A 576,716-nucleotide genomic window follows, 5' to 3' on the forward strand; every position below is an offset into this window, starting at 1 on the left:
GAGGCCAAATACAAGGATGTAGAGGCTTATCTCACTAGGGGTAAGATAGATACTGCCTACAGGAAAATTAAAGAGACCTTTGGAGATAAGAGAACCACTTGTATGAATATCAAGAGCTCAGATGGAAACAAAGTTCTAAGCAAAGAAGGGAAAGCAGAAAGGTGGAAGGAGTATATAGAGGGTCTATACAAGGGCGATGTACTTGAGGACAATATTATGGAAATGGAAGAGGATGTAGATGAAGATGAAATGGGAGGTACAATACTGCATGAAGAGTTTGACAGAGCACTGAAAGACATGAGTCTAAACAAGGCCTCCGGAGTAGACAATATTCCATTGGAACTACTGACGGCCTTGGGAGAGCCAGTCCTGACAAAACTCTACCATCTGGTGAGCAAGATATATGAGACAGGTGAAATACCCTCAGACTTCAAGAAGAATATAATAATTAGAATCCCAAACAAAGCAGGTGTTGACGGATGTGAAAATTACCGAACTATCAGTTTAATAAGTCACAGCTGCAAAATACTAACGCGAATTCTTTACAGATAATGGAAAAACTAATAGAATCCGACCTCAGGGAAGATCGGTTTGGATTCCGTAGAAATGTTGGAACACGTGAGGCAATACTGACCCTACGACTTATCTTAGAAGCTAGATTAAGGAAGGGCAAACCTACGTTTCTAGCATTTGTAGACTTAGAGAAAGCTTTTGACAATGTTGACTGGAATACTCTCTTTCAAATTCTGAAGGTGGCAGGGGTAAAATACAGGGAGCGAAAGGCTATTTACAATTTGTACAGAAACCAGATGGCAGTTATAAGAGTCGAGGAACATGAAAGGGAAGCAGTGGTTGGGAAGGGAGTGAGACAGGGTTGTAGCCTCTCCCCGATGTTATTCAATCTGTATATTGAGCAAGCAGTGAAGGAAACAAAAGAAAAGTTCAGAGTAGGTATTAAAATCCATGGAGAAGTAACAAAAACTTTGTGGTGCTGCGATGGCATTATAATTCTGTCAGAGACAGTAAAGGACTTGGAAGAGCAGTTGAACGGAATGGATAGTGTCTTGGAAGGAGGATATAAGATGAACATCAACAACAGAAAAACGAGGATAATGGAATGTAGTCAAATTAACTCGGGTGATGCTGACGGTATTAGATTAGGAAATGAAACACTTAAAGTAGTAAAGGAGTTTTGCTATTTGGGGAGCAAAATAACTGATGATGGTCGAGGTAGAGAGGATATTAAATGTAGACTGGCAATGAGAAGGAAAGCGTTTCTGAAGAAGAGACATTTGTTAACATCGAGTATAGATTTAAGTGTCAGGAAGTCGTTTCTGAAAGTACTTGTATGGAGTGTAGCCATGTATGGAAGTGAAACATGGACGATAAATAGTTTAGAAAAGGAGAGAAAAGAAGCTCTCGAAATGTGGTGCTACAGAAAATGCTGAAGATTAGATGGGTAGATCACATAACTAATGAGGAAGTATTGAAAAGGATTGGGGAGAAGAGAAGTTTGTGGCACAACTTGACTAGAAGAAGGGATCGGTTTTTAGGACATGTTCTGAGGCATCAAGGGATCACCAATTTAGTACTGGAGGACAGCGTGGAGGTAAAAATCGTAGAGGGAGACCAAGAGATGACTACACTAAGCAGATTCAGAAGGATGTAGGCTGCAGTGGGTACTGGGAGATGAAGAGGGTTGCACAGGATAGAGTAGCATGGAGAGCTGCATCAAACCAGTCTCAGTACTGAAGACGACAACAACAACAAACATCAGATATTTTTGCCGTTTTTTAATTGACAACTCTATTACTTGGAAAGACTGACGTTACTCCTAATTGTCTTTGTCAGATTACTAATATTCAAAATAACGCTAAGGGCTATAACACACATATCTGTGTAATGCCTGAAGTTACTTCAACACCCGTTAATGGCTCTCAATACAAGACAACATGCTGTGTCCTTCCTACCAAGAAATTCTAAGTTCACTCACAATATTTGTAAATAAACGTTGGTATGGTACTAACACTTTTCATATTTATGAGATACTACATCCACCTGATTGCTTTCAATTGTAGCCTTTACAAAACCACATAGGCAAAATGCACTGCTGAATCTAATTGGCATGCAAGAGCTAATTCTGTTAGAGGTACCTGTTATGTCTGAGGTCAGAATATACTTATTTTTGAATGCTGTTTCTCACAGTTACTAATACTAATATCTACATCACCCACCTTTGAAGTTGCACTAGTGAGAGGGTGAATTCAGGAAGTGCTCCTGTATTTTCTTCCGTAAACCAACATCAGGTATCATAGTTCAACATTTGCACTTCGAATTTGGCTTCACTGACAGCCTTTACATGTAATCTGAGTGTCGTTGGGATATGTGAGATGTGCTTCAGTAACAGTCTTCTATGGTAATGGCTGAAGCCTCCACTCTTGCCCTTTTGAAAAAAAGTCTAATTTAGCAAATTTCTATCTAAAGACCAATTCTACTATTTATACAGACATACTGTGTAATAGATGCATTAACAATTTGTTTAAAATACTGTGTAGCATGAAAAGTCCCCCTCATGATGAATTCCACATCGTACTTATCTAGTCTGATCAATTATTATTCTAAACTGAAGCCACAGTTCCACTACAATCTCTTTCTTAGGATTGAATACTTTGAAATCTCCTTGATATGCAACAAAACTGCCTATGTATCTTGTTTATTATATACTTGAATTTTTTTGCTGTTTCCACTTTGGTCATTGTTGCTGTGACAACTTCCTCACAGACAATTATATCATTTTCCTATTACTCACGTCTAAATGTTGTCAAAAGATGTAATATAACTAGCTGAGGTTTGCTGTCCTTGCCCGTATTTTTAGATTTTAACCGATTAAAAAATTGAGGGCAAGCACAAGTGAATGGCTTATTTCAATAGTAGTAAGGGTCCATTTTTGTTCATTCTGAGATATAGAGTCCTAAAGTTAAATGAGCGCTGAATAATCTGCAGTTGAGCTACAAAAATATTCAACCATATGGCTTCTTGTTAGAGATGAACCTTTCTTTCTCTTTGTTTGGATCATTCCTCTCAGAAGCATTATAGACAGAAAAGCGGAGGTAATGGACTTGTACCATTATTGAAATAAGACTTTCAAATGTCACATACTAGAAAAAAGATTTCCCATGTAAAAATCTGACTGAAGAAACCAGTTAAATTATCAATTTTATCAGATACGAAAATGACTGAAAATCAGATAAATTATAAATATTCAACTGAACATTACGAAACTGGATGAAAATAATTTTCATGGATGAAAAAATTTTACAAAATTTAAACTCTTAAAATATGAACCTGAATAAAAAATAAAATCGTTTCTTTCATTTTTAAAGTCTAATAATTTTTTATCTTCTAAATTAACTCCCCAAATCAAGTATTACAATATTAGCAACCTATGTAAAAATAACTTCGTTTTCAAAACTCATAAATTTTGTATCTCACGAATTAGTTCTCCAAAACTAGTATTCAAATTTTCATATGCTATACAAAAAATATAAATCCGTATTTTGATTATGTTATCAATGTCAGCAAATAAAATATGACTAATTTGTTGGACAGGTTTAAATTTGGCAAAAATGTTTTGGTTGAGAGCAATAATAAATCAAAGGATGAACAAGTTAAACGTAATATTTTTAAATATTATTTTAAACCATATTCAAGTACAGAATGTTTGAGAAGTTTAAAACATGAAGTCCATTTGATTATTTAAATAAATTAAACTTCACCATTCAACTTATTCAAATGAGTTTTTCCTATTTATGAGAAAAAGATATAGATATTTAAGGAGTAAGTGAAAAATCTATGAATATATAAGGAGAGAATTATCAACATATTGCCTATTGTTATACATTATGCACAATTTTAATTTACCATTAAATCATTTACAAAAATGTTCAAAAATTGCAGTTTATCGTTCATTATTTAAAAAATATAAATATCGTAATTAAAAAATGTGTAACGATAGAAGTTTTCATACATACTTAAAAATTCTCAGGTCATTTCTAATTTTAATTCTGTTACTTGTTTGAATCAAAAATAAATTTATTTGGTGGTGTAATTTCTTTGTTCCTTGTGAGAAAACTGTATTACTTCCATTTTTATATTAAAAATGGAAGTAATTATTTCATAGATTTTTTTGAAAAACAACAACAATATACTAAGACATATCAAACTTTGATAATTTATAATTACTTTCTATATCTACAATTCAGCCCAGGCATTTTTGAAGTAATAATTTATAGAAAAATATTCGCATATTAGGATTTTGTTTCATTTCTTCCTCTAATTCAGACTCATATTTTTGTCATATTTAAAAACACGAACTCGAATTTCCATATTTTCAATTATGTCATATTTAAAAGCACGAATTCCAATTTCCATATTTTCAATTATAATTTTAGCTTCTTCTGATAAAATATCATTTTGATTTAAATACATCCTCTCGGTATAGAATCTTCAGCACTTGAAGATAATGTAGAAACAATAGTTAATCCCCTTTCCACATTACTTGCTTTTAATCTTTCAATAAACCTCCTAACATTTCTAAACAATGAATTTTTTTACCGTTATTAAGCGCTTGTCCATCCACATAAATTATATCAATAAGAGACAAGGTAAACTTTAAGAAAACTGATGAGGAAACAGGAGTATGTTCTATTCTTTATCAAATATTATTTTCTTTTTTTTATAGTTACAAAAGCAAATAATTTTGGGACATATTTACCATTTAATATTTGATTACATTTACCATCATCTGTAGAATAATATGACGCATGAGCTTGAATAATTTTAAAACTCATATTAAACTGAGCATGATTATAATTTATTTCTAAATATTAAACACTTCTTAAATTTATTTCTTAAAGTTAAAAACTTCTTAACTGACTTCTAAATTGACTGTTACACTAGTACAATAAAAATCTATCGAACTCTCATTTTCATTAATAATATTTATTTCAAAACACTGAGTTTCTATATCATGAACTGGAAAAATTTAAGGATATTTTGGTTTAATACTGAAAGAGCACCACACTATAAATTACGTATAAAAGATTGAATAATACTAGTTTCTTGATGGAAGTGATTATTTTCCTCTACAAACTACACATCAATTAAATTACAGTTTGAATTTATTAATTCAAAAGGAATAATCTTTGGTAAATTATTAGCAATATTTTTTCTTGGCTTCAGTAAATTGATTATTGAAGCATAAAACTTCTCCAATACTATCTTTTACACCAATGTATATTTGACCATCACACTCACTAACAACTTTATTTAAAGCTTCATCTTGTGTGTGTGTGTGTGTGTGTGTAAGATTTTATAGAATGAAAAAGTTTTTCTAAGCTTTTTAAGATATATTGCCCACTAGGATTTAATACAGTTACATCAACATGATACTTTTTGAGTAATATTTGGTTTTAAAAAGTTCATTAAACACATTTTTATAGGTATTTCTCATATGAAGAGATATTTCTTCTTTGAAATCTGTTGAATTACTTTTTCATTGAAATAAGCAGCTCATTTAATGTTAATAAAAATTATTTAATTAAATGAAAACTGATTGAGACCTGGAAGTAAAAATTATCATACTGGTAAAGGTAGTGTAGCAACAAATAAATTTAATGATTTTTTGATAATTTCCCTCATACTTTTTGGAAATCAGAAAACTATGGTGAAGGTATACTAATTTTTAATTAGTATATTACAAATCCAAAATCACCTTGCTGGTGATAACTATTGTGTTCCAGGAACAAATTTAGAGGGAAGATTAACTAGATATGATCAATGAATAAGGAAATTAGGCAAACTTGTAATAGAATGTGATATTTTTCATGGAAATAATAAAAAATTAGGGAACAGACATGAAGCAGAAACACAACTTCACTTAGCTGCAAAAGAAAGAATGCATGCTGATGATGCTTCATTAGGAGTAAAATTCACACCAGCTTTCTTAAGAACAATCTTTGGTAAAGGATAATTATCTGTGGATTTCAATTAAATAAGAAAATTTTATAAATTGTTTAAATAAGATATTTTATAAAATGTATTAATAAAGTAATTACATAATTTCTTCATTATTTTTTTTAAATCACTTTATGAAGTCTTCATAAAATTTTGTTCCATATGAACCAATAATTTTAATATAGAATATTCTATACTACCAAGTAATAAAGTAATCTTAATTCAATGAAAATTAGATATAATAATAAACAATTAAATAGTACTGATAATTTAAAGAGATGTTTAGAAATAACGAGAGATACCAAATTGGCAAAAATTTACTTATAATCCTTGAAATTCCTGTTGTGAAAAAAGTTATAGAATGCTTAACAAAAAACAAACATGAGGGAGAATTTCTTTCTTTATTGTTAGTTGCATTAGAGTATTCAGCTGTTGCCAGTTCACTAGAGTGGAGCTGCTGCTGTAATAATTAAGCAAAAAGGTGACACAGAATTGGGTAAACAAAATCACATAATTTAGCAATGGGGAAGAAACAAACTAGATCAAGTGTTGAAGTAAAAAAATAGGGAACAAAAGAATTTCAAAAAATGTAATAAAACTATAGTAATTTTTGATATATAAAAACCAGATAAGCATTAGAAAAGTCTCATACTTTAGAGGTGGTTTTGTGTCTGATGAATTATTTAATAAACCCCAAATTTGAATGTGGCATTTTTAATTTCAATATTTGTGACAATGCCGATTTAATTGCATTTCTTATTACTAAACAAAGAACATCTAAATTGTTTTAATTCATTTTTTGCCCAGATTCCAAAAGAATTAATTATATATTTGGAAAAAAATGGTTTATACTATACATAGCAAAAGAAAAAACTAATAAGAAATTTGTAGATATTTATGTTTGTATTAAAACAAATATCTGATACTTATAAATTTAGTGCTATTTTTAAATGTAATCAATGTATATTTTTGGCAATAAAATATGAAGAATTAGAAAACACTTAGAATCAAAAATAAATGAAAAATAAGTTAATATTGTATTAGAAAAAAAATTAATAAGGAATTAGGTAGATGTTGTTGATCCATTGAGTGGCTATGATGCTGTCGCAAAGAAATGTTTTTAAAATAATTGAGAGTTAGCTAATGCAGGTTATGTTACACAGCTGAATATATATAGACATATATAAATGTTTTAACACAATTTTATAATTACATTACTAACAATTATATAGAAAATGGACTAAATATATTGTTACGATACGTGAGTATACATTTAGTATAACACAATTCAATGAAAGAAATATAATTTATAATATGGCTACAGAAGATTATCAGAAAAAGGAAGATTAACATAAAAGAAAAGTAACACCAATTCAGCACTTAATAATGCCTTAGATGAACTCAAAGATTATAAAATAAGATATATTATAGATGAAGTACTGAATTTCATTTATAACTGTAAATGAACAAGAAACATACAATTGTGAATATGTATTTATCTTTACAATGTTTTTGTTATTGGTCAAAATATGGATAAAGATTTATCATTTAATTATATCAGTAATTAGTTAAGTGTGTTTGATAATCTTTATGAAACAGCTAGTGCTAATCAATAAATAAAAATATAGAAGAAACCAAATTTTCTAACTGTAAATTTAAAAAAACAAAGGCACAACTGTTTTATTAGAACTAAAAGTAATTTCATTTGGTGAAATTGAATCTTATATCAATGGATAACCAAACTCATATCTGGTGTTGAAACATAAAAAATTTACTGATGCACATCGTCCAAATAGAACACAGCAAAAAATGGAAGACAAAAAACTGATGGTACTTATACAGTTAGTAAAAATAAAAAAAGTAAATGTATTAAAAATTTGTGGGTGCTAGGACACAGCATAATAATTTTCAGGAACAAATAATGACTATATTGGACAAAATGGCGAGGAAAAATTTTAAAGTTATTATTTCTAGTTGTAAAGACGATTTGTGGCAAGGAGATTTAGTAAAAAACGGATTCTGAAAACTTGAAAGATATCTCAAAAGTAAATAACAGATATAAATACTAATTAATTGAATTGAAGTTTTTTCAAAGTTTGTTTAGAGTATTCCAGTTAAAGACAAAACTAGCAAAAATGATTTAGAAGGTTTTGAAAAAATTTTAAAACTAAGATATTTAAGACATTTACAGACCAATAATGATAAAATTGTTTTTAACAGATCCTCAATTATTTATTAAAAATATGAAATTAATCACTACTAAACTTTTACAGAAATAAACGCTTTACATCTACATCTACATAGATAGAAGTCACCATGAAGTGCATGGCTTAGGGCACCCTGTACCACTACTTGCTACTTGTCATTTCGCCTTCTGTTCCACTCACAAACACAACAAGGGAATAACCACTCTCTGTGCACCTCCGTATGAGCCTTAATTGTTTGTATCTTCGTGGTCCTTATGTGGAGTGTACATTGGTGGGAGAAGAATAGTTCAGCAGTCAACTTCAAATGCCGGTTCTCTAAATTTTCTTAATAGAGTTGCCCAAGAAGAATAACACCTTCCCTCCAGGGATTCCTATTTGAATTCCCATAACACTTTCATATTGTTTGAACCTATTGGTAACAAATCTAGCAGCCATCCTCTGAGTTGTTTCGATGTCTTCCTCAATATGACCTGGTACAGATAAAAAACACCTGAGCAACAAACACTTGAGCAGTACTCAAGAACAGGCTCTACCAGCATCCTGTATGTGGTCTCCTTTACACCTATCTGACGACATTCGTCACACCAACTGGAAATTTTATCTAAGTCATCTTGTATCTTCCTGCAGTTACCCAGCTTCATCACATTACTGTACACCATGGCATTATCAGCAGACAATTGGAGATTGCTGCCCAACCTGTGTGCCAAACCATTTATGTGTACAGAGAACAACAGCAGTTCTATCACACTTCCCTGGAGCACTGACAATAGCCTTGTCTCTGAGAAGACTCGCCATCAAGGAAACATACTGTCTTATATTATTATCTGTCTTCTATTATTTCAGAGGAATCTGTGAACTTATTAAATATGGTCAAAACCTTATTAACAAGATGCAGTGGCTCACCTTGTCAAATGCTTTCCAGAAATCTAGATATATAGGATCTGCCTATTGTCCTTCACTTGTAATTCTCAGTATATCATGTGAGAAAAGGGCAAGCTGAGTTTAGCATGAACAATACTTTCTAATAATCATGCTGATCGTGGATGTAAGATGCTTAGCGTCAAAAAGTTTATTGTATTCGAACTGAGAATGCAGCAAACATAAGTTTGGGTTATTGATCTGTGATTTCTCGGATTTTTATCTTCCTTGTATACTGGAGTCACATGCGCATTTTCCAGTCGCTTGGGACTTTGTGCTGGGTCAGAGACGTATGATAAATTCAAGCTAGGAAAGAGGCCACTGGCATAGAATATTCTTAGTAAATCGAACTGGAATTCCTTCTGGACCTGGTGTTTTATTTGTTATTGAATTTTGAAGTTGTTTCTCTATACCAGGTAAGGTTATTTCTATGTTGTCCACACATGAGTCTGTCTGTCAAATGACAGTATGTTTCACTTGTGTGAACAATTTGTTTAATATAAAATTTAAAAATTCAGCTTTCGTTTTGCTGCCGTCAACTGCCGCATCAAACTGTTCAACAAAGAACTGAATGGAAGCAATAGACCTGCTTACTCATTTTACATATGACCAGAATTTTCTTGGGTTCTTTGACAGATCTTTTGATAACGTGTGATGATCATAGTTGTTCTACATTCCACATATACATCCTTTCACAAATGCATGAATGTCTACCAGCTTTTGCTTGTTGACATCTGTGCATCCACTCCCTAACCTAGAGTGCAACATCCTCTGCTTCCTGAGCATCTTACGAATTTCGTTATTAACACATGGTGGGCATTTTCCATCCTTTATCCACTTACTAGGCATGTAACTTTCCAGACCCCCAATTTACAGTCTACTTTAACTTTGTCATGATTCCTGACATCCATCTTATTGGTACTCAGTGATGCTAATTCACAGTCTAAGTAAGATGTTAGTAATTACTTACCAGCTCTATCTATCAGAAACACACCCCTATAGTTTCTTGACTGACTTATTAACTTTCTTATTCCTAGTTGCTCTAATATAATTGTGATGTCTAATCCCCATTGCTATACTATGATTGTTGTTGAAATCTGGCCTATTTGTATCTACAAGGTCTAAGTTATTTCCATTATGTGTGGACCCTGCACTAGTTGCTCAAGGTAATTTTCAGAAAACATGTTCAAAATTATTTCACACGACTGTTGGTCTATACTCCCACAATGAATCAATAGACGTCCCAGTCTATACAGACAGGTTGAAGTCACCTCTAACTAGTATTGCTATGTTCTATTTACTGTACACTTTCTCTGAATGACTGTAGAGTTGTTGAAAAATTCAACAGAATACCAAAGTAAAGGAGAAAATTTGGTCTTCAAGGTAATTATAAATAGGTTGATATAGTTAGCAAACAATTTGACAAATACAATAATACAAAACAATCAACAATAAAAATGAAGCCAATAGAGGTTAATAAAAGACTAAAGATTACATTGTAAATAATAATAGACCAAAATATAGAAAAACATGATAAAGCTCAAATCAGTAAATTAATAGAAATTACTGATAAAGGCTATACAACTAATTTGTAACCAGAAATGTTTAAAATAGAAGATGACATATATTTTGATCAAATTACACATAAATTAAAAAATATAATAGGAATTTATACGAACAAAAACTACAAAAACCAAAGTTATCAGATATATATGTTGTAGAAATAGTCATACATAAGCAAGATGATCATTTGTTTGTTAATGGTTTGGTTTTAATAACTGCTTTAATAGATTCGTATCAAACACTAATGATATAAAATAATTAAAATTGTTTCACAAAAGCCAAAAATATCAAAATTAATTTTTGAAATTGAAAAGTATAAAAGCAAATTTTTTGCAAATGAATGGCATTAAAATTAATTAATGAAAGTGTACAATATTAAAACTAAAAAGGAATATCATAAGTTATTGCATTTACAATACCATGAATGAATTGATTTGGTGTATCTAATATATTAAAATAATTGTGATTATATACAGTCCTTGTATTTTCTTTTATCAATTTGTGGAATTATTCTCGTGAACAAGACTTAACATTTCTTCACAATTGAAGTGTGTATTTCTATTTTCATTTGTTTATTTTTGTGGCTTTTGTGCATTCCAACAAGACAATACTTATACCTACATTATTCATTACATAATCTTAAAACAACAAATTTAGGTCTGAAATCTACCTTATCTGTGTAACAAACTGTGCACAGCAATTTTATTCTTATTTTATCAGTATTTGAGTTTATTATTTCTGAATCTATATTGACTCTATCTACTAAATTTTTAATTGTATATCCCCAAAATTAATTATTTTTTCATTATTTTCATTTATTTCTTTGTTTCCATATTTATTTTCTGTAGTTGTTCTATACAACAATTTTCTTACTATATTAATTTATTACTGCTTTTATAATTTTACATTTGCCATATATTCTCATAAATGTTAAAAGAGTTTTTGTAACTATTTTTTTAGTTTTTTGATTCTACTTTTTATAATATAAAACAAAGTAATATAGAGTCTTCAATAAATATAATATTTATTTCATTGCTTTACCCTCATCTTGCACATGCATTTTAAATTTTCTTAAATAATCTTAGTAACTTTATCAATACCTTTTCGTATCATTTGGTTTTTATCTTTATATTCTAATATTTCAGCAGCAAGTTTTGCTTCAAAACACATATTATAATTTACATAATTGAAATAAATATTTCTTCAATATTAGATACAAGGTTTTAGTTTTAAGTTGTTTGTTAATTTAGTTAAAATATTTTTATTAGAATTTATTTACATTTAAAATCTTTATCTTAACATTCTTAATTCTTTAAATATGTTCCTTTTTATTTTTCTATTATGTTTCTATTAATTTTTGTATATATGAATGGCAGCTAAGATTTGTAGAAATTGTGGGGCTTGTGAAAGCAACCGATAACTGTACTTCACAGAAATATGCAAAAGATGATTATCAAACAATGCATAGACCCTCTTTAAATGATTATCACAAAGCTCTGTAAAATAATAGTTCTGTGTGTGTGTGTGTGTGTGTGTGTGTGTGTGTGTGTGTGTGTGTGTGTGTGTGTGTGTGTGTGTGTGTGTGTGTAGAAAATAAGTTTCTAAATACTATTACAGAGAAATATGACCGAAGAGCACTGAAAAATATTAATATCTATTAAAGTGGTGAAAGCATAAATTTAAAAAGTGATGAACACTTGTGAAAAGCAATGTATAAATTGTCAGAAAATTAAGGATTTCCATTGTTTTTACAATACTTCAGCATCTAAGTACAAATATTCATGTGAATATAAAAAATTATATTGTAAAACATAATGTCGCAAAGAAAATTCATAAAAATATTTATTTTTAATTAGTTTATACTATTTATAATATATCATAGAATAAAACAAAAGTAAGAAAATCTATAGGAATTCATCATTCTAAATACTTATTTCATTATAAAAAATGAAACTGAAGAATCTCTCAGAAACTAATTTTTTGTTTCATAATGGGCATATGATAACATGTTCATTAAATTTTCTTTAAAGATATCCTTCATTATCTTGGGGAGTTACAACTATTTTATAAATTTCAAGACAATAAATTGCATGTTAAAAGCTTCACATTAAATTCATACTTCTGTACTGTTCTTTATTGTTAAATAAACAATCGTGTAATCTAATTTTACTTTCAACAAATCATTTCTTTACAGTTTTGACGTTTTTATCTCATTTCATATTACCATAATCTGCATACATTTTTGCTCTTATATCACGTTTACTAATACATCTTTATTTTCTTTAGTTGTATTATAAAGATGATCTTCTGAATAATAATCATTCATTCACTTCACATCTTCAAAAAAGTCTTCAGTCTTTGGGTTATAGATATAACTACCTGTATCTTGATAACAAAGTTCAATTTTTCTCCAGATGTAAGTTTCAAACATTATAGTGAAAATGAGACACAATATTTTTCCAAAAATCAAGTATACACATTCTAATATAATCAGCTTATTACAGAAAATTTTAGATTTATTGAAGAGAAGTTTAGTTTTGCTGTTTAGTTGTCTGAATTTGTAAGTCATTTTATATCTACTGTGTTTCTTATATTTTTTATTGTTTTCCCAAATAATAAATTATTCAACCATTTGTAGAAATCATTTTCAAAACCAGTTTTGCTTAACCTCTCATTCTGTATTTAAATCTGTGTAATTTTTTAACCTATCAGACTGTTTAAATTTAATGATTTATGTATTTATGTTAATTTCATCCCTAGAGTAAATACTGTTCAAGATTTTTGTAGTGAACAACACAATTATATTTATTATCTAAACTAGTTACTAATCTTTTTCCCTAGTCTCCGGCACAATTCATTTTTAGGAGGAAGAGGTAGATCCTGCCATATTTTTTGGGTATTCTAAAACTACTTCAATTTTCAAAGTTTATGAAATTTTACTTGCTTTGAACCAATCTTGGTTTAATCCACTCAAAAAGTGCATAATAGAAATTTTGGCTCATAGCATAACTATGTAAATGATCTGCATCTGAGTACATTAAAAAAATCATAGGGTTATTACAATGTTTCACGTATTTATTATTTGCTTTAACATATCTTTCAGAACATTGGGATGTATCACCCCTTACACATCTTTCAACAATTAAAATCATATTATAGTCATCAAATAAATCTAGTTTTTGTTCTCTTATTTTTAACATGAGATCGAAATATAAGGATCGAAATTACAAGGTTTTATACAAATTTTTCTAAAATTTCCAAAAACATCAACTAATAATAAAAGTTCAGCTTTGTTAAATACAAATCATTATATTCTAATACATTTATGATATTAAATTTTTCTCAAAATAGCTTAGAATGTTTGTAATCTTTCCTCACTAAAACCATTCATTTAATTATTAAATTTTGTTGGAAGTTCTTGGTCTACAAATTTTTTCCAACTGTTTGTATTCCTCCCCCCGCCCCCCCCCCCCAAAGAACCATGGACCTAGCCATTGGTGGGTAGGCTTGCGTGCCTCAGCGATACAGATAGCCGTATCATAGGTGCAACCACAATGGAGGGGTAACTGTTGAGAGGCCAGACAAACGTGTGGTTCCTGACGAGGGGCAGCAGCCTTTTCAGTAGTTGCAGGTGCTACAGTCTGAATGATTGACTGTTCTGGCCTTGTAACACTAACCAAAACAGCCTTGCTGTGCTGGTGCTGTGTACAGCTGAAAACAAGGGGAAACTACAGCTGTAATTTTTCCCGAGGACATGCAGCTTTCCAGTATCGTTAAATAACGATGTCGTCCTCTTGGGTAAAATATTCCAGAGGTAAAATATTCTCCCATTCGGATCTCCGTGCGGGGACTACTCAAGAGGACGTCGTTATCAGGAGAAAGAAAACTGGCATATTACAAATCGGACCGTTGAATGTCAGATCCCTTAATCGAGCAGGTAGGTTACAAAATTTAAAAAGGGAAATGGATAGGTTAAAGTTAGATACAGTAGAAATTACTGGATGTCGCTGGAAGGAGCAACAAGACTTTTGGTCAGGTGAATACAGGGTTATAAATACAAAATCAAATAGGGTAATGCAGCAGTCGGTTTAGTAATGAATAAAAAAATGGGAGTGCGGGTAAGCTACTACAAACAGCTTAGTGAACACATTATTGTGGCCAAGATAGACACAAAGCCCATGCCTACTACAGTCGTACAAGTTTATATGCCAAGCAGCTCTGCAGATGACGAAGAAATTGAAAATATATTTTGAAATGAAAGAAATTATTCAGATAGTGAAGGGAAACGAAAATTTAAGTCATGGGTGACTGGAATTCGATAGTAGGAAAAGGGGGAGAAGGAAACGTAGTAGGTGAATATGGATTGGGGCTAAGAAATGAAGGAGGAAGCTGCCAAATAGAATTTTGCACAGAGCATTACTTAATCATAGCTAACACTTGGTTCAAGAATCAGAAAAGAAGGTTGTATACATGGAAGAAGACTGGAGATACTGACAGGTTTCAGATAGATTATATAATGGTAAGACAGATATTTATGAACCAGGTTTTAAATTTTACGACACTTCCAGGGGTAGATGCGGACTCTGACCACAATCTATTGGTTATGAACTGTAGATTATAACTGAAGAATCTGCAAAAAGGTGGGAATTTAAGGAGATGGGACCTGGATAAACTGAAAGAACCAGAGGTTGTACAGAGTTTCAGGGAGAGCATAAGGGTACAATTGATAGGGTTGGGGGAAAGAAATACAGTAGAAGAAGAATGGGTAGCTTTTAGAGATGAAGTAGTGAAGGCAGCAGACGATCTAGTACGTAAAAATATTATGCCTAGTAGAAATCCTTGGTTAGCAGAAGAAATATTGAAATTAATTGATGAAAGGAGAAAATATGAAAATGCAATAAATGAAGCAGGGAAAAAGGAATACAAATGTCTCAAAAACGAGACTGGCAGTGAAGCAAAGCAAGCGCTGTATCATGTATAAGATACAGAGGCGAGCGAGTGCACGGGACTTACCCTAGTTCACTGCTAGTAGCGTCACGTCATCGTAACGCGCCTGCATATAGTATTGCACCACATTTAACATAAAAGTTTTGTGTGTAAAACTTTGTCAAAGTATAGTTCTATGTAATAATGTTTCAGGTAACAAATCTTAATGTTATAAAATTAGTAGTTTACGTAAAATTCACGTTTTGAAAGAAAAATAGGAGGCGCTAAATAATGACGCTAGGAAGCCAAAATTTGGTGAGAAGGTGCAGTAAGAAGTCATTAATGAGTGGTGCTGGTTTCCAAAACCATAAAACTAAAATTGACTCCAGAATCCGCGTTTTTCGGAAAAATCAGAGGCGCGAAATAATAGAGCTACAATATTGAAAATTGGTAGGATGCTTCAGTTCACCCTAATAATAATAATGGAAATACCACAATCAGTTACCTCTTCTAGTTTTTTAGTAATTTAGTAAAAACTACTTTTGTGAGTAAAATGTACATAAGCATTATAGATTAAGTACTTTAAATTTTAATGATAAAACAAATTCTTTAAGACCAATGATCAGATAGGACAATTAACAAAGCTACACCAAGTTTTAGTCTTGTAGCATAATTAACAGCTGATACAAGTCTTGATAAAGCTATGGTTCAGAGGTAACAATCTACCGTTAGTTCCATTGTAAAAATTCTAGAGAGTAAAGTTTTAATTTTAGCGGGCTGAGATTTTCTACGTGCTTCTGTACTGCTCAGATGTATGTATACAAAAATTGAGAAGTTTGTAAAGCTATTATTAAATGTGATATTTAAGATTATGTGCCTGAGATAGCGATCATTTGGAGGCTCAAGGCATCTGCATAGGAACGGAAAGAACAGATGCTCTCTTGGCGGTACGCGCCGGAGCTATATAAAAAGAGCGGCAGAGGCAGTAGTAAGCTCACTCCGCATTAGACCAACGCCTAGTCCACGCGAGCTTAACGTCCGATCGCGCCTCGCCTCGGGTGACGTCATAGCGGGCTGTGACATGCGCGTACTTAGCAATGTAAACGGACATTGAAAATCGCGAGGACTGTACACCGTCATGGATCGTTTAGACTTCGGTAACAAACTGTTATTGTGCCGTCCGTGTGAAGTATAATTCCGCGTGGCAAGTGGTGACTAACTCCACTTTTAAGGCGAGCATTAATCTTTTTTTTTAACATTATTGCGAACTATTAATAGAGCACCGTTAGTTAGAGTAATGAACTATTCGGGAGGAACTTGCTGTAGAAGTCGCCTCTGAACTATTAAACGATTGGCTGAATTAACAATATTTAATGTCTTTAGCATTTTCAGAAGTTTCGAGTAATTTGTGTGAGCCTTTAAGATAATAAAATCTTGTTTGGAACTTTAAATTTTATTGAAGCAGCCCTAATCCCGTGAAGAACTATGGATATTTTTCGTTTAGCTGGGCTGTACAGGAATGTGGCCGTGCAGACTGGGAGCTAAGGTCAGTAAGTTTCCCTTCGCTTTCTGACTGGCCACCAAATTAGTTGCCAGGCTCGCGTGATTTAAGGTGGCAATGTTCAACTTTCATTCAACATTAAACAACGACTTCTTCGCCGTCCCACATATGTTGCATCGGCAATAGTCTGTTACGTGAAATGAACATTCAAACAACTCATTCGACGACTTCTTCGCCGCCCCACATATGGTGCTTATCGGCCGGGAAAACTGAATTAAAAGCAAATAAAAGTGCTCGATGTGTGAAAGCGATTGGTATAAATTAACGAACTCGGTAGGCAATAACAGGACACTGAATTGAACTAGTGTGGGAACAGTGTTACTAGTAAAGGCGGGTGTAGTGTATAAACAATAAGTGTCTACCGCTGTACGTTGGTTAGTGACGATGGTGAGGAAGGCGACGATGCTGGATCGCGGCTGCCGACGGCGCTGAGACTAAAGGAAGACGGTGCGTCATCGCGGAGCTGCGCTGATCTGCGAGACAGCTGCCGGCTGCGCCCAGCGGTCAACGGTGCCTTGCTGCCCCCCCCCCCCCCCCCCTGGAGCTATTGCAATAGGCGATTCCTGTGGCGGTACTCGACGCTACAGCTGCTGCTGCTGCCTTCAATACGTCGCGACGCGTCGCATCACGATTGCTGGTACACCGCGACGACATCATTCGTCGAAATCAAGCATTTAAGTTAAGTCAAAGACTTTTAAAATATTTATTAACTGCTGCTAACAAACTAAAAGATATGGAAAGTAGTGTACATTTCAGAAGGGAACCGGTCTCTGACCAAGAATCCTCAGGATCAGGAATTGAGTTTAATGAGGATGGTTCCATTAATCCCTCAAATATTGAACTAGAACGTAATTTGTCACCAGTAAATTATGACTTTAATTTAAATGAGAGTGCAGGGATGCAATCAATAAGTGAAATAGAAGTCAAAAGGGAGCCAGTAGAGTTGCTAACTTTGTCAGGTAGTGAAACTGAGCTCAATATATCTCCAGCTCAGTCAAGTCAAGAGATACAAAGTATCAAGGTAGAAGCTCCGGATTGGATGCAAATACTGTTTGCCAAACTCGAATCAAACCAAAATAAAATTGAGGCTAAAATTGAAAATAGTAATAAAAAGTTGGAGAATAAAATTGAGGTTAGTAATAAAGAACTAAAAGAAGAACTGCAATCAAAATGGAATAGTTTGAATTATAAGATAGATGCTATTCATCATGACATTCAAGTAAAAGTAGGGCAACAGTTAACTAAAATGCATAGTACTTTCAAATGTGAAATAGATCAAATTCAAAAAAATTATCAAGAGGCAGATGAACTTTTGGAAGTGAGGTTGTCCGAAAGATTGAGCAACGAGTCCAAACTTTGCTCTGACAAAGTTAAAGAGGTACAAATTAAAGTAGATACTTGTCAGAAAAACATTGAGAAAGTAAAAGAAACCTGTACCGAAATTCGTGGTGCAGTGGAACAAAGATGTTCTGCCAGGATAGAAGCAGTAGAGTCACAAGTAGAGGAATTAAATACTAACATTGCTAACCTAGAAAATAGAGTAACCTCTGTTAATTCTAGTCATTCTACTGTACAGCATGTGACTTCAGTTGACGCCGCTTTTATAGGGTGTCGACAGTTTTTGCGCTTTGATCCTGATAAGTACATTCACCCTCTTGAATTTTGGAATGACTTTGAGGATGTTCTCCCCAACACTTGGTCAGAAAGAGAAAAAATTTCATTTATAAGAAGTCATTTGTCAGGTGATGCTTTGCGATGGTCAGCGGATGTAATGATCAAATGTAAAACTTTATCTGAATTTAAGTCTGCATTTCTCAACGAATACTGGCCACATAACAAACAAAATGATGTGTTAAGGGAATTCTGGAGTGGTAAGAAGTTTTGCCCAGGGCGTGAATCAGTAAAGGATTTCGCTAGGAAGTGGGTTTCAAGACTGTCACATTTGACAGAAAAGATGAAGCCAGATATGATCATTATGGGTTTAGAAGGTAAGCTGCCGTGGTACTGGCAGAAGAGGATCATTTCCGCCCCTAGAGATAATATAGACAAATTTATTGAATATCTGGAAAGAGTGGAAAGAGTAGCTGCTGCTGAGGAGCAGGTGCAGCAGAATAACAAATCTTCTAACAATCACGTACAAAATAATGGAAACGTGAACGTTAGAAATATGGAAGTTAGGCACACCAGAACAAACTATCGAAACCAAAGCCGTGGCAGAGGAAGAGGGGGTAGATACTCACCACGCTTTCGTAACAACTACTATGACGAAAGTGGAGAAGTAAATACTATGCCATTAAGACAAGAAGGGAGTAGAAGGGAGTCATGATGCTACTATATCTAGTGGTGTCACAGATGAACACAACAGGCCGCGTGTGGGAAACTAAATCCCGTCTATGAGGAAACTGGCGCTCACCAGGCGGTAACAGTAACACAGCCAGTAACGGAAACACAGACAATCAGCCAACATACACAGACAGACAACATGGATGACGAAATAAATACAGATAATACCAGTGATGTGTTAAGCCACTCTCACAAAATAGTGGATAGTATTTTGGATACACTAGAAAAATGGGTCAAGGAAGAACAGGAACTCAAGGTAGATAATGGGGAAGAAATAGATAATGGGTTTGAGTCTGATGGGAATAATGATGAAGTAAAAGCTTACATCTTCGATGAAAATGGCAATCTAAAAGCTGAAGTAGAAGTAGCAGAAGTAGAATCAGTACTGCAAAACTTTAGAGAGGAGGAAATGATGAATGAAGGGGGTAGAAATAGTAACGAGGTGAAAGAATCTAGTAACTGTGTAAATGTGCCACAAATGGTTGAAGGTGACGACATTCTTATGAACAGCAATATTGCGCAGGGACGCAGTTGCTCAGAGGTAGAGGATAGTTTGGCTGATGTGCAGCAAACAAAAGTAGAAAAAGTCGTCAGATGCTTCGATTTAAAGTTAGTGGACAGATTAGAGAAAGCAGCTAAGATTATAGAGCATGATGAGCCCCAGGATGTAAATGTAAATGTAATTGCAACTGATCAGAATTACTTTAGCTGGAAGAACAAAGAACGAGATTTATTAGACGAGGTGTGTGAGCAACCTGTTCAATGTAAAATAACTCACCCTGTTATCAAAGTAAACATATCAGGAGTCACTGTGCGTTGTCTGCTTGACAGTGGCAGTGAAGCAAGTGCTTTATCACAAACATTTTTTGACACCATACCCAATAAAGAGAAGTTAACAGTTATGAAAGTAAGTGGCTTAAAGATTATAGGTGCTACTGGAAAAGTCTCTAGACCAGTTCAACACGAAGCTTTGATACCCATTGGTATAAATGACGTAGTAATAGATCATCCTTGTTTGATTGTGCTAGGCTTAAGTGTTGCTATGTTGATTGGTACTGATTTCTTATCAAAGTACCAGGGAAAGATCAATTTTGATCAGAACAACTTAATTTTAACTTTACCTGACTCTAAAGTGATAAGAGAGTCTTTTATAGGAAGTCATATAGGCGGTAGTAATGAAACTTGGGAACTGCCTATTAGAGTAATAAAGAATAAAGGATACTTGCAGGAAAATTTGGTTTTCAGTGAGAATGAGGAAAGTGCATTGGATGAGAAGAAAGCACAGGCCAGGGCAAATATACGCAAAAGAGCTTTAGATAGGAAAAAGAGGCATGATGCAAGGGCTTCCCCCACTAGTTTTAAAATTGGTGAGCTAGTGCTGGTCAAAACAAAAGAAAAATCAAAGAAAATTTCTGCAGAAACTAAAAAGTTTATGCATGTATATCATGGACCATTTAGAATAGTAAGTAAACCTCATGCAAATGCCTATCGTTTGGAATATTCAAAGAGTAAGAGAGAACTAGGTCTAAGAAATATTGTGGATCTAAAGGAATTTAAAATTAACAGTAATTAATTACTGTAGGGAGTCTGCCACTCTTTGGCGGATACACGGTTTGGCGTACCGTGCAGTCCCAGCTGGGTGAAACTTTATTTCCTTTTCAAGTTTCATTCCCTTCTTCTGGTCTATCATAACAGGTAAGAATCACATATGTCTTCATGTTGTATATATGCTATTAGGTTTTAAGTATTCTTAGTAAGGATCTACCTAGTGAATGGCAAAACAAAAGTCTGAGTACCAATAAGAGGCAAACATGGCTAAAATAAATAAATTAAAATATTTCATGTAATTGTAAAGGGTTAGAAACTACAACTAAGAGAGACACTTTGCAGTATACGAAGTACGGTATGAATATGAATAATCCATGAGATTATGCAGAAGGTAGTATGTTGCTAGAAATAAGGTTGTCTGAAGGAAAACAGCGTAAGAAGGTAATGCTCATAGAGGCAAGCAATGGCGTTTTAGAATTAAATAAATGGAGATGTGTGGAAGTGGTGTGAGGATCGCACCAAATATATAGAAACAGGACGTCAATAGGCTGACCAAAAGGAAAAGGGAGAAAGAAGTGGAGAAATGAAGTATTTTTGAATCTGGAAGAAAAGGGAGAAAATGAATAAGGTGAAGAAGTGAAGTAAGTAAATTGAAGTAAATGATGTAGGATTAAAGAATAATTCCCTCGCGTCTCGTGAAATGGTGAAAAACGCTAAATCTTGCTTGAGGCAAATAAATAGTTAAACAGACAACAGAAACACACAAATATTGGAAAATGCAGAAATTTGGAATCGGTATACTGAAAATAACTAATTTCTTTAGTAATTCATACAATAAAGCAAAGTGCTGGTCAGCAAATGACTTCTTTGATGAACTAATCCATACGATAATTAAGCCAGAGTACATTAAAACTAAAAGGTTACTCAATTTTCTAAGTTGAAGCAAGATCTTAATATATTAATTTGCTAAAAGAATTTTCACTATTTAGGAACCTAAAAGATTATTTATGAAAGAAGAAAGTAGGAGCTATTGTATCAGATACGACTTAGTGCTAAATGTCTTTCTGACAACTTCACAATTAGTAAAATAGTGCCAGAATATAAATTATAAAATGTACTTTGTCCTACCTTAGATATAAGTTGAAAACAGAAACTTAGACTGTATTGTCTGTTTCTCAGGGACATGCAGGATGCATGAATGACTGACAACAAGCAGTAGGGAGATTGGAAGTAGAGACGCAAACCACAGTGAATACAATTTCCTCCCACAATTTTGTCAATCAGTGAAATTAAATGAGTGTTACAATAGGACACCCACCACAGTGCCGAGTATTATAGTAAAAGAAAAATGTGAGTGCATTGCAGTGATAAAAGTCGTGTGTATTTTCTTTTTCAGGAAGAGACTGATTTTAAAGAAAAAAAAATAACTATTTTGTAACCATTGAAAAATTTATATTTCCATGTAAATGTATGTAAATAATTTGTGAATGTCTTCTGTACTAGGTTTTCTATGTGTATATGAGTATGGTTATTTTGTGTATGTAGTAATAAGGAATTTCCTAAGAAGAAGCAACTTAAGTTGAAAGAGGTATACTAAAGTAATCCATCGCTTGTTTGTTCTTTTAGAAATTTAATTTTGTTCAAAAATAGATTTTCACGAAAATTAAAAAGGGGGTGATGAAGCAAAGCAAGCGCTGTATCATGTATAAGATACAGAGGCGAGCGAGTGCACGGGACTTACCCTAGTTCACTGCTAGTAGCGTCACGTCATCGTAACGCGCCTGCATATAGTATTGCACCACATTTAACATAAAAGTTTTGTGTGTAAAACTTTGTCAAAGTATAGTTCTATGTAATAATGTTTCAGGTAACAAATCTTAATGTTATAAAATTAGTAGTTTACGTAAAATTCACGTTTTGAAAGAAAAATAGGAGGCGCTAAATAATGACGCTAGGAAGCCAAAATTTGGTGAGAAGGTGCAGTAAGAAGTCATTAATGAGTGGTGCTGGTTTCCAAAACCATAAAACTAAAATTGACTCCAGAATCCGCGTTTTTCGGAAAAATCAGAGGCGCGAAATAATAGAGCTACAATATTGAAAATTGGTAGGATGCTTCAGTTCACCCTAATAATAATAATGGAAATACCACAATCAGTTACCTCTTCTAGTTTTTTAGTAATTTAGTAAAAACTACTTTTGTGAGTAAAATGTACATAAGCATTATAGATTAAGTACTTTAAATTTTAATGATAAAACAAATTCTTTAAGACCAATGATCAGATAGGACAATTAACAAAGCTACACCAAGTTTTAGTCTTGTAGCATAATTAACAGCTGATACAAGTCTTGATAAAGCTATGGTTCAGAGGTAACAATCTACCGTTAGTTCCATTGTAAAAATTCTAGAGAGTAAAGTTTTAATTTTAGCGGGCTGAGATTTTCTACGTGCTTCTGTACTGCTCAGATGTATGTATACAAAAATTGAGAAGTTTGTAAAGCTATTATTAAATGTGATATTTAAGATTATGTGCCTGAGATAGCGATCATTTGGAGGCTCAAGGCATCTGCATAGGAACGGAAAGAACAGATGCTCTCTTGGCGGTACGCGCCGGAGCTATATAAAAAGAGCGGCAGAGGCAGTAGTAAGCTCACTCCGCATTAGACCAACGCCTAGTCCACGCGAGCTTAACGTCCGATCGCGCCTCGCCTCGGGTGACGTCATAGCGGGCTGTGACATGCGCGTACTTAGCAATGTAAACGGACATTGAAAATCGCGAGGACTGTACACCGTCATGGATCGTTTAGACTTCGGTAACAAACTGTTATTGTGCCGTCCGTGTGAAGTATAATTCCGCGTGGCAAGTGGTGACTAACTCCACTTTTAAGGCGAGCATTAATCTTTTTTTTTAACATTATTGCGAACTATTAATAGAGCACCGTTAGTTAGAGTAATGAACTATTCGGGAGGAACTTGCTGTAGAAGTCGCCTCTGAACTATTAAACGATTGGCTGAATTAACAATATTTAATGTCTTTAGCATTTTCAGAAGTTTCGAGTAATTTGTGTGAGCCTTTAAGATAATAAAATCTTGTTTGGAACTTTAAATTTTATTGAAGCAGCCCTAATCCCGTGAAGAACTATGGATATTTTTCGTTTAGCTGGGCTGTACAGGAATGTGGCCGTGCAGACTGGGAGCTAAGGTCAGTAAGTTTCCCTTCGCTTTCTGACTGGCCACCAAATTAGTTGCCAGGCTCGCGTGATTTAAGGTGGCAATGTTCAACTTTCATTCAACATTAAACAACGACTTCTTCGCCGTCCCACATATGTTGCATCGGCAATAGTCTGTTACGTGAAATGAACATTCAAACAACTCATTCGACGACTTCTTCGCCGCCCCACATATGGTGCTTATCGGCCGGGAAAACTGAATTAAAAGCAAATAAAAGTGCTCGATGTGTGAAAGCGATTGGTATAAATTAACGAACTCGGTAGGCAATAACAGGACACTGAATTGAACTAGTGTGGGAACAGTGTTACTAGTAAAGGCGGGTGTAGTGTATAAACAATAAGTGTCTACCGCTGTACGTTGGTTAGTGACGATGGTGAGGAAGGCGACGATGCTGGATCGCGGCTGCCGACGGCGCTGAGACTAAAGGAAGACGGTGCGTCATCGCGGAGCTGCGCTGATCTGCGAGACAGCTGCCGGCTGCGCCGAGCGGTCAACGGTGCCTTGCTGCCCCCCCCCCCCCCCCTGGAGCTATTTCAATAGGCGATTCCTGTGGCGGTACTCGACGCTACAGCTGCTGCTGCTGCCTTCAATACGTCGCGACGCGTCGCATCACGATTGCTGGTACACCGCGACGACATCATTCGTCGAAATCAAGCATTTAAGTTAAGTCAAAGACTTTTAAAATATTTATTAACTGCTGCTAACAAACTAAAAGATATGGAAAGTAGTGTACATTTCAGAAGGGAACCGGTCTCTGACCAAGAATCCTCAGGATCAGGAATTGAGTTTAATGAGGATGGTTCCATTAATCCCTCAAATATTGAACTAGAACGTAATTTGTCACCAGTAAATTATGACTTTAATTTAAATGAGAGTGCAGGGATGCAATCAATAAGTGAAATAGAAGTCAAAAGGGAGCCAGTAGAGTTGCTAACTTTGTCAGGTAGTGAAACTGAGCTCAATATATCTCCAGCTCAGTCAAGTCAAGAGATACAAAGTATCAAGGTAGAAGCTCCGGATTGGATGCAAATACTGTTTGCCAAACTCGAATCAAACCAAAATAAAATTGAGGCTAAAATTGAAAATAGTAATAAAAAGTTGGAGAATAAAATTGAGGTTAGTAATAAAGAACTAAAAGAAGAACTGCAATCAAAATGGAATAGTTTGAATTATAAGATAGATGCTATTCATCATGACATTCAAGTAAAAGTAGGGCAACAGTTAACTAAAATGCATAGTACTTTCAAATGTGAAATAGATCAAATTCAAAAAAATTATCAAGAGGCAGATGAACTTTTGGAAGTGAGGTTGTCCGAAAGATTGAGCAACGAGTCCAAACTTTGCTCTGACAAAGTTAAAGAGGTACAAATTAAAGTAGATACTTGTCAGAAAAACATTGAGAAAGTAAAAGAAACCTGTACCGAAATTCGTGGTGCAGTGGAACAAAGATGTTCTGCCAGGATAGAAGCAGTAGAGTCACAAGTAGAGGAATTAAATACTAACATTGCTAACCTAGAAAATAGAGTAACCTCTGTTAATTCTAGTCATTCTACTGTACAGCATGTGACTTCAGTTGACGCCGCTTTTATAGGGTGTCGACAGTTTTTGCGCTTTGATCCTGATAAGTACATTCACCCTCTTGAATTTTGGAATGACTTTGAGGATGTTCTCCCCAACACTTGGTCAGAAAGAGAAAAAATTTCATTTATAAGAAGTCATTTGTCAGGTGATGCTTTGCGATGGTCAGCGGATGTAATGATCAAATGTAAAACTTTATCTGAATTTAAGTCTGCATTTCTCAACGAATACTGGCCACATAACAAACAAAATGATGTGTTAAGGGAATTCTGGAGTGGTAAGAAGTTTTGCCCAGGGCGTGAATCAGTAAAGGATTTCGCTAGGAAGTGGGTTTCAAGACTGTCACATTTGACAGAAAAGATGAAGCCAGATATGATCATTATGGGTTTAGAAGGTAAGCTGCCGTGGTACTGGCAGAAGAGGATCATTTCCGCCCCTAGAGATAATATAGACAAATTTATTGAATATCTGGAAAGAGTGGAAAGAGTAGCTGCTGCTGAGGAGCAGGTGCAGCAGAATAACAAATCTTCTAACAATCACGTACAAAATAATGGAAACGTGAACGTTAGAAATATGGAAGTTAGGCACACCAGAACAAACTATCGAAACCAAAGCCGTGGCAGAGGAAGAGGGGGTAGATACTCACCACGCTTTCGTAACAACTACTATGACGAAAGTGGAGAAGTAAATACTATGCCATTAAGACAAGAAGGGAGTAGAAGGGAGTCATGATGCTACTATATCTAGTGGTGTCACAGATGAACACAACAGGCCGCGTGTGGGAAACTAAATCCCGTCTATGAGGAAACTGGCGCTCACCAGGCGGTAACAGTAACACAGCCAGTAACGGAAACACAGACAATCAGCCAACATACACAGACAGACAACATGGATGACGAAATAAATACAGATAATACCAGTGATGTGTTAAGCCACTCTCACAAAATAGTGGATAGTATTTTGGATACACTAGAAAAATGGGTCAAGGAAGAACAGGAACTCAAGGTAGATAATGGGGAAGAAATAGATAATGGGTTTGAGTCTGATGGGAATAATGATGAAGTAAAAGCTTACATCTTCGATGAAAATGGCAATCTAAAAGCTGAAGTAGAAGTAGCAGAAGTAGAATCAGTACTGCAAAACTTTAGAGAGGAGGAAATGATGAATGAAGGGGGTAGAAATAGTAACGAGGTGAAAGAATCTAGTAACTGTGTAAATGTGCCACAAATGGTTGAAGGTGACGACATTCTTATGAACAGCAATATTGCGCAGGGACGCAGTTGCTCAGAGGTAGAGGATAGTTTGGCTGATGTGCAGCAAACAAAAGTAGAAAAAGTCGTCAGATGCTTCGATTTAAAGTTAGTGGACAGATTAGAGAAAGCAGCTAAGATTATAGAGCATGATGAGCCCCAGGATGTAAATGTAAATGTAATTGCAACTGATCAGAATTACTTTAGCTGGAAGAACAAAGAACGAGATTTATTAGACGAGGTGTGTGAGCAACCTGTTCAATGTAAAATAACTCACCCTGTTATCAAAGTAAACATATCAGGAGTCACTGTGCGTTGTCTGCTTGACAGTGGCAGTGAAGCAAGTGCTTTATCACAAACATTTTTTGACACCATACCCAATAAAGAGAAGTTAACAGTTATGAAAGTAAGTGGCTTAAAGATTATAGGTGCTACTGGAAAAGTCTCTAGACCAGTTCAACACGAAGCTTTGATACCCATTGGTATAAATGACGTAGTAATAGATCATCCTTGTTTGATTGTGCTAGGCTTAAGTGTTGCTATGTTGATTGGTACTGATTTCTTATCAAAGTACCAGGGAAAGATCAATTTTGATCAGAACAACTTAATTTTAACTTTACCTGACTCTAAAGTGATAAGAGAGTCTTTTATAGGAAGTCATATAGGCGGTAGTAATGAAACTTGGGAACTGCCTATTAGAGTAATAAAGAATAAAGGATACTTGCAGGAAAATTTGGTTTTCAGTGAGAATGAGGAAAGTGCATTGGATGAGAAGAAAGCACAGGCCAGGGCAAATATACGCAAAAGAGCTTTAGATAGGAAAAAGAGGCATGATGCAAGGGCTTCCCCCACTAGTTTTAAAATTGGTGAGCTAGTGCTGGTCAAAACAAAAGAAAAATCAAAGAAAATTTCTGCAGAAACTAAAAAGTTTATGCATGTATATCATGGACCATTTAGAATAGTAAGTAAACCTCATGCAAATGCCTATCGTTTGGAATATTCAAAGAGTAAGAGAGAACTAGGTCTAAGAAATATTGTGGATCTAAAGGAATTTAAAATTAACAGTAATTAATTACTGTAGGGAGTCTGCCACTCTTTGGCGGATACACGGTTTGGCGTACCGTGCAGTCCCAGCTGGGTGAAACTTTATTTCCTTTTCAAGTTTCATTCCCTTCTTCTGGTCTATCATAACAGGTAAGAATCACATATGTCTTCATGTTGTATATATGCTATTAGGTTTTAAGTATTCTTAGTAAGGATCTACCTAGTGAATGGCAAAACAAAAGTCTGAGTACCAATAAGAGGCAAACATGGCTAAAATAAATAAATTAAAATATTTCATGTAATTGTAAAGGGTTAGAAACTACAACTAAGAGAGACACTTTGCAGTATACGAAGTACGGTATGAATATGAATAATCCATGAGATTATGCAGAAGGTAGTATGTTGCTAGAAATAAGGTTGTCTGAAGGAAAACAGCGTAAGAAGGTAATGCTCATAGAGGCAAGCAATGGCGTTTTAGAATTAAATAAATGGAGATGTGTGGAAGTGGTGTGAGGATCGCACCAAATATATAGAAACAGGACGTCAATAGGCTGACCAAAAGGAAAAGGGAGAAAGAAGTGGAGAAATGAAGTATTTTTGAATCTGGAAGAAAAGGGAGAAAATGAATAAGGTGAAGAAGTGAAGTAAGTAAATTGAAGTAAATGATGTAGGATTAAAGAATAATTCCCTCGCGTCTCGTGAAATGGTGAAAAACGCTAAATCTTGCTTGAGGCAAATAAATAGTTAAACAGACAACAGAAACACACAAATATTGGAAAATGCAGAAATTTGGAATCGGTATACTGAAAATAACTAATTTCTTTAGTAATTCATACAATAAAGCAAAGTGCTGGTCAGCAAATGACTTCTTTGATGAACTAATCCATACGATAATTAAGCCAGAGTACATTAAAACTAAAAGGTTACTCAATTTTCTAAGTTGAAGCAAGATCTTAATATATTAATTTGCTAAAAGAATTTTCACTATTTAGGAACCTAAAAGATTATTTATGAAAGAAGAAAGTAGGAGCTATTGTATCAGATACGACTTAGTGCTAAATGTCTTTCTGACAACTTCACAATTAGTAAAATAGTGCCAGAATATAAATTATAAAATGTACTTTGTCCTACCTTAGATATAAGTTGAAAACAGAAACTTAGACTGTATTGTCTGTTTCTCAGGGACATGCAGGATGCATGAATGACTGACAACAAGCGGTAGGGAGATTGGAAGTAGAGACGCAAACCACAGTGAATACAATTTCCTCCCACAATTTTGTCAATCAGTGAAATTAAATGAGTGTTACAATAGGACACCCACCACAGTGCCGAGTATTATAGTAAAAGAAAAATGTGAGTGCATTGCAGTGATAAAAGTCGTGTGTATTTTCTTTTTCAGGAAGAGACTGATTTTAAAGAAAAAAAAAATAACTATTTTGTAACCATTGAAAAATTTATATTTCCATGTAAATGTATGTAAATAATTTGTGAATGTCTTCTGTACTAGGTTTTCTATGTGTATATGAGTATGGTTATTTTGTGTATGTAGTAATAAGGAATTTCCTAAGAAGAAGCAACTTAAGTTGAAAGAGGTATACTAAAGTAATCCATCGCTTGTTTGTTCTTTTAGAAATTTAATTTTGTTCAAAAATAGATTTTCACGAAAATTAAAAAGGGGGTGATGAAGCAAAGCAAGCGCTGTATCATGTATAAGATACAGAGGCGAGCGAGTGCACGGGACTTACCCTAGTTCACTGCTAGTAGCGTCACGTCATCGTAACGCGCCTGCATATAGTATTGCACCACATTTAACATAAAAGTTTTGTGTGTAAAACTTTGTCAAAGTATAGTTCTATGTAATAATGTTTCAGGTAACAAATCTTAATGTTATAAAATTAGTAGTTTACGTAAAATTCACGTTTTGAAAGAAAAATAGGAGGCGCTAAATAATGACGCTAGGAAGCCAAAATTTGGTGAGAAGGTGCAGTAAGAAGTCATTAATGAGTGGTGCTGGTTTCCAAAACCATAAAACTAAAATTGACTCCAGAATCCGCGTTTTTCGGAAAAATCAGAGGCGCGAAATAATAGAGCTACAATATTGAAAATTGGTAGGATGCTTCAGTTCACCCTAATAATAATAATGGAAATACCACAATCAGTTACCTCTTCTAGTTTTTTAGTAATTTAGTAAAAACTACTTTTGTGAGTAAAATGTACATAAGCATTATAGATTAAGTACTTTAAATTTTAATGATAAAACAAATTCTTTAAGACCAATGATCAGATAGGACAATTAACAAAGCTACACCAAGTTTTAGTCTTGTAGCATAATTAACAGCTGATACAAGTCTTGATAAAGCTATGGTTCAGAGGTAACAATCTACCGTTAGTTCCATTGTAAAAATTCTAGAGAGTAAAGTTTTAATTTTAGCGGGCTGAGATTTTCTACGTGCTTCTGTACTGCTCAGATGTATGTATACAAAAATTGAGAAGTTTGTAAAGCTATTATTAAATGTGATATTTAAGATTATGTGCCTGAGATAGCGATCATTTGGAGGCTCAAGGCATCTGCATAGGAACGGAAAGAACAGATGCTCTCTTGGCGGTACGCGCCGGAGCTATATAAAAAGAGCGGCAGAGGCAGTAGTAAACTCACTCCGCATTAGACCAACGCCTAGTCCACGCGAGCTTAACGTCCGATCGCGCCTCGCCTCGGGTGACGTCATAGCGGGCTGTGACATGCGCGTACTTAGCAATGTAAACGGACATTGAAAATCGCGAGGACTGTACACCGTCATGGATCGTTTAGACTTCGGTAACAAACTGTTATTGTGCCGTCCGTGTGAAGTATAATTCCGCGTGGCAAGTGGTGACTAACTCCACTTTTAAGGCGAGCATTAATCTTTTTTTTTAACATTATTGCGAACTATTAATAGAGCACCGTTAGTTAGAGTAATGAACTATTCGGGAGGAACTTGCTGTAGAAGTCGCCTCTGAACTATTAAACGATTGGCTGAATTAACAATATTTAATGTCTTTAGCATTTTCAGAAGTTTCGAGTAATTTGTGTGAGCCTTTAAGATAATAAAATCTTGTTTGGAACTTTAAATTTTATTGAAGCAGCCCTAATCCCGTGAAGAACTATGGATATTTTTCGTTTAGCTGGGCTGTACAGGAATGTGGCCGTGCAGACTGGGAGCTAAGGTCAGTAAGTTTCCCTTCGCTTTCTGACTGGCCACCAAATTAGTTGCCAGGCTCGCGTGATTTAAGGTGGCAATGTTCAACTTTCATTCAACATTAAACAACGACTTCTTCGCCGTCCCACATATGTTGCATCGGCAATAGTCTGTTACGTGAAATGAACATTCAAACAACTCATTCGACGACTTCTTCGCCGCCCCACATATGGTGCTTATCGGCCGGGAAAACTGAATTAAAAGCAAATAAAAGTGCTCGATGTGTGAAAGCGATTGGTATAAATTAACGAACTCGGTAGGCAATAACAGGACACTGAATTGAACTAGTGTGGGAACAGTGTTACTAGTAAAGGCGGGTGTAGTGTATAAACAATAAGTGTCTACCGCTGTACGTTGGTTAGTGACGATGGTGAGGAAGGCGACGATGCTGGATCGCGGCTGCCGACGGCGCTGAGACTAAAGGAAGACGGTGCGTCATCGCGGAGCTGCGCTGATCTGCGAGACAGCTGCCGGCTGCGCCGAGCGGTCAACGGTGCCTTGCTGCCCCCCCCCCCCCCCCCCCCTGGAGCTATTTCAATAGGCGATTCCTGTGGCGGTACTCGACGCTACAGCTGCTGCTGCTGCCTTCAATACGTCGCGACGCGTCGCATCACGATTGCTGGTACACCGCGACGACATCATTCGTCGAAATCAAGCATTTAAGTTAAGTCAAAGACTTTTAAAATATTTATTAACTGCTGCTAACAAACTAAAAGATATGGAAAGTAGTGTACATTTCAGAAGGGAACCGGTCTCTGACCAAGAATCCTCAGGATCAGGAATTGAGTTTAATGAGGATGGTTCCATTAATCCCTCAAATATTGAACTAGAACGTAATTTGTCACCAGAAAATTATGACTTTAATTTAAATGAGAGTGCAGGGATGCAATCAATAAGTGAAATAGAAGTCAAAAGGGAGCCAGTAGAGTTGCTAACTTTGTCAGGTAGTGAAACTGAGCTCAATATATCTCCAGCTCAGTCAAGTCAAGAGATACAAAGTATCAAGGTAGAAGCTCCGGATTGGATGCAAATACTGTTTGCCAAACTCGAATCAAACCAAAATAAAATTGAGGCTAAAATTGAAAATAGTAATAAAAAGTTGGAGAATAAAATTGAGGTTAGTAATAAAGAACTAAAAGAAGAACTGCAATCAAAATGGAATAGTTTGAATTATAAGATAGATGCTATTCATCATGACATTCAAGTAAAAGTAGGGCAACAGTTAACTAAAATGCATAGTACTTTCAAATGTGAAATAGATCAAATTCAAAAAAATTATCAAGAGGCAGATGAACTTTTGGAAGTGAGGTTGTCCGAAAGATTGAGCAACGAGTCCAAACTTTGCTCTGACAAAGTTAAAGAGGTACAAATTAAAGTAGATACTTGTCAGAAAAACATTGAGAAAGTAAAAGAAACCTGTACCGAAATTCGTGGTGCAGTGGAACAAAGATGTTCTGCCAGGATAGAAGCAGTAGAGTCACAAGTAGAGGAATTAAATACTAACATTGCTAACCTAGAAAATAGAGTAACCTCTGTTAATTCTAGTCATTCTACTGTACAGCATGTGACTTCAGTTGACGCCGCTTTTATAGGGTGTCGACAGTTTTTGCGCTTTGATCCTGATAAGTACATTCACCCTCTTGAATTTTGGAATGACTTTGAGGATGTTCTCCCCAACACTTGGTCAGAAAGAGAAAAAATTTCATTTATAAGAAGTCATTTGTCAGGTGATGCTTTGCGATGGTCAGCGGATGTAATGATCAAATGTAAAACTTTATCTGAATTTAAGTCTGCATTTCTCAACGAATACTGGTCACATAACAAACAAAATGATGTGTTAAGGGAATTCTGGAGTGGTAAGAAGTTTTTCCCAGGGCGTGAATCAGTAAAGGATTTCGCTAGGAAGTGGGTTTCAAGACTGTCACATTTGACAGAAAAGATGAAGCCAGATATGATCATTATGGGTTTAGAAGGTAAGCTGCCGTGGTACTGGCAGAAGAGGATCATTTCCGCCCCTAGAGATAATATAGACAAATTTATTGAATATCTGGAAAGAGTGGAAAGAGTAGCTGCTGCTGAGGAGCAGGTGCAGCAGAATAACAAATCTTCTAACAATCACGTACAAAATAATGGAAACGTGAACGTTAGAAATATGGAAGTTAGGCACACCAGAACAAACTATCGAAACCAAAGCCGTGGCAGAGGAAGAGGGGGTAGATACTCACCACGCTTTCGTAACAACTACTATGACGAAAGTGGAGAAGTAAATACTATGCCATTAAGACAAGAAGGGAGTAGAAGGGAGTCATGATGCTACTATATCTAGTGGTGTCACAGATGAACACAACAGGCCGCGTGTGGGAAACTAAATCCCGTCTATGAGGAAACTGGCGCTCACCAGGCGGTAACAGTAACACAGCCAGTAACGGAAACACAGACAATCAGCCAACATACACAGACAGACAACATGGATGACGAAATAAATACAGATAATACCAGTGATGTGTTAAGCCACTCTCACAAAATAGTGGATAGTATTTTGGATACACTAGAAAAATGGGTCAAGGAAGAACAGGAACTCAAGGTAGATAATGGGGAAGAAATAGATAATGGGTTTGAGTCTGATGGGAATAATGATGAAGTAAAAGCTTACATCTTCGATGAAAATGGCAATCTAAAAGCTGAAGTAGAAGTAGCAGAAGTAGAATCAGTACTGCAAAACTTTAGAGAGGAGGAAATGATGAATGAAGGGGGTAGAAATAGTAACGAGGTGAAAGAATCTAGTAACTGTGTAAACGTGCCACAAATGGTTGAAGGTGACGACATTCTTATGAACAGCAATATTGCGCAGGGACGCAGTTGCTCAGAGGTAGAGGATAGTTTGGCTGATGTGCAGCAAACAAAAGTAGAAAAAGTCGTCAGATGCTTCGATTTAAAGTTAGTGGACAGATTAGAGAAAGCAGCTAAGATTATAGAGCATGATGAGCCCCAGGATGTAAATGTAAATGTAATTGCAACTGATCAGAATTACTTTAGCTGGAAGAACATAGAACGAGATTTATTAGACGAGGTGTGTGAGCAACCTGTTCAATGTAAAATAACTCACCCTGTTATCAAAGTAAACATATCAGGAGTCACTATGCGTTGTCTGCTTGACAGTGGCAGTGAAGCAAGTGCTTTATCACAAACATTTTTTGACACCATACCCAATAAAGAGAAGTTAACAGTTATGAAAGTAAGTGGCTTAAAGATTATAGGTGCTACTGGAAAAGTCTCTAGACCAGTTCAACACGAAGCTTTGATACCCATTGGTATAAATGACGTAGTAATAGATCATCCTTGTTTGATTGTGCTAGGCTTAAGTGTTGCTATGTTGATTGGTACTGATTTCTTATCAAAGTACCAGGGAAAGATCAATTTTGATCAGAACAACTTAATTTTAACTTTACCTGACTCTAAAGTGATAAGAGAGTCTTTTATAGGAAGTCATATAGGCGGTAGTAATGAAACTTGGGAACTGCCTATTAGAGTAATAAAGAATAAAGGATACTTGCAGGAAAATTTGGTTTTCAGTGAGAATGAGGAAAGTGCATTGGATGAGAAGAAAGCACAGGCCAGGGCAAATATACGCAAAAGAGCTTTAGATAGGAAAAAGAGGCATGATGCAAGGGCTTCCCCCACTAGTTTTAAAATTGGTGAGCTAGTGCTGGTCAAAACAAAAGAAAAATCAAAGAAAATTTCTGCAGAAACTAAAAAGTTTATGCATGTATATCATGGACCATTTAGAATAGTAAGTAAACCTCATGCAAATGCCTATCGTTTGGAATATTCAAAGAGTAAGAGAGAACTAGGTCTAAGAAATATTGTGGATCTAAAGGAATTTAAAATTAACAGTAATTAATTACTGTAGGGAGTCTGCCACTCTTTGGCGGATACACGGTTTGGCGTACCGTGCAGTCCCAGCTGGGTGAAACTTTATTTCCTTTTCAAGTTTCATTCCCTTCTTCTGGTCTATCATAACAGGTAAGAATCACATATGTCTTCATGTTGTATATATGCTATTAGGTTTTAAGTATTCTTAGTAAGGATCTACCTAGTGAATGGCAAAACAAAAGTCTGAGTACCAATAAGAGGCAAACATGGCTAAAATAAATAAATTAAAATATTTCATGTAATTGTAAAGGGTTAGAAACTACAACTAAGAGAGACACTTTGCAGTATACGAAGTACGGTATGAATATGAATAATCCATGAGATTATGCAGAAGGTAGTATGTTGCTAGAAATAAGGTTGTCTGAAGGAAAACAGCGTAAGAAGGTAATGCTCATAGAGGCAAGCAATGGCGTTTTAGAATTAAATAAATGGAGATGTGTGGAAGTGGTGTGAGGATCGCACCAAATATATAGAAACAGGACGTCAATAGGCTGACCAAAAGGAAAAGGGAGAAAGAAGTGGAGAAATGAAGTATTTTTGAATCTGGAAGAAAAGGGAGAAAATGAATAAGGTGAAGAAGTGAAGTAAGTAAATTGAAGTAAATGATGTAGGATTAAAGAATAATTCCCTCGCGTCTCGTGAAATGGTGAAAAACGCTAAATCTTGCTTGAGGCAAATAAATAGTTAAACAGACAACAGAAACACACAAATATTGGAAAATGCAGAAATTTGGAATCGGTATACTGAAAATAACTAATTTCTTTAGTAATTCATACAATAAAGCAAAGTGCTGGTCAGCAAATGACTTCTTTGATGAACTAATCCATACGATAATTAAGCCAGAGTACATTAAAACTAAAAGGTTACTCAATTTTCTAAGTTGAAGCAAGATCTTAATATATTAATTTGCTAAAAGAATTTTCACTATTTAGGAACCTAAAAGATTATTTATGAAAGAAGAAAGTAGGAGCTATTGTATCAGATACGACTTAGTGCTAAATGTCTTTCTGACAACTTCACAATTAGTAAAATAGTGCCAGAATATAAATTATAAAATGTACTTTGTCCTACCTTAGATATAAGTTGAAAACAGAAACTTAGACTGTATTGTCTGTTTCTCAGGGACATGCAGGATGCATGAATGACTGACAACAAGCGGTAGGGAGATTGGAAGTAGAGACGCAAACCACAGTGAATACAATTTCCTCCCACAATTTTGTCAATCAGTGAAATTAAATGAGTGTTACAATAGGACACCCACCACAGTGCCGAGTATTATAGTAAAAGAAAAATGTGAGTGCATTGCAGTGATAAAAGTCGTGTGTATTTTCTTTTTCAGGAAGAGACTGATTTTAAAGAAAAAAAAAATAACTATTTTGTAACCATTGAAAAATTTATATTTCCATGTAAATGTATGTAAATAATTTGTGAATGTCTTCTGTACTAGGTTTTCTATGTGTATATGAGTATGGTTATTTTGTGTATGTAGTAATAAGGAATTTCCTAAGAAGAAGCAACTTAAGTTGAAAGAGGTATACTAAAGTAATCCATCGCTTGTTTGTTCTTTTAGAAATTTAATTTTGTTCAAAAATAGATTTTCACGAAAATTAAAAAGGGGGTGATGAAGCAAAGCAAGCGCTGTATCATGTATAAGATACAGAGGCGAGCGAGTGCACGGGACTTACCCTAGTTCACTGCTAGTAGCGTCACGTCATCGTAACGCGCCTGCATATAGTATTGCACCACATTTAACATAAAAGTTTTGTGTGTAAAACTTTGTCAAAGTATAGTTCTATGTAATAATGTTTCAGGTAACAAATCTTAATGTTATAAAATTAGTAGTTTACGTAAAATTCACGTTTTGAAAGAAAAATAGGAGGCGCTAAATAATGACGCTAGGAAGCCAAAATTTGGTGAGAAGGTGCAGTAAGAAGTCATTAATGAGTGGTGCTGGTTTCCAAAACCATAAAACTAAAATTGACTCCAGAATCCGCGTTTTTCGGAAAAATCAGAGGCGCGAAATAATAGAGCTACAATATTGAAAATTGGTAGGATGCTTCAGTTCACCCTAATAATAATAATGGAAATACCACAATCAGTTACCTCTTCTAGTTTTTTAGTAATTTAGTAAAAACTACTTTTGTGAGTAAAATGTACATAAGCATTATAGATTAAGTACTTTAAATTTTAATGATAAAACAAATTCTTTAAGACCAATGATCAGATAGGACAATTAACAAAGCTACACCAAGTTTTAGTCTTGTAGCATAATTAACAGCTGATACAAGTCTTGATAAAGCTATGGTTCAGAGGTAACAATCTACCGTTAGTTCCATTGTAAAAATTCTAGAGAGTAAAGTTTTAATTTTAGCGGGCTGAGATTTTCTACGTGCTTCTGTACTGCTCAGATGTATGTATACAAAAATTGAGAAGTTTGTAAAGCTATTATTAAATGTGATATTTAAGATTATGTGCCTGAGATAGCGATCATTTGGAGGCTCAAGGCATCTGCATAGGAACGGAAAGAACAGATGCTCTCTTGGCGGTACGCGCCGGAGCTATATAAAAAGAGCGGCAGAGGCAGTAGTAAGCTCACTCCGCATTAGACCAACGCCTAGTCCACGCGAGCTTAACGTCCGATCGCGCCTCGCCTCGGGTGACGTCATAGCGGGCTGTGACATGCGCGTACTTAGCAATGTAAACGGACATTGAAAATCGCGAGGACTGTACACCGTCATGGATCGTTTAGACTTCGGTAACAAACTGTTATTGTGCCGTCCGTGTGAAGTATAATTCCGCGTGGCAAGTGGTGACTAACTCCACTTTTAAGGCGAGCATTAATCTTTTTTTTTAACATTATTGCGAACTATTAATAGAGCACCGTTAATTAGAGTAATGAACTATTCGGGAGGAACTTGCTGTAGAAGTCGCCTCTGAACTATTAAACGATTGGCTGAATTAACAATATTTAATGTCTTTAGCATTTTCAGAAGTTTCGAGTAATTTGTGTGAGCCTTTAAGATAATAAAATCTTGTTTGGAACTTTAAATTTTATTGAAGCAGCCCTAATCCCGTGAAGAACTATGGATATTTTTCGTTTAGCTGGGCTGTACAGGAATGTGGCCGTGCAGACTGGGAGCTAAGGTCAGTAAGTTTCCCTTCGCTTTCTGACTGGCCACCAAATTAGTTGCCAGGCTCGCGTGATTTAAGGTGGCAATGTTCAACTTTCATTCAACATTAAACAACGACTTCTTCGCCGTCCCACATATGTTGCATCGGCAATAGTCTGTTACGTGAAATGAACATTCAAACAACTCATTCGACGACTTCTTCGCCGCCCCACATATGGTGCTTATCGGCCGGGAAAACTGAATTAAAAGCAAATAAAAGTGCTCGATGTGTGAAAGCGATTGGTATAAATTAACGAACTCGGTAGGCAATAACAGGACACTGAATTGAACTAGTGTGGGAACAGTGTTACTAGTAAAGGCGGGTGTAGTGTATAAACAATAAGTGTCTACCGCTGTACGTTGGTTAGTGACGATGGTGAGGAAGGCGACGATGCTGGATCGCGGCTGCCGACGGCGCTGAGACTAAAGGAAGACGGTGCGTCATCGCGGAGCTGCGCTGATCTGCGAGACAGCTGCCGGCTGCGCCGAGCGGTCAACGGTGCCTTGCTGCCCCCCCCCCCCCCTGGAGCTATTTCAATAGGCGATTCCTGTGGCGGTACTCGACGCTACAGCTGCTGCTGCTGCCTTCAATACGTCGCGACGCGTCGCATCACGATTGCTGGTACACCGCGACGACATCATTCGTCGAAATCAAGCATTTAAGTTAAGTCAAAGACTTTTAAAATATTTATTAACTGCTGCTAACAAACTAAAAGATATGGAAAGTAGTGTACATTTCAGAAGGGAACCGGTCTCTGACCAAGAATCCTCAGGATCAGGAATTGAGTTTAATGAGGATGGTTCCATTAATCCCTCAAATATTGAACTAGAACGTAATTTGTCACCAGTAAATTATGACTTTAATTTAAATGAGAGTGCAGGGATGCAATCAATAAGTGAAATAGAAGTCAAAAGGGAGCCAGTAGAGTTGCTAACTTTGTCAGGTAGTGAAACTGAGCTCAATATATCTCCAGCTCAGTCAAGTCAAGAGATACAAAGTATCAAGGTAGAAGCTCCGGATTGGATGCAAATACTGTTTGCCAAACTCGAATCAAACCAAAATAAAATTGAGGCTAAAATTGAAAATAGTAATAAAAAGTTGGAGAATAAAATTGAGGTTAGTAATAAAGAACTAAAAGAAGAACTGCAATCAAAATGGAATAGTTTGAATTATAAGATAGATGCTATTCATCATGACATTCAAGTAAAAGTAGGGCAACAGTTAACTAAAATGCATAGTACTTTCAAATGTGAAATAGATCAAATTCAAAAAAATTATCAAGAGGCAGATGAACTTTTGGAAGTGAGGTTGTCCGAAAGATTGAGCAACGAGTCCAAACTTTGCTCTGACAAAGTTAAAGAGGTACAAATTAAAGTAGATACTTGTCAGAAAAACATTGAGAAAGTAAAAGAAACCTGTACCGAAATTCGTGGTGCAGTGGAACAAAGATGTTCTGCCAGGATAGAAGCAGTAGAGTCACAAGTAGAGGAATTAAATACTAACATTGCTAACCTAGAAAATAGAGTAACCTCTGTTAATTCTAGTCATTCTACTGTACAGCATGTGACTTCAGTTGACGCCGCTTTTATAGGGTGTCGACAGTTTTTGCGCTTTGATCCTGATAAGTACATTCACCCTCTTGAATTTTGGAATGACTTTGAGGATGTTCTCCCCAACACTTGGTCAGAAAGAGAAAAAATTTCATTTATAAGAAGTCATTTGTCAGGTGATGCTTTGCGATGGTCAGCGGATGTAATGATCAAATGTAAAACTTTATCTGAATTTAAGTCTGCATTTCTCAACGAATACTGGTCACATAACAAACAAAATGATGTGTTAAGGGAATTCTGGAGTGGTAAGAAGTTTTTCCCAGGGCGTGAATCAGTAAAGGATTTCGCTAGGAAGTGGGTTTCAAGACTGTCACATTTGACAGAAAAGATGAAGCCAGATATGATCATTATGGGTTTAGAAGGTAAGCTGCCGTGGTACTGGCAGAAGAGGATCATTTCCGCCCCTAGAGATAATATAGACAAATTTATTGAATATCTGGAAAGAGTGGAAAGAGTAGCTGCTGCTGAGGAGCAGGTGCAGCAGAATAACAAATCTTCTAACAATCACGTACAAAATAATGGAAACGTGAACGTTAGAAATATGGAAGTTAGGCACACCAGAACAAACTATCGAAACCAAAGCCGTGGCAGAGGAAGAGGGGGTAGATACTCACCACGCTTTCGTAACAACTACTATGACGAAAGTGGAGAAGTAAATACTATGCCATTAAGACAAGAAGGGAGTAGAAGGGAGTCATGATGCTACTATATCTAGTGGTGTCACAGATGAACACAACAGGCCGCGTGTGGGAAACTAAATCCCGTCTATGAGGAAACTGGCGCTCACCAGGCGGTAACAGTAACACAGCCAGTAACGGAAACACAGACAATCAGCCAACATACACAGACAGACAACATGGATGACGAAATAAATACAGATAATACCAGTGATGTGTTAAGCCACTCTCACAAAATAGTGGATAGTATTTTGGATACACTAGAAAAATGGGTCAAGGAAGAACAGGAACTCAAGGTAGATAATGGGGAAGAAATAGATAATGGGTTTGAGTCTGATGGGAATAATGATGAAGTAAAAGCTTACATCTTCGATGAAAATGGCAATCTAAAAGCTGAAGTAGAAGTAGCAGAAGTAGAATCAGTACTGCAAAACTTTAGAGAGGAGGAAATGATGAATGAAGGGGGTAGAAATAGTAACGAGGTGAAAGAATCTAGTAACTGTGTAAACGTGCCACAAATGGTTGAAGGTGACGACATTCTTATGAACAGCAATATTGCGCAGGGACGCAGTTGCTCAGAGGTAGAGGATAGTTTGGCTGATGTGCAGCAAACAAAAGTAGAAAAAGTCGTCAGATGCTTCGATTTAAAGTTAGTGGACAGATTAGAGAAAGCAGCTAAGATTATAGAGCATGATGAGCCCCAGGATGTAAATGTAAATGTAATTGCAACTGATCAGAATTACTTTAGCTGGAAGAACATAGAACGAGATTTATTAGACGAGGTGTGTGAGCAACCTGTTCAATGTAAAACAACTCACCCTGTTATCAAAGTAAACATATCAGGAGTCACTATGCGTTGTCTGCTTGACAGTGGCAGTGAAGCAAGTGCTTTATCACAAACATTTTTTGACACCATACCCAATAAAGAGAAGTTAACAGTTATGAAAGTAAGTGGCTTAAAGATTATAGGTGCTACTGGAAAAGTCTCTAGACCAGTTCAACACGAAGCTTTGATACCCATTGGTATAAATGACGTAGTAATAGATCATCCTTGTTTGATTGTGCTAGGCTTAAGTGTTGCTATGTTGATTGGTACTGATTTCTTATCAAAGTACCAGGGAAAGATCAATTTTGATCAGAACAACTTAATTTTAACTTTACCTGACTCTAAAGTGATAAGAGAGTCTTTTATAGGAAGTCATATAGGCGGTAGTAATGAAACTTGGGAACTGCCTATTAGAGTAATAAAGAATAAAGGATACTTGCAGGAAAATTTGGTTTTCAGTGAGAATGAGGAAAGTGCATTGGATGAGAAGAAAGCACAGGCCAGGGCAAATATACGCAAAAGAGCTTTAGATAGGAAAAAGAGGCATGATGCAAGGGCTTCCCCCACTAGTTTTAAAATTGGTGAGCTAGTGCTGGTCAAAACAAAAGAAAAATCAAAGAAAATTTCTGCAGAAACTAAAAAGTTTATGCATGTATATCATGGACCATTTAGAATAGTAAGTAAACCTCATGCAAATGCCTATCGTTTGGAATATTCAAAGAGTAAGAGAGAACTAGGTCTAAGAAATATTGTGGATCTAAAGGAATTTAAAATTAACAGTAATTAATTACTGTAGGGAGTCTGCCACTCTTTGGCGGATACACGGTTTGGCGTACCGTGCAGTCCCAGCTGGGTGAAACTTTATTTCCTTTTCAAGTTTCATTCCCTTCTTCTGGTCTATCATAACAGGTAAGAATCACATATGTCTTCATGTTGTATATATGCTATTAGGTTTTAAGTATTCTTAGTAAGGATCTACCTAGTGAATGGCAAAACAAAAGTCTGAGTACCAATAAGAGGCAAACATGGCTAAAATAAATAAATTAAAATATTTCATGTAATTGTAAAGGGTTAGAAACTACAACTAAGAGAGACACTTTGCAGTATACGAAGTACGGTATGAATATGAATAATCCATGAGATTATGCAGAAGGTAGTATGTTGCTAGAAATAAGGTTGTCTGAAGGAAAACAGCGTAAGAAGGTAATGCTCATAGAGGCAAGCAATGGCGTTTTAGAATTAAATAAATGGAGATGTGTGGAAGTGGTGTGAGGATCGCACCAAATATATAGAAACAGGACGTCAATAGGCTGACCAAAAGGAAAAGGGAGAAAGAAGTGGAGAAATGAAGTATTTTTGAATCTGGAAGAAAAGGGAGAAAATGAATAAGGTGAAGCAGTGAAGTAAGTAAATTGAAGTAAATGATGTAGGATTAAAGAATAATTCCCTCACGTCTCGTGAAATGGTGAAAAACGCTAAATCTTGCTTGAGGCAAATAAATAGTTAAACAGACAACAGAAACACACAAATATTGGAAAATGCAGAAATTTGGAATCGGTATACTGAAAATAACTAATTTCTTTAGTAATTCATACAATAAAGCAAAGTGCTGGTCAGCAAATGACTTCTTTGATGAACTAATCCATACGATAATTAAGCCAGAGTACATTAAAACTAAAAGGTTACTCAATTTTCTAAGTTGAAGCAAGATCTTAATATATTAATTTGCTAAAAGAATTTTCACTATTTAGGAACCTAAAAGATTATTTATGAAAGAAGAAAGTAGGAGCTATTGTATCAGATACGACTTAGTGCTAAATGTCTTTCTGACAACTTCACAATTAGTAAAATAGTGCCAGAATATAAATTATAAAATGTACTTTGTCCTACCTTAGATATAAGTTGAAAACAGAAACTTAGACTGTATTGTCTGTTTCTCAGGGACATGCAGGATGCATGAATGACTGACAACAAGCGGTAGGGAGATTGGAAGTAGAGACGCAAACCACAGTGAATACAATTTCCTCCCACAATTTTGTCAATCAGTGAAATTAAATGAGTGTTACAATAGGACACCCACCACAGTGCCGAGTATTATAGTAAAAGAAAAATGTGAGTGCATTGCAGTGATAAAAGTCGTGTGTATTTTCTTTTTCAGGAAGAGACTGATTTTAAAGAAAAAAAAAATAACTATTTTGTAACCATTGAAAAATTTATATTTCCATGTAAATGTATGTAAATAATTTGTGAATGTCTTCTGTACTAGGTTTTCTATGTGTATATGAGTATGGTTATTTTGTGTATGTAGTAATAAGGAATTTCCTAAGAAGAAGCAACTTAAGTTGAAAGAGGTATACTAAAGTAATCCATCGCTTGTTTGTTCTTTTAGAAATTTAATTTTGTTCAAAAATAGATTTTCACGAAAATTAAAAAGGGGGTGATGAAGCAAAGCAAGCGCTGTATCATGTATAAGATACAGAGGCGAGCGAGTGCACGGGACTTACCCTAGTTCACTGCTAGTAGCGTCACGTCATCGTAACGCGCCTGCATATAGTATTGCACCACATTTAACATAAAAGTTTTGTGTGTAAAACTTTGTCAAAGTATAGTTCTATGTAATAATGTTTCAGGTAACAAATCTTAATGTTATAAAATTAGTAGTTTACGTAAAATTCACGTTTTGAAAGAAAAATAGGAGGCGCTAAATAATGACGCTAGGAAGCCAAAATTTGGTGAGAAGGTGCAGTAAGAAGTCATTAATGAGTGGTGCTGGTTTCCAAAACCATAAAACTAAAATTGACTCCAGAATCCGCGTTTTTCGGAAAAATCAGAGGCGCGAAATAATAGAGCTACAATATTGAAAATTGGTAGGATGCTTCAGTTCACCCTAATAATAATAATGGAAATACCACAATCAGTTACCTCTTCTAGTTTTTTAGTAATTTAGTAAAAACTACTTTTGTGAGTAAAATGTACATAAGCATTATAGATTAAGTACTTTAAATTTTAATGATAAAACAAATTCTTTAAGACCAATGATCAGATAGGACAATTAACAAAGCTACACCAAGTTTTAGTCTTGTAGCATAATTAACAGCTGATACAAGTCTTGATAAAGCTATGGTTCAGAGGTAACAATCTACCGTTAGTTCCATTGTAAAAATTCTAGAGAGTAAAGTTTTAATTTTAGCGGGCTGAGATTTTCTACGTGCTTCTGTACTGCTCAGATGTATGTATACAAAAATTGAGAAGTTTGTAAAGCTATTATTAAATGTGATATTTAAGATTATGTGCCTGAGATAGCGATCATTTGGAGGCTCAAGGCATCTGCATAGGAACGGAAAGAACAGATGCTCTCTTGGCGGTACGCGCCGGAGCTATATAAAAAGAGCGGCAGAGGCAGTAGTAAGCTCACTCCGCATTAGACCAACGCCTAGTCCACGCGAGCTTAACGTCCGATCGCGCCTCGCCTCGGGTGACGTCATAGCGGGCTGTGACATGCGCGTACTTAGCAATGTAAACGGACATTGAAAATCGCGAGGACTGTACACCGTCATGGATCGTTTAGACTTCGGTAACAAACTGTTATTGTGCCGTCCGTGTGAAGTATAATTCCGCGTGGCAAGTGGTGACTAACTCCACTTTTAAGGCGAGCATTAATCTTTTTTTTTAACATTATTGCGAACTATTAATAGAGCACCGTTAGTTAGAGTAATGAACTATTCGGGAGGAACTTGCTGTAGAAGTCGCCTCTGAACTATTAAACGATTGGCTGAATTAACAATATTTAATGTCTTTAGCATTTTCAGAAGTTTCGAGTAATTTGTGTGAGCCTTTAAGATAATAAAATCTTGTTTGGAACTTTAAATTTTATTGAAGCAGCCCTAATCCCGTGAAGAACTATGGATATTTTTCGTTTAGCTGGGCTGTACAGGAATGTGGCCGTGCAGACTGGGAGCTAAGGTCAGTAAGTTTCCCTTCGCTTTCTGACTGGCCACCAAATTAGTTGCCAGGCTCGCGTGATTTAAGGTGGCAATGTTCAACTTTCATTCAACATTAAACAACGACTTCTTCGCCGTCCCACATATGTTGCATCGGCAATAGTCTGTTACGTGAAATGAACATTCAAACAACTCATTCGACGACTTCTTCGCCGCCCCACATATGGTGCTTATCGGCCGGGAAAACTGAATTAAAAGCAAATAAAAGTGCTCGATGTGTGAAAGCGATTGGTATAAATTAACGAACTCGGTAGGCAATAACAGGACACTGAATTGAACTAGTGTGGGAACAGTGTTACTAGTAAAGGCGGGTGTAGTGTATAAACAATAAGTGTCTACCGCTGTACGTTGGTTAGTGATGATGGTGAGGAAGGCGACGATGCTGGATCGCGGCTGCCGACGGCGCTGAGACTAAAGGAAGACGGTGCGTCATCGCGGAGCTGCGCTGATCTGCGAGACAGCTGCCGGCTGCGCCGAGCGGTCAACGGTGCCTTGCTGCCCCCCCCCCCCCCCCCCCTGGAGCTATTGCAATAGGCGATTCCTGTGGCGGTACTCGACGCTACAGCTGCTGCTGCTGCCTTCAATACGTCGCGACGCGTCGCATCACGATTGCTGGTACACCGCGACGACATCATTCGTCGAAATCAAGCATTTAAGTTAAGTCAAAGACTTTTAAAATATTTATTAACTGCTGCTAACAAACTAAAAGATATGGAAAGTAGTGTACATTTCAGAAGGGAACCGGTCTCTGACCAAGAATCCTCAGGATCAGGAATTGAGTTTAATGAGGATGGTTCCATTAATCCCTCAAATATTGAACTAGAACGTAATTTGTCACCAGTAAATTATGACTTTAATTTAAATGAGAGTGCAGGGATGCAATCAATAAGTGAAATAGAAGTCAAAAGGGAGCCAGTAGAGTTGCTAACTTTGTCAGGTAGTGAAACTGAGCTCAATATATCTCCAGCTCAGTCAAGTCAAGAGATACAAAGTATCAAGGTAGAAGCTCCGGATTGGATGCAAATACTGTTTGCCAAACTCGAATCAAACCAAAATAAAATTGAGGCTAAAATTGAAAATAGTAATAAAAAGTTGGAGAATAAAATTGAGGTTAGTAATAAAGAACTAAAAGAAGAACTGCAATCAAAATGGAATAGTTTGAATTATAAGATAGATGCTATTCATCATGACATTCAAGTAAAAGTAGGGCAACAGTTAACTAAAATGCATAGTACTTTCAAATGTGAAATAGATCAAATTCAAAAAAATTATCAAGAGGCAGATGAACTTTTGGAAGTGAGGTTGTCCGAAAGATTGAGCAACGAGTCCAAACTTTGCTCTGACAAAGTTAAAGAGGTACAAATTAAAGTAGATACTTGTTAGAAAAACATTGAGAAAGTAAAAGAAACCTGTACCGAAATTCGTGGTGCAGTGGAACAAAGATGTTCTGCCAGGATAGAAGCAGTAGAGTCACAAGTAGAGGAATTAAATACTAACATTGCTAACCTAGAAAATAGAGTAACCTCTGTTAATTCTAGTCATTCTACTGTACAGCATGTGACTTCAGTTGACGCCGCTTTTATAGGGTGTCGACAGTTTTTGCGCTTTGATCCTGATAAGTACATTCACCCTCTTGAATTTTGGAATGACTTTGAGGATGTTCTCCCCAACACTTGGTCAGAAAGAGAAAAAATTTCATTTATAAGAAGTCATTTGTCAGGTGATGCTTTGCGATGGTCAGCGGATGTAATGATCAAATGTAAAACTTTATCTGAATTTAAGTCTGCATTTCTCAACGAATACTGGTCACATAACAAACAAAATGATGTGTTAAGGGAATTCTGGAGTGGTAAGAAGTTTTTCGCAGGGCGTGAATCAGTAAAGGATTTCGCTAGGAAGTGGGTTTCAAGACTGTCACATTTGACAGAAAAGATGAAGCCAGATATGATCATTATGGGTTTAGAAGGTAAGCTGCCGTGGTACTGGCAGAAGAGGATCATTTCCGCCCCTAGAGATAATATAGACAAATTTATTGAATATCTGGAAAGAGTGGAAAGAGTAGCTGCTGCTGAGGAGCAGGTGCAGCAGAATAACAAATCTTCTAACAATCACGTACAAAATAATGGAAACGTGAACGTTAGAAATATGGAAGTTAGGCACACCAGAACAAACTATCGAAACCAAAGCCGTGGCAGAGGAAGAGGGGGTAGATACTCACCACGCTTTCGTAACAACTACTATGACGAAAGTGGAGAAGTAAATACTATGCCATTAAGACAAGAAGGGAGTAGAAGGGAGTCATGATGCTACTATATCTAGTGGTGTCACAGATGAACACAACAGGCCGCGTGTGGGAAACTAAATCCCGTCTATGAGGAAACTGGCGCTCACCAGGCGGTAACAGTAACACAGCCAGTAACGGAAACACAGACAATCAGCCAACATACACAGACAGACAACATGGATGACGAAATAAATACAGATAATACCAGTGATGTGTTAAGCCACTCTCACAAAATAGTGGATAGTATTTTGGATACACTAGAAAAATGGGTCAAGGAAGAACAGGAACTCAAGGTAGATAATGGGGAAGAAATAGATAATGGGTTTGAGTCTGATGGGAATAATGATGAAGTAAAAGCTTACATCTTCGATGAAAATGGCAATCTAAAAGCTGAAGTAGAAGTAGCAGAAGTAGAATCAGTACTGCAAAACTTTAGAGAGGAGGAAATGATGAATGAAGGGGGTAGAAATAGTAACGAGGTGAAAGAATCTAGTAACTGTGTAAACGTGCCACAAATGGTTGAAGGTGACGACATTCTTATGAACAGCAATATTGCGCAGGGACGCAGTTGCTCAGAGGTAGAGGATAGTTTGGCTGATGTGCAGCAAACAAAAGTAGAAAAAGTCGTCAGATGCTTCGATTTAAAGTTAGTGGACAGATTAGAGAAAGCAGCTAAGATTATAGAGCATGATGAGCCCCAGGATGTAAATGTAAATGTAATTGCAACTGATCAGAATTACTTTAGCTGGAAGAACATAGAACGAGATTTATTAGACGAGGTGTGTGAGCAACCTGTTCAATGTAAAACAACTCACCCTGTTATCAAAGTAAACATATCAGGAGTCACTATGCGTTGTCTGCTTGACAGTGGCAGTGAAGCAAGTGCTTTATCACAAACATTTTTTGACACCATACCCAATAAAGAGAAGTTAACAGTTATGAAAGTAAGTGGCTTAAAGATTATAGGTGCTACTGGAAAAGTCTCTAGACCAGTTCAACACGAAGCTTTGATACCCATTGGTATAAATGACGTAGTAATAGATCATCCTTGTTTGATTGTGCTAGGCTTAAGTGTTGCTATGTTGATTGGTACTGATTTCTTATCAAAGTACCAGGGAAAGATCAATTTTGATCAGAACAACTTAATTTTAACTTTACCTGACTCTAAAGTGATAAGAGAGTCTTTTATAGGAAGTCATATAGGCGGTAGTAATGAAACTTGGGAACTGCCTATTAGAGTAATAAAGAATAAAGGATACTTGCAGGAAAATTTGGTTTTCAGTGAGAATGAGGAAAGTGCATTGGATGAGAAGAAAGCACAGGCCAGGGCAAATATACGCAAAAGAGCTTTAGATAGGAAAAAGAGGCATGATGCAAGGGCTTCCCCCACTAGTTTTAAAATTGGTGAGCTAGTGCTGGTCAAAACAAAAGAAAAATCAAAGAAAATTTCTGCAGAAACTAAAAAGTTTATGCATGTATATCATGGACCATTTAGAATAGTAAGTAAACCTCATGCAAATGCCTATCGTTTGGAATATTCAAAGAGTAAGAGAGAACTAGGTCTAAGAAATATTGTGGATCTAAAGGAATTTAAAATTAACAGTAATTAATTACTGTAGGGAGTCTGCCACTCTTTGGCGGATACACGGTTTGGCGTACCGTGCAGTCCCAGCTGGGTGAAACTTTATTTCCTTTTCAAGTTTCATTCCCTTCTTCTGGTCTATCATAACAGGTAAGAATCACATATGTCTTCATGTTGTATATATGCTATTAGGTTTTAAGTATTCTTAGTAAGGATCTACCTAGTGAATGGCAAAACAAAAGTCTGAGTACCAATAAGAGGCAAACATGGCTAAAATAAATAAATTAAAATATTTCATGTAATTGTAAAGGGTTAGAAACTACAACTAAGAGAGACACTTTGCAGTATACGAAGTACGGTATGAATATGAATAATCCATGAGATTATGCAGAAGGTAGTATGTTGCTAGAAATAAGGTTGTCTGAAGGAAAACAGCGTAAGAAGGTAATGCTCATAGAGGCAAGCAATGGCGTTTTAGAATTAAATAAATGGAGATGTGTGGAAGTGGTGTGAGGATCGCACCAAATAAATAGAAACAGGACGTCAATAGGCTGACCAAAAGGAAAAGGGAGAAAGAAGTGGAGAAATGAAGTATTTTTGAATCTGGAAGAAAAGGGAGAAAATGAATAAGGTGAAGCAGTGAAGTAAGTAAATTGAAGTAAATGATGTAGGATTAAAGAATAATTCCCTCACGTCTCGTGAAATGGTGAAAAACGCTAAATCTTGCTTGAGGCAAATAAATAGTTAAACAGACAACAGAAACACACAAATATTGGAAAATGCAGAAATTTGGAATCGGTATACTGAAAATAACTAATTTCTTTAGTAATTCATACAATAAAGCAAAGTGCTGGTCAGCAAATGACTTCTTTGATGAACTAATCCATACGATAATTAAGCCAGAGTACATTAAAACTAAAAGGTTACTCAATTTTCTAAGTTGAAGCAAGATCTTAATATATTAATTTGCTAAAAGAATTTTCACTATTTAGGAACCTAAAAGATTATTTATGAAAGAAGAAAGTAGGAGCTATTGTATCAGATACGACTTAGTGCTAAATGTCTTTCTGACAACTTCACAATTAGTAAAATAGTGCCAGAATATAAATTATAAAATGTACTTTGTCCTACCTTAGATATAAGTTGAAAACAGAAACTTAGACTGTATTGTCTGTTTCTCAGGGACATGCAGGATGCATGAATGACTGACAACAAGCGGTAGGGAGATTGGAAGTAGAGACGCAAACCACAGTGAATACAATTTCCTCCCACAATTTTGTCAATCAGTGAAATTAAATGAGTGTTACAATAGGACACCCACCACAGTGCCGAGTATTATAGTAAAAGAAAAATGTGAGTGCATTGCAGTGATAAAAGTCGTGTGTATTTTCTTTTTCAGGAAGAGACTGATTTTAAAGAAAAAAAAAATAACTATTTTGTAACCATTGAAAAATTTATATTTCCATGTAAATGTATGTAAATAATTTGTGAATGTCTTCTGTACTAGGTTTTCTATGTGTATATGAGTATGGTTATTTTGTGTATGTAGTAATAAGGAATTTCCTAAGAAGAAGCAACTTAAGTTGAAAGAGGTATACTAAAGTAATCCATCGCTTGTTTGTTCTTTTAGAAATTTAATTTTGTTCAAAAATAGATTTTCACGAAAATTAAAAAGGGGGTGATGAAGCAAAGCAAGCGCTGTATCATGTATAAGATACAGAGGCGAGCGAGTGCACGGGACTTACCCTAGTTCACTGCTAGTAGCGTCACGTCATCGTAACGCGCCTGCATATAGTATTGCACCACATTTAACATAAAAGTTTTGTGTGTAAAACTTTGTCAAAGTATAGTTCTATGTAATAATGTTTCAGGTAACAAATCTTAATGTTATAAAATTAGTAGTTTACGTAAAATTCACGTTTTGAAAGAAAAATAGGAGGCGCTAAATAATGACGCTAGGAAGCCAAAATTTGGTGAGAAGGTGCAGTAAGAAGTCATTAATGAGTGGTGCTGGTTTCCAAAACCATAAAACTAAAATTGACTCCAGAATCCGCGTTTTTCGGAAAAATCAGAGGCGCGAAATAATAGAGCTACAATATTGAAAATTGGTAGGATGCTTCAGTTCACCCTAATAATAATAATGGAAATACCACAATCAGTTACCTCTTCTAGTTTTTTAGTAATTTAGTAAAAACTACTTTTGTGAGTAAAATGTACATAAGCATTATAGATTAAGTACTTTAAATTTTAATGATAAAACAAATTCTTTAAGACCAATGATCAGATAGGACAATTAACAAAGCTACACCAAGTTTTAGTCTTGTAGCATAATTAACAGCTGATACAAGTCTTGATAAAGCTATGGTTCAGAGGTAACAATCTACCGTTAGTTCCATTGTAAAAATTCTAGAGAGTAAAGTTTTAATTTTAGCGGGCTGAGATTTTCTACGTGCTTCTGTACTGCTCAGATGTATGTATACAAAAATTGAGAAGTTTGTAAAGCTATTATTAAATGTGATATTTAAGATTATGTGCCTGAGATAGCGATCATTTGGAGGCTCAAGGCATCTGCATAGGAACGGAAAGAACAGATGCTCTCTTGGCGGTACGCGCCGGAGCTATATAAAAAGAGCGGCAGAGGCAGTAGTAAGCTCACTCCGCATTAGACCAACGCCTAGTCCACGCGAGCTTAACGTCCGATCGCGCCTCGCCTCGGGTGACGTCATAGCGGGCTGTGACATGCGCGTACTTAGCAATGTAAACGGACATTGAAAATCGCGAGGACTGTACACCGTCATGGATCGTTTAGACTTCGGTAACAAACTGTTATTGTGCCGTCCGTGTGAAGTATAATTCCGCGTGGCAAGTGGTGACTAACTCCACTTTTAAGGCGAGCATTAATCTTTTTTTTTAACATTATTGCGAACTATTAATAGAGCACCGTTAGTTAGAGTAATGAACTATTCGGGAGGAACTTGCTGTAGAAGTCGCCTCTGAACTATTAAACGATTGGCTGAATTAACAATATTTAATGTCTTTAGCATTTTCAGAAGTTTCGAGTAATTTGTGTGAGCCTTTAAGATAATAAAATCTTGTTTGGAACTTTAAATTTTATTGAAGCAGCCCTAATCCCGTGAAGAACTATGGATATTTTTCGTTTAGCTGGGCTGTACAGGAATGTGGCCGTGCAGACTGGGAGCTAAGGTCAGTAAGTTTCCCTTCGCTTTCTGACTGGCCACCAAATTAGTTGCCAGGCTCGCGTGATTTAAGGTGGCAATGTTCAACTTTCATTCAACATTAAACAACGACTTCTTCGCCGTCCCACATATGTTGCATCGGCAATAGTCTGTTACGTGAAATGAACATTCAAACAACTCATTCGACGACTTCTTCGCCGCCCCACAGCAGGAAGTGCAAAATGGCTAAGCAGGAACGGCTAGAAGACAAATGTAAGGATGTAGAGGCTTATCTCACTAGGGGTAAGATACATACTGCCCACAGGAAAATTAAAGAGACCTTTGGAGAGAAAAGAATCACTTGTATGAATATCAAGAGCTCAGATGGAAACCCAGTGGAAGGAGTATATAGAGAATCTATACAAGGGCGAAGCACTTGAGGACAACATTATAGAAATGGAAAAGGATGTCTATGAAGGTGAAATGGGAGATACAATACTGCGTGAAGAGTATGACAAAGCACTGAAAGACCTGAGTCGAAACAAGGCCCTGGGAGTAGACAACATTCCATTAGAACTACTGACAGCCTTGGGAGAGCCAGTCCTGACAAAACTCTACCATATGGTGAGCAAGATGTATGAGACAGGCGAAATACCCTCGGATTTCAAGAAAAATATAATAATTCCAGTCCCAAAGAAAGCAGGTTTTGACAGATGTGAAAATTACGGAACGATCAGTTTAATGAGTCATGGATGCAAAATATTAACGCGAATTTTTTACAGACGAATTGAAAAACTGGTAGATGTCAATCCTGGGGAAGATCAGTTTTGATCTCATAGAAATATTGGTACACGTGAGACAATAGTGACCCTACGACTAATCTTAGAAGCTAGATTAAGGAAAGTCAAACCTACGTTTCTAGCATTTGTAGACTTAGAGAAAGCTTTTGACAATGTTGAATGGAATACTCTCTTTCAAATTCTGAAGGTGGCAGGGGTAAAATACCGGGAGCGAAAGGTTATTTACAAAGGGAAGCAGTGGTTGGGAAGGGAGTGAGACAGGGTTGTAGCCTCTCCCCAATGTTATTCAAGTCTATATATTGAGCAAGCAGTGAAGGAAACAGAAGAAAAATTTGGAGTAGGTATTAAAATCCATGGAGAAGAAATAATAACTTTCAGGCTCGCCGATGACATTGTGATTCTGTCAGAGACAGCATTAGACTTGGAAGAGCAGTTGAACGGAGTGGACAGTGCCATAAAAGGAGGTTATAAGATGAACATCAACAAAAGCAAAACAAGGATAATAGAATGTAGTTGAATTAAGCCGGGTGATGCTGATGGAGTTAGATTAGGAAATGAGACACTTAAAGTAGTAAATGAGTTTTGCTATTTGGGGAGCAAAATTACTGATGATGGTCGAAGTAGAGAGGATATAAAATGTAGACTGGCAATGGCAAGGAAAGCTTTTCTGAAGAAGAAAAATTTGTTAAACATCCAGTATAGATTTAAATGTCAGAAGTTATTTCTGAAAGTAATTGAATGGAGTGTAGCAGATGTATGGAAGTGAAATGTGAACGTTAAATAGTTTGGACAAGAAGAGAATAGAAGCTTTCGAAATGTGGTGCTACGGAAGAATGCTGAAGATTAGATGGGTAGATCACATAACTAATGAGGAGGTATTGAATAGAATTGGGGAGAAGAAATGTTTGTGGCACAACGTGACTAGAGGAAGGGATCAGTTGGTAGTACATATTCAGAGGCATTAAGGGATCACCCATTTAGTATTGGAGGGCAACGTGGAGGGTAAAAATCGTAGAGAGAGACCAAGAGACGAATACACTAAACAGATTCAGAAGGATGTAGGTTGCAGTAGGTACTGGGAGATGAAGAAGCTTGCACAGGATAGAGTAGCATGGAGAGCTGCATCAAACCAGTCTCAGGACTGAAGACCACAACAACAAAACAACATATAAATTTCTATGCAATTTCATCCTCTAAAAATAAGAGGAGTTTCATAGTGTCAATTTATAAATTTATTATTATAACAAAAAATAGATTCAGTAATGTTTTCAATATTTTGTAAACTAAGGTTTATTATCTCATTCTAATTTTAACTGAGTTTGGTTTATTTGCTTATTCTTTAATTTTTAAGTTCATATAGGTATCTTTTAATATTTCGCTATTGGAACCACTAGTAATATCATCTGCCATTAATTCAGGATATTGTTATTTTAATTAACATTAAACCAGAAAAAATTAAATTTTTTTTAGTGTACTCATAATTTTTAAAACTTATATATATATATGAGCGTTTGCCTGGTACTTCTAATTTTAATGGTTTATTATTTAAACAATTATAGGTTGATCATATGACATTTCCTTATTATGAAAATGTAATAAACACAAATCAAATTTCAAATCTTGTTGCTCACATTTATTAATCAGACTTTCAAAAAGTGTAGATTAATTTTTTATCCATCAGTAATGCATGTTATTTTCGTCTTTAAAATATAATCAAATAATATGTTCTTCATTTTCTGATTTTGCCATTTGTAATAGATATACATGATCGTTTACTTAAAAAGATTAAATATTACTAGATGTATTAATTATAGGTTCAGGATTGAGCGAATAGGCAATGTTTCTTTAAGGATTGCAAAATATTTTTTATAATTTCTTGTTCTATCTAGATTTTTACATTTTTCTATTCACTGGATTGATTGCTGTACCTGAAGACCATACAAAACATTATTGATCATTATTTTTAACATTAATACAAGCCTGTTTTTGCTTAACTTTATCTGTTAATTTAATATTTTTTGAACATATTAAATGGATCACATCTGTTGTGTGTGTGTGTATGTGTGTGTGTGTGAGCTGTGGTACGAAGCCTGTGAACGATATCACATAAAACTGTGCGTAAGAGTGAAATCTATAAATAAATATGAAAAATGTAAATTTAAATGTAAAATGTTAAGCAAATTAGCTATATATGGGTATTTGGCTGCAATTTACTAAATAAATAAATAATTTTGAGTTTGATGATCAAATTTCTTAACTTCAATACTTGTCTGCATTCTGTAACCAGAACAAAAAATAAAATTTATTTTCAAGCCATTGTGTCATTTGAATCTTTTTAAACTATTTTCATAATATGATTCTTGAGTTTCTCCCGGCGTATTTGATAATCAAAATATCCACGGGTGTACTGCCGTTCTATAGTGTTCAACGGGCACAATATTTCGGCGATCAAACATGTCGCCATCATCAGGTGAACTGACGGACAGAGCTCCTGTGAACGCGCCGGCACGGAGATCCGTACACTATGGCTGCTCAGGGGAACTGGGTTCGGTCGCGGCAGCGGCCGATTTAAATACCCTCCACCCGCGGCGCGCTCCCTCCGCCGTCCGCACCCCGCGCCACGGCGTCTGAGATGACGTCGATGTGATGGCTCTGTCCGCTGTGGTCGTCACAACTATGCGTTTGCTCGATTTACTCTTGATTAACCCAATCGCTGGTTCCCAAGCCTTGCTAAGATTATAGCCACAGTCACGGTTTATGAGGTCGTCATTGGTGCGAATTTCGATCGCCGAAATATTGTGCCCGTCGGACACTATAGATCGGCAGTACACCCGTGGATATTTTGATTATTTTCATAATGTTTGGTTTTGATGCATTCAAGGCATTAGGCTAAACTGAGTTTCAATTATTTTCGAAATTTATAGTTTGTAATCTTTTTTAAAATGCTTTATTAGCTAACTAATGATTGTTTTTCTGTATGAAATATTTCCTTTAATTCTTTAGTTTCATTATTTTAAACAACTTCATTACTATTTTCATTACTATTTTCCAATATGTTCCTTTGATTCATCTTTTTTATCTATAGTTGCTTTACATTACTTCTTTTACAACAGTCAATATGGTGAGCTACAGTGAAGTTTTTTTAATTCTTCTCTCATTTTTAAGGAAAAAATTAATAGATTTTCAGAAAAATTAAAAATAAATATTTAATAATTAAAAAGACAAATGTAAATAAACAATTAATAGTTCAAAATAAAATAGAAAAATAATACATTGAAATGTAAATTGCAAAACAAGATATCCAATGGAATACAAAAAATTGAAAATATACAATTAAATAGGTTAAAATAAAAGTAAATATTTCAATTGATTACAATAAAAATGGAGAAAAAGAGATTAAATTTTTATATAGGTTTCCAATATTTTAATAAAAGATTTCACGAGATAATTTCTAACAAATATATTTTACATCACTGTAAAACTCAAAAAAAATTTTCTAAATATAGTAAAAAGAGTTTATATTTTCTACATACATTGTGAATATTTCAACACTAGATGTAGGTAGCTAATTTATACAATGAAAAAATACATTATGTTTTTAAAAATGAAGAACTAACAAGTTAATTTTGTTTAAGTTTACATATTTAGAAAAACTTTTTATTAGCTATTTATTTTTAGAATTTATATTTTTCGTGTTTATATTTAACACATTTTAATTAGATTTATATATATTTTTTATTCTGTCTCCTGTACGAGATTCTTTATTGACTTAAAAATTATGGCTACCTGTATTTGAAACATTTTCTTATTTAGCGAAAGATTTATAATTTTTTGTATTTTCAGCCATTGTCATTTTTATTTAAATTTATTTTTTAAATGATTTTTCAATCGATTTGGTTCATGGGACTTAGTTGTAGGTGTTAATTGCAACCACCTCATCATATAATTTAACTGATTATGATGAAATGTGGGGCTGGGCTAGGAAATATCATTTACTAATGTATTTCTGAACCATATGTGATAAGTAGATTCTGATAACCGTAATTGTAAGCAAACTAAGCATTACGTTAATAAAGTCCCTTTGTGTATTAACTATATGCAAATTTTTATTTGCTTGGTTGGGTCTATAAAGTTTAAGGATAACCTTTACAACTTTAAGCACATATGGTCCTCATGCAAAGTATCCCCACCGAACATGCCTAACAGCGAGCACCTTACTTGTCTCACTTATTTGAAACCTTAATCATCATCTATAATATAATTATGGTGTAACTGGGCATACAACGCCCCTATCATCACACTTAACTTGTATTGACTGCTATAGGTCAAGTGTAATAATTAAAGTGTGGCAGAGGGAACAACATCTCTTTCATTAGATTTATGTGTGATTGACCAACATATGCCAAGTGTACTAACATATAATCTACAATATAACTTTGATGGGAATATTCTTCCATGGGTAACATTGTAAGTAATACGATAGGTGCGTAACATCATTGTGTCATAAAAAAGGGAAGTATTTAAAGCACCTGAGTCTTACTTACTGTGCTGCATAATTGTTAAATTCAACTATAATAGCACCCAAACTGTCGTGAAAGAGTAGTGGGCCAAACTTAAGTTTAAAGGGAAAGGTGAGGCTTGATGTCTGAACATGGTATGTGGCAACCAGGAGAGAAGTATAGTGGTTGTAACAGGGATAAATTAAACCAAACGTAACAAAGATTGGAAACTTTCGAAAAATATTTTATTTCTCAGCAGCAGCTGATTGTTCAGAAGTTTTTCTTCATCGGATAGCAAGTGTTTAAAACACTGCAACTCCTCTAGAATATCTAGCCATGTTCCTTTTACCTCACAGTGCAACAGCTCAGTATTGGTTGGAGGATTAGCTGCATGGGCCACTTGCACCAGGTGCTTGGCGAAAGTCGAATCCCGTCTGCCATCACCACTTCTCGTTGGCATATGCTCTTTACATCTTGCTGACAACGCCCTCCCCGTTTGACTGATGTAAAAGCTAGGGCACTCACCCCATGTGATTTTATATACCCCAGAGAGAGTCAGTTTGTCCTTAGCTATTTTTAAGAATAAATTAAATTTTTCTTAAGGCTGTTATTGGTAGAATATGTTGCCTTATAACAATGCTTCTTTGGAATTCGTCCTATGCTGTATGAAGCTTTACCTATAAAAGGAATGGAGATTACGTTCACATGGTTATCATCTGCAGTGACACCTTGTGTAGATGAAGCCATGCTTCTCTTGTTATTTACTCGCTTGTTACAGAGTTATCTTACAATGTCTGGTTTATGCCCATTACTTCCGGCAATCACTTCGAGTGTTAATAATTCGTTTTCCAATGCCTTAGCAGAAAGGGGAATAGCGAGCGCTCTATGTAAACTGGAATGAAAGAACACCATTTTATGAGATTAATAAAAATTCTTACATCTTGCCACGCCTGTCATTATAGATTATCAAAGTCTCCTATATTGATAACATTATGAGTGGGGTAGCGAGTCAGCGTCTACTCTAAATTTTTCAGTTACATACTGCTGTGATTCTTCAAAGTGATAGAGAGACCGTCCCATAGCTTTATATCCACTTTCGATACTGAATCTTATCCACACCATCTCAGTTACACTTTCCAGTGCTAACTGGTGGATTTCAGTTTCTTGTCTACTGAAACAAATACAGTATCACCAATTCACTCTAGCCTGTCTTCAGATGTGCACAGATTTTTCCCTGCTGTCAGTTTTGGGTTAATGATATTTAGGATTTCTTTGTGTGCTTAGCATTTGTATCACTAGCATTTAAACAGCTTCATTTGTTGCAGTAGTATTCTACATGAATGCTTCTGGGCCTAAAACTATCATTATCTGGATTGGATAGAGTGTCACCAATTCTAAAATGAAATGTGGTGTGGACTGCGCACATCTGGGTAGTGATTCCATGAGACAGTTAGAAGTACGTCACAATTCCCAATTTTATGGCGAAAATCGTGAAAGTTACAGCCTAGCTTGTCACACAACCTTCAAAGTCGCTGTTTCAGACCTTCCATTCCACTAAGAATCACAGGTGACGATCAGTTCTGGGAATAATGCTGGAGATTCTGTGCTTTTATTTAGTTCTGTGTGCAAGGCTAGTCTCCTCAACCTTGCCTTTAAGTCACTGGAGTGGTTGAAGTATGATTTTGGATGACACAGCGTAACGTTTCTGCCTGCAATGCAAACTGGACCATTACTTCAGGGACCCACATAAAAGGAAATGCTTTTTTTCTAGTATTATTAAAGTTCAGAATGAAAACATAAAGTAAAATGTATACAAATACAAATGTAGAAATATGTATAAAATAAGCAGCCAAATCAGATGCTGGTCTCCAGCGAAACTGTTTAATGGAATTGGTCAATGCTGAGTTGAATATAATGCAGCTCTTGTAAAACTCAGTTCACAGCATGTTGCTCGATCATCCTAAAAGAGCAGAACATATTAGCTACTGCAAAACAATGATATCAACCGAAATGTGTACCAGAGTATCACATTTAGGCATAAAATTACTCGTTCTTAATGTGTAGGGTACCTTAGGTTCTATTATGCACTTTCTTCTAAGAAATTAACTTATGGCACACCTTTATTCAATAACGATGTCAATCATCCAACAGAGGCTGTGGAGTAGTAACAAACAATCAACAGCCAACTCAGTTTCAGGTGAGCTGTCTTCACAGGAGGTTCACAGAAGTTGTAACCTGAAACTTTTCGTACTTTATTTGAACAGAATGGAATTTCCACTCTGCAGTGGAGTGCACATTGATATGAAACTTCCTGATGTGTGCTGGGCACTGAATCGAGCTCAGGATCTTTGCACTTTACAGCCAAGAGCACCTGCCCACAAAAGACGTAAGCCCTGAGTTCGGAAATTTTTCTGCCTTACAGTCTTAATTTGCCATGAACTTTAAGATTTTTTCGTTTTTATGAAACTATTTGTAATGAAGTACAAACATCTAAGTGGTGCACAAAAAATAACAAGTGAGAACTGTTTCGAAAACAAATTAGAGAAATTTGAATTCATTTGTTAGATAGTCCTGCTATCAAAGATTCTAGAATGTACTAATTTAGAAACTCAAATTATGCACTCAGCAAATGTAGAGATTGAAACAGAGGGTTCTTGTGTTCAGAATGCAGCTAATAATTTATGTTGCTACCAAAAAGAGTTCGAAGAAGCAATGTCATCAGCTACATCTTTGGAAAAGAAATGGAACATTTCACGGTACCTCAAAAAGATAAAAAACTTTGTTTTATTGTGTCAGGACAAGTAGGTAGTGGATAGAAGTATTTCAAAACCATTGGTTTTAGAAGGCAGTCTGGACGTTAGTTTAGCCCAGTTAAAACCAGATTTGAGGGTATGCACAATATTAACAATTTCTTCAAAATTATTTTCCAATATATGTAAATTCTGCAACCGACAAAGAGATTCACGTTCCAGCAATAATTCTTTTAAACGAGTATGAGAGCGATTTATCCAGGATGTTTCCAGACCACGTGCTAGGTTTTAAAAAAACGCTCTGAAGAAAGAAATAGCCTAATTAAACCCTGTGGTTGACTTCACACAAGTATTACTTAAAGAGAATTCAGTTGTAGCTGCTAACTTTCCAAATTTATGCACATCACTGTTATCTGTTTTTAATTATTGCTATCACTGTTTTTATGACTGAATGATCAAACATATAATGAATGTATTATGCAAATTGAAGGTGGGGGAGGGTAAAAGAATGTAAAGGGAATGAACTATTTATGTCATCTGTGCCATGACTTTATGTGGAATCAGTGGCGGCAGTGAAAATGTGTGCCAGACTGGGATTTGAACCCAGGTTCTCCTGCTTATTAGACAGTTGCGTTAACCACTGCGCCATCTGGACACGGCGCCACTTATCCACAGTCCCTGTCCATCTCCTCCATGCTTGCTACTTTGAGATTCCCGAAGGAAGTTGAACATAATTGTACAAGATAGACTTATTGAACTCTGTCTCCTAAATACCGGAAGTAACAGAAGCTACACTGCATGGTTCAGTTTCACTATAGATCAAGGTGGGTGCAGTGAGGTTTTATAAGTACAAGTACATCAAACATCAGATGGAAGTGTAGATCTAAGTTTACACACATTGAATTGTCAATCACTATAATGTAAATTTCTACTTCTACCTTCTGTAACTGAATCTCTGGGTTGGAAAATGGGTCATGTACCAGAAAATAGATTTGTCATGAGACGCATGTAACTGTTTTACTATAAACTGGGTTTAAACATTGTGTTGTCGAGTTGTCAAGTAACAATAGGCTCCAGGATGAAACAATTTACACTATTACAACGTATTTTAACCATAGACTGTGGTCAGTAATCGAGTCTGAATGAACTGGAGATTACCCCTTTTCGAACCTCATGATGTGACTGAGGCGACTAGCGTTATGTTTGCAGCGGAATGATTGTATTATGCAAGTTTATATTATTCATATCATTACAGCGCACATATTTATTAATAATGTATCCAAACTACAACCACAAACAAGATATAGCAAAGCACACGATGGTGGGTATGTTTCATCTTTATCTTGTCCATTCTTTGATGACTGGTGGTGGATTTGTTATAAAATGGTTTCTGTTCATCAAGTATGTATTGCAGAATTTTCTTCACATTGTCTAGTTTCTTCTTTATTATTGGAACAGATCCACACTATACACTTGTTTATGGGAACATGGTTCATTCTCTAACTCAATGCCCTTCTGAGTAGCAAATCTGTTGATGGGACTTGATCCCCTGTCATATCAAATGTTGCATATAGATATAAAGATCATTTACCTTCTGTAAACTTTATTTGAAAACTAAATTAACATTACCCCAACTCATCAATTCAATTAAACTTATATTGGTTACTGATAGCTTATACATTTTATTTTAGAGCGCCCAAATTTTTGTTTCCTCAGGCCAGCCCATATCAAGTATGTTACACCACATTAACTGTGTGTGTTGATCCACCCTGTCTCTTGCTCCCAATGTCATTACAAACTGCTTGTTCGATTTGCCAACGATTAACAGACACCTAACATTTTGTTCCTATGTCGCCTTGGTGTGGAAGCCCAAGAGGAGGAATGTGGCATATGGGATTAGTTTCAGTTTCAGTGGGAGACAGCACTTCAAACACATTAGTAAGGGGACTGGATACATCGAAAACAGATTCCAAGTGAACGGACTTTACTAACAGGCCTTCGATACCACACTAGTTCAGCCCACAAACACAGTTGCAGTACATTCCAATAGTTTGACAGAAATAAGATCGATTTCCATATTCTTAAAAACAGCAACTAACCTGCAATGTTTTTTTTTTTTTTTTTTTGAGGACCTAATTTTAAATTAACCTCACTGATTACATCTACAGTTTCTATTGTGTTATTAAAGCTACAGCACTCAAAAGGTTGTTTATGGTATAACGTTGCATGAAATTTCATGAAAATACTCAGTACCCTGGGTGTTGAACCCTTGACTTTTGGGGTTATGTGCACAGTCTGATTTCAGCAATCTTCTTTGACCCACATCAGCTGTGTGACATCATGAGTTCATAGTGGAAAGTATGTACTTGTGTGTCAAAACTAAGTTTACACTCTACACAGTAGCTGTTGGGAGCGACTGTAAAAGGGAAGGTATTAACATTTGCTCCCAGTAGCCACACTGACAAATGTAAAATTAGTTTGTGCATATAATACTTCACTTGGTATTAAATGTTACCTGTGGTTGTCTTAGAAAGCAGTGTAATCCATGATGTTCGTAAACTACGCTGTTTGTTCAAAATATGCTATGATGTATGAGGATGTTGTTATAGTCGAAACGGCATAAGAAGATCCATGATAGCTTGCAGCACTGTTGCGAGTTCTCACATTCGAAGTGCTAACAGCTATAGGCGAAAACAGTAGCCCTTTAAACAGCTCGGACTACACTGAGGCTTCGCCATACAGACATTTACAAAGTAACGTTTGTTATTGGCTGAGGTAGGCCCACAAACCTTCTGCAGGTAGCCCACTGCATCTGTCATGGATCGACTATGCCAACTCGACTATATGGAACCTGAGAGCACATCCTGAATTGTTGAAAGAGAAACTACTAGCAATTATATATATATATATATATATATATATATATATATATATATATATATATATTGGAAATATTTGACAGCTTCTCCTGTGTTTCGTTCTATTTCCAAGGGTAAAGTTGGGCAGGAATTTAAGAGCATAACATAAATTTTTGCAAGTTAAACGATTCGCAAGTATATTATAATGTTGTTCCTAATAATTATTTGGTAGTTTTCGTAATGTGGCACATCGTTGAAGGTGAGGGGAGGCAGAAGCCTACAGTCAGTGCATAGCTCAAATTATTGTGAGTGAAGCTAGTACTGGTAGTGATGTTATTTATAATTTTGATTTTTTCAAGTTTCTGAAACTTTGTGGCAAATTAAAACTGTGTGCTGGACCGAAACTCGAACTCGAGCCCTTTGCCTTTCGTAGGCAAGTGCTCTACCAACTGAGTTTTTGTCTGTTCTTTTGTCGAATATGCCGTAGTGGAGGCAGTGCGTGTATGAAATGGATTGTTCCTGTAGGGGTCGTGTTGTTCTTACCACTGTCTTACTCTTGTGGTTGGCGTTTGTGTTTGTGATGTGGTTTTAATAATAGTTCAGTTTAACAGGATGTACACTTCGTTATTTATTGCATAGTTATTTGCTTAGGTTTTTGATCTGTTACATTTCGTTTGTAGTGTGGCCCCAACTTTTAAAATATAATTTCTTTTGGTTGACTCTGGAGGAATTATATTTCGATTGTGTGGTTTTTGTGGTGGCTGTGTGTGTGTGTGTGTGTGTGTGTGTGTGTGTGTGTGTGTGTGTTTGGGGCGGAGGGGGGGGGGGAGAGGCGGTAGCTGGTATTGCCGTCTTCGTTTGGCTATTTACGTCCTGCATCAACTGAGATTCCACTGGCGTTGTGTTTTACATTTTTCTTAGGCTTATTATGCATAAATTTGTGTGTATTATTTTTTTAATATTTCGTTGTTTAGTGGGTGTATCTGGTATAGCTGTCTTCGTTTGAGCACACTCGACACTTCTGAATAATGGAAAATTCGAATTTTATTTATTACTTTATTAAATTCTATAGTGTTTCCTGATACATTGATACATCCTTTATTGTGTTCAGAATGAAAAATGACTGCCACATAGCAAATTTCAGCGGCATATATTAACAGGCCCCCGTTATTTAAATAATAGGAAACCATTAGTATTTCGCAAAACAACTTGAAAATTACCGCTTTCAGTGATTCTGATTAGGATGTATTATACATGTAAGTATCACTGCTGGTTTCCAGTGTATATAGATGATCATTTTTGCTTCTGTTTATTTTCGCTTCCTTGAAGTGTTTTGTCTATGGCCTACTAAAAGTTTCTTGCTTAAGTGTTACGGATATTTGTGATCTGGTAATTTTTTAGAAACAGTGCACGTCGAAGTCACAGCCTCACTGCGAGCGATATATATCGAACGCATGACTCTAGAAGCGAGAAATATGGATATTGTTTTCTGCTTTTACAATCGAAAATCGCACGAGAGTAGTTCCTAAGAGATGTATCAAAAGTGTATTCTAGGTACGGCGAAAAAGAAGTGGTGCCTATTTCCTACTCCAAATGTGGTACTGTGCACGACGACGACATACCGTGAGTAATGTAAGTGATATGATTCATTTCAATACATTCCCTCAAGTGAAAAAATTACTGTTACTCTCTCTTTTTTAATGAATTTCTGGTTTCAGTACGTTCGTCTTATGTCATCTCCGTTGTCAACCTCTCGAGAATTAAGTGTTTGATATACATTACTTGTAGTGAGGACACAGTGTGTACCGTTACATAAAAAATTTCATGATTCGAGATGTTCATTGTTGTGCAATAAGTACTAACACTATTACACATCTAGAAATTCTACAAACAAATTTCATAGGTAAGTAATTTACAAACAAAGCAGTCCATAATACTGAGAAAAACTATCTACCTGTTCTTCTGGGAGTATTAAATCTGTGAGTTAATATTGAAGCTGTTTATTGTAGATGCTATGTCCTTGGTACTGATCACACTGTTTAACTTAACCCCTTTGCCGTCAATGGAAGTCAGTTGACTTCATACTGCTCCAGAATGTTTACAATCACTACCAACATTAGTTACATAACAGCATTATGTGCCGCAACAAAAGTCACTTTTGTGAATATAGTGGTGATCCATGTGCAGTGTGACTGTTGATATTATTTGCAGATGTGAGTGACGATGCAGTATCTTGTCCTGGTAGCAAGCAGCCATCAACTTCCATGTTACTTCTATGAAGCAAGAACCTATAACACGTTCATTCCTTTCATAAGTTCCAAGCTCACTGCTTTGGAGGAAGGAGGTGTTGTTTGACTCACCAGCCAATCTGCTACAAATCAATTACAAGCTTCCACTCCCAACATCCTGTGCTCAGGCAATCTGCACCATCACATTGTTTACATTTCGTTAGTTGCTTTATCAAAGAAGATGCTTCAATAATTAATAACTGATTTTGAAATTATATCACAATGGCCGCAGAATTTTGCCTCTATTGATGAATTAATCGTAGAATTCTATTGGTAGGCGGATATAATTTATTATGAGCAATTACATATTAATTTATTTAAAATATTTTTATCTCCCTAGCAACTTTATCTTACAAAAAGATTTTAATAGCTATATTTGCTGAAGTATGTGGACATAAATATAATGAATTGAAGTATGTGGACATAAATATAATGAACTGAATATGTGGACATAAATACAAGTATAACTATACACTTTCAGAATGAATTAATAAGTATTAAAAGAATGCTAAGAGGAAGTTTGAAACAGGATGAAGACTATGCTTCAGGCACTGACCTCATTTTAGTCTACCACAGATCTTAATTCACAATTCCCTGCAAGTTGTACTTTTCAGATTATAGGTAGACATATGTCCTAAAGTTTACAAAGCATTTCACAATTTTTTTGTGAAGTACAACTGTTCATACTTATCTAGCAGACCTAAACTTTATAACAGATTCAACTATAGAATAGAGAAATGAAATTCTGAATTACGAAAAATGTTCTAAATAGATACCATAACTTGTACTCTAGTAAATATACTTAATATGTAGAAATAAAGAGGTCTAATATGTCAGCCATATGACATGCATACGTGGTAAAAATCTGGTCTTTGTCAAATGACCAGTGATGAATTAAATAGTACCTGAATTTGAAGAAGCATCAGTACTTAACTGTTGTTATTGTATAAGCATTAGTGGATCCAAAAACTGTTCAAATACTTGAAAATTATTTTGAAAGTAATCCTCACTAACTGTGATAAAGAACAAACTTGTAATATACATACAGGACGAAGAGTTGGTGAAAGACATAAATGCTAATTTTCACATAATATAGAGTTGAAAAAGTACCCCGAGTGCTTCACCTCTACAGGTAACAGAATTTTTCGATTCCACTTAAGTATTTTCTGTCCATTTTTAGTTTAGTTTATTCCATACGAATTCATGTGCGTGATTTTCCAATTTGTTTGATTGCTTTGAATGATCTTATCTTGATTACCTTATTTTAGTTTGTACCCATCAAAAACTCGCTAATTCCCAACGTTGTCCCGTTAACTTAATTTCATTAGCTGACTGAAATATTTTGCATGTTTTTTACGTTTCTTTTCGCCCATAATGGTCCATCTTATGGTCGCCATCTTGAAGGATGTAATAGGCCTGTTATTAAATATTATCCATGTTTGTCTCATTAACTCAGGTAAACTATGTTCTTTACTCAAATTATGATGCCATGGGTCAAAGCAGATGGGTGAACTCGGACGTTACTCTATACCCGACTTTGGCTAATGATGTAAAAAGTACATAAATTTTACACAAAAGTGTTTTAAAACGGCGACCATTGACGTTACTCATTCCCATGGCACCGAAATATAAGCTTCAACAGCTGCAGACTGCTAATAATAAATATTGAAGCTCATTGGACAAACACAGGAAATCGGGGATCTGTCCATGAGCAAACTATAACAAGAACTGCAGAATCACAACTGCAAAATATACGAAACGAAACAAGCAAGGATGTGTGACGCAATGTATGGTTTCAAAGACGCTTAAAAGACAAAATTAACAGATACCGAAAACAACACTTGGCCAAAATAAATCAGTTTAAAAAAACTGATACTAATACAAAGAGGCACAATGCAAGAGCAGAATGAAGAGACAAAAAAGTTACCAATATAGATATCCAAAAATCAGTGCCACTGACGAAATATGATGTAGAAATTATTATCTGATCTATACAGTTCAGCAATGGAGAAGCTAAAAATGCAAATCACTACAGAAAGTCAAAGGGCTATAGAAATACCGAAAAATAGCGATAAATAATGATATGCGGTATCAAAAACATCGCTTGAGCAGCGTAGCCCTAGTTAGATCGCCGATACTTCTACAATATGTTAAAAACGGAGACCTAAACATAACACAACAGGCGATACTAAAACACAAAAATTGGGAAAAACCAATACAAAAGTCCAAAAATCGATAGCAGCACAAGACGTCAAAAAGTGATATCAGCACAAAACTAAAAATCGCGACAATCAACAAAACATGGTATCGAAATAAAATAAGTGATTGATATGTTAACATCATTATTACACGGAAACTGTGCCTCAATCATTCAAAGCAAGTAGCATGTCAGGCAAAAATTGTATATTTGGAAAGAATATGTATCTTAAATATTTCCTAGTTTATGTACATTGTAATAAGTACTCAGGCTAACTGCTACGACAAGCAGAGATACTGCATTATCTCTAACTGACGAATGACATCAGTCACCACTACGTCACGGTTCAAAGCATGCGGGCATATGAAAGGCTCAAGTTCAATACCTCGCTTATTGGCAAAGAAAGTGGTGAATATCTGACTAGATTATCAATAAATGTGCGAAATACACTGATTTTGCACTTGACTAAGTTGCACCGTCTGCATAGACATGCCAAACGTAGGTTCTGAGGCGCGACATCAGCCTCACCAAGCAGCGAACCTCATGGATCACTATCACAGGAAGTCTTTCACTTGAGATGATTAACAATCCAGTTACCACTTTAGCATTGGTTTATTAATTGTTATTTTCTCCTTATGGCGACAAAAGAAAGCCTGTGAGGTGGATCGTCGCTCAGCTTTTTACATATTAATGTTATTCCTTTTCTCGCTTGCTCAATATCTGACATAAATTTTGATTCGCTTTTCTGTTTTCGATCCCTGATTCTGTTCCTAAATGCGCAGTTTCATTTGTAGATCATGTCTTTAGGTCATTTGTTTAGGTTACATGTTGAAAAAATATAAAAACCCATGCCAAATCTTATAGAAGGTGCGAGTGGAGTTAATGTTATTCCTTTTCTCGCTTGCTCAATATCTGACATAAATTTTGATTCGCTTTTCTGTTTTCGATCCCTGATTCTGTTCCTAAATGCGCAGTTTCATTTGTAGATCATGTCTTTAGGTCATTTGTTTAGGTTACATGTTGAAAAAATATAAAAACCCATGCCAAATCTTATAGAAGGTGCGAGTGGAGTGGTAATGTTAAAGTAATTTCTTTCATATTTTATAACCCCTGTTTATCGCTTTATGTATTCAATAAAAGTCTTACAACTATTACACAAGAAAAGAAATTATATTAAGTGTTTTACCATCAGACATGAAACATTGAAAGTATTTGTACATTTTCTTTTATAGCCTGGTAATTCAACATTGACTTTATAGTAACAATGAGAAATTGGCGTTTATCATTAACAATACACAATGTTTACCAGTGGGCAATGTGCCGATGGACAAATCGTGTATGATTTCATTGGTAAATTTGACAAACATAAACTCTTTGTCAAGAATTTTGAGAATTTCCAACTCTTATTAGTGTCAAATACAGGTGAAGTGCAATATAACAGAGTAATGAGTTGGATGCCTGAAATAAAAGCTGAACGAACCTTTCTGATATATGATAAAGTACACTGGCAAAGACTTTTCATGTTCACCTCATTTATGATCTAAGCGGAGAAAAAGGCAGATTTCTACAAAATTACAGTGCTCCTCGTCCTGCGAAACAAAAAAGACGATTTAAAAGTAAGTTACACTAATAATAGCGTACCACAACCAACATCCACTGCTGGGACTTCTTGATAGAAAAGATGGCTAATTTAAATTGAATTGAAAGTGTTATTACAAGCAACCTTCTAACTCCAATCGTCACTGAAGGATTTCTTCTGTGTATTCCATCTTCACTTCAGGATTGCACTATGCTATTTTGCAGGATATGTAGCCTAACTGCTAATTCACTGATATATGATACTAGTGTACAGCATACCAGGTTTGTGCAGTTTTTTAACTTGTGTTGTTAACCTTCAAGCATTTCCATTTCCTTTGTGTGTACTTACACCAAATAAATGTTTATATGAAACAGAGAATGAGGAAGAAAGGAAAGGGATGGGTGGGACTTCGTGACCTCCAACTGCACAGGTCATTATGGTAATGTGATAGCAGACACTGAAAATTTCTGGTGGGCCAGGGTTCTAACCCAGATTTACCACTTCTGACGAACAGCTGCCCAGCCACTAAAATATGTAAATAAATATTTGGTATATAATTATTGTTTGCCACTGAGACAATTTCTTTTTACATTGAGTACTCAAGTAGTGTGGGAGAGCATTGTAACTTCAAGAAAAGAACACATTATATTTAGTGGTCTCTGATTCACTCTAATGTCAACTTTCAGATTCACATGAATTAAGGCACGCTATTGATTGCCAGGGCCATAAATAAAAATAAAGGAATGTTTAATAGCAAAAACGTTGTAAAGGACGTATCAGAATCGGGAAAAATATATCATTTCAAATATTTGGTATCAGCTACACAAAATAATTCACATTTTATTGGAAATTTGACCTGGACATAACGACACCTCTGTTTGTGTGAAGAACAACGAAAAGACTGTTGATACGATTTGGCTACCACTGTGATTGAAGCTCTCCATAAATAGTTTTTTCGGCGATGGAAAACACTTTTCAGGAAACTGCTGGGCAATTTAATATGCGATAGATGTTTGTCATTTCAGATTTATCTTCGGAACAGTATTCTTAAACTTTAGTCATTTGTGCATTAGCATTTTCTGGCATCATGTTTTACGAATTTGATAAACTACGCCTGGACAATGGCATCCACCCTCAACCTGTCTAAAAGAACTGGTCATTACTGTGAAATACGTGAAAGCATTAATTTTTTTAGAATCAGATGTGCCTGGTATTAGGAAAAATTAACAGACAATTTGATTTTTTTGAATTAACAAGTTGTTAGTAAAATACCCATAATAAAATTATCATAAGAACTATGCTACAGGAATTGTTGTAAATTGATGTATGTGTAAGAAATATTTAGTTGTCATACATTAAAGTCTCGATTGCCAGCATTAATGTAAAATGGCCTTAATTTTTGTCCTCTGCTACTCACCTTTGTAACCATTATACCGGAAACTTTTTAGCTGTCAATATGACATGCAAGTTATTCAGAACAGTTAGAGAAGATTTGGACGAACAACTGAGAAGAAGTCCATAAGGTTAAGGTCTAGGAGATAAAAGTAGATTTACGTTTTGTGTTTGTTGGGTATAAGTATAGCATAATGTATAGCGTAGGCGAGATGAACTGTCGAGGGGCAGCAGGGCACTTTAAAGGATATAAAGGGGTAATGGGTATCCCTGTCTTGACGTTAGGTAAGTCAGGAGGCAAGATAGTGCACACGACAGCCATGCTCCTGATTGTCACCACAAAAGAAGAAAGGATCGATGGAGAAAAGGTCTACATTTCAGTTTCCTTTTCAGTAGCAGGGAAGCAGTGATGGCTCCAATGTTATATAGTCCACATACATCTTGCTAAGCGACAGTACTGAAGACGTATTTCGGTGTAAAAGTGCAGCGCTCTTTGTCAACTGCAGAGGACAAAAGGAGGCACATGGATAGGAAGATGTGGCATTGCAGAAGTGCTACAGAGGTGAGGTTACAGTCTGTCTTAAGAGGTTAGTGAGGGAAGGCCACATCTCATGTGCAGTGAAGTTACTGCAGGGTCAGAAAACAGAAAAATATTGCACAAAGGAAGTGGTTATGCCTGAATTACAGTTTGAGCAGGCAGCACATTGGTTGAAGCATACCTTCTATAAATTACTTGTAGTAATCACTTGTTTCTAACAGGGGAAGTGCATGGCAGCAAAAAGGTTTTAGATACACAGGAGTGGATTATTAATAAATGGGGCATTGTGTGACACGGTGGAGTCACCTTTCCGTCCACCTGCCACAGTTTCAGGAATAACCCTGCTGAGTATTTCACAGCCTCGACTGTATCTATGGAGGGATAACAGAGATCAACTGGATTATGTTGTACCACATTTAATACCCAAGTAACCTCAGTCGTTAGACAGGCTCATTAAAGGACAGGAGGGTGAGTCTCTGTGGAGGCGCTGATGCAGCATGTTGACCAGGACAAGGAGAACTAGTACCAAAGAGGATGAAATTATACCATATATAACACCAATACTTACTCGACTCAACTTAGTCGTTGTTTATATGCATCACTCTAGTTTTTCATAAGGATAATCTAGGCTAAGGCGACCCAAGGGACCAGATCTTGTTAAAGAGGAGGACAACTTAGCCCACTGGCCATACTTGGTACGAAACACATTCTAATGGAAGTAGACTGCAGCTGCGCCAGCTGGAGGCAAGCACCAGAGACACTGTGGAAGTGTTAAGCATGTATGTTACAAGGCAGAGCAAAATCCAAACAAGCTCAGCCCAAAAGCATATAAATACCTAGTTATGTTGTACTACAGTGACATGTGTTACTATCACAGCTCTAGAAGGGCAGAGCTGTGACGCATGGGGCACTGTCTGGAATGCTACTTGTGGTTCACAATTCGACTCCGTGACAGGGCAGTCCACCCTGAAACTACAGAAGCCAGAGCCACCCCGACATCAGGCCAGCTCTGAGAAGCAACTTGCTGGCCATCATCACAGGGCAGTGGGGTCATGGCCATTACGCTTGCAGGATAGCACGGCCATTACGCTTGCGGGAAAGCACTGAATGCGTGAGTTGCTCCAACACACTCGTCGCAATAAGGGCTGCACGGGCCAAAATCATCGCTGACAAGGGCAGATGTAGCACACACTGCTGCTCAGCTGATACCCTGCTCTGTCAGGATTTCTGGATGACACACATTGACACAGGAACCCACTGGACGCCTCAGACATGCTGCTGTTGTGTGTGTTGAACGATGATGGATAGCCATCATAAAGATATTTCGGTACTTTAAGCTGTTTGTCTGGCACTGTACCGTGTCCTCTGACAGCCCTGTGGCTCCAGACCACTTTACAATCGACGAACGATCATGGCAAGATTTTTGTTCCCATCTTCAATACAAAACTGTCAGTATATTTTTTGCTATAGATATGGCCACTCCGTTGTCCACCAATTTAAGTGCCCAATATAGCCAATTTTAGCAGTTTTTAAATATATGCTGCTTATACTACTAGTACTGTCTATTTTATTAATTTTCGAAGCATACCAAACAAATATCCGATGTACAATGATTGTTTCCCAACTAAGATAAATTATATTTACTCAAAGATCTCAAATACCTCATGACCTGGAGATCCTTCTTGGTTCCCACACACACTGCCAAAAATCAACCATTTCGTTATCTGCCAAAGGTATGGTTCAAGACCAATGTGATAGTACCACTCCCACACTGTTAGTGTTTTCCCAATATTTCCATAACATTAGCTAACGGATAAAATATTCTATGGAAAACATCGACCATTAGACGAAGATCTTGCCACTAATCTAAACTCACAATCCTTATTCAAATATTTTGTGACATTTGCTGACTTAGTACAAAAACAGTTATTTAAAACCACAAAATCAAGTGACATATTTGTAACCTTACTTCTTATTTGTGAGGTCTTTAGGGTCCATATCCATCGCATAAAATTTACATCAAAAGCAGTTGATCAGAAATTGACGATTTGTCAGATTGGTGCTTTCACACAACCCTAGCTGCATTAGCAGGCTTCACAAAGTTGAGTCTATGAGACAACACATACAGATAATACGACTACGGAAACAAGGAAGTGCATTATTCTTTTATCACTGATAAAAATGAACATGTCTGTTTGTTAGAAATTAATATTGCTCTTCAACTATCTTACCAATATGAGCTGTGAAATTCTACCTCAATCAATATAATTCAGTTACTGAAAATTCAATATGGTCGAAAGCGATATTATCAGATCAAGTATGTCACATATGAGCTGCCTCCATTCTGGATACATTCACACACAGAACCTAATGTGCAGTATTGGGTTACAGCAGGATGGTACCAGCCTAATAATTTTACTGTGCACTTTTTCAACGTATATAGGATATTCTGTAACATGAAATTAACATATTTCACACAGAAACAATGCAGAAGACGAAAGTAAAGCATGATTCTTATGTTACCAATCAGAAGCATACTCTTCAATTGACATATGAAGTAGAGATATACGAAAGTGGTGGATATACTAAGATGTGAGGTCAACTACAGCCATTCTCTGACAGGTTGTTGCCATGGTAATGCATATGTCTCTATTACTTTCTTAATCTGATCCAGAAGAACATTGTGTTGTAATTTATGCACAGGTATACCTATTCCTAAAGTATATAACTAATGAGATAGCCCTTCAGTGAGCTGTGATACATAAATTATACTCATGATTACTGGCTTTTGGTTCATCTTTGCCACTTAAGGAAGAAATTATTTCTCTTACTTAAAACAAAATTTCTTCATAAAATGGATGTTACCTATTATAAAATGAATTATTAGTTTGACATATAATGAATCGACCATATTAATAACAAAATTTGTATTTTTATTTCATTGATAACTGATACTTGTGATGCTTCATCATTGCATTAGTCCATAATTTTACATCATTGAATAACATTTATGCTACTTTATGTTGAATGGCCTGCTCTATGCGAATGCTTAATGTGGACCTTGTCGAAAAACATAGCACATTTTTTGGGAAATTGCTGATTTTGAATGACAGAATTTGCTTAGACATTTCTTCCATGTAACGCAAAAAATTGCTAACGGTACCAAATTTTTAACTGTAAGGTTCATGAAAGATAAAATGTTCCCAAAGACATGCAGGTGGGACTAATGTGTACTCTGCAAATTCAGAGTATGAGTTATTCATACAATAATCCATTATAGTGTGAATGATACATTTATTTACTATGTTAGATTCTTCAAAGTATCATATGTTCATAGCTGCAAGATGAAATAGAAGTTGATTTTTTCAGTTATGAACAATTACGTGAAACATCATACTAATTTGTAGCCCACAAATGATGTTTTCTCCTTGTGAATGTATTGTGCAATAGGGGAATTTTGTGCATGAAGTGTCATGATGGAATGTTACTTGTGGTCACACAATTTGTTGATCGTCATTTTGAATTTGGAGTTTCCTGATACCAGTGAGGAAATATAAGCATGTAACGAGTCACTGTGAGCCAGTGGAACCGATTTCTCTTACTGTTAGTGGTTGCACACATAATCAGCGACTGACATCTACAAACATGATACCACTCTGACAGATACCTGCTTTTAATGGTGGAATAGTCTAAGCTCAACATGTTCATAGATTATCCAACTGTGCAATAAGGGTTTTCTTAAGGAGAAATAAAACTATAGTGAAGTGTTTATGTACATTAGATGAAGGAGGCATACAGTCAGTGACATGCAGGAGAGCAAACTTGACGGACATGCATAAACAATTATATATATCTAGTGATTGTTAAATAATGAAAAATCCAGAATGGAATTTAACAATATTATGAGAAGAAAATTTACTACTCACCATATAGCTGAAATGTTGAGTCGCAATAGGCACAACAAAAAGTTTTGTTATACCTATCTTCAACTCAGTGTCTCCGCTATATGGTGAGTTGCAAGTTTCCTTTTCATAATACTGTAAAAGGAATGATTAATCTTCTTTGATAATAAATTCTGTAATGCCTGGTATGCAACACCCTTTTTGTTGATGTCTATGTAATCAAATTCCACATGTTATCAGTATTGTGGTGAAATGATCCTCAAACAGCATTTGTGACTGAAAGGAAACCACCCTGGCAGTTATCACTGACATTTCTTGTAAATTTCGCTGTTACTATCAATTCAATATGATGTACCTCCTATGTAGAAGTTTTAAGTACTACAGTCTTTCACTAATCTAAGTGGCACAACAGACTGGGAAACTGCCTGAAAAGTTGTCATTTATGTCTAACAATAATTATTTGATAACAATGTGAAGATCATTGTGTTGGGTCACATTACTACAACAATATGCTAGTGGTCAGATCAACAATTGTTCAAAATTAGATGAGTGAAAGTGGCTCGTTGTCATCAGATTCTGGAAGGACTCTGTGGCTACTTGTAGGAATGCTGACAGATATATGCCCTTGCATATACTCAGTACCATAATGCCAGATAGTATTTGAAAATATCTCATGTTATTTTACTTAAAGATTGATTATTGCCAATATCACCAAGCACTAGAGAATATCTGACCAGAGAGATTTAAGCTTGATCTGGATGTTGGGAAACTCAGAGTAAATTGTAAACTGACACACACTGAATAAATCTGAAATTTCAGAATTCACATAACAGTACAGAGTTGAGTACATATTGCTTCCTCCAACTTAACATATCATAATAGCCTTAATTATCCAGTTACTGAAATAGCAATATATAAAACTGTCTCTTTCCACACAGAAAAGAATGAGATTATTTCACCAAGCCTGAATACACATTTGACAAGCATATGTAAATGACTGCAATAAGCAAATTTGACGAAAATGCAGAGCTATTTTTATTATTTCAGCAATCTACTGAAACACCTCAAACATCCCTGTCATACATTCAAGTGACACATAAAACATGATTACGGTAGGACAGTGTTGAAATATTATCCCCTAAGACCTCTTTCTTGTCAGACTTACGTCTTACAGCAAAAGAGTCATGTGGGTGATTTTATGTAGATTTTAAAGCGACTGCTGCTCTCAAACGTCTTGTGAAACAAGTTGCTGCAATGTTAAGATTTTACAATGTAAGCTCTAACGACTAGATAGCTTAGTTCCTGATGACTCTTCCTGATTGTGTGGCAGCAGTCCTTGAAACTTTCTCACTCCCAATGTTTCGTCCACAGCAGTACTTGACATCTTCAGATGTGCTGCTGATTAAACTGAGTCTTACTTTTGGTTGGCAAGATTCACTACAACTGGACGAAATGTAAGGATTTGAAAAGTTTCATGGACCTCTGCCATACAACATGGAACACTCACCAATAACTAATAAGCTGATTTTCCTGTATGAACACCCCAGATACATGGTTATTTGAAGGTGTACCATTTTGTTTCAATAACTTGTCATGAATGCCACAGTTCTACTGGTGTTAATCAGCGAGTCATGCCAGGTGTTGTGCCTCATCCCTCTCACACCTGTATAACTTGCCACACAATCCAGATCTGAAGGATTAGTTGCCAGTGTGTATATGTAAATGCTCCTTCAGGACACTGATGCCCTTGAATCTCTTATGGCAAACACTACAGCTATATGGGCATTAATGACTGTGCTTCTCTGAATGCCTCTTCAGGCAGCTTCTGTGTGTGAATGTCTTGCTGCAAATGCCACAGCTGTATGGGTGCTCGCCAGTGTGCAGCCGAAAATGTTGCTTCAGAGTGCTACGGAGCGTGAAAGTCTTTTTGCAAACGTTACAGCTGTAAGGGCGCTCACCAGTGTGCAACCCCAAATGCTGATTCAATGTACTACTTTGAGTGAACGTCTTGTTACAAACGTCACAGCTGTATGGGCGCTCACCTGTGTGCAATAAAGAGTGATGCTTGAGTGTGCTACTTTGTGCAAATGTCTTATTGCAAACGCTGCAGACGTATGGGCGCTCACCAGTATGCACACTCATGTGTCTTCTCAGGTCACCATCTTTCCTGAATGATTTGCTGCACACGTTACAAGTGAAGGGACGCTCGCCTGTGTGCACCCGTAAGTGGTCCTTCAGGATGCTGCTCGTTGTGAATCGCTTGTGGCACAAATCGCAGCTGTGGGGACTATCGTTAGCATGCAGCAGTGAATGCTGCTTCAGGTGAGTACTTTGTGTGAATGTCTTTTTGCAAATGTCACAGCTGAACGGGCGCTCGCCAGTGTGCAGCAAGGAATGGTGCTTGAGTGTGCTACTTTGTGAAAACGTTTTCTTGCAAATGCTACATCTGTATGGTCGTTCACCAGTGTGCACAGTCATATGTCTCCTCAGGTCACTATCCTTACTGAAAGATTTGCCACACACACCACAAGTGCAGGGACGGTCACCTGTGTGAACACGTACATGATCCTTCAGAATGCTGCTTCTCTTGAATCTCTTGTGACACAAGTCACAGCTGTATGGGCGCTCACCAGTGTGCAGGCGGAAGTGTGTCTTTAAAGAGTTACTCCTTGTGAATGTCTTGTGACACACATTACAGGAATGCGGAAATTCATGACTGTCCACGTGGTTTTGATCTTTCGGTTGCTGCTGCTGTGGGAACGTCTTTTTGCAGATAGCACCCTTGCCTGATGCTCTAGGCAGGGTAACTTTGGTAACCAAACTGCCACTGGCACCAGTGCCATTGTTGCCCTCCACGCCAACGGGGACAGTACTGCACAAAAAGTGGAAAAACAATGTAAGAAAATTTTGTCTAACAGTACAATTACGGAAATGAACAAGAATTTTAACATATGATAGATCCGAAATACCCCGCAACATCTCAATGAATGCAATGCATCTGGCAAAGTCTACAAACTAGGGTGTAAATGAGGAGCACACCGCCTCGATATCACAGAACATTTGTACGTTGAAGAAGTCACATGAAGCATGATTCTTTGGTCACAAGAGATTGCAAATTGGTCGGTTTAGCTCTGATTTTGATGTTCTAAAATTCACTGATATTGTTTTGTTAATCCATTTATTCTTCAGTTGTCATTAGAACAACTTCATGATTAAAAACATTGAATAACATATTACACTTCACTTTTCATATGCACATATATTGGAGTGACGTGTTCACTTTGACAACAGTAGTTATGATCTCAAAATGCTCTTGTTAAGCTTGAAACCAATTCACGACCTAAATTAATGTGGTAGAAAACCCCAAGGTGATTTTAATATATAACTGACACTGTCGTTGCAAAATGTAAGAGCATGGAAAACTACGTGAATAAATGTCACTGCCACATATACAAAATTCTCTGAGTCGGGTTAGAAAAGACAAATGGATACTTTATGCATTTATCTTCAAACATCCCCATTGTTGAAACATACTAATGTCTTTGTACATGTTAAGGTACTGTTGTCATGGCCAGCCTACCATAGAAAAATCACCAATGAGTGCCTTTTCTTAGACTACTACAGGAGATACTGACTCAGTCGGACAGCAGTTAATAAAACTTTTACAGACTAAGAAAGGCCGGTGTAGTTATTGCAGGAAAACAGTATTTAAATCAAGAAGGATGGACAGAGAAAGATTTATCAGAGATTTGTTTGAAATTTTGCACATGCATTCGTGTTACTGTGAGGAACACTGACAGCTACATCAGTCTCACCTGAAGTTTCATAAGCTTCAAGAAAATTAATTTAGACATTTCTTGCCTCATTTACAATCTAATTACAATTTTAATTATTGACTGACTGATACATTTACTCATACAGAATGGCTCAATACCTAAATTATAAAATTAGTACTTATACAGCTAAAAGTTCTGATTATACTACTACAGACAGTTCTGAATAAATATTAAGATAGCATGTTTATTATTTTTCGGTTCCTACAGGAAAATAGCGCAGTATAACGTGGGTCATTCACTAGTGCATTTTCTTCTGACACTGCTTCCTTCTATCAAACCTAAATTCACCTAAATTCCATACCCCAATCAATTATTTTAGCTAAGTACCGACTAATCCACTACTATCGAAGAATCAACAGAATTGAAACTAAATCAAACAGTCATTACAGGCAGTCTTCCAGCTCAGTCCACACATTGCGATTGTTACTATGCCCTTTTGTAGTGTACATGGCTTCAATATGTTCGCTTAAGTGTGATCCAAGTGCAGAACATAGTATGCTTTTCTTTAACTGTTTTTCTTTCTCGAAACTGAGTTGAAAATTGGTCCATTATCTTTCAGTTGTCCCTATTTCCAACTATGCCAAATAAATTAATAACTTGTAATTACTGTTTCCAATTATGTATGTTGTCTGTGCATAGAGCATTTAAATAGTGTGTGATCAGTTTCTTCTGGTATCCCACAGTTATAATTATAAATCAAACTCTCACCAGTATGAAAAGGTTATGAGGGATTTCATCTGCAAGCAGTGAAAAAGTTTTTTATTCCTCTCGTCCACGAAAAGTCTCTATTTTGTTATAGCTTAGATGTAGAGGAACACATGGTATGTGCTTTACACTCTTGACGATATTCATACGGTTGGAGTCAGACCTTTCCAGATACACTTCAGAGTCCTACTTTACCGAGTATTTGCAGACGTAACAGAAACCTTATCTACTGAAATACTTCTTCTTTTACCAATTATTTCATGGTTACTGCTCATTTTCTAGGTCGTCTGAATACAGACACATTATTACAATAAGTGTACATGTAAATTTGAGAGAACCTTTTAATAGTCGTGACAAAATTCCACAACGTTGAGCCTATGATCCATGGACCTCTATTAACACACTGCTCTGCATCTACTCCCATTTTATGCAACCTATGGTGAAGTGCATATAGTGTCAGAAAAGGGTGTTTTTTTTTTTTTGCACTCCATTCCAGTATCGAGCACCAAACGAATATCAGTTTAAATGTCTCCATGTGTGTTAAAATTTGGTGTAAACATGTTTTCCTTGTCCCTACAGGACTTACATATGATAGATATTGTAAATTTCTGGATTTATCATTCACCGTTGGTACTTGAAATACCTGAAAGTTGGTAAGAACTAGTTACTGCCCGCAATCGACATACTTGTATAGCTTAATAGACACTGTACCACTGGCCAGCCTGAGTGTAGCCTGTATGTGGTTTTCCTCTCTCATCTGGGAAGATACTTGACTGGTCCCCAAACTTCGCACACAAAAACACAATAACAAGTTTTTCTGTATTTCCGTCGCAGTCTACTAAGGTTTGAACAAAACCTGTCTCCATTCGTACTTACCTTCCTTCTGCAAGTGCAATATTCCCTCTTGGTCTCATTTGGTATAGGTACCATGCTCTTCAACAATGTTCTAGTTGGGATCGATTGAGTGTTTTGTTCGAAATTTTCTTTGTAATATAAATGCATTTTCCCAGACTTCAAGCAATGAACCAAATTCTGTCCACAATTTAACATATGAATGACATTGTGTGACCTTTCCCTTTCATATTCCCACAAATTATTACACCCACACATTTACATGACTGACTGATTTCAATTGTGATGCATTAATATTGGCTATCGGTATGCATTATTATATAATATTTGGGAATGCTTAGAATTCTGGCACTTTATTCCGAATGTTTCAGGAGTTGATCATTAGGATTTCAATAGTTTAATTTGTGAGGGACATTTACACATATACTTCAGGGTCTAAAGCCACCATGTGGACTGAATAGAGCCTCTAAATCTAAAATAAAACTTTGTATGGACCACAAACTCCTGGGTAGTGTCCCTGTGAGACATTTAGGAGTACCCTATAGTTCTCGACCCTATGGCGAAAGTCTAGGAAGTAACAGCCTAGCTTGTATTAAAACCTTCAAGGTATCTCTTTCAAGACTTTCACTCTACTCAGAGTGAGAGATGATGATGTGTTCTGGATACAATCCTGAGGATTGCGTGATTCAATGAATTTCTATGAGCAAGGCTGGTCTCCTCAACCTTGTTTCAAGTCACCAGAATAATGCAGGTATGATCTAGGATTCCAGACAGCACACAACATTCTTTCCATAATATGAAAATGATTCCACCCTTATTCAACACTGCATGCCGGAATGACTTCTTGGATGATACCTCCAGGTAGACATTGTGACTGCATATGTTGATCCATTCTGTAACTTGCTGCCATTTCCCTAAGGAGTGACTGCCAGTTTTCGTTGTGTGTTCAAGATTCCAACGATTAACAGAACCCTAAAAGTTTGCTCTTCTGTCATCCTGGTGTGGGATACTGTGATCTTCCTAAAGGTAGAATGTATCACATCGAATCAGTTTCAGTTTTAGCGGGAGACAGCACCTCATACATGTTGGTAATGTGACTATGCATAGGATTGTACTTGTATCTTTGGTATCTCTGGAATGTTCAACTGCAATCGTTCACCCAACAAACCCACTCGCAGTAACTTCAATTGTTCAACAGCACCAGATCGATTTCCATACGCTTGAGAACAACAACTAGTCTGCAACTACAATGTCTTTTGGGAGTATTTAAGTTTAAAATAACATCACTGGTTGTGTCTCATTTATGAGGTTCTACTATGCAACATGGACGACAGCATCCCTCTATGTACAGTATTAAAGCTGCAGCGCCCATTGTGTAGTTTATGGTATAATATGAGATGAAAGTTACACGGAACTGGAAGAAGGCCCAGGTCATAGCAATCTACAAAAAGGGTAAAAAGTCAGATGCACATAATAACCAGCAAATTTCACTGACATTGATTTATTGTAGAATTATGGAACATGTTTTGTGTTCAGACATAATGACCTTTCTAGACCCAGAAGACCATCTGCAGAAACCAGCACGGCTTTAGGAAAATGCGGTCATGCGAGACACTGCTGGCCCTCTTTGTGCATGATATACAACAGGCTCTAGATACCGGCTCCCAGGCTGATGTCATATTCCTCGACTTTCGAAAAGCATTCGACTCAGTTCCACACTGTCACTTGCTCAAAAACGTGCGCGCTTACGGTCTGTCCACTGACACATGCGGTTGGATAGAAATGTTTCGAACAGACAGAGACCAGCATGCCGTCCTGAATGGGGGACACTTCAACAGAAGCAAGCATAACATCACATGAGCCCATGGGCTTTTTGTGAATTGCATAAACGATCTGGTTGATGGTACTGAAAGAGGTATTAGACTGTTTGCCGATGATGCTGTAGTCTACAGGAAAGTAGTATCACGCGAAAGTTGTGAACAAATCAAAGACGATTTGCAGAAAGTAATTGTGTGAAGTAATGATTGGTAATTATCTCTCAATATTAGTAAGTGTAACCTACTGTCTACAACAAAGCCAAAATCCCCATTAACGTACAAGTACAAAATAAATGACCATTCTTTGGAAGCAGTAACATCCGTCAAGTATCTGGGTGTGACTATTCGAAATGATCTCAAATGGAACGATGCGACTACACAAGTAACAGGTAAGGCGAACTCTAAATTACGGTTTATTTTTAGAATCCTGAAGCGATGCAGTCCTTCAACAAAGGAAATTGCTTACAATAAGATTAGTTCGTCCAGTCTTGGAGTATTGTTCGTCTGTATGGGACTCTTACCAGCTGGATCTGATTTGAGAGATTGAGAAGGTCCAAAGACGAGCGGCAAGATTCATGACTTGTACATTTAGCCATTGCGATAGCGTTAAAAATCTCATAGAAAGTTTGAAGTGGCACACACTTGCAGATAGACGGAGTGCTAAACAGTAGGGCTGCTCACTAAATTCCGAAATCCGATCTTCACCGAAGATGTAGAGCATATACACTCCTGGAAATTGAAATAAGAACACCGTGAATTCATTGTCCCAGGAAGGGGAAACTTTATTGACACATTCCTGGGGTCAGATACATCACATGATCACACTGACAGAACCACAGGCACATAGACACAGGCAACAGAGCATGCACAATGTCGGCACTAGTACAGTGTATATCCACCTTTCGCAGCAATGCAGGCTGCTATTCTCCCATGGAGACGATCGTAGAGATGCTGGATGTAGTCCTGTGGAACGGCTTGCCATGCCATTTCCACCTGGCGCCTCAGTTGGACCAGCGTTCGTGCTGGACGTGCAGACCGCGTGAGACGACGCTTCATCCAGTCCCAAACATGCTCAATGGGGGACAGGTCCGGAGATCTTGCTGGCCAGGGTAGTTGACTTACACCTTCTAGAGCATGTTGGGTGGCACGGGATACATGCGGACGTGCATTGTCCTGTTGAAACAGCAAGTTCCCTTGCCGGTCTAGGAATGGTAGAACGATGGGTTCGATGATGGTTTGGATGTACCATGCACTATTCAGTGTCCCCTCGACGATCACCAGAGGTGTACGGCCAGTGTAGGAGATCGCTCCCCACACCATGATGCCGGGTGTTGGCCCTGTGTGCCTCGTTTGTATGCAGTCCTGATTGTGGCGCTCACCTGCACGGCACCAAACACGCATACGACCGTCATTGGCACCAAGGCAGAAGCGACTCTCATCGCTGAAGACGACACGTCTCCATTCGTCCCTCCATTCACGCCTGTCGCGACTCCACTGGAGGCAGGCTGCACGATGTTGGGGCGTGAGAAGAAGACGGCCTAACGGTGTGCGGGACCGTAGCCCAGCTTCATGGAGACGGTTGCGAATGGTCCTCGCCGATACCCCAGGAGCAACAGTGTCCCTAATTTGCTGGGAAGTGGCGGTGCGGTCCCCTACGGCACTGCGTAGGATCCTACGGTCTTGGCGTGCATCCGTGCGTCGCAGCGGTCCGGTCCCAGGTCGACGGGCACGTGCACCTTCTGCCGACCACTGGCGACAACATCGATGTACTGTGGAGACCTCACGCCCCACGTGTTGAGCAATTCGGCGGTACGTCCACCCGGCCTCCCGCATGCCCACTATACGCCCTCGCTCAAAGTCCGTCAACTGCACATACGGTTCACGTCCACGCTGTCGCGGCATGCTACCAGTGTTAAAGACTGCGATGGAGCTCCGTATGCCACGGCAAACTGGCTGACACTGACGGCGGCGGTGCACAAATGCTGCGCAGCTAGCGCCATTCGACGGCCAACACCGCGGTTGCTGGTGTGTCCGCTGTGCCGTGCGTGTGATCATTGCTTGTACAGCCCTCTCCCAGTATCCGGAGAAAGTATGGTGGGTCTGACACACTGGTGTCAATGTGTTTTTTTTCCCATTTCCAGGAGCGCATTATTACGACAAACTTTCGAATCGCGCAATAACCACAATTCAAAGATAAGGGAAATTAGAGCTCGTACTGAGGCGTTCAGAGAGTCGTTTTTCCCTTGCGCGATCCGCGAGTGGAACAGAGGGGGGTAAAATGACTTTGGCGCGAATACTGCCCTCCGCCACACACCGCTTGGTGTCTAGCGGAGTATATATATAAATGTAGAAGATACTTGGAACTTTGGATGTCGAAATTTTTTTTGTCGAGTTTACGTTATCCGACAGCCTTGCGTAACAAACTCGGCAGTAAAGGAAATTGAAAAGAAATACACACATTATATACTGCAATTGTAATGGCAAACTAACTGGAACTTGATATCACAATTTGCATTGTGCACAAAACACAATATTATGCCACAGGAGTTTCCTTCATAGGAGCTTTGTTTTCGAATACTTTCTTAGAGCAAGCTAGTCAAAAAGGAGATAACGGTGCGAAATATTGCAGTAACAATGTGTTTATTTACAGCGTAATTATGAGAAACAATTTTACTAAGGTATTGCTGCCAAAATTTGCAACCTGCAACTCGCATCCGTCGACTTATTGCAAAATAAGTTATACGGGACACTCATAAACATCCGAAAATTATCAAAAACATACCTTGAATGGCGTGAAACACGCTATATTAAGGGGAATGATAGTCTAAATGAGGATGGTAATTGCCAAAATCTGTATAAAGCGAAAAGGTAAATTACAAGTGACGACATAGTTCTACTTACTTTCTGCACAGCACTCGTAAATGTTATGAAACTCCTAATATATGACGACAGAGATAGTTTTACACGGTCTCACTAGATAAAGCAGAGTCTTCGATAGCTCTATTGTCCTTGGCCACTGACGTCATTATAAGCTCCAGAATGCTACACAAACACGATTTCAAAACGCTGACCAGTGAAGTTACCCCTTCCCATGATACCTAAATATAAACAGAAAACAGAAAATCCTGCAAATTCTTAATAATAAATATTGACGCTAACGAGAAAAATATTGGAAATCAGCAGTTCTGCATGAGGAGAAACTAAAATAACAACTGGAGAAATACAACTGTAAAATATATAAAACGCCTCAACCTGAGAAACACAACACAATGGTTGGTTTCAAAGATACAAAAACCTCAACATTAGCATGAACCTACAATAACGGGCATCGAAGATATCACTTGACCAATACAACTCAGCTTAAAAGACCGATACTAATACTAAATGGCATACACCCAACAGCAATATGGAAAGCCAACAAAAGGTATCAATACAGATAGCTAAAAATCACGGCAATTAACGAAACGCGATATCGATACAGCTCAACTGAAAAGACAGATAGCAATACAGACAGCAAAAATCGTATATCAGTTAAGGAAGTCAAAAGATGATACCAATACACATAGCGAAAATTGCGAGAACTATCGAAACATGGTGTCGAAAGCAACAGATGGTCTATATATCCCAAGTTAACTGGCTGATACCAATAATATAAGTCAAAAACGGATGGAAATACAAAAACTAAATGGCGATACCAAAACACACAGTAAAAAACAGCAAAAACTAACGAAAGGGGATGTCGAAAACATCACTGACCTATATAGCGCAATGTAAGCACCAATGTCAATATAAACAGATAATAACCGAAAACAGTTTTAAAAAAGCCAAAAAACGATATCAGTAAACATACCAATAGCTAAAAATCGCAGCTGTCTACAAAATGCGGTGTGGAAATAAAACAAATTTTAACAGGTTAACATCACCGTAACACACAAACTGAGACTCAACATCTTAAAGCAAGTTGCACGTCAGGCAACAATTCTGTATTTGGAAGATGATTCCAAGTACATGTAAACTGTAGCCTGTGTTTTCGCTAGCTGCAAAGACAACCAAAGATATTGTATAATCCCTGACCGATGAATGACGTCACCCACACCAGTGGTACTATAGCATGGCTCAAGGCGAATGGGTTGTATCGAAGGCTCAAGTTGACCTATCTCACTTGTGCACAACAAACTGGATATCTGCTTACAAATATACATGGATACTGCACATAACTGATTAAGTCACACCTTTTGCGGCGGAATGCCAAATCAACCCAACTCAGAGTAGCGAAATCCACAGAACTCTATCAGAGGAAGTTTTTCACTTGATGGCTTTAACTACGTTGTAACCATTTTAGTTATGAATTACTAACTGAGAAAGCCTTGCAGCCCAATAGTCGTAAGGTTTTTTCTAGCGTTAATATTATTGTTTTACTCGGTTTCTCAATATTTGACGAAGAATGAAGGTTATTTTCTGTTTTCGATAATTGGTTCTGTACACAACAACCGCACAGTTTCGTTTTTATGGATGTTTAGGTCATGTGTTTAGGTCACATGTTGAAAAAGTAAGAAAACACCTGCAAAATCTTATAGAAGGTGTGTCCAGTATGATGAATTTTAAAGCAATTTTTTAAATTTTTTATACCCCTGTTTATAGCATTTTGTGTGTAATACAAAATTACAAATACTATACACAAAAACAAAATGCAGTAAGTGTTTTGCCCTAATATATGAAACCTTTTTTTTTTCCTTTTTTAGCCTGGTCATTCACAATTGAGTTTGCAGTAACGGTGAGTTATATTAAAAAGTAATTGGCGTTAATCATTAACGCTTCAACAATGTGTACCAGTGAATAGTGTGCTAACAGTCATAATAAATACGATTTTATTTGTAAATTTGACAAACATATACACGAATGCCTCCCCCCATGAACCATGGACCTTGCCGTTGGTGGGGAGGCTTGCGTGCCTCAGCGATACAGATGGCCGTACCGTAGGTGCAACCACAACGGAGGGGTATCTGTTGAGAGGCCAGACAAACGTGTGGTTCATGAAGAGGGGCAGCAGCCTTTTCAGTAATTGCAGGGGCAACAGTCTGGATGATTGACTGATCTGGCCTTGCAACATTAACCAAAACGGCCTTGCTGTGCTGGTACTGCGAACGGCTGAAAGCAAGGGGAAACTACAGCCGTAATTTTTCCCGAGGACATGCAGCTTTACTGTATGATTAAATGATGATGGCATCCTCTTGGGTAAAATATTCCGGAGGTAAAATAGTCCCCCATTCGGATCTCCGGGCAGGGACTACTCAGGAGGATGTCGTTATCAGTAGAAAGAAAAATGGCATTCTACGGATCGGAGCGTGGAATATCAGATCCCTTAATCGGGCAGGTAGGTTAGAAAATTTAAAAAGGGAAATGGATAGGTTAAAGTTAGATATAGTGGGAATTAGTGAAGTTCGGTGGCAGGAGGAACAAGACTTCTGGTCAGGTGACTACAGGGTTATAAACACAAAATCAAATAGGGGTAATGCAGGAGTAGGTTTAATAATGAATAGGAAAATAGGAATGCGGGTAAGCTACTACAAACAGCATAGTGAACGCATTATTGTGGCCAAGATAGATACGAAGCCCACACCTACTACAGTAGTACAAGTTTATATGCCAACTAGCTCTGCAGATGATGAAGAAATTGAAGAAATGTACGATGAAATAAAAGAAATTATTCAGATAGTGAAGGGAGACGAAAATATAATAGTAATGGGTGACTGGAATTCGAGTGTAGGAAAAGGGAGAGAAGGAAACATAGTAGGTGAATATGGATTGGGGCTAAGAAATGAAAGAGGAAGCCGCCTAGTAGAATTTTGCACAGAGCACAACTTAATCATAGCTAACACTTGGTTTAAGAATCATGAAAGGAGGTTGTATACGTGGAAGAACCCTGGAGATACTAAAAGGTATCAGATAGATTATATAATGGTAAGACAGAGATTTAGGAACCAGGTTTTAAGTTGTAAGACATTTCCAGGGGCAGATGTGGACTCTGACCACAATCTATTGGTTATGACCTGTAGATTAAAACTGAAGAAACTGCAAAAATGTGGGAAATTAAGGAGATGGGACCTGGATAAACTGAAAGAACCAGAGGTTGTACAGAGTTTCAGGGAGAGCATAAGGGAACAATTGACAGGAATAGGGGAAAGAAATACAGTAGAAGAAGAATGGGTAGCTCTGAGGGATGTAGTAGTGAAGGCAGCAGAGGATAAAGTAGGTACAAAGACGAGGGCTGCTAGAAATCCTTGGGTAACAGAAGAAATATTGAAATTAATTGATGAAAGGAGAAAATATAAAAATGCAGTAAATGAAGCAGGCAAAAAGGAATACAAACGTCTCAAAAATGAGATCGACAAGAAGTGCAAAATGGCTAAACAGGGATGGCTAGAGGACAAATGTAAGGATGTAGAAGCTTATCTCACTAGGGGTAAGATAGATACTGCCTACAGGAAAATTAAAGAGACCTTTGGAGAGAAGAGAACCACGTGTATGAATATCAAGAGCTCAGATGGCAGCCCAGTTCTAAGCAAAGAAGGGAAGGCAGAAAGGTGGAAGGAGTATATAGAAGGTTTATACAAGGGCGATGTACTTGAGGACAATATTATGGAAATGGAAGAGGACGTAGATGAAGACGAAATGGGAGATACGATACTGCGTGAAGAGTTTGACAGAGCACTGAAAGACCTGAGTCGAAACAAGTCCCCCGGAGTAGACAACATACCATTAGAACTACTGACGGCCTTGGGACAACCAGTCCTGACAAAACTCTACCAGCTGGTGAGCAAGATGTATGAGACAGGCGAAATACCCTCAGACTTCAAGAAGAATATAATAATTCCAATCCCAAAGAAAGCAGGTGCTGACAGATGTGAAAATTACCGAACTATCAGTTTAATAAGCCACGGCTGCAAAATACTAACGCGAATTCTTTACAGACGAATGGAAAAACTGGTAGATGCAGACCTTGGGGAGGATCAGTTTGGATTCCGTCGAAATGTTGGAACACGTGAGGCAATACTGACCTTACGACTTATCTTAGAAGAAAGATTAAGAAAAGGCAAACCTACGTTTCTAGCATTTGTAGACTTAGAGAAAGCTTTTGACAATGTTGACTGGAATACTCTTTTTAAAATTCTAAAGGTGGCAGGGGTAAAATACAGGGAGCGAAAGGCTATTTATAATTTGTACAGAAACCAGATGGCAGTCATAAGAGTCGAGGGGCATGAAAGGGAAGCAGTGGTTGGGAAAGGAGTGAGACAGGGTTGTAGCCTCTCCCCGATGTTATTCAATCTGTATATTGAGCAAGCAGTAAAGGAAACAAAAGAAAAATTTGGAGTAGGTATTAAAATTCATGGAGACGACGTAAAAACTTTGAGGTTCGCCGATGACATTGTAATTCTGTCAGAGACGGCAAAGGACTTGGAAGAGCAGTTGAACGGAATGGACAGTGTCTTGAAAGGAGGATATAAGATGAACATTAACAAAAGCAAAACGAGGATAATGGAATGTAGTCAAATTAAATCGGGTGATGCTGAGGGAATTAGATTAGGAAATGAGACACTTCAAGTAGTAAAGGAGTTTTGCTATTTAGGAAGTAAAATAACTGATGATGGTCGAAGTAGAGAGGATATAAAATGTAGACTGGCAATGGCAAGGAAAGCGTTTCTGAAGAAGAGAAATTTGTTAACATCGAATATAGATTTATGTATTAGGAAGTCGTTTCTGAAAGTATTTGTTTGGAGTGTAGCCATGTATGGAAGTGAAACATGGACGATAACTAGTTTGGACAAGAAGAGAATAGAAGCTTTCGAAATGTGGTGCTACAGAAGAATAATGAAGATAAGGTGGATAGATCACGTAACTAATGAGGAGGTACTGAATAGGATTGGGGAGAAGAGAAGTTTGTGGCACAACTTGACTAGAAGAAGGGATCGGTTGGTAGGACATGTTTCGAGGCATCAAGGGCTCACAAATTTAGCATTGGAGGGCAGCGTGGAGGGTAAAAATCGTAGAGGGAGACCGAGAGATGAGTACACTAAGCAGATTCAGAAGGATGTAGGTTGCAGTAGGTACTGGGAGATGAAGCAGCTTGCACAGGATAGAGTAGCATGGAGAGCTGCATCAAACCAGTCTCAGGACTGAAGACAACAACAACAACATACACGAATGTTGAGCCCTTTTCTTACGACTTTTGAGAGATAGCAACTTTTCTTAGCATAAAACACATGAAATAATACATAGTAATCAAAACCTGAGTTAGATACCAACAGCAGATCATTGTGGAAATAATAGGTGAACCAAACATTCTGATATTCATTAAAATGTACTTCACCAACAATATGTAGAGTAGTATATATTTGGAAAATCTGTTTATAAAATCTATAAAGGGAAAAAGACAGACTTCTACAAAGTTATAGCACTCTTCATTTTGGAAAACATGTACCACTATTTGAACGTGAATAACGCTTATTATGATATAAGAACATCATAACCAACACACACTACTGGTTCTTGTCGATGGGGAACATGGCTAAGTGAATTTAAAACCAAAGAATGATTACAGGCAATTGTCTAAATTCAGTCTTCACACAGCAACTGTTTCTATGTTTGCTGTTTTCTCTTCAGAATTGTAACTATGCTATTTTGCAACACAAATTGCCTAGTTTGTTATTCGATAATGTATGATTAAATTGTGTAGCATGCCACGCTTGAGTAGTTCTCTTTAATATGTGTTTCTAATTTTTATAACTTCCCACTACCTACACGAAATAAACGCTACCATATAAGTATTGTTTCACACTGAGACAATTTCTTTCTACACAGACATTCAAATAGGAGAGAGCTAGTACATATGTACTGCCTACTTAGAAAAATGTGATGTGGAACTTGAGGGTTGGGGAAAAGGACTTAAAATGACTAACAGTCAAAAATAAGCTAATAGCACGAACAATAAATATATTGCAACCTGTTTGGACCATGTTTTTCTCTTAAAACATACTGAAACTGTGAAGTCACCCCCCCCCCTCCACAACAACAACAAAATTCTAAAATAAAATCACACAATGTTTTCTGCTTGGTGTTTCAGGCTACTGACTAATTTAAGAAATCAGTTGAAGGACTGCCCACTACACACCCATAATCAGTTTCTGGTATTTTCTATGGCCTTTATTGTTGTGGTACATATTGTTCTAGGGAGATAATGTTAATTCTTGAGCTATAGAATCTTATGATGAGTAAAAGTTTACATATTTTTAAAACTAGTTGTAGTGTGATCAGTTAAACTATATTTCATCAGTCATGTAGCATCTTTTATCTGAAAATAGAAGGTTGTTTACTATGAGAGATGTGGTATTATAAGTTTTTTAATGTTGTAAGAGCGTTATCTGCCATGAAAATGGAAATTACTGGATTACTGGTTCCCCATAACATTTCTATTTCATCTGATTTCTTTTGCTGATTGTTTGTGTGTAGTACAGTAATGTTGTAACAGATAGACCATTAAATACAGTAATGAAAAATTTTTCCTCAAGTGCAACAGTTTTAAGTTTTCATGCAACTGCACAACATTTCTTCACTTTCGGAAAAGTCTTATTTTTATGTAGTAATTTTTGTAATTTCAAGAAGATAATGCAGACACAAAAACTGAATGCAGTCATTTAAAAATAGAATAGGAAAATATATAAAACTTCCTCTACATGGCTTCCTAGATGCGAAATACTCAAAAGCGACCAAGCTACAACACTCTCCCTTACAGCATCTGTAATTATGTCTGGTAGTCACATACTTTGTCACACACCTCATCAATCTGAAAGAGGTAGAACCATAACCAGTGGGACAGTATCATTCCATTTAGTGACTGACAGTGCCTAGGTTTTGACATGATTTGGACGAATGCTAACAAATGAAATGTTTGTTTGGAAATACAGTATTATCCATTTGGTGAAGGATGTGCAATAATTACATTTTTCCTCCAGTTTACGTTAAATATTTACCGCCCTAGTACAAATATTATATACTCAAATTCCCTCTGCTTTTATCAACAGTTCAATGCTTTTTTTTAGGTATCTCTGCTGTGGAATGTTTCAAAGAACTCGGTCTGTCAGCCTGTACAGTACAGATGTGTTCGAGTACTGTTGAAAGAAGAGTTATTACTTCGTATCACCTAGTGACACAAGCTTATGTATCCTTAAATACAAATGTTGCTCTTCATCTACAGTGTGGTCTAACAGAAGCCCAGAAATATCTTCTCCTAATGTCTCTAACTAGTAGGCTAGCTTTTCTAGAGTGTAATGGTGAAAGAATCATACTCAGCAGTTGCTGTTTACGTTGTAGTCTGTTCCCTATAATGATGAAATTTCTTCTCTCATGCAAAAGGAAGGTTCTCATAAAATAATGATATCAACATATTTTAAACAGATTTATAGATTATTTGCACAAGACATTGAGGACATTAATGAATTTCACAATTTCGAGCTTTCCATATACACTACTGACCATTAAAATGGCTACACCAAGAAGAAATGCAGAAGATAAACGGATATTCAACGGACAAATATATTACACTAGAATTGATATGTGATTACATTTTCATGCAATTTGGGTGCATAGATCCTGAGAAATCAGTACCCAGAACAACCACCTCTGGCCGTAATAACGGCCTTGATACGCCTCGGCATTGAGGCAAACAGGGCTTGGAATGCGTGCACAAGTACAGCTGGCCATGCAGCTTCAACACAATACCACAGTTAATCAAGAGTAGTGACTGGCGTATTGTGACGAGCCAGTTGCTCGGCCACCATTGACCAGACGTTTTCAATTGGTGAGAAATCTTGAGAATGTGCTGGCCAGGGCACCAGTCGAACATTTTCTGTATCCAGAAAGGCCCATACAGGACCTGCAACATGTGGTTGTGCATTATCCTGCTGAAATGTAGGGTTTCGCAGGGATTGAATGAAGGGTAGAACCCCGGGTAGTAACACATCTGATATGTAATGTCCACTGTTCAAAGTGCCGTCAATGCGAACAAGAGGTGCCCGAGACGTGTAACCAAAGGCACCCCATACCATCACATTGGGTGATACGCCAGTATGGCGATGACGAATACACGCTTCCAATGTGTGTTCACTGCGATGTCGCCAAACACGGATGCGACCATCATGATGCTGTAAACAGAACCTGGATTCATCCAAGAACATGACGTTTTGCCATTCGTGCACCCAGGTTCGTCGTTGAGTACACTATCACAGGCGCTCCTGTCTGTGAAGCAGCGTCAAGGGTAACCGCAGCCGTGGTCTCCAAGCTGATAGTCCGTGCTGCTGCAAACGTCGTCCAACTGTTCGTGCAGATGATTGTTTTGCAAACATACCCATCTGTTGACTCAGGGATCGAGACGTTGCTGCACGATCCGTTACAGCCATGCAGATAAGATCCTGTCATCTCGACTGTTAGTGATATGAGGCCATTGGGATCCAGCGCGGCATTCCGTATTACCCTCCTGAACCAACCAATTTCATATTCCGCTAACAGTCATTGGATCTGGACCAACGCGAGCAGCAATGTCGCGATACGATAAACCGCAGTTAGGCTATAATCCGACCTTTATCAAAGTGGGAAACGTGATGGTACGCACGTCTCCTATTTACACGAGGCATCACAACAACGTTTCGCCAGGCAACGCCGGTCAACTGCTGTTTGTGTATGAGAAATCGGTTGAAACTTTCCTCATGTCAGCACGCTGTAGGTTTCGCCACCGGAGCCAACCTTGTGTGAATGCTCTGAAAAGCTAATTATTTGCATATAACAGCATCATCTTCCCGGTGGTTAAATTTCGCGTCTGTAGCATATCATCTTCGTGGTGTAGCAATTTTAATGGCCAGTAGTGTAACTTGGGAAGCAATGCATTATAGTGTACACCCTTCAATGCATGCATGCTAGTTTTGGAAATGTGTGTGGACGTGTAAAGTGGAACAGAAAAAGGCATTGTCTGGATGGATCTTTATCTGCCTGGGCAAAACCAATGTTCAGTATCACAAATTCCTCTTGACCCACAAGGACGTAATACATTTGCAAATGTGCAGCATCTTCATTCTTTCAGAACGTTCCGCTACAACGATTCTGCATTGCAGGTGTTACTCCTCAATACGTACATCTGCGCTGTTTCATTTGAATGGAAGAGGAGTTTTTTCGAAGCCGCTTATCAACACTGAAAAGGTGCATTAACAGAAAAAAATCTCAAATACCAAGGAGTTGTGTGACATAAACGAGAGCTGGTAGTTGTGTCCCTAGATCTGAAACATGATGTCTATTCAAATTTCGCACCAGTCGTATTAGGGTTGTGCTAGTATGCGAATGCACCTACATATACATATAAATACATATATACTCCTCAAGCCACTGCATGGTGCGGTATGCTGTACCACTATTAGTCGTTTCCCTTGCTGTTAAACTCGCATATAGAGTCAGGTAAAAATGACTTCCTATATGCCTCCATATGAGCCCTAATTTATCATATCTTACCTTTGTGGTCCCTACACACAGTATGTGGTGGCGGCAGTAGTATAATTCTACAGTCAGGAACGTCTTCTTCCCTCCAGGGATTCCCACTTGAGTTCCCAAAGCAAATCCGTAACACATGCAAGCTGATAGAGCCTAATGGTAACAAATATAGCAGCTCGCCTCTGAACTGCTTCAATGTCTTCTTTCAATCAGTCCTGGTGCAGATCCCAAACACTTAAGCAGTACTCACAAATAGATCGCACTAGCGCCCTATATGTGGTCTCTTTAACAAATGTACCACACTTTCCTCAAATTCCCCCAGTAAATCAATAAATCGATCATTTGCCTTCCCTACCATAGTCTTCAATTGCTCGTTCCATTTCATATTGCTTTGCAGCGTTACATCCAGATGTTTAAATGACGTGAATGTGTCAAGTAGGACCGTACTAAAGGTATAGCTGAACAATTTGGGTTTGATTTAAATACATGTTGTAAAAGTCGTTAGCGTTAGTCACATTTGAGATCAGAGGTGGTGAGTTGATATTAATCACGAATGCGTTTCCCGCGACAAATACACTGCTATCAATACCTCACCGAGTGAATGTCTTTCCCCAGTAGCTGAGTGCTCAGTGCGACAGAATGTCAATCCTAAGGGCCTGGGTTCGATTCTCGACTGGGTCGGAGATTTTCTCCACACAGGGACTGGATGTTGTGTTGTCCTCATAATCATCATTTAATCCCCATCGGCGCGGAAGTCGCTGAAGTGGCGGCAAATCGAAAGACTGGTATCCGGTGAATGGTCTACTCGATCGGAGGCCCTGGTCACACGACATTTATTTTTACCTAGTTTGAATAAGATCATCTAATAGGGCTAATAGAAGCTGAATGTTCACTTTACGACACTGAAAAAAAACTTAGCAGGAATGTAACCAGTGTACATGACTTTCGATAGAGATGGTCGCGAGAATGTACGGTTACCAGAAGTCTGGGTTCCAACTGACCACATGACATTGTCAAGAGTGAAGACCATAGTGTTTGACATATGGCTCTGACACATTCCATTGCATCTACAGCTGCAATTTGAGCAGCAGTTGGCACCACAGTGTCACAACGAAATGTTACAAATTGGTTATTTTGAGGAGAGTTCCAAGCCATACGCTCTATAGCGTGCATTCCACTGACGTCAATCCACTACCATTTGCAACTTGGATGGCTGGTTGGTTTGTAGATTAAAGGGACTAGACTGTAAGGTCATTAGTCTCTTTTTCCTTAGTCACACAGATCTCGGATTAAAACCATACTCCAAAGGAATTCTATCGCCTGAAATCCGGGAAAAGAATAAAATGCGTAAAACAGTGTGTGTAACCACATCTAAAGGAGAAAAGGAAAGTGTCAAACCAAGACTGAAAACATTAACTAAAAGGAAAAAAGCGGTAGCAGGTGTTAAAACAATATAGCAGACGGCCTTGGCTGGCTGATCGCAAGAATAAAAAAAGGATGAGCCAGTCACTCTGCAACACACTAAAATCTCCACCCAAAAAAAAAAAAAAAAAACGTAAGGCAAGTGAAACACAGATGCTTAAAAGACGAACACCAAGTCGAACAGACACCACCAGTGGGAGGGAGAAAGAGTTAAATTCAGGTGGACTGTGGGCCTGAAAGATGACGCTAAGACGACCACCCTTAAATAGAATGACAAAAAACCCCTTTACGGTAAAAAACTTAAAACTAGATCAGCTGTTGAGGCATTGTCACCTAACACCATAGGTAGTGGGTCGGGAAGGTTAAAAGTCCGTCTCAGGGTGGCTAGATTGGGACAGTCCATCAAATTGTGGACTACTGTCAATCGAGAACCACAGCAACAGTGGACTGGGTCGTCGTGACAGAGGAGATGACTGTGAGTCACCCAAATATGGCTGATGCAGCACCCACAAAGGACAATGGATTCCCTGCAAGTGGCTCACACGAATATCGTCCACACATTTGTCGTTTGCTTTATAGCATGTAATTTATTGGGTTCAGTTAGGATGTACTATTCAGTATTCCAGATCCCGAAAACTTTGTGACATAATCCTGATGAAAGTTCAGATTCCGGTTTGCCAATCTCCAGCCTCGGTTTACGAGTAGCCTCTTTGGCTAGCCTGTTAGTAAGTTCATTTCCCGAGATTCCGACGTATCCCAGGATCCATATGAAGACCACTGACCGTCCACACCGTTCAAGGATGTAAACAGACTCTGGGATGGCCTTACCAAAGTATGGCGAGGATAACACTAATTGAGAGGTTGTAAGGTGCTGCAGGAGTCGCTACAAATTAGGAAGGACTCCGTGGGGTAGGAATGGGTATGCTCTAGAGCCTGAGAGATGGTTACCAGCTCTGCAGTGAAAACACTGCAGCAATGTCACTATTTCCTGAATGAGCATAACTGAACCCAATGTGACCATCAACCATGGAGCCATCTGTGTAAACTATCTCTGAATCCTGAGACATGTCATGAATAGAGACAAATAGGTGACAGAGTGCCGATGATGAACTAATCTTTTGGGATGTGACAGGTCCAGACGAAGCTGTGGCCGAGATAGACCCCATGCAGGTGTACATGAGTGGACACAGAGGAGAAGTGATAGAGGGAAAGACTCGAGTTCAGTGAGAGGGGGTACAGAGACTGCAATTCGAATCCCCAATCTGGGCTGCCACTGTGTGAAATGGATCGCCATGTTAGAGAAAAGGAGATGGCGATTTAAATGTCTAGGCAAGCGTAAACGTGTGTGGTATACCTGGCAAGCAGTTTTTGTCGTCTGATCTGCAATGTAGGAGCTACAGCTTCCACGAGTTATGCTGTTCACAGGGCTCAAATGGAGAGCTCCCATCGCAAGTCGAAATCCACAGTGGTGTAGAAGGCCCAGCATCCGCAATGCTGAGGTTGACGCTGAACCATACACCAGGCTCCCATAGTGAAGACAGGACTGTACAATGGCTTTGTACAACTGCATCAGTGTAGGGCAATCTGCATACCAATTGGTGTGGCTCAGGCAACGATGAATGTTAAGATATGGCCAGCACTTTTGCTTAAGCTGACGAAGATGGGGAAGCTAAGTTAAACAGGCATCGAAAACCAGACCTAAAAAGTTACAAGAGTCCAGTACATTAAAGATAAGGTCAACAAAATAAAGTAGTGAGTGTGAGTGAACTCTATGACGGCGACAGAAGTGAGAGACGCAAATCTTGGCGGCTGAAAAATGAAAGGCATGGGTGAGAGCTCGTGAATGCGCTTTTTGTATGGTTCCCTGTAGTCGATTTTCAGCAACACTAATAGTGGATCAGTGAAAGGAAATCCAAACGTCGTCGGCTTGTAAGACGGCTGATACTGCACAACCCACAGCAGCTGCAAGACTTTTAATGGCCGCTAAAAAGAGAGGGACACTCAATACAAATCCCCAGAGAATTCCATTCTCCTCGATATGGCGGGAGCTGTAGGAAGCACTGATTCGAACTCTGAAGGTGCACAGCGATAAAAAACAATGTTTAAAAATCGGGAGCAGGCCCTGGAGACCCCATTCACATAACGTTGCAAGGATGTGGTGTCACCAAGTGGTGCCATAGGCATCAATCATGTCAAAAAAGGCAGCAATAAGGTGATGACGGCGGGAAAGGCCATTCGAATGACAGACTCTAGATATACCAAGTTGACAGTAGTGGAGCGAAAACCACCCTGGGACAGAGCCAGAAGGCACTGAGACTCAAGGAGTCAACATAACTGTTCGCTCACCATACGTTTGAGCAGCTTACACAGAACGTTGGTAAGGCCGAGAAGACGATATCTATCCAAATCTAGAGGGGTTTACCAGGTTTTAGCTCTGGAACGATGATACTTTCTCGCCATAGTGACAGGAATTTGCTATCGCTCCAGATCTGGTTGAAGACGACAAGAAGATAGCCCTGGTAACGCACTGATGGTTAATCATTTGGTGATGAATGTGACTTGATCCAGGGGCATGTTGGGACAACGTGTAAGGGCACTGAGAAATTCCCACTCACTGAATGGAGCATTGTACAGCTAAGGATGTTGTGTGGTAAAAGAAAGGTACAATTCCCCCCAGTGTTTTATGGTATGAAAGGCGGGATGGTAATTCACAGACACAGAGTTTCGAGCATAATGCTCAGCAGACCGCTCTGTGATTGCATCTGGGATGTTACATACAGTACCATGAGTGGAAATGCCAGGTATACCTGCAGGGGTCTGACATCTATAAAGCCATGTGATCTTCATGGAGAAGCCTGTCCATAAAACTAAGAGATAGGTATACATATTTTACATAAAGTTTCATAATAAGAAAAACATCTTGTGTTTATTTTCCGACGTAGATTGACAGTTTTGTTAAGATTTCTTTCCACTGGAGTAACATTCCAGACGTTGAGCTTTGCAACAAGAATTGCAGAAAATGAATTATTCATAGTAAATAATATCGACTACTGTTAGTAATAACCTAGTAAATTAAGAAGAAAGACCGACAATCTTTTAGAACACTAGAGTTAAAAAAAGTTTGAATGAGGTGTACGCCAACTTCCTACTTCTCCCTTCACAGCTCATGGCGCTATCAACTTTTTTTCTACAAAAATAGTAACAAAAGTGACTAGCTTACAATGAAATGACATAAATAAGGTGACAGCTATTTACTGTCATCAATTACAGCATTCACTGAATGAGGAATGATATTTAATCTTTAACAGTAGGACATCGAAACGAACTTAACAACATCCTCCTTTCGGCAGGCATTTACACTGCCACTTCAAACTGTTGGCTGTTCAACATCCGCATAGACTACAGCTTCAACAGTGTAGCGAGGGCGCGCCATTTTAATATGGCACGTGTTTATTTTAATCTCGATCTATTCAAGATAAACGAGACTTCAACCTCGATCACCTTTAACCACGATTAACTCCCCCATTTAACTTTAAACGAGGTTGCTCCAGCCGCAATTTGCACCGACCAGGATTAAATGCCGACGTAACTGCTGCTAACTTTTAGTAGACGTTGGTACAGTCGCCCATCAATGAGTAATGCATTCATGACTGCAGTCCTGTACTCACATATTATGGAACTGTGATATACTATAGGAAATTGAAGTGTAGAGATCTTGCACTAAATTATGTGTGTGTTCGTCAGCAATCAATAAAAGATAGAAATGTAGTTATTTGTGTGGACCTTTTTCTCCGTGAGCTGCAAGAAACATGGCAATATTTGTGTTCAACGTTATGCTTCAAAGTGACTGACTATAACCTGAGACAACATCTGGACCAAATGCATTCAACAATACTTTTATGAATCTAAAGGCACTGTGCCACAGTACTGCGAATTGTTTCGGTGGTTTCAGTGTGTCTCACAACCTGTGTGGGGCTATTAAATAATCAATACGTTTCTGGAACACTGCCTGGTTGTAACTAGACTATTGTAATCTCTTACATGTAATTAGAATTTTTGTACCTACCTTATTACTTCTGACACTATTGTGTTGTTATAACGAAAATTCCGCGATCATTTTACATTTAAAACTGGGAAGTCACAATTATACAAGTAGTAACAACTTATTACTAATTACAGTTACAGCAAAACCACCACTGTGGACAAGGTACTGAACATCAATTAAAGACAGAGAGAAACACATATATCAAAGCGAAGCGAAATTTATTTACAACACAATCAATTAATTCTCCATCCTTCCAACACCATCAATTTTTCCTTCAAATAATTACGGTTCAAAAACGACACATACTTAGGGATAGATAACAAACATAAACACTTAAGCATCAAGTATATCCTGATTTCACTATTAACAGCTTGAGAGACAGTTTACTGCAGTGTTCACTCATAGTTCCATTCAACATTTGTCTATCCTAAATATAAGCCAAACTAGGAAACAATTGTTTCCAATGATGGTTATCTCTGTGAAGTTTCATGCAGATCTATGGCATACAAATCTTGATTCCCCTTGCGACTGCGTTATGGCAATGGGAGAATCCTGCCAAGGAAGTATAATGGTGGAATGTTACTTGATATCTATGAAAAAATGAACACAGATATTGTGTATAACATTTTATGTTGCACCCATTGTAATATCACCACAGAGCAGGAGCCAAATCTGACATCAGTATTAGTAGGGGCGACCACATCTGCCCCCCCAGAGTAGTGCATGTTGGATCTATGGGTGGGAATCATTCAATATTGCACGTGAATGTTGAATTAAGTACGCTCATTCAATAACAGTTGTCTTCACTTCAATACCTGAGCTCGACATTGATGCAAAGGAACTGAGCAGTGGGTGTGGACACAGGGGTAGCAGCATAGTGCCTCAGCATAACATGGCCTGTATGCATGTGACATCATCAACAGGAAGCCGATGTCAACTCAGCATCCTGTAAGCTTGTGGCTGACTGCAAGTATACTTTAGATGGCTCCAGGCATCTGGCAAGCCCGAGCAGATGCCTGCATGGTACCCAGGACACTTCAAGTCAGTCGGAGTGTAGAGCGATTCTCGGTGGTAACAGTTCGAGACCCAGAACCATCAGGTCTAGCTGGTGGTTTGTAGTCCAGGAAGTTCACATAGCTGATGATGGTGCTCAGTTATGTTGTGACTCCTCAGCCATATACTGGACCAACAATTGGTGTGGAGACCATTATGGTACCAACTGAACTAAGAAGTCCAAAAACGAGTGCTGGATCTTGTGTGTTGTGAGAGGAGCCCGCTTCTCGTCACACAGATGGCTGTGGAAGTATAGCGTTGTGCCACAGCATGAAGCAACGCAACCCAGACCCGTTTTATTCCAGAATGCTCTAATTCTGTCAGAGACAGCAAAGGACTTGGAAGAGCAGTTGAACGGAATGGAAAGTGTCTTGAAAGAAGGATATAAGATGAAAATCAACAAAAGCAAAACGAGGATAATGGAATGTAGTCGAATTAAGTCAGACGATACTGAGGGAATTAGATTAGAAAATGAGACACTTAAAGTAGTAAAGGAGTTTTGCTATTTGGGGAGCAAAATAACTGATGATGGTCGAAGTAGAGAGGATATAAAATGTAGACTGGCAATGGCAAGTAAAGCGTTTCTGAAGAAGAGAAATTTGTTAACATCGAGCGTCAGGAAGTCGTTTCTGAAAGTATTTGTATGGAGTGTAGCCGTGAATGGAAGTGGAATATGGACAATAAATAGTCTGGACAAGAAGAGAATAGGAGCTTTCGAAATGTGGTGCTACAGAAGAATGTTGAATATTAGGTGGGTAGATCATGTAGCTAATGAGGAGGTATTGCATAGGATTGGGGAGAAGAGAAGTTTGTGGCACAACTTGACTAGAAGAAGGGATCAGTTGGTAGGACATGTCCTGAGGCATCAAGGGATCACAAATTTAGTATTGGAGGGCAGCGTGTAGGGTAAAAATCGTAGAGGGAGACCAAGAGATGAATACACTAAGCAGATTCAGAAGGATGAAGGTTGCAATATGTACTGGGAGATGAAGGAGCTTGCACAGGATAGAGTAGAATGGATAGCTGCATCAAACCAGTCTCTGGACTGAAAACCACAACAATAACATGTGACCAATATTTTAGCATAGTGACATGATTTCGCTGTTGGCAGTTCTGTATGCTCATCTGTTGCTGGTGATGAAATCTTTCCCACAGCTGATGCCACTTCCATACCTGAGGCCGATATTGATGCACAGGAACTCAGCAGTGGGTGTGGATACAGGGGTGGCAGCATAGTGCTTCAGCATAACATGGTCTGTACGTGTGTGACATCATCAACATGAGGCCAATGTCAGCTCAACACCCTGCAAGCTTGTGGCTGACTTCGAGTATACTTTAGATGGCTCCAGGCATCTGGCAAGCCTGAGCAGATGCCTGCATGGCACCCAGGACACATAAAGTCAGTGTCAACTCCCCCCCCCCCCCCACACACACACACACACAGTCAGGAGAATCTGACACTCCAAATTCCACGTTGCTGCTGAACCTGTGAACTATTAAAATATCATATCTTATTACTGATGTGTCTATATCCCCCCCACCCATCCACACACACATACACACTCACGCACACACATACACACAATTGTGGTGCTTTCTCTTTTACACTCTTATTTAAATTTTTCACATTGTCTGTTCCTCTACCTTGTACTCTCCATCAGATGGTGTCTTTCAGTTGATATGCTGACAGTGTTCAATAGTTTTGGCCAATTCATTGGATTGGTAGACAATGGACTGGGAGATTGGATGCACAGGTGGTTTACACTTCGTTTTTGTGATCTCACACACCTTAAACTAGTGAGTACAAACATATTCATATATAGATTTCTGAGAGGAGCCAGAAGGCAGTTCAGAGGGAAGTAACATTGAAAAACGGCGTGTAAATCTATAACACTTGTATTTTTGTGAATTCCTTCTAAATGTGGGATGGCAGCTGCAGAGAAACATGGTTAATGGCTGTTGCTATTCTGGACTCATATTGTAACTCTCTTTCCTAAATAAATATTGTGCACTGCGTTTACGAAATAAATATCACAATGTGAATAAATTGTTCAAATTTATTAATATTTACCTGGCAGAGGTGAAATCTGAGACAAAACGCCTGGAACTTAGAAGCACCAATTCAAATAATGTATGAATTCCAAAACTAGGATTTGTGACATCAACCGAACGAGGTGCAGAATATAATTTTTCACTGACCAAGTTTACAGGCCGCCACAACCATCTCCATAGTGCTGTATTTACACAAACAGTTAGAGTCTCTGGATTGCTGAGCACGTTTTCTTTGGTTTCTTGACTCCCTCTGACATGAGTTTTGGCAAACCACCTCTATTCTATATTAGCATATAGCAGCTCATGACAACTGAGTATGGTCCTGTGGACAACTAGGTATAAGCAATGCACCCTATACTTCGTAATTTGTAAATGAAAAATTATTCAGGTGGGGCAACAACTTCATGTATGTCTCATTTGGCAGCAGCAACAGTACACAGTACACCACATCTCAGCAAGATTGATTAAGCTAGATTACCTCAAAATACACTGCAAGTCACATTTATATGAACACCTGTCAAAAGCCTGAATAACCACCTTCTACAACACAGACTGCCACGATATGAACAGGAAAAGAGTCATTGAGGTTCTAGAATGTATCGACTGGAACATGGAGATATGCCAACTCCAGTACAACGGTCAGCTATCCTAGGCTTCTCAGTTGAGGATCCATGGCACATACAATCCGATCGAGGTGCTCCCATGCAGTCTCGATTGGCTTTAAATCCACGGAGTTTGATGGTCAGGAGAATATGGTAAACTCATCCTGCTGCTGTTCGAGCCACACACATACACTGTGAGCTTTGTGACATATTGCAGTGCCCTGGTGGTAGACACAACATGAAGAGGAAAAACATACTGCATGTAGAGGTAGACATGTTCCTCAAGGAAAGATGCATACATGTGTTGTCCCAGTGTGTCTACCAGAATGGTGAGATCACGGAGGGATCACTACAAAAACAATTCCCAGATGATAACGTATCCTTCTCAAGACTGAATCTGTCCAATGTTTGTTGCAGGGTGTTTGCTTTCAGGCCTTTCATACTGTAGGTGTCAATGACCATCTGTCCAATTCACCATGAAATGTGATTCATCTTAAAACGCCACCAGTTGTCACGCAATAGACGTCCAGTTTCGCTACTGGCGTTCAAATTTCAGACAATGAATAGCAGTCAGCATGGGAGCATGAACCAGGTACCTGGTGTGGGGGCCGATAGGCAGTAATGTTCGCTGAAAGGTCGTTGAGCACTCAGTGTTGGTAGCCAACAGTCTCATCTGGATGGTCAGTTGCTCAACAGTTGTACATGTATTCATATGTATACATTCCACAGTTGTCATTTACCCATGTCATCTATGGCCTGTGGTCCACAACAGCTGCTTCAGCGGTGGTTTTGGATAGCGCCATTTTGGCATGCACAGAATGCTTTACCCAAGGCAGCATGTGCACAGTTCACAAACTTGGCCATTTCAGAAATGTTTTCGCCTGAGCTCCAAAACCAATGATCACATTCTTTTGGACATCAGATAAATTGCTCCGTTTCCACATTACAACAACAGCTGCACTGTGTTCTGCATCTCCACCCCAACACTCTTTATATACCGTCCAGTATTAATGCTACCATCTGACATCTGTGAGTGTTTATTGTATGTTGACACTGACATATGCGGTGGTCACATTAATGAGATTGGACCGTGTAAGCCCTACATGTTTCATGACTACTATGAAGTGTAGGAGTATATCAGAAGTGGAATACCACTCTGGTATTGTTGATGATTACAATGGATGTATCGCTACGGTGATAGGAATGAAGTACAAGATGAATTGCGAATGCTTAATAATAGTAAAAGTAACGTAAATAAGTTCAGGCAAATAGTGTCACAGTAATTCTAATAATTCTTGGAGTAAATAACGACGACCACTCTCTTTTCCATGCAGCTGTTATGAAGGTTCTATATTAAAAGGTAACGCAACTCAAAGTGTCCCTGCACTGACAATAAAAACAAATTGGAGAAATGGTGAAATAGGGCGACACTTGCATAATCATCTTGGCTCTACAGATCATATCAAGTGCTACCATAGATATTGTAATAGGATGACCGGAGTGGGTGATGTGGTCGGGGTTGTAGGGCGTGGCTGGGTAGAAGAAGGTGGTTGTTTTGGCAATCTTCCTCTTCATTGTTGGCTCTCCCCATACAGTTTCTGGTAATTCAGTCCCACCACTCGTGTCGTGGTGGAGTCGTGCTGATGCACGCAGACCGAGAAACGCGATGCTGGCCTCGGTCAGCAGGAGGCGCGCTGGGCTGGGCCTCATGCCGCTAACCTCCTACCGCCTGCGCAGCCACTGACCGAGCCCAGCGTCGCGTTCCCCGGACTGCCTGTATCAGCACGTCTCCACCACGACACGAGCGGTGGGGCTGAGCTACCGGAAAATGTATGCCGAAGTTAGCATGCTGGTAAGTTCGTTGTGTGTCGTTGAACCTTTGTCTGAGAATGAGCCACTGGATAAAATGAAGTGTTTTATGCACCGTAGCATGTCCTACGTGCTGGAGATAGACGGAAAAAAGGTTGTGCCTGTCAGTATTGGTAATTTTGACCTTGAAGAGGTACAGTTAGCACGGGGTACCGTAATAGCGTATTTGGAGATAATAGGGGAAGATGAACTGGATAAGGATTTCGCAGCAGATTACACAATGCCAGGAGAATCCGTCAGCTGGTCCGCACCGAGAGGTAAAGTAGCACATTTAGAAGGACAAGACAGAGAAATCATGGAGAACCATTTGACGGCATATAAAGAGTTATTTAATTCTCATGGTCCACTGCCTGCCACACAGTTAGTTCAGCATTACATTCCCACTGGGAATGAAGCACCGGTGTATAAACGTCCATATCGTGTTCCAAAAAGTTTACAGCCTGTCACGAAAGAATTTATTAATCAACAGCTTAGGGATGGGATAATAAAAACCAGTAGTAGTCCCTGGTCCGCTCCTGTCGTAATAGTGGGTAAAAAATCCCCTGATTGGGGCAAGGCATATCGTTTTTGTTGTGAGTAACGTTTATGATCAAAAAATTGTATCTAATGCATACCCAATGCCCAATATCACTGAAACTCTAGATAATTTAGCTCAGTGTTGGTAGGCACTTCACGACCGAGAGAGTTCATAGTACAATAGCTAAGATGTTAAGTTTATACGTAAATTCGCAACACACCAATTGGGATAACCTATTGGCGTTTGTAACCGCGGCGTATAACTCAAAAGTGCATGAAAGTACAGTATTGTCTCCGTAGGAAGTACCGTTCGGTCGGAAGATGCCATCTCCGTTTGAACTGCTCAAGACCCCACCAGGAACCGATATTTTGGCTGTTAAGGATTTATCCACAAAGTTGAAAACAATCTGGCGGCAGGTGAAAAAAATGAACACTAAAGCGTTAGAGAGACACGACAAAATTCACAATAGAAAGGCGGCTTTACCGAAATATCATGTAGGACAATGGGTGATGATGACTAATCCGTATGTGCCAAAAGGAAAAACGAAGAACCTTGTATCCCGCTATCAAGGTCCTTTCCAGGTGATCGAGATGACATCGCCGGTGAATGTAAAATTACAGCTTCCAGCTCGCCCAACTATTGTGCATGTGAGCCGAATTAGGCCTTTCAAGGGGAATTTTGAGGAACTTCCTTGATTGTCTGCAGTAACTTCTAGTGGAGAGAAAGATGAATCTAAGAAAAAGAATAAGAAAGGAGTAGAAAAACAAGAGAACCAAGCTAATTGTGGTAGCGATCACATATGCTACTATGATCTTAGGCCACGTGCAAAAAGGAAGAGCTAATGTGAGTTGTTTTTCTTTTGTTTCTCAGAAGGCGTGACGTTTTGGTGAGCCCAGCAGTTCCAACATCGTGGGTTGCGCTGAAGAGGGAAGAGGGAAGGTGTGCTCTACCTCTCAGCATAGTTATTCTGTTTTTCTGTTGCAACTTAGCTGAAGCCTTGAAGGTACGTCCTATATCAAGTGGTGTTTTGTTCTCGCGACAAGCGGACGTAATTATGTCCGGATATCAATGGACCTTAAGGGTGGTTTCTAATATTTGGGCGGTTGAAGACGAAATCAATAAATTAGAGGATACGTTTAATAAACTTCATTCCTTGGTGGCTAATCAGGGGGAATATCAGCTACTACGATAAGCTTTTCCACGCTTACAAGTTCAGTTGCGGCCAACTGCGGGGTTAATCCCGCACTTCCGTGGGAAAAGAGGGTAGTTCGACGCAGGTAGTCGTATCCTAAAAACTGTTTTTGGGACCGCTGACGCGGAAGATATTAAAAGCATTAACGAAACGCTACGGCAGGTACAGGATAATGTGAATATCATCCAGGGAATGCTGATCTTCACACAACCCAATTAGAGAGTTTGGAGAAAGATGTACTTAACAATCCGCGCCAATTGAGAGCTTTGGCTGCGACCTTGATGTCCCACATTAAGGCCATAGCCGACACAACCAGTCACGACTTGGGTATAATCAAGTACCGGCTGGATAACATCGATTCAAAGCTGATACTCGCTAAGCTGCTCCGTTTTCTTGCTGATAGTTTGACAGAAGCACGCATAAAAGCCACGGAACTACAGGAGGCTTTGTTGCACGCAATGCGCGGGCACCTAACCCCTGCACTGTTACCTTTGGAACAACTTCGGCAAGGATTACGGAAAGTTCAATCGGAACTGCCCGCATCCCTGGAGCTACTGACGACATTAACAGGCGAACATTTATCTCTGTACTACAAAATGGCCACTGTTACCAGTACGCGGACGGGTACATTGCTGAGAATTCATATCATAATACAATTAACATGTAAGAATTGTAAATTTGAATGTTACGCCTTGCATAAGCATCCAGTGAAGTGAGAAATTTTGCAGAAATTCGTACAATTAATCGTACAGGAAATACTATTAGCGGCACGTAATAGACAAGCTCATGCGTTCCTCACTGCCAAGACTTGCTGTGTTGTCGAACAGGTCCAGTTACCATCTGCCCCGGGAAATTGTTACACACTGACCCCAATTTTGTGAGTATTCTCCATTCTGCTCTCAAGAACCAGTCGCGGAGTGCCCTAAGGAAATTATAGAAGGCACGGTGCAGTTCTTGTAGCAAGTGGGCCCACATTGGGTATTTTCAGTAATGGAAAACACAGTCTTTATTTGCGTTTGTTACGAGCGGGGTAAGCAAGGGAGTACGCAAAGAATAGAAATGCAGAGGCAGGGACTGTTAATTAACGGCACACAGTGTGACATTTCAGGGCCAACTTTACCGACCAATCAGTGCAATTCGTCACGAAAGAAAAACTCACTCTTTTGAACAGCATATTCGACCCGACTTTTTTCGCCTCTTTGGACCAGATTCTAGCAGCTCAGGATGGACATATAACTATGGAACATCTTTTCAATGAGTGCATGAGTACTGTAATGAGCATAAGCAACGCTTACTAGTTATTGGGTCAACAACCACTGCCACCTGTATTTTTATCTTTGTCGTAGATTAGTGCACGATAGGCTCAAGAGGAAGGTAACCCACATCCCGCCCCTTCCAAGCTTTAACCGAAGGGTCCAGACAAAATCACTGAACAGTTGTGAGGCACTGCAGCAGAACACTGAGTAATGTTTATCGACAAATATTAGACTGAGGATGGAAGTGAATGAATCCAGTGTAAATAGTGATTCAATCGCATTTTGCTGTGTTTTTGAAGTGAACTGTAGTTGTTTTGACTTTTTGGTTGAATTTGGGGACGAATTATTTTCGTACGAGGGATGAATTGTAGAGGACAAGGGGTTATTTTTAGGAAATATAGTGCGAAATTGTGATTTAGTGTGTTTCAGTGCGCGAAGCGCCAGCCTCACGGCAAACGGCGGACGAAGGCCGGCCAGCGCATTATGCAGGTGACACAGTTTTGCAACGAGCTTCGGTATGTGTGTACGTGCGTGGCAGCCATCAGAAGGCAGCATTAGCTGAATTACGCGGGCGCGGGCCGCGTGTGGCGCGGTTGCGTTAGCCAATTCAGCGAGAACCTTCTAATAAACACGCCGCCGCGTAACCGGCGGATTCAGCAGTGGTCTGCACTATTTAAGGGCATCAGAGTTGGGCGTCGGCATTCGGTTTGACTGCTTGGGCGTTCGGTCGCTGTCACGTCGTCGTCATCAGTGATGCTGTCCATAGTCCCCGAGAATTGGCCAGCGGAGGGCATTGCCCGCTGCTGCACCAGCGACTCCTATGTCATTCCTGTGCTTTCCTTCCCCCCCCCCCCCCCCCCCTAACTATGACACCATCAGGGTTGAATGATGTTCCTTCGTGAAATGGTGCACATTACATTCTTCGGTAACATTCAAAAATGGCTCTGAGCACTATGGGACTTAACATCTATTGTCATCAGTCCCCTAGAACTTAGAACTACTTAAACCTAACTTACCTAAGGACATCACACAACACCCAGCCAACACGAGGCAGAGAAAATCCCTGACCCCACCGGGAATCGAACCCGGGAACCCGGGCGTGGGAAGCGAGGACGCTACCGCACGACCACGAGATGCGGGCTTCGGTAACATTAATGTTATTTATTTTACTTGTCCTGTTCTTTCTGTAAGTGTACATATAGACCTCATAGTAAAAACACAAGGATCATAAGGCACTGATACGTGAAGTACAGGAATTTAATGCCATGATTTTCCTTGGGAGTTATTTCACAAACACAAACAAAATACCCAGAATGTGATTTTCACTCTTCAGCAGAGCGTGCACTGATATGAAACTTCCTGTAAAAATAAATCCATGTGCCAGGCCGAGACTCGAACTCGGGACCCATGGAAGACAAAGGTATCGAGTTGGAGTCTCAGTCAAGCACGCAGTTTTAATCTGCCAGGAACTCACAAATGAAATTGTTTATCATTTATATCGTTTGCTGTTTTTAGTTTAATTTTACAAAAGGTAAAAATTTTTTACGCTGAGAGCATAATATCATCACTCAAGCATGGGAACTTGTTAGTAAGCTGATTCATTACGAGTTTGGCGAAACAGCAATTTTCTATGTCCATTTATTCTACAGATGAGTGATATTTAAAGCCTGTCTTAATTCTCTTGTCATCAATGAGAAATTAAGTCATAATATATATGTAGTGTTTGCAAATTTGTGGTAAGTTCCTATGGGACCAAACTGCTATGGTCATCAGTCTCTAGGCTTACACACTACTTAATCTAACTTAAACTATTAGGCCGCGCAGCCATATATGTGGTGTCTGTTCTTTTAGACATATCAAAAAGACCAGACACAATACACATATAATTAAGGTGAAGATAGCCACTGATCTCTTCAATGAAGATGCACACCAGAACCGAAATATTATGGTTAGTATTGTGTGGATAAGTTGAGAATTTAGGTCTGACAAGAGATGTGTTATGTAGTCCACGCAGTTGTAATGACCACTGTGTCTCAATGGCTTACTGGTCAGTCCATCTGCCTAGTAAGCAGGAAACTTGGATTCAAATATCCATGTGGCACAGTTTTCAATATTCCCCACTGATTTAAATCAATGACCAGTTGCAGACAATGTCTGCAGTTCCTTTATGTCTTAAATCATATCTTCCTTCCTCTAATATATAAAGTGAGCATTAAAATAACAACTGATGAGTCATACCTTTTAAGCAGATAACGTATTCCACACTAGACACTAACAAATGTTTTGTAGTTTAGGATTCCCCTGTAATAAATCGATTTTTCATCATTCACTTGGTTCTTGGATATGATGAGATAATTACTGAATTTATTATGATGCCTACCTTTTGGCTGTTACAGAAATCAATAACATTAAATGAACCAATTCTATCTGTGCCCTATCGCTATAACAAGCAGTGAGAAGATAGTTCCATAATTTGATGTACATTAATTTTTCTTAATTTTCCTTTTCTATTAACAAGCAATATAGAATTGCAATGGTGCACATCAAACTGTAGGTTTATATCTATATACTTCCTGCAAATGCTGTGTATGGAACTAATTTTTCATTTTTTAATGGTGTGTGCTTGCCCATTTAATAACTTTCTACTTTTGAGTAAAATATTTTTGTATGCATAAAACTGTACATCCACTTGAAAAGTTTAAGGGTTTGTAATTTATGTAACAATTTGCGAGAGAGACGAGTTTTGTAATATATTGATAGGTCACACTATGTGTAGCAGTAACAAAGCAGTCTGCTAAGAGAAATGGAAACACATTGTTGTCATGAGTGTGGCATTCCACATATGCAAACTTGCATATATATAGATGAAGTATTGAACAGGACGTGGAGAAGTAAAATGTGTCTACAAGCTCACTATTGTAAGCAAATATGTGAAGTACTAGGAGCAGATGGTAATATCAAAGTACTTTTTTTAAGTGGGCCGTTTTCAGAGTTGCAAGAAACTGTGGTTTAAACGTTTACAAGTGATTGATATTGTGATTATTATTTTAGAAATTTCCACTGAAATGACATACACAGTGCAGCAAACAGTATAATAGGCGTTTTAAATAAAATGTTATATATGATGTACCGAATTATCATTAAGAGATTTGCATGCTTTTAGTTCAGTGGTTGCCAAAACGTGTGTTTTGTGCACTAACTGTTATTATAGGTCATAATTAAATTAATATACCTTACTGACTGAATTATAGGATTTTTATAAAATAAATCATTTTCTACAGAGCAACGAACTTTAAATTGGATACTGATGGGTTGTGTTGTTGCTACTGGAAGTTGCAGTTAGATAAGTTTTACAGCTATAGTGAAGCCACAATACATAGTATGAATTAAAAAAAAAAGATATTCTAAAGAATGAAACATTGATTAACCAACTACGTACTGTAACTCACTCCGAAACGGAACAACAGGCCAAATTTTTTCATACACGTGGCAAAGATTAAAAATAACCAACGAAAAATTACAACAAATAACGCTGTAAATAAGAGCAATTCAAAATGTGTTCCAAGAACTGTGTTCCCAATTAAAACTGCATCACTAGTCAAATCCGACAGTTAGCTACATTTTGGCGCCTTAAACATATTCATTCCTTCAGAAAGCTGTCATAACCATTCTATGCAGCAGCGACAATTCCTCAATACTTCCACCCAGACTGAGTGGTCCTCGCAGCTGTAAAATACTCGTTCCTTTGGTTACAGTTAACAGGAATGGACTGCCAACATCGATCTGCTAAGTCCCACAGTTCAAACGTCAAAGCCATGACATGTTTACAGATGGAAGTTTGCATGCTGTTCTGGATAGCAGTTCTTCAATATTCAGTTCTGTAAACACCAAGGGTGCACATGGTTTTTTAGTAATTCCACATTATGCCACATCTTACCCATGTTGCCAAAACTATGCTAAGTTATTGCTAATGCTACATGTGTGTGTGATGCAGCATAAAACTGAATTCCTTGTATTTTTATGTTTTCTTTGCTGTAACAATCCATACAAAAAAACGTCACAGGTAATGTATTGGTGTTAGTCCTACATTCATTCAAGTTCAGGGAGGCAACATACTGAAAAGCTGCTTGAAAGGGAGTGTGTCCTGCAGTCCACTTGCTGCTGTCTACAATGAGATTGTGATAAGAAGGTGAGAAACATTTGCAAATGTTAACATGAAAGCTTCATGGGCATGGTGTCATGTCTTAGCGGAAAATAACTATTGCTCAATAAAACTAAGTTTTTAGGCAAGGTGGCACTGGTGGTTCTGTGAGTCAATAGACACAGAGGGTGACCACTGAAAATATGTTAGAAACTTCAGCATCATTTAGTGACAGTTATTTGACAATATCACATCGTATTATAACCTGAAAACGTTCATATTAACTCACTCTGGTCGTGGCAGCCTATGCATATATATATCTGCGATGCTGAGTTATATTATTATCAGCAGTGTTAATAGCCATACCAACTACTGTTTGCAAACAGAGTGGTCAGAAGTGCTGCAATGACAATAAAGTTTGAATATGCCTCCATGGCTACCTGAAGCAAAGCTGATTGCCTCTCAACACAAAAGTAATGTAATGTAATGTTAGGTAATGCATGAGAAGAAAAATACCGTTTCACTAAAAGATTGGGTTTCATTCATTCACAATTATCAAGTACTGATGAGTGAGATTTAAGGCTGAGCTAGCCATGGGTACAAGATAGAACAGTGTACAGCACAGTGTAGTGACTTACTCTCAAAATTCAAAGATCTGATATTTCAGTGGTGCTATAGATCCATAGAGTTTACAGTAACTTCTATCATGATCATGTTTTAATTACATATAGGGTTTTGACAAGCCCTATCCCTTCCATCTAATTTCCCATCTGCATATAAGTTGGTAAAGACTCCACATAATTCAGCCACCTAGTTATGTTTGGAGATGTCACAGCTACATAGGCGTTCAGTTTTGTGCACTGAATGTGCTCCTTCTGATTGCCACACTTTGCAATTTTCTTTTGGCACTTACCACAAGAAATCATAAATGCTCGACTGTCCGTGTGTGTGTGTGTGTGTGTGTGTGTGTGTGTGTGTGTGTGTGTGTGTGTGTGTGTGTGCAATTGTGCAGTCCTTTCTGTTTTTGCAGATGATGGACTTATGTATTAGAAGCATGTTTCTTGTTCCTCAGTCACATGAACTTTGGTAACCAAATCACCAGTGGCATAACTACAACTATAACGAGGACAGTACATTAGAAAAGTGAAAAAATGGTGTGACAACATACTGCTACACAGTTCAGTTATGGGAACGAATACTTATATGTTCTTACACATGGATCACAAAATACCTCAGAAGCTCTTCAAATATACACTGCATGAGGCATTGTCTGCATTCCATGCTATAAATGAGTAGCACAGTGTTACAACACTAAAGAATTATACGAGTACATCCATAGTGATGTTATTTTAAAGTGAAATTCCAGGAAAACACTATTACAGACAACAGTAATCTATTGCATGACATACGAATTACATGAATTTACAGTTAGTTAATTCCACAAACAGCTAGATATATTCCTAAAATGTTTTATTTTAGAGACAGAACCATTTTCAGGGTATCACACCCATCTTCAGATGGCTTCAGATATTTCCAGGGTGTGACATTCAACACTGACATTAAGAATATTACGTAATATGCTACAGTGATTTAATTACAATATATGTGTTGTTTGCAATTCAACACATATATACATCGACATGAAAAACCAAATGGACCACAACAATAAAAAACGCCATATACTGAAACTTATCTAAGTGATTATAAATATTTCACATTATAACTAAATAAACGCAAGCACTTTCGAGTATTTTTACTAATGAAACAATTCATAAAGTGGCACTAAATATTAAATATTCTTGTGCAGTGAAGGAGCAGATGACAGGCTGTTAATCAGTACATACTGAAAATATTACCATGAAACCAGTTGTGGCACTAAAATAAAACCTATTTAGAAGTACACTCCTGGAAAAGGAAAAAAGAACACATTGACACCGGTGTGTCAGACCCACCATACTTGCTCCGGACACTGCGAGAGGGCTGTACAAGCAATGATCACACGCACGGCACAGCGGACACACCAGGAACCGCGGTGTTGGCCGTCGAATGGCGCTAGCTGCGCAGCATTTGTGCACCGCCGCCGTCAGTGTCAACCAGTTTGCCATGGCATACAGAGCTCCATCGCAGTCTTTAACAAATGTAGCATGCCGCGACAGCGTGGACGTGAACCGTATGTGCAGTTGACGGACTTTGAGTGAGGGCGTATAGTGGGCATGCGGGAGGCCGGGTGGACGTACCGCCGAATTGCTCAACACGTGGGGCGTGAGTTCTCCACAGTACATCGATGTTGTCGCCAGTGGTCGGCGGAAGGTGCACGTGCCCGTCGACCTGGGACCGGACTGCAGCGACACACGGATGCACGCCAAGACCGTAGGATCCTACGCAGTGCCGTAGGCGACCACACCGCCACTTCCCAGCAAATTAGGGACACTGTTGCTCCTGGGGTATCGGCGAGGACCATTCGCAACCGTCTCCATGAAGCTGGGCTACAGTCCCACACACCCTTAGGCCGTCTTCCGCTCACGCCCCTTCATCGTGCAGACCGCCTCCAGTGGTGTCGCGACAGGCATGAATGTAGGGACGAATGGAGTCGTGTCGTCTTCAGCGATGAGAGTCGCTTCTGCCTTGGTGCCAATGATGGTCATATGCGTGTTTGGCGCCGTGCAGGTGAGCACCACAATCAGGACTGCATACGACCGAGGCACACATGGCTAACACCCAGCATCATGGTGTGGGGAGCGATCTCCTACACTGGCCGTACACCTCTGGTGATCGTCGAGGGGACACTGAATAGTACACGGTACATCCAAACCGTCATCGAACCCATCGTTCTACCATTCCTAGACCGGCAAGGGAACTTGCTGTTCCAACAGGACAATGCACGTCCGCATGTATCCCGTGCCACCCAACATGCTCTAGAAGGTGTAAGTCAACTACCCTGGCCAGCAAGATCTCCGGACCTGTCCCCCACTGAGCATGTTTGGGACTGGATGAAGCGTCGTCTCACGCGGTCTGCATGTCCAGCACGAACGCTGGTCCAACTGAGGCGCCAGGTGGAAATGGCATGGCAAGCCATTCCACAGGACTACACCCAGCATCTCTATGATCGTCTCCATGGGAGAATAGCAGCCTGCATTGCTGCGAAAGGTGGATATACACTGTACTAGTGCCGACATTGTGCATGCTCTGTTGCCTGTGTCTATGTGCCTGTGGTTCTGTCAGTGTGATCATGTGATGTATCTGACCCCAGGAATGTGTCAATAAAGTTTCCCCTTCCTGGGACAATGAATTCACGGTGTTCTTATTTCAATTTCCAGGAGTGTATATGTGGCTGGTTGAGTTATTCAGTAACTATCATTAATAGTCATGGAGTTCACAAGCTCCAACATGAATAAAATAAAATATGAATTTATATTCAGATTTGTTATTGTTGAAGCTCATTGATGTGCAGGGACATGTTAAAACACTTGTTTTCATGAATGCCCTAGTTATTAGAAGTCACGGATCCAAATAAGAAAACTTTCTTAAACTACCATAAATGACGCCATCTCTGTCATGGAGTAGTGGATAAAAATTTTAACAGATCGATGCACCATGGAACAGATATTGCACTAAGATTTCGTAAGTAGGTCTTGTGAATGCCTAGCAAAAGCACTTGACTGGCAAACGATGGTCAGAAAAATACCATCATAAATTTAGTTGATATTTCGCACAAGATTGAATGATAAAGACAGATATAATGCCTCAAGCTCTACAGTCCAAAGTAAGTAACAATCTGATTTTTTTATGTTGTGTACTTCGCAATTACTAGTTTCCCTTTTTGTAGCGTGATACATTTAATCATAGGTGACCACTTCAGACTAAATTATAGAATGGTAATAACTATGGAAACCAATATTTTATCTAATAACTGTTAGGCATTTAATTAAAAATGTGTAAGGCAGACACACCATGATTCTATTGCACCTGGTGCATACTTACAAGATACACTAATAAAATAGATAAACCCACAACAGTGACGGAGTATGCTTAAACAACTATTGATAATATCATAACGATAATACTTAAATACTAACATGGCACTCGAACAGTAAACTCCACAGTAGCAGAGTGTTTTGAATTCATTATGTACATTAATAGCAAGGCTGATGGAACTCAGCACACTCAAACTTCAAGAATCTCACATTTCACTACATATCACTTTGCTATATTTTTGTGTCTCGTAATAACCACAATAATGCAATTGTAGAATTTCTGTAACATACAAAGGCACGTTGGCATTCTTTTCTTGGTAGACAGTATCCATGCCATAACGTTGGACAGCTGGATAGAAATGGTAGAACTCTACATAATCATGCCACCTGACATCATTCTGCTCGAAGGAAATTACTTACATTTGAGTTATATGTTGATTACAGTTGAAGTTGGCATTATTATAAGCTTTTTATCGTTCCAGCAAATTATTGTAGCACTGTAACAATACTCACGACACATTTAATAGATGTGAGTCCTATAATTATTATGATTACACTGGTGTTGCTGTTCTGATACTAAGCACGTCTAAGGCTGACTCCTAAGGCAGCTCTGCAGTCAGACGTAACTTTTACAACATAGTCATAACAATCGAGACATGCATGAGAGTTGCTGCTCTTGAACCTCATATGAGACTAGTTATAGTAACACTAGTATTCACTAGTATGCACCTGCAGGTATAGTTTGAGACCTTTCCTGTGTGAAGAGGTGAGTGCTTCTCAAGTCTGCAACTGCTTGTAATTCCCTTTATTCACACACCATAACTATATAGTGATTGCCTATCATGAAGAAGTAGATGTTTCGTCAAGCTGCTGTTAAGTTTGTATTTCTTTTCACAAAATGCTGCATTTCTATAGTCTGTTCCAGAATGCAGCCACAAGTTCTCCCTGACGTTCCTCCTCTGCATAAATGTTTTTACACTCATAGACATTAAATATTTACAGCTGTTCACCGATGTAGAGTCGTGAATGTTGTATTTGTTCAGCCTGGTGCCTAAATGACTTTCCACCCAAATCACAAGTTTAGGGCTGTTCACCACTGTCTAGCCTTCAGTACTGCTTTGGACTACCATTTTGTGTGAATGTCTTGTTGCATACTACACAGCTTTAGAGGCGTTTACCAGGGTGGACCTTCGAATGTTGCTTCAGATGATAATTTAGCCTAAATGTCTTGTTGCACACACCACAGCGGTAGGGGCGTGCACCAGTGTGCAGCTGTGAGTGTCGCTTCAGATGACCATTTAGCTTGAAACTCTTGTTGCAAAAGCCACAGGTGTATGGGCGTTCACCAGAGTGCAGCTGATAATGCTGCATTAAGTTACTCTTAAATGCAAATGACTTGTTGCATACGCTACAGTGGTAAGGGCGTTCACCTGTGTGGAGGTTTGAATGTATCTTCAGACTACTATTCTGGGTGAATGTCTTATTGCACACGCCACAGCGGTAAGGGCGTTCACCAGTGTGCACCTGTGAGTGTCGCTTCAGATGACAACTTAGCTTGAAGCTCTTGTGGCACACGCCACAGGTGTAGGGGCGTTCACCAGTGTGTAGCATAGAGCGGTGGATCAAGTAACTGTGAAATGAGAATGACTTGTCACAAACGCCACAGCGGTAGGGGCGTTCATCAGAGTGGATCTTTGAATGTAACTTCAGGCTACTATCCCGTGTAAATGACTTGTTGCAAACGCCACAGCTGTAGGGGCGTTCTCCACAGTGCACACGCAAGGACATCTTCACATGAGAACTGGAAGTGAGTGTTTTGTGACACACATTGCTGAAATGCAAAAAATCACGTCTCATGTGAGTGTGATCCTTCAGATCCTGCAGACGTGCAAATACCTTTTTGCAGACATAACAACTGTACCTGTACAGCAGAAGCATTGCACTAGTTTTATTCACACAGGGTGCTTCCTGCATGGTGGTGCTTTGTATCCTGTTGCCTGTTCCAGAAGCCAAGCAAACTTTAGTACGCAAACCATGTCTATCACCAGAACCATTGTCGTCCCTGATGTCAGTGAAGTTATTACTGGAGAAAAAATAAAAAATGTCTCAGAATATTTTGTCATAACAGTACAAGCATGCAAATGACCATTATACTAACATATGCTAGGACACTGAAAGTGTCAAGAGATCACCATGAATGCACAGCGTATGATATACCATGCAAATCACGCTATAAATTAAGAGCACACTAGAATTAATAGTTTTAGTTTTTTTTCAAGAGGCAACAGAAAGATTTGAGCTCATATGAGACATTATTTTAAGCCCCAGAAAGTTTGAATGTTTCTAAGGGAAGCCACAGAAGATGATACATGTACGTACATCCACTAAAGCAATGTTACTACAAAAAGAAACACCAAAAACAAAGCCACAATCAATGCTACAGCAGACATAAAAATCTACCTGATAGGGGATCACATAACGCTGCAAACTTTTACATTCATACCTATACAGCATAAGACATGCTACCATGTGTCTAGGAGTCATTTAACTTCAGATATTCCTCTTTTTGTAGTTCCCTGATATTTTCGGACATATAAGAATCTCTTCTTACCCAGTACAATATTGCAATGGCTGTCCTATTCCGAATTACAATGTAGAGTTCCTTTGGACATGCATAAATGTCCAAAGGAACAAGCACTGCAGCGACTACAGCCATTATGAAATACGTGAAATGCATCCACATTTGGAACTATGGACAACCATCAGCTGTATAATGGCACGATGACAATGAAAATTTGTGCTGGAGGGAGGCGAAAGTGTACAAATGGTTGACGATATATAGAAGTTTGGTCTGGCCTTGAGTTGTGCTTCGGTAGCCAAACGGTAACGCGACCGCTCGTGATAAGCGGGAAATCCGTATCTGTGTCCTAGCCTGGCACGAATTTTCACTGTCGTAATTCTGCTATACACATGATGGTTGTCCATATTCACAACTGTGAATTACGAGTATTTCATTTATTTTATTAGCCATCCTGAGAATTACTACTCAAAGGTTACAAAAACGAATGATCCATTTTCTTTACATTACTATAAGGGATGCTACCTTTGTCATGAAGCAATGTACAAAATATTTTAGAAAGTGGTGGAGTACGGAATTGATGTTGCACTAACAAAAGCCTGTGCAGACCTTGCAGATGCCTGAAAAAAAACTACTTACATGACACTATGTGATAAGAAAGATCCAACTAGGACGTGGTTTAAACTTAGCACAGGTAACATTTTTATAAGAAAATCGACAACTGCAGTATTCTTATATCACCTGGATGAAGTGATGTGTTGTACGACACATACAAAACAAACGAATAATGATCAGCACCTCAAAAGTTTTATTTATATAATGAGTTTAGTATAGTATGCTGTTCTGAGGTTCGCTTTCTTTCTTTTTATGTACTCTGGGGTAGAAGGGATGCAGCATATCTGCAAGCCAGGATGACGATAGCACTCTTCACACTTCACATTATCTGCTTTATGAGGCAGTTTATTCCATGTTGCTGGGTCCTGCATAGAGATGTGGTGTGAACTATGGAAGAACTGCCATGTAAATCACTATGATACCATGTCACTATTTTAGCTGTTGTTCAAAAGAGAATTAAAGTCAGTTATTAAAAGATGAAATTGCATTGAAGACATGTAATAAAATGGCTCATTTGTTACAAAGTATTGCATGAGGTGTTCGACTATTGTAACGAATCGATCAGTACATTGACATTATCGAAGAATTCCTCCACATCATTTATTCGAGACCTTGTCGGTTTCGAGCAAAGAAGAAGTTGCCAAAAGAGACGAAGTCTACATTAAAAAAGACACACATAGTTATTCTGTCTTTGCAGTTCAAGCACAGTGGGTCATAATTAGTAATTAATGCTGACCAAAGATTTATTCACAAGCATATCACATGAAATAACGTGCAGAACACTTCGAGTTGGCGACCAAGTCCAGAACCAGAACATTTCTGTGCTGGAAAGCCGATAAAAATTTGATGAGAAGAAGAATATAACAGTTTTCACCATACGAAATCTTATCAAATAGTGTGGTTGTCCTTAGCACTGAAGGTCAACATCCACAACTAAGCAGCAGTGAAAAATTTAATTGGCAGCACAACAAACTCCGGGTAGCTGTCAAGAATCCCATTTAGGACTTTTCACTCTAGAACATCGGCAGATTCAGCCGCCAAACCGATGTACAGCAACCCAATATGTCCATCGCATAGAATCTGTCTTTCTGTCGTTATCCCAACATGGAGAGCTAAGAAAGAAAAACTGGGTGAACTGTGTAAATTACAATTAGCTTTCCTTTTGTTATAGCGGTCTTATAGTATTCAGAGAACTCTTTGGTGCGAGCTTTGGTCATTGACGTAGGAAATACGCGACAAACGTCGTATACAATGTGCCAATTGTGAGGTCATATCAGTATCTATTTCGTGAACCCAATAAAGAGAAGCGTTATGTACAAGAACGCTTGCAAGCGATATATGCATCGAATGCACTACTGTCATGGAGCAAGATACCGATTTTGTTTACACTGATCGGAACTACTACGACGAAAGATGAACGACGTGGATTTCGGTTATAGCGTTCACAACTCCAAAAAGAATACATGAAAATTGACCAATGACGACATCAAATGTAACTTCACTTATTTACTCTTCATCGATATCTCATCTTGGACAACTGCATGTGATGTGTGTGCTGCCAGTAGAATTCCTTTTTTTCCATAGGTAAACTTTAGCAATATCTCTTAAGAAAATTGGCAAAGTCTTCTTACCATGTAAGCACCAATCGTGGTAGATGCACTGAAAAATGTACAGTTCATCTCGGTCTCCCAGTCGTAATTCTCTTTTTATGGATAATTTCACGGATCTCCATAACTGCTCAGTGTTCTGTGTGTGCACAGAGATCATCAGAAGACACGAATTCGACAGAATGGTTTACAAGCTTGTGGTGAAATCCCTCTTCCTTGAAAGTGTTTAACGATTTCCATCCATCTGTAATGACTTTGGTGCGAAGCAAGATGAAATTCTTGATAAGAGACACTAAAGTCTGTTTAGTCATGGAATACACTTTCACACAGAAACATTTTCTTGATTGTCTTTCTATGCCTCCAAATACCCAAACCTGTTCAGATTCGTTCTTGAGAAATCAACCTTTCCCGTACTTTCCAGTTGTTAACTGCGACACATGTATTTCCACAACCTTGTTGACACCACCTATTGGACCACAGTCATTAGTCACAATTACATAACACACTTCACGACAGAAGCCGTAATAGTCATGAACAGTATTAATCGCCAGTCCAATTTCCGACACTGTGTTTTCCAGCATGTAATCTATAATCCAGCAGGAAACCAAGATGATGCTATGCTGTATTGTCAGTTTAGAATAGTCAAACCATGTGTTTTTCTTTATACTTACTCTTTTCTGACATTTGCTACAATACTGTTGTAAAATGAAGTCAGAATCGCTACTTTCTGAACACAGTCTGATGCAGTTCTCTCCATAATAACCCGCGGAATTTCTAGTGTCGTGATTTGGCAGCAGATGACATTCCCAACAGAAGTCTAAGCAATATTCAATGGTACTCAACATAAGAATCAATATACGCCACATGGGACAGACACTGCTGAAAACTGTACCTCCATCAGTCTGCTCTACGAGACTACTGAAAACAAATATTCTTCACCACCTGTTATGGGTCAATGCTGTCGCTCGAAGTGAGATTCTTTTCTGCAGATTATGTGTCATTGCTCTAAATAAATTCAATATCTGCCGACCGTTGTGGCTGAGTGGTTCTAGGCGCTTCGTGTTCGTGTTCTAAATGTGCAATACGTGAAAAATTAGTAACTGTCTGGTTTCCGCGGATGAGGCAAGGCATCCCCTCCAACTTTCACAGTCTCTTCAATGGTTTAACGACTAATGTGTGGTCACTCATTTACACGCAAAAGAAGAACATATGCCATAGCTTTTGTCGAGCGATCTTGCTGAAGAAGTGCTTTAAACTGTTTGAGGGTTGTGACGAATGGGACAGAATTTATTGTGCATCCCTGCCTGAAAAAAATCAACCGCAGTCACGCACTTTGCATCCCAGAATAGCGAAGCCACACCTTTCCCTGACGATTCTACAGTTTTGAGCTTTCTCTTCTTTGGCCAGTTTGTTGTGCCATTTCACTGACTGCCTTTTTAATTCTGCTTTTAAAAAATGAACTCATGTTTCATATGCCGTCACAATTTTCGCCAGAATTTCTCTCCCAGCAAACGGAAGAGCTGCAATGGTTGAGAGCAAATTGTTTTTCTTGCCTCTTTATTCTGGTCGATTAACATTATTGTATATCCAAGTTCCACAAACCTTGAGTATCCCAGCTGTTAAGTGGACTACACCCTGCTTATCTAACCCATGTTAATTTAGGCAAGCATTTGACCCATTTCTGGAAAAAACTATTTGATGCAGGACCTTAATATTTTTACTATATGTTACATGATGCTAATAGAGTCTGTACTAAAATCTACGTTACCCATTTTATAGTTTTCAATAAATACTTTTTTTAAGTTATTGACAAAATATATTAAGTTTTTTCCGCAGAAAATGTTTTTTGTGAACTTTCTAATGGGGGAATAATAATTAATGTAGTACCAGAGGTGGCATTTTATGTTATGCAGACTCTTTGAAAATTTTATTTATTTATCTATGATAGTTTATGATATAATGCGGCATATGTACTGAAAATTTTAGTTTGTGAGAAATTGACTTTAAAGAAAAATATTTTGTTACTTAGAGTTCATTAAAAATGTCCTGCTGCATATGATGGCCCTTCTTTGGCCTCTAGCAGGTCTTCTAGCTTCTTTTTAACCTTTTAACCTTCCTGGATATTTGTCTTGCTTTCTTGGCCACATTAGAAGCAGACCTGTCTGCATCAGTTATCCTCATTTTATCACAACATTGCAGCCCAGTGATCATATTTTCATCAGGATTAATTTCCAGCATTTTCAGTACCGAACACTTTCCGATATTACCACAATTGAATGTAATAACAGCATCATGAACTCCTAGTTTCATTGTATGCATACCCACAATTATAGTTTTAGGAAGGCGGTTCCAAATTATGCTGTTGAAACATTCATCTACATCTACATCCATACTCCGCAAGCCACCTGACAGTTTGTAACGAATGGTACCTTGAGTACCTCTATCAGTTCTCCCTTCTATTCCAGTCTCGTATTGTTCGTGGAGGGAAGGATTGTCGGTATGCCTCTGTGTGGGCTCTAATCTCTCTGATTTTATCCTCATGGTCTCTTCTGAGATACACGTAGGAGGGAGCAATATACTGCTTGACTCTTCAACAAAAGTCCATACCGAGCTACTGAGCGTCTCTCCTGCAGAGTCTTAAACTGGAGTTTATCTATCAACTCCGTAACACTTTCGCGATTACTAAATGATCCTGTAACGAAGCGCGCTGCTCTCCGTTGGATCTTATCTATTTCTTCTATCAACCCTATCTGGTAAGGATCCCACACTGCTGAGCAGTATTTAAGGAGCGGGCGAACACGCGTACTGTAACCTACTTCTTTGTTTTCAGATTGCATTTCCTTAGGATTCTTCCAATGAATCTTAGTCAGGTATCTGCTTTACCGATGATCAACTTTATATGATCATTACATTTGAAATCACTCCTAATGTGTACTCCGAGATAATTTATGGCATTAACTGCTTCCAGTTTCTGACCTGCTATATTGTAACTAAATGATAAGGGATCTTTCTTTCTATGTATTCGCAGCACATTACACTTGTCTGCATTGAGATTCAATTGCCATTCCCTGCACCATCCGTCAATTCGCTGCAGTTCCTCCTGCATTTCAGTACAATTTTCCATTGTTACAACCTCTCTACATACCACAGCATCATCTGCAAAAAGCCTCAGTGAACTTCCGGTGTCATCCACAAGGTCATTTATGTATATTATGAATAGCAACGGTCCCACGACACTCCCCTGCAGCACACCTAACATCACTCTTACTTCGGAAGACTTCTCTGCATTGGGAATGATATGCTGCGTTCTGTTATCTAGGAACTCTTCAATCCAATCACAGAATTGGTCTGATAGTCCATATGCTCTTACTTTCTTCATTAAACGACTGTGGGGAACTGTATCGAACGCATTGCGGAAGACAAGAAACTCGGCATCCACCTGGGAACCCGTGTCTATGGCTCTCTGAGTCTCGTGGATGAATAGCGCGACCTGGGTTTCACATGATCGTCTTTTTCGAAACCCATGCTGATTCCTACAGAGTAGATTTCCTTTGGAACGCTACGCTCTTCTAGGGACCTACGGTACACAGCTGCAAGAAGGGGGCAAGTTCCTTTGCATACTCTGTGTAAAATCGAACTGGTATCCCATCAGGTCCAGCATACTTTCCTCTTTTGAGCGATTTTAATTGTTTCTCTATCCCTCTGTCATCTATTTCGATATCGACCATTTTGTCATCTCTGCAACACTCTAGAGAAGGAACTACAGTGCAGTCTTGCTCTGTGAAACAGTTTTGGAAAAAGACATTTAGTATTTCGGCCTTTAGTCTGTCATCCTCTGTTTCAGTACCATTTTTGTCACAGAGTGTTTGGACATTTTGTTCTGATCCACCTACCACTTTGACATAAGACCAAAATTTCTTAGGATCTTCTGCCAAGTCAGTATATAGAACTTTACTTTCGAATTCATACAATGCCTCTCGCATAGCCCTCCTCACACTAAATTTTACTTTGTGTAAATTTTGTTTTTCTGCGAGGCTTTGGCTACATTTATGTTTGTGAAGTTTCCTTTGCTTCCGCGGCAGTTTTCTAACTAGGTTATTGTACCACAGTGGCTCTTTTCCATCTCTTACGATCTTGCTTGGCACATACTCATCTAACACATATTGTACGATATCTTTGAACTTTGTCCACTGATCCTCAACACTATCTGTACTTGAGACAAAACTTTTGTGTTGAGCCATCAGGTACTCTGTAATCTGCTTTTTGTCAGTTTTGCTAAACAGAAAAGTCTTCCTACCTTTTTTAATATTTCTATTTATGGCTGAAATCATCGATGCAGTAACCGCTTTATGATCGCTGACTCCCTGTTCTGTGGTAACTGTTTCAAATAGTTCAGGTCTATTTGTCACCAGATGGTCTAACATGTTATCGCCATGAGTCAGTTTTCTGTTTAACTGCTCAGGATAGTTTTCAGATAAAGCACTTAAGAAAATTCACTGGATTCTTTGTCCCTGCCACCCGATATGAATGTTTGAGTCTCCCAGTCTATATCCGGCAAATTAAAATCTCCACCCAGAACTGTAACATGGTGGGGAAATCTGCAGTAGGAAGAGAATGCTGGTGAGAATAAGATTCTCCAGTTGCCTGTGCCCTATTGTATTTGTGCCACAAATTTTCTCCTGATGGACATAATCCATGACATGGCTTATCAGCTGAGGTCTTATGGAAAATATGGCCCAAACATCTCTGTTCATTGCCTCCAGGTTTTCTTTATTTCTCCTAATTGCCTGCCCATAGTATACCTGCAAGTTTTCTATTTCAGTTTTAGTTAATCGACGATGTCCAGTCAACGATTTTCCATCTTCTTATTTTTTTCCTTTCATATCAACAGTTTTCACAGCCTTGCTTCCAAACGTTTCTGTACGTAGCCAACACATTCTATTTTGCTAATAATGGCACCTCCATATGGCTTAGAGTTCACCACTTACTGTCACCACCAACCAAATATTTGGAGTACCATACTCTTCTTGTTTCTGTGGAGCGATGAAATATTTGTTGTACTCCATGAACTTCCATACCACCATTTGTTCCTCTAAAATTAGCCACTCAGTTGTGTTCTTTATGTTCATTGACTTTACAGCATTTGCAATTTCTAGACACTATCTCCGCATCTAACACTTAACTGGTGTCTACACTCATAGCAGTCACTACTCCACTCAGAGAAGTACGTCCTCTTTTCTGCCAACTTCCATCAACTGCAACTGCAATATCCGAACATCGATCGTTTTCTTCCACTGCTTCCCTAGCAGCCAGTCTGATGCTTTCCTCACTGACCTCACATACAGCTATCTCTAATATTTCAGTCAGCTTTTCAAATTTATTTCATGGTTGATGTAATTTCATCACTGAGCAAAATGTTCTCCCTGCAGCCAGGCCCTTGCCAATGGATTGTAAGGCATAAACTAATCTAGTATTGATTTCATAAGGGCCACTTGCATCTGGTTTTGAAGAACTCATAAATGGAATCACAGCTGAGCATTTAGTGCAAATTAAATCCAAAGCAATTGCTAGGCTTTTCTCCTATTGGCACTCTTACCAATGTTCACACTCTGTGACTCACTACGCTGTCTATATTTTGTATAAATTTAGAAATTACATTTGATAATACTCTCAAATTTATAATAATGATACTGCACCCCTTGTCACAATAAATTCGTTGTAACTCTCTTGAAATGGTGAGAGCCTCTTTGATGATGCAATTGTTGAAGAATTACAGTTACAAACACCATTGCCAGGCGACACAACCTCTTGTACAGAAAGCTGTCTAAACTTGTTTCCTCTAAATAGTCGTTTCTTGGAAATGCCTTTACGTTTCGTCATCTTCAATAAACACAACATAACACATGTGAACAGGCACTGCAAATATAAGTATAACAATTACTCGAAATCTCACTTGAACAAAACTAACCTCATGTTTGAAAGCATGTTGTATACAAACAGGAGAAACAAAAGAATACCGACCGTTGCATTCCAAGAATAGCCAACGCACTCTGGAGTAAAAAAAATCCCTAATGTGCAATGTAGGGCATATAAAGATCTAATATATATACAGAAAAGAGGATCACAGAAAAGTGGGCGTGGCACATAAACACACGTGGTCGAAAAATGCTCTTTAAATGCTAAAAAAAAATTTCAGCAAAATACTTTGCAGAGTACTTAAAACCTTAATCTATCGAAATATGATGAAAACCGAAAATCGATTTTTTCGACCTTAAATAATCGTCATTGTGCTACCTTTACTGAGGGAGATAATGTGAGAAAAATCACCTGCAGTTGCCTGGCGGTCACCACGAATTATGTCGTTGACTCGCTGAATGTTGTGGAGTGTCACTGCAGTCACACCAGCCCACTGCTCTGTGTTTTGTCAGACGATGGTGTTTCTCGTTAAAGTTTGATACAGTAATGATCTCTGATACAATAATGATCTCATCACCTAAGTGGTCTGACATCCACTGTTGCATCGCCACACACATTTTTCAGTCATTCATGAATACTAATGGTTGTTTCACTTTCTGCATTCAAGAATTCTATCACAGAATGCTGCCTGATAAAAAAAACGATAACAGCCATTTTGAAAGCGCTTGCAGTAATGGCATCTGTTGATGCAGAAAATTACTATTGCAATGGATTGGAGAAGCTTCGCGGAATAGTGCCAAATTCAAATTTTTTCACTAACAAGTCTTATTTAAGGAAATAAAAAATGGGAGGCATTACATTTTGGCTGCCCCTTGTAGTTTGTGTGAAAATCTGGTTGCAAATGTCACAGCTGTGTGTTCATTCAGTAGTGCCCATCGAATGAACACTTTCCAACTACTGAGATTTGTGGATTTTTGTGATAGGCACCACAAGGAGGCATAAATGTCTAACTGTTCATCTGTGTGTGTGTGTGTGTGTTTTTGGGGGGGGGGGGGGGAGAGCACGCATGCATGCATGTGAAGTCTCCCTCAGGTCCCTCACATATGCAGACTTCTTTTTGCAAATGAAATACTTACAGATGACATACACTCTTTCTGCTTGGTGGTGAAGTGTAACCAAACCACCAGTGCCATTACTACGAGAATCGTACACCATACCAAAGGGGACTGAGCAGCAGAAAAGTGAGATAATGCTGGGCAATGTACTAGCCAACCACAACTTCATTGCACTTGGCTTCCCTCAGCAGTTATCAGAAACATGCAATGATGTTAGAGTAAAAAACGTGCAGTGGTGACTAATGAATACACATAGGACTGTGAATGCTTTCAGGACATTTGCGCATATACTTTCAGGTAGTAGAGCATCTCCTTGTCGAATATCACAATAAAAACTCACGAAAAGCCGACCAAAGCGCCCTTACTCCCAGCTGCGATAATGTTGTGGTTGACTAGTAATGTGATACAATGTGATCATGAAAATGGAAAATTATGTGGTCTTACACATGGGTCACAAAAGTGCCTTGGCAGCTCTCCACAAATGCACTGCATAAGACATTCTCTGAAATAAACATTATAAATGAGGAACACATCCACCAATAGTTACGTTTTATGAACTGAAACTTAAGGAAACCACCAGGTGTACAGCTTAACTGTTAGGAGCAACTGTAATCTATTGCATAAAATATGAAGTTACAGTCAGACAATCTTATTGTTGAAGCTCATTGACATGTTGGGATGTGGTATGACACTCTTTCCATTACTGCCCTACTTGTCAGCAGTCGCCAGTCACAGATACAAATGGGAGACATTGCTTTGACTACCATAAAGGGCGCTAACTCTATCCTGGTGTAATGGATAAAAACTTTTATAACCATGGAACAGATACTGCATGAAAATCTTTCAAATGTCTAGCAAACAGTGTGGAACAAATGATAGTCAGAAAAATTCCATAATAAATTTGGTTGATATTTTTCTCAGGTTTTCGTTCTTGAATGGTAGTGAGAGGCAATACCCCCTTACAGTCTACACTCCATATAAAGTAATAAAATCACATGAGATCTTTATGTTATATACATTGCACTTACTACTATGCTACTTTATTTCTGGATACATTCATATGTAAATAACCGCTCAACTTCAAACCATGGAATGGTCATTAACACTGCAAACATGTATTTTTATAATAATTATTTGCATTTTAATATAAACACAATGAGCAATGCAAACACACTGTCATGTTACAGAAATTGTTGCATGCTTACAACCTAATAATATGAATCCATAAACCCACAATAGTGACAGAGTATAGTTAAACAACTATCAGGGACATGGTAACAAAAATAGTTTAATACTACTGTGACATATAAGCAGTAAATTTCACACAAATAAAGAGTTTTGCAGCCATTGGATACATTAACTTTAGGACAGATGGAATTCAGCACCTACTCAAAATTCAAAGATCTTACATTCCAATACGCATTACTTTCCCAGCTTTAATGTCTCATAATGGTTACAATAGTGCAGTTGCAGGAACTGGGTAATATACAAATGCATGTTGAGAGTCATTCTTTCTATGCACTATCCCTGCTGTATCATTGTACTGGCCGCCTGACATCAACCCACTTAAAGACTGTTATTTATATATGATATATATTTTATTATAATTACATTTGAGGTTTCTGCGACGCTTTTTCATAATTCCAACAATTTACTGCAACACCTTAACAATCCCCGTAACACATTTAATTCATCTAATACTTATAATTAGCCGGCCGCAGTAGCCGAGTGGCTCTAGGCACTTCAGCCTGTATCCATGCGACTGCTATGGTCTCAGGTTCGAATCCTACTTCAGGTATGGATGTTTGTGATGTCCTTAGGTTAGTTAGGTTAAAGTAGTTCTAAGTTCTAGGGGACTGATGACCTCAGATGTTATGTTCCATAGTGCTCCGAGCCATTTGAATCAATACTTATAATTATTTTGACGACACTGGTGTTGCATTTCAATTATTATGCAAGCATAAATGTGCCTATGTAGGCAGCTCCCCAGCCACACTTGACAGTTACAGCACAAACAGCCACAATTGTCAACACAGACATAAGATTTCATGATCTCAGGAAAGCCGCTTCTGCTCTTAAAGTTCTAAAGACGTAAGTCACAGCAACAGTAATATTCGGTAATTTGCACTGACAACTATAGTTTGAGACCTTTCCTGAGTGAAGAAGTGTATGCTTCTCCAGTCCGCAGCTGATTGCAAATCTCTTCTTACACGCATTGCAACTGTAGATGGGCTTTCACTTTCATGAAGAAGTAGGTGTTTCCTCAATCTGCAGTTAAGTTTGTATTAGTTTCGACAAATGCTGCAACTGTATGATCTCTCACAGCATGAAGCCGCAAGTGTTCCTTGAGACTCCAGCGTCGCGAAAATGTCTTTGGACACATACTACAGTTGTACAAACGTTCACCAGTGTGTAGCCTCGAATGTTGTTTTCGGTCGGACTGCTTCCTGAATGACTTGCCACATACATCACAAGTGTAGGGGCGTTCACCGGTGTGGAGCATCGAATGCTGTTTCAGACTTCCACTTTGTGTGAATGTCTTGTTGCAAACACTACAACTGTAGGGACGTTCGCCACTGTGCTGCTGTGAATGTCGCTTCAGATGATCACTGTGCTTAAATGTCTTGTTGCACACGCCACAGCCATAGGGGCGTTCACCAGTGTGCCGATTAGCATGCTTTACCAAGTAGCTATTAGATGCGAACGTCTTGTTACAAACACTACAGCTGTATGGACGTTCGCCGGTATGCAGTTCTGTATGCTTTTTCAGGTCGGAATTTGTTACAAATGACTTATTACAAACGGCACAGCTGTAGGGGCGTTCACCAGTATGCAGCTGTAAATGTCGTTTCAAATGACCACTTAACTTGAAAGTCTTGTTGCACACGCCACAGATGTAGGGGCGTTCACCAGTGTGCACAGGAAGATGTACTTTCAAACCAAAACTTGTAGTGAATGTTTTATGACACACATTGCAAGAATGCAAAATTTTACTTCTGATGTCACTACTGTACTCTAGATGCTTTGTACTCGTTTTATTCCCACAGAACGCTTCCAGCCTGGTGGTGTTTTGTATCCTGTTGCCTGTTCCAGAGGCCATGGAAACTTTGGTAATAGAACTGCCACTGTCTCCAGTACTGTTGTCGAACTCCACGCCAACGAAGTTATTACTGGAGAAAAATGGAAAAAAGTCTCAGAAATATTACAACAACATAGCTAAGGAAGAGAAAATTACACTAACATATGCTAGGGCGCCAAATGAGCCAAAAAATCCCCAGAATGCAAATATTTTAGGTCCCAAAAGCTTGTAAATTTGGGAGAGATTATTATGAAGAAGTAAAATATATGTAGATCCACTAATAGCTATGTTACCACAAAAAGAACATCAAGAAAACACGAACCGCCATCATTGCTACATATGTAAGAAGTTACATGATAGGGACCATGTAACTCAAAGTGCATACATTCCGAACTTCGACATCTACAGCTGTACTCCTCAAGCCATGCTGGTGTGTGTGTGTGTGTGTGTGTGTGTGTGTGTGTGTGTGTGTGTGTGTGTAGGACACTTAATTTAAGTTCCTCTTTTCGTTATTCACAGATATTTTGGGATATGTAATAATATCTTCTTAGCCATCCTACCACCCAGAAAACAAATGTCACTGAAACTTATGAACAACTTTTCTTCGATTACTATAAACGATGCCACCTTTGTCACAGGCAATTCATAAAAAACTTTACAGAGTAATGGAACATGGAATTCATGTTGCACTACAAAAGCTTGTGCAGATCTTGCAGCTGCTTGAAAAAGAAAAAAAGTGCTACTTATATGACAATGTGTAGTTAGAAGAAGGTCCAAGTAGGATTTGGGTTAAATTTAACACAGGTAGCGTCTTTAACAGGAAATCGACAGCTACAATACCCCCCCTCACATTAACACTTCATAGCTTAAAAAATATAATTAGCCATTACTTGTGTCACATACAGCCTAATTGCGACATTTAATTGCTGGTTGACTGATATAATTGTTCACACATTATTTCCCAATACTTAAATTAACTAGGTTTCATTGTTGGCATACAATTCTGTCAATACAATTAGAGCCAGCCGCTGTGGCCGTGCTGTTCTGGCGCTGCAGTCCGGAACTGCGGGGCTGCTATGGTCGCAGGTTCGAATCCTGCCTCGGGCATGGGTGTGTGTGATGTCCTTAGGTTAGTTAGGTTTAAGTAGTTCTAAGTTCTAGGGGACTTATGACCTAAGATGTTGAGTCCCATAGTGCTCAGAGCCATTTCAACCATTTTTGAATACAATTAGAAGTAGTACACACGTAATTTTAATAAAACATTTAGCTGTACCAATTCCAACAGCCGCTTTGATTCATATAACATTGGACATTATTCTGGTCACAGGAAGGTGTGTTCCTTTCTGAGACTATTTTATGAAAGGCAAACTATTCTAAAATACTCTTATTATTTAGCAACTGAAATAAATTATCTACGAAATTTTTCAGAATTAAGTTATTATTACAGTTTAAATTGCAATTGGAGAATCATCACAGGTAACATAACGTTTTTGTTTCCTTTCTGTGCATGTATCTGGGTTTCAATGAATGCAGCACATCTAGAAGTCAGAATGACTCTTATTATTCTTCACGCTATCAGGTGACTCGAAGATTTATTCCATGTCGTCGGGGCCTTCCTTGCAGATATAGCGCACGTCATGGAGGGAGGACTGCTGTGACAATCGTAATGAAGTCGTGAGGACAGTTGCACCATTTTTGCTGTCATTCTGTTAGCAGTCATTCAGGCGAGAATTAACGTCAATTACTCTCAGATGAAACTGTATTGAGGACATGTAATGAAACAGCTAATTTGTTACAAGACACTGCATGAGATGTTCGACTACTGTACTGACTTGATCAACATACTAATATGAGTGAAGAATTCGTCTACATCATTTCTTGGAAACCTGAGATTTGAGAGAGACATTTTCAGGTTACAGCACAGAAGAAGTTGTCGAAGGAGATGAACTCTACAGTAACGATGACATATACTGTTATTCTGCCTCTGCATTTCAATTAACAGCGACCAGCCATTCATTTACAAGTACAAGAATACCACATAATGTAACATATGGAATACACCACTGTGTTAAATAAATATCATGTATATAATGAATGTCTCTCTACTGACAACAGGACGATCAGATTCTTAACTACGCGTTTTGATGAGTTTAAGGTACGTTATAGAGCGATCTCTCTTGAACACATGCCTAGCACCTTTTCATACGACTGCCCCTAGTTTCCAAGGTATGGGATATTGAAGTTACTTTGCGTAACTCCTACACATGTGAGAGTATCATTTCGATCAAGCAAGCGTGACACAATGTCTAGGTTTAGTGGCATCCAGAATGATGTGATGGATTCAGACGCTGTCCATGTACTTTTTCCCCCCTTAACTGTAACTGTACAGAGCATCACTAAACAGTATATGGCATGAAAAATATTTCAAAAATAGTCAATTTCGTCGTAGTTAGCACATTAATAAATCAATGATTACAGCATAGTATGTTCAAATATGTATTCCATTTGTGGTTGAAATTCCTAATATTTAGATAGCTCCAAAGAATTCGCAACAAGGGACAGAGTATTGGTAGCTGTGGAAGGATTCCAAATACAGATGAAAGTACTGATCTCCAATTTTGACCTCGATTATGTAATTAATACCGATCAAAACGGCTGCCATGATTTTTTGACATACAACAGAACCCTTGCATAACAAGGAGCGAAACCCCCCTGAAAAAAGATTAGCACAGTGTACTGTAACTTCATCACGAAAGATATTTCCGTACATTTTCTTGTGTATGCTAGAACAATTTGAGATATTTGGTCAAATTTTTCAAAAAGCTCATGGTTCATAAATTTAAAAAATACAATTGTGTCCCGCGCGAAATCATGGAGTTCACGAAAGCGTGGACGAAAAGCTTTAAAAGAAACGTTATTGCATCGTGGGGAAAGTAGACTGATCAGATGCTTTACTATCAAATCTTTGTAGACGAAAGAAAAAGAAAGCTTCTCTACTTTAAAATCATTCCACGCAAATGTACAACACTTTTCTAATCTCATGATGTTTATTTTCTAAGCAGGTTAAAAGTTTTACGAAAAAAATTCAAAATGCTCCAGACTAATAGAAAAATCACTTTGAGAGAAAACTCCATAAAAATACATCCGATTATTCTGCGTCAATTTAGTGCTTCAGCTACCACAGGAATGATCAAATATGTGTGGTTGTCATCGAAGTTGATAGAAGAAAGTACAATCATTTTTAATTCAAGTGAACTCTGTTTTCCAGTATTGCTTCAAAGAAATCTGAGTGCTTTCACAGCACCAGCTTTCATTACAGGTATGTGCTGTTCTACAAATTTATGTTTAGATTGCTTCTATGACAGGCGCCATCCCAAATCCTGTTGTAGCACAGCAAGTAATGTAAGAGGTAGCGAATAAAACGATTCTGCAAACTATGCTGTAATAAACGAAATAAACATTTCAAGAAAGTCAGCTGTCATGATCAATTTATTAATAAAATTTCTACGGCGAAAATTGAGTAATATGGACGAGACACACGTTCTGTACAACGAAACTGAAAAAACACAAAATTAGAACCCATACCGCCAGCCTGACAGCCAGAAACTTTATCTGCTGCACTATGACCACTTAATAAAAAGATGAGTAACGTTAATGGTATAGAAAATACACACAAAACTTCAACATCTATTTCACCATGAACTAGGGACTGCTGCATAACAGGCCGCTAACCAGGTATTCACGACAGAGCCCTCTGCAAAACATCTAAGACCCATCAAAATCTGTGATCAACATATCTGAAGGTTCGCATGTGTACCAAATTGCGTGGCAATTGGTTTTTATGGAACCTACCACTCACACTGAAGATGGCAGTCAAAATATTTGAAAAAAAAAAAAACCACTGCTGTACCAGGTCCTTGCCCAAAATAAGATGGATATGGTGTCATATTTACAAGGAAAGAATTTTCCAAAGAAATAAAATGTATACTACTAATAGGTAAGTATACAGTCAGCAATTTCTATATATTGTAGAGGGTAAGGGGTTATTTTTAGGAACTATGGTGCGAAACTGTGATTTAGTGTGTTTCAGTGCGCGATGCGCCAGCCTCACGTCAGACGGTAGACGAAGGCTGGCCCGCGCATTATGTAGGTGACACAGTTTTGCATCAAGTGTCGATATGTGTGTGCATGAATGGCAGCCATCAACAGCCAGAACGCAGCATTAGCAGAATGATGCAGGTGTGGGCCACATGTGGCACGGTTGTGTTAGCCAACTCATTGAGAAGGTTCTAAAAAAAACACGGCGCAGTGTAACCGGCGGGTTCAGCACCGGTCTGCACTATTTAAGGGCATTAGATATGGGCGTCGGCATCGGTTCGACCGATTGGGCGTACGGTAACTGTTACATCGTCGTCATGAGTGATGCTGTCCTTAAGGACCAGCCGGCGGAGGGCGTTGCCCGCTGCTGCACTCCCGGCGTCGTCACGAGATGCAGCGTCTGCAGGAGGCCAGCTGGGCTGGGCCTCGTGTTGCTAACTTCCTACTGCCTGTACAGCCGCTGACCGAGCATGGCATCACGTTCCCCGGGCTGCGTGCATCTGCACGTCTCCACCACGACATGAGCGGTGGGGCTGAGCTACGGGAAAATGTAGTGGGAGAACCAACAATAAAGACGAATATTTCTAAAAACAGCCACCTTCTTCCACCCAGCCGCACCCTACAACCCCGACCATGTCACCCGCTCCGGTCATCCTATTACAAGTAGTGTCAGTCTGGCAACCTGCGCATCACACACTCATGTTACAATTGCTGACAGTAGTGGTCTCCTCCCTGGATTTGGAGGAAATTGTGGCTGGTAATCGACGAGGATATGTGACACATGAGAAGGGCAACAATGGATCAGCAACTCCTGCAACATGACTAGTAAGTGCCAATTTTTCGTTTGGTGGTTGGTCTGAACCTGTAGCACAGTAAGTCTTCCTCTCCTGTTCTTCTCTCTGGGCTTACTGTAGTCTTGATTTGATAGCTGGTAGTGATGGACCAGTCCATGTCAGCTGAGGTGGCTATTCAGCAGCTACTTGAGCGAGTGTCAGAATTAGAGATAGAGCTTGCTCGGTATAAAGAAGTGAGCAAGGATCGGTTTCCTGTTAATTCAGTAATTCTTGACACTAACGCTGCGTCTTTGCTCATCCGTCTCTCAGAAAAAGCTGGGGAGCATGTTATGATTTTGTTTGAGAACCTTAGGATGGCCACTAAATTGGGAAATTGGGGTGTAGAAACACTTTGGCATGGGCTAAGTTGAAAGTAGCTGGGGATGCCAGAGCATACATTACATGCCATGAAGAATTAAGGGATGTTTGGACATTTGAAGTAATCAAAAAAGGGTTGCTGAAAAGGCATCGAAGCAAAAATACGTCTAGATACTATCGGCAACAATTGAATAGAATGTATCAAAGAAATGAGGAATCAATAGAAGCTTTTGTAGATCAAATTTGAAAAATTAATGTTGATACCTATGAGCTAACGGATTCTGATAAGATTAATGAAGCCATTCTGCAGGAAGCTGAGCAGAGGGCACTAGACGCATTTTTGCGGGGAATACAACACAAAACCTCCCGCAAGATTAGGATGGAATTCCCTAAGACTCTCAATGAGGCAGTCGAAATCGCTGTGGCGTTAGAGGAAGTTGAAGCAGTAACAAAGACGCGAGACACGAAAGCAGTGTTTAATGCAGAAATAAAATGTTTCAGATGTGGTTGGATAGGACACATTAGATTCAATTGCAAGGAAGTGCAGTGCAGGAAATGCAGACGTTGGAGTCATCAGGAGCGTAACTGCAATGGGTCCTGGCAGAGAGATGATAGGTAAACCGCAAGATGGGCCCCACCCCTCTCAGTTAAATGGGCCAGGGGGTGATGTGTCCACTATGCAACAACCCCAGTAAGGATTAATGCTAGAGCAGAATCAGTAGCAGACTTTCTTCTGACCAGCTTGGTGAGGGGCAGACCGTACAAATTTTTATTGGATACTGGGTCTTAGGTATTCGTGGCGAGTACAAATGTACTCGGTAAAGTAGAATTAATACCACCACGCTGGGCGTTAAGTGGCGTGGGTGGGGGACAGGTGAAGTCACTCGGATCAGCGGTGTTAAATTTCAGAGTGGAAATGAGTAACTTCCAGGTCAAGGTAGAAGTTCTCCCAGTTGTTGGCAGCAGCTATGATGTCATACTCGGATTGGATTCCCTGGTTGCGCATCACCCAAAAGTTAACCTGGAACGGCGTACAGTAGAACTGGACGGAATACAATTTCGCCTAGGTTCTGTGGTCGAAAAACCATTACTGTTGCAAGGAACCGCCCAGACGGTGGGTGGGCCACCTAAATTGCATACAAGGTCCCTTAGCGTTAACTCGCGGGATACTATACCGAAGAGTACAGGTAAAATAATCTGAGCAGATGTTGGAGCTAGCGTGCTAGTAAATTCATTGTGTGTCGTTGAACCTTTGTCTGAGAATGAGCCGCTGGATAAAATGAAGTGTTTTATGCACCGTAGCTCGTCCTACGCGCGGAAGATAGAAGGAAAAAAGGTTGTGCCTGTCAGTATCGAATATTTTGACCTTGAAGGGGTGCAGTTAGCATGGGGTACTGTAATAGCGAATCTGGAGATAATAGGGGAAGATGAACTGGATAAGGATTTGGCAGCAGATTACAAAATGCCAGGGGAATCTGTCAGCTGGTCCGCACTGAGGGGTAACGTAGCACATTTACAAGGGCAAGACAGAGAAATCATGGAGAACCTTTTGTCAGAATAGAAAGAGTTATTTAATTCTCATGGTCCACTGTCTGCCACACCGTTAGTTCAGCATTACATTCCCACTGGGAATGAAGCACCAGTGCATAAACGTCCACATCGTGTTCCTAAAAGTTTACAGCTTGTCATGGAAGAATTTATTAATCAACAGCTTAGGGATGGGATAATAGAAACCAGTAGTAGTCGCTGGTCCGCTCCTGTCGTAATAGTGGTTAAAAATCCCCTGATGGGGGCAAGGCATATAGTTTTTGTTGTGATTATCGTTTCCTGTATCAAAAAACTTTATCGGATGCATACCCAATGCCCAATATCACTGAAACTCTGGATAATTTGGGTCAGTGTCGGTACTTCACGACCTTGGATCTTCGAAGCGGGTACCAGTGGTTACTAGATAGCGTGTTACTAGAGCTGAAACCTAATCAGTGTATGGTATATTTGGACAACATAATTGTTTTCTCAAAGGACGTGGAAGAACATGTGCGCCGTTTGAGCGAAGTTTTCGATCGTCTGAAAGCAGCGCGGATAATTCTTCATATGGAAAAATGTCATTTTTTGTTGCAAGAAATCCGTTATTTCGGTCATATTATAGGACAAGAGGGTGTCCGCATGGATACAAAACTTGAAGAGGCGGTAACGAATTTTCCGACACCTACAAAAGTAAAAGAGTTGCAGTTTTATTTAGGTCTCTCCAATTTTTACAAGAGGTATTCCAAAATTTGCGAAAATTACAAGGCCCCTCACACAGTTGTTGAAGAAGGGAGCAAAATTCCACTCAACAGGAGAATGCAAAGAGGCTTTTCAAATGTTAAAAAATTTGTTAACATCTAGATTTTAGTAAACAGTTTATATTACCTTGTGACTGTAGCAATTTTGCTTTGGGTATTGTATTATCTCAGGAAATAGATGGGCAGGAACACCCATATGCTTCCAGACAGCTAAACAATGCAGAAAAAAATTACTCAACAACTGAGTGAGGAGTTATTAGCATTAATTTTCGGAATAACCTATTTCCGGCGTTATTTGTATGGACGAAGTTTCAAGGTGATTACTGACCATGCAGCACTTAACTGCTTGTTGGGGCTTAAAGACCCAATGAGTAGATTAACTAAGTGGGCTTTGCGTCTTAGTGAGTACGATTTTGAAGTGATTCATCGACCAGGTAAATCACGAGGAAACGCGGATGGTCTGAGTCGTAAAGTATGCACCATGGAATGCACAGGAATAAATGAGAACGAATGGGAGGAGGTACAAACCGCCGACACAGATTGTCAACGATTTACCTCGCAGCGACAGCTGGTAGTGGAAGACGAAATATTGTACCGTAAAACTAAGAACGGTCCACGCATAGTTGTACCAGAAAAATGGCGTAGCGAAATTTTAAGGCAAACAAATTATTCAATGTTTTCTGGTCATTCAGGTCGAAGAGCAACGGAAAGGAGGGTAACACAGAGTTATTGGTGGTCAATGCGTAGGCAAGATGTCAATCAGTACGTATAGAATTGCACTCCGAGTGCTCAATGGGCAGAATCGAGTCATCAGAAAATTGTGTTGCAACGACTACTGGAAGCGGATAGAACTTTTCAATTACTTGGCTTTGACGTCTTGAAAACGTTTGTGGAAACACCAGCGGGTAATCGCTATGTTTTAACAATAATAGATCATTTTTCGCGCTATGTGTCTATGACAGCTATTCTGGACCAGCGAGCTGAAACAGTGGCTCACGCCATGGTACATAAATGGATATTGAAATTCGGAACACCTGAAACTATAATTACAGATCAAGGGTCAAACTTTACGTCCAATTTGATGAAACAGATATGCAAGTTGTTGCATGTAAAGGTTCAAATAAAATGGGTCTGAGCACTATGGGACTTAACATCTATGGTCATCAGTCCCCTAGAACTTAGAACTACTTGAACCTAACTAACCTAAGGACATCACACAACACCCAGTCATCACGAGGCAGAGAAAATCGCTGCCCCGGCCGGGAATCGAACCCGGGAACCCGGGCGCGGGAACGAGAACGCTTCCGCACGACCACGAGCTGCGGACGCATGTAAAGGAATTGAGAATGAATGCGTTACACCCGCAGGCTAATGGTTGGACCGATAGAGTTCATTGTACAATAGCTAAGATGTTAAGTTATTATGTAAATTCGCAACACAACAATTGGGATACCCTATTGGCGTTTGTAACCGCGGCATATAACTCAAAAGTGCATGAAAGTACAGTATTGTCTCCGTATGAAGTACCGTTCGGTCGGAAGATGCCATCTCCGTTTGAATTTCTCAAGACCCCACCAGGAACCAATATTTCGGCTGTTAAGGATTTATATACAAAGTTGAAAAGAATCTGGCGGCAGGTGAAGAAAATGAACACTAAAGCGTTAGAGAGACACGACAAAATTCACAATAGAAAGGTGGCTTTACCCAAATATCATGTAGGACAATGAGTGATGATGACTAATCAGTATGTGCCAAAAGGAAAAACGAAGAACCTTGTATCCCGCTATCAAGGTCCTTTCCAGGTGATCGAGATGACATCGCCAGTGAATGTAAAATTACAGCTTCCAGCTCGTCCAACTGTTGTGCATGTGAGCCAAAATAGGCCTTTCAAGGGGAATTTTGAGGAACTTCCTTCATTGTTTGCAGTAGCTTCTAGTGGAGAGAAAGATGAATCTAAGAAAAAGAATAAGAAAGGAGTAGCAAAACAAGAGAACCAAGTTAATTGTAGAAGTGATCACACATGCTACTATACTCTTAGGCCACGCGCAATAAGGAAGAGCTAATGTGAGTTGTTTTTCTTTTGTTTCTCAGAAGGCGTGACGTTTTAGTGAGCCCAGCAGTTCCAGCGTCATGGGTTGCGCTGAAGCATAGTTATTCTGTTTTTCTGTTGCAACTTAGCTGAAGCCTTGAAGGTACGTCCTATATCAAGTGGTGTTTTGTTCTCGCGACAAGCGGACGTAATTATGTCTGGACATCAATGGACCTTAAGGGTAGACTGTAATATTTGGGCGGTTGAAGACGAAATCAGTAAATTAGACGATATATTTAATGAACTTCATTCCATGGTGGCTAATCAGTTAGGGTTTAATGACACACAGGGAGAATATCAGCTACTACGATAAGCTTTTCCACGCTTACAAGCTCAGTTGCGGCAAACTGCAGGGTTAATCCCGCACGTCTGTAGGAAAAGAGGATGGTTAGATATGGGTGGCCGTATCCTAAAAACTGGTTTTGGCACCGCTGACGCGGAAGATATTAAATGTATTAATGAAACGCTGTAACAGGTACAGGATAATGTCAATAGCATTCAGGGAATGCTAGATCTTCACACAACCCAATTAGAGAGTTTGGAATAAGATGTAGTTAATAATACGCGCCAATTGCGAGCTTGGGTCGCGACATTGATGTCCTACATTAAGACCACAGCCAACAAAACCAATCACGACTTGGGTATAACCAAGTATCGCTATGCTGCTGCGTTGTCTTGCTGATAGTATTACGGAAGCACGCATAGAAGCCACGGAACTACAGGAGGCTTTGTTGCATGCAATGCGCGGTCACCTAAACCCGTTGCTGTTACCTTCGGAACAGCTACGGGAAGGATTACGGAAAGTTCAATCGGAATCGCCCGCATTCCTGGAGCTACTGACAAACGAACACTTATCTCTGTACTACGAAATGGGCGATGTTACCTGTGCGCGGACCGGTATCCTGCTGAGAATTCATATCATAATAGAATTAACATGCAAGGATTGTAAATTTGAATGTTGCACCTTGCATAGGTATTCAGTGATGTGGGAAATTTTGCAGAAATTCATACTATACCCGTACAGGAAATACTATTAGTGGCACGTAACAGACAAGTTCATGCGTTCCTCACTGCACAAGACTTGCTGTGTTGTCGAACAGGTCCAGTTACCATATGCCCCGCGAAATTGTTACACACTGTTCTCAAATCTTGTGAGTATTCTCTATTCCGCTCTCAAGAACCAGTCGCGGAGTGTCCTAATGAATAATAGCAGACACGGTGCAGTTCTTTCAGCAAGTGCGTCCACATAGGATATTTTCAGCAATGAAAAACACAGTCGTTATTTGCGTTTGTTACGAGCAGCGTAAGCAAGGAAGTACGCAAAGAATAGAATTGCAGGGACAGGGACTGTTAATTAACAGTACACAATGTGATATTTCAGGGCCAACTTTCCGTTTACCAGCCGTGATTACTGGAGGTACAATCATGAACCTAACACGCACATTGATCTATGTACCCGATCAACCGGTGCAATTCGTCACGAAAGAAAAACTCAATCTTTTGAATAGCACATTAGACCCTACTTTGCTCGCCTCTTTGGACCGGATGTTAGCAGCTCAGGATGGACATATAACTACAGAACATCTTTTTCAATGAGTGCATGAGTACCGCAATGAGCATTCTTTTCGTACAAGGGAGGAGTTGTAGAGGACAATGGGTTATTTTTAGTAACTATGGTGCGAAATTGTGATTTAGTGTGTTTCAGTGCGCGATGCGCCAGCCTCACGGCACACAGCAGATGTAAGCTGGCCGGCGCGTTATACAGGTGACACAGTTTTGCAATGAGCGTCGGTATGTGTGTAGGTGCGCGGCAGCCATCAACAGACAGAACGCAGCATTAGCAGAATGATGCAGGCGCTGGCCGCGTGTGGCACGGTTGCATTAGCCAAGTCATCGAGTACGTTCTAACAAACACGGCGCCGTGTAACCAGCGGATTCAGCAGCGGTCTGCACTATTTAATGGCATCATAGGTGGGCATCGGTATCAGTTCGACCGACTGGGCGTTCGGTCGCTGTTACGTCATTGTCATCAGTGTCGCTGTCCCCGAGGACCAGCCGGCAGAGGGCTTTGCCCGCCGCTGCACCGGCGACTCCCGGCCTCATCACGAGCCGCAGCGTCTGCAGGAGGTGAGCTGCGCCGGGCCTTGTGGTGCTAACCTCCTACCGCCTGCGCAGCTGCTGACCGAGCACAGTGTCGCTTTCCCGAGGCAGCGCGCATCAGCACATCTCCACCATGACACAAGCGGCGGGGCTGAGCTACTGGAAAATGTATTGGAAGAACCAACAATAAAGAGGAAGATTGCTAAAAACAGCCACCTTCTTCTACCCAGCCACGCCCTACAAGCCCGACCATGTCAGCCGCTCCGGTCATCCTACTACAGTGGTGTCAATCGAGCAACCTGCGCATCACATACTCATGTTACAGTTGGTGACAGTTGTGGTCTTCTCGCTGGATTTGGACGAAATTGTGGCTAGTAATCGACGAGGATATGTGACATCTGAGAAAGGCAACAATGGATCAGCACCTCCTGCAACATGACAAGTAAGTGCCAATTTTTCGTTTAGTGGTTTGTCTGAACCTGTAGCATAGTCCGTCTTCCCTTCCTGTTCTTCTTTCTGGGCGTACTACTACTCACACTGAAGATGGCAGTCAAAATATTGGAAAATAAACTACTGCTCTGCCAGGTGCATTCCCAAAAGAAGATGAAAGAAAATGTATACTACTAATAGGTAAGTATACAATTTCTACATATAATGTCACGTCCAAACAATGGAGTACCTTGGAAAACAGTGACATTCACAAAAAATTTGTTGTTACAGAAATTTTCTATGTCCGATTTGTACAAAACTATAGTGTTTCCTGTTATCTGTAAGCAACGGCTTATTGAATTTAGTTATGATATCAGATTTAAGAGTGTCACCATACTTGACGATGCTATAAATTTTTTAATCCATTTTATCTTTACATGGAGCACAGACATGACACAATGTTTCTTCAGATGTTGCACATGTCGAATGGTTTGAGTGGACATGGAAGCATCTCATAAGTGGTTCACCAACACTCTTACAGACAGGTACTTGTGCTCTCAAATGTAACGAACACTCCTATTGGATGAATGGTCTCGACCAGATAAAGCAGTCATTAAGTACAAAAGAAAATAGTGGAGACTTTTATTAAAATGATTTTTAAAGCATATTTCCATAATAAATATACCTTCAAGTATTTTACAGCCTTTACCACTATCACAGAGACATGAAGAATAAAGATGTAGCCAAATAAGAAATAAGTAAGAAAAATTACAAGCTACACAAATTTTAGTGCGAGGCTGTAAATTGGAGTGCCACCGCAGCCCCCTGAGAGAATGGTGGGGCAGTGCCCAATTAGTATAGTACAGCATGTCCCACCAACAACCTGCTGCTTCGCTGTATCTCTAGTCACTACACGTACATGGGCATTCAGAGTTTCTTTGGGTGTTCTTAATTCCCATGCTGCCACTGCCATGGATTTACGTAAGACAAACGTATACTATATGGGCACCTAGGAGCTCATGTCAACTGAGTAAGATTCTGAGATGTACGATCAGCGCACTCTGCACTTCTTAATTCATAACTGAGAAAGTGTTCAAGTAGCGTGATAACTTCACTGATTCTACACGAGTCTCATACAGCAGCAGCAGAATATGGGATATATTTCAGCAAGAATAATTGAGCTATATGACGTCAGAATAACTCTGATATGTTCCATGGCTACAACGAAGAGTATGAGTGCAGCAGGAATGGAAAATACAGCTCTGATGCCATTGTCGATTGTAATGATAGCCTTTCTATAGTGCCAGGCATAATGTACAGAAAGCACTGAAGGGGTTAACACTGAGGAAACGTAAAATAAATATGTTCACGCAAACAGTGTAATAGGAATTCTTGGAGCAAACGACGACCATACTCTTTTCCCTTAGGCAACTCTTCTGAAGATGTTTTTATAAAAGTCAGCGCACCTCAATGGTATCTCTGCATGGACAGTAAGAGGCAAATGGAGTGAGACGACGCTCAGCACATCTTCACGTTTGCATTGTAGCTCATGGTGAGTGCTCCCACATATGGAGTGTGCCAAGCGGATGGTAAATATTCAGGGATACGACAGGAATGGTCACTCGAAGTAAAAATGTCTATTAAACATGGGCTCTAAAATGCATAACTTAAGAGCTACAAGCACGTATTTATCTGCTTTACTGTGAAACACATCTCCTCTACTGACCAAGTCCTCATAGCTCTTAATCTTCACATTTTAGAGCCCATGTTTACTGGCCTTTTTACTTTGAATGATCATTGCTGTTGCATCTTCGAATATTGATCATTCATCCTGGGACAACCTATAGATGTAATACCTGTCCCCCTCCACACTATATTAGAACCAGCAGGGTTGTGTGACCTTTCTTTGAAAGGGTGTACCTTATAATGTCCGATAACACTTGCATAACTTTACCATATACGTGTTCTTGCCACCATAAGTGTTCATGTGTATCTTGCAGGATATGTAAGAGTACTAGGACATGGAGAAAACGATATAATCTTCAAATGACCTTTAAGTGTCCGCACTCTCAGTTAACACAAAATGACGCAATTGCCCATGTCATATTCTGCAGACGTCAGCATCAGCACTTCATTATCTCCAAGACCATACTGAGACTCATGACTTACTGCTACACACCAAATCAAGAATGGGAGGGGCAGGAGGGCAGTGGAGAAGAAGACGACTGAGTGTCATGTCACATCACACATTAGCACCGTCTTATTTCCAAGGCATTCCAGGAATTATGACATCAGTATCATGGTATCTGGCCACATGCCACGGGTGTGTAGTGGAAAGGGAAGGGGAGGAGGATGCTCCAACACCACAAGCACTCCTGCTTGGCGTTCAGACACGATAAACTATCAGAATTGCAGAAAATTTTGGCAAATATTTTTGCATTAATGACTTCCAAAATTCAATTACAGAGTGGCTTACCAGTCACACTGGTGCAATTTCATTTGAACCTGTATATCATTTGTAATGGCCTATTGGAGCGAGTAGACAGCATATTGCTCTACAAATACGAGGGCTGACTGAAAAGTAATGCCTCCACCTTCGTAACTCTTCAACAGTTGGCAGCATTGCTATGCGGCAGGTACTGGCTTGTTCCGTAGCCTCTTCTCTACAGCTCCAGTTGGTGGGAAGCCTTAGCACTGAATGGTTGTGTTGTTACAGTGTAAAGTATGGAACAATGCGCAGACGGTCGGTCAATGCGATTTAAGCCCTGTGCTTGTTTTGTAGCCTCTCTTGTAACTTTCGAATAGTTCGAAAGTTACAAGAGAGAATCGTGCTGGTACATCTGACATTGAAATAGATGTACGGGTACTGTTAGTGCTAAGAATGTCGGGTATGTAACTTTCAGACGTGGTAGTAGGGACCAAATTATGAAAAAATACCTACTAAACAATGGCTGTAAAATGCATACGTGAGGAACTAGTGTGAAACACATTTTCTCTATTGAACAAATGCTCGTAACTTCTCACGTATGCATTTTAGAGCTCATGTTTAGTAGACATTTTTTTCTTGTTTTGGTCCATAATTCCACGTCTGAAAGTTGCCCAACCTACAATCTTAGTAACAACAGTAACGGTTTATGTATTTCACTGTTGATAGGTTTCAGAATAGTTTTCTCTTACAACTTTCAACTCGTTTGTGTCTGGTACAGCGACCCTTATCTCAAATTGATACCTTTTTCCTTTTCCATCATCCTTGAAACTTTCTAACGTGATCACAGGATCACCCTTCATATACTTACATCTACAGCTGCAGGCATCTATTACTTTGACGTTCAGTAGCGTCGATGGAGGAAGTTTTCAGACAAGGGCTCCTATGTAAAACACGATCTATTAATTCCCCTCTATAGCCTCTAGAACTATGTAACATGAATTGTGAAACACACTATATAATATATTATATAAGTTTTACTCTATCATTGGAGATCATCCACGTTAATCAGCCAGCCCTAACTGTCTTATCATATAGTATATGGTGTCCATAAACGTCTACTATGATTTTAAGATTAAATATTAATTGTATTTATGATGGTACGTTTGTTTTTTCTTATAGATCAACTAGGTAACCCATGAAGTTTCTGTACACCTTTGTCTCATCCAACACTTTCACTACAAGGAGCGCTTTGTGAGCTATATAGTAGAAATGGCTTTCCCAGGGAGAAAGCTCATTGTTTTGTATGGGAAGCAGAAACCAAATTAATGATTACTGTGCAGCAAAAGTTTGTGCCCCATTACGGAAAGAAAGCACCTGATGTCACGTAAATCAGAATATGTGTGGAAACTTTTTTTGCAATGGCGTAATTTCAGAAATGGACAAAGAGTGGCAGACCATCTAACTATCTAACGTGATCACAGGATCACCCTTCATATACTTACATCTACAGCTGCAGGCATCTATTACTTTGACGTTCAGTAGCGTCGATGGAGGAAGTTTTCAGACAAGGGCTCCTATGTAAAACACGATCTATTAATTCCCCTCTATAGCCTCTAGAACTATGTAACATGAATTGTGAAACACACTATATAATATATTATATAAGTTTTACTCTATCATTGGAGATCATCCACGTTAATCAGCCAGCCCTAACTGTCTTATCATATAGTATATGGTGTCCATAAACGTCTACTATGATTTTAAGATTAAATATTAATTGTATTTATGATGGTACGTTTGTTTTTTTCTTACAGATCAACTAGGTAACCCATGAAGTTTCTGTACACCTTTGTCTCATCCAACACTTTCACTACAAGGAACGCTTTGTGAGCTATATAGTAGAAATGGCTTTCCCAGGGAGAAAGCTCATTGTTTTGTATGGGAAGCAGAAACCAAATTAATGATTACTGTGCAGCAAAAGTTTGTGCCCCATTACGGAAAGAAAGCACCTGATGTCACGTAAATCAGAATACGTGTGGAAACTTTTTTTGCAATGGCGTAATTTCAGAAATGGACAAAGAGTGGCAGACCATCTGTTTTGGAAAAAGACTGTGCAGGAAGTTCAAACCGCATTGAAGAGGTCGCCACGGAAATGGTTTAGACAAGCTTCACAGAAACTTCAAGTGTCAAAGAGTAATGTTCATAAAGTAGTCAGCAAATGTCTTAAATTGTATGCATACATGATCCAGATTGTTAAGGCGTTACAACTAGATGATCGCACAAGGCACAAACAATTTCCAATGGACATGATGAACCATCTGGCTGAGGACAAAGACTTCTTGAATTGCGTGTGTTTTTCTGATAAGCCTACATTTTATGTTTGTGCTTCAGTTAAAGGCCATAATGTCTGGATCTGGGGATCAGAAAATCGATGTTGTACAAGAAAACATCTGGGACAGTACAAAGAGTAATGTGTGGTGTGGGTTAATGTGTGATCGAGTGACTGGCATTTTCCTTCCTAGAAAGTAATGTAAGTGGATATGCTTACCTAGATATGTCGGTTAATTACGCCGTTCCCTAGCTACATAATATGCAGGAGACTATCATCTTTCAGAAAGCTGGGTGTTGGGGATCAGGCATCATACAAAGTCTTGTGTTAAGAGTATTGTAAGGTTGAGCCAGACAGAAGGGGATTCTATCGTTAATTTAATTCAAAGGGTTTATTTTATTCTCTCGTTACAGCCCAACATTAGCCGGCAGCTTCAGCTGCCTGTAATTTTCTCGTCCCACGGTCTGGCAACAGCAAGTCAGCAAGTATCTCGAACACGCACTTCCCCCGTGTGTTGACGAGGTAACGCCGCCAAGGCGATGAAGCTGACCAGGCCACGCTCTGGAAATTTCCATGCCACCCCTGTGGATTCCTCGGCTTCTGACCAATTAGGGCAGAGGAAGCCGTGTGGCCGTGTTGGATGTCACCGGCCACCCGCCACTGGGCCGCTCTCTCTCAATCACTCGCCCTGTAGCAAACAACATCTTCTGCCCTTCCCGGTGCTGCGGCACCATAGACTTTGTTTTTTCACTTGCTTGTAATGGTACTTGAATTACGTAACCATTGCGGCACCTCACCTGAACCTCTCTATACCAGCAATATTCTACTGTGTTTCTGTAGAGTAGTTAACATTTCTGTGACAACATTCAGATTTGATTTCATTAATGTAGAGGTACTTTGATACATCGATATGTTTGTATTGCAATGATATTATTCTTACGTGTATTCTTTATTTTGTCACTATGATCTTTGACGTACTGGTAACTCTTGATTTTTGGGTGCGTAAGCAGTTAGTTAGTTGTTAGAGAGCCGGACCTTGAGAAAGTCAAGTCTTGGACGTCATGCTGGAAGGACGCATATTGTAGTCAGCTTATAAAATGTGAACTTTAACAGTGAGGAAGATGTTTTCAAGTATGTTTTGTATTGTGAAGTGATGTTTTGTGTGTTTCGTGATATTGCAATAAAAAGGAAGTGTAACTTAAATTCGGAGTGCTGATTTTTTTTCCCGTCACTATTACGCTAATTTTTAAAGGTTTAATCTTCAAGAATGGTTTGTGAAGCGCATCTACAAAACTTTTGAATATAGCTGAATAAAACCTAGGCCTCTTTGCATCCGAGGTTGGAATCATCAGCACCTAGATTTTCGACGATTGAGCCATGATTTTACAACGAGACCAGCGTGGGAAACACGAAAAGATGAGTGCCTAGTTTATTCATTATTACATGGAGTGACTTTATTAACTGTGCTCTAATGAAACTTGCCACATTATAACTTTGTTGTTGCCCGAAAATGCAGTATTTAGCAGCGTGAGCAACACCACAATCATTATTAAATTTTGACCTTTGTTGTGGTATGGTTGTTAGAAGCTGCGACGCCAGTCAGACTTCTCCGAATGGCAGACACTCCATTTCCCTAGCTATGCGAACTACGTTTCAACCCCAACTATGCTCTGGCTCACCCTCGCCTCCCGGGGCCTGAGTATGTGCCCAATTTCAATGCATTTACTGCCAATAAATGGCCTTTTAACTAAAGTCTCCCTAATGGTTCATTGCTACCCACCACCTTCCAATTCAGATGTCCTGTACAAAAATTGGTGTCAGAAATAGGGATGCATTCCCATAGCGACTTGGTCGCTATTCTAAATTCTTCCGGCGAAGCGCCGGGCATTTTGTGCATAGAGTGTGCCAACCAGCTGGCATGTTCGCCCCACATGGGCCGCGGCCATGGAAATGCTCAGGACGCACGCTGCAGTGTCGGAGGCACCTCAGTCTCAGGGAACCAGCCACGTGAGTCGGACGCTGCTGCTGCCCGCCGCTGTCGCTGCCGAGTGCTGCCAAGCCAGCGTCGACTCCCGCCAACACATCAGCCGCCACCCGAGGGTTCGGCAGCCGCCCACTCACACCTACGTCCGCTGTTGGCACGCCGCCACGTCGCCAGCCGCAGCCCTACTCCACCACGCCGTCGCCGCCGCCAACTTGTCGCATTGACTCCACCTTCGTGTAAGTCGCTTCCAACTTTAACATCGAGCTCTCTGCCACTGGAGTAGGTTATTTGTTACTTCTTTTTTGTAAGGAATCGCTCAAAAGAGGAAAGGCCGCTGGACCTGATGGGATACCAGTTCGATTTTACACAGAGTACGCGAAGGAACTTGCCCCCTTCTTGCAGCGGAGTACTGTAGGTCTCTAGAAAAGCGTAGCGTTCCAAAGGATTGGAAAAGGGCACAAGTCATCCCCGTTTTCAAGAAGGAACGTCGAACAGATGTGCACAACTATAGACCTATATCTCTAACGCCGATCAGTTTTAGAATTTTGGAACACGTATTATGTTCGAGTGTAATGACTTTTCTGGGGACTAGAAATCTACTCTGTAGGAATCAGCATGGGTTTCGAAAAAGACGATCATGTGAAACCCAGTTCGCGCTATTCGTCCACGAGACTCAGAGGGCCATTGACACGGGTTCACAGGTAGATGCCGTGTTTCTTGACTTCCGCAAGGCGTTCGATACAGTTCCCCACAGTCGTTTAATGAAGAAAGTAAGAGCATATGGACTATCAGACCACTTGTGTGATTGGATTGAAGAGTTCCTAGATAACAGAACGCAACGTGTCATTCTCAATGGAGAGAAGTCTTCCGAAGTAAGAGTGATTTCAGATGTGCCACTGGGGAGTGTCGTAGGACCGTTGCTATTCACAATATACATAAATGACCTTGTGGATGACATCGGAAGTTCACTGAGTGTTTTTGCGGATGATGCTGTGGTATATCGAGAGGTTGTAACAATGGAAAATTGTACTCAAATGCAGGATCTGCAGCGAATTGACGCATGGTACAGGGAATGGCAATTGAATCTCAATGTAGACAAGTGTAACGTGCTCCGAATACATAGAAAGAAAGATCCCTTATCATTTAGCTACAATATAGTAGGTCAGCAACTGGAAGCAGTTAATTCCATAAATTATCTCGGAGTACGCATTAGGAGTGATTTAAAATGGAATGGTCATATACAGTTGATCGTCGCTAAAGCAGATGCCAGACTGAGATTCATTGGAAGAATCCTTAGGAAATGCAATCCGAAAACACAGGAAGTAGGTTACAGTGAGCTTATTTGCCCACTGCTTGAATACTGCTCAGCAGTGTGGGATCCGTACCAGATAGGGTTGATATAAGAGATAGAGAAGATCCAACGGACAGCAGCGCGCTTCGTTACAGGATCATTTAGTAATCGCGAAAGCGTTACGGAGATGATAGATAAACTCCAGTGGAATACTCTGCAGGAGAGACGCTCAGTAGCTCAGTATGGGCTTTTGTTGAAGTTTCGAGAACATACCTTCACCGAGGACTCAAGCAGTATATTGCTCCCTCCTAAGTATATCTCGCGAAGAGACCACGAGGATAAAATCAGAGAGATAAGAGCCCACACAGAGGCATACCGACAATCCTTCTTTCCACGAACAATACGAGACTGAAATAGATGGGAGAACCGATAGAGGTACTTAAGGTACCCTCCGCCACACACCGTCAGGTGGCTTGCGGAGTATGGATGTAGATGTAGATTTTATGGGTCACTAACGCCCCCCTAATTTTGTAAACATGCCGATGGAAATGAGGGCGATGGAACGGATACTCTCTCAGAGGCACCAGTCTCGCAAGTCCTGCTCAAGACTATTAATATTCAAATGCACCAACTGTTCATAAAAAATCAAGAATTTCTTGAGCAAAACCGTGTCTTGGAACAGACACTGGAAGCCAGTGTGCGACCTTCAGTACCTGTGGCCAGCTAATTCTGTCACTACTGCAACTAACACAATTTCAGCTAACATGGCAACTGTAAATAATTTTCCTGCAGCTGATTTCATCCACACATTTTCTGGAAAGTCCCATGAAAATGTGGTGAAGTGGACAGGGGAAGCCGGAATGTTTATAGAGACAGTGGACGAGCTGCGAGATACGCGTGACTTTGACGTTTTGGTCCGCGGACTAACTACGCGTAATTCCGATACGAGGTATCGGATATTACAGGGAATAATTAGCTACTCCTAGGCACAAACTTAACAAGGATTTTGATGCTTCTGCAGATCGCCTATGAGCTGTATCTTGTCGTACCTACAAGCTACGTGAAAATGCCAATGAAAATAGGATTTTGCGCTCAGAAGCAGAAGCACGTGCAATTGATGTGCTTGTTCACAGTATTGATCCCCGCATCAGAGGAGAAGTTAAAGCAGCCTCCCCCACCTCTTTCCTTGGCGCTGTTCATTTGCAGAATTGCACGAATATGAATTGTGCTTCTGCGCTGTTGTGCCGTGTCCGTCGGATCCAGTACCGGAATTAGCAAAGGAAGTATTTTGTCAGCATTGTAGGAGACCCAACCACACGGCAATGCACTGTTACGCACCTTTCTACACTATTTGCCAGACGGTAGGTCATCTTAATAATGTCTGTCCAACAAAGTCCCAATTTTCTAAACAGATGCGCGGCCAACGCCGCAACGAGGGGTCAAACTCAGGAAATGATGGGGGACGGGCTCTGCCACCCACCCACGCCCCCGACCAGAATGATACACTCGGCGATGGCCGGAGAAAGTAAGGAGATGGACCATGTTAGTTTAAGTGGCATATTCGGGAACAAAGTAGTTAAGATTTTAGTTGACATTGGTGCACAAATTTGTAGATAAAAATGATTGAAGGGTGCTACAGCTACCCCGATTTCATATCACTGACGTTGGCGAAGAAATAATTGTCCCTGCAGGTTCGTGCGTAGCGAATCTGCAAACAGACGAGAATAAATACTGTCAAGAGATGGAAGTAGTGAGGTTAAAGAAAGGTGATTTTGACCTCATATAAGGGAATGACTTCTTGCACCATTATCAGGGAATAGTTAATTATCGAACGCAAACTGTGCAGTGTGGGGAAGCAATTCACTGTTTCGGTAGTGTACCAACCCATCGGATCCGAGGAAGCTGTGAAAGGTGCCATTCACAGTTTCCTACAAAACTGCAGATGTGGGCGATAAAAACCACTGACCCTGTAAGGATAAAAGGCGGAAGTGGAAAAATTCTTTGGATAGATGTCAAAAATCGGAAGCAGCCGAAGATAGATGTTCTGGTGGATGCACTCACCCAGAATGATGTATTAGATCGTCCACCAGTTCATGTTAAGAGAAGTATTAGCCGACCGGAAGGAAAACAGAAAGGTTTCGCAATACCGGTGAGCATAGATAACTTTGGTATGAAAGATGTAACACCGAAAGGTACTATTGTTGCTACTGCACAAGAAATCTTGGAAGAAGTACGAGGAGCTGAAATTCCACAAAGTAGAGATGAAAAGGGATGGAGGAGAAAGAAGTGTCCAGTCAGATAAGTGGGTTATGTCGTGTCGTCATTAAAGAATCAGTTGACAGAGAAGCTGAGTCATTTAAACGTTCAGCCAGTGGTTGAGGAATTTTCTTGGTTGTTTGAAGAGTGGCAGTTTCCATCGGTCACGGATTTGGTTCAGCACGAAATTCCGACCGGTGAAGCACGGCCGATTGAGCAAAACCCATACTGTATACCATATCATTTGCAATCTGTAGTCGAGGATTAGCTGCAGGGATCATTCAGCCCTCCTCAATTTCGTGGACGTCCTCCGTGGTCGTCGTGCCAAAAAGTCAGTAAACGGAGAGAAAGCCGGTTGTTGCACGTATTGAAACCCACAGCATGCTTGGTATATTTAGATGACATTATTATTTTTTCTAAAATCATCAAAGATCATGCAGAAAGACTGAGGGGTGTTTTGGAAAGGTTGAAAATAGTTCACTTGAGTGTGAAACTGGAAAAGTGTGCCTTTTCCTAATTGCAGATACAATATTTGGGACATATAATAAGTGAAGAATGTGCCAAACCAGATCCCTATTTGAACACAGCAGTAAAGGAATTTCCAACACCAACAAATATGAAAGAATTACTGTCACTTTTAGGCTTTACTAATTATTACAGATGTTAAGTGAACAATTATGCTACCATTGCTAAGCCCCTGACTAAAGTATTGAAAGACGATCGAGTTTTATCTGGACCAAGGAATGTGATGAAGCAACGCAACAAATCCAACATGTTTTAACTAGAGCCCCTGTACTAGCATACATCGATTTTGAAAAACCATTCATTCTGTTGGTAGACGCCTCTGATTATGCTGTAGGAGCCATCCTGTCACAAGAAATTGGTAGAGAAGAACGACCACTTGGTTATGCGTGTCGACTGCTTAACAAAGCAGAATTAAATTACAGTATAACTAAGAAGGAAGTCTTAGCGCTCATGTTTGGTGTAACCTATTTTCGATGTTATGTGTACGAGAGAAAATTTACTGTCATCACTGATCATGCTGCATTACAGTGGTTGTTAAGTTTTAAGGATCCTACTAGCAGGTTGACTCATTAGGCTTTAAAATTGAGCGAGTTTGAGTATGAAGTAAAACATAAACTGGGCAAGTTGCATCAAAATGCCGATGCGTTAAATCAGAAAGTTAATGATTCTTACAAATGATATTTCTATTGAAGAATTGAGGGAAGCACAGCAAAGAGATGTTGAATGTCAGAAGTACGAAACTTTGCCCGAATTTTCTGTTGAAGATGGAATTTTGTATCGAAAAACCCCATTGGGTAAACGGGTGGTAATTCCGAAAGAGCTATGTTTCAAGATAGTAGCACAATGTCATGATAGCCTGCAAGCATGTGATAATGGTCTTCATGCTACTAATTGTCGAATAGTCACCCGCTATTTCTGGGAAGGCAGGCGGAGAACCATACAAAAGTATATACAAAATTGCTTGCCCTGCATTAAGAGGTCATTGGACATTGAACAAAGGTGCCCTTACAGCAAGAGTCAGAAGCCACTTGTCTTTGGGCTCTGGTAGCAGCAGATATCGTGGTCCTTTCCCTTTGACTCCACTAAATAAGAGATATATATTGTCCATCATATATCATTTTTCCAGGTTCTTAATTCTCGTTCCCATACCAGATACTGGTATGTCCGCAGAAACTGTAGCTCGTGCATTTTTCACCCACTTGGTGTTACCCTACGGAAGCCCGAAAACTGTACTTACAGATCAAGGTACGAATTTTATGTCCACATTGTTTACAGAAGTATGTCGATTGTTGCAAATCAAAAAGTGGAGAATGACACCGTTTCACCCCAAAGTGGACAGACGCTTGGAGCGAGTCCATCACACTGTGACGCGCATGCTCTGTTACTATGTCAATAAAAATCACTCTGACTGGGACAGGTATGTCCAACACATCACGTCGACATATAATAGCCATGTTCATGAAGGTACAGGATATTCCCCCTGTAAAGCAGTATATGGCCGACCTATGAATTCACCTTTTGATATTGACAGACTGGAATTAAATTCATAGACGTGAATGGTTTGGCACTACGTCTAAAAGCCATTTGGAAAAAAGTGAGAGGGAACAACGCAAAAGCCACTGCTCAACAGTTAAAGAGGGATAATCAAAAACCAAAAATGCCCGAGTACAAGGTAGGAGATCTAGTTATGTTACGCAATTCAGTAATAAAAAAAGGGAAGAAGAAAGAAGTTTATACCTATGTATGAAGGACTGCACCGTATCACGAGGCTTACTTCGCCGGTAAATGCGGAAATTAAGTTAGCAGAACACACAGTGATCGTTCATTTCGACAGGTTAAAATTGTATAAGGGTTCCGAGCTACCCCCGCTTGATAGTGAAACAGAGCCTGTTACAACAGTAGTTCCACGCAAGAAAGAAGGTAATATAACCGCCTAGACCATAACATAAATATGCTCCAAGATCAAAACACCCCTATGGGTTACATTCCAGGGATTAGGTCGAGTATGACATGTAATCTGGTGGAAAAGTCCTGAGGGAGGCAAGAGAATTAATTGATGTAAACTACCGTCATAGCTATATATTTATTTAATTTACTGGCCAGATACAAACATGACCGAGTGCATAAACGCAGCGACAGGAACATATATTTCACAGAAAGTTTCATAATAGCAAAGACATCCAGTATGTAAATTGTGTTTACTTTCACACGTAGGCTGCCAGTCACGGTAAAATATTTGGGAACTGGACAACATTCCAGTCGTTAACGTTTGGGACAAGAATTGCACAAAATACCTTATTTAAAATAAACTGCACTGGCTTTTAACATAATACTTCTATTAAATGCATTAGAAAGACCCAGAATCTCTAAGACAACAAAAGGTGAGAAAAATAATATATGAATGGAAGAGGCTCCTGTATATGGAACAGACTACACTGAAGCGCCAAAGAAATTGGTGTAGGCATGCGTATTTAAATACCGAGATATCTAAAACAGAATTCGGCGCTGCTGTCGGCAACGCAAATATAAGACAACAAGTGTCTGGCAGAGTTGAATCGGTTACTGCTGCTACAATGGCGGGTTATCAAGATTTAAGTGAGTTTGAACGTGGCGTTTTAGTCGGCGCACGAGTGATGGGACACTGCATCTCCGAAAAATTTCGAAATTTGTCGTAAGTTCCTATGGGACCAAACTGCTGAGGTTATCGGTCAGTAGGCTTACACACTACTTAATCTAACTTAAACTAACTTACGCAAAAGACAACACACACATCCATGCTCGAGGGAGGACTCCAACCTCAGACGGGGGCAGTCACGCGAACCGTGGGAAGGCGACTCATACCTCGTGGCTACCGAACGCGGCCAGTATCTCTGAGGTAGCGATACGACCATTTCACGAGTCTACCGTGAGTATCAGGAGTCCGATAAAACATGAAAAAACGGCCGGAAAAAGTTCCTGCAAGAAAGGCAGCAGCGACGACAGAAGAAAACCGTCCAACGTGACAGAAGTGCAACCCTTCCCCAAACTTCTACAGATTTCAATGTTGGGCCGTCAACAAACGTCAGCGTGCGCCCCATTCAACGAAACATCATCGAAATGGGCTTCCGGAGTTGAAGGCCCACTAGTGTACTCTTGATGACTTCACGACATATCTTTACGCCTCGCCAGAGCCCGTCAGCACCGACATTGGACTGTTGATGGCGGGAAACGTGTTGCCTGGTCGAACGTCTCGTTTAACATTGTATCGAGCGGATGGACGTGTACGGGTATGGACACAACCTCATGAACCCACAGACCCTGAATGTCAGCAGGAGACTGTTCAAGGTGGTGGAGGCTCTGTAATGGTGTGGGGTGTGTGCAGTTCTGATCACCTGCATCCATTTATGTCCATTCTGCATTCCGATGGACCTAGGCAATTCCAGCAGGACAATGCGACACCCTACACTTTCAGCATTTCTCCAGAGTGGCTCCAGGGACACCTCCGCTGGCCACCATCCCCAGACATGAACATTATGGAGCATATCTGGGATGCCTTGCAACGTGCTGGTCAGAAGAGATCTCCGTCCCCCCCCCCCCCCTCCCCCCTCTTGTACTCTTACGGATATATTGACAGCCGTGCAGGATTCATTGTGTCAGTTCCCTCCAGCACTACATCAGCCATTAGTTGAGTCCATGTCACGTCGTGTTGAGGCACTTCTGCGTGCTCACAGAGGCCCTGCACAATATTAGGCAGGTCTACCAATTTCTTTGGCTCTTCAGTGTATGTAAAAACTGTAACTACAAACGTCATTATTTGATACATAACATGTTAATTTTACCAAACAGACGTGCTTTTGATCATCATTGTGCCGTACCTTTGAAACGGTATACTTTCGTAGCACACAAGTTATAAAAATAATAACTTCAACTACAGGACGCCGTTACCTATCTACATGTCGTTTCCTGTCATTTTATTATAACAAGTCGTACCTAAAACGACGCGTTTTCGAGAGGTTCCCAATTTGCTGATGCTTTGAAACAGATTATGTTCGTATCACGTACTCTACAAGAAATAAAATCCACAAGATTCAATGCTTAACGCCATACAATATGTCGCCTAGATACTAGGGATCACTAGGTGTATGCGCAGTAGCAAGCCGCGCCGTCGACGTCAGAGTGAACCTAGCCAGCGCTCAGCAGCTCGCAGTTGCCATATAGAATTGTGTTGCAATGCGTTTACCAGTTAATATAATGTTGCCTGCGCCAGTGTTAATTTTTATTAGTGACTGTCCACTGAGTTCCGAGCTGCATCATCATTATTAGTCTATTGAGGGACTCTTTAGAGTACGTTTTTAAGTGAAAATAATGATTTGCTGCCCGGTCGCCAGCTGTACTGACCACAGCAGAAAACGACTTTAGTTAGGAATAAAGTTTCATATATTTCAAAGAGAGAAAACAAAAATGGATAAATGCCAAGTAAATGTGCATATTCGATTTCAGTTGAAAATGCTCATGCTTGCTCAATACATTTAAATGATTTATGAAAGGGATTTGAAAAGTGAACCGTCGACTATTCCATCGAAATGCAAGTTGAAAACTGATGCTGTTCCATCTGTAAATCTGGTGCTGATTTAGGATGTAGTAGTAAGCCTAATAATGAGAGAAACATCTGTGCTCAAAAACGAAGCTATGATGAAGAAACAGACGATATTTTACAAGTAAATATATCAGGAGCTCATGAAGAAATAATGGCTATTTAAAAGGTTAGCCACGAAAACAAACACTGCTGTCAATGTGACGATCTATGATTACGACAACAATTAAAATAATGGAAACAGAAATAAAAGCCCTTTGGCAAAAGAATACTCATTTATTGGACTTTCTCTCTCTATGTGGCGCTACTGAAATTAAAAAAAGTTCAAAAGGGGTTTCAGGGGCCGCTTTCTGATGGTCGACAACAAATGGTTATTAAAGGGCTAACTGGTCATCTGAAGATATTGCAAAGGTTGCGACTGTACATTGCCTACCTTATAGAGTGTTGTATTTTGTCAGGGACGCATTGAAATCTGCTCTTCCAAGCAAGTCACTTTAAAAAGAAGACAGGCAAATTCATCCTTCCATCAGGTTTCATTGTCTTAAACCTTAGTGTTTTGAACAGTAAAAAAAATGGCTCTGAGCACTATGGGACTTAACTTCTGAAGTCATCAGTCCCCCAGAACTTAGAACTACTTAAACCTAACTAACCTAAGGACATCACACACATCCAGGGCCGAGGCACTATTCGAACCTGCGCCCGTAGCGGTCACGGGGTTTCAGACTGTAGCGCCTAGAACCGCTCAGCCACCCCGGATGGCTTGAAAAGTTAGTTAAAGTTATTAACAAGATTTGAAAAAAGGTCCTAGTGCAGAGGCTTTACACAATAGAAAAAACAATTCAGTCAATGTAAAGCTTAATAACCATAGTAATCACGCGCTAAAACCTTGAGGATCTCGATTACTTTCACGTCAGCATGTTTGCGTCGTCAGCTTATAAACTACAATGCAGTGCGATATAGCGAGAGGGTTCACGGTGACGTCATTGCTGACAGCTACCTGTGTCTGAGCCATAACGTCTACTCTAGTATCCTTGATATTGGGGGGCATCTTTTATGCTTGTGCCAGAAAACGACGACGCATCTCACTGGCAACGTTCCACTCCTCGAGGCAAAAATTTACGTGCCAGGTTCTTGATTTCACGCTCCGCAGTGTATTGGAACATGGCATTCTACGCTGTGACGTCATCAGCTCCTCGTCCTGGTGAGTTTTCACGTCACGTGAGAGGACGGCTTCAAGCTCAGACAAATTCTCCCGTGTGGCAACCGTGTGTAAGGAAGAATTCTGCAGCAAAGCCACGATCATTGGTGTAGGAACCAGAATGAGATTTTCACTCTGCAGTGGAGTGGGCGCTGATATGAAATTTCCTTGCAGATTAAAACTGTGTGCCGGACTGAGACTCGAACTCAGGACATACATGTTTGTTACACTTGGTTGGTCAATGCAGGGATAGTTAATGATGGTTGCAGATAACGCTGGAGTTGTCATCAGACGCTATCCCACATATGCTTGATTGCAGATGTTGTGATCGAGTAGTCTAAGGAAACATGTCGACGGCCTGCAGTGCACGCTGGGTTACAACTGCAGTATGTGGACGAGCGTTATCGTGCTTTAAAACATCCTTTTGAATGCTGTTCATGAATGGTACCAAACAGGTCGAATGGCCAGACTGATGTACAAATTTTCAATCAGAGTGCTTGGAATAATCACAAGAGAGTTCCTAATGCCATACGAAATCGCACCCAAGGCCATTACTCAAGGTGTAGGTTTAGTGTGTCTAGCAACCAGGTTGGTTGGTTGGTTGGTTGTAGGTCTTCAATTGGCCTCCACATAATCAACACGCGGCCATTGCTGAAGCAGAACTGTCTTTCATTAGAAAACACAACAAACCTCCACCCTGCCCTTCAATGAGCTCTCACTTGACACCACCGAAGTCGCAAATTGAGTGGTTTCGTGTCAGTTGAATGTAGGCTACAGGGCATTTGGCTTGGAGCTATCATTGAAATAACCGATTTGTGACAGTTCGTTGAGTCACTAGGGTGCCAATGCTGCTGCAGATGCAGTATGATAGACCCGAGCCTCGACACTGAACATGATGGTCGTTCCTCTCAGTAGTCAGATGCGGTCGTCCGTAGCTCGGTCTTCTTAGGACTGTACATTCCCATGACCACCAGCTGCATGCAATCACGTACAGCGGCTACATTCCTGATAAATCTTTCTGCAATATCGCAGAAGGAACCTACAGCTTCTTATAGCCTAACACACGACCTCAAACAAACTCAGTGAGGTGTTGGTAATGGCATCTTTGTCACCTTAAACGCATTCCTGACTGACATCAAGTCACCACGTTCAATCTCAAAGGTAACAAACTTTCACGACGGGTACAGTGTTTATTTAAAACAAGTTTGATTTGCATCGTCATAGTGGCACTGCTAGCGCTACACTCATGTCACTGAAATGAAATTTTAATACACATCATTTTTCAGATATAGAAACACACCTACTAACTGTTTTATGTCGCACAAATATTTCATGTTGTTGAGACTTTTTTTTCTCGTCAGTGAACATTATTGTAATGTTAAGTGTCTTAATGAGAAAAACTGGGAAATTGGAACCACAAAACAAAACGTTGGTAAATGAGACCTATTATTATGACTTATTATAACCTCATTAAAAGGTCTGAGGCGTATAATATCATCTACAAAGAAGAGAATGCCATAGATCCCAAATTCCGGTTATCATTGAGAAAGTTACAGAAAAAGCAGAAAACTATTCAAAAGATTTATGACCCTAAATAGGGAGACAGAAATGACAAAATGAAAAGAGCACATTGAAAGATGGAAGAAATGATGCACACCTTCCAGAAACAGCAAACAACTTCAGCTATGAACAGAAACAGAGTTACTGATTAGAAACCATTTTACAAAACAAAGAAAACATAATCATATAACAGATAGGCAGACTGCAAATTCCACATATAATATCACCACTCACACAATAGGTTATCTTGGAATTTTTTATGAAGAAATTTTCTGTACTGCTTTTGTACCAAATTATGGTGTTTCCTGCTGTAACATGCAGTGAGATGACAAAAGTCATGGGATACCTTTTAATATTATGTCCGATCTCCCTTTGTCCAATGTTGTCCAGCAACTTGACATGGCATGGACTCGACAAGTCGTTTGAAGTCCCTGCACAAATACTGAGCCAGGCTGCCTCTACAGCCACTGATAATTTGAAAGTCTTCGAGATGCAAGATTTTGTACATGACCTGACCTCTCAATTACGTCGCATAAACGCTCGATGGGATTCATTCATGAAGGGCGATTGGGTGATCAGTCCATTCCATTTAAAATTGGGTTCAAATGGTTCAAATGGCTCTGAGCACTATGGGACTCAACTGCTGTGGTCATCAGTCCCCTAGAACTTAGAACTACTTAAACCTAACTAACCTAAGGACATCACACACATCCATGCCCGAGGCAGGATTCGAACCTGCGACCGTAGCAGTCGCACGGTTCCTTTAAAATTGGGCCACGTCATTATGTAGCCACCACCAACTTACACACGGCCTTGCTGACAACTTGGGTCTATGGTTTCGTGGGGTCTGCACCACACTCGAACCCTACCATGATGTCTTAACAACTGAAACAAGGATTCATTTGATGAGGCCACTGTTTTCCAGTCGTCTAGGGTCTAACTGTTATGGTCACGAGCCCTGAAAAGCCGCTGCATGTGAAGTCGTGCTGTTAGCAAAGCCACTCGCATCGGTTGTCTTCCTATATAGCCCATTAACACCAAATTTCACCCCATTGGTAAGTTGACTTCTGCAGTGCTATTGGACAAGCAACACTATGGTTATTTAATGCAGTGTAGCTTGTTCGATAGCACTAACAACTATACACAAACGCTGCTACCCTCGATCGTTAAGTGAAGGCCGTCAGCTACTACATTGTGCACAGTGAGAAGTAATGCCTGAAATTTGGCATTCTTCTCCCACTCTTGATGCTGTAGATCTGGGCATACTGAATTCCCTAATGATTTTCGAAATGGGATGTTCCATGCATCTAGCACCAACTACCATTCCACATTCAAAGTCTGTTAATTCCCATCATGCAGCCATAATCATGTCAGAAAGTTTTTCACATGAATCACCTGAGTACAGACGACAGCTCTGCCAATGGACTGGGATTTTATACTTTGTGTATTCAATACTTACGCCATCTACATATGTGTGTATCCCTATCCCATGACCTTTGTCAACCCATTGTAAAGCCATAGTCACATTCTCAAAGCGATACAATGTAAGACACAATTTGCTGAATTTAGTTATTACGTCAGAGGAAAGTGTGTAACCACACTTGCCACTTTTTGCGCTCGTTTATTGATTTATTCATTAAGGTGTCGCCGTTATGTGACACTTCGATCCTTAATGCATAGCACAATGCTGAGTAGTCTGAGAAGCCTTGGGATTATGACATAAGAGAGAGATACTTCTGCCGTTATACTGGAACTGTGCAGAAAATTATACCAAACACCCCTCTTGGAAGTATGGATCTGACCAATAATCCAGTCATCAGGTACTGAGGAAGATAGTGATCATCTTATTAAAATTTATTTTAATGTATGTTTCAATAAAAAAATTAGCTTCAATAGTCTTTGCATCACCATAGCAAATATAGAACAAAGAGGCAGCCAAATAAGAAGAAATTTAGAAAAATTACGTCACTAGGCAAAAGATACGGTGAACCCATTAAGTAGTATGCCCCCCCCCCCCCTCCAGACACCAGATCATGTGGAGAGGCAGTGCCTGAGTAGCACATCTCACCGACAGCTTGCTGCCCCACCATCCCTTTACAGTACTCCACGTATGCCTGCAGTCAGATTCTCTGTATTGCTATGAGGATGAACCTGCTATCATCACATTGACGGTATAACAGGTGGGAGAAACATGGTGAGGTTCAGGACGGTACTACACATCATGGTACTTGCTCCAATCTGTTTGTGCCTAAGAAGGAATGGTCAATATGTCAGGAATGATCACCGAGAGCAAAACGTCTAGTGAACATTGGCTCTACAGTCTATACGTTAAGAGCTCTGAGCACTCGTTCATTTTCACTACTGCGAAACACATCTCTTCCACTGAACAAGTGCTCATAGCCTTTAGGCGTGCATTTTGAACCCATATTTAATGGGCAATTTTTTCTTCTCCTCACAACATGTGGAAAGCAAAGAGCTTGAAGTACAAGAAATTTGATTCAGAGTCTTTAAGATCAAGAAACGCTCATAGATCTTAAGACACGCATATTAGAGACTATGTTTACTACGGCTTCTTCCTTAGGATGATCCTACTGGGACATCCTGTGTATGATTCATGTGCTCCTTCCCACTGTTATTCCACCAGCAGCTTTGACTATGTTATTTTTAGCTGCTGTACATTAGTCGTTCGATAACAATAACATAATATTATCTTAACATGTTTCTGCCCTTTATGAGTGTTCCGTGGACGTTGAAGTTAAACAGATGGAACATATGGCAGTTCCACAAAAAGTACAGGAAATGAATGACTGGATTTACTTGGCAGTTCTTCCATAAAATACAAGTAATGCTCTTTATCAATTAGATATGCACGTATTTTCTCAAAACATGTACGTATTGTATAGCACAAAACATTTACTTGATTTACACTAGAGTCTGCAAATTTGGGGCACAATGTCATTACTCGTTCACTGTAACACATTGTTGAACATTATGATTCATAAAAGATACAGATACATTCTCTGTTTATTCTAGAGGTAGACGATATTCATCACAACTATTAAAATCGCAGTTACTTAGTCATATCTGTTTAGTAATTTAATATGATGCACGCTAGACTCTATTAAATTTTTAATAGTTTGGGATTCACCAACAGTACATCGATTTTTCTCCATTTAGCTCTGTCCTGGCAAAGTTTAATCGTTTTCGAAGGTAACCACTTACGTGAAGTTGCATACAAGCTACAGCACACAAATGTCAGCTTCCTGTTGTGGTTATGTTGTCCGACCAGGGGGATCCTGTGGAAATAGTGTGGTGAAAGAACGATACTTGGGGTCAGTTGCAAACGAAACAGAGAGGTTTTGAAGGATGTTTAATATTATATCCTGCACTGATCAAACACTTTTGGTACAAACTTTTTATTGCGCCACTATGATTATTCTGGATTCACTATGACGCACCAAGACAAATTTCTCCCACTTTTAGTGACCTCATAGGGAGTCAACATGTCACACCTATCTATATGAGACCTGTACTGACAGCTGTCGGCATTTAATTATGGAAGAATCAAAGTCAACACAGTCACAACTTATACTGTAATGACATTAGCATTTATTATGGAGGAAACTTAATTCAGAGAAATTAATATGATGTCTGTGGATGAAGCAAAATTAGACCAAATGATATTCAGAAGAACAAGTGTGAAGGACATATATCAGACCTATACATAGAACATAAAAAAGAATTTTCAGTTCTCTTTAATTTTGATTTCTATTGACACCTAGGTTGGAGATGAATTTTTAGTAGCCACATTATACTACATTATCAGTATTGTGCTATGTACGAGTACAAATATGAAACAACTACAGCTATCATGGTGTCATTTATTGTTTAGCTGTAGGCGTTCCATTTTCTTACATAAGTGAACAGCTGAAGTCCCCCAGGCCTTCAATCACAAGAATGAACACAAAAAAGTGTTGTATCAAGGATTAGTAATAGCACATTTGCGCTTAGTGGAGATGCACACCTAAATTTATTGAGTATTTTCGTGTTGTTTTTCTGTAGCTATGAATATGAAATAATGTCACACATAATGTGATTTTTAGTAGCCATTTTAAGCCACGTTCCCACTATTCTGAGGAGGTATTACTAATAGCATATTTGTGTATGACTAGCATCCACACCTGAATTTGTCATGTGTATTTCTGTAGCTACGAATACGAAATAATGTTGCAAATGATGCAGAAGTATCAGTGCTTTATTTCTTCAAGATTCTCAGTATTCCAGTAGGTTATAATATTGTTTGAAAAGACACATTGTCTCACAGTTCCCTTCTGTTCGCAATCAGATGAGTGGGAAATAATTCACTGCTGCTAATAGGACTCCTTGGCTCCCAAGGAGAAGTTGAATGTCCATTCTTTACTCAAATGTAATGCAAGGTAATACATGAAAAGATACAATACCACTTCACTAAACGACTGGATTTCGATCAGTCACAACTCTCAAGTATTTAAGACTACTTGACTACAGAGATTTAAGGGTCAAATGACCACAGGAAGGACAGAGAAGGATGAACTTCATTATGAAAGACACTCCTAACAAAATTCAAAGACTATATTATGTCTTATTGCTTCCTTCAACTTATGTCTCTTACTGACCATGATGGTACTGTTATAGAAACTGTATCACAGACACAGGAGTGTTGACAAACTTGAAACATGGTAAGAATAAACAAAAAAGTTTGTTAATTGCATCTGTGAAACAAAGCTATTACAACAACTTAATCCAACGTAACTGTAAGAGTGTCACTCCAGCATTTTACAGGAACATGTCAACCATCCCCACAATACATTTAATACATTTAAGTCAGTCAAACTTCTTGCTCAAGAGCCAACAATGACATTAATGCATGGCATCATGGACTTCATATGTATGGATCTTATTGTTACTTGATAACATACATAAATTGGTACTTAATAAGTCTCCAATAGACAATTTATAGTAAAGAAGCGACACGTTCGTCTCCAATCCCCCTCTCCCCATCCCAAACACTGATCGTTAAATGTCAGAACAAACTGTTACACTTTGTGTCTATCATTCTCTGTTTCACATTGCTGCCTCCCTCAGCGACCACAGAGTTGTGCCTATGATTACCTGGTGAGGTGTTCTTGCGCTGTCCATCTAAGCATGTGATGAAATGATTAACTAACAGTAATTGAACTTATATTTAATGGCATTATTGAATATGAGACACAATCAGAAACGTTTACTATATGTTCTAATAACATATTTGTTTTACTCATTGTTTTGTATTACAAAGGTCTTAATTTAATTTCGTACCCCTTGCTATAAATACATACTGTGTCTATAATGTTCATTTAGGAATCCATGTTACATCAATGTCAAAATTTATACTATAGCTGCTAATCGGCATTGGTTGCACATGCCTGTTAGTTGTCAGTACTGGAAGATGGACAAGGCAACACTCTGCCTGTTACAGCCTCTAACCATTCTACTTAACCTTTTGCCCCTGAGGTAAGCGACCAGCTTTACTTAAGTCATGGCTAGTTTCCGAGCTTCAATTAAAACTAGGCACATCTTAAAAATATTTCTGCCTCTATAAGAATTATCGTTTGTTACCGAGCATGAAAACTACATTCTTAAGAATCTTGATGTTAGTTGGTGTTTTGGTTCAAAATGGTTTTCAAATGGCTCTGAGCACTATGGGCCAACTTCTAAGGTCATCAGTTCCCTAGAACTTAGAACTACTTAAACCTAACTAACCTAAGGACATCACACACATCCATGTCTGAGGCAGGATTCGAACCTGCAACCATAGTGGTCGCATGGTTCCAGACTGTAGCGCCTAGAACCGCTTGGCCACTCCAGCCAGCTGGCGTTTTGGGATTCATTTGCTATTGTTAGATGCATCCATACTTACTATACCAATGGATCTAAGTAAGTATGTTCCAAAGGTAATCCGAAACCATCAGACCGTTTTCAAACAACTTTTGTAACCATATCACTTCCTGTCTAGAAGAAATCGCTGTTGTAAGTACCACCAATCCATAAAAGGCGTGATGGTAGGGATGGAAAGAAAAAATGTAGCTCATGACCTGTAAACACACAGACTTTATTCTTCCACTATTCGAGAGCACTTAATGACTTGCAACAAACTTTATACAAAATTTCAAACGTTTATGGCACTTTTTCTCGCTGTCAACCCCGACAAAATGATAAAAGAATAAAAGGTTTATCGCTTAGTACATTTTCGCTGTTTATACAGTAAAACTAGCGCATCAATCATGACCTTTTATTTTACTACTTCTTTACTACTAACAGTATTTGCGACACATTTTGCGGACTGTATTCACATATACCACTGAATGTACCTGCATAATTACAACATTGTACGACACACAGTTCAAGGAATATGAGCTCAAACATTGAATGCACGAAAAACTGCCGCATCACGCATGACTATAACTTCTTTGCTACTAACTATTTGTAACACATTTCACACACAGAATCAATATGTGCTGCTGAATGTACCTACAAATTTGTAACATTGTACAACACATCATTCAAGAGAGAGGACAGAGTAAACATCTGCAGGGCGAAATTCGCTAGAGATATAGATGAGCTATGTGTACAGATATCTGTGAAATCTATTGGATGTTCACATACATGGGCGAAGATACGGGCTAAAATCTTCCCCTGAATCCCTAGGTCGATTTCGACCAAACTTTCTACACACACTACTTACTATGTTGAAAGAAATACTGTGGGAGTGAGGCCCAGTAACCTCGTATTTGGTAAGGAGTAATAATGTGGAGAGAGAAGGGGGTAGGAAGAGATGGGCACACAGAGATGGGGTAGGAAGAGATAGACAGAGGGTGGAGGTGGAGATAGATAAAGGGGGAGGAGGATAGAGAGGGGAGGAGATGGATAAAGGGAGAGGGGGATACAGGATACAGATAGAGAGGGAAGAGGAGGAGCTGGAGGACATGGATAGAGGGAGGAGAAGGAGGAGGAGGAGATGGATAGAGGGAGGAGGAGGAGATGGATGGAGAGGGAGGAGGAGATGAGGAGATGGAGACAAGGAGGAGGAGATGGAAAGAGGGAGGAGGAGGAGGAGGAGAAGATGGAAAGAGGGAGGAGGAGAAGGAAAGAGGGAGGAGGAGAAGGAGGAGGAGGATAGAGGGAGGAGGAGGAGGAGGAGGAGATGGGAGGAGGATGGAGGAGAAGGAGATGGGGGGAGGAGGAGGAGGAGATGGGAGGAGGAGGAGGAGGATAGGGGGAGGAGGAGGAGCATAGAGGGAGGAGGGGGAGGAGACAGGAGGAGGAGGAAGAGATGGGAGGAGGAGGAGATAGAAAGAGGGAGGAGGAGGAGGAGATGGAAGGAGGAGGAGGAGATGAAAAGAGGGAGGAGGAGATGGAGGGAGGAGGAGATGGAAAGAGGGAGGAGGAGGAGGAGATGGGAGGAGGAGATGGAAAGAGGGAGGAGGAGGAGGAGATGGGAGGAGGAGATGGAAAGAGAGAGGAGGAGGAGATGGGTGGAGGAGGATAGAGGGAGGAGGAGGAGATGGGGGAGGAGGAGGAGGAGGAGATGGGAGGAGGAGGAGGATAGGGGGAGGAGGAGGAGGATAGAGGGAGAAGGGGGAGGAGACGGGAGCAGGAGGAGATAGAAAGAGGGAGGAGGAGGAGGAGATGGAAAGAGGGAGGAGGAGGAGATGGGAGGAGGAGGAAACGGATAGAGGGAGGAGGAGGAGGAGGAGGAGACTGATAGAGGGAGGAGGAGGAGACTGATAGAGGGGGAGGGGGAGGATAGAGGGGAGAGGAGGAGGAGGAGACGCATAGAAGAAGGAGGAGGAGGAGGAGGAGGAGGAGGAGGAGATGGATAAAGGGGGAGGAGGAGGAGCAGGAGGAGGAGCCGGTGGAGGAGCAGGAGGAGGATAGAGAGGGATAACAGATGGATAGAGGAAAAGGAGGTGATGAATAGAGAGGGGAAAGGAGGAGATTAATAAGCAGAGTGGAAGGAGATGGACTAATAGAAGATTGGAATAAATGCATACCCAGGCCACGCTAGGTAATCAGGTAGCGTCATTATAAAAGACGGCTGAGAGCCACAGGCCACATGAATACTTTGAGTTGGGATGAATGTGGCTTGTGGGATGAAGTTTGATGTCCATTAAGCTACATGATCTGTGCCATATAAAATTTAATAGTACATTGATATTGCAGTTACGTTTATATCCCAGAATAAGTATGCCTTCAAAATACCTCTAAGTGAGCTTTCAATCATGACTTAACTTTTATAGCAAAAACATTAATAAAAATCATCCTAGATGAGAAATTTCACAACCCCTCTTAAACTTCGTATGATGTAAGTTACAGTGACTGGAGTATGTGTCAGGATGTAATCACAGATGTATTTTCAATCCTTTAAGAACACTCATTGTCTTGACACACATGCCGGAAATGTCGCTTGTGTGGTAGATTAAGTGCCTCTCCAGGCTGTGGCTGGTTTTAAATCCCTTCACAAACATATAACAAGTATATGGACATCAATTTTTATGAAGAAGGGAATGTTGTCCAATATGGATCAATGTATGATTAAGAGCTCGTTTTGACATACAATGCAGCTGTGTTGTCTTTCTGTAATGAGCAGCTGCGAGACAACCTTCTGGTAACCAGCTCCAAAAATCTGTTACGAAACACAAAAGAAATATAAGGACATTCAGCACTGTACCGCTGCAAATGTTCTTTAAGAGTATTACTTTTTGTGACTGCATTTTGCAAACAGCAATAGATTTAAGTACGTTCGCCAGTATGAATCTGTGAATGCTGCTTCAATAGATCACTTCGCGTGAATGACTTGTTGCAAGTACTGCAACTGTAGGGACGTTCACCAGTATGTAGCCTTGCATGCAACTTTAGATGGTTATTTGATTTGAATGTCTTGCTGCAAACGCCACAGCTGTACGGGCGTTCGCCAGTATGCAGCCGCGAATGCATCTTCAGGTTAGTATTTGTTACAAATGTCTTGTTGCAAACAACACAACTGTAAGGGCGTTCGCCCGTATGCAGCTTTACATGTTTACGTAGATGGCTATTTGATTTGAATGTCTTTTTGCAAATGCCACAGTTATACGGGCGTTCGCCTGTATGTAGTCTTAAATGTTTATGTAGATGGCTATTCGATTTGAATGCCTTGCTGCAAACGCTGCAGCTGTATGGGCGTTCACCTGTGTGCAGCCGTGAATGCTCCTTCAAAGTACTGCTTTGAGTGAATGTCTTATTGCAAACGCTACAACAGTATGGGCGTTCACCAGTATGCAGACGGAAATGCTTCTCCAAAGTGTCTCTCCTTTTGAATATTTTGCCACACACGTTACACGAATGCAACAATTCACGTCTGTCCACGTGTGTGTGCTCCTTCAGATCCTGCAACTGGCTGAACGTCTCTTTGCAGATGTCACACCTGTGTGCCAGATGCCTTATATCAGTTTTATTCCCACAGGATGCTTGCTGCATGGTGATGCTCTGTATCCTGTGCTCTGATACTGCAGCCAGGGACACTTTGGTAACTGAACTGCCGCTGTCACCGGCAGCATTGCTGTTCAGCATACCAGCACGATTAGTACTGCAGAAAAGTGGAAAAAATTGTGTCAGAAAATATTTTCACAACAGTTCAACTATGGAAATAACAATTACATTAACATACGCTAGGTCTCAAAAGATCTCTAAACACCCCCTTGAAGGCATTGTGTATGGCATAGACTGCAATGCAAGTTGCAAATTATGAGCAAATGTACTTGTATTAATAGAACTTTTGGGCTTCTTTAAAGAAGCAACAGAGAGACTTGGGTTCATATGAGGCGTTATTTTAGGTACCAAAACATTGTACTTTCGTCAGAGAATATTCACAGGAGGTAAATATAAGCAAATCCCATAATTGTTAACATTTTTATGCAGCGACAGCAACTGATATTGTTTATATAAGAATATACAGACTACAGTTGCAGGTTAGCTTTATCGTTTACCTAGGTTTCAATGTTAGTAATAACATCTTCTTCAGAACATATCATATTATTTAAATGTTTGCCTAAAACAAGTCACGTCCTAAGTCAACTTTATAAGACTTGATGCATAACCTTAAGGTTTTGTCACTTCTATTAAACAAGCTGTAGCAGGTTCACGTTAATCCTGTTGTATGGGCCTCATCGTGTGACTAGAGATTGGGGACTGTGAGGGCTTCGCAGTCTGCCTGAGATGCAGACCGTGAAGCCCTTGTGATCCGCAGCCTCTAGTCACACAACGAGGCCCATACAATGAACTTAAAGTGAACCTGCTACAGCTTATTCAAAAAGATTTCGGGCTTGCAGCCGGTCGCTGTTAGCTTCCATCCACGATATTTCGTCTGGACAACTGCCAGCCATCCTCAGGTGAGCCATCGAAATCTTTTTGAATATTCAGTTCGCTCGAAAAATTTTAAATTTCACTGCTACAGCTTGTTTAATAGAAGTGAGAAAACCTTATGGTTATGCATCAAGTTTTATAAAGGTGACTTAGGACATGGCTTATTTTAGGCAAACATTTATATAATATTTTATGTTCTGAAGAAGATGATATTACTAACGTTGAAACCTAGGTTAACGATAAAGTTAACCTGCAACTGTAGGCTGTATATTCTTATATAGGCAAATCCACAGTGTAACACGATGAAAACACACCCAGAGATCCAGTAGATGTAAGGAGGTACCTGATTGGGGCAATAAAATTTTTATGCGTACATTATGACCATCTATGTCTGTCTACATACCAAAGCCATAATAGGGTCTGATGCAGATAGTCACCTTCAGACACTCCAACTTTTGCAGTTCACTGGTATGTTGTGACATGTGAGGCTCTTTTCATATCCACGTAGAATCTAAAAGTCCTTGTCCACAAAAATGAATGAGGAACTTTCCTTAGAATGAAGCCACATTGGTCGTGGAACAATGGATATAATCTTTTACAGAGTAATGAACAATGGAAAATACCTTAAACTAATTGAAGTCCGTTTAGACCTTGCTGACACTAGGAAAAAATATGTACTTGGCAATGGTTGGTTGCATATGTTCTACTTGGATTTGGTTCAATTTTAGCACACATAACGTCTTCAAAAGAAAAATGACAATGTAATTGGATGGTGTATGTGTCGTGTTTATCAAAATTACTACTTTTAAATGCTGGTGCATTTGCTCACACATTATAGCCGAATAGTCCAGAATTAGATGATGCAGTTCCATATCAGTTCAAAGAATACTTGAGTCTCATTTCCAATTCATACCTCACATGTAACTTGGTGGTGACTTCAATACACCATTAATATGTCGACAAAATTACGTGTTTAAAGTAGATGGTAGGCATGAAACATCGTCCAAAATTTATCCGACAATTACTTTATATCTACACTCCTGGAAATGGAAAAAAGAACACATTGACACCGGTGTGTCAGACCCACCATACTTGCTCCGGACACTGCGAGAGGGCTGTACAGGCAATGATCACATGCACGGCACAACGGACACACCAGGAACCGCGGTGTTGGCCGTCGAATGGCGCTAGGTGCGCAGCATTTGTGCACCGCCGCCGTCAGTGTCAGCCAGTTTGCCGTGGCATACGGAGCTCCATCGCAGTCTTTAACACTGGTAGCATGCCGCGACAGCGTGGACGTGAACCGTATGTGCAGTTGACGGACTTTGAGCGAGGGCGTATAGTGGGCATGCGGGAGGCCTGGTGGACGTACTGCCGAATTGCTCAACACGTGGGGCGTGAGGTGTCCACAGTACATCGATGTTGTCGCCAGTGGTCGGTGGAAGGTGCACGTGCCCGTCGACCTGGGACCGGACCGCAGCGACGCACGGATGCACGCCAAGACCGTAGGATCCTACGCAGTGCCGTAGGGGACCGCACCGCCACTTCCCAGCAAATTAGGGACACTGTTGCTCCTGGGGTATCGGCGAGGACCATTCGCAACCGTCTCCATGAAGCTGGGCTACGGTCCCACACACCCTTAGGCCGTCTTCCGCTCACGCCCCAACATCGTGCAGCCCGCCTCCAGTGGTGTCGCGACAGGCGTGAATGGAGGGACGAATGGACACGTGTCATCTTCAGCGATGAGAGTCGCTTCTGCCTTGGTGCCAATGATGGTCATATGCGTGTTTGGCGCCGTGCAGGTGAGCGCCACAATCAGGACTGCATACGACCGAGGCACACAGGGCCAACACCCGGCATCATGGTGTGGGGAGCGATCTCCTACACTGGCCGTACACCTCTGGTGATCGTCGAGGGGACACTGAATAGTGCACGGTACATCCAAACCGTCATCGAACCCATCGTTCTACCATTCCTAGACCGGCAAGGAAACTTGCTGTTCCAACAGGACAATGCACGTCCGCATGTATCCCGTGCCACCCAACATGCTCTAGAAGGTGTAAGTCAACTACCCTGGCCAGCAAGATCTCCGGATCTGTCCTCCATTGAGCATGTTTGGGACTGGATGAAGCATCGTCTCACGCGGTCTGCATGTCCAGCACGAACGCTGGTCCAACTGAGGCGCCAGGTGGAAATGGCATGGCAAGCCGTTCCACAGGACTACATCCAGCATCTCTACGATCGAGAGAATAGCAGCCTGCATTGCTGCGAAAGGTGGATATACACTGTACTAGTGCCGACATTGTGCATGCTCTGTTGCCTGTGTCTATGTGCCTGTGGTTCTGTCAGTGTGATCATGTGATGTATCTGATCCCAGGAATGTGTCAATAAAGTTTCCCCTTCCTGGGACAATGAATTCACGGTGTTCTTATTTCAATTTCCAGGAGTGTATTTTAAAAAGCATATAAAAATATGCATGACGCCTTTCTAAGAGACAGCGTCCATTTCTTCCGAACTACGCAAGTGTTGACCACGTGAAGCTGAAATTCAAAGAAATAGTATTGATAGCAATGGAGACATTTATAACAAATAAATTAATAAGAGACAGAAGTGAAACCCCATCCTACACAAAAAAGTCAAGAAAGTTGCACAAGCAACAAAAAGGTACGCCCAATTAAAAAAAACTCAAAATATCCAAGATTGGCGAAGTTTGATAGAAACTCTGAATTTAGCGCCAACTTCAATGCGAGATCTTTTAAGAGTTTCCACAATGAAATTCTGTTTAGAAATCAGCAGAAAATTTAATAATATTCTAGTCGCATGCAATGTACACCACTGGCAAAACACAGGCAATATCATAATTGCACAATGGTGATACCAGTGCCACTTAAGAGGAGTTACCAAATAATGTTTACTGAAATTCCTCCAACAAAGACGATGAAACCGATATTCCACAATACAAATCAAGAGCCGCTGCCTAGATTACAGCTTAGAAGTAGATATCCTGTGAATAGTGGTGCAACTTATATCTCTTAATAAAAGAAAGACTTCCTGTTCACATTTCTCAACAATCAGGTTTCTTTCGTCATATGCTATAGCCCCATGCTTAGCAATTATACACAACCAATCGCTTGTAGAAAGATCCGTACCCAAAAACTGTAAAGTTGTACACGACACACCAACATGAGAAATCCGATGAATTACAAAACAATTTGCATTAGAATTTTCAAACACATACTGTGTTCAAACGTTATGACTTACTTCGACATAAATGGTCTATTGACAGGTAGTAGGGATTCAGAAGTTATCAGTCTTGTGAAACACAGCTACTGCTTACTCTCAGCCATGCAGAGTGGTTGCATGGTTTGAGGTGCCATGTACGGATTGTGTGGCCACTCCCTTGGGAGGTTCGAGCCCTCCATCAGACATGATTGTTCTTATCATAAGCTAGTTTAAGTAATGTGTAAGTCAAGGGACCGATGACCTCAGCAGTTTGGTGTATTAGGAATTCATACACATTTGGACATTTTCTTATTCTCATTAAGTAATGAGTGCTTTCGACAAGGAACATCTACTTGATTCCATATTTTGAGATTTCCAGAAGGCTTTTGACACTGTTCATTGCCAGAAACTTCCAGTAATGCTACATACAGTAAATATGGTGTATGGTCTCAGCTGTGGGACTGAATTCATAATTTCCTGTCAGAAAGGTGACAATTCATAGCAATCAATACAACATTGTGGAGTAAAACGGAAGTGATATCTGGCATTCTGCAAGAAGCTTTTACAGTCCCTGTGCTGTTACTAATCTAGGAGACAATTTGTGCGGCCCACTTAAATTATTTGCAGATGATGCTGTCATTTACCATGTAGGAAAATCATAAGAAGATGAAAACCAACTGTAAAATTCTGAAAGTGGCAGTTGACTCTAAATAAGGGAAAGTGAGAGATCATCCACTAAAAGGAATTCATTAAATTTCAGTTACACAACAAATCGCGTGAATCTAATGGGTGTCAGTTCAACTAAGTATTAGGAATTACAATTATGAACAACTTAAACTGGTATGACCACTTAGGTAACATTGTCAGAATTTGAATCAAAGACTGTGTTTTATTGCTAGAACAATCAAAATATGCTGCAAGTCTACTAGAGAGACTGTCTGCACTACGCTTGTCCATCCTCTGCTAGGCTACTGTTGTGCACTATGGGATCCTTACCAGAGAAGACATGCCCAGGACGCTGGAAAAGTTCAAAGGAGGTCCGCTCATTCGTTATAATTACGAAATATGGGAGAAAGTGTCACGGATATGATAAGCAGGTTAGCGTGACAATTATTAAGAGAAAGGCGTTGTAGCGAGATCTTTTTGAGAAATTCTATTGGTAACATTCTCCTCCCTATGCGAAAATATTTTGTCGACACCCACCTACATAGGTAGAAGTGATCAGTGTAATAAAGAAAAACAACAACAAGAGCTTGCACAGAAAGATTTTCTTCTTCATTTTTTCTGCACGCTTTTCGAGAGTGGAACGTTAGAGGAATAGAATGAAAGTGGTTCGATGAGCAATTGCCAGTCACTTACGTTTGAGGTGCAGAGCTAGTAATGAAGATTCACATATAGATAAACATATTGGGTGATACTAATAATACATGATTCTGGTGATAGTACTATAAGAAGTACCCTATGAAGTTTAATGAAATGTAATTATTATTTCTACCAATTCCAAGAGCCACTTGGCCCCACGTAACACTGATCACCATTCTCGTCATAGGAAATTGGGTTTCCTAGTGTGGATATTACATTCAACGAAATCTAAATGAATGTAAAATACATCTTAATCAGCAAATGAGACAAATTATCTACAAAAGATTCCACTGTGAAACACAAAGTATTATTTAAATTACAATCTAAAATTGAACACAAGTAATGTTTTATGTTAAATCTACACTCCAGAAGTGTTGATGTGCTATTTTGTAATACACAGGGGCTCGCCTTTTGTCCTAGATTATTGATTCATATGGACGAAATATCCTCTAAGACTTTATTTCAAATCCGTGCTGCTAATTGGTTCAATACTTTCCAGTCATCTATATTTGTAGATGTGTGCAGAAAAACGGGCAAACCTTCAAATGTGAAAACTTAACAATAAGTGCTGCCATCGCTCGCTGGGTATGGGATCCAACAAAATTGACATTGATCTCACCCCTAAATGTCACTTTAGGATGTAGTACAACCTAGAGGATTTCTTGTGTTTCACTAGATATGATTTCTGTGATGTCAAAATGGGCTAACCTTTACCGCAACTCTAGTTTCTCTTTATTGGAAAGAAGCTGCCTAGCTCAGTAGCCAATACTGAGCTAAATGATAAACAGACAACAAAGATTTATATCTAAGTTGGGAAGATTTGGAGGCAGACTTAGATTATATTGGAATTAGTAAAAGTGTACACACAAAGTATAATCCTTGTGTAATTTGCAATATTATTCACTTTATGTACCAAGTTTAGAGTGTTTCAAATGTTCAGTTCGCACATTCTGTACACAATACAAATACTGAACATGGGCGATGTAGAAATGGCGTATGCTGATGAAAGTGTGGAAAATCAGCGAAATTTATTGATAGAAGAAGCGTAATCAAGAGAATTGGAGCAAAGAAGTAGTAAAGAGTACAATGATTATACGTATGTAGTGAAAAACGAAAATTCACAAGGTTGAGATTGAGCCTACGGTAGAAAATGTTTCGATATTGTATCAAAGTAACAATGATCTCCAGAATTCTTATGTACATTGAAGAGCCAAAGAATGTGATACACCTGCCTATAATCGTGTACGGCCCCTGTGAGCACGTAGAAGTGCAGCAACATGACATGGCATGTGCTCGACTAATGTCTGAAGTAATTCTGGAGGCAACTGACACCTTGAATCCTGCAGGACTGTCCATCAATCCGTAAGAGTACGATGGGGTTGAGATCTGTTCCGAACATCACTATGTAAGGTCCCACGTATGCTCAACAATGTTCATGTCTGGGGAGTTTGGTGGCCAGCGGAGTGTTTAAACACAGAAGAAACCACTCTAGCAATTCTGGGCGTGTGAGGTGTCGCATTGTCCTGCTGCAATTGCCCAAGTCCGTCGGAATACACAATGGACATGAATGGATGCAGATGATCAAACAGGATGCTTACATATGTGTCGCTTGTCAAAGTCGTATCTAGACATATCAGGGGTCCCACATCACTGCAACTGCACACGCCCCACACCATTACAGAGCCTCCACCAGATTGAAGAGTGCCCTGCTGATGTGCAGGCTCATGGATTCACGAGATTGTTTCCATACCTGTACACTCCATCTGCTCGATACAATTTTAACTGAGACTTGTCCAACAAGACAACACATTGCCAGTCATCAACGGTCCATCCAATGTCAGGCCCACACGAGTCGCAAAACTATGTGTCTGCAGTCATCAAGGGTACATGAGTGGGCCTTCAGCTTCGAAAGCCCATATAAATGTCGTTTAGTTTAATGGTTAGCACGCTGACGCTTGTTGATGGCCCACCATTGAAATCTGCAGCAAATTTTGAAAGGGGTGCAGTTCTGTCACGTTGAACGATTCACTTCAGTCGTATTTGGTCCTGTTCTTGCAGGATCTGACAACACTTACTCCACTCTTTTAACAGAGACAGCGCCACATTTTTGAAAAAAACAGTCAATGGCCAAGAAATAACGGTCCACTACTATGGGGCAGAATCAAAACGCCAGAGAATAAAGTGGAAACATCTGAGAACAACAAAGACAAAAAATTCCAGACTGCCACCGGCGGAAATCATTAATCTAATAATTTTTCAGATGCAAAAGGGCCAGTGTAGGAGGAGAACATAGCAATGGGAACAACTGCTGACAAGGAGTCTTTCAGTGGGGTGCTGGAAACATGCTAAAGACAGAAATTCACTACAAACGACGAGGTCTGCTGCAACAGAAAGGGTCCCCATTACATGACAACGTCTGCCCACACACATTTCACCACACCACTGAAACCATCACAACAATGGACGTTTAGCTAATAAAACTCGTCCCTACAGCACATATTTTGTTCCGACAATCTTTCATTTGTCTGGGTTGCTCGAAGATGCTGTGTGAGATCATCGATTTTCGTCCAATGTGGAAGCTGTAATGACTGAATCATGAAGGCTGCCAGAAAGAAAAAGTCGTGTAAGTGTGAATATTAGCTGTAAGCCTGTAACTTAGGTAGAGGCATACAGTGCAAGTCACTTTCGTCAGTCCATTACGTGGCCATATGAACAGAGATACCTTTGATTTCAAGCTCACTGACTGCGAATTGGAGGTAAAATTCCACGCAGTGACGTCCTACCTGTAAGCAAAAAACAGCCCCAAATACCGTATATAGAAGCCCTCAAATGCCATGCAAGGCATAGTTCTACAGTACAGCGATCAAAAGAGTTCCGCCAAGGATGACAGACAGCCTATAGTGTTCACCATGTGTGTCTTCATTTAAGGTTGTACACTATGAAGGACTTGTAAAGCTTGCCTTAAAGTACCTCTGGATTAGGGTTCCTGATTTCTATCATACATCTGCCCACATATGTGTCTACAAGTCACTTGAATTGTGACTAGACTTGAACCTAAGGTTCCAACAGAACATGGCAGGTCCAAGGTTCGTGGTTTGTAGTAACACACATTACTGTGTACACCCAAATCTTAGTGAAGTTACAGGCCATGGCGACCTGATTGGAGTAGCTAGTAAGCCTCACCTATATTTTTATAAGAGGACAAATGTAATGATTCAGAACTGTATATCACTAGGAGAAAGAGAAATGCTGCCTACAGAAAATTAAAATGGCTTTGGAGTAAAGAGAAGCAGTTATATAAATATCAAGAGTTCAGAAGAAAAACCAGTACTAAACAAAGAAGGGAAAATTGAAAGATGGAAGGAGTATATACAGGTTCGGTACAAGGGAGATGAAGTTGGAGAGAAAGGCATAAAAAGGAAAGAGGACGTAGATGAACATTAGATGAGTGAGAGGATACTGCAAAAAGAAGTTGACAGACCACTGAATGACCTAATTCGAAACAACGCCCCTGGAGTAGATGACATCCTCTCTCAACTTCTGATAACATTGGGAGAGCCAGCCATGACAAAACTATTCCATGTGATGTGTAAGGTATATAATACCCTCACGATTAAAGAACATTATATTTCTAATTCCAAAATTAAGGTAGATAAACGTTTTCGCAGCACGCCACGGTTTTTGAGTTTCTAGAAAACTGTACAGAAGTGACCATCATGGAACATCTTCACCCCCCCCCCCCAACTAATCCCTCACCAGTCATGATTTTTAGTATGTTATTCGTGGCACTCCCTCCTAGAATTGTACAAAACTTTCAGACTACACGAACTATTCCAGATATTCGACCTTCTTTTGTCTCTATCGATTGGGTTGTTACATTACCAGCACAGTCGGCTATTTCATTCACATTATTAATTTGAACGTACCAATGAGAGTAATGATAGAAAACCGACTACAACAGACGTTACTCTAAAACAAACTACGTTAACAATTCGATACAAAAGTAACTCTTACAACCTTTTCGTAGTCAGAAGACCTGACCAGTACTACAACGTAATCATTTAAATTCAGAAAACTGTTATATACAATTTATGTAAATGTCAGTTTTATAATTTCTAAATGATCAACTAAACTGATGGTGTAATGGTACAAAACTTAACTACATTACATTTCCCGCAAAAAAGCTCTAGTTCATTTTTTTCTGTAGGGGTAACAGTTTGTGCGTTGCCAGAAGGGGAAAAGCTTGCATGTGGTTTTTGAAGAATTGCTATAATATTGTGGGTTGCATAAAATGACATGGCTAGGGGCAGCTGCAACACCCTGTATAACAACACAAAAAGACCAATTATCAGACTTCTTCAATATTCGATTCTGTAAATGCTTAGTATGCAACTGCATTTTTACTGTTGTTTATACAATGTTGTGCCACATTTTATCAGTACTGTGGTGAGCTGATACCCAAACTACATTTGTGTATGAAGGGAAACCACATAAGAAAATTGTCGCTGAATTTTTGGTGTGCTTTGGAGTAACTGTCAACACCAAATATAGTACAGTCTATTGTAAGGATGCAAACACTATATTCCTTCTCTGGTCTGTGAGGCAACAGATTGGGCAGCTAGGTGTATAGTCACTGTTTCTATCTAACAATGAAATTAGATAACAAAAGAGAAGAAAATTTGCGATATTCAATCACACTATTACCAACAGATGTTACTGTTAACATCACACACTGTTCACAACTAGATGAATGGGAAGTGACTCGTTTCTTGTTGTGCAAATCCTGATTATAGAGTGGGAAATCGGTGAACTTGTGCCAACTTGATATTCCGCCATTAAGAGCAGTTATTGTCGTTATGGGTATGAAGTTTGTAGACATCAGTTGGTAAATCTGTATGCTGTGACAAATAGTAAAAGAACAAGATGTCATGGACTCACAGTAACTCAACAGTGTTCAACTATATAGCACTATATTACATCATTGGTATGATGAAAATCCAAATTTAAACGGTTTGTGCAATACATTGCTGGTCATATATGAAAAGACACCATGTGTTCTTCAAGCAACGTCAACAGCTCAGTTTTCCTGCTAATACAACACAATGCAATGCTACATAATATATGAAAATACCTGATATTGTTTGATTTAAGGGTTGGTTATTGAGTCAGGATATAAAGACTCAAGAATATCTGACAGGCGAGATTTAAGGTGTAACTGTCTCTGGGGAAGGCAGAGTAACTCAGAAAGTGTCATAGACCGCATAAACCTGAAAATTCAGATTTCACATTGTAGTACAGATTTGTATACATATTACTTCACACAATTTTAAAAATACAATACTGACCAAGATTATACATTAATTTGAGGCACACTGGGTTAATATGGTTGTACAGCCAATGCTCATAGAAAAACTCGACTTTGATATATGTACAGTCTTAAACATGGTTTGCATGCTATTATGGAATATATTATTCTGTCTCTAATGATGATATGTACAATGGGTTCAGGTAAGCCAAAACCAGTCATGAATTAAATAAAAAAATATATCCTTCAGCTTTGATGTTTTCTGTATCAAACAAAATTACACAATTACAGAAACTGAGGCATATATGCAGGAATGTGAACGGAATTTCTGGGTACATGTTGTCTGTCCTACTTTTGAACAGAACTATGAGAAATTACGTCATCTGCTTTGAATCCAGTCAGTTTTTATTCACATATTATCAGCATCTTTACCACAACATCTAAAATTGAAGAAAATAGGAGGCTTTTGTATTATTTCAGCAAACTACTTAAACACCTCAAGTATCTCTTGGTAGAATCAAGTGATATTAGTATAAGAATAAAAATGTTCCACTATCCCAGCGACTAACGTATCATACAAGCATTAATGTACCATAAAGGGGCCCCTTAGACCTCTTTCCAATCACACTCTTACAGCAGAAACATATGATTTGTCTAAGACCAATGATTACATGTCGATTTTCAAGCCACTTCTGAACTTAAACTTCCGTCAACACAAGTCACAGCACCAGTATAATTCCCCTGTGGGCACACCCAATATATACAGGTGTTTGGCTGAGTGTCATTTTGTTTCCATGACTTCTTGTGAATATTACAGATGCATTGGCGTTAACCAGTGTGCCCTGCTGAGTGTCGTGACAAGTCCCTCTGACACCTGTATGACTTGCCACACAAGTCACATTTGAAGTGGCGGTTGCCAGCATGCATACGTAAATGCTCCTTCAGAACGCTGCTGAACTTGAATCTCTTTTGACATATACCACAGCTGTATGGCCGTTCATCGCTGTGCTTCTGTGAATGCGTCTTCAAGTGGCTTCTTTGTGTGAATGTCTGGTTGCAAACGTCACAGCTGTATGGGCGCTCGCCAGTATGCAACCACATATGCTGCTTCAGTGTGCTACTTTGTGTGAACGTCTTGTTGCAAACGCCACAGCTGTACGCACGTTCACCAGTGTGCACGGTCATGTGTCTCTTCAGATCACTATCTTTCCTGAATGATTTACCGCACTCATCACAAATGCACGGACGATCTCCCGTGTGCAGACGTAAATGATCTTTCAGAATGCTGTTGCTTTTGAATCTCTTGTGACACAAGTCACAGCTGTAGGGGCTAAACCCAGCGTGAACCAGCAAATGCTGCTTCAGGTGAGTACTTTGTCTGAACGACTTTTTACAAATGTCACAGCTGTATGGGCGCTCACCAGTGTGCAGGCGGAAGTGCGTCTTCAAATTGTCACTCCTTTTGAATGTTTTGTGACAGACACTACAGGAATGCAGAAATTCTCGATTGCCGTTTTCAGGGTGAATTTTCATGTCCTGACACTGTGGAAACTTCTTTTTGTTGAATGCACCTGTGTCTTTTCCTGCAGGCAGGGGAACTTTGGTGACCAAACTGCCACTGTTACCAGTCCTGTAGCTGCCCTCTCCGCCAACGGGGATAGTACTGCACAAAAGTGGAAAAACAGTGTAAGAAAGTTTTTTCATAACAGTAAAACTAAGGAAATGAACAGGCATATTAAAATACGCAAGGATTCGAAATATCCCACAAGATCTCCAAAAATGTAGTGTATCTGGAATAGTCTACAAAACTAGGTTATAAATTAGGACATTGCCTCAGTATCACAGAATAGTTCTGCCTTCAATCAGGCAATTAAAAGATTTGCCCTCCTATGAAATATGATTTTTTTGTCATAAGAGTTTGCAATTTTCTCAGCATATTCCCCAGAGTGAATTTTCCGATATTTTTGTTTAAGGTGATTTTTCCATCGCTTCCTGGTAGAACAACTTCACAATGACACGTGAGAAGAATACAGAGTTGGTGCAAAAGATATGACAATTCAAACTCCATGTGTAGTAGCTAGTGCACTGTTGTGCACATGAAACGTAGCTGTAAACGTCGCCTGCTGATATTCTGACAGAATTTCACTTCTACATAAGAGTCCTGACCAAGAGAATAATTTCGTATGCTGAGAGTAACATATGTCTGCACATGAATCTGTCAGATATTCAAATGGTGCATGTACATTCCTATGACTTATGAAAGGGAGGTATAGTAATCCAATTGTTGTGAAATTTTGTATAGACTTTTGTAAAGCTGATAGTTAACAACTATATAAATTTCAGTTTTTTAAGCAATAAACTATCGAAAATTCAGAAGTTATAACTTTCCTTGATAAATAAGGTCTTGGGATGTTAATACGTTTTCTGTAGATGCCAATGAAAGATGTTGACTAAATACTTGAACCTTATATAACAAAGAAAACAACATTTCAGTCACAAGACAAGAAATCTGTATAATGCAATGTATTCAAACTACTACTGCTCATCTAATGGACAATATTAGATTTCTGTAGCTGAGAAACATTATATGTGAGTTCAGGGCAGGCTATACTTCTGCAGAACTCACTAGGGTGAGTAATATAGGTGTTAGTAAGATGAGGGAACAGTATGTCGTCCTGCTGCACACCAGTGTTCTACCCTCCTTGATGATGACAGTTAAAGTCTGATGATGGCCTTGTATGCTGAAGACAAATTGTCTGGAAGCCACTAGAGGACATTACTGCACACTACATATATTTCTCTTGAAATATCCCTATCGTTGAGGCTCACTGAGATGTTTGGACATGCATAGGCACTGCTGTCATGGTCACTATGAGCTATATGAACAAATCAGATTTTCCACTTGTGTGTCAATTTATTGAATGATTTACTTGTGTAAGTGGCTTTTAGTCACTTTTCTGAATTATAGGCTGTTGGCGATTTTGAAAGCGCATTACTCTTCGTTTCTGGTGTCAACAATGGGACTGGTTCATCGTGCATCAGCCTGCTGCGGATGTTGCGGAGTTAGAGAAATGTGCTGTATGGATGTGTGGTTAGGAGTCCGCAATGGTCTGATGTGTATACTGAGTAGGGCTGTCTGTATTGTAGTAGTACATGATCACAAAAAATTAAGAACTGCCACAACAGTTGTTTTGTCAAATCTACAAAATTAATGTGGACTGTGTTCCACAAGGGTTGACTTACGTGTTAATCTGCGACTTCCACAGACCTTTCCAGAACCCGGCAATGCAGGAGCCTACCAACAAAGTTTGTGACTTAACTTCTGAGGTCATCAGTCGCCTAGAACTTAGAACTAATTAAACCTAACTAAACTAAGGACATCACACACATCCATGCCCAAGGCAGGATTCGAACCTGTGACCGTAGCCATTATTTTTAGTCAGGTATATAATAGTATTTCCCAATCATCACCTGACCTGGAATTTCAGACAGTGTCATCCACTCAATTGCTTGACCTTTATTGAAAGAAATAGTCCTTTTCTCTAAGTAAACAAATGTTATTGTAAAGAAAGCCATTGTCTCTTCCTCAAACTTCGAAATCAAATTAATTGTTTTCTGGTTATAGTTACCATTCTTTAATTAGCTCAAATTCACCTTGGTTTGCATGCCAATAAAATTAGCGGTATTCCTTTCATTCAGACATCTTTGGGTGTCGAGTACTATATATTTCTTATTTTAGCTATCAATACTTTATTCTTCTCCATGCTTTTCATATTTTTTCAAACAGCGCTAAGTTTAAATGCAGAAGTAAATTTTACTGGTTGGACTAATGAAAACATGTTAAATTATTTTAGGTGGCATGTCTTTGGGGTCCAAAAATTGTTTAATGGAATCCAGAGCTTACGAATTCTGTCAACTGGGGGCACTGACGATAATTATCTTATTTTTGAGTGTGATAGTAGTCTGACAACTGACATCATTGCACGAACAGGGTTCTTTTAAACTTCTCTATCCTTATTGTATATATTGAAAAATAATTACATATTTTCATGGCGATTATTTCAACGTCGTCAGTTAAGACTACAGCAGCGCTTGATATAGTATCGTCGAGAATATGGGCACAGACTCCAATTTCTTCCACGTGTTTTCCTATTTCATTAATTTGGCGAAACACATTCCTCTGGTCGCGTTTTTGAAGCCTTCTGAAGTTGATATTGCTATTGTCCCCACAAAACGCGATTAATTCATCTAATGGAATCTGCAGTTGTCTTAATGTGTCTAGACAAAATGCTGTTCTCTCCTCTGTTTCGTTATTCAGCGAAACAAACTTCAACAGCTTCTGTTGGATTCCTTCAGTTTCATTAAAGTATTAAACAACTGCAGGAAACATCTTTCCAGCCTTGTAGTTTGCTGCGTCAGTGCCTATGTTGTAAAATGAAACTTCTTGCAATTGCTTTATGGCTTCAGGAACAGAGTGTAGCGCGAGAATATTTTCAACAAGCGCTGTTCCTTTGGTCCTGGCTGTGAACTGCTTTGTAGCGACTTTGGAGTCAGGATACGTTGTGACATTCAGAGTTACGGAACAGTCGAGGGAACTGAAGGACTGATGATGCTTGACAACTGTATAAGCTGTTGTCAGTTCTGCAGCAGCAAAGAACAATTATTCCTCGAATCTTCTGTAATCGTGAATGTAGAAACAGGCTTTGATTTCGACGCTACCACGGACCTATTTGTGCGATCCTTCATAGAAACGTGATGCCTCACATCTGCCTTATTTTCGTACATTAATGAGCTGAATCAGTTATGAATCTCACACATCATTTCCTAATCCGTATGTCTTATCCTAACAAAAGACCATTCTTATGGTAATCATTCAAAAACTGACATTTTCACTTTCTATCCTTTGACATTTTTGTAAGTTATGATGAGACAAGTTTATTAGCCGGTAATCCAGTCACCAGTAACACTTGGGTCATCGAAGTATACTTTACCATACACTTCACGCCTTATATATCCGCGGTAAACACTTCAAACATTATTAACTTGCACTCGTTGTTCGTATTACGTTTATAAAGAGTTGCCTTATCACATCGCTATTCAAATGGGAACTGCCCGATTCTTCCGCGTGAAGCTACTTAAGTGGTTCCAGCCGCTTACTACTGGAGAAGTCTGGTATTTTCCGAATTATGGCACTAGATATAGAAGGTACCTGCATAGCCAACACAGTACACGCAACATGTAACGTCATGTGTGACACAACATTGTCAACATAAACTTGTTGACATAAATAAAACTAACTGAGGTTGCATTTACATTTTGCACAAACAGATGGGGCTGCTTAAGTACTTGAGACAAGCTAGTGACAGTATTTTGCAAAATTGGGACTACATTGAGTCTTGTTGGGATGTCGGGACAAAAAGGTCCACAACGATGACTGTTCTGATACATCAGGATGGATGCCAATTCTATACACAGCAGGAAGATAATAGTGGGGGAGTTTACAATGAGGCGATGCACGCCGAAGCGACCAACAATGTGTAATCTCTGGATGCATTCGATGTTGCCTGCAGCAGTTACATGGTGAATCTGTTCACGAAATACGCAACAGCGACTCGTAAGAAACTGTAAGCGCCACGTTGAATAATTATGTAGGAAAAATAGACTATGGCTTTTAAAATTTGTTAAAGATAGTTTCCAAGTATTACTTTAAGTGAATGGAACAGAGAGATATAGAATGGCTTGTCACAAAAGAAAAAGAGAAAATGCGGCGCATGGTTGGGTTTGTGGATTCTGTTGTTAATAGGCTCGTTAAAAACGTAGCAGGTGACACTTCCAGAACAGAAAAATAATTATCGGATTCGGATAGGGTTGACTGTAATTAATACCTTCAGTGGCTTCAGTGTTCAACACTACAGTGAATCTCTGCAGTATGTTTTACACAAACCTCGCTCAGAAAAATTAGCCTATGTTTAAGTGAGAAATTTTCATCACTTTTGCCTGTAATTACAATACTATGTCAGGTACGAACGTGTGCATTTTATGCTTTCCGCCTGGTTATCTAAGAAGCGTGCGGTAGTGCTGGAGTTTCTCCGAATATTATTTCATACTCCTTAAAATTAAATGATATTCGAAGCTATAATGTCTCTATGCTCGTCCGTTTTTACATCTGAACTGCGACTGCTCACATCATTCAAGCTTAGTTCGACTGCTGGCTGGCCAATTCCGTCCAAGTTTAAAGCGCCGGTAAAGCTGTTATCCCGCATTATCGCTCAGTCTATGTGTGTGTGACACAGCATAAAACGTATCCTTATGATCGTACTTGACCGTACTGTTACAGTTTGGCTTCTGCTCCACGTGAAACGAAATCCAATGAGATTCAAGCAAACGCGGAAGTATCCATGGCGTAATGTTTACATCGGGTTTATTCTTATGATGAACAGAGTATAGAAGTATTGGTCCGATCGTTGCACTAACACTTAAAGATGGAGTTGAAAGGAGAGTGTCCCACAACGGGCTTTACATTTTAGATCTTTAATACCTGGAGGTCCGCCGCTCGCGGTAGCGCTCTCCCTTCCCGGGCACGGAGTCTCGGGTTCGATTCCGGCTGGTTCACTGATTCTCACCTGCCCTGAGATGACTGGGTGTTGTGTCGTTTTCATCATCATCATCATCATCATCATCATTCAACAACATTACGGTCGGAGGAAGCCAATGGCATACCTTGAGACAAACTGGTGATAGATAATCTGACCCGATTGTAATTATATAACTAGTTTGTTTCGTCATTCTTTTATTCTATTTTCAATTGACAGCAACTAGTGAAGTTCGGTGGCAGGAGAAACAAGACTTCTGGTCAGGTGACTACAGGGTTATAAACACAAAATCAAATAGGAGTAATGCAGGAGTAGGTTTAATAATGAATAGGAAAATAGGAATGCGGGTAAGCTACTACAAACAGCATAGTGAACGCATTACTGTGGCCAACATAGATACGAAGCCCACACCTACCACAGTAGTACAAGCTTATATGCCAACTAGCTCTGCAGATGACGAAGAAATTGAAGATATGTATGATGAAATAAAAGAAATTATTCAGATAGTGAAGGAAGACGAAATTTTAATACTCACGGGTGACTGGAATTCGAGTGTACGAAAAGGGAGAGAAGGAAACGTAGTAGGTGAATATGGATTGGGGCTAAGAAATGAAAGAGGAAGCCGTCTGGTAGAATTTTGCACAGAGCACAACTTAATCATAGCTAACACTTGCTTTCAGAATAATTAAAGGATGTTGTACACATGGAAGAACCCTGGAGATACTAAAAGGTATCAGATAGATTATATAATGGTAAGACAGAGATTTAGGAACCAGATTTTAAATTGTAAGTCATTTCCATGGGCAGATGTGGACTCTGACCACAATCTATTGGTTATGACCTGTAGATTAAAACTGAAGAAACAGCAAATAGGTGGGAATTTAAGGAGATGGAATCTGGATAAACTAAAAGAACCAGAGGTTGTACAGAGTTTCAGGGAGAGCATAAGGGAACAATTGACAGAAATGGGGAAAGGAAGTACAGTAGAAGAAGAATGGGTAGCTTTGAGGGATGAAGCAGTAAAGGCAACAGAGGATCAAGTAGGTAAAAAGACAAGGGCTAGTAGAAATCCTTGGGTAACAGAAGAAATATTGAATTTAATTGATGAAAGGAGAAAATATAAAAATGCAGTAAATGAAGCAGGCAAAAAGGAATACAAACGTCTCAAAAATGAGATCGACAGGAAGTGCTAAATGGCTAAGCAGGGATGGCTAGAGGACAAATGTAAGGATGTAGATGCTTATCTCACTAGGGGTAAGATAGATACTGCCTACAGGAAAATTAAAGAGACCTTTGGAGAAAAGAGAACCACTTGTATGAACATCAAGAGCTCAGATGGAAACAAAGTTCTAAGCAAAGAAGGGAGAGCAGAAAGGTGGAAGGAGTATACAGAAGGTTATACAAGTGCGATGTACTTCAGGACAATATTATGGAAATGGAAGAGGATGTAGATGAAGATGAAATGGGAGATACGATACTGCGTGAAGAGTTTGACAGAGCACTGAAAGACCTGAGTCGAAACAAGGCCCCTGGAGTAGACAACATTCCATTGGAACTACTGACGGCCTTGGGAGAGCCAGTCATGACAAAACTCTACCATCTGGTGAGCAAGATGTATGAAACAGGCGAAATACCTTCAGACTTCAAGAAGAATATAACAATTCCAATCCCAAAGAAAGCAGGTGCTGACAGATGTGAAAATTACCGAACAATCATTTTAATAAGCCACAGCTGCAAAATACTAACTCGAATTCTTTACAGATGAATGGAAAAACTAGTAGAAGCTGACCTCGGGGAAGATCAGTTTGGATTCCGTAGAAACACTGGAACAAGTGAGGCAATACTGACCTTACGACTTATCTTAGAAGAAAGAATAAGGAAAGGCAAACCTACGTTTCTGGCATTTGTAGACTTACAGAAAGCTTTTGACAATGTTGACTAGAATACTCCTTTTCCAATTCTAAAGGTGGCAGGGGTAAAATACAGGGAGCGAAAGGCTATTTACAATTTGTACAGAAACCAGATGGCAGTTATAAGAGTTGAGGGACATGAAAGGGAAGCAGTGGTTGGGAAGAGAGTAAGACACGCTTGCAGCCTGTCCCCGATGTTATTCAATTTGTATATTGAGCAAGCAGTAAAGGAAACAAAAGAAAAATTCGGAGTAGGTATTAAAATCCATGGAGAAGAAATAAAAACTTTGAGGTTCGCCGATGACATTGTGATTCTGTCAGAGACATCAAAAGACTTGGAAGAGCAGTTGAACGGAATGGACAGTGTCTTGAAAGGAGGATATAAGATGAACATCAACAAAAGCAAAACGAGAATAATGGAATGTAGTCTAATTAAGTCGGGTGATGCTGAGGGAATTAGATTAGGAAATGAGACACTTAAAGTAGTAAAGGAGTTTTGCTATTTGGGGAGCAAAATAACTGATGATGGTCGAAGTAGAGAGGATATAAAATGTAAACTGGGAATGGCAAGGAAAGCGTTTCTGAAGAAGAGAAATTTGTTAACATCGAGTATAGATTTAAGTGTCAGGAAGTCATTTCTGAAAGTATTTGTATGGAGCGTAGCCATGTATGGAAGTGAAACATGGACGATAAATAGTTTGGACAAGAAGAGAATAGAAGATTTCGAAATGTGGTGCTACAGAAGAATGCTGAAGATTAGATGGGTAGATCACATAACTAATAAGGAAGTATTGAATAGGATTGGGGAGAAGAGAAGTTTGTGGCACAACTCGACCAGAAGAAGAGATCGGTTGGTAGGACATGTTCTGAGGCATCAAGGGATCACCAATTTAGTATTGGAGGGCAGCGTGGAGGGTAAAAATCGTAGAGGGAGACCAAGAGGTGAATACACTAAGCAGATTCAGAAGGATGTAGGTTGCAGTAGGTACTGGGAGATGATGAAGCTTGCACATGATAGAGTAGCATGGAGAGCTGCATCAAACCAGTCTCAGGACTGAAGACAACAACAACAACACGTAAATAACAAGATGGCTGAAAACTAGACCTTCGACCAAAGAAAGTGGATTTTAAGGTGCTATTGGAAATGGGAAAACATAAAGGTGCAGCCGACTGTGGGAAGAATTTGATATTGGGCCACCGTTTAACGAAATTACGCGACAAATGTGATTCAATGTGGGAAGGAACTGTGCTTGGCCTGAAAAAGAGAGTGTGTCGCAGGAGAAAATCAGTAGCGGACGAAAGAGGTGTGAGTACAGAGGTATAAGCTTCACCAACATCGCCACGGAAGTCCACAGGGCGAGCTGCGCGTGGAATCAGGTGCCAGCAAATCAAGACTTCGCCCCATTTTATAGCAAGCGAAGAAGATACCCTATATTTTCAGTTTGCTTCATGCGATGAATGACGACAACCAGGACTGGCACCTCGAACTTTGTGAATGGATATGCAATAGTGAACAGTTGACAGGTGTTATTGTTTGATCTGATAAGGCTATGTTTAAACTCAATGGATCCATCAATCGCCATAACAGTGTGTACTGTGACAAAGACATAATCCTTGTGCCACTGAAGGATGAAATGTTAATGTTCCTGGGTTACCAGTGTGGTCTGGAGTGGTGTGCCTGTCTTTAAAGGACTTATAGCACCTTTCTTTTTGCAGGAACAGTGACCTTAGCATGTTGCAGGAACGATTTGTATCAGCTTTTCACCAAATGTACTGAGATAATTTTTTTTTCAACAGGACAGTGCACCGTCTCATTAGCATCGTGATGTATGGCAATTCCTGAATGAAACATGTCTTGAGAAGTGGATAAACCGACGAGAAAGTGCCGAACTTCCAGCCAGGCTTCCCGAGCACGCACCTTGACTTCTTTCTGTGAGGAACTATGACGGACACTGCCTTCGCCACAAAGCCACGTACGATGAATGACAATACAGAAGCGATTGTGACTGCCTGTCCATTAAATGGCAACTACTACGCATCTGTATGGAGCTGGTATCTGCACAGATATCATTGGTGATCTTGCACTCTCGATGAATGAAATTATAATGAAATCTAGACCTTTTAGCTGCTTACAGGCGTTGATTAATATGAACGGGGACAGTTAAATAATGTTTGTCCCGACCGGGACTCGAACCCGGGACCGCCTACTTACATGGCAGACGCTCTATCCGACTGATCCATCAAGGGCACAGAGGATAGTGCGACTGCAGGGATTTATCGCTGGCAAGCTCCACGTGAGACCCACAGTTCCAACTTACTGTCCACACACTACATTTGTAGTGCCCCTGAACACTATACTCATTACTCTCGGCAGTCAATCTACCCATTCTCGTAAGAGTTCTGGCAGTGTGAGTGCATCTGCACTGAAGAAGATCGCTGGCCGGTAAGCCTTACCTGTATGAAGATGGTACCTGTTCTTTCAGACATGTCACGAAGTCGAAGTCGATAACCGATCGTGCTGCCGTCGATATTTTGCGTAACGCCGAAATGACGTCATGTCTGCGGGAAGTAGTGTGAAACAACTGTTATCCTCAGAGTTTTCTTTAATCTAACGTCATTGAATCTTCAACTTTCGAAAATAAACTTCCATAAGGCCCAGAACGACGTCTAATTATTTACGTGCATAAATAATGACGCTACATAATTTGTGACCCTCTCAGAAACTTTCGTAGCTTTCGGTGAATGGCGTAGGCGACCAGCAGCTAAATACGCACGGAGAAAATGAGCAACAGCAGCAAAATAATCCACGAAATCATTGAGTAATGAGTGCTATCTCCAGGGGATGTCAAATTGATTCTATATTTTTAGATTTCCAGAATGATTTCGACACCGTTCTTCACAAGGGTCTTCTAACTAAACTGCGTGCCTGTGGATTATCGCCTCAGTTGTGCGACTGGATTCGTGATTCTCTGTCAGAAAGGTCGCAGTTCGTAGTAATAGACGGAAAGTCGTTGAGTACGACAGAAGTAATATCCGGCGTTCCCCAAGGAAGTGTTATAAGCCCTCTATTGTTCCTCATCTATATTAACGACATAGGAGACAATCTGAGTAACCCTTTTGGAGTGTTTGCAGACAATGCTGTCATTTACCGTCTTGTAAAGTCATCAAACGACCAAAACGAACTGAAAAATGATTTAGATAAGATATCTGTATGGTGCGAAAAGTGGAAATTGACCCTGAATAAGAAAAGTGTGAAGTTATTCACATGAGTACAAAAAGAAATTTAATAAATTTCGATTACTCGATAAGTCACACAAATCTGAAGGCTGTAAATTCAACTAACTATTTCGGGATTACAGTTACAAATAACCTAAATTGGAACGATCATATACACTCCTGGAAATGGAAAAAAGAACACATTGACACCGGTGTGTCAGACCCACCATACTTGCTCCGGACACTGCGAGAGGGCTGTACAAGCAATGATCACACGCACGCCACAGCGGACACACCAGGAACCGCGGTGTTGGCCGTCGAATGGCGCTAGGTGCGCAGCATCTGTGCACCGCCGCCGTCAGTGTCAGCCAGTTTGCCGTGGCATACGGAGCTCCATCGCAGTCTTTAACACTGGTAGCATGCCGCGACAGCGTGGACGTGAACCGTATGTGCAGTTGAAGGACTTTGAGCGAGGGCGTATAGTGGGCATGCGGGAGGCCTGGTGGACGTACCGCCGAATTGCTCAACACGTGGGGCGTGATGTGTCCACAGTACATCGATGTTGTCGCCAGTGGTCGGTGGAAGGTGCACGTGCCCGTCGACCTGGGACCGGACCGCAGCGACGCACGGATGCACGCCAAGACCGTAGGATCCTACGCAGTGCCGTAGGGGACCGCACCGCCACTTCCCAGCAAATTAGGGACACTGTTGCTCCTGGAGTATCGGCGAGGACCATTCGCAACCGTCTCCATGAAGCTGGGCTACGGTCCCGCACACCGTTAGGCCGTCTTCCGCTCACGCCCCAACATCGTGCAGCCCGCCTCCAGTGGTGTCGCGACAGGCGTGAATGGAGGGACGAATGGAGACGTGTCGTCTTCTGCGATGAGAGTCGCTTCTGCCTTGGTGCCAATGATGGTCGTATGCGTGTTTGGCGCCGTGCAGGTGAGCGCCACAATCAGGACTGCATACGACCGAGGCACACAGGGCCAACACCCGGCATCATGGTGTGGGGAGCGATCTCCTACACTGGCCGTACACCTCTGGTGATCGTCGAGGGGACACTGAATAGTGCACGGTACATCCAAACCGTCATCGAACACATCGTTCTACCATTCATAGATCGGCAAGGGAACTTGCTGTTCCAACAGGACAATGCACGTCCGCGTGTATCCCGTGCCACCCAACGTGCTCTAGAAGGTGTAAGTCAACTACCCTGGCCAGCAAGATCTCCGGATCTGTCCCCCATTGAGCATGTTTGGGACTGGATGAAGCGTCGTCTCACGCGGTCTGCACGTCCAGCACGAACGCTGGTCCAACTGAGGTGCCAGGTGGAAATGGCATGGCAAGCCGTTCCACAGGACTACATCCAGCATCTCTACGATTGTCTCCATGGGAGAATAGCAGCCTGCATTGCTGCGAAAGGTGGATATACACTGTACTAGTGCCGACATTGTGCATGCTCTGTTGCCTGTGTCTATGTGCCTGTGGTTCTGTCAGAGTGATCATGTGATGTATCTGACCCCAGGAATGTATCAATAAAGTTTCCCCTTCCTGGGACAATGAATTCACGGTGTTCTTATTTCAATTTCCAGGAGTGTAGATAATGTTGTGGTTAGGGTAAACCAAAGTCTGCGATTAAGTGGCAGAAGGTGCAACACGTTTACTTAAGAGACCGCTTAGAGTGTGCTTGTTGGCCCCATCCTGGAGTATTGCTGTGCGGCGTGGGATCCGCCTCAGGAGGGACTGACGGATGACATCGAAAAAATTCAAAGAAGGGCAGCTATTTTTGTATTATCATGAAATAGGGGAGACACGTAACGTGTATCCACAGGACATGTGGCCTGTAATTGAAGAAGTGTCATGATGAGCTCTCCATTGGCAAAAGATTCCGGAATAGTCCCCCATTCGGATCTCCAGGAGGGGACTGCCAAGGGGGAGGTTACCATGAGAAAAAGATTGAATAATCAACGAAAGGGTAACGTTCTACGAGTCGGGGCGTGGAATGTCAGAAGCTTGAACGTGGAAGGGAAACTAGAAAATCTGAAAAGGGAAATGCAAAGGCTCAATCTAGATATAGTAGGGGTCAGTGAAGTGAAGTGGAAGGAACACAAGGATTTCTGGTCAGATGAGTATCGGGTAATATCAACAGCAGCAGAAAATGGTATAACAGGTGTAGGATCCGTTATGAATAGGAAGGTAGGGCAGAGGGTGTGTTACTGTGAACAGTTCAGTGACCGGGTTATTCTAATCAGAATCGACAGCAGACCAACACCGACAACGATAGTTCAGGTATACATGCCGACGTCGCAAGCTGAAGATGAACAGATAGAGAAAGTGTATGAGGATATTGAAAGGGTAATGCAGTATGTAAAGGGGGACGAAAATCTAATAGTCATGGGCGACTGGAATGCAGTTGTAGGAGAAGAAGAAAAGATTACATGAGAATATGGGCTTGGGACAAGGAATGAAAGAGGAGAAAGACTAATTGAGTTCTGTAACAAGTTTCAGCTAGTAATAGCGAATACCCTGTTCAAGAATCAGAAAAGGAGGAGGTATACCTGGAAAAGGCCGGGAGACACTGGAAGATTTCAATTAGATTACATCATGGTCAGACAGAGATTCTGAAATCAGATACTGCATGTAAGGCGTACCCAGGAGCAGATATAGACTCAGATCACAATATAGTAGTGATGAAGAGTAGGCTGAATTTCAAGACATTAGTCAGGAAGAATCAATACGCAAAGAAATGGGATACGGAAGTACTAAGGAATGACGAGATACGTTTGAAGTTCTCTAACGCTATAGATACAGCAATAAGGAATAGCGCAGTAGGCATTACAGTTGAAGAGGAATTGACATCTCTAAAATGGGCCATCACAGAAGTTGGGAAGGAAAACATAGGTACAAAGAAGGTAGCTGCGAAGAACCATGGGTAACAGAAGAAATACTTCAGTTGATTGATGAAAGAAGGAAGTACAAACATGTTCCGGGAAAATCAGGAATACAGAAATACAAGTCGCTGAGGAATGAAATAAATAGGAAGTGCAGGGAAGCTAAGACAAAATGGCTGCACGAAAAATGTGAAGACATCGAAAAAGATATGATTGTCGGAAGGACAGACTCAGCATACAGGAAAGTCAAAACAACCTTTGGTGACATTAAATGCAACGGTGGTAACATTAAGAGTGCAACGGGAATTCCACTGTTAAATGCAGAGGAGAGAGCAGATAGGTGGAAAGAATACAGTGAAAGCCTCTATGAGGGTGGAGATTTGTCTGATGTGATAGAAGAAGAAACAGGAGTCGATTTAGAAGAGATAGGGGATCCAGTATTAGAATCGGAATTTAAAAGAGCTTTTGAGGACTTACGGTCAAATAACGCAGAAGGGATAGATAACATTCCATCAGAATTTCTAAAATCATTGAGGGAAGTGGCAACAAAACGACTATTCGCGTTGGTGTGTAGAATATATGAGTCTGGCGACATACCATCTGACTTTCGGGAAAGCATCATCCACACAATTCCGAAGACGGCAAGAGCTGACAAGTGCGAAAATTGTCGCACAATCAGCTTAGCAGCTCATGCATCGAAGCTGCTTACAAGAATAATATACAGAAGAATGGAAAAGAAAATTGAGAATGCGCTAGGTGACGACCAGTTTGGCTTTAGGTAAAGTAAAGGCACGAGAGAGGCAATTCTGACGTTACGGCTAATAATGGAAGCTAGGCTCAAGGCACGTTCATAGGGTTTGTCGACCTGGAAAAAGCGTTCGACAATATAAATTGGTGCAAGCTGTTCGAGATTCTGAAAAAAGTAGGGGTAAGCTATAGGGAGAGACGGGTCATATACAATATGTACAACAACCAAGAGGGAATAATAAGAGTGGACGATCAAGAACGAAGTGCTCGTATTAAGAAGGTTGTAAGACAAGGGTGTAGCCTTTCGCTCCTACTCTTCAATCTGTACATCGAGGAAGCAATGATGGAAATAAAAGAAAGGTTCAGAACTGGAAATAAAATACAAGGTGAAAGGATATCAATGATACGATTCGCTAATGACATTGCTATCCTGAGTGAAAGTGAGGAAGAATTGAAAGATCTGCTAAACGGAATGGACAGTCTAATCAGTACACAGTATGGTTTGAGAGTAAATCGGAGAAAGACGAAGGTAATGAGAAGTAGTAGATATGAGAACAGTGAGAAACTTAACATCAGGATTGATGGTCACGAAGTCAATGAAGCTAAGGAATTCTTCTACCTAGGCAGTAAAATAACCAATGACGGGCGGAGCAAGAAGGACATCAAAAGCAGACTCGCTATGGCAAGAAAGGCATTTCTGGCCAAGAGAAGTCTACTAATATCAAATACTGGCCTTAATTTGAGGAAGAAATTTCTGAGGATGTATGTCTGGAGTACAGCATTGTATGGTAGTGAAACATGGACTGTGGGAAAACTGGAACAGAAGAGAATAGAAGCATTTGAGATGTGGTGCTATAGACGAATGTTGAAAATTAGGTGGACTGATAAGATAAGGAATGAGGAGGTTCTACGCAGAATCGGAGAGGAAAGGAATATGTGGAAAACACGGATAAGGATAAGGGACAGGATGATAGGACATCTGCTAAGATATGAGGGAATGACTTCCATGGTACTAGAGGGAGCTGTAGAGGGCAAAAACTGTAGAGGAAGACAGAGATTGGAATACATCCAGCAAATAATTGAGGACGTAGGTTGCAAGTGCTACTCTGAGATGAATAGATTAGCACGGGAAAGGAATTCGTAGCGGGCCGCACCAAACCAGTCAGTAGACTGACAAAAAAAAAAAAAAAAAAAAAAAAAAAAAAAAAAAAAAAAGAGAGGAGATAGTACCACGGACATGATACGTGAGGTGGCAATCATTAAGAAAAAAGGAGTTTTTCATTTGGTCGGCATGTTCTCATAAAATTTCAATCTTCATTTTTCTCCTCCGATTTCGAAAACATTCTGTTTGCAACCACCTACATAGGGACAAATGATCGTCACGATAAAAAAAGATAAATCAGACCTCGCACAGAAAAATTTAAGTGCTTGTTTTTCCCAGGCCCCGTTCGAGAGTGGACCGGTAGAGAGACAACTTGAAGGCGGTGCCCTCTGCCAGGCACTTTATTGTGAATAGCAGAGTAATCGCGTGGATGTAGATGCAGACTGATGACATTGACGAACTTCAGAATGACATAAAGGCTTTGGAACTTGAAATTCTGATACATTCTGGCATGAAGTCCATACAGGACAACAAAAACGGCGTTAACTCTCCAATGTCCACACATCGCAGCACAGTTTTCCAGGTGGCGCACGGTATCAGGCCACGCTTCAGCCATCTTCACACGGGACGAGGCACCTAACTTTGACGATGACGCTGACGAGACATCCGACCTCACGAATGACAGCACTCTGCCACCGGGACGAGCTGGTTAACGTGACCTGTGCCCTCAGCGCTCACCAGCTGTCATTTTCGGCTTTATGTGGCTCGCAAACCACACTCTATACGAAAATGAACGAGCGTAAAATAGCTGTTGGTTATTGGCGAAGATGAAATGGAAAAATCCTGAAGGAGATTCTTGACTCGTCGATGGTTTGAACAATGAATTTCTGGTAGAAGAACACTACATAATATTCTACAACGGTCTGAGATACATATCTGTAGTAGTAGTAGTTATTAGTTAACTCAATTGAAATTTCATCCCATTTTCGGTTTTAAACTGAATATAGTTAAGGTATAACGGCCAATGTCAGTTTGCGCAAGCATAAATCTATATTCTCGACATTGCATTGTGTGCTGACACTGAAATGACGCACTGAATCACACAGATTTCAAGATCGAGGTTAGTTTCGTATCTTCATTCGAGTGAAGAAACGAGGTTTTGGCAGCAGCTCATCATCAGCAAAAAAGTTATTTACCAGCAAGATACAAACATGAGCGAATCCATAAACATAGAAGCAGGTACATATACACTACTGGCCATTAAAATTGCTACACCAAGAAGAAACGCAGATGATAAACGGCTATTCATTGGACAAATATATTATACTAGAACTGACATGTGATTACATTTTCACTCAATTTGGGTGCATAGATCCTGAGAAATAAGTACCCAGAACAACCGCCTCTGGCCGTAATAACGGCCTTGATACGCCTGGGCATTGAGTCAAACAGAGCTTGGACGGCGTGTACAGATACAGCTTCAACACGATACCACAGCTCATCAAGAGTAGTGACTGGGGTATTGTGACGGGCTAGTTGCCCGACCACCATTCAACAGACGTTTTCAATTGGTGATAGATCTGGAGATGTGCTGGCCTGGGCAGTAGTCGAACAATTTCTGTATACAGAAAGACCCATATAGGACGCGCAACATTATTCTGCTGAAATGTAGGGTTTCGCAGGGATCGAATGAAGGGTAGAGCCATGGGTCGTAACACATCTGAAATGTAACGTCCACTGTTCAAAGTGCCGTCAATGCGAACAAGAGGTGACCGAGACGTGTAACCAATGACACCCCTTACCATCACGCTGGGTGATACGCCAGTATGGCGAACGAATACACGCTTCCAATGTGCGTTCACCGTGATGTTGCCAAACACGGATGTGACCATCATGATGCTGTAAACAGAACCTGGATTCATCCGAAAAAATGGCGTTTTGCCATTCGTGCACCGAGGTTCGTCGTTGAGTACATCATCGCAGGCGCTCCTGTCTGTGATGAAGCGTCAAGGGTAACCGCAACCATGGTCTCCGAGTTGATAGTCCATGCTGCTGCAAACGTCGTCGAACTGTTCCTGCAGATGGTTGTCGTCTTGCAAACGTCCCCATCTGTTGACTCAGGGATCGAGACGTGGCTGCACCATCTGTTACAGCCATGAGGATAAGATGCCTATCATTTCGACTGCTAGTGATACAAGGTCATTGGGATCCAGCATGGCATTCCGTATTACCCTCCTGAATCCACCGATTCCATATTCCGCTAACAGTCATTGGATCTCGGACCAACGCGAGCAGCAATGTCGCGATACGATAAATCTCAATCGCGATAGGCTACAATCCGACCTTTATCAAAGTCGGTAAGGTGATGGTACGCATTTCTCCTCCTCACACGAGGCATCACAACGACGTTTCACCAGGCAACACAGGTCAACTGCTCTTTGTGTATAAGAAATCGGCTGGAAACTTTCCTGGTGTCAACACGTTGTAGGTGTCGCCACTGGCGTCAACCTTGAGTGAATGCTCTGAAAAGCTAATTATTTGCATGTAACACTATCTTCTTCCTGTCGGTTAAATTTGGCGTCTGTAGCACGTCATCTTCGTGGTGTAGCAAATTTAAAGGCCAGTAGTGTATATTACAGAAAGTTTCATAAGAGCAAAAACTTCCAGTGTGTAAATTGTTTACTTTCACACGTAGCCTGGTAGTCACGATAAAATGTCTGGGCACTGGGCAACGTTCCAGACGTTCACCTTTGCGACAAGAATTGCACCAAATACATTATTTATAATAAACTACATCGACTATTGAGATCATAAATCTATGAAATGCGTAAGAAAGACCCAGACTCTCTAAGACAATAAACAGTTAGAAAATAATATACAACATCAAAAAAAGATTTGCATCACCCCTATTCCCAGAACTCCTTTGGATAGACGTTGACTGTGGATATTGTATCACAGCCATAGTCCCTCTGATTGTTTAGAGATGTCATTAAACCCGCCCAAAGACGTAAACAACCATGCATGAGCAGAGCCTATTAGATTGAGAGCGTCCGACAACCGATCAGTTCCAGTCATTCCAACAGGAAGGAGGTACACGGATCATGTTGTCTGTAGTTCAGCCATGTCTAGATGGTCGATTGCGTCCACATTGTTACTTTGTGCCACGATGCGCTCTTAAGAACGGATGTGTCCAGGCATCTCGAAGTGAACCAAAGCGATGTTGTTCGGACATTGAGGAGATACAGAGAGACAGGAAATGTCGATGTTATGCCTCGCTCAAGCTGCCCATGTCTACTACTGCAGTGGGTGACCGCTATCTACGGATTATGATTCGGAGGAACCCTGACAGCAACGCCACCATGTTGAATAATGCTTTCGTGCAGCCGCAGGACGTCATGCTGTGACTCAAACTGCGCGTAATAAGCTGCATGATGCGCAACTTCACTCTCGATGTTCCATGGCGAGGTCTCTCTTTGCAACCACGACACCATGCAGTATGGTACAGTTGAGCCCAACAACATGCCGAATGGACTGCTCAGAATTGGCATCACATTCTCCTCACCGATGAGTGTTGCATACGCCTTGAACCAGACAATCGTCGGAGATGTGTTTGGAGGCAACCCGGTCATGCTGAACGCCTTAGACACACTATCCAGCGACTGCAGCAAGGTGGAGGCTCCCTACTGTTTTCGGGTTGCATTATGTGGGGCCGACGTATGCCGCTAGTGGTCATGGAAGGCGCCGTAACGGCATTACCATACGTGAATGCCATCCTCCGACTGATAGTGTAACCATATCAGCATATTGGCGAGGCATTCGTCTTTGTGGACGATAATTCGCACCCCCATCGTGCACATCTTGTGAATGACTTCTTCTTCAGTAGCGCTACAGCCCTTGGTGAGCCTTGGCTTCTGCAACAATCTTCCGCCCCCTTCTCGGTTATTTGCTGCTGTTTTCCACCCCTGGACTCCCATATTAGTGATAGCCATTATTACCTTGTCGAACCAGCTTCTTCTAGGTCTCCCTTTTCGCCTAACTGAATGGATCATACCTTTCATTATTTTCTTTGGAATTCTATCCTCTGCCATTCTCTCCAAGTGTGAATGACTACCTTCAGAATAACGGCATCGCTCGACTAGAGTGGCCAGCATGTTCTACAGACATGAACCCTATCGAACATGCCATGGATAGATTGAATTAAGTGCTATTTATGAATGACGTACCCACCGACCACTCTGAGGGATCACCACCGAATCGCCGTTGAGGAGTGGGACAACCTGGACCAACAATGCCTTCATGAACTTGTGGATAGTATTGTACAGGTGCTGACAGATTCAGTACGGCAGTCCTTTATTTTCAATAAAATAAAAGGGAATTTTTTTCCTAAATGCGTGAGCTATGGATGGCAATGGATCTTCGCAAAGCCGTGTACGGGCCCTGGTTTCGCGACACATCAGATTTCTCCAGTATGTGCCGCTATCCCACGGCTTGTTCACGTGCTCGACGAACGAACAACCTTTCTGCTGACGGGGTGACGCTTAGGGAAGCGTCGCTTGCCTAGGCGGATTTCCTACAGTAGCCAATCACAAAGGTCTAGGCGATCACGTGTGAGCGCCCACCGTGCCCAGCTACGCGAACGAGGCGTGTGGATCACAGGCCCCCGACGAGATCAGACGCATTGGCCGGTTGCCGACGTGCACTTTCCGAGCCCCGGCTCAATCTGTTTGCGCCGTAGGGCCGCTAAACTCACATTAATGTACCCCGGCTATGTCATCTGTAATTTTTTTTTCAATAAACGGGAGGCAGTTTGCCGACCGGAGTTGAAAAATTAAACTTGTTCTTTTTTAGACCCCACTTCCACTTCAGCTACATCCTGACATGTACAACTGGTGTCAGTGAAGTGGGATCTGACCCACCATGCGGTCTAACAAGTATTGAAATTACGGGACATTTTCTTTGACCTGGGGGCCGTGCAGTAAATTAACTTCTTGCGGTGCTGGAAGCGCCAATACGACACTGCATTATTACATACATGCAGCAGTCCCTGTTGCCATCGTGTCGGCCCTGGTGGCCCGTTTTATTTCAGCATTAACGCACGCGATACAGCGACATCGCCGCGCGTTGACTATCACGCAGCAGTCAGCCGGATGCCACTGTATCAGATGCTGCCGGGGCAGCACTCACCGCCGCTGTAGCGTCGCTGCGGAGCCTGCAGTCAACGCCCGGCTGCCGCTTCGTCTGCCTTCGCCGCCGCCGCCGCCAACGTCGCCGCCTCCAGCATAATGAAGTAGTTTAAGTCGCGAGCAATTGCAGTAGCCTGGCCTCGCTGTCGTTGCAGCAATTCCTTGAGTTGTTTGTGAAGTCATTTTGTAAACATGCCTGACACCTGTTCAAATAAGCAAGCAGGAGCTGCTGCCGAAATTTCTGGCGCAAACCCTGTCACTATGTTAGAAGAACAGATAAAACAGTTAACTGTGCAAAAGATGGAATTGCAAGAGCAGTGCAATGCGCTGCAATCGCTAGTCGCGCCTCTGCAGTTAGCACAGCTCCGCCTATGTCTACTCTTGCAGAAAGTTAGAGCATTTGAGTAAAGCAGAGCAGAGGCTAATATGGCCCGTATTAGAAGAATTTGCGTGGTTGTTTGAGGAAAGGCAATATTTGCCTGCTACTGACCTCATACAGCACGAGATTCCCACCGGGAATGCTAGACCTATATCTCAAAAGGCATATAGGATCCCTCATCATTTACAACCAATAATGGAAGACACAGTTCGACAGCAGCTGGCAGCAGGGATCATTCAACCCTCTGCCAGCCCCTGGTCGTCCCCAATCGTTCTGGTTCGTAAGAAATCAATCAATGGCGAGAATAGTTATAGGCTCTGTGTTGATATGAGAGCGGTGAATAAAGTAACAACACCTGATACTTATCCTTTGCCTCGTATTGACGAAACCCTAGATCAATTAGGAAACTGCAAGTATTTCACCACTTTAGATATGCGATCAGGGTATCATCAGATTCCTACAGCTCCCAAGGACAGACCTAAAACCGCCTTTATTGTGCCTTCGGGTTTGTATGAGTTTTTAAGCATGCCATTTGATCTCAGGAATGCTCCTGCAACCTTTCAAAGATTTTCTGGTTTATTGTTACGTGGTTTAAAGCCCACCACATGTTTAGTTTATTTAGACGATATTATTGTATTTTCTAGAACTATTGAAGAACATGAAGAAAGGTTGAGGTGTGTTTTGTCACGTTTTCAGAGTGCCAATTTAAGTCTGAAGATAGAAAAATGTTCCTTTGCACAGTCACAAGTCCAGTACTTGGGACAAGTCATTAGTGCTGAAGGTGTCAAACCATATCCTCGGTTGAATGAGGCTGTGAGAGATTTTCCCACCCCAACCAATGTAAAAGAGTTACAGTCACTGCTTGGCCTATATAATTACTATCGTCGGTCTGTGAAAGATTACGCCACCATAGCTAAGCCATTAACCAAGTTGTTGAAAAAAGGTGCAGTTTTCGAGTGGTCAGAAGAATGTGAAGTAGCTGTAAAGAAGATTAAAGAAGTACTAACAAGCTCATCTCTGTTAGTCTATCCAGATTTTGAAAAACCTTTTATTCTTGCAACCGATGCCTCTGATTTTGCTCTGGGTGCAGTCCTTAGCCAATAAAATAACGGAGAGGAAAGACCTGTTGGGTATGCTTCCCGCCAGATGAATCAGGCTGAAATAAATTATAGTACTACTGAAAAGGAATTGCTTGCACTTATGTTCGGGATAAATTATTTTAATTGTTATTTGTATGGTAGAAAGTTCACCGCAATAATAGATCACGTGGCATTAACTTGGATGTTGAATCTGAAATATCCTATCAGTCGTTTAACTAGATGGGCTTTAAAACTTGCCGAATATGACTACGAGGTTAATAATAAACCTGGTAGACTGCATTCTAATGCTCACTCCCTGAGTCGTAAAGTAAGGGTAGTTCAAATAAATGATGTTTTGATTGAGGAACTGAAAGAGGCGCAAAGCCAAGATGTTGAATGTCATACATATGTTACCAGTGTAGATTTCATTACTGAAGATGGTATTTTATACCGAAAGACTCCGGGTGGTAATAGAGTTGTAATTCCTAAGGAATTGCAGTCCAGAATAATAGCTCAATGTCATGATAGTTTGCAAGCATGCCATAATGGGCGAAGAGCAACAAATGCAAGGATAGCTGCACGGTATTGGTGGAAAAACAGAAAGAAAGATGTTCAAAAGTATATTCAAAATTGTTTACCTTGCGCTCAAAGAGCACCCCCTCCTAGGACCAAAATACCTTTACAAAGCCTTCCAGAGGCGACGAGAACATTTAAGAATATTTCTCTGGATATCGTCGGTCCTTTCCCACAAAGCAATCAAAACAATAAATATATCCTGTCCGTTATGGATCACTTTTCTCGATACCTTGTTTTGGTACCTCTCGCTGATATGACAGCAGAGACAGTTGCTAGAGAATTTGTCAACCACTTATTTTTGCCTTTCGGCAGCCCTGACGCTGTTCTAACAGACCAAGGGACGAACTTAATGTCGGCTTTATTCGTTCAAGTGTGCAAGATTTTAGGAATCAAAAAGTGGAGAACCACCCCCTTTCATCCAAAGGCAAATGGCCGCCTGGAACGTGTCCACAGGACAATTAAGAAAATGTTAAGTTACTATGTAAACAGAACGCATTCAGATTGGGACCGTTATATCAATATAGTCGCTTCAGCGTATACTAGCCGTGTCCATGAGTCAACAGGCTATAGTCCCTATGAACTCTCCTTTTGAATTGGACAAATTGCCGCCAGGTGTGGACATAACTGAAATCAAGAGGTTAGCTCGCCGTTTCAAGTCAATTTGGAAACAAGTTCAAGCCAATAATTCCAAAGCCATCCAAAAACAATTACAGCGGAGTAATAAGAATGCAGTAATGCCCCTTTACAAGCCTGGAGATTTAATCTTGTTGCATAACCCAACAGTAAGACGAGGCAGAACAAAGAAGTTTGCACCTCAACATGAGGGACCGTACCCAATCATTCGGTTAACCTCTCCAGTAAATGCTGAAATCCAGTTACCAGATTAGTTAGTGATAGTACATTTTGATCGTCTGAAACCTTTTTATGGAAAAGCACCTTCCATTCCGACAATTTTGCCTGATCCATCGCCTAGTAGTGTATCAAATATGCCAGGACCTACGGTGACTAAAGTAAAGAAAAAGAAGGTAAAACCTTTACCTGCCAGACCTAGATATTCCTTAAGAAACAAGCATCCTTATGCATTGAGGTCAAGAGACTAAGTTTGTATCTTGTTTTGTAGTGTATCAAGCGTAGCTGTTAAATCATATTTATTTGAAGTTTCATGTAATACTTGTTCAGTTGCATGGGCTGCTGCAGCTCTTGAGGAGTAAGTAGTGAGCAAGCAAAGTGCTGGAAGTATGGGTTGGAACGGCAGTATAATTATATTCGATGAGGAGATATCTGCTCAAATAGTACGATAAGTTGTCGCAAGGGCTTCTCTCCACTTCCTGAATGGAAAAAGTAATTGACAAATAATACGAGACTATCATGATCCTACACTAATAAGAGTTTAAAACTCAATCTTGGGATATTAGATCTGTTATAGCCTCTGTTTGTATCTTCCATGTAATTAAATTCTCCAGAGCTTAGATAACGGAACGATTACAACTGCCCACATTTTCTGCAGTTCCTGTGTATCACACTAGAGGATATCAGACCGCCGGCCGCGGTGGTCTCGCGGTTCTAGGCGCTCAGTCCGGAACCGCGAGACTGCTACGGTCGCAGGTTCAAATCCTGCCTCGGGCATGGATATGTGTGATGTCCTTAGGTTAGTTAGGTTTAAGTAGTTCTAAGTTCTAGGGGACTGATGACCTAAGATGTTAAGTCCCATAGTGCTCAGAGCCATTTGAACCATTTTTGATATCAGACCCAATGCTTGTAATCGCTGGGTCACTCTCATACTAGCTTCATCTGCCTCGTCGTAAATATCACACCACATCTCTCTCTCTGTTTCCCACCCTGAGAGTACAAATCCATGCTGGAACTATGGAGTTTACCCCGGAGTTTAATCTATGTATCAATAAGGTAACAGGACGAGAATAGTGAGGTTGTGGAATCATTTATTATCGAAAGAAATAATTACACAGTACATACAAACCCAACATTCAGCCTGGGAGGACACAGCAATTTTAATGATATTTCTTTTCACACGTTGCACTGCCCATCTACACCTATGCAAAGTACGTATGACTATTAGTAACAAAATACACTTACTAGTGCCACTGTAATGAAAGAGAGCTGGTAGCTGCACCGAAGTTTTAGCGCGTCATATGCCTACACTGAAATGCTGGAGAGTATGACAAAGAACGTAGAACGGTAAGTGTTCTGTGAAGGGGAGTGATCTGTGTTATGGTATCTGGTTATGGGAACTACACTTGTATTTATGCCATTCATCCTCCATACGACAGTACTGTTAACTTTTCTTTTGAATATCGCTGCAATAGCTATTAACCACAAATCATTTTGCCTAATGCTCAAATAAAGTACACCTTTTCATAATGATGTCAGCCGACGTACACAACATAAATTGCTATCCTTTAATAGGAACTTTTATTGATTGCCTAGCAGAAGCTAGTGAAAACTTTTCCCAGGTTGCAAGCCAAGTGAATATTCAATGTAAATTCTTCAATACTATGTGATGAAAAAGTAACTTATTCAGTCAAGTTCACATAGGAAGATACTGGCACCACTACGTAATTGGTGGAGGGCACAATCATTTCTATTGTCATGCATCTCAGTTCGTATAGCGCCCAATAATATTTCTCCTCTATCTTGGAAAACAGGGATCAAAAGTTTTTGTGTTCCACTGTTAAAGAGACTATTGGTATTCACGGTTGCTAGTTAAGAGAAGTAGTGCCGCTCTTGGGCGTCTTCGGACGTACTCCTTCGCCATACACATTCAGGAATTGGCGGATATACATAGCTCAGTGTAGCCGGCCACTACGGTGTGCATTCCTGTATCCAACCTGGCTATGTACGGAAGGGAGCTGGGCTCGGAATCGTCCGATAGAGAGCACTACTTTAAGAAGAATAGAATCAGAATCGTAGTTAGAGTTGAAGTATTAAGTATCGCAACTTCACTTGTTTGGCATAGTCAAACACTAGTGTACTAAAGTCGTTCACCCACATAATGACAAATAAGAGGCCACGCCATCGCAGGCAAAAACAAAACATAACTAAGCGTACGAAGAAGCGCACAGCTGCCTGATAGAGCGTCCTTGCTGGAGGCGCCAGAGCAGCGCATTCCGTTAGATACGCAGCCGCACGCACACCCACACACCAGTACACACTACGTCGAATGAATCACTGCGCCACATTTTGTCATTTGTTACGTTATCTAATGAACCACACACGTCCTAGTTGATGAATTACACTACTACACGAAGTATCTTATACCTAACCAAACGCAAATTACATAAAACACTAGTAAACGAAAATAATCCTACCTTATCTACAGCCTTGTAACTAATTCACACTTTTATGCTGTCTTAAATGCAACCTAGGGCGATCAACAAGAACGTATGAGAATTACAGGATACACAACTGCCGTGATACGCCATGAAGCGGGTTCTGCACTACTAGCGTAAATACGTCTCACAAATACACATTTGCGGTCTTCTACAATGCAGATAATCATTTTTCTTAGCTAATGTAGAATAGAACACTATTAGCTTTCATACAAGTGATCATTATAGAAAGCTAACTCAGAGAATTATTCACTGTTTACATACGACACACCTATAAAATTATGTCTTACTGATCGCAACAGCGGCTCACCGAGCAGACGCCACAGGTAAGTCATGGATCGTCGAGATGTCGCCGTGGTGCTACAGTACGTACTCAAGTCTCCAGGATTAGGAAGATACATGATAGAAAGAGGATAGGGCATGACACACACCTACTGACAAGATAGAGACTGAGTTAATGACAGCTGGTCTGCATAATTACTCATGCAAGTCTATACTTAGAGTCAAGCTCAATAGGGTATGCGTACTTTAACATAGCAGAGAAACTGGATTTAAAGAAAGAACCACTTATTAGAGAGTGTGTCAGGGGTTATAGGTGGTAGAAAACATGTGAGAGAATCTCATCATTTCACTGCCACGATTTTATTACAATTTAACACCTCAATGAATTACATTTGACCCGCATCACCACAGTCCCAGTCGCTCCTATTTGCTATTACCGTCGTTTACGCACTTTGTACCGATCACACCACCTTACATTACAAGTAATGTTTTCACACACCCAGTAATGGATGTCCTTAGTTCAAATGGCTCTGAGCACTATGGGACTTAACATCTGTGGTCATCAGTCCCCTAGAACTTAGAACTACTGAAACCAAACTAACCTAAGGACATCACACACATCCATGCCCGAGGCAGGATTTGAACCTGCGACCGTAGCAGTCGCGCGGTTCCGGACTGAGCGCCTTAGCCGGGAGACCACCGCGGTCGGCGATGTCCTTAGTATTAATAGCCATGGGCCATGACAGTCTCCTTTCAAGCGACGTAATTCGTCCGGAGTTAAATGTCTTAATGCCAACTCGTAGCAGATTGCACATCTATTAGTCCTGAGACGACTATACAGCCTTCCAGCCGCTTTGCAATGCTTGCTCACTGATCTAAGTCCTAAGCTAATTTATGCTGTGTATTTCATTTTATTGTTTTGTATTATTTTATTGTGCTGCTAATTGCATTATACCTCATGTCAGTTTATTATGTTGTATGTGTGCATTTTTTTGTCATTTTATGTTGTATACCTTCAGTTTGTATACGCAGGGAACACCTGGCCATCTCTCAACCCTCCCCTTCCCCTCACTGTATTTTGAGATAGTTACTCTCTGTTATCTTTCTTTTATGAATCAAATAGCACCTAAGCCATGCCGGTCACCATGCTACCTTGCATAACAAGGAGCGGCTCCGCGATAAAGACTAATACACCTGTTTGTCTATGGGAGTGTTTCGCTGCCACCGCAGCGATGGAAGACTATCTGGCACAGTCAGTCAATGACGTGTCAGATTTATAGGTTGGACTCAGTAAATTGTGGGAACTACTCAGGAATGGGCTCAAGCGCTACGTAGTAATTGGCTAAGGGTAAAGGAACGCCTGCTGAGTTGGCCTGAATCCCAACTGGCTAGTTCAGCGAGAGGCAGATTCGCACTCACAATGGCCAACGAGTAATAGGGACAACTATTTCGTTGGCTCGGTTTTTTCACGCTACTGACAACACACGACATGCTGGTATCCGTGCTGCCGAATCGGTGGATACCTGCAGTCGCCTGTGATTGCAGTTAATTTTTGAAGCCCTCCCCTTTTATTGCTTACTCTACTGCCGAGCCCTCGGATCTATCCTGTCTTTCTTCTTTTGTTAATGAGTCTGCAGTGGTACTGTAAATCACTCCAACAATACCGGTCCTTTCAGCCATTTTTCTCATCGAGGTATCGCTCCTCCCTTGTTGCAGTGTCCATGTTTAAGCTATTTTCCGACGATCTGTCGTCTCTGCTATGTAGCCAAGCGAAGAATCAGTGTCCTTCAACAGTAGGCGAAAACCTGCGTTGAAAATTTTAAGGACGTAACCATGGGCTTACTTGGTTGTTCCTAAGAAGAGCTTTGTCCCTCCCTTAAAGTACATAAACACAATCATCGTGTTCGCATTTTCACTTTTCCTTGCTGCTCGTAACTTTTCGTGACACTGAACACAAGTGAGACGCGTAATTTGCACCGTAGCCACGTACGATACGTACTTGGAAGGGCCACCACACAGTTCTTGGTGCCGACATAAATTGTCTCTCAGCGTAACTCGTTAAACTAAGTACGCCAATACTCGGTCGTGTAAGAGGGAAGTTTTATCCCCCGCGCGTACTGCTGTGAAGCAGTGCAGCACGCAACACACGTGTGCGTGCGGGCCCGAGCTGCCTGACCAGCAGCCACGAGCGTACGTATTGTAACCAGTAAACTTTACTGTTCAGCTCCGCTTCTCCTCTCAGAATCTTTATCCACAGAATGGACAGTAAGTCACTCTGCGCTTTAAAATGCTATACATTATTACAATGTTGATCCGTCTTTTCTTGTACTACAGTCACTACATACTGCGTTATTTCGCTGCCTTCTTAGAACCGGAGTATCATGAGAGGTGTTGGCACATTTCTCCAACAGTCACGTCAGCGAATCTCGAGTTTTCATAGAAGTAAAGAGCTGAAGTATCTGTCTTGTTAAGTTGCTGTTCCCAATTTGCCTGAAGCAATCGGGGTGTAGTCACCACTTCAGTCATGCTGTTAATTGCTTAATGCCTTGATATCATAACGAGTGTGGTCCTTAGTTGTTGCCAATGCTTCTCATGTAACCATCTCTCCGCAAATGCTTGCTATTTCATCCTTTTCTGCCATGCTCTGCCTTACTTTTACCTGATGCCAGGAAACATTTTGTTATCCTCGTAAATATGCACTGGTTTGCTTAATCCACGAATCTCGACCACTGAATAATAGCATTAGCAAGTCCTTCTTCAAGTTAGTTACTACTCAGCCCATCTGGCAATCGCAACCTTGTACACCAGAAACTCTTTCACGGCCGCTATCATCGATTTTCCTCTCATTACCTATGGTGCTTATATGATGATGAAGTCCCATCTCGATTTGGCAACCCATAGCGAAGAATAGCCACATATTGTCAGACACAGTGTAGGAGCCGGCCGCGGTGGTCTCGCGGTTCTAGGCGCGCAGTCCGGAATCGTGCGACTGCTACGGTCGCAGGTTCGAATCCTGCCTCGGGCATGGATGTGTGTGATGTCCTTAGGTTAGTTAGGTTTAAGTAGTTCTAAGTTCTAGGGGACTAATGACCACAGCAGTTGAGTCCCATAGTGCTCAGAGCCATTTGAACCATTTGAACAGTGTAGGAACTACATGTTATCGCTTCATGAACGCACGCACAACGTTCCTTACACATTCACAGACACCTCATCCACATGACACGTATACAGTCATACTCACCACACCCTGAAAGGGAGAGTATAAACTCCACTACAGGAGATGTATTAAAAGGGTTCAACTGCACTTGTTTTGTTTGCATTTCTGGCGGTTAAACCCTCTATCTGGTTATCGCTTTTGCATCTACTCACTTTATTTGGAGAGAATTATTCGTTCGATACTTCTCTTCGGGAAAACCTGTTACAGCTCGCGCAGAAAACGCTTTTCAACATAGTGCGCAATGTGTTGTCTAGGGTAGCTGCAGCGATCTGAACAGTAACCCCGGAAATAAAAACTCCGTAGATAAAGGGCCTATGGAATTTTCTGAAAATTGTTATCACTTACAAAATGTAGCTACCGACATTCTCTACTTGTGTGTTACCTTCTCTGTAAAGGATACAAGCAGCCATGTACTTTATCACATGGATAAGTGCTTCCGTCAACCGTTTATCGGCATCTAGCGGCTAAGAAACCTTCTACCTCAACAGATTGACTCTCATTGATATCGCACCAATATTCTGGATGAAGATCCATAAATATCTATATATAGAACAGAAACACACACAAATAACACGTAGGCGCTGCTGATCCCCTTTCAGTCACACTTCTTACATAGGCGCGGGCTTATTCCGCTGACTAATTCACTCAGTCAGATTGTGAAATTGCCGTGGCAGTCTTCTACACATGATTGCTGACTATAGGTACTTGTCAGCAATGCTGACAACACTCTTTTGGCTACTTGCTATTGTATAAAGACCCATGACCGCTCACCTACTGGCCAGTTCAGTATTAACAGTGAAGTTGCATCCGCCTCATCGGAACATACTACTCTCCGACTCCGTTGCACGGTAAATATTAACCAAACACTATTACGCGCTGCTATGATATATTCTGCCGTCATTACTACATACAGTCGCATAGAGATATTCTCACGCCTTCTCTCTCTTCTGGATGCAGGACACTACTACACTTCGTCGTTTCATCGGCCACTTCGGCGGTGTCACTCATAATCTATTGGAGTTGCTGAATAACTACCGGGAGAATATAGACCAGACATTACACCATGAGATGCTGTTCTTTGTTGATTCTTTTTACTGGAGCTGTCAGTCTCCCACCCTTTAGTAATCATCCGTCATCGTCAGACATCATGTTTGAACGACTGAACAACTTGCTATATACCTCCCATCAAGCGGTAATACGTGCCGATATGCAACTAACCTCTATTAAGGAAGAAGAGCTAGCTTTACAACAACTTATCAATCGACTATTGGCCTGTGAACCTTTACTTGAACAATCAGGGCAGACTTCAACTTTGCGCACTCTGTGGGATTTAAAACAAGCACTGCTAAACACTCAAGAACAACTACGAAGCATCTTCGACACTGTGCTCTGAGCCATTTGAACCATTTTTTTTGAACAGAAACAATTGTATACTGTTACTCTGTCTAGTGCCCTGACTGTTGCAACCCTGATTATCGCAGGAGCCGTTCTCTGGTGCCTGTATACGAAAGGAAGTCAACACAACCAACTGTCCCTGAGGCACAACCCGAGGGTGAATTTCGACAAGAGTAATGTCAGGCATGGTCTACCATAGTGAAATACACTGTTCAACTGAAATAAAGTTTTTATTGTCTAATGTTCATTTACTATTATTGTTATCATGTATCAATGTATCTAACTATGTAAACTATTGGGTAAAGATACTAGAGATGATCAATGAATATAGGAAGCATTAGTTTATTTGCTACTGAAGCCCACCCCTGCAAACTTTACTGATACAATCCCTGGGGGAGTGTTCCAGTACCTGCCTACACAATAAGCAGCTGCCACCATGTCTCTCCTTCCCGCCGTCCCCACCTGAGGGAACGACAGTGTATCCACCGCTGCGCGGCGCCCTATGGTGCCTCGTTCTCCGTCAGTGGGACATGGGCCACCCCATCGCAGCGCCGCTTCTGACCCAAAGATTCTCACTCTGTTTATTTTTCAATGATTGTCTATGTTATATGTGGAAGATATACCATCAACAGTTAGAACTTTGTGTTTAATCAACTGCAATCAGTGTCCCTACACAGAAGCAAATGCCTTTTATGTTACATTATGAACATGTTTTAACTTTCTATTATCTGTATATTATGCAATCTTTTAGGTTGTCGGTGTTTCAATAAGTCTTTAATTATTGTTTTGAAACTATTGACCATAGAAACTACCTCACATTTTGAGAATTTCAATGTTTTATCTGTTTACTATCTTCATATTCTATTTATGTTAACTACGTTTGTCAGTTAAATACTTTTATTTGGTAGAATTAACTAATTTGTTACAATTACTACTGTCATATTTTAGTCTATATTCTGAAACTGATTCCACTATCTAGCAACGAGTTTAACGTTTGCCAAACAACACAAACAATTACACTTTTCTAGAGGCGCCTGTAACCTTCAGAAGATCAGTGCTGATTCAGTTCGGCCAGCATCTACACTTCTGCTACACCGAGTTCAGCGTTGCAAGTATATATGAGTAACAGAATATTGTGAAACTTTTGACATACTTTCAACTTTTTGTGCAAAGACTTGCATTCTGATACAGTAATGATGATGGGAAATTATCGTATTGAATTATGTGTGAAAAGATCGATGTCACTAAATGTTTCATACATTTTGATCAACAATCTTCCTGTATAATAACTTTTTTCTTAAAAAATGGACTTTCTTTTTATGTTGTTGTAAAACCACTCCAATATACATAGATGTTTGTGTAAAACTTAGATTCACCCCACGCCCATTTTTGTAAATATTAGCACACCCGACCAAGCGAGCAAATTGTTTTCTTTTATCAATGAGCAACAACTAATTTTCACCATAAAACCTCGTTCCCGCGGAAGGGGAAGGGGATGTACAGGTGCTTAAAGATTGAGTATGAGAGTCCTTTATTTTCAATAAAAGAAAAGGGAATTTTTTTCCTAAATGCGTACGGGCCCTGGGTTGGCGACACATCAGATTTTTCCAGTATGTGCCGCTATCCCACGGCTTGTACACGTGCTCCACGAACGAACAACCTTTCTCCTGACGGGGTGACGCTTAGGGAAGCGTCGCTTGCCTAGGCAGAGCTCCTACAGTAGCCAATCACAAAGGTCCAGGAGATCACGTGTGAGCGCCCACCGCGCCGAGCTGCGCGAACGAGGCGTGTGGATCACAGGCCCCCGACGAGATCAGACGCATTGGCCGTTTGCCGCCGTGCACTTTTCGAGCCTCGGCTCAATCTGTTTGCGCCTTAGGGCCGCTAAACTCACATTAATGTACCTCGGCTAGGTCATCAGTAAACTTTTTTTTCAATAAACGGAAGGCAGTGTGCCGACCAGAGTTGAAAAATTAAACTTGCTCTTTTTTACACCCCACTTCCACTTCAGCCACATGCTGACATGTTCAGTGTGCCACGACGAATACAGGCATGCATCAATGCAAGAGGACGTGCTACTGGGTATTAGAGATACCAGTGTGTACTGCAATCTGGACAATCACCTCTGAAGGTCTCGCTGTATGGTGGTACAACATGCGATGTGTGGTTTTCATGAGCAATAAAAAGGGCGGAAATGATGTTTATGTTGATCTCTATTCCACTTTTCTCTACAGGTTCTGGAACTCTCGGAAGCGAGGTGATGCTAAACTTTTTTTTGATAAATGTGTATGGAACAGGCCTCTGTATATGGAACAGGCTACTCTGAAGCGCCAAAGAAACTGGTGTAAGCATGCGTATTCAAATATAGTTATATTTAAACAGGCAGAATACGGCGCTGCCGTCGGCAACGCCTATATAAGACAAGAATTGTCTGGCGCAGTTCTGAGATTAGTTACTGCTGCAACTAATGTGTGCAAATTCCTAAGGGACAAAACTGCTGAGGTCATCGGTCCCTAGACTTACACAATGCTTAAACTAACTTATGCTAAGAACACCACAGATGTCCGAGAGGGGACTGACGGAACGGGCCGCACAATCCATGACATGGCGGCTCTAACCGTGCAGCCATTCTCCGTAGCACTGCTACTACTATGGCAGATTATCGCGATTTAAGTGAGTTTGAACGTGATGTTATAGTCGGCAAACGAGAGATGGGACACAGCATCTCCGAGGTAGCGATCAGAAGGGGATTTTCTCGTATGACAGTTCCTGCAAGAACGGCACCAATGACGACTGAAGAGAATCGTTCAAAGTGACAGAAGTGCAACCCTTCCGCAAACTGCTGCAGATTTCAATGCTGGGCCATCAACAAGTGTCAGCGTGCAAACCATTCAACGAAACATCATCGATATGGGCTTTTGGAGCTGAAGGACCACTTGTGTACCTCTGATGACTGCACAACAGAAAGCTTTACGCCTCCCTGGGCCCGTCAACACCGACATTGGACTGCTGATGACTTGAAACATGTTGGCTGGTCGCACGAGTCTTGTTTCAAATTGTATCGAGGGGATGGACGTGCATGAGTATGGAGACAACCTCATGAATCCATGAAACCTGCATGTCAGCAGGGGACTGTTCAAGCTGGTGGAGCCTCTGTGGGGCGTGTGCAGTTGGATCTATTTGAACCCTTGATATATCTACATATCACTCTGACAGGTGACACGTATGTATGTATGTATGTATGCAGACTGTCTGGTCACATGCATCCGTTCATGTCCAATGTGCATTCCGACGGACTTGGGCAATTCCCGCAGGGCAATGCAACACCCCGATGTCCGGTATTGCTGCACAGTGGTTCCAGGGACATTCTCCTGAGTTTAAACACTTCCGCTGGCCACCAGACTCCCAAGACATAAACATTATTGAGCATTTCGGGGATGCCTTGGAACGTGCTGTTCAGAAGAGATCTCTACCCGCTCGTACTCCTAAGGATTTGTGGGCAGCCCTGCACGATTTACTACCTCATCTATCTGACTTTAGAAACAGTGTTATTGCAATAGTTACTCATGACACACTGATCAAGCTTTCTGAACAACTCGCCAATCGACTTGATGTCTGATCGATATTCACACTGAATAATTGTCAGAAAAACTATTTGTGTTCTCTTTCATTTGGTGTATTATTTATTATTGTATGTGTGAATATAATACGTCCTACGAAGCCTTAAAACCCACATATTCATTTTGAAACACCCTGTATTAATTTTACCAAACAGACGCCCCCTTCTGATGACCATTGTGCTGCAGTCTTCGTAGCAAACAAGTTATACAAATTAAAACGTCAACTATAGGACGCCGTTATCTATCGATATGTCGTTTTCTGTCATTTAATTATAGCAAGTCATAGCTAAAACGGCGCGTTTTCGAGAGATCCTCAATTTGCTGATGCTCTGAAGCAGCTTATGTTCGTACCACGTACTCTGCAATAACGAAAACCCACCAGATACAATGTTTAAAACCATACAATATGTCGCCCAGATACTAGAATACATGGTAGGGATCACGAGGTGAATGTCCAATAGCCAGCCGCGCCGCTGACGTCAGAGTGAACCCAGCCAACGCTCAGTAGCCTGCAATTGCCATTAAGAATTGTGCTGCAATGCGTTTAGCAGCCAATATAAGGTTGTTTGCGGCAGTGTTAATTGTTATTAGTGACAGCCGACTGAGTTCCGTGTCACATCATCATTATTACTACATTGGGACACTCTTTAAGAGGAAGTTTTTAACCGAAAAATAATGATTTTCTGCACGATCCCCAGTTGTACTGACCACAGCAGACAATGAAGTTAGTTAGAAATAAACTTTCATGTATTTCAAAGAGACGAAACAAAACCCATAAATGTCTGTAAATGTGCAGATTCGTTCTCTCTTGAAAATGCTCATGCTTGCTCAATACATTTCACTGATTCGGATTATGAAAGGGTTTGAACAGTGAACTGTCGAATATTCCAACGAAATGCACGCCGAAAACTGAAGCTGTTCCAGCTCTAAATCTACCATCCTCCAGTGCTGATTTAGGACGTAGTATTAAGCCTAATAATGAGAGAAATATTCGTGCTCAAAAACGAAGCTACTATACAGAAGTAGAAGATAAATTTACAGGTAAATATATCACCAGCTACTAGACAAAAGGCTACCCATGATAATAAACACTGCTGTCAATGTGATGATCTGTGGTTACGCCAACAATTAAAAATTATGGAAACGCAACTAAAGACCTTCGGCAAAAGTATGCAGATTTATTGGATTTTCTCCCTCGATGTAATGCCGAGTGATTGAAAGTCGAACATGAGTTATTGAATGGAGTACATGTTCAAAAGGTAATTCAGGGCTCTGTTTCTGATAGTCAACCATAAGTGGTATGAAAGGACTGACAGGTCATTTTAAGATACTGCAAAGGTTGCGACTTTACATAGCCTCTCTTATAGAGCGTTATCTTTTGTCTGGGACACATTGAAATCTCCTCTTCCCAGTAAGTCACTTTAGAAAGAAGACAGGCAATTCAGCGTTCCACCAGATTTCATTGTCTTAAACCTTGGCGATGTTAAAACTCAGTCAGTCATTAACAAAATTTCAAAAAAAGACGTAGTTCAGAGGCTTTACACTAGCATTTAACCGACCAAAGAAACACAGTTCAATTAGTATAAAGCTTAATAACAATAATAATAACACAATAAAATCTTGAGGATCTGGATTACATTCACGCCAGTATATGAGAGGCAAGTTTTTGCAATGAGCCTATAAGCTTCAATGCAGTGCGATAGGCCGCACGGTGTGGCTGTGCTGTTCTAGGCGCTTCAGTCTGGAACCGCGTGACCGCTACGGTCGCAGGTTCGAATCCTGCCACGGGCATGGATGTGTGTGATGTCCTTAGGTTAGTTAGGTTTAGGTAATTCTAAGTTATAGGGGACTGATGACCACAGATGTTAAGTCCCATAGTGCTCAGAACCATTTGAACCATTTTTGAAGCAGTGTGATATGGCGAGAGGGTTCAGGGTGCCATCACAGCTGACAGCCCACCTGCGTCTGACCCCTAACGTGTATTGTGGTATCCGTGGTACTGAGGCCTCTTTTCAATGGCCACGTTCCTCTCCTCGAGGCAAAAATCTTACGTGCCTTGTTTTTGATTTTACGCTCCACAGTGTAGTGGAAAGTGGCATTCCACATGTGACGTCACCACGACTTCAGGCTCAGACAGATGTTGCCATATGGCGAACGAGTGTGACACAGAATTCTGCTGCTGAGCCACGATCACACTTCGAAGCAACAAGAGATCGCCCCACCTGTTTCAGCGGTTTGGTCCTGCCACGATTGCAGTTACTCGTACAAGTACTTCCATTTACGCCCTCCCAACCGCTAACGTGGTTCGTGGTAATGGACATCATATTCTGACAGCAAATGGTGACCAATAACGAGTAATTCATCTTGGTGATACGTAATTTGGACCAATAAACAACAACATTGGTGTCGGACATTACAGAGCAGTACTACCACACACCGCAGAACTTCCACCATTGGTGCAGCAGCCAAAGCAACCACTGCAGCAATATACGCTGCCTGCTCCCTCCTCACACAGTGGTAATTGGGTGTCTGCACGCGCGAATACTTACACACTCTGTGAAAGGACTCAATCAGGTAGTGACTACAGCCACCATACACTGGCACTTTCCCAGTGTTGCGTAGACTGTATCGTACCATAGACGTATTGTACAATGACGTGCCAATGAATATATCGATTGAAAGGATCAAAGTGGTGTACCTTTTAGTTTCTGGCAGTGTTAGGCACCTTACCGAAGCTGCAACCACAATCAGTCCAGGAGAACCGAATCATACTTCTTGGACGCCAGACAAATCTGCTAGTCAGCTTTAGGACACACAGGTGCAGCAACAGACAGCATCTGCACCATAAAAGCTAATTGCCGGATTATTCAAGTACCAAGATTCCAGATGTTCTGCACTCTACAGAGGTCAGTGGGATGGGGGTGGCGGCGGTGGTGAAGGTAGTGGTGGTGGTGGTGGTGGGGGGGGGGGGGGAGAGGGAGGTTCGCATTGTTACTTTTTGTGTACTTGTGCATCGTAAAAGCAGCATGTGGTACACGTGAACTCTCTGACATGTTTTGTGTTGTTATCTTTGCTGTATTATATGAGGGCGTGCTGAAGAGCAGTGTCTTGCAATTTTTTATGCGATAATTCTCAAAGCTCTCAAATAATGCAAAGTTTATTAACATTCTTCATCTTTATTCTTCACGTCTATGTATCTATTTCCCCAAACTGTCAACCTGGCGTCGAACACGTTTCTCCCAATGACAAACCAGTCTGTTGATACTGCCACTGTAGACTGTTTGACTCCGTTGGTGGAATTACAACCTCACCTCTCAATATCAATGTGAAGTCCTCGAAGGTGTTCTCTAAGCTTTGGAAACAGGTGAAAATCGTATGGGGCTAAGTTGAGGTTAGCACCATTGTTTCTTGCGTAAGAAATATGAACAACCCAACCCCACACATTACCGATGTTGAATCAGCATCACCGTGAATGGCTTTAATTCTTCTATAGCTGGGAATTGGAGGCATATTTTCTGCAGTTAGTAACTCGATTACAGCACACTGTTTGTCACTCACTGACATAGCTATGTTACACTCCGCCATGTTGCACGCTACAATTCGGAGCTGTGTAGCACCACTGGGTTGCAACTTGCGTCAGCAGAGCGGGAAAGTCGACCAAGTAATAAGCATCTAATGTAATATCTCAATCAACATCGAGAACACAACAAAAAAGTCGGAGGCATTAGTTTTCATCATGCCCCCTGTATCATCATCGTTACTATTATTTTCGTATCCAGGATGGTATAGTATAGTTATTTACAAATATATGCACAAAAGTTTGTTGGGTGTCAAATTGATTTTGAGGCCCAGGATTCGGCGATTGTCATAGCCTGAACATTTTCTAAAACAAGGTCATCCAGACTTCAGGCAACTTTGTGCAGACCAAGAGAGTTTCTACGTCTGGAAGTTCTCTACATTCCCAGGTTGCATCTCCAGTAACATAGCCCAACCACTTCGTGTTATGTTCGCACTGTGTCACTTCACTTCACAGTTCGTTCAGGGTCTTCACTGTTTGATAAGGTAGTTGTAAACCAGTAATGGGACGTTCTTCAGTTTTTGGCTATTATTACCATTTGCCAAGTTTCGCCACAGCGAGTGGAAGGTGATGATATAATTCCTTCAGTTGTTCGAAGAAAGTCTTTTCTTGAGTTCAGTGTAGGGCATGATGCTTCTCTTTCAAACATGTTATGCCTGGGATCATTTTCCTGTTTTTCCTTCACAGCCTCTGCAGCTGTTCGTCGTCTCGTATGCAGTGGTATTTCGCCTAGAAGTTGAAAGATATTGTCAATTGGATTTGCTTGTAGGCAACCAGTCACACTGTGGCCCCTCTAATTAAGAGCGGTGTCATTATGCCTGGTAAGTACGGAGTTCTGCCGAACTGGTGCTGTATATACTGCCGCGGAGAAACGTAGAGCCAAAGCAGACATGTGTAGAACATTTGGCTGAGTCCCCCATGTGCTGTTTGTGAGGCCGCGTACAATATTATTTCGGCTGCAGTCTTTGAGCTTCATGAACCCTCTGAAAGTAAGTACGAGTGTACATAAAGCTCGGAAACACTTTCAATTATTTATTGCACAAGAACCAAACATTGTACAGATATCACACATATATCATTTTGAATTTTTTTCCATGTATAACGCCACAGCTTAATTTGGTAATTTTCTGGTAGTTAGCACTAGTCGCAAACAGGGCGAGTTCAGCTGCGGAGTGGGCTTTCTTTGTGTTGGAGTTCAACAAAAACAAGTGTGCTACAGCTGTTCAATGGATGTTTAGACCCAAGTACGGTAAGAAGCCACGAACAAGATAGGCCATTTACCACTGGCACAACAAATTCGTTACGACGGGTTGCTTCTGCCCGGCAAAGAGAACCGGATGTTCCAATGTGTGTGAAGTGAATGTGGAGCACGTACGAGAGACATTCATTAGGAGTTCAAAGAAATCGGTGTATCGTGCATCCTGTGAACTCGAACTGGCTATAAAACCATTCCAATTGCGCAGTTGCAACAAATGAATGAGGATGGGGATGGCATTGTTGATTGCTTAATTTTTTGCAATGAAGCCACTTTTCACACTAATGGAAAAGTTCAAAAAATGGCTCTGAGCACTATGGGACTCAACTGCTGTGGTCATCAGTCCCCTAGAACTTAGAACTACTTAAACCTAACTAACCTAAGGACATCACACACAGCCATGCCCGAGGCAGGATTCGAACCTGCGACCGTAGCAATGGAAAAGTGAATAGGCATAATTGTCGAATCTGGGGTACAAAACATCCACACGAATGCACTGAATTTGAGTGTGATTCCCCGAAGGTAAATGTTTTTTGTACCTTGTCACGTCGAAAACTGTATGGGCCATTCTTTTTCACCAAGAGTACTGTCATTGGATATTCCTACTCTGACATGTTGCAGCAATGGCTCATGCCTCAAATGCAATCGGACTGTCCGTCCATCTTGCAGCAGGATGCGGCTCCACCCCACTTTCATTGAGAAGTTCGTGGGTACCTGAGCACAGATATGTCGTATCGATGGATTGGCCATGCTACAGAAGGGGACAGCTGTTTCATGAAATGGTATCCCCAATCACCAGATCTCACTCTGTGAGACTTTTTTCTGTGGGAAACATTAAAGATCTGGTGTATGTGCCGCCTCTACCACGTGATGTAGCAGAGCTCTGGGGAGAATACAGGAAGCGACTGCCACAGTCGACCATGCCATGCTGGGATGGGTATGGCAAGAATTCGATTACCGTATTGACATCTGCCGGCTCACTCGTGGTTCGCATATCGAATGTTTGTAAAAAAAACTTTCATAGCGTCTCTTTAAAAGCAATAATGTTTGACATCTGTACAATGTTTAGTTCTTGTGCAATAAATAATTGGAAGTTGTCCCAGAGTTTATGTATGCCCTGTATTTGGTCGAGCTTTACTCCGATGTACTGTGGGCTATACCGGTGTTGTAGTTGCTGTCCCCTCCAAGTAACATCCAGTTTTTGCCTAGCTTGTATACATATCAAGTGAAACGTAGAGACCCGTGATTTGGATGGGTTAGGCTTCAGGTGGTTATTGTTCTAGTGTGCTACCAGATCTTCGGGAGGCGCAGTCAGTTTCATTTCTAGCTCCTCAAACGTTACTCCTCGAGATGCAGCTGCTGTCTCTTCAGCATAAATGAAAGATGATGTGTTTGTTACGACAGACTGATCACTGCTGAGGGTACTGTATAGAAGCAGTAACAGCACATTGTCTCGAGGAAGTTCCCTTGCTTTAGAGTTTATGTTTGCTTTTATCTAACGTCACTGAATCTTCCACTTTCGAAAATAAAAAGTAATTTTTTGTACATCACAGGATAAATTACAAGCTAAAAACCGATTACATAGAAATGGTTTTCCTGTGCTCACACTATCTCTTCTCTAATAATATATACAGTAGATATTATCAAATAGCCTGAGGCAGTTAGCACATATTTTCCATATTCCTTTAACCATACATTGACATTATCGTCTTCACATGCACATTAATAGAATTCTTGAAGTTTGTCACACATACCAGAACCTTATTTCCAAATGAGGTAACAGGTGGCGGCATTACCTTGAACCATTACATATGTAATAAGAACTGTTGTGTATCCCAAAACGTGCCATATATTTCTCCTTAAGACTTTCAGTTCATGGCGAAGAGTTCCAAATCCAGTCTTATTTCGTTTCTAAAGCCCAAATCCCGGTAGCTAGTCATTGCTCCTCTACATGACATTGTATATTGTAAGGGCATATCTGGCGTTTTCTTTTTTAAATTCATTGTGAGCTTTTAATGAAATTATGGAGACTGTGAATCACCAACAGAAACTCCAGAACAACAGTTACCAAACTGAACACAATTTTCTACCGAAAGGTATCATCCCCATTTTTATTTACGTAACAACAAATAAACATGTAACAGAGAAACTATAATGTATCCCAATATCCGGCTGAATATAACAAGAAAGCCATGAAACATATTCTGATGCTACTGTGGTTGTAAAACGTTTTTCGTCCCTCCCGTTAAATTAGATTTTATGCATTTGGTTCCTTTTGGAAATGAGCATATCATTTCACTGTAGGCGTCAGGAAATATTTGAGATACAGCAGCTACTGAAATGCAGAACATTTACTAAAGTCAGTGTCTTCAGTTCATAATAATCAGAGTGTAAATTCCAGCTTTTCCTTAAGGTGGAATTGTTCGTCGTAATTATTTTTCTGCTTTCAAATATCCCCTTCAGTTGTATTGAGAAGTCAGCGAAAAGCGTCAACCAACAAATCTGCACAGTTTAGGAATAATGCTAAGGAAAGCTGAGCCAGCAATTCAGTGTTAAGTCCATTATCTCTGCGCGTTTCGTGCTTGCATGCAAATTTAGACACCTTCTTTCTACTTTTCTTACATACGTCATTTTGTTTGCGAAGTCAAAAACAGCGCGATCGCCAGGAAAACTAATCCTATCAGAATATCACAGTCTTGCATCGTGGCTCAAACTAGTGTTGTATCTAGTGATACTCGTGTGTCAATGTTCGTAGAGTTGGCCGCTGTGTCCAAGCGGTTCTAGGCGCTTCGTCCGGGATAATGTTGCTGCTACGGTCGCAGGTTCGGTCCTGCCTCGGGCATGGATGTGTGTGATGTCCTTAGGTTAATTAGGTTTACGTAGTTTTAAGTTCTAGGGGACTGATGACATCAGATGTTAAGTCCTATAGTGCTCAGAGCCATTTGAACCATTTGACCGTTCGTAAAGTTGGCATGTTATCCTCGTTCTAAAGTGCTCTCTTCATTTCTTCCGGTGTAAGCAATGGGCGAATTGTGTGCGATTGCATGTTCGCATTAAGTACTTTCAGCATTGCTCTCCTGTGACCCATCGCACGTTGGCTGGGGCGAGGCAGCACACACAGATAAGTAGTGTTATTGACTTGGTACGGATGTACCGTGTAATGTTAATAAATTTTATGGGGACCTGCCGTTGTGGGTGTTCATTTTAGAAATTGACTATGCCCATTTAGGCAAGCTGTTTTTTATTTTGTTCTGAAGAAGGCGTGGTTATCCACGTTGAAACCTGGGTAAACACCGGGAATTTTCGCAATCGAGGCGGATTATTCATAATTTATTCGCATTAAGTAGCTTTGGTGTAGAATTTTTTTTTTACTAGTGAAAGAAGTTACGACAGTTTGCATTTCATTTGGTTCAATTCTGCTCTATCTGATACGTCATTACAACAAAAATTTTACGCATTCTTTGTCATTTTCCGATAGATGTTTCATCAGTTAGTGACCCATTTCAGTACAACAACAACAGAGTTTCGTTTCAAACGTCCTGAAGCCACCAGTTTACCAAATTACACGTGTTTGTCAAATTATTTGGCAGTGTGCTGCTTTACTTTACGAGTTTGTCAAAGAATGACTTTGTCTGACATCACTGAGAAATATTTTAATTGGTAACCGATTTGTCAAGCAATTTTGATCGCTTTGTGCTTATCAAACATAAGCCAGCCGCATGCCTGACTTCGAAGATACGGACCGTATTAGCGTGGACGTTCCACCGCGTATTTTGGGCGAAAAAGAAATTGAGGCGCTGAGAACCATAAGGTCCCGAAGCACAGACACGAAGTTTTCAGACAAACAGGCATATGCAAAAATTAAATTTTTTGACAAGCCAGATGTCTCCTAGATCTGAACTGTTTTTTAAAACCAAGTCTCCACAGCCTCTATTTCACAAAATTACATTATATAAGCTAGTGACAATAATATCTTTTGAATATGGTAAAAATTTTAATTAATATGAAATTAGAATCAGAAGAGAAGGAACAGATACTAAATGCACCACATACAAAATTATTACTAACTGTATGAACACTTCGTGGTCCTGGTTACCATCATTTTCATTATGCAGATTCTGTGGCTTGAAGTTCAAATAAAACCTCCGATTACGAGGTGCTTCTACTGTGTACATGATGTAGACACTCAATTATGTCGGAAGCCCTAGACAACAATTTAACAGCGCAGTGTAACAAAATTTTGTTATGTGCTTTGGGCCAATTTCGAAATTAATATTCGATAAATATGCGAGGCCGCTTTTGGCGAATGTTCACATAAATAATGTGGGCTTACAGATATAGATAAAACTGGTTCACCTTAAGATGTCAGGGGCACGCATAAATGCTACAAACTCAAAATTGATGATGGTGTGCTTTACGCCATTATGGTTCTCAGCGTCTTAATTTTATTACAGTTTCTCTCTCTGTGCCCTGAGTGTTACAAGTGTGAAACTAAGCTCGAAGGTTTATACAGAGAGAAGCAAAAGATCACAGGCCATTAAAAATGGTAGAGGAGTTGGACTTTCCTCCTTCAAATATTACACAGCAAGACGTAAAGAAAAAAATCAGCTTTTTGCCCCTGACGTCCAAGCGGGAATGCAACAAGATAATACTGTCTTTTAATCCTTCATTTATTGTTCCACGGGTTTCCATAATAATGTCTCTCAGCGTGCGAGATGCAATGCAGAATACAAATATTAAGTCTCTGAAATCTGCTTCAGTTCACTTGAGAGACTGAAACAGAATTCCACATAAATGTGTCCTCTTAATCATTGAGAGGTCAAAGCAATTCTAACAAGTCATTAAAAGTTTGATTGCCCATTTGGAGAAAGATCATGTAATCACCAGAGGATGAGTCTGTAGCAGATTTTGATGGATCTCCACTCAATTTCAACCATTCTCTGTATCAACATCCTGATTTCTTTTTAATCTTTGTCCGCAGTGCTAAAGTAAATGCAAGAAATGCTTTGTTTGCTATGGTAGACGTTCACACTAGTGTGAAAATACGACACAACATGATACAGAGCGAGACGAGCTTCAGAAGTGATGTTAAATTTGACAAACTTGATTTACACGTCTGCACACTTATTTCACAAACCCGCGGAAAGCAAACAGCAAATATGACCAACAACTATGACCGTTTACAAGGGCGATACAGACACAGATAACTCTTTACAGTTCTAATTCGTTCATCATGACATTAAAGCCGATGTAAACAAACGCAAACGTGGTGACTTATCAGCAGCCGTAGCACACATACACTAGCGTTGTTACACTCTTGGCAGTAGGTCCTACTTATGTATTAGATATCTTATTACTATGTTACGTAAATGAAACTCCAACAGATTTAATATATTAACAGTCATCAATCATTTTCTTAATCATGCTTTAGTTATGTAGTTTTTATCTCAGAAGCAGTGTACAGTCTCTGTATTGTCATGCTCTGATCGTCGCGCTATTATACATACTGGAAAAATGGCTGGCATTGCTTCCTGATCTGTGTGAAACGCGCGCGTGGAACACCGTAAAAAATGACGAGAATCAGGTAGTTCTTAATGTTTTTTCACAAGTCTACTAATGCAATGGATGACCGCTACCTACGGATTATGGCTCGGAGGAACTCTGACAGCAACGTCTCCATGTTGAACAACGCTTTTCGTGCAGCCACAGCACGTACTGTTACGACTTAAACTGTGCGCAATAGGCTGCATAATGTGCAACTTCACTCGCGACATCCATGGCTAGGTCATTCGTGGAAACCACGACACCATGCAGCGCGGTACAGATGGACCCAATAACATGCCGAATGGACGGCTCAGGATTGGCATCACATTCTCTTCACCGATGAGTGTCGCAGAAGCCTTCAACGAGACAAAGGTGGAGGGTCCCTGATGTTTTGGGGTGGCATTATGTGGGGCCGACTGGTGGTCATGGAAGGCGTCATAACAGCTGTACAATACGTGAATGCCATCCTCCGACCGATAGTGCAACCATATCGGCAGCATATTGTCGAGGTATTCGTCTTCATGGACGACAATTCGCGCCCCCACCGTGTACATCTTGTGAATGATTTCCTTCAGGATAACAACATGGCTCGACTAGAATGACCAGCATGTTCTCCAGACATGAACCCTATCGAACATGTCTGGGATAGACTGAAAAGCACTGTTTATGGATGATGTGACCTACCAACCACTCCGAGGGACCTACCCCGAATCGCCGTTGAGGAGTGGGATAATCAGGACCAACAGTGCCGTCATGAACTTGTGGATAGTATGCCATGACGAATAGAGGCATGCAACAGTGCAAGAGGACGTGCTACTGGGTATCAGAGGTACCGATGTGTAGAGCAATCTGGACCACCACCTCCGATGGTCTCACTGTATGGTGGTACAACATGCAACGTGTGGTTTTCATGAGCAATAAAAAGGGCGGAAATGATGTTTATGTTGATCGCTATTCTAATCTATACAGGTCCCGGAACTCTCGGAACTGAGGTGATGCAAAAATCCTTTTGATGTGTGTACGTAAGGTTATGAGAGTCATTCTTCCCTCGTACTTTTCCTGCCATATAATCACACATCTGTATAGATATTGGGTGTGTCCAGCTACTTTTGATCACATCGTGTACGTCATGGACTTCAGAATGGGATAAAGTGGTCTTCAGTAATGATATGAAGTTTAATTTAGATGGGCTGGATGGACTTCAGTATTATAGGCATGATCCGAGAACAGAGCAGAGCAGGAATTGAGAATACGCAGAAATTTTAGTGACCATAGTGTTATGATCTGAGTAGCCTTCTACGCTAAAAGTAAATCACGCATAGTTTGATTGAACACTATAATTAACTCTAACAAGCACACTGAGCTGCTAGAGACAGCATTGATCAGAATGTATGAGGACCTAGGGAGAGGAAAATTTTATATGCAAATGTGCATGTTTCTGCTACAACCAAAAAAATGGTTTCGAGATAAAGATATCGATGTCGTGTCTTGACCTGCATGTAGCCTCGATCTGAAACCTGTGGAAAACCTTTAGCGAATACTTGCAAGGCGTGTTTATTGCAATGGAAGGTTATTTGAGGCCGTATGTGAGCTGAAGAGGATGATACGAAACGAGTGGACAACAATTTCACTGCGTGACCTACAAACCTTAACGAAATCAATGTAGAAGACAATTTTTGAGGTACAGTCACTAGGAAGAACGGAGGTGGGGCAAAGTACGAAGGGCGTTCAATAAGTAATGAAACACATTTTCTTTCTCAGCCAATATTGGTTGAAAAAATGCGGAATTTGTTGTGGTACATCGCGGAAGATTCCCACTTCATCCGCTACAGTTCCATCAAGTTCAGACAGGTGGTGACGTTACACGTAGCCTTCAAATTGGCGTCTGTGACGGAGGTGCGTTCCAAGCAGACTGCTGTCATTGAGTTTATTTTGGCGGAAAACCAGATCATCGCACATACTCGAAGGCGCTTACAGAATGTCTACGGAGAACTGGTAGTGTTTACTACCAGTGCTCGGTGAGTCGTTGGGCGAGGTGTGTCAGGTCACGCAAACCTGTTCTATCTCCCGCGTACCGGGCGGCTGCACACAGCTGTGTTACCTTCATGAAATTGAAGAAAGTACTTGAGCATGTTCGTCGACACAAAAATACAAACCAACTTCTCCTTCTCTGCGATCATGCAAGACCTCACACGAGTCTGCACACCCGAGAGGAGCTCACAAAGTTTCACTGAACTGTTCTTTCTCATTCAGCCTACAGGCAGAATATCACACCCTCAACCTTCTATCTGTCTGGCACAATGTAGGATGGACTCAGCAATAAACAGTATGCGGATGATGGGGACGTCGCTGATCGGTTCTGACGTCGACCAAAAGAGTGGTACCATGCACATATAAATGCCCTCCCAGTACAGTGGGGTACCGCCCTCACATTGAACGGAGACAGTGTTGAGAAGAAGGGTTTTGTAGCCAAAAGAATGGGGAATAACAATGGGCTTTGCTATCTCCAATGAAACCAACCGGCTTTCAGAAAAAAAGGGGTACACTACTCACTGACCGTCCCTCATACTAACAGTCCAATAACCAACAGGACAGCAAGTGGCTTCATATAAGTTTTCTTCCCAGAAACGCAAACACCTTATTTTGTTATTTGTGTTACGAAATATGTAATTCCGTCATGGTCGTTTATGGTTATGTGTATCTACTACATTCATAATGAACTCGATATGTGTACACTTCAGACACTTTAGAATTACTTTTGTAGTAACCCTGCATTTATGATTTCCACTACATCTACATGGATACTCTGCAAATCACATTTAAGTGCCTGGCATAGGGTTCATCGAACCACCTTCACAATTCCCTATTATTCCAATCTCGCATAACGCGCAGAAAGAACGAACGCCTATATCTTTTCATACGAGCTCCAATCTCCCTTATTTTATTATGGTGATCGTTTCTCCCTCTGTAGGTCGGCGTCAACAAAATATTTTCCCATTCGCAGGAGGAAGTTGGTGACTGAAATTTCGTGCGAAAAACGCCTTTGTTTTAGTGATATCCATCCCAAATCCTGTATAATTTCAGTGATTCTCTCTCCCCTATTTCGCGATACTACAACTGCCCTGCTTTTAACTTTTTCGATGCACTCCGTCACTCAGAACTGGTAAGGATCCCACACCGCGCAGCAGTATTCTAAAAGAGTACGGACAAGCGCAGTGTAGGCAGTCTCCTTACTAGATGTCTTACATTTTCTAAGTGTCCTTCCAATAAAATGCAGTCTTTGGTTAGCCTTCCCCACAACGTTTTATGTCTGTTCCTTCCAATTTAAGTTGTTCGTAATTGTAATTCCTAGGTATTTAGTTGAATTTACAGCCTTTAGATTTGACTGATTTATCATGTAACCGAAGTTTAACGGATTCCTTTTAGCACTCATATGGGTAACCTCACACTTTTCGTTATTTAGGGTCAACTGCCAATTTTAGCACCAGCCAGATGTCTTTTCTAAATCGTTTGTAATTTGTTTTGATCTTCTGATGACTTTTTCTAGTCTATAAACGACAACGTCAACTTCAAATAACCTAAGACGCCTGCTCAGATTGTCTGTCAAATCGTTTATCTAGATAAGGACCATCAAAAGGCCTCTAACACTACCTTGGGGAACGCCAGCAATCACTTTTGTTTTACTCGACGACTTTCAGTCAATTTCGAAGAAGTGTGACCTCTCTGACAGGAAATTAAGAATCCAGTCACATAACTGAGACGATATTCAATAAGCACTCAATTTCACTACAAGCCGCTTGTGTGGTACAGTGTCAAAAGCCTTCCGGAATTCCAGAAATACGGAATCAGTTTGAGATCCTTTGTCAATAGCACTCAACACTTCATGCGAGTAAAAAGCTAGTTATGTTTCACAAGAACGATGTTTTCTAAATTCATGTTGACTGTGTCAGTAGATCGTTTTCTTCGAGGTGATTCATAATGTTCAAACATAATGTATCTTCCAAAATCTTGCTGCATTTCGACGTTTAATGATATGGGCCTGTAATTTAGCGCATTACTCCTACTACCTTTCTTGAATATTGGTTTGACCTGTACAACTTTCCTGTCTTTGGGTACTGATCTTTCGTCGAGCGAACGATTGTATATGACTGTTAAGTATGGAGCTATTGCATCAGCATACTCTGAAAAGAACCTACTACTGTAGGAGTATTCGTCATTGAGCACTCGCTAGTGTGTTTTCAGTCAGTTTGGAGCTCTGAATGACCTGCCACACACATTGCAAGTGCACAAAAGGTCCCCTGTGTACATAAGTGAGTGGTTCTCCAGGTTGCCAACACACCTGAATCTCTTATGACACAAATTACAGACCTATGGGCATTCGTTTGCATGCAGATGCAGATTCTTCTTCTCAACATGTCGATGAAAACTACGTAAATGAGATGCTGCGCCTCAGAAAGGTGCACTGCTTTTCATCAGGGTAGTGAAGAAAATGGATCATCCTCTGACATACCCCCGTGCACAAGACAGAGTCCTGTTATCGCAGAGTCGCTGTTTTAACATGGCTGGCTTACTTAGGCCAATGCCCCTGGAAAGACAAATATCTCAATGTCGGCCGTGAAAGGATGTTTTCTGGGGGGGATCTCCTATTTTGATAGTATCCTATTACTTTTGGCTCTTTCCTGCCACCACTGTAGCCTCTCTTTTGCCTTTGACTTCACCAATGGGGAGGTACTTGAGATGAAGATTTTACTGCTGCGAAGACGTCAAGAAACAGGTTCATGCTCGTGAAAAGCATGTCTGTCATCAGTGTTGATTCTGCTCCTCTCGGATTTCGTTGTTACTATTCGACAGGTATTGGGTGGATCTACTCCAGCCAAAGCCTGGATCTTTTCGACAGAGGTTGGTGTGAAGCACACTCTCACACAGCTGCAAGTTCGGTGAAGACCAATATCAACCTGTTTCGAGTGGCACCTTTGGTACCACACAGGGTAAGCACATTCTTCCCCTGAGTAGCACAAGGCTACAGCCGACGTCCATAGTACATGTGGGCTTCTTCTCCAACTTGTGCCATTGAGATTTTTTAAGATATTGTTTCGTGTTGAAATCTTCATTCTGACACTGTCAAAATGTTTCTTTAATGTCAGGCTCCTATCACAAATAACGCTGAGATATTTAGGAACAGAGCTGTGATTGAGAGGAGTTTCCAACCATGTTTTTAGACTGTAGTTACCGTATTTGTTATGGAGATGGAAAGCGTTGACTACTGGTTTGCTTGGGTTTAGCTTCCCGCAGTTGGCCTCGTGTAATAGTTTCCAATGTTGTCAAGAGCATACGAAAGGTCAGCTGCGGATCATTCTTCAGGTGAGTACTATGACTGAATGTCCTGTTGCTCACATTACAGAAGTACGGGCGATCTCCAGCGTGCAGGCGAGTGTCGCGCCTTCAAACTGCCACTCTGCGTGACTGTTTTGAGACACACACCACAGGTCTGCAGAAATTACTCACTGACGATGTGTGGGCACATTCACGTTCTGCAATTGTGCAAACATCTCTCTGCAGATGATATGTATATGATAACAAAACCGCCACTGTCATCAGTACTACGTCTTCCATGCCAGTGGGGACAGTACTGCAGAAAAGCGAAAAAAACTGTGTCACAAAGTACTGTCATACAGTATAATTATGGGGATCAACATTTATATTAACTTACACATAATGATAAAATACCTCAGAATCTCTCTGCATATTTGCTAAATAAGGCACTGTCTCCACTTTGTGTTTGAAATGAGGAGCACACCGCCTCCACAATAGGGATATTTGTGACTTCAAGTGAGGTAACTGACAGGTTTATGTTTATATTAGGCATACATTTAGAAACCATAAGCTTCGAAAATTTCTACATTCCAAAGGTAGTCACATCCACTGACAATGATGTTTTTTACTTTGCGGTGTAAGTGGTTCATACAAGTAATTCACTGCTAGAGAACACAGAAATCTAACGAGTAACACCTACACCTGCATACATATTTCGAAAAAGACCATACGGTGCGTGGCGGAGAGTATCTTGTACCACAACTAGTCATTTTCATTTTTGTTCCACTCGCAAATCGTGCGACGGAAAAACAACTATCAATATACCTCGGGACGAGAGCTAATTTCTCTGATCTTTGTGGCCCGTACGCGAAATGTACGTTAGCAGCAGTAGAATCATTAAACAGTAAGATACGAATGCTGGTTCTCTAATATTTTTTAAATAGTTTTCCGCGGAGAGAACGTTGTTTGCCTTCCAAGGATTACCTCTTGAGTTCATGAAGCATCTCCATAATATCGCGTATTGCTCCAATCTACCAGTAACAAATCTAGCAGCCCACCTCTGAATTGCTTCGATGTCTTCCTTAAATCTGACCTGATAGGGATCTCAAACATCCGAGCAGTTCTCAAAAATGGGTCGCACACATGAAGATATATTCAGACATGTTTATTGTGCGACTGATTGACAAGTTGGGACACGACACGACACTGTAGAGATGACAGAATCGTAAAGGGTTGCCAGAAAAATGGAAAAAATAATCTTAGTACGAACATTTGTAAAAAATCTTTAAACTTAAGTAATAACATACAGTTTCAGCCACTTTCGCCAGCTCATTATGATGTCATACACATTAATAAGCCGCTGATTTCGAATTTAACGCAAAAGGGACCACAGTCACACACCATCTGCAACCACACAGCCTCAAACGCAGTACAAAGAACCCACCAATCAACAATCTGGGCAGAATTCCCGCCAGCAACAAAGCTCTACGCCGACATCCACCAAAATCAGCGCCTTGGATAAATACTTGCAGACAGCAGGAACTATGGGATTGAGAATTAGCAGCTTCAAAATGTACTTTTTCCAATTTAAATTCTCACCAATATGGACATCTAAGAGTTTTGAAATTTCCAGCGTATTTATTTATTTTCTCGCCAAATGCTACACTTGCCATTGGTGTAGCACCCCTAGATGTGCAGAACTGAATATGTTTTGTTCTTTTGAAATTGAGCGTGAGACTATTGGTAGAAAAACAGTCGAATGATACTTTCAAGAACGATATCATTTCTATTGTTTCTGCATGTATGCTTGGACTGATCGCAAAACGAAATAATTTCGATTGTTATATATTAGATGAAAGATCGTTTACATACATAAGAAACAATAGTGAATCTGGGATTGAGCCTCAGGGAGCCCAATATGTGTTTCAGTTAAGCTTGTACACTATGAAGGACTTGTAAAACTTCCCTGTTGGTACCCCTTGACTACAGTTAGTGATTTCCTCTGAACGTTTGCGTATATGAACCTACATCTGGACGTCACTTTCACTGTGGCGTGAAACTGAAACTATGGCTTCGAGCAGAGCAACAGAAACTGGGTTCTTTCATCACTTACTGTCTGGAACACCATCGTTGTATGTTGCTGCGTGTACAACATTCCTAATAATATGTTAGGCTGGTTACGCCATTTGTTCTAATAATTGGTTAATAATAGCTTACGGTTTCAAACCATGTCTGTCTTTTCCACCTACATTAAGTGGGTCTTGGATTCGACTGATAAACTAGCGTCTCAGTGCTTCAGCGTATTAGTGAATGTTAAACAGAACATTTGCGTGATACATTGTAATGATGTGGAACAGGTCATTTGAAGTACACATCACAACTTAATTTTTAAATATGGCTAGACGCTGAATATTTACAAAGTAGTGTCTTTTTTTAAATCTGTACAGATGTGGGTTAGTAATTCCTTAGCACCACCTTCTACACATTACAGGAATAGAAATTCTTTTACAGAACAGGAGTTGTAAAGGAGAAACTTTTTGGTTTGTCTCCTATCTTTATTTTGCTATGTCAGATATTTAATATTCCTGAAAAGTTATCAGTAATTTTTGCTGCAGCATTGTGAACCACTTTTGTGCTAAAGACAACCTTGATGTGGAATAATGTCATTTTTCCTTCTGGTATTGTAATTATGTACATCACTGTTCCTTATGGACTGCAGTGGATTATTTACAACAAACATCATGATAGAATATATATACTGTCAATCAGTAGTCAGAATGCCCAACTCCTTAAACAGATGTCTAGAAGATGATCATGGGTGACCACCATATATCATCCTTACTGCATGTGTTTGTGCAAATAAGACTTTCTTTCTTAAAGATAAGTTACTCCTGAAGATTATTCTATATGACATTACTGAATGAAAACATGCAAAATATGTCAATTTACTGATTTGTCTTTCCCCAAGACTTGCAATGATTGTAAGTGCAAATGTGACTTAAAAAAATTGTTTTAGGAGTTCAAAAATGTACTTTTTCCAATTTAAATTCTCATAAATAAGCACATCTAAGAATTTTGAAATAACCACCCTATTCATTATTTGTTGACCATATGCTACACTTTCCATTGGTGCAGAACTGAATATGTTAAGTCGTTTAAAATTGAGAGTGAGACAATTCGCACAAAAACAGTCAATGATACTTTCAAGATTGAGCCTAAGGACTCGATACTATGTTGGTTGAATTACTAAGTACAACTCTCTGCATTCTTTTGGTTAGATATGACATTGTCCACTGGTTGGCTAGACCATGAGTCCCATAAAACTTCAATTTATCTAGGAAAATATTGTGATTCACAAAGTCCAGTATCTGAGACAGATAGCAGGAAACACCAACTGGCACTATTATATAATTTAATGCCTGTAAAATATGACGAATGAAAAAGTAAATGGCATTCTCAATAGAACAAGCCTTCTGAAATCCAAACTGTAATTTGCCAAGGCTATTACGGATGCTGACATGATATATTGTTTTAGAATACATCACCATTGCAAATTAGCCTGACATCCAAGTCTGTTTAGAATATGCTACAGAGACCTTAAAATGTGTTTCAACCTGTCGCCATTTCACCTCCATAGGTAGCTGCTTGTGTGCCAGAGGTAAACGACCAAAGTTATCATGTCACCTTCAATCTGACACATTCAAAGTATATACGTTGCGACCCATGTCTGGTTATGACAGTTTTCATGGCTGCCCTTCTAATGAGAAGGCATCATTCGCAGATCAAATCAGAGAACTTGCTTAGCTTACCATAAATGACGCCATTTTCGTCGCTGAACAATGGATAAACAGTTTTACAGAACAATGGACCATGGAACAGATACTGCACAAAGAAAAATTCGTATGTAGATAATATCGCCTTCAGGTCTACACTCCATAGCAAGTAACACGACTGACTCACACTTTTTTTGTGTGTATCGCAGTTATTAAGTCCCTAGGTTACCGTGTGAAATATTTATTCCTACATAATCGCTCAACACTAAATTATAGAATGGCCATTACTACTGCACACATATGTTACCTAAAAATTTCCGAGTATCTGAATATAAACACAACGAGATATGCAAAAACACCATGACATTATTGCACTATCTGAATACTTACAACCTACTAATACAGATATATATAAACCCAAAACAGTGACACTGTTTTAAGAAAAAAACTATTGATCACATGATAGCAAATATAACTACATGCTGCTGTGACACCAATATATTCGTACTAATGTGACACCCATAACTTCATACTAGGGTGACGCCCGTACCTTCATGCTATGCGCTATGGTGAATCCAATACCTTCATGCTATGGTGACACACAAACGTTTATGCTATATTGACATGTATCTCCACACTAGCAGATCGTTTTGCAATCACTATAAATGTTAACATGAGAAGTGATGGAAATAAGCAGAGGAGAGCCGACAGGTTAAATGGAAAAACGTAAATGCAGGAAAAGTGGGAAAACAATATATGCAAACAATGATGCACATTTCAAATGCGACCAGCTTTTACTTCACTTAAACGCTGACAGAAAAAAATCGCAGCACCAAAACATAATTAATACAAATTAATGAAATTTCGAGAATACATCCGACTACGTAACGTATTCTAGTGATTAACATTGCAAGATCACAGATTAATGTAAGTATGAGATAAGCCAACACAAATGTGAAATGATGGTACATTAATAACCATTCTAACTGTCACAATGTTGAATGCAGCTTGCAAACGTGCATGACTTGTGCTGTACAGGTGCCATATGTCGGTTTGTAGGATGAAGTTCTATGTTTGTTGCACTTTCTTGCTCAATATAGGGACAGTTAATGATGGTTGCGGATGATGCTAGATTTGTCATCAGACGCTATCCCACATATGCTTGATTGCAGATGATGTGATCAAGTGGCCCAAGGCAACATGTCGACACCATGTGATGCAATGAATGGTAGTACAGCAGGTCGAATGGCAGGACTGATGTACAAATTTGCAATCAGAGTGCGTGTGATAATCACAAGAGAGCTCCTAATGCCATACAAAATCGCGCCCAAGGCCATAACTCCAGGTGTAGGATCAGTGTGTCTAGTACCCAGGTTGGTTGGTATTAGGTCTTCAATTGGTCTCCTCCTAATCAACACACATCTATCGCTGGCACTGAGGCAGAACTGACTTTCATCAGAAAACACAACAAACCTCCACCCTGCCCTTCAATGTCCTCTCACTTGACACCACTGACCACTGAAGTCACAAATGGGGTGGTTTGGTGTCAGTGGAATGTACTCTACAGGGCCTTTGGCTTGGAGCAGTCCTTGAAATAACCGATTTGTAACATTCATTGTGTCACTAGGATTGCAATGCTGCTGCAGATGCAGTATGATGCAACAGAGCCCCGACACCGAACATGATGGTCATTCTTCTAGGTAGTGATATGCAGCTGTCTGTAGCTCAGTCTTCTTGAGACTGTACATTCTCATGGCCACCGGCTGCCAGCAACAAGATACAGGGGGTACATTCCTGCCAAATCTATCTGCAATATCACAGAAGCAACATACAGTTTCTCATAGCCCTAATACATGATCTCATACAAACTCAGTGAGGTGTTGATAATGGCATCTCTTGTCATCTTAAAGGCATTCTTGACTAATATCAACTCACCACGTCCAATCTCAAAGGTAACTAATTTTCACGACCATTACAGAATGTATTTAAAGCAAACCTGATTTGCATCCTCATGTGACTGAAACAAAATTTGAATACAGATCATCTTTCAGATGTAGAAACAAGCCTACTAACTCGATTATGTCGCACAATTCTTTCTTGGCGTTCCGATTTTTTTGTCGGTGTACGTTATTGTAAAGTTAGGTGTGTTGATGATAAAAAAACTTGAAAATCTGGTACCACGAAAAAAGAAAGATAGTGAATGAAGACCTATTATTATGACTTATTATGAAGTCATTAAAAGGTCTGAGGCATATAATATCCTCCACAACAAAAAAGAGTAATGTAGACCCTCAGAGAAGCGAACTACAGTTTTAATTGTAAAAGTTACAGATACAGTAGAAAACTATTCAAAATATTTATGCGCCAAAACAGGGAAACAGAGGTGACAAAATGAACAGAGCACATTGAAAGTGGAAGAAATTATTCAGACCTTCCAGAAACATCGAACACCTTCAAAACAGATAGCATCAAACAGTAGCAGAGTTACTGATAAGATTAGAAAACATTTTACAAAACAAAGAAAACATTTGCATATCATACGTAGACTGACTGCAAATGCCACATATAATATCACCAATCACACAATGGGCTATCTTGGAAAACAGCATCATTCATCACGAATTTTTATAAGGTAATTTTCTGTACAGCTTTTGCAACAAAAGTCATGGGATACCTTCTAATACTGTATCCAACCTCACTTTGTCCAGTGTTACACAGCAACTTGACATGGCATGGACTTGACAAGTCGTTGGAAGTCCCCAGCAGAAATATTGAGCCAAGCTGCGTCTACAGCCACCGATAATTCGAAAGTTTTCAAGTTGCAGGATTTTGTACATAAACTGACCTCTCGATTATGTCCCATGAACGTTCGATGGGATTCATGGAGGGTGACTGGGTTGTTATATCATTTGCTCGAATTGTCCAGAATTTTATTACAACCATTCACGAACAATTGTGGCCCGGTGACAATTCCATTATTGTCTGAGATTATGAAGTCGATGAATGGCTGTAAATGGTCTACAAGTAGCAGAACATAACAATTTCCAGTCAAAGACCGGTTCAGTTGGACCAGAGGACCTAGTCCATTCCATGTAAAAACAGCCCACACCATTTTGTAACTACCACCAGCTTACCCATTGCCTTGCCGACAACTTGGGTCCATGATTTCGTGGGGGTCTGCGTCACACTCGAACCCTACCATCACCTCTTACCAACTGAAACAAGGACTCATTTGAACAGGCCACTGGTTTCCAGTTGTCTAGCGTCCAACTGATATGATCACGAGCCCTGGGAAGACACTGCAGGTGATGTCATGCTGGTAGCTAAGGCACTCGCATCGGTCGTCTGTCTATGTAGCCCAAAAATACCAAATTTCTTCGCATTGTCCTAAATAATGTCGTAAGTCCTATACTGACTTCTGCAGTCCTATTGAACAAGCAACACTGCGGTGATTTCATGGAGTCTACGCAAATGCTACTATCCTCGGTTGTTAAATGAAGGCCATCGGCTACTACATTGTGCACAATTAGAGGTAGTGCCTGAAATTTGATATTCTCAGTCCGCTCTTGACGCTGTAGATCTGGGAATACTGTGTTTCCTAATGATTCTCGAAATGGAATGTTCCAAGTGTCTAGCTCCAACTACCATTCCACACTCAAAATTCTGTTTATTCCCATCGTGCTACCGTAATCATTTCAGGAACTTTTAAACATGAATCACCTGAGTATATATATGACAGCTCCGCCAATGCACTGGCACTTTATACTTTGTCTATTCAATACTATCGCCATCTGTATAAGTGTGTATCACTATACCATGACCTTCGTCAAATCAGTGGAAAACCTTAGCCACATTCTCAAAATGCTCCAACGTAATAATTGCTGAATTTAGTTATTATGCGAGAGGAAATTGTGTAACCACACTTGCCAGTTTTAGGGCTCGTTTATTCATTCGTTCATTCAGGTATCTCTGTTATGTGACACTTTGATCCTTAATGTGTGGCACATTGCTGACTAGTCAGAGGGGCCCTGGGATCGTGACAAAGAGAGAGATACTTCTGCTACCATTCTCGAACTGTGTAGAAAACTATACTGTACAGCGCTCTTGGAAGTATGGATCTGACCAATAATCCAGTTAAAAAGTACTGAGCAAGATTGTTATCATCTTATTAAAATTTATTTCAATGTATGTTTCCATAACAAAAGTTGCCTTCAATTACTCCATAGTCTTTGCATCATGTAGGGAAGATAAAGAATAAAGAGCCAGCCAAATAAGAAGGAAATTAGAAAAATTACTTCACTACGCAAAAGATAAAGTGAGCCCATAAGTAGGATGTCACCCCAGCAACCAGACCATTTGGAGGAGCAGTGCCTAACTAGTACAGTACGGCACATCTCACCGACAGCTTGCAGCTCCACTGTCCCTCTACAATCCCCCATGTATGCCTGCAGTCAGATTCTCTGTATTGCAATGAGGATGAACCCACTATCCTCGCACTGACAGTATAAGAAGTGGGAGAAACAAGGTGAGGTTCAGGATGGCACAACAGCTCATGGTACTTGCTCCCATCCGTTCATGTCCCAGAAGGAATGTACAATATTCAATGATGTGACAGGAATGATCACCGCAAGCAAAAAATCTAGTAAACATTGGCTCTGCAATGCGTACCTTAAGAGCTCTGAGCACTCGTTCATGTTCGCTACTGTGAAACAAATCCCTTCTACTGAACAAGTGATCATAGCCTTTAGGTGTGCATTTTGAGCCCTTGTTTACTGGGAAATTTTTTCTTGTTTCGGTCCATACTATCTCCTCCCAATATATGCAAAGCAAAGAGCTTAAAGTAGAAGGGATTTGATTCAGAGTCTCGAAGATGAAGAAGTGCTCATTGCTTAAGCTATGCATATTAGACGATGATTCCTCCTGGGACAGCCTGTATATGATTCCTGTTGTCCTTCCCACTCAAGCGGATGTTGTAGTTAAACACATAGAACACATGGCAGTACCACACAAAGTACAGAAAGTGAATGACAGGATTTATCTTGGCAGTTCTTCCATAAAATACGAGTACCATTGTTTATCATATAGATACATGTGTATTTTCTCAAAAAAGGTACATTTTGCATAAGAGAAAGTATTTGCTTGATGTACACTAGTCTAAAAATTTGAGGTGTAAAATCATTGCTCACTCACTGTAACACATTGGTGAGCATTGAGATTCACAGACAATAGAGAGACATTCTATGTTTATTCTGGAGGTAGACAATATTTATCATAACTATTAAAATCACAGTTACTGAGACATATCTGTTTAGCAATTTAATATGATGCACACTAGACTCTATTAAATTTTTAATAGATTGGCATTCTCCAAAACTACATCGATTTTTCTCCACTCAGCTGCTTTTTGGACGCTAAGAGAACCTATTGTTTCTATAACAGAGCTTTTCTTCTTATTGGTAAAATTCAGTTTTTTGAAATTAGTCACTACCATTTATAACTTGTCAGTGTAACAGGTAGCGTTGTCAATGTAACAGATAGCGTTGTCAATACAACAGGTAGCGCTGTAGCCATGACTTATTAGTATCTCTGTCCTCTCAAAGTTCAATCGTTATTGAAGGTAACCACTTCCATGAAGTGGCATACAAGCTACAGCACACAAGTGTTACCTTCCTCTTGTGGATATGTTGTCAGACCAGGGGATCCTGTGGAGGTAGTGTGGTGACAGAATGATACTTGGGGTCAGTTTCAAACGAAACACAGATATTTTGAAGGATGTTTAATATTATATCCTGCGTTGACCAAACATTTTGGGTACAATCTTTTTACTGCACCACTATGATTATTCTGTGGTGTACAACTAGACACTCGTGATTCACTCTGTCGCACCGAGAAATATTCCTCCCTCTTTAAGTGACCTCATAGGGAGCCACAGTGTCGCATCTATCAATACGACACCCATACTGATAGCTGGCTGCTTTTAATCATGGAAGAATCAAAGTCAACAGAGTCAAAACTTATTCTCCAACGACATTAGCGTTTATTATGGAGGAAAAGTAATTCAGAGAAATGAATATGTCGTCTGTGGATGAAGCACAAATAGACCGAATGATATTCGGAAGAACAAGTGTGAAGGACATATATCAGAACTACACATACAATATAAAACAGAATTTTCTGTTCTGTTAAAACCTAGGATGCAGATGAATTTTTAGTAACCATGCCAGATTACCAATATTGTGATATGTACGAAAGTGAAGCAACTACAGCTTTCATTTATTGTATGGCGGTAGGTGTTTCACTTTCTTACATAAGTGAATGGCCAAAGTCCAGCACACCTCCAATCACAGAAATGAACATAAAAAAGTATTGTGATAAGCATTAGTAATAGCACATTTGTGCTTAATGGAGATGCACATCTAAATTTCTTGTGTATTTTCAAAATTGTTTTCTATTACAAAGGTCTTAATATAATTTCGTATTCTTTGCTTTAAACATAAACTGTCTCTATAATTTTTATTCAGGAACCCACGTTACTTCTGTGTCAAAATCTATACCGTAGATGCTGATCGGCATAGGTCACACATGCCAGTCAGTTGTCAGTACTGGAAGACAGACAAGGAAACCCACTGCCTCTTACAGCCTCTAATCCCGCAGTAACCACTCTACTTACCCTTTTGCCCCTGAGGTAAGCAACCAGCTCTACTTAGGTCATGACTAACTTCCATCGTCAATTAAAACTAAGCACATCTTAAGATATTTCTGTCTCTGCATAGATTTTCGTTTGTTACTGTGCCCGAAAACTACAATCTTAAGAATCTGGCGTTTTGGGATTCAGTTGCTAATTGCTAGATGCAGCCATACTTATTATACACTCCTGGAAATTGAAATAAGAACACCATGAATTCATTGTCCCAGGAAGGGGAAACTTTATTGACACATTCCTGGGGTCAGATACATCACATGATCACACTGACAGAACCACAGGCACATAGACACAGGCAACAGAGCATGCACAATGTCGGCACTAGTACAGTGTATATCCACCTTTCGCAGCAATGCAGGCTGCTATTCTCCCATGGAGACGATCGTAGAGATGCTGGATGTAGTCCTGTGGAACGGCTTGCCATGCCATTTCCACCTGGCGCCTCAGTTGGACCAGCGTTCGTGCTGGACGTGCAGACCGCGTGAGACGACGCTTCATCCAGTCCCAAACATGTTCAATGGGGGACAGATCCGGAGATCTTGCTGGCCAGGGTAGTTGACTTACACCTTCTAGAGCACGTTGGGTGGCACGGGATACATGCGGACGTGCATTGTCCTGTTGGAACAGCAAGTTCCCTTGTCGGTCTAGGAATAGTAGAACGATGGGTTTGATGACGGTTTGGATGTACTGTGCACTATTCAGTGTCCCCTCGACGATCACCAGAGTTGTACGGCCAGTGTAGGAGATCGCTCCCCACACCATGATGCCGGGTGTTGGCCCTGTGTGCCTCGGTCGTATGCAGTCCTGATTGTGGCGCCAAACACGCATACGACCATCATTGGCACCAAGGCAGAAGCGACTCTCATCGCAGAAGACGACACGTCTCCATTCGTCCCTCCATTCACGCCTGTCGCGAAACCACTGGAGGTGGGCTGCACGATGTTGGGGCGTGAGCGGAAGACGGCCTAACGGTGTGCGGGACCGTCGCCCAGCTTCATGGAGACGGTTGCGAATGGTCCTCGCCGATACCCCAGGAGCAACAGTGTCCCTAATTTGCTGGGAAGTGGCGGTGCGGTCCCCTACGGCACTGCGTAGGATCCTACGGTCTTGGCGTGCATCCGTGCGTCGCTGCGGTCCGGTCCCAGGTCGACGGGCACGTGCACCTTCCGCCGACCACTGGCGACAACATCGATGCACTGTCGAGACCTCACGCCCCACGTGTTGAGGAATTCGGCGGTACGTCCACCCGGCCTCCCGCATGCCCACTATACGCCCTCGCTCAAAGTCTGTCAACTGCACATACGGTTCACGTCCACGCTGTCGCGGCATGCTACCAGTGTTAAAGACTGCGATGGAGCTCCGTATGCCACGGCAAATTGGCTGACACTGACGGCGGCGGTGCACAAATGCTGCGCAGCTAGCGCCATTCGACGGCTAACACCGCGGTTCCTGGTGTGTCCGCTGTGCCCTGCGTGTGATCATTGCTTGTACAGCCCTTTCGCAGTGTCCGGAGCAAGTATGGTGGGTCTGTCACACTGGTGTCAATGTGTTCTTTTTTCCATTTCCAGGAGTGTACAAAGGGATCTAAGTATGTATGGTTCACATCTCCTCCTCAACCACCAGATCTTTTTCCACCAACCTTTTTATGCGTATCACTTACCATCTGGAAGAAATCGCTGCTGTTGTAAGAACCAACAATCTAACAAAGGCGTGAGGGTAGGAATGGAAAAAAAAATGTAGCTCATGACATGTGAACACACAGACTTTATTTCATCCAGTATTTGAGAAGAGAGCACTTAATGACTTGCAACATACGTTATACACAATTTCAAACGTTTATGGCATTTTCTCTCGCTGTCAACCCCCACAAAATGATAACAGGGCAAAAGTTTATCACTTACTACATTTTCGCTGTTCATACAGTAAAATTGCTACTTCAGGCATGATCTTTTAATTTACTTGTTTACGTTTAACAGTACTTGTGACACACTTTGCAGACCGGTTTCACACATGCCATTGAATGTACCTGCAAAATTACAACATTGTACGACACACAGTTCAAGAGATATGAGCTCAAACATTGAGATGTGTGAAAAACTGCAACATCATGCATGACTATATATTTTTGTTAGTATCTTTATTCGCAACACATTTGACAGACAATATCAACATATGCTTTTGAACGTACCGACCAATTTGTATCATTGTACAAGACATCATTCAAGAGATGTGATGGCATAAACATCTGCAGGTCGAAATTCGCTAGGGGTATAGGTGAGATATGTGTACAAATAACTGAAATATGTGAAATTTATTAGATGTGTACATATGTGGAGAAATGCATGGGCGAAATGCTTCTCCTAAATCCCTGGGTCAATTTAAACCGAACTTTCTCCACTTATTACTTACTATCTTGAAGGAAATACTCTGGGGGTGAGAACCAGTAACCTATTTGGCTAGGGTGGAGGCAGAGAAGGATAGAGTGGGGAGGAGATGGATAAAAGGTGAGGAGGTGGATAGAAGGTGGTAGCAGATGCATAGAGGAGGGGAGGAGGTGATGAATAGAGAGGGAAAAGGTGGAGATGGATAGCAAGAGTGGAAGGAGGTGGACTACTGTAAGACTGGAATAAATACATACCCAGGCAATGCCGAATACTCAGGTAATATCACCGTAAAGTACAGCTAAGAACAGCAGGCCGCACGAATACTTTGAGTCTTTGATGACCACTAAGCTAAATGATCTTTGACATATAAAAATTAATAGCACATTGATATTGCAGTTGTGATTTTATCCCAGGGTAAGTGTGTCTCCAAAATATCTCTAACCAAGCTTTCCATTTTTACTTGACTCTTATAGCAAAAACAGTCATAAAAATCATCATAGATGTAAAATTTCACAATCATTATGATGCTTCTTCCTCTCTTCAACTTCGTGTGATGCAAGTTACAGTGACTGGAGCATTTGTTGAGATGTTATTACAGGTGTATTTTCAGGCCTTTGAAACACTTGTTGTCTTGACACACATGCCGCAAATGTGGCCTGTGTGGCGAAGTGAGTGCCTCTCCAATCTGTGGCTGGTTTTAAAATCTCTTTGCAAGCGTATCATGACTATACAGACGTCCCTTTTTATGAAGAAGGGAATGTTGTCCAATATGCATCCATGTATGGTTAAGAGGTTTTTTTTGACAAACAGTACAGCTGTATTGTCTTTCTTACTGTGCAGCTGCGACCCAATCTTCTGGTAAATAGCTGTTGATGCTGCCAAATCTCTTATGACACACACACAAGAAACATAAGGATGTTCACCAGTATGCAGCTGCGAATGCTCTTTAAGAGTGATGGTCTTGTTACAAATGACACTAGATTTAAGCACGTTCACGTGAATGACTTGTTGCAAACAGCCCAACTGCAGAGGGGTTCACCAGTATGCGACTGTGAATGCTTCTTCAGGTTAGTATTTGTTACAAATGTCTTGTTGCAACTGTAGATGGGTACTTGATTTGAATGCCTTGTTGCAAAAGCCACAGCAGTTGGGGCGTTCGCCAGTATGTGACTGCGAATGCTTCTTCAGGTTTTTATTTGTTACCCATGCAGCTTTAAATGTTTACATCAGACATTCCTACTTTGGCAGCTCACTGGCATGTTGTGACATGTGAGGCTCTTTTCACATAAACGAATGAGAAAAGTTCACTTAGAACGACACATTGGTTGTGGAACAAATGATAAAATATTTTACAGGATAATGGACAATGGAAAACACTTAACGTAAGCTTGGTGGTGACTTAGTACCTATGCACCGCATTTTGAAAATGTGACTATGCCTATTCAGGCTGTTTTAGTTTTATTTCTAGACCATGCAATCGTAGACATATAGAATCAGGTGTATCTTCTGAAGATGGTTCAATTACTTGGGCTGAAACATAGGTAAAGGTTGGTTTCATTACCGCAATCGAGGCTGATAAGTTTTTTTTATATAGGGTGGTCCATTGATAGTGACCAGGCCAAATATCTCACAAAATAAGCATGAAACGAAAAACCTACAAAGAACGAAACTTGTCTAGCTTGAAGGGGGAAACCAGATGGCGCTATGGTTGGCCCACTAGATGGCGCTGCCATAGGTCAAACGGATATTAACTGGCTTTTTTTAAAAACAGGAACCCCCATTTTTAGTACATATTCGTTTAGTACGTACAGAAATATGAGTGTTTTAGTTGGACCACTTTTTTTGCTTTGTGACAGATGCCGCTGTGATAGTCACAAAAACATGGCTCACAATTTTACATATACAGTTGGTAACAGGTAGGTTTTTTAAATTAAAATACAGAACATAGGTTCGTTTCAAAACTTTATTTCAGTTGTTTCAATGTGATACATGTACCTTTGTGAACTTATCATTACTGAGAACACATGCTGTTACAGCGTGATTACCTGTAAATACCACATTAATTCAATAAATGCTCAAAATGAAGTCCGTCAACCTCAGTGCATTTGGCAATGCTCGTAATGACATTCCACTCAACAGTGAGTAGTTCGCCTTCCATAATGTTCGCACATGCATTGACAACATGCTGACGCATGTTGTCAGGCGTTTTCGGTGGATCACGATAGCAAATATCCTTCTACTTTCCCCACAGAAAGAGATCCAGGGACAGAAGATCCAGTGAAAGTGTGGGTCATAGTATGGTGCTCCGATGACCAATCCACCTGTCATGAAATATGCTATTCAATACCGCTTCAACAACACCAGAGCTAAGTGCCGGACATCCATCATGTTGGAAGTACATCGCCATTCTGTCAAGCAGTGAAACATCTTGTAGTGACATTGGTACAACTTTACATAGGAAATCAGCACACATTGCATCATTTAGATTGCAATTGATAAAATGGGGGCCAATTATCCTTCCTCCCATAATGCTGTACCATACATAAACCGCCAAGGTCGCTGATGTTCCACTTTTTGCAGCCATCATGGATTTTCCATTGCCCATTAGTGCACATTATGCTGGTTTGCATTACCGCTGTTGGTGAATGACACTTCATCACTAAATAGAACGCATGCAAAAAATCTGTCATCGTCACATAATTTCTCCAGTGCCCAGTGGCAGAACTGTACAAGACATTCAGAGACGTCACCAAGCAATTCCTGGTGCATAGAAATATGGTACTGGTACAATTGATGTTGGTGTAGCATTCTCAACACCGACGTTTTTGAGATTTCCGATTCTCGGGCAATTAGCCTGCTACTGATGTGCGGATCAGCCATGACAGCAGCTAAAACACCTACTTTGGCATCATCATTTGTTGCAGGTTGACGTTTTACATGAGGCTGAACACTTGCTGTTTCCTTAAATAACGTAACTATCCAGCAAACGGTCTGGACACTTGGATGATGTCGTACAGGATACCAAGCAGCATACATAGCACATGCCAGTTGGGCATTTTGATCACAATTGCCATACATCAACACGATATCGACCTTTTCCACAATTGGTAAGCGATCTATTTTAACACGGGTAATGTGTCGCGTAGCAAATACCGTCTGCAGATTTGGAATGTTACATGATACCACGTACTTCTACATTAGTCTCTATTACAGCGCCATCTAGCACAAAGCGAAAAAAATGATCCAAATAAAACATACTACACGAATATGTAATAAAAAATGGGGTTCCTATTTAAAACACGCAGTTGATATCCGTTTGACCTATGGCAGTGCCATCTAGTGGGCCAACCATAGAGCCATCTGGTTCCTCCTTCAAGCTAGACGAGTTTCGTTCTTTGTAGTTCTTTCATTTGATGCTTATTTCGTAAGATATTTGGCACAGTCACTATCAATGGACCACCCTGTACACTGGATTGTCACGATTGCTGACTGGGCTGCAATGTTGAAAGTACTACAATATTTAAAAGGTTGCTGTAGGTGTGGTAGATGCCCAGATTTGTAAGAAAGTTTGTCTATCAATCTTCAGTATGAGGAATGGACGCCTATTGCGGGTGAATCAACAAAAGTAAACACTGGAACTCTGCAGTTAGTTTCACTATTTCATTAGGCAACAAGACACTAGATATAGATTCACAGTGAGAGATTTACATGTAACATGACATTAAAAGCTAAATATTTTATTTGAGGAGGATACGCAGGGAAGATGTAACAATCGCTCTAATAAATGCAGCAAGGAGGACCAGAAATGTGAATTTGCTCATATAAACAGTTTTGCTATTATCCCAGGAAAAAGAATCCCAACATGACGTGTTTGTATGCAAATCTAAACATTACCAAAATGTACAGTCTGCATCAACATAAGTGCAGAGACAGCAACAAGGAACAACTGAGCCATAGTATGTGCTGTAAAATATTTTATCAGTTTTTCGATACTGGCAAAAATACATAGTGACAAACTGTCTAGTTTATCACCTTAAGAGGCAAATTTAATCTGAGGAAAACGGTCACAAAAAAAGAAGCAACTATAAGCAAAAGAACATCCATTTAAACAGGCTAGTAGTGCCTACAAAAATCTCAAAATGGACTTAGAATATTCAAAAACTAATAATTCTGTTATGTTCATGCTTTCATCAATGGTTGCAATGTTTTGCAGAGTATGATAGCCAGCATTGGTTCGATTTACTTGAGCCATTTGTGATGTGTTATCACCAATTTTCCCTTTTATAGTACTTTTTGGTACAGTTTTTGGTAATTTGTGCTTGTGGATGTTTGATATTGTACAAAACAAACCTTCACATATTATTGTTCTTCTTTATTATTTTTTCATGTTACATTCCAATACAAACAATATGACAGATTAGAAACATTAACTGGTCCATACTGTATAGATCTCTGTTATAAAAATAAGAATAAAATAATCTGATATATTTTTTCCAGCCTCTCTTACAAAATCCCATTTTTCTCCATTTGCAAATACTGTGGGTCAGCTCATTTTTCTGCGCATGTCCTCATTTCTAAATACACTAAATAAGTGTCTGGTATGTAATGATTCTCTACCACTGAGACAAGTTGTGTTACAAGTGGAGTGTGATCCGGAGTTCCTTCTGGTGACCACACTCGATGGCACACATCAACCACATCCCAGTCTGTTCAAGGTACATTCCATGACTAGTGAGAAGGTATTACTTCTTGACTAGTGCGAAGGTGCTAGGTTTTTTGTTGACTGAAAGAGTTTTGTTTGCAATATTTCTTGAACACTGGCTAAGATGAGAAAAGTTTAACAGGAACAGTTTTTCACAGAGCGAATATCTCTGTGCCTTTTAACAATAATCAGCTGCTTCCTTTTTCATTGTTGGATCTACAGCATAAAGCAGCATGATTGGAAGATTAAACTTCTTTTATTCCACGTCTGTGGTCACAAAATTCTATGTCCCCAGATGTTTTGGTCAGCAATGACCATCTTCAGATTTTTTTATAAAAAACATGTCCTAAAATGCTGGAGCCATGGTTGCATCGCCAAGTGCTATGTCTTATGCATATTAGGACAAGTTTTTTACAAAATATTTCTGAAGATGGTCATTGCTGACTGAAATCGGTAGTCTAAGGACCTACAAGTTTGTGACCACAGACACGATAAAAAAATTTATTCTACATTTTTGGATCACTGTTCCATTTGCAATCATGTCACAGGTTGTGGCAGTTCGAAGAGGTGCATCAGGAATAGGTGTTCTAAATCTACTGATGTCTCACTGTGACGTTTGTCTGTATTACAGTGCCATTCAAGGAAGGTGTCCCATAATTTGAGCCGTGATGCCTACACACTAGAAACGTTCAAACATTTGTGAATTCCTAAGGGAGCAATCCGTTGAGGTCATCGGTCCCTAGACTTACACACTACTTAAACTAACTTAGGCTAAGAACAACACATACACCCATGAGGGAGGACTCCAACCTCCTGCGGAAGGGGCTACACAATCCGTGACATAGCACATCTAACTGCGCCTACACACTACAGCTGTAATTAACAACTTTTTATTGTATACATCCTGATGACAACCCACAAGGGTAGCAGGAAGCGCTACTGCGCTGCTTCCTGGACTCGGGTAGGCTTGCTCGCCCAGATCGAATCCGGCCGGTGGGATAATAATGAGGGCCGGTGTGCCAGCCAGCATGTATGTGGTTTTTAGGCGGTTTTTCACATCCCGCTAAGTGAATACCAGGCTGGTACCCACATTCCGGCTCAGTTACACAGCTTGAAGATATCTGAACACATTTGCACTATTCCATGGCTTAGGGCCTACACTAGACACAGACAGCTGGGGTTTACTAACTCCATCCCAGGAGGGTACAGGGTGGTGGCAGGAAGGGCAGCTGGCCACCCCTTAAATCCATGTGCCAAATCCGATTAACCGCAGTCAAACCTGCACAACCGCGAGACAAGGCACAAGGGATGGATAAACATCCTGACTAAAGAGGAAAACGTGTCTCCCCAATAGTTAATTGTTCATCAACATGTTGACTGCCATGACGCAGTCAGAAGGCGCCTAACAGCATATCACATCGAAGGTTGTGTGCCCACCGGCCCAGCTGTGAGACAAACATCCATCATCAGGCATGTGGCAATCAACGCGTTTATCATCATTCCCACCTTGGTCCGCACATGTGGACCCTAGTAAATTGTTTTTGTTTCTTCTGTACATAGCTGTATTTTTCTGTGTATAGACTGACAGTCTGCCAGTATTGGCCTTCTAGTTCTCAGTTTTGAAATCAGGACACAGCACCTTGCTAGGTTCGAAACGTGTACTAATTTACAGCTGGTTGTACACAGAAAATTGTTACTTCAAAAAATGTAAAAAATATTTAAATAATTACTATGTCTAAATATTAAACTGAGAAAATGTGTTTTTTACCTAAAGTTCACTAACTATTCTAGATGTTCAGAATTCGTTTAGATTTGTATAAATTTTGTTCATTACTATAAACTAATCTATTTTCTGAATGTCTTCGCACGTGAGTCTCAGGTCAACTGAATGTCTGCTAATTTCAATTTCGTCATCGATAATGGAATATTACAACTGGTTTTGGTTTTTCTACACTCTATACCAATGCACGAAATACTAACTGATGGACCGTTAGAACCGCTTTTTATTGACAGCTATACAGAATTATCTGATTGGGAAGATGAGGAATTCTGGTTTTTGGTGAAGATTGTTCTGCTGAGCTTGATGAAACTGACCAATAAATAATAAGAACATTACGATGTCAAATCAGTAGCTACGAGAAGAGAGGACGTCCTTGTACAGTGAATTCCTCTGATAGTGAAGATACAGATACTGTTGTAAATGTGGGTAAAAAGCCAGGAAGAGGAGTGTTGCGACCAGTTTCAGAAGTTAGAGTTCACAATGTCGGCCAACTACCAAAATTTGTTGAGGCACGGAGTGCCACAAAATGCAGGAAAGTTTACTTCATTTCCAAGATAAGATACATGAGCGTCAAATTTGGAATGTATTTATGTACTGTGAAAAATAGTTGTTTTGAAGCTTATAATAAGATGTAGCGTAAATATTTATGTACTGGGAGTAGCAAATTATTACTTGCCAGAAATTAATGTACAAGTACGATTATTATTTTCTTGCATTTATGAAGTTGTTTTAATGCACATATAAAACCTGTATTGTTTATAATATTTTCGTCGTGCCTCAGCAAACAGTATTTACTGTTTCAATTAAAATATATTACCGAATGTTTTTATTGAAGAAAGGGGAAAAACTTTTGTGGTAGGTTCCTATGCGACCAAATTGCTGAGGTCATTGGTCTGTAGGCTTACACACTACTGAATCTACCTTACACTAACTTACACTAAGGACAACACACAACCATGCCATAGAGAGCTCTCGAACCTCTGACGGCAGGAGATGCACAATCCATGGAAGGTGCCTCACACCATGCGGCTACCCTTCGCAGCTTGGGGAAAGAAAATATGTGGCACAGATTAATACGTTTTTATGCTAAGTGGGACTTCAGGTCCACATATGTGAACTTCCATTAACGCCTTAGTGAACAATCAAAAAAATTTTTCATTTTTCATATGGATCATGCTTGTTTACTAGCTTGTTTGAAAATACTAAAAGAAAAATTTCCTGTGATTTTTTTATCTCAGGAATGATATGGTTAACACTGACTCAGTTCTTGTATATGCTCACTTGGATGGGATTCAAACATGCTAGTGAACACATCTTACTGAAGTTCTGCCTCAATATTGTAAATAATTTCTTCCTTTTCTGAAACATTCTTTTTCCGTAAAATAATAGGTCTGTCCGTGTTATTATCGGATTTTTTACTTTCTTCCACAATAAATCGAGAATTTCAACGGATTTTGCATTTTAATTTCGTTGGCAGTTAATATTTGTTATGTATAGCCGTTATATTATTCCATAGCACTACGTTATTCGTTATCAATGTAATTTTACCTCTTACCAGTGTTCATATGGAAGTCAACAGTTTGCTACAAGAAGGGCAGAAAATGAGTTACAGGACTGCCTTCGCAACTCTCAGGAAAAATATAACGGGGATAGTGTGACGATGGAATTTACTTTTGCTGTATGGCAAAGTGAACATATGACTTTTCGTAGAACGCTGTAGTCTGTCTCTAACGACCTCGATGTCGACGGGACATTAAATCCAATCGTCCTTGCTTCCAGAACGCTTTACGAAGGAGAGTCAAAAATTATGAACTTTGGTCATATCACACTTGTAAAAATTTCGCTCTGCTTACAGTTGCACTGACGTACGCATCGTCCGACTCCAGTTGTTTCCGTTGCATTCTGTCGAAGGGACCACGAGCGTAGTTCAATTTCTTTGGTCAACATAAACTTTCAGCACAATATCAGGGTACTGCCATGTAACGCATAAATGTTTATTTCTGTGTCAAGATATTTGAAAGTGGACGGTCAAGCTTGACATATTGCAGGATGCATGTCGAGGGATACGCGAGTTACCATTGATATAGTAGGATCTTCGTGGTTCTTCCTACCAACTTGGCTCCCGTGAAGTTACTACACAAAGGGTACGCAAGATAGCTTACAGACGAAACCAAGGTCAAACATTTTGTCATCTGCCAACACTTACTCAACTCTTTAAACAGGGACGACAGCACGTTTTTTTAACATAACAGTAATTGGCCATGAAACATCGGCCCACCACTCCAGGCAGAATTAAAAGGCCAGAGAATAAAGTGGAAAAATTCGAGAACAACAAAGACAAAAAAATTCCAGACTGCCATTGGCAGCAATAATCAAGCGAATAATTTTTCGGATGCAAAAGGGCCAGTGCTGGAGGAGTAAATGGCAATGGGAACAACTGCCGACAAGGAGTGAGGTGGTGGAAACAAGCTAAAGACAGAATCACTGCAAACGACGAGGTCTGCTGTCAAAGAAAGTGTTGCCGTTACATGACAACGGCCGCCGACACACATTTTACCACAGCACTGAAACCATCAAGAGAACGGATTTTTAGTTAATGAAACTTCTCCCTGCAGCACATTTTTTGTTCCAACAGTCCTTCATTTGTCTGGGTTCTGGGTCGCTCGAAGATGCTGTGTGAGATCATCGATTTCGCGTCCAATGTGGAGGCTGTAATGACAATCATGAGGGCTACCAGAAAAAAAGTCGTTTAAGTATGAATATTAAATGTAAGCCACCTAACTCAGGTGGAGTCATACAGTGTGAGCCGCTTTAGTCAGCCCATTACGAGGCCATATGAATTGAGATACCATTTATTCCAAGCTCACTGTTTGCAAACTGGAGGTAAAAAACCACGCAGTCAAGTCCTACCAGTAAGCAAAAAAAAAAAAAAAAAAACAGCCCCAAATGCCATATACATAAACCCTCAAACGCCAAGCAAGGTTGAGTTCTGCAGTGCAGCGATCAAGAGAGTCCCGCCGCCATAGTGTACACCATGTGAGTGAGCATTGCCTTCAGTTAAACTTGTACACTATGAAGGACTTAAAAAGCTTGCCTCTGGATTAGGGTTATTGATTTCTATTGTACATTTGTCTACATTTATCTGTGTCTGTATGTCACTTACACTCTGACGAGACTTGAAATGAGGTTCCAACAGAACTTGACACATCCAAGGTCTGTGGTTGTAGTAAGACACATTACAGTGTACACCCAACTCTTAGTACAGTTACAGACTTGCGTAACCTTCGTTCAGGTAACTGATTGGAGTATCTAGCAAGCCTCATCTACATTTTTATAAAATAGTGTCTGCATTCTTTGCATGTTCATTGCAAACATGGGACGGATAAAAATCAGCCCAGTAAATCAATCCAGTGGCTCGTTTCCCTTATATCTCCATACCTACTTTCTTAGCCTAACATCCAAGTGTTTCCATACTGTCTCCTACAACAGAGATCTGAAAAATCTAAGCTATACACTGCCGCTGTTTCAGTGCTGTTCACATCTGTTCGCATACCAAGAAACGGATGAACTTAAATCCCGCATCACCTCTGATCTGAGCGTGACCTTTTAAAGTAAGTATGGCGCGACCAGTGTTGGGTTACGACAAGGTTAAGATTGTGGTGCGTAAGTGGCTTTTGCGAGCAACTTCTTCTTGGCAGGAATATGCAAGCTTGTGGGTGGCTGGACCAAGTGAAATGAAAAAGATGGAGAAAATGTTGAAAAATAACATGTCAAACCAGCTTTTTTCTTAAATAAATTGTAGAACGAAAGTGTATTTAATTTTTGACTCTCCCCTGTATTCTACATTGCATCCCACCTTCGGTTTGGGTATGGAGTTTTATTGTGTCACTGTGATAATACAGTGGTGCAGAAATGGACGCTGCTAATCAACTGTAAGGGTGTGGCACCAAGTTCAGATGCTAGCCACCATGTGAGGCGTCAGTACATCACAACGATGGCACTTATACAAGCAGTTGTCTGCTTTTAATTTCGAAATAATCGACATCAAACAGATTCGCAACTCACCCTGTCATGACATTAGAATTTCGATTGTACAATACATACAATTGCGGAGTAGTGAGTATGAGACATAAGTAGACCCAGGAAGAATGTGCTGAGCGATAAATAGGAGATCACGCGCGAGTGGCATGTGTTAACACACACATATATGTAACGCAAAAATAGAAGTATTGGCGTTCTTTGGTATTCAGTATTCTAAATGCCTACCATACAGTCATCCCCGTACTGTCGTACCTGCCTCATTACTACAAATGTTGCCAGTATTTTGGTGAGATATTACAAACTTTACGCTTCTGTCTGAAGGAAAACCACACATATGGCTGGAAGTAAGATATGACTCACTGTTAATCTGGTGCTGAGAGGCAAGGGTGTCTGGAGACATTCTGGTCACATGTTGCTCAGTGACATTGAAAAGGCGCCACTTATTGAAGACATCCAAAATAAGTTTACATTTGCGGTCTCCATACTCAGACAACAGTGTTGCATCATCCTCCCATTTGAAATTCTCAAGATCTCCCTGTTTCTTCCAGTAGCTCCCATATTACACGATGTTCATTCTTAAATGTTTCTGCATCTACATGACTACTCTGACATGTGCCTAGCAGAGGGTTCATCTAACCACCTTCGGACTCTTTCTCTCCCATTCCACTAACGAACAGTGTGTGTGAACTCTGTTTTCTCTTATTGTATTATGATGATCACTTTTTCCTACATAGGTTGGTGAAATTAAATACTTTTTCGTTCAGAGGAAAAAGTTGGTGGGTTAAATTTCGTGAAAAGACCTTGTCGCAACGAAAAACGCATTTGTTTTAATAGCTGCCACAGCAACTCGCTTATAATAGCTGTGACACACTCTCCCCACTTCTTTATAATACAACACAAGGTGCCCTATTTTGGACCTCTTCCATCTCCTTCGTCAATCCCATCTGGTAAGGATCCCATACAGCACAGCAGTATTATTGCACATGATGGTCAAGAGTAATGTAGGCAGTTTCTTTAGTAGACCAGTTGCATTTTCTATATTTTCTGCCAATAAACTGCAGTCTATTGTTTGCATTCCCACAACAATATCTATGCAGTCATTCCAACGTAAGTTGTTCGTAATTGCAATTTCTGACCATTTAGTTGAATTGACAGCCTTAAGTTTCGTGTGATTATCGTATACGCGAAATTTAATGGATTCTTTATTTAGAGTCAATCGCCATGTTTCGCGCCATTAACATACCTTGTTTACATCATTTTTGCAGTTGGCTTTGATCTGCTGATGAGTTCCCTAGACGGTAAATGACAGCATCATCTGCAGACAATCTAAGTGGGCTTCGCAGATTGTCTTCTAACTCAATTAGTAACAGTGGAGGCCCTGTAACAGTTCCTTGGGGAACGCCAGATATTACTTCTGTTTAACCGAATGACTTTCTGTCGATTACTATGTACTGTGACCTTTGTGACAGGAAATCACGAATCCAGTCACACAAGTGAGACGATACACCATATGAATGTAATATGATTAAATGTTGCTAACGAGGAACAGTGGCAAAAGCCTTACGGAAATCTCAAAATATGGAATCAAGTTGACTTTCCCTGTTGAAAACACTCATTACTTCGCGAGAATAAAGAACTTGTTGTGTTTCACAAGAATGATAATTTCTGAATCGGTTATATGTTCAATAGACCATTGTTTTCGACGTAATTCATGTTCTTCTAAGCTACTCATCTAGGCAGCTATTCTTGATTCGAATTCTAGAATATTCACTTCATCATACTTGGTGGAGGAATTTCGGAAACCTGTGTTTCGTCACTCCACTTTAGTGTATCATTGGTAATGTTACCATTGGCATCAAACAGTGAAGGTTTTGATTGCCTTGCCACTGTTATACTTTACATATGACCACTCTGAGTTTTCTGTCAGATTTCAAGACAAAGTTTCGTCACGGAAGCTATTAGACGCATCAAGTTTCAGTACAACATAGCCAACGTTGAGGATTTTACATTATTTTGATTTTGTCATGCTTTTTTCGTTGCTTCTGCAACAGCGTTCTGAGCTGTTTTGTGTACCGTGGGGGATTAGTACCATCTTTTATCAATTTATATGGTATAAATCTCTCAATTACCGCTGACACTATTTCTTCAAATTTAAGCCACATCTATTCTACACTTACATAGTTTGGAAGAAGGGGAGATTGTCTCTTAACAAGGCGTCACGCCAACTTTTAACTGCTTTCTTGAAGGGATTTTTTTCTGTGTTTATTTTTTGTGGATTTGGATGTTACAGCATTCATTCTCTGAGCAAATACCTTGCGGGAACTAATACCTGCAGCCATCTTGATGCTCCCTATTTGGTCAGGATTATTTCTTGTTAAGAGGTGAAGTATGGTTTCCCTACCATTCACACCTCGTGTGGGCTACTAAACTAACTTTTAAAAATCATCGACGTCAAACAGTATCTCTGAGTCGGGTGACACCGAAGGAAGGGGGGGGGGGGGGGCGGGTCAGTCGGTAGAAGGAAACAAATACTACTTTACTCCTATTGTTAAGTATTACCCCTACGCATTCTAACAGACTATTTACTTAAATTTCACTACAATATAAACTACATCTAACGGTAACAAACACTCCCCAACCCGCTACGGTCGCAGGTTCGAATCCTGCCTGTGTGTGATGTCCTTAGGTTAGTTAGGTTTAAGTAGCTCTAAGTTCTAGGGGACTGATGACTTCAGAAGTTAAGTCTCATAGTGCTCAGAGCCATTTGAACCATTTTCGAACTCCCCCACCAACGGTATTTAACCTATCCTTTCTGAACACTGAAAGGTCCTTTGTAAAAATTCTGGTTGAGCTTTCCATATGCACAACGATGTGAGCTTCAGTGTTTGCGGTTAGAGCTTGGAGCACTAGCTCATCCCAATACAGCACTACCTGTTGTAATGTCTTCTCTCGTCCTGTGTTCATCCTGCAACTTTGAGACTGAAGCCCTTGCTGTACCTTTCTGAGACTGTCTAACCTAAGAAATAGTCCAGTCCATTCCACACAGCCCCCGCCACTTGTATAGCCACTTCTAGTGACCTATTAAGCAGGACTGCATACCGCAACATCCTACGGCGCAAGATGAGAAATCTGCAGCCTATGTGTAGCAGAAGTGACTGAGCCTCTGATCCAAAGTGTCTACTCGGCTTTGCAACAAAGTTCCGCAGTCAATACTGTCGATAATGTTACAGATGGTGAGCTCTTCCTGCATCTCCGAAACAAGACTGGCAGTCTTTACCAATTCAGACACATACATAAAACCAAAGAAAATCTCTCCAGATCAAAAGTTCCGACAACAGCCATCACCTACAGTTACCTGCACCCTGTGGTCTTCTTGCCATTCGAAAGTACTTGTTACACATCTAGAAAGACTCTTCCAGGTATACAGACAGATTACACAATCGATTGCTTCCCCTCCTTGTCAGCCATATCCCAAAGGGGACTCATTATGCACCAAATGTTGAATCTCCCAAGTTATTAAGCCCACTCTCTGTGAGTGTCCAGATCCTGTGGGCTGAGAGGCTTTTTCTGAAACAGGGCAAGTGAATGCATCTAACTCATGATCTTTCATCAACCACAAGTAGTGCCTGAAACCTGTTTGTGAGACAAACAAGAAAGACCTTTGGTCAGACCCTGGAAGGCATTTCACTGCCTGCTGCATCTTGAGGTAACCTCCTACTTACACAAGTGAGGGGCCTCACTCAATTTGGATGGGGGGGGGGGGGGGGCAACAACTGCGACGGTCGTAGCAGTGAACTGATTGGGAGATACATGGGACATGCTGGACCTCCCTCCCTTGGATCGCCACATTGCCCCCCCCACCCCCTGCAAGTGATTTCTATTGCGAAAAGATTAAAAGCTGTGTGACTAAAACCAGGATCACCTGGAGATGCAAGCAAAGGGCCACCATCAAAATGATTATATCTAAAATACTAAAAGTAAATGAAAACAAGTCGTTTCTTGTCAGAATCTCGTTATAACTCACAAACGAAACAGTATACTGTGATGTACTGCAGCAGAAATAGAAGCTGCCTCCCAACTGACGAGTTCTACACAGTGTTAAAAAACCATTTGCCCGAAAAAAAAAGACTTAAATTCTGAATCCAGTCTTCAAAAACTGCTTCAACAAACATGAACATAATGTGGTGTGATAGTTTTAACACTCTGACAACATTGAGAAATTACACATAGGATAACAAGTCGGTGCAGAATTGGAATCCATTCAAGTACCTGAACAGATGAAGTGAAACGTAAAACAAGAGCTCACTCAATTCTAAATTTAGATTGGACGGTAGAGTAGTTTATAATCGATTCTCAACACAATAAAGTGTGCCAAGCCACTACAAAATTCTACAGAAAACCTCAGACCTACTTCACTGGCTTGAGTATCATGTACAGTCATAGATCGTAATGACGACATTTGTGCTAATTCAAAACATCGATACATAAAAAAAAGTTTCCTTACATACCAATCACATGAAACTCAATGCAGTCTGTCCATTCTTGAGATTCACAGTGCAGTCGATAGCGGGGCTCAGGTTGATGCTGTAGTTGATGACTTCAATATATCCTTTGGTAATGTTCTGCAGTTGCCAGTAAAGAAAATACTTATACTCGTATGCAGAATACTGGCTTTTACATGCAACTGGTTTCAAGAATTCCTAGCAAAAAAAAAAAAGAAAAAAAATCAGTGAATTTTCATTAACTGAGAGGCCTCTCCGAAAGTGAAAACAATGTCAGGGCTACCTCAAACTAGGGTGACTGGAGAATACTATACACGACATACATCAGTGACAGGGAACATACTTTATGACTGCAGCAACAGGGTGCTGTTCTCAAACAATTCATGTTTGTATGGGGAGAAAAAAATCGTTGCAAACTTGAATGTAAATGCAGTGAAACTTGCAGATCATCAGTGACCGGTGCAAAGTTGCCTGTTGATTCTCAATGCAAATACGATACAATGTAATTACAGCCTGTCACAAGCATAAAGTACTAAACAACGCCTAATGCGTGAGTTTAAGATGGAAAAGCAGAGAATGCAGTGCAGCATCACAGAGAGTCTTACACTCAAAATTCAGAGATGTCACAAACAATACACATGAAGATTGAAGTTACTCCCTCCAATTTTTCTCTCTTCATAACGACCATCAATGTTCAATTAGCAAGTTCAGCTCATTGAGCTTGTATAAGCCTGATAAAGCTATGTAAGTCTTTATAATCTCTAATGATGTATCCAGCATTAGGAAATGATAAGTCAGCCATACAAACATGCGTCGGTCCACGACTTAATGCCCAAAAAACAATTCACCGTTGACGCAAATACTGCCCATGAAAGCCTATGTGTAGACACTTTCTTTCCATCTACTATCTCAATTGCTTTTAACTGTGAGATATCCTCACATCTGCATGGTATAGGTCAAAGGCCTCACACAATTACTTCACCAAACCTGGCTCCACTCAAAAGCTGTCCAAAGTTTCCAAGTATGTTTATTACAACTTAACTTTATGAAAACATAAGACTTTTTTCTGACTCTGTGATTTTAGAGCACCTACTCAATGAACCTCATGACACAGCACAAGTGACCCAAATTTTGTAACTATTTAAAAATTACAGCTGTTCGCCTGTCTTCTCAAGTTGTTGTTGGATGAGGCTTGATGTGAATGACTGCAGATCAGGGGCAGCCAAGAATTCAGCTCACGAGCCACACCCTGGCATGGCATGAGTGCCATGGTGCTCAGCTTTGCTGCATGTTTCCCCCACTGAGACGGCACACTGTAAAAGTGTGTAGGGGGGGGGGAAGAGGGGCAAACTATGTACACACTGTTTTTAAATAGCAGTGCAGTCACATTGCATATGACTTGGTTTTACAGTTCATATTTCTCATTTATTTGTGACACACTGAAGACGCAACATAACTGTCATACGTGACAAAATGTCAGCATATAGAAAGACACGGACTATTTCTCCTCCTCTTTTCTCTCTCTCTCTCTCTCTCTCTCTCTCTCTCTCTCTCTCTCTCTCTCACACACACACACACACACACACACACACACACACACACAATGAAACATTTATCATGTTTGACAACTGTTTGCGGAGAAAGCAATGTATAACATTATGGACCATCTTCGCATACAAGGATTCATGTTCAAAACCAGAATTATCATCTTGCAGATCAGCCAGTTACATTTGCACATGAAACAGGGTGCTTTTGAAATGAAACATGATCGAAAACCATTGTACGACTGAAAGTGTACTCAGAACGGTTACAAAACTATCCTTGTAATTCTTTCAAGTCCACAGAAAATCATCCAAACCTTTTTTATGGTCAATGGGTTTAGGGAACTGGACTGTGTTTGTCAGAATGTGTCTCTTCTATAATGCGATTCTCTTTTAAAATGCATCCTCACCAAATCAATAATAAGATCTTTCTTGCATTGTACACTGTGTGCAGTTATGTTCACTTAAAATGCGACATCTGCACTCCACTTCAGATGTTCTAATTTTAGTTCATGCACTACATGTTTCTTCACAAAATTAACAACAGCGAGTTTTAAATCGAAAAACTGTTCCAGGCACACCCCTTGACTTTACCAATGTACCCTGCAATAATACATAAATTCGCCATACTGTTTGTTCAATTCCATAAAAAACTGTTGCAATTGACAGTAGCATAATGCGTACAATTTCAGAAATTTTACTATTCGTTCCATCAATTTCAAGTGCTGCATGCCTTGGAATTTAGCGAAAAGTGCTTCTTGACATACAGAACATCGAATCCCATCCACTGATGGTTGCAAGTCCTTGCTTTAAGTTAAATGCTTTCTTCATGGTATTGTAAAGTCGTTTCATAGAAAATTTGCCATTCCTCTCGCTCATGCGACTGCACAATAGATATTGAGGACTCTCTTCATTCTCATTCATTTTTAAATACTTGTGATGACAGATCGCCAGAGTACCTCTTTTTGTGCAATCAATGCTCTGGATATGTGGAAGTCTCTCATACAACAAACAGTGAAGGAGAAGCCACAATCCTGCAGAACTGAAGAGAGATGCCAACCGAAAAATGCCACACTGCAGCAGTAAATCAAACGTTGCTCTGCACTGAATACTTCCTCTGGGAAGGACAGAGCAAAGCTGACACAGCCCTACCCTTGGCCCATACGTTCCCACTCACACTGCGTGAAGTTGGCACATCCTGCTGTAATTGAATGCCGTGACAGATGGCTGTATAGACAACTTTTTTACAGTGGCTCTTTGTCTGACTGATTGATGGGGATATATGCTGAGATATGAAGACTACAAAACTGCAGTTCTTACCACACAGTTTATTAGAAAATGAGCTATGAATTACACACTAGTTAGTTTCATCAGAAAATCCTCAATAATATTCCTTAAATGGCATAGAAATACTCTAGAATAAGAAATAATGATAGAGATATGGTACAGAAATGCTCTAGAATATGAAAGATTGCAAATGGAGATGTAGTAAGAATTACATCTTCTGCATGATCTGTCAGGTTAAAAATTATCAAAACAACACAATATATGATCATACGAATTATGATGTGATTTGTGAAACATGCATGAGGTAACTGCACAAAATGCACATACAATGCCACAATCTACAACTTTGAAGTAATTTTTTCCGATATACATGGTATCACTTGCAGATAAACACAAAAGTTGTAGTCAATTTGTATTTAATAATATATGTGCAATAGATTTTGACTGTAACTAATTTAATGATATCTGCAACAGTACCATGCCAAAGTTCAACACTGCATTCTCAATTTATGCCTCTCAGAGCAGTACAATTCGTTAAAAACCATCAGAGGAATCCTTTCGATTTCAGGCATTTAACAACGTAATTGTTTTATTATTTACATGTTAATTATTACTTTAAAAGTGACATCATCTTCACCCAATACCTGTAGGTATTATAAATGATGATCTCTTACGCGCTTGTTCAATATGCGATGTAGAATAAAAATTAGCACATTTTTTCAAAATTTAATTATGTACACAGCAAGCATGCAGTTTCATTTGTACAGATGTTTAGGTCATGTTGAAAAGTAAAACGCCTGATGGTGATGCCTTATTCCAGGTGTGCCTGGTATAATGAACTTTGATGAATTTCTTTCATTTTTTATTTCCTTTTTTGCATTATGTGTGGAAGGCATATATTATAACTATTGCACAAGGAAGATAAACTGTTAGCCACATATATCGAAACATACTGGAAGTATTTGGATATTTTTGGGCAGTCTGGTATTTCAGAACTGAGTTAGTAGCAACCATGAGTAATATCATAGAGTAACTGATGACAATATTAACAGAAAAGAGTTTTCAGGGCAATATTTAAAAAACACACACACACACACACACACACAAACACAGCCTTTTTTGTTAAGAATTTTATAATATATTACCCTGCCTGAATATAAAATACATGGTTCAAAAACAATCAACACAATTACCTATCAGTAGCTGATCACTGTGAAAATTAAAGGTGAACCACGATTCTAATACATAATGTAGTCTTCTTGACTACTAAAATGTGCAGTAGTACATTTATGGAAAACCTTTTCCACACTCATCTCTCTATCATCTAAAACGACAACCAGAATTCTTCTTTCAAAACGTAAGCACAATTTCGGTATCAATTGCAGTGATAATCATAACTTCCCATCAAGACTCGGAGCTGAAACTTTCAATGGAGGAGATGGCCCAGTGTCATTGCAACAGGCGAGTTAACACCACATTTTTCAATCAGATTGAAAGGAAAGACAATGGAAAAACTCAAGTTATGTTTTTGTTTTGTGTCATTACATGTACATATCTCCAATCGTGGTAGAACTGAAATCACTGTGCCAAAGTAGCACAGCACAATGCTTCAATAGCGAAATCAAAGTGGTGCAGCCTACAGATAAAGTGGAGATGGACTGCAAATATGCACGTACAAAAAAAAAAAGCGACCCATTAAATATGTAATCTTATCTTTTAAATGTGGCAACGAAAAATTTTTCAGTACCTTACATGACCTTAATTGAGAAACAGACATATGAAGCATGGTAGATGTGAGATTTCAAACGTATTTTAAGCCACTTTTCCTCTACTTCTTATAGCAGATTGATATCCCTAGCACCAATCACAACAATGCACTCACAAGCGAATTTTTAGGCAGGTGTCATGAGTCATGTGTGCAAAAGTAACAACTTTCTAGTCTCTGAATCTCTAAAGAGCCAGCCGCTGTGACCGAGGAGTTCTAGGCACTTCAGTCCAGAACTGCGCAACTGCTATGGTCACAGGTTTGAATCCTGCCTCGGCATGGATGTGTGTGATGTCCTTAGGTTAGTTAGGGTTAAGGAGTTCTAGGTTCTAGGGAACTGATGACCTCAGATGTTAAGTCCCATACTGCTCAGAGCCATTTGAACCATTTTTGAATCTCTAAGGAAATACATCACAAGCACAAGAGAGTTCACTCCAGTTAAGAACTAGATGGTTTTCTGAAGTGATCTAATTCAAATGTTGCAACAGTATTGTATTTTATCAATGTACAGCTGCTAATATTCCCCCTCGGGTTCCTGATATTCCTGCACCTCTCATGACACACATTACATCTATAGGGCCTTCAGAAATGTGCAGCAGCAAATGTTGCTTGTGGTGACTACCTCATTCACATGTCTTGCTCCAGATCCCCGAGCCTTTATGAGCGCTCACCAGTGTGCAACAATGAATGCTTCTTCAGGTGAGTACTTTGGTTGAATGTCTTCTTGCAAATACCACAGATGTATGAGCGTTCACCAGTGTGCAGATGCGAATGACGTTTCAGTGCCTCACTTTCCACGAATGTCTTGTTGCAAACGTCACAGGCGTAAGGGCGTTCGCCAGTGTGCAGCCGTGAATGCTTCTTTAGGTGACTATTTTTCTTGAATGTTTTGTCGCAAACGCCACAGATGTACGGGCGTTCAGCAGTGTGGAACCGCAAATGCTGTTTCAGGTCACTATTTTGCCTGAATGTCTTGTTGCAAATGTCGCAGGTGTATGGGCGTTCACCAGTGTGCAGATTCAAATGCCGCTTAAGTGCCCCACTTTCCTTGAATGACTTATTGCAAACGCCACAGCTGTATGGGCGTTCACCAGTATGCACACGGAAGTGCCTATTCAAACTGCCACTCGTTGCGAATGTTTTGTGACACACGCTGCACGACCGCAGAAGTTCACGTTTGTCCGCAGGTGCGTGGCCCATCAGTTCCTGCAACAGTGGGAACGTCTTTTTGCGGAACCCATGTCTGTGCTGCAGACTTCTTGTACCAGTTTTATTCCCACAGCATGCTTCCGCCTTGGTTGTGCACTGTGTTCTGTTGCCTTTTACTGCAGCCATGGAAATGTTGGTAACCAAACCATCGCTGTCATCATTACTCTTGTCGTCCTCCATGCCTCTGCAGAAAAGCAGAGAAAACTGTCATAATGTATTGTCACATCAGTGCATCTTTGGAAATGAAAAATTATGTTAACAACTGCTAGGTAGCCAAATGTATTAAAAGATACTCAAAACTAGGTTATTGGGAGCACACTACCTTAATCACGTTTAGTTCCCAAAAGGTTGTCAATTTCTCAGAGGGTTTCATAGAAACGAAATGTAGCAAAATAACAAGCAGTGGGAGCACTGCAAAGTCAAACATTAGGAGTAAAAGAACCACAATTATCACTCCAATAGCTGTACGAAAATACCATATAGGGACTGTAGAATTCTAATGCGTACCACGTGAACTTCTACATCAAATTTGTACTTCGCTAGCCACCTATTGTAAGTGGCAGCTACTAATCTTCAGACATTCTTTTGTTGTAGCTCACGCACATTTTGGGACAAATTAAGATTTGTATCTTACATATCCTACCATCCACAGGTCACAGGTCACAAAAACTAATGGGAACTTGCGAGGGAGAGAATAGAAATTTCTACAGAACAATGGACTATGGAAAGTTAAGTTGCACTAAGAGACACCTGTGTAAACCTTGCAGACGCCTAGAAAAAAGATATTTATGTCACAGTAGACAGTTAGAAAAAACTAATATTTGGTAGAAAATCTGTACAGGTGTTCTTCTTAAAACGTATTGACAGCTATAATGGCCTTCTGGTCCTCATTATCACTTTCAAATGCTGATATGTTGATACATTTATTCATACAGTATAGCCTATTAATTCGAATAAATGCGATTATTAGTTATGTCAAATTGGTCCCATTTAATTATAGTCACAAATCTGTTCCAAGAAAATAGTTTACTACTTTATGCTACTACATTTTCTGAAATCTGAACTAAACTGATAAAATTTTTATTAGTACCTTCAGGAAGTATCTACCAAACTAATCACTACCAAATACTTAATAAATTTTCAATCTAAATTACAATCAGACAATGATTACAGGTAAACATAAAGCTATAATCTCCACTCCACGATGTTGGACATTAAAAGTTCTAATCTGTGCTTCGAATATGTGACATTCAAATGTGCAACATAGTCTCTCTAAACATACTGTTTTAAAAAGTAGTGGTAACTGGTCCAGTATTTCAGTTATTTCTTCATTTCTACGGTATACTAAACACATTTCAGTCTTTTAATGCTTGCATACTCTTTGAGGCAACTTGTGTTTACATATAACATTCAAATTGTGCACAATTAGAAGTTCCTGCCAGTACCAACATTCTGTGGCACACACTAATCTCTTTCCATTTCAACAACTGTAGGACACATGACGAGTGAGAATGAATTACTCCATGACTAGTCTGAAAGAGGCTTGTTTTCCATGTTACTTGATCCTTGGCTAATACATGAAATGTTGTACAGGAATTCTTGTCAACTGGATAAAGGTCTTGACAACGGAATTAAATATCTCATAGTAAACTTTATTCAATATTTGTTGGCCTAGTGCGAATTTCCCTGCTTCAAAATCCTTTTGATTTCTACAAAAGGTTTGTTTTTTAATTATTCAGTTTACAGAACAAAGCTTTCCATTACGTAAACTGGAACTGGAAGTAGTTCAAACAGTGGTAACATCATATGTACCATGTATCATCTGCTTCAAAGTGCTTTACAAAGTATGTATCTACATGTACACTCCTGGAAATTGAAATAAGAACACCGTGAATTCATTGTCCCAGGAAGGGGAAACTTTATTGACACATTCCTGGCGTCAGATACATCACATGATCACACTGACAGAACCACAGGCACATAGACACAGGCAACAGAGCATGCACAATGTCGGCACTAGTACAGTGTATATCCACCTTTCGCAGCAATGCAGGCTGCTATTCTCCCATGGAGACGATCATAGAGTTGCTGGATGTAGTCCTGTGGAACGGCTTGCCATGCCATTTCCACCTGGCGCCTCAGTTGGACAGCATTCGTGCTGGACGCGCAGACCGCGTGAGACGACGCTTTATCCAGTCCCAAACATGCTCAATGGGGGACAGATCCGGACATCTTGCTGGCCAGGGTAGTTGACTTACACCTTCTAGAGCATGTTGGGTGGCACGGGATACATGCGGACGTGCATTGTCCTGTTGGAACAGCAAGTTCCCTTGCCAGTCTAGGAATGGTAGAACGATGGGTTCGATGACGGTTTGGATGTACCATGCACTATTCCGTGTCCCCTCGACGATCACCAGAGGTGTACGGCCAGTGTATGAGATCGCTCCCCACACCATGATGCCGGGTGTTGGCCCTGTGTGCCTCGGTCGTATGCAGTCCTGATTGTGGCGCTCACCTGCACGGCGCCAAACACGCATACGACCATCATTGGCACCAAGGCAGAAGCGACTCTCATCGCTGAAGACGACACGTCTCCATTCGTCCCTCCATTCACACCTGTCGCGACACCACTGGAGGCGGGCTGCATGATGTTGGGGCGTGAGCGGAAGACGGCCTAACGGTGTGCGGGACCGTAGCCCAGCTTCATGGAGACGGTTGCGAATGGTCCTCGCCGATACCCCAGGAGCAACAGTGTCCCTAATTTGCTGGGAAGTGGCGGTGCGGTCTCCTACGGCACTGCGTAGGATCCTATGGTCTTGGCGTGCATCCGTGCATTGCTGCGGTCCGGTCCCTGGTCGACGGGCACGTGCACCTTCCGCCGACCACTGGCGACAACATCGATGTACTGTGAAGACCTCACGCACCGTTGTGTTGAGCAATTCGGCGGTACGTCCACCCGGCCTCCCGCATGCCCACTATACGCCATCGCTCAAAGTCCGTCAACTGCACATACGGTTCACGTCCACACTGTCGCGGCATGCTACCAGTGTTAAAGACTGCGATGGAGCTCTGTATGCCATGGCAAACTGGCTGACACTGACGGCGGCGGTGCACAAATGCTGCGCAGCTAGCGCCATTCGACGGCCAACACCGAGGTTCCTGGTGTGTCCGCTGTACTGTGCGTGTGATCATTGCTTGTACATCCCTCTCGCAGTGTCCGGAGCAAGTATGGTGGGTCTGACATACCGGTGTCAATGTGTTCATTTTTCCATTTCCAGGAGTGTAGAAATGATGTTTCGCTACATTATTTTGGTGTCTAAGACAGGCTATACAAAATTGTGGCTGAGAGCCTACACACTGGAGCTGTAACTGACAGCTGAGGCAACCAGACTTGCCTTGGTGAAAGATGCAGCTGTGTCTGCCCAGTATTTAATTGTTTACTAAAAATTAATGTAGATCTTCTCCTTGTCTTCTGAATGTGGGATTCAAGGAAAAACATGGTGCACATGTCATATTCAACATCTGCAGAAGGGTTCACGTCTGCTTTAATGTTATAAAAAAGCACTCCATCTTCAGGCCACGAGTGGCCTACCGGGACCATCTGACCGCTGTGTCATCCTCAGTGGAGGATGCGGATAGGAGAGGCATGGGGTCAGTACACCGCTCTCCCGGTCGTTATGATGGTATTCTTGACCAAAGCCACTACTATTTGGTAGAGTAGCTCCTCAATTGGCATCACAAGGCTGAGTGCACGCCGAAAAATGGCAACAGTGCATGGCGGCCTGGATGGTCGCTTTAATGTTATGAAAAAGTTAATAGTCTTTTGTATGTATGGGTCCATGTTTGCTATGAATTTCTTGTGTGAAGTCTTTTCCTAAGTAATCTGTTGTTTTATTTTCAAATAACCACGTTATTTCATAATTTAGCGATTAGCTAATTTGGCTTCAATGGGAATAATCAAATTACTTGTGATAAAAAGAACATTGCCAAAAGTTGTAGTTGCTACCAGACAAAGCAATAAATTAAGGGGACCACATACTGCCTATCTAACCAATGTTAATTTAGGCAAGTATTTGACCCATTTCTGAAAAAAAAAACTATTTGATGCAGGACCTTAATCTTTTTACTGTATGTTACATGATGCTAATAAGAGTCAACTGTACTAAAATCTACTTTATCCATTTTATAGTTTTTAAGAAATACTTTTTTAATTTAGTAACAAATAATAGTAAGTTTTTTTGCTGAAAATATTTTTTGGGAGCGCCCTAATGGGGGAATATTAATTAATGTAGTACCAGAGACGGCTTTTTATATTATGCAGAGTCCCTGAAAATTTCATTCATTTATCTATGATAGTTTCTGATATAATGGGGCGTATGTACTGAAAATTTTAGTTTGTGGGAAACTGACTTTAAAGAAAAAACGTCAAAAATTTGTTAGTTACATTTAATTAAAACTGCTCTGCTGCATATGATGGCTCTTCTTTGGCCTCTAGCAGGTCTTCCAGCTTCTTTTTCACCTTCCTGGATGTTCGTCTTGCTTTCTTGGCTATATTAGATGCAGACCTGTCTGCATCAGCTATCCTCATTTTATCACAATGTTGCAAATCAGTGATCATATTTTCACCAGGATTAATTCCCAGCTTTTTCAGTACCCAACACTTTCCAGTATTACCACAACTGAATGTAATAACAGCATCATGAACTCCTAGTTCAGTTTTGGGAAGGCAGTTCCAAATTATGCTGTTGAAACATTCATTTGGGTCTTGTGTCTGCCCATGCAGACATTTCCTTAGAAGGTCACGATGAGCCAAGTCTCTGAAAATAGATTTAATTGCTGTAATAACAGCAGCAGGAAGAGAATACTGGAGAGAATAATACTCTTCAGTTGCCTGAGCCCTATTGTATTTGCAACACGAATTTTCTCCTGATGGACACAATCCACGACATGGCTTATCGTTGGTAGAGTACTTACGGAATAATATGGCCTAAACATCCCTCTTCATTGGCTCCAGATTTTTTTATTTCTCCTAATTACCTGCCCATAGTACAACTGCAAGTTTTCTATTTCAGTTTTAGTTAACTGACCCTGTCTGTTCAACAATTTTCCATTTTCTAATTTTTTCCCTCTCATATCAACAGTTAGTTTTCTCAGCCTTGTTCCAAACGTTTTTGAACATGGCCTACACATTCTATTTTGCTAATAATGGCATCTCCATATGGTTTAGAGTTCACCACATTCTTGTATGCCATACTGTCACCATCGCCCAAATATTTGGGGTAGCGTATCCTGCTTGTTTCTAAAGAGCGAAGAAATATTTGTTGTACTCCATGAACTTCCATACCACCACTTGTTCCTCTAAAATTAGCCACACAGTTGTCTTCTTTATGTTTATTGACTTTACAACATCTGCAATATTTAGACATTATCTCCACATCTAACACTTTACTGGTGTCTACACTCGTGCAGTCACTACTCCATTAAGAGAAACATGTCCTCTTTTCTGCCAACTTCCATCAATTGCAACTGCAATACCCAACCATCCATCATTTTCTTACACTGCTTCCCTAGCAGCCAGTTTTATGCTTTCCTCACTGACCTCACATACAGCTTTCTCTAATATTGCAGTTACTTTTTCAAATTTATTTGATGGTTGATGTAAGTTCATCACTGAACAAAATGTTCTCCCTGCAGCCAGGCCCTTGCCAATGGATCGTAAGGCATAGAAATAATCTAGTATTGATTTCATAAGGGCCACTTTCATCTGGTGTTGAAAAACTCAAACGAAATCACAGCTGAGCACTTAGTGAATTGCGATGCCTTTTCTCCCACTGGCACTCTCACAAATTTTCACACTCTGTGGCTCACCACACTGTCTACATTGTACAAACTTAGAAATTACATCTGATAATATTCTCCAATTTATAATAATGTTACAGCACCCCTTGTCACAGTAAATTCGTTGTAACTCTCTTGAAATGGTAAGAGCTTCTTTGATGATGCATTCGTTGAAGAATTACAAGTAGAAACATCGTTTCCAGGCGACATAACCTCTTGTACAGATAGCTTTCTAAACTTGTTTCCTCTAAATTGTCGTTTCTTGAAAATGCCTTTACGTTTCGTCATCTTCAATAAACACAGCAAAGCACACGTAAACAAGCACTGCAAATATAAGTATAACAACTACTCGCAATCACACTTGAACAAAACGAACCGCGTGTTTGAAGCATGTTGTTTACAAACAGCAGAAACAAAACAATACCGATCGTTGCATTCCAAGGATAGCCAACACACTCAGGAGTAAAAAAACAAAATCCCTAACGTGCAATGTAAGGGATATAAAGATCTAAAATACATGCAGAAAAGTGGGTGACAGAGAAGTGGGTGTGGCACATGAACACACGTGGTAAGAAAATGCTCTTTAAATGCTCGAAAAAAAAAATTCAGCAAAATCATTTTCAGAGTACTTAAATAAACCTTAATCTATCGAAATATGGTAAAAACCGAAAATCGATTTTTAAATCTGAACCACGGTGTGGTCCCTTTAAAACTGAAACATAAATATAACAAAAGTTTACGCAACTCTCTATATCACAGTGAGAATTGTGAGAATAACTCACAAGCTGCAAGAATATAACGAGAAAATTCCCAACTAACAATGGAACTGACATTCACAAAAGAAAAGTATGTTTACTTTCATATACATAGTCACTATTAGTATAATAATAATAATTATAATTATTATTCTCATTATTATTTTTGATTGTTATAGTTATTTTTGATTGTTATAATTATTGTACTACTTTTATAATCTCAACTTTTTTTTAACATCAATACTGCATAATAGGTTATATGTCCTTAATGTTATGTAGAAACTGTAACTCGTTCAATCTGAGTATGCCTGGTTGCCAGGTAAAATAAAGGCATAAATAAAGAAACAAATAAATAAATATAAATATACATTGCATTAAATTTTCGACACAGCTACGTTGTGGAAGCAACGAGGAATGGTGTCCCTGATATGTCTTTTGCAAAACCACAGTAGTTAGTCACAACCTGCATGTACTTCACTATTTAACGTAATTCACACTAAAAACGTTAAATATAATCATATGATATTCTCTTCGAATGGCATAACAACTTACTATCTCGGACGTGAAGCCCACTGTAGGTAACTGCATCATCTGCAACTGTCTGAGAATACTATTGATACTGATTGTCAGGCCATTGATATATGAAGGGCAGTCAAATGAAATCCAAACAGCGGCTACAACGGGACCTTGGAATGGTTCCACTCGAAAACAATAACATCTGTTAAGAGATTTATCCCACTGGGAGATGGGCCACGTATGGATCCACAACTACATCCACTCTTGCACTTCCTCGTCCGACTGAAACGAGGTGAAAAGCACATCGTGAAAGATCCAGACTGAACTAAGAATGTTGCAGTTTTCCCAAACAAACAGATGAAAAGTAGCTTCGCTGGTAGGCATTGTAGGAGCGGCCGTTATTGTGCGACTTGATGATTCCGTTCGACATCACACCTGGACGTTTTGATTTTATGGTGCTTTTGCAGTTTCTACAAAGTGCCTTCATAGTGCTGCACATTGATTGTAGTTTCACATTCGAGGAAATCGACGAGCAGACGGCCCCTGCTGTCGAGGGAGGAGGTCATTATGACCTTAGCGGAACTTGTGTGAACATATCTGGATTACTTTGGTGGGGGGGATGTGGGATGTTATCCCTTTTGGCTTTGCCATTTGTTGCACTTGGGTTCGAAATGGTGGTACCACATTGCGCATCAGCGACAATATGAGAGAGAAACGGGTGCCCTTTCTCGTAGTACTGCAGATGATGCGTCAGACTTGATGCCATTCTGTACATCTTATGTCTACCCATCGGGTGATATGGCACCCACGGTCTTTGATGATGCCATGCATGGAGCAATTCAATAGCTAACGCCGATCAGAACATGAATTTCAGCATCCATGATTCGTTGGTCTCTCCATATAACGCCATCAATCCGACCCATCACATCATCACATCAGGGGCATGGATCGCCTTGCAGTGATGTGTGCCCTTCCCAGAATCTCCTCTGCCACTCGTGCACACGCGTCAGGAACAGCCAACGTTCACCTTGTCCAGTAGGACGTGGAAATGTGAATTTCGCACACTCCAACACACTCAGCCACCAGAAAACGAATCACACATCTCTTATCTTCTTTGGACGAACAGACTAGACCAGTGCACAAAACACAGTCATAATCCAACAGCTGCATGCACCTGGGATGTGGCACTATGCCGTTCCCCTATCACAACAGTGACAATATAAATGTCGTGCCACCTTTTGGATGTACTGTGGATTATGGTGTGTGTTCAGTTTTCATTTGACTGCAGCCTATGTGACATGGACAGCAAGGGTTGTAACACACTCTCCTGAAGCACAGCTGAAGTTAATTGCACATCTGTTGTTGAGTCTCCATCGAAAATAATTCCTTCCTACCAAAGAACCCTCAATACACTTCGCTGTACTATGCCTGAAGTTACTTCTGCACCTGTTGATGACTCTCCATTTAAAAGTAACATGCTCCATAATTCTTAATAAGGAATCCATAATGCACTACCAACATCCATAAGATCGTATTTTCGATTATAAACGTTGGCGTTTTACCGAGGAAGTGTTTCTCTAAAGTTCGGAAGTACTGCATTAGTCCCTCTTTACTCAGGGGTTTGTTTTGACCAACAGGTTTCAGGATGACATGTGCAATTTTCGCATGACTGACGTTTAGAAATCCTTGCTGGTTGATATGAAGAAAATCATTCTGTTCGATAATCCGCACTATTTTACAACATATAGACGAAAAAACAAAAAATATTGGACAGTTGTATTATGGATCACTTCTGCTACCCTTCTTGTAAATGGGTGAGACCTGTGCTTGCTTCCAAATCAGGAATTTATGGGTTATTGTGTTGAAATAGGGCCGAAATCAACGAAAAATTTTATACAGATTCTGATACAATTTACATAAGGCCATGGGACATTGCTTAATTTTAGCAGTTTCAATATTTCCTAAACAGCCTTTGAAGCGGCGCAATCACGATGTAATGCCTACAGGAACGTCCACTCAACTAGCCGTGAACTTCTCCTTATGAAGTCCAGTCCTCAAGTCTCGCATGTTATAAAATGGGTAATGTTACTCGGCTAGAGAAAGCTGTGTCGGAAACTAGGCACACTACACTCCTCTACAGACAGTATCAAATTATTTTTAGTATCAACTTAGTGGGTTTATTAAAGGTTGGTTAGTTTTTTAATGAAAGTTTCGATATATTGCTACCTCTTTCACACAAGACACCACCAAATCCGTGATAATCAGAAAGTTACATTTTCATTATTCTCATGCAATCACATTCACTCACACCTTCTAGTAATTAACCGAACCAGTTAACAGAAAGCTTACAAAACAATGCTCGCTCTAATAATATCTCATCGAATGTGCAGTTCTTAGACAAAGCTTGTATAAAATGCCACATGTAGTACATTTAGAAGCCACACTTCACAAGTTAAAAACCAGGATTTCCGGCGTTTGTCTTTATCATTCGCTGGCGATTTGTTTGCGGCGCTCCACGGTCAAAATTTAACTAGTAATTGCGCAAAATCTATTCAGAGCCCCTACTTCACACGTCCCAACGTCATTGTGGCTGACCTCCGAACTGAACTCAGACTTCACAAATCAGTTCTTTAATTTATCAAATACGCGCAGACGTCCAAAACATATTTATAAAATCGACAAACATCAAATTAACTCCCTCTTTAAATAACTGAATTATCATAAAATGTTTCCTGTTTCGCCAGTACCATAAAATGACGAACTACACTTCACAAATTTCCCATCAGCATATGATTCACTCATGTTATCTACATACATTTCTCATGCTAACGTATACTCAGTTAATAATCATATCAACAATTATTTATTATACTATTTAATGGCTTCATTTACACTAACACACAAATACGCAATATTCACAGAAGATACAGTTTTGTTTCCAAAATATACCGCTTTGACTGTTCCTCATTTTATTGGCCATAAGATGCTGACACCGCTCAGCCACAGCTGTCACTACTAGGAACTGCTGCAGGATCGGAACGCAAATCTGTCACGCTAGAATCGTGACTCATTGTCTGTATGAAGCCCCTTACTATCATGAACTGATACATACTGAGGTGACAAAAGTCAGCGAGTACCTTCTAATAGCGTGTCGGACCTCCTTTCGTCCGGTGCAGTGCAGCAACTCGACGTGGAATGGACTCAACAATCGTTGAAAGTCCCCTGCAGAAATATTGAGCCATGCTACCTCTACTGCGAAAGTGTGGTCGGGGTAGAATTTTATGCACCAGCTGACGTTATATTCCATAAATATTCGATAGAGTTCAAGTCAGGCAATCGCGAGGCCAAATTATTCGCTCGAACTGTACAGAATGTTCTACAAACCAAACGTGAACAACTGTGGCCTCGTGACATGGCGCATTGTCATCCATAAAAATTCCATCGTTGTTTGGGAACATAACGTCCACGAATGGCTGCAAATGGTCTCCCAGTAGGTGAACATCCAGAGGAATCAGTCCACTCTATGCCAACACCGACCACACCGTTACGGAGCCACTACCAGCTTGCACAGTACCTTGTTGAAAACTTGGGTCCATGGTTTCATGGGCTCTGCGCAACACTTGAATCCTACCATCACCTCTAACCAACTGAAACAGGGGTTCTTCTGACCAGCCCACGGTTTTCCAGTCGCCTAGGGTCGAACCGATGTGGCCACGATCACAGGAGAGGCAATGCAGGCGATGCCGTGTTGTTAGCAAATAAACTCACGTCGGTCGTCTGCTACCATTGCCCATTAACTCCAAATTCGCCGAACGAACACGTTCCTCGTACGTCCCACATTGATTTCTGCGATTATTTTACGCAGTGTTGCTTGTCTGGTGCCACTGACAACTCTGCCAAACACCACTGCTCTCGATGGTTCAGTGGAGGCCGTTGGCCACTGCGTTGTCCGTGGTGAGGCGTAATTCCTCTAATGTGGTATTCTCTGCTCATTCTTGACACTTTGTATGGTAGAATAATAAATATCTTACGATTTCCGAAATCGAATGTCCCATGCGTCTAGCTCAAACTGTCATTCCGCGTTCAAAGTCTGTTAGTTCCCGTTATGCGGACACAATCACGTCAAAAAGTTTTTCGGATGAATCATCTGCCTACAAGTGACAGCTCCGCGAATGCACTGCCTTTTTATATCTTGTGTAAGCGATACAACAGTCATCTGTATACATGAAAATTTCTATATCATGACTTTAGTCACATCCGTGTAGGTGTGATGTAAAGGCATTACGACTCGCCTTGACACTAGCGGATATACCATTCATTTCTGCCGTAATGTGAGAAGTAAACCGCCTCTACTCACGGAACTTTCTATGTAAAATAACATCTGAGAATGGTTCGCCCTACTACCCCCAGTTTCATTTCCGATGTTTTTTAGCACTGTTTTTAAAAAGACTGTACGGCATGGACAGCCCCTTACATCATAAATTATTCTACTAGACATATATTAATTCAGATTTGTGCCAGAGTTCCTCTAGACGCTACTACACAGACATAAATGTTTCGAGTTCCTGCACGATATGAGACAGCATTGCCTATTTACCTATTTTTCTGAAAATATCTATCTTTCTACTTTTCCAGTTAGCTTTTGTCCTTTGGCAATCATTACTGCGACAACTACCTCAAGGACATTGATACGAATTTAAATCATGTCAGACCGCCAACTGATGAAATATGTTTCTGTTGGAAATAACCTTCTGAGCTATCTGTTCCACGTTGATTTCAAAGAAGAAATTTGTTATTACATGATAGGATCCCTAGACACACTTGCCATTTACAAAATGACACTGCCCTCTGGTTGTTGACGATAGAAGTCTTCTCAAATGACGTCATGACTACGGAATACACGTTTTATGGTGTCAAAGTTTGCTCCAAAGTTACATCTAGGGTGATCCAAATCGATATATGGTGTACCAACTACGTACATTATTAGAATTGTGTAAACACTTATCTCCCTCGATAACTTATTTAAACGATTTTGATTGACTTGATTCGTGTTAATAATACCTATCTTAAAGGTTTCAGCTAAAATTAGTGTAGGATAACTCGTCAAGATAAAGCCTGTTGAATGTATGATGTGTCATTGGCTACTAAAGGAGTTTGAAATTTTCGTGTAACATACCGAAGCATTTCTTTTAATTCACTGACTTTTTTGGACGTGCCCATACAACCATCTCAATAACATAATGTCAATTATGACGGTACGAACGTAAGGACAACAAAACAGCCAGTCCCTGAGCAAATAAAATCTCTGACCCGACCGAGAATTTAACCCAGACCCCATCGGTTAGCAATTCACCGCTCTGGCCACACTGTTACCGAGGTGGACTGCCTAGCAATTTACAAAAGTTATTACATTACGTTGTGGATAGAGAAATGTTTTGCACAATAAGTTTGCTCAACTATATCGTCGAGCAGATGCGAAAACTATAGACCTATATCTCTGACGTCGAATATCAGACCAGCTGTGTGGCTGGATTAAAGAGTTTTTAGCAAACAGAACACAGCATGTTGTTATCAATGGAGAGACGTCTACAGACGTTAAAGTAACCTCTGGCGTGCCACAGGGGAGTGTTATGGGACCATTGCTTTTCACAATGTATATAAATGACCTAGTAGATAGTGTCGGATGTTCCATGCGGCTTTTCGCGGGTGATGCTGCAGTATACAGAGAAGTTGCAGAATTAGAAAATTGTAGCGAAATGCAGGAAGATCTGCAGCGGATAGGCACTTGGTGTAGGGAGTGGCAACTGACCCTTAACATAGACAAATGTAATGTATTGCGAATACATAGAAAGAAGGATCCTTTATTGTATGATTATATGATAGCGGAACAAACACTGGTAGCAGTTACTTCTGTTAATTATCTGGGAGTATGCGTGCGGAATGATTTGAAATGGAATGATCATATAAAATTAATTGTTGGTAAGGCGAGTAACAGGTTGAGATTCATTGGGAGAGTCCTTAAAAAATGTAGTCCATCAACAAAGGAGGTGGCTTACAAAACACTCGTTCGACCTATACTTGAGTATTGCTCATCAGTGTGGGATCCGTGCCAGATCGGGTTGCCAAAGAAGAGCGGCGCGTTTCGTCACAGTGTTATTTGGTAACCGTGATGGTGTTACGGAGATGTTTAGCAAACTCAAGTGGCAGACTCTGCAAGAGAGGCGCTCTGCATCGCGGTTTAGCTTGCTCGCCAGGTTTAGAGAGGGTGCGTTTCTGGATGAGGTATCGAATATACTGCTTCCCCCTACTTATACCTCCCGTGGAGATCACGAGTGTAAAATTAGAGAGTTTCGAGCGCGCACGGAGGCTTTCAGACAGTCGTTCTTCCCGCGAACCATACGCGACTGGAACAGAAAAGGGAGGTAATGACAGTGGAACGTAAAGTGCCCTCGCCACACACCGTTGGGTGGCTTGCGGAGTATGAATGTAGATGTAGATGTAGATATTATAGAACAACTCCGAGGTGTGGAACAGTTATAAAATTTCTCAATAGCTCTTTGGAAAGGTATTCAACAGACTTTTCAGATTTTAACTGTGAACAGCTGCGTGGTATCAGAACTTAGTCTATTCGTGGACAAATTCATGGATCAACCTGTACCTGCACTCACTGTATTAAAGGAAGTGAGAAACAAATAATCTTATTTATTAAACCGTATCCATCCATACTGTATTAAGGTGGTATTTATTTCTAAATCTACATACAGAGGGTGGACAAAAATATAGGACCACCACATACACACACGATCACCATGCGGTGTACGAAAATCTTTGTCATTCAAAACAGCTTCCACTTGTCTCGAAATGAATAAACATAGGCACTGTGTGGTTTTCAGGGGGACCTTGCAACATTCTTCCGGAGAAGTAGCGGCAAGTTAAGATAACAATGATGGAGGTGGATAGTGATCACGCACACTTCTATCCAAAGTAGAAGGCGCAATAATAATGACATCTGGTGAAAGTGTGGCCAGGGGATATGAGATAATCCATCCCTGAGGCCACATAACGAGTCCTGACGATTCTGTCGTTTTGGAACCCAGGATTACCATTGGGGAAAAAACACTGTACCATGGGATTGACCTCATTAGCCAAATTGCCCATGAAATTTTTGATACTTATGCGACATTGCGGAGTAGCCATAGGGCCCATGGTATACCGTGATATGGCTGCCCATATTATCACCAAATCTCCACCATGTTTTGCTTTTGGGATGTAAACTTGGCCGAAGTTGCAAAGAGTGTGCAACAAGTCTCATGCGACCAAATGGCTTTCTTCATTGCGCCATAGCACAAGGTTTTCTGGCTACGCCACCACGTTTTCCTGCTACGAGCACTTCGACTGCTGATAAGTGGTTTTGGAATTCCCTGCTGCTGCAGCTCCCTTCATGTTGTATTGGCGCTGACAGGTTCACGAGTGCGAAATTCAGCAACGCAGCGACTTTTGCAGCTGCAGTCCTATTATTTTTTGTCATAAGCCTCTTCGATGACCACTGTAACGTTACCTACGAAATATCGTGAGTAGAATCTCTAACCAGAATCCCATACAAGCAAACCAATTGCCTCTTTACCTGTGGTTGCTCGTCTTTAGGTAAATGGGCTATGTACAGCTCTGGTTAAAAACAAGGTTCTGAGAGTCGAGCCACATGTCTGCTTTTATGTCCAGTCGCTAACTCGATCCAATTCTGCAGTCAGATAATCAATGCATTGAGGACTGTCATGCCAAGGGGCCCGGGTTCGATTCCCAGGTGGGTTGGAGATTTTCTCCACTCAGGGACTGGGTGTCGTGCTACCATAATCATCATCATCATCATCATCATCATCATCATCTATCCCCATCGACGCGCAAGAAGCCGAAGTGGCGTCATCTCAAAAGGCTCACACCAGGCAACCAGTATACCCCATGGGAGGCCCTAGCCACACGACATTTCCATAGAATTGCGAATTTATAAAATAAAGAGAAACATTCAATAAAAATAAATGAATAATTAATAAAGGGTTTCTATACTAGCATTTGAAATTGTTATAGATGACGCCAGAGAATTCTGATGAATAATGTTTATTCATGATAGAATTTCTAAAACAAATGGTAAGTGGCCTGATGATAACCAGTTATAATATAGACAGGAAGATAACCTCATAAAATCCAATAAATTTCCATTTAGAGATAGCATCATGAGAATGGTAGCAAAATCCCCACGCTAAATAATTATACAAGAAGTGTGAAAAAATAAGTTCATTTCGTGATCAAAATGCACGAAATATTCGCCAGCTCAAAATAATTCAGATTTCAGAAAGAAAATTTACACCCTAACACGTGAGAGATAACGAGTGCGAACTCACTCTGTATAGTCTCAATTCTGTAATGCAATCGGAAAAGTTAAAGTTCTGCAATGGAACGCACTTACACCCATCAAAAGTTAAGGTATTCTAGCGGCTGTGTAGTCGTGCAAAATGCCGTAGCCAGTAGTTGCACAGTCGTAAGAGCACGTGTAGGGAGCGTGGTAGTGGTGGGCGTTACACGTAGCTGATGTAGGAGAAATGCCGAGAGCTGGAGAGGCAGCGCCTTTCTGAACTGAAATCTACGATCACATTTTTTTTTTGTAAATATTAAGTGGAGCCTCTCTACGCCCACACTTGCATGGTGGCCATTCAAAATCATCTGTCACCTCTGCTTTGATCAGAATCTAAAAAGAATTCCGCTGAAAATGCAGCGATGTATATCCGCTTGGTTTGTTAACCATTTGTAACTTTCAGAAAAACGTCATGAGTGGCGAATTTTGAGTAAGACCAACACATTTCTCTTGTTGCCACGTTAAAATGTGCTTCTTTTGTAAAACACAGTAGAGTTTACACAGTGTCACCTCTCTAACATGCTGCGCACATGCAAATGCGAGAGAATTTTGGAACAGTTGTTTATTAACGATCGTGGGACATCAAACAGGCCGACTTGGAACAGGAGAGGCACCAAAAGACATTTTAATTTCCACTGTTTATACTTCTACAAATAAATTCATAAAACATTGTCAGCATGACAAGGAAGGATTCAGGATTTACACTCATTGTAGTGGAAGTTCAAAAACATAACAAAATAATTTTTCAATATGTGAAATTTCATCATTTTCTCACTTACTATTGGCTGCATTTATTGCTGTAGGTACACTTTTGTTCATAAGATAGATCCTTCGATGAAATTAGCACAGTATACAAACCATAATTACAGGTGTATGAAACTCTACAATTTTCCAAATCTACATGTAAAAACTGTGATAAAGATTGAGATAATTAACTACAAAATATCAGATTTTTCTAAATATGGAAGTTCAATGCAGTCAGTAGTAAGTGAAAAAATGATGAAATTTCACATGTAAAAAAATTATTTTGTTATGTTTTTAAATAGACACTGCTACGAGTGTGAATCCTGAATCATACCTGGTCGTGCTGACAAATTTTTATGAATTTCTTCGTAAAAGTATGGACAGAGGAAATTAAAATGTCCTGTGGTGCCTCTCCTCCTCAAAGTCGATCCGTTTCACTTCTTACCACTATCTATGGCCCCTAAAAATTACATTCTTTCATCGAAAAAGTCTGAAGTTAGTGTATTATCACGGCAGATAAAGGTTTTGCACAATAATCATATGGTAAAATACTCTCCTCTTTATGTGCTATCATTTGCAAAATCTCATTTCCATATGTCAAACTATTTATGAAATATGAGGAATATTATGGATATTTCATTTTGGATTCATCACTGGCTCGGCGCGATCGCAAATGAGTGTGCTATATCAGACCAATTTTCTCGACATTGGTTCCACCAAAGTCTAAAGAAAAATTCGATATGTTAGCTAAATTTCATAGGAAGCAACATATTACGTAATTTGCTCCAAACCCAAAATCATTGTGACCACCATTTTTCACTGTAAACTTTTTCGAATTTCGCGCAGTGTGTTACTTCCAAGCACGACCATTAACGAAATATGAGCATATCATCATCATGAACCTGACATATAAAGCTAGAAGTAAGGCAAAAGTGATTTCTTTTTACCGAATAGTTTCTGTAAAATCGTTTGAGAAAGGTTGCAGGGCGTGCGCCTCGATTCTGTTATTGTCGACCGGCCAAAAGTTGGCAAAAACTTGGTGGCCTCCTCTACTGAACAAACGAATGAATTCGACCAGCGCTTTGGACGAAAATTGGTCACTGGGCATCAGCTACCTTATCCTGTGCTGACTATACACCACCCAGAATCTATCACTCAGATACCGAATGTCGCACTATACTACAGGCAGATCTGCCTTCTTCATGAACTCGCATGAAAGTACCCGAATCGCACCCTTGAGTGCACCACTCAAAAGAGTGACTCCAGTAGTGTTGTGCCACTGCCTGCTCCTCCTTGGATGAAGGCCGTCTGTACCAAAAACACATCGTTCTTAAGTTCTACACACGTGGTCTGACTCAATGTGACCACTTCCTACACTAAACTAATATATTACAACAACATTTAAGTAAAGAAATGTTATTAATATTTGGTCACACTCGGATCATTTACAATAACTATAAAAAAGATTTGTTTATAAATAAATAAGCCAATATTTTTACGTAAGTGCGCCCACTTTCATGGCAACAAAATGTTGTTAAATACTGTGTAAACAATTATTTGTGTGTGCTTGCTAGAAGTGCCTTTCGGCATTCTTTTAGATAGGAGTGTCAACTAAGACATGCGACTGACGATTTCTTAAATTATATTGGTTACTTAATGTCAAGTGTTATCATATTTAAATAAAGTTTTTAAGATATTCCTTAAATAACGACACAAATATGGGAAGATATGATGTATTCATGTCGTATTTAGTTGCGGTGATATTGTGGAGGATACGATATTCTGACAAACATTTGCATAATGAAAAAGATATCAAACATAATAAATCAATAAATAATTCAGACACAGTTTAGTGCTTTTCGGGGATGATAGCTATAGTGCAATGCTATCATTTGAGTTATCTGTTGTTGCAATCCCATGAAACATTTAAAAGTTGTCTATTCTAAGGTTCAATGTGAAAGTATATAGTCACTGTAAAATATTAACTCCTCTCTTTTAAGTTATTCAAATTGGTTTTTTTTTATGAGAGAGGCAACACTTCGACGAGGTTCTATTGCATCATTTGCGTGACTTTATTACTAATTTTAAATGTCAATTTTTCTTCTATTGTGCAACCAGAACCTGCAGCCATTCAAGGAAGAAGTTCGAGAATTTTAACTAATCACCCAGTGCAAAGTGGTTATCAGGTAATGAAATACAAATTTCATTTTCAAAAACACCAATTAGTTGGACTGCTCATAATACCAATCTGGAACAATTACAACGTGCCTTCTTCACTGCTAATTGTTCCTATTGTTCTGTTTGTCTTTCTTTCATTGTCGAGCGATCAAGATGCATATCTTTCGCTGTGATTATTAAGAATGGATACATAAGAAAGATACGAACATTCATAAACCTCGAGTGGAGAAGTGGTAGTTGAGTGACTACTTTGCAAGCAATGAAATTTCAAAACCTGATCAAGCTTATGAATTTAAATAACTTTGACAAACTGTTGACAAAGATCTGTCGGTTTGGCAACAAAATGTGTCTTCACACTTGCCCAATTTTCAAAATGAACTACAAAAAGGTACAGTAAAGTGTAACACACTCATCACCCACAGTTGCACCCAAGAAAGAAACTTTGAAAGTTCTTGTCACGTGCAAACTGCACGAAGTGTTCGTAATGAAGATGTGTACGGTACCCAGTTCCCCACTAATGACGTTTTGTGTAATCCAAGCGCAGTACCTAACTTGCCAACTGCATTACTAGACGAGAGTTTTAGTAAAACATCGTCAATTCCAGGTATTCTTTCCGGCGAAAAAGTCTGTCCACCCCGTCGTTCCACTTAAAGCATTCAAAACGGCCTTGCCTAGGACCTGGACAGAGCGACAAAAGATCAATTATATATTCGGCTAGATACAGGGTGAGGCCGTCATATAGGCAACAGAAACTGCGGCCAACTGTATAGACTACGAACTGTTTGAATGCGCTTTTCTGAACTAAGTTTGGCCAGGTTCTGTTCAGGAAGGGTTGAAAAAACAAGTTTCTGAGCTAGAATTCTTTAATCTACGTCAAGGTAGTCAAAGGCGCTATTGTAGCTAAATACGAAGCACTATTGGGACGATCCTGTCTCCAGGCTGGATGTGTTGCGGATTTTAAAGCAAAATTATCGTTTGAGATACGTGAAAAACTTTTACAAGTGCCAGAGGCAGTATAGAATACTTTATATATGTACTTAATTCACCGGTCTTACTCCCGGAAGACATACACGGCTCACCGAATAACAAGAGTATGACAGTCCACGTGACACAGTCGCGATAGTACAGCCAACCTAATTCGCGCCATGAAAGCTTTCTTAACTATGCGGTACCAGCTAATCAGCCGCCAAATGCGAATCCGGCTCCTCAGAACTATGGAGGAATTCGCCTAACAAGAAAAGGAACTACAGAAAGCGTTTTCATCCAGGCTACAGCAGTAATCACAACAGATGAAACAACAGTATTCGGGAACCTGTCTGCCAACAATAATAACAGTAACAACCAGAGCTGTTCGCAAAATAACACACGAAGTCGTGCGGTCCAAGGTGACTGGAGGACGCACCTTCATCAAGTGAACGTAATAGAGCTAGCGAATGAGCTTCAACCCGGTAAACTAGATTTGGTTCCATATTACACTCAGATGATGACCGGGGATCAACACAGTAAACCTGTAACACATTATTTAAAAAAAAAGTTCAAATGGCTCTGAGCACTACGGGACTTAACATCTGAGGTTATCAATCCCCTAGAACTTAGAACTAATTAAACCTAACTAACATAAGGACATCACACACATCCATGCCCGAGGCAGGATTCGAACCTGCGACCGTAGCAGTCGCGCAGTTCCGGACTCAGCGCCTAGAACCGCGAGACCACCGCGGCCGGCAGTAATTCTGGGGAAAGAAAAGTTAAATCTGGGTAAATGGTGCCTGAGCTATTGTACACAATTCTTAGGCACTGATGACAGCCATAGAATTAGCCATCATGTAACAACAGATGAGATACTATACTTACAGAAACTCGTAGGTAAAAAAGTGATTGAATCTACAGTAACTGCAAAGGAACAACAAGGTAAGTTACATGCCTTATTACTACACTGTTTACAGGTATTTACATAAAACCAGGTATTATTAAAACCTATACTTACAATATGGAAGCTCGACCCCATGGTGTATTTTGCCACAACATATTTACAGGCTCACAATTATTGAGCAATATAAAATAAAACAATCTTAAATTCTGGACAGTTTGCGTCAGTACGTTCAAACTGCACGGTTGGCCGCGGGGTGTGTTGGGAATTAGTATCGTAGGTATGGTTTAGTTTAGCGACGAAATCCACTTTCATTTGGATGGGTTCATCAATGAGCAAAACTGGCGCATTTGGGGGGACTGAGAATCCACAGCTAATAAAATGTTCCGGGCTATTATGCCGTGGTCGAATGGATTTCACTTAAAAACCCTACGTTTTGTCCCCTTCTGCGGAGGACGATATTCCTTGATGGAACGCTGACTACCGAATGGTACATGAAGGTTTCGGACGACGATTTCATACCCATAATCCAAAGTGACCCTGATTTCGACAAGATGTGGTTCATGCAAGACGGAGTTCGATCCCAACGAAACAGGAGTGTGTTTGACGTCCTGCAGGAGCACTTTGGGGGACCGCATTCCGGCGCTGAGGTACTCAAGAAGCCACTGGCAAACGCCTGGATTGGCCGCTATATTCTCCCGATCTGACCACAGGGGACTCCTATTTGTGGGGCTATATTAAGGACGAAGTGTGAAGCAATAACCGCAAAACCACTGATGAGCTGAAAACATCCATTCAGATGGTCATCGACAGCGTCGATGTTCCGATACTTCAGCGGGTCATGCAGCATTTCGCTATTCGTCTGCGGCACATCATCGCCAATGATGCTGCCATGATGCATATCGAACATATCAAAATCTAAATCCGAATATCTGTAGTAATAGTAGAATAAAGTGTGTGCCCGCCGTAGTTTGCAACTAATTTACTTTTTTTCATATAGTTCAGTAATTTTCACACTGTATGATCCCCTGGTCAGAGCGAGTGGTGGTGAGAGATGAGACCAAGCAAATGCTAGAATGGGACATAATTGAACCATCTATATCACCACTACAAGTGATAACCAAATCTAATGAAAATATTCGTCTTGTGTTAGACGCATGAGCCACAAATAAAATAACTGCATCTGTGCACTCAATACCAGAAAACTTCGAAGAGCGATTACAAAAATTTCATGGTGCCAAATACCTTACAAGTACTAGTTCAAAACGTTCATTTTGGCACGTGAGACTAGCCCAGAATCTAGAAAATATACAGGCTTTATTTTTGGCGGTCGGAATTGCCAGTTTTGAGCCCTACCTTTCGGACTTAATGTCAGTTCTGGAGTGTTCACCATTGCTTCAGACACAATTCTACGGCCAGAACTGCTACAAAGTATACCACTGCATGCTGGCGACATTCTAATGGGAACAAATACTGGGAAATAAAATCTCCAAAACCTAGAAGAAAAAAAACTAGTGAACTTTACACAAGAAGGAGTAACGTCAAATTAACAAAAATCTAAATTTGCGTGTGAGGAGATCAAATTCTTATATTCATATCTGTTTCAAATTTATCAAGAGCAAGGCAAGCATGGAAAAAAAATGATTATCTTTGCCAGTAGAACACTCACTGAATGGGGGCATTCAAAAAATTCAATTACTACATTTATGGTAGAAACATAAATATATATAACGATCACGAAACTTTGAGTTTGCTGATATTGTGCTGATTATTCGACCAACACCTGGTGCAATGGTCATTGTTTTATAGGAATATTCATTTGAAATAATTCACCTACATGTAAACAAAACATTGTACCTGATGCATTGTTTAGACTGCCAAAAATGTAGAAAATCTAGTACAAGTAACAGACTATCGTAATTTGCTCAAGACAAATAATATCGACAATACTATACTGATATGTGCAGAAACATGAAAGAACAACAAGCAGATCCACGATGTCGCAAAGTGAGAACAGAGTTGAAACAAGATAATGTAAACAGTGTAGGACACTTTTACACCCTACACAACAATAAGGCGTCCCAACACAAATTCTTGGTGCATATGCATGCCGGCTGAAAGTATAGATAAGCTCACTTAACACACACATCATACGTGGGGGCACTACAGAACTACAAACTGTGTAAGAAAGCTCAACTCATAGTGGTAATTTCCCAATATGGAATGAAAAGTACATTGATTAATAAGCACTTGTGTCATGTCAGAAAGAAAACTACATCTACAAAACTAGTAAGACTGAATTGCACTCTATTTTGTGCAGAAAACCACTTGAAATCACAAATACTGATGTTAATAGTTATAGTGTGACACCCTCCTCTAACACTACCCTTTTTTTATACAAATAACCGATACCATGTATACTATCGATTCTTATTAGGTGAACATTCTCGGCTGTTTCACTGAAGGAATTTCATTTGGTTTTGTATACGATACATTATAATTCAGGTTAAAACGTACAAAAAGAAATTAATTTGTTACACTCTGTAGACGTGGATAAAATTATTCTTCTTGTAAAAAATTCGAAATTACGAAATATCTGGTATACTTAAACTTCATAGTATTAATCGCACAATGTAATGCTAACTATTAAATTTATTTCTTGATTCATCTACAAAATACTGATATAGTTTAGCGAAGATTCTTCTTTTGTCAAGAAAGTCTGTAAACTCTTTTGCTTTGTAAGGTATTTAGAATATTGTGAGTACCGTAGAATGTTAGTAGTACAGGGCATGCCTCTGATGTTTACATGGTCGACACTAACAATATAATTTGGAATATTAAGTGGAAATTATAAAAAAAAGGTGTGATATTGAATAACGTGACAAAGGATAAACTACTAGAAATATACAGGCAAATCTTTATCAGTTATTTACTCATCAGGAATCCACAACGTTAAAGCAAAATTCCACAAGAATGTAACCCTAGACGCAAGACGTCGAGCCAAGAGCAAGAGGAGAAAATGAAGATAAGCAAAAAAATTTTCTTTTGTAAATCTTACGCCTCTCGAAGCTTTTGAAACTAATGAAGACACTAAGAATAATTTCATAAAGACGTGTCAGAGGGTAAGATTACGTAGTCCATATCTGACTGCCTCGGGAGGTATCAAATAATAAAATGCACTATAAGACATCTTTTCCCAAGTTTGTAAAGCTATATGCTGTGAAGTCCATTAGAGCTGCATTAATTATCAAAAAAATTCAAATGATTACATTCCTGCAGTAGGACACGCAAGGCATTGCTAACGGACAATGCATTTTCCTTCGCTGGTTACAAATAGAATTAGTGGGAGAAAATGGCATACGAACAATTTTAATATCACTCTTTAACTTGCAAGCCAATCCGTGTGAAAGGTTATTCCACGAATTAAACAGGTGCGCATGCACCTATAGACATAACAACGCATTCGCTGGGTGTAGTATCTTGATTTGTTTGACCAGGTAGTAAACGATCTTCCTATTTATGACACACAATACGCTCCTGCAGGCTTGATATTGAATGTGGGTAGATCTTGTTGTTGTGGTCTTCAGTCCTGAGACTGGTTTGATGCAGCTCTCCATGCTACTCTATCCTGTGCAAGCTTCTTCATCTCCCAGTACCTACTGCAGCCTACATCCTTCTGAATCTGCTTAGTGTATTCATCTCTTGGTCTTCCTCTCCGATTTTTACCCTCCATGCTGCCCTCCAATACTAAATTGGTGATCCCTCGATGTCCTCCCAACCGATCGCTTCTTCTAGTCAAGTTGTGCCACAAGCTCCTCTTCACCCCAATTTTATTCAATACCACCTCATGAGTTATGTGATCTACCCATCTAATCTTCAGCATTCTTCTGTAGCACCACGTTTCGAAAGCTTCTATTCTATTCTTGTCGAAACTATTTATCGTCCACGTTTCACTTCCACACACGGCTAGACTCCATACAAATACTTTCAGAAACGACTTCCTGACATTAAAATCTATACTCGATGTTAACAAATTTTTCTTTTCAGAAACGCTTTCCTTGCCATTGCCAGTCTCCATTTTATATCCTCTCTACTTCGACCATCATCAGCTATTTTGCTCCCCAAATAGCAAAACTCTTTTACTACTGTAAGTGTCTCATTTCCTAATCTACAGCCCTCAGCATCACCCGACTTAATTCGACTACATTCAATTATCCTCGTTTTGCTTTTTGGTGTTCATCTTGTATCAAGACACTGTCCATTCCGTTCAACTGCTCTTCCAAGTTCTTTGCTGTCTCTGACATAATTACAATGTCATCGGCGAACCTCAAAGTTTTTATTTCTTCTCCATGGATTTTAATGCCTACCCCGAATTTTTCTTTTGTTTCCTTTACTGCTTGCTCAATATACAGATTGAATAACATCGGGGAGAGGCTACAACCCTGTCTTACTCCCTTCCCAACAACTGCTTCCCTTTCATGTCCCTCGACTCTTATGACTGCCATCTGGTTTCTGTACAAATTGTAAACAGCCTTTCGCTCCCTGTATTTTACCCCTGCAACCTTCAGAATTTGAAAGAGTGTACTCCAGTCAACATTGTCAAAAGCTTTCTCTAAGTCTACAAATGCTAGAAACGTAGGTTTGCCTTTCCTTAATCTTTCTTCTAAGATAAGTCGAAGGGTCAGTACTGCCTCACGTGTTCCAACATTTCTACGGAATCGAAACTGATCTTCCCCAAGGTCGGCTTCTATCAGTTTTTCCATTCGTCTGTAGAGAATCCGCGTTAGTATTTTGAAGCTGTGACTTGTTAAACTGGTAGTTCGGTAATTTTCACATCTGTCAGCACCTGCTTTCTTTGGGATTGGAATTATTACATTCTTCTTGAAGTCTGATGTTATTTCGCCTGTCTCATACATCTTGCGCACCAGGTGGTAGAGTTTTGGGTAGATACTCTCCCTAAATCCGTGTTAATTGCACTCTCTCCCCTATTGCACCTTAGAGAACTGCAGTATAGGCCCCTGTAAACGATCAATCGTGTTTCACAAAATCGCTCTTACCCAACCACGGATTTGCCAAGCACACGTTCAAACGATATTTTTCGGTTTAATCTCACTTTGAAGCAGACGCTGTTCGTATTTGTGTGTATTTTGACAGTTGTCAAAAATGGTTCAAATGGCTCTGAGCTCTATGGGACTTAACTTCTTAGGTCATCAGTCCCCTAGAACTAGCTACTTAAACCTAACTAACCTAAGGACATCACACACATCCATGCCCGAGGCAGGATTCGAACCTGCGACAGTAGCGGTCACGCGGTTCCAAACTGAAGCGCCTAGAACCGCACGGCCACTCTGGCCGGCCGACAGTTAGAACGGCGGATAAAGCAGTTCTCGCACTGACTTTGGCACTGTGTTTGAAGAAGAAACCCGTACACGTACCAAGACAGCTTGTCAATTTAACCATGCTTTTGAAGCAGACGCTTTTCATGTAGGCTGTGTTTTGGCACTAGTGGGAATGGTTACAAATGGTAATATAACATTTCTAACATTGACTCTGGCACTGTGTTTAAAGAAGAAGAAAACAAGAGACTGGGCCAGAGAATGTGTTAAAATGAGCAGCATACAATTGAAAAACCGTTAATGGAAATGTTACACTCAGAACCTGGTGATTACGTAACTTTCTGCGAATGGACAGTGAAACATTTAATAACTTCGTCAGCGTTATTTCCGCTCACATTAAAAAAGAAGACACAAATACGGGAAAATTTATTCTTACTACTTGGTCTTCTAATGACAGTTCATTAAAATACCATACCATGGCAACATATAGCCCTCATTGGCCGTGGCAGAACCGGAGAACTTCGATTTCTTTTATTTCATTCCACTCCGCTTTTATGTTGCTGTATGCGTAAAATATTGATTTTGTTCATAACCTCTTTATGTTGGAAGGGGTTGGAAAGATGTGATACCTCTACCATTTTAGTAATTGTCAGTGCTATTTTGTTTTTGTACTCGATAGTAATTTTCATAGTTGTGAAATCTCACGATACAGTGAGATAAATTGTAATAAACTTTTTCAATAAACATATGTGGCGACACATCGACGCAGCTCAGAAAAATCTTCAGTTTTCAATAAAAGATCCCGAAACTTATCTGCCTCACTAATTTCATTCAATCTTTCAGGACACAGAGTTTGTGCGTTTAGCATCAGTCCCCAATGGTCGACCTTTTTTTGCGTGATCATCTGGTGCCTCAATAAGAGGCATTAGTGTTGGTAAACGGCTCCTGAAATTGTGAGAGAGCGCTGGTTCTGGTTTGAAAACTTGCAACTTTGACAAGACAGGGTTCTCCATTATGTATCTTTTTTTATTTCTGTGGCAGCAACCTTGTCGAAATTTTTGCAACATGAGAAGAATTGTTCAATTTCTGCAGGATGTCTGACCACATCACGATGTTTTACGAGCTCGTACACTTTGACGTCAAGACACAGTTTAGTGTTACGGAATTGATGTCGCTAACTTTTAAGGCTGTATTTCACCTACGTTTGGCCTCATGATATATTCGCGTTGTAGATAACGCAATAGATTTGCTGGTAGAGTTCACGTATTTTCCCACGTAGATTGTGAGTAACTACTTTCTCGCTTTGAAATTCCAGACTGAATTTATTAAATAAAGGGAGCGACCATTCAAGGAAACAAAAATAAAGTTCGCAGAATGAGTTGCTGAGTTTTTCAGAAATAAATACTGCCTGATTTCAGACATCGGCTATTTCGTTATGTGCACGATTTGTCGTGAAATCGATAAAAAATAGACGTAGGGCTTCCCACTGCTTTAATATTCTTTCAGCCACTGCTGACAATGAAAGCCATCTTGTCTGAGATGGCTTAAGAATGGAAATGACTGGAAGTTACGAAAATCAAATTGGCGTTTATCACTGTGTTTAAAATGGTTATAAATATCACGAGCTAGTTGCTCTACACTTTCAGGTAACTGTTTACGTGCTTCGCTGGCACACAAATGGGTTGAGTGACAAACACATTTGACTATTGTAATTCCTTTAAAATCACGTTGTAATCTACTTTTTATGGAGTCGTTTTCACCCATCATCACGTTACACCCATCTGAGCCAAAGCCTACAACATTTTTCAGTGGGACTTTATAGCTGGCGAATGAATCGATAAGAAATATGTATACAATCTCGGCATTGGCTGTGGGAATATCATGAGGATAGATTCTTTCCTTAAAAACTTTGTGCAACTCCAAAAATGTCAAAATGTGCTACATATTTTCAGAACTTCTTGATCAAAATAGCGTACCACAACGCAAGCAGTTTTGACCGTTGAAATGTCGGTTGTCTCGTGCGTCATGACCTAATTTTTTTTTTTGTAGTTTTTGGGGTAATTCTGGTTTATGGTCAGCTTTGTGGAGTTACACTTTTTTTTGGAATCCAAGCGTTTTTTCACTAGAATCAGGTTTGTTATTTACATATTTTTTGGTAGTGGCGTGAGTTTTTCAAAGTAGATATTTGAGCTACCATCGATGTTCCCAGGAAAAATGCACACTTAGCTTTAGTTGAATCATTGGTGTCTGGCAAAAGTCAGTCCTTAAAAGCTGGATCCTTTAACCACTGATGTCTAAAGTTTTTTGGGCGATTCTTCGATAATGTGTTGCTTTCCTTTTTTCTTGTCCAGACGCCTATTTTGGGTATTTTTCTTGGTGGAGTAAGAGTACACGAATGGTCAGTGTCTTCCTCACAATCATTCGTAATTAATGGTAAATAGGTAGCACAAACAACTACACAAAAGACACCATACCACACGTATGGAACAGAGAAAGGTAGATACTACATACGGCGAGGCGTGATATTTCCACTGATGGAAACACACCAGCGCTTAAATACTGACGCACAGTGAGCTCAGAGCGCCGTAACGATAGCCAGATTTCGGTAAAAGAGCATTGCATATGTGTTCATGTTTAAATGTGTGGTTACCTCATTAGGAAATACCTACTGAAATAATACCACACCACACATTGTTAGACTGCATATGTTGGCAGCGCTACGATTTCAGTTCGGCAATTGTCGGTAAGGAGCCATCTATTATTCGCTTGAGTAGTACTTTCGCTTTTATGATAGAGACGGCAAATACAAAGAACGGAATTTGTTCCTCGCGGATTCCCGGCTAACTAACCGTAGAGTAGATCGCTTTTTCTTTTAATAGCTGATATGTATATTTTGGGATAGCTTAGTCTAAACTTTCCGTGTACGATTGCAAGTGTCAATTTTTGTATGACTGAAGGCCACTGAAAAGAAAATTCATATCACTGAGAAAAAAAGCATTTAATTTCCATTGGATTTCCTCGTGCTTATTGTCACGCACTCTAGTGTGCAAAATCCGAAACTTAATTAAAATTCCAGAGGTAGCCTTTATCAATTAATTATTTTTTATGAATTACAAATAAATAAAAATTGATTAATGTCATTACAATAAAACATCTATTTTCTTTCGCAACAGGAAAGCCACAGGCACATTGCGTTTATGTCAAAATTTTAGAAATTTTAATTATAACTAAAAAGTACAAAAATCTACGAACAGAAGCGCTAATTTAGAGGACATTGCGCCATATTAGTAAATGACCAAGACTAATTTATTACCATGGAGAATAAATCTATTCTCCTTGAGTATCACATTTAACAGTTTTTGAGTTGCTGAGTAACAATCTGTTGCGTATGTATCATTTCCATTCAAATTAGACGTGTAACTTATAATACGCATGGGCATGGCCCACTATTCCTTGTGAAGATTTTCTAGTTTCCAGTGATGAGGGGGAAGCGCGGCAAGGAGGAACAAAAACAAAAGTCAACGTGTAACAGCGCAACGGCTTCTTCGCAGTATTGCCAACGGGCACGCAGTCCTCGCTTACTGTGGTGTGAACAGCACGAAAGTAAACACATTTGCTGAAAGACCGCATTTGTGCAAGTTTATATTAGGTTACGGTACTTTTTATATCAATGAATATGAAATACAGAAAAAAGTAACTCATGATGTGACACAGTTATTCAATGAGTAAGACATGAATTACATTGAAAACTATGTAAAATTTATTTTAATACTCACAACGGATACAATCATTAACAAGTCAGTCGCAGGCACAGCATTCTTCTGGACTCTAGATTTCAGCATCATCATCATCATCATCATCATCGTCACCATCATCATTAACGTCATCATTAACACTACCGCGTCCACTGCACACTGAACTTCTGTTCATTGTAGTGCCACACGTGGCAAATCGCATTTGTTGGCAGCAACGCGTAAAACTACGGAACGTTCCGGACTCTGCCGACGAAGTCCGAGGAAAACTGAGGGAGCTAAGGGAACTAGGATAATTTTAAAAGGTACATTAAAATGAAAAAATTCCGCGAATATACTCAATGCGTCTACTTTTCATGTAGCGCTCCCAGTGTAACCAAAGTGTAAAGACCTACTTACAATATAAATTGTTGCCCACAATAAAAAATCATGCTATAAAATTTCCTATGTCGGAATCTCGCACATAACTGTATGAGCCAAACCGTGTCCTCGTACCGCAGACCACAAATTTCGTATTTGTAGGAGTAACCTCGTACATTTGGCAACCCTGAAGCACATGGAGGAGGCGGAGAGAGAAGTTGCCAACGCGCCGCTTCTAAATAGTGGTGCACTCGCACTGCATACGACTTGGTTTTACATTTCACATTTCTCAACAACATAGATCACAAACATAAGAAATTTTCAGTTTTATTTAATTATTTTTGGCACACTGAAGACATAATATAGTTTTTATTTGGTACAAACGGTCGGCATACGGACAACTGCAAACAATTTCCCAGATTTTCGCACTCAGGTTGCCTCGTAGTCATGACTTATTTCATTTCATAATCGAAAATCGGCCTTTCATACATACATGAAATACAGAGTGAGATTTTTACTCTGCAGCGGAGTGTGCGCTGATATGAAACTTTCTGGCAGATTAAAACTGTGTGCCGGAGCGAGACTCGAACTCGGGACCTTTGCCCGCGATAGGCAAAGGTCCCGAGTTCGAGTCTCGCTTCGGCACACAGTTTTAATCTGCCAGGAAGTTTATACATGAAATATTTTATCATGTTTGCAAACTCATTATGGAGAAGTGGAAACTCTTCCTGAGGAAACCAATGTAAACGTCCTGGACTGTTTTAATGTGAAATGACATGTCTTTAAAACAGAAATTACCTTGCAGATCAGTCAGACAGACCTGCACATGCACAGGGGCGCTTTCAACAGCTCCAAAACAAATGTAAGACTGGCAGTGCCTTCAAAATATTTACGAAATTATTCTCGAAATTCTTTCAAGACCACAATGAATTATTCAAACTTTCTGTTTTCCTTAAAGGCACTGTGCTTGATAGAATGTGTCCCTTCTTCAACGCGATAATCTTTTTAAACGCAAACCTCTTAAAACAGAAAAAGTTTTTCTCACATTGCAATATCTTACTGTGGACAGTGTGCAGTCTGCAGTCAAGTCACTTAAAACGTGAGATCTGCAACCCTTTCCGGATGTTCTAATTTTCGTTTCTGAATTCTTTTTCCTTCATAAATTCAACAATTGCAAGTTTTAAACAGAAAAACCGTTGCAGACATGCCCCTTGACTTAACCAACGCACACTACAGTAGTATATAAATTCTCCATACTCTTCATTCAGTTTCATCGAAAGCTGTTGCAATTGACAGTGGAATACGGCGTACAACTCCAGAAATTTCATTTTTCGTACCATAAATTTCTTCGAGTGCTGCATGCCTGGGAATTTATCAGAAAGTGCTTCTTGACGTACAGGAGAATCCCATGTATTGACTGCTGTAACTTTTTGCTCTTTCATTGTTGCTAAATCTTTTAAACTCTTTCCGCATGGTATTGTAATATCATTTGATAGCAAATCTGCGGTACCTGTTGCTTATGCGATTGCATTAATATACGAGGGTCGTTCCAAAGTAACACCTATTTTTTTGTGGTGACTTCGGATATCCGCGCCACATGTTGGTGTAGTGCTTATGCTTGAACCTTCCTCTTTCCTTTCAGAGGGTTCCGTTGTTCTGCGGTACTTGGCGCCAGCAGAGCAGTTTTCCGAACTGGAGTCTCATATGGACGCGCATATAAATCAGCGGTGTGTAACTGAATTCCTCGCTGCTGAAGAAACTGCGCCGACTGAAACCCATCGACGGTTGCTACAGGTGCATGGAGACGATACAATAGACGTTAGTAATGACAGCCGATGGGTACGGCATTTTCAAGGTGGTGGATAAGGTGTCCATGACAAGCCAAGGCCCCGTCGATCCCGCACAGCTATCATCGCAAGCAATAAAGAGCGTCTCTATCAACCCATCCGTGCTGATCGGGAGATGACGACCAGAGAATTGTGTGAAAAGCTGAATGTCGGCTGTAATGCCTTGGAAACAATATTGGGACCACTTGGTTATCGCAAAGTCTCTGCGAAATGTGTACCGCGGATGCTTACGGAGCAACAAAAAATTCATCAAATGGAAATTTGTCGGGACCTGCTGACCAATACGCAGCTGAAGGTGACAATTTTCTGAATAGCATCGTCACAGGAGATGTGGTGTCACCACTACGAGCCGGAATCCAAAAGACAGACCGCGGAATGGCGACTTGCGAATCCTCTTTCAAGAAGAAATTCAAGACACAGCCGTCCGCAGGCAAACTGATGGGCATAATGAAAGTCTCTTCGGGTTTGCTGCCGGATCCTAAAATCAACTTGACTGGGTATTTCGGCGATCCAGCTGGTCGCCATCTTCAGGGCAATGCTGCTTCTGCTGATGAGTCCCGCTGAGAACTGACGCCAGGATGCAAATCGACGACCTATGTAGGGCACCGTACACGGTGGATGAGGCCGTCCAAGACAGGGAGGCAGCGCTGCCCTTAGTGGAACATTGCTGGCAACGACATTCGCGCTCAGGGCCGCACCGAAGAACGTTCAATTCTGATGCGAGACAATACAGGATTACACGTCTTGCTAAGAGGAAACCCATTGTCTCTGTTGATTAAATTATCCGCCAACCTAATTTCAATCGCCTCTTAATAGACACTGTTCCAAAAACCGGAAGTGTTGGCAACTACCACAGTTTCATCAAATTTCATACTGTGTCCCTCATTTAAGCAGTGTTATGTTACTGCCGATTTTTTCAGCTGTTGTAGCCTCGTATGACGGCGATATTCCACACACCTGTCATGCACAGTGCGAATCGAACGGTCAACGTAAGCATTCCCACACTGACGCGGAATTTTGTACACACCCGGTTTCTTAAGCCCCAAATCATCTTTCACAGAGCCGAGTGGTGCCCTAATCTTAGAAGGTGGACGGAAGGCACTCATATTGTTAAAATTCCTTAAAATTCGTCCAATCTTAAAATCCCGAAGAGACTTTCAAGACTTATTACGCCGGGAAAGCCTAAGTAATCACATGATCGGCATATTCTTCTGGGACAGCCAGTGAGGATGTCCTGGAGCCTGGAGAAACTGTCAATTCAGCACGCTAAAAGATTGCACTGCCTAATCTGAAAGCCGAATTTCCAGGGTAATCTCAGAGAAGAAACCAACTTTCACGCGAAACATGATAACGCCAGGCCCCACGCCAGTTTTCCGACCACGCAATGCATTGCAAAATTCGGCTGTACTGTCTTATCACATCCACCGTTCAGTCCCGATTTAGCGTCTTCAGAGTTTCATTTCTTTGGGCCTCTGAAACGCGGACTACCAGGCGAATATTTTCAAGACTCGGATGTTTTTCTCAAAGCTGTAAGCAAGAGGTTAGTCTCCGCTGGTACCGATTTTTAAAAGCGCGGCATGCAGGCTCTGGTTCATCGTTGGCAAAAGTGCATAATGAACGGTGGTGACTGTGTGGAAAAAAGAAAGTCTGAGTAGATGAAATACTGCTCTATTTAGCTGTGCTGTTGCGACTTATGCACCTCCAGTATAACATTTTTGCGTCCCAAACGCCAATAAAATATCGAGTTACTTAAATGGTAGTAAAACAAATGTAAACAGAGCCAAAAGTCATGAATGAAATGTCATAATGTTTTCACGAAGAAATACTCTCCAAATTTTACGTAACTGCCTCTTATCCCGCTGAAAGGAAGATAACACAAAACATTGTCCAGCGTGTTTATAAATGAATATCGGGGTTTTAACGCTCTATAATATTTATTTCATTAAACTTACAGTTATAAATGATATGTCAAATGAAGGAGCAACTCAAAACAGTTTTACCAAGAACCTTATAAATGTTCACTGTGGGCACCATTGGTCGCACGGCACACACCAAGTTTGTAGCCCAAGCGCTGGACAGGCCGCAAGCGGCCCAATGGCAGGGCTGCTTTGCATGGCCTCCACCTTCACCCGACCTAACACCATGAATATTTTTCCTCTGGGGCTTCATCAAGGATCGTGTGCACGCGCCTCCGCTACCAGCAGACCTCCCTGAATTAAGAAACCGGACTGAAGTAGCTGTTGCTACAATCACTGAAGATACACTTATCAACTTTTGGGAAGAACTCAGCTATAGACTTGTATGCCGTGTGACAAAGGGTGCTCACCTTGAACATCATGCTCGACCTCAGTTCGGTTTCTAATGGGATGTCCTCTGGGCGCTCTTACCACTAAATCTGAGGGGGTGCAATGGGAAGTTTCCCTTGCAAGTCAGCGCCATCACTGGTGCAACTGCGGAACTCGGCCGTCTTCAGGGTTGCCACCCGGCGTGCCCACTGACGTACTCTGTCGCCTTCGTTGGCAGCAAATCATGGAGATGACGTGGTTCCATGCATTATCCAGCTGTATCCCGCTGTCGCAGTTTATCAGATTTTCCACCAAGCGTGTTTGCACGGTTTTGGAGATACGATACTTGGTAATACGAGACTTCGCGAGTTGTTCTTCCACAATGTGAGTCGTCTGGCCCGTATAAGCCGTACCCCACTGGTAAGATATATTGTAATTACAGCCTTCCGCAATAACAAATTGTTCTTAATTGATCCCAGAAGATGTACAGTCTTTGGTGTTGGGCGCAAAACCACCTAAACCAGAAATCTCCAGAAGTTTCTGGCTGTCTCGAGTGAAATATTGCCAACAACGGGGAAGAAAAGCTAGAGATTTTGCTGGCGTACTCGCCACTTTATACACTTCCTGATAAGGTCTTGTTAATCTGCTGGGTAGAATATTCTTTATTTCTGAAAACTGTACTTCGGTGGGCGAGTTCTTTGGGCAAACTATATGAATCCGAGACTAAGTGATGAGCTCTGTGTGCAGGTGCTTTAAGCACATCTGTATTTTGCGGTGTTGATGGCAACTCGACAGGCTCTGAGCACTATGGGACTTATCATCTATGGTCATCAGTCCCCTAGAACTTAGAACTACTTAAACCTAACTAACCTAAGGACATCACACAACACCCAGCCATCACGAGGCAGAGAAAATCCCTGACCCCGCCGGGAATCGAACCCGGTAACCCGGGTGTGGGAAGAGAGAACGCTACCGCACGACCACGAGATGCAGGCCAACTCGACAGCTGTAAGTACAAATCGGTATGAGTGGGCTTATGATAAATTCAGTGACCGAAAATATCTAGGAAAGTAGACAGTCATCTTCATCTGTTCCACAGTGAATTGAATGTTCTATGTTCTTAAGAATGGAGTTCACATGATGTAAAAATCCAGTTAATTTATCTTCTCCTTGGGGCCACACGATGGGAGTATCGTCCACATACCGCTAAAATACAACTGGCTGAACAGCTGCTAATTTCACCGTTATATTCTCAAAGTCATCTGGAGAAAAAAAATGGCAATCAGGGGCTCACGGCAGCCTCGTCGGCTTTCGCAAAAGAATATTGGTTGAACATGAAATAGGTTGGAGACAGAGCATTCCGAAACAATGCAGTGATGTCCAAAAGAAATTTGTTAGTGCTAATGGCTCTGCGAGAGAGGCCTTTGTAAAGTGTGATACCAAATCGAAGCTATTTAAGCTGTAAGAATTGATTCGATAGAGAGTTTCCAGTCTTGATGAAATCGGCCGAGTTATGTATATGATGTGACCATGAAAGCAAAATGTTTGGTTCAATCACCAGTGTTGCTTACTATTAGCCGCAGAAGTAGACTCGCCTGGTAATTAGGAAGGCCGTACAACCTGAAGATGGTTGGCATTTTTCCAGTCGAAATATCGTGGATGTAGTAAAGTGTGACTGGCTGCAAGTCTCAAACATTTATGTATATTAACACGCTTTTTTACATTCGGGTCACGTGACAAGCGTGTTGATGAAGTTCTACTGCACATTACTTCCAGATTACAAATTATACTACGGAATTATTGTTTCTACGCCGTTCATTATATTCACGAGTTAGGTGTAAATTTAGCTTGATGTTTGCTGTTATAATCATTCGAGGCTTTACACGGTGAGGCATGATTATCTAAACGCCAGAATTCCGCGAATAGTTTTATCCACTGTTTATCAAATGCCTAGGGTACATTTTTCCTTTATCCTGAATGTTTTGGCAAGAAAGGTAGTGATGATGTCTTTTCAACTGTTCAATGATTCATAAATTCTGTTATAATTACTGTGATGGGGCCATAAAATACCTTGATATATTTTGTGATTTATGTTCCAGCTCGAATAAGAACTACTGCCTTAATGTGATTTTTGCACTACTTGGTTGCAGTATAGGGAAGATCTGACACTGTAGAAGCAATATTTTAAATAAGAGGACATTCTTATTTAGGATGTGATAAAAACATGGGGCTTACAAATGAGAAAGCTCATACAGGACTCTCCATAATTTGGATAAAAGTGTTCATATCTGCTTGGTTAAGGCCTTCAACATTTGATGTTGTTAAACGTACATCTGAAGCTTTTTAGCGATGGGTACGATTCCTGAAGACCTCCTATAGGCCGAAGGTATGGAACTCATCATAGTCAGAACTCACCTGAAATGGTACAAGATTTTCCACTATTTTATTAGTAAGAATTTCAAACAAGAAACCATTTGACTGAAAGGAAATTCCAAGACTAGATTGATGTATGTGGTGTCACCGCCAGACACCACACTTGCTAGGTGGTAGCATATAAATCGGCCGCGGTCCGGTAGTATACGTCGGACCCGCGTGTCGCCACTATCAGTGATTGCAGACCGAGCGCCGCCACACGGCAGGTCTAGAGAGACTACCTAGCACTCACCCCAGCTGTACAGCCGACTTTGCTAGCGATGGTTCACTGACAAATTACGCTCTCATTTGCCGAGACGATAGTTAGCAATGCCTTCAGCTACGTTATTTGCTACGTCCTAGCAAGGCGCCAGTATCCGTACTATTGATATTGTGAATCAAGTACCATAAAGAGCGACGTTCGTCGTTAGTGGATTAAAGTTAAGTATTCCACCAGCTACGTCCGTTTTTCTCAATTCTAATTCCCTTGTCATGTTCCAGACCTCACGCCAGCCTGCGTGAGCTAAAACGCGTGCATTTCGGCCTCCTTTAACCATACGGCTGGCTCTCCTGCCAACCACAACATTGGCGACGAGAGTCAAGGTGTTCTTATCTAAATTGCCCTGATTTACTTGTGTAATGGCTTCGCCTCAATCTCCAGATGTACTGTCCGAATTTTATCGCTTACAGAATCAGCAGACGCAGGCCTTACTGGATGCCCTTGGACAGCTCGTCCAGGGTCAACATGCGATGCAAGACGATGCGGCAGCAGCCGCTTCACCGCTAACGCAGCCACAGCACGCTGTTACACCCACTTTTCGACCTTTTGATGCTGCACTGGAAAGCTGAACGGAGTGGTCACGCCAATTTGGATTCCATCTCGCCGCCTACAGAATTCAAGGTAACGAGCGGCAGCCATTTTTGTTGTCATCCGTCGGCGTGATTACGTACCGTGTGATAGTCAAATTATTTCCCCGACGCGACGTAGCAACTCTGTCCTACGAAGAAATTTTGTCTGCATTAGATGCATATTTCAAAGAATCAGTCAATGTAGTTGCCAAACGGTATAGCTTCTTTCGTACAAAACGTACGCCGGGTCAGACTAATCGGGAGTGGGTTGCAACCTTGCAAGGCATTACTAGGGATTGTGCTTTTGAGTGTCAATGTGGACTCCCTTATTCAGATACTATTGTACGTGATGCAATTGCACAGAACGTTTCGGATGTTCGTATAAGGGAACAGATTTTGAAATTAGTAAATCCCTCCCTTCAACAAGTGATGGACATATTGGATCGGCAGGACACACTTGACTTTGCTCCGGAATCATTTGAAACTTCGGCAGCAGTGTGTCACGTTCACCGGCCCGCCGGGCGCGCTGCACGGAACAATAAACAGTCCTCGCGCCCGGCCGCGCCGCTGCCGCCAGTCTCTCAGCCACGTGTGCCGCGCAGCCAAGCAAATGAAGTGATCAAATCATGCCCGCGGTGTGCTACTAAACATTCGCGTGAAAATTGCCCGTCACGCCAAGCTATTTGTTTTTATTGTAATAAAAAAGGACACGTTCAGAGTGCTTGCCAGAGAAAGCTCAGATCGGAAGCTCAAAACCGTTCCAGGCTCTTTGCTTTGCGCCGGAATCGGAATCGAACCAAGGATACTCAGGCTCGCGAAACTTGGCCCATGGAAATTCATGTAGTTCATTCCACTCCGCCCAGTGCCACTCTCTAACAATGACTGTGTTCGTCTCAAAAATAGTGCGTAGACATCGCCGGAACTCCCGTAAAGTCGCAAGTGATTATGTGCCAGTGTCAGTTCACGTTGCATGAGACAGTCGCTCTTGTCAGCAGGACAATAAACTTTTTGTGGACTTGGCCACTAATGGCAAAGTGATACCTTTCCAGCTCGATACCGGAGCTGCAGTTTCACTGATCAATCAAGACACTTACAAACTGCTGGGCACACCTCCGTTGCGTGCCGCAAATGTTAACTAGCTATTCAGGTCAAGCGAACCCTGTGTTAAGACAGTGCAGCCTTCTTGCAACATACAAAGGGCAAACAAAACTTGTCATTTTAGGTCCTTCGTTCTTCTGCAGTGAACTTGTTTGGTTTCGATTTATTTCAGTTGTTTAACTTGTCTATAGTAAACCAGGTCCTCTCAGTGAACCAGACTGTGCCTTCAGACAGTGTTACTCGTCTATGTGAAGAATTCGCAGACATTTTTGCACTGGACCTCGGTTGCGCTAAGAACTATAAAGCACATTTGGAACTGAAAGTAAACGCGCAACCGAAATTTTTCAGAGCGCGCAATGTTCCGCACGCATTGCGTGATGAGGTCGCAATAACATTACACGATTTGGAATCACAAGGTGTAATTGAACGTGTTCCGGCTTCTCTCTGGGCATCACCCTTAGTAATTTTGTCAAAACCTTCCGGAAAGTTGAGACTATGTGTGGACTTCAAGGCAACAGTGAATCCACAACTAGTGATTGCAACTTTTCCTTTACCCCGCCCGGAAGATCTTTTAGACAAACTGTGCCTGGGTAAATATTTTTCGAAGTTGGACCTCGCCGATGCGTACTTGCAAGTAGCGGTGGACGAAGAAGCCCAGCGCGTTTTGGTGGTTAACACGCATCTTGGTTTGTATCGATTCAAACGACTGCCATTCGGGTGTGCATCCGCCCCTGCATTGTTTCAGCAATATCTAAAAACTGTTTGTGCGTCGGTCCCTACTGCAGCAAATTATATGGACGATATTGTGATCTCTGGAAAGACGGAAGAAGAACATTTGGCCAATCTCCGAACATTATTTCAGGTCTTGAGACAAAATGGTCTTCGCTTGCGAAAGGACAAATGTGTTTTTTGCTCGGGACTTGGCATACCTGGGACATGTAATCAATGCCCAAGGTATACATCCCAGTCCAACGCACCTCCGTGCCATACGAGACTTGCCGTCGCCGTACAATTTGAGGCAGCTACAGAGTGTGCTGGGAAAATCAACTATTACCATAATATATGTGCCGCATGCCTCTTCCATTTCAGCTCCGCTGCATCGCTTATGCCGTAAGGGTGTTCCGTTCGTTTGGACGACGGAATGCGAACGCTCCTTTCGCCAGTTGAAATCGGCGTTGCTTTCCAATACTTGCCTTACGCCATTCGATCCCCGGAAGCCCCTTTTGTTGATGGATGCATCTGATTTCCGGATCGGTGCTGTGCTTGCGCACAAAGATAGATCGCGCGATAGCCCTATTGCCTTTGCGTCCAAATTGCTCTCGTCTGCGCAAAGAAATTATTCACAGATCGGGAAAGAAGCATTGGCTCTCGTATTTGGTGTTACAAAGTTTCATGATTTCTTGTATGGTCGTCACTTTACCATAATCACAGACCACAAACCTTTGACACCGCTTTTTCATCCGACCAAGCCTGTACCTCTGCGTACAGTGCAGAAATTCATTCGCTGGTATATTTTCCTATCGCAGTACCGCTACGATGTCTTGTATCGGTCCACTGCTAAGCACGGAAACGCCGATGCGTTGTCCCACTTGCCTGTTGCTGCGGATAGGGCATTCGATTCCTCCGAACTTGCTTGCATGTTCATTGATTCGGAAACCGATGACGTGGTCGAAACGTTTCCGATTGATTTTCGTCGTGTAGCTACAGCTACAGCCACAGCTGCCGACCCTGTCCTTGCTCCCGTTCTGCGTTTTGTTACTACGCAATGGCCCTTGTCAAAGTCACGGATCGGGGACCCGTTGGTTCGCCGCTTTTTTTGCTCACAAGGAGAGACTTTTTGTACGATGTGGTGTAATTCTGTTGCGTTCTGATAATGATCAGTCCAGGGTCGTGGTACCACGTTCGTTATAGTCCTATCTTCCAGCTTCTCCACCAAGGACATTGGGGTATAGTGAGAACGAAACAACTTGCTCGTCAGCACTACTTGGTTCGAAATCGATGCCGCGATTACGAATATGTGCTCTTCTTGCATGGTGTGTGCCGAACAACAATCAGCGCCACCGCGGAAGTTCTTTGCATGGCCAAAGCCACTTCCCCTTGGCAACGCTTACACATCGATTTTGCTGGTCCATTCTGGAATGCTCGATGGTTGGTAGTGGTAGATTCATTCAGTGATTTTCCTTTTGTTGTTCGGATGTCTTCCACGACGTCATCTGCCACCATCCAAGCGTTATCCGCTATCTTTTGCATTGAAGGTCTTCCACAGACAATTGTTTTCGACAATGGCCCACAATTCATGTCCGCAGAATTTGTCATTCTGCAAGGCCAATGGTATTCACCATCTGACGTCCACGCCGTTTTCGCCACAGTCAAACAGTGCCGCTGAACGATTGGTCAGGACTTTCAAGTCACAGATGTTGAGAGTCGCATTCTCGGCAGGACGCGTTATTGCTCTTTTTTTCCTCGTATCGCTCTCAGCCCCGAGATGGTCGCTCGCCGGCTGAGTTTCTCTGCGGTCGCCCTCATCGAATCTTGATGTCTTTGCTACATCCGCCGCATCAGGTGCCTGTGTAGCGGCAGACACCTGCTTTTGCTCCAGGCGACGTTGTCTACTATCGCCACTACCGAGGTTCACAGCATTGGCTCGAAGGGCGCATTCTTTGCTGCCTCGGAAGCGCTATGTATCTGGTTTTGGGGGCCTCTGGTGAGGTGCGTCGGCATCTCAATCAGCTGCGCCTCTGTCGTCACAGGGGATCTGCCGCTCGCCGTCTGCTTTCAGCGATGGTGCCATCCGGTCAGCGCCCCGGGACCCATCTACTGGCTCGCCTCAGCCCCAGGTGTTACCGACGCTGCCTTCCATTTTGCCCCATGGCGATGTGCCGCCGCCGCCGCCACCACCACCGCCGCTGCTGCCGCCTGTTCTCCCGCCGGCGACACCCGCAGTGGACACGTCGCTGCCACCCACCGGGTGCCTCCCTGGGTCACGCGCCGCCGATTGCTTCCCGTGACCAGTTGTTCTGTGACACCGAACTCTTGCCCGCTCCGGACCATATGTCGTCTTCGCCCGTCGAGTGCCCCGGCCCGATGGAGGTTGACCCTTCGGCCCCTCCTGTCTCTCTACGGGCGCATGCTCCGCATGTTGGCGTGCACCCTGGAGCAGGTTTTAAGGCGTTTCCTAGCTCCCCGCGGTCCGAATGGCAGGGTGCGGGTGGCACAGCCTCACCTGTTGTTAGGCTCCCCACCTCGTCGAATACGTCAACATGCGGTCCTCCCCACGGCAGGCGGAAGCCTTATGCCACAACCGTACGCCAATTTGCGGGGGAGGAATATGGTGTCACCACCAGACACCACACTTGATAGGTGATAGCCTTTAAATCGGCCGCGGTCCGGTAGTATACATTGGACCCGCGTGTTGCCACTATCAGTGATTGCAGACCGAGCGCCGCCACATGGCAGGTCTAGAGACTTCCTAGCACTCACCCTAGTTGTACAGCCGACTTTGCTAGCGATGGTTCACTGACAAATTACGCTCTCATTTGCTGAGACGATAGTTAGCATAGCTTTCAGCTACATTATTTGCTACGACCTAGCAAGGCTCCAGTATCCGTACTATTGATATTGTGAATCATGTACCATAAAGAGCGACGTTCGTCATTAATGGATTAAAGTTATGTATTCCTCCAGCTACATCCGTTTTTCTCAATTCTAATTCCCTTGTCATGTTCCAGACCTCACGCCAGCCTGCATGAGCTAAAACACGTGCATTTCGGCCTCCTTTAACCATAAGGTTGGCTCTACTGCCAACCACAACAATGTATAAATGAACAAGCACACATAATTGAGCATTCTGACATAAGGTTTACTAGAAAGGACATTTTGAGGATTAGAAACGTCTTTATTATGTATAAAGGTTTATTATGGGGCACATTCTGTTGTGGTTGTTAGATTCATTTGCCTGGAGTGTTTCCTATGAGCTTTGTGTGGTGACAGGATGTAGTGCTACACATTATCACAGCAAAGAGATGTGGTTCCAAGGGATATCAATGACTTGAACATGATCTACTGCACTAATGTTAATATATGCTGAATATTTTTGTAATAACATTTTGTTAAGTTATTTGAAAGTCAGATACTGCATTGGATGTCAGCCTAACAAAGACACATGACTAATACCTTGTTTGATGTATAGTCAATGTATAATGAATTACAACTGCGGTTTCAAGTTATTGGTATACTGATTTTGTGAGCATTGGTATCAAATTGAGGCTTAAGATGATTTAATCTAGTCAAGAGTTTGAGGATTAGTACAGAAGATATGTGTAGTTTATTAGTAACATACATTGTGACTGAACTCTAGCACACCCATGCTTGATAAATTCACAACAACCCCACCCGAGCCTTATCAAATGCAGAACAACTTATAAGATGTGTCTATAACATAACGGGACTAATGCTGTCACAGAGTAAAAACACAAGATGAACGACCAATAGCTGTGAAATGTGAAGCCTCCTCAGTCGACTGCAGCATCTCCGGTGCCTGTAGCAAATCAGTGTGGCTGTGGCTTTCATTTGTGTAAGAGCTGTTATTTTGTTTAGATGGAACAATTATAAGAGTAATAGAGAACCAAACTGTCATAGTTTCATATGAAACTTGGAAGAACTGCTACTGAAATCCATTTTTTACTAAAAGAAGTGTATGGCAAAGGCTGTTTTCATGTACAAGAGTTTCTGAGGGATTCTTATCAAAATGTCTGAGAAGGAGCTGACAATGTCTTGTGCCTGGGACAACCCTCAACATAAAAAAGGATTAAAATATTGAAAAAGTGATTTAATTTGATCTGACCATAAGTTGAGTAATTGATTGACTGCTGAAACTGTAATAAGTGACAGTGCATGTGTAAGGCTAAATTTAAATAACCATTTTAACATGAGCAAAGGACAGGCAAAACTTGTGCCATAAATTCTCATGACTTAACAAAAAGAATCTCATGTTTGTACTTGCACTTTGAATACTACTGAAAATGAAGTTTCTTGAAAAGACTGTTAACATGTGACAAATCTTGTTTTTTTTCAGTTATGTTCCAGAAACTAAGTGTCAATCCATGCACTGGGAGGACCTAACTTCACTGCGAGAGAAAAAACCTTGAATGAGCAAATCAAGATTTAAAGTGATGGTAACTGTTTTTTTTCTTTTTACATTTGTGGAATTGTGTATTTTCACTGGGATCCTGAAGGTCAAACTACTGACCAACATTACTACCTTGAGGTTCTGCTCAACTCATTAGAGGGAAAAAAAAAGGCCTTCAACATGGAAGAATGAGTCATAGGTTCTATATCGACAAAACCCAGTGGCTCTACCACATTGTATGTTAAGAGGTTACTAGTGAAGTACAGCATCCCAGTGTTAAACCTGGCACATTATTCCCTTACTTAGCAAGTTGTCAGTTTTATTTACTTTTTAAGGGCAAATCTGCATTACTAGGAACAAGGTTTTAATCCACTGAAATAGCACGTTTCATCAAGCCTTAAGAGGAAGACCTCCAGCACTGTTTCAATTAATGAAAAATTCACCTGAATCCTTGTAGGGATAGATAATGAGAGTATACTGAGAGTGACAATAATTAAAAACGTATATTTTTCAAATACTATATTTTAAAGCAATAGTCCTGTTGTTTTATGTCCAAACCTTCTATAGTGGAATGTGGGAGACTGTTGCTTTGATATTGGCTCATCAAGCTGAAGAATTCAATGGACTAGTTTGATTTGACCGAGTTCTCCTATACTGATAAGATTGTACAGTAATCTCCACATGTTATTTATTTTTTACTATGACATACTTTCAAATGTTCTAGTTCTAATGATCAACTTTCAATGTTCTACTTTATATTTTCAGAACTATTGCCCACATCTCAGGATCCTCCTGCGGGTTTGGGGGTTAGAATAGGACCGCGGTATTCCTGCCTGTTGTAAGAGGCGACTAAAAGGAGTCTCAAACTTTTCGGCCTTATATGATGGTCCCCTGTTGGGTTTGACCTCCATCTCTCAAAATTTTCTGAAGAGCGAGCCGATTGGGGAAGGGCGCCTTACTTGGTGCATTGTGTCCATCTTGCTATCAGACCTTTCGCCAGCTTATACACCGTTGAACTGCAGTCCTATCTGCTCTCCATCTCTTGGGCATGACTCTTTTTCTGCGTGCAGATAACACCTTGCACTGTGCAGTGCCTCTTTCTGCACCAACGGCGACCATGGACCACGTGTTACCTAAAATCCAGCACGGTAGCCAGTCCGTTGTGGTGGGGCTGCCATGTACCCTGTTGGTTGTAGCCCCCTGACAACACAGGGATCGCTCTACTGATACCTGCGCCGTTAACTCCCCACGTATGCCAAGGAGTAGATGCCTATCCTCCTGGGGTATCGGGACTCCCAGCAACGGCCATCCTGCCAGGTGGCTCTTGCCATGGCTGGGTGGCGCCTGTGGGGAGGGCCCTTGGTCGAAGTAGGTGGCATCAGGGCGGATGACCCGTAATGAAGCGTGGTACATCGTCTCTCGCTGGTGGCTAGCCGCCAGCAGTCTCTAAGTGTTCTCGGGCTCAGTTTAACGCTCAGAAGTACGATCCGAAAACGTTCCTCCCTAGCCACACTGTGGGAGGAACGTAAGTCTCAGGATGGTAGTAGCAGTTATTCGCCCCGCTTCTTAGTTTGTACGAGGGTTGATGAGGAGTCTTTTCTCTCCACAAAGGCTCAGTTCTTTGTCGAGCATTTAGAGGACAAGTTTGGGGAGGTGGAGGGCTTGTCAAAAATGCGCTCTGGGTCAGTCCTGATACAAACAGCATCCTCTGCCCAGTCATGACGTACTCGCTTGTGACAAGTTGGGCGATGTTGCCGTTACGATCACACCCCGTAAGAGTTTAAATATGGTCCAGGGAGTTATTTACCATAGGGATCTCCTTTTGCAGTCTGATGAAGAGCTGCGCGCCAATTTAGAGCGCCGAGGTGTACATTTCGTTTGGCGCGTTCATCGGGGTCCGAAGGAAAATCAGATTGCTACCGGTGCTTTCATCTTGGCCTTCGAAGGGGATACATTACTGGAAAAAGTCAAGGTGATGGTTTACCAATGTGACGTTAAGCCCTATATCCCTCCCCCGATGCGGTGCTTTAAGTGCTGGAAGTTCAGCCATATGTCTTCTCGCTGCACTTCCAGCCTCACATGTCGAGATTCCGGATGCCCATCACATCCCAATACTCCATGTGCCCCGCCTCCCATCTGTGTCAACTGTGGGGAGCACCATTCACCTTGCTCGCCAGACTGCCGAATTTTCCAGAAAGAGCGTAAAATCATGGAATACAAGACCCTGGGCCGACTATCCTATACTGAGGCCAAGAGGAAATACCACCGACTCCATCCTGTGAGAATGACATCTTTCTACGCTGCTGCTACAACCACTGTGCTAGCCCCGTCTGTTTCTCCAATTGTGGCTGGATCGACGAGTAGTAAAACTCCTGCCCCCTCGCCAGTGGGGGGCTCTACCCATCAGGTTGCTCCTGCGCCACCTACCTCAGGAGCGCCACCATCCCACCCATCGGGGACGTCCGTCCCCACTTCTAAGCCGGAGAAGTGTCCAACTTCTTCGGCTTCTCACGCTCACAAGGGGTCCCTTGGGTCCCTCCCTTCCCAGGTTTCCACCAGCGAGAAGCCTGACGACCGACAATGGCCTAAGTGCCCGCAATCAGCTGGTCGTAGGGCTTCACAATCCTCCTCTGTCCTGGAGACTGAATCAGTGAAGCCCTCCCAGCCGGTGTGACCCAAGGAACGGCGTGAGAAACCCAAGAAGAGCTCTCAGCCCAAGGAACTCGCGGTGGCAGGCATCCCACTGCAACCTTCCAGCTCTGTGTCTGAGGATGCGGTGGAGATTCTGGCGTCAGCTGAGGACCTCCATCTCGCCGGTCCATCAGATGCCATGGAAAGCACTATCACAGGTGCTAAATCGGAGGCAGCAGGTGACCCAGAGGCGTAATCTCCCTTCCCAGTCCCGTCAAGCCTTTCTCAGCCATGGACAACACCATCCTCCAGTGGAACTGCAGCGGTTTCTTCCACCATCTAGCTGAGCTCCTCCAAATTATCAGCCTTCACCCTTTCCTCTGCATTGCTCTGCAGGAAACTTGGTTTCCGGCAATGCGAACCCCAGCCCTCCGTGGCTATCAAGGTTATTATACGAACCGGGCAGCTTATGAAAGGGTGTCTGGTGGCGTCTGCATCTATGTCCTGAACTCTCTTCACAGCGAGTCTGTACCTCTCCACACACCTTTAGAGGCTGTCGCTGTTCGGGTGTGGACGCCACAGGCTGTTACCGTCTGCAGTCTTTACCTTCCACCGGATGGTGATGTCGCGCAGCATGTCCTGGCTGCTCTGATAGCTCAATTGCCTCCACCTTTCCTGTTAATGGGCGACTTTAACGCCCATAATCATCTGTGGGGTGGGTCAGTGGCAACAGGTCGGGGCGCCATCGTTGAGCATTTATTGGCGCAGCTCGATCTCTCGATCTTAAATGATGGTGCCTTCACACACTTCAGTGTGGCGCATGGCACATACTCCGCCATTGACCTTTCCATCTGTAGCCCTAGCCTCTTACCGTCTGTCCAATGGAGAGTGCATGACAACCTGTGTGGTAGTGGCCACTTTCAGATCTTTCTGTCACTGCCACAGCGTCAGTCTTCTGGGCGCCCTAGCAGATGGGCTATGAATCAGGCTGACTAGGACTTGTTCTCCTCCACTGCCGCTATTGAGCCTCTCTGTAACGATGCCATTGATGCAGTGGTTCAATCGGTCACCACCGGCATCGTTACTGCCGCCGAATCTGCCATTCCCCGTTCTTCTGGGTCCCTTCAGCGGCGGACTGTGCCTCGGTGGTCGCCTGAGATCGCTGAAGCGATTAAAGCTCACCGGCGGGCGCTCCAGCGTCACAAACGACATCCCTCAATCGAACACCTTATCGCCTTCAAACGGCTACGTGCGCGAGCCCGCTGCATTATCCGCCAATGCAAGCAGGAGTGCTGGGAGCGGTATGTGTCCACCATTGGCCTCCATGTCACTCCATCGCAGGTCTGGGCCAAAATTCGCCGCCTCTATGGCTATCGAACCCCTGTCAGTGTCCCTGCGCTCTCACTGAATGGAGCAGTCTGTACTGACTCCTACGTCATTGCAAACCGCTTGGCAGAGCACTTTGCTCTGAATTCCGCTTCTGCCAACTACCCATTGGGCTTCCGCTCCATTAAGGAGTGGATAGAACGTCGGAGTCTTTCTTTTCGCACTCACCATCCTGCATTGTACAATGTCCCATTCAGTGAGTGGGAATTTCACAGTGCCCTCGCCGCTTGTCCTGATACTGCTCCTGGGCCAGATAACATCCACTCTCAGATGCTGAAACACCTTTCAGTGGACTGCCAGCGACGCCTCCTTGATCTTTACAACCGCATTTGGGTCGAGGGTGAGTTTCCGTCGCAATGGCGGGAATGTCTTGTTGTCCCCATTCTGAAACCAGGGAAGAACCCTTTGGAGGTAAACAGCTACCGTCCCATTAGCCTGACCAACGTTCTTTGCAAGTTGCTTGAACGGATGGTGAGCCGGCGCTTGAATTGGGTACTGGAGTCTCGAGGCCTTATGGCTCCGTCTCAGGGTGGGTTCCGTAAAGGCAGCTCCGCCGCCGACAATCTGGTGAGCCTGGAGTCGGCCATCCGTACCGCCTTTGCCCGCCATCAGCATCTGGCTGCTGTCTTTTTCGACATGCGGAAGGCGTATGATACGACATGGTGTCATCACATCCTTTCTACGCTTCATGGATGGGGTCTTTGGGACCCTCTGCCAATCTATATCCGCAATTTTCTGTCGTATCATACCTTTCGCGTGCACGTTGCGGCCTCATATAGTTCCTCCCAAGTCCAGGACAACGGTGTGCCACAGGGTTCTGTTCTCAGTGTGTGTCTGTTTTTAATAGCTATTAACGGGCTCGCTGTGGCTGTGGGAAATACTGTCTCCGCTTCCCTGTATGCTGACGACTTCTGCCTTTACTACAGCTCTATTGGCATTGCAGCTGCTGAACGTCGGCTACAGGGCACAATCCGCAAGGCGCAGTCTTGGGCTGTAGCACATGGTTTTCAGTTTTCCGCAGCCAAGACCTGCGTTATGCATTTCTGTCGGCGACGCACTGTTCACCCGGAGCCGCGGCTTTATCTTGACGGCGACGCACTGTTCACCCGGAGCCGCGGCTTTATCTTGACGGCGAGCTTCTTAAAGTGGTGGAGTCACATAGGTTTTTGGGGGTGGTTTTTGATGCCCGGTTGACTTTGCTGCCTCATATTCGTCAGATTAAACAGGCGTGTTGGCGGCATCTAAATGTTATGCGATGCCTGAGCCACACCAGGTGGGGCGCCGACCGATCTACTCTCCTACGGCTTTACCAGGCGTTAATCCAGTCCCGTCTGGACTACGGGAGTCTGGCTTATGGCTCAGCATCCCCATCTGCGTTGCAGGTGCTGGACCCAATCCTCCACAGCGGGATACGCCTTGCCACTCAGGACTTCTGAACCAGCCCTGTGGACAGCATACTTGTGGAGGCAGGTGTCCCTCCACTGCAGTTACGACGCCAACAATTACTGGTTGCTTATGCTGCCCATGTTTTTAGCTTGCCCGGGCATCCAAATTATCGTGTCCTCTTCCCGCAGTCAGTCGTTCATCTGCCAGAACGTCGGCCCCGGTTGGGTTGTCCGATCGCCGTACGTGTCAAGCAGCTTCTTTTCTGGCTTGGGTGTTTCCCTGTTCCACCTCCTTTCCGGGCCCCTCTGCATACACCCCCGTGGTGTGTGCCTCGCCCTTGCCTTCGGCTCGACTTGGCACATGGCCCGAAGGACTCAGTCCCTCCGGAGGCCTTCCGATGCCGCTTTTATTCCATCCTGGCCACGTATCAGGGTTCTGGCGTTGTCTACACCGACGGTTCGATGGTTGCTGTTCTCGTCGGTTATGCACTAACTCTAGGGGACCATTTTGAACAACGTTCGTTGCTGGCTGGCTGCAGTGTTTACACTGCTGAGCTGGTCGCCATCTTTCGTGCCCTAGAGTATATCTGCTCCTGCTCAGGTGAGTCCTTCGTTATCTGTAGCGATTCCCTGAGCGGTTTACGAGCTCTCGACCAGTGTTTCCCTCATTCTTGTCTAGTGATAGCTATCCAGCAGTCCCTGCCTACTCTCGCCCGTAGCGGCAGGTCTGTGGTCTTTGTTTGGACCACAGGCCATGTTGGTATACCTGGCAATGAAACTGTTGACCGCCTGGCGAAAGAGGCCACCAGTGCGCCATCTCTGGAGATTGGCCTCCTGGCGGCTGATTTGCGGGCAGTCTTACGTCGCAAAGTTCTCTCGTTTTGGAATGCTGAATGGCGCGGTCTGACCACCCCTAACAAACTCCGTGCCGTCAAGGACACGACGACTGTGTGGCGGTCATCCATGCGAGCCAACCGAGTGACTCAGTCGTTCTTTGTCGGCTCCGCATTGGCCACACCCGACTCACGCACAGTTATTTACTGTGTTGTGAGAATCCCCCTCTTTGTCGTTGGGTGGCGTCCTTGACGGTGGTCCATATTCTGTCGGAGTGCGCCCTTTAAACCGTGCTCAGGCAGACTTTTGCAATGCCTGACACGCTCTCTGCTCTTTTATCAGATGACTCTGCCATGGTGGACTTGGTTTTGTGTTTTATTCGGGCAGGGGGTTTTTATCCTTTAATCTGAGTTTTTTAGTGTTGATTCTGGCTTTTAGCCTCTGATTTTAAACTGAGTTTTTAAAGTGTTCTTGGTGGTTGGCTTTTCCTCTCTTTCTCTACGGTCGGCCAACCACCGTCACACTGTGTGTTTTAATTTGTTTTGTTTTGTCTGGTCTCTGGCAGAGTATTTCATGTCCTGTTTCGTCTGCTGTCTTTCCTGTTGTTCGTTTTTTATTCTCTTTGGGTGGTTTCAGTTTTTATGGAACAAGGGACCGATGACCATAGTAGTCTGGTCCCTTTATTCCCACCAACCAACCCACATCTCAGGGGTGAGAAATACTAGGATCTGCAGATTTAAAAAAAGAAATTGCAAGTCACAAGCACAAGAATATTTAGCCAGTATACCTACCTATTCCTTGAAGCTCTGACTACACTTGTACAGCTTTTTAAATATAGTTTGTTCTTATTTCAAGTAATAAAAGAAATAGTAATGTTTATCCCACTTAGAATTCATGGACTCAACCCCTTCTTCCACTGAGTAAATTATTCTTACTCAACTTCTTAACATGTAGCATCAAAAGTTTGAATAGATATACAATAACATTGTTACACATTTACAGAATATCCCTCAAGGTGTGTAATTTTCATCAGTAAGTTTAAACCTTATAGCATTATAAGATCAAGAAAAGATTTAAGTAGAAATATTAATGTTCTGTAATATACTTTATAAAACTAGACCCATCAACTGTGTAGTCATCTGAAGACCTTTATTACTCTAGTTAGCAAGCAGCATATATTATGGTATATTGTGACAGTTTAAATGTGAAGACTCTGAAAGGGCTGTAACAACATTTATTTCCTACAAAGTACCAATTTATAGGTTATCATAATCTTTGTATCCTGTGCATCAAAACAAAATTTTTCTGTGCTACAGAGAAATACCATTTAAATGGAATAAAAATAGAGGAGGAAACACGTCATCTTACAGATTTCCACTATGAGAGCCATGCAACAATTTTGTTTTCAACCCCCTATCAAGTTTAAATTAAGATTACTATTCTAAATTAAAGATTGCATCCATCCAATGACAGATAAGGAATTAATGAATTTTTAAAGAGTTTTGCAGATTTAATTTACAAAATGATGAAAGCTGGTGACAGTTTATAAGGTTTTCTACTGGGTGGTAACAATAATTGGTACGGACTTAGTACAGAGGGATTTCGCACTATTTTGAATTTACTAAATGGTATGATTGGGTTTATATAATTTTTCTTAAGGAATGTTAGCGTATCTTAGTATAAGTAGTTAAGCTCATTTCTTACACTGACATAATTAAAGGGTTTAAGATTAAGTTAGGAGTGTAACTGGCTAATGTAGTGTACTCCTCATACAGGATGAAAATTATTATTTTCATTGCTACTCTCTCCAAAATCTTTCACTAGTAGGGTGTTACAACCAATTTTCAAGACTTGTGTGGATGAAGCTGATGCTGTCCATTCTGTAAGACTGATAAAGATCTCTCTCGTCCAGCCCATCAGTTAAGTAACATCCTTCCCCCTCCCCCCCCCCCCATCCCCCGCCCCCACAATATGTCCATTAATGTATCCTGGGGTCAGAGTTGGGAAGGGTATCTCTTTGTGATCTGTCTTCTTTCCTTTTTATGTTCTAGCTTGGTTAATCATACCTTTCCTTTCTCACTTCCTCACCTAGGTCACCATTTCATCTTCCCTCTTTCCATGTTCAACAGCTACATTTTGTGAACCTTTCTTTTGTCCATATACTTAAATCTGTTTTCACAGGACGGATCATGTTGTAGCAATGCTTGAGTAGCTTGTGGACAATGCATTCTAACATTGGCATCACAAAGGAATTTTAACATATCCTGGACTTGGCATTGAAATGAATGACTAATGTAATAGTATACATAATATAGAATACATAAATACAGTATAATAATAAGGCCAAATGACTCTATGGTTATAATAAGTGAAATATTGCAACAGATAAAGTATTAAAGATTGCTCTGCTGAAACAAGTAAAATGCTCAATGGCTACCGATATTTTATGACACTGAACTATTTTAATTTAGATGCATATGGTCATTTGTTTTGAATGGAAAATAAAGATAATAATTATGATGGGTAATAATACAAAAAAGAATACTATGAACACTTACCTGATGTAACTTGAACAAGTAGGTTTTGAGACGCACAAAGTTATGAATGTCTTAAATAAAAAATAATTCATCAACGTAAACAAGAGACCAATATAAATTATTTCCAAACATATGAAGGAAAGATGATTCTTGTTGTAATGTTTAACATTTGAGTTACAGTATTTACAAAATAGTGACACGCTTATACATTTATATGGAGCAGCATGTATGAAGGTACAGAACTTTTGTGGAATTAAAGGCAGGATTTTTCCCTTAGAGTCAGAGGTACAAAGTATAATGCACCCTCATTGTTCATAGATCAGTAAATGTGTTGACGGTTAATTTTATGTTAAAAGTTGTATCTTTTAAATAATACAAAGGCATATACCCTTGTGCAATATTATGTGGTAGTGCAAATACTTGTTTTGGATTATATATTTTGGGTTTTTTGTTTGAGGTACTCCTTGGGAGGTGTAAGATTGTTTTAGTTAACCAGAAGATGCACATCATTTAGTAAGTACAGTGCAGAGGCTCCAACACTGCAAGAACAGGTTAAGCAGAGTCTTGGAGAAGACTACATCAAAACTTGTTAATGAGGAATATATTCTAAATGTATATTTCTAAAAAAAATGTTATTTCGTTTTAGTGTTAACTGTATTCCCATGCAGAAAGCATATCAGTGCATGGTCAGACAGTAAATGTCTGTAGTTAAATAATCCAATTAAAATTTCATTCAAGAGTATGACTGAATTAGTAAGCATCAACATGTTGTCTTTAAGCAACACCTGTGATTGTAATGCCGTATTATGACATGCCATAAGAAAATAAGTTCCACTTCATTTGAAAAAGATAATAATAATAATAATAATAATAATAATAATAATAAATCATATAAATTTGAAAACACTCCATGTGTCCACTTTATACTTTCTGTGGGCACACTGTTATTCACTAACACACATTTTTTGCTACATATTACTAAAATTGTCAAAGGTGCTGCAGACACAAATTTACTTTCCGTTCATTAGAATAAAACTCCTTGACACTTTAGATCATGCAGTATGTATCAAGGCTCCAGAAACCAGGAATACAGTCTTCTCGGACTAGCTGATTCCAGCTGTGGCCAGTTAAAACTGTTATTATATAACTAGACAAATGCCTTATCTGATGAATCTGACATCTTGCAAAAAAATTGTCTACTACCATAATACAGTCTCAAAAATGACAAATGAACTTTTATTACACAAATATTTACAAGTCTTAGTGACTGCAAGTTACCTTCTCTATATAAGATCACACTGTTTTACCACTATACCCTCTATTTGTTCAGTATGTGTGAACCGCTCCACTATCAGACAAATTATCACGCACATAGACATTATTAACTTTCACAAGCTCTACGTTAAGGTTTCATGTGCATTTCTTATTCACTACACACAAATTGTAATAATATATAAATTTTATACTATACGTATTACAAAAATTGTGGATTCAAAGTAACTTTCTTTATCTCAGAACTTATTAAAGATCCTGACTTAAAATTTAATTGGTAAATTACTAGTGCTACATAGCTCTGTTGTGAAAAATTTTATTAAAATTTATTTACAGAGAACCGTGGTCTAGGGGAAGCGTCTTTGATTCATAATCAAAACGTCCTCGGTCCCGGGTTCAATCCCTGCCACTGCCTAAATTTTGATAATCAGCATTGGCGGCCGAAGACTTCCGGCATAAGAAGTCAGCCTTATTCTGCCAACGGCATTGTCAAAGAGGGTGGAGGAGCTGATAGAGGTTCAGGGCACTCTCTTGTCCTAGGGGGGTGGGAAATTGCCCCTAAAGGCGGCAGAATCAGCAATGATCAACGACATGAAGATGCAGAAGGCAATGGAAACCACTGCATTAAAGACACGTAACGTGTATCCACAAGACATGTGGCCTGTAGTTGAAGTGTCATGATGATCTCTCCATTGGCAAAAGATTCCGGAATAGTCCCCCATTCAGATCTCCAGGAGGAGACTGCCAAGGGGGAGGTTACCATGAGAAAAAGATTGAATAATCAACGAAAGGATAATGTTCTATGAGTCGGGGCATGGAATGTCAGAAGCTTGAATGTGGTAGGGAAACTAGAAAATCTGAAAAGGGAAATTCAAAGGCTCAATCTAGATGTAGTAGAGGTCAGTGAAGTGGAAGGAAGACAAAGATTTCTGGTCAGATGAGTATCAGGTAATATCAACAGTGGCAGAAAATGGTATAACAGGTGTAGGATTCGTTATGAATAGGAAGGCAGGGCAGAGGGTGTGTTACTGTGAACAGTTCAGTGACCGGGTTGTTCTAATCAGAATCGACAGCAGACCAACACCGACAATGATAGTTCACGTATACATGCCGACGTCGCAAGCTGAAGATGAACAGATAGAGAAAGTGTATGAGGATATTGAAAGGATAATGAAGTATGTAAAGGGTGACAAAAATCTAATAGTCATGGGCGACTGGAATGCAGTTGTAGGGGAAGGAGTAGAAGAAAAGGTTACAGGAGAATATGGGCTTGGGACAAGGAATGAAAGAGGGGAAAGACTAATTGAGTTCTGTAACAAGTTTCAGCTAGTAATAGCGAATACCCTGTTCAAGAATCACAAGAGGAGGAGGTATACTTGGAAAAGGCTGGGAGATACGGGAAGATTTCAATTAGATTACATCATGGTCAGACAGAGATTCCGAAATCATATACTGGATTGTAAGGCGTACCCAGGAGCAGATATAGACTCAGATCACAATATAGTAGTGATGAAGAGTAGGCTGAAGTTCGACATTACTCAGGAAGAATCAATATGCAAAGAAGTGGGATACAGAAGTTCTAAGGAATGATGAGATACGTTGAAGTTCTCAAACGCTATAGATACAGCAATAAGGAATAGCGCAGTAGGCAACACAGTTGAAGAGGAATGGACGTCTCTAAAAACGGCCATCACAGAAGTTGGGAAGGAAAACATAGGTACAAAGAAGGTAGCTGCGAAGAAACCATGGGTAACAGAAGAAATACTTCAGTTGATTGATGAAAGGAGGAAGTACAAACATGTTCCGCGAAAATCAGGAATACAGAAATACAAGTCGCTGAGGAATGAAATAAATAGGAAGTGCAGGGAAGCTAAGACGAAATGGCTGCAGGAAAAATGTGAAGACATCGAAAAAGATATGATTGTTGGAAGGACAGACTCAGCATACAGGAAAGTCAAAACAACCTTTGGTGACATTAAAAGCAACGGTGGTAACATTAAGAGTGAAACGGGAATTCCTCTGTTAAATGCAGAGGAGAGCAGATAGGTGGAAAGAATACATTGAAAGCCTCTGAGGGTGAAGATTTGTCTGATGTGATAGCAGAAGAAACAGGAGTCGATTTAGAAGAGATAGGGGATCCAGTATTAGAATCGGAATTTAAAAGAGCTTTGGAGGACTTAGGGTCAAATAACGCAGAAGGGATAGATAACATTCTATCAGAATTTCTAAAATCATTAGGGGAAGTGGCAACAAAACGACTATTCACATTGGTGTGTAGAATGAGTCTGTCGACATACCATCTGACTTTTGGAAAAGCATCATCCACACAATTCCGAAGACGGCAAGAGCTGACAAGTGCGAGAATTATCGCAGAATCAGCTTAAAAGCTCATGCATCGAAGCTGCTTACAAGAATAATATACAGAAGAATGGAAAAGAAGATTGAGAATGCTCTAGGTGACGATAAGTTTGGCTTTAGGAAAAGTAAAGGCATGAGAGGCAATTCTGACGTTACGGCTAATAATGGAAGCAAGGCTGAAGAAAACTCGACACGTTCATAGGATTTGTCGACCTGGAAAAAGCGTTCGACAATATAAAATGGTGCAAGCTGTTATTGATTCTGAAAAAAGTAGGGGTAAGCTATAGGGAGAGACAGGTCATATACAATATGTACAACCACCAAGAGGGAATAATAAGAGTGCACGATCAAGAACGAAGTGATCGTATTAAGAAGGGAGTAAGACAAGGCTATAGCCTTTCGCCCCTACTCTTCAATCTGTACATTGAGGAAGCAATGATGGAAATAAAAGAAAAGTTCAGGAGTGGAATTAAAATACAAGGTGAAAGGATATCAATGATAGGATTCGCTGATGACATTGCTATCCTGAGTGAAAGTGAAGAAGAATTAAATGATCTGCTGAATGGAATGAACAGTCTAATGAGTACACAGTATGGTTTAAGAGTAAATCGGAGAAAGACGAAGGTAATGAGAAGTAGTAGAAATGAGAACAGCGAGAAACTTAACATCAGGATTGATGGTCACGAAGTCAGTGAAGTTAAGGAATTCTGCTACCTGGGCAGTAAAATAACCAATGACGGACGGAGCAAGGAGTACATCAAAAGCAGACTCGCTATGGCAAAAGACATTTCTGGCCAAGAGAAGTCTACTAATATCCAATACCGGCCTTAATTTGAGGAAGAAATTTCTGAGGATGTACGTCTGGAGTACAGCATTGTATGGTAGTGGAACATGAACTGTGGGAAAACTAGAAGAGAATCGAAGCATTTGAGATGTGCTGCTATAGACGAATGTTGAAAATTAGGTGGACTGATAAGGTAAGGAATGAGGAGGTTCTACACAGAATCGGAGAGGAAAGGAATATGTGGAAAACACTGATAAGGAGAGGGGACAGGATGATAGGACATCTGCTAAGACATGAGGGAATGACTTCCATGGTACTAGAGGGAGCTGTAGAGGGCAAAAACTGTAGAGGAAGACAGATTGGAATACGTCAAGCAAATAATTGATGATGTAGGTTGCAAGTGCTACTCTGAGATGAAGAGGTTAGCACAGGAAAGGAATTCATGGTGGGCCGCATCAAACCAGTCAGTAGACTGATGACAAAAAAAACTGAGACAGATAGTAATAGTATTGAAGGTCGGTGTAGGATTTAACGTTCCCATATACACTACCGTGCATCACATTAGTAATGGACACCTTTCCACAAAGCTTCCACACAGGCATTCAATACTGCCTCTAAAGCCCGAATAAATATTGCTGCACAACAATTTACTAAGATTGGTAACAATATAAGTAGAAAACATCTTAATCACTATGTCCTCATGAGAGGAACATGTGTGACATTAGAGGAACTCATGGGATTCAAACAGGCTGGTGTGATGGCTATAAAACAATGGAGATGGAAAGGCTAATGAAATCCAGATGACCTTGAAATGGCAGTAGAAACTTGTCACATCAGAACAGAAGAACCATAGACGGGTTCATGTAGAAACCAACACACCACAACAATGCAAAAGGAACTGAATAAGCGGGCTATTTGGGATGAAATTTTGAACTACTTGCCTATGATTCCATTACGTATTACAGGATACATAAACTTAAGTATTTATAATCATCTGTTTGTATACAAGATATCCCAAAAGGAATGGTCAGAATTTAGGGATATGATCACAACAATCATTCGAAACAAAAGTCCACAGAACATGGGCTCTAAAATGCATATGTTAAGAACTGCAAGCACTACAGTTTCTTGCACTACATTTACAATACTGTGAAACAAATCCCTTCTACTACAAACTCTCTGCTTTCCACATTTTGAGAAGTGATAGTATGGACCAAAACAAGGAAAAAAAGTCCAGTATTCACGGACTCTAAAGAGCATACCTTAAGTCATGAGAACTTGTTAATCTTCGCTGCTGTGGAGAGCAGTATATCATGTTCAAGTCATTGATATCCCTTGGAACCGCAGCTCTCTTTGCTAGACCTTTTTGCTTTGAATGATTGTCCTGTCACATCCTTGTATACTGATCATTCCTTCAGGGACACCGTGTACATATCAAGTACTACAATTATAGTATATTATATATAGATTATTTTCCATGTGTAGAATATTCCCTAAGATGGCTTACAAATATCAGAGCCAAGACATTTGAACACAACAGTTTTTTGGTGTAATGCTTGGATACTAGTTACCACTCATTTGTTGCTTTGTTTGATAATAGAATGATTTTAGCAGATTATTTTTATGTAACTGGCTCCCAAGTCTGCTTATGAATGTCCTTAGGTGTTTCATCATGTATTCTTCATTATATAATCTATGTACTACTTCGCCATATCATATACCATACAACATGCAATTTGAAATAACATGATTTGTCACTATTGTTACATATTTTACTTCAATGTGAAGGCAACTTTACTTTCCTTAGTCTCTTACGTATGTAATTTTTGTTTGTAAATGAATACATTGCAGTCAAAAAAGTTTGTGATTGCAATCTAGGATACCTCAACATGAAATTGATAAAACACATTTCTCTCATTTTCATTTCTGCTATGAACAAACTGCCAAAAAAAATTGAGGTGGCACTTGAGGTATGTGGACAATCAATGTATTCATGTCTATGAGGCAATATTGCCACTACAGTTCCAAACTCCTCTAACTCTCTCCCTGTGGCAGAGAAGGAACACTACTATTCCATCAGTGTGAGCAGTATAATTACTGTGTGTGGTGTATGCTCTTGTTAGATAAATATTTTTTGAGGCACTTTCTTTTGGCAAAACTGAACTCAGTCAACGGTTGCTGCATCTCAGATACAGCATCCTGTGTGTTGCTTATATTTCACTACCATTTCACTTACTACAAACTTGTTTTGTTTACTTTTCTCCCCTTATCGACAGTGTCCTTGTTTATTGTCCTTAGATGTTCCCTGTACTGGGCTGTACAGGAGATTTCTTACTTAGTGTATTTAACTCAGTCATGAGCCTATCACTACAATCAACTTCTTAATAGAGTGTTGGTCCCTCTTTGGAACACAATATAGCAGCAATTGTGCACGGCATGAATCTGAGAAGTCATTGCTAGGTTTCTCCAGATATACAGCACTACAGCACCCAATTGCAGTACACAATTGCATCTGGTGCCCAAAGCATCAACACAATATCACTATCATGATTACCAAATCAGTGAAACATGATTCAAGCCTTGTGACACAGATGGTTGTCCTTCTGGAAGATGCTATTGTTGTTGGGCAAAACATCAAGCATGAAGGGATACAGGCGATCTGCAACAATGTTCATCTAGTCCATGCCAGTAATGCCCGCTGTCCAAAATGAAATAACCTAAATGTCTACAAAAAACGCCAAACGCCAGAAAAAGCTGAAATAAATAGGGTGCACTGTTGTGAAGTTTCATTTTTGCATTAATTATACTGTGTAAGGTATTTATGGATAGGAGGAGGTGTATACATATAAGGAAATGCAGAAAAAGTAGATATTGTTAGAAACTCAAACTGTATAAACAATTTCATCAAATTTTATGTACAGGCAAGTAAAAATTTAATCAATGCTAATTTTGTTTTACGTTGGAATCAAGTTCTTGAATAAATAATTTATTCATATTAAACTCTAATTTCAGTTTAAAATAACTTTGGGAAATAACTGTTCCACAGGGTTTTGCATCATATCTTATGAGTGTTTCATTTTAATGGCTTTAATAGCCACAGAGAAAATGTATAGATATTCAGACATGAAAAGCTTCGAGAAGCAAAAGCTTCAGCAAAGCACAAAAGACTAAAAATTTAGGTGCATGTCTTATGCACCTCATTAGAGAAATGATTTCTGAATGCACTTGTACTTTGAATGCAGATTTAATAAGATTTTATTTGTATGATATGCATATAAAATATCAGTCCATATTTAAAACCTCAATATTTTGATGCAAACAACCTCATATCAGTTTCTTTCACATAACTATTTCTCACAAAAATATAAATAATGGTTCTGCTAGGTACTTACAGGTCAAACTTTACAATATCTGCACTGCAATATTACATTATTCCTTATACTTAGCAAACTCCTGCACTCATTAAAAGTTTGCTGTTCCCCTCCTAGGTTCAATCACTAGCACATTGTCTATTGCAACTGCGAACTGTAAGACTCCTGATTCAGCTTGCATAACTCAAAATCTGTTTTGCTTAGAACAGCTTCTTTTATTATTGTGAAGCTGCAATACCTTGTTAATGTCAGCTATGTTGCAACAGCATTTCCACCAATGACCTCAACTGTTTATATTTCATAGTTTTATGGTCTTGGTGTCTCTCTTCCAGACTCATCAGCATACATATATACAAAACTGCTCTACTTTGATTTTTAATCCAATCCAATAATACATTTTCATTGGATATAAAAGTGTGTTTTGAAATCTAAGTCCAATTAAAATGATTTTCATCAGATTAACATGATTTAATGCTTTCCTGTAGTTAAAAAAAAAATCTAGATAAGAAGCCAAATGATTGTTAGAAAGACCCATGCTTCTGGACCCCAGCTAAATCACTCATTTGCCAGCTAAACAGTATTCAAACAACTTAGATACAACAAAACTATCTATCAGGCAGTATGAATACTGGATACGAATCGTCCTTGCAATAAGAAGAATCAAATTTAACTTATAGATGATTACAGATGTAAAGATTGCAGCCCACATTTTCATATGCTTTTTCTGATCTTAATAGATGAATAATTTTACCAGAGGGATGTATGAGCATCTCAAAGTATGCTATTTCCTTAACCCTATAGACATTACTTAATTACAGGAAAGTACATTGTTGGTGGAACTGGAGAACTTGGTTGTATGTTATCCCAGTAGAATGAATACATCAACATTAAGGCATGTTTGCACTGAGTTCAAACATGTTCTGCAAAACTGTTTGCAGCTAGTAGTGGACTATGAATGATCACAACATGTCGGCAACACAAAACTAGTGTTCTACAAAGGTGTAGGTACACATCAAAGGGACACTGTTAACAGCCCGATACCACTAAATACCACAATGCAGAGCTGGTGTTTGTTTTTGCTAGGTCTATAGTGTTGGATGTTTGTAGGTTAGGGGCACCTAATGACAAGGTTATCAGCTCCATTTTGCTTGTCTTCCTGTGTGTAAACAAAATCATGACTCCCTGTGTGTTGACAGAAGCATGACTCCCTACAAAAAAAAAAAATCGCTTGGCGCCATTGGCAGTGATAGACAAAAAATTAAGTCTTATTTCTCAATACCATAGCAACAACAGGATTCGTTATCTAACTTCAAAAAAATTTTTGTCCACAAGTTATGTGAGCCGCCGCCCTATGAAATGACGTGACAACAAAAGAATATAGGATGATTTCTGTGAGGCAGAAATGAATGTATGTAAGAAGTAATAGTCAGCAAAAACATGGATGTGGCAGGAGGACCATCAACTGTATATTTCACTGTCACATTCTTTGGAAGAGTGAGTGAAATAGAAACCAAAGAAGTTTTTGTTATTGAGAATAATTATTTCAGTTAATTTTAATATGAAATATATAATCAATTATATCTCTGTGCTCAAACACAATTGAAATATGTTTACATGTTACTTCAATCTTTCAACCAAAGCTTCACAAACTGCAGGAACTGAGAGATCTGGCTGGCTTTGACATGTGGAATAAATATGCAACACTTTGATAGGAATCTTGCATTGCCAAAAAAAGAGCATCAGCAGGTCTTTGCTTCACAGGAATAACTTTTCTGAAATTTGTGTCTTTCTTTGAACAGGCCCTGCAATACTCATTAGAATTTTAATATCAGATGGTGACATCCTAGTGAAGATATGACTTACTAGAACCATCCTCCAAATTCAGCTCATATGGCATGTAATCCTGGCCACATCTTAAATAGGCCTAGTATGTTTCTTCCAATACTGATGACTAAATCTTTTTCTTTGTCAGCTTACTTCACTGAGTATTATTAATGCAGCACCACATACCATTAATTCTCCCTCTCCACTTATTGCATAGCACTTGATGCAAATACATAATGCAAAATGTTTCTTGACAGTTCAGCAACAATGTGGATACATATTTAGAAATGTTTGTCACTATTGTAGGTGGGAATATGAACAATGAGCAGTGTTGCCAACAAATTGGAAATAATGTGAATAGAAACGTGTTTTTATAAAATCAGTGTAAATGCAGCTTTACAGGCATCACTGGGAATTGTTAATGTATTGCATATATGTGTGTATACCTATATATTCTCTGGGCACTTACAAAGTGAAGCTGCAAAACAACCATGCACAAAATGAAAAACAAGGGAGGCAAAAAACTGTACAATACCTTTCTGGTTCACTCCCACTGTTTATTGACTCTGATTCTTCTTTGAGATCCTGAAAGAGATATTAAGAACATCTATAATAACAACAATAATAACAATAATCCTCGGGAAAAGGATAGGCCTCCGGTATGTTCTGCCAGTCGTAAAAGGCGACGAAAAGAACAAACCACTAATAGGGCTAACCCCCATTTTAGTGTGATTAGTTGGTTCAGGACAACTAAAGAAGCCTCGGACAAGCACCATCATGGTCGGGGACGACGCTTGAACCCTATGACCGCCCACAATGGTAATGACACTGCTAGCCAACTGGAAAATGATTTAAATACAAATAGCGGTGTTCTGCAGGATATGCTTCCTGCAACCACCCTAGAAGGAAAACAAAGACAGAGGATGAGATGGTCAGATGAAGTTAATCGACTCCTCATGTTCTGTTATTACCAAGCAACAAACCTAGGAACCAACAAACTGGATACAGATCACAAGTATACACAACATTTATTACCAGATACACAGAATTAAAATTAACAAAACGACTAGCTGATCAGATCTGTGTAATAATCAGAAATAACAGGATACCCCAGTCAGAATTAGAAAACATCAATCAACAAATACTGGAACAAAATAATGTGCAATCAAGAGAAAATACAGTAATGGACTCAAACATTCCAGAGCAAACAAAGAACAACACACATCAATTAAACAGGATAACGAAATCTTAAGACTGCCACCAGAACAAGTACAAATAGAACACGAAGTGACACACATGTTAGATATAGAAGAAAAATTTCAGCTGACATATATAGAATGCAAAGACACAAATACAAGCATTAGACCATTCTTGCATACACCACCAAATAACCCACAAGTCGAAACAACAATAAAAACTATCAACACAATCATACACAACAAAATAAATGAAAATACAACTATGGAAGAGTTACAACTACTGTTCTATATAGGACCTCTCACTACACTAAATATACACACTAGGCAGAGATCAGAACCAACCAACCAACAAACAGAAGAAACCCACAAAACCAGCATGGCAACACAGGCTACAGATCAGAATAGAAAAACTGAGAAAAGACATCAAATGTCGGAAAAAAACGAAAAAGGTTAGGTAAAATCTCAAAACAAGAAGCGATAAAGCAATTAGATGAAAGAAGCAGAAATTACAAGCATTGGCCAAACGACTTAGAAGTTACAAAAAAAAGTAAAAATAGAAGGAAACAAAACCAAACATTCAACACACACCAAAAGAAATTCTACCAGACAATAGATCACACACACACACACACACACACACACACGACATGGAACACTTCTGGAGCAACATATGGTCAAACCCGGTACAACATAACAGGCATGCACGGTGGATACAGGCAGAAACACACATACAAGATGATACCACAAATGCCTGAAGTGATAATTTTGCAACATGAAGTCACCAAAGCAATTAATTCTATTCACAATTGGAAAGCCCCTGGAAAAGATAAAATAGCAAATTTCTGGCTAAAGAAGTTCTCCTCAACACATTCACATCTAACTAAATTATGTAACAGTTACATTGCAGACCCATACACATTCCCACATGGAATAACTTATATGAAACCTAAAGATCACGCAGACACAGCAAACTCAGCTAAATACCACCCCACAACATGCCTACCAACAATGTACAAAATATTAACTTCAGTCATTACACAGAAATTGACACATACAACACAGAACAAAATTATAAATGAACAAAAAGGCTGTTGCAAAGTAGCATGAGGATGTAATGTGCAACTGATAATAGATGCAGAGGTAACATATCAAGCTAAAACTAAACAAAGTTCGCTACACTATGCATACATTGATTACTGAAAAGCTTTTGATAGTGTACCACACTCACGGTTACTACAAATATTGGAAATATACAAAGTAGATCCTAAATTGATACAGTTCCTAAACATAGTAATGAAAAATTGGAAAACCACACTTAATATCCAAACAAATTCAAATAATATCACATCACAGCCAATACAGATTAAGTGTGGAATATACCAAGGAGACTCATTAGGTCCTTTCTGGTTCTGCCTTGCTCTGAAGCCACTATCCAACATGCTAAATAATACAAATTATGGATACAATATTACTGGAACATACCCACACAAAATCACACATTTGCTATACATGGATGATCTAAAACTAGTGGCAGCAACAAATCAACAACTCAACCAATTACTAAAGATAACAGAAGTATTCAGCAATGATATAAATATGGCTTTTGGAACAGACAAATGTAAGAAAAATAGCATAGTCAAGGGAAAACACACTAAACAAGATTACATATTGGATAACCACAGCGACTGCATAGAAGCGATGGAAAAAACAGACGCCTATAAATATCTAGGATAGAGACAAAAAATAGGAATAGATAATACAAATATTAAACAACTAAAAGAAAAATATAGACAAAGACTAACAAAAATACTGAAAACAGAATTGAGAGCAAGTAAAAAAACAAAAGCTATAAATACTTATGCTATACCAATATTGACCTACTCATTTGGAGTAGTGAAATGGAGTAACACAGACCTAGAAGCACTCAATACACTTACACGATCACAATGCCACAAATATAGAATACATCATACATTCAGCAACAGAAAGATTCACATTAACCAGAAAGGAAGGAGGAAGGGGATTTATCGACATGAAAAACCTACATTATGGACAGATATAAAATTTAAGAAAATTCTTTCTAGAACGAGCAGAAACTAGCAAAATACACAAAGCAATCACTCATATAAATACATCGGCTACACCACTGCAATTTCATACCCACTTCTACAACCCTTTAGATCACATAACATCAACAGATACAAAGAAAGTAAATTGGAAAAAGAAAACACTACATGGCAAGCACCCGTATCATCTAACACAGCCACACACCGATCAAGACGCATCCAACACATGGCTAAGAAAAGGAAATATATACAGTGAGACGGAAGGATTCATGATTGCAATAAAGGATCAAACAATAAACACCAGATATTACAGCAAGCATATTATTAAAGATCCCAATACCACAACAGATAAATGCAGACTTTGCAAACAACAAATAGAAACAGTAGATCACATCACAAGTGGATGTACAATACTAGCAAATACAGAATACCCCAGGAGACATGACAATGTAGCAAAAATAATACATCAACAGCTTGCCTTACAACATAAACTTATAAAACAACACGTTCCCACATACAAGTATGCACCACAAAATGTACTGGAGAATGATGAATACAAATTATACTGGAACAGAACCATTATAACAGATAAAACAATGCCACATAACAAACCTGACACCATACCAACAAAAAGAAGAAATTAACACAACTAATTGAAATATCCATACCCAATACAACAAATATACAAAAGAAAACAGGAGAAAAAAATTGAAAAATACATCCAACTGGCTGAGGAAGTCAAGGATATGTGGCATCAGGATAAAGTTGACATACCAATTATACTATCAACTACAGGAGTCATACCACACAATATCCACCAGTACATCAATGCAATACAGCTACATCCAAACTTACATATACAATTACAGAAATCCGTAATTGTTGATACATGTTCAATTACCCGAAAGATCCTAAACGCAATATAACATATACCGTACAGTTAAAAGGAAGTCACGCTTGATCAAGGTCCGCGTCACTTTCTACTTTAGACCAGACATAAAGTCTGAGATAAGAAAGAAAGAAAGAAATAATAATAATAATAATAATAATAATAATAATAATAATAATAATAATAATAATAATAATAATCTGGATGACTGGAACACTGCGAGATATATACACTACATAAGAAGGAAGACAGAACTATTGTTAATAATTATAGAGGGACTTCCATTCTTGTGTGTGTTTAGAGTTGGGTACTCGATGGTGAGGTTGTCAGTGCCCATTTTCAAGAATCCTGTCTCATACACAATTCTGTTGCAATGTCTCCTGAACTGAACTGAACAACTTGAGGACTAAATTCACAGATATCAAGAATGTTTCAGGCTCAAAATGGCTCTGAGCACTATGGGACTTAACATCATGGTCATCAGTCCCCTAGAACTTAGAACTACTGAAATGTAACTAACTTAAGGACATCACACAACACCCAGCCATCACGAGGCAGATAAAATCCCTGACCCCACCGGGAATTGAACCCGCGAACCCGGGCATGGGAAGTGTGAATGCTACCGCACGACCACGAGATGCGGGCATGTTTCAGGCAACATGGATCTTGCCCAGAACAAATTTTAGCTCTGAAACTAATTCTCAGGCATAAAAAAAGGGCATAAGAAATTATTGTGCAGCTATGTGGATTTTAGAAAAGCTTATGACTAAATAGACTGCATGTCTCTCTTTAAAATTATTAATTCACACTAACTCACACAAATTTTTAGATAAAATTCTGGGGAGAAATTTCAGAACACTTTGAAATTAGGGGAAGAGTGAGACAAGGTGGTGTTCCTTAGAAAAAGCAATCCAAGAGATGTGCAAACTTAAATCAGAGTTTAAAATTTAAGTAATCAAATTAGGAAGACTCACTAGAAACAAACAGCAACTATTAAATAAACAGCAAAATGAGCAGGGCTCCAAAAATCATTTGAAAAAAACAAAATAGGTATCTACCAACAACCTGGCACCCAATATTCTAAATACTAAATTGGAGATGATCGAAAGAGTTTCTCAGTTCAAATATTTAGGTAGAACTATCTGCAATGACTCAGAAACTATTGGTTATGACATTTGCTGTCACAAAATTTAACCATCTTTCAGGATTACAAAAAATATCTATAAAAACAATGCAGAAGCATTTCAACACTACTGCAAACCAGAGTGTCTTTATTGGGCTGAGACATTCATTTTAAACAGAAAGAGAGAGACATTTAAGACATCAAAAGAGGGAATGAAAAGTAGTCAGGAAAATTTTAGAGCCAAATTATATTGTAGATGGAACACAGAGCCTAACAACAAATAAATTGAAAAGCACGCCAACATTTATTTGGATCTGAAAAAACACAGCCTAAAATTTTGTGGGCATATCAAAAGACTGGAACAAGGCACATTAACTACATGGGTTGTAGAATTCTAAGACATTCACAGTAAAACTGAAACTATAAAATGGACTGGTGCAGTAACAGAAGGCCTCAATGAAGCATGAATAACACAAATTGATGTACCAGTCCCCTTCTAACAGCCTTCCTGCTTCATTCATCCTATGTTGTTTTGCTTCCAAATTAGTACAACTTGTTCACTTTGTTTACTATATGGTCAGCAATTCTGGTGCAAAGTTCATCATGAGTCACATTTGAGTTGCTCCTCAAAACTCTGTCCATATTCCTGCTCAAAATGTTGTACATCCCATTTGGGGAATTCTGTAATTTTTCCACTTATACAGATGTCCACATTGTCAAAATGAATCTCATGATTAATAGCCTTTCACTCAAGTTTTGGTCCCACCTCCGAATTTTTCATTTCCTTCATTGCTGCTTCAAGTATAAGTTGAATTGTAGTCCAGAAAGACTACTTCCATACTTAGACCCTTTTTAATCAAGAACTTCGTTCTTGGTCTTCCATTCATATTATTCCTTCTTGGTCTTTGTATACATTTCCCTATAACATACACAAATTTGTCTGAGTGTTTGAAACATTTTTCACTACTTTTCATTACTAAATGCTGCTTCTATGTGGACAAATCTCATAAAAGCACCTTAAGTTTTCTTAAGCCTAACATCAATTATCAAGCAAATACTTATATTAGTTTCAATCAACTGCTGGTCATTGTGTATATTTGTTGGTACCAGCTCCACAACAATTTTTACCACTGTACCTTATTTTAGAGATCACAATCACAAGTCAGTCCGATTCTAATTTCTAACCTACGCCCATCCTTGTTCAATTAGAATGCTTGCATTTTGTTTCCAAGTTGATTAAAATGTGGATACTTTTTCATTCATTGGTCTAGGGTATGAACACATTTTGAAATGCCCATTTTCAATGGATCTAGTAAATCATTATAGTCAAAGATGACCACGATACATTATTAAACAATGGAAAATCCAGGATGGAATGTAACAATATAATGAAAGAGATAGTTGCTACTCACAATATGGTGGAGATGCTGAGTCGCAGAAAGACACAACAAAAGGACTCTCTCAAGACTATCAGTTGTTCTTATTGAATGTTGTCTACCCCAAAGGTCTTGTTTTGATTTGGGTCTTTCAGTGCTCTGTCTAATTCTTCTCACAGTATTACATCTCCTATCTCACCTTCATCTACATCTTCCTCCAGTTCTACATTATTGCCTTTAAGTTTATCTCCCTTGTACAGTCCTTCTAAATACTCCTTTCCCTTCTTTTTCTAGTACTGGATTTCCATCTGAGCTCTTGATATTTGTGCTGCTGCTTGTCTTTTCACCAAAAGTCTTTTTAATTTTACTGTAAGTGGTGCCTATTTTTTCCCTAGTGAAATGTGCTTCCGAATCCTTATGTTTGTCCTCTAACCATTCCAAACATCATGGGTTTTCTTTGCTACCCATCTGCATTAACTTACATTTTTCTACATATAGAGCTAGCTGACACTCATCACATTAACCAGAAATTTTGTCTAAGTCATATTGTATCCTCCTAAAGCCACTCATCTTCGACACTTTCCCATACACCATAGCACCATTAGCAAATAACTGCAGATTGCTTTCCACCTTATCCATCAGATCGTTATGGACACAGAAAGTAATAGTGGTCCAATTACATTTCCCTGGAACACTTCTGACGGTACCATTGTCTCTGACGAGCACTTTCCACTGAGGACAGCGTATTACGTTCTACAACTTAAGAAGCCTTTGAGCCACTTACATACCTAGGATCATTCCATATGCAGTGAGGTACAATGTAAAATGCATTTTGGAAATCTAGAATCTGCCTGTTGCCCTTCATCCCTAGTTCATAGTATATCATGTGAGAAAAGGGTAAGCTGAGGTTCGCACGCGTAGTGCTTTCTAAAACCATACTGATTCAGAGACAGAAGCTTTTTGGTCTTAAGGAAATTTTTAATATTGGAATTCACAGTATCTCCTACAATTCCGCAGCAAATGTTAAGATCACTGGTCTGTATTTTTGCAGGTCAGATCCTTTCTTTTACCAGGATTCACCTGCACCTTTCTTTCCAGTTGCTAAGGACCTTGGCTGTGTGGGACAATAAGTGCAAGATAAGTAGGGGGGGGGGGGGGGGGGGGGGCAATGTCACACACTACTCTTCGTAAAATCGAACTGGGACTCGATTAGGATTTGGTGACTTACTTGTTATCAACTCTTTCAGTTGTTTCTCTACACCAGGGGTGATTATTACTATATCATACATATGGGACACTCTGTGAAGGTTTTAAACGACGACATATTCGTACTCATCTGGGCCTCCTTTGTGACATATGTCATATAAGGACATTATTTATTATGCTGTGAGACCAAAAACCGCTGTGTTAAGCTATATTTTTTATTACAATAGACCTATTTTGGCATGACTGCCATTGCCAGGTTATATCAGGTGATCTTGATGTCCATATGATATCACTGTTTTTGCTGCTGTCACTATGGTATAAGTTTGCTTCTTTAACATTGGTGGAACTATAGAAGGCATTAAACCATAGCTGGAGTAGTTACCTCTGAAGTCAATACAACTGTCGATTAACATCCCTATGAAATAAATTTTCATAATTGGAAAACTTCAGAAATAACTGCTCTGGCTACAGTTTAATATCTTCTATAGCTACACCAACATCACAGAAGCAAACATATATAGTAATGACAGCAACCAAAACAATGATATCACATGGACATCAAGACCACCTGATATAACCTGATCATGGCAATCAACCCACAATAGGCCTATTTTAATAAAAAATATAATCAAACACCGCAGTGTCTTGGTCTCACAGCAAACTTATAAAGGTATGTTTCTATGATTCTCCTGTGTGAACAATTTCTTAAGCACAGAATTTAAATCTTTGGTGCTCAGTTTGTTATCTTCAACTTCCATATCAGACTGGTCAACGAGTGAATGCATGGAAGCTTTAGCCCTGCTTAGTGATTTTACATAGAACCAGAATTTTCTCGGGTTCTCAGTCAGATATTTTGGTAAGGTGTGACGATGTTAGGTGTTACATATGCTTTGCGAATAGATCTTTCCAAAGATGCACAAATCTCTACTAAACTCTGCATGATGTCATTTGCACATTCTCTTCTGAAACAAGGGCATAACAGCCTCTGCTTCGCCACCATTTTCTGAATTTCTTTGTTAAGCCATAGTGGGTCTTTTCCATCTTTAATCCATTTACTATGCACATATCTGTCCACTGAATGATTCCCTATCTGTTTAAACTTTACCCATAATTCCTCAATTTCTATCATACCAGAGCTAAATGATTGCAATTCATTGACTAACTGACATGCTAGCAACTGTTTATCTGCTCTTTCTAACAGAAACATTTTCCTAATCTACTTGACTCACTTATTAACTTCTGTAGCTATAATCATTTAATCTCCATCTATAATGATAAGGTCCGTCCTGTTTATAGCTACAAAGTCTAAGATATTTCCATTATGTGTGGGCTGTTCAAGACAGTTTTTGGTAACAGTGTTCAAAAATTACTTCACAAGACCGTCTGTCTGTACCCCCCTGAAATGCATCCATAGGCATCCCAGTTTATAATCAGTAGATTAAAGTCTCCTCAAACTAGCATTGCATGATCTAGGTATGTACACACTACTGACCATGGACTTCCTTTGAATGACTCTTGAACTGTCACAAAGGAATCAGGCAGCTGCTAAAAACATCTGACAATCAACTTGATTTCACCAACAACTGTCACACACAACAATATGACTTTGGTGTCATACTCAATTTCAGCCTCAACAGAGACAATAGTTTTGTTAACTGCAATGGGCACTCCCCCTCCAATGGCATCTAACCTATCCTCCTGATAAATGTTCTAAGACAGACTAAATATCTCAGAGCTTTCTACTTCAGGTTTAGAGTCATTTGGCATGCGAAATTTCCTGGAAGGCAATAAATTTGGGAACTTTGTTACAAATACTTCGACAATTTACTGATAAAATTTTGACAGTCAAAATGTCTTTACTCTGAAAGTAGTCTGATTTCCCCATGTGCATATCGACTGGTGAGTATTCATCAGTGTACCTCATACTTCCACCTAGCCTAAAAAACCGCCATGTGCACTCAACAAGTACTCTGCTACCTGAATAGCTGCTTCCTTTATGTAGTGCATTCCTGGCCTATTAAAGGGAGTCCTACACATTCCCACCCAATAATGTAGGTCTAGAAATCTGCAACCAACACTGTCACAGAGTTGACAAAGCCTTTGGTTAAGACCCTCCACTCAGTTCCAAACCAAAGGACCCTGATCAACTCTGGGAACAATGCCTCAGACTGCAAGCTCTGTTTGCACCTCATGTGCAAAGTTGGTTGGTTGATTGATTTGAGTGAAGGTACCAAACAGAGTTGTCATTGGTCACATTGGATTAGGGAAGGATGGGGAAGAATGTCAGTCAAGCCCTTTCAAAGGAAACATCCCGGAATTTGACTGTAGCAATTTTGAGAAGTCACAGGAAACCTAAATCAGGATGGCCAGACAAGGGTTTGAACCGTCGACCTCCTGAATGTAAGTCCAGTGTGCTAACCTCAGTACCAACTGACTTGGTCATGTGCGAGGTCAGCAGCCTCCACTACCTCTGTCAGCCACCTCTATGAACTGAGAATGGCCTCAAAACCAACACGACAGGTATCATCGGTTCTGATGCGAGCCAAAATTCACAGACAACTTCATTCTGCATACTGCATACCTGCAGGCAAGGCCACCTCCACATCTCGGATGAGGCCCACAGCATACATACCGAGTACACAAAGGGTTTGTTTCCAGCCCTGAATGCTATCTTCCTAAGGTTCTCCATGACACACCTATCATGGAGCTCCTGATAACAAGCAAACCCCTGCTCAGATCCTGCTGCAGAAATGACCACCTGTTCTCTCACAGGGTAAACAGGCACGGCCAGACACCCAGCCTCCTCACTGGCCCTCCATCTTTAGCAACGCGAATGCAGTACCACCCGCCATTCACCTTGCTGCGAGGGCAGATCCACTGCATCGGGTACATTACAAGGTGCCTCAGTAGCAGAACCAGTGAGCCAAACAAGCAACACCTGAGATGCCCCCTGTGACATGCCAGATTCTTTGCCACCACTACACCCCCAGACAGCAGCCTGAATGCGGCTGACTGTATTTGAAAGTGCATTTAACTGTTTGCAAATTGCAACTAGCACCTCATGCATCTGCACAAAGCATACACACATCCTACCCATCCTAGCAAGACTAACTGAAGAAGTAAACTATAAAAGCTGACGGATACTTAGACATGCAACTTGTAACCCTCCTGATGTGTTACCAATGGACACTGATAGCTTAAGGAACTGTGCAGCTGTCTGTTCAGAAGAAATAACAACTGAGATACAGACTGCCTGAATTTAAACTTACAAAATGTGAAATTAAACTTATCAAATACAAAAACATGCATGTAATTTAAGCAATACACACTACCAAGAAAACATAGGAAAAGCTAAATACGTAACTTTTGCCCTGGAGATTGTCACAGGAGATACCTGGAGCCAGGCTGAACTGAATGGTCACTTGTCTTGAAAACAAACAAATGAGCAACTATTGTGCTACTTACTGGACACCATAATTTTTCAGGCACCTCATAAATGATAAAACTGGAATACTTCTATCCACAAAAGATGAACAAGCTGCACAATGAGTTGAGAACATCAAAGAAACCTTACTCCAGCCCAATCAATATACAGCTTACAACTTTCAAATGAGCCAAAAATGTAACAGCTAGTGGTAAAAACAGGTAAATCACAAAAGCACTTGTGTGTGTAGCATTCATAACATTTAAAAACAATACAGTGGCTGAAATTATGTAAGACAAGAGACATTGATTTCATTTGTCTCTTTATTAAACTGTGTAATACCAAAACAAGTTTGCTGGCTTCCGCAGCGAGTGTCATTTTGAAAAAAAAAAAAAAAATCTGAGTAATAGGCCACACCATTATACACTAAAGCAACTAAATAGCTGATGTTTTGACTGTTCAAGGAGGAAACTTAGTTCCTTTAGGGTTTTATAACAACATGGCACAATGCCCAAAATTATTTCATTCAGAATGTGCAATACCTGTTGGCAAACATGGAAATCTGGAGAAGACTTGGTGCATGTAATCATTGTTAAACTACAAAATAAGGATATCCAACCACACATACAACTTGTAGGGCATCAAGCTTCTATCAGTGACAGGGAAAGTCTTTTTGCCTTATTCTAAAAAAAGATACAAACAGCAGCAAACTGTTAACAACAAGAAGAACAGGCTGTCTTTTGAAGTGGAAGGCTGTGCTTTGAACAAATACTTGTACTGAAAAAAATTATAGAATAATGCACAGACTTCCACTGTTTGCTGCACCTTAACTTCTTGGGTTTCAAAATGCTTTCGACAGCATACACTAAGAATCATTGCAGAATACTGAAAGCCTGTGTGGAATTCCTAACCATCTCACATATGTCTCAAGTTGCTGCATAAAAACATACAATGGATAGAAACCCTTTCTTTAGAATTCTGACACGTTTTAGATAAGGATGCATTTTGTCACCATTCCTTTCATGTTGTCACATCATTACAAGACTCCAGACCAAGTCCACAAGCAAGATTGTCAATGAAGCACAGCACTTTGCACTGAAAGCACACCTATTAAGAACAGTAACTTACAGTGAGAACAAAAGAGAACTGAACTCCTAGACAGAAACTGCTGTAGTTTATACAAGCATTGAATATGCCAGAATATACAAACATGAGAAATTTCAAGAACTTTCCAGAATTGATAGATAATAGACAACAAATAATTGCTGGTGGTTTGATTTGTGCTGGCAACCTACACCACACTGCATGCAGCACAGCTAGTAGAAATGCTCCTCCTCCTGGAGAATTCCTCCAGGGAATTCAAATGGTTCAAATAGCTCTGAGCACTATGGGACTTAACTGCTGTGGTCATCAGTCCCGTATAACTTAGAACTACTTAAACCTAACTAAAATAAGGACATCACACACATCCATGCCCGAGGCAGGATTCGAACCTGCGACCACAGCGGTCACGCGGTTCCAGACTGTAGCGCCTAGAACCATTCGGCCACTCCAGCCGGCCCCTCCAGGGAGTCAACTACAGCATCCTCAATCTAGATTTTGTCAATGGTCCTCTGTATTGAAGTGCTGGCAGATCCTTATGTTCTGGTCATCTTATCACATCCTCCTCACTATCATCATCATCATCATCATCATCATCATCATCATCATCATCAATGAAAGTAGCCTCTCCTATTGAAACTTCACAGTAGCCAAGTGGGTCTTCAGTTTCCTTAAATGAGAAGCCCTAATATAAAGCTGCACCTTACAACTGTAATATATAGAGGACATGAACATCATCTCCACATTTTTCTTTTCATGATGAAAGGCAATAATCTTCAACTTCACATGTGATGTCCTACAAGTGATGGCAGATACAATATAGCCCCGTAACAATTAAGTGACTTTTCTGAAAGTTGTATTTTCTGCACAGACATAAAGATCTATTACCAAGTCTCCGGCACTGTATCTCACAAGCCAGAGTTTGGCTTTATAGCATTCTCCATCTTCCTACTGTGTGTTCAAGGTGCTTAGATGAGCCAGCCATCTTGTTTCTTTGGTTCTGGTGATAAGGTATTTCAGATAGTCATCCTGGATATCATCTGGTTTGAAATGGAACCAGTGCACCCATAATCCTTCTGGCTTAATGACCATGCAGAAGAAAGAACAATGTGAAGCCAGTAGTGTGTTACTTTATCTTATATGCAAATTTCACAAGGGGCAGTACTGTATCCCAAACTCCCTGTTCGACATCAACATACATCAAGAGCATTTCTGTTAATATCTTATTAAAGCATTCTGTGAAGCCATTCATAATGGGTGTGGGCAGTTGTAGTCTTGTTTATTACGTCGCAACATGAAATTATCTCTGATACTATTCTCGAGTGGAAAATTTTCTGTGATCAGATATCAACACACAGGGTGCTCTGTGCTTCAAAATGTGATCTTCTCTAAGCAGCCATGCACTTTCTGGTGCGCCAGCAGACAGTACAGCTTTGGTGCCAGCATAGAGAGTGCAATAGTCAGTGCAGACTATTGCCCACTGATTCCCTTCAGTTGGCTTTTGGAATCTCCCCAAAAGATAGATTCAGATAACAATTTGGTGGAATATCCATCTGTCAGTGGCATTCTTCACAGTGGCTCACACAGTGTCCAATACATTGACAAAGATTGATGGTGGTATCAGAATCTGGTTATGATACCATCATCCACATCTCTGTCAATGTATTGGACACTATGTGAGCCACTGATTCTGTATGGAGTCTTCACATATTCAAGGTGACCAGATGTTGAAGCATGATGGACAAACTCCAGGATAGCTGGCAGTAGCTGAAACGGGATGAGGGCAACTGTTTCTACTCAGGCAGACCATAGTTCCTCTTATATGAACGTTCCATTTACTAACTGGAATTCTCTCCTTCAGTTGGTTCCTTATTCTTCAAAGCTTCTACACTTCCCAGCAATGCTTGATCTTCCCTCTGTTCAACAGCCATGTCATTAACAAAGTGAGGACTCAGGTTTCACCCACACTGCCGTGTTCTGTCAAAGGATTCCTCAAAAGGCAGTGTCCTTGCATTTGCATCCGTTTCTTTATACCACTTCCTAAAGTTTTAGTACCCATCTTGTATACCAACCTAATGGGTCCTTCGAACTAGCTAGCCAGAATGAAAAATGACGGTCCATCACAACAGTGAATGGTTTGCCAAAAAAATATATCTGGAAATTGTTGATTGTTAAAACAACTGTAAGGCACTCTTTCTCATTTGTAGAGTAGTTAATCTCACACTTAGACAGTACTCTGTAACTCTGAAAACAACTTTCAGAATTTATAAAACAACTGCACCCATACTATAATTGCTAGTGTCAAGGGCTTCTCATCATACAGTGCCAGGACTGCAAAAGATGTTAGCACCTCCTTAACAACATGGAAAGATCTTTCGTGCACTTTGTTTATGAAATATTTGGTGCCTTCCAGAAGTGATTCTTGCAAGAGATATGATCCAGAAGTCTTTTCTGAACTGCTGGTAGTACAAGCACATTCCGAGAAAACATCTCACATAACAAATACACTCCTGGAAATGGAAAAAAGAACACATTGACACCGGTGTGTCAGACCCACCATACTTGCTCCGGACACTGTGAGAGGGCTGTACAAGCAATGATCACACGCACGGCACAGCGGACACACCAGGAACCGCGGTGTTGGCCGTTGAATGGCGCTAGCTGCACAGCATTTGTGCATCGCCGCCGTGAGTGTCAGCCAGTTTGCCGTGGCATACGGAGCTCCATCACAGTCTTTAACACTGGTAGCATGCCGCGACAGCGTGGACGTGAACTGTATGTGCAGTTGACGGACTTTGAGCGAGGGCATATAGTGGGCATGCGGGAGGCCGGGTGGACGTACCGCCGAATTGCTCAACACGTGGGGCGTGAGGTCTCCACAGTACATCGATGTTGTCGCCAGTGGTCGGCGGAAGGTGCAAGTGCCCGTCGACCTGGGACCGGACCGCAGCAACGCACGGATGCACGCCAAGACTGTAGGATCCTACGCAGTGACGTAGGGGACCGCACCGCCACTTCCCAGCAAATTAGGGACACTGTTGCTCCTGGGGTATCGGCGAGGACCATTCGCAACCGTCTCCATGAAGCTGGGCTACGGTCCCGCACACCAATAGGCCGTCTTCCGCTCACGCCCCAACATAGTGCAGCCCGCCTCCAGTGGTGTCACGACATGCGTGAATGGAGGGACGAATGGAGACGTGTCGTCTTCAGCGATGAGAGTTGCTTCTGCCTTGGTGCCAATGATGGTCGTATGCGTGTTTGGCGCCGTGCAGGTGAGCGCCACAATCAGGACTGCATACAACCGAGGCACACAGGGCCAACACCCAGCATCATGGTTTGGGGAGCAATCTCCTACACTGGCCGTACACCTCTGGTGATCGTCGAGGGGACGCTGAATAGTGCACGGTACATCCAAACCATCATCGAACCCATCGTTCTGCCATTCCTAGACCGGCAAGGGAACTTGCTGTTCCAACAGGACAATGCACATCCACATGTATCCCGTGCCACCCAACGTGCTCTAGAAGGTGTAAGTCAACTACCCTGGCCAGCAAGATCTTCGGATCTGTCCCCCATTGAGCATGTTTGGGACTGGACGAAGCGTCGTCTCACGCGGTCTGCACGTCCGGCACGAACGCTGGTCCAACTGAGGCGCCAGGTGGAAATGGCATGGCAAGCCGTTCCACAGGACTACATCCAGCATCTCTACGATCGTCTCCATGGGAGAATAGCAGCCTGCATTGCTGCGAAAGGTGGATATACACTGTACTAGTGCCGACATTGTACATGCTCTGTTGCCTGTGTCTATGTGCCTGTGGTTCTGTCAGTGTGATCATGTGATGTATCTGACAACAAGAATGTGTCAATAAAGTTTCCCCTTCCTGGGACAATGAATTCACGGTGTTCTTATTTCAATTTCCAGGAGTGTATGTCGAAAAGTCAGCATATCTCCAACTGCTCTTATTTTCTATGGATTGTGGCAGACTCCATGGCCTTTCACTAGGTGCCTATGATTTTTACTTATTGGGCAGCAAAGAGAACTTTTTTGTGTTTATGCGGAGGCTTGCAGTTGCCAGGCAGCTTACATATTTCCAAATATCTTAAAAAATGACAATGTCATCCAGATAGCATACACACAGCCCATTTTAATGTGGTAAAGCACACTGTCCCTCATATGTTCGAAGGTGGCTGGGGTGTTACATAGCCCAAATGGCATAACTTTGAACTCATAGATGCCATCAGGGCTTACGAAGACTTTCTTTTCCCAGTCAGCCTCGATTTGTCCGGAGAATCTTCACATCTCCACAGCTGAGAAAGATTTTGCTTTGCTCCTCTTGAACAGTCTAGGGTGTCATCAATGTGCAGCAGTCGGTAGACACTTAATACAAGTGCTGCCAGCGATATTCTACACTAGTACTAGCTAACTGGTGAATGATCCAGTGTTGGTACAGTGTATTACCATGAGCCAATTAGTTTACCTTTCCTCCACTTATGATTTGAAAGTATCCAAAAACTGGCACAGAAGAGCTAACACACATTGAGGTTGTGCCTTGCTTGTGGTTGCATCATGTTAGCTGTTTGATAGTAGCTTCCTCCCCTGCATTATCTGTAGTAGTAGTGGTAGTAGTAGTGGAGCATTATTTATCATCAGTAGTATTAATCTGTCCTGCCTACACTATTTCAGCTGTCCCCTTGCACACCCTTTAGGGAGGTGTATTGGCTGCTCATGACCTCATGACAATTAGTGATCAAAGTTTTCCTTGACTACCTACAACGCTTATGACTGTTGCTTGTATGCAGATTTCTTTTCTGAACATGAGCAGCTTTCAGCAATCAATAAAAGCTTCATGTTTATATGAGCTTCTAGACTGATGATTGAAACTCATCTCACTGATGATGGCGGAATACCTTCAATGACAAACATAATCCTAGAGTGACAGTTATTATGTGTGGTTATTAAAATACTTTTGTCCATCTGGAGTTCTGATCTTCCATGGCTATGACTTCATAAGACCACTACAAGGAGTACCGTCTAATAATAATATTATAATCATGATCTGCTAAAATGACAAATCCGAAGGGCTTGTTATGTCATTGATAGTTACTCTTGCAGCACATGTTCCATTCTGTTGGATGTATTTCCAATCTTCAACACAATCACTTTTGTATCACAGGACATAGTCTTCATTAGTTAGTGACAATAAGTATTCAACATCACAGAAAAGGAAGTCCCTCAACTGACTAGTGCCCAGACAGGTTGCCCATCAATGGCAAGAGTGAGATTTTCTGACTTATTGGTGACTCGTCATTCTTTAAGCATTATCATCTTTGGCAGCCTCCCCTCCACAGGTGGTCACTCATTTAATTTTCCTGTATTCACCAGCTAGGTGAGCATCTGGTGCCTCTGTATACTGACAGGAATCGCCTACAGCACTTCAGGAGTGACCTCATCCGTGGTATGCCAACAGCTTCGTCCCACAGGTCGATTATAATTGTCTACAGTTAAGTAGTGTGAATAGAACTACTGTGATGTTTGACATCAGGTAGCATGGTAGTTATGGAAAACTTGTCTTCTTTCTTTGCAGTAGTATCAAACACATTCAGTGGAAACATACCACCATTTTGTACTCTAAATGCCTGTTTGTCTGGAGAGCATTATACTAGGCAAAGGAGTTAGTTTTACATGTGTTGGTCGGCTGCTTGGTTGTCATGTGACACTTGCAGCCTAAGTTCAAGTTGGCCACATCCATTCTTCATGGCATGTTTGACTAGTGGCAGAGATCAGTGGCAGAGACGGATGCACATCTTCAAAATTCTCTATTACTGCCTGACATACGGAGCTGTTATCTCTTGCATACCTGATCTTATAGTTCTGCCTGCCGTAAAATACTGTATCTCTTCTCTTAAAACCTAGTGTAAAACAAAGACACAGTCACAGTAGCCTTCCCCAACTGCAACTGGGACCACATTTGGGAGTAAGCTACACTTCCTTCATCCAATTCTTTTTCATCTACATCTACATTTATACTCCGCAAGCCACCCAACGGTGTGGGGCGAAGGACACTTTACGTGCCACTGCCATTACCTCCCTTTTCTGTTCCATTCGCGTATGGATCGAGGGAAGAACGACTGTCTGAAAGCCTCCGTGTGCACTCGAATCTCTCTAATTTCACATTCGTGATCTCCTCGGGAGGTAGGGGGAAGCAATATATTCAATACCTCATCCAGAAACGCACCCTCTCGAAACCTGGCGAGCAATCTACACCGCGATGCAGAGCGCCTCCCTTGCAGAGTCTGCCACTTGAGTTTGCTAAACATCTCTGTAACACTATCATGGTTACCAAATAACCCTGTGACAAAATGTGCCCCTCTTCTTTGGATCTTCTCTATGTCCTCCATCAACTCGATCTTGTATGGATCCCACACTGATGAGCAATACTCAAGTATAGATCAAACAAGTGTTTTGTAAGCCACCTCCTTTGTTGATGGACTACATTTTCTAAGGACTCTCCCAATGAATCTCAACCTGGTACCCGCCTTACCAACACTTAATTTTATGTGATCATTCCACTTCAAATTGTTCCACACGCATACTCCCAAATATTTTACAGAAGTAACTGCTACCAGTGTTCGTTCCGCTATCGTATAATCATACAATAAGGGATCCTTCTTTCTATGTATTCCCAATACATTACATTTATTTATGTTAAGGGTCAGTTGCCACTCCCTGCACCAAGCACCTATCCACTGCAGATATTCCTGCATTTTGCTACGATTTTCTAATTCTGCAACTTCTCTGTATACTACAGCATCATCTGTGAAAAGCCACATGGAACTTCTGACACTATCTACTAGGCCATTTATAAATATTGTGAAAAGCAATGGTCCCATAACACTCACCTGTGGCATGCCAGAGGTTACTTTAACGTCTATAGACGTCTCTCCATTGATAACAACATGCTGTGTTCTGTTTGCTAAAAACTCTTCAATCCAGCCACACACCTGGTTTGATATTCCGTAGGCTCTTACTTTGTTTATCAGGCAACAGTGTGGAACTGTATCGAACGCCTTCCGGAAGTCAAGGAAAATAGCATCTACCTAGGAGCCTGTATCTAATATTTTTTGGGTCTCATGAACAAATAAAGCGAGTTGGGTCTCACACGATCGCTGTTTCCTGAATCCATGTTGATTCCTACAGAGTAGATTCTGGGTTACCAAAAATGACATGATACTCTAGCAAAAAACATGTTCTAAAATTATACAACAGATCGACATCAGAGATACAGGTCTATAGTTTTGTGCATCTGCTCGACGACCATTCTTGAAGACTGGGACCACCTGTGCTCTTTTCCAATCATTTGGAACCTTCAGTTCCTCTAGAGACTTGCGGTGCATGGCTGTTAGAAGGGGGGCAAGTTCTTTCGCGTACTCTGTGTAGAATTGAATTGGTATTTCATCAGGTACAGTGCACTTTCCTCTGTCGAGTGATTCCAGTTACTTTTCTATTCCTTGGACACTTATTTCGATGTCAGCCATTTTTTCGTTTGTGCAAGGATTTAGAGAAGGAACTGCAGTGCGGTCTTCCTCTGTGAAACAGCTTTGGAAAAAGATGTTTAGTATTTCAGCTTTATACCTGTCATCCTCTGTTTCAATCCCATCATCATCCCAGAGTGTCTGGATTTGCTGTTTCGAGCCACTTACTGGTTTAACGTAAGACCAGAACTTCCTAGGATTTTCTGTCAAGTCGGTACATAGAATTTTACTTTCGAATTCACTGAACGCTTCACGCATAGCCCTCCTTACGCTAACTTTGACATAGTTTAGGTTTTGTTTGTTTGAGAGGTTTTGGCTGCATTTATACTTGGAATGAAGCTCTCTTTGCTTTCGCATTAGTTTCCTAACTTTGTTGTTGAACCACGGTGGGTTTTTCCCGTCCCTCACAGTTTTACTCGGCACCTAACTGTCTAAAACGCATTTTACAATTGCCTTAAACTTTTTCCATAAACACTCAACATTGTCAGTGTCGGAACAGAAATTTTCGTTTTGATCCGTTAGGTAGTCTGAAATCTGCCTTCTATTACTCTTGCTAGACAGATAAACCTTCCTCCCTTTTTTTATATTCCTATTAACTTCCATATTCAGGGATGCTGCAACGGCCTTATGATCACTGGTTCCCTGTTCTGCACATACAGAGTCAAAAAGTTCGGGTCTGTTTGTCATCAGTAAGTCGAAGATATTATGTCCGTGAGTCGGTTCTCTGTTTAATTGCTCGAGGTAATTTTCGGATAGTATACTCAGTATAATGTCACTCAATGCTCTGTCCCTACCACCCGTCCTAAGCATTGGAGTGTCCCAGTCTATATCTGGTAAATTGAAATCTCCACCTAAGACTATAATATGCTGAGAAAATTTATGTGAAATGTATTCCAAATTTTCTCTCAGTTGTTCTGCCACTAATGCTGCTGAGTCGGGAAGTCAGTAAAAGGAGCCAATTATTAACCTAGCTCGGTTGTTGAGTGTAACCTCCACCCATATTATTTCACAGGAACTATTCACTTCTACTTCACTACAGGATAAACTACTACTAACAGCAACAAACACGCCAGCACCAGTTGCATGCAATCTATCCTTTCTAAACACCGTCTGAGCCTTTGTAAAATTTCGGCTGAATTTATCTCTGGCTTCGCCAGCTTTCTGTACCTATAACGATTTCAGCTTTGGTGCTTTTTATAAGAGCTTGAAGTTCCGGTACTTTACCAATGCAGCTTTGACAGTTTACAATTACAATACCGATTGCTGCTTGGTCCCCGCATGTCCTGACTTTGCCCCGCACCCTTTGAGGCTGTTGCCCTTTCTGTACTTGCCCGAGGCCATCTAACCTAAAAAAAACCAGTCCACACCACACAACCCCTGCTACCCGTGTAGCCGTTTGCTGCGTGTAGTAGACTCCTGATCTATCCAGTGGAACCCAAAACCCCACCAACCTATGGCACAAGTCGAGGAATCTGCAGCCCACACGGTCGCAGAACCGTCTCAGCCTCTGATTCAGACCCTCCACTCGGCTCTGTACCAAAGGTCCGCAATCAGCCCTGTCGACGATGCTGCAGATGGTGAGCTCTGCTTTTATCTCGCTAGCGAGACTAGAAGTCTTCACCAAATCATATAGCCGCCAGCCGCCGGAAGCCAGAGAAGATTTCCTCTGATCCATAGCGACACACATCATTGCTGCCAACATGAGTGACCACCTGCAGATGGGTGCACCCTGTACCCTTCATGGCATCCAGAAGGACCCTTTCCACATCTGGAATGACTCCCCCCGGTATGCACACGGAGTGCACATTGGTTTTCTTCCCCTCTCTTGCTGCCATATCCCTGCATTTCCTAAATGCGCTGGCACCATTCGATGAATTTCATTGTTGTCATCACATCTTTTACCAGAAGAGCTCAGTACATGTTTTTTGTGACTCCTTCTCAGGTGTCAGATTCTGTCAGCTGTTGGCATTTGGATTCACAATCTGGTATAGATCCCAAACGTTCTAAATGTACATTCTGCTGCTAAGTGGACATGCCACTGATTGTCCCCAAAAATTTTCTTCAGTTCAGCCTGGGATATATCCCAGCTACTGAGTTTCTCTTGTTTGTCCTTGAACCACTGTTGCGCTGTGCCATCCGAGTATAAGTAAACATTTGCCTATGACATTATGTCATCCTACCTGTCGTATTTGGTACCTTATCAAATCCTTTCAGCTATTTTGTCAAGTCCTGAGCAGTGTCTACAGAAAAGATTATATTAGATTAGATTAGTTTTTCATTCCATAGATCCGTACTGAGAAGATCCTCGTGGATGTGGAACATGTGACTTTTTTTTTAAGCTGAAATAACAATACTAATAGTATGAGTATATACAATACATCATCATTTGTTTTTATTTAAAAAATTCATCAATTGAGTAGAAGGAGTTGGCCACTAGTAAGCCTTTCAGGCTTCTTTTAAACTGATCTTTATTAGTAACTAAATTTATTATGTTTGCTGGCAAATTACTGAAGATGAGTGTTCCTGGTTAGTGGATCCCTTTTTGAACTAAAGTAAGTGCTTTTAAGTCCTTGTACAGATCATTTTTGTTCCTGGTATTGTATGTATGAACTGAGCTGTCTGTTTGAAAAAGAGATATATAATTTAGGACAAATTTCATTAAGGAGTAAATATACTGAGAGGCAGCAGTTAGTATACCCAGTTCTTTGAAGAGGTTTCTACAGGAAATCCGTGAATTTACTCCACAAATAATACTTATTACACACTTTTGGACTCTGAAAACTTTTGTTTGACTTGAAGAGTTACCCCAAAATATTGTACCATATGACATTATGGAATCAAAGTAGGCAAAGTATGCAAGCTTTTTCATTTTTATGTCGCCTATGTCTGCTAACACTCGAATTGCAAATACACATTTGCTAAGGCGTTTCTGCAGTTCTGTGGAGTGCTCCTCCCTACTGAAGTTGTAATCCCAGGAATTTAAGACTGTCTTCATCTGTTCTTCTTCATACTTTATGCATATGCTGGGTGGAAAACTCTTACAGGTTCTGAATTGCATGTAGTTAGTCTCTTTGAAGTTTAATGTGAGTTAGTTGGCTTTAAACCATTTATTAATATCCATGAAAGTATCATTATCAGATCTTTCTAGAACTACACTCAACATACTATTTATTACAATACTTGTGTCATCTGCAAACAAAATGAACTCTGCTTCAGGCAGTGTAACTGATGAGAGATCATTAATGTACACAAGAAAAAGCAATGGACCTAAAATGTATCCTCGTGGGACACCACATGTAATTTCTTCCCATTCTCATGATGACTGACGACTTAATTCACTAGTCCCTTGCACTGACACCCTTTGTTTCCTGTTGAACCTGTTGAACCATTTTGCAACACTGCCCGTGACACCATAGAATTCTACTTTATTTAAAAGAATGTTGTGGTTCACACAATCAAATGCCTTTGACAAATCACAGAAAATACCTGCTGCTTGTAATTTGTTATTTAATGAATTAAGTACATTTTCATTGTAGGTGTATACAGCCTTCTCGATATCAGAACCCTTCAGAAATCCACACTGTGTCCCACTTATAATTGATTGGTTACACAAGTAACTTAGAATTGTACTAAACTCACAAGAACGTGCCATAATTAACTTTGTTGATATTTCATAGTAACCGCTAGAATGCTTTGTTTTTAAAGATTTTATTATGGAAGTTATTTCTTTTGGTGAAGTGACGTATTCATGTACCTGAAGCTATTTGTAAAGGCTAGTTTCAGATACTCAAGGGCATTATTTACTGATCCTGACAATCCCATTCTATCAGTAATGGATATAAAGTATTTGTTAAATAGATTTGCCACACTATGCCAATCGGTTACTAATGTGTCACCTACCCTTAGTGCTATTTGTTAATGTTCCTTTCTGGTTCTACCAGTCTCCTCTTTCACTATATCCCATATTGTTTTTATTTTGTTCCCTGACATCGCAATCTTCTTCTCGTAGTGTATTTGTTTAGATGCCTGAATTACTTTTTTTTAATATTTTACAGTATTCCTTGTATTTAGCTAAATAATCAGCATTGGAGCTATTCTTGGTCGACAGATACATTTTCCTTTTTGTCTTACAGGAAAACTTTATTCCTTGTGTAATCCATGGTTTTATTATAGACTTCTGTTTAATTTGAGTAGCTTTTAGAGGAAACAGTTTTCAAACATGGTACTGACATTGTTCATAAATGTGTTATATTTTTCATTTGTGTCATGAGCACTATAAACTTCTTTCCATTTCATATCTTTGAGCAGTTTTCTAAAACACTCAATTTTTGTTTTATTGACTACTCTCCTGTACTCACATTTAGCAGTCTTGATAATCTGCTTAGAATTTACATCTGAAACAAGAAGCTGCATGTCATGATCTGATAGTCCATTTATCACAGGTTTTATGATATGATTTTGTTCCTTTGATTTGTCTATAAAAATGTTATCAATGGCTGTCCTTGATGATTTAGTGAGCCTAGTTGGAAAGTTTACACTGTGAGTTAGATTGAAAGACAACATTACTAACTGCAGTAAATGTTTACTGGAAGATTGCATTAGAAAATCTGTATTAAAGTCACAAGCAATCAAAATTTCTTTGTTTTTTCCTGTTAAATAACCCAAAAGAGCTTCTTGATGATTTATGAATAGATTGTAATTTCCTGCAGGTGTTCAGTAGATAGTAACTATTATATAGGATCTGTTGGGGAACTCTATTTCTGTTGCACATGCTTCTAGATGCTGGTCTAAACAGAATTTATTAATGTCAATGTTCTTGAATTTATGGCAGTTTTTAACAAATGTGGCAACTCCTCCTCCATCCATATCTACTCTGCAGAAGTAGGAAGGTAGCTTAAATCCTGAAATGTCTAACACTAATGGGTGTCAGACGTGCTGTTGACTTATTGTTGTTTTGGATCCACTGGTCTCACATGGATCATAGAGATGTACTACTTCTTTTCTGGTTTCTGTCTGCATAGGAACAGCTTTCATATTGCCTAGTCAGGGCCATGGTGAGGTAGATGTCTTTAAGTACCAGATATCTCCACCAATGACATACCATAACCAGAATCAAATACAAGTCCAAAAGCTGGGTGGTCAATGATATACAACATTTCACAGTGAAAACACATTTATTACAAACACCAACATACAACTACAAAGATTGCAGTTATTTATACAAACATCAAATATTCCAGAAAGCATGAAGATTAAAAACAGAAGAAATTTTGAGAAACTTCCAGAAATTATAAATACTAAATAACAAATATGTGCTGGCAGTCAAGTTAGAAATGATGAATCACAGTACATAGCCAGTGATGCTAACTGTAACACACACAGCATGCAACACTGATCACAGAAGTATTAATTATAGATTTCATAATGAGAAATACTATGGTTAACTGCAACATGGGCATACATTGGAATAAGCAGTCTATGATTACAAATATGTTTTTCTCTGATAACATAATTCTCCTGCCAGACAAACCACAAAGTTTGTAATTAATGACTATCGAGTTCGCTGGATATAGTAGTTCTGTAAGGCTAATAATAAATGGTGATAAGTCAAGCACAAAGTACATAAAAAGTGGAAACTGATTTAATCAAATCGTAGTTCAACAGAAGTTACTACAAGATGTTGACCAATTTACAAATCTCAGCAGTTGGATCAGTTACAATGGGATGTAGATGGTGACAGCATCAACAGAATTTGGAAATATTTCAACAAATGCTATCCATATGGTCATTAGACTCTATAAGTATGTCTTAAAAGGTTTTAGCTGTACTCCTCTATAATGTTACTGATAGCCATACATATGTGTGAGACTTGGAAAACGTCAGTGAAATCAGCACACAGGTTAAATGTTTTTCACCAATGATAGTTACGGTGAATTCTGAAGATTCATTCAAATTATGAAATGTTGATGAGAAGTAATCTACACAGCCTGTACAACACTGTGACTGAAAGAAGACTGAAGCTGCATGACAGATGGAACAAACCTAAAATCAGCACTATTGAGGAGACCAACAGATGCATACAGAAATGAAGGAAGATCTCATAACACCTGGAAACAAATCTTTACAAAGAATTTTCAGAACATCAATATAAACTGGGAAAAAGATGAAAACCTGATAGCTAATATGAATTCACTGGAGAAAGTTGTTGCTCAATATGCTACATATCATTGAATCATTAAATAATCTACATAAAGAATTTTAAGCTAAAAGTAACAGATACATTTATGTGCTTTCAATAATATGCTTTTTTTTTTTTTTTTTTTTTACTGTCGTGAGGGAAGATGTATACAATTCACATTTACACCACAAGATAAAAGAAAGGAATGGAGGTGAAATGTCTGAGGAAAGTATGATGGGATGGGGAGTGAAGTTTGATTAGTGCCTTTACACAATGCTCTTTGATATATGAAGTGTGATGAAAAAGTAATACGAATATTTGTTTTTCCTAATGAATCTTTATTTATTCATTAATATCTTTATCCACTTCAAAGTTATCCCAATCAGACACAATATGTTTGTGCCAGCCCTTTTTCCAGTCTTGGAGGCACATGTGGAACTCATTTTCTATTAGCACTTCTGTACATCACCTGCTGTTACAGTGTTCAGCCCCGTCAGTAATTCCATTTTTATGTCATCAATGGTGGCAAAACGATATTATTTCATGGTTCTCTTCAGCCTAGGCAATGGAAAAAGTCACATGGGACCATGTCCGGCAAATACAGTGTTGAGACAACATAATGGTTTTGTTTTTCACCAACACAGCACGAATAGGCATTGAGGTATGAGTGGGAGAATTATTGTGATACAATTTCCATGAGTGGTTTTGCCACAGTTATGGTTGTTTTCTTCAGATTGCTTCATGTAAGTGGAGCATACATTCCAGGTAGTGTTCCTTATTGATTGTATGACCATAAAGCAGGAAATCATGATGTACTACCCCATTTAACTAAAGAAAATAGTAAGAAGAACCTTCACACGTTATCAGCCTTGTTGAACATTTTTTTATCTTGTTCAGGCTGTTTTCAGTATGACAATTGGGCCTTACTTTCAACATCATAGCCATATACTCATGTTTCATCACCTGTTATAACGTTCTTTAGAAGTTGTTGATCATTGTCAACTTCATCTAGCAATCTCTGAGAAATTTGGTAGAAAATCCGAAGAAATTCTGGTCGTATGTAAAGTACACAAGCAGCAAGACGCAGTCAATACCTTCGCTGCGCAGTGCCGATGGTACTGTTATCGACGACTGTGCCGCTAAAGCGGAGTTATTGAACGCAGTTTTCCGAAATTCCTTCACCAGGGAAGACGAATGGAATATTCCAGAATTTGAAACACGAACATCTGCTAGCATGAGTTTCTTAGAAGTAGATACCTTAGGGGTTGCGAAGCAACTCAAATCGCTTGATACGGGCAAGTCTTCAGGTCCAGATTGTATACCGATTAGGTTCCTTTCAGATTACGCTGATACTATAGCTCCCTACTTAGCACTCATATACAACCGCTCACTCACCGATAGATCTGTACCTACAGATTGGAAAATTGCACAGGTCGCACCAGTGTTCAAGAAGGGTAGTAGGAGTAATCCATTTAACTACAGACCTATATCATTGACGTCGGTTTGCAGTAGGGTTTTGGAGCATATACTGTATTCAAACATTATGAATCACCTCGAAGGGAACGATCTATTGACACGTAATCAGCATGGCTTCAGAAAACATCGTTCTTGTGCAACGCAGCTAGCTCTTTATTCGCACGAAGTAATGGCCGCTATCGACAGGGGATCTCAAGTTGATTCCGTATTTCTAGATTTCCGGAAAGCTTTTGACACCGTTCCTCACAAGCGACTTCTAATCAAGCTGCGGAGCTATGGGGTATCGTCTCAGTTGTGCAACTGGATTCGTGATTTCCTGTCAGGAAGGTCGCAGTTCGTAGTAATAGACGGCAAATCATCGAGTAAAACTGAAGTGATATCAGGTGTTCCCCAGGGAAGCGTCCTGGGACCTCTACTGTTCCTGATCTATATAAATGACCTGGGTGACAATCTGAGCAGTTCTCTTAGGTTGTTCGCAGATGATGCTGTAATTTACCGTCTAGTAAGGTCATCCGAAGACCAGTATCAGCTGCAAAGCGATTTAGAAAAGATTGCTGTATGGTGTGTCAGGTGGCAGTTGACGCTAAATAACGAAAAGTGTGAGATGATCCACATGAGTTCCAAAATAAATCCATTGGAATTCGATTACTCGATAAATAGTACAATTCTCAAGGCTGTCAATTCAACTAAGTACCTGGGTGTTAAAATTACGAACAACTTCAGTTGGAAGGACCACATAGATAATATTGTCGGGAAGGCGAGCCAAAGGTTGCGTTTAATTGGCAGGACACTTAGAAGATGCAACAAGTCCACTAAAGAGACAGCTTACACTACACTCGTTCGTCCTCTGTTAGAATATTGCTGCGCGGTGTGGGATCCTTACCAGGTGGGATTGACGGAGGACATCGAGAGGGTGCAATGAAGGGCAGCTCGTTTTGTATTATCGCGTTATAGGGGAGAGAGTGTGGCAGATATGATACACGAGTTGGGATGGAAGTCATTACAGCATAGACGTTTTTCGTCGCGGCGAGAGCTTTTTACGAAATTTCAGTCACCAACTTTCTCTTCCGAATGCGAAAATATTTTGTTGAGCCCAACCTACATAGGCAGGAATGATCATCAAAATAAAATAAGAGAAATCAGAGCTCGAACAGAAAGGTTTAGGTGTTCGTTTTTCCCGCTCGCTGTTCGGGAGTGGAATAGTAGAGAGATAGTATGATTGTGGTTCGATGAACCCTCTGCCAAGCACTTAAATGTGAATTGCAGAGTAGTCATGTAGATGTAGATGAATGTCTACATGACACTGTTTCTGGTTGAAATTCATTAATTTTGGTGCAAACTTTGCTGCTAAATGATACATGCCCAAAGCATCTAACAAAAATTTCTTGGCATGAGCCAAAGGATATAAAGGATATGCCAACAACATCAGCAACCTCTCTGGTGGTGTTTTGGTAATTTTCAAGAACCATTTTCTTTACTACATCATAATCAGTAACTGATGTGCTAGGGCAGGCATTGGCAAGTAATTTTAGATGAAGTCCAGATACTTTTGAAAATTTTTATCTGGTTCCGGAAGAAAACCCTTGTATTATTCACTATTTTTTTTTTATTTTCACTCAAGAAAAATATGAAATACAATAGGTCAGCATACTTGTACTGAAGCAAGAGAAAAACATTCATTACTATTTTTATTTTAATACTCATTCACAAAATATGAAATACAACAGTTAAGTGTATTTGTATTTAAAACAAATCAATGGGAGAAATTACATTCGTGGTCTTCACCAATTTTCTTAAAGTTGGGTTCACTTGGGGAGGAGCATATGTGAATAATGTCTTCGATGTGGGCAGCAATTAATTTTGAGCAATATTTGTTCTTGAAAAAATTCATTTCTGAATATGAAATTTCATAAATATAAGTGGAGCCAAACAGAGTCATCAAGTATATGGTTAATTTTTTGCAATTTTCGCATTTCTCTGGGACATTTTTATTCCAAAACTCTTCAGCAGATGCAGTTTTATATGTTTACAAGGAAATATGTTCCTGCAGGTCTGTTATCTCCATTGGAGTAAAGGCTTTGAAAGGCAAAACAACTTCACAGCCACATCTGTCCATTCTGCCAGTTTACGAACTACAAAATGTGATTTAAAAAATCACAACAGCTTCTTTGTCTCTGAAAAGTCTTGGAACATTGCTGAAAGTTCTTTGTTAAGATCTGACATAAAGTTTGAAAATACTGAAATGTATGCCTGAGAATTATTTGTATATTCAAAAATTGTTGGGAAGTGAAAAAATTCTTGACTTGAAATGTCTTTTTCAAAATTATTTGGCTTGTGATGGGAAGAAGATGCACTTTGTATCAGCTCACATATTAATTTCCCATTTCTTTGTAGGTTGGTACTGGGTGCATTTGAGTATTTCAGAATGTCTTTCAAGAAAGCCACAACTAACGTGCTGCGTTTGTTTTCTAAGAGCTCCAAATGTTTCTTGCTTCTTGTAAATTCAAGTTTTTTAAGAAGGATGTTACTTTTTATTTGCCAAAAATGTTCAATCACTTCACCTTTACTTAGCCAAGGAACATTGTTGTACTCTTTGAACAGTTGGTGCCGAAAACCAGAACGAGACCACATAAAATTAATCAACTTGATCAACCTGTACATTACTTCTTTCACAGTCACACTAAGTTTTGCACAAAGGGCTGTCTCGTGAATTTTACACATACAAGATAGTAGCCCAGCATTCTTATTATTGGTCCGCCCCAATAGCTGAGTGGTCAGTGCGGTGGTCTTTCACACCAAGGGGCCCGGGGTCGATTCCCAGTTGGGTCAGAGATTTTCTTCACTCTGAGACTGGGTGTTGTGCTGTCCTCATTATCATTTCATCATCACCAGTGGAAGGCAATGGGAAACCACCACTGAAATCAGTTCCCTAGATGCTCATGCACTGGACTTCTCTGATGAGGCTTCCCCTATGACAAGACCTGCCGTAAGGCACAGCACAAAGTTTATTCTTATCATTGACTCTCTTTACTAGTCCTTTTTCTTTGCTGATCATCACTGGGGCCCTGTCAGTTGATAAAGAGACCATTGTATCATAACTAATACTTGATTACATAATGATGTCCTCAAAAGTCTTGAATAAATCTTCTCCGTGACTCTTGCCTTTTAACAGAAATATTGTTAGGAATTCGTCCCTAAATTCTTTACTTTCAATTTCCAATCACACATCTTTTCTTCATAAACAATGTCACATGATTCACCTAGTGCTATGGCGTAGCGAGGCACCTTCTGTGGAAGTATTAGCAAACTACTACTATTGTCAGCAGCCAAAATTGTGATAGTTCTTGTATAACCTCTTGTCAACAACAGAATACCTTAAATTGCAGCAACAACATCCATATTATAAGAGTCTGAAAAATGGCTTTTGGTGTTTATCGAGCATCCTACACACATGCATCACTGCTTCTGCAGATCTTTCTTGCTCGCTCATAGAGGAAAATTTCAGAGGAAAATTTTTATGGAATTGCTAAGTTGTCTTGTAGCATCACTTTCAATTAGCACTTTTAACAAGAGTGAGAGTTCTGTTGCATATGAGAAGGCAGCATAAAACAATTCTGTTAAGTCCACTCAGTCAAAAACTTCCTATTTTCATTATCAATTTTATGCTGTTTACCCATATTGATGCAAAAGTAATGTTATAAGCCTCTATAACAATGAAATGCTCCATACAAGATTGCAATTACTGAAGTGGTGACAAAATTTGTGTACTTTATTTTGATAGCTCTTTGTGAAAATACCGGCATCTGACACAGCACAAGCCAAAGCACTGCAAAGGAGCTACCTCCCTGTGGAAGTGTATGTTGCCACACACCAAAGTATATAACTAATCATTAAGAATTCTAATTATACAACAGTTAATGTACACTAGAAAAAATTATACGGGCAATGCTCAAATGAATTGTTATCTACAGAAAAATATTTTGTAAATGACTTAATTACATAATTTATACTTTCAAAACACATTTGGGCTTCCATGGTCTAGACATGGACCATGGTCCACCGTTTGCTGACTACTATGCTAGGGGATCAAGGGCACTCGCTGTCTTTAACATCTTCTCGGCCCTCTTTGAAAAACGAATGTCACTCATAAACTCTTGTCTTAGTTATAGTAGATTTTCCAAAATCCAAAGTCAACACTTTGAATGTGGTGCTGCAGTTTATTCCATTTTTCAAGCAAAATTTAATACAAATTCATTGATCCATCTGTCTGAAAGTAAAAATTTGCCAAGCACTCAAAAACTTGTATAAACTTTTCGACTGTCAACTTAAGTACTAACAAGATAAAAAAAAAAATTGAAAATTTGACATATAAAACTGTTAAAATTAAGACATTGTAGAAATTGTTATAAAAAAGGAGTTTTTGTTGGAGTAAAGAAAATAGCATGTATACAATCTGCAGATGATACGGTGCTACTGGTAGGAACTGAAAGTATGTAGTGCAAAGAAAATAGAACATCTTAGTGAGATATGTGACAAATATGCCACGAAGATCAATAAGAGAATATCAACAAGAGAAAAAGTGAATGATGATTATCAGATGTAAATAGCTAATATTAACATGGGGCAAATTAAAATTAGACAAGTGACAGCTTTCAGGCTCTAGGAAGTACAACAACAGGTGATCTAAAGTGCCGCCAGGAGGTCAAAGCTTGAACTGTGATATCTAAGGAAGTTCTAAGTAGAAGTAGGAACTTATTATGTTGACAGCTATGTCAGGAAAAGAGTAACCAAGTGATTTGTCTGAAATGTGGCACTTTATGGAGCTAAAACATGGGCATCAGAAAGAGACAGAGAGATGAGGGAAGCATTCAAATTGTTGGTATGGAGAATGATGGAAAGGAAGCATTGGGTACAGAAAGTGACTAATTAATGAAGAGGTGCTGGAAAGAATAGGAGAGAAAAGAAGACTACTGGAAGTTACAAGAATATGAAAGATGAAGTGGCTTAGTCACATGTTGCACTGGAACTGTCTAATGGTGAATGCACTTGGAGGATTAATGTGTAGGAGAAAAATGAAGGGAAGAAGAAGAAGAAAAAGGTTTGGGCATACATCTTATATACCATTTGTTTGCAAGAATACTATATGACTAGCTACAGTTCTGGACAGACTCTTAAGCTGCTTGTTCAGTATGAATTCTATCCTCACAAATATTCTTTTAGCTTGTAGAAAATCAGCCACAATCAGCTTATTAATTTGGTATCAGGGGTGTACTTCAATGTCTTCTTTTTATTTTTGTCCCATACAGTACAGACTCTACAGAATGAAGTACAAGGATCTCTTAGTGCCAAACAAGAAAAACTAACAGATTTTCATGCTACATTCAAACAACATGCATAGCTCAACAAAACAAGACCGGAATGGTGTAGCTATTTTTCTGTTAAATGTGTTTTACACACACTATAAGCTCAGAAAATATTTTATAAATTGCTACATTAATAAAATATATTTACTGTTCTCCATAAAACAATAAAACAAATTAAGGAAACACATATCAATGTAACTATCACCGGGTAAACGGTATTGGAATATGTGATATTCAGAATCAATGTAGTGCCTGAAGCACATGTATTTTTCAATTTATAGTTTGTCTTTTTGGGTTTTTACATATAAAAAGAAAAACTTAAAACTGATAATGAATTTAGCTCCAAATGAAATTACTGTATTTATGTGGCAAGCATTAAAGCCCTCAGAACTGTGAAAATTATTATGATGAACTTAATAAGTGTCATGGATAAGACAAAAACATGCCACTAAAATATCTCTGTTCATAAAATATTACCACTGCAGTTATTATAGATGAAGGAAATATTAACTGATTAAGCACAAGGAATCGTTTCTAGCAATGTTCATATGCAGTGAAAACCAATTGTGGCTGATATTGTAACTAAGAATAGTAAAGGAAGAATTTTTGAGAAAATATTAATATGTTTCCAGAATGAAAACATAAAAATATATTGGTGGAAGAGGTCATTGGTAGGTAGTTGGTGCCGGCCACAGTGGTCTCGCGGTTCTAGGCGCGCAGTCCGGAACCGTGCGACTGCTACGGTCACAGGTTCGAATCCTGCCTCGGGCATGGATGTGTGTGATGTCCTTAGATTAGTTAGGTTTAAGTAGTTCTAAGTTCTAGGGGACTAATGACCACAGCAGTTGAGTCCCATAGTTCTCAGAGCCATTTGAACCATTTTTGAGGTAGTTGGTAGTGACCTGTTGGTTGTTGGTTTACTGACTGTTTTGCACTGATTTGTTGGAGCCTGTCAATACAATATGATTTTTACCCTGCGCACTAATGCGTACAAGGTGAGAAATAGTGTCTTGTTAATTTTTTTTTGTGATACTCACGACTAAATCATCTCACAACCAAAGCTACATCTGCTGCCTTCGCACAGGCTTGCTGTATTTAAACATGTGTGATTCATGTGATATTACATTCAGTTTGCAAAATTCAAGCACTTGGATTCAAATGGTTCAAATGGCGCTAAGCACAATGGGACTTAACATCTGAGGTCACAGCAGCTGGCTATTTGTGGACTACTTTGAACTGCATCAGGATGAGTGTTGGTGTAGGTTTAAGCAACTAATGAACAAATGAGACCTATTGGACAATCCTGCATGCGAGTATGGGGAAATTCAATGAATGGACCATTTGCCTGTCTGTGAAGTGCATGACTATGAGGGTCAACTGAAGCACATACACAGGCTCTCTGACTCATGGATAGAGTTCTTCAACTGTATTTGTAATATTGTATAGTATTATAAAAACATATTAAAGTTTATTGTAACTCAGTATACAGCTATCAGCATATTTTAGTTAATGAATGCCTTTGTACATTATGAATGAGTAAATAAATAAATAACTTCCTTTGTTCCACAAAGGTCTCCATTATTCAGGACCATATATTTTCAATAACTTGCCAGCAGCCATAAAAAATTGATCTACCAATGAAGTTCAGTTTATGAGGATCCTAAAGAGAACCCCAAAGGATTTGTGTGTGGGCAACTCTTTCCATTCCACTGACAAATTTCTTAACTGATCAACTGATCTACATCCATACTATGCAAACCACTGTGAAGTACATGGCAGACGGTATGTCTCAATGTATTAGGATTTCTTCCTGTTCCATTCACATATGGAGCTTGGGAAGAATGTTTGTTTGAGCACTTCTGTCTGTGCTGCAATTATTCTAATCTTATCCTCACAATCTCTAAGTGAGTGATATGTAAAGGGTTGTCGTATTTTTTGTTAAACCTCATCGCTATTGCTGTGGAAACCAAGTTCCCACTGTTGTTATGGTACGACAAGTTTGTGAGTTCATGAAATGACTCCTGGTGCAGTACACCGCTAAGAAAATTTCTCCCTGACACTATTATACAGCTATGTCCCAGGGTCGGTAACATGATGGGAGAACAAAGGTTCTACAACACACCAAGAAATTAGCAACAAAGTCACACAAATGAGTTAGAAGGTTTCCTTATCTCAGTGAAATACTGAACAGGGAAGTCTGCAGCACAGCATGTAATGTAACACAGAAAAGGCCCTCAATGGCTAAGTGCAAATAATTGTACGTAAACCTCACACTGCACAGCAGATGCAATGTAAAACAACTGTCTGTTCACTTCTATGAGTCCACTAAATGACATTTCCTGTCTAAGTCAGCCCTGGATGATGATCTATAACCAAGTAGGAGAGAGCTGCTCTTCTATCTTCCCAGTAGGCTTCTGTCTGTTATCTGGTCATTGGTAGATTGTACTCGGCCGGCAATTGGTGAGGGCAAAGTCAATTTCTTTATCCTCAGCACCACCCGTAGCAATGGTGGAAGTTGTGCAAGTGGTGAGTCCCTATGGCACTGGCATCAGTTTGCATCTTTCCGCCTGTGGTGCTTTGTCCCTGGCTGTGTCTTGTTTGGGCGATACAGCAGTAGGTTCCTGGAGTCATCATTTAAAGCTGGTTCTTGAAACTTTGTTAGTAGACTTTCTCGGGATAGTTTACATCTATCTTCTAGTGTCTGTCAGTTCAGTTTCTTCAGCATCACTGTTAACACTCTCCCCCAGGTCAAAGAAACCTTTGACCATTCTCAGTATAGATTCAATATCCCCATTAGTCCTATTAGATAAGGGTGCTACACACATGAGTAATACCCTAGAATAAGTCACATGCAATACTAAAGCATCGACTGCACACCGACCAGCACAGTGCCACAGAAGAGCATCAAGAAGTTGCTGACCCGTGCGCCAATGCAAAGAGTGGGCCGCGTCACTCCTCCAGGAAGACAGAGCTCAGTGCCACCTGTCAATGCTGACTTAACCGGTTGCTCATGCCTGGTCAGCCCCAGTTTGGTCGCAGTCTTTGAGAGCATCAGTACTGGCTAATAGGAAGACAACACTTACCTCACGTTCTGCAAGTATTAACAGCGAGTAAAGTAACTGCATGTAGGAGGCACAGGAAGCCATTTCATAACAAGAAGTTATGATTCTTTTCTTTTTAGAAATAAAGTGTCCTATTAGTTAGAAAGTTTAATATACAGATCATTTTGGTTTTCTATCACCAGCGATCACAACTTCTCTCTCTCCTTGTTTGTGTCGGTGCTGACACCCACAGTAGCCAACACAACATGTCACACGAGTGATTTTCAAGCAATTTTCTTTGTATACTGATTGCACTTCCCCAGCATTCTACCAACAAACCAAAGTCTACCACCTGCTTTACCCACAACAGTGGTCATTCCATTTCATATCCCTACAAAGTGTTACACCCAGGTATTAGTAGAAGTTGACTGATTTCAACTGTGACTCACTGATATTATAGTCATAGGATACTATGTTTTTTTCATTTTGTGAAGTGCACAATTTTACATTTCTGAACATTTAAAGCAAGCTGCCAATCTTTACACCTGTTTGAAATCTTATTAATATCCGTCTGAATATTTATGAAGCTTCTCTCAGTTAGTACTTCATTATAGATAACTGCATCATCTGCAAAAAGCCTGATTTTACTATTAACATTGTCTGCAAGACCATTAATATACAACATGAACAGCAAGGGCCTCAACGCTCATCCCTAGGGCACACCCGAAGTTAACTTTACACCTACCGATGACACTCTGTCCAACATAACATACTGTTTCCTCCCTACCATAAAGTCCCCAACCTAGTCACAAATTTTACTTTATACTCCATATGATTGTACTTTTGACAATAAGCTTAAGTGTGGTACTGAGTCAAATGCTTTTTGGAAATCAAGAAATACTGCATCTTCCTGACTGCTTTGATCCAAAGCTTACAGTATGTCATCTGATAAAACATGCTGTTTGGCAAATAGGTCATTCTGTTCAAGATACCCCATTACCTTTGAGCTCAGAACATGTTCTAAGATTCTACAACAGAATGATGTCAAAGATATTAGATGGCAGTTTTGCGGATCACTTTTACTACCCTTCTTGTGGACAGTTGTTAACTGGATGCTTTCTTCCAACTACTTGGCATGGTTTTCTGTTTGTGTGATATACAATAGATTATAGTTAAAAGAGGGGCTAACTCAGCTGAAAATTCAATATAGAATCTGATAGGGGTTCCATCAGGCCCTGGAGCTTTGTTCAGGTTCAACAATTGTTTCTCAACACCACTGACACTAACACTTATTCCATTCATCCTTTCAAACGTGGGAGGATTAAATTAGGGCAACTATTCAGGGTTTTTCTTTGTAAAGGAACAGTTGAAAACAGAGTTAAGTATTTCAGCTTTTGCTTTGCTACCCTCAATTTCAGTTCCTGTTTCATTCACTAGGGACTGGACACTAACTAGGCTTTACACACAACCAGAATTTCTTTGGATTTTGTGAAGGATTATTTCACAATATTCTGCTATGGTGCTCACTGAAAGCTTCATGCGTTGCTCTCTTGAAAGCCAAATGTGCTTCATTCAGCATCTCTCTATTTATAGTCTACACTTTGTTTTACACATATTATGCTGTAATCTCTGTTTCTGTAGAAGTTTCTTTACAGTGAGTGTGTACCGTGGAGGGTCCCTCCCATTATGAATTGTTCTATTGGGTATGTATCTATCTGATGCCTCGTCAATTATTCTTTTAAACTTGAGCCAGTGTTCCTCCACATGCTCCTGCCCTGTGCAGAAAGTTTCAAGTGCCTCACTGAGATATGACAGTACTGCTTTTCTATCTAGATTACTGAACATATATATATCTTTCTGCTGGTTTCAGTTGCCCTTTATACTGTGGTAATCACTGCTGCCACAACCATATCATGGTACCTCACACCAGTTTCAATGTGGGAAGGTCAGGTCTATTTGTTGCCATCAGAGCCAATGCATTTCCATCATAAGCGAAATTCTGAACTATGGGTTGTAGGTACTTTTCAGGGAAGGCACCTAGTAATGTTTCACAGGATGTCTTAGTATGTGCACCATTTCCCCAGTGATGGATATATGTCTGTAATAATGTCAAATAACATGTTGCATTCTGACTTCTTCACATCTTCACTGCAGTAACGTGATCAGTGCAAAGTACTGCAAACTGATTTTCTATTTGATGGTACATAGTACATAGTTACTACTTATCAAACACACTTCACGTCTTTACATGCTTTGTGAGAAGTTTGTTGTTGCACCTTAAATATAAATGTTTAAGATTTTTTACTTATTTCAAGCCAGTTTCACTTCAGATCTGAGGAAGGAACATCAAAATATGTCTTTTTTTCTTAATATGTATTATTTATTCTTATTTGAGATGTTCTATATCCTTGAGGATCTCCTCACTATGGATCTACAAAATAAGTAACCTAATGTGGACCACTGATTACATCTACATCTACATCAATAAGACTGTTCTGCAATTCACACTTAAGCCTTGGCAGAGGGTTAGTAGGATAAATGTCAGATTATCTCTTGACCATTCCATTCATAAATAGCACAAGGGAAAGATGAACACTCAAATTTTTCCATTCAATCTCTGATTTCTGTTATTTTACTATGATGGTTATTTCTCCCTATGTATATGTAGGTTAAAAAAACATTATCACATTCAGAAGATAAAGTTGGAATTGAAATTTTGTGAAAAGGTCTCACTACAATGAAAAAAACATTTGTTTTAATGACTACCACACCAATTACCAATAATACAAAACAAGCTGCCCTTCTTTGAACTTTATCGATTTCCTCTGACAATCCTATAGGATAGGGATCCTGTAGAGTAATCCAGAAGAGGACAGATAAGCAGAGTTCAGGAAGTCTCTTCAATAGATCTGTTATAGCTTCTAAGTGTTCTACCAAAAAATACAGTCCTTGGTTTCCCTTTCCTATATGATGGTTCCAGTTTCAGTTCTTTGTAATTGTAATCCCCAGGTATTTAGTGAATCGACAGACTTTCTATTGTATGGCAACAATATGTGACAAAATATCTGGCATGGCCGATCTGTTGCATGCTGTATGGAGGTAACTGTTGGAGGGCCAGCTTGTTGTTTTGTATGGCCTGGCTAGGAAACTCAGGGTAGGTTGGACAGAGCCACACCATGAGAGAAGCGGCCAAGGACTTGCTTGTCTGGGGATGGTTCATATCATTGGGGAAAACACAAACCTAATATTCCTGGTAATAATGGAGGTAAATGCCAAGATGGCCTTGCAACTGAATGTGTTACATTAAAAGTAGTGTATATCAATTAAAAATGGCCAAAACTGCCAACAGTTGAGCAACTGAACATACAAGAATGCTTTTAGAATCAGCAGAAGCTATAGAACACAATAAAATTATTTTTGTATTTATATGATGGCTTGTTTAGAAGTCATTGAAGTTTAAATGTTTATTTATTTATAACAAGTAATAACCATTATCAGACATGTTATTAACATGTATGACACAACAACAAACAGGTTGTGACCTCAGTTACATGAAGAGCAAGCCTCTCATTGATATGCATCAAAACAAATTGTTAAACAAACTCTTATAATATTTAATTATGCTGTGATAAAACAAAGATTATTTATGTTTAGCATGTTGACATTGCAGTAGGGACTATGACATAATTTATGTAAATCTGACCTTCAAAGTTTGTGAAAAATTAAGAAATGTGGTTCAAGTCTCGTAGTGCCACAAGGACAAAAAGAGTACAGATGTGTATTTGGCTAGCTTCTGTGATTTTCTTTCTGGACAAAAGTAAAATAATAAATTTAATGGGTATAGAAAAGACATTTAGTTTTGGTATAAGATGAAGATATATAAAGATTTAAGAATAGTGATAGTACAGAATTAGTGTGATTGGAGTTGATCATACCTGTACATTAAAGTATTAGCAATTGAATAGTATGACAGTGTCAGAAATAATTTGATTTTTAACAAGTCTTACTGCAACTTTGAAAACATTGCAAAGTGTTGAAACTATGTTACATATGCTATGAAATCTGAGATTCATTTGTATTCAGAACTTTTTGATTGATGCTCTGCTGTATACCTTAAATCATTTATGAGGAGACTGTATGTCCCAATCTGCCAAAGTAAAATTAGAAAACTTTGTGTTCTTATCTTGGAAAGCTTTTAAGACACCAACTTGCAATTTTCCGTAAATAACAAATATAATTTTGTAAATAGATGCAAACAAGACTACTACAAAAATTGTATTATGAGACATGTTATGGTATTTTTCTCTTAAGTTTCATTTTTGTGGTAAAGTTTTGTAAATAAATGAACATAGAAACCAAAAATCATAGAATATTTTTATTATTCTAGTTCCATATGTATTGAATCTTCTTCTTGGCATGCTGTGAACATTTTGTGTGTCTATCTTCAGCACTTTTCAAGAAAACAGGTAGTTTTGAGATACTAAGGTAAAAAGTGTTATAGTTACATACTTAATGATTACATTACTTCATGCACAAAAACTGTCTTTGTCCATAATATGTGTCCTTTTCATTGTCACAATCACCCAGTGCTTGCCTCTTTCTTTAATTTTTGTGGCTTTTGTCATTTGCTGAGGAGCAAACTCTGCTTGGCGTACATGAAGCACATCCAGTTCTCACAGTCCTCTAGCAGCAGTCTGCCCTAATCTCACTCTTAACTTCTCCCAAAACCTTCAGCCTTTTGCACTTCCCACGGTTTAAGTCCTCCCCCCATGAACCATGGACCTTGCCGTTGGTGGGGAGGCTTGCGTGCCTCAGCGATACAGATGGCCGTACCGTAGGTACAACCACAACGGAGGGGTATCTGTTGAGAGGCCAGACAAACGTGTGGTTCCTGAAGAGGGGCAGCAGCCTTTTCAGTAGTTGCAGGGGCAACAGTCTGGATGATTGACTGATCTGGCCTTGCAACATTAACCAAAACGGCCTTGCTGTGCTGGTACTGCGAACGGCTGAAAGCAAGGGGAAACTACAGCCGTAATTTTTCCCGAGGACATGCAGCTTTACTGTATGATTAAATGATGATGGCATCCTCTTGGGTAAAATATTCCGGAGGTAAAATAGTCCCCCATTCGGATCTCCGGGCGGGGACTACTCAGGAGGATGTCGTTATCAGGAGAAAGAAAACTGGCGTTCTAGGGATCGGAGCGTGGAATGTCAGATCCCTTAATCGGGCAGGTAGGTTAGAAAATTTAAAAAGGGAAATGGATAGGTTAAAGGTAGATATAGTGGGAATTAGTGAAGTTCGGTGGCAGGAGGAACAAGACTTCTGGTCAGGTGACTACAGGGTTATAAACACAAAATCAAATAGGGGTAATGCAGGAGTAGGTTTAATAATGAATAGGAAAATAGGAATGCGGGTAAGCTACTACAAACAGCATAGTGAACGCATTATTGTGGCCAAGATAGATACGAAGCCCACACCTACTACAGTAGTACAAGTTTATATGCCAACTAGCTCTGCAGATGATGAAGAAATTGAAGAAATGTACGATGAAATAAAAGAAATTATTCAGATAGTGAAGGGAGACGAAAATTTAATAGTAATGGGTGACTGGAATTCGAGTGTAGGAAAAGGGAGAGAAGGAAACATAGTAGGTGAATATGGATTGGGGCTAAGAAATGAAAGAGGAAGCCGCCTAATAGAATTTTGCACAGAGCACAACTTAATCATAGCTAACACTTGGTTTAAGAATCATGAAAGAAGGTTGTATACGTGGAAGAACCCTGGAGATACTAAAAGGTATCAGATAGATTATATAATGGTAAGACAGAGATTTAGGAACCAGGTTTTAAGTTGTAAGACATTTCCAGGGGCAGATGTGGACTCTGACCACAATCTATTGGTTATGACCTGTAGATTAAAACTGAAGAAACTGCAAAAATGTGGGAAATTAAGGAGATGGGACCTGGATAAACTGAAAGAACCAGAGGTTGTACAGAGTTTCAGAGAGAGCATAAGGGAACAATTGACAGGAATAGGGGAAAGAAATACAGTAGAAGAAGAATGGGTAGCTCTGAGGGATGTAGTAGTGAAGGCAGCAGAGGATAAAGTAGGTACAAAGACGAGGGCTGCTAGAAATCCTTGGGTAACAGAAGAAATATTGAATTTAATTGATGAAAGGAGAAAATATAAAAATGCAGTAAATGAAGCAGGCAAAAAGGAATACAAACGTCTCAAAAATGAGATCGACAGGAAGTGCAAAATGGCTAAACAGGGATGGCTAGAGGACAAATGTAAGGATGTAGAAGCTTATCTCACTAGGGGTAAGATAGATACTGCCTACAGGAAAATTAAAGAGACCTTTGGAGAGAAGAGAACCACGTGTATGAATATCAAGAGCTCAGATGGCAGCCCAGTTCTAAGCAAAGAAGGGAAGGCAGAAAGGTGGAAGGAGTATATAGAAGGTTTATACAAAGGCGATGTACTTGAGGACAATATTATGGAAATAGAAGAGGATGTAGATGAAGACGAAATGGGAGATACGATACTGCGTGAAGAATTTGACAGAGCACTGAAAGACCTGAGTCGAAACAAGGCCCCCGGAGTAGACAACATTCCATTAGAACTACTGACGGCCTTGGGAGAGCCAGTCATGACAAAACTCTACCAGCTGGTGAGCAAGATGTATGAGACAGGCGAAATACCCTCAGACTTCAAGAAGAATATAATAATTCCAATCCCGAAGAAAGCAGGTGCTGACAGATGTGAAAATTACCGAACTATCAGTTTAATAAGCCACGGCTGCAAAATACTAACGCAAATTCTTTACAGACGAATGGAAAAACTGGTAGATGCAGACCTCGGGGAGGATCAGTTTGGATTCCGTCGAAATGTTGGAACACGTGAGGCAATACTGACCTTACGACTTACCTTAGAAGAAAGATTAAGAAAAGGCAAACCTACGTTTCTAGCATTTGTAGACTTAGAGAAAGCTTTTGACAATGTTGACTGGAGTACTCTTTTTCAAATTCTAAAGGTGGCAGGGGTAAAATACAGGGAGCGAAAGGCTATTTATAATTTGTACAGAAACCAGATGGCAGTAATAAGAGTCGAGGGGCATGAAAGGGAAGCAGTGGTTGGGAAAGGAGTGAGACAGGGTTGTAGCCTCTCCCCGATGTTATTCAATCTGTATAGTGAGCAAGCAGTAAAGGAAACAAAAGAAAAATTTGGAGTAGGTATTAAAATTCATGGAGACGAAGTAAAAACCTTGAGGTTCGCCGATGACATTGTAATTCTGTCAGAGACGGCAAAGGACTTGGAAGAGCAGTTGAACGGAATGGACAGTGTCTTGAAAGGAGGATATAAGATGAACATTAACAAAAGCAAAACGCGGATAATGGAATGTAGTCAAATTAAATCGGGTGATGCTGAGGGAATTAGATTAGGAAATGAGACACTTAAAGTAGTAAAGGAGTTTTGCTATTTAGGAAGTAAAATAACTGATGATGGTCGAAGTAGAGAGGATATAAAATGTAGACTGGCAATGGCAAGGAAAGCGTTTCTGAAGAAGAGAAATTTGTTAACATCGAATATAGATTTATGTATCAGGAAGTCGTTTCTGAAAGTATTTGTTTGGAGTGTAGCCATGTATGGAAGTGAAACATGGACGATAACTAGTTTGGACAAGAAGAGAATAGAAGCTTTCGAAATGTGGTGCTACAGAAGAATACTGAAGATAAGGTGGATAGATCACGTAACTAATGAGGAGGTATTGAATAGGATTGGGGAGAAGAGAAGTTTGTGGCACAGCTTGACTAGAAGAAGGGATCGGTTGGTAGGACATGTTTTGAGGCATCAAGGGATCACAAATTTAGCATTGGAGGGCAGCGTGGAGGGTAAAAATCGTAGAGGGAGACCGAGAGATGAGTACACTAAGCAGATTCAGAAGGATGTAGGTTGCAGTAGGTACTGGGGGATGAAGCAGCTTGCACAGGATAGAGTAGCATGGAGAGCTGCATCAAACCAGTCTCAGGACTGAAGACAACAACAACAACAACAACAACAACGGTTTAAGTGTCATTACAGCATCAGACACTGCTAACTTTGTACAGTCATGTGGTGGTATTGACTAAAGTGTATGACATTAGTGGGAATACTGTTCAGGCCTACCACTCATGAGCCTCAGAATACTGTCCCTGTGGTTCATGAGAATTTCAATAACACCCTCATGAACTGTGTGATGCAAAGTGCTGATGCACATTATTATGCATTGCTTAAATCTAAAATTACTACATCAACACTTGTATGTTATGGTAACAGCCACCTTCAATGACAACATTAAGAGCTAGAACCTCTTACTTTTACTGCATTCATCAATAGTCACTGAAGCTCAGAAAGATCACAAAACATTCCTTTGAAGATTTTTCTTCATGACAATTTTATTTGTGTTTTCTATTGTAGCCTGTACATTCAGATGCCTTAATCCAATGAACATCCTTGGACTAACTTAGAGAGAAACTACTTTGTCATGCACTGCAGGAATCTTTGATGTTACTGTAGAAATTATCTTTTGCATCACTCAGTCACACTTGGCAACATGTCACCCATGAAAACTCCAAAAGTTGCTTCAAACATTTTCATTTCATTGAACCAGTCAACTGAAGGAGAAATGAGTCCACCACCAAAGATTACAGAGATCCAGTCACAACCAGTGGTGTAACCTGAATCCAGAAGAAGTGTCTCTGAGAATGAACCCAAAGAACAGCCAAGGTAAGATGGGATGTGGTCTTATGTGAAACACACTCTTATTTGTTATTTTATTACAGAAGAAAACTGGCAATGACTCTCAATAATGAAAATGTGAAGTCCTCCACATGAATACTAAAAGAAATCTTGTAATTTCAGTTATGCGATAAACCACACAAATCTAAAGGCTGTAAATTCAGCTAAATACAGTTATGAATAAATTAAATTATAATGACTACATAATAATGTTGTGGGGAAAACAAACCATAGACTGCAATTTACTATGAGAACTCTTAGAAAATGCAACAGGTCTAATAGAAAGACTGCTTAAGACTACACTAGAGTATTCCTGTATGCTGTGATCCACATCATATAGAGAAGGGATGCTCATTTAGCATTATCACAATATAGGGGATAGGATCTTCTCATGAAATTTCAGTCACCACCTTTCTCCTCTGAATGCAAAAATATTTTTTTGGCACCCACCTACATAGGGAGATATTATCATTGCAATAAAATACAAGAAAACAGAGCTTACACAGAAAAATTTAAAAATGTTTGTTATTCCCTGTTGAGAGTGGAATGGTAGAGAAATAGCTTGAAGGTGGTTCGATGAAGCCTCTGCTGGGTGCTTAGTTGTAAAATGCAGCATAGTTTTCTCTCCTTAGCAGTTGGGCCTTTATTTTTAATCTGCCTTTTCTTGTTTACCAGTAACATCTAGGTAAAGAACTACACATTGCTGATCTTTACAAAAAAAATGTTTGGATGATTCCAAAGACAATAATCAATAATACATAGAAATGTATTTCAAAAGAGAATGAACATCTGGCAATTATATGTACATAGTCTTTGCTGGCATAAACCTTTTTGTGAAGGCAAAATGTCACTCTGCAATTATCTTTTCAAAGAAAAACACAAAAGCTCATTTTTTAAGAACCACTCATAATCTTTGGAAAGAAAATGATCTCAACAAACCTTGCATTATTCACATCAACAGTATCAATTCTTTTACAGCACAAAACCCATTTGTGCTGTAGTTCTCATATCTTTAGTAAATTGATGGTAATCAACATCCAGAGTTTTAAACAAAGCAACAGCACACTAATTTCTAATTCTGCTCATAGTATGACAAATTGGCCAGCAAGAAGAATAGCTAATAAGCAACTGCATTCTATTTATTTTGACACAGGTATCTGAGAATTTTCTTGCATTAACAATGCCTCCCACTTCTCACTTCCTGTATTCCCAATGACGTCACGCCGTTTTGCCTGCAGTCTGTGCAGGAAGTCAATATGGCATGCTCTGATAAATTCTGTGAAAAGAGGGCATGACTGGCGGAGATAATTCTTGTCAACAATAAAACTTGACTATTGAATTGACATCTGTCAAATACAAACTTATCTGTCAAGTCTGTATAGTTATTGTCCATATATCATTAATGATCATGGCTTCCTATTTTCTAGTTAAATTGTTACCATGTTTACACTGCTCAAAATAAGCAGGGGAACACATGTGGCAATGTCTGGATACATAAAATCTATTTTGACACAGACACTAACTGTGGTCTTATTGCATTTTGCTTCCAGTGTTTCAATGTACACAACTAAAGTCATTTGGCACCTATCAAGTGTGTTATACATTACAGTACCATGTGACCCCTCAGAAGGAAGTGAATACCAGTGTTCTCTAGTGAGGTACACAGTGGGCAGTTGTCATTTGTGGGTATTGTATTCAACCAAGCACATGCAATACAACATCTCACTGCAGTTTAAGTCACAAGGGCAGTCCCCACAAAGACAAAATCCGGCCATCCCTATATTGCGACACTGTGTGGCTGCCACCAGACCACTTCAAAATGGTTTCAGAAGGGCCACTAGAGCTGTGGTGCCCAATCAGACTGTAAGGAACAGGTTATGAGAAAAGGCCTTACAACCCAAATGTCATGTTTGAGTAGCTGGCTTCAGATGACGGCATTTCACGGCTTGGCTTTGGTTCTGGCACTGTCATGTTGTCTGGCAACTCTGTCACTGGTGAAACATGTTATTTGAGATAAGTCTGATTTCCTCTGATGCAAGGTGATGGGCATGTTAGTGTGTGCACACACTGTTGTGAGCAGTATCTGCCAAATGTTGTACACAAAATCAACACATTTTGCCATGATTCTGTGATAGTGTGGAGAGGCAACAGTGTTTACAGCCATACAGCTCTTGTCACTGTTTTTACAGAGAGTACGTACAGCATTGGCTCCTTACCTAGCTTGCATTTAGCATCAATCTCTCTCCCAGAACAAAGTCTCAAGCAACTGGAAAAAGGTGCAGGTGACTCCATTATATAAGAAGGGTAAAAAATGGATCTGCAAAATTACAGACCAAGATCCCTAACTTCTGTTTGCTGCAGAATCCTTGAACGTATTCTCAGTTTGAATATAATACATTTTCTTCTGACTGAGAAACATATGTTCATGAATCAGCATGGTTTTAGAAACTCAGCTTGCCCTTTTCCCACATGGTTTACTGTGAATGAAAGACAACAGGCAGATATCATATTTCTAGATTTATAGAAAGCACTTGACATGGTCCCCCATTACAGGCTGACAAAGAAGGTACAAGCATATGGAATAAGTTCACAGATATATGAGTGGCTCAAGATGACTTAAATAATAGAACCCAGTATGTTGTCCTTGATCACAAGTGTTGCTTTGAGACAAGGGTATCATCAGAAGTGCCCAAGGAAGTTTGATAGGACTGCTGTTGTTCTCCATGTACATAAATGATTTAGCGGACAAGGTGGATAGAAACCTGCAGTTGTTTGCTAACAATTCTAGGGTGCACAGTAAGGTGTTATAGTTGAGTGACTGTAGGAAGATACAAGACAACTTAGCAAAATATTCCAGTTGGTTTGATGAATGGCAAGTAGCTCTAAATATGGAAAAATGTAAGTTAATGCTGATGAGTAGGAAGATCACACCTGTAATGTTCAGGCACAGTATTGCTTGAGTCCTGCTCAACACAGCCAAATTGTTTAAATTTCTGGACATAATGCTGCAAAGTGATATGAGATGGAACAAGCATGTGAAAACTGTGGTAGGAAAGTAGAATGGTTGAAATTGGTTTATTGGGAGAATTTTAGGAAAGAGTAATTCACCTGTAGAGGAGACTACAAACAGAATAATGGTACAACTTATTCTTGAGTATTGCTCAAGTGTTTGGGATTCGTATCAGGTCAGTTGGAAGAAAGACATCGAAGTAATTCAGAGGTGGGCTTCTAGATTGTTACAGTTAGGTTCGAACAACATGTAAGTGTTACAGAGATGCTTCAGGAACTCAAATGGGAATCACTGTAGAGAATGGGCATTCTTTTTGAGAAACACTATTGAGAAAATTTAGGGAACCGGCATCTGAAGCTGACTGAAGAACAATTCTACTGCCGTCAACATATACTGCATGTACGGACCACAAAGATAAGATATGAGAAATTAGGGCTCATGTAGAGGCATATAGAGAGTTGCTTTTCCCTCACTCTATTTGTAGTTGGAACAGGAAAAAAATGACTACTAGTGACACAGGGTACCCTCCAAAAAGTACCATATGGTGGCTTGAGGAGTATCTATGTAGATGTAGATGTTGAACCATGTAGTGGCTGGTGGATACTGTAATGGCCCTGAGTTATTTCTCACACATGATAATGCCAGGGTCCATGTGGCAGGTGCCACCACAGATTTTTTGTGAAACCTGGACACTGAAGTAATGAAATGGCTGGCAGAGAGTCCCAACCTAAATCCCATTGGGTACTTGTCGGACATGCTTAAGAGACATACCCACAGTCATCCTGTTATACCACAGACTGTCCAAAAACTCTCAGAGGTTTTCTCTGAAGAACTAAAATGAATACACAGAGTCACATCTGTACATTTATATAGATCATGTCAGGTAGCTGTCAAGGTGGCATTCATGGCATAAATGTTACTGAAGCTCTCAAAAGCCAATGGAAAGTACCAGGATGACTGGATGAATGATTGTTACCACTGTGTTTTCTACATCTATCAGACAATTCAGTGCTGTTCTGTAAATGAACACAGACATAATGATGTTTTGTTGTGTAATCAATTTGTGAAAGATGAAGGTATAATTTGTAACATAAGAAGCCCTTAATTATTCCTCAATGGAGTATTGCTGATGCACAAAGTCATGGTCCCCTAGTTGTTTTGAGTGGTGTGTGTATATATATATATTTTGATGGCTTCTTTATGTAGCCTTGGATAATAGTTTGTCACTGCAGATGACATTTTGGTTTCAGAAAACTTCACTTCATCATTCCTGACTGCAGTGCATGCTCTGCATCAGCTGATTCTTCAACCATCTCTAGTCATTGAAAGCTTCTGTAATCCTGCAGACATATTCATGCTTCTCTTTGTTGTTTCCCGTACATGGAATCTTATATACATCATGTCAGTGGAGGATGGGAATCACACTTTACAGATCTGAAGGGATGACATATTTTATTTTTTGGTCCAAATACCAGTCTAATGTTACATTTATGTAAAATCTTATCAATGTGATCAGTTACATTTTCATCCATTGTCCTTAGTGTATTGTTATTTCATTGCAGAACCCTCTTTGCTTCTTTTCATGAACAGCCTTTTTCATGGAAAGTCCACTTCAAATGTTTCAATTTGGGATGTAAATATTCTGGTTTGCAAATTCTTTTAGCTCCATCACCGTGACATTTAATTACACTCCACTGTTGACTGGACGATGGGTAGATCCCTCATCAATATACTAGTGGTGGACAAGAAACGCTGAACACAACTCACCGGCTCGTCGTCTCCACACTCTGCCTCCTCTTCATCTTCCTCATTCTCCGTTTTATCAATATTGTATGTGCTAGGTCCAGAAAAATCTTCTGAAGGTGAACATTCCTGGAACATTTAAAAGAAAATGCTACATAAGGTGAGAGATAGGACACAACACACTTTCAAGCAAAATCACAGAGAAATAAAGAGCACACTTCTTCAGCTACAATCTACCTAATAAATGCCTTTGAGGAAATGATTGTAGCTATAAATGTACTACTGAAAAAGCATCATACAGCAAATTTATGTAACACTACTGCTGTTAAAATGCATTAAACTCAAAGCAATTGAGTTGTCCTCCTCCTCCTGCTCATCACCATCATCATAATCATCAACATCATCATCATAGTGTGTTCTGCCTACTTACAGGTTTCTGACACCACTGTTGTCTTCATGTGATCCTGTCAAGGCCAACCTTTTCATTTCATCCATATTCATCTCCTTATTTTTCTCTCCTGTCGTTCGACTGTACGTTCGATACCTGTCGTTTCTATTCCTTTTCCTAGGAGTATACAATGTGATTAAAAAGTAAAGAGAATTTTCATTTTTTCTTCAAGGTATCTCATTTATTCATCAACTCTGTTCCCTTCAAAGAAGTCCCACTCAGATATAATACACTTGTGCCAACACTTTTCCAATCTTGGAAGCACTTCTCGAACTCACTTTTCATTATGGTGTTTATCTTCTTCAGGGATTCTCAGGAATAGAATGAAGTCTCAGGGGGCCATGTCCAGCAAATATGGTGGCTGAGACGACATAACCCTTATTGCAATGCAATTTACACAAGTGGTTGTGCCACAGTTCTGGTCATTTTCTTTGGATTGCTTCATGCAAACAGAACATACTTTCCATGGTGTATTACTTATTGACCATATAACTATAAGGCAGGAACTCATGATACACTACCCCAGTGCAATCGAAGAAGTGATCAAACTCGTCGACATTTTTTTTGGTCTCGGTTCCTCAGGCAGTTTCCACTCGGACAACTGGGCCTTGGTTCGGACATCACGTCTGCAATCCTTTGTCTCATCATCTGTTATAACCCTCCTTAGAAAAATCTGGATTATTAGTGACTTCATTCAGCAATTCATAAACAATGTCTACATAATGTTTTTAATTGAACGCAACAATTTTGGAACAAATTTTGCTGCTACATGTTTTATGTCAAAAATATCTAAAAAAACTGCATGACATCAGCCAAAGGGCATCATCAGCAACCTCTCTGATGGTGATTTAGCAGTTTCTGGAAACATTTTCTTTACGTCTTTCACATTGCCATCAGTAACTGATGTGTTAGGGTGTCATGGGTAGACATTGTTTCAACATCTTCTCAACTCTCTTTGAAACATTTAGACCACTTGAAAACTCTTACTCACAGCAGATTTGGCAAAAGCAACAGTCAACATTTATAATGCACTTTATTCCATTTTTCTAGCAAAATTTAATGCATACTTCTTCATCCAACTTTTACATAAATAAAAATTCGCTGAGCACTCAAAAACATGTATAAACTTTTTTGACTGTCAACAATAAACTAAACATTCAAAATAGCTGAAAATGCATACATACATACATCAGGAATGTGTGTATCAACAAGATGAAAAAAATGTTTTGAAAATCAGATTTATAAAGCCCACAAAATAAAATAAAAATTCATTACTTTCTGATCACATCTTGTATGTCTCACATTGTCTGGTTTCCCTTTATTGACCAGGGGTTTAGAAACATTCTTTGTTGCATCATCCTTTCTGGTTCTTCACTGGTCTTCACTTTATCCACCCATTTTATTTTATCAATCCCATTCCAAACCCACATCTTGAATGTTTCACTTCTGCCTCTCTCTTCTTCAATGTCCAGCTTTCACAGCTGTACAGGAAAACACTTCACATGAAGCGTTAAACCAACCTTTTCCTTAATTCCAGTCGCAATTAGCTTCAGAACAGTCTTTTTTCCGGAAAACTTGCTTTGCTATTGCACTTCTTGAGCTTATTCCCTTTCCATTTATCCAGTTATCATTTAGTGTGCTCCCCAAATAGCTGTACTCTTTAATCTTAACTCACCTCTTGATCAACAGAATGTCACATTACAGCAAACAGTGGCATATTTACACTGGGGAGAATGTAAATATTGCATCATGTTGATCGGACAAAATTATATAGCAGTAGAGGACACAGCCGTGTGCTGATCTATTTACCTGAAATGTGCATCAGTGGGTAACACTACGGCCTGAGGAGACATGGTGTAAAAAAACTATTGATGGTCTCTTATGGCCTGCACTAGTTGTGCTCACACAAAAAAATTCCTGGAGCAGGAGGTTTCATGCCATTCCACTGGGAGATGCCAACTTGCTTCCATTGAGTATTAGGTATGCAGAGTTCAAGGTGGTGGACTGAGCTAATTGCCTCCAGAGGGATTAGAATTGTCAATCAGAAAAGAAAACTTTTCAAGATTGGCTACCATTTTCTGAATGCATGCGGATCAAACCTCCACATTCATAACAGTGATTTATTGACAAAAATGTTGTGTGTTAAATAAGATGAAAGCAAGTTATATTTTCTATGCAGATTAAACTAGTGGAAAAGTATGGAAAGATTTGAGGTGATGACAGAATTTATAATAACAGGAACACTCTTGGTGATTTTACTTTTATGGGCATTAGGTCATGGACTTACACATTTTCCTGTGCTTATTGTTTCATCTCCTAATGCTGGAGACATCCTTAGTATTTATTAACACTTGGTTAATTGCTTTCTGAAATTGAACAATATCAGTAAGCCAAGCAGTTTGTCAGTAATCATGCAGTGGTCAGGTACTGACATCATCTGACTAACCGTTGTCACAGATCACACAGTCTCGACATCACCAGTTAAGGAGCTTATAGTGAAGATGACAAGACATTATATGCTTTGTCTAGCATTAAGGAGTAGGACTGAAATTAGACAAGTTGTGGGCCTTGGTGCTAGAAAAAGCAAACAGCACCAACTTTTTCCTACTAGAAGCTTCATAACATATGGTAGTAAGACTCTGTGAACTGTAGCAACTGTCAGATGGCTGCTGAAAATATATGTACAAACTGTTCAAGGCCTTCTGACTGAAAGTTTTAATGTATAATAGTCCTTTTCTTGTGGTTGTCTGTAATTCAGCATCTCTTCTACATGGTAAGTAGTAATCTACTCTTTTCATAAAATCATTATTCCATTCTGGAGTTTTCACTGTTTTATTTTGACTCTATTAAAATATTGACTGGAATTCGCTCTTTCAAATTCTGAAGATTGCAGGGGTCAAATACAGGGAATGAAAGGCTATTTACAATTTGTACAAAAACCGCATGGCAATTATAACAGTCAAAGGGTATGAAAGGGAAGCAGTGGTTGAGAAGGGAGTGAGACAGGGTTGTAGCCTATGCCCAATGTTATTCAATATTTGTATTCAGTAAGCTGTAAAGGAAACAAAAGAAAAAAATCAGAGTAGGAATTAAAATCCATGGAGAAAAATAAAAGCTTTGAGGTTTGCCGATGACATTGTAATTTTTTCAGAGACAGCAAAGCGCCTGGAAGAACAGTTGAACGGGATGGACAGTGCCTTGAAAGGAGGCTATAAGATGAACATAAACAAAGCCAAAATGAGGATAATAGTATGTAATTGCATTAAATCGGGTGATGCTGAAGGAATTAGATTAGGAAATGAGACACTTAACATAAAATGCAGACTGGCTATGGCAAAGAAAGCGTTTCTGAAGAAGAGAAATTTGTAGATGCTGAATATAGATTTAAATGGCAGGAAGACTTCCCTGAAAGTATTTGTATGGAATGTAGCCACGTATGGAAGTGAAACATGGACTATAAATAGCTTAGACAAGAAGAGACTAGAAGCCTTCAAAATGTGGTGCTACATCAAGTAACTAATGAGGAGGTACTGAAACAAAGTGGGGAGAAGAGGAATTTGTAGCACAACTTGGCTAGAAGAAGGGATTGGTTGGTAGGACATATTCTAAGGAATCAAGGGATCACCAATTTGGTATTGGAGGACAGCATGGAGGGTAAAAATCGTACAGAGAGACGAAGAGATGAATGGATTAAGTAGATTCAGAAGGATGTAGGCTGCAGTAGTTACTTGGAGATGAAGAGGCTTGCACATGATTGAGTGGTGTGTAGAGCTGAATCAAACCAGTCTGTGGACTGAGAACTACAACAACAACTATTGAAATATTATTACATGAGCTATATCTTTAATGAAAAAGCAAGACATTCCTAAATTATGATCCTATAACTTGTCATTTGAGGGTTTTAGGAAAAATATATAATTCTGAGTACACAACTAACCCTTTCGTGCAATAATTAGAATATTTTGTTTTGTTCTGAATTCAAATACTGAAATTAGTTTTGTTTCCAGCAATGTAAACCAACAATTTCTCATACAAAAATACAGCAAATGACACAAAACAGGGAACTCATGATTATTTCGAATGTACAATTACTGAATATATATGAATACATTTAAAAACTTCTACATCTACATCTACATCTACATCGATACTCTGCAAATCACATTTAAGTGCCTGGCAGAGAGTTCATCAAACCACCTTCACAATTCTCTATTATTCCGATCTTGCATAGCGTACAGAAAGAATTAACACATATATCTTTCCATACAGGCTCCGATTTCCCTTATTTTATCTTTGTGATCGTTCCTCCCTACATAAGTGGGTGTCAACAATATATTTTCGCAATTGGAGGAGAAAGTTGGTGATTGGAATTTCTTGAGAAGATTCTGTCGCAATAAGAAATGCCTTTCTTTTAATGATGTCCATCCCAAATCCTTTGTCATTTCTGTGACACTCTCTCCCATTTTTCGTGATAATACAAAACACGCTGCCTTTCTTTGAACTTTTTCGATGTACTCAGTCAGTCCTATCTGGTAAGGATCCCACACCGCACAACAGTATTCTCAAAGAGGATGGACAAGTGTAGTGTAGGCAGTCCCCTTAGTAGGTCTGTTACATTTTCTAAGTGTCCTGCCAATGAAACGCAGTCTTTGGTTAGCTTCACCACAACATTTTCTATGTGTACCTTCCAATTTAAATACCTAGGTATTTAGTTGAATTTACAGCTCTTAGATTGGACTGACTTATCATGTAACCGAAGTTTAACACATTCCTTTTAGCACTCATGTGGGTGACCTCACACTTTTCATTATTTAAGTTCAACTGCCACTTTTTGCACCATTCCAATATTTCTTCTAAATCATTTTGCAGTTTGTTTTTATCTTCTGATGACTTTATTACTCGATAAATGACAGCGTCATCTGCAAACAACAGAAGACAGCAGCTCAAATTGTCTCCCAAATCATTTATATAGTTAAGGAATAGCAAAGGGCCTATAACACTACCTTGGAGAATGCCAGAAATTACTTCTGTTTTACTCTATGACTTTCTGTCAATTACAATGAACTGCGCCCTCTCTGACAGGAAATCAGAGATACAGTCACATAACTGAGACGATATTCCATAAGCACGCGATTTCACTACGAGCCGCTTGTGTGGTACACTGTCAAAAGCCTTCCGGCAATCCAGAAATATGGAATCAATCTGAAATCTCTTGTCAATAGCACTCAGCACTTCATGTGAATAAAGAGCTAGTTGTGTTTCACAGGAATGATGTTTTCTAAACCCATGTTGACTGTGTGTCAATAGACCGTTTTCTTCAAGGTAATTCATTACATCTACATCTACATCTACATCCATACTCCGCAAGCCACCTGACGTTCGAACATAATATATGTTGTAAAATCCTGCTGCATATCAACGTTAACAATATGGGCCTGTAATTTAGTGGGTTACTACTACTACCTTTCTTGAATATTAGTGTGACCTGTGCAACTTTCCACTCTTTGGGTATAGATCTTTCATCAAGCATCTATATGACTGTTAAGTATGCAACTAATGCATCAGCATACTCCGAAAGGAAACTAATTGGTATACAGTCTGGACAAGAAGACTTGCTTTTATTAAGTGATTTAAGATAAGTAATTTCAAAAAAGGAAAATAATTTGTAGGTTGCGTGAAAAATACAACATATCTGTATCACAGAGGAGAAATTTGTAAAAGTATTTGATATCAACCAACTTAAACAAGAATAATAAATAATGTGTCACAAGAACATTGTTAAAATTGTCCAAGTATGACAAAAATGATTGTAGTAACAACTTTCAACAAAGTAAGAATTATATTACGTGTTGAAAGAGTATAAATAGGTATGTGGCTGTGATTGCAAGAAAGCTAATTATTGTCTTGGGCTCAGTGTGTTAATATATTTGTCAGGCAGAGGATTATATGCTGTTCAGTTGTTAGTGCTTTGAAGCCATGTGAAGCAGAGACCTTCTTATTCCTATCTATAATCACTACGTTAAATATGTTTCTTTTGAGTTTATAGTGAGTTGCTCTCCAAAATAATTTTAATGCACTCGATAAGCAGTTATTCTGCAAAAAATTGCTTAAGTTTGACAGTTATACACTAGGAAAAATGTGTTTACAGCAGCAGTTGGTATACATTACAATTGACATTAAACTTGCACTAACTTAGAAAATCACTAGAGCTTGAAAATAACTGCTACACACCTGATGTTTGTTTTGACATAAGGAAGTAAACCGGTCATCATCATGAAAGTTGGTTTGAAGACTGGAGAATTTACTAGGCATGGTCCTGTTGCCCCTACAAATCCTTGCCTTCTTCAGAACTTAGTACTGACTTACCCAGAGTTTAGCACAAATTCCATGAAAAGCTTAAACTTGCCATTTTTCATATTGACAAATCACTTCCAGAGATGAAAGAAAAATCTCGGACCTGAGTGGACATGAAACCCCAAGCCTTTGGATTTAAAGTCCAGCATTTACCCACTGACCAACCATGCCAAATAGCTTCCTCTGTTTAAATGTAGAGTTCATGATTACTAATGCATCAGTACTTGCAGAGAAAATGCTGCTCTATGTGATACAATGACCATCCATAACACTATGACCTCCACACTACTATTGATATAAAACAGTGTCACCTGGTGAAGAATGGCTGTTAGTAAGACACATGCATGGTGTGTGTAGTATCAGTAGGCATGCTGTCTGTGTGTTGAATGGGGAAGGCACATGATCTGACTTTCATCAAGGGCAGATTGTGATGGTCCTTAGGCTCAGCATGAGCATTACGGCAACTGCATGACTTGTTGGGCGTTTGAGGAGTGCTGTGTGGTGAGTGTCTTCAACACATAGTGAAATCAAGCTGTACCACGTCTAAGCATCGTGGGTTTCGACGGCCATCCCTTGTTACAATGTCGGATGTTCTACGTTGTGCAGACTGGTAAAACTGGACAGGGGGCAAACTGTGGTAGAACAAACATCACAGTTTAAAGCTGGGCACGTAAAAGTGTGTCTGAACACACAGTGCACCAAACACTCTTAAAGATGGGCCTCCAGAGCTGATCTCCTATGCATGTGCCAATAATAACAGCACGACATCAGCAACTACGACAAAGGCACACATGACTATTGGCACTGGATGTTGATGCAGTGGCAGTGCGATGCATGCTCTGATTGACCCCAATGCCTTCTTTATCATGCCAATGGGAGAGTTCAAATCTGTCGTCTTCCAGGGAAACAGCTCCTTGACACCTGTACCGTGGGATGGAGGCAAGTTGGCGCCAGCTACATTATGCCCTGGAGAACTTTCACCTGGTCTCCCATAGGTCCAGCGGAGCTGATGCAAGACATCACGACTGCCAAGGAGTATCGTACACTGGTTGCAGACCACGTACACCCTTTCATGGCAATTATGTTTCACAATGGCAATGGCATTTTTCAACATGATAATCCACCTTATCACAAGGCCAGGACTTTGATGGAGTGGTTCAAGTAACACAGTGATGAGTTCCAATTGGTTTGCTTGCCCTTCAACACACCAAACCTGAATCGAATCAACCACATCTGGAATATAACTGAATGTAGCATCAGAGCTCATTGGCCCCCTCCCCAGAATTTACAGGAATTAGGTGACTTGTGTGTGCAGATGTGGTGCCAGCTCCCTCAAGTGACCTACCAAGGCCTCATTGCTTCCATGCGGCGATGCGTCACCACTGTTATCCAAGCCACAGGTGGACATAGCAGCTATTACGTAGTTGGTCATATGTTCTGGCTGGGTAGTGTATGTATAATGTAATACAAAGCTTAGTGCAGAAGTTCATTTCACTATTTTATCAAATGAATACGATCATTTTTATTTTTACTTATGAATACCCATTTGAACTGCACTAAACACAAACCCTACATCAGCAGCTGTGGAACTTATATTCCTAAGACTAATATTGACATTACTGTGTATCAAATTCATCTATGGCTTTTTGGTTGTTTTGAAAAAATGCTTCTAGCCCTTAAAACCACTTTGAACAATGCTAAGTGTAAATGATGTTATAGCTGTGGTCTTTAGTCTGGAGATTGATTTGATGCAGCTCTTTACATTGGTCTATCCTGTACAAGCCTCTTCACCTCTGCATAACTACTGCAGCCTAGGTCCACTTCAATATGCATGTGTAGTCAAGCCTTGGTCTGGCTCTATGACAGATTTTTTACCCCTCACATTTTCCCCTCATAACCAAATTTGTGTTCTGTGATGTTCAGCATGTCTTATCATCTAGTCCCTTTATTTCAGTCAAGTTGTGTAATTAAGTTCTTCTCTTCCCAGTTTGAATATCCAGTCTACACATGAGATCTTCAGCATTTTTCTGCAACACCAAATTACAAAATTTTGTATTCTCTCCCTACATGTAGTGATCATCATCCACACTTCACTTTCATATAAAGCAACACTCCATACAAGTACTTCCAGGAAAGACTTTGTCACATTTTTATGCCACCATTAGTTATTTTATTGGCCACATAGCAGACATTTCTGTTACTTTTAAGAGTTTCATGTCGTAATCTAATCTCCTTGGTATAATCTAATTTAATTTGACTATACTCCATTCCCTTTGTTTTACTTTTGTTGATGCTCACTTTAGAATCTTCATTCAATGAATCTTCCACATCGTCTATCTTCTTTCATCTACATTTACGATGAGTGTTCACTAAGTAATAATGCAACACATTTTTTTTTTTTTCTGAAAGCAGGTTGGTTTTATTTGGGATTCCAATACATATCATTATTCCCCACTCTTCTGGTTACAAATCCTTCTTTTCAACATAATCTCTGTTGACTGTGATGGCCGTATGCCACTTTACTGGGAAAGTCTGTATGCCTGCACAGTATAGATTACTGGTCAACAACAGAGCTACCATCATGCTCCACCAACAACATCCCCATTATCCACATGTTGTTTCCCACTGAGTGCATCCTTCACTGGGCCAGACAGATGAAAGTCAGAAGGTGTGAGATCCAGGCCATAGTGTGGATGAGGAATAACAGTCCATTGAAGTTTTATGATCTCCTCTCAGGTGCACATACTTCTGTGAGGCCTTGCACTGTCTTGGAAAAGGAGATCATTTGCACTTTCGTGGTGACAAACATGCTGAAGTTGTTTCTTCAATTTCCGGAGGGTAGCAGAGTATACTTCTGAGTTGCTCATTCCACCACAAGGGAAACATCAACAGAATCCACCTTCAGAGTTCCACAACACCTGCGACTTTGTACTCTTTCTTCAGAGGAGAAGTGGTGTGACCCCACTCCATGAATTGCCAGTTTGTTTCCAGTTGTCTATGATAATGTTCAACAAAAATTTTTTTTGCAATTAGCCTTATAACACACCAGTAAATCTGCACAGATGGTCCTTCATTGCTCTTTATGGTCTTCTGTTGGTGGAGAGAAACCCAACAGGCACACACCTTTGATTAACCCAATTGTTGGACAAGTGTTGCAGCATACTAAGACAAGCATATAGTTGTGCAACAAGATGTCAATTGTGATCTGTCAGATAACTTTAAATGAGAGTGTCCACAGCTTCCAACATATCTCAGGAGTCACAGCTGCGTGCGGCTGGTTGGCATGTGGAAGACCAAATACATTTGCGTAACCTTGTTGGATGATGACAGACACCTCACCCAATGGCTCATCATGCTTTTGTTCCCTGCTGGGTCTCCGTAGACATTCTGCAAGAGCCTACAAATATCTGCAATGCTCTGGTTATCTGGAAAAAGAAATTCAATAACAGCTCTCTGTTTGGAACACATCTCTGTTGCAGACACCATTCTGAAGGCTATATGTCTTGTGGTCTTCAGTCCAAAGACTGGTTTGATGTAGCTCTACACGCCACTCCGTCCTGTGCAAGTTTATTCATCTCAGAGTAGTTACTGCAACCTACATCCTTCTGAATCTGCTTACTGTATTCATCTCTTGTTCTCCCTCTATGATTTTTACCCTCCAGGCTTCCCTCCATCACTAAATTGGTGATCCCTTGATGCCTCAGAACATGTCCTACCAACCAATTCCTTCTTATAGTCAAGTTGTACCACAAATTTCTCCTGTCCCCATTTCTATTCAGTACCTCCTACTTAGTTATGTGACCTACCCATCTAATCTTCAGCATTCTTGTGTAGCACCACAACTCAAAAGCTTCTATTCTGTTCTTGTCCAAACTGTTTGTCGTCCATTTTTCACTTCCATGCATGGCTACACTCCATACAAATACTTTCAGAAAGGGCATCATGACACTTAAATCTATATTTGATGTTACCAAATTTCTCTTCTTCAGAAACTTTTTTCTTGCCATTGCCAGCCTACATTTTATATCCTCCCTACTTTCACAATCATCAGTTACTTTTCTTCCCAAATAGCAAAACTCATCTACTACTTTAAGTGTTTCATTTCCTAATCTAATTTTCTTAGCATCACCTGATTTAATTCAACTACATTCCATTATCCTCATTTTCCTGAACTGTGTGTTGTACAGTGATATCATTTTGTAGATACCTTCAGCAATATGTAAGTACTAGCTGCGAGGTGTGTTGCGAATCAAGTTTTTAGTAAAGAAATAATAAATTAAAAAATCATTCTTGATGTTGTTTTGGTGTATGCCATTTTAAGCAGCATAAACATCCAAATGTTTATGACATTACACCTCTCGAACTATGTATCATATGATGATATAATTTTGCAGTACAGTCAATGGTATATGTGGATATTGTCTGCAAACTGTGTTCCAAACAAGCATCAGTAGTAAAAAAAATATTAAATTAATACATCATGACTGATGCTGAAGTTTTACTGTGTGAACAGTGAATATGTAGTAAGTGATAAATTTTCTTCCTTTCACAATTTTGTGAAGCGTGTCAGCGAGAAAAAGTTTTGTAAAGGTTTGAAGCTATTTGGGAAGTTTGTTGTAAGTTGCTAAGTGGTCTCATTATCAAATACTGACTGAATCAAGTCCCGATATTTGGGCACCATCAATTACATTGCCTCAAAACAAAACAAACAGTTTCCAACTGTTATGCTTGTCTTAATGCATTAAATGTTAACATAAGATTACACATCTTAATTTGTAGATTATGACAGCATTTTAAATTTTTAAATTCAGTCAAAAGTTGCACAAAATACTAAACATGACATTTTTGTTGTCTCTGAAGCTGCATTCTGGGATGTGGAAAAAGGAAGATCTTGAACCTCCAAGAGCAAGTGTGAACTTTTCCTGCCTGTCGACAGCATGTTGCTGGCAAGCAGCAGTTGAGTGAGGTAGTGTATAGTGTTCATGTCAGTTTTTCATTGTAATGGAAATGATGGTACGACTGGAGCAGCCCTAATGATTCAAAATTTTGCCACAAACTGGGCAACAGTCAGTTGGAAACCATTTTGAAAATTCAGATGTCTACTGGTGATGATGCTATGGGCATCATACAGATTAAGGAATTGTATGACCAGTTTAAAGGTGGCTACACATTGACACAGAGCAAGGTATGCTCCAGTTGGCCAGCAACATGCTAAAATGACCAGGCCATTGCCAAAGTGAACACTCTGGTGATGTGGGACCAGCATGTGACTACCAGAGAAATTGCAGAAGAGGTGGACATTGGTACTTTTTCAGCACATTCCATTCTGACCGAAGACTTGGCCGTGAAGAAACTGTTGCTGAAATTCGTGCCGAAGTTGCTGACTGTGGAGCAAAAGCAACATTGTGTTGACATCTCACACAAATTGCTGGACTCCACAAAGTGTCTCTGACTTCGTGAACATTATAATCACTGGTGAAGAGACCTGGGTGTGTGGGTGTAAGTCAGAAACCAAATCCCAGTCATCACAGTGGAAGCATTTCTCATCACTGAGACCAAACAAGACCTTTGAAGTGTGCGGCACTGTCAAAGTGATTCTGACTGCTTTCTTTGACTCCAGCAGTATGGTACACCATGAGTATGCACCACAGTGTCAGTCATTACAGCAATGCTTCAGCACATTCCTCACATTTGAAGTCACTAAAACAGACATGATTTCAAACAAGAGAGGACATCATGGCAGCAATGACAGCCAAACTAAACTTTGTTCTGAAAGAGGCTTTTTTGGCTTCCTTCCAACAATTGTAGCACTGCTGGGAGACGTGTGTGGGGTCCCATAGGAAAGACTTTCAGAATGATTAAGTGTCCAATGCTCCAGGTAAGCTAGTTTTCTTTTTCCTCAGCCAAAGGTCACATACTTTTCTAACAGACCTCATATATATATGTACAGATGTTCCACATCTTCTCCTAAACCACTGGACCGATTTCAACCGAACTTGGTACATGTATCACTAACTGTCTGGAAAGAATCATTATGTGGGTAAGAACTGCCTACCTATCAAAGGGTGGGAGTGAGGGTGAAAAACCAGTTAGCCCACGACACGTGACCTGTATTGGCCCAGTATTTGAGAATGAGAGGACTTAGCTACTTGCAACAAAAATTACACGTAATTTCAAAACTTCATGAAACTTTTTCTTGCTGAAATTCCCCCACCCCACCCACCACAGAATGATGAAAAGAAGAAGGTTTATTTCTAACTACACTACGTGATCAAAAGTATCTGGACACCTGGCTGAAAATGACTTACAAGTTAGTGGCATCCACTTTCGGTAATGCAGGAATTCAACATGGTGTTGGCCCATCCTTAGCCCTTATGACAGCATCCACTCTCACAGGCATACATTCAATCAGGTGCTGGAAAGTTTCTTGGAGAATGGCAGCCCATTCTTCACAGAGTGCTGCACTGAGGAGAGGTGTCGATGTTGTTCGGTGAGGTCTGGCACGAAGTCGGCATTCCAAAACATCCCCAAGGTGTTCTATAGAAGTCAGGTCAGGACTCTGTGCAGGAAATTTCATTACAGGGATATTACTGTCATGTAACCACTCCACCACAGGCCATGCATTATGGACAGGTGTTCAATCGTGTTGAAAGATGCCCGCCATCCCCGAACTGCTCTTCAACAGTGGGAAGCAAGAAGGTGCCTAAAACATCAATGTAGCCCTGTGCTGTGATAGTGCCATGCAAAACAACAAGGGTTGGAAGCCCCTCCCATGAAAAATGTGACCACACAATAAAACCACTGTCTGTGAATTTTACTGTTGACACTAAATATGCCAGCAGATGGCATTCACTGGGCAGTCTCCATACCCACACCCTGCCATCAGATCGCCACATTGTGTACCATGATTCATCACTCCACACGTTTTTCCACTGTTCAATTGTCCAATACTTCCACTCCTTACACCAAGTGAGTCGCCATTTGGCATTTACCGGCATGATGTGTGGCTTATGAGCAGCTGCTAGATCATGAATTCCAAGTTTTCTCACCTCCCGCCTAACTGTCATAATACTTGCAGTGGAGCCTGATGCAGTTTGGAATTTCTGTGTCATAGTCTGGATAGATGTCTGCCTATTACACATTATGACCCTCTTCAACTGTCAGCGGTCACCGTCAATCAACACACGAGGCCGGCCTGTCTTTTGTACTGTATGTGTCCCTTCATGGTGCCACTTCATTAACACATTGAAAACAGTGGACCAAGGGACGTTTATGAGTGTGGAAATCTCACATACAGACGTATGATACCTGTGATACCCAATCTCCTGACCACGTTCGAAGACCGTGAACTCTGCAGAATGCCCCATTCTGCTCTCTCACTGTCTGACTACTGAGGTCACTAATATGGGATACCTGGCAGTATATGGCAGCACAATGGACCTAATATGAAAAACGTATATTTTTGGAGGTGTCCGAATACTTTTGATCACATAGTGTACATTTTCACTGTTAATACCATAAAACTGCCACATGAATCATGACATTTTAATTTATTACTTCTTTACTACTAACTGTGCAACTGTGCAAATAGTACTAACATACACAACTGAATGTACAATACACCGTTCAGGAGACATGACACCATAAACACTGAGATGCATGAAAAACTACTGCATCATGCATGATGTTTTAATTTATTACTCCTTTACTACTAATTCCATTCAAAACACATTTCGCAGACATAGGCACATATACCACTGGATATACCTCCAAAATTATATCATTGTACGACACAATTCTGGAGATATTACATCACAAACAGTGAGCTGCATAAAAATGAAATTTTAGGGCGAAATACGCTAGAAATACGCAGGTGAAATATGTGTAGAAATACATGTGATATATTTTAAATATATGACACATATTTCACATATGCATATGCAGGCAAAACCACAAGTACAAAAGCTCGTCCTAAACCCCTGGAATTATTTCAGTCAAATCTGATACATATGTTAGTTATGAATTGTAAAGAAATATGGAGGGGAGGGGGAGGGGGGAGGGGAGGCAGGAGGAAGGCCACCAGCTTCCTAGTGGGGTAGAGTTGACAACATGGAGAGAAAAGTAGGAGGAGCAGATGGAACAGAGAGTGGGAGGAGCAGATGAACTGAAAAAGGGAAGGAGGAGATGGACAGAGAGTGGGGGAAAGAGGTGGTGGAAGTGGGCAGAGAGGGGGGGGGGGGGGGGAGAAGGAGATGGACAGACAGAGGAGGAAGGACTAATAGAAGATTACTATATACGCAGGCAACACCAAGTACTCAGCTAGTATTTATAGTATATTCAATGTTAGCAAATTCTCTTTTCTCACAAGAAATTCTTCCCTTGCTGATGACAGTCTGCATTTCAAATCTTCCCTACTTGCTCATCATCAAGTACTTTTCTGCCAAAATAGCAAAACTCATTTACTACCTTCAGAGTCCAATTTTTTAATCTAATTTTACCAGCATCATCTTATTTAATTCAACTACATTCAATTATCCTTGTTTCATTTTTGTTGATATTCATCCTACTATCTCTTCACCTGAAGCATGATACAACTTCATAATTATCCATTCCATTCACAACTGCTTTTCCAAGTCCTTTTCAATCTCTGACATAACTGCAAGAACTGCTGCGAGAGTTGCAACATCATCTGCAGACCTCATAATTTTCATTTTCTCTCCTTGGATTTCAATACTCTTTCCAAATTTTTCCTCGGTTTCCTTTACTGGCTCCTCAATGTACAGATTGAATAGCACTGGGTATAGGCTACAACCCTGCCTCACTTCCTTTTCAACTACAGCTTCCCGTTCATGCCCTCTGGCTCTCACAGTCAGACTCTTATAACTGCTGCATAGTTTTTGTACATGTTATGCTGCCTGTATGTCAACCCCATTGCCTTCTAACTTTGAAACAGTGTATTCCAACCAACACTGTCAAAAGCTTGCTCTAAATCTGCAACTGCTATAAATGTTGGTTTTACTATTGAAGCCTGTCTTCTAGAACAGACATAGGATCAGTATTGCCATGCAAGTTTCTACATTTCTCTGGAACCCAAACCAATCTTCTCCTATACTGGATTCTACCAGTTTTTCCACTTTTCTGTAAATAGTTCATGTCAATATTTTGCAACTGGTAGGTCTACAACATTGTTCCCATTATTTTTTCTTAAACATGGAGTTTTTATTGTGACAAACTTACAGAAAAATTCACAATTCAAAGTATTGGCCATCACTGATGACTACTTTCTCTCATTTATCAAACAGTATACAAATGCAGAAGAACTGGGCATCTTTTGAGGAGACTCATGAATCAATCAAATTTTGTACTTGTTCATATGACTGGAAGTGGAGCTCAGCCATGTCATTTGTCACTGAAAGATAAAGGCGTTATGTTTGCAAATGCCTATGCTTACTGTATTACACTTACAACTTACCAACTGCACAACCACTTGCCACTAAAGACATCTATAGTCAGATCCACAAACCATGGCGGTTCACGTCTGTCGAGGCACGGACAGAGAGTGCACTGTTGAGAATTCCAACTGAAAGTTGCTGTATGTGTGTGCGCGTTCTTTCTGCTTGAAGAAAGCTTACATCCTGCAAATTATGTCTCTCGCTTACTTATGCAGAAATTAGCACTTAACACCACAATCAGCAAAGACAACTCACAACAAATGGAATCGAAATTCACAAAACAACTCGCTATAATCATGTTTAATGCTCACATTAGCTACGGCATTTACAGTAGAGTGCTCAGAACAATACTGACTGCTCAGTAGTGTTCCAAGTGCTTGTGGTTGTTGTAGCATTCATGACGTAGGTGTATGGAACGTGCCTAACTTGACCACTGTCATTCATGACTCATACTACAGTGCAAAATAGCAGAAGCAAAGTTGTAGCAGAAGCAAAGTTGTAGACCTAATACCAATGATTAAACTGGTAATTTAGTAGTAGTCACAGTTATCGGCACCTGGCTTCTTCTTGAAGTCTGAGTGTATTTGCCATGTCTCATAACTTCTTACACAACAGGTGGAATGGTTGTCATGGCTGGCTCGCTTCTGGGGGAATGTCATCTACTACAAAGGCAATATTTTGACTCACACATTTCAGAGGTCTGTCAAATTTTTCCTGCAGTATCAAATTTCCTACCTCATCTTCATCTACTTCCTCTTTCCCTTCTATAATGTTGCTTTCAAGCTCATTTCCCTTGTACAACTCTTCTATGTATTCCATCCATAGCTTTCCCCTATTTGCACAGTACTGGCTCGTCACTTAAGCTCTTTTTCATAGAGCTGCTCCTCTTTCCTCCACAGGTAATAAACAAACACGTAAGTAAATCAATTACTGTCCTATGTTATGCAACGCAGTTACCCACAGATAAATAAGAACGATACAAAAGACACACTCACCTCTGCAGTGCCACTTAGCGGGTCCTGTGCGCTTTCAAGGCCTTCGGGCTCCTCCCACTCTGGTAAAGACTGGAAAAAAGTAAACTGAGTTATTTATGTGTATTTGTTATGATGACCATATGCATGATTAATCCTATAAATAACGATACATTTTCTGCAAATTGTTTTGTTGAGGGTGGGGGGATTCTTTGTGCCCATTCTGAAAAAAATATTTTTAAAAAATCATAATTTCTGTTGACTTAGATCAATAACATACTTTTTACAGAAGTACTGACATGTCAATAGAACCCTGAACCCGAAAATATCTTTTAGCACCTCAGCAATATGAACACGTTATCAATAATGTGCAATACCTTAAAAAATTTGTTAATTGGTGTTGACTTTTACTCATAACATACTTTTTAAAGAGATATTGGTGTTTAAATGATGAGGGCATACTCTTGGGTAAAATATTCTGGAGGTAAAATAGTCTGCCATTCAGATCTCCAGGTGGGGACTACTCAAGAGGACGTCGTTATCAGGAGAAAGACAACTGGCATTCTACGGATCGGAGCATGGAATGTCAGATCCCTTAATCGGGATGGTAGGTCAAAAAATTTCAAAAGGGAAATGGATAGCTTAAAGTTAGATATAGCGGGAATTAGTGAAGTTCGGTGGCAGGAGGAAAAAGACTTCTGGTCAGGTGACTATAGGGTTATAAATACAAAATCAAATAGGGGTAATGCAGGAGTACGTTTAATAATGAATAAAAAAATAGGAGTGCACGTGAGCTACTACAAACAGCATTGTGAACGCATTATTGTGACCAAGATATACACGAAGCCCACACCTACTACAGTAGTACAAGTTTATATGCCAACTAGCTTTGCAGGTGATGATGAAATTGATTAAATGTATGAGGAGATAAAAGAAATTATTCAGGTAATGAAGGGAGATGAAAATTTAATAGTCATGGGTGACTGGAATTCGAGGGTAGGAAAAGGGAGAGAAGGAAACGTAGTGGGTGAATATGGATTTGGGCTAAGAAATGAAAGAGGAAGCCGTCTGGTAGAATTTTGCACAGAGCATAACTTAATCATAGATAACACTTGGTTCAAGAATCATGAAAGAAGGTTGTATACGTGGAAGAACCCTGGAGATACTAAAAGGTATCAGATAGATTATATAATGGTAAGACAGAGATTTAGGATCTAGGTTTTAAATTGTAAGACATTTCCAGGGGCAGATGTGGGTTCTGATCACAATCTATTGATTATGAACTGTACATTAAAACTGAAGAAACTGAAAAAAGGTGGGAATTTAAGGACATGGGACCTAGATAAATTGACTAAACCAGAGGTTGTACAGAGTTTCAGGGATAGCATAAGGGAACAAATGACAGGAATGGGGGAAAGAAATACAGAAGACAAAGAATGGGTAGCTTTGAGGGATGAAGTAGTGAAGGCAGCAGAGGATCAAGTAGGTAAAAAGACAAGGGCTAGTAGAAATCCTTGGGTAACTGATAAAATATTGAATTTAATTCATGAAAGGAGAAAATATAAAAATTCAGTAAATGAAGCAGACAAAAAGGAATACAAACATCTCAAAAATGAGATTGACAAGAAGTGCAAAATGGCAAAGCAGGGATGGCTAGAGGACAAATGTAAGGATGTAGAGGCTTATCTCACTAGGGGTAAGATGGATACTGCCTACAGGAAAATTAGACAGACCTTTGGAGAAAAGAGAACCGCTTGTATGAATACCAATAGCTCAGATGGAAACCCAGTCCTAAGCAAAGAAGGGAAAGCATAACGGTGGAAGGCGTATGTAGGGGTCTATACAAGGGCGATGTACTTGAGAAGAATATTATGAAAATGGAAGAGGATTAAGGTTGGTTGTTTTGGGGAAGGAGACCAGACAGTGAGGTCATCGGTCTCATCGGATTAGAGAAGGAAGTCGGCTGTGCCCTTTGAAAGGAACCATCCCGGCACTTGCCTGGAGCGATTTAGGGAAATGACGGAAAACCTAAATCAGGATGGCCGGACGCGGGATTGAACCATCGTCCTCCCGAATGCGAGAACAGTGTCTAACCACTGCACCACCTCGCTCGGTGGAAGAGGATTAAGATGAAGATGAAATGGGAGATATGATACTGCGTGAAAAGTTTCACAGAGCACTGAAAGACCTGAGTCGAAACAAGGCCCTGAGAGTAGACAACATTAGAATAGAATTACTGACAGCCTTGGGAGAGCCAGCCCTGACAAAACTCTACCATCTGGTGAGCAAGATGTATGAGACAGGTAAAATACCCTCAGACTTCAAGAACAATATAATAAATCCAATCCCAAAGAAAGCAAGTGTTGACAGATGTGAAAATTACTGAACTATCAGTTTAATAAGACACAGCTGCAAAATACTAACACGAATTCTTTACAGACGAATCGAAAAACAGATAGTAGCCGACATCATGACCCTACAACTTATCTTAGAACAAAGATTAAAGAAAGGCATACCTACGTTTCTAGCATTTGTAGACTTAGAGAAAGCTTTTGACAATTCTGACTGGAATATTCTCTTTCAAATTCGCAAGGTGGCAGGGCTAAAATACAGGGAGCAAAAGGCTATTTATAATTTGTACAGAAACCAGATGGCAGTTATAAGAAGTGAGGGAGATGAAAGGAAAGCAGTGGTTGGGAAGAGAGTGAGACAGGGTTGTAGCCTCTTCCTGATGTTATTCAATCTGTATAGTGAGCAAGCAGTAAGGGAAACATAAGAAAAATTTGGAGTAGGTATTAAAATCCAACTTTGAGGTTCACTGATGACATTGTAATACTGTCAGTGACAGCAAAGGACTTGGAAGAGCAGTTGAAAAGAATGGACAGAGTCTTGAAAGGAGGATATAAGATGAACATCAATAAAAGCAAAACGAGGATAATGGAATGTAGTCGAATTAAGTCAGGTGATGCTGAGAGAATTAGATTAGGAGATGGGATACTTAAAGTATTAAAGGAGTTTTAATTTTTGGGAGCAAAATAACTGATGATGGTCGAAGTAGAGAGGATATAAAATGTAGACTGGCAATGGCGAGGAAAGCGTTTCTGAAGAAGAGAAATTTGTTATCATCGAGTATAGATTTAAATGTCAGGAAGTCATTTCTGAAAGTATTTGTTTGGAGTGTAGCCATGTATGGAAGTGAAACTTGGATGATAAATAGTTTGGACAAGAAGAGAATAGAAGCTTTCAAAATGTGGTGCTACAGAAGAATGCTGAAGATTAGATGGGTAGATCACATAACTAATGAGGAGGTATTGAATAGAATTTGAGAGAAGAGGAGTTTGTGGCCCTACTTGACTAGAAGAAGGGATCGGTTGGTAGGACATGTTCTGAGGCATCAAGGGGTCATCAATTTAGTATTGGAGAGCAGCGTGGAGGGTAAAAATCGTAGAGAGAGACCAAGAGATGAATACACTAAGGAGATTCAGAAGGATGTAGGTTGCAGTAGGTACTGGGAGATGAAAAAGTTTGCGCAGAATAGAGTAGCATGGAGAGCTGCATCAAACTAGTCTCAGGACTGATGACCACAACAACAACAACATTGATGTTTAAGTAAGGCCTCAAATTTGAAAATATTCAATATGTTATTTGTTAGGGAAACTAACATCTGCTACAAAGACTTAAATTTTTTGGTTAAATTTAATCCTGGTAGAAGAATTCATTAAAAACAATTTTTTTCAATGATTTAAACTATAATGTAACTTACTAGATTACAGCATTTTCAAACGGTGCACTAAATTACCCTCCCCCCTTGGTGTTGCAAGGGTTAAGTGGTGTCATGACCACCACCCAACATTTATTTGCTATGTGTAGCAAATTACACATGCAGTAGTTTGGCACCCTCACAAGCTAACACATCTCGTACTTTGGAAACCATGTGTAGTGCATGGCTGAAAGTGCTTAGCATGGGACTGTATGTCAGGGTTTCTTCCTGTTCCAATTGGGTATGAAATGCAGCAAGAATGACTGCTTGAGCCTTGTTTACACCGTGGTGAATGCAAGCAATCACAAGTAAATAAGCATTCACAGATAACTGACCACTGTTCACGACCATTCTCTTCTGTTCATAACAAAGAATTTCCACTGGAGGGAATAGAAGAGAATGAATAATACTTGTCAACCTGCCAACCTTACAATGTTATGAACTCAGGTATTCTTTTTTTATTATTTTTTTCCCACTCTAATAATTCTCACATTTCACTCAATACAACACTAGTTATAGCCACAATGGAAAAGCCTGATACTGTAATAAGATTGTTCTTGCATAGTGAAACAGCTGTGTTTGACAAAGGAAGCAAAATGGCATAGCAAAGGAAGAAAGCAGGAACCTGAATTTGTTCATAAGCATGAAATGTGTGACGGTAGTGCACTTAACACAGAACTGCAGCTCTAGTCTCTCTTACGATTCTTCCAAACCTTTGCACATATATCATTTGACACTTTTTGCATGCTTCTCATTACAACTGAGGTGGATATTTAAAAGCCAAACAGTAATTACTAATGACCAACATAACCTGAAGAAAGGTCATATTTTATTTAATATTGATATTTAATTTAATATTTACACTGTCAGGATTAGTAACTAAAGACAATTATGCTAAAGTTCTCACATTTCAACAGATGTAACACTGCATACTAGTTGATGTTTGAAGTGATATACACAAAGTACTTCAAGCATGATGTGATGTTTAAAGCTTTCCTGGCATACTGATTGTTCCAAAAAAATACGGGAGAACTGCCAGATATCAGTAACTTCCTGCCACAATATTTCGGCACAGAGTCTTCTGGCCATCTTCCAGTACTACTACAGTGGCACTCACCTGAAGATGGCCAGAAGACTCTGCACCGAAATATCGTGGCAGGAAGTTACTGATATCTGGCAGTTCTCCCGTGTTTTTTTGGAACAGTACTTCAAGCATGTTATTAAAGTAGGTATAAGAAAGGTAGCGTGAATGAAAAGAGGAATATGCATACAAATTGTCACATAGGGTGCTTGTTAAAATCTGCTATACAGGTCGTTAGAGGGCAGAAAGACTGATCACAAAAAAATTAAAAAACTCTGAAATAAAAGATACATCAGCCATGTAATTACAGCCACTATGAATGTAAGCAGGTCTAATGGTCATTTTTAATTTTAATCAGGATAAGAGAATCATATCCATACTCATTTAGTTTCAGGGAAAATTACTGAGCTATTCATTTCTGGTAAAAAGAAATACAACGCTTGTGCTTATTCAGTCTGTTCTCACCTAACTAATAGAAGCATCTCATAAATTTATGGCCTCTCTCACATCTCCAGTTAGAACTATGAATAGTTTGACATTTTTTTTAAATTCATATTTTCTTTTTTCAGTATTTGTACTGTGGATTTCTTGGATCACACTAACATCTATGATGTCTACTTTCTTCTGCTATCAACATTACATTCTCTCTAGACCAATCCATCACTTACCCAACTCATTTCAACAACAGAAGTAGTTCCCATGCAAAATTGCAGACAATGACAGCAGATGAAAGCTCTCTCTGCTGTCAGTGCTGAAGCAGAGATGATGTGGACTTTCTTCAACAGTTTGCTCAAAGGCCAATGGCCAGTGAAGCATGAGTGAGCAGCAAATGCAAAATGCACATCACCAATTGATGTTTGCCTGTGCTCACCTGTTGCTTACACCAGAGAGAATTCTCATTCATTGCTGCTCATTCACAAGTGTTCAAAGGAATCGTCCTGGCATTTGCCTGAAGTGATTTAGGGAATCTGGATGGCTGAATGCATGTTTGAACCATCATCCCCTCCAAATGCGAGGTCCTTATTGGTGTGTAAAAATTTGCAAGCAAGTTTCACGCTATAATTGACATCCATCTTCAAGCATCTGCCAATTCAAGTTCACCAACACTTCTGTCACACTCTCCTGCAAGTCAAACAAAACTATGTTCATTCGTGCTGTTCTTCTTTGTAAATGTATGTCACTTGTTAGTCAGCTTTGATATGGGTCCCATACATCTGAGCAACATTCTGTGATGTGATGCACAAGCAGTCTCCTTTATACAGACTGAATTTTCCTAGTATCCTGCTAATGATCCGAGGACTGCCACCTCCCCTGCCGAGGACTGAGCCTATGAGATCATTCCATTTCATACCCCTACAAATCATTACATCCAAGTATTTGTACAAGCTGAAAGTTCTGAACTGTTACTGATCTTGCAGTCACAGAAAACTATTTTTCTGTGTTTTGCGAAGCACAGAATGTTACTTTTGTGAATACTTAAAATAAGCTGACAATTTTTGCACTAGAAATCGTGTCAAGTTCTAATTGGATCTTTCTTCAGCTTTTTTGGACAGTATGTCATTAAAAATAACTGCACCATCTGCGAAAAATCTGAGGTCTATCTGGTTACTAACATACAATAATAACAGAAGGGTCCCAACACATATCCCTGGGACACACCTGAATTTCATCTAGATCTACATACACACTCCAGAGGCCAACATAAGGTGCACTACCTTCTACCACTGCCAGTCATTTCCTTTCCTGTGCCACTCATGTATGAAGCAAGGAGAAAAAGACTTTCTATATGCTTCTGCACTAGGCCCAATCCCTCATTTTGTCTTCACAGTCACTATGCGGCATGAATGTTTGTGGCAGTACAATCGTTCTGCATTCTGTCGCAAATGCCAGTTCTATAAAATGTGTCAATAGTAACTTCCTGGCAAATTAAAACTGTGTGCCGGGCTGAGACTCGAACTCGGGACCTTTGCCTTTCGCAGGCAAGTGCTCTACAACTAGAGCACTTGACTGTGAAAGGCAAAGGTCTCAAGTTCAAGTCTCGGCCCGGCACACAGTTTTAATCTGCCAGGAAATTTCATATCAGTGCACACTCTGCTGCAGAGTGAAAATTTCAGTCTATGTCAATAGTGTTTTGCAAAATGAATGTCTACCTTGCCACAGGCAATTGAGCTCACATGCCATTTCAGTAATATCTGATCTAACCTACTGGTAAAAAGTCTAGCAACACATGCCCGAACTGCTATATCTTCCTTTAATGTGGCCTGTGTGCGATCTCAAGCACTTCAGTAGTATTTAAGAATGGATCACACAAACATTCTGTACATGGTCAACTCGTAGATGAGCTAACTTTCTAGTATTCTCCCAATAAACCAAAGTCAATCATTCACATTCCCTACAACTAACTTTCTGTGCTCATTCCATTTCATGTCCTTCTGCGACATTACATCGAGGTATTTAATAGATGTGACTGAGTCAAGCAGCACGTCACTAATATCTGTATTCAAACATTATAAGAAAGTTTTTACAAATCACCTGGATTGATGTACAATTTTCACATTTACAGCAAGCTACAATTCATCATGCCCAAACGAAATGCTTTCCAAGTCATCCCATATCCTCCCAAATCACTTAAATATGACATTAACCCAAACACTGCAGCATCATCAGTAAACAGTCACAGACTGCTACTCACCTTTTTGTATATAGATAACTATTAGGGTAAGCCCATTTCAATTAATGCATTTTTGTAAATGCTGTAGTAATTTTTGTATGCCCATGTCATACCAGTCCGCTGCCATGCTACTGAAGATGCGACGGACCTAATCTTTGACTTCATCGTCATCACTGAACTGCCTTTCAAGCCAACTGATGGTCATGTCCCAAACAAATTGTTGCAGAAGATCCACAGTTTGACAGGCAATATGGACATGAGCAATGTCATTGAGAAGGCTAATTCCCTTGCTTAATATTCAACTTTGTCAGTTCTAAATCGCCCATCTGAGTTTTTTTAATGTTAACAATACCTGTCAGCATTTCTTGTCCCACAAAACATGAAGTTGACCAACAATATCCCCTTTCATCCCAAAACACAGTTGCCACAACTTTATTGGCAGATTCTATTCTTCTGAATTTTTGCAGCTTGGATAAATCTGAACACCACCACTTAAATGACTGTTGTTTCATTTCATCAGGTGTGAAGTGGAAAGCCCAGGTTTAATCACCTGTGACTACTGAATCCAAAAGACTGTCCTTTTCACCTGCACAGCATCAAAGAAATTGGTGAGAAGTTTTAACACGTTGCCATTTGTGGTCTTCTGTCAGCATTCTTGGGACCTACCTTGTGCATACCTTACGAAATTTCAACACTTTAGTCAAAGTCTGTTGAACAGTGCTTTAAGAACCCTCTAGAACAACATTGCAGAGTTAATCAATATTGGTCCAGCATTCTTGAAACATGACTTGTTCAACCTTTGAGATAGTCTATTCGGGAATTAGTGATCTCCCATTCTTCTATTGTCATGAATTTCAGTACGACCACCTGTAAACTCTCTACACCACTTGCTGACATTTTTTATATCCATTCATGACTCTCCATACAACTATGCCAACCGTCAATGAATGTTGACCATCTTAATGTCTTCTAAAACTGAATAACAGCACAAAGTTCACACCTGGCAGTAGTGACTGCCAAGCTGAAATTGAAAGCTCCAGTGAATGTATGGTGGTTTCTGCAGGGAGTGGAGGGAACAAGGAAAAAAAGCAGTACAGCCAACAGCCACACAAACAATTTCACAGCAGCCCCAGTGCTTTGGGAACCTTACTTTTGGGATTACCCTAGTAAATAGGTCTTATCACATATCACATTTCTGTATGGCACTCCCAATGATACTTTTGTCTCTGATGAACATCTGCCGTCCAAGACAACATACTAGATTTTATTACTTAAGAAGACTTTGAGCCGCTCACATATCTCAGAAACTATTGCACATGATATCTCAGAACCTATTGCACATGATATCTCAGAACCTATTGTGCATGCTCAGAACTTAGTTAAGAGTCTGAGGTGTGGCACTGTGTCAAATATTTTTCAGAAATTTATGATTATGAAATCTGCCTGCTGCAATTCACGATTCGCAGGCTATCATGCAAGAGAGGGCATGCTGAATTTGACATAAGTGACGTTTTCTAAATATGTGTTGATTTTTGGACAGAAAAGTGAAATTTATTATAGTGAAACTTAAAATCTGCTCATGAATTCCTCAGCAAACTTAGGACTTTCAGCCCTTTTTCTGGGAGTCCATTCCTTCACCCTCCTTACACAAGGGAGTCACTTGTGCATTTTCATTCCACTCAGTACTTTACGCTGTGCTTTGGAACCACAGTTAATGTAAGCCAATGCTGAAGAGAACACTCCTTGAAACAGAATTGTGATTCCACCTGGACCCAATGAGTTAGTTGTTTTCAACTCTTTCACCTACTTGCCAACACAAGGAATGCCCATCCCTCTGTCTTCAATACGGAAGTTTTTGCAAGAACCAAACAATGGTATGTCTACAATCATTCTGTGTAAAAAAGATTTTGAATGAGAAATTAAAAACTACCATTTTCCTTTTGCTGTTTTATACTGCCGTACCAGACTAGCCTATAAGTTAATGAACAGAAACCTTAAGAACACTCAGTGATTTTACACAGATCCACAATTTTATAGGTTTCTTAGCAAGACCTTTTGCTAACATTTGACAGTGCAACTATGTATGACTTGTGAATTGATTTTATTATAGATACACATATTTCCAGTAACTTTAGCCTGTAGATAAACCTGTGTTCTTTTTAGAATTGAGTGAAGCACAGCCTCTGTTTCTAAGCATTTTCCAATTTTAGTATTAAACTATGGTGGGTATTTTCCATTCTTAATCGACTTACTTGACACATACTTCTTCAGAGTGCAATTTACAATCAATTTAATCTTGGCTCAAAATTCCCACACATCCATTGTACTTGAACTAAATTACATCTATTCACTGCCTAAGTAGCATGCTATCGCTAACAACTTATGATATATCATACCGCCCCTGGTTGCACAATAACTCCTTCCATTTAATCTTGTAGTTTTATGTAATGTTCTCATCTTTTTTCATCAAGTATGCTCTTTATCAATTCAGTGCTCATTTGAACAACTTTATCAATGCTATGCTGTCATCAAATTTTCAGTTGACTTGAAACAAATGAAGAGGGGAGGGTAAAATGTAATTTGTCTGCTCTTTGTGGATGCAAATAGGTGCATTTTCACAGTAGATTTGATAAATAAACGCCAAGTCTAAAAACACATTGGCATGAATTAAATTAATTACCGATTTGTACAATTACGAGGGTCGGTCAAAAAGTAATGCCTCCCATTTTTTTTCTACTTAAAAAAATTAAGTTAAGTGAAAAATTTGAATTTGGCGCCATTCCTCAAACCTTCTTCTGCAATCCACTGCAGTAGTAACTTTCTGTGTCAACAGGTGGCAGCACAGCAGAAGTTTGTAAGATGGCCGACATCGATGTTCGTTTGAGACAGCGTTGTGTGATTGAATTCTTGAATGCAGAAGGTGAAACGCCCGTACGCATTCATGAAAGACTGAAGAAGGTGTATGGTGTTGTGACAGTGGATCTCAGCACTGTTAGACGATGGGTTCGTCGTTGTAAGGAAGCTGAAGGGCAAACACCGTTGACTGACGAAAAGCGGAGCGGCAGGCCGGTGAGTGCAGTGACTCCACACAACATTCAGCAAGTTGATGACATCATTCGTGGTGACCGTCGGGTGACTGCAGATGAAGTGTGTCGCATTATTTCTCTTAATAAAGGCAGTGTGATCACGATTATTAAACAATTGGGGTACTCAAAAGTTTGTGCACGGTGGGTTCCAAGAATGTTAACCGATCAGAATAAAGAGGCAAGGAAAACAATAGCCTCCCAACACTTGCAGCGCTTCCGTTTGGAGGGAGATGAGTTTCTGAAAAAAATTGTGACCGGGGACGAAACATGGGTGCATTTTTTTGAACCCGAATCAAAGAGGCAGTCAATGGAGTGGCGTCACAAAAGCTCGCCAAGGAAGAAAAAATTCAAAACTGTGCGATCGGCAGGGAAAGTTATGGCAACAGTTTTCTGGGATACAGAGGGTGTGATTCTGGTTGATTTTTTGGAGCAGGGATGCACAATAAATTCTGTTCAATACGTCACAACCCTCAAAAAACTTAAAGCACGTCTTCAGCGAGTTCGCCCAACAAAATCAATGGCAGATGTTCTTCTTTTGCATGACAATGCAAGACCACACACCAGTCGTCACACCTCTGACGAGATTGTCAAAATTGGATGGGAAGTTTTGCCTCATCCCCCGTACAGCCCTGACCTGGCACCATCAGACTTCCATCTGTTTGGGCCACTAAAAGAAGCTCATCGTGGGATTCATTTTGAAGATGAGGAGGCCGTCAAAACATCCGTGCGTCAATGGCTTAGGAAGCAGAGCTGTGATTTTTACCGTGCTGGGATACATGCCCTTGTTCAAAGATGGACCAAAACTGTAGAGATGGGCGGAGATTACATTGAAAAATGACAAAATGATCCTCAATGTTGTGGTTTTCAACCTATGTAATTGCATTTAAATTTCCTGACAATTAAACGTAGAAAAAAAAATAGGAGGCATTACTTTTTGACTGACCCTCGTATTTCATATTTATGTTAATGGAAGGACAAAGAAATGGGTTTGTCCAGCTAAGCAACAAAAACATTTTATCTGTCAGTCCCACAGGAGAAAATTTGAAAAAAATGCTTATCTATTCTTTACAGGATAAAAACTCCCCTAGTCTTACTGATCAATTTATTAACCTCAAAAACCACTGTGGGTATGATGACATCATGCTCACTAATCCCTGTTTTCTTACTGAAACTGACAATATGATCAAACCAGTTTGCCCCTGTGAGGTCTAAAATACAGGGTTATTCTAAATGATGGACTGGTTTTCAAAACTTCATATATTCCAAAATGCGTCATGCTCCATCTTTAACAGCACATAACCACAAAATTCAAGACACTTCTCTTTGTCATTGGAGTTGAGATTCTGCACAATTTGTAATTGGTAGGGCTTGTAAAGCAAATGCCGTCTCAGAACTTTCCATACAGATGGTAGGGGTATTCCAAGTTCTTGACTGGCTCTATTGGTAGACTTACTGGGACTGCGCACAAAGCTTTCTTGAATCCGTCGGACAGCATCCTCTGACACATGCGGCCGAACTGCGCTTTTTCCATTGCATTTTCTCCCAGTCTGTTTAAATTGCTTAAACCAATGGCTAATTCATTTGCGAGCTGATGGTCGAATACCGAATTTGGTACAAAATGCCCACTGCACTGCAATTTGCAACTCACTTTTCATGAACTCAAGAATGCAGGAAACCTTATGCTCTAGTCACCATCTCACTCACAACTGACAGTGAAATAAAATGACAGCCCTATTGTAGCACGAACTCTACTGGCCACTTCTGAAAGCATCACCACCCGCCCACCAAAACCTTTGAAACTTCCCCTTTTCAGTGGTATAAAGCTTGTTCATTTTGGATTTGTTCTTGAATACATACGAATTTTTGAAAATGGGTCCATCATTTAGAATAACCCTGTATTTCCATTACATTTGGATTATCACAGTAGATATTTGATTCCCAGACATATATCATACTGGAACTAAATTACATCTATTCACTGTCTAAGTAGGACCCTAACAACTTATCTATCGTATCTCCCCTGATTGCAATATAGCTCCACTGAACCAATAGATGCCACAATCTATACTCGGTAGATTAAAGCTGCCTCCAGCTAATACTAAACAACTGGGCTACTTCTGTGCTACTGAACACAGACTCGATGAACAACAACTTGGGTCTAAGAACACTGGTCCTACAGAATTTCTTGTGAATGTGGAAAACAATGCAGCATTGCGTCGCACAATGCATCTCTAAATGTGTGAGAAACGTTCGCCTCGGACAAAAGGAAAAATCTGCGATAGTGGAGCACAGCACGATTCAATTTGAACAAACCAAGATGCTGTGTAGAGAGAAAGGTTTCTGGGACTCTAGTATTAAAGAGGCAGTGGACATACAAGTCAATGATAACCTGGTCAACTGGGATAGCGACTTCCAACTCAGCATCGCATGGGACACAACATTAGCAAAAATATGATGAGAGTGCACCAATGGAGGCAGGATGGTGGTGGCAGATGGAATAAACAGGTCGCACCCAGATGTGATGCTGGGACCTGGCACACGCGGCTCCCTCCCACCATGTGCCTCAGTGCCGATTCCGCTCATGCCTGATTGGGTCGAATGGCATCGAGTATGCAGAGAAGCCAATGGTCCAGCAGCTATAAAATCCCGGACAAGACATGAACCTAACACTTCACCTGAAGATAGCAAGTAAGAAACTTGCTGAAACGTTGCTGGAGAAATACACATTGATTCGACTCTCAACTGGAGAAGATTTTATCTTCTTGTATGTGCTTGACATTTTCATCAGACATGCATGGCCAACCAGTTCCTTCCCTTTGCATTATGCAACCAACTTCAAAAAATTTTATATTCCAGCCACATATCTATGTGTGCAGATGAAACGTTTTGCTGAATCAGCAATGGAATGCACATTTTACTTGAACATTAGATTGACTCCATGCAAATTACCATACGCAAATTGATTTCTCTTGTGGAGTGGTTGGTGTAGTCGCCATGTTGCTACAAACAAAAAACAGCAAAGTGATACGTGCAAGGTGTTTTTATCTTGTGTAGTTTATATGTAATACACAACTGAAAAGATTCTTTCTGAATCATTGAATACAATCTGATAGAAGTTTTGTTGGGTTCCAGAGCTTCGTTCAGTTTTAATGATTCCAGCTGTTTCTCAACACCACTGACACTAACACTTATTTTGTTCATCTTTTCAGTGGAGGGTCTGACAAGACATCCTTTTAAACATTACTAAATGACTAATCTGAAAACTACCTAGAACAGTTAGTTCAGAACACCATTCATGATGGAACTGCATTGGATCAAATAGAAAAAAATAAACCTGACGTCTTTGAGGATGTCCACATCAAAACTGGTATCAGTAACCAAGACATGGCTATGACAACAATGATTAACAAAATACAAAAGATAACAAAAACAAATAAAAAGATACATAAACTCAGTTGACTAGGCAATAAAGCAGTACTATCATATCTCAACGAGGAACTTGAAATGTCCAGTACAGGACAGGAGCATGTAGAGGATCTATGGCTCAAGTTTAAAAGAATAGCTGAAGAGTCACTGGATAGATACATACCTGATAGAACAGTTCATAATGGAAGAAACCCTCCATGGTATACAATCACAGTAAAGAAACTTCTAAAAAACAGAGATTACCACACAATAGGTGTGAAACAAAGCATGGGGCTATAGACAGAGAAATGATTAGTGAAACGCATTTAAATTTGGTAATCTCATGGATAAGTAGTTTCATTGATGGTGGGAGAGCACTGAACACCGTGCAGCTCATGTAATGAACTCAAAAATGGCTCTGAGCACTATGTGACTTAACTTCTGAGGTCATCAGTTGCCTAGAACTTAGAACTAATCAAACCTAACTAACCTAAGGACATCACACACATCCATGCCGGAGGCAGGATTCGAACCTGCAACCATAGCGGTCGCTTGGCTCCAGACTGTAGCGCCCAGAGTCGCACGGCCACAACGGCCGGCAGGAAGACCAAGACATCTGGTCAAGAGAATACAGAGTTATAAATACAAAATTAAGTAGGGGTAATGCAGGAGTACATTTAACAATGAATAAAAAAATGGGAAGGTGGATAAGCTACTATGAACAGCACAGTGAACACATTATTGTAGCCAGGATAGACATGAAGCTCAAGCCTGCCACAGCAATACAAGTTTATATGCCAACTATCCCTGCAGATGACGAAGAAATTGAAGAAATTTATGACGAGATACGAGAAATTATTCAAATAGTTAAAAGAGATGAAAATGTATAGTAATGGGGAACTGACATTCGACAGTAGGAAAAGGTAGAGAAAGAAAGGTAGTAGGTGAATATGGACTGGAGCAAGGAATGAAAGAGAAAGCCACCTGGTAGAATTTTGCACAGAGCATAACTTAATCATTGCTAACACTTGGTCTAAGAGTCATGAAAGAAAGTTGTGTACATGGTAGAGACCTGGTGACACCGTAAGGTTTCAGACTGATTATATAATGGTAAGACACAGATTTAGGAACCAGGTAAGACATTTCCAGAAGCAGATGTGGACTCTGACCACAATTTATTGGTTATGAACTATAGGTTAAAGCTGAAGAAACTGCAGAAAGGTAAACTGAAAGAACTAGAGGTTGTAGAGATTTTCAGAGGAAGGATTAGGGAATTTTTGACAAGAACAGAGGAAAGGAATACAGTAGAAGAAGAATGGATAACTTTGAGAGATGAAATAGTGAAGGCAGCAGAAGATCAAGTAGGTAAAAAGATGAGGGTTAGTAGAAACCCTTGGGTCACACAAGAGATACTGAATTTAACTGATGAAAGGAGACAATATAAAAATGCAGTAAATGAAGCAGGCAAAAAGGAATACAAACGTCTCAAAAATTAGATCCACAGGAAGTGCAAAATGTGTAAACTGGAATAGCTAGAGGACAAATGTAAGGATGTAGAAGCATATATCACTACAGGTAAGACAGATGTTGCATAGAGAAATATTAAATAGACCTTTGGAGAAAATAGAACCACCTGTGTGAATATCAATATCATGGTAAAACAGTCGTACGCAAACAAGGGGAAGCTGAAAGGTGGAAGGAGCATACAGAGGGCCCGTACAAGGGTGATGTACTTGGGGCCAATATTATGGAAATGGAATAGGACATAGATGAAGACCAGATGAATATAATACTGCATGAAGACTTTCACAGAGCACTGAAAGGCCTAAGTAGAAACAAGGACCCAGGAGTACACAACATTCCGTCAGAACTACTGGGAGTGCCAGCCATGACCAAGCTCTTCCATCTGATGGGCAAGATGTGTGAGACAGGTGAAAAACCCTCGGACTTCAAGAAGAGTATAATAATTCCAATTCCAAAGAAAGGAAATGGTGACAGATGTGAGAGTTACCAAACCATCAGTTCAATAAGTCAATGCTGCTAAATACTAACATGAATTTCTTACAGACAAATGGAAAAACTGGTAGAAGCCAACCTCAGGGAAGATCAGTTTGGATTCCACAGAAATACTGGAACACGTGAGGCAATACTGACCTTATGACTTATCTTAGAAGCTAGGTTAAGAAAAGGCAAAACTACATTTATAGCATCTGTAAACTTAGAGAAAGCTTTCAACAATGTTGACTGGAATACACTCTTTCGTATTCTGAAACTGGCAGGGGTATAATACAGGGAGAAAAAGGCTATTTACAATTTGTACAGAAACCAAAAGGTAGCTATAAGAGTCGAGTGGCACGAAATAGTGGGTGAGAAGGGAGTGAGACAGGGTTGTAGCCCATCCCTAATGTTATTCTACCTGGACATTGAACAAGTAGTAAAGGAAACAAAAGAAAAATTTGGAATAGGAATTAAAATCTAGGGGGAAGAAATAAAAACCTTGATGTTTGCCAATGACATATTTTAGAGAGCAAAGGAGAACAACAGTTGAACAGAATGGACAGTGTCTTGGAAGGAAGACATAAAATGAACATCAACAAAAGCAAAATGAGAATACTGGAATGTAGTTCAATTAAATCAGGTGATGCTGAGCAAATTAGATTAGGAAATGCAGCACTTAAAGTAGTAGATGAGTTTTGTTATTTGGGCAGCAAAATAACTGAGGATGGTTGAGGTAGAGAGGACATAAAATGTAGGCTGGCTGTAGCATGGAAAGTGTTTCTGAAGAAGAGAAATTTGTTAACATCGAGCATCGATTTAAGTGTTAGGAAGCCTTTTCTAAAGTATTTATATGGAGTGTAGCCATCTATGGATGTGAAACATGGACGATAAACAGTTTAGGCAAGAAGAGAATACAACATTTCGAAATGTGGTGCTACAGAAGAATGCTGAAGATCAGATGGGTAGATCATGTAGCTAATGAGGGGGTACTGAATAGAATCAAGGAGAAGAGGAATTTGTGGCACAAATTGACTAGAAGTAGGGCTTCATTGGTAGGACACGTTCTGGGGCATCAAGGGATGACCACATTAGTACTGGAAGGAAGAGTGGAGGGTAAAAAGTATAGAGGGAGACCAAGAGATGAATACACTACGCAGATTCAAAAGGATGTAGGTTGCAGTAGTCACTCGGAGATGAAGAGGTTTGCACAGGATGGAGCAGCATGGAGAGCTGCATCAAACCAGTCTTTGGACTGCAAACCACAACAACAACAACAACAACAACATGGTTAGAATTGTATTTCATGGATATTTATGCTTCACTGGATACAGGAATTCAGAAAACAACAAGAAAACGTCACAAACAAGGAGTGCCCTGGCCACGCTAATTATCTAGTGATGGCACAGTTTCCTCATCTAAGGTTATTTCACTACCCTTAGGATTCATCAGTCTTGTGGGTTGCAGCAATTTAAGGAACCAAATAACCTTATTATATCCTGAGAGTTCACGCATTAGAAGCAACTGCTACCACAAGCATTTTATGCTGCTTGCTTCTAGTGCATTTTGAATGATGGGATAAGTGTTTACACTTATAAGGAAAGTATATTGAAAAGGAAAATAAATTTCCAGCTGGTATCCACAGCTCTAATATTTCTACCCCAGTTTGTACCATACATACTGACTGAACCTCAGAACATTATGTGAGCTTCACTGCCTTTCTGAAGCATTTCAAACTCTGGCACTGTGTTGCAATATGTCAGCAGTTAAATATTAGGATTTACATATTCTCACCAGTAGGGGCATTTTTACGCTTATACTTCTGGGTCTTCTATCACTGTCATTACGTGGACTAAATGGAAAGTCACCTGATCTACAGAACCCTTGTGAGCATTCCACAAGCATCAGCTACCTGTGTAGCAGCATCTGTAGTGCACACCTGACCATTTAGTGTGACCCTACATTTCTCAACCTTATGGCTCAAGTCCAGCAAGTTGCAGCCTCACTTGTCTGACAACCCCAAAGTCTCTGGACCAGTTCTTCCACTTGACACAGAGACAGGGGCCACAATCAGTTCTGGAGATGAAGCAGCAAACTGTGCACTTTGTTGAAACCTTCCTGCCAGTAACTGGGGTGATCCAAGTATGACCTCAGAGCCCAGACAACATGGAGCATTTGTTCCAATGTGTGCCATAATCTGCAGCTGGTATCACCCACTTCCTTCTATGGCTGCTGGAATATCCTCTTCAAAATGCTGAATGAGGCCCTCAGGCATACACACTGAGTGCAGCTGTTGTTCTTTCCTGCTCCTTGCTGCAATTTCCCTAAGGGGTATCACTGTTTGCCATATGTTTGAACTGTTCATGATTAGTAGACCCTCCTCTTTTGCATTTGCCCCTTTTGACATGGAACAAAGCAAGTTTACCCAAAATAGATGACGTGAGTCCTCCTTACTCGGGCTTCAGTTTCAGTTAAAGGCAATGAGGTGTAACATGTCATTCAGAGAATGAGATGTTCCATGTCCTTGATCTCAAATGGGTGACAGAAGGGCTTTTTGGGGGGGCTTTGAAAAGAAAACTGGTGAGGGGAGGCAGGGAGGGGGGAGTGCAATTTAGAGACATGAATAAGTGTCAACAATTAATTTATTTTTAAGATTTTATAAGGGGGATTTATAGTTAAGAATTGCTAGTAAAATGACATAGAAATTCCTGGGTTTATGGAGATTTTTAGGGGAGGTGTCAGTGTAGCAGTATTGTAAGTTGGATAATAGACAGACAGAGACAGGGCACTGATGACTGATGATATACTATTTTTTTCCACCATTGGAGTTTGTTCTTTCTCTTCACGGTTACAACAGGCGTTCTCTGGGGTAGCTTTTTGGTGTCTGCAACAGTGAAGTTGTGACCAGACCATTCTGCAGGGAATGACAACCAGCTTTTCCCCGTTGCCACAGTGAAGAAGTTTAGCAGAAGGAATTTCATAGGGGTGGGGGTGTGGGCGGGGGGGGGGGGGGGGGTATGATACACAATGTTTCATATCTCCTTTCTCTCTTCAATATTAATGAAAGCATCTTTCTTTTCCTTTCTTACTTCTCCAAAAGGAAGACCAACTCTGACTTTCCTGCTGTTTCATATTCACAAGTTTCTATCAGTGAAACTCTTCTTTCTTACACATTGTCATAGTACTACCCTGTCATCACAGGGTACCCGTGGAAGATGACACACATGGGTATACATGACGAGAACACTTGGACAAAATTTTATGACTGCTAATTATGTGTCACATTTCAGTCAAATCACATGTTATGGGGGAAAGGGTGGGTATAGCAAATCGACGGAAAAAGTAATGGATGAACATGTGCATATCACACATTAATTATGGTAACACAGCAAAGATGGAAGAATTGCAACAGAATTCTCATGGCATAAGGGAAGTGTTCCGATGTCCAAATAAAGTCACAAACATGCAAGACTGAATGAGTTTTATTAGGGGCAAGGTTAATAAAATTAAGACACTTGAGAGTTCATGGATACCTAACCAAGTAATTTTTTTTGTAATATGAGTATTATAAAGACAGGGAGACACTTACACATACCACTTAGTATTCATCCGGTAAGTATGTATAACACATTACAGTAAAAATAGGGAAAGGGTGAAAAAGAAGTTCAAATATGGTGGCCTAAAAACTTGTCCTTAGGTCATTGCTTAGTAATGTGTCAAATCTCTGAATATTATTGGAGAATAATTATTGATAGCAAAATTATTAATGATTGTATTAAGCAGCTGACTTATGTATCTTGATGATAAATGTATTCTTAAATGTTGAACTGTTTTCAGTGAAAAAACCAAAAAATGCTTTATTGTCAGATGTAGAGACATCTGAGTGAGCATAGTTTTTTATTCGGCTTCTTTCTTCATCTACTTTTATATTTCTGTACTGCTGTGAAGATAAAATAAGAACACTAACATAAAACGGATTTAGTAACAAAGAATTGCTGCCCAATACTCTACAATCATTTGATTAACATATTATTCAGAAGATAAAAATCATCATGTAAATTGTTTACTGTGGTGGCAAGGTGTGAACTGGCAGAAGTTGCCATAAAAATTCTAGGCACACAAGTTACATCTGCTGCTACAGAGCATGCCTTCAGCACTTTTGGATGGTCCACAGTAAAAAAGGAGACTCACGTCAGAGAGAGCTGCAAAGCTAACCTGCCACTTCTATGACTTGAAACTGATGAATGTAGCAGGAACACAACCTAAGCCTGTTGACCCCAAGGAAAAACCCATTTCGAACAGTCCATGCAAAGACAAACTGGAAAGGAATCCAGTAGTCAGCAAGGAATCAGATTCAGGAGAATCCGAGGCAGTGGCAGATACATAAAAACCTCAAGGACGGGGCACTAAAGATATCTGGAGCTACCTTTACTTTTACTGTAATTAAAAAAATCAAGTCACATGCAAAGTTTAAAAAAGTTTTATTTAAACAGATTATACACATATACAAGACAATGCCATCTTATGATCTGAAATAGTTTCTATTGTGGTTCTCTTCTGTAAATGATGTATTCTATGTGCCTTTTCTTCCTGGCAAATTGGTTAATTACATCGTCAATAGGACAATCAATGCCAGGGTGAGAGTTCAACAGAGCTAAGCCATTAAGTCAATCCTCCTTCATAACATATCGAGATCACTACAATGGCCGCAACTTTTCTCGTAGGTATGTGGTAGCTATATATCTGCCAGACAGAAATGCATAAAATACAATGATGCAGATGCGCGATATACGTAGGAAAGAACAACTATTCAATAACTTGATTCAGTTGAGTTGAGTGACAAAAGAAACAAAGGAATAGTGTGTGGGCTGACTGGTGGGGTTGGAGCAGATGGCAATGAGGGCAGCCCCACAAAGAGGGGGCAAACGGCCCGTGCGCCCCCCGCATGTATCCACTGCTGAGCTGAGGGAGAGTCAGAACATCATGATTCTTCTTCAACTTATGAAGATCAAGAAACTGATTGAGAAAATTTGTTAAATATTTTGCAGTAGTACAGCTCAAGTAAACATACTACCTACGGGCTAGCCACTTAATACAAACTATACTGTATTTAAAAAATTACTTTAAGAGCTGAGTATTGTTTCCTTTCTTATTAAATAATACCCAAAGACTTGGCCTCTTAAAAATGCAAACAGTTGTGTTTAGAGTCCAGTTTATTTCCTCTAATAACCCTCCCATAACTCTCAAGCAGCTTTTTCAGCTTGGTTACCCAACCATCAAAGAAGCAGTGTTGCAAAACACATTTCCAGTACACAATATCAGTTCATTTTTTTTATATGTGCTGCTAATGAATTAATCTTTAAAATGCATGAATGCCCAGACATTTATGAATTTTGGGCAGTTGCCCAGGCATTTATCCTAGGAATTTGTCCCAACCTATAAATGTCCAAGCATTTTACACCACTAATCAGCACAGAACTGTTAAGAGCTGTAAGTATTAATGTAAGACACGACCTGAGGAAGATGAGAATGTACACACAGCAATGATCACTAGAGGCCAACATTAAAGGAGTAATGTCTTCTTCTACTTATAAGAGTACAAGCTGGAAAGGATACTTTATACAGAAATTGAAAAGTGATTGTGATTGTGCCCAAAGGCAGCATGCTAAGAGGATAAGGAGTAAGTGGACCTATGGAAAGGGTGACTTACACCTTGGTTGGGTGGATCCATAAAAGGAAGGGCCTGTACCACTTTTATGGAGGGAGAGTTGTAAAGGGTGACTGTACCTCAAATGCTAGGATAAGTGAGAAGGATTCACTCTTAGAATGAGGGGTAAACATGCACACTTAGGATGTTCACATTACAGAACCATTCTCCAGACATGTGTAATGTGGTACGAACCTGGTTGATTTAACTTCATAAATTTGACTAAATTTCTTCTGCAGTTTAAGATAGCTAGTATCTGAGGTTAGGAATAGTTAAACAAATTGTTGATTCCAATCCAGGTCACTATTCAGGTAAATCAGTGAATTAAATGAAGAATTTAAAACTGTGAACAAACACAACATAAATACCTTTGTGAAGACCTGGAGTAAAGAGAGCATTACAGTAAACTAGTGCCACTTATGTACAGCAGAGAAAGCAAGATAATTAGTTAAGTATTATATCTCTAGAAACCTACAGAAACGTTTGTGCATAACAGAATATGCATTTTTAAGGGAAGTAGATACCATGTAGCTTGAATTCTAAAGTGTAATCACAAAATAAAAATGTCTGAATGATGGAGCAGAAGTGAAAGTATAGTATGATAAACAAAGACTGCAATGGAATAGAAAATTGTATGTGAGTCCCATAGGAACAGGATGCAAATATAGCCTGGTGATGGAAAGAAATTTGTTAAATATGAGCTGGTATGCAAAATCCCTCAGGGAATTGAACTGCAAGAAACCTTAGTATTTTGTAATGTTATAACATTACACAACTGTTTTAAAATTGAAGTTTATTGTAAATTCATTAAATTTTCAGAATTAAGTTCATGGACATGAAATCTTCCATCTCAGTGGGGGAATATGAGATGTAACAAGTCATTCACAGAATGAGATGTTCCACGTCCTTGATCTCCATAAGCCAACTAAAGACGTTTGTGGGTTAATAATGTTGTAAGTAAGTAGGAAGCATCCACTTTCAGGAGGTTTTCTTGGTTTTTGTGCAGATAAGAATTGTACCTATCCTGTGCTATCAGGCAGTAAACTGGCACTTCTTACTGCTGAGTGGATTCATTTGTTCAATGAGGCCACGAGGGAAAGGCATGGAGCACAGATGACCTCCATCAAATCAAACAAATCACCAAGGGATTTATGTTCAGATTTTATTGTACTATTGTCCAGAGTCTCATGTGACAGACATATAATTACATGTAACTGGAATATAACACATGTATAATCAATTCATTAAGAGAAATTAGAGTTGTACATGTTTACACTTCATGGATGCTGGCGTTCCACCTGGTTATCAACAGACCAATGGCACATGTTTCGGCTGTTTACCTGGCGAATATTGGTAAATATGGCTTCATCACTAAACAAGATACATGATACATCTGGAGTATCCTGTCTTAATATTACCATGTACAGAAGTTAACACATTTGTCTTAATCATTTCCATCTTGATGGAGAGAGGGAGAGAGATGTGATGGGGGTGGAACCTATGTTGATGGAGAATGCATAGGACACTTGCCTGACTCATGCCACTTCCTCATGTGATTGCGCAGGACCTAAAATGTGGATCAACTGTGACAGCATCAAGAACATTGATTTCCTCCTCTTCTGTTGTCACCCGTTCCCTTCTGTTACATTGACTAAGAATTACACTACCATTTGCATGTAAGTGGTTGAGGAGGTTGATAAATAGTTGCTGAGATGGTTGACGTCTATTGGGATATCTTGCTGCAGACAACATAAAAGAATGAACTGCATTGTCTCTACACTCTCCATACTCGATGGGCACGTTGGATTTTTCTGCATTGGTAAATCCCATCATCAACTCACAACTTACTGCTTGGATTGACACACAATGACTGACTAGCAAGTGGCAATGGCAATGGTAGGAACACACAAGCACACTGCAAACAAATGTAACGACATTGTACCAACTAACTATGTAGGGTGAATGGCACAAATAAGAGTCTGAGTGGAAACTTTACAAAATATGATATCTTGTAAATGATTTGCAGTATACTCCTGCAACAAACACCACTGACATTCTAATTTACCCAACTTTTAGTTTGTTAATGTCAACAGGCACTGCTGCATTTAAAAACAGTGTATGTTTGCACAAATAATATGATTTCTAAGTATTATTACAATCTGATGATTGGCTAACAACACAAGTCCCTGACTAACGATACATTCTGTGAAAATAGCACATCAATAGAACTTTCCATTTCCACGATACTGGCGGTACAAGTTTTGGGTGATTCACCCTGTATAATCTCTATACTGAACCAGACATTGTCAGCTACATTGAGATTAAAAGGCTGGAATTGTCAGGACACATACTGAAAGAAAATGACAGAATGATTACGAAGACATTCAGTGCAGTGCCTGAGGGAACCAGGAAAGTAGGATGACCAGAGCTAAGGTGGAAGGAAGATGTCAGAGGGGATGTACGAAAAATTGGAATTCAAAACTGGAGTTGTTCTGTAGTAAACAGGGAAGAATGGAATAACCGAAGGCCAAGGCTCATGAATGGCTGTTGTGCCAATGATGATGATAATGATGATGATGATGATGATGATGAATAACAACAATAATAATATCAATGCTAATAATAATAAAATAATGGAGACAATAAGGGATAATAAGAAAGTACAAAATTAAAATGAAAATGACAGTGGCTGTCAGGGAAGTGGCTATTCAACAGACCACTCTGCAGAAAAGAGTGAGGGAAAAGTGACTGGGGAGGGAGAATTAACAAGAGTAAACTGCAGACAGGTACATGGAAGAGACAGCGATTTCAATATATGATGGGTCATTAGCTGTCTATCAAGTTTTGAAAAGATTTTAATTTCTCTAGTACTTTGAGGAAGGTTTTTCTAAAGTCACATTCCTGGTTCAGAAGATGATTTAGAGTAAAGAAGGAAGATTGCATTTAACGTCCTGATGACATTGAGGTCATTAGAGATGGAGCACAAGCTCGGATTGTGTCAAGGATGGAGAAGGATATCAGCTGTGTCAAGGATGGGAAAGGATATTGGCTGTGCCCTTTTCAAAGGAACCATTCCACCATTTGTCTGAAATGATTTAGGGAAATCATAGAAAACCTAAATCTGGATGGCTGGACATGGGTTTGAACCATCATCCTGACAAATGGAAGTCCAGTTTGTTAACCACTGTAACACCTTGCACAGTATGGTTTAGAATATAATGGCACTGTTGTGTAGCAGTACAAAGAGCATTTTGCTTTGCTGAGAACAAGTGTTTCTGCTGTGCTGTTCTGATAGTACAGGTTGAAAATAAATAAGAAGTAGTGCAATGATTAAGAAGATGATAGAGCAAACACAGGGTTTGATCATCTCTATGCTTACTGGCATTTGGGTATGATAGCTGTTCACAGGCAGGAGTGATATGGTCAAAACTGCACACATCAAAAACATATTGCACAGAAGTATTCATCGCCAGTTGCAGACCTCTCATACACAAGTCCTTGTAGAGTAGGATCACCATAATCTTGAGCGAAGTGATGTGATTTGTGGCCATAAAGACATTTGTGACTCAGATAAGAAATTTCAGTACTGCAGCAGTTTCATATGAAATTTAATTTGAGATCGATGACTACTACTATTACTATGGAAGCATTTATTCAAATGGTATTAGACAACTTCACAAACAAATAATATATTTGCTAAAATAGATGATGTGTTCACATCGAGGTAATAGAATCTATCTCCTCTGGTTCAAAGACCATGTATTTTATCTCACGCTGGCTGGGTATATAGCGCATGTCTGAGGCAAGCAAGGAGGCGGACGGAACTGAGTGACCAGGAGGCGCAACTGTCGTGCGCTGCGGCTGGAGCACAGTGTGCGAGAGAGGTGAGTGACAGCTGGACTGCCTTGGTGTTAACATCCAATGCTGATCTGCTCTCCAGCCCTCAGACATTGGTTATGGGGCTCCGTTTCCATCTGCTGGAGTTTCAGTTTTACCGATAATCTTTCTAGTGAGCATCATTCCAAAGACAACTATGGTTGTCGAAAAAATTAAAGAATTGCGTAGGCTCATTTGTCGTATAAAAACTTTCTCAGTTCAGATTCAGATTATGATACTGGTGCTGCTCATTACTTGTCATTAATTAATATTCGACTAAGCCGGGACATGCTAATCGGTTGCGAGAAAGGCATTTTGGTTTTCATATGTGTATATCAGTAAATGTCTTTTTCATTAGTTACAGAGAGATGTGTAATTGTTAAGGTTTTTTACACGTAATTAAGTTGCGGGGTTGTTTTCTTAATTGTATGGCCACTATTTTATTGTGTTTTATTTGCATGTTAAAGACTGCAACATATGTATAAGGCTGTGGGTGGAAATGTTTCTAATAGCAGATTTCTGTGTGTTCTAGAAGGCTTTCTTGTTCTGGTTTCAATGTTTATGTAACTTGGCCCGAAGGAGTACACAGGTCGTGTGGGTCCGTTCAGAGAGCAAGAAGGCCATGTGTCAAGAGCAGGACTGTAAAATTCTAAATTGTATTTTCTTCCTGTAATTTAGCACTCTTATTGAGCTACAATTGTCTGAGTAGCTTATGGTTAAATGTGTGGTAATTAAGTTTGCAGAAATTTTGCTTTGTTCAAGGTTTGCTAAGATAATGTTGCACTTTCAATAATTTTATTAATTGGGTGAATATTTTTTTTAATGCATTTATGCTTGTGTCTTTTTAATGTTGAGTTTTTTAGTGTATTTTATTTAAGGGAAAAGTAAACTTTAGCCTGGTTGTGAGGCGAATTTCTTTCAGAGTTCACTTTGAAAGCCTTTGCTTAAATTTTTGGTGTTACTGAAATGGTTTAAAGAGAACTTGATAGTGATCGTATTTATTTCAAAATTTGTTTGCTAAAGGATAAAGAGTGTAATGAACGTAAATTGTACAGTCTATTGTTTTTAGTACCAAGGAATGTGAACATGTGTTGAGGAACTACACCAGAATAAAATTTATTATATGTGCAAACTTGGGCCTAGTCCTTCCTTAATCAAAAGTGAGAGCCTGTCGTAAATCTTTTAAGTAACCACTACAATAGACAACAAGTTAACTCATGCACATAATAGATTTACACAAACTGCAAACAGATTAGGCCATGCGAACATTACAGTAAAATATTCCACTAACCAGTTAAATGGTAAAATGGACAGACAGATACTACAATATACAATATAAAAGCATGGTACCAGATTGTAATGAGCATGTAAATTTAGTGAAAAAATAATAGATGGCAATACTGAACATGCTTATCTAGTATATTTGATCTACACATTAATAGTTACTTCAACTTCAATTATGTCAGACTTGAGTTGAGTTTGCAATCAGGTAATTTAGTTTTTGCACACCGGATAGGTATTCTCGAGATAAGAAAACATTATTGTACACAATGTATATTTAATGCTGTGAGGATTAGCAGTGAACCACGGTGGTCTGTAGGCTGTTGGCCAGGGAATGTGGCTGGTACTCCCGTAACATGCATTTGCGTAGCCAACATACAAATAGTGACTAAAAATAATTTCAGATTTGTTACAATCTTTAATGCAGCCTTACCTAGTGGCCAAAACTCACTACAAATTTTTTGATAAGGGAAGTTCCTTATGAAACTTTTCACAACATATTGGAACCTGTGAGGAAGTAACATTCTGGGTGCATTGTAATTAGAAAATAAAATAGTATTTCTCTAATATTTTGGGGATTGAGAGGCAAACACCTATTTAAGCATAGTCATAGTGGAGAAAATGTGGCAGTAATTAATCAACACAGCAGCATACTGATGGCAGACTGTTTCTTTGTGTGTCCTAGTCAAAGGGTGGCATTAGAAAGAATGTTATATAATGTCAATTAATGCTGAGATTCAAATGTAGTCTTAGCATAAAATATTATTGATGGTCAATGAAAGAATTTTATTTTAAATTACCCTAAAAAGGGTTGTATGTATTACAAATTTGAAGAGGTGGCAACTACAAGAGGAATTGTGCGTATTTATGAGGTCAGTCAATGTTTATGCCTGCGTAAGGGAGCTAGAGGTATCCCCCATGACTGGGTAAGCCTATTTTGGTATACACTTACGCTTCATACGGGCTATCAGGGCAAGTAACATTGCTGTTAGCTGTATAGTTTAAAAAAAAAAAAAAAAAAAAAAAAAAAAAAGCATATAACTTCTAGATCTCTCCACTACAAGAGCCATGTTCGAGTAAAACAATGTCCATCCCCAAACTGTGTTCAAATTTTGATAAGCCTTCCTAAACCAGAGATGGATTACATAAAAAAAACATCTTTTGGATTGGATCATATTTAGAGAAATTTTATGTACACCTATGAGTTAAGTTTTGTACATTAATCAAGTAAATTTTATGTGGAAGTTTTAACATATAACCACATCTAGGAGGATTTTATAATTTTCTATAGAGGGGTACTTGTGGTTTGGTTAAGTTTTATCGAGGGAAGTAATTTTTACGTTTTGTTGAAATATTGATTGATATGGTTATTTGATTTTGAAAAAGACATGAAAATCTCAAAGTAAATGAATAATAAATAGTGGTACAAAAAAATTATGGTATAAAAGATATTACTGTAGTTCAAAAGAAAAATGCCTTTTGCATGCTGCACATTAAGGTTATTTTCAATTTATTTATTTACATTGTGCACCCAGATATGATTCACCAAAGTTACAAGGTATCTTCAGTGAGTGTCCTGTCTTTTGACATAAAAATATGTACTTTAACTTATCAGTAGCAGAAACAATGAACATCATACAACAAACCCTGAAATATAACAGCTAACTAGAAGATGAACAAATCACATAAATATACAAATTGCTGAACTGATGACTGAACAGAACTACTTTCAATTTAACAACCAACACTATTTACAAGATAGACTACCAATGGCGTCCCCAGCATCAGGTGCCCTAGCCAACACTTTCACAAACCACCTAGAAAACCTTATTTTTAAAAAACATATTCACAAAGACCTACAACACACTTTATTGGATTAGATGCATGGGTGATATCCTTCATTTAATTGATGAACCTCCACAAAAATTGATCAGTTGCTTGCAGATATAAGCACAGTACATACAAAGATAAGATTTACAATGGAAAAATAACATGACAACCAAATAAACTTCTTAGGATAACCATAAAAAAAGAAAACAATCAGCATAGCTTTGAAATTCACCATAAACCTACAACAATGGACACTATCATGTGTTAGACTTCAATTCACAGAAGCAATCAATATTCAGATACATGCTTCTTAGACTCAATAAAGTACAACTCAGCACAGAAATCTACCAGTAAGAACTAGGCATCATCTCACAAATATAGTAGCAACAAACAGTGGGTGCAGTAGTATCTAGTCACAAAATTAAACAAAAATATCAAACACCATAAACAGTCAATAATTATGACACACGTTCAGCCAAAAAACAACAGCACAACAAACACACAAACAAGCATACACAGCAACAGAACAACAATGACACAAAGAATACACGAAAAAAAGGAAGAAGGTTCAAGATGGTACACGATGACCTACAAGCGCAAACACACAAATTAAATAACAAACATATTCAAAAGACAAGGCATAAACATAGCATATAAAACAGACAGTTCAATCCAAACGTACATTCCAAAAATAACAAAAGATACTGACATCTACCAGAAAACAGGAATACCATAATTACTATGCAACATGTGATGGAAGGTAAGTAGGACCAACCAGAAGAACATTTGACACGTGGTACAAAGAACCTATCTGAGCATGGAAATATGGTACAGGACATTTAACTTTTGAAGAACATTTAAGAGAAAATGTCTTCAAACCTGCTACAAAAGTGAAAGAAACAAAAATAGTCTGAATAAATAATGAAAGACAGCTCCTAACCTTATAAGAAAATTACCACATACACAAAACAAAGGCTGAAAGGAACATACGACTAAATGACCAAATGAACATGATTCACAATTCACTGTTTACACTGATTCATCATATAACAGACAATAATCCCAACAGATGATCACAAATCTGATTTCTCTCCCAAGAATACAAATGTTTGTGAACAAATATACAAACAATAAAGTGTACACACACACACACACACACACACACACACACACACACACACACACACACAGAATCCCAACAGATGATCACAAATCTGATTTCTCTCCCAAGAATACAAATGTTTGTGAACAAATATACAAACAATAAAGTGTACATACATACACACACACACACACACACACACACACACACACACACACACACACACACACACAGAACTTACATTAGCAGACATATGGTAATAATGATTTAGCTGCTGATATGTAAGTATTTTTCTGTTTTGTTATAAAACACTCCTGTTGATAGCCTAGTCACTGATGAACACTCGCCAATGAGGACAACATACTGGGTTCTATTATTTAAGAATTTTTGAGCCACTCACATATCTGAGAACTTATTCCATATGCTCGTAACTTTGTGAACAGCCTGGAAATGGGGCACTGTGTCAAATGCTTTCTGGAAATCTAGAAATATGAAATCTGCGTGTTGCCCTTCATCCATTCTTTGCAGTTTATCATGTGGGGAAAGAGCAAGCTGAGTTTCAAAGAAGCAATGCTATCTGAAACCATGCCGATATGTGGACATAGCTTCTTAGTCTCAAGAAAGTTTATTATATTTGAACGGAGAATATGTTCAAGGATTCCGCAGACAATCAAAATTAAGGATATTGGTCTACAACTCTGTTGGTCGCTTACCCTTCTTATACAGGGTGGTCCATCTGAAGTTACAGATGAGATTATCTCAAAAACTATACATCGGGTAAAAGTAGTGGGTAAGACAAGTTCGTAAGCTCAGAGGGGGACATCAAATGATACTACACATGACCCTCCAGTCCCCGCCTCCTTGCCTTGGGTGAGGTGGGGGGGGGGGGGGGGGGGGGACTTTTAAATCCTAAATGGAAACACCCATTTCTTACTGCAGATTACGATTCTCCATAAAAAAAAGTAATCAAGTTTTGTCTGAAACCTTTTTTTAAACCATTGACAGATGGCACTGAAATCAAGAAAAAAGTAAAATTGAGGAAGAACTCTGATTTATTTACAATTATCTGAGAAAGATGCATCAAATTGATACAAAATGTGCACCAATTCTTTTCTTTATGCCAAATTAAGCTATTTTTGTACAAAATGTACTGTATCCTACTTTAAGCATTACCCAGCAATGACGACGTGGTTGTAGTAGAATGATGTTCACATGGGGTGCTTCATTAGTGAGTCTCCTTGCCTCTCACAATTTCGGGTGCTTAAATAATGAAATTAGCCACAAAGAAATTGTTTAAAATTATCCCCATTTGCTTCAATGCATATAGTGAATTGTCTGCGAAAGTTGTTGACAGTTTTGAGTAGCACTTCCCGTGGTATGGCTGCACACGCTCTTTGAATACGTTGCTCCATATTGTTTCGGGTTGTGGGCTATCTTTCATAAAGAATATTTTTTAAATAACCCCACAAGAAAAATCAGGAGATGTTAGGTCTGGTGAACATGGAGCCAACTGAATTGGTCCGGCGCATCCTATGCACAGACCAGGATACCGTAAATTTAAAACGTTCCGCACATTTTTAGCATAATGGGGAGCTGCTCTGTCCTGTTGGAACCACATTCAATGCCTAGTTTCTAAATCAACATCTTCCATTAGCTCTAACAAATCATTGTGGAGAAGTTGTAAATAAGATTCCTCAGTAATATTTAAGTCAAAAAAATACGGTCCAATCAAGTAACCATTTAAAATTCCACACCAGACCATTAACGACCATTTGCGTTGATCATCACCGGGTCTGTGCCAGTGTGGATTGAGAGGAGACCAATAATGATAATCATGACAATTTAATTTGCCATTGTTTTTGAATGCGGCTTCATCAGTGAACATAATGTATCTAAAAAAATCATTGTCAGTTCTTATCATTTCCAAGGCCCACTGGCATAAATGCACACGTATTTGCATATATTTCGGCATTAGGGCTTGTATCAGTATGGTATGAAGTTGTTGTTGTTGTTGTTGTTGTTGTTGTTGTCTTCAGTCCTGAGACTGGTTTGATGCAGCTCTCCATGCTACTCTATCCTGTGCAAGCTTCTTCATTTCCCAGTACCTACTGCAACCTACATCCTTCTGAATCTGCTTAGTGTATTCATCTCTTGGTCTCCCTCTACAATTTTTACCCTCCACGCTGCCCTCCAATGCTAAATTTGTGATCCCCTGATGCCTCAAAACATGTCCTACTAACCGATCCCTTCTTCTAGTCAAGTTGTGCCACAAACTTCTCTTCTCCCCAATCCTATTCAATACCTCCTCATTAGTTACGTGATCTATCCACCTTATCTTCAGCATTCTTCTGTAGCACCACATTTCGAAAGCTTCTATTCTGTTCTTGTCCAAACTAGTTATCGTCCATGTTTCACTTCCATACATGGCTACACTCCTAACAAATACTTTCAGAAACGACGTCCTGATACATAAATCTATATTCGATGTTAACAAATTTCTCTTCTTCAGAAACGCTTTCCTGGCCATTGCCAGTCTACATTTTATATCCTCTCTACTTCGACCATCATCAGTTATTTTACTTCCTAAATAGCAAAACTTCTTTACTACTTTATGTGTCTCATTTCCTAATCTAATTCCCTCAGCATCACCCGATTTAATTTGACTACATTCCATTATCCTCGTTTTGCTTTTGTTGATGTTCATCTTATATCCTCCTTTCAAGACACTATCCATTCCGTTCAACTGCTCTTCCAAGTCCTTTGCCATCTCTGACAGAATTACAATGTCATCGGCGAACCTCAAAGTTTTTACTTCTTCTCCACGAATTTTAATACCTACTCTCTACTTCTTTTGTCTCCTTTACTGCTTGCTCAATATACAGATTGAATAACATCGGGGAGAGACTACAACCCTGTCTCACTCCTTTCCAAACCACTACTTCCCTTTCATGCCCCTCGACTCTTATTACTGCCATCTGGTTTCTGTACAAATTGTAAATAGCCTTTCGCTCCCTGTATTTTACCCCTGCCACTTTCAGAATTTGAAAGAGAGTATTCCAGTCAACATTGTCAAAAGTTTTCTCTAAGTCTACAAATGCTAGATACGTAGGTTTCCCTTTTCATAATCTTTCTTCTAAGATAAGTCGTAAGGTCAGTATTGCCTCACGTGTTCCAACATTTCTACGGAATCCAAACTGATCCTCCCCGAGGTCCACATCTACCAGTTTTTCCATTTGTCTGTAAAGAATTCGCGTTAGTATTTTGCAGCTGTGACTTACTAAACTGATAGTTCGGTAATTTTCACATCTGTCAGCACCTGCTTTCTTTGGGATTGGAATTATTATATTCTTCTTGAAGTCTGAGGATATTTCACCTGTCTCATACATCTTGCTCACCAGCTGGTAGAGTTTTGTCATGACTGGCTCTCCCAAGGCCGTCAGTAGTTCTAATGGAATGTTGTCTACTCCGGGCGCCTTTTGACTCAGGTCTTTCAGTGCTCTGTCAAATTCTTCGCGCAGTATCTTGTCTCCCATTTCGTCTTCATCTACATCCTCTTCCATTTCCATAATATTGTCCTCAAGTACATCGCCCTTGTACAAACCTTCTATATACTCCTTCCACCTTTCTGCTTTCCCTTCTTTGCTTAGAACTGGGTTGCCATCTGAGCTCTTGATATTCATACACGTGGTTCTCTTCTCTCCAAAGGTCTCTCTAATTTTCCTGTAGGCAGTATCTATCTTACCCCTAGTGAGATAAGCTTCTACATCCTTACATTTGTCCTCTAGCCATCCCTGCTTAGCCATTTTGCACTTCCCGTCGATCTCATTTTTGAGATGTTTGTATTCCTTTTTGCCTGCTTAATTTACTGCATTTTTATATTTTCTCCTTTCATCAATTAAATTCAATATTTCTTCTGTTACCCAAGGATTTCTAGCATCTCTCGTCTTTTTACCTACTTTATCCTCTGCTGCCTTCACTACTTCATCCCTCAGAGCTACCCATTCTTCTTCTACTGTGTTTCTTTCCCCATTCCTGTCAATTGTTCCCTTATGCTCTCCTTGAAACTCTGTACAACCTCTGGTTCTTTCGGCTTATCCAGATCCCATGTCCTTAAATTCCCACCTTTTTGCAGTTTCTTCAGTTTTAACCTACAGGTCATAACCAATAGATTGTGGTCAGAGTCCACATCTGCCCCTGGAAATGTCCTACAATTTAAAACCTGATTCCTAAATCTCTGTCTTACCATTATATAGTCTATCTAATACCTTTTAGTATCTCCAGGATTCTTCCATGTATACAACGTGGTATGATATGCATGATATTTATGTGCCTTCAAAATCCTCAAAACAGTTGATTTCAGTATTCCAGTTTGTCTCTGAATTGCACAACCACTAATTTCAGGATCCAGTTGAACACAGGTGAGAACAGTAAGGGTACGAGCGTCATTTTCATTGTATTCGAGATGACAAGATGGATAGTGTATGTATACATTACGAGCTCGTTGAGTGCAATTTTGAATAATTTTTTCACCTGGATGTTATCTGTCTGAGAAACAATCCGCATACATTTGTGCAGCTGCAGTGTAAATGTTATGGCATTCAACCAAAATTAACATTATATCAACAACCTCTGTAGGAAGATAGTGAGCCAAGATTCGCTAAAGAATAATTTACTTTTGTCAGTTGATGTTTACAGTTCACAATCTGAAAGAGAAGAGACATCTGATGACATTGCACTGACCATTATATTGAGCCATAGTTCGCAGTTTGGCCAAGGTAGTGCCACAGTTGGGTGAGTAATGCAATTATGAAGAGTTCCCTAACGAGATTTTAACATCAATCCGGCTCCCTCCATCAAAAACTGTAACAAAATAGCTTAATTTGGGATAAAGAAAGAATTGGTGTGCATTTTTTATCGATTTGATGCATCTTTCTTGGATAATTCTAAATAAATTAGAGTTCTTCCCCAATTTTACTTTTTTCTCGATTTCAGCGCCATCTGTCAATGGTTTAAAAAAATGTTTCAGACAAAACTTAATTATTTTTTTATGGAGAATCCTAATCTGCAATAAAAATCGGTGTTTCCATTTAAGATTTAAAAGTTGCCCCCTGCCCCACACAAGGGGGCAGATGCTGGGGGTCACGTGTAGTATCATTTGATGTCCCCCTTAGAGTTGATGGACTTGTCTTACCCACTATTTTTACCCAATATATAGTTTTCGAGATAATCTCATTGGAAACTTCAGATGGACCACCCTGTATAGTAGAGTCTTGGGACTTTGTGCTGGGCAAGGAATTCATGATATATACAGGCTAGATATAGGGCCAATGCCATACAGTACTCTTTGTAAAATCGAACTGGAATTCCATTTGGACCTGTTGGTTTATTTGGTTTCAAATCTTTGAGTTATTTTTCTATGCCAGGGATGCATATAACTATCTCATCCATACGTAGGTCTATCCGATGGTCAAATGATGGTGCATTTGTATGGTTCTTCCGTGTGAACAATTTCCTGAACATGAAATTTAAAACTTTGGCTTTCATTTTGCTACCTTCAACTGCTCCACCAGATTGGTCAACAAGGGACTGTAGTCACTGGAAACTACAATCTGTTTCAGTGCCTTTTACATCATCATTTGTAGTGTCAGTATATTAATGTAGTTTAATTTGGTGTTCTCTGCATCATATTTGTGACAACTCATTATGATTACCCCGTACCATGCACTTCACAGTGGTTTGCAGAGTATGTATGCAGATTGTGTGGAATGAGACAGTAGGTTTACAAATAACAAACAATTTCTCTGTAAGAAAATGGCTACATGCTGAATGTTTAAACTACTATTTTTTTTTCCCTTAATCTTACTCCGCATCAAACTTTGATAGACGTAACCCAAACACATACAGATACTATCTTCAAAAATTCATCTGCGGAGCTGAAGGAATTATTAAGCAGTACTGAAATCAATTAGCTTTTAAAACCTCTATTATTTGCCAGAAATTTTACAGTGTAAGTGGTCAAATATTTCTATGGCTGTGCAAGAGTGAGGTTAAGATATAGGTAGTGAAGGCTATTTTTGTTTGTAGTGAAATCCTTATGAATGCTACTATGATGTTGGTGTGCTTAATTTTTTAAACAGTTACCTACATGGAATTCTTGGATGGACACCAGATTTTTATACTTACCGCACGTTTCTAAGGAATCAATGTATTGTCTTTGTGTGGAACTGAGAGAAAAAAAATATTCCATTTGACATCACTGAATGGAAGTATGCAAAGTAAGCTAATTTTCTAATGCTTACACCAACAAAACCAGCAATTACATATTTAGCAAATGTTACTGAACCCAAGTGTTTGAGAAGAACTATAATATGTGAGCTCCAATTCAAGTTTTGATGAATATGCACACTCACAAATTGTGAACAATCAGTTGTACATATTTCCTTTCTCCTGTGCTGTATTGTTACTGATGGCAATATATACTGACTTGTACATAAGTAAGTGAACTGTGTTCTTCCTAATTCATTTACCATTTACTGAGAAGTGATTAAGCATAGTTACAAATATTATGTTTATTATGTCTTCTACCTCATCATGCTAGATAAAAGGAGTTTGTAACACCGGAAACGCATAGCATCCTATTTCCATCTATTGTACTATAAATTTTTTCCTTATTTTGTTACCTGAAGATATAACATTTCTGTGTCTTTATATATTGTAATTGTTTTACAGTTTGTATATACATATTTATGCATTTATGTCGATGTATAATTGGTTTGTTTTGTAAATATTATTTGTATTTTTAGGCTGGGTCTTGCCTAAGGAAAACTGTGCTATCGAACGATTACATCGATAGGTCGTGTAGAGAACCAAAGTGTTTAGGATCTGGATACTGTTAACTCTGCTGTGTGGAGTGTGGGCAGAGCAGAGTCTAGCTGGAGAAAAGCGGTGGAGCAGATGTGTTGTGTGATGCTCCCACAAGTTGTCACGCTTCCAGGGTTTGGCAGCATGTAATTGCGCTCGACTTGCTATGATAGTTTCTGGCACAGTGTCGCAGACGGGAAACATTAGCTGGCACACATCAAGAGGTTGTTTCGCCTCGTGACCGTTCGAGAAGAAGGCACGCCAACATCCAGCTTCTGCAACGGCTGGCAATAAGTGATTGTCCCTACCTCCTCAATCGACGACTTCAAACCTTAAATCAACCAACAAGGAAGACTGAAAGCACGTATAGTTTTAGAACTGTATGGCAGATCTCAGCTTTTCAAACTGTTCCATTTGAACCACTAAAATACAGCAACTTAGCATGAACCTTTGTTGCTCATTGTCCCAATTGCATTACCAAGCAGTATCCCTTCCTTTTCCGAAATAAACTTGAGTGTCGTTGCAATTCAAACGCCTATCATTCCATTTCACTGCTTTAATTTCTAAGTTCAGTTAAAGTATTCATAGCTGGCTACAATATTTAGATTACACAAGCACAAATTAAGAGTGCGAGTTTTGTTACCATATGTTAGCTTCCCTGTGACTGCAGCTCAGCTTGGTATGTACTAAATTTTACTATTGTTAATTGTTCAAAATCATTTAATTCAAGTTCATGGTTAAATCTCTTATTTCTAAATTTTGTAGATTCAAGCAGCTTTTGAGATGACTGTTGGGGTAGCCCAAGACTAACCTTATTTTATTTAATTTTGTAGTGCTTCAGAAGCAAAGTTCACTATTAATTTCAGTCACTAAATTAACTTTCAATTTTCTGGTTTTATTAATTATTTTGCTAAATTGAGTCAGAGTGTAGCAAAATTTATTACTTCTGACAAACATTCAATTTTCACACAACACGTGTCAACCTTCAGTTGCCACACTTTTAGTGCTAAATGCATGTGAACCTTTCTTTTTCAGTTATTATAGCAGGTGTACATAGGACTGGCGACCGTTATTTTCCCCAAATCTCAAAAATCTAATTAATGCCAGTTAATTGTTAATGTAACGATAGCACATTTACTTTCTTTATTAACTTTACCCTTTTTCAAAATTAATTTCCACCAATTTCATTTGCATATTTCCTTTCATTTAGATGTAACCCTTCCTCCCTCTATACCGACAGATTAACTTCGGTGATGATTACTTTTTCCAAATTTCCATTAGGTACACCCAGTTTAATTTTTCACTGTCATTAAGGACGGTAAGTGAGGGGTAGGTTACAAGTTCAACAGAAGGAAGGTGGATTAAAGCTTAACATTTTTTCAACAACAGGATATTACTATGGAACACAGGGTAAGGATAAGGAAGGATACCAAATGCACCCTTTCAGAGATAGTGCCTTGTTGTTCTCATGTTTTGCACAGTGCCTTGCAGAGCATATGTTTGGATGTGAAGAGAGATGAATTTTAGTACTTACCGGAGGTTCTTGTTTAACAGATATGTACTCTATCTCTTGCTTAGGAAATGTGTGTGGTTCAGCCTCCACCTGAATCAAAGGAAACGAGGTAAGTACAGACGAAATCCACATTACAAGAAGCACATATAAAAGCAGTCTACATAACACAAATGAATATACTGTAACAATTGAAAGTTTTTGCTACAGCAGAACTCAAATCCACATATCTCAAACTTTGTGGTTGGGTGATGAAATCATAAGACTACTTGGGAGTGGACTGTGTTCAAATCCAATACAATTTTAAGGCTTGGTGCATGGAATGTGAGAATGAATTTTGTTAGTTGGAAAGTTTCTATGAACTGATACAGTACATAGCTTACACCATTTTCAGAAGCACTGCCTGTTTTTGTCTGAAATCTGGTGGTGTTATATTAGGTGAAACTTGATTGGTGTTGATTTTTTCATGAGAATGACAATTCTTTTTCTGCAGAATATGTTGTGACAATTAAAAATTTCTGTCAGCATTCACTTCAACCATTAGGCTACCTGAACACACCTCCAAACCAAACTCAAACTTCATCAATGATCTTTCCTAAAATGAAATCCAAACACCATGACATGATGTCATCCCATGGGGTACATGATACACCTTGTCCCTGAGTATGCCACTGTTCTCCACTGAGACCTCTCATCCAGTGCTACTGTTCCCACACAAACCATGAGAGAATCTCAGATAGTAGTGTTAAGAAATCATATGAGTGACAATGAAAGTTTGAGTCTACTATGAGTTCACATCATTATATCTTCATTAATTTGATCCCCACTGATGCATTCCTTTCATCTAAGTGCAATTAATTTATTTAACTTATTGAAAATACACACTATTCTTACATTACAAAAAGTGTTCAGGAGGTGTTGCACATCTTGTATTTTTAAACCTACTCAGCTACTCATTAGTTCCTGATTAATTCAATTTTGACCTCAATACACTTAAAAGACATTCATCCTCCCATGAAGTCCAACCTGTCTTTTTGCTACACGTTCCATGGTTCATTAAATATTTCTTAACTTCTCATTTCAGGTGTCATTCAGCTATCTGTTTTCAGTATAATTAGAGGACGACAGCTTTCCTGGAGGGAATTCAGGGACTTTACTTCAAATCCTTTGGAAATTTGTGCTAAAATCTTGACATTGGAAGTGCTGCTGCTTTACAAGTGATCAGCTTTCGCTCTTTGCATACTGACTAATGAGCATACTGCTACTTCTCTCAATCGTGTTGCATTGTGTCTCCCAAGAAATGCTCGATTCGGTCATAAATTTTGTTTGACAGCCTATATAATGAATTTTTGGTAATTAACAGTGGTGTGATTTTCAGTCAGATACTTGTTGAAAGTCAATAAATACTTCATATACCCAGGATATCATGTGACAAAGTGCAAAGTAGGTTTCACTAGATTAATGTTTTCGGATCACTTCTCTTGCCCATTTTCTAGACCTCTGCGGCCACTGTTTTGGTTCAATCTCTGAGTACAATTTTTCATGCAGCAGATCCACAGTACATTACGATTAAAAGGGGAACAAACTCAGCCGCAAGTCCTGTCGTGTGAGCTGAGGGTGCATGAGGGGCAATGCATCAACCACACTCGGGTGATTGCCCCAATCTTGCAGAGGAATCCCAACAAAGTAATAAGGCAAAAGACATGGAGAAGAAACATCATAACCAATCTGAATATACTCTGGCAAAGGCTTTGTTACAGAAATTTGTTCATCTGTCAACTAAATTCTCAAATTACTACAAAAATATCAAGCTCTTCAAGTGTGTCCAAATGGTAACAGTTAGGAACATATGACAGATACCCACCTGACACTGAGTGTTTATTAGGAACAAATGTTTCTCTATACTGTATTTCATAATGACAATTGCCAGGACGGAGGAACATTCATTTTAATTTTCAGAAGGGAAGGAGCAATCTGTTCAGATGGTTTTCCTCTACAAGTTAACATAATAAATTTATTTTGTTGTGTTTTTATTTATTTGCTGTCCATACGATAATCAGTTTTGGGAGATTGTCATTGCTTTAGTTTACATATACACTATCCGGTCGAAAGTATCTGTACACAACCTTCTGCAGAGGAATGGCAGACCACCCTTCCTTGACAGCCGAAATCAGGGAAGATATTGATGTTGGAAACTAGGGACTAGGGAAAGGTCGACATTCTAAATTGCTGACAAATGTCAATTCCATGTTGCTCTACTGTACACATTACAAAATTCTGTAACTTTTTTTACATCCTTCTTCAACTAGAAACTCCTACAGCAAATTAAGGGGCCCACACCCTAACCACAAAAACACACCTACAGCATGCCACCACCTCCTCTGTCCTTCACTGTTGGCGCCGTCTGATGGCTGGTAACGTTCTCCAGGCATTCACTGAACCCAAAACCTTCCATCAGATTGCTACAGGATATAGAATGATTTACCATTCCAAATCCCTCATTTCCATTCACCCACTGTCCAGTTCTGTCACTCTCTATGCCATCTGAAGTATCGTTTAGCACTGACCACAGACATTTCTGGCTTATGAGGAGCTGCTCGATTGTCATACCTTTGTAATTCCCTGTGCACAGTTATTGAGCTAGCTGGACTTCTGGTAGCACTCTGGAACTCACAAGTGATTCCTACCACTGATTTCATGTTATTTTTTACAACCATCTTCAGCACTGATCAAAGATCCCAGACTGTCAGAAAATGAGGTCTGCCTTGTCTTAGTTTAGCTGCAGTCTGTTGTTACTCGTCCATATTCCCACTTCATAATCACATCACCAACAGTCACCTTGGGTAACATTCGAAAAACTGAAATGACCCTGATGGATTTGTTATGCTGGTGATAGCTGACAACTAGACCACATTCGAAATCACTGAGGTCTCCTGTCCAACTCAGCTTGGTGTTACTTCTTCTCTACTGACAACACAGTAGTCCCCACCTCCTCCTACACAAGTGGGTCCACCTCTTGTGACAACCAGTGGTCAATTCCACATAACACACGAGTGTCCACATACTTTTTATTAGATAGTGTATATTAGGATAGCCTTGGTTCATATATATATTGAAATATAATGTTGTATTAATTGTATTTCTCTTACAAGATATGAAATTACCAATAGCCCTTCTTATTTCTCGAGGAAATTAATTTTCCTGCATTGTTGTTGTTGTGGTCTTCAGTCCTGAGACTGGTTTGATGCAGCTCTCCATGCTACCATATCCTATGCAAGCTTCTTCATCTCCCAGTACTTACTGCAGCCTACATCCTTCTGAATCTGCTTAGTGTATTCATCTCTTGGTCTCCCTCTACAATTTTTACCCTCCACGCTGCCCTCCAATGCTAAATTTGTGATCGCCTGATGCCTCAGAACATGTCCTACTAACTGGTCCCTTCTTTTTGTCAAGGTGTGCCACAAACTTCTCTTCTCTCCAATTCTATTCAATACTTCATCATTAGTTATGTGATCTACCCATCTAATCTTCAGCATTCTTCTGTAGCACCACATTTCAAAAGCTCCTATTCTCTTCTTGTCCAAACTATTTATCGTCCATGTTTCACTTCCATACATGGCTACACTCCATACAAATACTTTCAGAAACGACTTCCTGACACTTAAATCTATACTTGATATTAACAAATTTCTCTTCTTCACAAATTCTTTCCTTGTCATTGCCAGTCTACATTTTATATCCTCTCTACTTCGACCATCATCAGTTATTTTGCTTCCCAAATAGCAAAACTCCTTTACTACTTTAAGTGTCTTATTTCCTAATCTAATTCCCTCAGCATCACCCGACTTAATTCAACTACATTCCATTATCCTCGTTTTGCTTTTGTTGATGTTCACCTTATATCCTCCTTTCAAGACACTGTCCATTCTGTTCAACTGCTCTTCCAAGTCCTTTGCTGTCTCTGACAGAATTACAATGTCATCGGCGAACCTCAAAGTTTTTATTTCTTCTCCGTGGATTTTAATACCTACTCCGAATTTTTCTTTTGTTTCCTTTACTGCTTGCTCAATATACAGAATGAATAACATTGGGGAAGGCTGTTACATTATGAAATAATCCCTTAACTGTCACCATGCCCTATTCTAATCTGCTGTGTTTTAATAACTTAAACAAAACTGCGCATTTGCAGTCTGATGAAAAATATGAGACGAATGTACAAAACAGCAGCTTACATATGACATGATCAAAATGTTTCCATATGAGGGTTGTACAGTTCACAACTGGAATGCCACTTGGGCAAAATTGCCACGAGAACTCAGGCAATCATTGCACCGACACACCACGTTGAATATATCTGTTTGGTAAAGCTGCTCCAGTCTGGTCACTAACATTACCTATCACATCAAAGGCAGGGCTATCTGTGAAACCAGTCATTTTATATACAAGCTAAGCTGCAACCACTGTGCTGCATTCTATGTAGGCATGACAACCAAAAGCTGTCAAGCTGTCTGTCTGCATGAACGGCCACCGTCAAACTGTGGCCAAAAAACAAGTGGACCACCCTGTAGCTGAACAAGCTGCAAAACATGATACCCCTTATCCCAATGACTGCTTCACAGCCTGTGCCATATGAATCCTTCCCACCAACACCAGCTTTTCTGAACTGCACAGGTGGAAACTTTCCCTGCAATACATCCTGTGTTCCGATAACCCTCCTGACCTCAACCTTCATTTGTCACTGTCCTCACCCATCCGGCCGCCTCCCTGTTCCCATTCAAGCATTACACAGCCATCATTTCCCCACCACACCCAGTCTTTTAATTTCTTTTATTTCTATTTCTCTCCTTTCCGCTACTTACCCCCTCCCCCCTCCGCACCTTCTTTCCTACCCTCTGTCTAAACTGCAACACTTCACTGTACGCCACTCCCACCAAACTATCCCTCCCCTCCCCGCCCCAGCCTCCTCCTTACCCCCACCTAGTTTCCACTCCCATCATGCACTGGTGCTGCTGCTCGCAGTGTAGTTTCAGCTCTCTGAGACTGCAGATGTGTGTGCAAGTTGCGCTTGCATGAGTGTGTGTGTGTATGTGTGTGTACGTGTGTCTACTGCTGACAAAGGCCTTAATGGTCGAAAGCTATGATTGTGTGAATCTTTTTATTGTGCCTATCACAGCTCAGAATCTCCGCTATATGGCGAGTAGCAACCTTCCTTCTCTTGTATTGTTACATTCCACCCTGGACTTTCCATTGTTCCAATAAAGAGTGCTTTTTACAACACTATTTGTGGTGTAAATATAATGCTACAGTTTAGTGTTTTGTGTATCATACTTGTGACAACGCACTATGATTACTGTTACGGCTGAGACTATGTGATCATCATATCCCTATAAATTGTTACAACTGGATATTTGTATGAACTAACTAACAGCAACTGTGATTGACTGGTACTATAATCATAGGACCTTAGGTATTTTTCTTTTTGTGAAGTGCAAAATTTTACATCTCTGAACACTGTTGTCACTATCTGAGGTTTTGATTTTTGAAGTTTCAAGTCCAAATTTTGAAAATTCACTTTTGCTAAAACATTTGTTTCAAAATTATTGGTGAAAGATGAACTTGGGAGCTGCCAACTTATTTGCCCATATTTGAGCATGATGTACAAGAAAATACTTTTTGCTCTCAATACCTGACATGGTCAAGAAATAAAAAGTGAATATCAGAAAGGCTTTACATATGGGTACTACATACCATTTCCTCCTTTAGTTTGCAATCCGAGGATATGTTGGCAGCGTACCTCCATTCCTCACATCTTTCTGACATTTTCTGCATTTCTGTGTAGGAGTTATGGCCAACATTGCTTATAATTTGATTGGGGCCTCCTCCTACTATTTTTCTGTCGACAAAGCTCTTCATGTGTAAATACATGATCAATAATCTGTGCTCTTCATTCTACAATGGCATTCCACAAACTCTTTTTCTCCCCCACTCTTTTACGGGCTTTGTCATTCATGATAATAACTGTGCTCTTGATTTTCAGAATGTGCGTGTAACACCATGTCACGAAAGAAATCGGTCTTTTCCTGCTGGTTGACATTCCTTTTTATGACACAGTGCCACCGACTGCATAATCAGCAGGTGCAGGTGTTCGGCAAGGATGACAGTGATGGCCACCTCGGAAGGCACTGCAACTGAATGAACTACTTTGCCACACCTTTCCTAGATGCCAGTCATTCGCCAGATGACATCCACTACTTGGAGAGCCAACAAGAGAGCAGCTCGTCATGACAACCACAGCAGCCAGTTACGTGGATTGACATAATTCGATAGTTGGAATCCACGCAAAGTAGCCAGCAAGCTACTATCTATGACAGTTGTCTGTGAGTGATATGACCTCCAGTATATTGGAGCAATTCATCTCAGAAGATAATCTGGTAGATACAGACTTGTAAGAGAAACCATCAGACTTGTAAGCATGTCAGGTTGCGGACTTAGTTCTTAGAAGTTACATGTTCCAGGAAGTGCTATTTGTATTCAGTTATACCAGAGTTCTAAATTCCATTTGTGTGCTCTAATAAATGCAGCTCCTATACTTGGATTCCTTATTTGTGTAGCTGTCTCCGACACTACACTGGTGCAGTTGGTCATTTTGACAGATGTTTCAACAACAAATCAGTGGCACAATCGAATAGTCAACACATATACGACAGTGGTGCAGTGAGTACTGAGTCAAAGCCTAAACACATTTTAGCCTACACGGTACTACGGTTCAAAGCCTCCAGTTCTTTGGAACTTGTTCAGGAATTGAAAATTTTCTTGACTGTTTTCAAGTGATCTGCACAAATGTTGTGGCTGTTTCCCTCATGGTACTTTCTGTTTCCTTTTGTGGCACAACTGCAGTGCAGTGGACTTGCTCTGATCTCTGAGTATTTTGTAGGTGGTTTCACCATTTCCCTTGTGTCCCTGGACAGAGTTTTGCTCTCCTTCAGCCATCCATTGCACATTCTAGACGAAAAATTCTTATTGTGTGTGTAATATCCTACGAGGGGGGACCCAAAAATAACTGGAATTTCTTTCTAGAAAGCATATACTTTATTGTTTTCAAATACAACCTTAATTTTCTTCCAAGTACTCTTCATTAGCATTAATACACTTGTCCAAATGTTCATTCCAATGTTTGAAGCACCTTTTAAATTCGTCCTCTTTGATACCTGCTAGCACATTCATGACAATGCACTTTACGTCTCCCACATCCGCAAAACGCTTCCCTCTCAACTCTCTTTTCATCCTCGGGAATAGGAAGAAGTCCAAGCATGCTAAATCCGGTGAATACGGCACATGGGTCAAGGTAGTCATCATCGTTGAGGCCAAAACCTGGTGAATGCTGAGAGCCGTGTGCATGGGAGTGTTGTCATGATGCATGAACCACACGTCAGAATCCCACAAAGCCGGACATTTTCATGACAACCTTGGGCGAAGCCGTTTCATAACCCCCAAATAGAATTGTTGGTTAACTGTCTGGTTTTCAGTGACAAATTCAGAGTGTACGATTTCTTTGATGTCAAAAAAACAGATCAACATCGTTTTCACATTCAATTTCACTTGTCGAGATTTTTTTGGTCGAGGTGAGCCAGGTGACTTCCATTGTGATGACTGTTGTTTACTTTCTGGATCATATCCATAGCACCATGACTCATCACCTGTAATGATTTTGTTGAAAAAATGTGGATCATCTTTGAATGCGTCCTTCATTTTGAGACAGGCTTGAATGGAACGATCCCTTTGATCTCCAGTAAGAAGCTTCGGCACAAATTCTGCTACCACTCTACTCATCCCCAAATCGATGGTCAAGATGCACTGAATTGAGCTCCAGGACAACCTGGACAAGTTCTTGAGTTGGTTGATTGTCTTGTGTTGATCTTCTGTGATGAGATCACGGATTTTGTCAATATTGTCTCCGCTTCGAGCAGTTGAAGGTCGACCGGAATGGGGCTGATCTTCAACCACCATTTTTCCCTTTTTAAACTGAGAAAACCATTCGTACACTTGTGTTTTACTAAGAACATGGTCTTTGTAGGCTGTCTCAATCATCACAATAGTTTCTGCTGCATTCTTGCCGAGCAAGAAACAAAACTTCACTGCCGCACGTTGTTCGTAAGAACTAGCCATTTCCTCTTGTCACGTCTGCACTGTATGCACACTCAAAAGAACTGCCAAAGAAATCACACTTCTCACTGTTGGGTGACGCTGCATGGCAGAATGAGTCAGAAGAGCTCCTACTACAACCCTCTGGTGGCATAACCTGCTACTACAAGTACATGATGTGCAGCATTACAATTCCGGTTACTTTTGGGTCCCCCGTCATAGATGGCAGAACTTTTGTGGGCTTCTCATTCCCATGTTTAACCTCTTCCTGTCCCTGCAGACTATGCTGGATACACTGGTTCAGGGACGGCTGCTACAGCACTCAGACAAGTTGCGCACAACCTAGATGTTCGGCATCCTCCACCTGTGTTCCCTCCATCTGACCCGGCACGAGGCCAGTGGACCTGTTATTTGGACCCATTCGGATCAATACTTTGCTGCTTATAGACCTTATGGTGAAGTAACAAAGTGTGTATTTTTCTTGTCCACCGCAAGCAATCTGGACAATCCTATTCTGAATGGTTTGCCTCCTTGGAAAGCCTAACGTTTAACTGTCATACTGTATGTGAAAATCTGAACAATGCCCTGCCTTAGGTAAATTATTCAGTGCTCAGAGAATTGTTACTGTTCATACTCTGGGCTCAGGGCTTCAAACAACCCCCTCCACTTGAGCAATCTATCATTAAATGAATGCTTATCAGTGGTGTGTGCTTTTGAACAAGTCCCATGCTCTGTGTAAGCATTACAATGCAACAATTCTTATGTGTTTCAGAATCCAGCCATTATCAATGATCATCCATTAGGTTGTCACAACTAGCCACCCAGCCCTCGGGTGCACTAAGGATCCAATCCCGCCCTTATCCTGCCATTCGTCCACCACCTAGACTTCATGTCATGCTTCAAGACCTGGGCCCGGTTTAATCTGCTGGAAGCTCGCTACCATGACCTCGGTCTACACCACAGGAACAGGCCTCACCACCTTCCGGTAACCTATTGTCGCCTGACAAATCTTGCACCCAGTCTTTCATTGACCACAACACGTTGTCTCATACTGTTCAACACCTGCACGGTCTACTTTACCACAAAAGGTGTACAATTACAAAACTTGTGCTGCACTGATCCTTCTGGTGTTGCAGAAAATTCAGTGTTTCTATGGGACTTGTCCCCTCATGCTTGGAAAGTTGATTCTCAAACCAGTGATGTTGAAAATAAGGTGTAAGCTCTGTACTACTCAGAACATTTGTTCTGCTATAAATCCCCTTACACATCATGCTGATAATGACAAAAACTATTTGTTCTCCAGTCAATTCTGTTCAAAATAATGTGATCTCAGTTCTCGAATGTTTTGCTGACATGATTTTTGTGAACTGGACACTGATGGACATACTGTTAAATTTCCAACATATACTGGATCTTCCAAGTCTATTATTAATGTGAATATTTACACTTTAATTGGTTCTCCGTAATTGTTCCTTTCTCATACTTTCAAAAACTATAATAACCACTAAGTGACTCTTCTGGTTGTTGGCATGCATATGTACAGTACACTTCAGTCAACACAGCCACAGTTTTTTATCACACACTTGCGCATATCAGCTAACATTTTGGGTCTCGATCTTTTCCAGCATTTAAATTTCTGTGTCCCTGATCGAAGTGCTCCTATCCAGATCTCTGATGTGGCTGACATGGTGACCCACTACCTATTTCTGCACCTAGGCCGGAACTGCTGGTGCAAAGGGATTGTTTCCCATAGCACTCCAGTGGGCCTCTTTGGGATACAATTTTGATGATAATTCTGGATTCTTCCACTGGGTACCCATACTCAGGACAACCCACAGGTGTTCCCCACCGTCCAGGTGCTTTGGCAAATCTACACTGGACAGCCTACTCCACCCCATCATGTCGTACTCTGTTGTGCACTTCGTGCCAAGCGATCCTTCATCGTCCAATGCAGTCGACTGAGTGCGCCTCTACCAAGGCATCTCAGACAGACCTGCTGGCAGCCTCCTACGTCTGTCTCCAGCCCCCACCCAGTGTCCTTTTTGTAGATGCCTATCTCTGATTCTGCTCTCTTTCAGGTTCTTTTTTGTCAAGGACACACCATGCTACAGGAGAAATCTGCCCACGCTTTCAACTTCCCATCAGTGTTGTACGTGGGACAAAGTGGGTGTTGCCTCTCCCCTCTTCCACTGCTAACCTACGGCCATGCGTCAGTTTCTTCAGTCTGTTTCCAGTTCGGGACCCTTTCCAATTCCAGCTGCTGTTATCTCACAATCTATCTATCTTGCAAAGAACGGGATGCTCCACCGCTTCACTGCTCAGTGGCAGTGACCTATTATGACGACCAGATGACCAACAACTGAGCAGCTGGCAGTCGTCACTTCATTCACAGTTACAAGGTCAAAGGTGCAAAGGTGCTTCATTTCCTTTCCCATGGTGCCTGCCAGATGACATTCCTTTGTACAGCACATAATGACTTGTTGAATTACACAGGATGGCGTTTCAGCAAGGCTAACAGTAACAGCTGCCTTGACAGGGCACTACAGAACTACTTTCCCACTCCTTCCACAGATGCATATTATCCTGGCCTCGAATACATCAATAAATTACTCCACCAGGGATATGACTTTCTCAAGTCAACCCCTGAAATGAGATGATCCCTTGACAAAATTCTCCTCACACCACCCAGAGTTGGCTTTCGTCGTCCCCCTAACCTCCGCAACATCCTTGTTAAACCCTACAATATTCCCAGACTACCTTCTGTACCCAGCGGTTTCTACCCCTGTAACCGACCCCATTGCAAAACCTGCCCCATGCATCCCCCCACAACCACCTGCTCCAGCCCCGCTACTGGTAAAACATACACAATTCAAGGCAGGGCCACGTGTGAGACTACACATGTCATTTATCAGCTGACATGCCTGCACTGCACAGCCTTTTACATTGGTATGACAACAACTAAACTGGCTGAGCGCATGAACGGACACAGACGAACTGTCCGCCTAAGAGATGTCCAATACCCAGTAGCGGAGCATGCCCTCCAGCATAATTCTAGGGACCTAGGAACCTGCTACACTGTATGTGCCATTTGGCTTCTCCCACCCAACACCAGTCCCTCTGAACTGCGGAGATGGGAACTTGCACTCCAGCACATCCTTTCATCCCGCCACCCCCCTGGACTGAACCTACGTTAAACAACCGCACTCCCATTTACTTTTCAGTCTTCTCCTCGTTCCCTTTCCTCTTTAGCCATTCATGCATCTTTTCATCCTACATCTTTATACTATACACCTCTTTACCTCTGTATGCAACCTCTTTGGTTTGAAGCTGGCACAGTACCTACAGTAGAATATCTTTGGCTTTCCTCTGACAACCATGCCTCCATCCTTGCTACCTTCCCTGTTTTCCTTTCCCTGTTGCTTCATAACCTGGGTTGTAAGTAACTAAATCCACTTTCCCTTCTTCCCTTTCTTTCCCCTCTCTTCTCCCTGATGAAGGAAATTAAATTTTCGGTTGTTTTTTGTTTCTATCGGCTGTACTGAGCTGAGGTAAGTACTGGCCAGCCCCTCTATCTCTTTGTTAGTAATTGTTTCACATCTTTATATGAGATTTTCCATTAATTAGTTAAATGTAATACAGTCTCATACCTTATGCTTCAGCAGATAAGGCAACAGCTGAAAGGCGATCAAAATCAGAGTATTCTTATAGGCAGATATAAAACATAGACTGATATTTATAGAAATTAAAACCATTATAAAATAAAAATAAATCACTCCCAAATGCATTTAAAATACTGCAAAATCCTCACGATCATCATCTAAGGAAAGCAGTTCCCCGAGTGTATCCTCACTTTGTTGAGAAGCTCGTCATATGGATCCCATTCTGCACCTTGTGAATCGACTTCAGCTTCATCACCAGTATTCCATAATAAATTGTCCGCAGTATCACTGGTAGCATTGGAAATCCCCCTCCTTGAAGTATTTGGTCACTGTTTGCACTTTCACTTCTCCTCACGATCTGATCACAAAATTACACATAAAACGTCAAGTGATGCAGCCCACATAGCTCCACCTTTAATACGTAAATTTTTGCCATCATCATCCAATTGTTCCACTGTTCACGCATGTGGTTTTTAAATGGTTTATCCAGAGAGATGTCTACGGGTTGTAGCATCAAAGTCAAACCATCCAATGTAACAGAATTCTTAATTGCTAAGTGCTATGTGATTTTTGGTATTCTCAGTTATGTGAATCAGGAACATATCTCACACTCCACTATTTTACAACATTCTCATCCGTCCAACCCTTCCTGTAAAAATGTACAAAATGCCTGGCGGAAATTTTATTTTAGGAATGGTTTTCCCCTTGAAAATGACCATAGATTTTAACATTGTTCCATCTGTGATGCACATTAATACTATTGTAAATCTGGTCTTTCCATGGTCTGTACTTCTGACTTTAATAGTTTTTACACCTTTTGTTTCCATAGCCCTATTGTTTCTCACATTGGGTTCATTGGTGTTTCATCCATATTTCCAATATGAGACAGTGGAAAGTTGTACTTTTGCCTCATATGAATAACAAGCTTATGAAAACTCACAGCTTTAAGGTCAAGATCTTTCTGTAATTTTTATGCAATTTCTGGTTTCTGCTATATTACCAGACTTTTTTTATGTTTGTGAAATGATTGCACCAACCTAAAGTTGCTTAAAATTCTTTGGTGTGCTCTGGATTGGCTCATGCCAACTTCAGTGCATAAGCTCTAATCATATTTCTGATAACGACATAACAATTCTGCGTCTGTTCTTGTAGCCATACTGCAATGCTATTTTATCTGGCCAGCAAGCTAACGTTTTTTTCATTGGTATTTTTAATAGCATTTTCATTCTTTCATCAAACTCTTGCCATCTTCTCTTTTATATTGAATGCCCTTGCTCAGCACAGTTGTTTTATTCTTTAGCCTGTTTTATGATCTTTAACTTGAACCTTGCTTCATATTTCCTTCTTTTTGTTGTTCCCATCATTAAGCACACACTTCACAAATTTCACAAACTGTTTGAACACACACTACAAAATACTACAATACTTAATATCTGCATATTTGAGAGGCAAAACCATAACAATGCTAAAGGAGGCTTTTGCTTTATGACGTGGTGATGATGATGATGATGTTTGATTTGTGGGGCATTCAACTGTGCAGTTATCAGCGCCTGTATAAATTACCAATCTTTATTCAGTTCAATCTCACTAATTTCATGAATGATGATTAAATGATGAGAACACCACAAACATCCAGTCCCCAAGTGGAAAAAACCCCCAACCCAGCCAGGAAAAACCCGCGATGCCATGACATGTCCAACAGTACCAACTGTTTAGTAGGGCAGGACGGGATGTCCACAAAAATGAATATCCAATATGACGCTTTTATAAATACTCAAGATCATTACCGTAATCAGTGTGCTTATTATTATCCAGATGACCACCGTTCTAAACTAAATTTATAGGCCACTGATAGTTTGGAGATCATCTGATATTGCGGGCATACGGTAAAACTATGTATCTTTGACAAAAATTTATACTTAGTCTTGTCTGAAGGTTGTCTTATTTGCCGAAACATACAGTACATATAATATTTATGCAGAAATTCATCTGTGGAGGAGGAGGAACTGTCCTAAAGAAATGAGTTGTTTGTTATTATAATGTTCAGTATCTGTCAGCACCTTTTTCCACAATGTAGCTAGTCCAAAAATTTTACACTGCATATTGCACTCTTTGCTGGCAAGAGTAAGTTTAAGTTGTGGATAGAGAGGGTTATTTTTACTTCCAGTGTTCTGTATATGGATGCTACTATTATTTTTAAATTGTGCCTCATTTCTTCACAATTAACTGCACAAGAGAGTAAATGTATTGTGAGGCTGACATTAGTATGCTTAATCATCTAAATGGTTCCCTACATGAAATTTGGGGATGAGCACCAGACTTTATCTGTACATCACATTTCTGTGCAATGAATTCTTTGTATTTATGTGTGGACTGTAGCAAAATGTTACTCCATTAGACAGAACAAATGGAAGTATATGAAGTAAGCTAATTTTGTAATGTTTACATCAGCAAAATGAGCAGTTATGTACTGAGAAAATGTTTCTGCACTCAAGCATATGAGATCTATAATATTTTAAAATTTGTGCATGCTTGGAGCAGTAACCATAGAATGAAACCTTCTTGTAGAAATAGTAGACAGCCGATCAGGTGCAAATTGGAAGGTTTATTAAAGCCCCTTTAGCACAGTTTCAATGTTTATAATAATGGATTCTTCATAAGGAAAATATAGAAAACTGGATTACATGTTGTGGCAGAGGTACATCAAATATAAAATTTCACCTCCATATTATATTAAAACACGCACAACATGATTATTGTCATATGGTACTTCCTCACCAATGCACAACTAGTGTGCTAGCTGCTTTGTTTGCATACTAATGAGAACTTGAACTGTAAATCATATATTATAAAGATCTTCTTGTAAAAACAGTAAACAGTTAATCAATTGCAAATTGGAAGGTTTCTTAAAACCCCTTCAGTTCATATCTGTGCACTAGCTGTACATTGGTGAGAATGATGCATATGAAAACAACCAAGTTTTAATTTAATATGGAGGAGAAATTTTATATTTGAAGATGTCTTTCCGGTGTATTTACAAGCACCTCCACCACAATACATAATCCATATTTTCCTTATGAAGGAGCCATTTTTATAAATGGTGAAACCATGGTAAAGGGGCATTAATAAATCTTCCAGTTTGCAACTGATTGGCTGCTCCTTATTTCTACAAGAAGATCTATAATATATGTTTTTACAATTAAAATTCTCATTAATATGCACACAAAGTAGTTCTGAAAATTAAGTTTTACATTTTTCCTTTCCTCTATACTGGTACTTATGACTACATATGTTGCCATGTACAGAACTGAATAAACTGTGTTTTTTCTAAGTTAGGTGATTTACTGAAAGAGGATCAGTCCCACTTTTAAGGTTTCACTTATTGTTCTTTCTGTATCATCACTCCAGATAAAACAAGTTCAAGAGATGAAAGAGAGGCAATGTAGGGTTTCACAACCCATCAATAACAAGGTCATTACAGATGAAGAACAGGATGAGAAGAAAGAAGGAAATAAAGCGCATCCTTTTCTAAGGAATTATCTTGGCATTACGTCCAATCAATCATGTTGAGCACGGCAGCTTGCAGATAACATATTAGGATGTAATGATAGGTAAATTTTACTACTTACTGGAGGTTCTTCTTTAACAGATATGAACTCAATCTCTCGGTTAGCAGGCACGAGTGGTTCAGACTCCACCTGAATCAAAGAAAACAAGATAAGTACAGATGAAACACAGAGTACAAGAAGCACAGACAAACTAAGTCTTCTCACTACAAATGAATATGTCGAGACAATTAACAGTCTGTGCCCGACCTTGATTTGAACCCGTGTTCCCCACATTTCATGATCAGGTTCTGAAACTGTAAGATTATCTGGAGGTGAACTTTGTTCAGATCTTACACAGACCTTTTTGTATTTGAACCTGGTATGTGGAAGGTGAGAATGAATTTTGTTAGTTGGAGAATTTATAGGAACTGATACGGTGCATAACTTACTCCATTATCAGAGACACTGCCTGCTTTTGTCTTGAGATCTGGTGGTGTTACATTAGCTAAGTCTTCAGCGTATAAATTGGCATCAATTTTAGCATGCCAGTGTCAATAGTCTTTGTGTAGAATCTGTCATGAAAATCAAATATTTGTGGACCAGTCACTTCCAGCATTAGGCTATCTGAACATACCTCCTAAGTAGACTAAGACTCCCACTGCCAATGATGTATCCTCATATGGTTTATGAATACCACTGCATGAGGTTGTCCTGTTCTCCACTGATACCATTCCTCATTCCATCCCACCCCCTGTTCCTCATGTGAAACTGTCCCCACACGCACCATGGGAAAACCTCATATAGTCTATTTAGAAATCATATGAGTGACAGAGAAAGTCTGAGTATGGTTTCAGTTCTTGTTCATATCAACTAACACCAATACATCTTTGTTATTTTTATTGCTGCTGCCTCATTCTTTTCATTTTAGTGTATTTAATTCATTTAACTTAAAGAACATACAAATTATCGCTGCAATTTGTTTAGTACCTGTTGCAGAACTTGTAAGTTTAAACATATTCAGCTGCCAATCAGGTGCAAATGGACATACACTTAAGTAGGCAAGTGCCATTAAGCTGTGGACAGGGTTAGCTAGGAAGTTGAAGGCTGTGTGAATTTGTGAAGGGATGGCAAATACCAATGATGTACTCACACAGTGGATGGAAAGACTTGGGGGGGGGGGGGGGGGGGGGGGGACACACCTTACTGTGATCTCCTCCTGTGTGCCAATTGCAGAATATTGGCTATAAAACTGAAGAGTATGTTTCCAATTACATACATTAGAACTAAGAACAACTGACACTTTGTATCGACAAAATGAATTCATTGCTTCTTCTAATTTGCCTATACGATCAAAACTGTGGAAACTGGGCTACCTTACTGAAACTTTGCAATCACACAGCAATGCTGTGTGCAATCACATAGTGCCACAAACAAGATCTAAATGGCGACTGCTAGCAGCCGGTTGCAGTGGTGACTGGAAGAAGTAACATTTTTGTAACATGGGTAGGTTTGGTACGGATGCCATATAAGTAACACAGAATTAATTATTAATGGTAGAACACTCATATCTAGTCATCAACAAGTCTTATGAAAGAAAATCTGTATCGAACTTCGACAAATCTCCATCTCTGTATATGCTAATAGCAGCTCTAAGTTAATTGTTATTTGTGAAATTAATGATTAATAAATTGTCCAATAATAAAATTGCCTGTTATTCCAGTCTGGTACCACTTAGCATAAATGTAATAGTATGAGTTGGTTAGGAATATCTTCATTATTTTCTTTGATTTGTTATCTGCTTATAAAGGATAGTATCGAAATCTTAAATAACACTGATAATTTTTATGTTACCAGCATCTTTTGAAGAAGTAATTTTACACGGGGGATTGTGCATACTTTTGGAAAGATCAATGGAATATAGAGCAAAATTCGATTTCGATTCCCTTAGTAAAGAACATATATTTGAAAGCTGCTGCCTAGAGTTAAGGCAAAAATTTATAATTTTATCTGCATATAGAATTCCAGATGCAGAAAAAATGAAACATTTTTGTCTAAATTCCAGTGTCTATTGCAAAAATATCAAAAAGAAACCAAGAAAAGAGACATAATAACTGCTGATTTCAACATAGATCTACCCAGTGAAGCCAATAATTCAACAAAATTCAATGACATGATCCAAATATTGGGTTTCAGTGCTAATGCCACTGATTTCACTTGAGTAAATGAAATGTCTGCAACATGTATAGACAATATTTTAACCAATTATACTTACAATAAAGCAAATACATTTTGTTTAGATTTAGGACTTTCTAATCATTGTGCTCTGTTTATGGAGTTACAAAAAAAATAAAACTTTGCTTAAAAAATGTGTACCATCAAACACCAGTTCAACAAAGAAAATATGAACTTATTCCATAATTGATTAACTAAGGTGGAGTGGGCTATAGATCACAGCATTTCATGTTCTGAAAATTTTCCTACTTTCTTGGAAAAGTTCCTACACATTTTTAATGAAACTTTACATCATAAAAAGTAGGAAATAAAGCAAAATGGATTACTGAAGGAATAAAAACCTCTAGTGCAAGAAAAAGAGGGCAACATAAGGAACAAAAACATAGCAAAAGTGCTGATTTTGTTACATGTGTAAAAAAATTACAAAAAAATTTAAAAACATCAAATGAACTGGGAAATAATAGATATATTTTGGACAGTGAAAATAAAACAAAGTGACCAAAGCTGAAACAGGTGCTACAACTAGAGACCATGATATTTCTGAAATCAAGGTAAAGGATAAAACTATTGTAAATCCTGCTCAAAACTTCTGAATTATTTAATGAATTCTATCTAAATGTAAACACCTCAAACATCAATGTAGAACATTACACAGATAAGAAAGATTTCTTCAGCAGTGAGTAATTTGCAGGTGAACTTTTCAGTATATTTACCAAAACTACTATAAAAGATATGGAAAATATGATACTATCACTAAAAAGTAAAACATCGGCACGATGGGAGAGGATACCAGCAAAAGTGTTAAAAACGAGTCTCTAAAATAAGTGCACAGTCACTATCTACAATAGTTAATCAGACCCTTCAAGAAGGTTATTTTCTAGACACACTGAAAAATGCAGTAGTTAAGCCACTATTCAAAAAAGGCACAAATGAACATATGGGAAACTACTGCCGAATTTCTCTTCTTCCATCACTATCAAAAATATTTGGAAAGGTAGTCACCATTCAAATTCAAAATTTCAGATAAAAATTTAAAATAATCTCAAAAAATCAGTGTGGGATCCAAAAAGGTAAAACCACAGTGTCTGCAGTAAACCATTTTGTATATAAAATTGGCTCCTCTCTAGACCACTCACTGCATACCAGAGTAATTTTCTGTGACCTAGCAAAGACCTTTGGCAGTGTAAACCATTCCTTGCTACTCTGTAAACTGGAGAAGTGTGGAATTAGGGCCATGTTATTGGAATGGTTGAAGTCTTATCTAACCAACCAAAGGCAAAGAGTGCTATTATAATCAGAGCGAACAACTTATACTTCAAAATGGAAAACCATTTCACATGGAGTACCCCAAGATCCTGTCTTAGGTCCCATTCTGCGACTGTTTTACATAAATGATCTGCGACTTAATATTGAGTGTCACTCAGTTTTAACTGAAGAAGACGCATCGGTAATCATTGAAAGTAACAATACGGACCAAATTCCCCAAACTGTATTAAATACTTTAGAAAAATTACATACCTAGTCTGATTCAAGCAGGTTACAATTTAATATGAAAAAGACTCAGTTAAAGGAGTTTTAAAACAAACAAGCAAAATTAAATGATATTCAGGTCAGTCACAGCAACCAAGATTTGCAGGAAGCAATCTGTGTGAAACTCCCAAGAATCAACTGGATAAAACTCTACCATGGGGCTCACATATACATTAGCTTGCAAATAAATTAAATAGCCTGGCACTTGCAATGAGAGTAATATACAATGCTACTAGTATGGGCATAAGAAAAGTAGAAAATCACAGCTACTTTGAGTCAGTAATAAGGTATGGAATTGTATTTTGGGTAACTCAAACCATATATGTCGAATATTAAAATTCAGAAAACCATCATTAGAAATATGCACAATGTATGGCAAAGAAAATCATGTTGTCCACTCCCAAAATATCTAGGTATATTAAGTGTACCCTCACTGTACATCTCTGAGCTGATTATCTTTGTACACAGTACCCTAACTTATTAGTAGCAAATTGTTTTCAACATGATTACAACACCAGAAATGAAAATAATTTTATGGTGCCCACCCACCATTTAAAACTTTATGCTCAAACTTCACATTATGTGTGTACAATGAAAGGAAGAATGGAAGAAAAAAGTTCAGCATAAATTTAGAAACACTAAAAAAACCTTATATGAGAAACTAGTGAAGAAATGTTACTACCGATACGCAGTAGAAGAATTCATGATTGACAACCTGTAAATTTGAGCAGGAGAGAGCAAGTACTTAGGACTGTTAATTTTTAGAAGTTTATTACTTTTGAAGAGAAATTATTAATTGCTTAATTAATTAATTAGTACAGTATTACTGATATTATAAGGAAAATTGTAAACCAGTTTTTTGTATTTTGAAGGTTCTCCTGTACATTAAGTCAATGACTTGAAATTGCATGTCACAAGACAATAAAGTTTCATTCTGTTCTATTCTGAATTTTTGTCTCTTTCATGACATCATAAGAATCAGACTTTCTATGCTTATTTAAATATTGTGTGTGGTATGTAGATCTGAATGGCTAAAGAGAGACTAGTAGCAAAAGATAAATCTTTTGAGGTATATTACTTACAAGTTTTGTGATAAATTAAATGTCATTTCAAAAATATATATTTGTAAAAAAAAAGAGGAGAGAATCTGCAGGCTAAACAGGCCATAAGATATTGAATGCCAGGTCAGCCTCAGTCTGTCAGTATTGCAAAGTCGTTCTGCCCAGAAGTGCTTAGAGGTAGTGAATCTGACAGGCACAATGGCTGCAAAGCTTCAAGTGCTAGGAACATTTTCATGTGTGTTCAGACTTTGTCAATTTTACTGCTGGTTTAACTGATGGAAAATCTTGCACAAGTTTTGGGCTCTTAACTTGGGACATCTATTAGGCAGTTTTATAGTCATTCCGACAGTAAATAGCATTTCATCATGTTTATTTATGTTCACAAATGGTGCATTGTGACATATTTACATGCCTATCATGTGAATTAAAGGTACAGACTCTCCATGTGTTCTGAAATGGCAGAATTCATTGCATACCAATTCTTCCTAGTGTGATTATCTTCCATGCATGTAAATTTATACTGGAGACCTTTAACTTCATTTAATTTGCTTGGTGAAGAAACAGCACCTTAATGCTATTTCAAATTGCTTTTCTCTAAGTGAAACTTTTCACATATTTTAATTAAGAGCAATTGTTAAAATTTGCAAAATGCCTCTGAGCAATTACCTGGTGTCAGGGCTTTGTGTAAGACTTGCATTTGCGTTGCCATCCCATGTATACATTCAATGTCCCCCTACCAGTCCTACTCAGTATGGGTCTCACACACTTCAACAGAAGATAAACAGCATGAATATTCTGTAAGCAGACTTCCTAGGACTGACTATATTTTCCTAACATTCTACTAATGAACAAAAGTCTGATACTTGCCTCAGATGCAACTGAGTCTATGTGAGCATTCATATTCCTGCAAATTGTTAATACCAGATATCTGTATGAGTTGAACAACTCCAACTGTCACCCAGTGGTATTATAATCATAGGACTCTTAGTATTTTTCTTTTCTTTTTTTTTAAGTGAAAAATTTTATGTTCTTTAACACTGTTGTCACTACTGATGTTTTGATTTTTTTTTTAAGTTCAATCTTTGAAAATTCACCTTTGGTAAAACATCTGTTTCAAAACTATTGGGGACAGAGGTGAAATCAAATGGAAGTTCTGTCACATCCCTAGTGTGCACTTGGAAACTTCTAACTAATTTTCCCATATCTGAGCATGATGCAGAAGAGAATACTTTTTGTTCCCAATACCTGGGGAGGGGGAGGGGGGGGAGTCAGGAAATAAAGAGTAAATATCAGGAAGCTTTACTTGCAGGTCCTGCATACAATTTCCTACTTAAGTTTTCAATCCAATGATATGTTGGCACTTTACCTCCAGTCCTCAAATCTCTCTGCCATCTTCTTCATTTCTGAGTAGGAGTTACAGTCAAAATAGTTTTGTAAGTTGATCTGTATACTTCAGCTATGGTCTTCGTCTGGTTGTTTTCCATTGACAGATCCTTGTTTTATTGATTTTAGGAGTTCTTCATGTATCAATAGGTGACACATAATCTGAGGTTTTCCTTCTATAATACTGTTCCACAATCCCCTTTTCTCTCCCAAAAGGGCTTTGTCATTTATATCTTATCAGTCCATTTTGTTTTCAGGATGTGCCTGTTACACCATATCATGAAAGACGTCCATCTTTTCTTTTCCTCATTTACCATAGCTCAAGTCTCACAGCCATACACTGCTACACACCAAATAAATACTTCCAGAAACATTTTCCTTATTTGTAGGCTGTTACCTTTAGAGGCTATATTGTCATCTTTTAATGCACACAAGTACTGATTATTTTTTGTACTTCATCACCACAGTCACTATGTGTTTTAATGGTGCACACATTCTTCTGTACTCTCAGCAGACAGGCCTCCTGCTTGTTTATCGAACAGCTTAGTTACTGTTCACTACTCAGCATTCTCTACATTTTGTAAATGTGTTAACTGTTTTCTTATTTTATATCATCTTTAACTCAATACTGGTTCACATGCACTAACAATATTGTGTGACAATATGTGTTTTAATCTAAGGCAGTAAACAAAAATTGTGAACACACCACTCCTTGTTAGTTTCATTACCACACCACTAATGAGATAACACGTGATGCACACCTAGTTAACAGGATCTTGGTCCACCTTTGGATAGCAATACAACAGCAATTATCCACAGCATGCGTTTGAGAAATCCTTGCTAGATTCCTTCAGCTATGGGCATATGATGTCTATGCAAAGATCACACAATTCCCACGAATAATAGACCAGTGGTTTATGAGCACGGAGTTTGCACCTGACAGAATGTTCCATTCATCCAAGTGACGCATTTATATTGATCCACTAAATAATCCTGAAGACTCTCGACCCATTGCAACCATTACTGATATGTTGGGTCAACATGGAAACATGTAAGGGTCACCTTCTGCAGAGCCCCACATTCAACATTGTGTGATGAACAGCTTGATCAGAAACTCCCGTGCCTACACCAGCATTGTACTCTGTCCTCAGCTCTGCCATAGATTGCTTTACATAGCAGATGACCCCCTGGACCTCCAAGGACTGGAATGAGGCATGAACATCTTTTTGGGTACTTGTGGTTTGACTGTCATTCAACCACTTTCCCCAGAGGCTAATCACAGTAGCAAGCAAACATCCAACCAGCTTCACTATTTCTAAAATGCTCGTTCGGCGGTGCTTGGCTGTAACAATCTGTCCTTTGTCAAAATTGCTTCTGTCAGTGGATTTCCCAATTTGGGAAACATATCATCGCTAGAATAATTCTCCATTTCTCTATTCTCTATTTTAATTATTTCCCTACTGTGTCACATGCCCATAATACCTCCAGGTACCATTCAGTCTCACTAGTGTTCTGGCTCATCAATATATCTGCTTCTACATCTACATGATACTTTCCACTGTACCAGTTATTGGGGATTCTCCCTGTTCCATTCACATGTGGAGCACGGGAAAAATCTTGAAACTTTCGTAATAGACTTTCTCGGGATAGTTTCCGTCTGTCTTCAAGAATCTTCTAGTTCAGTTCCTTGAGTATCTCTGTGATACTCTCCCACAGATCAAACCAACCCATGACCATTCATGATGCCCTTCTCTGTATACATCCAATATCCCCTGTTATTAGTATTTGGTATGGATCTCACACACTTGAGCAATGTTCTAAAATTGGTTGCACGAGTGATTTGTAAGCAATCACCTTTGCAGACTGATTGAATTTCCCCAGTATTCTACCAATACACCGAAGTCTACCACCTGCTTTACCCACGACTGAGCCTATGTGATCATTCCATTTCAGAATTAGGGGCAATCTGCCTGCATTTTCCTTTGGAAAAGACAATTTGAAAACTGAGTTAAGCATTTTAGCTTTTGCTATGCTACCCTCAATTTCAGTTCCTGCCTCCTTCACAAGGGACTGGACAATTAACTTTGGTGCCACTAACAGCCTTTACATATAAGCAGAATTTCTTTGGGTTTTGTGAAATATCATTTGACAATATTTTGCTAAAGTAGTCTGCTGATATCACTGTTGCAACCATTACTATTACATCCCATATACTGATATTTACAGACCAATACATTAAGTGTCAGACATATTGAGAAAGGATAGTACTCATCAAAAGAAGAAAAGTACATCCAATAAATATGGATTCGGAAAGGCTTGCTCACTGAGATGTGAACTCTTGTTCATAGAAATGGCCAAAGACATTCAGGTGTGGATATGAACACAGTTGCTGCTTGGTTCTCTATCAATAATGTCAACAGTGTGTTCTGATGTCATTCTGTGTCATAGTAGTCTAAGTACAAAACATTTCAAACTTTAAGCCATCTGTACTCAGTTGTGTGGTCACACTGGGTTGTTTGTGTTAAATTACTCACAACCCTCGGTAAGAAATAACACTAGTCGGTACAGTGGTGGGGGTATTAACTTTACACCTGGAAGGACCCAAAGATACTACAACACACAAATATACAGTCACTTTAATACAATTTGAGCAAGATGAAACACTTAACTTTGCAACAATCCACATCCCCAGGAATGTCATTGGACAATAAGGTATCACTCTATACAGAACAAGATGCTAGTCTCTTCTCACAAAGTGCAACTGACTATAAACATTTATACTATCAAGTTCTGTCTAATACAACTGTCATACTGCTGGCTTGGTAGAGGGGCCATGTGCCATCTTCAACAATAGGTACTAACTGGGCTTAGTCGTACTGTGCTCAGTTGTAAGTCACCGAGCTGATGTAGTGGCATACAGAATCACCTCTTGGTGTGTCTATGCCACCATCTCTCATTTGTCATTGCTTCTGGCAGTTACTATGTTTAACTTTGGTTCCATCAGGGAAAAAAATGTAAGTTAATGTGGATGAGTAAAAAAATAGACCTGTAATGTTCAGATACAGCATTAGTAGTGCCATGCTTGACACAGTCACATCATGTGAATATCTAGGCGCAACATCACAAAAGCGAAATGAAATGGAACAAACATCTAAGCACAGTGGAAGTGAAAGTAAACAGCTGACATTGGTGTATTCCAAGAATTTTGAGAAAGTGTGATTCATCTGTAAAGGCAACTGCATATAGGACATTAGTGTGTGTTTATCTTGAGTACTGCTACAGTGTTTGAGATCCCTATCAGTTTGGATTAATGTAATACATCAAAGCAATTCAGAGGTGGGCTGCTAGATTTGTTACCGGTAGGTTCAAACAACAAGCATGTGTTACAGAGATGCTTCGGGAACTCAAATGGGAATCCCTCAAGAGAAGGCGATGTTCTTTTCCAGGAATACTGTCAAGACAACTTAGAGAACCAGCTTTTGAAGCTGACTGCAGGACTATTCTACTGCCGCCAACATACATTTCGCCTAAGGACCACAAACATGAGATGCAAGAAATCTGGACTCATACGGAGGCATATTGCCAGTTGTTTTCCCTTCACTCTATTTGCGAGCGAAACAGGAATGGAAATGACTAATAGTGGTACATGGAACACTCCACCATATGCAATAAAGTAGCTTGCAGAGTATATATGTAGATGGAGATGTACAAATCTTGCCTTAGCACCTTGCTCTTTTGACGAGACTACATGTATTGTGATGTCTACCTACTTACGCAGATGACTTAATTTTTGTGTTTACTGTGATTGGGGGGGGGGGGGGGGTGGGGTTATATTCACAAATGGTTCGATTCATTCTCTTTTCTCTTCTCAACTGCTGGAATTGAAGCCCACTATGCCATAATGATATGGCAGACTTGATTTTTTTTTTTTTTTTTTTTTTTTTTTTTTTTTTTTTTTTTTTTTTTTTTTGCTATGGTTCAGCAAATGGAAGTGATCTGTAGTCCATGCTCTCGGTATTGAAAAATATCAGTCTGACACAGAACAAAAGAATAAGCTATTACAGCCAATCTTGCAGTGTCTTATTGTCACAATCTCACTCATTTTACACACCAGAGATGGATAAGCATATGCTGCAATTACTGCACAAAATTCCTGGAACAGTGCATGACTACTAGCAGCAACAGAACACGAGACATTCCCTCATCTGCATGGTACTTTGTGTACAATTTCTGTGTGTGTACCATCTTCAATGCTGCCAGGCCACTGGGTCACAAGATCACCACGGCAGCCTGTACTTCTATAAGCGACTCTTGCACAAGCTGTTTGCTCGTCAATTGGCTACTGTGTCCACCAGAGTCACTATCCGTGTGAAGGAGATTTTCTCCAGTCTGCAGGTGATGGGTTGGTTTTTCCCCAATCCTCCTAAATAGTTACGGTCAGAGACCACACAGCTGGTTTATAGGTTTGCAGTTCACCTGAAGGCCAATGCTTTCTGACATCCTCTTGATAGGAACTTCTGAAGGTCCAGCCTGAAATTTCTATTAGTGGAAACTGGAAATGGCCAATGAAAAAACCTATATTACAACTCCTGATTCTGATCAACTGAAAGGCCTTAATGCTATAACAATTTTGAGGAGAGTTTGGAAGTTCACTAATTCATCTACTGGCAGCCCCCACAGGGTTGAGGGGCAAGTTGTAGGCTCTGTAGTGTGGAGTTCCTGTTCTGAAGTCAGAAGTCATTGGCCATTTTTTAGCAAGAAAGCTATTTCTCATATACAGAAAGAGTACAATCTGAAATTATTGGGCAGTTTTCTTTTGGTTTCTTTGAAGTTATTCTAGGTGACTATTGATGTTGGGCGAGAGTGCAAATACTCTATAGCAAGAGGCACCTAATAATGCAACTAGGAGCCATTAGCTGGCTGGAAATAAGAGTTCACTGCGCATAGCAGACCCAGCGAGGTTTAATTGGAGAAAATAAATTTCATTCGCTTCTGTGGGTTTTGAAGTTATTGACATTTTTGCAAAAGTTCTGAGGAGCCAGCTGGAGGGGTGTACTGGAGTGTTAGCAGTCTGTATATTCCAGTCCAGTGGTCACATCTCAGAATCTTCCAGCGAGTAGTTAGGATGACAGCAGGAATTTTAATCATTGACTTTGTAATAATCAGAAATTGAACCACGTCTGATGAAAAACATCACCAGGAATCCAGTGTGCCAGTGTAGAAAATTAAAGTGGATCCACCAATAAATGTTTCTTGTTTTGTTTTGTTTTAGGGCACAAAAAACAACTGAGGTCACATGTGCCCAAGTCAAAACTATAGAACACAAACACAGATGAGGGAAATGACTATATGTCAGTCCCAATGGACAGAATAAGAGACAGCTAAACAAGGCACATGGGAAAAGGGCTAAAGGAACAACAGACAGAAATGAAGATCCAAAACTAAAAATTAAATGGCCTTTGCCATATTGATTCGGTGGATAAAAAGTAAAACACGAGTGACAGCCCGTGCGTCATTCACTAAAACAGCTGATAATTTAGATGGCAAACCCAAGATGGAATGTAAATTGGTAAGAAAAAGGCATTCCAGCTGTTAGTGGTGGACAGTTAAAATTTAGGAGTGATGCATACAAAGTAGTGGGGCAGTGCCACTGAGCAAATGACGATGGCTAAAAAGGCAGTGCCCAATATGCAGCCGAATTAAAATAATCTCTTCCTGGTGGGAAGGCAGAGAGGAGGTCATCCAAGGTGCCAGGAGAGGCTTAATAAGCCGAAGCTTATTCCATGAAGGGAAAAACACTGGCGATGCCAAAGGGACACCACCTGCTGACAGACGGTAACGCAGAGATCATCGGAGGGAATATAGCAACTAGTGGGCTGAGGTATGAAGACTGCAGCCTTGGCAGCAGTGTCAGCAGCTTAGTTTCCTGGCAGACCGACATGACCAGGGACCCACAGAAAAATGACATTGGCTCCACCAAGATTTAGCAAGTGATAGTTTACCTTGACCTGCTGCACTAAGGGATGAGCAGCGTATAGCGCACATAGACCTGAGGGCACTGAGTGAGTCTGAGCAGAGGAAACAATTGGAAAGGCTGTACACCGGATGTACTCCATGGCCTGATACAAGGTGAACAGCTCGGCTGTGAATACTGAGGAGTGGTCTGGAAGCTGATATCGAAAGACACGGGTGCCAATGATGAAGCCACAACCCACGGTCAGTCCAAGAGCCATGAATGTATACAAACGTACTAGCGCTAAGTTACATGCGAAGGTCGTGAAACTGAAGGCGTTAGACCAAGGCTGGAGTAGTGTCCTTAGGAAGCAAATGAAGGCCAAGGTTAACATGGGCCACTTCACAAAGCCAAGGTGGTGAAGGGTTCACACCCATGGGAAAAGTTGCAGGTAGTGTGAAGTTAAGCCGCCATAGCAAGTAGCGAAAGCAGACTCCAGGAGGTAACAGAGAAGAGGGACGAGCCTCATACCGACAATCTAAGGAGTCATCAAAGAAGGAGGCATAGGAAGGGTGGCTACACATGGCAGGCAAATGGCACGCACACCTGCTGAGGAGAAGGTCACGGCAGTAGGACAGTGGCAGTTCAGCAGCTTCAGCATACAGACTCTCAACCAGGCTGGTGAAAAAGGTATCCGTGGCCGAACGGATGCCATGACGGTTTTGCCAGTGGAAAAGCGAAAGCCATTGGCGATACTCCAGGAGGGAAGACGATCAAGACAGTGCTGAAGATGCTGCTCAGTGAGACAGGTCCATGGAGAACTGCAATAGATGTCAAAATCATCCACAAAAAGGTAGCCAGAGACACCTTGTGGGAGACAGGCCATTATAGGGTTAGTGGCGATATCATAGAGGATGACGCTCAGGACGGATCCGTGAGGCACACCACTTTCCTGAATAAAGGTGTCTGACAAGGCAGAACCCACACGCACCTTGAAAACTCGGTCTTGTAAAAATTCCCGAAGAAAACAGGGCAAGTGCCACAGAAACTCCAGGTGTAAAGAATACAGAGGATACCAGTTCTCCAGCAGGTGTCGTAGGCCTTCTCCAAATCGAAAAACATGGCCACAATCTGGGATTTCTGCAATAAACCATTCATGACATGGGTGGACAAAGCAACGAGATGGTCAACTGCAAAATACTGCACTCAAAATCCACACTGTACATTCGTGAGTAAATGGCGAGATTGGAGCCACCACACCAGCCGGACATGAATCATACTCTCCATCACCTTGCAAACTCAACTGGTGAGAGAGATGGGGTGGTAGCTCAGAGGAAGGTTTTTGTCCTTACCGGGCTTAGGTATGGGTATGACAGTCACTTTACGCCAGTGTCCGGGAAATGTGCCCTCTGCCTAGATGCGGTTGTACGTATTAATAAGCTGCCTAAAAGCTCAAGGAAGTCTGCACAGGTGACATTGAAGGACAGAGATAAATAAATGGTACACAGGAAGAAAATCAGGTGGGGAAGGAAAAGGCGAACGGCAACAGCTTGAAGACAGGTAGTCAGGGAGATAAGTTGACTATGAAGGCCATCCCGTAAAAGCAGCATGACACCCCCATGAGATGGGATGCTGACCTCAGGGGGAAGGTCAAAATGAAGCCATAACTAATGTGAAAGCTCAAAGCGGTCTTGAGGGTGCAACTTCATTTCACTTTACGTGCCACTGTCATTACCTCCCTTTCCTGTTACAGTTGCGTATGGTTCGCGGGAAGAATGACTGTCTGAAACCCTCTGTGCATGCTCTATCTCTCTAATTTTACATTCGTAATCTCCTCGGGAGGTATAAGTAGGGGAAAGCAATATATTCGATACCTCATCCAGAAATGCACCCTCTCGAAACCTGGCCAGCAAGCTACACCGCGATGCAGAGCGCCTCTTTTGCAGCGTCTGCCACTTGAGTTTGTTAAACATCTCCGTAACGCTATCACGGTTACCAAATAACCCTTGACGAAACGCGCTGCTCATCTTTGCATCTTCTCTATCTCCTCCGTCAACCCGACCTGGTACGGATCCTACACTCATGAGCAATACTCAAGTATAGGTCGAACAAGTGTTTTGTAAGCCACCTCCTTTGTTGATGGACTGCATTTTCTCCCAATGAATCGCAACCTACCCGCCTTACCAAAATTAATTTTATATGATCATTCCACATCAAATCGTTCCGCACGCATGCTCCCAGATATTTTACAGAAGTAACTGCTACCAGTGTTTATTCCGCTATCATATAATCATACAATAAAGGATCCTTCTTTCTATGTATTCGCAATACATTACATTTGTCTATGTTAAGGGTCAGTTGCCACTCCCTGCACCAAGTGCCTATCTGCTGCAGATCTTCCTGCATTTCGCTACAATTTTCTAATGCTGTAACTTCTCTGTATACTACAGCATCATCTGCAAAAAGCCGCATGGAACTTCCGACACTATCTACTAGGTCATTTATATATATTGTGAAAAGCAATGGTCCCATAACACTCCCCTGAGGCATGCCAGAGGTTACTTTAATGTCTGTAGACGTCTCTCCATTGATAACAATATGCTGTGTTCTGTTTGCTAAAAACTCTTCAATCCAGCCACACAGCTGGTCTGATATTCCGTAGGCTCTTACTTTGTTTATCAGGCGACAGTGCGGAACTGTATTGAACGCCTTCCGGAAGTCAAGAAAAATAGCATCTACCTGGGAGCCTGTATCTAATATTTTCTGGGTCTCATTAACAAATAAAGTGAGTTGGGTCTCACACGATTGCTGTTTCCGGAATCCATGTTGATTTCGGGGAATATTCCTGGGGGAATAAATATTCCTCATTACCTCTGCAGAGCAGTATGTCATGCAATTTGTCTCACACACCATACTTAGCTGTGAGTTAATGAGTTCTGGTGGTGGTTGCAAGTGTGATATAACACCACAGAAGCTCCGAGAAGGGTCAAAAGGAATATTTCAGGCATTTTGAATTCTCATAATCATCATGAATGGGTTGATAAAAATGTGCAAGTAAGTGTAGAAAGATGAAATAAATATTATTTCACAATCAATGTACAATGTTTTATTGTAAATAAATTATTTGGGCTTATGTGCTACAGAGATTAAATGGGGTAGTGTTACACAGATTTTCTTATTTATGTATTGTCTACCCTACACGTGCGGTTCATGCAAAGGGTTCACCAGAACATTTTTGCAGCGTGCATTTGAACATCTGGTGCTCAAGTTTCAGGACTGCCGGACTGGTCAGGGACCCCTCCCCCCATTGCTTGATCTCCTTGTTTCCCAGACTTTTGGACACTTTCAATCATTATTCAGTAACATTCCAGGCAATAACGATAAGACTACAGTACAGTGTCTTCCATATGGGCCAGCATGCACAGTATAATGGTCACCTAGTTGTAGATATTGCTATAATCGCACTATTTCACTCCCATTAATGGAGCTAGCACTTGATGTTAGGTTGGCGCCATTAAAATGCATTGTGGTAATCGCTGCTGCTTGCTGGATCGCTGCTGTGTCTCGATGCTAATGCTGGCTCTAAATCTGGTTGTCTAGGAGTAAAAAGATGAGGTCCCATGTTTTTGATGATAAATATTGAGCAAAACCAACAAATATTTAAACTTCAAATATTTATTACTCTGGTGGCCATCTTAATTCCACTGTCCACCAAAGACAGTGACACGACACAAAGTAGCACTTCTTTTACATGTTCTTTGCAATGTTTATCCACCTTGAACAATAACACACATACACTTTACCAAAGTGACATTCAGACTCTGCTCCCAATCCTTCTTGCTGCTTGTATTTATAACCTTGTCAAAGAACTACTAAAAAGAGAGATAGTTTATAAGTCACATGTACATCTGTTATCGTAATTTGTGGAGAAAAGTTATTAATTTATATCAAGTGACATAATTTAACAGGTTATTAAAATGACAGACAGATTTGTTGACTTGACAGGATAATTCTTTGTTACAAAAGGCCGTTTTTTTAGAAATTTGTCAATTGACTTCTCTAATTTGCATAAATAAGTAAATAACATGAATTATTAAGAATTACATTGCTTTTTGTCTAAAATAGGAGTGTTTACGTTATTACTGGGTGAAAACGGTCCTAGTGAACAAATAGGTTTCACTGGGTGATTTTTACTTAAGGAGATCTAAAATATGTAAGTTGGCCACTATTTTTCGTACTTCATATTAATTATTCAAGGTGAACTTCGTGTTTTTACATGATGACATTTGCTGTATCAGTGATCAAGTGATATTAACTTTTGTGTGGGTCAGTTTTTCAGTATAATTTAATGGGTTGGCTGTTTATGGAGACATGTTATCCAATCATTGTTAACATACACAATAACTTTTCTAAAATCATAAATTCTTGTTAAACTGGTTGAATTTGGAGGGTATCGCATACTTCGGTAAAGTAAAGCCTTTAATACGTTACAACACCAACAATCAGGTGAGCTTCAAAGAAATTGCGATTTCTAATGCTGGAGGGAAAAAGGATGCACTGTTACAAAAAGTCATCCCACGGAGGCATTCCTTCGAACAAGTGATCTGATCTCACAAAGTATGTATTTCGAGAACCATGTTCAATACATTTGTTTCTTTGTTTGTACGAGTACTACCATCACTACACTTTTTTATGTTTTTAACAGTTCTTCCAGACACAAGCAACTTGCCCACATACATGGTTCTACAGAACACATACATAATAAATAAATTAATTATAGTGGATTAAGACTTTCCAAAATTGTGAATAAGGCAGCTCTGACTCTTTCATGTTTGTCAAACTTTTCTGGGGAGGGAAATTATGAAACATATTAGTTTTGTCATTACAATTTGAGAAAACAAGAGAATGGAGAAATCAGAAAAAAGAGGTGCAAACATTATCTAAACAACACACCAAGCAAGCACAATAATGCAAAAACTGTCAAATGTTGATTGCCCACAAAATTTACAAAATTTAGCCTTGTTGAATCCACATCTTAAAGTGAGGCACTTGAAAGGGACAATACTCCAAAAGTATAGGCACATATTTACGGCTTCCAGATTTAAAATAACAACACAGAAAAATGTTATAACTTCAAGTTGAACAAATATATTTCAAGGAAAATGCATACATAAAAGTCACAGATCAAGTAAACGGAGTACGACGTGTGTACACTTTCACTGTCAAATCGTAACTAAGTCCAAGTCTAGCGACCGCTGGCTGGCTGGCCACTTAGGTGGCGCTGCTGCTGCATGGCTGGCAGACAGCGCCGCATGTAGAGGATGCGTGTAACTGCGCAGCGGCACTTTGAAAGATCGGCAAGTCACAACAAAAAGCAGTCAGATTTTTATCATCTCATTACAAAAAAAATGAGATGCAATTAAGTTGGCTCACAGGAACCAAAACAAGTCTGGGTGACAAAAGATCTTAAGATGGCAGATAATTTATTCTTCCTCCTTTCTTGATAAAAGAGCTGCTGTTTTCCAACTGTTATCTTTGAGATACTCCCCAAATGATAACATACAGCATAATATTACTTACTGGCTCCTGTTTGACGGTAACCCCATCACAGGCAGAACTAGTATGTTGTTCAGGGGCAGTCTCCTGTAAGAAAAACACAACTGAAGGCAAGCTACAAAGAACAAACTGAGAATAAAGCATAAACTAGAAAATAAGGTACAAAGTTCTGTATCTGTATGCTGGGAAAATCTTGCCTCCTTTAATAGTTATTTATTTTATTGTTTATTTGTTTATTTATTTTGCTGAAGCTTCAACAAATTTATAACTCTTGGATGGAAGTTGACAATTAAGCCAGTCTTTAACTGTACTGTATATATGTAGACTTAGTCAATAGGAGACTTGAGATTATGTATGCCAGAATCTAATTATCTTTTTTTTTAAAAAAAAAAATTCCCTTGGATATAATATAGGAAAAATGGATTTTTTTTCATAAATTCGAATTGAAATGAAAGGAATATCTCATTAGCCACTCATTCTATAAACTATTTATTTATTGTTTGTTGCAGAAAATCATTTTTAGGGCACTGTTAGCAAATATGATACACAACAAGCCAGGTTAACGTAAGTAATTTATAATAACAGTACGTACTGAGACTACATGATCAACGAAATCAGAGTAAATAATAATATAATGCAACACATTTAACACATAATTACACAAGTAACAATACTTAATACATCTGGCTTACGTATAGTGCTGTTTCATAGGTTCAGAGACAGAGGGTAGTAGAAGCAATTGTCAAGTAAGAACTGTTTCAACTACATTTAAATGTATTTAATGTTGGTATGCATTTTAAGCAAGAATTGTTATATAACTCCAGTATGACATACACCTCTTTTACATTAATTTGTACTTTGTCCGGGAAAATGTTGTTAGCACTGTATTTTGGGGTAACTCATCACACTGAGCTAAAGCTTTTAGCATACAAAAGCATGTAATATGACTCATTTGTGGTGTAAATTCAAGAACATCATGTAGAAACATGTTCAAAAAACTCTATCTTATAGCCACTGCTTCTCAGTATATTTATTGCTTAATGAATTTTGTTGCAAGTAATATATATCCTGTTTCCAACCAGAGTTCAATATATAGTGTCAATACTAGGAATAAGAACAAAAAGACCTAAACTCACTTACCATGGCCCAGAAGAGAGTCCAATATTTCAGAACACACATTTTCAATAAATTGCCAGCAATCATAAAAAACTTGGTTTCAGATAAAGAACAGTTTAAACAGAGTTTGAAAGACTTTTTGATAGACAACTCCTTCTACTCTATAGATGAATGTCTTAACGGGGACTAGCTTTAGTAAAAATGTCTGTTAGATTTCAGTTTCAACAGCACTTGGTCACAACAGTCAAGATTAGATATGATAAATTTATTAAAAGGACATAGCTATGTTTCATTCTGATAAGAGTATAAATTCTGTAAATATTAGCACGTCTGGTTTACTGTAATGTATTCATCTATTTTGACAATCTCCTGGCAAATGATTAGGGTAGCGAGTATTATATTCTGATCTTTTATGTTTTTATGTTATATTTTCTGATTTGTTCCATACTCTCAAGAATCATCTCATTTTTTGGGTCTATGGAACAAAAACTGAATCTAATCCATGAAAACAGGTTCAACAGATGTAACCTATCATAAAATACTATCAAATGTCCTCTATTCTTGAAGAGTAATTAGTACAACCATAGCACCACAATATAATTAGTTGGTGAACAATCCTGTGTTGTATATATAGAGAAGCTGTAGGTTGTTGAAAATTTTCTCTTAACAATGCAAGATACTAGTTTGCAGCTTTTTCTAAAAAAAAATACAGCAATGGTAACTATCTTCAAATAATAGCAAAAGCTAGTTCAATTCATATTAGGTTTAAAAATATTTATCTTTTTCAGGAATGCTTTTGTTGTTTCTGCAGTTTTGTATTTTGTGTCTTGCAAATTGCCACCTTTCATCTACAACTTTTAGTGTGTCATTTCCTTGTCTAATGTTGTTTGAGGGACTTACAATATATCAAGGTTAAAGGGGTGGGGGGGGGGGGGGGGGCGAGGACCTTCACTCAGCTGCGAATTCTATATACTAAAGTTTTCTGATCCCAAAAGCAAGCAATATGAATTATTTGTTGTGTGAACTCTCAATCCTGCAGAGGACTGTTTAAGGAACTGGAGATACTAACTACTGCTCCCCACTGTATTTATTCATTAATGAAATTTTTCATTAAAAATGTCTTTTTTTTTTCAAACTAATAGCTCAATTTATGGAATCAATAATAGAAATAAGAATGATGTTCACAAAGATTTAAAGTCACTTACTTTGTTTCAGAAAGGTGTTCATTATTCAGCAAAACACATTTTCAATAACATGATAGCAGCCACAAAAAGTTTAACTAATAATAAAGTTCTATTTCAGAATACTCTAAAGGATTTATTGGTGGCCCACTCCTTCAACTCCATTGGTGAATTTCTTAGCACAACTGATTGATGCACGCACATCATTAATAATATCACATAATGCAAATATTTGTAACGGAATACTGAAATCAGAACTGTGTAATTGTTTTTTGCTTTACTACTCTCAATTCCAGTGTCTCTCATGACTGTCTAGGCTCTTATATGTCAGCAGGGTACTATGATGTCTTACTCCACAGTACTCTACCTACCACTATGTGATCTGCAGTCAGTAGTGTGGTTTGAGTCATGTTGTAGGCTATGTTAGTTTTTGTCATGTTTGTGTCTTGTTTGTCAACCCTGGGTACGTATCATGGTGTTTTTACCTTCTTCCAAATGTGGATTCACTTATGTGTTTACTACTGTGCTGTTTGTACATACAAATGGTGCAGTACATTTAGATTTTCTCTCCTCCACCACTTGTTAGCAATGGAAGCTACTACTCTGCAAGTGAAATGGCAGATGTGGTATTCTGCTAGGGTTTAACTAATAGACTTTGCCTGGGAGCCGGTGTCCTCTACGCTGAAAAACACCCACAGTGCAGAGTGCCCTCTGGTAAGCTGTTTAGCAGACATTTCCAGTGTCTGAGGGACACAGGTATCCTTGTACCTTGGAAGAGGGATGGTAGAAGATACCACACAGTCTGTATACCTGACACGATGGAGCGTGTGCTGTGTTCAGTGGAAGAAACCCCTCAGACCAATGTGCGACAATTGGTAGCAGCAGAAGGATTGTCTCACTCTCTTATCTAGGAGGGGGGTTACTTCATGAACAATTGCTGTACCCATATCATTTACAGTGCATTCAGACCATAAGGCCACAGGATCATCATGGCAGGCAATGATTCTGTCAATGGCTGTTCCAGAAGTGTGCTGCAGATCCATTGTTCATATCAAGGGTTTTTTTACCAGTAAGGCAGGGTTCATAAGAAATGGTGTTATTAATTCAGGGAAGAGGACATCGACATTGATTTTCAATCACTGTATCGGCAGTTGTACTTGTCGACAGATTAATAGGGTCATCATAGTACCACAAATGTTAATTGGAATGCATTATATGAACATTCTCATTAATACAGGGTGATTCAAAAAGAATACCACAACTTTAAAAATGTGTATTTAATGAAAGAAACATAATATAACCTTCTGTTATACATCATTACAAAGAGTATTTAAAAAGGTTTTTTTCACTCAAAAACAAGTTCAGAGATTTTCGATATGGCCCCCTCCAGACACTCGAGCAATATCAACCCGATACTCCAACTCGTTCCACACTCTCTGTAGCATATCAGGCGTAACAGTTTGGATAGCTGCTGTTATTTCTCATTTCAAATCATCAATGGTGGCTGGGAGAGGTGGCCGAAACACCATGTCCTTAACATACCCCCATAAGAAAAAATCGCAGGGGGTAAGATCAGGGCTTCTTGGAGGCCAGTGATGAAGTGCTCTGTCACGGGCTGCCTGGCGGCCGATCCATCGCCTCAGGTAGTTGACGTTCAGGTAGTTATGGACAGATAAGTGCCAATGTGGTGGCACTCCATCCTGCTGAAATATGAATTGTTGTGCTTCTTGTTCGAGCTGAGGGAACAGCCAATTCTCTAACATATCCAGTTACAGTAGCACCTTCAAAGAAAAAGGGACCAAAAACTTTATTGGCTGAAATGGCACAGAAAACGTTCACCTTAGGCGAGTCACGTTCATACTGAGTTGTTTCCCGCTGATTCTCAGTGCCCCATATACAGACATTGTGACGGTTGACTTTCCCGTTAGTGTGGAAAGTTGCTGCATCACTAAACACAATCTTTGAAATGAAAGATTCATCTGTTTCCATTTGAGCAAGGATAAAATCACAGAAATCGATTCTTTTAATCTTATCAGCTGCAGACAGTGCTTGAACCAATTTCAGATGATAAGGTTTCATAACTAACCTTTTGATTGTGGAATTTGCAGCTCTCTTCTAGCTCTGCGAGTCGATTTTCCTGGGCTGCGAACAAATGCTTGCTGGATGCGTGCTACATTTTCATTACTCGTTCTCGGCCATCCAGAACTTTTCCCTTTGCACAAACACCCATTCTCTGTAAACTGTTTATACCAATGTTTAATACACCACCTATCAGAAGGTTTAACACCATACTTCGTTCGAAATTCACACTGAACAACTGTCGTCGATTCACTTCTGCCGTACTCAATAACACAAAAAGCTTTCTGTTGAGCGGTCGCCATCTTAGCGTCAACTGATGCTGACGCCTAGTCAACAGTGCCTCAAGCGAACAAATGTACAACTAAATGAAACTTTATAGGCCCCTTAATTCGCCGACAGATAGTGCTTAGCTCTGCCTTTTGTCGTTGCAGAGTTTTAAATTCCTAAAGTTGTGGTATTCTTTTTGAATCACCCTGTATATTGCCTATCTTGCTGGGAGCTGTGCCATTGCAGCAACGAACACAAATGTGATTCATGCATGGTGGCACATCAGCACACTTTCATTGCAATGTACGTGAACATCCGGCACAGACATTTCAGCACCACTGAATTGGTCACAGGGGGTGCAGGTTGGGGGGAACACCTTGGCCTGCTCATTTCCCAGACCTCAATCCCGTAGACTTTTGGTTACAGGGACACTTGAAGGAATTGGCCAACAACATGCCAATCAACAATGTGCGGGCACTTCAGGCTCAGGTCTTCGACGTGTGCCACGTATACTTTAAAGGGTACATCATTCCTTACACCGGAGGGCAGAGAGGTGCATTGTCATAAATGGATGCAAAGTTGAATACCTCCCATAAACACGTGTTTATTGCAGAAAGTATACATTTCTGGAACAATGCTCACTGGACTTATCTCAAAAAGTATGCATTTCCAGACCCATGTTCACTGGACTGACTTTTCTTGTTTAGATATTTAAAAAACATAGTGTTCGGTCAGCTGTTTAAAATAAAATCAGTGGTCCGCTAAATTATTTTGTCCAGAGCTAAATGTTTCAAATTCATCCTTCAGATATGAAACTACTGCCTCTGTATTTAGTTTACTGAACAAGTAAATCTTTCTACAGACTGCAATACCAGCTTATGCACGGAAAGCATCACATCAGCCAGATCTATTTATTAATTGTGCTTCTGAATGATACTTTTCAGAGTGAGCAAATGGTATTGTTTTGGCATAATCCACATCAATTCAGGAAGGCTCAGGTGTTATTGAATTTAGCACATGTTAAAATGAAGGAATAAGTAAGGAACACTTATTTTTATGTTTACTCCAAAAATTTTTTGCTCCAACATACAGCCCTCCAAAGATGACATTGTGCATATCATTTTGAAGATGCAAATTCTGGAAAATTCTTTTAAATGCTGTATCCCTGGAACAGTTGTAGATATTTTGTTGGGCTATCTTTTATTTGAAAGATAATTACTTTATTATAACAAAGAAATCTCCCATTTGGACTTGTCTGTCAAAGTTCTTTTACTATAGCATAGTGAATGTGTTTTATAAATTATGGAAAAAATTCTTTTTTTTTTTTTCAAAAATGCCAATCCATAAAATTTTCATTTTTTTCTGTTGATTATGATTTATTGCATGGTGCTTCAACAGGCCTCCTACACCATCACAAGGCCCCTTTCTGTGACCAGTAGCACTGTACACCCAGTCAGATAGCACAAGCAACTCATTCAATTCAAACAGCTGGTACTGATTTTTAAAATGACTAGGAGCACCATCAGACATGTTGATGATCTTCTCTGTCCCTGTTTGCAGGTCAAGAATACTGCACATTGCTAGCAAAGCATGTGCTGAGTCATGTCCTGTGTCATCACTTACAACTACAACACTTGTGGTCTTGTTTTGAAAATATGTCCCTCCTGTAAAAACTGAAACCTGGCCATTACTCCAATGTTACCATTGTACTTCTTCTGGAAGAATTACAGACCAGTTCTCAGCAAAATCACAGTGAAGCAATTAACACAGTTCTTTAGCTTCTGCACACCCTTCCACTTCTGCAATGTGTTGTTGTTGCAGTTTCTTCAGATGCTGGTGCATTACTGCTTTCACTGACCATTAACCAAGTTCATCAATGAAACTGTCAAAGGCAACAGTTTTCGTAATTAGTTCATTTTCCTCCCATGTTGCATATGTTATTTCTGCAGAGATATATGCTGCGCCTTCCAGGCTAGCTGTCTATAAAGACAGTCCTCCCTTTCCGGTGGAAACGATCATTCTCATCGTCTCCAATATGGAGCCTATGACATCATTACTTAAACACAACAACAAACACGAAAGTACATATAAACACAAGAAACACATTCCCTCCAAAAATATAATCAAACTAATGGGATCAGCGCAGGAAATTGGGGATTTTTGTGTGGGGACAAACTAAATATAAACACACACAGACACACACCATGAACACAAACTACACAAAATGATGAAATAAAAACAACACAAAATTCCCACATTCCGCTACACTCACAATATCTGCAGGAATCGGCCACTTCCCTTTACCTACATAGCTCACCACACTTGTCGATACCACAAAATAAAAACAAATGAACACCCAAAAATTATAATCAGACCGCAACTATCAATACCAAAAAACAACACCAAAAACAACAACTTCCCTTGACCTATATAGGTCAACTACAACTGACGATACCAAAATACAGAGCAACAATGACACATTGGAATCGGACACTACCCTTGACCTATATAGGTCAATTACAACAAAAGATACCACACACACACACGCACACGCACACACACACACACACACACACACACACACACACACACACACACACACACACACACACACACACACAAAAAAAAAACTCCAAACCCACCCACAACGTACCAACCCCAACACCCTCCATCCCTCCCCCCCCCCCCCCCCCACCAAAACAAACAAAAATTCGCCAACAAATAAAAATCAGAAAATAATGAAAACTGTATCACATACTACAACTCAAATACAACTGCAACAAAACAGACCCTCCAAAACATAATCACAAAACAACCCCCACCCAACCCACCAAAATCCACAAACATTACCAACAACCCCCCCCCCCCCAACACACACACACACACACACACACACACACACACACACACACACACACAGTCAAAACCTCCTTAACTAACCACCTTTAGCCTATAGCCTATACATTTTACTAACAGCCATCAAAACAATGTGAAAAATGCATTGCTCCCCAGGAATGCTCTTTCGCCAGCGATACTCATCTAAATGAGATTGCAGGTTAGAAGAGCGCCTCTTCCCCCTCCCTATGACTGATTTAAATGCTCCCTTCCCCCGCAAAAAAAAAACCCTCTATTGTCTTAGTGCATGCCCCAGTCTCATAATTCTTGTAGTCTGAACTACGATTGACAACTAAATGGTCATAACCCCCGTCCCCCAACCTCCTATAAGATGAAAAAGCATCTGAAACTACTGCACTCCCCTCCTCTATATACTCTTCAATTAATCCCACCAATTCCCTCTTCGTATGCTAATACAAAACCCTGAATACACCATCTGCATATCCAACCCCAAAATAACGGCCTGCCACACCCATAAACCGACTGGAGACTTACCCCTCCCGTATTTTCTCTTTCTGAACTGTGACTCATCTACCTCGAACACCATCCCGACTACCCAACTTACCCCTGTACTTCACTATTCATAACATACTTCCCTACAAAAAGAAAACCAATCTAAGACAGTCCTATCACTCACACCAGTTTCATGATTGCAAAAACTGATGGAGGATCTATAACAAAAATAATAAGTCATCAAAACTCTCTCTCTCATGGCCAACCTAGACTTCTCAAACCAGGTACGGCACCTAATGGAGTGCCAAAGGTTATCCGCTCCGCACCGCCACATGTAACAGTTCCTGATCCGAGATGCCGGAACAGTGGCCAACCGCATATTCTCTTTACAGACACTGTACTTGGCTATTTTGGCCAACAGTCCAAACTTCTGCAAAACTTTAATTAGGCACATCATGTTGTCCCCCATCTCAGCCCACAACAATGAACTGTTAATTTCACTGCATTATCCATACCTAACAAAAGAAGCCACAAAATAAATTAAATGCTTTACTACATGACAAACCAATAACACCAATCGACACCGCAATCACATAAACAAAAAAAAAATCCATGTGGACCACACACACACACACACACACACACACACCACCACCACCACCACCACCACCACCAGAGGACACCACCAACCACGACAAGACGAAATCTACAAACACAACAAACTCAAACTAAACTCCGTGCTGTAACACAACAAGATCACATCTACAAACACAACCAACTCATTAACTAAACTCCACGTCATCATGATGTCAGACACCACAACACCCTATGTCACAGGTCAAAGCTGATGGGTGGGATCGGACGCCTCTGTTGAATCCTTTTACAGACCTCACATTTCTTGATTTGTCTACCATGTACTTTGATACTGATGGAACGTCATTCAAAATTGTTTTCTTTGAAAATGTCTCCAGAATAATAGTTAAAACTTGCATTTTTTTCACTGTAGGATGCACAATATTCAACAGTTGAATTGATATGTGTAAAAAATTCCTGCCAAGAGGTGCAAGAGTGCTTTGATTCATTTTCTTCTGAAGATGGAATTTCTACTTTGAAGAGTGTGGTCAGTTTTTCTGTAGTGTATTCATCCATTGCTTTAGTAATTTCTCTGTACTTTCTTGATGCACAGAGCTTATGTCTCGACTTCACTACCCACAGTTTCTTAACAGGACAAACCTACCTCTATAGTTTGGGTTGTTTGGAGGAAGAGACCAAACTATGAGGTCATCGGTCTCATTGGACTAGGGAAGGAAGTCAGCCGTGCCCTTCAAAGGAACCATCCCGGCATTTGCCTGGAGTGATTTAGGGAAATCACGGAAAACCTAAATCAGGATGGCCGGACCCGGGATTGAACCGTCGTCCTCCAGAATGCGAGTCCAGTGTGCTAACCACTGCGCCACCTCACTCCGTCACCTCTGTAGTTAATTGATTTAGGGTATTTAATTCTTCCTCTATTGATGCAAAATCTGCATCATCTACACTTTGTTCTGATACTATCACTGTTGTTATTCTGTCAAAACATTTAGAATGCAAAAAGTCATCACTGGAAACATCTTCACTTTGAAAGAGAGACTTCAAATGAGAACACTTATTTCCAACATAAACAAATTCTGTTTTTTTTATTGTCTTATGTATCACTCTTTTAAGGATATGCATTATAGTCAGCACACTTCACTCTCCTGTGGCCCCAGTCAGAAGACAAGTCCTTTTCACAAAACACACTGCAACTATGTCAACTGGCAAATTTATCACGAAAACTCAGAACTCACTGGATGGTCTCAGATATCTTAGAAGTCTCTTCAGTAAACAAATTAGCACTGAACAACTACAATACAGAAACTTGCAATGAACAACCATGACCAAGAACTAGAGTTAAGTGTAAGAAATATCTGCAACAATGAAAGTGATAAGAAGTAACTGCAACAAAGACAATAGAAATAAATATTGTAACAAAGAAATTAGTAAGAAATAACTTCAGTGAAGACATAAATTACCCTTGAAAGTTATAAAAAAAGAAAAGAAACGAAAGAAAGAGAGAGATTAAAAGGAAAAAAAAAACTGTCCAACTTAAAAGGGGAAGCTCTCCTTTACAGAGAATATAGTACTACATGGTGCTAATAAACAGATAAAAATCTAACTCTTCTGGTCTGGCATTTTTGAAAAACTATTTTTTTATGTAAATAAACTAATTCAACAGGCGACAGTAAAAGAACTTTGGCAGATATTTCAAAATGAAGGATGTGACTGTAATCATAAAGCAATTATCTTTCAAATAAAAGAAACTCTAACAAAATATCTACACAGAGATACAGCATTTTAAAACTTTTTCTGAAATGTGTACCTTCAAAATGGTGTTCGCAGTGCTATCTTTGGAGGCCTGTATCTCGGGGCAGGAATTTTTTTGGAGAAAACTAAAAAATACATGTTTCTTGCTTACTCCTGAATTTTAACATATGCTAAATTCAATAATATCTGAGACTATGGAGATAATCCCCCTGCCTGAAGTGATACTGATTATGCATTCCGCAGGATGCCTCCTCAACACACCGCATACTAAACAGTAATTACCGGTATCCCAATCAACTGTTGTGTGATTAAAGTTTCCTCTGATGTGACAATATGATTGGAGAATATATCTGTCTGATAGTGCTTCTTCCAAAAAAGTCTTTGTTTACAAATGAGGTTGAATCTGGCAGCTGATAGACGGTCTCAATCTTATGTTGATGGCCACCACTGATACTATGTATTGCCTACACGATCTCACTAGCAGCTTCAATTTCTATTTTAATGGACTTCAGTTTGTCTACTGTGACAAATACAAACATCTCAGATTCTCATTAGCCTATCCTTGAAATATACACATATATGAGCTCCACTCCTCTTTACAGCTGCTTCAAACATTGGGACTTCAATGCAATGCATTGGCAGTTGATCACTAGGATTTCAACTGTTTCATCTATGCAGGCCACCTTTTTGAACTTTAAATTAATACTTATGGGCCTCATACAGCTATTGTTAATTGGTCTGGATCAGGAGTTGCTGAATGAGAAAAACCACATCCAGTCATCTTGTTAGCAGCCTTTGACTTATAGTGCACCCCTGAGCCATTTAAAAGTATCTTAAAGTTCTCAACCCTTTAGTTCAAGCCTGTCAAGTCACAGTGCAGCATGTCACAGAATCATTCAAGTTTCTGGTTCAAGCCTTTTGCTCAACTTCTGACCAGGGAGCTAGACTGAGTTCTAGGGATAATGCTGCAGATTGTGGGCTTCAATGAATCCCTGTGAGCAAGGGTGGCCCTCTCAACCTTTTCTACCATCTGTGGCAATGATCCAACTGTGATGCTGGAGCCCATATGACAGGCATAATTTGTTCTACCATGTGGTACACTCTACAACTAGTCGCACCTTGTTCCTTCAATGCTCTTTGCTAAACCATTACCTTGTTGAATGAGACATACACACAGACTGCACATGGGGATCCTTCACATCCCATATGCTATTTCACCAAGGGATAGAATCATCCACAGTATGTTCTAATTGCCGACGATGAACAGACTACTTATCCTTTCACACATGTACTCGATACAGCAGCCCTTTCAAAAGGTGAAGTTTGACACACAGGTTTAGTTTTGGTGAAATGTAACACCTCAGATTCATTGATACGGGAAGCAGGCATATTTGGCCAGCCCCTTCCTCCATGCACAGACAGGGACCTCAAATCAATCACTAACAAGCATTTTGATCATATCAACAAGGAGCAGTGTGCACTCATTTTCTGGACAGGAGACACCACCTATCAGGTATGACAGTACTTAAGATACCTTTCGTAGTTCATCCAACACACCCATTCATAGCATTGTGCTCATTATATAATAAAGGACGCCATTTTTAGAACGGGTGAATTGTTTATTTCAGTATTTAATCATTATTAAACACAGTCCTACTAATCTGTCTAATGAAGATTAGAGTGACAGACTGAGCTGTAGTGCGCCCTTGGATCTTGGTTGGATCGAAAAGTGATAGACCTAATCCAATGTTAAGCTTCCAAATTAAACAGATGTGATATCAAGCAAATACAGCTAATACATAGTGAAAAATCAAGTTTATATTCGTCATGAGGTGCTTTCTTTTGATACAAGTTCACTGTTAGGGTCCGTCATTGGTTTAGCAATAAAAAATATCTTTCGAAGATTTTGCCTTGAGCAAAACAATTTGTTTTTCTCTTGTATCATTATCAGTGAAAAAGTTCGTGTTGCGAATATAGCTCGTAATTCTGACAATGTGAAAATTGCAACCAACAAATAAGAAATGCAGACAACACAGTCGTGAAATATCGGCTATACTGCATACGACGTGACCTTAATAGCGGAATGTGCAGTTCAGTAAAACAGAAGGGAACTCACTGATGATGGTGTAACATCATTCATAATAGTGAAGAGGAAATAAATAAGAAATTGGATTTTGGTCAATATAGAATCTTCCTTACATATTTTGTTTAGGCATAGTTAATTCAATGTTCAATGTTTCACCAAGAACCCACAGTCGAATCAATTATTTTAGTTAGCTTTCTGAAATCCACTTTTGCCATCCAGCTAAATAAACGCCCAAAACTGTGGTACGGTTTAATATAATATCGATGCAATGTTCAGTGAATTTTATCCGGTATCAAATTCATGTTACATCTTACATGCCACATATTTTGCATAATATTATACACATGTCCTACGGAAATCAAAAGTTAGGTGAATTATTGCCTCGTTAAGTGAAATATATGCGATAGTTGTCGTTACGGTAACACTAACCATTTCCAGTGTGAATGAATCCCTTCACGTTATTTCGTTCCACATGTAACATATGTTTCACAAATGCAAGCCGAAACTTGGTCACAATTCCGGCCCACAGCGCACTACCGGTAGTGTTTTTGTTTATTTATTTGTGTTCAGCATATTTAACAGTTTACAATTTTGACAGCATCGACAGAAAAGAAACATGTACTATCTTTGGTATCCGTCTTGCAAGTACTGTTCGCAAAACGATAGCCTGAGTGTATTTTTTTTTTTTAAGTTAGCAGTGTGTATGGCCAACGACATCATGTTGGTGTAGCATATGAATCCATTGGAGTATAAGCATTAATTTACTTCCAGAGAAGCATTCCACTGAGGAAATTCCTCGTGACCCTCAACGTTGTTTAATATCATTTTACTTTGATAATTTAATGTGTTGGTATCGCTGCCACTAAACAGTAGACAGCCTATAATATGTCGTATTGATGTTGTTATCGCTGTACCGGGTGTTTCAAAATGAATTTTGGGCTTTTGAGGTTCTGTAGCTTTTATTTCATTCAATTCGCTATTATAAATAGCACATCAAATGAAAGAGCAATACAAAAAGATTTGTTTTTATACATGTGAGGGCTGTAAAGCTTTAAGAGTACTCAAGATTGCTGCATGACGACGAAAATTTTCTGGATCGTGTCGTCTTCAATGATGATTGGACTTGTCGTCTAAATGAAAATGTGAACACACACTCGCATCTGGGGATCAGGAAATCCACATGAGATGATACAGTTGCAACGAGACTCTCGTAAATTGAATGATTTTTGTGCCACATCCCGGTGGAAAGCTTACGGGCCTTTCTTGTAACAGGTGTTTCTTATCTTGATGCGCTAGTACTATGGCTCTCCCTTCAGTTGGAAGAAGCTGCACGCCGCAATAATATTTGGCAGCAAGGTGGCGCGCCGCCTTACTCCGATAACTTATTAACGCACACGATGTTGCAACCTCAGCATCGAAATACGAAATAATTAAAGTGTTGTAAGAGGATAGAAACGTTCTCATAGCGAGAATCACCGAGTTAGAACAAGATCTAAGCAAATATGTAAGCAGTGAAAAGTGATGTACCGTAAAATGTGCGTGAACACACACAATTTAAAATCGCAACTAAAGATATACTCGTGTTATAATATATCTGCAACGCCAACGGCATCCAGAAAAAGTGCGTCTAAACAAGTAAGTGCACTTTCAGATAAAGATGTCAGCTGGTGAAAAGCCAGTGCAATGTGTAAGTGTAACTGAAGGCAGTGTTTTCACGGCAATCAGCGAAAACGAAACTGTAATGAACGATACCAATAGTGTTCAAGAAGATAAAGCACCTGGATATATGAAACTAAGTTTCGAGTTAAGGAATGCAGTACGGAATCCGAAAGTTTTAATAGTGAGTGACAGCCAAGGCAGGTACTGCAGAAACATTCTAGAGACAAAACTAGACACAAAATATGATATTGAAAGTTTTATGAAACCAAATGCTCCTCTCCGTGAAGTTTTTAATCGAATTGACAAATTAGCAGAAGACTTGAATGCGAGTGATACCCGTATATTAATTGCTGGGTCGAACGATACCGAAGACTCCTACGACATTTTGGAAAGCATTGATAACGTCTTACCAAGTATTCTCCAACTCAGTAACAAGACAAATATTTTGCACCCAATTCCTAAAGATTCGACAAAGAATATATAAACAAAAAATTGATATGGTTAATCATCATTTAGTGCAAACAGTGAACAAGGCCTATTCAAAATCTTGCAACAAAAGTAATATCCATAAACTTTGAAATGGAAAGACGACCTTGTGATAAATTCACACGTCACGGATTCCACTTGAACAGCCAGGGGAAGGAGCAAGTATGCAATAGACTGTCTTCGTTAATTAAAATTAACAATCGTACAAACATGATGCATTTATCTCTGAATCAACCAGTCTACCTAAAGACATCAATGTTTACCCTAAACAAATACAGTGTGAAACCCAGTGCAATACAAGTACCTAAAATGAAACAAATGCTACTTGACAAGTGGATTACCATTAGAAGCACCACAGCAGTGGAAGGCAGGACCCGGAATCCAGGGAACCAGCTAGCAATAAGATACCACCTACACGTCAAAACAAGGAGGATTTTTTACACCTAACAATACTAGATGTAAAAAAGAGTTAACTGGTCAAGCAAAATACAATATAGTCCCTGCTTCATACTTTAAATTGTTCCATCAGAATGTTCAGTCTCTTTCCAATAAGCTGAATGAAATACAAATCTTGTTAAATGATATGAGTGATATTTCTGTTTTATGCTTTACTGAGCACTGGTTTAATAAAGACATGGTAGAACTAGCACACATACCTCAGTTTAAATTAGCTGGCATATTTTGTAGAGAAGTACTAAGGCATGGTGGTAGCTGCATATATGTTCGAGATGGTATAGACTTCACTAATGTAACCAAATTTGACAGCTTATCTAAAGATAGAGACATAGAACTGTCAATAGTAGAACTGCCAACTAGAAATTCTGTAATCATTTATGTAGCCTATATAGGTCTCCAGATGGTGATAAAAAAGTTTTTTTATAATCATATGGAAGAGCTGTTAGAGGATTTCAACACCATAAAAAAAGTAAAAAAAAAGAATAATCATATGTGGAGGTTTTAATGTTGATTCCTCCAAACCCAGTAAATTTAAAGATGAAATCAAAGATTTACTGAAGTTCTTTAACTTATAACCTGTTTAACCACTATTTCTGCAACAATCATAGATGGAGTGTTTGTGAGTACATATAAATATACCTGCAACACACAGACTGCAAACACTGGTTTTAGTGATCACAATTCCCAAATACTAACAATCGTTATTCCAGGAAACACAAAAGCCCAGAAGACTAGAGCTATCGTCAGGAAATTTAATAATGAAAACATAGATTACTTCTGTTCTCTCTCTTAAAAAGAGAAATCTGGACTGTTGTTTATAGTTCAAACAACACAGATGACAAGTTTGATAAATTTATGGTCACAAACGTACATTTTTTGAAATAGCATTTCCTAAACAAACATCACATATAAATTCTGTACACAAACCAAATATATGGATCACAACAGGAATAAAAATATCATGCCAGAATAAAAGGAACTTACATGAATACTCAAAGCAAACCACAACTACCTTAAACAATATAAACAAATACTTAGACAAGTTATAACAAAAGTAAAGAAAATGGAAAGTGACAAACAAATAAGACTAAAGCAACCTGGAGTATCATCAAAAGAGAAACAGGTACTACATCATTAGCCCACAAAAATATAGAACTTCATGAACACAACAATAAAATAATCAACCCCACAGTAGTGGCTAATAAATTTAACAACTATTTTTCTAACACTAACACACCACCTGATTACCAAATATTACAACTCACAACCAGACAGCAATACACTCCAGTCAGTTACAAAAATTCTTACAAGAACCCCATTTATGCCTCCTACAACACCCGAGGAATTATCTGTCATTATAAAAATGCTACCCAATAAGTATTCAGCTGGTACCGATGAAATACGAGATATTATCATCAAAGCAAGTGTAACATTGATCATAGAACCATTAACGGATATTTTCAATTCATCATTTATGAGTGGTATATTCCCAAAAATCTGAAAATGGCAAAAGTGACACCACTGTACAAGAAAGGGGACAAACATGAAGCTGCAAACTATAGACCTGTATCAGTATTGTCAGGTTTTGGCAAAATTCTTGAAAAACTATTTCTTAGAAGGCTGACAGCCTTTCTAAATAAAGAAGACATAATAAGTGATGCACAACATGGATTCAGAACTGGCAGATCAACACAGTCAGCTATTTATACCTTCCCAAATGAAATTCTAACTGCAGTAGAGAAGGAAGGAAGGAGATTGGTGTTTAACGTCCCGTAGACAACGAGGTCATTAGAGACGGAGCGCAAGCTCGGACGAGGGAAGGATGGGGAAGGAAATCGGCCGCGCCCTTTCAAAGGCACCATCCCGGCATTTGCCTGAAGTGATTTAGGGAAATCACGGAATACCTAAATCAGGATGGCCGGAGACGGGATTGAACCGTCGTCCTCCCGAATGCGAGTCCAGTGTGCTAACCACTGCGCCACCTCGCTCGGTGTGCAGTAGATAATAAGCATATTTCTGCACCTCTGTAAAGCCTTCGATGTAATTGATCATAATACTCTGTTGCAGAAGTTAGGTAATTATGGAATACGAGGCCTGCCAAACAAGTGGATACATTCCTACCTTCATGACCATCAACAGATCACTCAAATAAAATACAAAGACTTACAAACACAAAAAATTGTAATTTTTACAGTAATGTACAAAACATTACATACAGAGGGTTGGAATAACAGAAGCATCCGATTCCATCCCTCTGCTTTGACCAATTACGTCACCAATATGGCGGAAACAACCATTCACAACATCTCCCTACTGCTTCTATGACGTCATCATGTGAACATAACAAAAAACATGAAAATAGATCGAAAAACTGCCAACCAGATATTCCTCCAAAAATATAATGAAACTAATGGGGGGAAAGTTGGGGATTTCTGGGTGGGGACCAACAAAATATAAACACACGCCACTACACCAAACAACAAAAACCACTAAAATAACGAGACCCCAAACATTCCCAAAGTCCACTACTCAAAAAATCCACTGGAATTGATCACTTCCCTTGACCGATACAGGTCAACAGAAACAGCCGATACTGCACCATAAATCTCAAAAATTTCACCACCATCACCACACTTAATCTTAGCACGAAAAAAACCTAGACAATCAAAATTGGAATGAAACACTTCACTTGACCTGTTATACTTCTGACATCTCCACTTATAGCTGTCCCTGGTCCGAGATGCTGGAACTTTAGTAAGCCTCATTTCTTCAAAACACACTAAACACTTCACGACTTCAGCCAACAGATCAAATACCTGAAGAAATTTTATAAGAGACAATGCTCTGTCCCCCATCATCACCAACAACCAAAAACTGTTGAGCTTGTCAGTCATATCCATACCTACCAAAGACATAAGCAAAGCAATTTACCAAAATTCACACACGACGAACAGAAAAAAACTACAATAATGTCAACATAACAAAACCAAAATTGTTAACTCAATGAAAAATATTCTGCTTAAAGCACCGATACCACACACATGCAATGCTTCCAAGCAAATGAACCCTATATGCCACATAACATGCTACCCGTTGACACACCACCAGATAGAACCACCGACCGCAACAATACGCCACCTATAAACATGCAAACTAAAACAGAAACATCACACAACACATGAAAACACCACCAGAGAGCACTACCGATCATATCAAAATGACACCTACAAACGTGCCCTCACAAACTAAACTCCATGCTGTCATGATGTCACACACAACAACAGCCTTATGTCGCGGGTCAAAGCCTATGGGTGGAATCAGAAGCTTCCGTTGACCCCAAGGGTCAATCCTTGGGCCAATTCTTTTCATTCTTTATGTTAATAATTTGTCATAAAAAATAACTAAAGGGACAACAGTACTTTTTGCAGATGATACAAATATCCTAATCAAATCATGTGAAGAGGAAAGCCTACAAAAAACACCTACAGATATAATACAAAATTTAACACAATGGTTCAGAACAAACAAGCTAATAATAAATAATGAAAAACAGTGACAGTCAATTTCCAAAATGCACAGAAACTACATCCTGCAAGACCGATTTTTAAAATTGATGGAAAATCTGTCTCATCGGTGAGCAACGCAAAACTTTTAGGTATACATATTCAGCAAAACCTGGAATGGGAGACACATCTTAGTCATGTAAATAAAAAGTTAAATGCACTTATGTATGCAGTAAGACTCCTCTCACAAAATAAAACCGTGCATCAGTTATCACAGTGTACCATGGCAGAATTCAGTCACTGCTGATGTACAGCATTATCTTTTGGGGGAACTCCATAGGTACAAACAAAAGATTTAGGCTACAGAAAAAGATTGTTATATTAATAAACCATGCTAAGTACAGATACTCCTGTAGAGCAGTATTTAAAAACCTCAAATTCACTGCCTCTTCCTTGTTTATGTATGTGTGAAATACTAAATTTCGTAAAAGGAAGTCTTTTAAAATATGGGAATATCTTCAAGTATAACTGTGATTTCCACTCTCATGATACCAGGCAGAAGCATTATTTTCATGTCAATACAGTAAGTACTAACATTTGTCAGAGAGGAGTGTATCATACTGGCATAATGCTGTTCAATCATATGCCATCCTATTTGAAACAGATGCAAAATTTACAAAAGTTTAAAGTGAAACTGAAAGAATACTTGCTTGACCACTGCTGCTGTTCTGTTTCTGAGTTTTTAGAGTACCAGAAAAATATAGAGCAACTGCTCAAATATTCTTAACCAATCTATCATTTTATTTCATTATATTAATTTTGTCATCAATATTCAATGTGTATTGAAAAATTATAATTATGTATCTTTTCAATATAACAATGTGTATGATGTTGTATACACTGTACCAACCTGACTTGTCCTACATTGTTTGTGCAAATTATCTACCCAAACAAAATTTACAGGACCAATAAAGAAATACAAATACCATACCGCTGGATTGGTCGCAAGGAGATGTACGGCAGAGCATTTTGCATGACTTCCACGTACACCTGATGTGATGGCATGCAATCTTTGCCTGTTATTGAAGCACCTGTTGCAGCCAAACACACTGATCAAGTTTTGGAGCAAACTTGCCAATCATCTCAATGTGTGGCTGTGACACATTGTGCTCACATTGAAGACTTGTAGGAATAACTGTTTGTGTTGCTCTTTCATTTGTTGTATTATTTGTAAGTCAAATGTAATAAATGCTACAAAGCCTTAAAACCCCAATATTTGTTTTGAAACACCTGGTACTGTTGGGAAGTTGAAAATAGGCCTAATCAGAAATGGAAAGAAAACACATGTATAACTAGTGTATTCAAACAGAAATGGATGAATTAGAAGTTTTTCGCAGCAATAAATGCTGGACATATCACATCCCTATTCCCTTGTTACAACTAAGTTATGGATTTCACAATAAATTGCCCAAGGAAATGTAAAATATTACTAAAACATGTCCGTTTGGAAACACAGTGAAACATTATTCATAGGTAATGCATACTACACAATTGAACATTATGCAGGTTAGTGGGTAATAACGAAAGGGGATAATTACAACACCTGTTGCAGTTCAGTGCATGATCATGGTTTCGTGTTTCCACAAGAAAATCATGTCAAGGTGTAAAGTGCAGGAGAGTGATGTCTTGTCATTTTCTGGAATTCAATGTCTCACTCACAATGAGGAGATACTTACTCAGTTTTCCTTCTTGCTGTTTTGTTCCCAGTACATAACTGTATCTTTATTTACAAATGAGAACATGATGTATCACAATAAAATGCATGTATTAAATAAGAAAAATATCACTAACTAATAATAAAAATATTCTTGAGTATGAGAAATAATTAGTTTTCAAACTTAAATGTCTTCTTGTAAAGTGTTTTGTTCTTTTCCTTACCTTGCTTCAGGCCTCCAATGGATTATCCTACTCCAACATTGTCAAATGTTACTTCCAGCATGTTAACAAATAATTTTTTTTCTTTCAGAGCTTTTGGTTACCAAGTACACCACTTTCATGTAGGTAATGAAGTTGGTAAAGTTATCATCCCCTCTGATATTAATTATGTGACACACAATGTCCCAGAAACCACATTATAGTGCTATTTTTGTGATAGGATACAGTCTGGATGCAGGCAGAGGTAAGATGTCTGTTGTATAGTTGATTTCAGAGCTCCTTGTTTTATATATTTATCTTTATTCATCCAAGGATCAGCTCACAATGATATAGATGATATAGGATTTGTCAAGGCAATATAATGCCAATAAGTAGGCCAAAATACAATACACAGCATACAGCAACATGCTTTAACAGGATAGGACTGTTAACCTATTCGGGTAGTACAGGTACTCAACCATGGCCTTGATTAAGGAAACATCCCGGAATTTGCATTAGCAATCCAGGAAAATCCAAATCAGGAATGCTGGACAGAGCAGTTCCATCCTCCCGAACATGAGGTCAGTGTCCTAACAGCTGCAGTGCCTCATTGGGTAATTCATTATTGTATAATGCTCTTTCATTTATACACTAATTGTTTCAGGTAACTTGCTAAGCCAAGCATTGTTTCCTTGCTCACTGCCCACATACTGAGGATACCTCCTAATGACTCCTGGAGAGCTTCCAGTCACTTGTAATGTAAACCACTCTTCACTGGCTCACACCGTGATACATTCCCTGGACTGGACTGAACTTCTGAATTGAAAAAATGCACCACACTCAACTTCCCACTTGAAAAACTAAGCCAACATACATACTGTCATGTATTATATATCTTGACCTGATTCCTGTGAAAGGAGTAAATCATAACAATGTGACAAGGTGCTGTAGTGTCGTGTTTCTTTACTATCCACCAGTCTTTAGTATTGTGTAATATGCATTACTTATGAAGAATAGTTAACTGTATTTTTAAACAAATGTGTTTTAATAATCATTTTCCCTTCCTTTGGCAATTTATTATACAATTTTATCTCAATATAAAATTCTGTTTTGAGTTTTTTGTTTGTTTTTCCAGGGTAAATGTAACTCCAGACTATCTCTTGACCCATGATTATGAAAAGAACTGTTAGTACATATGTAGAGGTATTTCCCCTTATACACACCACATATTATATATGTACTCACTTGGAACAGTAAGGATGCCTAATGTTTTAAACAGCTCTTTACAATGAGCTCACCTACTACTTCCGGTTATTATTCTCATGGCCACTTTCTACTGATAAAAATAGTGCCCATGTTTTGTGCCTCTGATCCCCACAAAAGAAACCGAAAGCTATGAACTGAGTTTATGTGGGCATAGTATGTCACCACCAGACATTGGCTGTTACAAACTTATGCTAACACTCTAAATCATGCTGGTGACACCCTTTTCACGAGTATCCTTGTATGTGCACTCCATTTTAGTTGACAATCAATGCTCATCCCTAAGAACTTTGTTTTTGCTAGATAATCTATAGAATTATCATCTATGCTTAAAGTACTACAGTTGCTTCCCGTATTTATGCTGAAATGCATCCTGTCCATTTTTCTTATGTCCAACATTGATTATTGAATACTATGCACCTGTAAACATCCTTGAGGGTTTAACTTGCTGTCTCTAATAGGAGTTTTGATGTTTTATCATTAACTATGTTGTTACTCTTCCTCCATGAACCATGGACCTTGCCGTTGGTGGGGAGGCTTGCGTGCCTCAGCGATACAGATGGCCGTATCGTATGTGCAACCACAACGGAGGGGTATCTGTTGAGAGGCCAGACAAACATGTGGTTCCTGAAGAAGGCAGCAGTCTTTTCAGTAGTTGCAGTGGCAACATTCTGGACGATTGACTGATCTGGCCTTGTAACACTAACCAAAATGGCCTTGCTGTGCTGGTATTGCGAACAGCTGAAGGCAAGGGGAAACTACAGTCGTAATTTTTCCTGAGGGCATGCAGCTTTACTGTATGGTTAAATGATGATTGTGTCCTCTTGGGTAAAATATTCCGGAGGTAAAATAGTCCCCCATTCGGATCTCTGGGCGGGGACTACTCAAGAGGACATCGTTATCAGGGGGAAAAAAAAAAAAAAAATTTAATTACAAAATTTAAAAAGTGAAATGGGTAGGTTAAATTTAGATATAGTGGGAATTAGTGAAGTTTGGTGGCAGGAGGAACTAGACTTTTGGTCAGGTGAATACAGGGCTATAAATACAAAATCAAATAGGAGTAATGCTGGAGTAGGTTTAATAATGAATAAAAAATAGGACTGCAGGTAAGCTACTACAAAAAGCATTGTGAACACATTATTGTGACCAAGATAGACACGAGCCCATGCCTACTACAGTAGTACAAGTTTATATGCCAACTAGCTCTGCAGATGATGAAGAAATTGATTAAATGTATGATGAGATAAAAGAAATTATTCAGGTAGTGAAGGGAGACAAAAATTTAATAGTCATGGGTGACTGGAATGCGAGAGTAGGAAAAGGGAGAGAAGGAAACATAGTAGGTGAATATGGATTGGGGGTAAGAAATGAAAGAGGAAGCCGTCTGGTAGAATTTTGCACAGAGCATAACTTAATCATAGCTAACACTTGGTTCAAGAATCATAAAAGAAGGTTGTACACACGAAAGAATCCTGTAGATACTAGAAGGTATCAGATAGATTATATGATGGTAAGACAGATATTTAGAAACCAGGTTTTAAATTGTAAGACATTTCCAGGGGCAGATGTGGACTCTGACCACAATCTATTGGCTATGAACTGTAGATTAAAACTGAAGAAACTGCAAAAAGGTCATAATTTAAGAAGATGAGACCTGGATAAAATAACTAAACCAGAGGTTGTACAGAGTTTCAGAGAAAGCATAAAGGAACAATTGACAGGAATGGGGGAAACAAATACAGTAGAAGAAGAATGGGTAGCTCTGAGGGATGAAGTAATGAAGGTTGCAGAGGATCAAGTAGGTAAAAAGACGAGGGCTAGTAGTAACCATTGGGTAACAGAAGAAATATTGAATTTAATTGATGAAAGGAGAAAATATAAAAATGCAGTAAATGATGCGGGCAAAAAGGAATACAAACGTCTCAAAAATGAGATCGACAGGAAGTGCAAAATGGCTAAGCAGGGGTGGCTAGAGGACAAATGTAAGGATGTAGAGGCTTATCTCACTACAGGAAAATTAAAGAGACCTTTGGAGAAAAGAGAACCACTTGTATGAATATCAAGAGCTCAGATGGAAACCCAGTTCTAAGTAAAGAAGGGAAAGCAGAGAGGTGGAAGGAGTATATAGAGGGTATATACAAGGGCGAAGTACTTATGGACAATATTCTGGAAATGGAAGAGGATGTAGATGAAGAGGAAATGGGAGATACGATACTGCAGAGTTTGACAGAGCACTGAAAGACCTGAGTCGAAACAAGGCCCCAAGAATAGACAACATTCCATTAGAACCACTGACAGCCTTGGGAGAGACATTCCTGACAAAACTCTACCATCTGGTGTACAAGATGTATGAGACAGGTGTAATATCTTCAGACTTCAAGGCGAATATAATAATTCCAATTCCAAAGAAAGCAGGTGTTGACAGATGTGGATATTACCGCACTATCAGTTTAATAAGTCACAGCTGCAAAATACTAATGTGAATTCTTTACAGACGAATGGAAAAATTGGTTGAAGCCGAACTCATGGAAGATTAGTTCGGATTCCGTAGAAATGTTGGAACACATGAGGCAACACTGTCCTTATGACTTATGTTAGAAGAAAGATTAGGGAAAGGCAAACCTACGTTTCTAGCATTTGTAGATTTAGAGAAAGCTTTTGACAATGTTGACTGGGATACGCTTTTTCAAATTCTTAAGTTGGCAGGGGTAAAATACAGGGAGCAAAAGTCTATTTACAATTTGTACAGAAACCAGATGGCAGTTATAAGATTCAAGGAGATGAAAGGGAGGCAGTGGTTGGGAAGGGAGTGAGACAGGGTTGTAGCCTCTCCCCGATATTATTCAATCTGTATATTGAGCAAGCAGTAAAGGAAACAAAAAAATGGAGTAGGTATTAAAATCCAGGGAGAAGAAATAAAAACTTTGAGGTTCATCAATGACATTGTAATTCTGTCAGAGACAGCAAAGGACTTGGAAGAGTAGTTGAATGGAGTGGACAGTGTCTTGAAAGGAGGATATAAGATGAACATCAACAAAAGCAAAACGAGGATAATGGAATGTAGTCGAATTAAGTTGGGTGATGCTGACGGAATTAGATTAGGAAATGTGACACTTAAAGTAGTAAAGGAGTTTTGATGTTTGGGGAGCAAAATAACTGATGACGGTCAAAGTAGAGGGGATATAAAATGTAGACTGGCAATGGCAAGGAAAGCATTTCTGAAGAAGAAAAATTTGTTAACATCGAGTATGGATTTAAATGTCAGGAAGTCGTTCCTGAAAGTATATGCATGGAGTGTAGCCATGTATGGAAGTGGAACATGGACGATAAATAGTTTGGACAAGAAGAGAATAGAAGCTTTTGAAATGTGGTGCTATAGAAGAATGCTGAAGATTAGATGGGTAGATCACATAACTAATGGGAGGTATTGAATAGAATTAGGGAGAAGAGGAGTTTGTGGCACAACTTGACAAGAAGAAGGGACCAGTTGGCAGGCCATGTTCTGAGACATCAAGGGATCACAAATTTAGCATTGGAGAGTAAAAATCATAGAGGGAGACCAAGGGATGAATACACTAAGCAGATTCAGAAGGATGTAGGCTGCAGTAGGTACTGGGAGATGAAGAAGCTTGCACAGGATAGAGTAACATGGAGAGCTGCATCAAACCAGTCTCAGGACTAAAGACCACAACAACAACAACATGATGTTACTGTTATTGGCAAAGAGAACTTTTTATCTATGTCTTACACTGTCTGGAAAGTCATTAATAATTAAGAATAGAATTGTACCCAAACACTACCCTGAGAAACAGCTATGTTTATCTATTTCCTGGCTGACAATTGTTTTGTTAAATTTATCACCTGTAGATCTTCACTTTTGCACCCTGTTTTTCAAGTAAGACCTAAACCACCCATTCACTGTTCCTCTTACAACTAGCACTCCTAGCTTATTCAATAGTATTTTACTGTCAACAGCATCCAAATGCCTTCAACAAGTCTAAGAAAATGTCTGTAACAAAATCTTCCTTATCAAAAGCTTCAAGTACCTTTTTTGTGAACTGTACAATGGCTGGTACTGTACTTCTTCCACTTCTGAAACCAAACTGTGCTTTGCTAAAGTGGTCATCATTAAAAAAGGTTGTCACTAGGGAAAATCTGTTACTCTATTCCTGATCCAGCTCCAGTTGCTAAAATGACTACAGCAAGTGAAATGGTGAAGAAGGGTATCAGCTAATTTACACGAGAGGCATTCATCCTTATCATTAACACTATTCTGTGGAGCTTTTTGTTTGTTTCAACAGTATTATTAACAACCCTGTACATTGTGGATATAATATGTTTTCAGGGTTGTGCTTGACCATAAAGTTTGCTTGTCAGTCATTGGTTGCTTGTGTCGCACTTTTTCCATGCATGTTGGAAATCTCTTGTCATGTTGTTTGTCTTTGTAACTGACTTGAAGGAATAATTCCCTAACATGCTTTAACTTGCAGTTAACTTTGCTTATGTTGATCGGTGGATGCAGACTTGGGTGCACAGTTTAGAAAAGCTTACAAGTGATATTTGCCTGAACTTCCAGTTAGCTTGAGAAGCAACACCATTGCTTTTCTGTTGATATGAACAAGTTCTAGCCCACCAGACTCCTTCAGTTTGGCTAGCATATCATACAACACCCTGAATATATTTCCTAAACTCTCTGCTAGCTAGTTGCTTTATCTTGTTGCCTTGCATTTTTTTGAATTGGAAAAACTGTGCAATATAGTATGCTTTGGAAAATACATAAGTGTTAATGTTCTGGAAAATTCATAGGTGTTAATGATTGTAATTTTTTCAATTAATTTCACTGCACACCAGCTATGTCCCACAATAGCCCTTTGCGTTTTGTTTTTTGCAGATATCCCATTTTTAGCTACCATATTTGGAGGGCACATATCAAGATTGTGGTACTACTAGTGTTTTTTCTTGGCCCACTTGGCACACACATCATATTTCTAGGATGTTGTGTCTTAATGTCTAGAAGTTTACAATTTTTATCACTGAGTTGTACCCCTGACACCGTGCTATTGAGGGGGACACCCACTACGGTATATATCACTGATGGGCTGTGAGTGCAATATCTGTGAGTTGATCAAAGACTTCATTGTGATTTTAGTGTCCATGTGTTACAGTTGTGTGTCTTTATCTGTGTATGCTATTGTTCAATAAAGTGTAAGTCTACCATATCATGTCATGCCAGAATGAGATTTTCACTCTGCAGTGCAGTGTGTGCTGATATGAAACTTCCTTGCCGATTAAAACTGTGTGCCAGACCGAGACTTTAACTCAGGACCTTTGCCTTTCACATGTAAGTGCTCTGCCATCTGAACTACCCAAGCACGACTCACAACCTATCCTCACAACCTTAATTCTGCCAGTCTCCTACTTTCCAAACTTTACAGAAGCTCTCCTGCAGACCTTGCAGAGCTTCTGTGAAGTTTGGAAAGTAGGAGACAAGGTACTGGTAGAGTTAAGGCTGTGAGGACGGGTTGTGAGTCGTGCTTGAGAAGCTCAGATGGTAGAGCACTTGCACGTGAAAGGCAAAGGTCCTGAGTTCAAGTCTCGGTCCAGCACACAGTTTTAATCTGCCATGAAGTTTCACATCATGTCATACATCATTCGTATTGTACCCACACCACACCTGACTTGTGCACTGGTTACTCCGATGATTTGCAGTGACTGCTTACATGGTAATTTTCCTGACAAAACAGTTGCTACATTTGGACAATACAATGTCCGCATAATCAACATGTGCCAAAATTCACATGCCATGCCAATGGTTTCCATTCTGGACAGTGCAGTGATTCACAACTGACTCTTCAACCATCTATAGACATCATTTGTGCAACCGAAAGGCTTAAACACTTTGGTTCAACTTACCACACTAATCCTGAAAAACAAAGCAACAAATGATCTCTTGTGGGACCTCATCGCTGTACCCTACTTGCAGAAATACTACACGAAGACTGGATTGCAACATTCTGGCTGGAAGGATTTGCTTTCATTTGCCATGGACAGCATGTCTTCCACGCCACACATGAGTTCATTCGATGCCTCCTTGCTGCCGACAGTTGTCTGGATTTCAAACATGACCACATAATGTGCCTCTCTCTCCTGGACTAACTTCAAACTTGACCTATGGTGGCAGACAATTTACTTGTAACTAATGGTGTTGCAAATGAACAGTTACATCAAGAACATTCCACAGACCACCGATGTGATATTCACACTGATGACAATTCTGGCCACCGTGAACTGAGGCCTTAGTGTGCGTCCTTCCACATAAACAGCCTTCGCATGATCACTTCTAACTCTGACATTACCACACCTGGCTGGAGCAACAGCCTCCAAACATTAATAAACAATAAACAAGACAACACACATTGCCCACCTGAGTGCATGATACATCCCCACCTGCACTGCACATGTGCAGAATATCCCCATCTGCATCACACATGGGACTGCGTGCAATGCCACTGAACCCAACGTGCCTGTACAGGCCATCCACTTTCTGCCCAGGTTTGTGCAGAACACTTCATCCAGTGGCTTTGCATCATGTGCCCCTGCTATGACTCAGCACTGTATCCTGCAACGAGTCAAAGCAAACAACTGACTTCACACCATTCAACCACCGACCATGTACCACCACATCTGTGCTGGAGCAGTTCACTGGCATTGTGTGCAATTTTCATCAAACTTTTTTTTTACCTCTTAATAGTGTCTGCAACAGATTCATCTGCCCAAGAAGACTACTCTAGTTGTCTCAACGCTCCACACTCCAGAAGCCTACTCTAGTTGCCTCAGTGCTTCACACAGCAAAGAATCTTCTCCCATTCCACATACAATGACTGCTACCAGACTTCACATCTGAAACTGCACACATGAATGTGATCTCATTGACTCAGATTCTGATGAGTGTTCTCACAAGCCTTTCACCTCTGCTTTCTGTCAGACATCAGCTCTGACATCAAATCACTATCACTTGATGGCTCATCAACAACAGAGGAACCTACAGCATTGCAGCTGCTAATACTGTCCTCATCTTGCTGCCTTACATGGACATTCTCTTTTAGGGACATCATAAAGCCAGACCCAGTGATGGACTTTTTACACCAAATCCACCTCTCCTTGGTTGTATGACATACCACGCATGTGTGCCTTGACAAGGGCTGTCGCAACACAGAATCTTTTACCCTGGCACCTCATTCCTACCTGATATGTGGACCGTCCAAGACAATTAACAGTAAGACAATCATACATCAATGGACATACATAAGCAGTGTACCTCTTCAGATGATGAGTTCTTGGTGATTCACTGACATTACACCAATTACTGTGTGTCATCATACACACTCTGTATGAAGAAAATGCTTCCAAAGTGTAATGAAACAATTGGTGCCGTCACCATGGTGTGTGAACAGCTCACAGTCTTTACGCCCAGCCATCTTAATGACAAGACTAGGAGTGCACTCGTGAACTTGGACCCACTGACCAGTTGTGCCCACTAGCAGTTCGACCACACTGACTCCCTTATCTACCCAGTATCTACATAGTCACCTGTCCTGGACATACAATGAAATACACATGACAATACACTGTGCTTCTTCTTGCCACCTGGCTTCTCCGCTGCTGGTATCTTTGGGCAGCATATTGCCGTCGTGTCTCTTCCTCACAAGTCACTGCCACAGAGCTCGACCGCCACCTGTTGTCGATCTTCACACGATAACACTGACTCCACTGACTACGTTCACCTGGGTCTACATTAGATTACTGTACAGCTGCCACAGACTGATGACGCTCTACAGCACCACTATTAGTTTTACTATTCATGTCCAACTGTCACAGACAACTTCAGTGCCGCTTATTGACATGAGTTCAACACAACAGTGCCAGGCTCTATGCCTGCATCTCCATCTACACCAACTTCAACCATAACATGAAATGGATTGATGCTCAGCATTCATCCCCTGTCTTTGCCTCCAGTCCACCACAGGCAGTTACCACACAGGCCACACCCATTACTACCTCAAGTCAATCACACTGCCCTCTTCACATTATAGACCAACAGGGATTATGCCAAATAATGGCTGAAATGTGTTAACTTTATCTGCTACATTGAAAATGGTCAGTGACCAAACTATAGATCAGCTAGATAAAGCACATGTTGCAACTGACTGCTACACTTTCTTTTACCAACAGAAGTAAGTGCAGTTGCTGAGCACATCCAGATGGGCTCAGATATATCTAGATTTCTACAAATTGCATGCCACTGAAAACTTGCAAGCTTTGTTGACTACACCAGGATTAATTTATAGTGTTTTTAACTTTGCCCTGCTTGAGGAGCACTTCTACATCTATATCTGTACTGTGCAAATCACTGTGAAATTCATAGCAGAGGGTACATCCAAGTGCACCAATTAATAGGGCCTTCACTGTTCCTTTCATGTATGTAATGTGGGAAGAAAGTGTGTTTGAATACCACCGTACATACTGTAATTAATCTAACCTTGTCCTCAGGACCCCTATGGTGGCAATATGTGTATGGTTGCAGTAACCTGTATTCCTAGAGTCATCATTGAAAGCTAATTCTTGCATCTTTGTTAATAGACTTGCTTGAGATACTTCTTTCTCTCTTCAAGAATCTGCCAGTTTAGTTCTTTAACATCTCTCTGATCTTAGACCATTTATGCTGCTCTTCTCTCTATACATTCAACACACCCTGTTAATCCTATTTGGTACAGGTCCCACACTTGGGCAATATTCTGGGATGAATTGCTCAACTGATTTGTAAGCAATCTCCTGTGTAGACTGATTGCATTTCCCTAGTGTTATACTATTAAACTGATGTCTGTTACCGCATCTGTAAGATAGCAGTTTTAGATTTCAAGTGGAAAGTTACATACACAAACAACTTTAGAATCAACATCCTTTCTGGTATCAGAAATACAGGATTCAGCTGTTTCATGAAGAATCTGTACTGCTCCAGATCATAATAAGCTATCTGAACTTGGTCACCTGTGATGCCTATTATATCCACTATCCAATGATGCACTTCTTGTGAACTTGGTTGTATAGCATGGGTAGAGTTGTCGAATTCGTATTGCAGAGTATTTTTCCTTGGAACCTCGACAGACATTTTGCTACTTAACCCAAGTGGTTAACTGGTCTAAGATATCTGTACTTAAGTGTAAGATATGGATTTCTTTGTGAATTTCTTCCCAGACAGATCTCAGAATAATACTTTTTTCCCCATCTAGACTCACCAGGAGCCACCCTGATTGTATCGTTGTTCTCCAGCAATCATTTCTAAATTATGGTTATTATTCAATATCCAAATTACAGTCTTCTTTTTTGTCTTTATTCTGTGTCTACATCAGTTAGATGGTTTGGGTTTTTTAAATTATGTGAGCATATGGCTGGAAAATATTTTAAGAGGAATGTTCTCACATGGCAGTAGGAAGCTACTGTTGAGTAGTAATTATTTTTCTGTTTTTATGTTTTGTCACTGTGCATGTAGAAGTAACTTTGGGTGTGTCCCAGGAAAGTGTGTTGGGACTCTTGATGTTCATGTTGTATATAATGATCTCACAGACAATGTTAAAAGTAAACTCAGGCTTTTTGCAATTGATGCAGTTATCTATAATGAAGTACTATCTGAGAGAAACTGCATAAATATTCAGTCAGATCATATAATATTTCAACATGGGGCAGAGATTGGCAGCTTGCAGTAAATATTAAGAAATGTGACATTGTGCACTTCACAATATGAAAAAATGTAGTATCCTATGTCACTGAGTCACTGTTGGATTCGTCCAACTCATACAAATACCTAGTGTAACAATTTGTAGGGATATGAAATGGAATGGTCACACAGGTTCAATTGTAGGTAAAGCAGGCGGTAGACTTTGGTTTATTTGTAGAATACTGGGGAAGTGCAATCAGTCTACTAAAGAGATTGCTTACAAATCACTTGTGCAACCATCCTAGAATATTGCTCAAGTGTGTGGGACATGTACCAAACAGGACTAACAGGGGATGTTGAACATATACAGAGAAGGGCAACATGAATGGTCACAGGTTTGTCTAACACATGGGATTGTGTTGCAGAGATACTGAAGGAACTGAAATGACAGACTCTTGCAGATGGATGTAAACTATCCCAATCAAGTCAATTAACAAAGTTCCAAGAACCAGATTTAAATGATTATATTATATGAATGGCTATACTACAATCCCTACATATCACTCACACAGGGATCATGAGGATAAGATTAAAATAATTACGGCATGCCCAGAGGCAATCAAACAATCATTTTTCCTGTATTCCACACATGAATGGAACGAGAAGAAACCCTAATAACTAATACAATGGCAGGTGCCCCCTGCCCTTCACCTCATGGTGGTTTGCAGAGTACTGATGTAGATATTACATCTAGATCTGTCAGTTATTCTTGTAAAGTATGTTACATGTGAATGTATTGTATTAAACACCATGAAAATGGTTACTCATCACTGAAACAGTAATCTAACAAGAGGTTAATGGGCCAGATACATGAAACTGAACACTGGCTGTGCAACTACTACTCAGTTTTTATGTAGTATCACATAAATAAGTTAGTAATGTGCTGTAAACCAGCAAATACCCCAAAGTAGTGATGGCTGGCAAAAGATCTTGTGGAGAGCTTGAGGAAATTCTGGTCCCACATAAAATCACTAAGCATGTCAAATGCTTCTATTCAGTCACTCACTGACAAGTGGGGTGTGTCAATAGAAGTCAGCAAAAGGAAAGCTGAAGTTTTAAATGTTGTGTGTCAGAAGTCATTCATGCAGGAGGACCATACAAACATGCCCTCATTTGACTGTCATATGGATTTCCATATGGAGGATTATAGTAGTAGGCATCCCTGGTGTAAAGAAGCAACTGAAAGAGTTGAAAACAAATAAGTTTCCAGACCCAGATGGAATTCCATTTTGGTTTTACAGAAAATACTCTTAAGTATTGAGTGTTTTTCAGGCGATCTCAAGACATGGGCACAATTCTGGAAGCAGTTTGAGCAGTCAGTTGACAATGATCTGACGGTAACTACAATTAATAAACACATATTTTTTCGTGACTATCTCTCAGGAGAACCAAAGCATTTAGTGGACGGTATTGCGGTGATGGCCGAGACACATGCAGAAACGAAGAGGATTCTCCGAGCATGTTCTGGCAAAAAGGATTGAATAATTCAAGCCAACTTAGACTATCTCAAAGCCATAAAATCAATTCAGCTGTCCACCCCAGAGGAACTTAATTCAACATTTATTAAATGCCAGTGACGTATTCAAGCTCTCTGGGCACTTGGGGAAGACATGAGTGGATATGGCTGAGTTCTCGCGCTGAAAATTTTACGCGCTTTTCTGGATGACATATGCCACCGCTGGATAATTCACACCAAGCGTACAGGAATATCCGAAGGGGACATCTTGCAACTGATGGAGTTTCTGAACGAGGAAGTTGACGGGGCGCTTACCATGCAGAAGATACGTGGTGAATTTTCCAGCACTTCTAGTAACCTTCCCACAGCGTCCACACTTCAAGTACCCATGAAATCTAAAAGATCACCTCTGAAGGATACCAGCATAAAGGAACCATTCTGCGTCTTTTTTGAATCTTGCAGTCATTGGGCGCAATACTGTAAGAAGATCGTACGCGTTAATGATCGAATAGATAAATTGAAACTAGCAAACAGATACTTTCTTTGTCTTCAACGTGGGCACAAAGTGTCAAATTGCAAAAAGAAAGAAAAGGCTCGGTGTGTTAACTGTAAAAGACTGCATCATAAGCTCATTTATGAGGAACGAAAGGATTTTAGGAGTCCTACGGGTCAGACATACGTTACGTCTGTGGGAAAGGTATCTGTCGCTCCCCATGGATACATGTACCTTCAGACAGCTCAAGTATGCATCTCAGGACCTACAGGCCTGACCAGGACAATGCGATGTCTACTGGACATAGGCAGTCAGTCCATCTTCATAACAAAATCGCTGATTGATGATCTGAAACTGCAAACGGTAGACCGACAAGAACTAACCGTTTGTTCCTTTGAATCAAACACTACACGCCCACGCCACTGCTGGCTTGTTCAGTTTAATATGAAAGGGCTTTGGCAGAATTCTTTAGTGCCTTACTGCCTTCGAAAGTACTCACGTTATTTCTCACCAGCCTTCGGTTCCACAACATATAAAGAGTTTACCATATGCCCGTAAGATTATGCTAGCAGATCCAAAAACCGATTCAACAGAAGTCTTCCCGTGGAGATTCTTATAGGAGGCAATTTTTATTAGAAGATAGCGAAGCACAATTCGTCCATACACATCTCTGAAACCTTAGTGTTAGTTCCTTCTCTGTTTGGCTGGATACTTAGGGGTAACAAGTTACAAATCTGTGTGCATGCAACCATTGTAAATTTTTCTGAGACTGACCGATCTCCTCTGCGCTCGTACAATGATTTCGGACACTTTTGGGACTTGGAAACTATAGGGATTACTGCCAATCAGGATCTACCTGTGAACAACATGGATACAAGACTTCTTCAAGAGTTTAGAGCATCCTTCTCTATAAAGGATCATCGAGCAGTGGTTACACTTCCCAAAAGACAACATACAGTGCTTTCGAGTAACAGACCAATCGTGGAAAAACGATTCAAGCACCTTAGGGAAAGATTTCAATGTCAAGAGACCTTTAAGCATATGTATTTCGATCTTATGCTAGACTACATTACGAAGGGGCAAGTAGAGGTCACTCCCACCCCACTCTTGGGAAAGGAGCTATTTTATCTCCCTCATCATGCAGTGAGGAAGGAGAAATACAGAACCACTATGTGGAGAATAGTCTTTGACACTTCATCTCATGAAAACAATGCTTCTTATCTGAAGGAGGTATTAGAAGTAGGACCGAACCTATTACCAGAGATTCTGGAACTTTACCTGCGTTTCTGACTATATTCTATGGCTATCGTCATGGACATCACACAAGCTTTCCTTCAAATAACCTTGAACAAAAAGGTCAAAGACTTGACCAGATTCTTCTGGTTCAAAATTAGCCAGGATCAAACAGGAAATCTTCAAACGACGGACAAACTAACAGAATACCGTTTTAACAGACTCCCATTTGGCCTGACCTGCAGCCCATTTTGACTTTCTGCAACACTAAGAGAACTTACCAACAAGTGTATGACAGCATTTCCCACCGTAGTGCCATTTATAAACAAGACTGCATACAACTGTGAGCAACTCGAAACTATCTAGAGAGCAGAAGAGCAAGAACTCCACACCCAGACTCAAGTTTTAAGCATAGACTGGAACACCGCAGGTGACTACTTCTGTATCGATCCTAGCGAAGTCATCAGAAGGTCATCAGAAGAGGCAGCCACCAAATTCTATGACCCACTCGGACTTTTTTACCCTGTTTCTATTCTTGGGAAATTGCTATTCTGGGACACATGGTGCTGAGGAATTGGCTGGGATGAACTTATGCTCTGGGACTTAGGGGCATGATGGCACACTTGGATATCTAGCTTACCTTCTCACGTATACGTGTCCCTAGATGGATAGCTAAAGCTCATGGAAGAGACTCTCAGCTGCACGTATTTTGTGACACCTCAGAAAAGACATATGGAGCAGCTTTGTACATTCGTACTGTCTTAGATGATGACGTCGTAACCCATTTAGCCTGTAGCAAGAACGGACTTGCTCCTATTGAGAAGGTGACATTGCCTTGACTCGAACTTTTAGCAGCAGTAGTTGAGACCAGACTATTGTGTTACTTTGGCCATGCAACGCACTTTAAAATTGCTCATGCGATATTGTGGATGGATTCTACAAAAACACTAAGTTGGATTTGCTGTGATACTAACAGATGGAAGACCTTCATTTGTAATCATGTAACTGAGATATAAACACACACAACTCCCACACAGTGGAAACACTGCTCACGACCAGACAGTCCTGCTGACCACGTGGACTCCTCGACTACCAAATGAATTCTCTGGATATTTGGTGGCATGGGCTGCCTTGGCTTACACGCTCTCCTAAATGCTGGCCAAACGATACTCCAATGGTGGTACGACTTCCTCCCGAAGAAAAGAGGAAGAAAACCCAGAGCCAAGTCTTGTTGATATCTACACCAACCAGCCTTCTGGACTTATTTACATTCAGCTCATACTGGAAGCTCATTCGTATCACAGCATGGACTCTCCGCTTCCTACACAACATTTGTCAGAAGAATAAATCTTCAGGAGAACTTACAGCCACTGAATTATCAGCTGCCAAAATGTATTGGATTCGAGTGGGCCAGAGAGATTCCTTCCCCAGCGAATTAAATGCACTTCAAAATCACTTACCACTGCCAAAAGAGTAAAAAATCGCACAATACAATCCTTTCGTAGAAGATGGTCTGATACGTCTAGGAGGTCGACTGCAGTGCACTAGCTTAAATAGGGGACAAAAACATCCTGTACTCCTTGACGATTCCCACCACTTCACACAATTGGTTATTCAAGAGACACACATCCACCTCCATCACTTTGGCTTTCGTTCTGTACTATCCTAACTGCGAAACAAATTTTGGATCCTTAGAGCTCGTCAGGCCATCTAAAGAATCCTACACTCATGCCTCACATGCAAGATCTTGAAGAATCCACGAGGGGAACAGATCGAAGCATTGCTGCCACCTGAACAAGTTTCACCTGCCAAACCATTTGCTGTAACTGGAATAGACTTGCTGGCCCACTATTCATCAAAGTGAGGAAGGAAACGCACAAGTCATATATCACTCTTTTCACATGTGCTACCACACGAGCTGTACACCTCGAACTCTGTACAGACCTGTCAATGGACAAGTTTCTTATGGCACTTCAGCAATTTGCCGGAAGACATGGACTACCCCACATGATATATACAAATAATACGAAAGCATTCCAAGCCACGAATATGGAACTAGCCCAACTTTGGAAGGCATTAACCACCACAAAAACTTATCAGTTCCTTGCCCACCACAGCATTACTTGGATATTCATTGTCTTCCGGGTGGCTTGGTGTGGAGGATGGTGGGAAAGAATGGTAGTCACTATAAAGCATTGCCTACAGAAGGTATTGGGACTCACAAAGCTCACTGAGGAACAACTGAACACCACCTTGATCAGTACTGAAGCTGCGGTGAACTTCAGGCCCATAACACTAGGAGATGATTCTGATGCACTCACACCTTCCCATTTTCTGATGGGAGAAAAACTAAAGAATTCCGACTGAGACAGCAACTCTGTGACAGTTTAGAAACCGTTAGATTAAAGAATACCTATTGGAGCTCCGGAACTACCATGAAGTAAAACGCCCATCGGGACGAGTCATCCCCTTTCGCCCTGGCGACATTTTGCTGATCCAAGAGGACCTCCGTCCATGACATATGTGGAAAAAGGCCAGGATAGAAAAGGTACTACCAGGAAGAGACGGCAGGGTTAGGACGATACTACTCCGGCCACCAGAAGGTCACATCATTAGTCATCCTGTGCAGCTGACCGTAGCTTTGGAGGTCGACCAGGGTGGGGAGGATGTCACAGAGTGATGTACTTTGGGCAAGTGAGAGACTGTTTGTTTACTCGTAGGACAGTGTATCTTTGACATGTTGTATTGTATGTTCTGTGACTATGAAATAAAGTGTTGTTAGACTGCTAATCGCTGCTCTACTGTGATTCATGGCAACATGACATCCTGTGAACCATGCATAAAGGGCAGCAGGCAGAGTCCATAGTTCTAGATTTCTGGAAATCATTTGACACAGTGCTCCACTTCAGACTGTTAATGAAGGTACGAGCATACAGAACAGGTTCACAGGTATGTGAGTGGTTTGAAGACTTCTTAAGTAACCGATTTCAGTATGTTGTCCTTGTTGGTGAGTGTTCATAGGAGACCAGGATATCATCAGACATGCCCCAGGTAAGTGTGACTGGACTGGTCTTATTCTATATATAACATAAATGATTTGTCAGACAGGGCGAGAAGCAATTTGTGGTTGATTACTGATGATACTTCGGAGTATGGGAAGGTGTCATTGAGTGACTATAGGGGAATACAAAATAACTTAGACAAAATTTATAGTTGGTATGATGAATGGCAACTTTCTTTCAATGTAGAAAAATATAAGGTGGTGCAGATGAGTAGGAAAAACAGTCCTGTAATTTTCAAATGTAGCATTAGTAGCATGCTGCTTGATATAGTCATGTCAATTAACTATTTAGGCATAACATTACAAGGCAATATGAAACAGAAGGAACATCTGAGGATGGTAGTAGGAAAGTGAATGGTTGACTCTGGTTTATTGGGAGAATTTTTAGAAAATGTTGTTCATCATTCTCACCATGTTGGATTAAAGGAAGACACTGAGGCAATTCAGAGGCAGGTTGCTAGTTTTGTTACCGGTAGGCTTGAAAACACATATTACAAAAGTTCTTTGTGAACTCAAATGGAAATCCATGGAGGTGAGAGGATGTTCTTTTCATGCAATACTATTAAGAAAATTAAGAGAATCAGCATTGGAATCTTGTGGGATGCTGCCCACTCATCTAATATAGGGTGCCTAGGAAGCTGTTTTCTTGGATAGCTAGACAACATTCAAGCAAATCTTCTTAAAGGAGTTTGTTACAGTAAATTGAATTGACAATCTTAACTTTGCCGTTTTACAACAAAGTGTTGCAAGCAATTGGCAACATGGAAATAATCAATTCCCTTCAATATATGCAATATCTAAGCAAGCAATTAATATAGATTACAAGTCATGGCTAAATCATTTTTATCATGGCTCATCTTCTAGTGCAGCTCTTCTAGTGTGGCTCTTATAGTGCAGCTCTTCTAGTGCCTGTCTTCTAGTGTGGCCGAGGCTATGCAGAGTGGCCCTTATATTCTCTTTGTATAGAGGCTGCTCCTGTCGTGATGTTGTCCTAGTGAGCTTGCTATTGGCTGATGTCATCACAAAGTGCTCTCTGCTGTATCATTCTGGGCCAACATGTCGATGCTTGATGGTACACCAGAACAAATCTGACTGCAGAACAATTATAATGCTGTGAAAGTGCATTGTGTGTAAGGACCACAAAGATAAGATAAAAGAAATTAGTGCTTGTACGGAGGCATAGAGACAATTTGTGAACGGAACAGATGAGGAAATGACCAGTAGTGGTATAAGGTACCATTTGCCAAGAATCTTGCAGACTACGTATATTGATGTAGATGTAATATCGACAAATGAAAGTGCATTGAGAAATGTCAGTTACATACTTTAAGTTCACAGACAGTAAATTTTTGTCTTTCACCAATGGATTCTATTAAGCCACAGTTGTAAATTTTGTCAGAGGTACAGCACAGAAATGTCAGTTAAATATCTTGGCAATTTTAGTCAAAGAAGTTGTACTCAGTAGCAGCCAGACAGTAGAACCAACTGATCAAAGGATGAAGTTTTGGATTGAGAAAGATCTTGAGGCACAAATCTTTAAAGATTTGAATATCAGCAGCAGCATAGACAGGAAAATAGCAAATTGCAAATCAATCTGTCAAATGCTTAAAAAATTAAAAATGTGGTACGGTGAGAAATATAATGTAACAGTTGAAGGCATCTGGAGAAATTTCTTCAATTACGTATACAATACTACTAAATTAATGATGATGTAAATAAAATAGAAAGAAACTTCCACATGGGAAAAATATATTAAAAACAAAGATTCCAAGACTTACCAAGCGGGAAAGCACTGGCAGACAGGCACATGAACAAAACACACAAACACACACACAGAATTACTAGCTTTCGCAACCGATGGTTGCTTCTTCAGGAAGGAGAGGGAAAGACGAAAGGATGTAGGTTTTAAGGGAGAGGGTAAGGAGTCATTCCAATCCCGGGAGCGGAAAGACTTCCCTTAGGGGAAAAAAAGGACAGATGTACACTCGCGCACACACACACACACACACATATCCATCCGCACATGTATCAGATATAGGGCATATTTTAGAGACAACTATTTATGTAACAACCTCAAACAAAATGGTCATAGCAGTAGAGAAAGTCGAAGTGCAACATTAGGGGGAAAAAAAAGAAAAAAAAAGAGAGAGAGAGAGAGATTGTAAAGAATCAAAAAGGTTCAAATGTAAAGCACTGTTCACTGCTACATTATCCATTGCCAGTGCAGATGACATAAATTTGCAGTCTGATGAAGGGAACATTTGATGACAAGGATGTACATATGACATTTAGAAGGATCTGGTTAATAAATTACATGAAGACTGAATCATTGTACAAAATTGACGGTGCTTCTGAATTAGAAGGAATTGGCATGGGAGATGTCAAATTAGAGGCCTTCCATGGAGAACAATGGTACAATGTAGTTCTGAAGAATGTTTTATACGCACCAAATATTAGCTTTATTCTAGTATTATAAAGGCCGTGTTGAAATTGAAAATGCAAAGATCTCAGTTTTCAAAAGTGGCAATGGGCTGATGCAAACAACAGCTGTAAAAATGTAATAAATAAATAAATAAATGAGAATCCTGCATATCTCAGTAACATACAGCACTAAAATAAATGTCACTGATGATACTGAATATTGATTATGGGAATCAATATGTCCATGTCAGTTGTGTCTACAGTAGACAATGCGTCAAATCTCATCCAACAAATACTCTGGATGTAATTCATGCTGACTTGTGTGAAATGAGTCTCATGTCATCAGGAGGAGAAAGATATATTTTGTCATTTAAAGAAGATTTTCCCCATTTCCATTCTGTTTGTTTCCTGAAGATGAATGATGAAGCTGTTTCTAATTAGAAACTTCCATGAAAATAGTAGAAAATCAGTTTGGAAAGAAAATACCAATAAAGTGTTTGATGTCAAACAATGAGGCCAAAATAAAGAACACTCTCATACTCTAGGTGAACTTTGACCTTTTCACCTAAAGATGAACATGTACACAGTTCAACTAAACAGAATAACTGAAAGAGTCATCTCAATCAGCAATATATGGTGACCTGGAGGGAATAATGATGAATGTCACATTTTAATGGTAGTGAGATATTTGAATTTTAAAGTTTGAAACACTTTGCTACCTATGAATGTCATAATGGGGTGACAACATTAGCAGCAAGTAAACCCCAGTGTCCTAATGATGTAGTGAAACAGTTTCAGGTATATCTGACCATAGCAATGGAGAAAATGCAAAATGAAACGTCTGTGACCAAATAAAAGTGGGAAGAATGATTAATGTACTCCAGATTGTTTACACATGATTTCCATTTCACACCATTTAACACCATTGATCTCATACAGCCTTAAAACACAAGTTCTGTAATTTATTGTCAAAGGTTTGGACAGTTCCTAAAAACCAAAACCAAGAAAGGTTGTACTTTACTGTTGCATTAGTAGTAGTAGTGATAGTCTATAAAATATTCAGTAGATATTCCTGCAAATCTTTCCATTTTAGGAGCAGAATGAGCAAATCTGTCCAGTAAGCTAGACCTGGTAGTGGAAACTCTTGTTCTGGGAGACTTGATGAACTCTTCTTATGGATCTATGTGATTACAACTGTATCCCACAAACTGTTTAAGCTTCCAGACCTCTGAGATGTAATGTGTGGCTGGTTATTCTCTACCTGTACCTCCGTGAGTGGTCTCTAAGGTACAGGTAATCTCCTTAGTGCACTCTATTACATGAAAAGAATGATGTCCAATGTAGAAACATTGATCGATCATATTCCACAACTTGAAATGGACATGGTTTCAAGTGACTGTGACATGTAACATAATACCAGTCTTTTGGTACCTCCATCTGAGCAGTTTGTGATATTAAACCTATGTTCTTGTCACACTTGAGGTATGAGTGCCCTCTTTCTGGAAATGTCATTGTAACTGTTTCAAGGCACTAACAATCCATCCATATGTAATGAATGTATCTAAAAACAGTAAAGTTCTTATTTTGTTCAGTATCACAGAATTTGTATAATTGTACTACATCAGGAGAAAGAATGTGAAATATGAAATGGTGAAGCATCGATACAACTTCATCTGCACCTTTCGTGCTACAGTCTCCTCATAACAACAATAAAATATTGAAATTAGAAGGAAGGTCAGCATTGGCCACAATATTGATGGTTTATTGATAGCAAAATAGATTTTTAATCACATAGTGATCATCTTCAGTGCTGTGGTGTACAAATCAAACTCATAGGCACTGGTATCAAGTTACTATCAGTAACAAAAGCTAAGAAATAATCACAATAACTTTTTATTGTGATTGTTTCTTTTCTTAGCTTTGGTTACTGATAATAACTTGATATCATTGCCTATGAGTTTAAGTTTTACACCAGAGCACTGAAGATTATCACTATTGGAGTCACCAATCAGTAAAATATTGATTTCCCTGACGCTAAAACATGGATGTGAAACAAATATACTGTCAGCTAATGTTTGTAGTATACCATGTTACTTGCTTTATTTGGGACTGGCACATTCCTTTAAAAATCCATGGCAACAGCTTCTTCTTTGCTTTTAGCATACTGTTGCCTGCAAAGATGTTTCTTATCATAAAACATTTGGGCTCTCCTTAAATGAAGTTCCTTGTCTATTTTCAAACTTTTCAGTTTCTTAGTCAGTTGTTGTTTAACACTAGGATCATTCATATTTTTTTCTGAGCAAGCCAGTTCTTGTATTTCAACCTCTTGTGCATTCTTGGTATTACATTGACTACATGTATCTGATTCAGGATACCCAAATGAAATATTGTATTCCACACTAAAAATCCACAAATATCTATCAATTTTTGGGGTATTTATCCAAGTACATATGATGGAGCTTCTTTCTAAGGAGATATTCTGGAACATAAGTTTTAGATGTCTTATTCTAAGAACAGTGTTACAGGGAGCCTTGGAATGACTGAATTTGCTCATGAATTGTATTCCTTGTGTCATCGCTCAAAGCATGAGGCTGATTTTTGTGCTTGCCCCTTTCATCTGGTACAACTGTGCCACATTCTTTTAACTGTTCTTGGATTGCCTGCAAAGTTCTAGGAGATATCCCTTGAAGAATGAGGTAAGTTTTATAATGAAGAGGAATTTCCCTCATAGCATTATTCTTCACTCTTACTTTGTATGTGTATGTATGATCATGAAGAAGAGCTTCACTAGGAGTTTTCAAGGATAACTTATATGTTAAATTTTCACATCAACCAAACTACTTAAATATAACCTCTGAGCATCGTACCATAATCCTTTTCTTTACATCCAATATTCTGCAGTGCTGTCGCCTCTTATTAGCATTCTGAGTGGACTTGTATCTTCATCCATTTTTACAACAATCTACACATATTGTGACTACAGACCACAGTAACACCGCCTCACTAATAATGATCAAATCAACTAGCCTTTTGTTGAATTAAATAATGAAACAAAGGAAAACCACTAACCAGTCACACCTACCTGTAGGCTAAAAGACTATTTTATATTGAAAGAAAGCAGAATGGACCATCATCATTTTTTCATCAAACTTGAGGCTCTTACCAGTTTTCTACCTTGTCAGGCATTTTTATTAATATGGGAATCTTAATATTTTTAGTGCCAATGAATACCTCAACAGATTCTATATGCAGACCTCTATAATATGGCAACACAATCACAAAAAATGGACATTCATTGTTATTCTCTCTAGGTCTTCATATGCATGAAACCTGAATAAGAATCTGTGGGCTGAAATGATACATTATGCAGGCTTCACAGTAAGTAAAAATAAAAAGAAAAAGTTTGACTGAATTGTGCTTGGGAAAAAGGAAAATTATCTTACTAAGTTGAGAAGCCTTGGATATGACTGCTGTGTACTGGGTAGGATCACAGCTGAAGAAAGACTGAAACTAAATCAAAGAAAGGAAGCTTTTTCTAATATGATTTGGATTTGCCTTGATGACTTATCGCCAAGGCCAGTATCTTTCAGTGGCTACCAATCTTAATCTGGGTAAACCAGAGGCTTCCTGCATTTGAGAATAGTGCCTTGAATTCTGTCATTCATTCACATGACATGTTACATAAATCCTGTCATGGGTAGAGATTAATGAGCACACACCAAATGAAATGCCATGTGTGCATTCCTAGGCATTAATTACTTGTTTGGTAGATCATATTCATAAAAAATGTTATGATGTGGTAGTTGTCAGCTGAAATAAATGTAGAACACGTATTTTAAAATATAAAAAGAACTACATGTTGCCACATGCTGACAATTTGTACAAATTTATAATCTGTATAAATGACATCATTTGTATTTAAAAATTACTCTGTGTTATAAATTGGTTGGTTGATTCAGGGGAGGGGACAAAATGGTGAGGTTATCAGTCCCATCAGATTAGGTAAGGATATGGCAGCCATGACCTTTGAAAGGAACCACCCTGGCATTTGCCTAAATCTCAACTACTGACATTTAAAACAGACAGTTCTCACCACTACAATATGAATAGTGTGTGTAATATCACTGCAACAGAAAATTGTAACTGTAAATTCTTGGGTGTGTATGTAGATGAAAGTTTGCAGTGGACATGCCCCATTAATTCTGTATGCACAAAAATCAGTAGTGCCATATATCTCCTCAGCCAGCTAGCAAAGATAGTTCCTAGCCAAGCACTGAAATTAATATATTATGGATCACTTTACCTCTTTCTCAGTTACGGAATTGAACTATGGGGCTGTGCAGCTGATGTACATTTAAAAAGCAAACTACTACTACAGAAAAGAGCAATAAGACATATACATGGGATGGGACATAGAGATTCATGTTGTGAAGTGTTTGTGCTGCACAAATATCTGACAACATATTCTCTGTACATCTTCAAAATAGTTGTATTTTTTATAAGTCAACCAACAGAAGCTATCAAGGGCAGTGATGTACATGATCACAACACTAGAACGAAGTGTAACTATTTCTGTAACAGTACAACATTAAAAATGACTGATAGAAGTCCATATATCAGTGGTTTGATTTGGTATAACAAGCTACCAAACACTCTAAGAACGTACACGAGAAATGTTTTTAAAACAAAATTAAAATTTTTTCTAATAGAAATTTTTTTATATTTTTTCAATGAATTTTAAGATAGTGGTTGTAACATGAGGCATTAGCATATCTGTTGTAATGTGATAAATGTAAAAAATAGACATAAGAAACAACAGGTATAGGATATAGTGTATTTTATAAATGTAAATATAACCATAGTATTAAGTGTGACGTTTGCAAAAGCAAAGAAAATGTAAATAAATAAATAAATGAAGCAATTTAGGGAAATCACAGAAAACCTAAATCAGAATGGCTAGATGCAGGTGTGAACCATCATCTTCCTGAATCTGAGTCCAGTGCAATAACAACTTCGCCACCTCACTCTGTTTTACTCTGTGGTATATAAGAGGTTGTTACAGAAAAAAATCTCTAATCTACATTAGGAAATGCTTCTATTGTCAAGACATTTTATTCCTATAGCTAGATTATCAAAGAGTTTTACAGCTAAATATTTCACTCCACTCAGTGCTGGCTTGTTTCACTTAGAAATCTCTCTCATTTTGTTGGAATGCTAAAGTATTATTAGCATAGTTTTACTCAATATTGTCCAGTGGAATAGTCTTCTGAAGCCAGCTAACTAAGGTAGAAGAAATACTTCTTTTGCAGAAGTGTACTTTAAGAATATTACCATATATCTCTCAATCCAAGACGTCTCTTCGAATGTGAGATGAACCCCTGCTGTTTGACAACGGATTAGAAAAAAAGATGTATACACATACTAGGCTTACTTTGAAAATTTACAAATGGTTACCCTATTACAGGCAACTGAAGGAGATGGTAAAAGGTTGATTTTTGCATTCAATGCTGGTGTCAAATGCCCCTGGAAAGCATTGTGGATTAACTTTCCATGATTCTGGCCCCTTGCTCCAGACTGTATGGAGGCAATCTATAACAAAAAAACTCACTGGTCATCCATCATTCTCCATTGCAACAAAATATGACACCAGGTGGCAGCTTTCCCTGTGGCATAGCTTTGTGACTGAGGATGACATAGGTGTTGATTCGGGGGATGGGACAAAATCGTGAGGTTATCAGTCCCATTGGATTAGGGGCAGTTCGATTTTTCCATTGCAAGCACACACAACATCATGGTGATCTGCGATCCCTCATTGCCACCAGTGTGAACCAATACACTTTTGCCACCTTTCTCTTCAACTGTTATACTGGATGACATGTCGAGGTAAACAGGGGTCTCGTCAGCTTTTCCAGTTGACCATAAGGAGATAAGCATGTTTCTTTCTCAGTCTTATAACATACTGCTAATACTTGACCAACTTCTCCACGTATGATTCTGGAGGATGCCGAGCATGGGATGTTCAATGTTGCAGTACAGATCCATTGTGTGCTGTTATCCTTGCATACCACCCAGACCTGGCTTTATATTGGACACCACATTCCTGTGCCCATTTATGTGCTTTATTTTGTATGATACTGTGGGACACTCTACATTTCTCAAGTACAAATACCACTATTTCCATTTCAGTATTTTCGAAACATACATTCTGTGGGTCACTGAAAGCCTTCCTAGGCAACTTCACATTTTTCAGATGTCCTTTGTCCTTTCACCATTTTGAACATCTGTGACTCCATATTTCCTCATAGCTGCACAATTGTGTGTTGCTTCTGGATGTCGAACAATTACAATTTTTTAAATTTGTCTCATAGTAATGCCTGTGTCCTGTTGAAAAATTCAGCATGGAACCATGTTGTTCCACATTGTGATCTATTACACACTTTGCTATGCATCTTGGAAGTTGGATCTCCAAAGTCAAACAACAACTGGTAAAATTTTTTATAATGAACACCTTCTGCTATTGTAATACAATACTCACAGTGCATGTGTACATTCTAAGTTAAAGTAGTGGGCAGGGCAGAGAGCAAAGTTTCTGCATAATAGAAGACTGAAGTTCTATTTGGTGAAGAAAATAAAAACTCCACATCACATGTCACAAATGCAAGACAGTCCTTACTCCTGGGCACAAAATTTCGGGAAAAAGCTCATTGTGGATTCATAGTTATACAGTATGTAAAGTTGATGAGCTAACACCTTGCAGAAGCCTCAACAATAACACTGATTTGCATAATCTTCTCTGACAATACATTTAGGCCGACACCGTAATGGTGCTTGTGGTAATAATAGGTGTAAGTTTAGGATGCAAGCATGTAAATATTGAAGTGTGCTGAAAAATGTGCTCTTCAAAACCCAATTGAGGGTCCACTTAGATGTGGAGTAATAGTTCTCACTATTGAGGACATGTAATAAAATATTGAAAGAGATAACAGAGAATCGTTCAGCATCTGCATATATTTCGTAATAGTTTCAAGCCTTGAGCATTTCATACTCAAATTAAATACTAGACCATTTGGATTTCTACCTGAATGTACAAGAAACATAGTTTGGAAAAATAGTCTTTGTAGATTCCTGCATGGTTGAATAAAAGTGCTGAATAAAAATTAATGTCTTCATGGATAAGACCATAGCCATACTCAAAGGTATTTGTATGAAAACTTGCTACCAGTGTTATTTCTGGATAATCATTGTACTCCAGTTTAATGGTTATTTCATACGTGGTTGGTAAGCAAATGCAATACATGGGCATTTGATTTCTCTACTCTTTGTTTACTATAACCTAATATGAATCTTTTTTGTTTTAATTTTCTTTATTGCTCATAGAAAGAAAAATCATAGAGAAAAGTGTATACTGTGGGTTCTGAAATCAGTATTCATTTCCCTTGTGCAACTATGCATAATTTTCATTGTTAATTATAGTGCAAAAAGCATTTGTTGTATGGCACCAACTGTCCAGGTGGTTGTGACTGTAAGTGGCAGGAAACCACAGTACTGAAATAAGTTCGTGTAATTTGAACTTACAACAGACTGCCAACAATAAATTATACAATAAATTTTGTAAGGCATGTACTGGAATCTGAGTATAAACTTATGAAAATCAAAACCAGTAATGGCTATATTTGCATAAAACAAAAGACCTGTTCAGAATATCTCAATTAATACCACATACTGCCATGAAACTTATTAAAAACAAGGGCGGGGAGGGGGGGGGGGGGGGGGGAGGTGTCAGAATCATTACAAATTCAGTAGGCTAATGGATGTTGTTAGTTATTCCAGAATATGTCCACAGTGATGAAAACCTAAGCTACTCAATATTTTTGAAAGCATTATCTGAAGAGGAACTACCAAAGGTTATAAAAAAACTGAAAGCAGCCAAGTGTGTCAATCATGATTGAGATGTCAAACTATGTCATCAGGCAGATGACAGTAGAAGTAATGGCACTACTACCGGATGGTATCAACTGTCCATTCCAGGAAGGTATATTTCCTTAATTGTGTGCTTCTGGGTATGTGACCAAGTTGTTGCTTCCATTTTATGTACAGTGTTCTACAGGTACCGTGAATTGTGCTTTTATGTATACTCCCTGCCTCTAACCACTCTGGCACATAACAGCACAATTCCCAGGATCTGGAGAAGATGACTGGTTCAGTCATCAAAACATAGTGTTCAAAATGGAAAAAAAGAAATTGGCTGTATATCTCGAAGCACACCATTTGATTGATCATACCAAGAAAACCAGAGAGATCAGGTCAGCTTAAGTGAAGGAAGAACCTGTGTACTAATTGGTAAAATATTAGAAATTTTCTTGCTTTATGGAATTATTGTGTTTCTGGGCAAAAATAATGTAATAATGAGAGCACAGGATAGATATCGAAAGTCATTTTTCCCTCACTATATTTGTCAGTGGATCAGTAAAGGAAACGAACCTTTACCATTCACCAAACGGTGGCTTGCGGCATATTTATGTAGACGCAGAAGGGAACCAATAATCAGTAATTGAACATTTAACAAAAGTCATTGTGCAGTCTTTGGTGGTTTTTGTTGTTGTATCTGCTGCTGCTGTGATCTTCAATCTAACGATTGGATTTATGCAGCTCTTCAAGTCATCATATGCAAAAATTTTCTGCTCTGCAAAACTATTGCTATCTACATCCACTATTTATTTATTCTCCATAAGCAAATACAAGATTTGGTTTGGGTTGGGGACATATAATATGTTTCATGTCATAACTATACAGAAATCATAACCCAAAAATAATATATCTCAGTTGCTGGTACTCATAAAAAATATGACATAAATTAAACTACTCTGCTCCTCTGAATGGAATTCATTAATACTATAAGAACCCTTATTTTTATGAAACACCTCCAAAGCTACTTCCTGCATTCCTAGTAGTTCTGGAGATTTTATACATTTAGTTCCCTATGTAATATGGGTTATTGTCTGCACATTTTGTATTATGGCTTGCTGGCTGTTAAACAAAATCAGTTTAGTGTTATAAAAACGTACATCTCTGTTTAGACTACCACAGTGCTTGTATTTTAAACCTTTACTCGCAAGCTGACTTTTGTGTTTTCTGTAACATCTACTATGAGATGTGGTTCTGAGGTGACTGTGTTTGACCCAAGATCTAAGGCATAAATCATTTGAATTTTTTTTAGTTATATAACATTTATTTTTACAATTATTTAGGTGTTGTTTAAATAATCCTTGTTCATTTTATTGAGCTAAAAAAGCATACAGTATTTTACTTTTTATCAAACAAAATCACATGCTTCTGGCTATTTTTTTCTTCTAAGTATACACAAACAAACTGTAAGAGAACTGAATTTTATGTTCTGAAAAGTTATGATATATGTGTACCAATTACATTTTCACACAAAACTAAATTCCAGGGTTTAAACTTGCTCATAAATATTTCACTTGAATGGTACAAAAGGGAAATTCGCAAAATTGACATTCAGTGCTGGGGTGAACATTTTTATTTATCACCACTCAGAGCACACTTGGTTTTAACTAGCACAAAAGTATTTTATCAGCTAAAGAGAAAGGTTCACATCACCATTGCCCTGAAGTTCTATCTCTGAATGATTCTGTTGTTCACTAGCAGAACTGTGATCACTGGTTATTGTAAAATTGTCTTCTTTTTTTCATCTATTGCTTGATCTATGCCACTGACATGTATCTCTATCCATTGATTAACAATTTCATCAAACTCATAATTATTAAAACTGATCCATTCCTGTGAACACTTTTTGTACTTTACAGGAGAAAAGAGGTACTTAGTTCACACAACTCTAGGCACAGTCTAGTGGATTGCAGCATCTGTCACTAACATGTATCAACAACAAACAGAGAAGGCAATAATGAAACTGACAGTAAAACATTGTTTGGTTAGCATTTTAAGGGAGGAGCAATTCCAACTTGCTACTGAATAGCTTACAGAAATGCCTGGAGGCTCATTTGTGGCAACTCTAATGCTTAGTGCACTCACCTGCTGAAATGATTGGTAGAGCGGCTGAATGATACAGAATGGGGCTGCTAGTACCAAATGATGACAGTGAATGAAATCTGGCAAAATTCATTCTCACCACTCGTGGATATATACTGATCAGCCAGAACATTACAGCCACCTACCTAATATCCAGTATGTCCATCTTTGGCACAGATAACAGCAATGACACTTCATGGCATGGAAACAATGAGGCCTTGGGAGGTCATTGGAGGGAGTTGGCACCACATCTGCATCTAATTTCTGTAAATTCTGCAGAGAGAAAAATGAGCTTTAATGCATCATTTAATCTCATCTCAGAGGTGTTCCATTGGGTTCAATCTAATAAAATCAATTACATAATCTTCAGGTATACAGATGCACTGACAGTGCTATTCCAGCACTCGCTAATGAAATAGCACAACTTTGTATTTGTGTAGCACTTACCTAGATCTCCATCTTCCTTGCTGTTCAGTTTCTGCTCTATCCTCCTCCAGTGACAACCCTTTTCTTATAAATTGCTCGTTTCCTAACACAGATTTAACTAACAGGGTTTATAATTGTCATCTTGTATTAATTAGATTTTAAAATCTGATATCTTTTCATTTAGTTCTGTAAATTCATTTAATTCTTATTAGAGTTTATAAAGTGCATTGCCTATAGCATTTTGTTCCTATTTTATATGCATTATTTCAAAACTGAATTCATTTATAGATAAAGTTTGGCGGTCACAATAAATTTGCAGATGTTTTCCCCACACATAGTATTCAAACTTCCAAAAGGACCATGCTATTGGTAGTACTTTGAGTTTGGTAGCACTCAGTGAGTGTTTGGCTACAACACCAATTACACAATTGGTGCTGTTTCCATCTATTTCTGTAATTTGAAACAGACAAGCACCAATATCCTGAAGCGACGCATCTGTGCTTTAACCAAAATCTTGTGTTATGTCGGGATGGTGTAAAATATTTGCATCTACTCAAGTTTTCTTTATGTTCTGGAGGTCTCTTTTGCATTTATCAGTACAAAAATCGTGTATTGTTTTTTTCTTAATAGGTTGAGAAGGGGTCGCTGTTTAACAACTGCTCAGGTACAAACTTCTTAAAGAAGGAAATTAGTCATAGAAAAACCTTTAATTGTTTTCTGTTCTGTAGTGAAGAAAAATGTTTAATAACTGCAGTCTTTCCAGGACCAGGTAAAATATTTGTTGCCCAAAAATTTTATTTCTTTTGTTACAAATCAGAACATTTGTAAATTAACTGTAACACCATATTTAAGAAATTTTTAAGCACCTCCTGTAACAAATCTAAATGAACTCATCAACATACATCGCGATTCTCTTGTGAAGTGCTGGTCTCAATACAGTGTCCTGTACTGCTATAAAGACACCTGCAATAATACTGAGTCCAAAAGGTAATGCACAAAAATGGTAAATGTGACAAGAACATAAAAATATGGTGCATTTCCTACTTTCCATGTGCAGTGACACATGCCAGTAGGAAGAGTGCAGATCCTGTGAAGGTAAATGTGTTCCACATTGAAATTTCGAGAGTTGTTCATCGATATTTGTGGGTTTTGTCCTTACAGGAACAATGATTTTGTTAATGGAGTGAGCATCAGTTACTAATTAAATACTACTGTTTGCCTTATTGGTGGCCAACAACAGGCTGCAAAACAGAGGATTCAATTGCTATTTAGGGTATGATTTTCTTTCATTTCAACTGAACTAATTGATAAAATCTCTTTATCAACCTGCAAGCTGTATTTACCAGTACCTACATTGAGGTTCGCCTAAAACTGTCTGAAAATTTCTGGTTATATACATAATATGGTAGTCCATTACATATTTGAATGTAATGTGCTAACAATAATGTTCAGGTTGCTTCATTCTCACTGCTGAGTTTTGCGTCATAAATTTTTTGGTATTACAGAAGTGTCCAATTTCACCCATCTGCTTTGACCCATGACTTCATCAGTATGGTGTAAATGGCTATTCTAAGTATCTCCAATATGGCGTCTATGATGTCACTACATACACACGGCAACTAACACAAAAATACGTATAAATTAGACAATAACATTTCCCTCCAAAAATACCATCAAACTAATGGAACAATTGTGGGAAACTGCGGACTTTAGGGAGGGGACAAGCTAAATATAACAGAAAAAACACACCATGATCCCAAAACACACAAAATGATGAAAAAAAAGAAAAAAAAAAAAAGATTTCAAAATCTACAGAAATCGGACACGTCCCTCGATCTACAGGTCAACTGCAGCTGACGATACCAAACCACCAATGCCTACAGCAAACACTACGGAAATTGCAATCAGACATTTCTCTTGATCACAGCTGACGATATCGAAACACCGATACCTACATATAAAACTACAAAAATTGGAATCAGTCATTACCTTCATCTATATAGGACAACCATAACAATTTGATACAAAAAAAAAACAACACCTACAACTACAAAACCTACCACAACAAATTAAAACACATTCAATACACAATAAAAATACAACACATTACAACTCGAGAAAAATAGACCCAAAAAAACAATTACTAACCACCAACAAATTTTGGCACTGCAAAGTCTAGAAACACAACCAACTCAATAACTCTGCACTGTAATGAGGTCACACACTGTTATAACCTATAATCACCAATAATTGCGTGGATATTCAAACACACTCACTTAGAAACAATAGCTTGTTGCATGATAACAACTCAGTATCTCTTATTCGACTGCCATGCCGTGACATGTGGCTAGCGCCGTTCGTAGCTAGGTGGCGCTCCCGCATTCAGCCAAGTTGCGGAGCGCCTCTATCGCCATTTGTGCGTACTGTTGTGGTGGCACTGTTAAATGTCATGGCACTGTCGCAACAAATTTCCCCCCTTGAAAAAAAAAAACACTCACTTCCTTGGAGACATGGACAGTGCGGAGACATCCATGGCCTCTTGTGAGGCCCTGAGAAGATCCCGCAGAGAGACACGAGAGTATGGCCGAAAATGTCCAGGACGGAAGCTCGTGCGTGGAACATGCCTCCTGGACGAGATAATGGGTGAAAACTCCGGAGCAGCATCCATAGATGTCGTGGACCTGGGGGTGTGCTCCAGCGAGATGGATCCCAGAGAAGGCGGCGTCGCGACTGGGGCCAGTTCCGGCGTACTCGGAAGCGGTAGCGACATCGGCTGCATCAACACGTACGGTAGTTCGGCAGCAGCAACAGGACTAGCTTTTCGGGCTGGTGGAGGTGAAGGAAGGGGCAGTGGCACTGGCATGCCCACCACTCGTGGGCACATCTGGTCGTAATGGCAAACAACCATGCCGTCGTCCGTACGTATTTCACAAAGGCGGCGGCCGCGAAGAGCCTTGACCACCCCTGGAATCCATTTAGGGCGAGATCCATACCCTCATGCCCACACGTTGGCACCCACTATTTTCCCATACTAGGGGACACAGCACAAGGTCTGACAGGGTGAAGTAGGTGCAGTAGAGTGTGTGGTTGGTGGCCATGCAAGAGTTCAGCAGGGCTGCAATCACCCAGAGGCGTGAAGTGATAAGAACTCAGAAATTGCAGTAGAGTGTCATCTGTGGAAAAATCACTAAGGAATCTTTTCATCTGGCTTTTGAAAGTGCGGACAAGGCACTCGACCTCCCCATTCAATTGTGGATGGAAGGGCAGTGAAGTCACATGATGAATCCCTTGTCCAGTACAAAAATCATGGAAGGCCTGCAAAGAGAACTGAGGGCCATTGTCCATGATGATCGTGGATGGAAGAACTAGTGCAAAGATATTAGACAAAGCCAGCGTCGTCGCCACAGTGGTGAGCGACGGACATCGAACAACAAATGGAAACTTCGAGAAGGTGTCAATCAACAATAGCCAATAAGTACCGAGGAAGGGGCCGCCAAAGTCAGCATGCACCCGTTCCCATGGCTGTGCTGGATCAGGCCACGGAGAGGGCATTGTACGAGGTGCAGCCAGTTGTTGAGCACACTGACCACATGCAGCAACCATGTGGGCGATATCTGAATCAATACCGGGCCAATAAACATTCCAGCGGGCCATGGACTTAGTCCGAGAAATACCCCAATGGCCTTCGTGCAACAGTTTGAGAACATCTTTGCAAAGAGAGGCTAGCACCACGACCCATGGAGATGAGTCATCCGTGGCCAGAAGAGCAACACCATCACGAACAGACAGGCAAAGGTGCAAGGCATGGTAGCTGTGAAGGGGATCCAATGCGCAGCCCTTGGTCCTGTCCGGCCAACCCCATTGAACAAAACCAATCACCTGACGGAGGACCGGGTCCCACGCAGTAGCCAACGCGACCTGCGAACCTGTAAGTGGAAAACCCTCGACCACACGACATTCTTCCTCATCAATGTGGAAACAGAGTAGTTCATCATGATCAAAAACTGGGTCGGGGCCCATCGGCAATCATGACAATGCGTCAGCATTGGCGTGCTGGGCTGTGGGGTGATAGTTAATTTCATAGTGGAAACGAGACAAGTATAAGGCCCAACGTTGCAGGCGGTGAGCTGCCTTATCCAGAAGCATAGGCGATGGGTGATTCCAACCCATCCTCATAGCGATGGGCGAGAACAGCCCCTAGGCTATACTGTGACGTGTCAGTCGCCAGAACCAAGTGCTGACCTGGACGGGATATGGCAATACAAGGCGCCGACTGCAAATGAGCCTTCAGGCGGACAAAAGCCTGCTCACACTCGTCGGACCAACACAAAGGGACGTTTTTGCGGCTGATGCAGAGGAAGAGCTACCGCCGCTGCGGATGGAATGAATTTGTAATAATAAGCAATCTTGCCTAGAAACGCCTGAAGTTCTTTGACTGTAGATGGCCGGGGTAGAGTGTTAATGGCCCCAATGTGCTGATGTAGAGGACATATACCCTCACGTGACAAGTGGAAACCAAGATACACAATGGAGGTTTGGAGGAACTGTGACTTGTCCAGATTGCACCTCAACCCAGCTGAATGCAAAACCCGAAACAGTGAACACAAATTGCGAAGGTGCTCCTCAGTGGAGGCCCCCATGACAACAATGTCATCCAGATAGTTTATGCAGCCGGGAACGGAAGCCGTGAGATCTTCCGAAAAACACTGAAAAATGGCTGGTGCGCTAGTGACACCAAATGGTAACCACTGGTACTGATACAACCCACAAAGAGTGTTGATGACGAGAAATTCCTTGGAAGAAGCATCCAACGGCAACTGATGGTATGCCTCCGATAAGTCAAGTTTCGAAAAGAACTGGCGCCAGCAACCTTGGTAAATAAATCCTCAGGATGGGGAAGAGGATAAGTGTCAATGAGGCTCTGAGCATTGACAGTGGCTTTAAAATCACCACACAATCACAGACTCCTGTTTGGTTTAGAAACCACGACGATTGGTGATGCCCATTCGCTGGTGGCAACAGGAAGGAGAATTCCTGAAGCTGTTAACCTGTCTGTCTCAGCCTTGACAGGTGCACGCAACGCCACTGGAATAGGGCGTGCCCAGAAAAACTTAGGGCAAGCTGTAGGTTTAAGAATAATGTGGGCTTCAAAATCCTTGGCACGGCCCAGACCAGCAGAGAACATGGATGAAAATTCAGAACACAATCCATCCAGCTGCCGATACGGAATATCCTCAGATATGAGATACACATAATCATCAATGGAGAACCCGAATAACTGGAAAGTATCATAACTGAACAGGTTTTCAGTGCCTGCATGATCCACCACATAAAACGTGAGGGGCCTAACAACAGACTTGTAGACAGTGGAAGCATCAAACTGGCCAATGATAGGAATTTTCTGTTTATTATAAGTTCTCAGATTTCACGTAACTGGAGACAAGGGAGGGGAGCCCAACTCCAAATACGTGCGAGAATTAATGAGAGTTACTGCAGAGCCAGTGTCCACTTGCTTGCGAATGTCTTTATCCAGAACACGAACAGTAACAAACAACTTATTTCTTTCAGAAAGCACACAGTTAACATCCATGTCCGATGCCTCGTCCTCGTTGACAGGAAATTTAGGGGACTGACACACAGAAGCAATGTGGCCTTTATTCCTACATGAATTACACATGGCCCAACATTTTGGACACACGGCCCTGTCATGCTGTACGAAACAACGTGGACAAGAAGGAAGAGCGGAACGAACCTGCTTCTGTGGTTGCTGTTTTCGCTGCGAGCGTTGCGGCCCAACGCGACGTTGTTTACGCGAGTAAACCGCCACCACATCTTCATTCTCCTGTGAAACAGGCAAATTGTCCATGTCGAAAGTTGACTGTACAGCACCTACATCACACCACGTGTCTATTTGCGTGCCAGCAGCATGAGACACTTCAAAGGATTGAGGCAGAGAAGAGGAAGACAGGCGACGAGTAAGAGATGTCGACAATGCCTGAATAGCAGCCGTCAGCTGTGTTTGTTGTTCAATGAGCGCTTGCATTAGCTGTTCGATGTCTGCCCCGTCACGAACACACAAATCCACAATGCAGTGAAAATATCCCATCCTCATCGCCAAAAAGTGTTATAACCTTTAATCACCAATAATTGCATGGATATTCAAACACACTCACTTAGAAACAATAGCTCGTTACATGATAACAACTCAGTATCTCTTATTCGACTGCCGTGCCGTGACATGCGGCCGGTGCCATTCGTAGCTAGGTGGCGCTCCCGCGCTCAGTCGAGTTGCGGTGCGCCTCTATCGCCATTTGCATGTACTTTTGTGGTGGCACTGTTAAATATCATGGCACTGTCACAGCACACACCACAACTCCCTTATGTCATGGGTCAAAGCAGACGAGTGGAATCAGACGCTTCCGTAACTGGTTTCTGTTACTACATTTTGTTTGTTAGCTTCAACTTATCTTTATTAACATCACATATACAAATTAATTACATATGACATTATTATGACACAATAGGAGCATGTGATACATTTATGCTTCATCTTATAGATAACAATACCAGAGGAGGAAAGTTGCTTCTCACCATATAGCGGAGATGCTGAGTCACAATAGGCACAACAAGTTGTTGTGCCTATCACGACTCAGCATGTCCGCTATATGGTAATTAGCAACTTCCTTTCTCTGGTATTATTACATTCCATCCTGGATTTTCCAGTGTTTCATTTTACAGATTGGCTTTTATCACTTATGAGAGCTCATTTATTACTTAGGTAGAGGAGGGAGAAAACATTTGAAATAGGACCAAAACATTGTGCATTTCTGGCCTAACTATGCTTGGCACTGCCTCCTTGTTTGGGAGGGAAGAAGAGAAATACTCATCTGCCGGTTCAAGGATTTATGAAGAAATGTTACTCATACAATGATGGACTAGTTGCCAAGGAACTTTTGTTTATTGAAATAATGTGTACCAACTAATCACCCATGTAGTATCATGTTGTTTCTTCATGTGTTAGTACTGTTTACTTCAATTCATGTGTAGCTTAGTGTGAAATCTGATGTTTTAACCACCGTAGACTTATCTTTCTCAAATACCTGGAAATTTCAGTATTCAAGCTTTCATGTGACATGATAAAATTAATTGTTTTTTGTAAAATCACACACTTAAATGTTAGTGTGTACTCTGCAGTAAATAGATACTGATAATTGTCACAGAGATACATACACTGTGACAATGCATATTTCAGTTTTCATTTGCCTTATGACCTTTGTATAAATATCCTTATAACTAAATTGTTTACTCAAGGTGCAGCCCATTTCATTTGGTACCTGCTATTCTTGATGTAATTCTATTCTTCTGCACTGTGGCATTGCACTGGTCACTGAAAGAAAAAATTTAAAACTAATTGCATTACGTAGCTCAGTGGCCACCGATGCACTTAGTCATTGAACACATCCATAGATATTTCCATACTTTGTGTAAATTCATAGACGTTTGTCTATTCTGTTACCCATTATGACCATTTACTCTGCAAAGAAAATTATTTGATACTTCTTATGGTATTTTGTCATTCGTCCTTAGCTTACATGTCTCGTGCAGTTTTTCATAATGCTTCCTATTGGTTGTAAATAAGTTGATATAGCTTAGTATTTAATTAAATCTCTGTGTACATGTATCAATAGGTTCCTTGGATCTTAGATAGTATATGTAAATTTGTAGTATTTCTGTTTACTTTGTATCTAAGTTAAATACATATTGCTTTCCTATTTCGGTTGCAACTTTTGCCAGTCTGTCGCGCATGTCACACGTCAATGCCTCCTCTCCTGTTATTGACATCAGTGCGCATTGTTGAGTGTGGACAGCTGAGCCGTATGCTAATTTTGTATATACTTTCACTTTGCATAAAGTGGTATTATACTTCTCATTGCTGTTAATTTTATGCCCATGTGTACAAATCAGGAGAATTACTTATGCCTATACACATTACTTTATCTAAAAATACTCTCCAGAAGAAAATGCTACCTAGCTTCATCATTCTATAAAACTTTTATGTCATTGTGGAGTTGGAGACCCTTGTCTCTTCCTGTGTTCTCATAAACTAACCTGTGCATCCCAGGGTATGGTATTTTGGAAATTACATATGGTCCTGAATAGAGTAATTGCCACTTCTTATTCAGTTTGTGAATTTTTGTTGATTTAGGAAGTGCCCATAAGAGGACTTGTTGCCCTTCAGAACATTGTGTAACATGTTTCAGTGTCTTATTATAAATTTTCTTCCTATACTCAGCCCTGCTTTCTAGTGTAACCACGGCTTGTTTTACTTTGTCTTGAAGTGTAATTTCTGTAGTGGGTACCTTTGGTATGCACGACTCCCATTCATTCGTTTGTTTTGTCTGGAACATCAATTCATTAGGTGTGAAACCTGTAGAAGAATGTGGAAGGTTTTTGACAACTTGCATGAAAGGAGTTACGTACTCTACCCATTGGGTGTGTTAATGAGGGGTGTACCTCTAATAAACTGGTTAAATTCTTTAAAGACTCATTCTAGTGGGCTTGCTTCTGGGTGAAAAAGGCTTACTAATATATGCTTTATGCCCTGTGCAATCATAAATTGTTTCCACTTTTGCCAATGAAATATAAAGCATTATCAGTTAGTAGTACCTTTGGTTTATACTCTTCTCAAAGTCTCCCTAAATTATTTTTCTGATATTTGTGGCTGTTGCCTTTTTAATGGCATAAATTTTGATATGTGTTGAGAAAATATTGTTTAGTGTTACTACGTATCTTACTCCTCCTTTACTTCTTGGATATGGGCGAGCTATGTGGTTTTTTTGTGAGTATTGGGTGTAGCTCAGTATATTTTACACATTGGGCTGTTTTGATTTTTGACATGTTGCATACTTTCTTAATACCTGTAGGACTCATCTTCTGAAATTGGGAAAATAACAAAGTGTTGCAATTTTTGCAGTATGTTTGCCTAATCCATAATGACCCCATACTTCATATGTGTGTCTTATAAATCCATTCATATAATCTTCGGGAATACACACACCATTGATCAGATTTTTCATAGTTCCTATGAAACAAAATGCCCTTGTACTCTTTCCACCTCCATCCTGCTTAAGGTTTTGCATGACTTTCCTCCATCTGTGATCTTGCTGTTGCAAAATTTTCATTTGCTTACAAAACTTATGGTAATCAGGCTGTTGTGTTGTACCTTGCATTAATAATGCTTCGATTTCTGCATATTGCTCTGTTAATTCAGCAAATTCCTCTAAATATTGTGGTAACCTAGACAAGGCATCTGCAACAACATTTTGACTTCCTTTAATGTAAATGATCTCTAAATTGTAATCTTGTAAATATAGACTCCACCTAGTTAATCAACATTGTAATAGTTTACACATGAAAAGAAATGACATTGACTGATGGTCATAGTAAACTTTGGTATTCTTGCCCCACAAAAAATATTTAAACTCCTTAAATTCCCATATTAGTGCTAAAATTTTCCTATTCTGACACAGAGTAACATCTTTCTGCTTCTGTTAATGTGTGACTAGCAAAACTGATGACCTTGGGTACTCCCTCACCTTCTTCTTCTCGCATCTGGGACAAGTATGCTCCCAGCCCTTGAGATAAGGCATCTGTGCATAGACGAAAATCCTTGGACATGTCAGGGTGGCTAAGAATGTTTGCATTGACTAAAGCCTGCTTAATATTACTAAAGCCCTCTTGACACTTACCATCCCATAACCAAAGCCTATTTTTTCACAAGTTGAGCAATGCATCACTGTTCATCAGTTGCTGTGGTATGAATTTACAAAAATAGGATATTAGTCCTAAAAACCATTTAGTTGTTTTTTATTCCTTGGAGCTGGACAATTGTGTATGGCATCAAGTTTTTTTTCAGATCAGGTAATGTACCCTGTTCTGACACATGTCCTAAACATTTGACTTGCTCCTTTCCGAAACTAGACTTTTTAAAATTTACTGTTGCTCCATAATCTGCAAATCGTTGAAGCATCTGTTCAATGAGTCTGATATGTTCTAACTAAGTGGGTGTGGCTGTTAACGTGTCATCTACATAAACTGTGATTCAGATATAAACACTCCTGCACTAATGTTCAGTTCAAAAAGTAGAACACAGAATTAATAACTTCTGCCACCACAGACATATGCTGTATATTTTCAAATTTCTTCATGGAGCTTTATTTGCCAGTAGGACATCTTGAGATCAGGTATACTGAAATATTTTGCATTGTAAAACATTAAAAGCTGTTCATCCAAGTTGTCTGGTCTTATGTGTACTGGCACTATAATCTTGTTGCTACCTCTAGCATCGAGAACTGATCTTACAGAACAGTCTGGCTTACCTACTGGTAGTATTGGACTACAATAGGGTAAAAATGAAGGTTGTATAGTTCCCCATTTAATCATATGATTGATCTCTTCTCTTACTGCCTCTTGTTTTGCCCATGGAATAGGATATGACATTATACAAAATGTCTCATGTGGATAGACTTCAAATTTATATTCACAGTCTTTGATTACTCATGGCCTCTTACTGAAAATATTTGCATACTTAAATAACTAGTTAGAAAGTTCCTGTCATTGCATCTTATTTAGTACCTGTGATTCACTGAGTTTCTGCTCTACCATTTTGTAACTAACCTCAGGGTCTACTTCTTGTCCAGTATCAGATTTGTTTGTGAAATAGGAACATTGTACTATCACTTTTGACTCTGGTTTGTTTTTGTTACTTACATCAGATGTTTTGACTAAGTTGATGGGGAAAATCTAATCCTTTACACAAAAGTGTCATTTACCATTACCTATGTCAATCTGTGTTTTGTATGTTCTTAATGTGTCCATGCCAATAAGGCAAATAACTATATGTTTGTCAATTATAAGAAAGTTGCACTTCACTCTAAAATGTTCAATTTGTTATGGAATAAGTGCCTGATGCTAAGCCAATTTTGTCTTATTGCCTGTGGCAATTTGAACCTTGCAATTTTGTACAGGAAATGTTGGGAATTTGCCTCTCTTCTTCATTTCACAGAAAATGCATTTGACATTAGGTTGGTAGTTGAACTTGTATCTAAAATTAACTGTGTGTCAATATTAAACCACCTTAATGATTGCTTGTATTTGTTCTTCCTGGACTGTATCTCTTCTATCTAACTCATGCTGATACAAATCGTCCTTGATGTCACCTTGTTTGTCAAACCTTACGAAACATGTTTGTAGTTTTGTTTTGCCCCCACTCCCTGAGAGGTCAATAGCCTGGGGCTTAACTACCACTGGTTAGTGTTTTCTGATGGTGTAGTAATTACAAGGAGTTGCAGGTTTGAGCCCTGTCACGGTTCCCAATTGTGTTGTAATAATAAAAAAGAAATAAATAAATCAATAAATATTACTAAATATTATTTAATATGCATACAAAAACATTTTTTAAATTGATATAACACTATTGTATTATTAGAAAGTTTCTGTTGGCTATCAGACTTTGCTTACATTTAAATTGTACAAGCAGGACTCTGAGAACACTGGTGCTTTTCATAATCAAGATAATCTTTCTTACAGGGTCTTCACTTCAATAATAAAAAAATACTTTCTACTGCTGTTCAGTATACTATTATTCATGCACAAATATGATACATAGAACTCGTAATACTTCATATTTAAAATCACGCATCTTTGTCATTCCTCTACATACAAGACAGAGCGTAAAAACAAAACACTGTACAAATAATTGAATGAATGTTTTTCATTTGTCTGTGCTTTACTGGACATTTATACTTAACATTGCTAATGCTTATGATCAATTGGTTCTTCAATTTTTTATTTTTTTTAGTAAATACTAACTTTACAGTATCATGGGGATCTTTCATCCTGTACCAACACACAGATGATGCCACATTGTGTACTGTGATTTGTAACACTACACAGCATTTTTACACTGTTCAATTGTCCAATGTTTATGCTCCTTACACCAAGCGAGGCGTTGTTTGGCATTTACCAGTGTGATGTGTGGTTTACGAGCAGCCGCTCAACCATGAAATCCAAGTTTTCTCCCTTCCTGCCTAACTGTCTTAGTATTTGCAGCGGATCCTGATGTAGTTTGGAATTCTTGTATGATGGTCTGACTAGATCTCTGCCTATAATACATTATGACCCTGTTCAACTGTCAGTGGTCTCCATCAGTCAACAGACAAGGTTGACCTGTACACTTTTGTGCTGTATAGGTCCCTTCATGTTTCCACTTCACTATCACATCAGAAACAGTAGACCTAGGGATGTTTAGGAGTGTGGAAATCTTGCGTACAGTTGTATGACACAAGTGACACCCAATCACCTCACCACGTTCGAAGTCGCTGAGTTCTGCGGAGCACACCATTGTGCTCTCTCATGATGTCTAATAACTTCTGAGGTTCCTGCTATGGAGTACCTGGCAGTAGATGGCAACACAATGCACCTAATATGAAAAACTTATGTTTTGGGGGTATCTGGATACTTTTGATCACATAATGTCTTTAAAATTACAAAAATTGCACTTCATCCATCTAAATATTCTACACTAGAGCAAAAGTAGTGATGCTGTAAATATGTCATTAAACATGTTCCAAAGGTTTTAGGCGTAGTATGTACTTTTAGTTTTGAGGGAGTTTGTTACAAAGTTTCACTCCCATGTGATGAAGTAATGGTTTGAAAAAGGTATGTGTTGATTCAGATTGTACAGAAGTTTATGTTTAATACAATAAGGTGTTTGTGAACATGGCAATTAGGTTTTTCTTCCCAATCTGTGTCCTAATGTTTATTTTAAACAATATAAGAGTTTACATAATGTAAATATATGGCAAAAGGAGAGGAAGATTTGAGATCTTAAACAGCATTTTACATCTTTATATGTGTTTCTAGGTTTGTGTCTAAACAAAAATAAACTCAGTAAGACAGACTTTACTTGGCTCCTTGATGACATTAGTAGTGAGGCTGAGGATGTCAAATTCAAAACATAAGTCACTAAATTCAATAAATTCTTCTTAACAGTAGCTGAAAACACAAGCGACAAAAAATAGTCACACAAACGCAGATTCACTAGATTAGAGATATTCAGTACTCCACCAGCAGATGCTGATTTTTACCAAATTAATTTGTGGCTTGCTTAGTCCCTCTTGTAACCACATCATATCATAGATATTGACCAAAAATCTGTGCTAGTATTTGGAAGAAAGTACATGTCACTTCAGTCTACAAGAAGGGAACAGAAGTGGCTAACAAAACTGTTGTATAATATGTTTGACATCCATATGTTGCAGTATCTTAGAAAATATTCTGAGCTCAAATATAATGTGTTGTGAGCATCTACATCATATTCTGCAAGCCACCTAGTGGTGTGCTGGAAGGTACTTTTTGTACCACTAATTGAACCCTCCATCCCTGTTATACTTGTGAATAGCACATGGGAAAAATGATTGTTGACAAGCCTTTGTATTGGCTCTAATTTCTCAAATTTTCTCCCAATGGTCATTATGTGAGATGTAAGTAATATGCTGCCTGACTCTTCCCAGAAAGTGTTCTCTCGAAATTTTGATAATAAATCTGACTGACCTCCTCCTCACAAACTAGCACGAAAACATCAGTCACTTGACATGCAACTTGCACTTTCCTCACAAAATGTTCTGGAAGCTGTGTGTCAAGGCGTTTAGGTAGATGATATATTTGTTGATCCTCCCAGGGGACACCACCTTATAGTAGGCACCTTCAGTGCCAGGCGGGAGGGTTTGCATGCTTTGTTGAAGTCAAGAGCTATGCTGGCAGTAGCATAGCTACTGGCAGGGTCACCCAAGCAGGATTGATCTCGACAGCGGAGCCAGAGAAAGTGTGTCCCGCAACATAGGGCAGAGGCATAGTGAAGCCAGCTTCCCTAGAGGAGTAAACCTCATACAAATCCTGGTCCTCCAGGTTGGGGATTGGGGCATGCGACAAATAACTCCATGCTGTAAAAAAAAAAAAAAAAAAAAAAAAAAAAAAAAAAAAAAAAAAAAAAAAAAAAAAAACGATTATTACAGAAATTCAATAGAAGCCTTGGAAACTGGATGGAATGCATGTATCAAGACCCCGGCAAAGAAAACCGAAAAAGGATCTGACAGTAGCATCATGGAATGTGAGGACAATGCTTCAGCCTGAAAAAATGAAAGAAATACTCAATGAAATTTTAGAATTCAAATATGATATCATAGGGCTACAGGAAATTAGGTGGCAAGGGAATGGGCAGATAGATAAACCTGAGTACTCATTGGTATATAGTGGACCAGAAGAAAGAACAGCCCATCTTGGAACAGGATTTATAATAACTAGGGAAGTTAGGAAAAGCCTTCTAGAATTTGAACCCATAAATGAAATGATGTGCAGACTCAGACTAAGAGGGAAATTTAGGAATATATCAATAGTTAATGCACATACACCAACAGAGGAAAAAGAGGACATAATTAAAGAATGGTTCTATGAAGACATGGAAAAAGTATGCTGTGCAGTATCTAAATATAACCTGATGCTGGTAATAGGAGATTTTAATGCGAAAATAGGGAGGAATGAACATCCATATGGAGTTTCTGTAAAATATTCACTACATGAAAAAAACAAGGAGAATGGAGACTTACTATGCCAATTTGCAGCAAGGAATAATATGATTATTAAAATTACCTGCTTTCCACACAAAAGGATCCATCTGGGTACTTGGAAGTCTGCAGCCAATGGAGTAGTCAATCAGATTGGCCATATTTTAGTGATTGCATGCCATTCCATGTCAGTTACAGATGTACAGAGCTGCAGAGGACCAAACTGTGATTCAGACCACATTATGATAAAATCAGTCTTGAGAGAGAAATACTAACAAATGGCAACAGAGTAGGAAAGATGATGAAATGGAATACAGACAAGCTGAACATCCCTGATGAAGTAAAAAAATACCAAGTAACACTAAGCAGAAAGTTGAATAATGAAGAGACTGCAGTAGGAGTAGATGGAAGGTGGAACAGGATTGAAAAAGCCATTAAGGATGCTGCAGAGCAAATAATAGGCATAAGTAGGAATACAAGAACCCAGGAATGGTTTGATGAAGATTGCAGGTCAGCAGTAGAGGAAACGAACAGGGCAAGAACAAAAGTGCTACAGAGAGAAACCAGAAATAATGTGGAACAATATAGAGAATTAAGGTGAAGAGGTAACAGACTGTGCAAGAGAAAGAAAAGAGAGTGGAATAATAAGAAATTTCAAGGACTAGAAGAATTAAAGGAACAGAGTGAAATAAGAAAGTTTCTATTATGCCACAGGCAAAATGAAGAATAGATTCCAACCAAAAACAATGAAATACAGTCTGTAAGAAGCTGCACAAATGTTCAGTCAGATCTTGATAAGATTACAATGTGGTGCAAATAATGGCAACTTGCTTTAAATGTTCAGAGATATAAAATTGTACACTTTACAAAATGAAAAAGAAGTAGATCCTGTGACTACATCATAAGTCAACTTATACAAATACCTCAATGCAACAATTTGTGGAGTTATAAAACAGGTTGATCACTCAGGCCCAGTAATTGGCAATGTTAGTAACAGACTTTGGTTAATGCGAAATCTACAAAGGAGTCAGGGGAAAATTACTGGGTGGGGTGAGAAGGAAATACTGATTGTCAGGGACTGCAACAGACAAGCTTTGAAAACCTGAGAGCCTAAAGATGGACGATAAGCAAGACAGAAATGACTAATAAAATATCATGCCTGAATTAATAATAGCAGAAAGCTAAATGCACAGTATATGGTAGAGATATTGGGGGGGGGGGGGGGGGAATAGACAAATAGACAAGTCAGAAAAGAAAAGACATATAAAATAGAAAACTGAAAGGGATTGAAGAAAGGAATAGTTACTGGGAAGAAATATGAAACTGAAGAAATTAACATACATTAAGGCCTGGTGGGTGGCAAGAACCATGGACATGGTTGTAACACCAATTCCCATCTGCAGAGTTCTAAGAAACTGATGTCTGGGGAACATACAGATAGCATGTGTGGTGAAACAGGCACTGAGGTTATGACTGTCATGTTGCAGAGCATGTCCTGCACAGGATATTATGTATTTGCCCATATACACCCTCTGTCTAGAAAGATGAAGTGTCTGTGGGAAAAAAATTTCAAACAAAAAAAAAAAATTTAAACAATGTGGACATTCACACAGAAGTTTTTGAATTTCTCTGTTAACACAAGCAGTAGATTTCTATCATTCCACAAGTGGAATATTGGTAGGACACTCTGACTGTTGTTTACAGAGACTTTGTAACTATGTTAAAAAACAATGTCATGTGTCTGTGTCAGTTTGAAGTGTAGTCAGCATTCAATAAAATTTACTTGGTGTGCCATAAGAATGTCTAACTTAAAATTTCAAGCGCCTGAATGCAGGTGCATATGCAGTGTTGTATGTAGGATGGAAACAGTGTATAAAATAAGGGAAAGACAAACAATCATCTTACCATGTTGGTGAATTTGTGTACTACTCCTGGGAAAAAAGCTAGTGCTCAAAAGCTAGCGTGAATGCTGCCTCCTGTTACATGTTATGTGCTCCAGACTTCAATGCACTATATGTGAGTGGTCACTTTTTCTTTGTTTCATGTATTGCTCCAGACATAATACTTGGATATTCATTGACTTTTGTTGTGGATACACATCGGACAAGTCATATGATATTGTCTCAAGCTACTAATACTTTCGTACTAACGAGCTCACATCCTGTGTCTGTTTTTGCCATTGTTTCATTTTGCTGCAGTCACAATCCAGCCACCACACTGGCTATACAAATAGTAAATTTCTGTTTATATTGTGAACAAAATATTTATTTTTGTGTTAATGGAATGGTGTTCTTATGCTCACCACATGGGTCATGCTCACATGGTATTTGATAGAGTGGTTTACTTACACCATCACACAAAACTGCATCGAGAGTGCTAGAATGGAAATTTGTTAGCTGCATATCATGACTTCACATTGCAGAGTGGCCCTTAACATCTAGCTGTGCTTGAAAATGACAAAATTTCAATTAAGGTAAATATTTTCAGTATCCATAAATGGAGTGACTACATTTGACACTTGAATAAGTTAGATTTACATGCAAAAGAACAAAAGCAATGTGCAGTACTTCTAATTGTTTATTTTCAGGATTACAATGAGTTTCATCTTCCTCAAATGCATTAATTCTTATAGGAGTTGAGTGCAAGTACAGCATTACTTTTCTTGTGTGCACAGTCTTACTCAGAGCTGTCTGTGCTGTCTGAGCTATCTTCACCATCTTCCACATTTTGATCAGCCATCGGCACACACACTCCTCTAGAACCACACACCAAGCCTGGACTACACATTGTGTTTTCAGGAATGAATTTGCGGCAGATTTCTCCCTCCTCTGTCGAGAAAAAAGACAAATATACATGTAAATTTATTTGTAATAATAGATTACTACTTATCACCTAGAGGAGGCACTGAGTGCAGACAGTCACATACAGGATGGACATTAATGAAAATGACAACCTGCAGGGATGGATTACTGACTGTAAATGGAGGAGCAAAGGTCCTAGGAACATGTGTCTAAAAGTGGACACTGTGTATGCATTGATAACAAATCATCCCAGAACACAGCTCAGAGATTCACTGCATCCATGTCACAACAGATGTTCAAAGTGGCCTCTGTGGAATTGCAGGTGATAGGAACAGTAGTAGTTGTCATGCAGAACTAATAAAATCGAAATTTGGCTTACACCTTGTAGGTGGGCCACTTGTCAGGAGATTCTACTAGGCATATTCTCAATATCCTGTAGAATCTGGTCTCCAAATCTGGCATGTGGGCAGTTCACAGCCTCCCTTCATCTGTATGAAAGGATCCATGAACACACAAACAACCAAAAGGCTCAATTGAAGGCATAAAGTCTGTAAATAAGTCTGCGATTGTACTGTGTCACTTTATCTGTATAGGTCCGTCTCAATGACACAAATTATTTGTGTGATCAAGACAGATCTTTACAAGGAAAGTGCCCAAAAGGGCTTGAAATGTTGTGTGATGTGGCTGGTGTCTGTGAGGCTCAACCATTTCCGTCTGATTAACCATACACAAACACTATCTCAGCTTGTTCCCAACATGAATACCAGACCATTTTGCTACTTACAATACATAGTGTCAGTCACACAGCCTGCAACACACAAGGAACACACTGCACGTTGTTGGCTGATTTGGAGGAAGGGAGAAAAAGTGTGGTCATCGTCCCATCATATTAGGGAATGATGGGGAAGGAAGTCAGCCATGCCCTTGTAAAGGAACCATCCCAGCATTTGCCTGAAGAGATTTAGGGAAATTGCAGAAAACCTAAATCAGGATGACTGGGCATGGATTTGAACCGTCATCCTCCCAAATGTGAGTCCAGTCTGCTAACCACTGGTGCACCTCACTCAGTGCTGCATGTGCTCAGAGGGGCTCTCATTCATCAGCACCATCTAATGTGGCAACAGTGTATTTCCGGACACATGTTCATAGGACCCTTTTTTCCTCCATTTCTAGTCAGTGATCCATCCCTGCAGTTTGTCAGTTTTGTTAATGTTCCACCTGTATTTATAAGTAAACTAAATGTATGCAAACAACAATGGCCATGTGTGTGTGAGCTCTGTATGTATGAATGTATTTGTATGTAGTGTGTGTGTGTGTGTGTGTGTGTGTGTGTGTGTGTGTGTGTGTGTGTGTGTGTGTGTGTGTGTGTGCACGCATGTATGCACACACGTGCTTATGCATATCTATGAGTGTGTCTAAGGAAGGACTTTTTCCATAGCTTAACCCTCTTTTAAATGTAACAGGTGGCACCGATAAATGAAGCCCATGTAAGTATAAAGAAAAGTGCAGTGAAATTATAGAACTTAAGAACTCAAATGGACTTCCCATTTATGTAAAATGCAAAATACAGAGAAAAACACATTTTTAGAAGATGATGAAACTAACCCCTGCAACATCAATACACAACTGTGCATGTCTAAGCATATTCCGATACACCCTGTGTAAAGTTTGGATATCGATGGTGGCACCTTCATTGCTGATGTTGTCTTTCAGTTCCTGTATTGTGTGTGGATTTGTTACATAGATCTTGATCTTAAAGGAAAAAAATAACATGTTGTTAGATCTGGCAAATATAGTGGCCATAAATTTTGCTGTCAGCTCGTTCCTCAGAGAAGACATCATGGACTTGTTCTAGGGATACCTTAGACATGTGGTATGTTGCACCACCTTGCTAGGAGAAGCAGCATTGTCTTTCATATCCAGTGAGTTGAGCAAAAAATGTATCTACATTTTCCATATATGCAACAAACACCACACCAAGTGCCAATTTTTTCATCACGGAGTGGTTGCTGATGCACAATGTTAGGGTTCCCTATTGTCCAGTATCTTGTGTCCTGTCAATTCACATGACTGGAAAGATGAAACCATGCTTAATCCCTCATGATGTAATGGAAAGGGTCTAACAAAATAACACTGATGTTATTCAAAAGCCATGTTCAGTAATCTACATACTTCTGAATATCATTCTCCAATAATTGTGGCACAATCATCACATGATATGGCTTGAAATTAATACTTTTCCATATCCACTGGCAACTCTTCCTACTCTCATGTGCCTCTTGGGCCAAGTAATGTGTAGACTTCTTTGGACTCTGAATAATTCTCTGGCAAATGTCTACAATAACTTCTGGTGTACAAACTGAAGGAATTCCTTGTTGTTTTACATTTTGCAGAGATCCATAGGTATACCAATTTTTATACAGACTCTGTATAGCTCTGTCTGCTGACACTCATATATCCAGACAGTTGACCCCAAAAATTTCATGGGTTTCTTTAATCAAACCTGTTTTCACATACACTTCCACAATTTCAATTTTTTCTTCTATTGAGAAAGATATTTTGCAGACCATGAAGAGGAACATCCAATGTCACTGATGAAATAAACTGAAAAACTGAGAGAATTCTAACAGTCAATTATTACATAAAACTGTCAATTTTTGTAGCTGTTTACTCTATTTCAGAAGTTGAAATATTGCATTTGCATGCAAAGGGGAGGCAGGCTACTTTTAACTGTGCCACTCTGTACTTTAAATGTACCTGTCTGCAATTTAACACGACCTCTATGTCATGAAGAACAATCTGTCCTATTTCATTATGTTTATTTCATTCCACATTTCACATTGTTTAATTACAGCCATATATATGAAAACCTTAATCAGTTAAATGTACCTGTCTGCAATTTAACACCACCTCTATGTCATGAAGAACAATCTGTCCTATTTCATTATGTTTATTTCATTCCACATTTCACATTGTTTAATTACAGTCATATATATGAAAACCTTAATCAGATAACCAACATCAGAGAATCAGTGAACTACTTAATGCAGCTGTATATGGGTGCTTGACTAAAAATCTGGACCATGCCCACTGTTGTCATTTTTTAGTTATGCATTGCTTTTTGCAGCCAAAAGAGAGATCTGCCATGGGAAAAAATGGACCAAGTCCTGGTGTGTATTTCCCCACCATCTGTTGATGGTCTGTGTACTTCTAATAAATGAGAGCTCTTTGTTCAGTTATACATGGTAGCCAAAATAAAAGAGGCCTCATGTCATACAGACAATTCACTGATTTATTGTAAATACAGAATACAGAGTAGTAAATTGCTATTACAGCAACATTTGAACATTCAGTAGATCAGTAGTTCATAGGAGGTGCTGAAAATGTTCACCATAAACTTTGATACACAATTCAGCATGTCTCAATATGTTTCTGGAGACTTGCCAATTCATTTGGTGTGAGTTCCACAATCACATTGTGAATGTTTGTTTTCCACTCTTCAATGTATGTGGGTTGTCACTGTAGACTTTACTCTTCAGATTACTCCAGAAATAAAAATCACAGGTAGACAGATGGGGCATAAATCTGTGGAAATTGTACATTCTTCTCCAACAGCTTCATGGATGTATGACACTGAAAACCATGAAGCATGTGCCATAGCATCATCTTGCTGGAAAAATGCATATTTTATTTTTCTTCAGTAGCTGTGTTATAAATTGTTACTAAATTCTGTTACATACACTTCAAAGTTCACAGTGTTGTTACAGAAATTCTGACCTACAATCTGTTGGTATGAACTGCACACCAAACACCTACTTTCAAATCATGCAGAGGTATCTCAAAGAGTTCCCTGGGATTGTCTGTTGACCAATAGCATGTATTTTGAGAATTCACATACCCATTAAGGTGAAAAATTGCTTAGTCTGATTTTAAGTAAAGATTTGACTCCAGATATCCTTCAGCGACATCCATGAGTAACCATTTTAAATACTGTTGTCACTGTGTGTAATCTGTAATTTTAATGCTTGCATCACTCTTACTTTGTATTCTCACATGTGTAACAGTTTCAACACGTTTTGAGATGACATTCACTGAATGTTTAGTTGGGAGGATAGATGTGTAGTCAATTTCTGTGGATTTGTCACCATGGTCTTGTGAGCACATTCAATATTTTCCAGTGAACAATCTTTCTTTACATGGTTACATTTAGCATTAATGACTGAACCAGTTGCTCTGAATTTAGTGATCAATTTCTGCAGAGTCTTCTCACAGGAGCAGCGGTCTCAGGATATTTTATCATGAACCTTTCATTTAATGTAGTAAATGATTTACACACAAAAAAGTTTCAACAATAAGTACTCATTGTTCAACGATGTCAACTGACACCATGATATCCCTCTTGAGTGCTGCCCTAGTGTTAAGAAATAACAACACCCAGATACTTCAGATATCGTGTTCAGAATAACACGGGGCTCTTTTATCTTGACCACTCTTTATAATGGACCATGTCTACTGTTTTCGAACATAGCAGATCGTGATTTGGGATTTCACATTTTCAATGATTTTGGAGATGTATTTTAGAACAATGTTTGTTGATTGTTTCAATAAGTGAGTCCTTTTGTAATGTCCACTTTTGTTGTGGAATGCCTACTTCCTTTCTATGGTATATTTTTAATGTAATGTTCTGCAAATGGGTTATTTGAAACAAAAATAGGATTTATTTCAAATAATGGTTATTTGCTTCAAAAAGTAATTTCAAAAACAACCCTAATGTTCTCAAAGTAACATCAATTGCTTTTTTTTTTAAAAAAAAAAAAAACAGGAGTTTTAAATTTTAATATGATGGCTGGTTTTGATTTTTATTTTCACAGATGTATCTAATGATAGGCCTTATGGTTGAAAGTTGAATTCTCATCACAGGTTTGGTAACAGGTCTATTTTGGTATGTATGTTCTCTCAACACATAATCTGTAAATTGTAAAAGTACTAACACAGGTTTTTGCAAAAGTTGGGGATATTGACCTTTTAAGCTTCACTACAAATCAACTATCAACGTTAATTAAAACATTTCTTCCAGTGATGAAAGAGATACTGGTTTCATTTTCTTCTGCGGACATAATCATGCATTGACAACAACTGGGTTTATAATTCATAGTTTATTTTAATTTTTAATCTGCTGTTCATCTGAAAAATGGGCTTAGTCTGAATGGCCTGCTACAATCACACATTGTGCTTTTGGTTCCAGACGACTGAGTTTGACATTTACAAGGGTTTCTAATAAATACAGCTCTATTTGCAGTCAGTGTTGCATTCATATCCACTATCCAAATTAGTAAGAGGAAGCAATGTTTGTTGTCATTGAATTTTTTAAATTTTGTGAACTTGTTAATAGTTATTCCTTGATTGCAAGTTATTTTCTTGAATCTTATGAAAAAAATCATGTAAGTTTTGCAGCACTCCTGAGTGGTCCTCACAAAATCCATGGATTCCACAGAACACAATTTAAGAAATGGTGATTTAGTTAATATAAAAAATGTATAATATATCTGAGTATTCCAAGTAGTAAATTAAAATTAAACAGTGGAAAATCCAGGATGGAATGTAAGAATATTGTGAAAAGGTATAGTCGCTACTCACCATGTAGCAGAGATGCTGAGTCACAGATAGGCACGAGAAGAAGACTGTCAGAAAGTTAGCTTTCAGTCAACGTCATTCATTGAAAAGAGACAAAACACACACACACACACACGCACGCACGCACACACGCACGCACACACACACACACACACACACACACAAAAAACACACACACACACACAAAACACACACACACACACACACACACACACACACACACACACACACACACACACATGACAACAGTCTCTAGCTACTCAGACCAGACCGCAAAGTTAAGTAGTAAGTTTAAATATTTGAATAGAGAATTGCAGCTGATAAGGAATGAGGATACAGATGTTTTGATTATGATTGTAATAAATGCATACAGTAAAAATGCATACTCTCATAATCAGAGTGTACAGAAGGGGTGGGTAACAAAAGAGAGACCCAGAAATGCAGAGAATTAACCCTTTCACTGTGCATTTACTCTCAGCGGCTCCTACCCTGTGCATGTTATTTTCACCATGTGCATATATATATATATATATGACTGTAGCAGTCTACCATTATTATTGAGATAAAAATGAGACGCAAAATCCAGGATTGTCAGTGTAAATCGTTTCCTTTTCTTAAATCTTTGTTCAGAAAATCTTATTTTGTTCAAAAAAAGGTACTTTATTAGGAGAAAAAAATAAAAAATCTATTACATTAGTAATACTTCAAAGTGTGATATCTCTCAAAACAAAAATTCAAGCAATAAGGCACATTAAATTTTACACAAATATATCTTGTGTCACTTCGTTTATCATGTTTTGCAAATACAATACACCTTCTCTGGGTGGCCTTCTTCTTTGAAGTTCCTGGGATTAGCGAGATAAAGTGGCACTTGGTTAGGGGTAAGGGATTGTCACCATCAGCTGATCTCCTTCCACGACGTCCCTCTGTTTGAAGTTGGTGGTGAATCTCTAGGGTCTCCTTGATAAGATTCTTTTGAAAATCAGATACTGAAATATTTTGTCCCGTTTGAGTTTTATATAATGCACACACATTGAGCAGAGACAGATCCACCAAATGAAAAAATTCTTTTTATACCATTTTACAGTTTTTCGTACGCATTCTACTGAACTTAGCATCATGTCACTCCTTGCAATGGCTCCCATATTTTCAGTGTATCTTACCATGCAAGCTGGTTTTGTTTTTGGTTCATTCATGGTTCTGTCAGTTTTGTCAGTCCCTGTAATTTCGCTTGTATCAAGAGTTGAAATCATCCTCACTTCCTGCTTGTCCTGCCACTTCAGAGCAAGAAGTTTATCTGTTGACATAAACTCGATCTTGACTTTTCTAAGTTTTTCTGATAAAGCCGGCATGCCTTTGTGGTTTGTTCTCACAGTTCCACAGGCATTAGGCACTCTGTCATGCAAATAAGAAAATAATGTTGGACTAGTGTACCAATTGTCAAAATATAATGTGTGACCTTTACCAAGGTAAAGTTCAAGTAAAGTGAGAAGAATGATTCCAGGTATTCCGACATTTACACCAAAGTCAGTTTTGTTTTTTAAATCTGTTGCTGCACCCACATAAATAATAAAGTCAAGAACATAACCACTTTCACAATCACATAACACCAAAAATTTTACACCAAATCTGTGGTGTTTGGAAGGAATGTACTGCTTGAAGAAGACACAACCTTTGAAGTGAACTAAACTTTCACCAATGCACAAATTTTTAAAAGGATAGAAAGCACGTGGAAATACATTTATTAAGTGATCCACAATTCGACATAATTTCCAGATTTGGTCATCTCCAGGGTCCTTATTGTTATCAGCAAAATGTAACATTCTAAGTAACAGAAGATATCTATCGCTCAGCATGATTTGTGCAAACATTGGAGTAGACATTGGTCCAATAACTGTTTATTTCATTTTTTCTCACTTGTGCCATCAGAAAAGCCGGCCACAGTGGCCGAGCGGTTGGCGGCACGGTAGCTCAGCATGTTCAATCAGAGGGTTAGCTGCTCTCTGTAATAAAAAAACTGAGTTAATAGATCAACAATGAACTTAAATGGATGTCTTATGAGGTCCGCCCGGAGCAGATGCAACGGCACTTCAGTCCGGAACTGCGGGACTGCTATGGTCGCGGGTTCAAATCCTGCCTCGGGCATGGATGTGTGTGATGTCCTTGGTTAGTCAGGTTTAAGAAGTTCTAAGTTCTAGGGGACTGGTGACCTCAGATGTTAGGTCCCATAGTGCTCAGAGCCATTTGAACCATCAGAAAATTTACAGCAAGGAAACAGTAAACTTCGTCACAGTTTGTATTTTTTCAACGCCACGGTCTTGATTTTTCACTGGCATCATTGCAAAGGTGTCCATAATATAAATTACATTGCTCAGCTATGTAGCTCACAATTTCTTGGCTTAAAAAAAAAAAAAACTTGGAAGCAGTTGTATACAGTACATAAATCATCTAAATTGATGATTTTGCAACTGGAACCACTGTTATCGAAATTATACACTTTAGGGTCCAAATGAGAATCTTTCCATCTAAAATCAAATGTTTTGTGACTTTTAGGAGATTTTTCACGTGTACAATCAGTCTCTTCTTCAGAATCAGAGAAAGAATAAACAATAACATCAAAATCTTGATATGCATTTACTGGTTCAACGTTTGTTGGTTCACAAATATTTTTTTTATATTTGTGGTGACAGATTTATCTGCCAGCTAGTTGTCATCATTATCTGTCCACCCATAATCAGCAGGATTGGGCATGATGATGTCCTCATCGTCACTTTGGTTTAGAATACTCACCAGCTCATCGCTTGTAAACGGTCGGTAACGTCACGTCATTTTATTCGGTAATGCGGAAATGGCCATACACAAACTAGGTAATATAACGATATGAATGAACTCAGCAAAAAGAGAATTCAGTATTCCATAGTCGTTCAGGTATTTTCTAGTATTCCAACAATTAAACTGCATACTTGCGCAACAATTACCTCCGACTCGCTGGCCCGATTGTCGGTGTTATACATAACTATACAACTGTAGCAGGGAATCGTTGTAAGTATTTTTTATAGCAAATAATACATATACATCTGGAACACTGAAACAATTAGCATATGTTTACATCTGGAGCCGTGAAAGGGTTAAGCTTCTCCAGAACTATTTCTTTTTCAGTCTCAATTTGTTAAAGATGTTAATTTCTACTGACATTTCAGCAAGGTAAATTCACTACTGCAGATGAGCATATGCATGAAATTGAAATTCTATGAACAGTTACATATGTGTAACTGGAATTCATGACCTTGGGAGTGAGGAGTCATCAGTGTTTATATTTTATGAGAGGGACAGACAAAATTTGATCATGCATAATTTTCTTCACAATTGAATAATAGCATGATGGCTATTGTAACATTTTTCTGGCAGTTGCAGAGGATTAAACAGGAATTTATAAATTGCTATCTTAGGATGTTATCTTGTTACAGTGGACTGTATGGCTTCTTGATGCATCCTCTGAAGAGAGGGAAGTAGAAAGCTTTGCAACATTGCCAGTTTGTTCTCTGGCTGTGTCCCATGACTCATACCCCAGCCACAGCTTACTATGCTAACTGGGAAAATAGGAATGTGTGCTGCAATGGGCCACTGTGACTGCTTCTGATTCTGCCTAGTGGAATTTATGAAGTCAGAAAACTACTGCTGTCAGTTCTTAACATAATACTTGTTGCAATTGCTTTATGCCATCCATAATTAACACTGTAGTGACTAATTGCCCTCACTACACTCAAACTAGCATGAAAATCAACGCTGATGAGGGGATTGTACAAACATAACCTCAGTAATTTGAATCATACTGAAAGGGTGTATGTAGGGCATGACAGAGACTTCAATATATGTAAACAGTAAGACATAACTTTCCACTATTTTCAGGAAAATTGAGTTTGAATATTTTAGGTGCACTTATACAATTTCCATGATCTCCAGTATGTAAGGATCCCACAGATGAGTGAGTAAGAACCTGGTTTGATAAGTGTGAGGTCTGTGGATCAAATCTTGCTGCTGGCACTGCTGCTTCTTGTGAGCTATCTGCACCATGGTTTGATATCAGTGGTACACCATCAAGTTGTGTGATGACTGAGAACCATTTATGAATGAAAATCAAGTTTGTTTTGCAACAGACAATTTGGAAAATAAAGCATAAGCAAAAATTTGCCAGTCATTAAATGTGATATACATGACTATAATTATTGTTTCCCATATTTGTACGATCAGTGTCATCCTAATTCTTGCCCTGCTCTGTAGGTTCCACATTATACTTGTCACAAATGTAGATATATAATACAAGTAGAAAGACTATGCCAAAAGTTGTCATGTACTCTTCTTTCATTTCCAATTTCCTTTTTTCAGGATAAAGTTTACAAAAATAATAAATGAATGAAGAAATATTGATAATTTGCATGGTCATATTAAAATTACCTGGTAATGAAAAAAAAACTGATTGCAGTGAGGTTCAGTCCAGGACACTTACTTTTATAAAACCAAGCCCTGACTTCCTCACCTGCGGGCTCCTTAGGATTAGTGTCCCATCTACTTATATAACAGTATCTACAATTTTCAAACTAGATTTCATTGACAATGGTTGAATTTTGCACCTTTCTGTCTAAATATGTTAAAGTCCTAGTTGTGCCCTACACACTCTGTCAATATGAATGAAATTGGTGAGGAGAAGTTTGTATGGTGCCATTGTATATTTCCTACATGCACCCCAATGTGCATGCTACAGGCAGATGAGGCAGAATGACATTATTACCTAGAGCATCATAAGTTACACTTTTCCTCACCACTGTGCATTACCCAATCCCTTGCCTTCTCAGGTGCACACCACTATAGAAAAAAGGTAAATAGAATAGGACAGCAGTTTATGAGAACAGGTCACAGTTTTCTACGAATTGAAGCGGATTTTGTTGATGTAGAGAAGGTATGCTTCAGAAAAGATATTTATTTTCATATTGCTGGATGAAATTTATTGTCAAAAGTGAAGAATAAAGATTTGAGGTGGTGAGATTGTTGACTTTGTGTCATATGCTGAGCGTACTAACTAGTTTATCAGTCACAGAAAGAAGGCTACTGAGGGACATTAACTAATATAGCTGCACATTAAGACAATTTATACAGACTGCAAACATCCAATGTTAATGAAATTCAAATACTGTGCAGATGACACTGAAGACTAGAGAAATGTGTACATTGCTAGATGGAAGGAGAGCAATTCTCTCGGGGATGCCAGAACCTATGGTGTTCTATCCAGAAGGAGGAAAAATCACAGATGCAAAGCTAAATAAGCCTTAATAAATAGCTCCCTTACATACTCCCTGTGTAGCATACCTCCTAGATGAACCTATTATACGATTATAGACCTGATGAAAGAGACAAGTGATACAGACCTGAAGATGCGCAAACGGGCAGCTCAAGAGCAGATAAAGAAGGAGAAGCTGTGGTTATGTAAATGTTTGGCTGCCAATTTGATAGATTTGCTCCAAACGTTTATGCAGTGAAAGTCTATAATGTGAATATGGTCCATTTTCCCTCAAAATCCCTGTGACTGTACAATAAGTGTCTAAACATTTTTTTTCTGATAAAGTGATCCCCGGAAGGCAAATTTTACTGCAACTGTAATTTTCTAAAGTTAATTATATTCTATGAAATATAATAAAATGATACATGTGACTGTGATATTTGCTAATTTGCAATAAATAAACAAAAGTATATAAGTAAGTTTTTTTCAGAATGTAGTCATGGCCCTTAATTTTTAGCATCCATTTTTTGTATGTATGTCTACTATTGTATGCAATTTAAAAATGAAGACAGTGTTTTTTTCTGCATACTCTTATTTACTAATGAGTTATGGACTCAGTTTCTGAATGCACTAAACTTATAGAGATATTATTTTCACAATATGGGACACTGTTTTAAGAATTGTATATGCTGTTGGCTATATAACATCCTGTGGAAACATTTCCCTTCAACAACCTTGGTATTTGACATCTGTTTCTAAGTATAAAATGATTAATGTCCTATGTTATTACAAACATTTTTCTCTCAAAAAATGTGGACAATAGTGAAGCATGTACATTTTAAGCCCGATACATATTGGTATACTATTGTTTTCTTCTTCTTTTCTGGTCATATGAGCATTTCACAATGCCATTGCCTGTCTCAACCAATGAGTGAGTATCTTCAGACTGTCAATAGATAAAAAAGGAATTATCTATGATAGAAAAGGATAAAATCTTACAGCTGGCAGCATGTCCCTTTGGGTACAATGTTTTCCTTTTTCTATGCTTTTCTTTTTCTATCTTTATGCAAGTAATTACTTGGTACACTTCATATATTATAAGATGATTATTTGTATCTCATTTTTATTTGCTGACAATCCGGAGACCCCATGTAACTGGCTGAAACCAGTAATAGCACATTGAAATATGACTGTGGTTAAGTAAAAAAATACAAAAATAAAAGATACAATTCAGATCTAATATTAACTTAAAATATCCTAAAAATCAAGAGTTTCTTTGATGATATACTTCATCAAAGTAGAAGAAGTTGCCAAAAAAAGTTCTTTAATTCAGTCTTGAACTCCATCACCTTCCTCATATGACACCTAATATGCTCTAATTAGCACATTGTTAAATACATAGGATGTCCCAGGAGGAAAGGTCAATAGTCAGGGACATGACACAAAAAAGTCATGTAAACATAGTCTCTAAAACACATACCTTAATACAATAGGCACTACTTCAACTTCAATGCTGCAAAACAAATCCCCTCTACTTCAAGCTCTCTGCTTTCCATATTTTGGGGGTTGGTAATATGAATCAAAACAAGAAAAAATAAACAGCAAAAAAGGGTTCTAAGAGCTATGAGCACTTGTTCATCTTCACTATTGTGAAACATATCTCTTCTATTGAACAAGTGGTCACATTATAGAGCCCATGTACGTCAGGTAATTTTTTCTTGTTTTGGTTGATACTACCTACTCCCAAAATATGGAAAGCAGAGAACTTGCTGTAGAAGAGGTTTGTTTCACAGTATCAAAGATGAAAAAATGCTCTGTGTTCTTAAGGTATGCATGTTTCTTGTACTTTTCTGCTTCAAATAATCATTCCTGCAATAGCTCTGAATACTTACCATTCATCCTGAAACACCCAGTACATGTATTCTTGTACTTCTCTCCTTTGTGTACTAATTCTAAGCTGTTGAATTCTTTGCAGAAAATGCTTTTGGTCCTAGTGTTATATTCATGTTTTGCTCTATACTTTTCAGAAAAATACAGTATTTGTAACGTCCAAGAAATCCATGAATCTGTATGTACTGTGAAACATCTGCCAAAATACCATTGTTTTTGATGATGTCTCTGCAGGGTATTCTCGACATAATACCAAATATAGGTCTGTTTACTGTATTCTGCAAACACTGTCCCTCTAGGTTGAAAAAGAAAAATACCCCTGTAGATAATAAAAGACTGCAGTACTTACTCAAGTATATCCAGCATACATCACAACAGCCACAGTTCTTGATGACTCCTGAGGGACAGTAGGATGGTAGAGTGGGGCAGGGCTCATCACACATATTTGGCAGGCACTGCACAATGCCACCACGTGGATGATGATAGCCAAACCTGTCATCGGCCAGAGTGAGGCAGGCAACTGACAGAACTAGGCACCCATGTCTCAGGAACATCTGCAAGCATGGCACGGAATGGGCAGTCATAGTACAACAGGTGTCAATTAACTCATTCATGTATGTGTTAAGAAGATCCCATCAAGAAAGAGAACCTTCATAGATGTAGAATGAGTCAAATAAAAAAAAATAATTAAAAAACGGCTGCATCAGCTGTTGACTGAATACTGCACAACTGCTATTTATATGCTATTAGTAGCTTAATATTTACTTGAAAGCAATTCTATGTTTCAAAGAAAACATCTTTTACTTCTGTAAATACTGACTCCTTTTTACACTATGTTATTATATAGAAATAACTGGATAGATAAAAAACTTCTCCCCAAGTCGCAGCAGAATAATACACTTACAAAAAAGGTATTAGAGTCTGCAAGCTTTTGGAGCCAGTGGCTCCTTCTTCTGGCAGAGGCATTGAAGGGGAAGGGAGAGAGGTGAAGGAAAAAGACTAGTGAGGTTTAGGGAAAGGTTAGAGTTTGGAAAAGTTGCCCAGAACCCTGGGTTAGGGGAGGCTTCCTGGATGGGATGAGTAAGAAAGACTGATTGTTGGAGATGCCATCAGCCAATATTTGAAAACCTTATAGCTTAAAGGTGGAAGAAAGGGTAATATGCAATAATGTGAAAGACAGAGATAACTGTTAAAACATTGTGCATGAGTTGCAGAAAGCTAAGTGCTTTGTATGTGGTAGAGGTGGGAGGGGTACAACTAAAAATAGATGTGTCAGAAAATGAAAGATGTAGAAAACTAAAAGCGTGTGAAGGAAAGAATAGTTTCTGGGAAGAAATGCTGATACCAAAGAATCAGTCTTTCCTTCTCATCACATCTGGTAAGTCTCCCCTGACATGGGATTCTGAGTGACTTTTACAAACTTCACCCTTTTTCCTAAAACTCACCAGTCCTTTTCCTTCAGCCCTCTTTGTTCCCTGTTCAGCCCTTCTGGCAGAAGAAGGAGCCACTGGCTCTGAAATTTTGCAAACTGCAATACATTTTTACATGTGTGTCCTCCTGTTGCTGCTTGGTGAGTAGATTTTATATCTGTCCAATTACTTATATTTTCAACAATTAGTTATTCTCATTGGTACATTACTATCTGTCATACAGATTTATTATAAACGTTTCTACTTTGCCACATAGCCAAGAGAACTTGTCATTCCCAGAACCTAGGTATGCAGATAAAATGAAGAAAGAGGGGTTAATGAGGTATACTTTATTTTCTTTTCTTCTGCTAGGAATTCCCAATTTCTTTACATGAAAAGGAGACTTGTCAAATATCTGTCCATCAGACCATGTAACTTTATTCTGGTTCCTAGACAAAAAAAAAGCCAAGAATAAATGAAAATCATTTTTGTATTTTGTATTACAACTGCGAATATCAATCTTCATTTGAAATTTGTTTTTAGTATCAGCAACAAACATCATTAACAAGTTCATGTATTGGGAAATGAGTCGAAGAATTCCAAGATCCTTAAAACAGTTTCTGTGGCTTGTACAGTTATCTACTTTGTGCTACATTTTTCATGCTCACTTCTGCTGAACAAACACTTCATTTACTTTATTGACAATTATGAAAAGGACAGATTGAGTACTCACCATAAAAGACGATATGCTGAGTTGCAGAAAGAGACAAGGAAAAGACTGTTACACATTGACCTTTTGGCCAAAGCCTTCTCTAGAGAAAAAAAATGGAAACACATTCATTCATGCAAGAGGGCACGCCTCATGCACACATGACCATTGTCTCTAGTTGTTCTGGCCAGAGCAACTGGAGATAGTGGTTATCTGTACGTGAGTTATGCCTGCTTGTTTGAATGTATGCATGTTTTCTCTTCCTTTCTGAGGAAGGCTTTAGCTGAAGGATCAGTGTGTAACAATCTTTTCACCATGTCTGTCTGCAATTTAGCATGTCATCTTTACAGAGAGTAGTAATCTACCCTTTTCATAATTGTTGATATTCCAACCTGGACTTTCCATTGTTTCACTTTATTTACTTCAGGAGCACTATCCCAGAAGATAATTATGTAAGACAACAGGAAGTGAAAATATCTGGCACAAGAAAACAGTTTTGTCTTTAGGTCAATACAGTGAGAGCTGATAAAATTCTGTCTGGCTTCAAGCTGCATCAAATGATTTATAATCCACAAGCTTTGACTGGGTTCTCCTCAGACATTGCCAAGTGCTGATTGGATAGTAGCCAAGGAGAACTCAGTTGAAAGCTTCTGATTTTTAAACTAGATGGATAGAAGCCCTAGAAAATTTCATCAGCATGTATCATGGTGGAATCATGCATTCATATACAATGAGAGATGCCTCTAAGGGCACAACACACAGAACTGAGCTGCTTGGTTATTTTATCTCTGTGTTGACTATTTTATTTTATTTTTATTTGTTTACATTTTAACTTGTTGCCCAGTGGACACCATATTGGAACTTGTAAGTGCCACACTTTTGTTTTCTAGTACACAGCATGATAGGCCTACATGCGATGAATTCAGCACCTGATCCACTGACATTTAGCACAAAATTTTAATTTTTGATTTTCACTTAAATCAAAAAGGATGTTAAAGTGTCATTTATTTATGTATGAATGTGAAAATAAGTCTAGAAGAGTTATTTTAATGTAAGTATTGTAATACTGAAAATTTTGTCAAACGTATTTTGTAATCTTGAAAAATCCAGTATTGTTAATTACTATTATTATCTTTTACTATTACTTATGGCATTAATTTTTAATTTTAAAGAATATGGTCAACATTCCAACTGTTAATGATAAATGGTGAAAGATAATTTTATTTCATTGTCTAGTATTATATTTGCATAATTAGGTATATCTAGATCCACTTTGCTTTTAGGATTGTGTACTGGAGTTCCTTGTATTTTACACTGTACTGTGCTTACCAGTTGGGCATAGTGCAGTGTGAATAATGAATCTAACAAGTGTTTATTAAAATGTTGATGAAGAAATTTAAATTTATGTGACTTCTCATTTTAAGTTTATCCCAGAGGATATTATGGATCAAAAGACATCTTTCATCAAATAGGAAATGCTCCAAGAATACTGTTGCAAGTATCTGAAGAAGCTGTAATGGACATTATTCATAAAAATAAGTGAGAAATTCAATCATTAACACTCAGAAACCAGTTAAAGTGGAAGTTTTAACCCTGATTTCTTTTTTTGCTTTTTAAGATACTGGAAGAATTCAAGTGAACCATTGCATAGTGAAACGTGAGGTTTGTCAAACACTAATTCAATTTCTGATTTTTCATCAGGTTAGAACCCCAAGAATATGTGCATAGTGTGTTTCATATAGTGTATTATCATTAATGTTTACTTCTGGTGATACTAGGTCATTAATGCTCATTTAAAATTGCATAATATGGATCTTTGTAAGATTAAGATTTAAACTGTTAACTGTTAATCACTTGTATGGGTCTCTGTGAATCCTTGGCTGTCTCAACATCATAACCAAAGGTAACAAGTTCTTGAAATATAATGGTTGCCACTATGATGCATTCTGTCATTTCATTATTATTTATTTTACTTCACTTGTGGAAAGTACAGGAAAATATGACACTAAACAAAAGAATGAGACTAAACAAGCATACAAAAATGCTAAGAAACTAGTATAAAATTATGTCAAGTGAGGATATTAATATTACAGCTCCATCAGAGCCTTATGTCCAGGAATGTAGTGACACAGTAGCTTTCACTAATAATATGATCTGTTGTTCGCTCCAATGCACAACAATTACATTCTGGAGACTTCTTATGATCCTCCATTCATAAGAGGGTGCTTTTGATCTTGCATGTTTGGCTGAGATGCAGTTGCTGCTGCTCCAGATTTTTATTGGGAGCTGCATGAGCGCAGGTGATACGGTGTGGCCAGTGTGATACTCCAGGCTGTGACATGACAGATTTTGTTTATATGTGAAATGGAGGATTTGGTTGTGAGCAGCACTTGAATGAAGCATGTGCCATGACATAGAGGGTGGCTGTAGTGTGAGCTGGGCTTTTGCATTTATGTTGACTGCTGTGCTAGGGCTTAATGTCTGTGTGTTCGCTTGTGTCAGGCCCATTTCTGTGTGTGTTGGCCACTTTCTGTCAAAGTTGAAAAAATACAGAAGTGATTTAAGCTCAGCTGTTGGATGCAAAATGGCAGTTAACTATTGTTCACATTTGCACTTATACAAAGCAAATGTTGAACTGTATGACAAAGGACAATACATTGTATGAATGATGGGAGCAACATGATTCTGCCAGAGCACATATATTATTTGTAAACATAGTATATTGAAAGATACAGCACTCAGAATTTTTTTTGTAGGTACTAATTGACAAAGGTATGATAATTTATTTACTAAATAATGTACAATGAAGATAGGTCAATAAGTTTATTTTACAACATAATAGTAAGACAAATACTAGCAAACTCAACTGTCATGAGTACACAAAAAATAGCATATCATAGTTATTTTGAATCTGTCATTAGGTATGGTATCATTTCCTGGGGAAATTCAAGTAGTGTATCTCAAATACTAAAACTGCAAAAGAAAATTATAAGATACATGTGTAGTGCACAACAAACAGAATCTTGTCACCCATTATTTCAGAACCTGCAAATCCTAACAGTCCTCTCCATATAAACTTATGAAATTATAATCTTTGTACACAGTAGACAAACATTATTTGAGGGAAATCATTTTAACCGCACATACAACACAAGAAATAAAAATAATTTTATGTTACCCACACACCATTTGAAATTATATGCACGAACTCCACAGTATATGGGGATGACAATATATAACAAGCTAATGGGCAAAAATATATTTAATATGAAGCCAGAGAGTCTAAAAATAAGGCTACAGCAGATTCTGTGGAATAACTGCTACTATTCAGTAGAAAAATTCGTAGAGAATGACATGATAATTTGAGCAAGGGGTAATTAATTGTTAGTCTTTTATTGTATGTGTAACAAAATTGTATTATTATTATGATACCATTTGTTAAAATCAGTCATTGTAATTAATTGATAGTTTTTTATTGTATGTGTATTTTTATATTGTATTATTGTTTTGTAGCTCTCAGCAAGGAGCTTTGACTGGTATGTACAAATGATTTAGAGTGTAATTATTTAAGCAGTGACATACATTTCAATTGGATTTAATTGAAAATTGATTTAATATCTATCACAAAATAAAAATTCATATACAGAAAGGGAGTATGTATTAGCAAAGATTGTAACAAACAATTTACAATCCTTAGTTCTTAAGATTTACATTTTTTATTGTGTGTTTTTTTTTTGTTTGTTATTATTTTGCCTAGTTTCATCCTTAACTAATGAACTATCCAATATACATAAATTCTGAGTAGTGGCCAAAGAAGAGCAGTAAAAATCCATTAAGGAAGTTGTGTCAACTTAGAAGTTTTAATAATATTTAATGGCACCAACAGAAAGAATTCATTTTGAGCATTGCAATGAAGGTTGCGGTTATTCAATTTTAATTATTAAGTGGACTATTACACATACAATTTAATATAATATATTATATTAGACTAGAGTTTCAGCATGTAGCTAATGATCCAGTCAAATAATTCTCAGTACTCTGTATCAAAAGATGTAATAGAGGCTGGTGAAACTAAGAACCTCATTAAGCGATGCATATGAGAATTTGCTGAAAGTGGTGGACCGAGGCCTTATGTGGGCTGACAGCCATCTTTAAGTACAGAGGTTTTGTCATGGCCTGGCTGGGGCAGGGCCTGTGCTGGTCAGAGAGCATTCTGTGTGAAATAATTGAAGCAACATCTCAGACAGACTGAGCAGTGATTTTAGCTTCACATGCTTTAGGCACAGAAAAGTTTTGACAGTAGTCCAGTACCTGGACATAGAAAACTCAGAGCCCGTTTAGGTGTCTGATTACTTTTGCCAGGTGACAGTCTAGACTTGTGATTCTTGCATGATGTTTCTAAACACTAAATTTGGAAACTTCCTGGCAGATTAAAACTGTGTGCCGGACCGAGACTCAAACTATGGACTTTTGCCTTTTGCGGGCAAGTTGTCTACTAACTGAGCTACCCAAGCACGACTCCAGCCCTATCCTCACAGCTTTACTTCTGCCAGTATCTTGTCTCCTACCTCCCAAACTTTACAGGAGCTCTCCTGCGAACTGGTTCTCCAGAGAGCTTCTGTAAAGTTGGAAGGTAGGAGATGAGATACTGGCAGAAGTAAAGCTCTGAGGATGGGGCATGAGTTGTGCTTGGATAGCTCAGTTGGTACAGCACTTGTCCGCGCAAGGCAAAGGTCCCTAGTTTGAGTCTCGGTCTGGTACACAGTTTTAATCTGCCAGGAAGTTTCACATCAGTGCACACTCCGCTTCAGAGTGAAAATCTCATTCTGCCACTAAAGTTGGACTTTGTTTCAGTGTTACCTCCAAGGACTCTCATGATTTTTATTACAAATTGGCACTTAGAATTCATCGTTGTGTGTCAGTTTGACTCTAATTAGGTGTGAGTTAGTCTGAAATTTATTCTGCTTTAACAGTGAATATACTTGAGGATTTCCAGCAGTTTTAAATTTATTAAATTTTATACAGTGAGCTTAACCTGCTGCTATACTGGGAATTTGAGTCACTTTTAATCACTTACTGAAACAGTTGTTGCCACCAGTATTTGAGTTTATGTGAGAATTTTAAAGACAATAAACTGTTATTAGTGAAAATTTAAATATTAGAGAAGTGGATCATTATTTCATGTAATTTGTACCTGTATAACGCCTAGTGATTAATTAATTGTCCTACCGTTAAATAGCATCAGCAGACATTTGATTTCATTTTTTCAATTATAATACGCATGGGAAATGGAAGCTGACTTAAGACCCCCAGTGAAGATGAGAACCATCGTATTTAATTTACAGCCAACTACATATTTCTTTATATGTACCATCACAAGGTCTTGTTTAGCAAATGATGTCCTTCCAAATCTGGAGGAGTATATTGATGAATCTGCTAAGATCTCTCACAGGTTTCAATATGTGTAAAGTCGGATTCAGTTTTGTTAACCCTGATGATTTTTGTTATATGTGCATTACACCATGGTGTGAGGCATGCTTCTGTGCATTAAGTTTCATCTCCTATTGTTGGAGACCTCATCACAGGCTATAAAGACTCAACTAGCAATTTCCTGGACCATAGCTAAGTAACAAGACATTACTGGACAGGAATAATCACAGGTAAAGATGGACAGTGCAATACATACGTAATAGCGGTGGAGCAGTATGTTTCTAATGAAAAATTGCATAGATTTTACCTCATGGAAAAATAGGATAACAAACATATACAATATTCATGTTTGAGACAGGTCAGACTGTCAACATAAAGATAAGAAATATGCCCTTCTTGGGCACTAGCTCACAGTATTAACCTATTATTCATGCTGGATACTAAACTGTTGAGGAGTCCTTGGGGATATTGGCCCACTCCTCTCTTGAGGTGGTTTTCAATTCTTGCTCAGTTTGAGAAAGGGATGTCTCCAACATTAGGAGATGAAATGTTAGGCACAGAAATGTGCTCATGACCCCAGCTTACTGCTCACGCAACTAAAATCTCTATGAGTTCAAATACAAGCCATGAAATCCTGCATTGCATGATGAATTTTCTTAGTTAGAGAATTTCTAGGAACTGTGTTGCATACCTCAATCCATTCAAAAACCATTCCCTGTTTTTGACTGAGATCTGGTGGTGCTACATTAGGCAAGACTTAAAGCGTGAGGACAGGTGTTGATTTTAGCATACCTGTGACAGTTATCCTTATGTAGAATGTCATGTCAGTAGAAAATTTGTGACAGGCTGAGACTCAAAATCAGACTTCCTTCATACTAACTTTTGGACTGTCTGAATGTGCCTCCAACACAGATTCAGACTATCTTGGTCACCAATGTCTCCTACTGTGATTTATGAATACTACTGTCAGAGGATGTCCCATGAAGTATATGGGGACAGCATCACTGGGGGAATGGATTTGGTGGATAAGAGTAGCTTACTCTGGATGTGCACCATATGAATTAAATTCACTGATCTAAATGATTGGATGAAATCAGTAAAAATGCAATACCATGAGATGGAAATGTAATGGTGTTAGCCAAGACAGGACCTCAGTGCCGTATTCAGAGTGTGAGCTACAGCCAGCTGGTGTAGCACTTTGATATCCTGGCAGTGACCTGAAAAGTGACCCAGTTCTGTAGGCAGTGACAAACCTTTGGGAAGCTTCAGCAACTTTTAAGCATGTGGCAGTACTTGTCTCCCAACTGCCCCACTTTGGATGAATATGTACCCCTAGCCAGCCAAAGAAAATCATCAGCACAGCTAGGCTGGCACTGACACTTGCTGCATGTCACTCTCTGCTGCAGGGCTGGTGAAATTTTCCTGATGCAGTTACCATCATTGCAACAAGGCTGCCTACCAAAGACCACTGCCCTACAGCCTAGCCTTCCATCTCACTCTGGACACTCGACGCCAAGATGCTGTCATATCATCCTGACTTAGCAACAGCTGGCCACTAGAATGTACCAGTAGTGAGGCCATTCACTACCAGCTGCCTCCCCGAGATACATTTTTGGCCGCATTTCCACACCAGTGCATCTAAGCCTAAGTTTGATACCCGTCATGTGCTGTCTGCCTGCTGCAGGCATGTTGTACTATGTTTGTTTATAGTTAATAATAAATAACTTTGACAACAACTGGCTGCCTTCATCACCTACACCCCACCCACCACACCCCACCCCACCTACATTTGCACAATATATCCATCCTGACACTTTTACAGAAATATTGATAAATGATAAGTGAGTTACTATTTTGATTTATTGTACATTTCCACCCATCAAAATGCTGAACCACTCACTGGACAATTCTTCCTGTGAGAGCCTTTGTAAATTTGATGACTGTGTATTGAAAAGTATCTTCAATGGTGTTATATGTGATATACATCTATTATGGAACATGAGAGAGCAGAACTGGCGGCAGGGTCAAATAGCAAAAGCACTAATGATGTGGACCAGGAATGCTGGCTGACACTAACACCATTGCACACAGATGCAGTTAAAGAAACTGCAAGAATAAACCATGAAGTTTGCCACTAATGTTGGAAGCTGTCATCGAATCAAAGCTCTGCTCATTCATCCATTTTAGCAGTTGTTTGATAGAGTTCTTAGTAGGTTATGTCCAAGCAAGCACATTGAGCATCAACATACATGAGGAGCCAGTACCGTAATTTTTAATGTGAAGTAATGTGCTTTGATCTCCAAAGTTGGGGTGGATGCTTGAGTTCTAGCCGTGAAATATTGGGAAGTACTAATAGGGTAAATTTTGGCACAAGGTAGATGAAAACATCTGACCCAAACAACTTTCACTGGTATCAATGTAGGGCTGTGGCCCATGAATGTACATATCTGGAAACATTCTAAAACGAAAGAATATGTGTTTTTTAACACAAACTTATGTTTTTTTTAAATGGACCTCCTATATTTTTTCTTCAGCAATCCATAGGATGACAAAGCACATACACAATGGCATTGATTGCATCGCAATATTCCCATTACATCCCAAGATATTGAGAAGCAAAGTTGACGCTTGAAACTCCCGACATGCACTGCTAGCACATGTCCTGAGGCTCAGGCGTGAACCCCATGCTGCCCGTAATCGCGATGTGATTGGCATGTGTAATCACACTTCCATACTTATCAAGAGGTCCGAAATGAATAATAAGGTCTGCTGCCATCCTGCATTAATGTCGTACATTCCAGCAGGTATTTATCCCATAGGCTAGGGGTGATGCGGTTCTGTAACATATCTGTGTACCGCAATGTTATTCACAAAGTTAACTTCACTTATCCTTAATCCATTACTAAAAAGATAATGCCTTTCAATGTTAAAACTGTACTTTACTGTAGATCTAGTGAAAGTGACAGTTAATCATTCACTCGTAATAGTAAAATTCATGTTGATGGTTTTAGTGAAACGAGCAAGTGGACTAAAAGTTTTACCATTGTTTGGGTAAAAATGTTTTGATTTGGGAAGTTCAAGTAGGACATAGAAGATGAAGCTTGCAGACAACTCTATATACAAAGTTTGCCAAGGTAATCCCATTCCTGATGCCCAGGCGGAGCTTCAAGGAATCCTCAGAACCTTAGGCCCCCTACAAAACCTTTCACCTGACTCCATCAAACTCCTGACCCCACCGACACCTCGCACTCCTAACTCTTCCTAAAATTCACAAACCCAAACATCCTGGCCGCCCCATTGTAGCTGGTTACCAAGCCCCCACAGAACATATCTCTGCCTACGTAGATCAACACCTTCAACCCATTACATGCAGTCTCCCATCCTTCATCAAAGACACCAACCACTTTCTCGAACGCCTGGAATCTGTACCCAGTCTGTTACCCCCAGAAACCATCCTTGTAACCATTGATGCCACTTCCCTATATACAAATATCCTGCACATCCAGGGCCTCGCTGCAATGGAGCACTTCCTTTCACGCCGATCACCTACCACCATACCTAAAACCTCTTTCCTCGTCACCTTAGCCAGCTTCATCCTGACCCACAACTTCTTCACTTTTGAAGGCCAGACATACCAACAATTAAAGGGAACAGCCATGGGTACCAGGATGGCCCCCTCGTATGCCAATCTAGTTATGGGTCACTTAGAGAAAGCCTTCTTGGTTACCCACGCCTGCCAACCCAAAGTTTGGTACAGATTTATTGATGACATCTTCATGATCTGGACTCATAGTGCAGAACAACTCCAGAATTTCCTCTCCAACCTCAACTCCTTTGGTTCCATCAGATTCACCTGGTCTTACTCCAAATACCATGACACTTTCCTTGACGTTGACCTCCATCTGTCCAATGGCCAGCTTCACACATCCATCCACATCAAACCCACCAACAAGCAACAGTATCTCCATTATGACAGCTGCCACCCATTCCATATCAAACGGTCCCTTCCCTATAGCCTGCGCCTTCATGGCAAACGAATCTGCTCCAGTCCTGAATTCCTGGACCATTACACCAAATACCTGAAAACAGCTTTCGCATCCCGCAACTACCCTCCCGACCTGGTACAGAAGCAGATAACCAGAGCCACTTCCTCATCCCCTCAAACCCAGAACCTCTCACAGAAGAACCCCAAAAGTGCCCCACTTGTGACAGGATACTTCCTGGGACTGGATCAGACTCTGAATGTGGCTCTCCAGCAGGGTACGACTTCCTAAAATCCTACCCCGAAATGAGATCCATCCTTCATGAAATCCTCCCCACTCCACCAACAGTGTCTTTCCGCCGACCACCTAACCTTCTTAACCTCTTGGTTCATCCCTAGTAAATGCCCAAACCACCTTGCCTACCCTCTGGCTCCTACACTTGCAACCGCCCCCAGTGTAAAACCTGTCCCATGCACCCTCCCACCACCACCTACACCAGTCCTGTAACCCGGAAGGTGTACACGATCAAAGGCAGAGCCACGTGTGAAAGCACCCACGTGATTTACCAACTGACCTGCCTACACTGTGATGCTTTCTATGTGGGAATGACCAGCAACAAACTGTCCATTCACATGAATGGACACAGGCAGACAGTGTTTATTGGTAATGAGGATCACCCTGTGGCTAAACATGCCTTGGTGCATGGCCAGCACATATTGGCACAGTGTTACACTGTCTGAGTTATCTGGATACTTGCCACCAACACCAACCTATCCGAACTCCGGAGATGGTAACTTGCCCTTCAATATATCCTCTCTTCTCGTTATCCACCAGGCCTCAATCTCGGCTAATTTCAAGTTGCCGCCACTCATACCTCGCCTGTTATTCAACATCATCTTTGCCTCCACACTTCCGCCTCGACTTACATCTCTGCCCATACTCTTTGCCTTCAAATATGTCTGCTTGTATCTGTGTATGTATGGATGGATATGTGTGTGTGTGTGTGTGTGTGTGTGTGTGTGTGTGTGTGTGTGTGTGTGTGTGTGCGCGCGAGTATATACTTATCCTTTTTTCCCCCTAAGGTAAGTCTTTCCGCTCCCGGGATTGGAATGATTCCTTACCCTCTCCCTTAAAACCCACAGCCTTTCACCTTTCCTTTTTCTTCCCTCTTTCCTGACAAAGCAGCCGCCGGCTGCGAAAGCTCGAAATTCTGTGTGTGTGTGTTTGTGAGTTTTATTTATTGTGCCTATCTACCAGCGCTTTCCCACTTGGTAAGTCTTGGAATCTTTGTTTTTAATATATTTTTCCCATGTGGAAGTTTCTTTCTATTTTATTTACATCATGTTTAACCAATTAGTTTTATTATCAATGTTATGTTTATCTAATGTGTTAAATGACAAATTGTTGCAAACAAATGTTTCTTAACATCACTGGGTAAAATGGCCCTTTGTAGAAACTTTGACTGTGATACCAGGATACATACTAAACATAGCGTTCACATCTCATGCTCAAAGTGATGCCCATTGGCTTGCATACATAGGGTCACTCTGCAGATGAAGGATGCCCTACTTCGTGCTAGTGTTTCCTCTTTGATGGCTGTACAAGCATCAATAATGCATTGCTTCATGTCCTCTGGTGTTGTTGGTTGATTTTGGTAAACAGAATCCTTCACTGCTCCCCAAAGAAAATAATCCAGTGGTGTAAGGTCCGGAGATCGGGCAGGCCACCTAATTGGGCCACCTTGTCCAATCCACCTACCAGGGAACTTACGGTTCAGAAGTCATCGTGCTCGTAAGACGTTATGTGCAGGGCATCTGTCATGCTGATATGACATGACTATTCTCCAGTTCAGAGGTACGGTTTCCAAGAGAACAGGAAGATTGTGTCATACAAATCTGGAGTATTGTCTGCCATCTTGGATGCCATTTATAAAGAAAGGTCCGATAATTGTATCTCCAATAACCCCACATCAAACATTAACTTTCCACGGACGTTGATGCTCTACCTGACAGAGCCATTTTGAATTGTCTGCAGACCAATAATGCATATTCCTCATATTGACAATTCCTTTGTGAAGAATGATGCCTCATCGGTAGAGAGACCATCTGCAAAAAAAATTTGGATTAGTCAGAAGTTTTTGCTGAGGCCACCAACAAAATGTTACCCTATTGCAGAAGTCATTTCCATGAAGATCCTGGTGTAAATGAACATGGTAAGGATGAAATTTATGATGTTTAAGAATACACTGTGCACTTGATTTTGACACACCAACTTCACGTTCAATTTGACGTGTGCTGATTTGGGGATTCACAGCTATGGTAGCAAGCACAGCAACTTCAGCACGTCCATCTATGCATGTTCTAGGATGATGTCGAGGTCTTGGATTTAAGCTTCCCATTTCATATAGACGAGATGTGAGACAACCAAACATCCGGCGTGAAGGCGATGGCTTGTCAGGAAATCGTCTTCTGTACAGTCATTCTGCCTGAACAGCATTTCATCCACCTAGAACAGGGTACAGTAGAGGTATGTAGAGCAGGGTAGAAAACAGACATATTAACTTAATAATCATAATGTTCGCTAACAGTACTGTCAACAAACAAGCAATCTCATAACGTATTTGCCATCAATGTACATTCTCCATAGATCAGCAGCATTTCTACCATATTTTCATGTGTGTACATTATACTGTACAGTATAAGTTCCACAACACAATGTTTATTCACAATGTGTACTACCTCCATGCCGTCACTAGATAACTCTGATACACGACTACACTGGCAAGTGGTGTACTGTACGCCAAAGCAACAACAAATGGGACGCTTGGAGGGTGGTGGAGTACAGGAGTTTGCATGGGTCACATATCATATACAAGGCAAAGGGGTAACTGTGGCAGTAGTGAGAACTACTTTGGATGCTTGACTAGACAGAGCCAGGCTCTGCGCGACAGGCACAATGGGTCATATAACGCATTAGATAAACCTTATTTTGGGTGTGCAGGATAAATAAGACAACCTGACGGGTGTACACCGAACAGTACTGGTTCATATTGTGAACGTAGATACGTAAAACGTGCAAGAGGGAAACCATTACTTGCTTATGATAGTTGATGGCAGCAGACAGTATTATTCATTTCGGACCTCTTTATAAGTATGGAGGTGTGATTACACATGTCTATCACATCACGATTACGGGCAGCATGGGGTTCACGCTTGAGCCTCAGGACATGCGCTAGCAGCGCATGTCGGATGTTTCAAGCGTCAACTTCGCGTCTCAATATCTCAGGATGTAATTGGAATATTGCAATTCAATCATCGCCATTGTGTATGTGCTTTGTCATGCTATGGATAGCTGAAGAAAAAATATAGGAGGTACATTTAAAAAAAAAATAAGTTTGTGTTAAAAAACACATATGCTTTCATTTTAGAATGTTTCAAATATGTACATTCATGGGCCCCAGCCCTACATTGATACTGGTGAAAGTCATTTTCCAATAGCTGTTATTGTTCCAGAGATATTTTGGGTGGACAAGATAGCTGGGACTCTCTCCATATGGCTATGAATTACTTACATTTTCAGAGGATTTTCTTTACTCGACACAGTGTTCAACTCTGTAATAAACAACATATGCCTTTCTAGTACCCTCATCTTTTTAATTTGACAGTTATTTAAAAAAGTGTTGTGATACTAAATATCATTTAATGTCTGGTAAATAAGAACATGACAAAAGAGATCTAAACCAAAAAATATCGTTATTTTAAGTGTCACTCTACAAGTTAGCTCATATGAGAAAATTGTTTCAGCAATGCACTTTTTGATGTAGAAGTTATGTGTTTAGGTGCCAGATTTTTAACTGAATATCAGTTCAAGTGGTACAGGTTATAATTAAAGATCAGATGCACTATATTGTACATAAAAAATTTCTTAAAAGGGAAAGGATAAAAGCTATTTTTTGTGTAACATACAGGCTACTATAAATGATTCATTCATATTCAAAGTTCTGTATTTTCCAAAGTATTATGTGTACAAATATAATTCATGTATGAATATAAACATAAACTCATTGAGTTTGCTTTGTGCTCCCCATTTGGTGTTATGAGAGCAGTGCCTTGACCAAATGGTGTCAAAGAAAGAAAAGCGTTTCATGTGTTGGAATGTGTGGAATGTTTATCTGTGACAACAGTGCAGCATGAAATCAAAATATATCATGGAAAAGAACCATCAACTACATCGTATGCAGAGCACTGTACATTGGTTTTGACAATTTTGGGAGGCTTGTTGTCTCTGTAAACAGAAAAGCACTGGTCAACCCAGTGTGGCAGATGCAACCATAAGATGGTGAGGGAAAGTTTCATATGCAATCCAAAAAATTCAGTGCTTCTTACAAACCAAGAACTCTGAATACTGCAGTAAACTGTGTGGGAGATATTTCTGTGGTGTTTAAATCAAACTACCTGCAGGTCATGCAGCAATTAAAAAAAGACTATGCTGCCACTTTCAATTTTGCATCACAATGCATGGGACAGTTGAGGATGAACATTTCAACAAGAAGGTGATATTCAGCTAAGAAGCAACCTTCCATTTATCTGAGAAAGTTAATTGCCACAATGTAAGATTGTGTGGCACTGAAAAGCTCAATAAACTGTGCCACATGAATGAGATTCATGAAGGGTTAATTTTTTTAAGCAGTGTCACAAACAAAGTTGTATGGCCCATTTTTCTTCTGTGAGATGACTGTGGTAGGTACTTATTACCTCAGTATACTGCAGTTGTGGTTCTTTCCACAACTGACTGCTGGTTCCATAGTTTTCATCTTCCTCTTCATTGGAGCATCAAAGTTTGTCACTATATAAATGATGAACTACTGTATCACTTGATTGGGTGTAGTGGCTCTGTTCACTTGGCCACTGCAAGTCACCTTCCCAAATTATTTATGACTTTCTCCTTTGGGAGTACAGTAAGGACATCTCCCCTCTGAGAACACTGGAACAGCTGAGAGAGTGCATCAGTACACTTGATGGCCTTTTGCAAGATGTTGCTGTGTAATGCTATGTAATGTGTAATGGTACAGATTAGTATACCATCTGATCCCTCAACTTTAGTATAGAAGCTCATACACAGATCAGAATCAAGCAAACTTTTTTACTTGCTATAAGTTGTGGTCATTCTCTAATTCCAGTGTATTATCTGTCTGAAATTATAATTATACTGAGTGCTATGCCATTAAACTTCAAATTATTGTTATTTTATGTAAAACAGTCTTCCAGAGCAACTTGTAGCAACTTGAATTTAACTTAAAAAATACTTACAAAATTACTGTATAACTTTTATCTACATAAATTTGTTGATATTGTGCCAGAGAGTCAGGAAGAATGTTAGTAGGGGAACTACTGGGTAATTAAAACGTAAATTAACTTTTTTCTGTGTTTACAAAATGTATTTCACTGACTTTGGTCTAAAAATGTGCCACCTAAATTCTGCTTGTGTGAAACTTGTCAGCACATTTCTTAGTAACTAATCCTTTATTCAGACTGTGAGAACTTTAAAATTTTAATTATAATTTCAACAAAGTGTCATTTGAACAGTGCTATGAAATATACTGATTGTTAGACATTATTTATACAGCAGTAAATGCGCCCGCAGTTCAGTTTGCCAAAGTGTTACATAGAGTCTGATTTTAGGCATAGTTAAGGCATGCTGTCTGTGTTGGTTGTTGCCAGAAATGGGTGTTGCCATGCTTTTCTTTGACTGGAGCAATAAATGAAGAGAAATTTTAAAACAGTGTTTGGCTCATACATTCTGCAATTACTGAAGATCGAAGCAGAGCTACACTTTCTCCCAGATAAGTATATTTCCAAGATTGTTGTCAACTTGTTTCTCCCTTTTGCATCTGTTTCATCCTTCTCATATATTTGGGTGTATTTTTGCAAAATTTATCGGACATAATTCTACTTTATTTTATTTAAGTGATTTTTCGTATTTTTTCCACTACCATGGATCCTTGCTCCTTCCATCTGCATCAGTGCAGAAAAGTTTCCTTATCCCTAGCCAGATCCCAGTCCCAAATACCATTCCTGCATTGTTGCTTGGCTATGGAATCCCCCCCAAATCGCCTTACCAACAAATTACCCATATCTGACTGCCAGCCCTCCTTCCACAATGACCTTCACCTATCCAGATTCCACCAATCCTTAGCCCTCACCAACATAGTCCTGCAAAACCATATCAACTAAGCCCAAACCTCCTTACAGTACCTTCTATAGATCTGCAAAATTCTCCTGTTATGCAGTCCCAACTTCATGGAACACATAGTACACATTGAAACTCTTGCCCTGCAGGAACTTGAACAACATGCAAAACATCACCTCAAAAAGCTCTCCATCCTGCTTACTTCCTACTCCTGCCTTGGAGCACCACTAACCACCACCTCTACAACAACCTCGAAACCTCCTCCCCCCCCCCCCCCCCCCCCATCCATTCATAGCTGATAAATCCTGTTTCACAGACCTACTACACTTACCCCACCCTTCAAAACTCCCTCCCACCACCACACAGAATCCAGAACCTAAACGGGCCCATAACACAGTCATGAATCTTTCCTCTAGAAGCCTTAGTCCATCAGGAATATCAGTCCTTTCCAAAGGCCTCACCTATTCTTCTCTCCTTCTCCTAGTCCCTACAGTGGTAGAACTTTTTTTCCAGCAACCCTACCGATCAGACTCAATCAGAGACCAATACCTAACCCTGTCTAACTCAGTTCACTACTCCATCCAACCATGATCAACCCCCACTGCCCCAAAATCAATCTCAGTCAACTTTCCAAAATTTCTTAACTTCGAAACTTGCCTCACTATCATTCCCCAAAGCCCTCAACATGCAGACTAACCTCCACAGAAAGAAGTGCAGTCCACCATCTAAAAACTGATCCTAACCTCAAAATCCTACCTACAGGCAAAGGCTCCACCGCTGTTGCTTTGAACTGCAAGGATTACTCCAGCAGTTGTCAGATACTTCCACTTACAAACCTTGTCACAGTGATCTTATTCCAGAAACCCAGCAGGATCTCCTGTCGCTACTCAAATCCTTAGGCCCATCCCAGAATTTCTCCCTGGAGTCCATCTCTCTATTCACTCCCCTCCTATTTCACGAACTCCTACCTTCAACATGCTTCCTAAAGTCCATAAATCTAACCATCCAGGACACCCCATTGGGGCCAGTTAATGTTCTGCCACTGAGATACTCTCTTCTCTTGAAGACCAGCACATTCAGCCGGTTACCTGGAATCTACCCTCATATGTAAAAAATACCAACCATGTCCTCCACCAGCTCTCCATAGTTCCTTTCCCTTTACCACATGGTATCCTGCTCATCACTATTGATACCACCTGCCTTTACACTAACATTCCTAATGCCCATGGTCTTACAGCTATTGAATACTATGAACACTACCTTTCCCAACACTCGATGGATTCCAAACCAAGAATCTCCTTCCTTGTTACTATGACCAACTATGTCCTCACACACAATTACTTCTCCTTTGAAGGCATTACCTTCAAACAAATACGGGAAACAGCTATGGTTACCTGACTGGTACCATCCCATGGACCATCTAGAGGAATCCTTCTTAAAAACCAAGAATTCTAAACCGCTCACCTGGTTCAGATTCATTGATGATATCTGGATTGATGCTGAGGACAACCTATGTACATCCTCCAGAACCTCAACAACTTCTTCCCCTTTTGTTTCACCTGGTCCTACTCAACCCAACAAGCCACCTTCCTCTAGATGTTGACCTCCACCTCAAAATGGCTACATTAATACCTCCATCCATATCAAGCCTACAAACCACCAGCAATACCTCCACTCCTCCACTTCATCAGCTTCCATTTGTTCCATACCGAGAAGTTCCTTCCATACAGCCTAGATACCCATGGTCATTGCATCTGCAGTGACATGTGGTCCCTCTTGAAATACACCAAAGGTCTCACTGAAGTCTTCACAGACCATAATTGTCCTCCCAACCTTGTACAAAAACAAATCTCCGATGTCTTATCTTTCCAGTCTCCCACCACCTCCCAAAGTCCCACCGTCTGACGGCAAAGGAGCATTTCCCTAATAACTCAGTACCACCCAGGACTGGAGCAACTGAATTACATTCTGTGCCAGGGTTTTGACTACCTTTTGTCATGCCCTGAAACGAGAAATGTCCTACCCACTATCCTTCTCACCCCTCCTACAGTGGTATTCTGCTGTTTACCAAACCTACACAATATACTTCTCCGTTCTTACACAACCCCTGCTCCCAACCCCTTACCTCATGGCTCATACCCCTGTAATAGACCTAGATGCAAGACCTGTCCCATACATCCTCCCACCATCACCTACTCCAGTCCAGTAACGAACATCATCTATTGCATCAAAGGCAGGGCTATGTGTGAAACCAGTCATGTGACATACAAGCTAAGCTGCAATCACTGCTGTATTATATATGGGCTTGACAACCAAGTTGTCTGTCTACATGAATGGCCACTGCCAAACAGTGGTAAAGCAACAAGTGGACCAACCTCTTGCTGAACATGCTGCCAAACATGATATCCTTTATTTCAGTGAGTGCTTCACAGCCTGTGCTATACGGATCCTTCCCCCAAATGCCAGCATTTCTGAAGTGCGCAGGTGGGAACCCTCCATGCAATACATTATACATTCCAGTAACCCTCCAGGCCTCAACCTTCATTAGTCACTGTCCTCACCCATACAGCCCCTTCCCTTTTCCCATTCCAGCACTACACAGCCATCATTCCACCACCACAACCAGTCTTTTCATTTCTCTCCTTTTCCGCCAATGGCTCTGAAAGCTTGTAAAAGTTAAATCCTTTTGTGTGTGTGTTCCCCTGCCACCCCTGCTGCCCCTGCTGCTGCTTGGTGAGTACATTTTTTTTATCTATCCATTTACATTATATCATCAATAATTTATTATTTTCATTGCTACATATATTTTGTGAGGTAGAAATAATTTAAATAAGAAAAATTAATAATTGATTACTATTCTTGTTGTCAACATTGAAAACACAGTTGGCCCTAAAAATTCATATCATTGTCAATACTTAAAGATACACCTTTATAGTAGCTATGTCTTTATAGTACTACAATGGCAGGCTTGTAAATAATTGGCTTTGTTGTGCTAAGGAAGTCAGACATAATGAGGTTTTCACTCGGCAGTGGAGTGTGGAGTGATATGAAACTTCCTGGCAGATTAAAACTGTGTGCCTGACCGAGACTCGAACTCATGACCATTGTCTTTCTTGGGAAAGTGCTCCACCATCTGAGCTAACCAAGCATGACTCACGCCCCATCCTCACTGATTTACTTCTGCCAGTACCTCATCTCCTACCTTCCAAACATAACAGAAGCTCTTCTGCAAACCTTGCAGAACTAGCACTCCTGAAAGAAAGGATATTGCAGAGACATGGCTTAGCCACAGCCTGGGGGATGTTTCCAGAATGAGATTTTCATTCTGCAATAGAGTGTGTGCTGATATGAAACTTCCTGGCAGATTAAGACTGTGTGCCGGACTGAGACTCGAACTTGGGACCTTTGCCTTTCACGGGCAAGTGCTCTACCATATGAGCTACCCAAGCATGACTCACACCCCATCCTCACAGCTTTGAAGGAGAGCTTCTGTTAAGTTTGGACGGTAGGAGATGAGGTCCTAGCAGAAGTAAAGCTGTGAGGGTGGGGCGTGATTCGTGCTTGGGTAGCTCAGTTGGGAGAGCATTTGTCCGCGAAAGGCAAAGGTCCTGAGTTTGAGTCTTGGTCCGGCACCCAGTTTTAATCTGCCAGGAAGTTTCAAAGTCAGACCTGTTTGAAACTTCTGTGTTCAGTTGAATGAAAGTTTTACATCACTTGATGTTACTATTGGAAATCTGAGAAAGACTGCTCATAACCAATTAAATATTATGGTACTCAGCAACAGTGTGCCTTTGCTTTTTCTCCCCAAATTGTTCCATTCTTAATGCTGATCTAAGTTTTAATTTTCTGGCTGGTTATTTTAAACGTGTTGCTTGTCAGGGACTGATTATATTTATGACTTTGCTGAGGTGACACCAGTGTTACATTTTGTGTCAATGAACATGTTATTTAGATGGATTACACACACCTCTGATATACACTGAGCTGAGAAAAGTCATGGGATAAAGTGTCAGAACCCCTTTTGCCCAGCATAGTGCAGGAGCTCAGTGTGACACGGCCTCAACAAGTCACTGGACATCCCCTGCAGGAATACTGAGCCATGGTGCATCTATAGCCATCCATAATTGCAAAACTGTTGCTGGTGCAGGATTTTGGGCATGATCTGACCTCTTGATTACGTCCCATATTTGTCCAATAGGATTCATGTTGGGCAGTCTGGGTGGCCAAATCATTCACTTGAATTGTCTAGAATGTTCTTCAAATCAATTGTGAACAACAGTAGCCCAGTGATATGGCATACTGTCATCCGAAAGAATTCCATTGTTGTTGGGAACATGAATGGCTGCAAGTGGTCTCCAAGTAGCTGAACATAACCCTTTCCTTTGGTTCCACTGGACCAGAGGACCCAGTCCATTTGTTATAAATGTAATCCACACCATTATGGGGCATTACCAACTTGCACAGTGCCTTATTGACAACTTGAGTCCACAGCTTTGTGGGGCCTATGCTAAACACACAAATCTTAGTGTCAGCTCTTTCTAACTGAAATCAGGACTCATCTGACCAGGCCACAGTTTTCCAGTCATTTAGTGTCCAACTGGTATAGTCACAAGCCTAGGAGATGCATTGCAGGCTATGTCATGCTGTTAGCAAAGGCACTCGCATAGATTGTCTGCTGACATAGCCCAAACGTTGGTCATCTGCTGCCTTAGCCCACCAATACCAAATTTCTCTGCAGTGTCCTAATGGATGTCCCAAATTCATTACTTAAGTTACTCTGAACAATGTTGTTTGTCTGTTAGCATTGACAACTTTATACAGACTCTGCTGTTTTCAGTCATTAAGTGGACAGTGTTGTCCAAGGTGTGAGGTAATGCCTGAAATGTGTTATTCTTGGCACACTCTTGGCACTGTGGATCTTGGAATACTAAATTCACAATTTCTGGAACAGAATATCCTGTGCATTTAGCTCCAACTACCATTCCACATTCAGAACCCGTTTATTCGTATTATGTGGCCATAATCACATTGGAAACATTTCACATCACTCACCTGTTTACAAATGGCAGTTTCACCAATGCATTGCCATTTTATACTCTGTTTACATGATACTGCTGCCATCTGCATATGTGCATATAGCAATCCCATGACTTTTCTCACCTTGGTGTAATAGGTTTGTAACAATTTACGATTTATAGTTGGCTATTTGTGTAGAGTATCTAATTTTTCTGAGAGACTTTCTTCTCCTTTGGAATATTTACTTGGAGTTGTTGGAGTAATATCATTTGCATATGTTGCTGCCAGAGTTTTTCTTTTGTATTTAAACAAAAGGGGAGTCAACACTGACCCCTGGAGCAATGAATTTTTTTATATCAAAACATGTTTTCCTACAGCAACTCTGAAAGGGTTATTTATAATCAAATTCTCCAGACAGAGACAGTTCTCAACATCATTTTCAATATTAGAATAAAAAGTAACCATTTAAATCACAATTTCTTCTCTCTTTTTCATTGTGACTAGTTTTGGTTATCTAAGCACACCTGGCTAAAATTAACATACCTACATCACATCAGGGGTCAGTGCACAGAGCCATTGTATACTACCAGAAGATAACCACCAGTAGAAAGAAAAGAAACTGCAATTCTTGTATTTATGTCTACATCTACATCTATACTCTGCGAACCACCCTGAGGTGCATGGCAGAGATTATGTCCCATTGTATCTGTTACTAGGGTTTCTTCATGTTCCATTCACATATGGAGCATGAGTAAAATGATAGTGTGAATGCCTCTGTGCATGCAGTAATTATTAGAATCTTATCTTCATGATCTCTGTGTGAATGATAAATAGACGGTTGCAGTATATTCATAATCATTTAAAGGCGGTTCCTGAAACTTTGTTAATAGACTTTGTCAGGGTAGTTTTTGCCTGTATTCAATAGTCTTCAAGTTCACTTCCTTCAGTATCTCTGTGACACTCTTCCATGGATTAAGTAAAGCTGTGACCACTTACACTGCCCTTTTCTGTAAACGTCTAATATCCCCTGTTAGTCCTGTTTGGTATAGGTCCCACACACTTGAGCAATATTAAAGAGCTGATCTCATGAATGATTTGTAAGCAATCTTCTTTGTAGAGTGATTGTACCTCTACATCTACATCTACATCCATACACAGCAAGCCACCTGATGGTGTGTGGCCGGGTGTACCTTGAGTACCTCTATTGGTTCTCCCTCCTATTCCAGTCTCATATTGTTCATGGAAAGAAGGATTGTTGGTATGTTTCTGTGTGGGCTCTAATCTCTCTGATTTTATACTCATGGTCTCTCCGCAAGATAGACATAGGAGGGAGCAATATACTGCTTGACTCCTCGGTGAAGGTATGTTTCCAAAGCTTCAAGATAAATCCGTACTGATCTACTGAGCATCTCTCTTGGAGAGTCTTCCACTGGAGTTTATCTATCATCTCTGTAACACTTTCGCAATTACTAAATAATCCTGTAATGAAGCACGCTGCTCTCTGTTGGATCTTCTCTATCTCTTATATCAACACTATCTGGTATGAATCCCACACTCCTGAGCAGTTGTAGTGGGACTTTGAATTTTTCCGCACTACACTTGTTCCCTCAGATAAAAATTATACCATTGCAGTGGTATGAGCGCTCGATGGCAGAGAGAAAATACTAAAATTGTAACTCTTTTTTGTTTTTCTATCCATTTCTTTATTGTCTCTCAAAAGCGAATGTTTGATGCAGACGTGCTCTGATTGAGATGAAAACTTATTAATGTGTAGACATTGTGGAAGTTGTTATGAAATTCGGAGGATGGAGAGAAGCAACTAAAATAAATTGCATTTAATATCAAGACCATTTTGGATACATTATAAATTCGTGGACAATGAAACTTATTGCAAGTTTTCGGAGCAGACTTTTCATGCAGAAATGAAGTAGGAGATTTTTGAAGATCTGGGCGCCGCACAAAAGAAGACATGTTAACCTAGTAAAGGAGGAACTCTTATCTACGCCATTTCCCCGTGTTAGTTACATTTGTTATTCTTTGTCTTTTTTCAAATAATTTTTGTAGTGGCAATTGGTTTGACTTTTGCTCAGAAACGCCACAAGGACCACCCCTGCAATAGCCTTTCTGAATCACGAAGTCCGATAACATTTCTGTAATATGAAGTCCGATTTGCATTTCATTCTTTTCCTTTTTCATGGTCATTTACGATTTCAAAACCACTTTTCATTCACCATTTCTTACCACATTTTCTATCTTTTTTTTTCTTTTCTTCTCATTTTTTTATTAAATACTACACAGTATTCAAGAAGTGGGCAATCAAGCATACTGTAACCTACTTCCTTTGTTTTCAGATTGCATTCCCTTAGGATTCTTCCAATGAATTTCAGTCTGGCATCTGCTTTACCGACGATCAACTTTGCATGATCATTCCAATTTAAATCACTCCTAATGCATACTCCCAGATAATTTGTGGAATTAACTGCTTCCAGTTGCTGACCTGCTATATTGTAGCTAAATGATAAGGGATCTGTCTTTCTATGTATTCGCAGCACATTACACTTGTCTACATTGAGATTCAATTGCCATTCCCTGCACCATGTGTCAATTCGCTGCAGATTCTCCTGCATTTCAGTACAATTTTCCATTGTTACAACCTCTCGATACACCACAGCATCATACACAAAAAGCCTCAGTGATCTTCCGATGTCATACACAAGGTCATTTATGTATATTGTGAATAGCAATGGTCCTACAACACTCCCCTGCAGCACACCTGAAATCACTCTTACTTCAGAAGACTTCTCTCCATTGAGAATGACATGCTGCATTCTGTTATCTAGGAACTCTTCAATCCAATCACACAATTGGTCTGACATCCCATATGCTCTTACCTTGTTCATTAAACGACTGTGGGGAACTGTATTGAATGCCTTGTGGAAGTCAAGAAACACGGCATCTACCTGGGAACCCATGTCTATGGTCCTCTGAGTCTCGTGGACGAATAGTGCAAGCTGGGTTTCACACAATCGTCTTTTTCAAAACCCATGCTGATTCCTACAGAGTATATTTCTAGTCTCCACAGAAGTCATTATACTTGAAGATAATACGTGTTCCAAAATTCCACAACTGATCGACATTAGAGATTTAGGCCTATAGTTCTGCACATCTGTTCGACATCCCTTCTTGAAAACAGGGATGACCTGTGCCTTTTTTCAATCCTTTGGAATGCTATACTCTTCTAGACACCTATGGTACAAGGCTGCAAGAAGGGGGGCAAGTTCCTTTGCGTAATCTGTGTAAAATCGAACTGGTATCCCATCAGGTCCTGTGGCCTTTTCTCTTTTGAGCAATTTTAATTGTTTCTCTATCCCTCTGTCATCTATTTTGATATCTACCATTTTGTCATCTGTGTGACAATCTAGAGAAGGAACTACAGTGCAGTTTTCCCCTGTGAAACAGCTTTGGAAAAAGACATTTAGTATTTCAGCCTTTAGTCTGTCATCCTCTGTTTCAGTACCATTTTGGTCACGGAGTGTCTGGACATTTTATTTTGATCCACCTACCGCCTTGACATAAGACCAAAATTTCTTAGGATTTTCTGCCAAGTCAGTACATAGAACTTTACTTTAGAATTAATTGAACGCCTCTTGCATAGCCCTCCTCACACTACACTTCACTTCACAATATTTTTGTTTGTCTGCAAGGCTTTGGCTATGTTTATGTTTGCTGTGATGTTCCCTTTACTTCCGCAGCAGTTTTGTAACTCGGTTGTTGTACCACGGTGGCTCTTTTCCATCTCTTATGATCTTGCTTGGCACATTCTCATCTAACGCATATTGTACGATGGTTTTGAACTTCGTCCACTGATCCTCAACACTATCTGTACTTCAGACAAAACATTTGTGTTGAGCCATCAGTATTCCACCAATAAACTGAAGTCTACCACCAGCTTTACCCATGACTGAACCTACGTGATCATTCCATTTCATATCCCCGTAAAGTATTACACCCAGGTATTTGTATGATTTGACTGATTCCAACAGTGGTGCATTGATATTATAGTCATTGGATACTACGTTTTTTCATTTTATGAAGTGCAAAATTTTACATTTCTGAATATTTAGAGCAAGTAGGCAATCCCTGCACCACTTTGAAATCTTATCAAGATCTGACTGAATATTTATGCAGCTTTTGTCAGACAGTACTTCATTATAGGTAGCTGCATTATGCCCAACAAATCTGATTTTACTTTTAATACTGTCTTTAATGTCATTAATGTGCAATATGAACAGCAAGAGCCCCAACTCACTTTCCTGGGCACACCCAAAGTTACTTCTACATCTGAATCTCCATCCGAGATAATATCCTGTGTCCTCACTACCAAAACGTCTTCAGTCCAATCTCAAATTTCACTTGATACCTCATATGTTTGGACTTCTGACAATACCTGTAGATGTGGTACTGAGTTAAATGCTTATCAGAAATCAAGAAATGCTGCTTCTGTCTGATTGCCTTGATCCAAAGCTTTCATTATGTAATGTGAGAAAAGTGTGACTTAGTTATCATATGATCAATGTTTTTGAAATACATGCTGGTTGGCACTGAGAAAGTCATTCTGCTCAAGATACCTAATTATGTTTCAGCTCAGAATATGTTCTAAGATTCTACAATAAATTGATGTCAAGGATATTGGATGATAGTTTTGTGGATCACTTCTACTACCTTTCTTGTAAATGGCTGTGACGTGTACTTTTAACCAAGAACTGGGCATGATTTTTTTGTTCATTGGATCTATGATAGATTATAATTAGAACATCAGCTAACTCAGCCACAAATTCAATATAGGATCTTACAGGGATGGCAATTCTCCTGGGTTTTTCTTTGTAAAGAAATGTTTGAAATTGGAGTTAAGCCTGTTGCTTTGCTACCCTCAATTACACTTCCTGTCCTATTTGCTTGGAACTTGACACTAACTTTGGTGCCACTAACAGCCTTTACATTTGACCAGAATTTCTTCAGGTTCTATAAGAGATCACATGACAATATTTTTCTACAGTAGTCACTGAGGGATTCACACATTGCTCTCTTGACAGCCAAATGTGTTTCATTCAGAATCTCTCTATCTATAGCCGTATGCTTTGTTTTACACCTATTATGCACTAATCTCTGTTTCTTTAGAAGTTTCTTTACAGTGACTGTATACTATGGAGGTTCCCTACCATTATGAACTATTCTACTGGCTGCATTTCTATCCAGTGCATGGTCAACTATTCTTTTAAACTTGAGCCATAGTTCCTCTACCTATACCTGCCCTGTAGTGAAATTTCAAGTTCCTCATTATGACACAACTGTTTTTTTTATCTAGTTTACTGACCATATATATTTTTCTGCTTGTTTTTCTTGTCCTTTGTATTTTGGTAATCATTGTTGTCATGATCAAAAGTACTGGTTTTGATGAGGACATCCTCAAAGACGTCAGGCCTATTTGTTGCCATTAGATCCAATATATCTCCATCAGGGATGAGGTCTCTAACTATCTGTTCTAGGTAGTTTTCAGAGAAGGCATTTAGTAAAGTTTGGATAATTAAAATCTCTACTGATGTTTATGGTATGATTTGGGAACTTATGTACATGTAAAAGGTTACAAAATTCC

General features: G+C 39.6%; 2 protein-coding genes and 1 non-coding gene across 8 annotated transcripts in view; all 3 read right to left on the reverse strand.

Moving 5' to 3' along the window:
- Nucleotides 1–61,308: 61,308 nt before the first annotated feature.
- Trnai-aau (transfer RNA isoleucine (anticodon AAU)) lies at nt 61,309–61,382 on the reverse strand. Its single transcript has one exon. It is a non-coding gene; the product is annotated as a tRNA-Ile (tRNA).
- A 14,218-nt stretch (nt 61,383–75,600) lies between these two features.
- LOC126291563 (zinc finger protein 501-like) lies at nt 75,601–480,602 on the reverse strand. Of its 6 annotated transcripts, none has more exons than XM_049985079.1 (8): nt 480,340–480,602; nt 467,515–467,577; nt 449,857–449,925; nt 434,451–434,519; nt 396,286–396,354; nt 379,061–379,165; nt 330,065–330,114; nt 75,601–78,353 (listed from the first exon to the last, which is right to left on the reverse strand). In XM_049985079.1, exons 1-8 carry the CDS (start codon nt 480,340–480,342, stop codon nt 77,267–77,269), a joined length of 1,515 nt encoding a protein of 504 aa, XP_049841036.1. In that variant the 5' UTR covers nt 480,343–480,602; the 3' UTR covers nt 75,601–77,266. The 6 variants fall into 6 exon arrangements, with proteins under 6 accessions (XP_049841036.1, XP_049841037.1, XP_049841038.1 ...); XM_049985080.1 differs by lacking the exon at nt 75,601–78,353 and adding an exon at nt 114,697–119,428; XM_049985081.1 differs by lacking the exon at nt 75,601–78,353 and adding an exon at nt 130,634–132,346.
- Nucleotides 480,603–535,266: 54,664 nt separating this feature from the next.
- The window catches only part of LOC126291787 (uncharacterized), a 67,340-nt gene continuing 25,890 nt past the window's right edge, over nt 535,267–576,716 (reverse strand). Inside the window, exons 2-3 of the mRNA XM_049985483.1 lie at nt 548,677–548,881; nt 535,267–535,555 (exon numbers count right to left, since the gene is read on the reverse strand). Coding sequence (XP_049841440.1) covers nt 535,404–535,555; nt 548,677–548,881 — 357 coding nt within the window. The 3' untranslated portion in view covers nt 535,267–535,403. The remainder of the gene's footprint in view (nt 535,556–548,676; nt 548,882–576,716) is intronic.

This window comes from Schistocerca gregaria, chromosome 9 (assembly GCF_023897955.1).
Source record: "Schistocerca gregaria isolate iqSchGreg1 chromosome 9, iqSchGreg1.2, whole genome shotgun sequence".
Classification (NCBI taxonomy): Eukaryota; Metazoa; Arthropoda; class Insecta; order Orthoptera; family Acrididae; genus Schistocerca; species Schistocerca gregaria.

Coding starts and splice junctions, on each gene's coding strand:
- LOC126291563 (XM_049985079.1), bottom strand. Junction 449,926..467,514: donor TTACCGTCAAACAGGAGCCA/GTAAGTAATATT, acceptor TCTTTGATTCAG/GTGGAGTCTGAACCACTCGT. Junction 78,354..330,064: donor AGTGGGAGTGAACCAGAAAG/GTATTGTACAGT, acceptor CTTTTTGTGCAG/TACTGTCCCCGTTGGCGTGG.